Source organism: Bos indicus, chromosome X (genome assembly GCF_029378745.1).
Source record: "Bos indicus isolate NIAB-ARS_2022 breed Sahiwal x Tharparkar chromosome X, NIAB-ARS_B.indTharparkar_mat_pri_1.0, whole genome shotgun sequence".
Classification (NCBI taxonomy): domain Eukaryota; kingdom Metazoa; phylum Chordata; class Mammalia; order Artiodactyla; family Bovidae; genus Bos; species Bos indicus.
The window spans coordinates 143,819,705-144,335,112 of record NC_091789.1 but is presented as its reverse complement, the minus strand read 5'-3'; the positions used below and the strand labels follow the sequence as shown (position 1 = coordinate 144,335,112).

The window sequence follows — 515,408 nt, the reverse complement described above, 5'->3', positions numbered from 1 at the left end:
AGACAGGGACATTTCCTTATGCTTCATAACCTGTAAGATATTTAGGGATTAGCTGAGTGTGGATCCCCACAGCTGGTTAGAAATGAGTTCCAAGTCCCTCCCAGGTCTACTGAGTCAGATCAGCATTTGAACAAGATCCTCAGGGATTTGTGTGCAGAGTCAAGTTGGAGAAGTGCTTCCCACTCCAGTGTTCTTGCCTGGGAAATCCCATGGACAGAGGAGTGTGGTGGGCTACGGTCCATGGGGTCACAGAGTTAGACACAACTTAGCGACTAAACAACAACAGCCCTAGGTGATGGGTCTCATGAGTTCACTTCCAGCTCTGAGATCCACAGTTCTCCAAGATTCTCTTACTTCCAGAGGAAGAAACAGCGGTGGCTTCAGTGACTGAGGCACTGAAGGAGCCTGTCCAGAGAAACGTGGTGGAGAGAAACTTGGCATGAGGTCCCTGAATCCCATTTCTCAGTCCCCAGACTTTCCCAGTCACCACCGCAACGCCAGTAGCCTTGGAGGCTCCATCATTCTTGGGGCGGGCCCATGCACTGGAAATTGTCTGACTGCATCCCTGGCCTCTACCCACTAGGTGTCAGTAGCAGCCATCCCCCTGGTTGGGACAACCCCAAATGTCTCTGGAAACTGCCAAGGTGTATGTGTTGGGGGGAGGGGAGCAAATCCCCCACCACCACCTCCCTATAATTGACTTCTGCAGAGGTGAGCATTGACATTTATGAAGCCTAGACAAAGGGACCATGTTTGGTGGTGTTTAGGTGAGTTTTTCTTAAAGCTGGGATAGGGGGAGTAGGGGGAAGTGCCTTGTGTCAGGCAAGGACGGGGTGGGGAGTCCAAGGTCTGGGGACAGGTGTTGCTGTGCCTGGTGGCTTGGGAAGTGTGCCCCCCACCTTTAAGCAGAAAACACAGGTGAATGGGAGAGGGACTAATGCTTTTTTTAAGTTTTTAAGTTTTTTATTGGAGTATAGTTGAATTAACAATGTTGTGTTACTTTCAGATTACAGCAAAGTGATTTGGTTATACATATGCATATATCCATTCTTTTTCAGATTCTTTCCTCATGTGGTTATCACAGAATATTAAGCTTCCTGTGTTGCTTTCAAAGAACCTAACGTGGGCCACCGGCAAAGGCTATAGTCACCTTACCTAGGCACACAGCTCACACCAGGTGGCAATTGTGAAGCAAGTGACTTGACTTTCAGCCAGTTCTGTCCTTTTCCCTGTCCTCCTTTCCCAGATATCTATTACTTTCTCCACACACACACAGATGCACACGTGCGCATGGATAGAAAACAGCTTTTTGCTCATGACATTTTGTTAGATACCGAGCTGCTAACTTGAACATTTTTGTGACTTTATTGGAAGTTTAGAGAGACCGTTGGCAAACTGCAGCCCACAGGCCAGCTCCAGCCTGCCACCTGTCTTTGTAAATAAAGTTTTATTGGCTCACAGCCATGCCCATTCATTGCGAATTGTCTGTGGCTGCTCTCAAGCCACAAAGGCAGAGTTCAGTAGTTGCAGCAGAGACTGTATAGCCTGAAAAGCCTCAAAGATTTACTATTTGGCCCTTTACGGAAAAAGTTGGCCAACTCCTGGCCTAGAGTTAATTAGGGTCACCAAACCACTGGAGAACCACCAAGAGTAATTGAACTTTCTTCCTTGCACTGGGTGGAAAACAGAAAGACATGTTTTCAAAACAGAAGCAAGGAGAGGCCTGTGTGTTGGTGGAGCAAGATGAATGTGTTGAAAAGCTTTTCTCTCCTCCAAGTTTCTCCAAGAGATTAACTTTTGCCAGAGATATCTGTTCTGACTTAGATATTAATAGAGGTATTGGTAAGCTCAGTTAAAATTGAAATGTTTTCTGCAAAGGAAACTTAGCAGCTAGCATTTGACTGGTGCTTCGTCACTTATGAAGGTATACTTTTTTTTTTTAATTTTTAAGAGTTTTATTGAAGTATAGTTGATTTGGCGGTGGTTTCATCGCTAAGTCGTGTCTGACTCTTGTGACCCCATGGACAGTAGCCTGCCAGTCTCCTCTGTCCATGGATTCTCTAGGCAAGAATACTGGAGTAGGTTGCTATTTCCTTCTCCAAGGGATTTTCATGACCCAGGAATCTAACCCAGGTCTCCTGCATTGCAGGCAGATTCTTTACCGACTGAGCTACGAAGGAAGCCCATAGTTGTTTTACAATATTGCATTAATTTCTGCTGTACACCAGTGATTCAGTTATACATTCTTTTTCAGATTCTTTTCCATTATGATTTATCATAGGATATTGAATGTAGCTCCCCATTCTATACGGTAGGACCTTACTGTTTATCCACGCTATATATAGTAGTTTGCACGCACCAATTCCAAACTTCCAGTCCATCCCTCCTGTACCCCCCCCTTATCCTTTGCAATCACAAGTCTGTTCTGTGAGTCTGTTTCTGTTTTATAGATAAATTCATTTGTGTGTGTTTGTGTGTTTTTTTTTTTTTAATTTTAGAGTCCACATACAAATTATATCATATGATATTTGTCTTTCTCTTTCTGACTTAACTTTTAGTATGATCATCTCTAGGTTTATCCATGTTGCTGCAAATGGCTATATTTCATTTTTTATGACCAAATATTCTGTTGTGTACGTGTACCACATCTTCTTTATCCATTGTTCTGTTGATGGACATTTAGATTGTTTCCATGTCTTGGCTCTTGTAAATTATGCTTCTATGAACATAGGGGTACATGTATCTCTTTTGGGTTAGAGTTTTGTCTGGGTTTATGCTCAGGAATGGGATTGCTGGATCATATGGTAATTCTGTTTTTGGTTTTCTGAGGAACTTCTGCACTGTACTCCATAGTGATGGCACCAACTTACATTCCCACCAACAGTGCAGAAGGGTTCTCTTTTCTCCACATCCTCTCCAGCATTTATTGTTTGTAGATTTTTTGATGATGGCCATTCTGACCCATGTGAAGTGGTACCTCATGGTAGTTTTGATTTGCATTTCTCTAATAATTGGCGATGTTGAGCATCTTTTCATGTGCCTTTGGGCCATCTGTATATCTACAAAGGGGTTTTAGTATTTGTGTTTTTCCCCTCAGTGGTTCTATGGGGTAAAAATTACTATCCCTATTGTTTAGAAGACAGAGCTGAGGCCTGGAGAGGTTAAAGCACATGGAAATCACCCCGAGGTTCTGATTCAGTCCATCTTGGGTGGGCCTGGCATTAACTTGATAAATGGCTGCCAGGTATTCTGTAGTGTGGTCAAGATTGCAAAGTCCTGCCCAAGTTGGCGGAGCTTGTTGGTGGTCTGACTAGAGCTCAGACTTGGTTCTTCTTGTTGACTTTCAGCCCAGGAACTTTTCCCTCAATATGACGACTCACTAACTCAGTCTCTGAGTTGAACTGGTTGGTCTAACCCAGTGATTCTCAGAGTGTGGTCCCTGGACCAACAGCATCACGATCCTCCAGCAGTTTGTTAGAAATGCAAATTTTCTGCCCAAGACTGGACCTAGAGAATTGGAAAGTCTGGGGACAGAACCCAGCCATCTGAGTTTTAACAGCTGATTCAGATGCAGGTCAAATTTTAGATCCTCTGGTCAAAGTGATGGGCAAGTTGTGATGGAGGTAAGATGCTAAAACCAGAACACACACGCCCCCTCATCCCCCACTCCCACACACCCACTCCCCAATCCCCCAAACAGGTACTGCGTGTGTGCATGCTAAGTTGCTTCAGCTGTGTCTGACTCTTCACGACCCTATGGACTGTAGAATGCCCAGCTACTGTGTCCATGTGATTCTCCAGGCAAGAATACTGAAGTGGGTTGCCACATTCTCCTCCAGAGGATCTTCCTAATCCAGGGATCAAACCAATGTCTCTTATGTCTCCTGCATTGGCAGATGGGTTCTTTACCACTAGCGCCACCTGGAAACAGGCACTGCCTCTGGGAAATTAGCCGAGGGTGTGGCCAGGTGAAATGAGTATGAGAAGGGATGTAAAAAGTAAGAATCTATGGGCGTTTGGGGAACTAGGAAAGCGCCAGGACAGTGTAAAGCAAAAAAAGGTCTCACCATTGTCCTGGGTGGAGCCTCTGCTAAGTTAATGTTAACTGTGAGCGACCCTAAAGGTGTCCGCAAGAATCCTTGCATTCTTTTAACATGCTGGCAAGTCAGAGGGTGTTTTGCTTTGTTTCTTTTTTTTTTTTTTAAGTTTTGGGGTTTTTCTGAATCAAGCACTTTGTGGAGATGAACATTCTTACGTGATTACAACGAGCCCACTTCTCCTTGGATCCAAAGTCACATTCCTTGCTTCGATTTCAGCCCAGGTGCTCCTTTTTAATTGCATTTCGTATTCAAGTGTGCAGCTACCCGCTTCCCGGAGAGGGCTGGCCCCCTAATCACTCCAGTTCTTTGGCTCCTGCAGCTGGGACTTCAAAGGCCCCAGAAGTCATATTGTAATGCGAGCTCCAAAATGGAGAGGCATCGTCAGTCAAGGCTTATCAAGGGGGAAGGGACACCTTGGTGTGGCACGGGTTGGGGGTGAAGAGTCCAGCGTCACCCTGTCCCTCTCAGAGCCTCCCCCTCTCCAAAGCATCACCATACCCGATCTGAAAAACCTCACCAAGATGTACGGAATTCAGGGCTATGCGCTGATGCCCCAGATCAGGGAGACAGACATTCATGCCCCGGGAAAGAATGTTTGTTTCAACCAAACGTTCACAGAACCAGCTGCCAACGGGAGAAGAAAAGCAGAGAGAGGGGGACTCCCGCAGACTGACATGGGAAAGTATAAACAGTGATTACAGACTCCGAGAAAGGGCTGTTGTTGGGTGAAATCACATCATCTGATTTGGGTTTTTGCTTTTGCAATTACTGGACCTAGAGAATGAAAGTGCAGTGCATATGCTGTTTCCAGGATGGGTGGGACCGTGTGAGCTCATGATGGTTTCAAGTCTGCACTTTGACATTCAAGTTGGACCCTAAAAGTTAACAAGAGCAGGCCTCGCTTTATGGGATACCTTAGTTTTAAGTTCCAAAGTACAGTATCTAGAAGCAGATGCAGTCACTTGTGGTTTTGTTTGATTTTTCAGCCCAGAACTAATACACCTAATCTGTTGATTCTGAAAGTGGGAGTTCTGAAGGTGAAAAACTGAGATTAGCTTTCTTGGTCAAATCTGTGAGTTTCTCAAGGTCGAGGAGTGATGTCTCCAAGATCTTTCTTCAGTGTCACTTCTAGTATTTTGTATATCGATGATAACCATTACGTGTTTTTGAAGAACAGATAAGTGCTGAAAACCTGTTCCTTACTTGTGACCTTTTAGAATAAATCAAGAAAATAATCCTGGCAGAGTTTTATAAAGACACAGAGCATTTCCCCAGAAGAGACCCATCTGTCATTGTGTAAAATGTCACATAAAACACTCCATGTCAAAAGAAAATGGTAATTGGCTTGGTGTTTCATGGCCTGAGAAGGGCTGCTGGGTTGAGAGATCGTGAACTTGAAAAGAATGATTCTGAAAGTACAGTCTGAAGAATCTGTGTCCTGGTGTATCTTTGATCAAACTCAACCTACAAAGAAGCGTGGCAGGTTCTAAATTCCGCAGAGACCAACAGCTCAGGAAATCCATGCCCATGGCTTTACTGAACATGTCACATCAAAGGGAAAAATGCCCTAGTGACTGGAAAGTTCTTTTGGTGTTCAGTGTTGAGAGAGAATAAAAAAGAGATTAAATTTCAGTATTTCTGGATTTGGTTAATAGATCTTCTCTCTTTTAAATTTAAGAGCTTGAAGTAATTCTCTTTACTTAGTAAAAAAAAATTGGGTTTCCCTGGTAGCTCAGACAGTGAAGAATCTGCCTGCAATGCAGGGGACCTGCGTTTGATCGCTGGATTGGGAAGGTCCCCTGGAGAAGGGGATGGCTACCCACTCCAGTATTCTTGCCTTGAGAATTCCATGGATAGAGGAGCCTGGCAGGCTACAGTCCATGGGGTCATGAAGAGTTGGACATGACTGAACAACTAAACAGCAGTAGAAAAATTATCCAAAAGACATGTCTCATAACCGTTTCTGAAGGGTAATAAAAATAGACCTGTAAATAGAGCATTGTCATCTTTAGATAAATGGTTCCTGAAGTGGTTTTCAGCCGTGACATTCAGCATGGCTGAAATTCACCAGCACACATGTTCCCACAGGGAGATGTTGAGTTTGTGGGCAAATCCTGATACTGTTTGCACCCTGGCTGCTTCTTGGGGGATTCAAGGAGGCTGAGACAAAATGTTGGGGAATGATATTGAAGGAATAAGTGTACTAATTTATAGTTTTTAAGAAGAGATACTGTGCATAGATGAATACTTCATATTATTAACAAACTGCTCAGACCCCATGTCGTAGCTGTCGATGCATAGCTGTGTTGGCGGATATCTGCACGTCCCTCCTGGCATGACCACAAAGGTTGCTCATGGGGCCCCATCTTGTTCCTGGAAGAATCCATTCCTACTTAAGGCTTACCCAAAGACAAAAGTCAGTGTCTGAAAGTTTCAGTTCTCAACTGTAAAAGATGTTAGTCCATTTCTATCCATATAAACTTGTTGAGCATGGTGTCTGACACATGAATGCTAAAAATATGATTGTGGCAGAGACAGCTGATGCCCATTAAATCCATATTCTCTTCTGGGCACACAGCTTAGACTACATTTCCCAGCATCCTTTGCAGTTAGATGTGGCCATATACTAGTTCTAGCCAATGGAATATGGGCAAAAGTGAGGTCCAGAAAAATGTCCCATGTGTGATCCTCTGCAGGTTTCTACTCTGCTGGGGTGGAATGGAGATGACCTGGGATGACCTTGGAAGCTACTGAATAACCATGGAAGAGAACTCCCAGCTCCCTGTTTACTGGCCCAGCACTGGCACATGACTGAGAAACAAAGCTCTGTTATATTCAGTCATTTTCCACTTTGGGGTCACTCTGATAAGGCAAATAGCCCACCCGAACTATGCAGTTATTACAGTTATAAATTCCTAGAAGAGTGGGCAGTGATGTGATAAAGTCAGCTTGTACCACTCACAAGAACCATGGTTTAATTTGTAAGAGTTTTGCCAGCAGGTTGATGTCACATTCCTAGCTTGAAATCAGCCATGGTGGGAAAATTACACCCCGGAGATCGGCGGGTACCACAAGCTAGGCATTTTTTGGTGGGGCGGGGCTCCTTTGGAGAACATTTATCAGAACACAGCTGACTGGGGATATGTCTTTTCCCTCTTTATCTCATTCAGAACCTCATAATGTAGTGCGTTGTGTATGTATATGACTTAGAAAGTGTGTGTGGTTGTGAATCAAGGTCAGCTTTGAATAACTCAACAGAGGAGACATCCTAAAAGGATGGAAGCTGAGCCCAGTTGTTTAGTTGCTCAGTTGTGTCCAATTCTTTGTGACCCCATGGACTGTAGCCCACCAGGCTCCTCTGTCCATCGGATTCTCCAGGCAAGAATACTGGAGTGGGTTGCCATTTCCTTCTCCAGGGGATCTTGCTGACGCAGGAATTGAACCCAGGCCTCATGCATTGCAGGCAAATGATTCTTTACCTCCTGAGCCACCAGCAAAACCTTTTGAAATAGGGATATTTGAGATAAGGGCTACGTTTTTATGTCTTGGGTCTCTTTAGAACTTTCAGGTCTTTTGTTGCACCCTCCCTCCCCACTTTATCTGGTTGTCACTGGTCCACCTGGCCCGGGGCTGTCTTTTGAAGCACGATGATTCTGCTGTCACTCAAGCACTGGGTAATGATAGGCACCAGGGAAAGTGTCATTTGCCTTGCGCTCCTGTGAGAGAGGCTGATGCCAGGACAGAGGGGGCTGTCTGGATTCTCCCACCAGCAGATCCCAAGATAAGGATTCAAGGACAAGTCATTTATTTGGAAGGTGATGCTGGGAACCAGCATAAAAGAGCAGGAAGAGGTGAGGCAGAGAGGGAGAGGCAGCCAGCGAAGGGTGTGTTATCCAGCAAGTCGCCTCTGTGGGCAGCTGGAGACGTGGGTGACAGTGCAGACCACACACCCCAGAGCTCTCGCTGCAAAGGGACAAGGAGTGGGGTATCTGTCAGCTCTCTCTGGTCATCGACGTGTCTAGGATGCCCGTAACCTGTCCAGATAGCCAGCTTGTCTCTGTTCTTTCCCCAGCTGGCCTCTGAGAATCTCTTTCAGTTCAGTTCAGTTCAGTCGCTCAGTCGTGTCCGACTCTTTGCGACCCCATGAATCGCAGCATGCCAGGCCTCCCTTCCATCACCAACTCCCGGAGTTCACTCAGACTCACGTCCATCGAGTCAGTGATGCCGTCCAGCCATCTCATCCTCTGTCGTCCCCTTCTCCTCCTGCCCTCAATCCCTCCCAGCATCAGGGTCTTTTCCAATGAGTCAACTCTTCGCATGAGGTGGCCAAAGTACTGGAGTTTCAGCTTTAGCATCAGTCCTTCCAAAGAAATCCCAGGGCTGATCTCCTTCAGGATGGACTGGTTGGATCTCCTTACAGTCCAAGGGACTTTCAAGAGTCTTCTCCAACAGCACAGTTCAAAAGCATCAATTCTTTGGCGCTCAGCCTTCTTCACAGTCCAACTCTCACATCCATACGTGACCACAGGAAAAACCATAGCCTTGACTAGACGAACCTTTGTTGGCAAAGTAATGTCTCTGCTTTTGAATATGCTATCTAGGTTGGTCATAACTTTCCTTCCAAGGAGTAAGCGTCTTTTAATTTCATGGCTGCAATCACCATCTGCAGTGATTTTGGAGCCCAAAAATATAAAGTCTGCCACTGTTTCCACTGTTTCCCCATCTATTTCCCATGAAGTGATGGGACCGGATGCCATGATCTTTGTTTTCTGAATGTTGAGCTTTAAGCCAACTTTTTCACTCTCCACTTTCACTTTCATCAAGAGGCTTTTTAGTTCCTTTTCACTTTCTGCCATAAGGGTGGTGTCATCTGCATATCTGAGGTTATTGATATTTCTCCCGGCAATCTTGATTCCAGCTTGTGCTTCTTCCAGTCCAGTGTTTCTCATGATGTACTCTGCATATAAGTTAAATAAGCAGGGTGACAATATACAGCCTTGACATACTCCTTTTCCTATTTGGAACCACTCTGTTGTTCCATGTCCAGTTCTAACTGTTGCTTCCTGACCTGCATACAAATTTCTCAAGAGGCAGATCAGGTGGTCTGGTATTTGCTTTATCAGAGGTGAGCCAACTCCCTTATTTTGACCCCTCTGTCTAGACTTGGTGTGTTTTCTCTTGGCTGCCCTTGACCATGACTTTGATCATATATGCACACTGACCTCTGTATGCATTCAGTCCCTTCAGTGCCTTCGTGTATAACAAGAATGATCAAAAGAATGATTTGAATCACACTCTTAAAAATGACAGAACTGGAGAGTTCTCTTACAATCTACCATAATTATAGTCATCTCGGATTAGATGTGTATGTCATTAGAATTTCTGCAGTCTGGGAGATACAAAAATTGTCCCCCAAATATGTCCACATTGTACTCCCTAGAAACTATGAATATTTTGTACCCTCTATGGGAAAAAGGACTTTATAGGTGTGATTCGTTTTAGGACCTTGAGATGCAGAGATGATCCTGGATTTTCTGAGTGGGCTCGTAAAGGCTCTTATAGGAGGGAGACAGGAATGTCACAGTCAGAGAGGGTGATACATGATGGAAGCAGATTGGAATTATGCATGACCAGGAGCCAAGGAATGTGGGCAGCCCTTAGAAGGTAGAAAATAACTAGGAATACCATAAGACCCATGTGGACTTCTGCTGTATAGAACTATAAGATAATATGCCTATGTTGCTCTGTTTGTGATAATTTGTTACAACACCAAGAGGAAACTAATATACCCACATGTTCTCAGTTACTCAGTCATTTCTGACTCTTTGCAACCCCATGGGCTGTAGCCCATGAGGCTCCTCTGTCCATGGGATTTCCCTGGCAAGAATATTGTAGTGGGTTGCCATTTCCTTATTCTGGGGAACTTCTTGATCCAGAGATCGAACCTGCGCCTCCTGCATTGGCAGGCAGACTCTCTACCACTGAGCCATCTGCGAGGCCAATATACCCACATAGTCAAGTTTTAAAAATTATATATTCTTAAATCGCCTTTGGAAATCCAACATAATTGTGATGTTGGGCATCTATTTTCAGTTATTTTTCAGAATCTGCTTTGTGGGTTAACTGTGATGAAATCAAGGTCAGGGTTGGCATGTCTTAGCTCTGCTATCACTCATCGGCTGGGGCTTCTCCGAGCAGAGCCCCTGACCTTGCACGCAGGTAAGTTAGCTGTTGCCAGGAGGGAAATTGCCTCGTGATGGTGGCTGCTGATTGCTGTCCAGGTGTTTCTGGATTAACTGCTGCTTTTGATTACCTGAACTATTTGTGGATAATCCCTCATCCAGATAATTGAAAATTCTCTGCCCAAACACTCTGGCTGCTTGGAATCCAGTGGTTTTTTTTTTTTTTTTTTTCCCGCAGCTCTGAGCCTCTTGTATGGTCTTCCAAGCAACAGAAACTTTTATGTTCTGACCAAACTGGTTGGCTAATTCAGGGATGGGCTTCATTCTAATTAATAATCACAAGAATTTCCTTAACACTTGACCCGTCAAGCTTCAGGTTGAGCACTTTTTAAGATTATTACGTTTTTGACAAGTCAATCTGAGCTGAGTCCCCTATGGCTGCCCCTACTTGCACAGACTGTACAGACGAGCATGTGGGGCTCTGGGTAACTCATTTGACTAGTGCATGGCAGAACCCACCTCCAAAAGCAGGCGGCTTGATTCTCAAGCCCACACTTCTAACCAGCACTGATACTGTATGTCACCCTCTTTTGGAAACAGCTCGAGTTTGTTCTTGGCAATAGAGAAGTCAGCATCTCGCCTTAGCTAGTGGTAGAACAGGCCATGAGTCAGTCAAGGCAGCCCTTTGGGAACTGTTTCACTGGCTCCCGGAGATGTGTTTTTGTGAAGGGAGGGGGCTCCTGGGGTTTGATGGATGCTGAATTTCACCATCCACCTCACCAAGAATTGAAGTTTCCAGGTCTCTTAATGTTTTGTGATCAAAAATGGGTTAAAAAGTATTCTTGAGTCCAATGTCTGAGAGAATGTCTGAGCAGCAAAAGGAGCACTGTGCTGCTCATTCTGCATCTCCAGTCCCTCCATCCAGGTATCTGCATTTGCCTGGCATGTTGGTGATCTCTACCTGGGCACTGTTTGTACGATGCCTGAGTAGCATTTATGGACTCAGGAATCCCTTCCTTTTAGATGGCATGATCCCTTCCCTTTCAATTCTAGAATGTGTCATGCTAACACAGTAGGTCTCAACCAGGGGCAGTTTTGTTCCTCAGGAGACACCTGACTATGTTGGGAAGTATTTTTTTTTCCATTTCATTTTTTAAAGTCTTTATTGAATTTGGTAAAATAGTGCTTCTGTTTTTTACGTTTTGTTTTGTTTTTTGGTCATGAGATGTGTGGGGTCTTAGCTCCCTGACCAGGTTCTGGGAGGTAGTTTTTATGGTCACAACTGAAGGACGCTGTTCAGATCAGATCAGATCAGTCACTCAGTCGTGTCCGACTCTTTGCAACCCCATGAATCACAGCACGCCAGGCCTCCCTTCCATCACCAACTCCCAGAGTTCACTGAGACCCACGTCCATCGAGTCGGTGATGCCATCCAGCCACCTCATCCTCTGTCGTCCCCTTTTCTTCCTGTCCCCAATGCTGCAGTCACCATCTGCAGTGATTTTGGAGCCCCCAAAAATAAAGTCTGCCACTGTTTCCCCATCTATTTCCCATGAAGTGATGGGACCAGATGCCATGATCTTCGTTTTCTGAATGTTGAGCTTTAAGCCAACTTTTTCAGTCTCCACTTTCACTTTCATCAAGAGGCTTTTGAGTTCCTTTTCACTTTCTGCCATAAGGGTGGTGTCATCTGCATATCTGAGGTTATTGATATTTCTCCCGGCAATCTTGATTCCAGCTTGTGCTTCCTCCAGCCCAGCATTTCTCATGATGTACTCTGCATATAAGTTAAATAAGCAGGGTGACAATATACAGCCTTGACGTACTCCTTTTCCTATTTGGAACCAGTCTGTTGTTCCATGGACGCTGCTACTGGCCTCTAATAAGTTATATTCATTTCCTAATGCTGCTGTATCAAACTCCCACAAACCAGGTAGCTTAAAAGAATAGAAATGTCCTGTCTCACATTTCTGGAGGCCAGGAGTCCAAAAGATGTCTGCAGCGTTGGTCCCTTCTGGAGACTGAGGGAGACTTCCGTTCAGGCCTCTGTCCCAGGCTCAGGTAGCCATATCACTGCAGTCCCTGCCTCCAGCTTCCTGGGGCCTTCCCCTCTATATCTCTGTGCCTCAAATCCCCCTTTCCTTTCTCTCATAAGGACACTCGTCATTGGATTTAAGGCCCACCCTAAATCCAGGATGACCTTATCTCAAGAGCCTTAACTTAACATCTGCAAAGATACTATTGCCCAGCACAGTCCCAGTCCCAGGTGCTGGGGGTGTGGATTTGGACATGTGTTTTAAGGGGGCATGGTTCAATCCACAACAGGAGTAGAGGCCACGAAGCTGAGAACCAGACTACAATGCACAGGACAGCCCCCACCACAGAGAGGCTGAGAAGCCTCATTCTGTCATGAGCGAGAAGTTTGCCTGTGGCAGAGAATACCTTTCAGCGTGTACCCCATCCTTCGACAGCTGTCACGTGTGGTGTGACTCAGCCGGGCTATGTGATCAGATGCCAGCTGTCACTGCCCAGTTCATTTCCAATGGGTGGAGGCCACTCGTGCCCAGGAGATGGCTGTCAAATACCCACGAGAACCAAGTGTTATTTCTCAGTTGTGTCCGACTCTTTGTGGCCCCATGGACTGTAGCCTGCCAGGCTCCTCTGTCCATGGGATTTTGCAAGCAAGAATACTGGAGTGGCTTGCCATTTTGGTATGCAGATGACAGGAAAGGTAAGAAAGTAATGCATTGCTCAGAAGTGTGTGTATTCTGGTGTAGACATAATCTGGTTTGTGCCTCTCTGCTGAACACCTATGAAGAACCTCAGATTTCCCAGTGTAGGCACCCAAAGCTTCCCCCTCTCCAGCCCCCTCCTCACTGTCATGATTTATCTTTTGGAGAAAACATTTTATGGAAATCTGTGTCAGTGGTCTCAACCTTTTTCTGTAAAGAAATAATAAATCTTCCTGATTTGCAGGTCAGGGGGGCAAAGCGGAGCCTCTTCTGGAAATTCTCATGGAACAAGAGAGAGAGAGAGTTCTGCCATGCCCCCGTCCATCGGCCCAGGTAGCTGGTCTTGGGTGCCGGGCAAGTTCATGTCCAGTTGCCATCTGCTGGAGCCCTCCAGTGGCCGAGTGGTCTGCCATTGCCTTGGGGCCTGATGCTGTCTGGAGCAGGAGCTGGGTGTGGGGAGAGGGGCATGCCCCCTAATCAGTTTCATTCTCTGTCTCAGGGACCCCCAGGTCCCAGCACACTCCTCTCTCCTGGACATCTGAGTCATCTTAACCCAGACTCCTGGCTGGAGGCCTGGGCTGCTCATCACCCAGTAGTTGCCCATAGTGTGGCCCCAGTGTGTAAGTGGTGACCAGCATGGGCCCAGAGTCAGGTTCTGGGTGCAGAGGAGGGAATAGGGGTAGAGGGCGACACCCTGGATGGTCTCCAGGTTCTCAGCTGTCAGCCTACTCCAGTCACATCTGCGGCCCACACACCACAGGCAGAGTGAATGAGTGTGTGTGTGTGTGGAGGGGGGGCGGTGGGGGGTGGATTGGGTCCGAGGGCCATCCTTGGCCTGTCCCTGGTTTGACCTTATGGTAGATACTTTTCTGCTAGATGGCAGGACTCTTCTTTGGCTTGACCAACTGCTTACCTCATTTGCAAGTTCATGATGTTGAGAGCAGTGAGGACCATCTGACACCCCTGCACTAAGCCAGTCCTCGGGTTTTTAAAGATAACGCGAGGAGGCTCAGGAAGACAGGAGATGCAAAGCCTCCCTTTGCAAATGAGTGTGCAACCCGGGAGACCCCTAGTATCAGGGCAGTGAATGGAATGTTTTTGCCTTTTGACATTTAACCTCTCTTCTCCTTCTAATCCCCGAGTTATCTTATTGGAGTAAATATTCCTGGAAAAATGCAGGCACTAGGGGTCAGGTTCTATTTCATCTTGTGATAGGTATTGGGTTGGCCAGAAAGTTCATTAAGGTTTTTCCATAAGCTGTTATGGGAAAACCCAAATGAACTTTTGGGACAACCCAATAGTTTAGTTTGGGCAACTAATGTTTTAGGAATGGTGACTGATGAATTTATCTTGTCTTTTACTGGATAGTTCTCAAAGGCACATGTCAGAAGCAGTATGTTTGGAAAGAAAGAGCAGAGAATTCTGCCATCTGAGGTTGTAAATGTCATTATGAAGCGTGTGCTGCGTGCACCAGCCATCTGGTATTTGCAATATGGGCGCATTGGTTAAGACAAAATGCCTTCCTACTCAAGGCCCCAGAAAATTGTCTGCTATCATAGTAGCAACTACTGTCTGTCAGCAAGTATCCTTTCCTCCCTTAGAAACTTCATTAAGATGCCTTCTCAACAATCAGTTGTCACCTCCCATTTCACTCAGCTAACCTCATACTGTATCGTCATTCTGACACACACTTCCCAAGCCTCTCTAAGCCAAGTTCAGTCAGGTTTCTGGAATGTCAGCTCTCTCTCCAGCCCCTCTTCAATTCCCCTTTGATGCAGTTTGAGCATGATTGCAAAGCCCGGGGAACTTTTCTGGGTTCTCAATTGTGCACAAATTCAGAACTAAGTAAATTTCAGGCCTGCTGCTTGGCCATGATCAGCAACCACCAGAAATGGAGAGGTTTTTTAATGGAAAAATGAGAAAGATAACAAGTGAGAGATTTGAGCCTCGAAAAGAGGGCATAAATTGGTTCTTTGCCCTCCAAACTGCACTTCTGCCCCAGTCAATTGTCTTCTGTAATCTGATCAGTACTGACAAGGGAGCTATCTTAGAGAGAGCTTCGATACTCAGAGATGTGGCTGAAGATGGAGACTCGTTTTCACCTCCTCATTCTTGTGATGCCCTAGATGGAGTCCATCTGAGAGGAAGGGGGCCCTCAGTGAGGGCTCTGCTTCCTTCTGGGTCTTTCTTTATCTTCTGCAGCACCTGAAATTCTGCAGCTTAGCTTTCCTCTGGGCCTGTGTAACATACCTGTAATGCTGGGGAGACCAACAGTGAACACTGTTCTCCTCCAGTCTGTAAATATGGGCTTGTAGGCTCCAGCCTCAATCCTCCCCTCTGTCAAGATGTTTAAGCAACCTCATCCAGGCTCTTGGTTTTGATCATCCCTCACTAGTGGAAGCAGTGGCTGACTTTATTTTTCTGGGCTCCAAAATCACTGCAGATGGTGATTGCAGCCATGAAATTAAAAGACGCTTACTCCTTGGAAGGAAAGTTATGACCAACCTAGACAGCATATTCAAAAGCAGAGACATTACTTTGCCAACAAAGGTCCATCTAGTCAAGGCTATGGTTTTTCCAGTGGTCACGTATGGATGTGAGAGTTGGACTGTGAAGAAAGCTGAGCGCCGAAGAATTGATGGTTTTGAGCTATGGTGTTGGAGAAGACTCTTGAGAGTCCCTTGGACTGCAAGGAGATCCAACCAGTCCATTCTAAAGGAGATCAGTCCTGGGTGTTCATTGGAAGGACTGATGCTGAAGCTGAAACTCCAGTACTCTGGCTACCTGATGCAAAGAGCTGACTCACTGGAAAAGACCCTGATGCTGGGAAAGATTGAGGGCAGGAGGAGAAGGGGACAACAGAGGATAAGATGGTTGGATGGCATCACCGACTCAATGGATATGGATTTGGGTGGACTCTGGGAGTTGGTGATGGACAGGGAGGCCTGGCGTGCTGCAGTTCATGGGGTTGCAAAGAGTTGGACATGACTGAGCGACTGAACTGAACTGAACACTAGTGTCTGGCCTTGACCTTCTCAGGTACTCCAGATTGGCTTCTCTACCTTCCCAATCGGGTGCAGCTGAGGTCTCCCAGGTACTTCAGGCTCAAGGTGCTATCTATAAGAGACACATTTTAGATGCAGAACACTGAAAGCTTGCAAGGTTTGACATTTGCTCTTAAGTGGGAGGAGATGGATGAGAAGGAGTCAGTGATGACACTTTGTCTTCCTGGAGCTGACTGGGAATATGGAGAGTACTGGGAAGATGGACATGGTGGTGCTATAACGGGGGTGATAAGTGACTTAGAAGAAGAGAATAGGGTTGTGGGACTGAATTCTTTTTGATTGCAAATCACAAAGACTCAACTCAAACTAGCTTAAACACACACACACAACAAAGAAAGAAAAAGAAACTATAATTTTATTGACTCAAGGAATTGAGAAGTCCAAGGGAGTGGTTTCAGGAATAGCTGGATCCTGGTGCTCCCATACTGTTATCTGTCATAAGCTAGGTTCCTCCATAAAAGAACCTAAGACAAAGGCTTGTGTCCCAATGGTCTATTTGGGAGCAGCATTGGAAAGGGAAGGCAGCAAAAGATGCCTTGCAGGATGGGAAACTGGAGCTTGAGTTGTGGGATCTTCAGGAGAGCCTTCCAGCGCATCACAAGACTGTCCTTCCCGGAGACAGAAGAGGGAGGCATAGATTCATAGGCTCTCTCCTGAATTCATCAAGCATGGCCCATGGGTGTTGACTCCTCTCACATTGATGAGTGGTGCATGGGAGTGCTGAGCAGCTCCCACAGGTGTCCCACCAGAAAGAAGCCTCTGGGGAGAAAGTGAACTCAGTGCAGCCACAGGGAACTCTGAGGGTAGCACATATCACAGATTCTGTCTTCACGATGCTGATCTCGGTAGCGGTGGCTGGAGTAAGGGCAGAGGCCAAGAGGATCAGAAGTGGCTCAGACAGGTGTCTCCCTCACATCAGTGTGTCTCCACCTCCCTGTCCCTTGTGCCATCTCTTGATTGTGTTTGCTTCTGCCTGATCCTCTGATAGGCTTATCCGCGTGGTGACAAGATGCCCCCCAGAAGCAGTAAGCTGCCATGGTCCTTAGAGTTCATCCCTGCAGAGAAAAAGAGAGAGACCCTTGCTGCCTTCTGCCTAATGTTCAAAAAGTGATTCTGATCATCCTTCCATGGGGCATGTGCTCATCCCCGTGATTAAGAAAGCAAAGGGTCTCAACTCGTTGCCCTGCTAGAATGACATGGAGTTGGGTATGCAGCTGGGTCCCAGGGGAGGGGTGGCTGGCTCTGGCAGACATGGAGTTGTGCTGCCCAGATCTTTCTTCTGGCTTCAAGAAAAAGCTGGTGATGACTTGCAGAGTCTGTTTGGCCACCTGCCTCCACTTTGGAGCCAGGGTCATGCTCTTCCAAGGGCAGTCCCTGGCCAAGGCCTGAACAAGGCGGTGCTACAAAGATCCTAGCCATTTCTTCCCAATTCTGGCTCCTCTAAGGGTGGTTTTTGCTCTGGAGCTCACTGTCAGATTGATGGAGACATTGTCAGGTCAGCATCATAGTCTGGCCTCTTCTTCTGCCCCATCCCTCTTCCTCCCTTTTTTCCCTCAGACATTCCTCTCCAATACATCTTTTGCATTTCTAAATCCATCTTGGTGCCTGCTTCCTGGAGAACTCAGCTGGCACATGGGCAGATGAAGAAGCAATCAATGTTCTTTAAAGGGATGTAAGACAGAGGAGGGAGGAGGGAGGCGAGAACCTTAAACTTTGAGTGGGTACAACAAAAGACTTCCAGTCACCACCTCATTGGTGCTTCTTTTCAAAACCACTTCCAATGACTTCCCTGGTGGTCCAATGGTGAGGAGTCGGCCTACCAATGCAGGGGACACGGGTTCAATCCCTGGTCCGGAAACACCCCGCATACCGAGGGGCAGCTAAGCCCGTGCGCCATATCTACTGAGCCCATGCTGTGTAACAAGAGAAGCCACCATAGAAGCATGCACACTGCAGTTATAAAGTAGTTCCTGCTTGCCACAACTAGAGAAAGCATGCACGAAGCAGTGAAGACTCAGCACCGCCAAAAAAAAAAAAAAAAGATACCACCCTCCACCACCAAAGCAAATACAAATAATACCGTTAAAAACTATATGAGCAAAACCACTTCCAAGGTGACCTGTGTCCCTCTCTGACACTTGCCCTGGAAATACAAGGCAGACCTGAATTTGAAAGCTATGCCTATAGCTTTGGGTGGGCCACTAACTGTAGGGTGTAGACTTTACTTCGATGAGGCCATGGCCTCCATCAAAGTGGGGTGATGAACACAGAGAGCAAGGAGATGGCCTGCCCACCCACATTCTTTGGGGTAGCCCGTATAGCCATGGCCACTTCTCATGGAGGCACTGACCCTGGGTAGAACCTGAGGTGAGAACACATGAATTCCACTGATAATCTTCCATGTGAGTTGCCTTCTGGCAGCAGGCACAGTATGGAAAGGGTTGGGATTCTTTTGTTTGGGGTTGACTTTAGTCTTGCTAAACTGGAAATCCAAGGTCAAAGGAAGAGTCAGGAAACAGGGTATTACCCTGGACTTGAGTGTCATCAGTTCTCTGAGACCACTCTGTCTAATGTGTATTCAGATACCTAGTTTGCACATCACTGGCCTTGGGATTAAAAAGCAGGAGTGAATTTTATGGGAAAGTGGCATGTAACATTATGGGTCTATAAATGGCCATCAGAAGTCAGCCAACTAAAAGGCACGAATTCCAAGTCATATGGTCTGAAAAAATGCAGCTGCAGTCGCTGCTATTTTCACTGGCTGGTAAACAAAAGTGATCAACATCCTTTCTTTTCTGAGTGGCTGAGAATCATAATACATTCCCATAGTGACTTCTTGTGACCTGCACTCGAGGCAACAGAATAGAAGCTCTGCTTCACCCATCTGACTTCTAATTACTGAGATTTGATGTGAATACAAATAATAGTGGTTTTCTGTGGAAACTTCAGGGTGGAAACCCAGTGTGAGTCAGTGGCAGTGTCCTGAAACTTCCCATGGCCTCAAGGGGCAAATTGAAGGCAAATGCTATTACAGGCATGTCTGTGGCTGGGTAAATTCAACAAGCAAAGGGCTATATAATTGCTACTTTGTAGTTGAGAATCGAGCTCTTTTTGTGTCTATTCCTGTTAAATCATAAACTATAACGGAGGTGAGTGACTTCATTGTACCGAGTGTCTGTGTGTATATCCAGGAAGGTGTTGTGACTGGTGTTGCCAAAGCCAGGAGAGAGATGACATGAGCTGATGGACTGACAGCTTAGGCAATGTAGGGGCTCACCATGTTCTGGGTTTTCAAGGACAGAAACTCTATCTTATCCATGTCATCAGCGATATTGAGCTCTTGGGAATTGACTCAAGCTAGCCAATCACCTGAGAGACTAAGATAATATAGAACACAAATGCCAGCTCTAATGGGTGCTGGGCTGGGGCATCTGTGCCAGCCTTCCTGATGCCTTCTGCCCTGGTATCCAGACATGTGGGGAGTTGGCTTAGAAATCAGAAGACTGGGTGCTTGACAAGGAATTAGGATCAAGGCTAGTGGATTGTCAAGGCTACTCTATCCAGGTCGTGGTGATTCTGTTAAACCACTCAACTCTCTCCCTAGTATTTATCTCTAAGAATGAGAGTATTTGCATTTGTCAGATTCAGTGCCCTCTTCTCTTGTGGATAAACATTACTATATTTTGCTTCTGTTAGGTGGTGCTAGCGGTAAAGAACCCACCAGTGCAGGAGATGTAAGAGGTGTGGGTTTGATACCTGGGTTGGGTAGATCCCCTGGAGGAGGGCATAGCAACCCACTCCAGTATTTTTGCCTGGAGAATCCCATGGACAGAGGAGCCTGACAGGCTACAGTCCATAGGGTCCCAAAGAGTTGGACACGACTGCAGCAACTTAGCACACATGCAAACATGCACATTTTTCTAGTTTACAGGTAGACTAGTACCATCTAACCTTAAAAAAATAGCCTTTCTTCAAAAAGAATATCAGTATAATTCAGTTCAATTGCTTAGTTATGTCTGATTCTTTGTGACCCCATGGACTGCACCACGCCAGGCTTCCCTGTCCATCACCAACTTCTGGAACTTGCTCAAACTCATGCCTACTGAGTTGGTGATGCCGTCCAACCATCTTATCCTCTGTGGTCCCCTTCTTCTCCTGCAATCTTCTTTTCAATCTCTCCCAGCATCAGGGTCTTTTCCAGTGAGTCAGCTCTACACATCAGATGGCCAAAGTATTGGAATTTCAGCTTCAGCATCAGTCCTTCCAATGAATATTCAGGACTGATTTCCTTCAGGAAGGACTGGTTGGATCTCCTTGCAGTCCAAGGGACTCTCAAGAGTCTTCTCCAACACCACAGTTCAAAAGCATCAATTCTTTGGCCCTCAGCTTTCTTTATAGTCCATCTTTCACATCCATACATGACTCCTGGAAAAACCATAGCTTTGACTAGACGGACCTTTGTTGGCAAAGTAGTGTCTCTGCTTTTTAATATGCTGTCTAGTTTGATCATAGCTTTTCTTCCAAGGAGCAAGTGTCTTTTAATTTCATGGCTGGAAGTCACCATCTGCAGTGATTTTGGAGCCCAAGAAAATAAAGTCTCTCGCTGTTTCCATTGTTTCTCCATCTATTTGCCATGAAATGATGGGATCGGATGCCATGATTTTAGCTTTTTGAATGTTGAATTTTAAGCCAGCTTTTTCACTCTCCTCTTTCACTTTCATCAAGAGGCTCTTCAGTTCCTCTTCACTTTCTGCCATAAGGGTGGTGTCATCTGCGTATCTGAGATTATTGATATTTCTCCTGGCAATCTTGATTCCAGCTTGTGCTTCATCCAGCCTGGCATTTCACATGATGTACTCTGCATATAAGTTAAATAAGCTAGGTGACAATATACAGCCTTGACGTACTCCTTTCCCAATTTAGAACCAGTCTGTTGTTCCACATCCAGTTCTAACTGTTGCTTCTTGACTTGCATACAGATTTCTCAGGAAGCAGGTCAGGTGGTCTGGTATTCCCATCTCTTTCAGAATTTTCCACAGTTTGTTGTGATCTACACAGTCAAAGGCTTTGGTGTAGTCAATGAAGCAGAAGTAGATGTTTTTCTAGAATTCTCTTGCTTTTTCTATGATCCAACCGATGTAAAAAGAATGTAACACAGTGGAATAGTTTCCAATCACCTTCTAGACCTGCCTCTCTAAGTTGAGGCTGGTATAATTCTGATCTTACTGGGATCAGGGGCAAACTCTTACTAGTCCTAATTAGCTCAATGGTTTTTGAAAGTATTGGGATGGACATTTCAAAACAGAAAGAGATAAGCAAAGAAAAAGAAGTGTTTTTCTCTCATTTCTTTTTACCATGACAGTATCAAGTAATAATCATTTATTAACGACATGTGGTGTTTTAGCCACATTTCTTTATCTTTCAAATGTTGGAGCTGGGTGGGTGTGCTCATCCCAAGATTGTGGATGGGGCAAATGGAGCCATGCCCAGTGACTTTATTTCATCTTGGGGCAGAAATGATGAGAACTGATGTTTTCTGCTTACAATTTGCTCTTCTCGTTGGAAGGTTTTCTCTCATAGGATAATTAAGATAGCAAGTCCCAACTTTGGAAGAGGAAGTTCTAGCTCAGGAATTGATACTTGTATCTGCAATTCTCTTCTCTTTTTGCAGCATGTCTAAATTATATTTGGGGTTGAAACAAGAGTCTGGCAGCACTTTGCCTTATTGACAAAAGCATCAATTTTAGGTATCTGTTCTTTTCCCAGGTGAAGGAAAATTTGACATACTGCCAGTGACCAGGAGCACCAATGCCTTTAAATCTCCAGATTAGCCAGTGATTTTCCAGGGCCTCAGGGTCTTCATGGAGCTCTGGATATCTCCCAGACTCTTCAGTCACCCATTTATACACATGTTCCTGATTCATAATTGCATCCAAAATATGTTTAACTTTTCAGAACTGATTTTATTCCTCTTATATGGCAAAGATGGTTAATCTTCAAAGTTACAATGTGCTGCCCAATATTTCTCGGGCTTTTGTGAAAAGGGGCTATCTGACAACTTCTAGTGAGGGCACTGAGTATGAAAAAGCCATGCGTCACTTATGGACCAAGGAAATGAAGAGGTGGCCTGTAAGTGCCACATCCCTCTCTTTCCCAAGCACGGCAACCCTGGAATTCACAGATTATGATTGGCAGCATGGAGGAAACGGATACCTGTGTCACCACATGGAAGTGAGCTCTGGCCAACTTGCTCTGGACTTCACGTCAGTGAGAAGTAAACTTACACTGTGCTAAGCCTTTGAAATATTTATTAGTGCAGCACAGCCAATCCTATACTGACTGAACTTCATTTCTACCTTCTTATAAAAATATACATGGTATTGTCTGTGAATTGATCATAAGTATATTTGAAGTATGGTGATCTCAACCTCAGGTATCTGAAGAATCAAAATAGGTTAGGTGGAAAAACCTTCTAGTTAAACTCCTTTAGGACTCAAAGTAAACAAGTAAACAAAAATGCACTGGCAAATGCAAACTCAAGGTTTCTACTCAAATAATGTCTTCTTTCCAACTACCCAGGAGCCTATGTAGTTTGTCCGTGCAGAACACTGCTTCTTCGGGGATATTAGGTTATTTATAAGACGGACCAGAGTTGGCATGAAAGCAGTGTTGAGGAGTGTCGCTGGTGGGGCAGGGATGGAGGGGACTGTGGAAAATCATGCTTTTGCCTGAGCTTTCTGTATTCATGTCCTGTATCTTCTGTCTTTCGTTCTTTAGGTACTGGGCTAGAATTGACTGTCTGATAGGCAGACAGTGCATGGGTTACAATACTGGTAACACACACACACACCCACCATCAAGAGTGGCCAGAAATGAGATGTTTCAAAAATAGAGCAAACTAATAATCATAGAAAATCAGAAACTTGTTGTACTTCCTTACATTTATTCTTTTGACCTTTATTTCAGTTGAAATTGGGAAAGGAAATGGAGTTTCTCTCATATCTTCCAGAGCTTAGAGTGTTAAAGCTCTTTAGAAGAAGACTGCTTATGTATTTCTTCAGAATTATATCACGTTTAAGTCTTCTCAAATGGCTGATAATAGGCATTAAATGCAAATTCAGCATTTTTTTCAATAATGGGAGTTATGTACAATTTATAAAGGCAGGGATGGGTGAGTAAGAGTTTGTGGCAGAGTTCAACTAGTTGATCTCCAAACCGTTTTCCTTTCTTTCTAAGGCATAAGCTTGACAGCATTTCCCAGATTTCCTTGGAGTTAGACGAAATGTCGTAAGCCATCTCTGGGCCTGGCCCATCTGGTTTCCTTGTTATTTCCTATGCTTTCTCTTTCCCTGACGGATGATCTAACACACAGCTTCTAATGGGAAGCTTTAAGATCCCCAGGGATGTTAGCACCATTAGATGGAAGGAACTTGGGTCTTAGAATAACTGTGTGGAGCAAAGCCTGCCTGATGGGCTGCACTGAACTATGATATGCCTGAGAAATAAACCTTTAAATTAATGTGAGACCACCAAGATCTGGGAGTTGTTCACTATGGTAGTTAGCCTACCTAACTAATACAAACCTCTTGTATTAATACAATACAGACCAGTCACAGTTCACTCTTCCCTAAGAAGTGTTCACTGTATGCAGCCCTTTAGTTTCCCTAAACTCCTCTGCTAAAGTGCAAGGGTTGGAGGAGTACCATAGAGGGTTTCTACCTTTGTGAAGAATTTCCAGATGCATCCTTCCAAATCACCATTGATTATTTCCTCTGTCCTGACAACATAATAACAAAATTTACCTCTCTGATGTCACCTGTCACATAGTACTGAAATTTACTGTCAGTGGTGTAACTTGCCAGCCTTAGGCAAAAGGGTGGATTTATTTCCTCTGAATAAGTGGGGAAGAAACTCTCCAAAGATGGGCACCATCAATTCCCATCCTCCCTATACACACATGCTGTTCCACCTACCAAGGGTGGAGTCTGTTTCCACGCTGGTGGAACTTCCACCCTTCCCTGGTATCTGAACTGTGGCATTGTGACTTGCTTTGCCCAATGGAATGTCAAGGATATGACATTCTAGGAGTTCTGAGTCCCAGCCTTAAAAGGAATGGCAGCTTTAATGTCCACCCTTTGGGAAACCAGCTGCCATTTGAGAAATTTGACTATCCTGAGACCGCCCCCCCGCCCCCACCACCCCATGCTGTGAGCAAGCCCAAGGCAACCATGTGGAGAGCCAGCTAAGGCACCAAATGTGAGTAAGGGCTTTGTGACCCAGCTAACTCAGATCCTGCTAAATGCAGCTGAGTGAGAGACTCCAGCCAAGGCCATAAGAACCACCAGCTGAGCCCAGTCAACTCAGATTTGTGCAAAAATTGCTAGTTTAAGCCATGAAGTTTGGAGTGGCCTGTTACACAGTGGCAGATAACTGGAACAGGAGGGACTCTACATGTGAGGTTCTGACTGGTTAAGGAAAAACTTGTGAAGTCTCCTATTGGATTTTCATTGTTAAGCCATGAAGGTGGAAACCTGGCTTTCAAAGAGGTCTGAGAAAGGCTGTCATAGTCAAAGGCATACAGTGGCCACTTTCCCATAATCATACTTGAGCCTTGGCAAATATTTCTTCAACGGAAGAGTTTTAAATGAAAGTAATTCTCATGTACCTCTCTGTTCCCTATCTTAGGCCATGGGCTTTTTCAGGGGTGATCATTGGGCAAAGAACAGTGCTTCTGCAAGCTTTCAGGCTTCAAATGTTTATTGACTGAGTTAATGCTGGGCTTGGAGGGGGCCTCATCCTTTCAGAGGATAAGAATGTGATAAGGATGAGCACTTGCCTTACCCCTCATGTCTCACCCAAAGGTCAAAGGAAGCGTCTAAGTGAAGAAAGCTTCAGTGCATCTAGATGGTTGCAGTAAATCAATAAATGCTCCACTCTTTGTTGCACAAAAATAATTCAGTTGCCACTCAATAGGAGAAGAAAGAAGTTCCTTATCATTAGGCCAGAAAGCACTATGTGAGGATAAAGATCAATCAAGTTGCATTTGAAACACTCTTTATTGCTCTCAAGGTCCTTTTCTAGAGTCATGATTTAGCACTCACTGTAGACAGGGCAGTGACCTCTAGGGACAAATAACAGCAGAGATTGCCCTGAACTAGGAAAAGCAGATGTGAAATGGAGCACATCTGGGAAGAAATAAACCTGATGGAGATAAAATACGCAAGGGCTGTTGCTCACCTGTTTTCCCCCATGCTTGGGTATAGTTATCTTGACTTTAATAGCCAGGGAGAACTTGTTCAATTTATATATGGATTTACAACAAAGCAAGAGGGATTATTTAACCTGGACTTTATGAAGATAATAAAAGGTTTACCCAAGATGAGATGAGCCATGCTATGGAAAGACAGCTGTACCCATTTAAATACTGTTAAATAGGTATTTCCCACAGGCTCCAAAGAATATACTATACAGTTGTATGATAACTTCCAGCTACTCTTTTGTCTGTATGTGCTGTGTGCTCAGTCGTGTCTAACTCTTTGCAACCCCATGGACTGTAGCCTGCCAGCCTCCGTCTGTCCATGGACATTTTCAGGCAAAAATACTGGACTGGGTTGCCCCAGGGATCGAACTCGCATCTCTTATGTCTCCTGCATTGGTAGGTGGATTCTTTACCACTGTGCCGCCTGGGAAGCCCACTATTTTTTAGAGAGCTGATCAGAACTTCTACAAGGACCCAGGGTGCTGGACTCAGAATTTCCTTGCTTCCTTCCACCCATCCATCAATCCGTCTACCTACCATCTACCTACCCACCCATGTGTTGCACTTCCCCAGTGTATCAGGCACTGTTCAGGGGGCTGGTGGTACATTTTCAAGTAAAACAAAATATCTCTGTTATCTTGGTATTTATGACTTGGATGTGCTTTATAGAATTTAGTTAATTCAAACCTCAATCAGTTCAGGGGAATTTATAGTTGCATTTCTTGTTAGGAAATATACTTGCCACCTTTGAAATCCACCAGTGGACTGTTTTCGTACCTACAGGCTTCTGTTTCAGGAAAAAAGAAACTGTCTCCTGATGCAGCTGGAAGAAGCCACCCGCCTCACGTCCTACCTCCAGTCCTAGTTACAAAGGTGAGTAACTTCGTTATCATCTTGTAATGATGTGGTCATGAGCTTCACAATGCCCTTTAGCTTGGTTTTCTCTCTTAGAACTTAGATCCTGAAGTGGCTGTAATCAGAGGACAGAAAGTGGATATATGATATTTTTTAAGAGGAGCTGCTCATATATGATCCAAGGACTCTGAGGAGAACCAAGTGTGACTTCAGAATAACGAATCTGAAATCAGATTTGCACAAGGATTTTGTAACTCACAGCATCAGAAGTGTATATATTCATCTACATACATGCATAGGTACATTTTTGTCTCTTTTAAGGATATGAATATTTTAAAAATAAGATTTGCATGCTTAGGCCCATGAAGCCCTCTGGGAGCCCCCAGGCTTTTTTGCGCTTAATTACAGTGGCACCCCACTCCAGTACTCTTGCCTGGAAAATCCCATGGATGGAGGAGCCTGGTAGGCTGCAGTTCATGGGGTCGCTGAGGGTTGGACACGACTGAGCCACTTCACTTTCACTTTTCACTTTCATGCATTGGAGAAGGAAAGGGCAACCCACTCCAGTGTTCTTGCCTGGAGAATCCCAGGGACGGGGGAGCCTGGTGGGCTGCCGTCTATGGGGTCGCACAGAGTCAGACATGACTGAAGCGACTTAGCAGCAGCAGCAGCACAGACCATTCATCCCGCACATGCATGTCCATAGCCATGGTTATTTTGTGATATTTTTGAAATGTGCAGTAGCTTCCATTTCCTTGTGGAGTCCCTGTCCTCTGGCACAATAATGAGAAGCATAATAATCATTTGCAAACAAATAACTGTATCCTGCCCTTTGTGACTTTTCCTACCTTGTGATGACTTCTTTTATTTTAATCACAATTTTATCTCCTTCTGATCCTGACTCTTAAGCTCTGGTTTCTCTTGATCTGAGGAAGCTTTGAAGTTCATTTTAACCCAATTTAGCCTGAGGAAATATATTTCAGTACTAGAGGACTCAGTTATCTCCCGTGACTTGCCCCAGACCCAAACCCTCTGGAGATCATCCTAGTTCTTTGCAAACACACAGGGAATTTTAATGCCCAGTTAATTGGAAGGTTTTATCAACCTCTGCCTTTCTACATGCTCAGATAGCATAATGTTTACTATAGAAAAGTTTTAAAAATTGTAGAACTAAAAAAATTGGTTGTGACTTGTCACGTTTTTGTGAAGAATCTTCATTTCTGTATGAGATCAAAAATGAATGAATGAATGCCTTTGTTCCGTTTTGCATTCTACCTTCCAAAAAGTTTGAAGCTGCCCATGAAAAATGGGAGCCATCTCTGAAACATTACTGTGAGCCGTTTGAAAGAACAAGGACTTGGCAATGGAGTAGACAGCCACTCAGCACCACTGGCACTCAAGTTGTTCACTCTCATTGAGGGTTTAATATGTGCCTCCGTGTATCTGGAGAAGACTAATTTGAAAAGATGCATGTACCCCAGTGTTCATTGCAGCACTGTTTACAGTAGCAAAGACATGGGAGCAACCCGAATGTCCATCCACAGATGAATAGATAAAGAAGATGTATATACACATACATATGTATATATATAATATGTATGGTGTATATATATATGTGTGTGTGTGTGTGTGTGATATATATAATGGAATATTATTCAGCTATGAGAAGAATGAAATAATACCATTTGCAGCAACATGGATAAACCTAGAGATTATCATACTAAGTGAAGTAAGTCAGAGAAAGACAAATATCCAATGATATCATTTATATGTGAAATCTAAAAAAATGAGGCAAATGAACTTATTTACAAAACAGAAACAGACCTGCTGGCATAGAAAACAAACTTATAGTTACCAAAAAGGAAAGGGAGCAGGGAGGGATAAATGAGGAGTTTGGGATGAACAGAAATACACTACTATATATAAAATAGATAACTGGGACTTCCCTGGTGGTCCAGTGGTTAAGGCTCCATGCTTCCAATGCAGGGGGCATGGGTTCAATCCCCGGTTAGGGAATTAAGATCCTGCGTGCTGTGCAGCACAGCCAAAAAATAAAAAAATAGAATAGGTAACCCATAAAGACCTACTGTATAGCACAGGGAATTATACTCAATATTTTATAATAACTTACAAAGAAAAGGACTGAAAAAAGAGTATATATATTTGTATAACTGAATCACTTTGCGGTACACCTGAAACTAACACAATATTGTAAATCAACTGTACTTCAGTTAAGAAAAACATGCCTCTATATTCAGCAATGTAAGACAGCCACAGTTTTTCTGGACTCTACGTGTTGTGTAAAGTGAGACATGTCTGTAGGTGATAAAAAGGACAACAGCCTCCTTGGTTGATCTCACAATCAAAAATATGCTCAGTGGAAACCGCAAAGAAGGAAGAACTTGCTTTTTTCCTCGGTAGGAAAATAATGAGTCATCATATTCTTGTGATACACAGAATTATCATTTCATAAATTCCATGTAATAGGTTCTCACTTGCCAGGGATTAAATGCTCCATTCTTTTACTTATGGGAAATAGCACCATCGAGTTCCTGGTATGGACAGCTGCCAAGTGATACATGTTAGCATCTGTTGGTTTCTGACCACATCTAATGAGTGTGTTCTGCTCATCATGATGCCGCCTCTAAAATGGAAGAAATATTAACATCTTCTACCAGCAGCTGTGGAGGCTGATATATTCCTCAAGGCAGGCACGAGCTTGGAATACATTATCTGTTTGGCACAATTTATTCATGATAAGCTGCAGGTTGCCTGACTGAGACTGCCTGACCTTCTCAATATAGAAAAGGTCATTCCAGCCTGGCTCTCCCCAAGCTGAGGTGGGCACAGCCATTCACCACTGAAAAGGTCTTTCTCTCTCTGTAGGCTGTGTCCCAGGTCACTGTTTGGGTCTCAGTTTCAGAGACGAAAATATTTAATGATGTTGAGTCCACTGGTCTCTAATCCATGGAGTTTGTTTTGACCCTTAGAGTACATGAAAATCTATCCTGTAAACCAATTTCCTCTTTTTCTTTTGGCCTATAGTTGCCATAAGAAATGAATCATCAAAAACTGACAAATGTGACATTAAAAAACTCAGACACATTAAAAAAATGAAAGAAATCTGTGTACGTGATTTTTAGGTCATCCTTGTTAAAAGTGATTTTCTCTGGGCGAATGTAATCTATAAGCTCATTGTTTCAAAACTAGTCATTGTTCTTGGGCTGATGAATCTTATGAGCTCACAAACCATGCACATATCTTTTCACTTCCTGCTTCCTTAATATTATAGCCCCATACAAACACTGGACATGCTGGCTCCCTCACTCACCTGGTGGGGGAGTTGGTTTGCTAGCTGTGTCTCTCAGACAAATGGGAGATGTAGCAAATCTTCGTCTAGAAGGCTGAACAGGAGCTGAAAGGATGGGCTCTTGAGAGGAGATGGCCAGGGGTGAACTGGCAGGAGGCCCCAGTTTTAACACCAGTAATTGCTAACTTGGTGACTTTGGATAAGTCACTTAAAACAATTTTTGCTCCATAAAGCAAAAGGATTGACTGTGTCTTTTGAGAGCTCATCACTTCTATGGTTCTGGTTTCTAGACCTGCAGCTATGTGGGGTCACCCAGACTAGACAGTCAGCTTGTCTGGGCCTTTGCAGGCATTGCTCACAGTTTCTGCCCCCGGATAACACGATTCCTTCATTGGGAACACTTGACTGATGAGAATATGTTTCCCAAACACCAGTTATTTCCTACAAGGGACAGATTTGTGCCATGTCCCTGTCCTACCTGAATTTGTATTTATTAATTATTTTTCTTTGACTCACTTTTTAAAAATTGAAGTGTTCATAGTATTAATTTCTGCTATTCAGCAAAGTGACTCAGTTATATATATCTATACATTATTTTTTTAAAAAAAGATTTATTTGTATTTATTTGGCTGCACCGGGTCTTAGTTGTGGCACTCAGGATCTTTAGTTGTGACATGTGGTATCTAGTACCTCAACCAGGAATCGAACCCGGGGTCTCTGCATTGAGAGCACAGAGTCTTAGCCACTGGACCACCAGGGAAATCCCTACACATTATTTTTCATATTCTTTTCCATTATGATTTGTCACAGGATATTGAGCAGAGTTCCCCATGCTATATAGTAGCACCTTGTTTATCCATCCTATATATAATAGTTTGCTTCTGCTAGTCCCAAACTGTTCATGGGGTTCTCAAAGCAAGAATACTGAAGTGGTTTGCCATTCCCTTCCTCAATGGACCACATTTTGTCAGACCTCTCCACCATGACCTGTCCATCTTGGGTGGCCCTACACGGCATGGCTTAGTTTCCTTGAGTTAGACAAGGCTGTGGTCCATGTGATCAGATTGGCTAGTTGTCTGTGATTGTGGTTTCAGTCTGTCTGCCCTCTGATGCCCTCTTTCAGTGCCTACCATCTTAATGGGCTTTCTCTTACCTTGGACGTGGGGTATCTCTTCACAGCTGCTCCAGCAAAGCTAGTAAAGTAATGCTCAAAATCCTCCAAGCCAGTGAACCGTGAACTTCCAGATGTTCAAGCTGGTTTTAGAAAAGGCAGAGGAACCAGAGATCAAATTGCCAACATCCGCTGGATCATGGAAAAAGCAAGAGAGTTCCAGAAAAACATCTATTTCTGCTTTATTGACTATGCCAAAGCCTTTGACTGTGTGGATCACAATAAACTGTGGACAATTCTAAAAGAGATGGGAATACCAGACCTGCCTCCTGAGAAATCTGTGTGCAGGTCAGGAAGTAGCAGTTAGAACTGGACATGGAACAACAGACTGGTTCCAAATAGGGAAACAAATACGTCAAGGCTGTATATTGTCACCCTGCTTATTTAACTTACATGCAGAGTATATCATGAAAAATGCTGGGCTGGAGGAAGCACAAGCTGGAATCAAGATTGCTGGGAGAAATATCAATAACCTCAGATATGCAGATGACACCACCCTTATGGCAGAAAGTGAAGAAGAACTAAAGAGCTTCTTGATAAAAGTGAAAGTGGAGAGTGAAAAAGTTGGCTTAAACTCAACATTCAGAAAACTAAGATCTTTCTTTCCTTCCTTTCATTTTCCTTGTTTCCCTTTCTCCCTCTTTCCTCCCTACCTCCCTTTCTTTCATAAACATTCAATGTGCTGTGTTGTGCTTAGTTGCTCAGTCACGTCCAACTCTTTTTGACCCCATGGACTGTAGCCTGCCAGGCTCCTCTGTCCATGCGGATTCTCCAGGCAACAGTACCAGAGTGGGCTGCCATGCCCTCCTCCAGGGGATCTTCCCAATCCAGGGATTGAATCTAGGTCTCCCACATTGCAGGTAGATTTTTTACTGTCTGAGCCACCAGGGAAGCCCTTAAAATGGGTACCCTGAAAACTCTTTGGTCTCTGAGAATCTCACTACCCCAGTCTAGTACAAATGTTTTAGAATGTTTAGCTCTTGAAGCTGGATCAACGAAAAGGAAAGCAAAGTCAAGGTTGCCAACTTTACAGTTTTGCACCATGGCTGAGTGGAAGGAAGTGGGCTAAGAGCCTTACATCTGGGGTGCCTCCTCTCCCCACCTTCCCTCATAGCTCTTTGCCCTTGGAAAAGTCATTTAGACCTTGCCTAACCCCACTGGTTAGAAGAAGCAGTAACATTATTTCTCTTGCTGGTGTGTCTGCTTGGGACAATGTGACTTTATGAAAAGCAAAAATTAAAACTCACATAGCTTGAAGAATCATCACCTAGAGATGGCATTTATTCAGAAGGAATGGCTAGAGAAAAGTTGATCATTAAAGAGAAATAATAAAACATGACTAAAACACTGAAGCCTGTAATGTCAGTGGCCACCATGCTCAATATCAATGCCTTTTGGAGAGGCTATGCTGGTGGATTGTTTTTTTTCCCCCCAGTTTACGTTGTCTTTACAGTCTGCCCTACATCTGAAAATACCACTGGCAAGATAGCATGACATTAGCCTAGGATAACATTGAAAGCAGCTGTTTACAAAAACATTGTTTGGTGCAGTTCTCATATTTTTCTTGCATTTCTTGAGTTTGGGTTATGAAAAGTTGAAGTTTGGATATTGAAGAGCTGTGAGGAGCACCCAGGGATTGTGGGTGAGGAAATGGATCTTGATGCTGACCATAAGCCCTGCTGTATAGGTGACAACCAAGCGAGATGTATGGATGATTCCAGGCCACTGGCCAAAGAGCTGCCTGGGGTCTTGGTTAAAAATGTAGATTCCAGGGTGCTGTCCTTGAGGCTGACAACCCAGCTGGATCAGGGAAATTGTATTTTAAAAGCTCTCCTGTTGGTTGTACAGCTCAGCTAGATTGTATGCACTTTAGGCTGCATGGGACATGGGATCGTTTGGGACTAAGCTTGGGCTCTTCAATCAAATAGGATTGATAAGTAATTGAACTAGATCAAGGGGGCAGGGACTTTTTAGGAAAATGTGGTTCCAGATTGCATTGTGCAAAGTTGCTTCAGTCATGTCTGGCTCTTTGCAACCCCAGGGACTATAGCCTTGCAGGCTCCTCTGTCCATGGGGATTCTCCAGGCAAGAATACTAGAGTGGGTTGCGATGCCCTCCTCCAGGGGATCTTCCTGACCCAGGGATTGGACCCACGTCTCTTGCATCTCCTGCACTGGCAGGTGGGTTCTTTACCACTAGCGTCCACCTGGGAATCCCAGAGAAGGGAAAAGAGCTAGCAATTCTTGAATACTTTCTGTGGATCAACCACCATGCTAAAAGCTTTATAGAGATTAATCTTTGGCATTTATATATGTATTCATTTTTAGCAAATGAGGAAACTGACACTTAAAAAGCTTAGGCAATTTGGCCCAAGACATACAAGTGCTGGGGTGGTGGTTTGAACTCAAGCCTGTATGACTCTGCAGTTCAAAGCCCACAAAGGGGAGGAAAAGAGACAAAGTTGTATTCTCCCCCATCCCACCCCCAGAAAAGACAGTTTTTCTTTGGAAAGATTTGAGCGAATTTACATACAACTACTGCAAGGAACTGACAAAAGGACATCAGATAATTTTTAGTTGCCGTTAAAGTCTCATTATGTTTGAGAGGATGAATCTTGTTAAGTGTGGTCCAAACAAAGAAACTTAGGGAAGAATTATAATATCACATAGATATTAAACATCTGTGTGATTAATTTTGTTTGGTTAACACCAGAGGCCAGTGTTTTTCCTTGGAATAACCTTAAATGTAATAAATTGATGTTTTAAATATAATATTAGCTGTATAATTTTATTCTGCTTTGTTAGCTTATGTTAGCCCAATAAAATCTGACAATGGAACGAAAGACTCTCCTTGGGGTGATATTTTAATTGTCATAAAAATGTCATATAGATTAAGGGGCCAGCTGAGCCCTTACAGTTTCTCGGGGACTAGAGAAATAATTAAAAAAAAATAGGCATGCTATTTCAAAGATAAAATACTGACCATGATTCCAGCCATAATGTTCTTTTTATGTGAATTTTGCCAAATACAAAGCCATGAATTATACTAATTCCCAGAAAACATCTTCCAAAACACTTACATGAAATACCAGAGATTTCTTCTTCCTCCTCCTTTTTCTCTTTGCTCCTCCCTCACTTCACTTTTTTTTTTAACTTTATTTTGTGTTCAGTTCAGTCGCTCAGTTGTGTCCGACTCTTTGTGACCCCATGAATTGCAGCATGCCAGGCCTCCCTGTCCATCACCAACTCCCAGAGTTCACTCAAACTCACGTCCATCGAGTCGGTAATGCCATCCAGCCATCGCATCCTCTGTCGTCCCCTTCTCCTCCTGCCCCCAATCCCTCCCAGCATCAGAGTCTTTTCCAATGAGTCAACTCTTCACATGAGGTGGCCAAACTACTGGAGTTTCAGCTTTAGCATCAGTCCTTCCAATGAACACCCAGGACTGATTTCCTTCAGAATGGACTGGTTGGATCTCCTTGCAGTCCAAGGGACTCTCAAGAGTCTTCTCCAACACCACAGTTCAAAAGCAGCAATTCTTTGGTGCTCAGCTTTCTTCACAGTCCAACTCTCACATCCATACATGACCACTGGAAAAACCATAGCCTTGACTAGATGGACCTTTGTTGGCAAAGTAATGTCTCTGCTTTTGAATATGCTGTCTAGGTTGGTCATAACTTTCCTTCCAAGGAGTAAGCGTCGTTTAATTTCATGGCTGCAGTCACCATCTGCAGTGATTTTGGAGACCCCCAAAATTAAAGTCTGACACTGTTTCCACTGATTCCCCATCTATTTCCCATGAAGTGATGGGACCGGATGCCATGATCTTTGTTTTCTGAATGCTGAGCTTTAAGCCAACTTTTCACTCTGGGTTAGCAAACAACACTGTGATGGTTTCAGGTGAACAGGGAAGGGACTCAGCCATACATGTACATGTGTCCATTCTCCCTCAAACTCCCCTCCCATCCAGGCTGCCACGTAACATTGAGCAGAGTTCCCTGTGCTGTTTAGTATGACCTTGTTGGGTATCCATTTTAAATACAGCCATGTGTACATGTACCCCCAAACTCCCAAACTCCCTAACTATCCCCTCCCCCCTTCACTTTGTATTATGGAGAATTTTGAATTAACACAAAGGTGTACATGATTGTATAGCAAATTCCTTATACCCCAAGTACTTAATTCTGTAGCAATTTCTGCCCTTCCACTTGTGCTCAGCTTTGAGTCCAGTGGATTCTCTGGTCCTTTATTTCTGGCTTTTCCTGCAGCAGTTGAGAAACATAAGATTAAGTAGATTTTTCCTCTCAGTTATGATTACCTCCTTCCTTGGAGTGTCTAGCCACCCTTCCCCTATTGGGAAGAAATACATCTAGACTCTAAGACCGAGTTACTTAGATCAGTAGGTTAGATCTTTGGCAAACTACTACTGCAGGTCAAATCTGGCTGCTACTTCTTTTTGTAAATAGTTTGACCCAAAACTTGTTTTGACCCATTCATTTATGTTTTTACTGACTATGGTACTTCCTTGCTACGGCTTCCCTGGTGGCTCAGTGGTAAAGAATCCACCTGCCAATACAGGGGCGGGGAAGGCAATGGCACCCCACTCCAGTACTCTTGCCTGGAAAATCCCAGGGATGGGGAGCCTGGTCGGCTGCCGTCTATGGGGTCGCACAGAGTCGGACACGACTGAAGTGACTTAGCAGCAGCAGCAGCAGCCAATACAGGGGACTGGGGGTTTGATCCCTGAGCTGGGGAGATCTGAAGGAGGAAATGGCAACCCACTCCAGTATTCTTGCCTAGAGAATTCCACGTGCAGAGGAGCCTGATGGGCTATAGTCCATGGGGTCAAAAGAGTTAGACACTACTGAGTGACTAAACAACAGCCATACTTCCCTGCTACAGGGTGGTAGGCTTATAATGGACTACAAAGCTGAAAATAGGTACTTTCTGGGCATTTCCAGAGAAAATTGTCAAACCCCTGGGTTGCAGGAACTGCTGTTCAGATGAGGGTTTTAAATTAAGGTATACTCAGAAAAAATGAGTGTCCCCCAGATAAGTGTTTAATACCCAGGCTGAAAGAACACTGACCATGTGAAATTTGCTGGTTACTATGGCCGAGGAACAGAGCCATATATGGTTCTGAAATCTTCTGCCTGAAAGTGACATATCACATTTGCTCACATTTTATTGGCCTAGGCAAGTCAGCTGACTGTACCTTTCAAGGAGATACAGAGTGCAATTGTACTGTAAGCAGAACACTGATGAAATTCATTGCATGCTTCGGTTGGCTAGCCAAAACCTCAATGAATCACTTCCAGAGGCTGACACACACACACTTAGAAAATACCAAAATTCTTCTAATATTTCTAAAATGTCTAAAAATGTTTCTAGTAATTTAACTGAGTTGCAATCTTGCATTGTTCACTTAAGAATTTGCTGAGGAAGGGGATGACAGAGGATGAGATGTTTGGATGGCATCACCAACTTGATGGACATGAGTTTGAGGAAGCTCTGGGAGTTGGTGATGGACAGGGAAGCCTGGAGTGCTGCAGTCCATGGGGTCTCAAAGAGTCGGACATGATTGAGTGGATGAACTGAACTGAACTGAACTGAGGAGTTTCCATCTTAAGGGCTTCCCCAGTGGCTCAGACTGTAAAGAATCTGCCTGCAATGCAGGAGACCCAGGTTCAATGCCTGGATCAGGAAGATCCCCTGGAGGAGGAAATGGCAACCCATTCCAGTATTCTTGCCTGGAGAATCCCATGGTCAGAGGAGCCTGGTGGGCTGCAGTCCATGGAGTCATAAAAAGTCAGACACGACTGAGTGACTAACACTTGTATTTTTCCCCTTAAAACTTCAAATGCCTTGTTTTTCAATATTATATATACAAATCACTGTGTCTGGGGAAAAAAAGAAAACATACATGTCTACAATCAAATTAGAATAGTTGCAGTTTTACACAAACTATTGAAAGTGACTTAAAACAGAAGTAGTGGAAAGAAACAAAACAATGATATCTGCATATGGTTGGAACTTGGGGGAAAAATTCTAAGTGTTTTAATTTGTAGGCACAGCATATCACAAGTATACTGATAAGGCAGAACTTGTCTCTGCCAGAAGCAAACACCTCCCAGTTCCCAGGAACGTTGACTAGAGTCTTTGATGGTTACAGGGCTGACAGAATGCCCTGGAATGTTCTTGGCATCAGTCTATAGTTGCTGTGAAAAGTTGCGCTCTTCTGGCTGTGGTTTGTTCACTTCCCTCCTTTTTGGCACCTGGTTGTGAAGAGGAGGAAGGTCTTTAAAGATATTACTATGGATGAGGAGTCCTCAGATTATGATCCTCAGGGCAATTCTGGCCCACTGCCTGTTTTTTTTAAATAAAGTTTTATTGGAGCAGAGCTGTGCTCATTCATGTTCATGTCCTTCATGGCTGTTGTCCTGCTACTGTGGCAGAGTAGTTGTGACAGACAGGCCTGTAAATCTGAATATATTTACTATCATGTCTGTCGGTGAAAAAATTTACTGACCCTACTTTTAAAGTCTTTCTCATTTGCATAAAAAGGTCTTTATATAAGTTTTACACCCACCTAGAAAGTTATGTCAAACCTTTCAGCCGTGTACAGAGTAGAATGCTGTAACATATGAATTTTATAAGGATTTTAATGATTATTACTTTTGATAAATGGGGCACTTTTCTTCTTGATCTTCCTGTTTTCCATATGATACCTTCAGTCCACAGAAAATTCCAGAATGTTCTGGATTCAGCATTACTCATTTCATCTTCTTTACTGGACTTTGCTTGTGGCTCAGCTGGTAAAGAATCTGCCTGCAATGTGGGAGACCTGGGTTCGATCCCTGGGTTGGGAAGATCTGCTGGAGAAGGGAAAGTCTACCCACTCCATTATTCTGGCCTGGAGATTTCCAGGACTATATAGTCCATGGGGTCCCAAAGAATCAGACACGACAGTGACTTTCACTTCCTCTTGAAGTGTGTTTCTCTACTCTCTGGCATTTTGCTTTTTTTTTCTCTAACAAACCCTTCTTGGTCCCTTGTCTGCCCTATCTTCCTCAGCACCCTGGAAATATTGGCATTCCCCATGGTTTTAGGGGAATGCCAATGCCAGATCTTTCTCCTGAGGGCTGGGCTCTTCATTCTAGGATCCTCTTTCCTGGATCTCTCCACAGGGATTGCAAGCTGTGCACCTTCCTCACTGGGCTCACCCCCTTCTCCTCTAAACCTGCTCTTTCTTCTGTCTTTCCTGGTCATAGAAACTCCATGACCCTAGCTAGAGATTCAGGAGTCCACACTGATTTTTTTTTCCCTCTGCCAGTTGGCTGCCAAGACCCACAGATTCTATCATTTAAATCTCTCCCAAACATGTGGTCTTCTCTCTGTGTCTGCTGTTTCTTCAGACTCTCATCATGTCATGTCTGAACTGCCTCTCACGGCTCTCCTGGTGACAGCCAACTCCACATTAATCGATACCCACACTGACACCAGAGTTACCAGCCTCAAATGTGCATTTGATGACACTCACATATTGAAAACTTGCCTGTGGATCCTCATCACCCACACAACATTTAAGGAAAAGTTCAAGGAATTTGGATGCCTTCGTGGCATGGCTTTTAATTAGCTGTTCAGCCCCATCTCCCAGCATCCTTTTACCTCAAACTTTTTGCTGCTTGCTCAAGCCAGCACATTCTTCGGCTCATGATACTGCCTCTGACCTGAGTGCCTTTTTCTACCTTTTTTTAAAAAATATTTTTTTATTGAAGGATAATTGCTTTACAGAATTTTGTTGTTTTCTGTCAAACCTCAACATGAATCAGCCATAGGTATACATATATCCCTTCCCTTTGGAACCTCCCTCCCATCTCCCACCCAAGCCCACCCCTCTAGGTTGATACAGAGCCCCTGTTTGAGTTTCCTGAGCCATACAGCAAATTCCTGTTGGCTATCTATTTTACATACGGTATTGTAAGTTTCCATGTTACTCTTTCCTTACATCTCACCATCTCCTCCCTTCTCCCCATATCTATAAGTCTATTCTCTATGTCTGTTTCTCCATTGCTGCCATGTAAATAAATTCTTCAGTACCATTTTTCTAGATTCCGTATATGTGCATTAGAATACGATATTTATCTTTCTCTTTCAGACTCACTTCACTCTGTATAATAGATCCTAGGTTCATCGACCTCATCAGAACTGACTCAAATGCGTTCTTTTTATGGCTGAGTAATATTCCATTGTGTACATGTACCACAACTTCTTTATCCATTCATCTGTCGATGGTCATCTAGGTTGCTTCCATGTTCTAGCTATTGTAAATAGTGCTGCAATGAACAATGGGGTACATGTGTCTTTTTAAATTTTGGTTTCCTAAGGGTATATGCCTAGGAGTGGGATTGTTGGATCATATGGTGGTTTTATTCCTAGTTTTTTAAGGAATCTCCATACCGTCTTCCATAGTGGCTGTATCAATTTACATTCCCACCAACAGTGTAACAGTGTTCCCTTTTCTCCACACCCTCTCCAGCATTTATTGTTTGTAGACTTTTTGATGATGGCCATTCTGACTTTTGTGAGGTGATATCTCATTGTAGTTTTGATTTGCATTTCTCTAATAATGAGTGATGTTGAGCATCTTTTCATGTGTTCGTTAGCCATCTGTATGTCTTCTTTGGAGAAATGTCTGTTTAAGTCTTTTCCCCACTTTTTGATTGGGTTGTTTGTTTTTCTGACATTGGGGTGTATGAGCTGCTTGTATAGTTTGAAAATTAATCCTTTGTGAGTTGTTTCATTTGCTATTATTTTCCCCCATTCTGAGGGTTGTCTTTTCACCTTGCTTATAGTTTCCTTTGCTGTGCAAAAGCTTTTAAGTTTAATCAGGTCCCACTTGTTTAGTTTTGTTTTTATTTCCATTACTCTAGGAGGTGGGTCATAGAGGATCTTGCCTTGATTCATGTCATCAAGTGTCTGCCTATGTTTTCCTCTAAGAGTTTTATAGTTTCTGGTCTTACATTTAGGTCTTTAGTCCATTTTGAGTTGATCTTTGTGTGTGGTGTTAGGAAGTGTTCTAATTTCATTCTTTTACATGTAGCTGTCCAGTTTTCCCAGCACCACTTATTGAAGAGGCTATCTTTGCTCCATTGTGTATTCTTGCCTCTTTTGTCAAAAAGAAGGTACCCATAGGTACATGGGTTTATTTCTGGGCTTTCTATCTTGTTCTATTGGTCTCTATTTCTGTTTTTGTGCCAGCACCATACTGTCTTGATAACTGTAGCTTTGTAGTATAATCTGAAGTCAGGAAGATTGATGCTTCCAGCTCCATTCTTCTTTCTCAGGACTGCTTTGGCTATTCAGGGTCTTCTGTGTTTCCATATGAATTGTGATTATTTTTGTCAAGAAAATGCACTGGTCATAACAAACACCCTCTTCCAACAACACAAGAGAAGATTCTATACATGGACATCACCAGATGGTCAACACCGAAATCAGATTGATTATATTCTTTGCAGCCAAAGGTGGAGAAGCTCTATACAGTCAGCAAAAATAAGACCAGGAGCTGACTGTGGCTCAGACCATGAACTCCTTATTGCCAAATTCAGACTTAAATTGAAGAAAGTAGGGAAAACCACTAGACCATTCAGGTATGACCTAAATCAAATCCCTTATGATTATACAGTGGAAGTGAGAAATAGATTTAAGGGCCTAGATCTGATAGAGTGCCTGATGAATGAGGTTTGTGACATTGTACAGGAGACAGGAATCAAGACCATCCCCATGGAAAAGAAATGAAAAAAGGAAAATGGCTGTCTGGGGAGGCTTTACAAATAGCTGTGAAAAGAACGAGAAGCAAAAAGCAAAGGAGAAAAAGAAAGATGTAAACATCTGAATGCAGAGTTCCAAAGAATAGCAAGAAGAGATAAGAAAGCCTTCCTCAGCGATCAATGCAAAGAAATAGAGGAAAACAACAGAATGGGAAAGACTAGGGATCTCTTCAAGAAAATAAAAGATACCAAAGGACCATTTCATGCAAAGATGAGCTCGATAAAGGGCAGAAATGGTATGGACCTAACAGAAGCAGAAGATATTAAGAAGAGATGGCAAGAATACACAGAAGAACTGTACAAAAAAGATCTTCACAACCCAGATAATCACGATGGTGTGATCACTGACCTAGAGCCAGGCATCCTGGAATGTGAAGTCAAGTGGGCCTTAGAAAGCATCACTATGAACAAAGCTAGTGGAGGTGATGGAATCCCAGTTGAGCTATTCCAAATCCTGAAAGATGATGCTGTGAAAGTGCTGCACTCAATATGCCAGCAAATTTGGAAAACTCAGTGGCCACAGGACTGGAAAAGGTCAGTTTTCATTCCAATCCCAAAGAAAGGCAATGCCAAAGAATGCTCAAACTACCACACAATTGCACTCATCTCACATGCTAGCAAAGTAATGCTCAAAATTCTCCAAGCCAGGCTTCAGGAATATGTGAACTGTGAACTTCCAGATGGTTTTAGAAAAGGCAGAAGAACCAGAGATCAAATTGCCAACATCTGCTGGATCATGGAAAAAGCAAGAAAGTTCCAGAAAAGCATCTATTTCTGCTTTATTGACTATGCCAAAGCCTTTGACTGTGTGGATCACAATAAACTGTGGAAAATTCTTCAAGAGATGGGAATACCAGACCACCTGATCTGCCCCTTGAGAAATTTGTATGCAGGTCAGGAAGCAACAGTTAGAACTGGACATGGAACAACAGAGTGGTTCCAAATAGGAAAAGGAGTTCGTCAAGGCTGTATATTGTCACCCTGCTTATTTAACTTATATGCAGAGTACATCATGAGAAACGCTGGGCTGGAAGAAACACAAGCTGGAATCAAGACTGGCGGGAGAAATATCAATAACCTCAGATATGCAGATGACACCACCCTTATGGCAGAAAGTGAAGAGGAACTCAAAAGCCTCTTGATGAAAGTGAAAGTAGAGAGTGAAAAAGTTGGCTCAAAGCTCAACATTCAGAAAATGAAGATCATGGCATCCAGTCCCACCACTTCATGGGAAATAGATGGGGAAACAGTGAAAACAGTGTCAAACTATTTTTCTGGGCTCCAAAATCACTGCAGATGGTGACTGCAGCCATGAAATTAAAAGATACTTACTCCTTGGAAGGAAAGCTATGACCAACCTAGATAGCATATTGAAAAGCAGAGACATTACTTTGCCAACAAAGGTCCGTCTAGTCAAGGCTATGGTTTTTCCTGTGGTCATGTATGGATGTGAGAGTTGGACTGTGAAGAAAGTTGAATGCCGAAGAATTGATGCTTTTGAACTGTGGTGTTGGAGAAGACTCTTGAGAGTCCCTTGGACTGCAAGGAGATCCAGCCAGTCCATTCTGAAGGAGATCAGCCCTGGGATTTCTTTGGAGGGAATGATGCTGAAGCTGACACTCCAGTACTTTGGCCACCTCATGCGAAGAGTTGACTCATTGGAAAAGACTCTGATGCTGGGAGTGATTGGTGGCAGGAGGAGAAGGGGATGACAGAGGATGAGATGGCTGGATGGCATCACTGACTCAATGGACATGAGTCTGCGTGAACTCCGGGAGTTGGTGATGGACAGGGAGGCCTGGCGTGCTGCGATTCATGGGGTCGCAAAGAGTCGGACACGACTGAGCGACTGATCTGATCTGATCTGTGAAAAATGCCATTGGTAATTTGATAGGAATCACACTGAATCTGTAGTTCGCATTTGGTAGTATAGTCATTTTCACGATATTGATTCTTCCTACCCAGGAACATGGAATATCTCTCCATCTGTTTATGGCATCTTTTATTTCTTTCATCAGTGTTTTATAATTTTCTGTGTACAGTTCTTTTGTCTCCTTAGGTTAGTTTATTCCTAGATATTTAATTCTTTTTGTTGCAATGGTGAATGGGATTGATTCCTTAATTTCTCTTTCTGATTTTTCATTGTTAGTATATAGGATTGTTAATATATAGGAATGCAAGTGATTTCTGTATATTGATTTTGTATCCTGTGGGTTTGCTAAATTCACTGATTAGCTCTAGTAATTCTCTGATAGTATCTTTAGGGTTTTCTATGTACAGTATCATGTAATCTGTAAAAACTCCAAGAGCTTTACTTCTTCTTTTCTGATCTGGATTCCTTTTATTTCTTTTTCTTCTCTGATTGATGTATCTAGGACTTTCAGAACTTTAACAGAACATAAATTTAAGAATTTTTTCTTAAAAATTCACTTAACACATTTATACTCATAATTAGATATGAAATGATCATGAGTTTTTATACTATGTTTATTTTCTGGACATTTATTATTTCCTTTAATTTATGAATTAACTAGAAAGTTTCTATTGAGTGGGTATTAAAAATTACTCCTCTCTGTGTGGAACACACTGTTTACTGTTGGGAGACATTTTGTTGCCTAAAACTTTTTATAATTTAGCTCTAGTGTCTAGGCTTTTTGTTTAGCTTTGTTTAGGCTCAGGATTTTCTCATCTATTTCTAGTATCTTCAGAGTTTCTGTTCGGAATGTGTGTCTGTTGTTGTTTAGTTGCTCAGTTGTGTCCAACACTTTGCCACCCCATGAACTGTAAGCTGACAAGGCTCCTCTGTCCATGGGGATTCTCCAGGCAAAAGTACTGGAGTGGATTGCTATGCTGTCCTTCAGGGGATCTTCCTGATCCAGAGATAGAACTCATGTCTGCTATGGCTCCTGCATTGCAGGTGGATTCTTTACCACCATGCCAAAATATATGTTGTGTACAAGAAACCCACTTTAATTAAGATTCATAATCAGTGAAAAGTAAAAATGGAGAAGCCCAAACAAGCATTTATCTTTTGCTAATTAATAAGCAAAAATCTTCATTTTATTTTGCTTTCATTTATTTCTTTTTTTATGACACTCTTTCTCTCTTAACTCATAGCTTCTCTTAATATCATCTTACTCTGTGTAAATAACTACTTTTAACATTTCTTACAGACCAGATATCTGCTGAGAATGAATTCTCTAATTTTTTTTCATATGAGAATATCTACTTTTCCTTTATTTGTGAAGGATAATTTTCCTGGACATAGAAGTTAAGTTCAGTAGTTTTTAAAAAAATATTTGTTAGTTTTGATTGTGTTTCTCCTTGGTTTATCCCATATGGGGCTCTTTGCACCTCTTGGACTTGATTGACTATTTTCTTTTCTGTGTTGGGGAAATTTTCAACTATAATCTCTTCAATAATTTTCTCATACCCTTTCTTTTTCTCTCTTCTTCTGGGACCCCTATAATTTGAATATTGGTCTATTTAATATTGTCTCAGAGGTCTATCAGACTATCCTCAGTTGTTTTCATTCTTTTTACTTTATTCTGCCCTTCAGCAGTTGTTTCCACCATTTTATCTTCCAATTCACTGATCTGTTCTTCTGCTTCATATATTCTACTGTTGATTCCTTCTAGAGTATTTTTAATTTCAGTAATTGTGTTGTTTGTCTCTGTATTTTTATTCTTTAATTCTTCTAGGTCTTTGTTAATTGAGTCTTGCATTTTCTCCATTCTGTTTTCAAGGTTTTTGATCATCTTTACTATCATTATTGTGAATTCTTTTTCAGGCAGTTTGCCTCTTTCCTCTTCATTTATTTGGACTTCCATGTTTCTAGTTTGTTCCTTCATTTGTGCAGCATTTCTCTGCCTTTTCATTGTTTTTCTAAAAACTTATTGTGTTTGAGGTCTCCTTTTCCCAGGCTTCAAAGTTCAGTTCTTTCTTCCATTTGGTTTCTGCCCTCCTAAACTTTGTCCAGTGGTTTGTGTAAGCTTTGCATTGGGTGAGACTTGTGCTGGTTTTTTTTTTTTTTTTTTTTTAACTTCTGATGTGCAGGGCTGAGTGAGGTGGTAATCCTGTCTGCTGATGATTGGGTTTGTACTTTTGTCTTTTTTTGTTTGGATGAAATGCCTGCAGTGGGTGCTACTGGTGGTTGGGTGATGCCAAGTCTTGTATTCAAGTGGTTTCCTTTGTGTGAGTTCTCACTGTTTGATACTCCCTAGGGTTAGGAGTTCTCTGGTTATCTAGGGTCTTGGAGTCAGTGCTCCCACTCCAAAGGCTCAGGGCTGGATCTCTGGTCCGGAACAGAGCTTCCACAGGTGGTTTGTTATGGCAGTAAGTTAGATTAAGACAAATATCCAAAAGCAACCAAAGATGAACCCCAGACAAATGCCAGTTACAATGTTAGGCAAATAATAATTAAAATAATGGAATATACACATATACACCCATAAGCAAAATCAAAACAGTTCAACAAAAATAAAGTACAATAGATTGACCTGGTGAACAAAGGAAACCAAAAATGATATCTACCAGTTAAGAACAAAACTAACTGAAGCACAAACTGGAAAAGAAAACTAAAGGAAGGTGCCAAGTGGGGAATAAAGCAATGAAAACTAACAAATATGGTGAGAGGAAAGGAAAGAAAGAAAAGAAAAAAAGAATAGATATGCAAAGTTAAATAGAGGTAGATAAAGGAGATTTATGTATAGTAAAGATTAACTGCAAGTGGGAAAGAACAGTAGGAAAAGCAAACAAAGAAATAATGTAGAAAAATAATAAGTTTGAAAATTTTAAATTAAAGAGAAAAAGAAAAAACAAACTCCACAGAACTGCAAAAGTCCAACATAGAGGCAGAGGTTTATAAAAACAATTAGAGGTATGATTTTTAAAAAAGCCATAAAAGCTCAAGTAGATTTCATAAAAGTGAAGTGAAATTTGGTCAGCCATGTCCAACTTTTTGCGTCCCCATGGACTATACATTCCATGGAATTCTCCCGGCCTGAATAGTGGTGTGGGGAGCCTTTTACTTCCCCAGGGGATCTTCCCAACCCAGAGATCGAAGCCAGGTCTCCTGTATTGAAGATGGATAATTTACCAGCTGAGCCACCAGGGAAGAAGAATATTGGCAAGCAAGACTTGCATGGTCCTGACTGCTCTTTTTTGATGCCCAAGTTTAGGAGAAAGACTCGAGTTGTTTTTCTCATTTCATTGGTGAAGTTAGATTTCAGAGTGCTAATAAAATCGATAACTACAAGAGAGGGGAAAAAAGAAAAAGAAGAGAAAAAAAATCCAAAAGAAACTGCAGAACAAGTCAAAATATAAGAATAGTATATGTTTTTCTTGAGTCACTGCTGTCAGCGTCCTTTCCCTTGCTGGGAGTCATAGTCATAGTCATAGTCAGCGTCCTTTCCCTTGCTCGACTTCCTAGGATGCCCTCCAACACTGTGTTGGTCTCTGGACCTGCTGTGGGGGCAGCTCAGACTCTAATCTGGTCCTACACCTGCGTGTTCTTGCCTCCAATGTCCATAGCTATCAGAACTAGGGCATTTTCTTTTGTGGGAGCTCGCAATGTCCTTTTATATATTCCACAGACACAGAGTCTGCCCAGTTGTTCATCTGGATTTAATCTGCAGCTTGTATAGCTGGTGGGAAGGTTTTGGGTCTTCTTCCTTAGCCACACTGCCCCTGGGTTTCAATTGTGGTTTTATTTCCATCTCTGCACGTGGGTCATCCACTGGGGTTTGCTTCTGAGGTTGCCCTGGAGGACTTGATTTGCCCCTGTGAGGGCCAGGTGTTGAGGTGGTGCATCTGCTTGGATCACAGGGGTTCTGGCAGCACCAGGTACTCAGGGGAGCTGGCAGCTAGGGCAGCAAGAAATATAGTGCTCTAGAAGGCTATGGCAACCAGTATTGGCCAATATGCTCTAGTATTCTTGCCTGGAGAATCCCCTTCCCTGACAGAGAAGCCTGGCAGGCCACAGTCTAGAGGGTTGCAAACAGTCAGACACTACCAAGGTGACCCTGCGCGCATAGAGGCAAGGCTTTTTTTGCCTGTGGCAGTTCTGTCCCAGTGAGAGTTGAGCATGAAGGTGGTGCACTTTCTTGACTTGTGGGGACCCTGGCAGCACCAAGTGTGCACGGACACGGACTGCCTGTGCTGCAGGAGTTGTGGCCCTATCAGAATCTTTTTCCAGCCTCTTGTAGCTGGTGATCAGGAGGCCTCTTTGGCCAGTCTTTCTCCATAGCTCTTCCCTTTCAGTCACTTTGAGGACTCCCTTGCCTGGGGTCCTTCTCTGTTGTTTGGCACATCAGGCACATAGAGGGGGCCCCCCTGGATAGGCTCCTACTCTGTAGATTGGCTCATCAGTCACTTAAAGGAGCACAATGGGTGGGGTCCTGCTCTGTAGTTCAGTGAGTCAGGCACTTGATGGACCAGCCTCTCTATTGTTCGGCTGCTGATGCTGGCCTGTGGGGTGAGAGAGGCTATGGTGATGGCTCCACCCTCCTCCAGTGACTCAGCAGTATCGCCTTGCTTCCATGGCTGCCTGGCTTACCTCCACAGCCATATCCCACGACAATCTCTTCCCTCACGTTCCCTCGGTCCGCCTTTCTACAGTCAACAGCAGCCCTCGCCCTGGGATTGCTCCATAATCCCTATGTTCCCAGCTCACAGCTGCTGCGCCTTCTAGGGGACCTGCATCCCTCTCTGGGGTGTGTATGGCTGTGGCAAGGACTGATTCTCATTGCGTTTAGGCTGCCACAGATTAGCTGTTTCACTCTCAGCCTTAAATGTTTCTCCTCTGATCCAGACAGTTGCTCCCATGTGGGGATTGGACACCTACTTCAGTTCTCCCACCCACCGGGGGCAGGTCCAGTCCTACTAACACTCCTGTTTCCCCCCCTAGTTCCTTCATCCTACCAAGTTTTGAGTGGCTCCATATATTCTTTTCCTCTCGTCAGGTACTCCCGTCTGCTCTCAGCTGCTGTTCTGCAAGCATTTCTGTGTCTGAATGTGTATTCCTCACGTATCCGTGGAGAGAGATGTACTCCACGTCCACCTACTCCTCTGCCATGTTGTTCATCTCAGCTTTTTGACTATTAGAAATAAGACTGCTATGAACATTCATGTGCACGTCTTTGGGTAAACATTTATTTTGTTCATTCTTGTTGGTATAAACCTAGAAGTGGGATCACTGGGTCATATGGTAACCCAATATTTAATTTTTAAAGCAACTTCCAAAGTGTTTTCCACCAGGGTGTACCATTTAGTATTCTCATAAGCAGTGCATGAAAGTTCAAATTTTTTCACATCCTCATCACACATGTTCATGTCTGTTCTCTCATTACAGCCATCATTTTCTTGTGCTGTGGGTGCTTAGTTGCCATCTGTATATCCTTATTTAGTGAATTTCCTGTTCAAATATTTTGTCCAATTTTTTTTTGCATTGTACCTTTCATATATTTTGTCAGATTCTTAAGTTTTTAAAACTTCAATGTTATTGTTATTATTTTTTATTTTGTTTTTCAATTGTCTATGTTACCATAGAGAAAAGCATTTAATTGAATTTTATATATCAACTGTCTATCTTGCAACATTGCTTAAATTACTTCTTAGTTTTAGTTTTATTTTGTTTTTGCTGTAGATTTTATTAGCTATTCTACATAAATGTTGCCTACAAATAAAAACAGTTTAATTCTTCTTTTCTAAACTGGATAACTTCTCAATAATTTTCTAATATGACTTCATGAAGAGAATTCAGTATAGTGAGAGTGGACATCTTTTTGTAGATCCTGATCTTAGAAGTAAAGCACTTAGTCTTCTACAATAAAGTGTGATGTTAATTATACAGTTTATTACCTTCATAAGGTTGAGGAAGTTTTCTATTTCTAGTTTGCTAAGAGTTTTTTTATACAGAATGTTCTCAGTTGTTCAGTTGTCCAGCTGTTTGCGACCCCATGGACTGTAAGCCCACCAGGCTCCTCTGTCCACCGGGATTCTCCAGGCAAGAATAATGGAGTGGGTTGCCATGCCCACCTCCAGGGGATATTCCCAACCCAGAGATGGAACACAGGTCTCCCAAATGCAGGCAGATTCTTTACCAGCTGAGCCACCAGGGAAGCCCAAAAATACTTCAGTGGGTAGCCTATCCCTTCTAGAGGGGATCTTTCCAACCCAGGAAAATATATTAGGTTTTTTCCAAATTATTTTTCAGCATTTATCGAGATGACCCTAATGTGTTTCATTTTTAGTTCTTTAGTAAATTGAATTACAATGATTGATTTTCAGATGTTTAACCAATCCTGATTCTTAAGGGGACAAAACTCAATACATAATACTGTGTCATACTTTGTATATATTGGTGTAGTCTGTTCTTCATTCTGGACACTTTCTATTGCTACCTTTTCAAGTGCACAATTTTCTTCTGCTGCCCTGGCTAATCTGTCATGTCTTCTGTCCACTGAGTTTGTCATCTGACTCTGTAGTTTTCATATCTGTAAGATCAAGTTGGGTCTATTTTAGGATTTCCATGGCTCTACTTAATTTTAGAACACACAAACCACAGTTATTCCAAGTATTTTAATGTCTCTGCAATTTCTAAAATCTATGCCACTTCTGCCTCAGTTTCAGTTCTCAAGGGAATTTTAGTATGATTTTTCTTACCTTCAGTTCAGTTCAGTTCAGTCGCTCAGTCGTGTCCGACTCTTTGCGACCCCATGAGTTGCAGCACACCAGGCCTCCCTGTCCATCACCAACCTCCAGAGTTCACCCAAACTCATGTCCGTCGAGTTGGTGATACCATCGAACCATCTCATCCTCTGTCGTCCCCTTCTGCTCCTGCCCCCAATCCTTCCCAGCATCAGAGTCTTTCCCAATGAGTCAACTCTTCACATGAGGTGGCCAAAGTACTGGAGTTTCAGCTTCAGCATCAGTCCTTCCAAAGAACACCCAGGACTGATCTCCTTTAGAATGGACTGGTTGGATCTCCTTGCAGTCCAAGGGACTCTCAAGAGTCTTCTCCAACACCACAGTTCAAAAGCATCAATTCTTTGGCACTCAGCTTTCTTCACAGTCCAACTCTCACATCCATATATGACCACTGGAAAAACCATAGCCTTGACTAGATGGACCTTTGTTGGCAAAGTAATGTCTCTGCTTTTGAAAATGCTATCTAGGTTGGTCATAACTTTCCTTCCAAGGAGTAAGTATCTTTTAATTTCATGGCTGCAATCACCATCTGCAGTGATTTTGGAGCCCAGAAAAATAAAGTCTGCCACTGTTTCCACTGTTTCCCCATCTATTTGCCATGAAATGATGGGACCAGATGCCATGATCTTTGTTTTCTGAATGTTAAGCTTTAAGCCAACTTTTTCACTCTCTACTTTCACTTTCATCAAGAGGCTTTTGAGTTCCTCTTCACTTTCTGCCATAAGGGTGGTGTCATCTGCATATCTGAAGTTATTGATATTTCTCCCGGCAATCTTGATTCCAGCTTGTGTTCTTCCAGCCCAGCGTTTCTCATGATGTACTCTGCATATAAGTTAAATAAGCAGGGTGACAATATACAGCCTTGACGAACTCCTTTTCCTATTTGGAACCACTCTGTTGTTCCATGTCCAGTTCTAACTGTTCCTTCCTGACCTGCGTATAGGTTTCTCAAGAGGCAGGTTAGGTGGTCTGGTATTCCCATCTCTTGAAGAATTTTCCACAGTTTATTGTGATCCACACAGTCAAAGGCTTTGGCATAGTCAATAATGCAGAAATAGATGCTTTTCTGGAACTCTCTTGCTTTTTCCATGATCCAGCGGATGTTGGCAATTTGATCTTTGGTTCCTCTCCCTTTTCTAAAACCAGCTTGAACATCTGGAAGTTCACAGTTCACATATTCCTGAAGCCTGGCTTGGAGAATTTTGAGCATTACTTTGCTAGCATGTGAGATGAGTGCAATTGTGCGGTAGTTTGATCATTCTTTGGCATTGCTTTTCTTTGGAATAGGAATGAAAACTGACCTTTTCCAGTCCTGTGGCCACTGCTGAGTTTTCCAAATTTGCTGGCATACTGAGTGCAGCAGTCTCACAGCATCATCTTCCTTAGTGAGATTAAATATATTTTTTATATGGTTAGGGGCTAGTTACATACTTTTCTTGTGAATTGGCTGCTCATGTCTTTTAAACATGTCTTAATAAAGTTAAAGGCCAGTGATACATGTTTCATATAAACTGTTGGCTTGTGTCTTTTTCACATTTTTCTATCAGGTTTTAAGATCTTCTAAAAATTGTAAGAATCATCTTTTGGGTTTGTTTATGGTGTGCTTTGTTCTATCTCTTAAAATTTTAAGCAGTGTGATGGACCGTGGGTGAATAAGCAACAAGTGGACACCAGGATGTGAACACTTCACAGGAAACCCAGGAAGGCCCACTAAGTCAACAAACTGTCCCCAGGGTTGCACCTCAGGCTGGTTGACCCTACTAGTCAATTAGAAAAACAAGGACTGAGGTGGAGCACACAATTCATCCCCCTTTCCTCCAGAACCAACCACCTAATGAGAAACCTTGGGAACTAGATGCACAGGACATGATTATTCAGTGTTTCGTCCAAGAAGTTGGAAGCTTGTGGCAGCTATTCATGGAAATGAATTCCACCATGGTTTTGACTGTGAGGTAAGCTCCAAGGGAGGTGCCAGAAAGAAAACAAGATGAGAAAAGAGATTTGTGAGGGCACATGTTGAGAAGACCTTTGCACACGAGGCTCACACACATCTGGGCAAGCTCCACCCCTTCCTGGGAATACTAATCAGTCACTGGTGGTCATTTCCCGCATGGGATCACCCAGCACAACCTGAAACATGCATTTCGCTGCCTCATCCCTATCACCCTGTTAAAACCCAAGCCTGGGTAGTACTCCTAGTGAGGTGACCGTGAGTCCTAGACTTGAAACAAGACAGCTCCATGTGGAGCAAGGGCAAGTGTATTCAGTGCAGTCTCACAGCCTGAAGACAGGGGTTTCACAATGGAAACTAGAAAACTGAGGAGACCTACGTGAACACAGAAAAGGAGGTGGGATGGAAAAGGTTTCTGTTGGCTGCCCAAGAATTAAATAGTCTTCAAGATGCATTAATATCACATTGTAGGAGGAAAGTGGAATGATTCTAATTTACACAGACAATTCAATACAGCCTGTCAGGGAGGGATTTTAGGCAAGATAGAAAAATGAGATAATGGTGAAAGGGGAGAGAGAACAGAATGAACCCTGAATACTGTAGCTGTGAGACAAGGTTTGGAGAAGACACACTCTCCTTGCCATGTGACCCATCGGAGCTGACTTAGAGAGATGAGGATGGCAGGTGAGTTTGGAGGCCTCTTTAGGGGAATTACAAATGCCTCATTTCTCCAACTGAAACATCTGAATTGCTCCCCATCCCCCGCTAGAGGTGTCAGGATGGGGCTTTGTGATGTCAAGGCTCACCCAGGGCCACCATTGGCTGGGCAAGAGACTTGCTGACCTCATAAAGCATGAGGGTGTGTCTCCCTGGGGAGGGGTATATATAGCGGTGCTCAGGGGCTCTGGAGCAGACCACTGGGAGGCCTCAAAATGACTAAGCGGACTGGGAAGCCCCAAGGCTCCAGAGTAGTTAGGAAACACCTGCCTCCTGTTACCCGGGGCAAAAGGATGAAGACCTCCTCTCAATTGAGGGCCAAAACAAATGTCAAGGTGAGCTGAGGCCACCTAAACTCCTCTTGCCCATTGACCCCACCCCATCAGACCCCCTCTCCTGTCTTTGCCTGGCACATAACCCTTCTCTGCCCACACCCCTTCTGAAGCTGTCGTTCCCAGCCACCTTCACCCTCTTCCCCAAACCAATGCCATTCTCTACCCCTCTCTTGTTTTCTCCAGGTGGCCAAGGCAAGTGCGAGAGTGAATAATCACCTACAGGCAAAGCTGACCAAGAAAACTTCTCAGAAACCGCCCACCACGAGGAACCTTAGAAAAATCGGAGGCTCAAAACTCTGTAGCCAGGGTTCCAAGGTGAATGAAGAGCTGAATCAGAACGGACCAGAGGAGGTCCCAGAGAGTGTGGAGATGCCTGTCATTCCAGCGGGACCGGTGGGCAGCCAGTGACTTGAAGGTATGGCTAGAGACCTCAGAAATCTTTGGGGGTCTTGCCACTGAGTACTGGCAAACAGTACAGACATTGACTATTATACCAACTCCATACATTAAGAATGAAAATAAAATCAACCTGATGTGAAATTATGTTTGTCTCTGAGTTCTCTGAGAGTGGGGGCAGAGAGGGCAAGGCAGGGATAAATGTGTGAAGAGGGAGGGAGATGGGTCCTGTGGGGTTGGAGATGGGACCAGAAGGTCCAGTTTGCCAGAAAGTGGGGGGCAGGGGGGAAGAACTGGTTCCAGACTCAGCTTCAAAGATATACTTCCCATGGGAGAAGAGGAAGAGGACTTGGTGTTTCTCTGCGTGCGTGCAGAGATGGAAACTGAGCCGGGAAGCCGTGTCATGTGTGCGGTGGCAGTGCCATTTGCTTAAAAGGCATAGAAAGAAGTTGCCCCATAAAAAGAATGGAATATTGACATTTGCAGCAACATGGAAGGTATACTATGAAGTAAAATAACTCAGACAGAGATAGACAAATACTGTATGATATCACTTATAGAATCTGAGAACACCACAAAATAGAGAATGTAACAAAAATGGAGGCTCACAGATACAGAGATCAATCTGCTGGTTACCAGCGGGGAGGGGAAGAGGGAGGGGCAATACAGAGGTGGGGGAGTGGGAGGCTCACCGTGTTAGGTGTAAGAGGAGCTCAAGGATGTATTATACAACATGGCAAACAGAGCCAGTACTCTAATAACTATAAATGGAAAGCAAACTTTCACAGTTGTATAGTAAGAAAGAAAAGGAAAGAAAGAAGGGGGAGGAAGGAGGGAAGAAAGGAAGGAAAATAATGGTGTTTTTGGAAGTCACAAAGCCAACATTGATCAGGCCCTTTTTAGCAAAGGATTTTAGTTTATTTTTTAAAATTTATTTATTTTAATCGGAGGCTAATTACTTTACAGTGCTGCAATGGTTTTGGCCATACTTGACATGAATCCACCACGGGTGTACATGTGTTCCCCATCCTGAATCCCCCTCCCACCTCCCTCCCCGTCCCATCCCTCTGGGCCATCCCAGTGCACCAGCCCCGAGCACCCTGTCTCATGCATCGAACCTGGACTGGCGATCTGATTCACATATGATAATATACATGTTTCAACGCTATTCTCTCAGAGCATCCCACCCTCGCCTTCTCCCACAGAGTCCAAAAGACTGTTGTGTACATCTGTGTCTCTTTTGCGGTCTCGCATACAGGGTTGTCATTACCATCTTTCTAAATTCCATATATATGCCTTAGTATAGTATATTGGTGATTTTCGTTCTGACTTATTTCACTCTGTGTAATAGGATCCAGTTTCATCCACCTCATTAGAACCGATTCAAGTGTATTCTTTTTCATGGCTGAGTAATATTCCATTGTGTATATGTCCCACTGCTTTCTTATCCATTCGTCTGCTGATGGACATCTAGGTTGCTTCCATGTCCTGGCTATTGTAAACAGTGCTGTGATGAGCATTTGGGTCCACATGTCCCTTTCAATTCTGGTTTCCTCGGTGTGTATGCCCAGCAGTGGGATTGCTGGGTCCTATGGCAGTTCTAGTGCCAGTTTTTTAAGGAATCTCCACACTGTGCTCCATAGTGGCTGTACTAGTTTGCATTCACACCAGCAGTGTAAGAGGGTGCCCTTTTCTCCACACCCTCTTCTGCATTTATTGCTTGTAGATGTTTGGATAGCAGCCATCCTGACTGGAGTGAGATGGTACCTCATTGTGGTTTTGATTTGCATTTGTCTGATAATGAGTGATGTTGAGCATCTTTTCATGTGTTTGTTAGCCATCTGTATGTCTTCTTCGGAGCAAAGGAATTTAGAATGCAGCAGTGGGCTCCCACAGGTTGGGCAGGGGGAGTAGCACACATCCCGTGCAGGCAATACTGGGGAGCATTGCCCACGAAGACTTTTATTACAAGAAGAAAACCAAGTAAACGCTGGTTTTGTTTTGATTACCATCTCCATACTCCAGTATTCTAAAATAATGTCAGGAATTAAATACTTTTCTTCTGCCAAACCAAATTGTGTTGGTTTAAGTTTGAAAAGTTTGTTGTCATATATGTCAGGTTTTAATATTTTATATATTATTCACAAGGTACAAAGTTTCAGTGTACATATATACAAATGCGCACACACACATGTGTGTGTGTATATATATATCCAAACACATACACATATGTGTGTATGTGTATACATATATAAATATATATATAAATTCATACGGCCACAGTCTTAGTACTTATCTTTAACAATTCATTGTCTTCTATGAGGGAGTTCATTAAGAGAAGACCCTGTTCAACAATTGTCACCAACACAGGCTGCCATGGTTACCACTGCTCCCTTCCCCAGAGCATCCTTAATGGTTTGCAAGGCCTTGAGATCACTTCCTGCACAGCCTGCAGTCCCCGAGGGAATGTACTAATACAGACCCCACATTCAGACAGTTGATTCTAAATACACGGTGATACCACAAAAATTGTCAAGGTAAAGACACACGATGTGCTTTTATTTACATCTAAATCAGTGAAACAAAGTATTCACTGCAAGGTACAAACATTTTTTAGCTTGAAAAGAACAAAATCGTCTTATATTTGAACACAAAGGATCTTGCTGAATTTGAAAAACAGGTTTTATTTGAAATTCATTCTTAATTTTCAGTTATTTTGACACTATGGAACAAAGAAAATAAACTTATGTTACCTGGGGCTGCTTAAGCTGTATCTTTTTCAGATTTTTTTTTAATTCCCTTACACTTTTACAGTCATAAATAGATATAATAGACAAGGTTTGGAGGAGACACACACTCCGTGCCATGTGACCCATCGGAGTTGACTTAGAGAGATGAGGCTGGCAGGGAGTTTGGAGGCCTCTTTAGGGGAATTACAAATGCCTCATTTCTCCAACTGAAACATCTGAATTGCTCCCCATCCCCCGCTAGAGGTGTCAGGATGGAGCTTTGTGATGTCAAGGCTCACCCAGGGCCACCATTGGCTGGGCAGGAGACTTGCTGACCTCATAAAGCATGAGGGTGTGTCTCCCTGGGGAGGGGTATATATAGCGGTGCTCACGGGCTCTGGAGCAGACCACTGGGAGGCCTCAAAATGACTAAGCGGACTGGGAAGCCCCAAGGCTCCAGTGTAGTTAGGAAACACCTGCCTCCTGTTACCCGGGGCAAAAGGATGAAGACCTCCTCTCAACTGAGGCCCAAAAAAAATCTCAAGGTCAGCTGAGGCCACCCAAACTCCTCTTCCCATTGACCCCACCCCATAAGACCCCCTGCCCTGGCCTTGCCTGGCACATAACCCTTCTCTGCCCACACCCCTTCTGAAGCTGTCGTTCCCAGCCACCTTCACCCTCTTCCCCAAACCAATGCCATTCTCTACCCCTCTCTTGTTTTCTCCAGGTGGCCAAGGCAAGTGCGAGAGTGAATAATCACCTACAGGCAAAGCTGACCAAGAAAACTTCTCAGAAACCACCCACCACGAGGAACCTTAGAAAAATCGGAGGCTCAAAGCTCTGTAGCCAGGGTTCCAAGGTGAATGAAGAGCTGAGTCAGAATGGACCAGAGGAGGTCCCAGAGAGTGTGGAGACGCCTGTCATTCCAGCGGGACCGGTGGGCAGCCAGTGACTTGAAGGCATGGCTAGAGACCTCAGAAATCTTTGGGGGTCTTGCCACTGAGTACTGGCCAACAGTACAGACATTGACTATTATACCAACTCCATACATTAAGAATGAAAATAAAATCAACCTGATGTGAAATTATGTTTGTCTCTGAGTTCTCTGAGAGTGGGGGCAGAGAGGGCAAGGCAGGGATAAATGTGTGAAGAGGGAGGGAGATGGGTCCTGTGGGGTTGGAGATGGGACCAGAAGGTCCAGTTTGCCAGAAAGTGGGGGGCAGGGGGGAAGAACTGGTTCCAGACTCAGCTTCAAAGATATACTTCCCATGGGAGAAGAGGAAGAGGACTTGGTGTTTCTCTGCGTGCGTGCAGAGATGGAAACTGAGCCGGGGAGCCATGTTATGTGTGCGGTGGCAGTGCCATTTGCTAAAAAGGCATAGAAGTAAGTTGCCCCATAAAAGGAATGGAATATTGACATTTGCAGCAACATGGAAGGTATACTATGAAGTAAAATAACTCAGACAGAGATAGACAAATACTGTATGATATCACTTATAGAATCTGAGAACACCACAAAATAGAGAATGTAACAAAAATGGAGGCTCACAGATACAGAGATCAATCTGCTGGTTACCAGCGGGGAGGGGAAGAGGGAGGGGCAATACAGAGGTGGGGGAGTGGGAGGCTCACCGTGTTAGGTGTAAGAGGAGCTCAAGGATGTATTATACAACATGGCAAACAGAGCCAGTACTCTAATAACTATAAATGGAAAGCAAACTTTCACAGTTGTATAGTAAGAAAGAAAAGGAAAGAAAGAAGGGGGAGGAAGGAGGGAAGAAAGGAAGGAAAATAATGGTGTTTTTGGAAGTCACAAAGCCAACATTGATCAGGCCCTTTTTAGCAAAGGAATTTAATTTATTTTTTAAAATTTATTTATTTTAATCGGAGGCTAATTACTTTACAGTGCTGCAATGGTTTTGGCCATACTTGACATGAATCCACCACGGGTGTACATGTGTTCCCCATCCTGAATCCCCCTCCCACCTCCCTCCCCGTCCCATCCCTCTGGGCCATCCCAGTGCACCAGCCCCGAGCACCCTGTCTCATGCATCGAACCTGGACTGGCGATCTGATTCACATATGATAATATACATGTTTCAACGCTATTCTCTCAGAGCATCCCACCCTCGCCTTCTCCCACAGAGTCCAAAAGACTGTTGTGTACATCTGTGTCTCTTTTGCGGTCTCGCATACAGGGTTGTCATTACCATCTTTCTAAATTCCATATATATGCCTTAGTATAGTATATTGGTGATTTTCGTTCTGACTTATTTCACTCTGTGTAATAGGATCCAGTTTCATCCACCTCATTAGAACCGATTCAAGTGTATTCTTTTTCATGGCTGAGTAATATTCCATTGTGTATATGTCCCACTGCTTTCTTATCCATTCGTCTGCTGATGGACATCTAGGTTGCTTCCATGTCCTGGCTATTGTAAACAGTGCTGTGATGAGCATTTGGGTCCACATGTCCCTTTCAATTCTGGTTTCCTCGGTGTGTATGCCCAGCAGTGGGATTGCTGGGTCCTATGGCAGTTCTAGTGCCAGTTTTTTAAGGAATCTCCACACTGTGCTCCATAGTGGCTGTACTAGTTTGCATTCACACCAGCAGTGTAAGAGGGTGCCCTTTTCTCCACACCCTCTTCTGCATTTATTGCTTGTAGATGTTTGGATAGCAGCCATCCTGACTGGCGTGAGATGGTACCTCATTGTGGTTTTGATTTGCATTTGTCTGATAATGAGTGATGTTGAGCATCTTTTCATGTGTTTGTTAGCCATCTGTATGTCTTCTTCGGAGCAAAGGAATTTAGAATGCAGCAGTGGGCTCCCACAGGTTGGGCAGGGGGAGTAGCACACATCCCGTGCAGGCAATACTGGGGAGCATTGCCCACGAAGACTTTTATTACAAGAAGAAAACCAAGTAAACGCTGGTTCTGTTTTGATTACCATCTCCATACTCCAGTATTCTAAAATAATGTCAGGAATTAAATACTTTTCTTCTGCCAAACCAAATTGTGTTGGTTTAAGTTTGAAAAGTTTGTTGTCATATATGTCAGGTTTTAATATTTTATATATTATTCACAAGGTACAAAGTTTCAGTTACATTTATACAAACACATGCACATATGTGTGTGTATATATATAAATGCACATACAGATATGCCTATATCTATATATCTATATCTATATATAATTTCATATGGCCACATTTTTAGTACTTATCTTTAAAAATTCATTGTCTTCTATGAGGGAGTTCCTTAAGAGAAGAGACCCTGTTCATCAATTTTCACCAACACAGCTGCCATGCTTACCACTGCTCCCTTCCCCAGAGCATCCTTAATGGTTTGCAAGGCCTTGAGATTACTTCCTGCACAGCCTGCAGTCCCCGAGGGAATGTACTAATACACACCCCACATTCAAACAGTTGATTCTAAATACACAGTGATACCACAAAGATTGTCAAGGTAAAGACACACAGTGTACTTTTATTTATGTCCAAATCAGTCAAACAAAGTATTCATTGTAAGGTACAAAATTTTTTTAGCTTGAAAACAACAAATTTGTCTTATATTTGAACATAAAATATCTTGCTGAATTTGAAAAACAGGTTTTAAATGAAATTCATTCTTAATTGTCAGTTATTTTGAGACTATGGAACAAAGAAAATAAACTTATGTTACGTTTGGGTGCTTAATGTATATCTTTTGCTATTTTTTTAAATTCCCTTACACTTCTACAGTCGTAACTAGATATAACATGATTAATAGATTTTATACAGTTTTTATTTTCTGCACATTACTCTTTCCTTTAATTTATGAATGTAACTAGAAAGTTGTATTATTGAGTGGTTATTAAAAGTTACTCTTCTCTATTGTGTGGAACACACTGTTTATTCCAGGCAAGCTACTCCTCTGCCATCTTGTTCTCTCTTTTTCTACCTTAATACTGCTTCCTGCTCCATTTCATCTTTTAAGTTTGAGTCAGTAATTGCCTCTTCCTGGAAGCTTTCCCTGATTTCTCCAGGCTAGTTTAGGCATCTTACTTGTGATCTCCACATCACCTTAGGACTGTCACTCCTCTGGCACTCCCCATCCTAGGCTGCAACCAGGGAACTGTGTGTTTGTTCATTTTAAACAGTGGCGTGCATACTGACTCTTCTCTGACAGCTAGTGTTCAGATGATGCCTGATGCCTAAGAGATGCCTAGAAATGTTCAGTGGATGAAGAATGAATGACTCATACTATTTCCCATGTGATGGGCTTCCTGGCCAACTCATTGCTGCATTTTACTCTTATCTCTCACCTGGCCCCTGACAAGGGTGGACTGTTTGGCCATCCTAGGTAACAGCACCTGGCCTTTCTTTTGGGGTCACGTCCCTCTAGGTCACTTCACGTGGGCGGGCTGTCCGTCCTTCCTCTCTGTCTGCACGTATAAGCAACGCAAGTCAGGCTGGTCAGTTAGATTCCCCTAATCATCTGGTCACACTAGTTGCTCTGAGTGGAGGGCAGATCAGCAAATGTGGAGTCTCTCCCTTCTTTTTTTTTTGTCTTTGCATTTTGGGCTGCACTGGGTCTTCATTGCAACGCATGAGTTTCTAATTGTGGTGGCTTCTCTTGTTGTGGAGCCTGGGCTCTAGAGTGTGGGCTCAGTAGTCGTGGTGCATGGGCTGAGCTGCACCACGGCATGTTAGATCTTCCTGGCTCAGGGATCGAACCTGTGTCTCCTGCATTGGCATGTGAATTCTTCACCACTGAGCCAGCAGAGAAGCCCTGGCTGGTGGATTCTTAACCACTGGACCACCAGGGAAGTCCTGAGCCTTTCCCTTAATGGATACATGGGCAACTGGAGAGGGAATCTGTGTCCTTTTCCTTGGGTCACTGGCAATAATGTTGGAATCCAGTAATAGCTTGGAGGAGCCCGCCCACCCCACCCCCACCGTGGGACACAGTACCATAAATGGGCAGACGCAGACCTGGAGGTGGAGGAAAAGTCGAGTGAGGTGGCAATGGTATTTGAATTCCGGATCAGCGTGCTTTAAGTTAGATTATGTGAATCAATAAACCTCACATTTCTTTTCTGTACACAAGTTTCAACTGAGTTTGTGTCATGTAAGATCCAGCAATTCTAAGCTTGACAAATGTCTGTTTTAATTTTTTCTAGACACTGAAACTGAAATTAAATTTATGTAAGCTGCATCAACTCTGTTACAGGGATGAATGCATTGATTAACTTTTATTAAAATCCCTTGGACTGTCTTATGACAAATAAAGAGAACTTATAAAGAGTGAAAAGATGGCTAATAACAACTTGGAAAGGAATTCTAAGATTTGTGTGCCTGGCCAAAGACTAGGATTTGTGGATCCTGGAGAAGAGAAAACATACTTGCGATCTTGATTTATATGAATGGTTGGTGAATGAGGATGGTGAAGATGAGTTTTCCTCTCCAGGAAATATGCCGGTGGCTCAGGAATGGACGAGAGAAGTCTTGACAGTGATCAAATACTGAAGGCACTTGTGGAATCCTATTTGGAGGCTAAAATGACATTTTATTGTTTGGAAAATGACTTCTGTAGGCTTGGCCCTAAAGCCGGGTTAGGTAACATGTTGGAATCTGTGTCTTTGTATCCTGTAATGCAGAATGGCTCCAAATTCATAAGTTGCTTAATCTTTTAGCATTATTAACCAGCAATAATGCTCAACTGTTGAACGTGGCTCAGGAATGACCATTGAAGAAGACAGTTTGATGGTAGCTGACTTTCAGCTCCATTGTAGAACATGGGCTTCCTTGTCCTTTCTTGTGTATTTCTGGAAGAAGTGATTTCACTTTTCTTATTCTAATAAAACAAAGAATATTTTCTGGTAAAAAAAAAAACAAAAAAAACAAATCTAAGTATCTCTCCTGTCATTGCTAGTACTATCAGAGTTAGTACTATCAGTGTTCCTACCTTTCATACCTGTGCTCTTCCATCCATCCATCCATCTTTTCTCCAAATAGTCATTGACTGCCCATGATGTGTCAAAAGTTGGGCTTGTCCTCTCTTAGGCCCTTCTACTTGTAACATGATTCTCAGCTCTCCTGCAGCCCAAGCTCTGAAAACGGAATCCCCTTCTCACATCTCTTCACAAGTCACTATTTATCCTCACAATTAGTTTGTTCTAACCCCTGGCTCCTGGACCAGCAAGGCACTTTCTTTTTTTTTGCTACTTCATACCTACCCATTTTCTTTTCTTTATCTTTTCCGTAGCAATTGCGGTGGACTCAGCATAGAGAGTTGAAAGTACCAAGGCAGATTTAGAACTTTATTGGGGTTGGGAAAACACTGTTCTCAGTTCTGTCTTTTTTGGGGGGAAGCTGTGGCTAGACCTCTCTTGGCACGGCCTTGGTTTTCTGTCTCTCCACGCTCTCTGTTTGCTTTCAGTGAGCTGCTCTTTCACTTGGGTTCAGGGTTTCCATTTTGAAACTGGGTAAAACACTGTCTACCCTCTGTTGATGTTTCCACTGTGGATTCTCTCTTGGCCCCATTCTCATGACTTCTGCTGAAATTTCAGGCCTTAATCTATTGAAAGAGAAATCGCCCAAGTTGGGGTGGTGCATGGAATGTAGATATTAAATTTAAATCCTTAAAGCTTTTATGTTTCTCTAACATTTAGGACATGAAAAAAATTTGTAAAATACTGCTGAACATTTGCCATTGATGATCTGCTTAATTGCTCGTGTGAAAAAATTTAAGCTCTGCAGGCTCTCTGCCAGCTCTGCCTTCCTTCCAATAACCTACTTTTGGTTTCTAACATCTGCTCTCAGTGGCTGATTCTCCCATCATATAGCTGCTAGACTTTTCCTCACCACCTCATCCCAGCGCTCTGTCCCAACAGATGGCCTTGAATCAAATAGTTGCTTATGCCCTGGCACTCTCCGACACGCATGTGTGCACCTACATGCAGACCAGAGCCTTCTGTTTGGAAGCCATGTGCATGGCAGGCAGATCTCCTTTTCATCTGGATCAGGTTCAGCACAGTTGTTGCACCAAATTTGTGGGATGGTACCCCAATCCAAACCTGCTTTCCTGGTCTCTGGTATTAGCTCCTTCATTTTGCAACTTCAGTTTTTCTTTTTCTTTTTTTTTTTCAATACGGGGCGCCGGCCAGGGTCGGCCCTCGCGCCGACTGTCCGCGAGCGCGCGGCGGGGCGGGATGGGGAGGGCGCGGGCCGAGAGGGCCGCCTCGGCGCCGGCCCCGGCGTGACGTCACTGGAGCGTCTCCAGCAACTTCAGTTTAAATCACGTTCAGCTAAGTTGAAATTCTCTCTAGCCATCGGGCCCAAGGAGTGATTCAGTATAAATAAAACATTCAGAAAATTCTCTGATTCCTTATCTTAAGCAGTAGAGTAAATGCCTTTGCTCAGATCTTAGACTGTTGGTTGATTAGGTGGCCAAAGTAAAATCTATATTGTATTTGTTGCTTATCATGGTCATAGGGCTTCCCACATGGTGAAGAGGTAAAGAATCCGCCTGCCAATGCAGGAGCTTCAAGAAATGCTGGTTCAGTCCCTGGGTTGGCAAGATCTCCTGGAGGAGGACATGGCAAACTGCTCCAGTGGTCTTACCTGGAGAATTCCATGGACAGGGGAGCCTGATGGGCTACAATCCATAGGGTTGCGAAAGAGTTGGACACAACTGAATGAGTAAACAGCAGCAACAACAACAGTCATCGTAAAGACTGATAATGTCTATTCTGAACATACTGGGGTGGGCCCTTGATATGGATTATCTCAACAGTTCAGCCTTGGATGCAGCCTTACAGCAGCCATTTGAAGGAGACGAAAGGGAAAGTTGGCTGTATTTCTCTCTCTCTTTCTTTTGGCATCCAATTTTTAAAAAATATTTATCTCTTTATTTTGAAACAGTTTAAAACTTATTAGTTGGAAAAATAGTACAGAGAGTTCCTGGACTATTGTTTCCTCCAATAATAATGTCTTACATAAAAGTAGTACATTGTCAAGACTAGGGAGTTAGGATTGGTACAATACTATTAAAGCATTTGTGTGTGTGTACATGTGTTTGTGTACATCTGTGTGTTTCTGTGAAATCTGTGAAATGCATAGATTCAAAGAACCATCACAATCAGGATGCAGAATTGTTCCATCACCATGAAGAAACACCCTCATGTTATATTACTCCCTTCCCCCAACCCTAACTCCTGGTGACTTTGAGTCTCTTCTCTCTCACTGTGATTTTAATCCCTTCAGCCTGGTTATATAAATGGAGTCATGCCACATGTAACCCTTTGAGACTGGCTTTCTCACTCAGCCTACCCTAAAGCTCCATGCAGGTTGGCTATGTCAAGAGGTTGTCATTTTTTGCTTCCTTTATTAAAATGAGAGCTCCTTGAACAGTGCCCTAATCAGAGGCTTCAGATTTCAGCCAAGTGTTGCTCAGTTCCTCAGCCTGTCCTGGACTGGGGCCCCTCTTCAAGGTCAGCTGTGGGGCAGCCTGGGATCTAGGAGGTCTGTCTTTGTAAAGACATTTCTGGCTTCAATCAGCCTCTTGCCTTTCACCCGAAGTGTGGAATCTTCCTTGCACACCTCGTCTTGTCTTTCCCTCATTTCCAGCCGTCTCTTGGTCTTAGCCCCAGAGATGAGCATCTGTGATAAGGATTTAGACGCAGGTTTTTCTATTGGAGAGGTGATGGCAGGAAGCAGGAGTGAGGGAGTAGGGAGAAGGGAGGAAAGGAGGGTGGAAAAACCAACAAACAGTGTGTTGATGAGTGGGTCGCAGCTGCGGATGCCCGGGGCTCAGTCCTACCGGGGGATCCTACGGAACCCTGAAGAATGTGCCTTAGAATTGCCACTCTGCAGGTGGGATGGGGAGGCATTTACCCATTAATTCCATCTCTCCTTGCATGCATGCATGCTAAATCGCTTCAGTTCTGTCCAACTCTGTTACCTCATGGACTGTAGGCTGCCAGGCTCCTCTGTCCATGGGAATCCCCAGGCAAGAATACTGGAGTGGGTTGCCATGCCCTCCTCCAGGGGATCTCCCCATCCCGGGGATCAAACCCAAGTCTCGTATTATATATCTCCTGCATTGCATGTGGATCCTTTACCACTTGTGCCACTTGGGAAGCCCCCAATCTTTCCTTAGTGGAAGGTTATTCTGACCACATTAACACCCTGCATTTCAAAATGGTCCCTGCATGGGGGATTGAGTGGGCTCCTGGCTCTGCTGAGAAAACCTCACAAAACCCTGTGGACTGACCCAGCCTGGTGGTGAGGTGAGAGCCAGCAGCGTGCCTGGGAGCAGGTCGCCCCCACAGCACAGGGTCAGAGGGGCTGGGGACGAGGGGGTATGTCCAAGGCAGCCTGGCCTGGTGTGAACTCTTACATTTGATGGCCAGCGCCCCTGCAGCAGTGTCATACCCCGACCTCCACATTCTCTGGGGACCAACCCAGGACCCATGAGGAGGCTGGCTGCATTCTCGTGTGCACCGCTCACTGACTCTTCTGCTTCCTCAAGCTGTTAGCTCACTTTGAGAGGTTATCATTCTTTTCTTTTCAAAATTTAAAGAAAATATTTAGTTACTTGGCTGTGCTGAGTCTTAGTTGTGGCATGTGGACTCTTTAGCTGTGGCACGTGGGCTCTAGTTCACTGACCACGGATCAAATCCAGACCCTCTGTATTAGGAGCTTGGGGTCTTGGCCCCTGGACCACCAGGGAAGTCCTGCTTATAATTCCCTGGAGGGACTTTATGTATGTAATCACATGAATCTAAACCTAACTGTGTTTTTCAGCCTGACTAGCATCAAAAAATTTAATCATTTTTTCCCATGTATCAACCATTGATTGATGAAAACACAAATCTGTATGTGTGCAGGTGTTAAAAATAGTTAATGAAAATACTTAGGGGAATACCCTGCTGGTCCAGTGGTTAGGACTCTGCACTTTCAGTGCCAAGGGCCCAAGTTCAATCTGTGGTCAGGAAACTAAGATTCTCTCAGCCATGCCAATCAACAACCACCAAGTGTGTCTTTCTTCTTGATTCCTAACAACACGATTCCAGCGGTGGATCTGAATCCCAGCCCTGCCACCTACTGTGTTTGTGTCCTTGGGAAAGTTACTTCTACGCTTCCGTTTTCTCAACTGCAAATGAGAAGAAGAATCATGCCTATGTCCTGGGGTTGTTCTGGAGTGCTATACTGTTTACAATAGAAGGCATAATAGATTACTGAGCCCTTGGAATAGTGCCTGGCCTGTAATAAGCACTGTGTAAGTCATTGTTGGGGCTTCCCAGGTGACTTAGTGATAAAGAATCCACCTACCAAGCGGGAGACATGAGTTCAATCTCTGGGTCAGTAACATCTCCTGGAGGAGGGAATGGCAACCCACTCCAGTATTCTTGGCTAGAGATTCCCATGGACAGAGCAGCCTGGTGGGCTACGGTCCATGTGGTCACAAAAGAGTTGGACACGACTTAGTAACTAAACAACAACAAAGTCATCGTTAAATAAATTTTTTAAAAAGGCAATGTTTAGGGGTCTTAGGTTGAGAGAACCAGTGAAGATTCTGCTTTGAAAAGCAAGTAAGGTATCTTCTTGTCTCCTGCAATCAAGGTCAGTCAGTCCTTCCAGGCTGTTATTGGGTGCCGCTGAACTAAAAACATGTAGCCTGAAAAATCTGGAGCCACGCTGTCTGCGAAATAGCCGGAACTGTGACTGTCGTAAATCACCAAGCCCAGCCATCTTGATCTTATCAGGAATTTAGAGCTTCTCTGAGCTTGCTCTGCTCTTTTTCCCCAGCCTTTTTCTTCTTGCTCACTTCTCTCCTTCTCGAGATAACCTAATTTATAGAACTGCCTCAATGTATGCTGGTGGACATGACATCCTGAGTGGGGAAGAATGCCAGAGCGACCCAGTGGTAGCCTGTTGATTTATGTTCAGTTCACTCCACTGTCACTTGGTGATTTAACATCAAAAGAAAGGATTAAGCAGGCGATCACGCTGGGCAAACAAATACACCGTTGCAAATGACTTGGCAAAAAAAATTTTTTTTCTTCTGGCCATGTATAAAGCACTCTAAAAGTGGCCCTTGGTGCAATCATGCAAATGCCTTTGGGCCCTCATGTCATGTTTCTTGCATTTTCTTTTATCACATGTGATTGTATATTATAATACATGGCAATTCCAAAGGGGAACCAGATGGCTGCATGTTTCCCGGTTCAGGATGCTCCAGCAAAAAGGAAGGAGAAATCCGGAGCTGTATTTGGCTCTGATGAAGCTGACAGGCCACTGGAGGTGATAATCAGCAGTATTTAAGGAAGGCTTGCATTGATGATAAAGAATGTAAATGCTCAATCACGTCTGAATGTGTCCGTGATGGGCATATCCTTTAAAAACAGATTTAATGTATTCCTTTACATCTGCTCAATTTGAATATGTTAAGACAAGCAATATTTTAAACTAGTTTTTCTTTTTGAAATCTGCACGTTTCAGAAAAAGCAAATAATTTCTTACAAAGACAGTTCAAGATATGGCCAATTTTCAACTCTTGTTTGCTTATGGTTGAGGCTGCTTGAGAATCATTTGCTCAGTAAGAAAGACTGGGCTAAACTGGCAAGAAGGAAAAAGGGAGGGAGGTGACTTGATAGTTTCCTCAACATGATTCAAGGGTTCTTACTTGCCCCCAGCCCCACAAAGGTGAAAGCATTTTGCCCTTAAAAGTAGGCTGAACAGTCACAACATGTGAAGCTGGCCATACAAATTGCACAGTATATGTTGCTGTCTTTTTTTTTTTTTTTAAACTGAGTACTTTTTAAAAAAACCACTGAATTGTACACTTTCATATTCATTGATTTCATTTTCTTTGGCTGTGCCGGGTCTTTGTTGTGGCGTGCAGCATCTCTAGTTGGGGCATGTGAACTCTTGGCTGGGGCATGTAGGATCTAGTTCCCTGACTAGGGGATCGAACCCAGACCCCCTGCATTGGGAGCATAGAGTCTTAGACACTGGACCACCAGGGCAATCCTTGTGTTGTTGTCTTATTTGCTCTCTGACAGTGCACAAATGATGCACAACATGAAAAAAAATCTGTGACCACTTTGTTAGATTAGACTGATGACCAGACTGTCACCAGGATATTTCTGCATGTGACTCTAGGTCCTCCTGCTCATCACAACAGTCATTCATGGGGAAACGTGTGTAGTGGTGTCTCAGAAACTGGCCATGTTCTCAGGACTCTGGGGGTGAACTACCGATGTGGAAAGAAAACACTTTTTTCCCAAAATGGTGGGAAAGTCGAAGAACTAGGATTTGAATGCCAGGTTGTGGCAAAAAAGGACTCTCTCTCTTTTTGGTATTTCCACTATGGTTTATTACAGGATACTGAATATAGTTCCTTTTGCTGTACAGTAGGACCTTGTTTGTTATCTATCTTATTTATAGTAGTATATAACTGCTAATTTCAAACTCCTTATTTATCCCCCTCACCTTTCTCATTTTGTAACAATAAGCTTGTATTCTATGTCTATGAGTTTATTTCTGTTTTGTGAATAAGGTCATTTGTGTCATATTTCAGATTCCACATATAAGTGATATAATATGGTATTTATCTTTGACTTACTTCACTTAGTGTGATAATCTCTAGGTCCATCCATCTTCTCTAAATGGCATTATTTCATTCTTTTTTATGGCTGAGTAATATTCCATTGTATATATGTACCACATCTTTATCTATTCCTCAGTATCAGTGGACACTTTGGTTGCTTCCATGTCTTGGCTAAACATTGGCTCATCTTCACATGTGCTCTGGACTGAGCCCTGCCCACCTCTTGCCACGTGTAAATACCAGTACTTGCTATAACTCCCTCCACAGCTTCTTTCAGGTCTGGTTCTTTCCCCTCTCCCTTTGGGGAGATCAGCTATAATCAGGCTTCCTCTTGTACCTGGCACTGGCTTTGCATACATTAGGGCTTTCATGATGAGTAATCATGGGACCGTTCACACTTGGCCCTTCCTGGATGTCCAATAACTCATTTGAATAAATGAATAAAAAGAACATGATTTGAATTCTGATTTGGCCACTTATCGACTAAGTGACCTTGTATTCAACTGCAAAATTGGAGGTAGTAGCTGTCACAGTGGACTTCCCAGGTGGCTGGGTGGTAAAGATCTGGCTGCTAATGCTGAAGTCGTGGGTTCGATCACTGGGTTGGAAAGATCCTCTGGAGGAGGATATGGCAATCAACTCCAGTACTCTTGCCTGGAGAATCCCATGGACAGAGGAGCCTGGAGGGCTACAGTCCATGGGGTTGCAAAGAGTCAGACATGACTGAGCGAATGAACAGCAGGAGCCACAGCTGTCAGAGTGGTAATGAAGGAGGTCAGGCACAAGATCTAGCAGAGTCCCTGGCACGTGACAGGGACTCAGCAACTGTCAGTTCTCTTTCCCATAATGCCAGCTTAGTATTTCCCCTTTGATTACGATGTAACAAACAACTTAACCCCTGAACCAAGCTGTCAGGTCTGCATTTACCTTTAATTAACTGAAAATTTTCACTTTTGAGTTTTACAAAATTATTCATGTATTATTAGAGAAAGAAAATACAGCATTAAAAATATGATTTTGGAGCTGCTTATGTGGGTAAACACACAATGTGTTCATGAAATAGTATTTTGCTTCTTGCCAGAAACTTTGCTTATTTTCTGTTAAAGCAAACTTCTCTAAAATCAATAATATAAGACTGAAAGGCACCAAAACATCTAGCTGCTGCAGAAAGGCTTGAGTGTAAATTGATGATCTGGTGTTCTCAAGGTTTCTGCAGAACAAGAGGGTAAGGCCAAGTCTTCATAGAGAAGTCTCTACGAGAAGTTCCATTCATTTTATAAGGAATGAAATGTGAGTCAGGGGTCGAGGCAGGGTGAAGGGAAATGTCTTAAAAAGAACTCATCGGTTGTCACTCAGGGATTATTAATTTACTGAAAAGCCTACCTTTGGCCTGGGGATTGACTCCAGTTCGAATTTGCTAGCTGTTTCCTTTGAACTCTTCTTCCAGGCATTTGGGGGAGTACTGACTCACCCCTGTTCCACGATCTTGCAAACCTGGTCCACGTCATCACCCAGCTTGGGTCATGGCAGGGTTTTTTCTGCACATAATGCTCAGGACATGATTCTGCTCAGATTCTTCAGTAACATCAGGGTTTCAAAGATGAGGAGGAAAAAAAAAAGAAAAGCAAATTGGGTTTCAGTGTTTTGATATTCCACTGCTTTTATCCAATAAGAATTCTGAAGTCTAAGGAGATAAAGGGCACCAAGTCCATTTAGGATCTGGTGAGAAGTGAGATGGGCAGTGTGGGATGAAGGTGAGAGGGTGTTAGGGCAGGTTACTTAGAGAAAACATCTTTTACTTGGAAATTGGTACCAGCATGCATTACTAGCGTTGATACTAGTATGATATCCATACTGTCTTTATCTTTTCTCTTCCCCTGCAAGTGGTTTATCAGTATATAGCTTTATGCTATTTTAAAGTCTCAGTTGATGGTTATTTATCCACTTGTGCACTGGAGGAAATTTTAGCAAGTTCATAGAGACACAAAGTAGAATGGAGGTTTCTAGGGTGAAGGGAGGGAAAATGGATTGTTTAATGGTCCCAGAGTCTCATTCAGTCTTGCAAGATGAAGAGTGCGGGAAATGGATAGTGGTGATGCTTGCAGAACAATGTGAACATCCTTAGTGTCGCTGAACTGTGGGCTTCAGATGATGAAGATGATACATTTTATCTTATGTGTGTTTTATCACAATTTAAAATAATTTTAAAAAATTATACTGCCCATCCAAAAGCTGTTAAAGATAGTGAGTTTAAAGCACCAGTTTTGAAATGAAGTCCATTGTTTTCATGCTATTTATTACTGCTCCTGTCACCTTGTATCATGCATATATATTATGTATAAATAAAAAGTGTTTTTCTAAGATTTTGTTTTTTAGAGCAGTTTTAGGTTCACAGCAAACCTGAGAGGAATGGATAGAGATTTCCCATCTGCCTCCTCCCCATCAGCATGTACAACTTCCCCCATTATCAACAGTCCCACCAGAGTGTTACATTTGTTACAACTGATCGACCTGTTGAAACATCATTATTGCCCGAGTCCAGAATTTGCATTAAGGTTCACTTTTGGGGTTGTACATTCTACGTTGTTGTTGTTTTAGTCTCTAAGTCCTGTCTGACTCCCCATGGACTGTAGCCCACCCAGCTCCTCTTGTCCATGGGATTCTCCAGGCAAGAACACAGGAGTGGGTTGCCATTCCCTTCTCCTGGGGATCTTCCCAATCCAGGGATGGAACATGTATCTCCTGCATTAGCAGGGGATTTCTTTACCAGTGAACCACCAGGGGTTTAGACAAATGTACAATGGTATGTATCCATGATTATAATATCACCTGGAGTATTTTGGATGCCCTAAAAACATCTGTGCTCCACCTATTCATCCTTTCCCTCCCTCCAGCCCATGGCAGCCACGAATCTTTTCACTGTCTTCATAGTTTTGCCTTTTCCAGAATGTCATGTAGTTAGAATCATACAGTATATTGTCTTTTCTGATTGGTTTCTTTCACTTAGTAATATCCATTTAAGGTTCTCATGTGTCTTCTCCTGGATTGATGGATCATTTCTTTTTAGTGCTAAAAAAATATTCCACTGTCCAGATGTACCACAGTTTAATTATCCGTTCACCTACTGAAGGACATCTTGATTGCTTCCAAGTTTGGACAATTGTAAATAAAGCTACTGTAAACATTCTTATGTAGGTTTGTGTGGGGATGTAAGTTTTTGACTCATTTGGATAAATGCTGGATGGTATTGCTGAATGGTATGTCAAGAGTATGTATGTTAAATTTTGTAAGAAACCAGCAAACTATCTTACAAAGTGGCTGTACCATTTTGCATTTCCCTAGCAGTGACTGAAAGTTCCTGTTGCTTCTCCTCATCATCAGCATTTGGTGTTGTCAGTGTTCTGGACTTGGGCCATTCTAACGTCCATTTCCTTGATGACACATGATGAAGAGCTTCTTTTTATATGTTCATGTGCCATCTTTGTATACTTTCTGGTGAGGTGTCTTTGGCCTGTGTTAAAATTGGTTTACTCAAGTGGTTTATTATTGTGCAGTTTTAAGAGTTTTCTGTATATTTTGGACAGTAGTTTTTTTTTTTTTTTACCAGATGAATCTTTTGCAAATATTTTCTCCTAGTCTTTGTCTTGTCATAGCATTCTCTTGACATTGCCTTGTGAAGAGGAGAAATATTTAATGTTAATGAAGTCAACTATATCAATTATTTCTTTCATGAAATGTGCCTTTGGTGTTGAACCTGAAAGTCATACCCAAGGTCATCTAGGTTTTCTCCTGTGTTATCTTTCTAGGAGTTTTACAGCTTTGCGTTTTTCATTTAGGTGTATGATTCATTTTGAGTTAACTTTTATAAACCGTGTAAGTTTTGTGTCTAGATTCATTTTCGTTCACATGTGGGTATTTACTTATTCTAGTACCATTTGTTGAAAAGGCTGGCTTTGCTCCATTGTCTGGCCTCTGCTCCTTGGTCAGAGATCAGTTGACTATATTGGTGTCCGTCCATTTCTGGGCTGTCTATTCTGGTCCATTGCTCTATGTGTCTATTCTCTTGCCAATATCGCACTGTCTGATGACTGTCATTTTATACTAAGCCTTGAAGTCAGATTCTGTCAGTCCTGTAATGTTCTTCTCCTTCAATTTCATGTTTGCTATTCTGGGTCTTTGGCTTCCTCATATAAACTTTAGAATTAATTTGCTAGTATCCACAAAATAACTTGCTGGACTTTGTATCATTATAAAACACAAGTTACAGAATGATGTATATAATCTCTTTCTCAAAGATATAATTATACTTGCATGAAAGGTGAAAGTGGGATTTTTGTGCTGACACAAGGCTGATAAAATTTTCTTGAATATTCATACACGACATCTCTAGTTAACACAGCTAGCCATACATTTTTAATGGGTTCCAGGGACGGTTAATTCATCTAATCAGCTGAAAATACATGTAGCAGAATGTGCTTTGTCATAGTTGTTACTCCTGAAAGTACAACTAGTCAACTTCAAGCCCTTGATGTTTCAAGAAACCATTTAGAGAAGGTCTAAGGCAAGTGGTTCTCAAAGTGTGCTCCCCAGCCACAGCATTGGTACTGCCTGGAAACTTGTTATTAATAGAAGTTCATCCCAGACTTTCTGGAGTTGGAGCCCAGCAATCTGTGCTTTAACAAACCGTCCAAGGGTTTTTGATGCATAGTGAGGTGTGAGAACCCATTCTCTAAGGAAAGAGTATTAAACCTGTAGTAATCAGAGTTTTTTTCCTTCTTGTGCCTTATTGCAGTATCTGTACTCCACTTGCAGAATGAGAGCTTGGTAGAAAGAAAATACTCCAAGTAACAAAATAATATCAATTTTTAAAATGATGCATCAAAACAGAACATGATAAAATGACATCATAAAACCTCACAACTCTGAACCCAGAGTGACTCGGAAGAATCTGTGATTCACAATGTGAAGGTGGTGTGGCTGAAAACTTACATGTTTCTATTGAAGAAGAAAGTCATGTTTATGGATAATTAAATATGGTTGGTTAATTTTAAAAGGCATTTTAGGAACTGCTAAGGCATTTTGAGGGGTGGAGTTGTGTCACTTGCTCAGTCACATCTGACTCTTTGGGACCCATGGACTATAGTCTGCCAGGCTCCTCTGTCCATGGGATTTCCTAGACAAGCGTACTAGAGTGGGTTGCCATTCCCTTCTCCAGGGGATCTTCCCGACGCAGGGATTGAACCTGTGTCTCCTGCATTGCAGGCAGATTGTTTACTGTCTGAGCCACCAGGGAGCCCTTGAGGCGGGGTGGTGTCAGATACTATTGCTCGAGGGCAGGTGGGTACATGCTACACTTTTAGAGCGCTGTGAATGGTTTAACTCTTCAGTGGGCCCAACCCAAGATCATAGTCTGAAGCACTGAGTGCTTGATATCTTCATCACAGCAGAGAGGGATAAAGAGCACCAGGCATGCTCTCAGCGTTGAGCCACCAGAAGGTGAGAGGGCTGATAGAGGTTAGAGGGCATTTTTGAATAAGGTTAGAACATGGTATGTCAGTAAAATGAAACTCAAGACTCCAGACATTCCAAAACCTCTAATGTCTACCAGAGGTTTAGGCTTTCATGGTATCCTTTCAGATACCTTTGTGAGCACTGCTTTTTTCCAGTATCTGGTCTAATAGGCACTCAATACATATTTGTTGGAACATTGAATATAGGGATGACTCTCTGGGAACCTTGGTTATGGTGAGTGATCCGGCCCACTCTGGCTGAAATTGTTTGGATCAGGATTGTACACCTGACCCAGTAGGCCAATGAGATTTTCTCCTGGGAACTTAAATTGGTACTAAAAGACAGTTGAACTGAGTGTTCTTGGAGTAAGAAAAAGAAAGAAAAGTCACTCAGTCATGTCTCTTTGTGACCCCATGGACTGTAGCCCTCCAGGCTCTTCTGTCCATGGGATTCTCCAGGCAAGAATACTGGGGTGGGTTGCCATTCTCTTCTCCAGGGGATCTTCCTGACCCAGGATTGAACCCGGGTCTCCCACATTTCAGGCAGATTCTTTATTGTTTGAGCCACCAGGGAAGCCCATTCTTGGAATAGTCATGTTTAGTCTTGTCAGTTGTCAGGTTAGCCATATTCTGCCACACAGAATGGAGAATTGTCCACAGGATGAAGAAGCAGAAAAAGCCAAACAACACAGATATGCATGAATGTATATAGTCCGTACACATGCCCCTCAGCCTTTTTTTTTTTTTTTTGGCTTCCTTTCTGGTTCTTGTTTATAGTCCCTCCCTGAGGCCCAACTTTATTCCTTCTTTTGGTTCTATAAGACACCCATATCCTTAAACAAATCTTTCTTCTGCTTAAACCACCTTGGTTTTTGCCACATGCAACCAAGATCTATTAGGAGATATATATTGTCACCACAGTTCATTTTCCTTCTCTGATATTCAACATTTGGAAGTTAAAAATCACCCTAGTAAATATTTGTCTTAATTTGAATCAATTTCCATTTCCCTGAACTTGAGCTATTTTGTAATGCCTACTTGGCCCCCTTCCACTGTTTGAATAGCAAAAAGCAAAGGGAACCAGGAGCCACCAGCTGATGTGAACTCTTAAACATTCTGTATAAATTATGCCTTTGAAACTCTTGGAATCTTCCTGGGAAACCATTTCCCAGCAGGGGAAGAAAAACTAACAGGTTTCAGAAATAAACTTGAACTATTACTCATTGCTGTGGAAAAGTACAACTTTGAAGTACCCAAATAAATGAAAACAAGTGAGTTATCGCTAGTGGCAGGAGTCACGATAGTCAAGAGTGGAGACCCAGAGCCAGAAGGCTTACTGATATGTTGGAGACCCCAACTGGAGGGCACTCATTGGAAAACCAGCATCGGGGTCTTAGCTTTGTCCCCTCAGCTCCTAGCATGGGGCCTCGCCTTAGAATATGCTCCATATACGTTTGTTGAAAAAAGACTGAGTGATGAAATAAAGAGAAGTGATTAAGTCTGAAGATCAGTGTGTATCTGTGTGCTCAGTTGTGTCCAACTCTGCAACCCCATGGACTATGGCTTGCCAGACTCCTCTGTCCATGGGATTTCCCAGACAAGAATATGAAAGTACAAAACTACTCACAAAATAACGAGCAAACCTAATCCAGCAATACATAAAGAGGATTAAATACCACAATCAGGTTGAATATATTCCAGCTAATACTCATACTCAATGGTAAACACTGAATGCTTTCTCTCTAAGATCAGGATCAAGACAAGGATGTCCACTTTCATTACTTCTATTCCACATTATATTGAAGGTTCTAGTGAAGTCAATTAGGCAAGAAAGTGAAGTGAATGATATCCGTATTGGAAAGGAAGAAACAACATGCTATTGGCTGATGGCATGACCTTGTGTATAGAAAAGTCTAGGGAACTGTTTAATAATTATTACAATTAGTAAGTCCAAAAGGTTGAAAAGAGGCAGAAAAGACTCTCAACACACAAAAAGTTTATTGTGATTCCATACATTTACAATTTATAATCCAAGAAAAAAAATTAAGAAAACAATTCCACTTACAATAGTATCAAAAATAATAAAATATCTAGGACTAAATTTAACAAAAAGGTGTAAAACCTGTACCCTGAAAAGCACAAATCATTGTTGAAAGAAATTAAAGAATATCTAAATAAGTGGGGAAAAAATAAATATTAGTGTGAGTTGCCATTTCCTCCTCCAGGAGATCTTCCTGACTCAGGGATTGAACCCATATCTCCTGCATTGGCGGGTGGATTACTTTACCACTAAGCCACCTGGGAAGCCCCCTGAAGATCAGACTCAGAGGGAAATTGCCTGTGTGACTTTGGATGTGTTACTTACCCATGTCTTGGCTTCCATAACGGTAAAATAGGGATGACAACAGAGCTAACAGTTCCAGAAGTTGCTTCCTTGTCTCCACTTTCCTGATTAAGAAAGGACGCTTACTCCTTGGAAGGAAAGTTATGACCAACCTAGATAGCATATTCAAAAGCAGAGACATTACTTTGCCAACAAAGGTTCGTCTAGTCAAGGCTATGGTTTTTCCTGTGGTCATGTATGGATGTGAGAGTTGGACTGTGAAGAAGGCTGAGCACTGAAGAATTGATGCTTTTGAACTGTGGTGTTGGAGAAGACTCTTGAGAGTCCCTTGGACTGCAAGGAGATCCAACCAGTCCATTCTGAAGGAGATCAGCCCTGGGATTTCTTTGGAAGGAATGATGCTAAAGCTGAAACTCCAGTACTTTGGCCACCTCATGCGAAGAGTTGACTCATTGGAAAAGACTTTGATGCTGGGAGGGATTGGGGGCAGAAGGAGTATTTCATTAAGTCAATACATGTTTATGGAATTCCTAATGCAGAGAAGTTGCTAAGCAGGTTCTGAAATCTCTTTTATGAGGGATTTGCTATGTGGCTTCAGCCTCAGTTTCCTTCTTTGCAAAGTGATAACAATAATTTCATCCACCTCGAGGGACTGCATGAAGGACAAGTGCAATGATGCCTATTAAGCAGCAGTGAGGTGCCTGGCTTGGAGGAAGAGGTCAGTAATGTACCCATGGAAATGGAATTAATTCTGTGCTCAGTGCTAGGACACAGAAATAAAACACAACCAACTTGGGCTCTGACCTGAGGGAGCTTGTTATGGAAAGGCAGACATTTAAGCAAGGTTCAAGACAGCCCTGGTGGCCCAGGTGGTGCTAGTGGTAAAGAACTTGCCTGCCAATTCAGGTGACATAAGAAATGTGGGTTCAATCCCTGGGTTGGGAAGATCCCCTGGAGGGGGAAACGGCAACCCACTTCAGTATTCTTGCCTGGGAAATCCCATGAACAGAGGAGCCTGACAGGCTACAATCCATGGGGTCGCAAAAGAGTCTGACACAACTGAAGCAACTTAGCACACACAGAGACAGCACAAGAATTATCCTGAGAGAGGAAACAGGACACCAGGGGGCATGCAACTGGGACACCAAAACCAAATGTGAGGATGGGTGAAGGGGACAGAGAGGTGGCCTCAAGCACCAGTGCTAAAAACCAGTTGGCCAAGGACCATCTTCCTGAGAGCTGATTGCCCAATGGGCAAGCCACCTAATGTCTAGTGGCAGATTCATCGGAGTTTAAAAGCTCACAATATACTTTAAAAATATTCTTCTTGACACTTAGTCAATTAATGTATTTTCTCTAGACACAGTAACTTGTTGAAAGTTTTAGGTTTTAGGGTGCTTTTGACTTCATTAATGTATTTTCCATTAATGTTCCTATTTATGGAAAACTATGCTAGTGAAGTTATTATTAAATATATTAATGATTATGAATTATTTTAAAGGCTTCACTGGCGGCTCAGCTGGTAAAGAATCTGTCTGCAATGTGGGAGACCTGGGTTCGATCCCTGGGTTGGGAAGATCCCTTGGAGAAAGGAACAGCTATGCACTTCAGTAATTTGGCCTGGAGAATACCATGGACTGTATAGTCCATGGGGTCACAAAGAATTGAACATAACAGAGCAACTTCTGCTTTTTCATGAATTACATTATATTATAAATATGTTGAATTACTTTATATTATAAATATGTTTTCAGCTGAGAATAGCTGAGAAAAGAAGAGAAGCTAAAGGCAAAGGAGAAAAGGAAAGGTATACCCATTTGAACGCAGAGTTCCAAAGAATAGCAAGGAGAGATAAGAAAGCCTTCCTTGGTGATCAATGCAAAGAAATAGAGGAAAACAATAGAATGGGAAAGACTAGAGATCTCTTCAATAAAATCAGAGATATCAAGGGAACATTTCATGCAAAGATGGGCACAATAAAGGGCAGAAATGGTATGGACCTAACAGAAGCAGAAGATATTAAGAAGAGGTGGCAAGAATACACAGAAGAACTATACATAAAAGATGTTCATGACCCAGATAGCCACGATGGTGATATCACTCACCTAGAGCCAGACATCCTGGAATGCAGAGTCAAGTGGGCCTTAGGAAGCATCACTACGAACAAAGCTAAGGGAGGTGATGGAATTCCAGTTAAGCTATTTCAAATCCTAAAAGATGATGCTGTGAAAGTGCTGCACTGAATATGCCAACAAATTTGGAAAACTCAGCAGTGGCCACAGGACTGGAAAACATCAGTTTTCATTCCAATCCCAAAGAAATGCCAGAGAATGTTCAGACTACTGCACGATTGCACTCATCTCACAAGCTAGCAAAGCAATGCTCAAAATTCTCCAAGTGGGGTTTCAACAGTATGTGAACCATGAACTACCAGATGTTCAAGCTGGATTTAAAAAAGGCAAAGGAACCAGAGATCAAATTGCCAACATCCATTGGATCATCAAAAAAGCAAGTGAGTTCCAGAAAAACATCTACTTTGCTTTATTGACTACTCCAAAGCCTTGTGTGGATCACAACAAACTGTGGAAAATTCTTTAAAAAAATTAATTTGTTTATTTTAATTGGAGGCTAATTACTTTACAATATTGTAGTGGTTTTTGCCAAACATCGACATGAATCAGCCATGGGTATACATGTGTTCCCCATCCTGAATCCCCGTCCAACCTTCCTCCCCGTCCAGTCCCTCAGGGTCACCACAGTGCACCAGCCCTGAGCACCCTGTCTCATGCATTGAATCTGGACTGGTGATCTATTTCACATATGGTAATATACATGTTTCAAGGCTATTCTCTCAAATCTTCCCACTCTCACCTTCTCCCACAGAGTCTAAAAGTCTGTTTTGTACATCTGTATCTCTTTTGCTGTCTTGCATATAGGGTCATTGTTACCATCTTTCTAAACTGTATTGGTGTTTTTCTTTCTGACTTACCTCACTCTGTAAAACAGGCTCCAGTTTCACCCACTTCATTAGAACTGATTCAAATACATTCTTTTTAATAGCTGAGTAATATTCCATTGTGTATCTGTACCACAGCTTTCTTATCCATTCATCTGCTGATGGACATTTAGGTTGCTTCCATGTCCTAACTATTGGAAACAGTGCTGAGATGAACATTGGAGTACACGTGTCCCTTTCAGTTCCGGTTTCCTCGATGTGTATACCCAGCAGTGGGATTGCTAGTGGCTGTACTAGTGGCTGTACTAGTTTGCGTTCCCACCAAGAGTATAAGAGGGTTCCCTTTTCTCCGCATCCTCTCCAGCATTTATTGTTTGTAGACTTTTGGATCTGAAGGCCCAGCAGTGCCTTAGGTTAGAGCTTCTTGTAGGAAAGTTCTCTCTCTCTCTCTCTTTCTTTTTTTTCTCTCTGTCTATCCCACAGTTTGGGTTACTATCTCACGTTAGCTCCCTCAGATTGTCCTCGGGGCATTCAGACCTGGTCCTTACCCTAAGCAATGCAGCCCACACCTCCCTGTTCAGCCCCCACTTGCTGGTGGCAGAGGCAAGCGTCTGGGCTACTTCTCCGCTGGGAGTTGCAGTTAGGCACGTAATCTGTGGGTTTTATTTATTTATTTTTTCCTCCTGGTTATGTTGCCCTCTGAGATTCCAAAACTCCCACAAACCTGCCAGTTGTAGGGTTTCCTGGTGTTTGGAAACTTCTCCTCTTTCACGACTCCCTCCCCCAGTACTGGTCTCCATCCCTAACTCTTTTGTCTCTCTTTTTATCTTTTATATTTTGTCGTACCTCCTTTCAAAGAGAATGGGCTGCCTTTCTGGGTGCCTGGTGGCCTCAGCCACCATTCAGAAGTTGTTTTTTGGAATTTGCTCAGTGTTCAAATGATCTTTCAATGACTTTGTGGGGGAGAAAGTGGTCTCCCCGTCCTATTCCTCTGCCATCTTAGGACCGCCCCCCTTCATCACCCTTTTTATTTAACTTATATGCAAAGGACTTCATGTGAAATGCCAGGTTGGTTGAAGCACAAGCTGTATATTGTCACCCTGCTTATTTAACTTACATGCAGAGTACATCATGTGAAATGCTGGGCCAGATTAAACACAAGCTGGAATCAAGATTACCAGGAGAAATATCAATAACCTCAGATACACAGATAATACCACCCTTATGGCAGAAAGGGAAGATCTAAAGAGCCACTTGATGAGAGTGAAAGAGGAGAGTGAAAAAGCTGGCTTAAAATTCAACATTCGAAAAACTAAGATCATGGCATCTAGTCCCATCACTTCATGGCAAATAGATGGGGAAACAATGGAAACAGTGAGAGACTTTATTTTTGGGGAGTCCAAAATCACTGCAGATGGTGACTGCAGCTATGAAATTAAAAGATGCTTGCTCCTTGGAAGAAAAGCTATGATCAACCTAGACAGCATATTAAAAATCAGAGATATTACTTTGCCAACAAAGGTCCGTCTAGTCAAATCTATGGTTTTTCTAGTAGTCATGTGTCGATGTGAGAGTTGGACCATAAAGAAAGCTGAGCGCTGAAGGATGGATGCTTTTGAACTGTGGTGTTGGAGAAGACCCTTGAGAGTCCCTTGGACTGCAAGGAGATCCAACCAGTCCATCCTAAAGGAGATTAGCCTTGAATATTCATTGGAAGTACTCATGCTAAAGCTGAAACTCCAATACTTTGGCCACCTGATGGGAAGAACTGACTCATTGGAAAAGACACTGATACTGGTATAGATTGAAGGCAGGAGGAGAAGGGGACAATAGAGGATGAGATGGTTGGATGGCATCACTAACTCAAAGGATATGAGTTTGAGCAAGCCCTGGGAGTTGGTGATGGACAGGGAAACCTGGTGTGCTGCAGTCCATGGGGTTGCAAAGAGTAGGACATGACTGAATGACTGAACTGAACTGACTGATAAATACGTTGAATACATTATTGATTATATTCCAAAGCAGTTATTCATTATTTGTATTTACTATAGTTAAGGATAACATGATCCTAAAAAAAATTTCATTAAATATATTCAAGAAGACCATCTTTTAAAGAAAGGTTTTAGACAGTGAGTAATTTTGGAGAATTTAATCAGTTGGTCATTTGGCAAATCAGTCATTTTGCAAATTATTCCTTCAGTTAGTTGCATTTAGACAAATTGATCACTTGGTATATTGGGCATTTGGCTAGTGGCCGTCACTCCTTTCATCTCCTCTTGATCAGTGCACATATCCTTCACACACAGCAGTGCATGTAGCTGTGTTGCCTCTTTGTCCCCCAGTGATATACCCACATGGCAGCCTACAGAGTGGACATTTGAAAGAGGGCATAGGCCAACAAAAAAGAAAGTGAGGCAAAGAAATGAAGTGATAATGCTGGAAATAAAATGCAAATCAAGCATAAGTAGAATTTCAGAAGAAAAAGCTGACTGCAGAAATACTGACGCTACTACCATTTGAGAGACTTGAGATGTGCAGCCAGAGAAACCTAGTGAAAGGAACATAGCAGCGTAAAGGAGGAAAGTGGTTGAGATGAAAAGGATGGAGTTGGTTCAGAGAAAGTGATGCTGCCAGGAAGGTTCACACTGAAGGAACTCAGAAATCATTTCTGATACTGAAGGGACAAAGCATAGAATGCTAGAAGCAGATCCACATTTAAAAAGGGGTATGGCAGTGTTCCAAGGTGTAGGAAAGATACTTATCATGAGTTATGTGATGAATGGTTCACAAACAAAACACACTTTGATTCTTAATGTTTCTGATGTTTTATTAGAATTACCATGTACCAAATAAATAAGTGCTTTGCTATGTTTTATTTCCCTATATACTTATAATAGACAATTAGAGGTGTTAATAGTTTGGCACACACTTTGTAATTGACAGTACAATCATCATTGTCCTGATTGATGGTTAAATTCATTTGGCACAACTCCAGCTTTCACAGTCATTTCCAGTCCCACACCGCCATGCAGAGGAGCACTGTCCGGGTATCAGCTTAGGCAGAAGGGGGATAAAACCTAGGGCTGTTATTTGTCTTGCATCCCCTTTGATGTTCACACTTCAAGAAATAGACAAAATGCAAATATTTTGCATTATAAAGCTTGACTTCTGGGCAATTGCAGAGCAGTGAAATGAACACCATCCTTTCCTGTCTCTTGCAGCTAATTCAAATGAAACAGGTGAGGAACAGAGTACTGTACTTGTGGAAGATGAGAGAGAATTTTGATGGCCCTGGAAGAACGTTATCTGATGTTAATGCTGATTTTTCTCCCATGCTTCATGATTGCCCATCGGTGGAGCTGAGCCACGCTCTTTATGCTGTCAAGAACAATTTTCTCCTTCAGTGATCTTTTCCAAAAGGGTTCTCACTGATGAGTTATTTTTCATTATTATTAGAATTTAAGTACCACACTTAAGTCAGACCTCTACATTCTGAGATGTAACCTTTAGCTGTCATTGTAAGAGGATAAACAGAATTGAAATTATACACCTGGTTAAATGAAAGGAAACCAAGAATGAGAACTATTTATGCAAAGATAGTACTAGGAATGAATATTTGTGTGCCTGCTAGAGAAGCCACTGAGCTGGTTTTCCAATATACATTTTAGGACCACGTCTCTCTTAACCACCTGCAGTTACTTCTATTAACCACTTGAAATTATATTGATTAACTATAAAATTGAATTAGTAGTTCTCAGGGATTTTTCTATCTGAATTACCTACAGCCCAGGAATTCCTCTCCTGGGTATATATATAAAAAAAACAAAAAACAAAAAACATTAATTTGGAAAGATACATGCACCCCAATGTTCATAGCACCACTGTGTACAATTGCCAAGATACAGAAGCAACCTAAATGTCCATCAACAGATGAATAGATAAAGAAGAGGTGGTGCGTGTGTATTGAACGCACACATATACATATATATATATAATGAAATGTATATTAGTACATACATGATGGAATACCACGCTTAGTCACTCAGTCGTGTCTGACCCTTTATGACCCCCATGGACTATAGCCAGCCAGGCTACTCTCGGCCATAAAAAAAGAATGAAACTTTGCCATTTGTGACAACGTGGATGGACTTGAGGGTATTATGCTAAGTGAAATTAGAGAAGGACAAATACTGTGTGATATCACTTATGTATGGAACCTAAGAAATACAACAAATTAGTGACTATAACTAAAAAGAAGCAGATTCACAACTCTAGAGAACAAACTAGTGGTTACCAGTGGGTGAGGGAAGGGGCAGTGGTAAGATAGGGGTAGGGGATTAAGAGGTGCAAACTCTTAGGTATAAAATAAACTATAAGGATATATTGTACAGCACAGGGAATGCAGCCAGTATTTTATAGTAACTATAAATGGAGTATAACCTTTAAAAATTGTGAATCACTATACCATAACCTATAACTTATAAAATGTTATGCAGCAACTATACTTCAGTTAAAAAAAATTTAAAATATGAGACACTTCTCTAAAGTGTCTGCCAGCTCTAAAATGCAACGGTTTCAAATTCGACTCTATAACTAAAAGGGAAAAAAACATTATGCACATTTATTTTCAATATTATTTTTAAATGCCCTGAAGAAACGGAACAGATAAAAGGTCAGTTTAGGGTTGGAGAAGGAAATAGTAAGCCTAGAAGTTGGGGATATGTTGCAAAAGAATCTCCATGAGCTGACTTGATTACTTTATAGCCAAGTTTACTTTCCCCAGCATGGCCAAAGGGCTCAGATGAATTAAGAACTTTAAGGCTTGGCTCTTACAAATGTAATAAATGATACTATTTATTGGTTGTGTAGACAAACTAAAGAAAGAGAGTTGGCTTAATGACTCAGCCTCAGTGTCTCCTACTCCTGAGCCCAAGGGGCACAACCAGCATTATGTCCGTGTAACGTGGATGATACCAGTTTGGAGATAATTCTCCATAACTGTTCCCATGTTTCCACCAGGTCCAGGTTTTCTAAGCAAAGGCCTCAGAAGCTAGATATAGCATTTCCCTAATGTTGGAGAGATTTAGAGCCTGAGCTCAGAGCCATTTGCCTTATGTTGAGGTAAGGAAGCTAAAGGCCCCCCCTCCCTAATCCCCGGCTGGATACCATTTACTTCTTGAGTCTTCTTTCTCTTTTTTGGAGGTAGGGGAGATGGGCAGATGTGCTAGCAGACTGTATAAGCTCTGGGTCTCCGAATTTGGGGGTTCCTCTCAGAGGCTGCAATGTTGTTGCATGTGCAGGTAACATCTGGCTTTCATTCCATCACCCCCGTGGGGATGAGGGCTTGGGAAAGTGGTGCTAGGTTTCTGCTCTGGTTGTTTTTGCCTTGAGTAATAAATTGCTCTTCAGTCCAGAAAGTCTCGTGCCTCCCATCAAGTCAAATAGGATAAGGTCTCTGACTTTTCAGAGTTTCTTTTTTCATCATTGTTGGTTATCCATTTAAATATAGCAGTGTGTACATGACCTTCCCAAAGTTTCTGACTTCAGATTATGTACTGGGTAGGGTTATTATGGTTATTAAATTAGATCATATAAGCACGGAAGAGCTACAAAATGGTTTCTTTTAGCTTCCGTGCTATGATCTGAATGTTTGTGTCCTCCCCACAGCCACACCCCAGGCCATATGTTGAAATCCTAGTCCCCACTGTGATGGTATTATGAGGTGGGGCCTTTGGGGGTCACGAGGTCACAGGGGTGGAGCCCTCATGCATGGAGGTTAATGGTCCCATAAAGAGGCCCCAGAGAGCTCCCTTGCTCCTCCCATCACGTGAAGACACAGCTGAAGTGAGCAGTCTGCAACCCTGAAGAGGCCTTTCCCAACCTGATCATTCTGGCACTCTCACCTTGGACTTCTGGTCTCCAGAACCAGAGTCAGGTTCTATTGTTTGTAAGCCACCCTGTCTGTGGTATTTTGTTACAGCAGCCCAAACGAACTGAGACATTCTCTAAGGATAAATTTATAGCACCTAATGAATCTGTCTAGTCAAAGCTATGGTTTTTCCAGTAGTCATGTCTGGATGTGAGAGTTGGACTATAAAGAAAGTTGAGCACCAAAGAATTGATGCTGTGAAATTGTGATGTTGGAGAAGACTCTTGAGAGTCCCTTGAACTGCAAGGAGATCCAACCAGTCCATCCTAAAAGAAATTAGTCCTGAATATTCATTTGGAAGGACTGATGCTGAAGCTGAAACTCCAATACTTTGGCCACCTGATGCGAAGAGCTGACTCATTGGAAAAGACCCTGATGCTGGGAAAGACTGAAGGCAGAAGGAGAAGGGGACAACAGAGGATGAGATGGTTGGATGGCATCACTGACTCAATGGACATGAGTCTGAGTAAACTTCACGAGTTGGTGATGGACAGGGAGGCCTGGCATGCTGCAGTCCATGGGGTCGCAAAAAGTCACATGACTGAGAGACTGAACTGAATGAATCTTAGGTCACATTATGAGGCAGACAGTGTGTTCTGCATTTTCCATGCCCCTTCTCATCTCATTCTCAGAACAATACTATGAGGCAAGTAAACCACACCTGGATTTTTTATTGTAGACGAAGATACTAAGGCTCAGAGAATTGAATTAACATGCTGAAAGTCACAAGGCTTGTCAGTGGCAAAACAGAAATTCAGCTGCCCCGAGAATACACACCTAAGTCAGAAACGTCTCCAGTGTTCTGTTGTTCCAGACGAAGTGTCTTCTTTCCCCGTGTGTTTGTAGGACATGATCTTCTGCCATTCAGCCTAGCCATTTGATGTTGTCTTACTCAGTAATTCATTTCCTCTTGTGCACATAGTCATTTCCTTACCTAGAGTCTGCTCCGTGAAGTTAATAGGGGTGTAAATTCCTCAAAATCACCATCTGTGCATCTCCCTGTGAGCAGGTGATGCTAAGCTGCTGAGGGCTGATTCAAGTGAGAGAGTCTGTTAAAAAGTCTCCATGACCCTTGCAAAGCTACCAACACTCATGACTGACCTGATACCCTTAGAAAATTGACTTGCTCCCACAAAGTATCATGATAAGCCTTCTGCCTTGAAAGGCTAGGGAAACCTGGTTTGTATGGCCTGGGTCAGGCTTCCCTGGTGGCTCAGATGGTAAAGAATCTGCCTGCAATGCAGGAGACCCAGGTTTGATCTCTGGGTCGAGAAGATCCCCTGGAGAAAGAAATGGCAATCCACTCCAGTATTCTTGCCTGGGGAATTCCATGGACCGAGGAGCCTGGTGGCTATAGTCCATGGGGTCACAGAGAGTTGGACACAACTCAGTGATGAACACTTTCACTTTCATGGCCTTGGTCAAAGTAGAAGGGGAGAGAGAAAGTGAAAATGAAGAAGACAGAAAAAGAACACAAAAGAGAAAGAGAGGAGGAAAGATAAGACAGGAGGGAGCTGACAGGAGAGTGAATCCACAGACCAGGAAAAGTCTGCACTGATGGCAGATTTGAGGAAATGGACCAAGGAACAGCAAATTAGGAACTGCATAATGCATAGAGAATGTGCTTTCTGGAGCAGCCCTAGATCAAAGATCCCACAGAGGGGCCTGGAATCCATAAGTTTACTTTTAGTGCCAGAAAATGTTTCAGAAAAGCCTGCAAAAAAAAAAAAAAAAGGCCTGGGAAATTTTCTTTTAGGATCACATTTACCCCCAAAGACATCAGCCAAGTGTTTTCTATAGCACCAGGCAGGATTTCTTCTGGTCCCCTCATCTGTCAGAAGATTCTTCTGTCAAATAACACCCAGGATGAAGAGAAAACAGGAGAGAGAGAGACCCCAATGGGGAAAGGGGAGTGGGTGAGCATTCTTGAAGAATAGCCCAAGCAGAGGAAAACACCAAGTGGTTGGGAGTTACAGGGAATAGATATACTATTAAGAGAAAGAAAGAAGCTGTGTTTGTTAAATTTTTGCATTTCTGTATTGCCGTGGGGACTAGGAGTGGGAGGCTATGGCTGCCCTCAGTTATCTCTGTGTTTCTTATAGATTGCGACCCAATCTGCTCTATTAAACAACTCCTCTGAGTTGCAGATAAGAGACTTTGCAGATGATGATACGTATTGAAAAGCCCAGGTCATGTTTACATGGAATCTTTTGTTTCAAGAGACCCTTATCTGCATATAGGGTGGTAAAAATAGCGACCGAGCTGGATTTTGGTAGTGTTTACTAGACAGTTTGCCTGGGCATCAGCACAGTTTCCAAATCAACAAATACCTATCCTTGCCCCAAAAGACAAACCTGAGGCCTGGCGATTTACATTTCCGAGGCTCTCACTGAAGGGTGTGGGTCACATCAGATTTCTGCATTGTATTAGTTTCCACTGGCTGCTGTAACAAAATACCACAAATTTAGTGGCTTCATGCACTGCAGATTTAGTATCTTACAGTTCTGGAGATCACAAGCCTCACATAGGTTCACAGGCCTGCATACCTCCTGGAGGCTCTGTGGGACAATCTATTTCTTCATCTTTTCCAGCTTCTGGAGGCCGTCCACATTCCTTGACTCAGGATTCCTTCATCCATCTTCAAAAGCAACCATGAGGCATTTTCTGTGTCTTTGAACTCTGCTTCTACCCTTGGTGTCTTTCTCTGTCCCTCCCTCTTCTTTTCTGTCTCCTCTGGGTCCCTATGATTATATTCAACCTATTCGAATAATCCAGAATAATGTCTCCATGTCAAGATCCTTAACTTCATCACATCTGCAGTCCCTTTCGCCATGTTAGGTAAGATAGGTTCAGGGGGTTAGGATGTGGGCATCTTTGGGGTCATTATTCAGCCTATCACATGCTGTCCTTATGTAAGAGCAGCATGTTAAAATGTAAGCTATATGAATATGTTTATCAATTAAAACCATGTATATATTAATGCCCCATATATTTGATGCAAAAATGCATATCTTCTTTAGCATTTATTATAACTGGTTTAATGTCATTCGGGCCTTAGTTCTCCAGATGAAAGGCAAGTGATATGTAGTCCAGAAAATAGAGTTGCTCTATATTATGTTTTCCTAATTCCTTGACCTGCAATTTATTCAATAAGAAGATTCTTCACAGTTCACATGCCTGATAGAAGAATGGTGGCAGGGTCCTCAGTTGTAGGTGTGGGCAACAGATATCTAAGTATTGGCATATAGATACTCAAATATTGATATACAGAACTAGACTTGGTTGTAAATATTGATCTGCATCTAGAGATTGACATATAGTACTTTCAATAACAGCAGTAAAAATACAACAGTTCTGTAATTGATCACTCATTCTGTTTGGAACTGGACTGAATGTTTTCCACAAATATCTCATTCATTACTTACTGAAACTTCATTACAGCTGCTGATATAACTACATTGATTTTATATATGGGGCAACTGAGAGTCAGAAGAAGTAACTTGGTCAAGGCTGAAAACATTAGTTAGTTACAATCTCGAGAGAGCCATCTTCTGTTCTTTCTGAAGAGTGTATGTGAGGAACTCCCTATTGCCATCATGCAAACACAAACACAAGTTTCTGTGTTCTTTCACTTGGCCAACATATTGTTGATGTTTGGGAAATCTGAGTTCCCTCATTTTTTTAATTAAACATTTTTATTTTATTCAAGTATAGCTGATTTATAATGTATTAATTTCTGCTGTGTAGCAAAGTGGCTCAGTTATACATACTTATACATACATTCTCTTTCATATTTTTTTTCCATTATAGTTTATCATAGGATACTGAATACCCTCGTGCTGTACAGTTCAGTTCAGTTCAGTGCTCAGTCGTGTCCGACTCTTTGCGACCCCATGAATCACAGCATGCCAAGCCTCCCTGTCCATCACCAACTCCTGGAGTTCACTCAGACTCACGTCCATCGAGTCAGTGATGCCATCCAGCCATCTCATCCTAGGACCTTGTTTTTTATCCATCTTGTTTATAATGGTTTACATCTGCTAATCCCAAACTTCCAGTCCATCCCTCCCGCCATCATTTTTTGGGAGGCGTGTGCAAGAGCAGATCAGAAGGAGAGTTAATAAGTTGAATTTTGAAAATACAGGGCATCTGAACATGAGATACCTGAACTGCAGTTCATCTGCATTACTTCCCTCTTTATTTTCATTTCATTTCATTTTCAAATTGGCCCAGTTCTTGTAGCTGAAATGGCTTCTTGGTCATTACTGTTGTATAAATTTGCTATTAAGTTTATTCCCTGAGTTATTCCCACAGTTGGTGGGAACCTCCTCGCCTTTCCTTTTCTTTCCTTTTTCTACCTACTACGAAAAGCCCTCTCTCTGGACATCATGCCACTGGCCCATATTAAGCATGTCGATTTGAAAGAAATAGCTTGAAGGTCCCGCCAGCTGGGTGATGGTAAACAGTAGCGAGTGGGGCTCTGCTGGTTCATGTCATGGACTGAGTTTGTGGTCTTAGATCTTATTCAGCTCAAATCCCAGGGATCATCAATAACAATGATGAGGATGAAAAAGGAGTAGAGGCCTGTTTACTGAGTTACTTTCAAAGTTCCAGGAAAATTGATAATCCCTCAGGGAGTGCCCCCATGGAGAGCGATTCTGAAAGAAATGTCAGGCTTCTGTTTAGACAGGCTGCCTGGGGAGGCGGGAGAAAGGCTTGAGATGGGGGAGGGGAGGTGAAGTAGGGGTGCTCATTCAAAGGGAAATGCTCTTAAGTTCCAAATCAGCATTCCATGGTCATCATAAACAGGCTCGTGTATTTGTGCACCAGTGTTCTCCTGACTGAAGCTTCCTTCAATTGCACTTTTGTTTGATCTTCTGCACATTTGCACACTCTCTAATATCTTTCTTTTTTGAAATTTTTTCTTTTTTTTTAAATTGGAAGAGAATTGCTTTACAATGTAGTGATGGTTTATGCCATACAGCAATGCAAATCAGCCATTCTCTCTAATTTCATTTAAAATATAACCAAATGTGGGCTAAGAGAGTCCATGCCTCTCCTTCTCACTTCCAGAGACCAATTCTTACTCCAAATCATTGTGAGACTCTCCGGCCCTGTGATCTGAGTACTACTTGCTATTCTCTGGGGATCAGGACAAAGTCTTGTCATGAATATTCTAGTTTATATTCTTTCTTATCTTGTACAAAGTCACACAAAGTGTCCTTTCCTGATGTTGTAGAGTAGTGAAATGAACACTGGATAAGACAGAATTCCAAAGGATTGAGAAAGAGTGCGTTAAACTAGCCTCTTATTCTACCAATGCAGGAGATGCAAGAGATGCAGGTTTGATCCCTGGATTGGGAAGATCCCCTGGAGGATGAAATGAAAACCCACTCCAGTATTCTTGCCTGGAAAATCCCATGGACAGAGGAGCCTGGAGGGCTCCAGTCCGTGGGGTCGCAAAGAGTCAGATACAACTGAGCACACACACACAGTGTATCTACAGATATGTGAACTCCCAAATAATCATTCACTTTAAGGTAAGCCTAAGCTTTGGAAAAACTCAAGAGCTAAGGGTTTATAATGCAATGGCAACCCACTCCAGTACTCTTGCCTGGAAAATCCCATGGGCGGAGGAGCCTGGTGGGCTGCAGTCCATGGGGTCGCTAGGAGTCGGACACGACAGAGTGACTTCACTTTCACTTTTCACTTTCATGCATTGGAGAAGGAAATGGCAACCCACTCCAGTGTTCTTGCCTGGAGAATCCCAGGAACCGGGGAGTCTGGTGGGCTGCCGTCTCTGGGGTCGCACAGAGTTGGACACGATTGAAGTGACTTAGCAGCAGCAGCAGCAGCAGCAAGGGTTTATACATTCAGGATGTATTCCTAAGAAAAGAGAATTAATATATTAACACATTTTATTTGAACTCTTGCTTTAATTGCAGAACCATTTTGAAGCTTTCCAAGATATATGCTACATTACAGGAGACAAAGCTCACAATCTAAGGGGGCGGTGGGATTGTGAGTGATGAGGAGGAATGAGACATGTGCCATATTGATTAGAAAAACAGCATGTTGGGAATGGCATTTAATGAGGCCTTGGACAATGAGCAGGGCTTTCTCTAATAGAATTAAGAGCTAAGAGTGGTCCATTGCATGCATGTGGAAGAGTTGTCTGGCTGGGAAAAACAAGCGGAGCAGCTGGGGTTTTATTGTTTTGGGAACTAAGGAAAGTACATAAAGTAGTTCAAAGCATCATGTGTTGTGTATAGGTGAACCACATCTAAAATGCTTTCTCTTGTTACTGTTTCTATTTGTTATTCAAAGTCTTGTGGAAAATATATACTATAAATGTGATGTATTGTGGCAACCACAAATTTTGAGCACCTGGCATTTTTGTCCATCTTCCTTTTTCTGGTTCCTGTGTGACTCTTCTCCTCTGTACTGTATGGTTTCAAGGGGATTCTTTGTCACTTATAGGAGAGGAAGCATAAACCAAGTTTGACCCATCATGGTAATGTAGATGTGGTGATTGGTTAATAGATAGGCATGGGGACCATACCAGATAAATCAGAAACATTTTGAACCAGAGGTCTTAGGAAAGATCAGTGTTTGCTCTTGAGTTTTCTAGAACAGAAGGATATAAATCTTGACTGGCATGTAGAGGATGAAAAAGATTCTCTCCTGGACCAAACTCTAGTTAGGTTCCTCTGAGCCCTCTTCTCAAGTAGGCGTCCACCTTGGTCTTCTATGTCCATCCTTTCCTTACTGGGCCTGCACGCTGCTGCTGCTGCTGCTAAGTCGCTTCAGTCAAGTCCGACTCTGTGCGACCCCAGAGACGGCAGCCCACCAGGCTCCCCCGTCCCTGGGATTCTCCAGGCAAGAACACTGGAGTGGGTTGCCATTTCCTTCTCCAGTGCAGGAAAGTGAAAAGTGAAAGTGAATTCACTCAGTCGTGTCCGACTCTTCGAGACCCCATGGACTGCAGCCTACCAGGATCCTCGGTCCATGGGGTTTTCCAGGCAAGAGTACTGGAGTGGGATGCCTTCGCCTTCTCCAACTGGGCCTGCATAGCCCAGCCTTAACAAGAATCCAGCTAAGTTAGTTGGTTGAGAATCTCACCCCCTTCCACTTGATATCTGATCACCTTTGATATCTAATCAAGTTTCTGATCCTCCACTTTTGATGCCTAAGTCCTTGGCCTGCCCTTAGTAGGAATCTCTTCACCCTTTGTGTGTCTTCTGAGTAATTTTCTACCCACTGATCCCCTCACCCTGCTTTCTAGCTATAAATCCTCACTCGCCCATATTGTGTTAGGAGTAGAGCCCAATCTCTCTCTCCTATCGCCATGCTGCTGCTACTGCTACATCGCTTCAGTTGTGTCCGACTCTGTGCGACCCCATAGACGGCAGCCCACGAGGCTCCAGTCCCTGGGATTCTCCAGGCAAGAACACTGGAGTGGGTTGCCATTTCCTTCTCCAATGCAGGAAAGTGAAAAGTGAAAGTGAAGTCGCTCAGTCATGCCCGACTCTTAGGGACCCCATGGACTGCAGCCTACCAGGCTCCTCCGCCCATGGGATTTTCCAGGCAAGAGTACTGGAGTAGGTCTCCAGTGCCTTCTCCGCCTATCGCCATAGTGTTGAATAAATTCTTTATAATTTTAACAAGTGTCAGAATATTTTTTCTTTAAAATGAACTAACAGAATTCATTGGAGCTGAGAAATGGGGAAGCAAAGAAGTGACCACACTTGAGACTCTGTGCCTGAAGCCAGATTCATCCATGGGCTTGCCAGTTATATCAGCCAGTTATCGCCTTTTTACTTAACCTAGATGGTGTTGGGTTTCTCTTTCTTGCAGTGGAAAAGGCCCTAATAATGGCAACTACCTATTCCTCTTAGGAAGATAGCATAGACTAACTGGGTAAAATAGTGTTAAAGATAGAAATCCCAGAATGTCCAGACTTTCCCCAGGCTCTCCTCCTTATGGTAATGGGAATAGCAGTTGGTATTTCTTATGGGTATTTCGTTCTTTGGAAATATTACCATTTTAAAAACTTCTGTTGTAAGGCAGCTATGCTAGATGTTTTCATGTATGGAGTTTTATTTAATCCGAACTCTGAAAGAAGTCTTTTTTTATCCCTAATACATGGATAACGCAACGGAGGCCCAATGGGTTTTAACAAATCTTGGACTGTCTACTAGAAATTACACAGTGTTTCTTCCATAGTTTTCTAAATATCCTTTGACAAGGAATTCTTTACATAGTTTTTTTCTTTAAGAAAATTGTAGTGAAAATTTACCAAGCAACTTACTTTGTTTCTTGGTTTGTTTTTTCACACTCAAGCAAATATGCTACAAAAGAATCAAACAGTCTTAAATCTCTCAAACTTAGTTTCTGTCTATAAATACTTGTATTTCTTCAGATATAATTTAATATTTACCTAATAGCATGAAGGGAAGCCTCAGTGGAGCAAGACATGAAACACTCCCTGGAAAAACTCTGTGATGCCACTAGGCTTTTCCTGCTTGGTTGCTTTGATGTGAAAGTGGCCCCAAATGCAGATGTTTCTACAACACAGGGACTGCATTTCACAGCTTTCTCATGAAAGCATTCGTACTGACTTTCAAACCAGAGAAGCAGAGTTTCTATTTCATTATTTTTTTTCTAATAAAAAATTTTTTTGACTCCTCTGGAAAGGGGACAACTATTTTGAGACTCTCATGAAACTTCATGAATCCTAAAGGCATGATGAATTTCACAGTCGGATTGCAAATGATGTTCCCAGTCTTAAATGAGAAAGAAGTTACTTATTTTTAATCTAGCTGGGTTTCTAAAAAGATGGGTATCAAATTCATTCTCCTTTGAGGCAAAGTGTTTTTTAAAATTGTCTTTTCATAGTTTTCCTCTAGAAGAAAAATATTTTTACTTGTTCCCTTACAAGAAATTTTCTTCTTGTTTTCATAAGTGACATCTATAAGAAGAGCAGAATCTGGCATTGTTGTTAGCATTGCCAGATAGTTTATTTGGCTTGAGACTGTGAGTAAAATTGGGCTTCCCAGGTGGTGCTGCTGCTGCTAAGTCACTTTAGTCGTGTCCGACTCTGTGTGACCCCATAGATGGCAGCCCACCAGGCTCCCCCGTCCCTGGGATTCTCCAAGCAAGAACACTGGAGTGGGTTGCCATTTCCTTCTCCAATGCAGGAAAGTGAAAAGTGAAAGTGAAGTTACTCAGTCATGTCCGACTCTTAGTGACCCCATGGACTGCAGCCCACCAGGCTCCTCCATCCATGGGATTTTCCAGGCAAGAGTACTGGAGTGGGGTGCCATCGCCTTCTCCGCCAGGTGGTGCTAGTGGTAAAGAATCCACCTGCCAAGCAGAAGACCAGAGTTCGATCCCCGGCTTGGGAAGGTCCCCTGGAGGAGGGCATGGCAACCCACTCCAGTATTCTAGCCTGAAAAATCCCATGGGTGGAGGAGCCTGGTGGGCTACAGTCCATGGGATCGCAAAGAGTTGGACGCAACTGAAGCGACTTAGCATGCACACACGTGAGTAAAATATTGTTCAGATGGCAGTGCAAGTTTTTAAACTTCTGAGGAGGTCTTCTAGTTCATTCTTGAAGGACTGAACACAGCATTTAGCATGGTGCCTTACATATATTATGCACTCAATAAATGATCAACCAGAATCCAGTATATTTTGAGTTGGAATATCTCACTAAGATCAGGAAGCAGGATAGAGAAAAAGTGGGTTACAATGAGATCATAAGACTTACTTTATGATTATAATCACAAGAAATGCTTTCAAGTACACAGTGTCACAAAATCTGGCAACCTTAACTCATCTGTGGCATTGAGTAAGTTGTTGTTTATAGTCGTTTCTGTTTTCTTGAAAAACAAAGCAGTGCAAACGTAAGCCAAACAAGGCTTTTGCAAGCATGAATATTTTCCCATATTAATGCAGTACGAAAGCTTCAAACCGTGGAAATGTAACATTCAAAATCGTTTACATCTCCCTTTACCTCCCCTTCCATCCAAAGTAAAAAAAAAGTGTAAAAGCATGTTTCATATTTCAGTATTTGTCAATTCTAGAGATAAACCCAGGGCCCATGAATCACTTCAATATGCAGTTCCAACATGAAACAACCAAATCCACCCTCTCTTGAAAAAAAAAGAAAAGACTATTGTTACAAGAAGTTTTAAGTTCACAGCAAAATCGAGTGGAAATTACAGAAAGTTCTCAAATACCGCTGGCTTCCATACAGCCTCCTTGACTATCAACATTACCACCAGAGTGGTGTATTTGTTACAGTTGATGACCTGTACTGACACGTCATCATCATCCACAGCCCACAGTTTACGTTAGGGATTCACTCTTGGTGTGCCTCATTCAGTGGTTTTGACAAATATATAATGACACGTATCCACCTTTATAATATCATAGAGACTATTTTCCCTGCCCTGAAAGTCCTCTATGTCATGCCTGTTCATCCCTCCCCCTGCCCCCCGACTAGACCCTGGAAACTACTGATCTTTTTACTGTCTCCATAGCTAACTCCCTTTTAAAGTAGCTCTGGATCACAATAATAAATACAATTGTTTGATGGGTACATATAAAACCAAAAATCACTTATATTTCTCTGCTTGTAAAGATTACAAACATATTGAATAGGGTAACCACTTTGAGGGGTGGTTCAGTCTTCTTTTTTAAAATTTATTGAAGTATAGTTGATTTACGATGTTGTGTTAATTTCTGCTGTATAGCAAACTGATTCACTTATACACATACATTCTTTCTCATGTTTTTTTCCATTGTGGTTTATCACATGATACTGAATATAGTTTCCTATTCTCAGGTGGTGCAGCGGTAAAGAATCCTCCTGCCAATGCAGGAGAAGCAGGAGATTCGAGTTTGATCCCTGGGTCAGGAAGATCCCTTGGAGGTAGAAATGACAACCCATTCCTGTGTTCTTGCCTGGGAAATCCCATGAACAGAGGAGCCTGATGAGCTACAGTCCCTGAGGTTGCAAAGAGTTGAATACAACTGAGCAACTGAGAATGCATGTATGCTATTCAGTAGGACCTTGTTGTTTATTTTTCTCTATATAATAGTTTGCATCTGTTAATCCCAAACTCCCAATCCTTTCCTCTGGGGAGAGGATGCAGTTAATTCTTAAACCCTCATTTCTGCTTCCCAAATCAAGACACAGTTGGTTAAGAAATTAATGTCTAGTTCAGGAATGTAAATTTTTTTAATGAGAAAATCAATTAATATTATTAAGAGGATGAAGGAGAATCATACAATCACATCACTAGATACATAAAAGGCTTTTAACAAAGTTTAATATTCATGGTAAAAGTCTTAGTAAATAAGGAATAGAACAGAACTTAATATTTTGTAAAGAATATTTATAAAGAGATTATATTAATAGCAGATTTCACACATAATGATGACATGTTGAATGTAATCCTTTTAAAATCATGTATGAGAAAATTTCTTGCTGTCAGTTATCTTCATCATTGTATTAGAGATCCTGGTCAGTAAAATGTACTACAGGAATTGAAAAACGAACCCTTATCATTCACAGATAATATGATTATCTATGTAGAAAACTCCAGATCATTTGCAGATAAGTATTTGGAAATGCTGAATATAAAACACACAAAATGAATGCTGTTTAATCTCAGCAGTAACAGAACAGAAAAAAAAATTACAACAGCATCAAAATTTTAAAGTATTGAGGAATATTTTTCACAGAGCTTTATGGAAAGTGAGTTGTTGAATGTCATTAAAGAAGATTAAAAGATTAAAAAATGGAGAGTCGTACCATATTCATAGAAATGAACACATGTATTAGTTACCTCTTGGTGCAAAACAAATTACCCCAAACTCAGTATAAGTGATATAAAAATAAGGAGTATAAAACCAAATATTTATTATCTCACAGTTCCTGTAGTTCGGGCACTCAGGGGCAGATTAGCTCTGGGTTTCCAGCTCAGGTCTTTTGTGGAATCGCAATCAAAATGTCAGCTGGGAGAAGGTAGTGATCTGGGGGCTTGCCTTGGGTGGAGGAGCCACTTCCAAGCTCTTATATGTGGCAGTTGGCAGGAGGCACCAGTCCCTAACTGGCTGTTGGCTAGAGGCACCAGCTCCTTACCACACAGCTCTTTCCAGATGGCAACCCAACAGCTGGCTTCCCCGAGAGAGAGATCCAACAAAAAGACAGTCTAATGTCACTTCTGCTTTTTTCTATTTATTTGAAACAAGTCACTAAGTCAAGCCCACACTCTGGGGAAGGAGAAAGAGTTTCTATATTTTGAAGGGAATGTGAGTTTGTGGATATTTTAAACTTTCCAAAACCTCAATATTATAGAGATACCAGTTGCCTGCCAATTCCTCAGTAGATTCAGTGCCTCCTTTTTCCTTAACTGTAAGTTTTGTATAGAGTTTTAAGAATTTTTAAAAATGGAAACCTAAATAATATTTATACAAATATGTGTGTATGTGTGCTCAGTCATGTCCAACTCTTTGCGACACCATGGACTGTAGCCCATTAGGCTCCTCTGTCCATGGGATTTTCCAGGCAAGAATACTGGAGTGGATTGCCATCCCCTTCTCCAGAGGATCTTCCTGACCCAGGGATCGATCCTTTTTCTCCTGCATTGGCAGGTGGATTCTTTACCATCTGAGCCACCTGGGAAGCCCCCTTATACAAATATAGTGATAAAAACGTTCAGCAGCAAACAGTGAACACAAAACTCAGGATGACATTTAGCTCTAGGGCAGTGGTTCTTAAACAGAGTGATTTCAGGTTCCAGAGGACACGTGGCCATATCTGGAAACCTTTGTGGTTTTCTTGTCTGGGGAAGGGCTATTTGGCATTCTAACAGGTAAAAAGCCAGAGATGCTGATGAACATTCTATGATACACAGCACAGCCTCACAGCAAATGCTGAGGTTGAGATACCTTGGAAAAGGGAGTGGGTTTTAGCTGGGGCATGTAGGGGAAATAATAATAATGTTCACTTTTCTTAAATTAATGCCATGGTGCAAATATGGGGAAATATTTCATAATGATTTTAAAAATATGTAGCATAAATAGTCTCTTGTGTTCACTCAGTAAGAAACACAGTCAAAAAGAAAAATTTTGAATCAACAGAACTTGGAACTCAGCTGGGCTTGGAAGACTTGTGAACTTCCTGTTTTGAACAACTGGATAAACAAGGGTACCATTTAATGCTACATTTTTCCCCTAAGGTAAAAGCCTCCCCAGAACATAGCTCTAGACCACTTAGCATTTTATTGAGATGGAAAACAGCTCTACAATATCAACATTTTGAAGTGGACCTTAGATACAGACTGCATTGGCGAACTCTGACAAATCTCTGAACTTGGTGATTTGTAAGTCACTGTTGGTCTTTTCAAATCCAGCTGCCCCTAAGTCATTGTTCCGCCTCCTCTGAGGGAGGGTCAAGAGAATAAGTTCAACCATGAAGCAGAGACCTTGTAGCCCTGGAAACATCAAGTGAGTGGAGGCCTCCAAGATCTCACAGCTCAGACACCAGGTTAGCTGGCTTCAGCGCCCTGGCAGAACTTGCTGGCAGCCTGAGTCAGCGTCAACCATCGGACACAGGGCAGGTGAAAGCAATTCGCCATGAGTCTGAAGCCCAGACCAACCAGATTCTCCTGGGGGCCGGTCTAGGGCATCTCTAGCCTCGCTCTGAACTCCCACTTAAGTTCGTGGTTACCCTCAGCTTTAAATGAATGAAAATCAAGTCTTCCATGATTAAAAACAAATGCTGTGTTTGGTGCCACAGTTGCAGAGAGTTGAAGGCCTGCTATGTGTATCATATACCGGAATGAACTGGAGGAGACAGAATAAGAGATGGAATTTAAGGTAACATGTGATCTTTTTAACTTTTAGATTATGCTCTGACTTCCCCCTCACCATGTAGTTGAATTTTCACACGTGATAACAATATTTTTCCTTGCAGCAGATGGGCCCTGTTATGAAGACGGGTTTTGTACCTTATTTTGTCTTTCATATGTCTAAAAATTATACATAAAAACCCCAAATGTGAGCAATTCGCCTCAACTCTGCCAACCCTTTGTGTTTTTAAACAGCCAACCAGGAGGCAGTGGGGCTATTTGAGTCTTAAAAGTGCGTAATGACCCCCATTACAGAAATTTGAAATGCTGTCCAATCTTACAGAACCTCCATTTTGTGGGGGGAAAAAACCTGCCCAATACTAGCTATGTGCACAGAAGGATGACATATTGTGAGCCCAAAGGTCAAGGCAAAAACAGCCCAACAGAGATGCAACTCACCCACCACTAAGCCCATTTTAAACTTCTGTCATTTTAAGCATATTTTAAAATGGGACCCCAACCTGAGTAAATTTTCCTGGTAGAGGCAGCAGCCATGGCCTTCATCTCATGATTCTCCCCTAGGACTTCAGCAGAGCTCGGGAATGCTCAATGTATGAGATTATAGAAAGAGGGAAGGACTCCTTTTGTTACTGAACCAGGTTCCTTTTGCCTAACTTAGAGCAAGGCAAAATTCTCAGATGCTGAGGTTTGCAGGGGAGAGAGGGTTTATTCACAAGGCAGCCAAGAGAGGAGACAAGAAAACAAGTCTCAAATCCAGCTCTCTGAAGCTCAGGGGCTTGGAGCATTTATGTGTATGTTAGTCGCTCAGTCATGTCCATATCTCTTGTGTCTCTTGCATTGGCAGGTGGATTCTTTTACCACTGCACCAATGCATGTCTTTGAAGTGAAAGTGTTAGTCACTCGGTCGTGTCCAACTCTTTGTGACCCCATGGACTGTAGCCTGCCAGGCTCCTCTGCCCATGGGATTTCCCAGGCAAGAATACTGGAGTGGGTTGCCATTCCCTTCTCCAGGGGATCTTCCTGACCCAGGGGTCAAACCTGGGTCTTCTTCATTGCAGGCAGATTCTTTACCATCTGAGTCACCAGGGAAGCCCAGAGCATTTATGGGATAATAAATTAAAAAAAAAAAAAAAAAAAACAGGGTGGTTTGAGGTATGAGGGGGCGTGAGGAAAGGCAGTCAAAAAAAGGTCGGGTAATTCTAGTTGCACGCTGGCATAACTCAACTACAAACCTCTGCACTTTCAAAGATGGAGGTACTTAGCACCATCCGAGAGTGGAGCTTTTGGCCTTCAGATGTCTAAAGGTCATTTAGCAGACACTTGTGCATGCGCAGTTGGAGGGTCAGTGTGGTCCTGTCCAGTCTTAACTAGCTTGGCTCAAAAGCACAACTGGACCCCAAGCTGCTGGAAAACAACTTCAGCAAACATCTCTTGGTTTAGGCTACATGCTGTTTGGAAGACTCCTAAATCTTGTGTTGTTGTTGTTGTTGTTCAGTTGCATAGTTGTGTTTGACTCTTTGTGACCCCATGGACTGCAGCATGCCAGGCTTCCCTGTCCTTCACTATCTCCCAGTTTGCTCAAACTTGTGTCTACTAAGTCGGTGATGTCATGCAACCATCTCATCCTCGGTCACCCCCTTCTCCTCCTGCCCTCAGTTTTTCCCAGCAACAATTAAAACAACCTTATTAGTGAAGGCAGGTGAAATGTGATTAGACATGGTTTCACATTCAGATGTAGGCATAATACTTGGGAAAATTTTAGGGTCATATAATGATAGAGATTGAAGAGGTCTGTACCCTGAATTTGAAGGACAGCAATGTGACGGAATGATAGCCTGGTGGAGTGAAAAACTTGTTTCCCACCAATTTTCTATCTGTGACATCCCGAATCTTTCTTGATGCAGTTTTCTGTTTTGTGAGATGTGAATTTTAGACCATTTCGTTTCTAACACTATAATTCTAACAGGGTTCCCAGGTGGCTCAATGGTAAAGAATCCACCTGCAGTTCAGGAGACGTAGTTTTGATCCCTGGATCGGGAAGATCCCCTGGAGGAGGGCACAGCAACCCACTCCAGTATTCTTGCCTGGAGAATCCCATGGATAGAGGAGCCTGGCGGGCTACAGTCCACGGGGTCACAGAGAGTCAGACACAAATGAGTGACTGAGCACAAGCACAAGCATGTTTCTCACAGCTAATGAAGTTTCATCTGTCAGAATATTCTTTTCCCCACTTTTCTTATATTTTAAAGTCCATATGAAATTACAAAAATTGTATCCATAATACTTAGCCCCCTATAAATTGTGCTGTTAGCCCAGGGTGGGTGAAACATCTGAAATGAGTTTTGGCACATTCCAAATGTGGATTCCAAATGATCCATTCCAATGTGGATCATTGGTGCTTGGAGATGGCAAGTGGTGATGAAGATGGAAGAAACAAGGGGAGAGCTCATCCCTCTTTTGTATTTAAGGTCCAGTGTATACAGAAAATGATGAATGAATAAGGTTATCTTTCCCATTTTTTACTTCTCTGGGAAAGACAAGACTGCATATGTACTTTGTACTGGGTCAGCATAGTACGACCCCCACCTCCCCCATGAGTGTTTATTATTCATGTCAAGCAGGAGTAGCTGAACTGCATCACTGCTCATTAATATTAGTTATCTATTGCCACACAACAATATTACTGCAAACTTAGCAACCTAAAACCATGCACATTTATTATGTCATGGCACGGCTTAGCTGGGTCCTCTGCAAGGCTGCAATCAGGGTGTTGGACATGGTGGCGGCCTTATCTGACATTCAGGATTCCCTTCTCAGCTCCCTCAATCGTTGACAGCATTCAATTCCAGGCAGGGTGTCCGACTGAAGCCCCAGTTTCACCCTGGGTTGGACACCCAATCAATCAACCCTTTCCACCAGTAGCTCTCACCATGGCAGCTTGTGTCTTCAAAGCCGGAAAGAAGAGAGAGGTAGACATCAGTAAGACGGGCCTCCAATTATGTAATCATGTATATGTAATCTCCTACCTCCTGTCACTTTTCCTGCATTGAATCTCACCTCTCTGTTAGTCAGATGCAAGTCACAGGTCCTGCCCACACTCAACCAGCGGGAACTACACAAAGTGGGAACACCGGGAAGTGGGTATCGTGAGGGCTTCCGGATCAGCTATTGCCACATTGGTCCCTGACAAATTGATTGGTTCATGTGACACACATCTGCTGGGGATTTACCATAGCTTGACCCTGTGCTTGGAGCATAGGACAAAGAAGAGATGCTGTGTACTCTGCCCCTGGGAGCAGTTGATGGGGGCTGGTAGTGGTGGTGGCAATGGTACCAGCTCCCTCCGACAGTTCAGTTCTGCCGTCCTGGCTTTTCTTCCCATGACATGGCAGCTCGGGCTGAGCCTGTGCTGAGTGCTTTCCTCCACTTGAGGCTGCTGGGCTGGCTGGGAAGCCGTTGACCTTCAGAGTGTGGTCTCCCCACAACCTGCAAAACTTGCAGCTCCTTCTATTCGCCACCCAGGGCAGAACTGCTTTTTTATCACTGACTCACTTCCCTGTAACCAGAGAGCCCTCCCCAGAGTCCAGTCAGCTACTTTCTTTTATTTTTTTAAAAGAATTTTATTGGAGTGTAGTTGTTTTACAGTGTATTTCAGGTATGTACCAGAGTGATTCAGTTACACATATATTCATTCTTTTTCAGATTCTTTACTCGTATAGGTTATTATAGAGTATTTTATTTTATTTTATTTTTAAACTTTACAATATTGTATTAGTTTTGCCAAACATCGAAATGAATCCGCCACAGGTATACCCGTGCTCCCCATCCTGAACCCTCCTCCCTCCTCCCTCCCCATACCCTCCCTCTGGGTCGTCCCAGTATCCAGTATCCAGCCCCAAGCATCCAGTATCGTGCATCGAACCTGGACTGGCGACTCTTTTCATACATGATATTATACATGTTTCAATGCCATTCTCCCAAATCTCCCCACCCTCTCCCTCTCCCTCTCCCACAGAGTCCTTAAGACTGATCTATGTATCAGTGTCTCTTTTGCTGTCTCGTACACAGGATTATTATTACCATCTTTCTAAATTCCATATATATGTGTTAGTATACTGTATTGGTGTTTTTTCCTTCTGGCTTACTTCACTCTGTATAATAGGTTCCAGTTTCATCCACCTCATTAGAACTGATTCAAATGTATTCTTTTTAATGGCTGAGTAATACTCCATTGTGTATATGTACCACCGCTTTCTTATCCATTCATCTGCTGATGGGCATCTAGGTTGCTTCCATGTCCTGGCTATTATAAACAGTGCTGTGATGAACATTGGGGTACACGTGTCTCTTTCCCTTCTGGTTTCCTCAGTGTGTATGCCCAGCAGTGGGATTGCTGGATCATAAGGCAGTTCTATTTCCAGTTTTTAAGGAATCTCCACACTGTTCTCCATAGTGGCTGTACTAGTTTGCATTTCCACCAACAGTGTAAGAGGGTTCCCTTTTCTCCACACCCTCTCCAGCATTTATTGCTTGTAGGCTCAATATCACTCATTATCAGAGAAATGCAAATCAAAACCACTATGAGGTACCATTTCACGCCAGTCAGAATGGCTGCCATCCAAAAGTCTACAAGCAAGTATTATAGAGTATTGAGTGGAGTTCCCTGTGCTATACAGTAGGTCATTGTTGATTATCTATTTTATATAGTAGTGTGTATATGTTCATCTCAAGCTCCTAATTTATCCCTCCCTCCCAAGTTTCCACTTTGGTAACTGTAACTTTAGATTTGAAATCTGTGAGTCTATTTCTGTTTTATAAGTTCATTTGTATCATTTAAAAAAATTAGATTCCATGTATGAGTGATATCATATGATATTTTTGTCTGACTTACTTTGTATGATAATCTCTAGGCCCATCCATGTTGCTGAAATTGCATTATTCCATTCTTTTTTATGGCCAAGTAATATTCCATTGTGTATATGAACCACATTTATCTATCCATCCCTCTGTCTATGAACATTTGGGTTGTTTCCATGTCATGGCTATTGTGACTAATGCTGCTATGAACATTGGGGTATACATATCCTTTTGGAGTATGATTTTCTTTGGAGATATGCTCAAGAGTGGGATTGCAGGAACATGTGGCAACTCTATTTTTAATTTAAGGAACCTGCATACTGTCTGTGCTTCCCTGGTAGTTCAGTTGGTAAAGAATCTGCCTGCAATGCAGGAGACACCGGTTCAATTCCTGGGTTGGGAAGATCCCCTCGGGAAGGGATAGGTTACCCACTGCAGTATTCTTGGGCTTTCCGTGTGGCTTAGCTGGTAAAGAATCCACCTGCAATGTGGGAGACCTGGGTTCGATCCCTGGGTTGGGAATATGCCCTGGAGGAGGGCATGGCTACCCACTCCAGTATTCTTGCCTGGATAATTCCCATGGAGAGAGAAGCCTGGCAGGCTACAGTTCATAGGGTCACAAAGAGTTGGACATGACAGCAACTAAGCATGCCATACTGTTCTCCAGGGTGGCTATACCAATACATCCTGATAGTTCTCATCATCTTTTCCAAAATCTCTGCTGGGATGGTGATCAGAGTGCAGAGTGGGACATGGCACTGGCCTTTGAGTCTTCTCTAGACCCAGTCCATCATTATAAATCATCTCTGTCTTGGGTTAGGTTCCAAAGAGGTAGAGCCAGAGATGAGGACACATGTAATGGTGGTTTTGAGGAAAAACCCATCATAGGTCAGAAGCGGATGTGGGCCCAAGCTGAGGGGGTGGTGAGGGTGTGGTGCCCAGCCAAGCCCCATGGAAGGAAGCTCTGGAGCCTCTGTACCTCAGAGGAGTTAGATACAGGCCAGGTGGTCTTGGGGCCTTTTATTCCTGCATCCTTGAGTCATTGGTGAAGAGCAGATCCAAATCCAAAGTGATGGGAATTGCCTTCATGCTTTCTGCTCTCCTTTCTGTTGATTGAGTAGGTTCTCGTAGTCTCAGGGCAGTTATTTGATCAAGAGAAGTAGGTGCTACTTGTGGGTAAAAGACAGCTGGGGGAGCTTGGTACACAAAACGTGGTGCAGACGTTCCAGGGGATATGTGATATCACCACTCCAATGAAAATCTCCTCAAATTTCAGCATTTCAGTTGGCTGCCCGTTTTCTTCCTGAACCCTGACAAATACCTGCCTAGAAATTGATTTCCTGACTTTTCATATCACTCTAAAACCATATTTAAATTCTCCCCACGCACGAGCTTTAACTTGTTCTTTAGACCAGGATTTCACAACTTTAGCAATGTTGAGATTTGAGGACACATAGTTCTTTGTGGTGGGACCTGTTCTGTGTATTTGTGATATTGTGATTTATAAGAAATACGGAACTTCCTGGTGGCCAAGTGGTTATGACTCTGTGCTTTCACTGCCATGGGCTTGGATTTGATCCCTAGTTGGGGAAGTAAGACCCTGCAAATCCTGTGGTGTGACCAAAAGAAGAAAAGAAATGCATGTATATTTGGTCATTCAGATGACTAAATTATATTTTTCATAAATATTTCATCCACAATTCCTGATTCACAGCTCCCCAAATCCTTGGAATTTCCTGAGTGAAAAGAACAATGGGAGTATCTTTTGTTACAGTACTTGGTTACTTGTCCTCAGTTCCAGAAAACGCTTCAGAGCCCTAGAGGAGAATTGGTTGCCTTATTCATAATGAACCCCTTTCCACTACACCTGGGTTTATAATAATGAAGTGACTTTTGGAAAGCTCCTAAGGAGAGGGACTGGTAGCTAGGGGAACCAACCTTGATTAGACGGTTGGAAATTTCAGTCCCACCCCCTGATTTCCAGGGAGGGAGATGGGCAGGAGGATAATTCAATCACGAGTGGCCAGTGAGTTTAATCAGTCATGCTGTTGACCTGAAAGAAACAGACTTCAGAAGTTTCTCTAGCAAAGATGGGTTTATTCAGGATCAGCAGAAAATTGTAATTTGGGATCTGCAACCATAGCAAGGTGTGTGCAATGCAAGGGGACGAGAACACTTTATAGGAAGGAAAAGGAACTTGGGAGGGCTCTAGTAAACAAAGAATCCATGGCTTTTCATCGGCTGAGTCCTTGCCAGGAAAGAAGAGGAGTCCATCTGCTTTGTGCTGGGCTCTGCTATAGTCATAGGGCATAAGACCTCCTCCTTCTGGTCTCCCTTTCTTGAGGTTTCTGTTTATTAATTTTTTAGATTTCCCCCCTTTGATCACGATCTTTCTCTGAAAGCACTGCTGAGCAAGAGTCAGTTTTTCTAGATTCAGTGGCTTGTTTCCCCTCAGTTGTCAGGAAGGACCTTTCCTGGGTATAATGTCTCACACTGGAGGGAAAGTACACAGATTAGAAATACATAAAGTTCACATATGAGTTACATGGAAGGGTAGGAGGAAGAACTTCCATGTACTTTTTACCTAAAGTCCATATGTTATCAATATCGTGGACACTGGAGATCATCTGGAACAGTATGTCGCTGACAGAATTTTGGTGGCAGCATTCTACCAGGCCTGGTCCAGATATCTTGCGAAAGCTGCCTCAGCAGATGTCACTTGCTTCAGTTCTGGGAAATCCTTACTTCCTGTCACCAGATGATGTGCAGACCAGTCGGGACATGGCACTTTCTTTAGGAGTGTCATGTGAGTCCAAGAGTCCATTCCTTGGAGTTTGGGGGGCACAGGAGCTGGTTAGCAGTACTTGATAAGGGTCTTTGTGGTGAGATTGAAGAGAATTCTTCTGGTCATGTCTTTCCCAGTATACAAAATCTCCAGGTTGCAAAGTGTGATGCTTAAGGTCATCTCCCGAAAGCGCACTGTGAAAAGGTTGCTCTTCCAAAGCATTGTTACTGACCTGTGTTTTTGAAATGTGCTTGATTTACGACGGTGTGTCAGTTTTACTGGTTTCACACCTAGTTTCAGGTGTACAGCAAAGTGATTCAGTTTTATATCTGTATCTATAGACTTCCTGATTCTTTTCCCTTATATGTTATTGCAAAATACTGAGTACAGTTCCCTGTGTTATAGAGTAAGTCCTTGTTTATTTTATACGTATTAGTGTGTATATGTAAATCCCAAACTCCGAATTTATCCCTCCTCCCTTTCCCCTTTGATAACCATAAGTTTGTTTTCTATGTGTGTGAGTTGATTTCTGTTTTGTAAAGAAGTTAATTTGTGTCTTTTTTTTTAGATCCCACATGTAAGCGCTATCATATGATATTTGTCTGGCTCACTTAGTATGATCATCTCTAGGTCCATCCATGTTGCTGCAAATGGTGTTACTTCATTCTTTTCTATGGCTGATAATATTCCATTATATGCTTGTACTCAATTTTCTTTATCCATTCATCTGTCGACTAATGTTAAAGCATTGTTAGTTTTAATAGATGCATTTTTTAAAAATAGGCCTATTTTTAATAGGCCTTTTCAATACCAGAGTATCTCTCTCTTTTTCAATTGTGGGTCTAAAGAAGCAAGAGCCAAGTTCATTGGGCATTCTGCACCTGTCGCAAAGGGTGACAGTTTATGAGTTCCCAAAGGAGCGGATCTGAGATTTAGATGGACCAATGGCGTTGCTTTTGGCCAAAGTGTTTGGAGGGCCTTGGCAGATTTTGCCAGCTTGAATCTTAGGCATGCAATTACCGTGGTCAACTAAACCAGAGGAAGGACGATGGTAAACAGTGAAAGTGTTGTAAAACCAGCCACACAGCACAGACTTGTTGAGGTACTTGGCCAGTAAAAACCGGTTCCTTGATCACTATGAAATTTGAGAGGAGTTCCCCAGGTAAGCATAATCTTTTCCAAGAGGATTTTACCCACAGAAGAGGCACTAGCCTTTCTACATGGTAGACTTCAGTCTAGTGTAAAAACATACAGATCACGACTAAAACATATTTAAATTCATTAAGTGGAGGAAATTGTATGAAATCCATTTGCCAGTTCTCAAAAGGTCCATTAGGCAGTTTCAAATGTCTGGGAGTGGTATGAATAGGCTTCCCTGGGTTGTACTTTGAACAAACAAGACAAGTGAGGTAGATGCTTTTTGTGGCCTTATTAATGTTTCCCCACTACTGCTGAGTCATGAAGGCTGCCATCTTGTCAGTAGGCCAATGGTTTAATTCATGTATGGTGGTAACAAATGGCAGTTTTATACTCTCTGGTAGGACTGGGCTGTTGTTTGGTTCAATTCAGAACTTTCTCATTTTATCAAACCGATTGCTAAATTTCTAATGTTGTTTTTCCTTTTCTGAGGCCAGTTGTTGGGCCTCTCTTGGCAGTTTTTCTAAATTATCATTTGAGGATATATCCCTTTGGACCACGACAGAGGTTTGGCTGTCATTTGTCTCTTTTTAAAAATAATTTTCTATTTATTTATTTTTGGCTGTGCTGGGTCTCCATTGCTGCATGGGCTTTTCTCTAGTTGTGACAAGTGGGCTTCTCATTGCACTGGCTTCTCTTGTTGCTGATCACGGGCTCACTAGTTGTTACATGTGGGCTTAGTTGTTCTGTGGCATGTGGAATCTTTCTGGACCAGGGATCGAACCCATGTCTCCTGCATTGGCGGCGGATTCTTTACCACTGAGCCACCAGGGAAGCCCCATTGATCCCTTTAAGGGCAGCATTACTTGCAGACATATCAGCAAGGTGCTTTCCTTTGGCTTCCAGAGTCAAGTTTCGAATGCCCTGGAATCTTAATAATAGCTGAACAGCAGATAAAAATAATACAATAAAAATATTGTACACAGGAGTTCCTGAACATGGAGGACATTTAAAATTATATGTCTACTAGAAGGAAGGAAACCACATTGCTCCCACAACATTCCAAAAGCACACCTACTATTAGTGTAAATATTGGCAGTTTTGTGTGTGAGTGCTCAGTTGCTTCAGTAGTGTCTGCCTGTGGCTCCATGGCCTGTAGCCCACCAGGCTCCTCTGTTCATGGGGATTCTCCAGGCAAGAATACTGGAGTGGATTGCCACTTCCTCCTCCAGGGGATCTTCCCAACCCAGGGATCGAACCCGCATGTCCTGCATTGTAGGTAGATTCTTTACTGCTGAGCCATCTGGGAAGCCCCAAATCAATTATACTTCAATTAAAAAATAAAAAACAAAATTGCCTCTCTGCAAAATAAGATTTTAAGATTAACTGAGGCAAACAAATGGCTAGAGAAATATAAAATGGCTCCTGAAGCCTCATGCTCTTCTTGAGAGGTAAGAGCATGTGTGTGTGTATAATACCACATCTTTATCCATTTATCTGTCAATGGACATTTAGGTTGCTTCCATGTCCTGACTATTGTAATTAGTGCTGCTATGAACATTGGGGTACATGTATCTTTTTTTTTAATCCTGAAATCAAAATAGCTTTTATTTATTTAAAGTATTTTTATATTGGAGTGTAGCTGATTAACAATGTTGTGGTAGTTTCAGGTGGACAGGAAAGGGACTCAGCCATACATATACACATATCCATTCCCTCTGAAACTCCCTACCCATCCAGGCTGCCATGTAACACTGAGCAGAGTTCCCTGTGCTCTACACTAGGTCCTTGTTGATTAACCATTTTAAATATAGCAGTGTATACACGTCCATCCCAAACTCCCTAACTATTCCTTCTCCCCATCCTTCCCCCCGGTAACCATAAATTCATTCTCTAAGTCTGTGAGTCTGTTTCTATTTTGTAAATAAGTTCATTTATATTATTTATTTTTAGATGTTGCATTTAATGGATGCCATATGATATTTCTCTTTGACTTACTTACTTCAGTCGCTATGACAATCGCTAGGTCCATCCATATTGCTGCAGATGGCATTATTTCATTCTTTTTAATGGCTAAGTCATATTCCGTGTGGGCTTCCCAGTTGACTGAGTGGTGAAGAATCCACCTGCCAGTGCAGGAAACAAAAGAGATGATCCTACTTGATCCCTTGGAGTAGGAAATGGCAACCCACTCTAGTATTCTTGCTTGGAAAATTCCATGGACAGAGGAGCTTGGTGGGCTGCAATCCATGGGGTCACAAATAGACAGACACAACTGAGCAACTGAGCATACACACAATATACCATTGTATACATGTACCATACCCATTTGTTAGTGGACATTTAGGTTGCTTCCATGTCTTGGCTATTGTAAATAATGCTGCAATGAACATTGGGATACGTGTATCTTTTTTTTTTTAATTTTAATATTTTAATCAAGGTTAAACATTGATAAGAGTTTAAAAAGTCAAACAATACCACAGGCTTAAAAAGGAAAATAGCAGTTCTCTGCTAAACCTCTTTCCACCACAGATTCCAGCTCCCTAGCGATACCACTTTCAATCATTTTAGTCATAGCCTTTATTATTTACTTTAATATTTTAAAAATATACTGCTTACATTGTTGTTTCTTAATTTTCATTCTTATTCATTAACTATGACTTCCTATTATAGAAGATATGAATTTTGGTCTCTTACAATCCTAGCTTCTCTGTTTATACTTTCCTTTTCCAATCTTTCCAATAATAGTTTTTCTGTTAAATCGTTTGGTGCATGTTTCCTGGTTAAATTTCATACTTATAATGGTTATTCAAATATAATTCACCACTGAGCCATAGGGAATTATTATCATATTTCTTTCTTGTACAACTTTTCATTTTCCCTCCCAACCGACTTTTGTCAAATCTAGTTTCCTATGTGCACACATATCATTCACTTATTCCCAAGCTTTCCAACAGGACTGCAGGTCTCCTCTCGTTACTCAGTATGGTCAAACACACCAAGTGCGGTGGTTGCAGACATGCACTGCTCAGACCCTTGAGAGAGCCAGCTACAGGGTGCATGAGGCTCACTTGTAGTTACTGCTTCCATGAATGACTATTCAGGGTTGAATATTCAGGGTTGATTTCCTTTAGGATTGACTGGTTTCACTATTATTATTGCTATTATTTTACAAGGCATAGGTAATGAAAAGTGAAAGAAAGTGAAAGTCGCTCAGTCGTGTCCAACTCTTTGCAACCCCATGGACTATACAGTCCATGGAATTCTCCGGACCAGAATACTGAAGTGGGTAGCCTTTCCCTTCTCCAGGGGATCTTCCCAACCCAGGGATCTAACACAAGTCTCCCACATTGCAGGTGGATTCTTTAGCAGCTGAGCCACAAGAGAAGCCCAAGAATACTAGAGTGGGTAGCCTATCCCTTCTCCAGGGAATCTTCCTGACCCAGGAATCGAACTGGGGTCTCCTGCATTGCAGGCAGATTCTTTACCAACTGAGCTATCAGGGAAGGTAATGAAGCATTTACCAACTGAGCTATCAGGGAAGATAATGAAGCCTCTATTAAAAGCCCAAAAGAAGGGGGTTCAGAGAGCTTCTAGGTAAGGGGAAACAGAACACTTCCATGTTGCCATCATTCCAGGCCCTAAACTCTACAAGGATAGAAGCTCCTTTATTCAGGAACTCACCCTATGTGTCTCTTGTCTCTTCATTTGGTCATTGATTTGTATCCTTTAATATACTTCATAATAAGTCCATAATCTAGTGAGTAGACAGGATTCCTGAGTTCTGTGAGTCATTCTACCAAATTAATTGAACCCAAGGAGAGGGTTGTGGGAACCTCTGACTTACAGCCAGTTGGTAGAAGTACAGGTGACATCCTGGACTTGAGATTAGCATTCTGAATTGAGGAGGTCATTGGAACCTCCACTTGGAGCTGGTTGTTCAGAAGCACAGGTAACAACCTGAGCTTGTGGTGGGTGTTTAAAGTGGAAGGTGGTCTCGTAGAACTGAGCCCTTTACTTCTGGAGTCTGATATTCTCTCCACATAGATAGTGTCAGAGTGGAGTTGGTGTCTGAGAATTTCTTGTTGATAGGGAAAGCCTACACACACACACACACACACACACACACACACACTGGAATTGGGCCCAGGAACCCCAAGTTCAGTTCAGTTCACTCATTCAGTCATGTCCGACTCTGCGACCCCATGAATTTCAGCATGCCAGGCCTCCCTGTCCATCACCAACTCCCCGAGTTCACCCAAACTCATGTCCATCGAGTCGGTGATGCCATCCAGCCGTCTCATTCTCTGTCGTCCCCTTCTCCTCCTACCACCAATCCCTCCCAGCATCAGGGGCTTTTCCAATGAGTCACCTCTTCTCATCAGGTGGCCAAAGTATATTTAGCAGCATCCCTGTTCTCCTCCCACTAGATTTCAGAAGCTCCCTCCCAGTTGTGACAAAGATGTCCCCAGAAAGTGTCAAATGTCCCCTAGGGACAAAACTGCCCCTGGTTGAGGACCATTGCTTTCGACAGAAAACCTCGCTGAAGCTGTATTCATGGCTCTGTAAGGGGTCAGGTTGTTTAGTCACTCAGTCGTGTCTGACTCTTTGTGACCCCATGGATCACAGTACAACAGGCTTCACTGTCCTTCACTGTCTCCCAGAGTTTGCTCAAACTCATGTCTGTTGAGTTGGTGATGCTGTCCAACCATCTCATCCTCTGTCGCCCGCTTCTACTCCTGCCCTCAATTTTCCCCCAAATCAGGGTCTTTTCCAATGAGTTGGCTCTTTGCATCAGGTGGCCAAAGTATTGGAGCTTAAGCTTCAGCATCAGTCCTTCCAATGAATATTCAGGACTGATTTCCTTTAGGATGGACTGATTTCATCTCCTTGTTGTCCAAGGGACTCTCAGGAGTCTTTTCCAACACCACAGTTCAAAAGCATCAGTTATTCACTCTCAGCTTTCTTTATGGTCCAACTCTCATATCCATACATGACTACTGGAAAAACCATAGCTTTGACGAGACGGACCTTTGTTGGCAAAGTAGTATCCCTGCTTTTTAATATGCTGTCTAAGTTGGTCATAGCTTTTCTTCCAAGGAGGAAGTGTCTTTTAATTTCATGGCTGCAGTCACCAGAATTCTCTTTTGAACAATGGTGTTACAGAAGACTCTTGAGAGTCCCTTGGACTGCAAGGAGATCAAACCAGTCAATCCTAAAGGAAATCAGTCCTGTATATTCATTGGAAGGACTGATGCTGAAGCTGAAGCTCCAGTACTTTGGCCACCTGATGCGAAGAGCTGACTCATTGGAAAAGACCCTGATGCTGGGAAAGATTGAAGGCAGGAGGAAAAGGGAATGACAGAGGATGAGATGATTGTATGGCATCACTGACTCGATGGACATGAGTTTGAGCAAGCTCTGGGTGTTGGTAATGGACGGGGAAACCTGGTGTGCTGCAGTACACGAGGTCGCAAAGAGCTGGACACAACTGAGCGACTGAACTTAGCACCATAGGGAGCTTGAGGATAGGGACTAACAAGTAAGAGGTTAAGCAATGTCTGTTAGATATCATGAGAATGATCTTAAAAATCAAGCTTGAGTGGACCAAAAAAAAGCCAAATATAAAGACACTACTTTGGAGTGGCTGTCAGGGAAACAGAGGGCTCCAGTCCATGACAAAATCTGGGCCAGACCTTTTCTTATGAAAGGTCCACTGATCATGGGTTGAATTGTAGCTCTTCTCACATGCTTTCTTCAGATGTCTCTGTTTCCCTCCTGAACAGGGCTCATAGGTCGAGTCCATATCCAGGCTTGGGAGCCATTTATGTCATTTCTGTTGTATCTCCAGACACATTCATTGCTAGATTAAATTACTACAGTGTTTGTGGCCAGTGTGTGGAAAGTCACAGTTTTTGCAGTTCTTATTTCCAGAACCTTGTCATCCCCACAACTTTAATAAGGTCCAACATTTGTGGGTTTTTTTTTCCGCATTCTCTTGTATGCACTTAAAAAGCAGGCAGAACAGTGTACTTAATGACTCAAATCTCCAACTTTGCAAGCAAAGAGGAATCATTTTCTTACTAGACCTGTTCAAGAAAAGTGAATCCCTTCTCCATCCACCCCCTCCCTTGGAGGCAGTGCCTTTATCAATGGCTTAGCCAGATACCCTTTAAATGAAGAGCACACTGAGAAAAGCCTCTCCTGTGAAAGAAAATTTCATCACCGTCCAATGTGACCGAGAGCTCCCTTTTTTCTGAAGTCTGCAAAGCTGAATTTCCAAAGAGCCACCAGATTTGGAGGTGCAGGAGGGGGCGAGACAGGAGGTGTTTCTCCCTTGGCATGGACTGGGGTTGGCATCCTGCCAGGGCCTTCCTCATGCCCAGATGCTGGAGAATCAAAGCCGGATACCATGTCAGATTTGCATCCTCCCTGCTGGGGCCTCAGGTCAATTCTGGATGGGTGCTTTCTACTTCCTGTTTAAGCTCCTTTAGTCTCATTTCTGGGCATCCAGTTGTACTTGCTTCTTCCAGGCAACGTTTGAGGTAAACACCTGGTGTTTTATTTGAAGAGCTAGAACCCAGTCCTCTTCATCAGTCCCGCATTTGGCCTCTCCAGCTGGAAAACATGTTTGCTCACGTTGCATTTTTCCCATACAGGAAATCCTCCGGGGAATTCGGGGTCCATGTGGTACCTTTGAAGTACCACAAGCAATTTTCTCTTTCCTACGTTTCCTCTGTGTTTTGTTACATTATTTTAATTGATGTATTTTTTCTGATGTATTGTATTAGGAGAGCTTGAAAGATGATGTGCTTAGCATCCAATGTCTCTTATGATGAAATTTCTCTGCAGAAACCTAACACTTCAATTTTCACTCTGCTCATTATCCCTGGCGCTGGGTGACAACGATGGCAAACAATGCCATGTGCGCCGTGCAGGAAAATCACTCAGACACCCCATCTCTCACATCCCTGCCCCAGAGCTGGCAATCCATAACTCGGATTTGTTTCCAGTTTAGCAGCTCTAATATTTGCAGCACATATTTCCTCCCTTACGTGTCTTACTTGCCCAGTGAAGCCTTTGATTATATAAATCTCTATGTACTTTCATATACAAACGTTTGCGGGTAGAAACCAACTTCTTATTATTTAATGACGGAAGGGCACCCCAGCTCTGATAAGGTTGACCCAATTAGCATCTAATTTAAGTCCAAGGAAGGTAAAGAGAAATACCAATCCTGCTAACCTGCATTTTTATATTGGCTTAAATTTCGTTTCACGCAAAGTTTTTGGAACTTAAGACACTGATGTTTTTCTTTCTTCTTCCTGCATCCATTACTGAAACTGAAGGTGTTAGTTGCTCAGTCATGTCCGATTTTTTGTGACCCCATGGACTGTAGCCCACAAGGCTCCTCTGTCCATGGGATTTCCCAGGTGAGAATACTGGAGTGGGTTGCCATTCTCTTCTCCAGGGGATCTTTTCGACCTCAGGATTGATCCCAGGTTTCCCGCATTGCAGGCAGATTCTTTACCATCTGAGCCACCAGGAAAGCCATCATGGTTGGAAATAAGACATGTCCAGGAACAACTGTAAGAGTCTCTCTGCTTTGCGACTTGCTCCAGAGAAGGAAAGTCAGAAAGGCCCCCTTCCTTTCCCATGAATGTTTAAATCCAACCAATTCACAAGTCTTTGGAAGTCATTTTAAGAATAAAAGCACACATTTATTTAAAACTATCAGTTTAACCTGAAAGAGAACAGCAAAGCGATACAGAATCAAATTCTATTTTAGAAATAATAGGTAGAAATGCAGATAAAAGTAATTCTTTTTTGGCTATTTTGAGAATTTCTTTTGGAATTTCCAAAAGTTGCTTTTTTTTCTTTCTTTTTTTGCACAAGGAATACATAACCGCCTTTTTCTTTTCCCACTTCCTTTTCCCCCTTTAATATTTAAATTGGGCTTAAATGAAGCCAGAAGCATGCATTTCTCAATAAAAGCTCCAAATAATGAATTTATGATGATCCTCTCTCTGCTTAAGTGGTCAGGGAGTCTCTGACCTTTGCAAGGGTGAAATTGTTTTTTTGCTTTTTTTTTTTTTTTTTGCTGTGTTAAGTGAAGTGCAAGCCAGAGGCCCAATCAGCCAATTTATGTTTGATTTTATCTCAAGCATGTCAGGGTTGATTCATCTAACCCAGATGAGGGTGAGAGAGAGGCAGGGAATTGCTGAAATTGGAACAAATAAGAGTTGTTTTCAGACTGAACGATACACAAAATCCATGAAGAATTCTCAGATATATTTTCAGTAAAATGAATGAGTTTCAGAATTTGGTGCAATGGGTTGCCATGAAATATCATTTGCACCGCACAGCACAAAAGGTTCTGGAATTGATGAGACGGATGCACGTGGGTGGGTGCATGTGTGCCTGCACGCTCAGTCGTGTCTGACTCTTTGCAACCCCATGGACTGTAGCCTGCCAGGATCCTCTGTCATGGGATTCTCTAGGCAAGAATACTGGAATGGGTTGCCATGCCCTCCTCCAGGGGATCTTCCCAACCCAGGGATCAAACCTGATTCTCTTGCATTGGCAGGCAGATTCTTTACTACCAAGCCACCTGGAAGCCCGGTTTTATGTGTATCATGCCCCAAATGGCCACTTTCAAGTGTGTGTTTTAAGAATAGGCGTACCTGGCTCCATCTTATAGGGTGGAAATCTATACGTTTAAGGGGAGTACTAGTTGTATGTTGTTGTGTAGTCGATCAGTCGTGTCCAGCTCTTTGCGACCCCATGGACTGCAGCACGCCAGGCTTCCCTGTCCTTCACCATCTCCCAGAGCTTGCTCAAACTCATGTCCATTGAGTCAGTGATGCCATCCAAGCATCTCATCCTCTGTCATCCCCTATTTCTCCTTCTGCCTTCAATCTTGCCCATCATCAGGGTCTTTTCCAATGAGTTGGCTCTTCACATCAGGTGGCCAAAGTATTGGAGCTTCAGATTCAGCATCAGTCCTTCCAGTGAATATTCAGGGTTATGAGAAAAGGTAAAAGTTTTTTCATTTTCTGTAGAAATCCTCTGCTGCTGCATTTGCTGTAAAACCCATGTCCACTGAGGCTCTGGTCCATCATTTTGTGCCATTTTTAGGATAGGTCGAATCAAGTATTCCACTGCGGACCCTTCTCTGCAGCCCAGAATTTATCAGCTCTTGGTCCCACTGGTCCACACAGCTTCTCCCCACACCACAGCCCCAGCCTACCCTTCTGTTCAGTTGTCAAGAAGCAGAATGGTTCCAGGGACATCCATCAACATCACTGGTCAAAGCCAGATTGTAGGTTGAGTGTGTCTGGGAACTCTCACAAGAGTAAAATAGGGAAGTAAGCGCATCAGAGTCATGGGCGGGGGGAGGATGGACGACAGACACTGATGAGAGGGTGTGACTCATGGTGACCCAGGCTGCGTTTTTGCAGAGGAGTAGGATCTAAGTTCATGTGTTCCCAAGCAGGCTGATGAGTTTTAATCAATGCACTCGTCGCCATCCAAAGCTATTGTGCAGGTAAAATACTTTTATTTAACTAAAGAGATCCAAGTCCATTTTTTATTTCACCCAGGCTGGTTCAGTTTTTCAGTGACTTCAATGCATCCTTCATTTATGAAAATATGGCTATTAAATAACTGAGAGAGATCAGCTTTGAAACTTCCAGCCTGGCTCTCCAACCAACATTTTGGTAAAAATGAGGCTGGATTCTCCTGTTTCCTTCTTCCAGGGAATTTGGAGCCTAGAAAGCCCTGTTTCTGCAGGGATGTGATGGAGAACACGCAGGGAATAATTGGTTCCATTCATTTTAAAATTCCTTATGAAATCATGAGGAATTAATTCATATTCAAAGAGAGCTGAACAAAGCCTCAGAGGAAGCCATTGTGTTTTCATGGGTTTTTTGGAGGCGTTTGGTGAGAGATGTAACTAGCAGTGTCTTCTGAACGCTGCCCATACAAATGTTTATATATGTGATGTTTGAGTACATTTACAGTCATCATTGTGTATCATAATTTCACTTCCAAGAATGATTGAGTCCTAATAGGATTGAGTCTACTGCCCTAACAAGTGGTCCCCAAATCTCATGGCTTACTACAACCAAGACTTAGTTTTTGGTCATGATCTGTATTCTTTGTGTGTCACCCATGGCCCTGCTTCCTCTTGTGTTCCCTGTGGCACCAAGGTGACAGAATACCTCTAGATGGAATACTGCCAGTTGTCAGGGAGGAAAGAGAAGACAGCCTGGCAAAGTGCCATCTGGCTCTTGCCACCAATGCTCAAATTTCACTGGCCGGGGAAGTCACATGGCCCAGGATAACATGGGTTCTAAGAAGTACGATTCTCCCCAGGGAGCCACAGTGCATCTTTGTGAATAATAAGACCATCTCTCACAGGAATATTGAAGGGATGTAAATTCTTGATCGACCTCAGATCTGTTAACACATTATTGGCTGGGGGATTTTTGCAGAAACTAATGCCTGTGGCCGGTGATTTGTCATGTAATACTTCATGAAATGCTCCAGACAATAATGTTCGGGTAACAAAAGATGTATTAATACATCTCTGGTCAATAAGTTGTTATCTAAGAGTTTCAGGGTGGGACCTGAGGAACTGTATTTTTAAAAGTTCCTTGGCAAGTATGATGAGTAAGCAAGGCTGGAAAATACAGACTTACATGAGAAAAGACTGTGTTGGGCCATTGTGGGAATGGTCATCAGTTCTTGGATTTGTTATCTGAAAAAACAGATTTAGTGCATGTTTTATCCTTACATTACATCTACTTTTGCTTTATTGGCTATGTCAAAGCCTTTGACTGTGTAGATCACAACAAACTGGAAAATTCTTAAAGAGATGGGAATACCGGACCACCTGACCTGTCTCCTGAGAAATCTGTATGCAGGTCAAGAATCAACAGTTAGAACTGGACATGGAACAACAGACTGGTTCCAAATAGGGAAAGGAGTACGTCAAGGCTGTATATTGTCACCCTGCTTATTTAACTTGTATGCAGAGTACATGATGCAAAATGCCGGGCTGCACAAGCTGGAATCACGATTGCTGGGAGAAATATCAATAACCTCAGATATGCAGATGACACCAGCCTTATGGCAGAAAGTGAAGAGGAACTCAAAAGCCTCTTGATGAAAGTGAAAGTGGAGAGTGAAAAAGTTGGCTTAAAGCTCAACATTCAGAAAATGAAGATCATGGCATCCCGTCCCATCACTTCATGGCAAATAGATGGGGAAACAGTGGAAACAGTGTCAGACTTTATTTTTGGGGGCTCCAAAATCACTGCAGATGGTGATTGCAGCCATGATATTAAAAGACGCTTACTCTTTGGAAGGAAAGTTATGACCGACCTAGATAGCATATTCAAAAGCAGAGACATTACTTTGCCAACAAAGGTCCGTCTAGTCAAAGCTATTGTTTTTCCAGTAGTCATGTCTGGATGTGAGAGTTAGACTATAAAGAAAGATGAGCACCGAAGAATTAATGCTTTTGAGCTGTGGTGTTGGAGAAGACTTTTGAGAGTCCCTTGGACTGCAAGGAGATCAAACCAGTCAATCCTAAAGGAATCAGTCCTGAATATTCATTGGAAGGATTGATGCTGAAGCTGAAGCTCCAGTACTTTGGCTACCTGATGTGAAGAACCAACTCATTGGACAAGACCTTGATGCTAGGAAAGATTGAAGGGGGGCTGGGAGAAGGGGATGACAGAGGATGAAATGGTTGGATGGCATCACCGACTCAATGCACATGAGTTTGAGTAAGCTCTGGGAGTTGGTAATGGACAGGGAAGCCTGGCATGCTGCAGTTCATGGGGTCACAAAGAATCAGACATGACTGAGTGACTGATGAACTGAACTTATCCTTTACATCATCAAATAGTTAAATAATTAAGAGAACTGAAATTTTAGAAAATTGCCTTTAAAAAAAAGTTTTGAATATCCTTTCTTGATAGGACAGACAATATAGAAGTTGATTTTGGCTTCATGAACATTGTGATTTATTTGACAATAAGGGCACCCTCAGGTTATAAAGTAGGAGACATTCAGAGGTCATGGAAGAGATAACATATAAGCATAAAAACAAAGTTGTAATCCAGTGAGGTTCTGCCTGAGAGCTTTGGCCTCAAACACACTCAGAGGTGTTTCTCGGGTTTGGTGCTCATGCTACGGTGGTGTTTGTGCCGTCGGTGGAGGTGAGATGAAGCATGTGCTTGTAGAGATCAGAGCGGTGTGTGTGAGCATGCACGTGCACTCCCTGTGTCTGACTCTGCGCGGCCCCATGGACTGTAGCCTGCCAGGCTCCTCCATCCACGGGATCCTCCAGTGCAAAGAACCCTGGATTCAGATTTCAGCTGCACCTTTGCGGTCAACACTAAAAACTGACCTGTGCTGTCTCCTATGACAGTGTTTTCTTTTACTTTATGTATGAGACATTTCTGTACACTGGATAAGGCTCATTGTGGCAGGCTCCCCAGTATCTGTTCTCCCTCATTCCATCAGGTAGGAACTATCAGCATGCACTGATGAGTCCACTCCAAGCGTCAGTGTGGAATTCCGATTAGATGAAGCCCAGTCTCAATCCCCTGGCCTCAGTCACTGGTGTAGGCAAATCCCGCCAAAGCCAATCAGACTAGAGCAATTCCTAACCACAGAGATGGATTCAAACATTCTCCTATCAAAATGAAGCTGAAGAGTTTTGCTGAGAATCCAGGGAGAGAGTTGGTCTGCTGTCTGTGAGCTGTCAGTGTGCCGGGAGTATGTTTGCCCACCTGTTCTACCTCACCTGTTAGAGATGATCAGAAGCTTCTTTCCCAGCTTCATCAGCCTCAGAAACACTGGCTTCCTGCTTGTGGTTCAAAGCAGGCAGGAAGGTTCATTCTCTGTTGCTTTCTCCTGCTAATAGTGTGGGTTGACTTTGCTGATGTACGCTGAGGGTGGCTCACATGCACGCTTCTTCTCATCCTGCTATGAGACAGCAGATGTGAGAAACAGTCATAGTCCTTCAGTCACCTATACTGGCCTATTTTTTGAACCCATAGCATTTTAGGCAGAGAAGAGGGCAAGGAGGAGGATTGGAAGGGCCCTCAGGTGGTATTACATTAGCCTGTTAATCTGAGGAAGCCCCAGACCATGCCTTAGACTGTGGAAGTGTCTTTCTCCGGGAGCTGGTGATGGACAGGGAGGCCTGGCATGCTGCAGTTCATGGGATTGCAGAGAGTAGGACACAGCTGAGCGACTGAACTGAACTGAACTGAATTCTAGAGCTCATGCTCACCTGTGTGTTCTGATTCTATAGTTACTCCTGATAGGAGATGCGTGTACTGAGAGCACCCTGGCCCAGGGCACCATCGTCTCTTATCAGAACTACTCTGGTGGCCCTAACGGCTGTCTCCATGTCTACCAAAATGCCCCCAATCCATTTTTGGACAGAAGTCCATGCATGCACATGCTCAATCATGTCTGATTCTTTGTGACCCCATGGACTGTGGCCCCCCCAGGCTCCTCTGTCCATGGAATTCTCCAGGCAAAAATACTGGCATGGGTAGCCATGCCCTCCTCCAGTGGATCTTCCTGACCCAGGGATTGAACCTGGGTCTGAGCCACCATGGAAGCACTGAGGAAGCCTGGTAGATCAACATTAATCCCTTTGAGTGTCTTTACCTGGTACCAACATCCTGACACTATGGTCAACCTAGGTAGCCTATCCTAGCCCAGTTCACTGATTGATCTGCTCTCTTGTATCTGGGACTACATAGGTCCTAGGGCTTCCCTGTGGCTCAGACTCGAAAGAATCTTCCTGTAATGAGGGAGACCCAGGTTCAATCCCTGGGTTGGGAAAATCCCCTGGAGAGGGGAATGGAACTGACTCTTGCCTGGAGAATCCTATGGACAGAGGACCCTGGCAGGCTACAGTCCATGGGGTCGCAAAGAGTCAGACACGACTGAGTGACTGCCACACAGGTCCTATGAGTTCACACACCCAGCTGGGCATTGATCTCCACCTCTGTGTGTACTATTTTCCAGTTTGTCCTGTCATTGCATTTCATGGTGAGGTCAGTCATTCTCAAATAATCTCTTGATGCACCTCAAAGTCCTAAGTTAGTCATAAAGTTATAAATAGCCTTATAAGATAGCATATACTGATATCTGAGCTTGATGAGCCTTACTGATTTTTAGAGTCAAGATATTTGGCACTCAGATAGCTCATGGAGAGTAAACATAGTGTGGCTTTATCCCAGCTTATGTCACTTTGGGAACATTCATGTTCCTTGTAGGGTAGACCAGTAGTTCCCAACTTAGGACGGTTTTATTCTCCCAGGGGATATTTGGAGTCTGGAGACATTTTTTACTGTCATAACTTTTGGGAGGGTACTGACATATAGTAGAGGCCAAGGACGCTGCTAATAAACATTCAGGGTACAGGTCAATCTCCCCCAACAAAGAATTGTCCAGCTCAGAATGTCAGCAGTGTCAGGGCCAGTAAACCCCAGCATAGATCACATGATTTTGATGCTGGTAAGGTCGAGCATAATGTAGAAGCAGTTACTTTCTTTTCCTGATGTTATGTGGTGAATAAATGAACTCTCTGATTTCAGTCAACTTACTTGGTAGAAAATACAAGTCTATGTGCTGGTAGGAAGAGAGAAGAGAAATACGGCAAGGAGCAAAGTGGAGAGGCAGTTTATAATTTGTAGAAGACAAAAAAAAAAAAAAAAAAAAAAAAATTCATTGCACTAGGGAACTGACGATTCTTCCTCCATGGAAATGAAAGCAGTCAGTTGCTCCAAGAAGTGGCTTCTGGAGGGATGTGGAGAGAACCCAGCCAAAGCCTCAGGTTCATGATCTTTAACTTTTCTGGAGCTGAAAATGGCCATGAACAAGTGTGACCTCAAAATCAATGGTGAGAATCTCCAGGTCACATGCACCCCAGCTGAAAAATCAGGTCATTATGTAGGATGACATGTCTGGGATTTTTTTTGGAAGCCCCTTTAAGATTTACATACACAACAATTATAATCTCTATTGGAGGTCTTCCTGAAACACAGAGACTCGTTGCTTCTGTCTGGATTTTTCTATAGGTACTTCAGTGGGTTAGAAGAACAGTAAAATGTAGCTCAGCGTGGGCAAGTAGAAATAGCTTGAAGGATTGGTGGCAGAGAAGGGCAAAGGTGTGGGAATAAACAACCAGGGAGGTGGTAGCCAGACTGCAGTGGGCAGCAGTACACGATTGTTAGAAGTCTCTTGGCCGAGGCCCCCAGGGTGAATGAGCTGCAGGAGACCAGGGCACTGGGGAGGGGTGGCAAAAGCTGGCAGCAGGAAAGCAGACTTCCTTCATGTTGCAGGAAGCTGAAGGGCTCCTCCTGCCCAGGCAACTGCAGGCAGGCCATCTTGTCAGATACTGTGAAATGTACCCACTCAAACAGCTGAAGACAGTGTGGCTTTTTTAGTGTCAGAAACGCTCAGCCTTTGGACTTTTTTTTTTCCATTTGTATTTCTTCCTTTTCGATACAACAGTTTTTGAGTTACATGTTGGAAGTTCTCATTTTCAATGTAACAGTTCCCTTCATTGGAAAGATCTCTGGACTTTCCATCTTTGTTCCTTGTGGAGGTCTTTGGCCCAGAATAGGTGCCTATGAAGTCCCGAATGAAAGAAAGCACCTAGTTATCCATGAACATCTTATTGGGGATTATTTCAGCATCCTGGACCCTGTCTCACAGCCAGTGTGACCCAGGAATGCTGGCAGGGCTTCATTCAGTGAAGTCAGGACAGAAGGCATACCAGCTTGGAGGCTGGGCAGGTCCTTAAGAGGAAGAGACACATCAGGGGAGCCTGTGTCTAGAGGGCTTGCTATTTGTGACTCAGCCTTCTTGTTTTGTATATTAGCCTACAGAGAAGCAAGGCATGTTGAAATTTCTGTGTTGCAGTGATTTTTTTTTTTAATTTTAAAATTGAAATTTAGTTGATTTACAGTATCTTGTTTCAGGTGTACAACTCAGCAATTCAGTTACAGGTTATTACAAAATACTGAGTAGAGTTCCCTGCTCTATACAATAGGTCCTTGTTGGTTATCCATTTTACATATAGTTGTGTGTATATGTTAATCCCAACCTCCTAATTTATCCCACCCCTACCCCCCTTTCCCCTTTGGTAACCCTAAGTTTGTTTTCTATGTCTGTGAGTCTCTTTCTGTTTTGTAAAGAAGTTCATATGTATCTTTTTTTTTGGTAGATTCCATCTATAAGTGATATCATGTGATATTTGTCTTTGCCTGGTTTGCTTCACTTAGTAAGGTAGTCTCTAGGTGCATTCATGTTGTTGCAAATGACATTATTTCATTCTTTTTATGGTTGAGTAATATTCCATTGTATATATGTATCACATCTTCTTTATACATTCATCTGTTGATGGGCATGTAGGTTGCTTCCATGTCTTGGCTATTGTGAACAGGGCTGCTGAAGTACAGATTTAAACCAAACTTAAAATAAGGCTAGGATGTGTGATCAGACCTGGAGGTCTCCTTTCTGTCAGAGCATCTGCAGTAACTCTCGTCATGTAATAAAATGTTTTGTGTCTTCAAACACCCCGTCATGCAAATTGGAACAACCTTTTGGGAGGATCATTTCACAGGTATCAACAGCTTTAAAAGTGTAAAAGTGTTTTTATTGCTTCTTTTGAACAAGTGGTTGCTCGTCTAGGAATTCAGCCTAGGGAAAAAAAAGATGTACATTCATAAAAGTGTATCATCAAAGAATGACACTGAAGCACTGAACACTGGGAAAAGACAAATCCAAAGGCCTTTTAAAAATTGGCTGAATTGGTTAAAGAAGTCATGTGCCTTCTTTAGAAGTAATGGCTGCGAGACATGTAAACAGCAAACACATTTTCAAGACCATTCAATGGTGTGAGGCACTTTTCGTGGAAGTTTTAGAAATGAGGTACCTTATAAAATGGTATCCTTAATAAATCCCAATTTTTGTGGAAAAATTGGAGGCCATAAAATATGCATAGATAAGTGATTACTGGTGCTTCCCTTTAGGTGATAGGAGAACGCTTCTTTTTTATTTTTTGTATTTTTGTATAGTCACTTTGTGGTTTTTTTTTTTAAACCCAATGTGAGTTACAGGAGTTAGAAAAAAATTCTTTCAGAACTCAACTTTACCTCTTTGATATTGGTTATAAGATTCACAAACTATAGTAGTTTCCTGCCCATTCCAGAGTGATAAGGTAAGGAAATCTATGGGAACGTCATTTACTGTCCCAACAGCTCAATGACATAGGTACTATGATTATCCCTATTTTATGTATGAGGATGCTAAATTTAGAGAAGTTAAGTAATTTTCCTATTACACATACCAAAAAAAGTGGCCAAGTTGGGAATCTGAGCCAGGTCTACAAAGCCAGGTACACAATACTCAACTCACACTCACTTTAGAAAATGAACATTTAAGTATGAAGTTTCTAATAACTATCTATCAGTATGGCATCAGTTCAGTTCAGTTGCTCAGTGGTGTCCGACTCTTTGTGACCCCATGGACTGCAGCAAGCCAGGCTTCCCTGTCCATCACCAACTCCCAGAGTTTACTCAAACTCATGTCCATTTAGTTGGTGATGCCATCCAAGCGTCTCATCCTCTGTCATCCCCTCTCAACCCTCCTTCAATCTTTCCCAGCATCACAGTCTTTTCCAACAAGTCAGTTCTTTGCATCAGGTGGCCAAAATATGGCATGGGTCTTAATAAATGCAGTGAAAGAACATTAACCATAGAAACAAGCCCTTGAATTTGCAGACAGGTCTTCACAAGTCAGCTAATCCAGCACTGCAGGGAGACATGTAGTTCTGCCTGCAGCCCAAAGCTATTTTCATGAATATGAAAAATGGGACATGAGCGATTGGTTATCTCCTAATCAGCGTAGGGTGGTTTATGCCCCAGGGTTGTCTTAATCTGCAAGGACTACTATATAATGAAATACTATAGACAAGGTAACTTCAACAACAGACATTTATTTCTTACAGCTCTGGAGGCTGGAAGTTTGATAGCAAGGTGCCAGCCAGATAGGTTTCATCCTAAGATCTCTTCTCTTTGCTTCTAGGTAGCTGTCTTATTGCTGTTTGTTCATATGACTTATTCTTTGTGCATAAGGGGAGAGAGAGATCTCTTCATGTCTTTTTAAGGCCACCAATCCTATTAGGATTAGGGCCCCATCCTTATGACCTGATTTAACTTTAATTACCTTCTCACAGGCCCTGTGTTCAAGTAAAGTCACATCAGGAGTGGAGGCTTCAACATATGAGTTTTGAGTGTGTGTGGGGCATACAGTTCAGTTCGTGGTAGTGATGGATCAGAGGTCTTAAGTTTTGGTCCTGTCAACCTTCCCAGGCTGGCAAAATTTAGCTGTCATAACTTGGGCTGCTATAGTAAAAATACCATAGATTTGGTGGTTTGAACACCAGAAATGTATCTTTCAAAGTTCTGGAGACCGAAAAGTCCAAGATCAAGGTGCTAGCAGATTCAATGTCTGGTGATAGCCCATTTCCTAGTTCATAGATGCTTGTCTTTTTGCTGTGACCTCACATGGCCTGAGGAGTGAGAGAGTTCCCTGGGAGTCTCTTTTATAAAGGCATTAATTCCATTCATGAAGGCTCTACCCTCATGACTTAAACACCTTCCAAAGACTCCAAATACCATCACAGTGGGAATTAGGGTTTTGACGTGAATTTTGGGAGGACACTAACATTCAGTGTATAGCAATAGCAATAACCTTGGCCTTCATGTGACTGCATGATTTACCTCACTTCACAAGTTGTAGCTAAAAAAACCAAAAACCCAAGGCTGTGCACAGGGCCCAATGCAGCAAATACTCTTTTTAAAATTTGCTAAAGATAAAGGTTTAGAAAAAAATAATCAGTTTTGATATTTTCACAAATGAAGATCACAGTGCAGTGTTTGAAGACAGTATAAAACTGCTGCCTAATGTTCATGCATAGAGTTGCTGTTGTTTGTGCAATTTTGGAGAACAGAACAACAAAGAGGAAAGTGTCACAAAAAGCTACAAAAAACCTAGGCTCTAAAAAGACCTCTTCTTCAAACTCAGGCAAATAATGTGTTTTTTTTTTTTTATATGCAAATCCCTACCCTTTTGCCCTGAAAGCTATTTAGAATGGAAATGAAAGGTGTGGCTTTTCAAGGAAAGTCTCTTGTTGTAGCAACCATGAACACTTCATTTATGGAATTTTCTTTTTCCAAGAACTGAGGCAGTGGACATGAATGAGAGCAAACTCTGGGAGATAGTGGAGGCCTGGGAAGCCTGCTGTGCTGCAGTCCATGGGGTCGCAAAGGGTCAGATATGACTTAAAACTGAACTACTCCAAGAACTAAGCTGCAAAGCGTTCATTGTATCCTGTCTCTGAATAATAAGCAAACTCTTTCTTCTTTTTTTTTTTTTTTTTGTGGTGGACTTATGGGCAAACTCTACAACTGGTGACATTTCTTCCCAAGCCTATGAAGTATTATCAGCATTTAAGTCATTTGGATGAGAGCTAGTTGGAATACAGTTGTGTTCCCCTGGAAACAGACTCTGAGCCCACAGTTTGAGCATCAGTAGTTTATTTGGGAAGTGGTCTCAGGACACTCTGATGGGAAGGGAGAGAAGGGAAGTAATACTGTGAACTGCAGAATATAGAGTTTGATATCAAATAGATCATCACTGGGCTTCCGTGTTAGCTCAGTGGCAAATAATCCATCTGCCAATGCAGGAGACTTGGGTTCAATCCCTGGGTTGGGAAGATCCCCTGGAGAAGGGAATGGCAACCCACTGCAGTGTTCTTGCCTGGAGAATTCCATGGACAGAGGAGGAGCCTGGTGGGCTGCAGTCCATGGGGTTGCAAAAAAGTCAAACACAACTGAGTGGCTAAACAACAATAGCAAGATCATCACTGCGGGCAACTGTGGCTTGATCCAGCTGGGCACTCCAAAAACCTTGATAAAACACATGCATGGTCACAGTTATCCCGCTTGAGGTATTGATACACCAGCTCCTTTGGTTGAGGCGTCTCCCAAGGATGTAAATTTCCTAGTTTGTTCTAACTGTGATTGCCACCCCTCAACAACAATATTATGTCTGGCAGTGAGAGAATGTTCTCAGGTGAAAAATAAGGCAGGTCTTGGCAGTGGGGAGTTGGCTGGCGTTCACTGAAGTGCTGAGTGAGGGAACATGCGTGAGGTGCCCACAGCATCTGCTACAGATTCCTTTGCCAAAGTAATATCTGGATCCAAAACGTCTTTTCTCCTGTGGTTCCATGAAACTAGGAAGCATACCGAGAAAACTTGAGGGCTGTTTCAAAAAGAATGAAATCGTATGATCACACTTGAGAGCAGTTTGTCTAGAAATGAGATGCATATACTCTGTGTGTGTGCTCATTCGGTCATGTCTGACTCTTTGCAACCCCATAGACTGTAGCCCACCAGGCTCCCCTGTCCATGGGATTCTCCAGGCAAGAATACTGGAGCATGTCGCCATTTCATTCTGCAGGGGATCTTTCTGACCCAGGGATGGAACTTGGTCTCTTGCGTCTCCTGCACTGGCAGGTGGATTCTTTACCAGGGCGCCACCAGGGAAGCCCCAAGGTGGCTATTTCCCATCATATCCTATTTCCCATCATTTGTCTCCTAGTTGAGAGAAAGAGCCTCATGTGTGAAAAGATGGAAGGGGAGAAAATTTTTCTTGCAGCAATTCTGGTAAAGGGGAAAAAAGAAATAACACATATGTCCTTCAATAGGAAAGTTGAATGCAAAAAGGAAGCTGTCAAATGATGGATCTAGAATATCATGTCTATACTATTTTAAGCTTGAAAACCAGCTTTATAGATTTTTTATGAATACCCACCCATGCTGGAAAAGCATAAGGCATGCATGGGAATGATAAACACCCAGTTTATTGGCAGCTCCTTCTTAGAGAGAAAGAAGCAGATGGGATGATGGAAGAGGAACACAGGAGCCTTGAATCTCATCCAAAATTATTGAGCTTTTTAAGAAGAATTATCTGAAGTAAATATGGCAAACATCGAAGGTTTGACAAAATTTTCTAGTAGGTGTATGGATGTTCTTTAGAATGTCCCTCTATGTTTGTGTATATCTGAAGTATTTCCTACTAAGAAAACAAAGTCACAACAAACAGAAAAAGATGGTTTTTGTAGCATTCATATCTTTGCCATATTTTTCAGAAAAAAAATCGTACAATCAAGTGGTGGAATTTGGATCTTTTTTCCTGGAGTGAAATTTCAGTTGGCATTTTTGAACTTCCTATTTTCAGTTTTGAACTTTATACTTTCAATTTTGAACTTTCTAGTTCTAAGTGTGAATTCCAAAGCTGGGCCTGCTGTGTGATGCTGCTCACTTAAGACCTCTACTGACCTCCTTTCCCTTCCCAAATTTTGGGACCAAGAAAAGGAGCTCCTGCAGTGAGATGCCTGGAACACCAAACAGAAAACACAGGCCCTGAGCAAGAAAAAGAGAGGGGCTTGCTGTTTTTAAAGACAGATTCAGAAATTTTGTATATTTGAGTGTGCAGTAAATTCCTGTCAAAACACAACCATCTGTGACATTCCAAATTTCTGGGTGTAAAGCAATAAAACAAAGAGCCTGTGGATTTTTTGCTGGTTACCTGCTGAGGTCAGGAGGTAGGTTGCAAGGATGATGAATCAGCCCTGGCTGGCCCAGTCTTTCTCGGACAACCTGGCTTCCAGATTTTCCAACCTCCCTCTCTGTCTGGACTGAAAACAGCCTTAGGCAAAACCAAGAAAAAAAATCAGGTTTGTCTAGGGCACTCCCTCTGCCGCACTTCCCTGTAAGGCCAACCACAAGAAGACAAAGCCTTTTAAAAATAGATGATATATTCACATGGTTTAAAATACAAAAAGTACAAAAGGTTTTGCAATGCTAAAGTCTCCCTCTTAATACTTCTCCAGGAACCAGGTCTGTAACCTGGCGGCAGATGACACCAGCAGAATGTTTTATGTACCCTTCCAGCAATAGTTTAGGGCTCTATAAGCAAACGTGTGAATGCGTATTTTGTAAAAAAGCATAAAATGTACATGATTCTACCCCTTACATTTTGCACTTCTTGAACATATATCTTGGATATTGTCTCACATAGTATATAAAAATGTTCTCATTTGTAAAAATAACATGTAATGTCCTATTATATGGATGTACTATAATTTATTGAAATAGTTCCCTGTTAATAAGCATATGTTTTTTCAAACTTTTGCTTATTACAAGTCATGGTGCAGTGAGTATGCATCCCATCCTCTAGTATATGTAGAATAAATTCCTAAAAATAGAATTTCTGGATAAAGAGATATATGTATTTATAATTACAACAGAAATGGCTAGATTGCTCTCCCTAAAAGTACCAGTTTTCTAATCTCATCAGCAACGTACAGGAGTGCTCATTTCCCCAAATTCTCACCAACAGTTTATTAAACTTATATTTGCTGACTTAATATGTGAGAAATGGCACCTCAATGTGCATTTAACTTGCATTTCATTTATTACCTTTATACTTGCAGAAAAGTCATTTTTAACATGGGAAATTTGCCTTCTGTGGTGCTAGAAGCTCTAAAAAGCTCTGATGGTATAACACACCCAGATTCTGGAGAAATTGCAATGTATTTTTTTTCTGACTACCCAATAAAGGGAAGGAAAATTGTGAAGGAAAAATGGTGATACTAATAATAAAAACAAGCATGATCAAACAAGGCAGGAAACTAACAAGTTTAGAGATGCCTTTGGCGCGAATGCCACTATTATGGCAGATAGGGTTGAATGGGGGGGAAAATTGGGTACTAAATCTTGGGCTTTTAGAAAATGGAGGTGCTGGCCCTGAAACTCCTGCCCTGAGCCAGGACCCTAGGAGGGGGTTTTGGGTAAAGAATAATGTCCCAAAGATATTAAGAATGATGATGATGGCTGGGAGTCCTCCTTTGTTCATCTGCAACCACAGAACCGATGCCACTTACCTTCTGATGTTCAGGTTTATGTTAGTCCTGAATGTGGGTACATTAAAGTAGTTCCAGAGAAGTAGCTCCTGGAGTCCATCAGAAGCCAATACAAGTCTTTGCTAGAGGAAATAACAATAAATATGAGTTCACCATAAAAAGCTTACTAAATACACGAGGAGACAAGCCAATACAAGTGAGTCAACAAAAGCGACTAGAAGATGTTGACTATCAGGATCTAAGACAGAAGGATGATCAGATAAAGATCTATATATCAATGAAATATCTACAGGCAGAATAACAACAAGCAAGGAGCAGGAAGCAAGAACAAATGTCTAGGCAGATTTTCAAAAGAACCAAATTGAACTTTTAGAAGTGAAAAAAAATGTGATTAGAAACTGCGGTTACATGCATGCAGAGGTAGTAACACTATAGGTAAAAGTGGAGAGCAACTGCAGGATAGGGTGGGAAAGTATTTCCGGTAGTGAGGCAGGAGCAGCAGTGTGATCAAATAGTCATATGTGGAGACTTCTGGAGTACTCATAATGGCTTAATTCTTGACCTGGGTGGAAGTTGCACAGATGTTTGACTTATGGTTATATAATTTGATGAATTTTGCTTTACACACTGCTATAGACTGAATGTTAGTGTTTCCTCAAAATTTGTATATGGAAATCTAATGCACAATGTGAAGGTATCAAGACATATGACCTTTGGGAAGGTAATTCAGTCATGAGGTCAGAGCCCTCATGAATGGGATTAATGCTCTTATTTAAAAAAAAAAAGATGCCAGAGAACCCCCTTGCCCCTTCTGCCACATGAGGAAACAGCAAAAAGACAACCATCTATGAACTGGACTTCCAGCTTCCAGATCTGTGAGGAAATAAATTTCTGTTGTGTATAAGCCACCAGTCTATGGTATTTTTGCGGTAGCAACCCAAACGGACTGACACACACACTTTTCTGTATATGTGTGGTATTTCACAATAAAAGTGTTTAATTATGTTTAAACAGCAGACTAGACATAGATGAAGAAAGACATAGTGAAATTGAATAAAAATCTGAAAAAATTACCCAGAATGTGTGAGTAATAAAGGACTAGAAGAGACATGAAAAAGAGAAGGGCTAATATATATCTAATTGGGATTCCATAAAGAGAGAAAGGCTAATATATATCTAATTGGAATTCCATAAAGAGAAAGGCTGCAAAGAGTTTAAAATTTTTTTTGTATTTGTATTTTTTCTCAATTTTTAATCTAGCACCATGCCGATTTATTGATTATCTATCTGTTTTTTTTTTCCATTGGATTGAGAGGTAATTTTTATCAGATACTGAAATTCTTGGGTGTATTTGGGTCTCTTTCTGGACTTTCTATTCTGACTCAGTGATCTTTTTGTATTTCCATGCTAAACCCTATTTAAGGTGTTATGGTTTTATAATGTGTTTTAATATATCATGGGGCTAGTCCCACTTTATTATTCTGTTTTGCTTTTCAAGAGATTTTCAGGTTATTTTTCTTATTTAGTTTTTGACATCAACTGTAGCTCTATTAAAAATACTGGCCATTCTATTGAGGCAGTTTTATATTTTGGTTTTAATCAAGGGCATAGACATCTTCCGTGGTCTATTCAAAAGTTATTTACTGTGCACCCACTATGTGCCTGCAGTGTTCTGGGTGCAGGGATAAAATGGTGAACAAAATAGAAAAAAAAATGCCTTAGAGGACATTACATTTTAGGTGGGGAGAGAGGCAATAAATAAGAAAAATGAAGTACCCTAAAGAGTCCACCAGAAAATTACTAGAAATAATCAATGACTACAGTAAAGTTGCAGGATATAAAATCAACACACAGAAATCCCTTGCATTCCTATACACTAATAATGAGAAAACAGAGAGAGAAATTAAGGAAACAATTCCATTCACCATTGCAACGGAAAGAATAAAATACTTAGGAATATATCTACCTAAAGAAACTAAAGACCTATATATAGAAAACTATAAAACACTGGTGAAAGAAATCAAAGAGGACACTAATAGATGGAGAAATATACCATGTTCATGGATTGGAAGAATCAATATAGTGAAAATGAGTATACTACCCAAAGCAATTTATAGATTCAACGCAATCCCTATCAAGCTACCAACAGTATTCTTCACAGAGCTAGAACAAATAATTTCACAATTTGTATGGAAATACAAAAAACCTCGAATAGCCAAAGCGATCTTGAGAAAGAAGAATGGAACTGGAGGAATCAACTTACCTGACTTCAGGCTCTACTACAAAGCCACAGTTATCAAGACAGTATGGTACTGGCACAAAGACAGAAATATTGATCAATGGAATAAAATAGAAAGCCCAGAGATAAATCCACGCACATATGGACACCTTATCTTCGACAAAGGAGGCAAGAATATACAATGGATTAAAGACAATCTCTTTAACAAGTGGTGCTGGGAAATCTGGTCAACCACTTGTAAAAGAATGAAACTGGACCACTTTCTAACACCATACACAAAAATAAACTCAAAATGGATTAAAGATCTAAACGTAAGACCAGAAACTATAAAACTCCTAGAGGAGAACATAGGCAAAACACTCTCCGACATACATCACAGCAGGATCCTCTATGACCCACCTCCCAGAATATTGGAAATAAAAGCAAAAATAAACAAATGGGACCTAATTAACCTTAAAAGCTTCTGCACATCAAAGGAAACTATTAGCAAGGTGAAAAGACAGTCTTCAGAATGGGAGAAAATAATAGCAAATGAAGCAACCGACAAACAACTAATCTCAAAAATATACAAGCAACTCCTACAGCTCAACTCCAGAAAAATAAACGACCCAATCAAAAAATGGGCCAAAGAACTAAATAGACATTTCTCCAAAAAAGACATACAGATGGCTAACAAACACATGAAAAGATGCTCAACATCACTCATTATCAGAGAAATGCAAATCAAAACCACTATGAGGTACCATTTCACACCAGTCAGAATGGCTGCGATCCAAAAGTCTACAAATAATAAATGCTGGAGAGGGTGTGGAGAAAAGGGAACCCTCTTACACTGTTGGTGGGAATGCAAACTAGTACAGCCACTATGGAGAACAGTGTGGAGATTCCTTAAAAAACTGGAAATAGAACTGCCTTATGATCCAGCAATCCCACTGCTGGGCATACACACTGAGGAAACCAGAAGGGAAAGAGACACGTGTACCCCAATGTTCATCGCAGCACTGTTTATAATAGCCAAGACGTGGAAGCAACCTAGATGTCCATCAGCAGATGAATGGATAAGAAAGCTGTGGTACATATACACAATGGAGTATTACTCAGCCATTAAAAAGAATACATTTGAATCAGTTCTAATGAGGTGGATGAAACTGGAGCCTATTATACAGAGTGAAGTAAGCCAGAAGGAAAAACATAAATACAGTATACTAACGCATATATATGGAATTTAGAAAGATGGTAACAATAACCCGGTGTACGAGACAGCAAAAGAGACACTGATGTATAGAACAGTCTTATGGACTCTGTGGGAGAGGGAGAGGGTGGGAAGATGTGGGAGAATGCCAGTGAAACATGTAAAATATCATGTAGGAAACGAGTTGCCAGTCCAGGTTCGATGCATGATGCTGGATGCTTGGGGCTGGTGCACTGGGACGGCCCAGAGGGATGGTATGGGGAGGGAGGAGGGAGGAGGGTTCGGGATGGGGAACACATGTATACCTGTGGCGGATTCATTTTGATATTTGGCAAAACTAATACAATTATGTAAAGTTTAAAAATAAAATAAAATTGGAAGAATAAAAAAAAAAAAAAAAAAAAAAAAAAAGAAAAATGAAGTAAAATATATAGTATGATAAATATTAATAGATGCTAGGGAGGAGATGTAAAACTAAAATGAGTTACTGGGGTATGGAGAAGTGAGTTGTCATTTTAGGAAAAGCGGCCAGAGATGGCTTCAGTGTGAAGATGCATTGGAGAGAGACCTGAAGGATTGAGGGAGTAAGCCATGTGGGTATTTAGAAAGAGCATTCCAGGCAGAGGAAACAGCCAGTGCAAAGATCTGAAGCTTTAGAGTCTCTGGAGCATTCAAGGAAAAGCAAGGCAGCGGTGTGGCTGGAGCAGAACAAACAAGGGTGAGAGGGGTTGAGCAGATGCAGAGAGAGAACAGGGTGTGCAGTGTTCAAGGACTGGTAGTGGTTTGAAGGACCTCGAGTCTCATTCAAAACCGGAGCTGCAAAGGAGTCTGGAAAGGTTTTCAGCTTTCTAGCCTCAGTGTTATAGAAAGCCGTGATGGTGGTTTAGTCACTAAGTCATGTCCTATTCTTGCGACCCCATGGACTGTAGCCCACCAGGCTCCTCTGTCCATTGGATTCTCCAGGCAAGAATACTGGAGTGGGTTGCCATTTCCTTCTCCAGGGGATTTTCCTGACCCAGGAATTGAACCCAGGTCTCCTGCATTGCAGGCAGATTCTTTACTGCCTGAGCTACGAGGGAAGGCCAAACGATAGAAAGCCATGCTGGAAGTCAAATGGAGTGAGTGTTGGAGAGACACGTTTTGGCACCTGCCCTACTCCAGTGTGTGGGTGGGTGATGGTGGTAAGACGGTTGTTTAAAATGTAAGATCTACTTTAAATCCAATTTAGTAATTGTCAGGTACAAATAGCCTACATAAGAAGTTCAAAGTGACCAGGAAAACTGTTGGCACTTTATACCAATAACTATGTGTGAACAGGAACAAACTATGACTCATGAGTTGGGTAAGAGTGATAAGAAAGGAGGATGAGTCGGTTCATCACAGCTCTGGGTCAGTTGTCCTAGTGACCAGTTGGGGCTACAGATGCAAGGTAATTATTCAATTATATAGTTGATTGACAACATTGTGTTAATTTCTGCTATACAGCACAGTGATTCAGTTATACATGTATACATTCTTTTTTATATTCATCATTATAATTTATCACAGGATATTGACTGTATTTCCCTGTGTTATACAGTAGGACCTTATTATTTATCCATCCTATATGTAATAGTTTGATCTGCTAACCCCAAACTCCCAATCCACCTCTCCCCACCTCACCTCCCCCTCGGCAACTGCAAGTGTGTTTTATGCATCTGTGAGTCTGTATCTATTTCTTGACTAGTTCATTTGTGTCATGTTTTAGATTCCACACAGAAATGACATCATATTGTGTTTGTCTTTCTCTTTTTTATTTGCTCCACTTAATATGATCATCTCTAGGTCTATTCATGTTGCCGCAAACGGCATTATTTCATTCTTTTTTGTGGCCGAGTAATATTCCATTGTATAAACACATCTTTATCCATTCATCTGTTGATGGACACTTAAGTTGTTTTCATGTCTTGGTTATTGTGAATAGTGCTGCTGTGAACATAAGGGCACGTGTATCTTTTTGAATTAGAGTGTTGTCCAGGTACATGCCCAGGAGTGGGATTGCTGGATCACATGAATTACCACAATGTATATTTTCATCAATGTGTATTGATTATTATAGGGGATAATACACATCATGTTTGTGGCTCCACAACATATTTTTCAAAACCTTTCTATACTTGCAGAAAGGCACAGGTTACGAGTTTTTAGCCTAGTGACTAGTTGTGCTGGTTTGCCTGGGACTGAGGGTTTTCCTGGTGTGTAGGGCTTGAATTGCAAAACCAGAGAATTGCTGCCCAGGCTGGGATTAGTTGGTCACCCTTGGTCTTCTTTGCCTAGATGTAGAATCAGAGCTCAAATTCTCAGGCTCTTTGGGGCTCAGGTGTGGCATGTAACCAAGGCTCTGCCACTTAGAATTTAAAAAAACCACTGAAGACCTGGATTCAGAGCTGAGCTGGAAGGAAATGAACTTGCAGCAAGCTTGCATCTTGCTGGCAGGGCTGACACTCACGCTGGCTGACTTTCAGGACTGGGGGCAGTGGCTGCAAGATTGAGTTCGTGGTGCAGAAGAGCCAGAGGCTAGAAGCACCATCATTTGCAGTCAAGCTGAAGTCCTGGCACTGGGGCTTGGTGGTGGCAACGGTAAAGCAACAGTGACATCTCCCCCAAATCAGGCTAATTCACAGCACGGTTTTGGCATTTTTCCTGGAAGCTACGCCTTGCATTCATTTCTTCAGCCTTCCCGATGATTCTGGAGCTACTGAATATCTTTCAATAAGCCCTTTTCCTGCTTAACCTCACCTCACTGGAGAATGGATTCCATCGTTTGCTAGTCAGAATCCTGACCAATAAAATAAAATTTGAGTACTTCATATATGTGATGATGGATATAGCTCCTTCTTAAGAGCTTTTTTTCACTGCTTTTTTTCCACTTGACTTTTTTTTTTTTTTTTTTGAGGTAGATATTTGGAGGGAGAGGTGAGATAAACTGCTCAAGGGAGATTCTGCCCTAATTTCATACTCTTGACATATATTTGTCAACTCTTTGGCACTATAGGTAGAATCACTCATTCTTCTTTGTTCCTTTTTTGGCTTCGTTCCTTTTTCATACTCTTGTGCTTCTTTGGGTTTGCTAAGGAAATAGGTATATGCTGTTATGAGATAGAGTTAAAAAATATGGTGAATATGGAAGAAGGCTGTTTCTTTTCATTGCTTTAATTTTTTCCCCATGTTTAATGTATTTAGCACTTTAAATATTATAATTTGAAAAGTTTTTTTGGGGGGACTCATTTTCCTAAGCATGTGTTGGTCGCCCAGTCATGTCTGACTCTCTGCGACCCCAGGGACTGTAGCCCACCAGGCTCCCCTGTCCATGGGATTCTCCAGGCAAGAATACTGGAGTGGGTTGCCATTCCCTTCTCCAGGGGATCTTCCCGACCCAGGGATTGAACCTGGGTCTCCTGCATTGCAGGCAGATTCTTTACCATCTGAGCCACCAGGGATGGCAAGCCAAATGTTATATTTTTTAAAATGAGCTTTTAATTTTGGAATAATTTTCTATTTATAGAAAAGTTGCAAAGTCAGTACAGAGAGTTTCTATATACCTTCACCCAGCTTCCCCTCATGTTAGTATCTACATGATCAGGACATGGCTCTTTATACTCCATGGCACCTAAATCATAAAGAAATGTTGGACCTTGAAATACCACATGCTATCAGTACCCTGAGAGCATCTTCTCATAAATAAATACAGGGCATTAAAAAAAACCTTTTTATTTTATATTGGAGTATACCTTTTATTTTATATTGGAGTATAGCCGATTAACATTGTTGGGATAGTTTCAGGTGAACACCAAAGGAACTCAGCCATACATATACATGTATCCATTGTCCCCCAAACTCCCCTCCCATCCAGGCTGCCACATAACACTGAACAGAGTTCCCTGTGCTGTGCAGTAGGTCCTTGTTGGTTCTCCATGTTAAACACAGCAATGTGTGCATGTCCATCCCAGACTCCCTGATATCCTTTCCCCATCCTTCCCCCTGGGAACCATAAAGTTATTACAGAGTATTGAGCAGAGCTCCCTGTGCTGTGCAGCAGGTCCTTGCTGGTTATCCATGTTAAATACAGCAGTGTGTCCGTGTCCATCCCAAACTCCCTTCCCCCATCCTTCTCCCCTGGTAACCATAGGTTATTACAGAGTATTGAGCAGAGTTCCCTGTGCTGTCCAGCAGGTCCTTGTTGGTTATCCACTTTAAACGTAGCAGTGTGTCCATGTCCATCCCAAACTCCCTAACTATCCCTTCCCCCCACCCTTCCCCCCTGGTAACAAGAAAGTTATTAGAGTATTGAGCAGAGTTCCCTGTGCTGTACAGTAGGTCCTTCTTGGTTATCCACGTTAAATACAGCAGTGTGTCCATGTCCGTCCCAAACTCTGCAAGTACCCCTTCCCTCTACCCTTCCCCCCAATAACCATAAGTTCATTCAAGCACAGGGCATTTGGATTCTTACCACTGTCTTCCCTTATTCTTTGCATCCAGTCTTGCCATATATTTTGATGTGGAAGCCTCTTCTTCTAGTGGGCTTTCCTCCATGTAGACCTCGTTCTGGCCTTGCTGTTTCTCATTAGCACCACTGTCCTTGGATGGTGTGTGAAGATCACAGGTAGAACTCCATGAGCCACCCAAGGATACAGTTGGTTGGAGGTAGGCCCATTATCAGTGTAACCTCAGCATTTCAGCATCTAGTTTACAGAGCCTGGGCAAAAGGGGGAGCTGGCAGTAAAGGCTGGGGATCCAATCCCCCTGGAATTACAGGCCACCACGGCTTATCCAACATTATTGTACTCGAGAGGCTCTTGTTCGGATGTAGGTTCTGATTCAGCAGATCTTGGGGGTCTGAGGTTCTGCATTTCTTTCAAGCTCCCAGTGATGCTCATGTTGCTGGTCCACAGACCAAACTACGAGTAGGATGGCCATGTAGATGGTGTATTTCATGGGTCATGCCATGGTTGGTACTGACCCCAAGGTCAGAATCTTGTGGGAATCAAAGTGTCACCATCTTTCTGGTAAGGTGAATTTGCATCACAGGCTTGAATGTTTCTCTTTGTATAGGAAGTATAGTATAGCATATGTTATATAGTATACTATAGCATAGTATATCCCTGCTACTGTATAGCACAGTTTCTGAAAACAGGTAAATATTACAAAAATTGGGGGAAGGGATAGTTAGGGAGTTTGGGATGGACATGGACACACTGCTGTATTTAAAATGTATAACCAACAGGGACCTACTGTACAGCACATGGAACTCTGCTCAATATTATGTGGCAGCTTGGATATGAGGGGAGTTTGAGGGAGAATGGATCAGTTCAGTTCAGTTCAGTCGCTCAGTCGTGTGCGACTCTTTGTGACACCATGGACTGCAGCACGCCAGGCTTCCCTGTCCATCACCAACTCCCGGAGTTTACTCAAACTCATGTCCATTGAGTCGGTGATGCCATCCAACCATCTCATCCTCTGTCATCCCCTTCTTCTCCTGCCTTCAGTCTTTCTCAGCATCAGGGTCTTTTCAAATGAGTCAGATCTTTGCATCAGGTGGCCAAAGTATTGGACTTTCAGAGAATGGATACACGTATATATATGGTTGAGTCATTTCCCTCTTCACCTGAAATTATCACATTTTTTGTTAATCAGCTATACCTCAATACAAAATAAAAAGTTTTAAAAAGGGTAATAGATTAAGATGACCATTTAAGTTCAGACTGTAAGATCCTGGAGAGGAAGAAAACTAACATTTCTAGACTTCACTGTGGGAATTGGGAGATGTTGGAAACTTTTCTGGGTTTGTTGAATGTCAGAGTTGAAAATATCCTCCATAGTGTCACACACAACATTAAGGATAAAACATGCACTGGAATGAATTATTTTGTATTAGGATGTAAACTTGGCATTTCATAGAAGACTTTCTTGTGCTTTGATGAGACTCAGCAGTCATTTATTTAAGGAATCCATGACCCTGTGACAGTAGGGCAGAGAGGGAGAATGCGGTATTTGAGGATATTTATAAATCAGATCAGTTCGCAAATGTGGTCAAAAGAATTGACCTTGCTACTGTTTTAGAATTTCCAGAGCAGATTAAAAATTTGACTAAGATCTGCTCATGAGATTTACAATAGAATTTGCTACCCATGATGTAAAATGTGGCTTGAGATTAGGAGTAAAAGAATCATTTTATATCAGAGCTACTATAAATCTTTTGTGACTATGTGCACTTTATTCTAAGGACCAAATTATAAAACCATATGCAACATTTCTATTTTTTTTTTGTAAGCTATTAAATACCAAACCAAGGAAGCTGGAATCTATGTTGAAAAAGCAAGTCAAAAGCTACCAGACATGCTGAAGGCTACAGTTCTTTAAAAAATTCCTACCTGTTAAGTCTCTCTCCTACCTGGGAAAAGGAGAATATTTTCTAACTATAAACTCCTTGAATGCTATGAGAGTTGAGACGTGAATGTGTGCTTGAGGGTAACTTGAGTGCAGTTATAATCAAATTGGATAATCATAAAGGAGTCTGTGTGGATTTATGTTATCTAGAAAATCGGTGGGCTTCTTTCCATGGGCTGCAAGTGAGGAGACCCCCTGGAGGGATTATCCACTCTGCTGAGATGACCTCTGAGCCGTATGCATGTTATTTGTAGGAAAAGAACTATAGAGTGGAAAAGTCCAGCTTCTCACTGTTCAAAGCCCACAGCGGATTTCTCTTTCTGAATAGGGCATACCCCAGATTCTGCTCTATTAGAGAATTAAACTGATGACTAATTAGAGTAATAATGGAATGCAATATAGTATTATATGTATGTAGTATTTTATGTATGTTTCCTACTTCTGTGTAACAACTTCCCACACACTTAGAGGCTTCACAAAGCTGCCATCAAGATACCAACCAGACTGTATTCTCCTCAGAGGCTTGACCGGGGAAGGTTCTGATTCCATGCTCTCTCAGGTTGTTGTAGACTTTGTTTCCTTGTGGTTGTAGAACTGACGTCCCTGCGTCTTCCTGGCTGTTGGCTGGAGGCTCCTGCAAGGTCCTAGAGCTTGCCCGCAGTGTTCTTCTGTGTGACTCTTTTCGTGGGTAGTTCACATGAGTGTTGCTCCCTGAAGGCCGGTGGGAGAGTGTCTTCCCTAGTGTGCTAGGACAGAGTCTTCTATAATTTAACCATCAGCGTGACATCCTGTCACCTTTGACATATCCTATTGGTTGGAAACAAATCACAGCTTGCATTCACACTCAAAAGGAGGGAATAATACAACTATGACTCCTTGGGGATCACCTTAGGGTGTGTCCAGCGTAAATAGTGAGAAATGGGACAAAATATGGGACTCTGAATTACTGTTTTTGTTTGAGTGCTTCTGCTTAATATCCTATGGTGCCTCATTTACCATCGAGTGTCTGTTTCATAGTAGGCGTGGCAGGAACTGAGGGACACTGATCCTTCTGGAATAGGCCCCCTTTTGCTCTCTTCTCTGAGATGAATGCTGGAGGCAAACAAACACCAAAGGAATTAAAGGGAAGATGTTTTCTGTGCTGCCTCCCAAATGAAACTCTGAAAAGTGACAAGATCTATAAAGTTATAAGAAAACTTCAAAATCATAAGCTGCTAATGCCACAGCGTTCATCACCTCGGTGATTAAGTGAATCATTCTATTAGTGTCTGAAGAATTTTTAAAAATTATTATTAAATGTGACACATACAATTTTCTTCTACTGACTTCAGTCATGAACTCAGTGAATATGGGGATGACTCTTAGTTTATTTGTACCATCCTTGAAAATCTGTTCATCATTGTGGCCTTTAGGTGCCACTGAAACCAGGGCATGGGAAGTGAGGTAGCCCAGCATACAGTTGTAGAGGTTGTGCACTGTGCAACCCCAGGGTATCGTTTAGACAGATGACAATGTCTTTTGCTGTCAGTCCCTCTGAGGGAAGAGGGTCCATCATCCAGTTCTCCCCAGTATTATCTCTGGTATAAATGTTCTACATATCAATAGACCATTTCACATTCAAATGCAGCTGAGCCTCAGAGCCACCCAGGCATATTATCCTGATCCAACAGATGAGGAAACTGAGGCTGAGGAAGTCCATGTAACTTGCATAGTGTCTTACAGTGTGAAAAGCAGGGCTGCAACCCAAGACCAGGAATTTTAACACAGTGTCTTACTTTCCCCCTAAAGTCTTATTTTATTTTATTTATATATATATATATATATATATATTTTTTTTTTTTACTTTAAGGAGGGAATGGCAAGACATACTTAAAGTGATGAAAGAAAATAACCTACAGCCCAGATTACTGTACCCAGCAAGGATCTCATTCAAATATGAAGGAGAAATCAAAAGCTTTACAGACAAGCAAAAGCTGAAAGAATTCAGCACCACCAAACCAGCTCTCCAACAAATGCTAAAGGATATTTTATTTATTTTTAAGAGACAGTGATGTATAGAACAGTCTTATGGACTCTGTGGGAGAGGGAGAGGGTGGGAAGATTTGGGACAATGGCATTGAAACATGTAAAATATCATGTATGAAACGAGATGCCAGTCCAGGTTCGATGCACAATACTGGACGCTTGGGGCTAGTGCACTGGGACGACCCAGAGGGATGGTATGGGGAGGGAGGAGGGAGGAGGGTTTAGAATGGGGAACACATGTATACCTGTGGTGGATTCATTTTGATATTTGGCAAAACTAATACAATTATGTAAAGTTTAAAAATTAAATAAAATTTAAAAAAAAAACATAAAAAAAATAAAAAGAAAAAAAAATAAAAAATTGTTTCTTTATCTGGCTGTACCAGATCTTAGTTGCAGAGTCTTAGATCTTCTTTGTGACATGTGGGATCTAGTTTCCTGACCAGGGATGGAACCCTGGCCCCTTGCATTGGGAGCATGGAGTCTTAGCCACTGGGCTGCCAAGGAAGTTCATTTTTTATAGATTTTTAAAAAATCTGCACTCCCCAGAGCTCTTCTCCAGATCAATCAGAATCATGTACAGAGTTTGCCCTGGGAATTCCCTCTATAGGTGTTAAAATCTCTCACCCTGTCAGAAATTCTTCAACTAATTCTAATTCACACACAAAATGTTTAGGAATCTACACTGCCCCCTTGGCTAGAGTGCCCTTGCCTCCTTCTACACACCCATTGCCTGGTGATGCATTCACTTTGAGTGTCTGGCTCATGGAAGCTGGTTAGACAGAGATGTTTTTGGAACTGGCTTGCTTTTGCTCCCCTTTCAACAGGACACTGCCAGTTATTTGGCATCTTGAGCAGAATCCATGCATTTTCCCTTCAACAAATATTTATTGGCCCCAATGGCCCAGTGACTGAACTCAGGAAATGAAGGCTCTCTCAGTCTGGTCATCAAGGGATTTTCAGTTGCCTTCTCAACCTCCCAGGGTGTGATGGGGTTGCCCCCAATCCTTTAATGATTCCATGTCTGGCACATGATGAATTCTGTTAGTAGTGGCAGGCTTCACTGTATCTTCAGGGAAGATATTTTTCTTTTTGGCTTCTGCCAGTTGAATGTGGTTAGAGAATCACTGATGGGAATTTCAGAGAGTTTTCTTTTAAAAACACAGTAGGAGAGACAAATATTTGGTCAGCTTTTCAAAGTGGAAATAACCATGGGGGAAAATGCTATAGCAGGTATTTCCTTTAATTTTTTTTTTAAAGTTCATACTGCATATGTTCTTTAGAAGTAGAAGCAGAAAGGAAATCTGGATGGAAATTTGCTGTCCAGGGTTTATCACATGAATATGAAAGAATGACAAAAATTGTCTAAGGGCTGACTGCCACTCTCTTGAACTCTGCTGTTCTCATTGTAGTACCATTGTTAGCCTAGTAAAATTTAATTGAATTTAATAGCTAGCGAGACCTAACCTGGGCTTATTTACTCTCCCAATGTAGTCTATTAGATTTTCGTTGAGCAAATACTCGACTTGCCTATCCACCCATTCACCTGCATGGGAGTATATTTCTCTCCCCAGTGGGGCTTGGCTGTGTGACCAGCTTGGGCCAATGAAATGAGAGCAGAAGAGGTGATGTCTCAGTTCTGAGCTGCTGTGTTGTTCTCAATCTTGTCTGACTCTTTTCAACCCCATGGACTGTAGCCCGCCAGGTTCCTCTGTCCATGGGATTCTTCAGGCAAGTATACTGAAGTGGATTGCCATTGCTTCCTCCAGGGAATCTTTCCAACCCAGGAATCAAACCCGCATTGGCAGGCGGGTTCTTTACCAATGTACCACCTGGGAAGCCCTCTCGCTTCTGAGGTGAGGCCTTAAGAAGACTGGCCCTCCGGGAGTTTCTGACTTCCATCATGAGAATTGGTTTCCCAAATAGTGGCCATTCCTCCAGCCAGAGCCCCACAAGATACACAGTCCAAAAGCACATATGGATCTGACCCGCCCTCTGAAGCTGAGCCCTGCCGCCAGCCTGTGGGAGCAGGGAGCAAGCCCCCCGTGAGAAAGATCTGATTGGAGCTGAGTGCCCTGGAAATGTGGTAGGGACATATTTCGTAGCTAAATTAATGTACCTGGTGATAGCAGAGCACACAGCTACAAGATAACTGCAGTTCACCTATGCCAGCGCGTCTCAGACTTAAGCTCACACAGGAGTCACCTGGCAGGTTTGTGAAACACAGATTCCTGGGTCTAGCCCCGGAAAGCCTGAGTCACTAGTCTGGGTCAGGGTCCAAGAATTTGCATTTGTATTAGGTTTCCTTTGTTGCTGCTGGTAAATGGTGCTGCGCAATTGAAAATGGTTGAGTTCTTTAGACGGAGCCAGTTCTGGGTGGATGTGATAGAAGCTCGGAACAGGACCATGACCCAGAGAAAATAGACTTCAAGGAAGAGGATATGAGTAGTACCAGTGGTGTGGGGGGAACTTATCTTAAAAATGGATTTTGATCTCCAAAGGACTGGAATACAAGGCTCTGAAGACAATAATATATGGGGAGGAGCCCACATAGATCTAGGCAGTAAGAGGCCAGATTGGAAATGGTGATACATCAACTCACATTTTCCTCTTCTTAAGAAACATTTATGTGTTTTTTCTCCCAGTTTGGAGACATGGAAGCTAAGATGGGAACACTTGGGTTTGTTGAAACACTTTAGAAAGTATTCAATAAAGACCATGAACATAGGCATCTTTACATGAGGATGAAAAAATAACAACTTACAGAATCATCTGGAAGTTTTCAAACATCTGCAGACTTGGCCCCATGTTGATTTTGCCTGAGTACAATAAGTGTGTAATTTGGAAATGGGAAAAGACAAGTCTAAAACATTAGCTGTTGGATCGTCTTGTACATTCTGCTCTGGGTATAGATGAGGTCCCAGCGGCCCCATGCTGACGTATTTATTGATACAATGAGAGGCAGGAAGCTGATCCCAGCTTGGCCAGGCACAATTCCTGGGAAAAAGAGTAATGAAATCAGATCCCTTATTTGTAAAATGCATCCAGCTTTGAATTACATGGATTCCCAAATTATTTATACAACAGAGGACAGCTTATAGACATCACTTGATAGGTAGACAGTCAATTTGATTTTTGAATTGATATTATCCTTATCCATATTTACTAATAATCTCTTTTGAAAACAGTCATTGCCGATCCAACAGCAATCCTCACCTCTTGAACTCAAGAATACTATCTCTCAAATTTTACTGCATATTAGAACCTACTGAATATTCATTGGAAGACTGAGGCTGAAGCTGAAGCTCCAATAGTTTGGCCACCTGATGCTAAGAGCCGATTCACTGGAAAAGACCCTGATGCTGGGCAAGATTGAGGGCAGGAGGAGAAGGAGGCGACAGGATGAGATGGTTGGATGGCACCACCGACTCGATGGACATGAGTTTGAGCAATCTCTGGGACATGGTGAAGGACAGGGAAGCCTGGCGTGCTGCAGTCCATGGGGTTGCAGAGAGTTGGACATGACTTGGCGACTGAACAACAACAAAGAAGCCAATGGGGACCTTTGTATATCCAGATGCCCAGGTGATAGACCAGAGCAAGTTCACCAGAATATTGGAGGACAAGACTCAGTCAGGCATTAGGATTTTTTTTTAACAATTGCTCAGGGTATTGCATTGAGCAGCTTTATGTGGGAAGCAGTGCTTACCTTGCTATTCAAAGACTGGTGCTTGACCCAGCAGTATTGTCATCTCCTTGGTGTTCATTAGAAATGCAGAGTCTCAAGCTCCAGCCCAGACCTACTGAATCAGAATCTACTTAAAAACATAATTTATTTATTTATGATTGGGCTGGATCTTCACTGGGGTCACGGGCTTTTCTCTAGTTGTGGAGAGTGGGGGCTACTCGTCGCTGTGGTGCACGGGCTCATTGCGATAGCTTCTCTTATTGTGGAGCACAGGCTCTAGGCACATGGGCTTCTGTAGTTGCAGTGCATAGGCTCAGTAGTTGTGGTACATGGGCTTGGTTGCCCTGTGGCATGTGGAATCTTCCTGGACCATGGACTGAACCTGTGTCCCCTCCATTGGCAGGTGGATTCCTAACCACTGGACCACCAGGGAAGTTCTAGAATCTACTTTTTAACAAGATCCCAGGTGCTTTGCTTGAACATTAAAGTGTGGACAAAAGGCCGAGGATAGCACCAGGTTTCCATTCACACCTGGCCCCAACTGTGCAGACCCTTTCCTGACTTCTAAGGAAAGTGAATCTTGTTGCCACCTCTGCTCTTGGCCATGAGCAGAGCACTGATGCCCTCACCTGTCCTGACAGTGTTTTTTCTTCCTTTGTTTACTGAGCAAATTGTGTCACTTTTCAAAGAGAGGGAAAGAAAGAGGAAAGGAGGAGGGGGAGGCAGAGAGAATGAGAGGAACAGTCACCAATGCATATTTCTTATTTTACTTCAAAATATCTTGAGAGTCCCTTGACAGCAAGGAGATCAAGCCAGTCAATCCTAAAGGAAATCAGCCTTGAATAGTCACTGGAAGGACTGATGCTGAAGCTGAAGCTCCAATACTTTGGCCACCTGATGGGAAGAGCCATTTCATTGGAAAAAAACTCTGATGCTAGAAAAGATTGAGGGAAGAAGGAGAGGGGGGTGACACAGGATGAGATGATTGGGTGGCATCACCAACTCGATGGACATGAGTTTGAGCAAATTCAGGGAAATAGTGAAGGACAGGGAAGCCTGGCGTGCTGCAGTCCATGGGGTCACAGAGTCAGACACAACTTAGTGACTGAACAACAATGCCCATCAAGTCTTCGCTGCCATAAATTGAAGAAAATCTCTAGTTCCTTTCACCACCAACTAAGAAAACAGTAGCTTAAGGTATGTACTATATCAAGATCTTAAGAATGGGAGTAGTATTTCCTCTATCCCAGGGGCTGGCAAATTTTTTCTATCAAGGGCCAAATAGGAAATAGTTTTTGCTTTGTGGCCGTATTTTCTGTTGTAACCATTCACCCTATTTCTCTGTTGTAACTATTTCACATTGTAGTGGGAAAGAAGCCATAAAAATGTATAAATGAATGGGCATGGCTATACTTCAATAGAATTTATTTTACAAACAGGAAGCTTTTCCACTTGGGGGTATATCCCCAAAAGAATTGGAAATAGGTCCTCCAATGCTTGTATGCACACGCTCATGGTAGCACTATTCACAAAAGCCAAAAAGTGGGAGCAACCCAAAGGCCCATCAATGAATGAATTCATAAGCGGATTGTGGTCTATTCATACAGTGAAATAGTATTTAGCCATAAAAAGGAATAAAGTACTGATCCACGCTTTGGTGTGGATGAACCACCAAATCATCATGCTTAAGTGAAAGGAACAGACACAGAACATCACATGTTGTGATGATGTGTTTTAAATTAAAATTTTATTGTATTTTTTAAACTTCTTATTTTGTATTGGAGTATAGCTGATTAACAATGTTGTAATAGTTTCAGGTGGAGAGCACAGGGATTCAGCCATACATATACATGTATGTATGATTCTATCTGTATGAAATATTCAGAATAGGTAAATTTGTAGAAACAATAAGCAGATGGGTGGTTACCAGGAGCTGAGGAAAGGGGAGATGGGAAGTAACAGCTTAATGTGGACAGGATTTTATTTTGAAGTCATGAAAATGTTTCGGAATGCAGTGGAGATGGTTGTACACAGTGTGTGTCTACTAAATGCTATGGACTGTTCACTTTAAATTGGTTGATCTTTATCTCACGTGGATTTTGCATTATAACTCAGCCAAAAAAATGTTAAAGTTACCACCACCACCCGCCAAACCAGGCACCTACTGGATTTGACCCAAGGGCTGTATTTTGCTAGGCCCTGCTCTACCCCATTTAGACGCCATTTTGATAGATGATAGACTCTCTAACTCTGCCCGGAGCCTGCTTCCACATCTTCTCTGTGAGCAGGCATCATAGCCACATGGTCCAACTCTGGACAATCCTCTTTATTTTATGTCTAAAGCTGCACGTACTCTCTTGGGTCCTGGCCTGGTTCTGGGTCTCCAAGCATGGAAGGAGACACCACATGTACTCTAAGATGTCTTCCACTGTGCTTTGTAGGCTTTGGAATTGACCTTGAAGAAGCTTCCTTTCTCTCCATGGGCTCTTCATGCCTGGAGCACCTTCCCTAGCTGGGGTTAGACTTGGCCTTTCTCTTTGGTAACACCCCAGCCAGCTTTTTTTTTTTTTTTTAATATACTTTTTTCCTGCCACCACTTTCTTTTTAAAAACTTATTCTTTCTTCATTTTTGCCTGTGCTGGGTCTTCATTGCTGCACAGGCTCTCTCTAGTTGCAGCGAGCAGGGGCTACCCTCCATCTGGGGTGTGTGGCCTTCTCATTGAGGTGGCATCTCTCGGTGCAGAGTGCAGAGCAGGGGCTCCAGGGCATGCGGGCTTCAGTAGTTGTGGCTCCCAGACTCTAAAGCACAAGCTCAGTAGTTGTGGCCCACAGGCTTAGTTGTTCTACAGCACGTGGGATCCTCCCCAGTCAGGGATCAAACCTATGTCTCCCACATTGGCAGGAAGATTCTTTACCACTGAGCCACCAGGGAAGCCCCATCCCCAGCCAGCTTTTAAGTTTTGAATCTATCAGCCTTGAGGGCAGACAGACACTCATTATGTCCATTTCCTTTGGAGTCAGTGCTGTCACAGACTTCCTGTTTGTCTTTTCCCAGAGGGAACCTAGTTCAGTTACTGTTTCTTCTCCAAGGAATGTTAGTTCATAGGATAATATTCTCTGTAGATTCCTGACCTGCACCAAGCACATCAAATGACCCAAGCCTTTCCTACATAAAGGTGGTGTGTGTGTGTTCAGTTGCCCAGTTGTGTCTGAGTCTTTGCAACCCCATAGGCTGTGGCACGCCAGGCCTCCCTGTTCCTCACCATCTCCTGGAGTTTGCCCAAGTTCGTGTCCATTGCATCGGTGATACCATCCAGCCATCTCATCCTCTGACACCCTCTTCTCCTTCTGCCATGTAAGGGTGAGAAGTCTGCTGAAATAAAGGATAGAAAATCCAGACTTCAGTATCATCCCTGCAAATCCTACCCTTGTGGTCTTTATGCATCATTTAACAAAGCCTGGACTTATTTTGGCCTCTAAAGAATATCTGATCCTCTTTACTATTTCTTCAGTTGATGTTTGAGTTAGATGAGTTGATATACATGTAGCAACTGTATAAAAGGTAAAACTCTATGGTAAGTACCAACTGAGGGAGTACTACGGGTCCTTGGGAAGAAATTTATGGTTTTATATTAAGACTACATTCTTTTTATTTATTTATTTATTTATTTTCTGCTGTGCTGGGTCTTCATTGCTGTGTAGGTTTTTCTGTAGTTGCGGCGAGTGGGGGCTGCTCTCTACTTGTGGCGTTCAAGGTCATGTGGTGGCTTCTCTCTTTTCAGAGCACAGCTCTAGGGCACTCAGTGAGTCTTCAGTAGTTGCAGCACGTGGGCTCAGTATTTGCAGCTCGTGGGCTTTAGAGCACAGGCTCAATAGTTGTGGTGCACGTGCTTAGTTGCTCTGCGGCATGTGGAATCTTCCTGAACCCAGAATTGAACTCATGTCTCCTGAATTGGCAGGTGGATTCTTAACAACTGGACCACCAAGGAAGCCCTAAGATTATATTCCAAATGTATTAATAATGGACATATTTCCCCCACTTGAGAGAAATGTCATCCTCCTCATATTGATTAGAGACCACGTGAAGCAGAGATGAGTCACTCCACCTAAAGGCCTCTTTGACCAACCCACCAGCCATGTGAGGTCTACAGAGCAGTGGCCCAGCTTGAGCCCTTCTCAAAATACTGAACTATAGAATCATGAGCTAATAAAAGATTTGCTTTTAAGCCACTACATTTTGAGGTGTTTTATTATGTAACATAGATGGACTGGTACACGTCCAAGAAATTTTATATTCCTAGCAAGAAAGAGAAGGCTAAAAGGTTTTGTGAGATATTTTCAAGGACTAGGGAAGAAAATGGCCTCCATCACTTCCTACCACATTCTGTTGGCCAGAACTTAGTCATGTAACCCCATTTAACTGAAAAGGAGGATGGGAAATGTAGTCTTCCTCCACGCCCAGGAATAAGATATAGCATATTATCTACCATAGCTGTCCATTGTTTTCCCTCCCACTTTCCCTCTGGTGGATGGAACACCTTCTTGGTTCTCTTCCTGTAAGTGGCACGGTGCTGTAGCACTGGACTCACAAGCTCATTTCTTGACTGATGCATCTGACTTGAATTAATTTCAAATATGTATTTGGCTGTGCCAGGTCTTAGTTGTGGCATTAGGCACTGGACCACCAGGGAAGTCTCACTTATATTAATTTCAAAGCCACATCAGGTTAGTGTTGAAAACTCTCCCCCCAAATCAGACTTGACATTTTGACAGTTCAGACCTGGCACTTTCCAGTGGTTGGTATCAGGAAATACAAACAGAAGCAGAACTATATGGAATTCCTTCCCACACAAAACAAAGCTGCCATCTTACTAGTGATTATAACATTAAGTCACCCCTTAACTTTGTGCCCACTTTCCTCACAACCTTAAGATAGTATATCTTACGTTTTGTAGGAAGAGAAGATTTCATTTTATTTGCCAAAGTAGCTTACATACAGACACATTTCCAGTGAACTGTTTTCTATTTTTAATTCTGAAGAAAACAATGAATAGGAAACATACTGGAAAGCTCAAGTCAACATATGATGAGAAAGATTTTGAAGGAGGCCAGTTGAAGATTCAAATTGGAGGCTTGCTCCCTGTGCTGTGAAGTTCCAAGGTGGGTAAGTGAAAGCCCTCTTGCTGTCACATTTCATGATTTCTCCATAACTATGGCAACTTATTATTGCATTAAAACAGTGATAGAAAAAGTAAAGCCTTTTTCTTGATACTGGGCTCCTGCCCATCTTGTTCCCATAGCACGGTCACTGGTATAAAGTTGAGGAGATGAGGGGAGAGAATTAGCTCTGGAAAACAAAGTCTATGGATACACTGTTGTTGTTGTTGTTGTTGTGTAGTCACTAAATCGTGTCCGACTCTTTGTGACCCCATGGACTATAGCCTGCCAAGCTCCTCTGTCCATGGGATTCTCCAGGCAAGAATACTGGAGTGGATTGCCATTTCCTTCTCCAGGGGATCTTCTTGATGCAGGGATCAAACCCACATCGCCTGCATTGGCAGGTGGGTTCTTTACCACTGAGCCACCAGGGAAGCCCCTATGGATACATAGAAAGTGGCTAATATTAGCATCTTTTCCTAGCAACATCCATTGGGCAGGAAGGATGAAAGTGATTTCTGCTAGAAACCAGCTTGATTCTATTTCATTCACTTGTAATGAAGAGGCATCGTTTAAAAGAGAACTGAAAGGGAAAAAATGTGGTAAAGTGATAGAAAGACTAAGCCTAAAAGGAACTTTCTGAGGTTTAGCCAATTTCCCTAGCTCAAGTCAGTCAGTTTGGTTCAATTCCATTCAATAAAATCAACAAACATTCACCAAGTGTCTGGAATGTATCAACCGCGGAGATGCAGTAAGATTCAGTCTGCCATCAGATATCTCAGTCCTTGTGTGAAGAAACTTCACCTGGAGATCTGAGGTGACTTATCTGAGTCCTGCAACTAGTCAGTGGAGAAAGCAGGGCGAACACCCCTGCCTCATGACTCCTGGATCAGCAATCAGCCACATAGACATTTTTTGTCCTATGCTAGATCAGAAATAAGCAACAAAGAACTCAGCCAAGTGCTCACATACTTCATTTATGCAATCTTCAGAAGTCAGCAGAATGATCTTTGAGGTACTAAATGTGAGAAGTGAGATTTTATAAGAAGGGGTGGTGGGAGAAAGACAAAGGAAATAATGATGCCTTAGAAAATGTTGGTGTTTTAGACACTGGAGTCAATTGCAGCTGATAATCACTGAATTTCCTGGCTTGAGAGGAATTGTGGGTCTCAGTAATAGTTATAGTAATGATATCAGTGGGGCTTTCCGGGTGGCTCAGTGGCAAAGAATCTGCCTGCTAATGCAGGAGACACGAGGGCGATCCCTGGGTCGGGAAAATCCCTGGAGAAGGAAATGGCAGCTCACTCCAGTATTCTTGTCTGGGGAATCCCACGGAGAGAAGAGGCTAGTGGGCTACAGTCCATGAGGTCACAAAAGTCAGACACAACTGAGAGGCTGAGAATAATACTTTCTGAGTGCTTACTAGGTTCCAGTGACTCCCCTAAGGTGGCCTGCTTTTTTAAATTTTATTTTTGACTCTATTGGGTCTTGGTTGTAGCAGGTGGAGTCTTTGTTGTGGCATGAGGGTTTCTCTCTAGTTGTGACATGTGGGCTCAGTAGTTGTGGTGCGTGGGTTTAGTTGCCCCACAGCATGTGGGATCTTAGTTCCCTGACCAGGGATTGAACCCATGCTCCCTGCAGTGGAAGGCGGGTTCCTAACCACTGGACCACCAGGGAAGTCTTTAAGATAGGATACCTGAAATAACTCATTTAAGTCTAATACTTATGATGTAAGTATAATATTATAATTATCTCCATGTAATCATTAGCTCTTGTCACATGTAATACTGTGTAACAGTGTTCCCCCGAACTCAGTGGTTTATAACAACCATTAAGGCTCTTGAGGTTCTGGGGCAGCTGGTGGTTCTGCTGAGCCTGGCTGGGCTCGCTCCCTCATCCACAGTTGGCCATAGGTCCCCTGGCAGTAGATCTAGGATGGCCTCAGTTGGGTTGACCCCACTACGTGGCGAGCCTCCTCCATGTCTCTCATGTCCCTTGTGCATGCTAACTCAGGCTTATTTCCATGGTGGAGGCAGAGGTGCATGAGTGAGTAACAGGACAATAATAAACGCACAAGCACTTTTTAAACCTGCTTGTATTTTGCTATCTTGAAGTCAGGGGAAGAACTGGGACCATGATTGCAAACATCTACCACAGAGGTTAAGTAACTTTTCTTTTAGTAGGGACATGAGTTAGCCTGTGTGTAATAGAGATGTGAAACAATGGTGGATTGTTACTTGTCCAGAGATAGGCAGCCCGGACTTGTGTGTTTGGTGACTCCAACAAGGCCTCCAGGTTCCTGGGATGTTTTCATCTGGTTTCTCTGCCTTTCCCCCAAGTGGTGGCCTCATGAATATGGTCTGAGGCTGGTCATCACTTCAACTGAAGTAAAGATGGTTCTCAGGAGGGAATAAAAGGATGCTTCCCCTCCCCTTAATAATGTGAATAGAAATCTCAGGATTGCCACCCATGGTAATTTGAACTAGGTCATGTGGATCAATCTCACAACTAAACAAGCTGTATATGGTGATGGTTAGTCTCTCAGTTGTGCCCGAATCTTTGCAACCCCATGGACTGCAGCTTATCAGTCTCCTCTGTCCATGGAATTCTCCAAGTAAGAATACTGGAGTGGGTTGCCATTTTATTCCTCAGGGGATCTTCCTGACTCAGGGATCAAACCCATGTCTCCTGCATTGGCAGGCGGATTCTTTACCTCTGAGCCACCAGGGAAGCCCCAAACAAACTGTATGGATTATTCTCAAAATCTTGGAAGCATTCAGAAGCTAGTACGATACTAAGCAGTTATTGGTCTGACATCCCAGGGAGGCTGTGAACTCGGAGAAAAGGAGCAAAGCCTTTGCCCTCGGGGATGCTTACTTGTCCTTTAGATGACCCCAAGGGACTGGGACAAAAATCTGAATCCTCTTCAGCCTGGACCTCAGAAGATTGTCTCCTAGAAGTAAAAATAAACTGGAAGTAAACTCACCCTTCCCTCATCTGAAACACAGTTTTGCAAAAATATGATTTTCCCTCAGCAAAATCTCAGATCTAAAACACTAATCCCAGGTCCCTAGCAGAGATCCATAAAACTAAGAAAACGTCACCTAAATCTTCAGTTTGTTGGAGAACACTGAAAAAATTTTAATTGGCAGGGAACTGGAAAATATAAAAAGTGATATAACAATTTTGTAAAAGAGCCAAATAGAAATTCTAGATCTGAGAAAGATGACTTTTGAAAGTAACATTAACGGCAGATTGAGAATAAGCTACAAGAAATAGTCCTAAAATGAAGCACAGAAAGCCAAAAAGTGAAACTCAGAAAAGGAGAGACAGAAGGTAGTGGTAAAACGTAATATATTTTTTAATTGGCATCTCAGAAACAGAGGGGAGAGACAGAGATAGGGAGAGAAGCAATTTTGAAATGATGAAGGATCAGAAACCTTGAGAAATCATGAAAGACATCAATACACAGAAGCCCATTGAATTTCAAGCTGGATTAAAAACTCCATGTATAAACACATTAAACTGAAAACAGAATTAATAAATCATATCACTTTTGTTCTTGTTGTCCAGGTCTTGATTATGTAGCTACAACTCTCTGTGGGAAAAGCCAAAAAATGTGTTTTTTATTCCATTGTTTCTTCAGAGCTATATGCCGCCATGGACACTGAGAGTTTATTACCATAAGAGGGAAGAGAAGCATCAACATTGACCCTGACATAGTTCTTAGGTCACACAGCTCAGAAGTGGCAGGTTAGGTATTTGTTTCCGCATGGCCAGGCTCCACAGCCTCTGCTCTCAGAAAGTATGCAGAAGGCATAGGTTTGCAACCTTTGGCCACAGGTCAACATAATGTATTAATTAAGCAAATTAATTAAAAGCACACTGAAGACATGATAACCAGACCAGGATCATGCTAGTGAAGAGCTTATTCTTCTCAAACGTTTCAGTGTTGTTCATATTCATTAGGAATTTGCTGCCCGTAATACAAGGTCCACAAGTGCACAATAGGCTACAAATACACCAACTCCAAGAGAGTTAGATTGGCGTTGGTAACTTGAGGCATCTGATTAGTGTTGATGAGTGAAGGGAGAAGGTTTTGGTCTCTTCACAAGTTAATTCTTTGGGTCTTAAAATGAGTCTCAAGAATGAAAGTAGGAGAAGAGGTGAAAAGTTGGCTTTTGTCTTTCAGTGTCCAAAATCAATTTTTTCAAATGTGGAAACCCCATGTGATCTTAGGTATATACTAAATAGAGTTGTTTGTTTTGTTAAGAAGATGTAAGTTAGGGCCCTTAGCAGACTATAGGCGCTTGGGCCAAATTCTTCCTGCCATCTGTTTTTTGTTAATAAAGTTTTATTGGTACACAATCACATCCATTTATTTATCTATTTCCTGTGACTGTGATTGCACTTCTGTGAGAGAATTTGAGTAATTGTGAACAGAAAGCAATGTGATTTGCAAAGCCTAAAATACTAACCATCAGGCCCTTTTCAGAAACAATTGGCTGATCCCTGTTCTAAGCCAATGAGAGTTTCATGCAGCTGGGCAAAGATAAATTCACTTTCATCCTCATCCTTATTTTGAAGGAACATCTAGGCTCTTTATCTCCTCTCAGCCTTCCTTAGTTTCAGGTGAGAGATTTTGGACTGTGTGAAACCTCCTTATGTTAAGTGAACCCCAAGAGTTGAACTTGACAATTTTGCATATGGTTTTTAATAAGCATGCATTTAATAAATTATCAATCTGTGCTCTGGGGAATTTTAAAAGCTGAATTAAATCATTTTCAAAATTTATTTGGTCAAGCAGCTTGATAAGTGTAGGCAAAATAAACCTTCCCATGCAACAAGAAGTCAGTCCCCTAACCCCTAAAATGTCTCTTTAGTATACAAATTTCTCCAAAGAAGTTTTTCTCAACAATGTGTGATTGAAAACCAAAGACATGTTTTTCTAAGGTCAGACCATAAGGAATCATAAAATCAATATTTCTAACATTTATGGATTTGCTCTCATTAGTTTTTGGCAATACACAACTTCTTGATTTTTGAAAGTGGTACAAAACGGTGCAGAAAGCTTCTGGAACATGAATAAAAATGTATATATATATATTTTATAATTTTAGTGTAAACAAATTCCAAGCATATGGATTACATTTCCTTTTAAAAATAAAGATTTTAACATTTAATGGGAAAAACGATTTGCAAAATATGCTTTGGATTTTGCCAAAACCGAATCACTCAAAATGTACAATTAACTCTAAACGAAACCAAATTCAACTGTCTTTGCTTTAAATGACTAAAAAAGACAGCTCCCATTGTTGCTCGTGCCTCAGAGTTCCCAGGTCAAGAAAGGGAAGTCGGATATGCTGTCAGCTAGGCACTGTTCTTCGTAATGTCTGCCTCAGAGTGTAGTTGAGCAGGAGAGTGTTTCCCAGGGGAATATGTGTGACCTTTTCAAGTGTAAATCGATTTTGACTAGTTACAATGTTTAAGAGGAATTATAGAGAGGAACTGACGTGTTTCCTGGTAAGGAATCAAGTTGTTAATTTTCACCATCTATGAAGTTCTCATTGTTGTCCTGAGAACTGAATAATCTAACAAAAGTCTTCTACATTTTGATGACTTTTTGCATTTGTAATGAGAGCAGTGGAGTGGTCATAAATGTACCATTAAAAAATGCTTTAGGTTTTTCTCTTAGATCACAATTATTTGCAGAAACAAACATAGCTGTTTGCAATCCAAATGGGACTGACTGACTAATTGTTAGGCTAATACACCAAGGAGTACTTTGCTATTTGCTATTTCTGGTTAGATTCAGTTGCAGGAATCAAGCTGTCTAGGGAGAGGCAAAAACCAAAACTGGGAGCCAGCACTGCTGAGAACTCATCTGTCTATCAGTCTCTACTCTGAAATAATGGGCTTCCCTAGTGGCTCAGTGGTAAAGAACACGCCTGCCAATGCAGGAGATGTGGGTTTGATCCCTGCATCAAGATGATCCCCTGGAGAAGGAAATGGCAACCCACTCCAGTATTCTTGCCTGTAGAATCCCATGGACAGAGGAGCCTGGCAGGATTGCAAAGAGTCGGACACAACGTAGTGACTAAACAGTAACACTCTAAAATAATACAAGTACCTCCTTTGAGGAAACAGAAAATTATGAATGAGGAGTGGGTTTGGAATATGCAAGTAGTTCTTATGAGAATTTAAATTTTAAATGGAACTTACCATCTACAAGCTATTTGCAGAGTTGACAGTGGTAATAAAATTGAGGAATATGAGATAATGATACAAATACATTCTTAGTTCTGGACAGAATGGGAGAAAACATAGGGGCACTATTTAAATATTGAAATCTAGGAGCATAATTAGAACAGAGGCAAAACCACTCTATACGCTAAAGAATAAACACTATAAATAAATACAAATGTGAAAGAGAGGAGGAAAGTGATCAGAAAATAAAAAGAGGGAAAGAAATGAACCCTCTACTGGCTTCCCTTCCAGCCTCGTGTAACATATTAAAGCATTCATTTTCTTGTCCCATAGAATTTTGCATTTTTCAAAGAACTATCCAGTCAGAGGAATTTTACATTTTCATATCCATTTCTTCAACTCTTTGATGCAACAGAAAGGGCACCATAGCAAAAGGAAACATGGCAATCTGACATCTCAAAGGTCAACTTCTTTCATGTCTCAGAAACATATTCTTACTATATTGGGACTTCTAGAGCTCGGTGTGAGTAACAATTCTTCATGCTATACATCCATTTTTTAAATTGCACGTTTCCTCCAAACATCACTAAGTTCGTTAATATTTAGGTTTGCCAGTTTCAGTTTCCAGTGAAACTGATCTAAATGTGAAACCTACACTGTTGATAGAGCAGCAAGGCTGCAAGAGGCAATAATCACCAGCCTTCCCCGTGAATCAAACGCTCTTGCAGTTCAAGAGACTGGTCCCAGCGGTCACATCATTATTTCCTGAGTTGCCCATTATGTGGTTAGCATTTACATAAATATTAGGTCCGCACAGTCCCTTCCCTGTGGCTTTTCCAGAAGGACTGCATTCCTGTATATTTATTAGCCATTTTCAAAGCTTCTTGTTGTTCTAACTTGCAGAAAGGAGAAAGTCAGAAATATAAAGAAGTCTTAGATTTGTGTAAATCAGGACTGTGTTCTTATAATTTTGTGAAGATTTAGTAAGTACATGCATAACTGTACTCTGGAAGGCAAGAGTAGCCTTCTCTATTATTCTTTCTGGAATATATCCATGGGTCCTTCCCATCTCTCTGGTCATTATACACTTCTTCCTCTCTGCCTTTATTTTTAGGCATTACTTTCCCTCCTGATATTATACCACACAGAACTCTTTGTCACCTTCCATCGAAGTCCTTGGTCTCTTGAAATTTGCCTCTTTAAACTTCTATCTTGGTTCCCCCCCCACCCAAATTCATTGTATCATGTCTAGCTCATTTCCTTTGCCTGGCTTACTCTTCCATTTCTGGTGCTTTGTGGTGGCATCAATGCAAGGTTCACAAAATTGTTTCTATTTCCTCTTTGCATTGAGTGACCCATGAGATGATGTTGACATGATGGATTGGGAGCTGGGGTGACGTTTGTCCTGTCCAGGCCGGCCTTCTGAATGGCCTGCAATATCCTCCCCTTCATCTTCCCTTGATGGATTGGCCAGTTGGAATTCAGCAGTGTGATCTCTGAGGCTGTAGGGGTTGGTGGAACCCCCAGATAGAAGGAGCCTGGTTGAAAGAGAAAGGCATGGGACAACCATGTGGTGGAGGGCATCCACCTTGGGCTTTGTGTCTGCACAAACACTTCTCTTGTGTTAAGCCACTGAGATTTTGAGCTGATTGTCACAGCAGTTTGCTAGTGTGATTCTTATAGTGATCTTGTATAGGATCTTCAAGATTCAGCTCAGTCATCACCCCCTCTATGGAATCTTTCTTCTGTGGACTTCTAGGGCACCTTAATTTGCTATAAGGGTACAGAATTTCTTTAGTTGTATGAGTTGCAACTAATGTTTTACCTCTGGCTCTCTTTCTTAAAAACAGCAACTTTATACTCTAGTGCCCACTGTAGTGCATGGCCCAGAGCAGAAAGATGCTCAAAAAATCTCATAGACATTACCTCTCCTTGAAAAGAAGGCATCATGAATGGGAGAATTTCAAACATGGTAGTCTGGAGGATGGAGTGGGGTTGGTGGTAATGAATGGGTGGGGACGCAACCATGCGTCCTTCAATGTTATCACCTACTGTGTTTATTACACAAGAAGTGCTTTGTCATCATCCACTTTCTTGTGTAAAGTAAGGCAAGGTTACATGATATAATGATGGTGCTTACATAGTCATTCATTCAAGTATCTGTCCTTGTCTAAGCACTGTTCTGGGTACTAGGGGAAAGAGGTAAGTATGACAGATCTGGTCCCTGCCTTCACAAGTCTATTTTCTGAACCATTAGCATCATGATATCATTTCTGATATGTATCTTTCCTTTGTGTGAATCATAGGGATTTGATGAGTTTATGAATCAGAGACTATCCCCTTTGGGCAAAGCACAGAGACCAGGTAAACAGTAGAAGCCACTGGAATTCTAGATACTATAAACAAGGTATCCATATAATTGCTCATATCCTAGCTTCTACTGTTCATTTATAAGGGCTTCATTATCTGATTACTGAGGTCGCATATGACTTATAATTTAGTTTTTCCATTTGGATTTTTTTCTTCAATATTTGAGAGCTCCTTGAGGATGGAGACTAAGTCTTTAATTCAGTTCAACAAACATTTATTGAACACAATGATCTATTTACTTACTTTGGGAAAAAAAGATTGCAGATTCTTTGAAATTCATTTTATACTACTTACAAATAATCCCTTTCAAGTACTGAGCTTTCTTTGAAGCATTTACTGTTCAAGCCTTCTTTTTTTGCTGCAAAAGATTTTACTTTTCCTAGATTTCTTTTTTCCCATCTTCTGTGCTTATTTACCCAACATTCTGTGTCCATATTAAAAAAAAATTCTATCACTGAATTAGTAGATTAAATCAGATTTTGAATGTCCAAGGGAAATTCTCTGTATAAAGGAGGCAATCATTTAATTATTCATATTTTTCCAAAGCAGAACTTAGAAAAAGGATGAAAATAGTATGTTTACTTTCAGTTTCAGTTCATTTCATTTTTTTAATGTAGGACTTTTCAGAAGAAGGTTTCTTATGCTAACCTGACAGCCAATCCTTAACTTGATGCGCTTTTGGTGGAAAGAGCAATTAAAAATGTGTCACAGTTACTCAGGAGCATGGTCCGCAGTGCTTCAGGGAGAGAGTTGGCACCCATCTTAGGAGGAGGAGTTGGGAAGTCAAAGGAAGGGAAGGGAAAAGTAGGAAGAAGCTACCAGAAGGAAAAAGAGCTCAGAGACTCATATTGACACTGCCCTGAATATATAGGAAATGGAGTTGCCAGATTTAGCCAAGGAACAATCAGAAAACACCAAAAAAAAAAACCCAAACCCAAATTATAACAAAAAACAAGATACCCAGTTAAACTTGAATTTCAAAAACAACAAGTAATTTCTTAGTATATTTCAATTGCTCAGTCATGTCCGACTCTTTGCAACCCTATGGACTGCAGCACACCAGGCTTCCCTGTCCATCACCAACTCCCGGAGCTTGCTCAAACTCATGTCCATCAAGTCAGTGATGCCATCCCACCACCTCATCCTCTGCCGTCCCCTTCTCCTCCCCACTTCAAGCTTTCCAACATCAGGGTCTTTTCAAATGAGTCAGTTCGTCGCATCAGGTGGCCAAAGTATTGGAGCTTCAGCTTCAGCATCAGTCCTTCCAGTGAATATTCAGGACTGATTTCCTTTAGGATGGACTGGTTGGATCTCCTTGCAGTCCAGGGGACTCTCAAGAATCTTCTCCAACACCACAGTTCAAAAGCATCAATTCTTCGGCCCTCAGCTTTCTTTATAGTCCAGCTCTCACATCCATACATGACCACTGGAAAAACCACAGCTTTGACTAGACAGGCCTTTGTTGGCAAAGTAATGTCTCTGCTTTTTAATATGCTGTCTAGTTTGGTCATAGCTTTTCTTCCAAGGAGCAAGTGTCTTTTACTTTCATGGCTGCAGTCACCATCTGCAGTGGTTTTGGAGCCCAAGGAATTGAAGTCTGTCACTGTTTCCATTGTTTCCCCATCTATTTGCTATGAGGTGATGGGACCAGATGCCATGATCTTAGTTTTTTGAACGTTGAGTTTTATGCTAGTGTTTTCACTCTTTCACCTTCATCAAGAGGCTCTTTAGTTTCTCTTCACTTTCTGTCATAAGGGTGGTGTCATCTGTGTATCTGAAGTTATTGATATTTCTCCTGGCAATCTTGATTCCAGCTTGTACTTTATCCAGCCCGGCATTTTGCATGATGTACTCTGCATATAAGTTAAATAAGCAAGGTGATAATATACAGCCTTGATGTACTCCTTTCCCAATTTGGAGCCAGTCTGTTGCTCCATGTTGCTTCTTCCCCTGACAGCATTGCTGAGATCCTACCATTGCCTCTAGCCACACTGGCCTGCCTGCTGGTCCCACCCCAGGGCCTTTGTCCATGCCATTCTGCCGTGTTGAGGATACTGTCCACAAGGTCTCTGCTCAGATATGACCTCCTTGAATTTACCACCAGTTTTACCTGACCAATTAGCAATGCCTTGTACAACTTACACAAATGCCTCTTATTATGCTTAATTTTTAAAAGATTTTTATTTACTTTTTGGCTGTGCTGGATCTTCGTTGCTGTGTGGGTTTTTCTCTAGTTACGGCAAGTGGGGGGGCCACTCGGTAGTTGCAGTGTGCAGGCTTCTCCTTCTAGTGGCTTCTCTCGTTGCAGAGCATGGGCTCTAGGCTGCTCGGGCTTCAGTAGTTGCAGCACATGGGCTCAGTGGTTGAGGCTCCTGGGCTCTAGAGCACAGGCTCAATAGTTGTGGTGCATGGGTTTAGTTGCTTCAATGCTTGTGGGATCTTCCCAGACCAGGGATTGAACCCACGTCTCCTCCATTAGCAGGCAATTCTTTACCACTGAGTCACCAGGGAAGCCCACTGTGCTTAATGTTTTAAAATTTTTATTGAAATACAGTTGATTTACACAGTGGTATTAGTTTCATGTGTACTGCAAAGTGATTCACACATATTCATATATATATATATATATATATATATGTTTTTTTGTTTTACATTCTCTTCCATTATTACAAGACATTGAGTATAGTTCCCTGTATTATACAATAAGTCCTTGCTGTTTGTCTATTTTATATATAGTAGTGTGTATCTGTTAATCCCAAAGTTCTAATGTATCCCCCCTTTGAGTAACCATGTTTGTTTTCTATACCTGTGAGTCTATTTTTGTTTTGTACATAAGTTCATTTGTATAATTTTTTAGATTCCATATATAAGTGATATCATATGGTATTGTCTTTTTCTGACTTATTTTACTTAGTATGATAATCTCTAGGTCCATCCATGTTGCTTCACATGGCATTATTTCATTCTTTTTTATGGTTGAGTAATATTCCACTCACCTCTTGATTGATGTTGAGGTTGCTTCCATGTCTTGACTGTTTTGAATAGTGCTGCTATGAACACTGGGGTGCATGTATCTTTTTCAATTATCATTTTCTCTGGATATATGCTCAGGACTGGGATGGCTGTATAATATGCTAGCTCTATTATCAGTTCTTTTAAGAAATCTCCATACTGTTCTCCACAGTGACTGCACCAAGTTACATTCCCACCAACAGTGTAGGAGGATTCCCTTTTCTCTACATCCTTTCCATCCATCATTTGTTATTAGTAGACTTTTTGATGTTGGCTATTCTGACTAGTGTGAGGTGATATCTCACTGTAGTTTTGATTTGTATTTCTCTAATAAAGCTAGTGGAGGTGATGGAATAATCGTTGAGCTATTTCAAATCCTGAAAGATGATGCTGTGAAAGTGATGCACTCAATATGCCAGCAAATTTGGAAAACTCAGCAGTAGCCACAGGACTGGAAAAGGTCAGTTTTCATTCCAATCCCAAAGAAAGGCAATGCCAAAGAATGCTCAAACTACCACACAACTACACTCATCTGACATGCTAGTAAAGTAATGCTCAAAATTCTCCAAGCCAGGCTTCAGCAATACATGAACCGCGAACTTCCTGATGTTCAAGCTGGTTTTAGAAAAGGCAGAGGAACCAGAGATCAAATTGCCAACATCAGCTGGATCATCGAAAAAGCAAGAGAGTTCCAGAAAAAGATCTATTTTTGCTTTATGGACTATGCCAAAGCCTTTGACTGTGTGGATCACAATAAACTGTGGAAAATTCTGAAAGAGATGGGAATACCAGACCACCTGACCTGCCTCTTGAGAAACCTGTATGCAGATCATGAAGAACAGTTAGAACTGGACACAGAACAATAGACTGGTTCCAAATAGGAAAAGGAGTACATCAAGGCTGTATATTGTCACCCTGCTTATTTAACTTGTATGCAGGGTATATCATGAGAAACGCTGGGCTCGAGGAAGCACAAGCTGGAATCAAGATTGCTGGAGAAATATCAATAACCTCATATATGCAGATGACACCACCCTTATGGCAGGAAGTGAAGAAGAACTAAAGAGCCTCTTGATGAAAGTGAAAGAAGAGAGTGAAAAAGTTGGCTTAAAGTTCAACATTCAGAAAACTAAGATCATGGCATCCAGTCCCATCACTTCATGGCAAATAGATGGGGATGCAGTGGAAACAGTGGCTGACTTTATTTTTTTGGGCTCCAAAATCACTGCAGATGGTGACTGCAGCCATGAAATTAAAAGACACTTACTCCTTGGAAGGAAAGTTATGACCAACCTAGATAGCATAATCAAAAACAGAGACATTACTTTGCCAACAAAGGTCCATCTAGTCAAGGCAATTGTTTTTCCAGTGGTCATGTATGGATGTGAGAGTTGGACTATAAAGAAAGCTGAGGGCCAAAGAATTGATGCTTTTGAACTGTGGTGTTGGAGAAGACTCTTGAGAGTCCCTTGGATTGCAAGGAGATCCAATCAGTCCATCCTAAAGGAGATAGTCCTGGGTATTCATTGGAAGGACTGATGTTGAAGCTGAAACTCGAATACTTTGGCCATCTGATGTGAAGAGCTGACTCATTTAAAAAGACCCTGATACTGGGAAAGATTGAGCGCAGGAGGAGAAGGGGACAACAGAGGATGAGATGGTTGCATGGCATCATTGACTCAATGGACATGGGTTTGGGTGAAGTCCGGGAGTTGGTGATCGACAGGGAGGCCTGGCATGCTGCAGTTCATGGGGTTGCAAAGAGTTGGACATGACTGAGCGACTGAACTGAACTGAATAATTAGCAATGCTGAACATCTTTTCATGTGCCTTTTAGCCATCTGTTTGTTTTCTTTGGAGAAATGTCTTTTTAGATATTCTGCCCAGTTTTGGTTGTTTTTTTTTTTTATATTCACCTATATAAGCTGTTTGTATATTTTAGAGATTAATCTCTTGTCAGTCACTAGGTTTAATTTTTTATAGCATTCATTACTGTTTCTGTTTCATTTATTTTATCCATTTATTCATTAGATTCATTGATATTCAATATTTCTATACTTATTTTTTTTTTACTGAATATATATTTACAGGGTTATATATGTGGCTCTGTCTACATTTTTAGCGCCTAGAAGAGAGCTTGGTACATTATTGAGCCAGGCAGATCAGTAAATATTTATTGAAAGAGTGGCTGGCAATGGACAAAGCTAATTACAGGAATGCTGTAATTAATTTTATATATTTAAGCATTTGTCAGTGCAGTTAGCACTTCTCAGTTATTCTCCACGGTCTCTCTGTATTTTAAGTACACTTGGACAGCATCAGCTCAGTATCATTTGCCACTTAGGAGGAAGGACTATATGTCCCATAGTGTCCCAGTTTATGCCTGTTGTCCCAGTGGAATTATTAATAGCACTCTCATTTTCAAAAACATCCTCATTTGGACAGTAATTTAAATGTGTGCAGGGTACAGATGTGTCTTTTAACAGGTATGGGTGATGAGTCACAGCAGTTGAAACTAAAAAGAGATGGAGTGGGGCCTGGAATTGTCAAGCATGACTTCATGGAAGATTTCAAACTGGCATTGTGCCTGGAAGGATGGCAAGGAAGCAGGAAGGATTATTTGGATGGAGAAAGTCACATGTGCAAAGGGACAAAGACGGGACTGTGTTCCAGGCAAATTGTGATGGAAGGTTTAGGTGAAAGAACATTCAGAGGGAAAACACAGAGGCAGACTGGAAATAGACGATTCCAAGGCTATGACTCCGGGCTCCACCCCCTAGGTGAAATGGCTATTTAAGGCATTATTATACTCTTGTCGGTAAACAATCCGACTGCAATGCGGGAGACCACAGTTCGATCCCTGGGTCAGGAAGATCCCCTGGAGAAGGAAATGGCAACCCACTCCAGTATTCTTGCCTGGGAAATCCCATAGACAGAGGAGCCTGGTGGGTTACAGTCCATGGGGTCACAAGAGTCAGACACGACTTAGCGACTAAACCACCACCACATGCTCCCATCATGTAAACACAGATTTTGATGACTTGGTTGGAATGTCTGACACTCACACTGAAAAAACAATTTCTTAAAAACCAATGACTTTTTCAAATCAGCCCCAGATAAGATGGGAGAGAAGATGATACGGGCTTTATATAGGGAAACCTAGGTGTGGCAGAATCGGCTGGTTAATGGCAGCTGTTTCAACAATTAGAATTAAGTTCAGCACAGTGATTTAATTTACTTGAACAAAATCAGGTCTTACATTTCAGCTTCTTAATAGCTTCCACTCTTCCAGCGAGCCAAGAGGGCTTGGCTTTGGTATAAGCCGCTGCCACTTGTGTTTAGTCAACATTAAGACAACAAACCAGGAAGAGAGTGTCTGCTCTTGCACTCTTGAGAAAATAATCAAGTCACTAAGTACTTAATTCCAAGCAACTGGAAGAAGGTGGGCATGGCTGATTCATCTGTTGAAGTTAGAAATTTTTATTATTGGGCCAAGTCCTAGTTCCCAACACGGTCAACAACATTTTGAACTTCTTGGCCAACCCAATAAGATACAGAGCTGGCTAAGCACCACAGTTTTGAGCCAGGCTGCCTTGGTTGACTCATGGGTTCAAATTCTGACCCCATCACCTTGGATAATTACTTACCCACTCAATACCTCAGCTTCTTACTTGTAAAATGTGGATGTTGATAACAATAGTACCTTTGAATGGTGGTTGTGAAATGCACATAAATTCATGTAATGTACCTAGCACACAGCTTGTCAGAGGGTACATACTAAATAAATTTCATTTGTTTTTATTATTAACTAAAATGGCCTATTTGGCTTCCCTGGTGGCTAAGTGGTAAAGAATCCACCTGCAGTGCAGGAGGTGCAGGAGACCTGAGTTTGATCCCTGGGTGGGGAAGATCCCCTGGAGAAGGAAATGGCAAGCACTCGAGTATTCTTGCCAGGGAAACCCCATGGACGGAGGAACCAGGCAGCTGCAGCCCATGGGGTTGAAAAAGAGTCAGACATGACTGAGCATGCACGCACAAAATGACCCATGGAGACCCATAGGCTTTGGGGCAAAAGTAACCTGTTTACTGACTTAGAAAAATTGACTCTGTACTTGGATAATTAACCAACCCTTCAGAAAAGAATCCTCTCTAAGATGGTAAACTGTGAAAAGGAGCAGGCTCGTTCAAAGATGATTTTTGGGAAATAGTGTTCTCTGTCTCATAGGCGAAAGCTTAATGTTTCTTCTAAAAACCCACCAACAGAGAAACAAACACAGAAATGAGTCTTGAGGCTTCTGTGGCAAACTTAACTCCGCTGGGTCCTGGGTAATGTACACTGTACATTCCAGGAATGGAGCTGCCTTGGAAATTTATTATGTGTAACATTTAATAAAGGGAAGAGTTGAACAAAACACCCTGGAGACCTGCGTTCTAATTGAGGATCTGCTTTGATGTCTGACTTAGAGCAAGTCACTGGAGCTCTGTCTCTGATTTCCAGCCACTATAAAACAGGATTATGAGCACATTCAGAGCACCCTGAAACCTGGTAAAATAGAAGAGGGGGCTGAAGACCTGAAAATGAGGATGTTTAAGAGAATGGCCAGAAGGTGTGCAGGGTAATACCATTAGCATCAGGAGAGGGGAAGGAGCAGGATGAAGTCCTGGAGGCAGGGCCACCTTCCAGCCTGTTACTTATTGATGCTAGAATGTTCTGAGACTAGAAAGGACCACCTTCTTATCTGCACAGTCAGGTGGTACATATGGGATGTGTGTGTGTATGTGTGTGTGTGTGGGATATATATATATATGCATACATATACCATCTAGTCCATATCCCATATCCAGGTATATGGACATTGGGGTGTCTTTTGGAAAACTCCCATTGAAATCATACCCATTTGGTTTTGATCAAACTCAAGCCTCTAAAATCAGTGGAGAATGTGGGTGACACCTTCAAGAGGTCTTTGAAATTCACCTGTAAAAAGTTAAGCTACTGGGGGATTTTACAATGATTGGGAAGGACATGACTGTTGGATATAATGATGAGGGGATGTCAACTGCTCAGAGCACTGGTCACATTTCACTGAGAGGGACCTCTTCTATTTGGGGAGAATTGCCATTCCAAAGCAATTGCTGACAAATACTTGGCTTCTCTAGAATTTATATCGGAATTCCTATCTCCTAGCTCTTGGTTAGACCTCAATTACCTTGGTTAGCATCATAATTCACCCTAATTTGGCACATTCTGTTGCAGACTCTCAAAGTCATTGTTGTTGTTCAGTCCCTTATTCACATCTCACTCTTTGTGACCCCATGGACTGCAGCATGCTAGGATCCCCTGTCCTTCACATCTCCCGGAGTTTGCTCAAACTTCTGTCCATTGAGTCAGTGATGCCATCCAACCATCTCATCCTCTGTCATCCCCTTCTCCTCCTGCCCTCAGTCTTTTCCAGCATCAGGGTTTTTTCCCAATGAGTCAGCCTTTCTCATGAGGTGGCCAAAGTACTGGAGCTTCAGCTTCAGCATCAGTCCTTCCAATAAATATTCAGGGTTGATTTCCTTTAGGATTGACTGGTTTGATCTCCTTGCAGTCCAAGGGACCCTCAAAAGTCTTCTCCAGCACCACAATTCAAAAGCATCTATTCTTCAGTGCTCATCCTCAGAACATAGACCAACTCTCACATTTATATATAACTACTAGAAAAAACATAGCTTTGAAAAACTATGGATGGAGGTTCGTGACATTGTACAGGAGGCAGGGATCAAGATCATCCCCAAGGAAAAGAAATGCAAAAAGGCAAAATGGTTGTCTGAGGAGGCCTTACAAATAGCTGTGAATAGAAGAGAAGTGAAAGGCAAAGGAGAAAAGGAAAGATATACCCATTTGAATGCAGAGTTTCAAGAATAGCAAGGAGAGATAAGAAAGCCTTCCTCAGTGATCAGTGCAAAGAAATAGAGGAAAACAATAGAATGGGCAAGTCTAGAGATCTCTTCAAGAAAATTAGAGATACCAAGGGAACATTTCATGCAAAGATGGGCACAATAAAGGACAGAAATGGTATGGACTTAACAGAAGCCGAAGATATTAAGAAGAGGTGGCAAGAATACACAGAAGAACTATACAAAAAAGACCTTCACGACTGAGATAATCATGATGGTGTGATCACCAACCTAGAGCCAGATATCCTGGAATGGAAAGTCAAGTGGGCCTTAGGAAGCATCACTACGAACAAAGCTAATGGAAATGATGGAATTCTAATAGAGCTGTTTCAAATACTAAAAGATGATGCTGTGAAAGTGCTGCACTCAATATGTCAGCAAATTTGGAAAACTCAGCAGTGGCCACAGGACTGGAAAAGGTCAGTTTTCATTCCAATCCCAAAGAAAGGCAATGCCAAAGAATGCTCAAACTACTGCACAATTGCACTCATCTCACAAGCTAGTAAAGTAATACTCAAAATTCTCCAAGCCAGGCTTTACCAGTATGTGAACTGTTGACTTCCAGATGTTCAAGCTGGATTTAGAAAAGGCAGAGGAACCAGAGATCAAATTGCCAACATCTGCTGGATCATCACAAAAGTGACAAGTTCTAGAAAAACATCTACTTCTGCTTTATTGACTATGCCAAAGCCTTTGACTGTGTGGACCACAACAAACTCTGGAAAGTTCTGAAAGAGATGGGAATACCAGACCTCCTGACCTGCCTCTTGAGAAATCTGTATTCAGGTCGGGAAGCAACAGATAGAACTGAACATGGAACAACAAACTGGTTACAAATAGGGAAAGGAGTACATCAAGGCTGTATATTGTCACCCTGCTTATTTAACTTGTATGCAGAGTACATCATGAGAAACGCTGGGCTGGATGAAGCTCAAGCTGGAATCAAGATTGCCAGTAGAAATAACAATAACATCAGATATGCAGACGACACCACCCTTATGGCAGAAAGTGAAGAAGAACTAAAGAGCCTCTAGATGAAAGTGAAAGAGGAGATTGAAAAAACTAGCTTAAAACTCAACATTGAGAAAACGAAGATCATGGCATCTGGTCTCATCACTTCATGGCAAATAGATGGGGAAACAGTGACAAACTTTATTTTTGGGGGCTCTAAAGTCAATGCAGATGGTGACTGCAGCCATGAAATTAAAAGATTCTTGCTCCTTGGAAGAAAAGTTATGACCAAGCATGACAGCATATTAAATAGCAGAGACATTACTTTGCCAACAAAGGTCCATCTAGTCAAGGCAATGGTTTTTTCAGTAGTCATGTATGGATGTGAGAGTTGGACTGTGAAGAAAGCTGAGTGCCGAAGAATTGATGCTTTTGAACTGTGGTGTTGGAGAAGACTCTTGAGAGTCCCTTGGACTGCAAGGAGATACAATCAGTCCATCCTAAAGGAAATCAGTCCTGAATATTCATTGGAAGGACAGATGCTGAAGCTGAAGCTCCAATACTTTGGCCACCTGATGCGACGAACTGACTCATTGGAAAAGACCCTGATGCTGGGAAAGATTGAAGGTGGGAGGTGAAGGGGACAACAGAGGATGAGATGGTTGGATGGCATCCCTGACTCAATGGACATTAGTTTGAGTAAACTCCAGGAGTTGGTGATGGACAGGGAGGCCTGGTGTGCTGCAGTCCATGGGGGCACAAAGAGTCAGACACGAGTGAGTGACTGAAATGCAATGAACTGAACTGATACAGACCTTTGTCAGCCAAATGATGTCTCTGCTTTTTAATATGTTGCCTAGGTTTGTCATAGCTTTTCTTCCAAGGAGCAAGTGTCTTTCAATTTTGTTATATGTTTGAAAGTCATAGGTCTCCTCAAATCATATGTGAGTTTAGGGATCAACTGATGTAGAGTTGGAGTAAATAAAAGATGTTCCCATCCCAAGATCTTATGGAGGCAGTCGTTGAAAGTCCCAGGTGGCTCTGAAACCATTAAGTAGAGCTAGAGATGGCAGATCAATGAAGGCAGGGCTGGGCATTTGGTCCTGTTCACAGCAGAAATCCTAGTGCCTAGGACAGTGCACAGAATACAGCAGCACTCCAGAAATACTTGTTGAAAGGATGGTGACCTGAAGGCAGCGCTGGGTCAGAGATATGTTATAGCTGTTTAGTGGCGGATGGTGATGTGAAAAGTGTGTGACCTTCAGAAGATATTGTTTTGGAATCACTTAAGAGGGCCCAAGAAGTCAAGCCAGGAGCTTCTTTAGGGTCTCTGCTCTGATCTTTGAGGGGAGGAACGGAGACTGTAAGGCAGAGAAATCATGTGGAGAGGACACTGGGGGACTTCCAAGTTATGGTTCTGGTGTTTGTGAGTGGAGAGTTGCATCCTGAAATCAAGAAATAGAGGGTTTGTTTCCTGTAGAACACAAGAAAGTCTCAGAGTGACCATGGGTGTGGGAGCTGATGGCCATAGCTATCTGATGTATGTGACACTGAGTTCAGTGGAAAAAAACAGAACCCATCTGTATGGTCTGGCCACTCAAGATGGCTGTTTTCCTGCTCTTGGTACATCCCCTGCTCAACCAGCTCCTGCTTCCTCTACACCTACTCACAAGGTTATGGTGCCAAAGAATGGATGCTTTCGAATTGTGCTGGAGAAGACTCTGGAGAGTCCCTTGGACTACAAGGAGATGAAACCAGTCAATCCTAAAGGAAATCAACCCTGAATATTCACTGGAAGGACTGATGCTGAAGCTGAAGCTCCAATACTTTGGCCACCTGATGCAAAGAGCCAACTCATTGGAAAAGACCCTGATGCTGGGAAAGATGGAAGGCAGAAAGAGAAGAGGATGAGCATGTTTGGATAGCACCACCGACTCAATGGACATGAATTTGAGCAAGCTCCGGAAGATGGTGAAGGACAGAGGAGCCTGGCGTGCTTGAGGCGTTCATGAGGTCACAAAGAGTGGGACAGGACTGAGCGGCTGAACAACAACCTGCCCCTTAGGTCAGAACGGCTCCACCTGGTGGTTTATGAAAGGAAAGCACCTGCCCTCAGGATGCTTGAAACCAGCCGCGAGGGGCGTGCCTCAGCGGCTGGTTTCCCTGGTAACGGATCAGCCTTTCTGACATCATTTCCTCCTACAAATGGAGGAGGAGCCTCCTCCTCCCTGGGGTAGTGAATAGTGCTACCATGTCTGGCGTCTGTGGGGCATGGTGGGGTGCTGCTCCAGGACCTTTCTTCAGGTTTGTAAGATTCCGCCCCCCACCCCCCCACCATCTATTAAACCATTGATGTCCCGGTCGCTGACTCTGGGCTCTTTGGTTGGTCTTGAGGCTGGGCAAGTACAGCGCTTGCTGGCCTGTGGAGTGCAGCCCACCACCACCCAAATCTCCACACAGCAGCAAAGGAGCCTTTCCCCACAATGGCCCAGTTAGACTGGAAACTAGGGAAAGAGGGTGTTTATGAGAAAACAGGCAGAGGACTTCCCCGTTGGGTCACCATCTTGGTTGGGCTACTAAGAGATCAGTTTTTGTAGAGGAACTTTATCATTTATGGCACAAAAAAAAAAACAAAACAAAAAACCCCAAAAAACCCTTCTCTAGTAGAGGTGAAGGGGCTGTTTGAGCAGATGATTAATCTGTATTTAACCACTTTGTTGTTCTATTCCTTCTCTGGCCTTATCACCTTTCCTTTTATCAAATCCTTTTAAAAGCATGTTTGGGATGGAAGAATTTACCTGTATATGTATGGGGCTCTTTATGGATTTGAAGACACTTCCATGCCATTACCACTTCAGATGCTCCACAGAGTAACGTGATAATATAACTGAGTGTGTCAACCTTTTCTCTAAAGGGCGAGATGGTAAATATTTTTAGCTCTGTGGGCCATAATCTCCATTGTGACTGTTTAGTTCTGTATTGAAGTGTGAGTAGCTATTTACAATGCATGAGAGTAAGCAAGGCTGTGTTCTAATAAAGCTTTATTTACAAAAATAGGCAGTGGGCTGGAATTTGCAGATGGTTGGTCTAGACTGGTGCTATTTAAAGCGTGTTCTGTGGGCAGCATTACCAGGGTCACCTGGGAGGTTCTTAGCAGTGGAGAACCCGGGTCCCAGACCTCTTGAGTCAGAATCTGCTTTTTAACAAGACTCAGGTGAGCATCAATGAGTCAAATGTTGTAGGGTTATTAAAGGAATGATTCGATTTTCCTCCCTCATTCCTCCTAAAGTCAACTGGGATTCATCCATCTTCCCCACTCCTATCACATCATATAATATCTCAGATTAGGTTTTCTGATACCTTCTGGGCATTAGGACCATCTCATTTATAGCTTTTAAGAGGTCTGGGCCAAATCTAAATGGGTACTTTGATGGAAAAAGCAATTCAAAGGAGCTCAGCTTTCCCCTTGCACCTGGTCAGCTGCGAGACCTTCACAAAGAAATGGCACAAGGTCCCTGCCCCTCACGCCCATCTTGAGCATTGCCCTTCTCCCCCACCGCAACCAGCAGGAAGAGGGAGGGAGGTGAGAGAGCGAAGCCTTCTGCTGGTCTGATGCTCTCGCCATGTGGTGTTGGGGTCCTGTTTGCACAGCCACCCCCAAAGTGTGCTCTTTCTCGTGTGCAGTGCTGTTGTGGGGGTGTGGGGCTTCTGCTCCTGTGGGACCTCAGACACTTCATGGTTTCATGACTGCATTGTGGCAGGCATGTCCTGGGGCAGGTCCCTCTGGCCTAGCTCCCTTCAGCATCACCCTCTTGGCTTTAAGAAGACACAGCCCTTCTAATGAGCAGCGATGTTTAAAAGCAACTGACTGTATGAGGATCTTTTACTTTTATCTAGTTTGTTTCACTTTTTCTATTTCATATTCAGTGCTCCCATTTCATTTAGTTTCTGTTTTCCAATTTCTCCATCTCTTTTTTAGATGTTCTTTCTCAAGCCTTTGTTGAGCTTAGTAGACAAGCTTTTGTATACATATATATGAGTAATATGTGTAATATATATTTTAGAAAACTTATGAATTTTTGCCTAAATAAAAAAGTTATGGCATTTTGCTTCCAGTTGTTTGACTTAGGGTGAATAGAATGCTAGGTTTCTAATTTAAAAAAAATAGATATGAAACAAGCAACAAAGGTTTACTGGGGAACGATAGTCAATATCTTATGACAACATATAATGGAAAATAATTTCAAAAATAATATATGCGTGTATATATAGCTGAATCACACAAGAAAGAATTCTACTTTTTGAAGCTTAGTAATGTTTATCTTTTTGCCAATTTTTCTAAATGTCCCATGGAAATCTAATAACAGTGTATGAAATACAAAATTTTAAATATATTTGTGTAAGCTATAAGGTTAATATAAATTAATATAAATATAAATCTATTATATTAAAATAATGACATCATTCAAGATGCTCCTATTATTTTTTCTGCACTTGATAAAATATTCTTAGAAAATATTAATATGTCTCACTATGATTATATGTTTTTTTCTTTTCCCTTTTATTTCTTCTGATTTTTGCTTTATGTAGTTTTGTTTCTTTGTTGTTAGGTGTCTAATGGTTTCTGTGAATTGTACCTTTTATCATTAAAAATATTCATCTTTGTTTCATTTAAAAAAAAAAAGACACAGCACTGCCTAGCTCTGGACATGGGATCTGGGCCCGTCTTGCCCTGTGACTTCTCCCCTCCTCCTCAAATTTGCCCTGCAAGGGCAGAGTCAGGTGCCAATCTCCTGGGCCCAAATACTGGGACACAGGAAAGATCAGAGTCCTTGAGGCTGGCTTCTACCCTGGCAGGAGGTGATGAGCATTTGGGTGGGTCTCCCAAAGGGCAGGAGAACTGACTCCTGACCCTCTCCTTCTCTCCGTGCCGGGGCTCCCCTCATTGGTATGCAGATGGTGGGCAGTAAGGGTCACATCCTTACTGTTTGGAGCCATTTAACAAATCCGTCATGGACAACAGGCTTACAGAATCCCTCGTCTTCAACTTCAGGTTCCAGACAAGGATGTGCCCCCACAACAGCTGGTTGAAGCGAGTTATTTCCAGTGCCTTCACACAGAGCAGGACAGTGGTACTCAGTGAAGCTAATTGATCATCACAGAGTCCCTTCATTGGTCAGTGGTGTGCTAATGATCCACAGCTCTCATGCCAAGCCTGGGCTCTCCCCTTCCCAAAGCTGATCTCAGAAATAACTTCCTTCCAGTCGTTCATTTCACATAGAAGTGAGTGAACTCAAAGGTCAAAGCCAAGTTGCTTGATTTCCGGCTGAGAACCTTTGCCATCACACCATCTTTCCATCTGGTTGTGGGGGGTTAGAGGTGCGGGAGAGTAGGAGTAAAGAAAATCCTGCCTTTCAAATAACCTTTCTGAGAAACCAGAGATGAGTTGAAGGGGCAAAATGGTAACCATGTGAAAAACGTAGGTTTCTATATAGAATACATTAAATGATTGCAGTTCTGTTTAAGAAACATACATGAGTGTGGAAATACCCAGAATGGCATCACGTGTTATGATACTGGTGTGTGTCCAGGGTTCGATTGGGAGCTCTCCTATGTGTCCATCTGGATGATGCCCTTCTTAGTGTTGGAAGTTTACTTTCATAATAATCAGACACATTTTGACCAAATACAGAAAGTGGGGCTTTTTGTTTTTAGTTGGGGTTCTATTAACTTTGCATTCTGATTTCAGCATCAGCCTGGAGAACGAGAGCAGTAACCAGCCTTTGGAATTCCGGCAAAGTTTCTTCCCTGGGATCCATTGTCTCTGTCACGTGAAAATGACAACAGTAAGTTGGATACAATATAACTTTGGGGCAAAACAACTTATTAAACAAAATCATTTCGGGAGAAAAATCCCTGAGTATGTTTGGGGGAACACAGTGTTGATATTGCTTCTGCGACTGGCAGGGTGTCAGGGTCGGAATCTTCTGTGTGTATGTAACTCAGCTGCTGGGAGCCTGATCTGCCTGGAATTCACTTTTGATTGGCAGAGGCCAAGGTTTCCACTGGGAAGTTTATTGATTTATTTCTTGGTTTCCTGGTGTTGGTTTGACAATCATGAGCTCAGTCCAAAAACCACAAACTCGGTTCCAGTTGCCATACTGAAGGCATTTAGATGACAATCCAAATTGGTCGTGAGAACTTTGACATGGGTGGGTCCATGTAGTATCGAGGGGCAAACACATCCATCTCATTACCAGTTCCCAGAGTTCTTCTGCGTGTGTCCTCGCCACTCCCCACTTATTCTTCACTGTATCTTCATTGCAGCTGGTGAAAATCACCCTTCCCCTTCCAGCTCCTCCACAAAATCATCACGGATAGTTCTTTCAACCTTCCATCTTCAGGAGGAAGTAGTTCTTTATGGTTCTTTTTTCCTTTCGTGTGTGTGTTTTGGCATGTCTTTACTTCACTTATGTATCAGTGATGCAATAGTGATATATGAGAGCTCAAATTAATGCATACTTGCGATTATTAGCATTTCTTTTTTGGGGTGGTTTAATTTTCATTGGAATATAGTTGCTTTACAGTGTTTTAATTTCTGTGCACAGTGAGTGAATCAGCTTTATGTATTGACACTTGGACTTGGGGCTGTTTACTTGCAGCATGTTTACCCTCTGTGATGTCAACTCCTTGAGTTTGGAACTGTTTTTTTTAATTAAATTTATTATTTTTATTTATTTATTTTATTTTATTTTTTTAATCTTATTTTATTTTTAAACTTTACAATATTGTATTAGTTTTGCCAAACATCGAAATGAATCCGCCACAGGTATACCCGTGCTCCCCATCCTGAACCCTCCTCCCTCCTCCCTCCCCATACCCTCCCTCTGGGTCATCCCAGTGCACCAGCCCCAAGCATCCAGTATCGTGCATCGAACCTGGACTGGCGACTCTTTTCATACATGATATTATACATGTTTCAATGCCATTCTCCCAAATCTCCCCACCCTCTCCCTCTCCCACAGAGTCCATAAGACTGATCTATACATCAGTGTCTCTTTTGCTGTCTCGTACACAGGGTTATTGTTACCATCTTTCTAAATTCCATATATATGTGTTAGTATACTGTATTGGTGTTTTTCTTTCTGGCTTACTTCACTCTGTATAATAGGTTCCAGTTTCATCCACCTCATTAGAACTGATTCAAATGTATTCTTTTTAATGGCTGAGTAATACTCCATTGTGTATATGTACCACAGATTTCTTATCCATTCATCTGCTGATGGGCATCTAGGTTGCTTCCATGTCCTGGCTATTATAAACAGTGCTGTGATTTATTATTTTTAAATGAAACAAAGATGAATATTTTTAATGATAAAAGGTACAATTCATAAAGAAGCTAGACATCATAAATCATTAGACACCTAACAACAAAGATACATAAAGGAAATCAGAAGAAATATAAAGGAAAAGAAAAAAATTCATGATTATAGTGACACATATTAACATTTGAAGACTGTGTTGTTAACCATTGGATTCCCCAAACAGCTTGGAACAGGGGCTGGCACGAAATACACATTCAGGAGCCTTTCTTGTACAGTCTAGTCATTGTTACTCTGCAAGTGATGCAGGCACAGAGTTGCAGAAGTTCCATAGTTCACTCAGTTTGCCCCTCTAGTAACTTCTGACTCCCTGCTTCCCACTGGCACTAACCTCAGCTGACTGGAAGCTCATCTTGATGCCTGTAGGTCACATGCTTATATCTCTGCTTCTTAATTTTTTCTGCATTATCCATTGACTTCCCATTTTGGAGGTTGAAGATTGAGTGCTGTCTCTCTTTTTTGGCCCCCCACTCCCCCCTGCACATGCACACCTCCTCTCCTCCCATCCTAGAAATAGTCATTCTATAATTTTGAGTAGGTCAAGGTTCAGAGTTGGCATGAGGTAGTGCTATTGACAATGGAGCCCTCCCAACTGTTGTTAGAACACTTAGAAGTAGTCTTTTAGTAGAAATAGTAGAAACAGGTAGAAACAGTCTTTTAGTTTTTCTGGTTGGCTTAGTTTTCTGGGCATGTATCAAATGCCTTCTGAAGTCTTACCTTGGTTTTATGTCTCTCTGCATTCATACGCTCCTTTCTGTGGTGGTGTGTATCCCTTGATTGATTGCCAAGAATGGGTGCGTGGGACATAACATTTGAGACAGTGCATGGCTGGAAAAGTCTTGACGCTCCTCTGATAGCTTTATCTGGCTATGGAATTCCCATGCCAAATGTCATTTTCCTTCAACAATTGGAAAGCATTGCTTTAGTTTCTTTCAGCTTCGATCTGGTGTCACTCTTGAGAATTTCAGTGCCACTCTGATTCGTGTTCCTTTGCATCACAATGAATGCTTTTTCTTTCCTCTCAGTAGGCACTTTGACCATCTTCTCTTGGTGCTTAGTGGTCTTAAATTTCATGATGAGACGACCTGGTATGAGTCTGTCGTCAAGCATTTCCCTGGATGCATTGCAGGGAACCATTGCAAGTTGCAAAATGAAGCCTCTTGTTTCTGGAAAATTTTCTCAAATTACTTGATAATTTCCAACTTCCTGTTTTCACTGTTCTCTACTTTGTAACCCTGATTTTTTTTTTTTTTTTTCAATTTTGTGTTTCTGGACATTTTATGTCACCTCTCCCTCATTTTTTCTTCTTCTATTTTCCTTTGTCTTTTAAGGTGACTTTGTGGCACATTTTCTCCACTTCCCTTCCAGTACTTAAAGTATTTGATTTCTACTATAATACTCTAAATTTCTAACAGCCATTACTTTATTCTGAGGGTTCCTTTTTCATAACATCTGTCCTTGTTTCATGCATGTAATGTTTTCTGTCCTTTTCCAAGGATGACAACTTCCTTGACTTTTCCTTTCCCTTGCGTAGCTCCAAATTTCTCCCTTTTGTATTATATGCCACTTCTCCAGAATGTTTGGCAGTCCTTCACTGCTGATGTATAAGAGTGGGGCGCCAAGGCTGGCAAGGAAGCTCTTTACTATAGGCTCAGTTCTAAGGCAGCTAGCCTGTTAAAACCTTTTGATGTCAGTCTCTTCAGACTTTTTTTTTCTTAAATTGATAAGATTTCTCTGAGAGGACTCCTACAGTCCTATGTGGGAGAAGCACACTGAGTAGCACTGTGGGAGCTGAATGTGGGAAGCTGGCAGAAGTTACAGTGTTGGTGTCTCAGTATTGAACATATGTATGTTTATTCCGTTCTCTCCAATGTGGAATCCTTTCTCTAACCTCAAGTTTCTCAACCCTGGCACTATTGACATTTGGGGCCAGATGATTCTTTATGATGAGGCTGCTCTGTGTGGTGTAGGATGTTGGACAGCATCCTTGGTTCCTACTCATTAGATACCCATAGCACCCACTCCCCCAGTTAGGACAAAGATGTCTCTACACATTGCTGAATGTCCAACTTGACCAATGGCCAAATCGCCCCAAGTTGAGAAGCACTTTCCCAGGCTGGAGACTCCCTGTTTGTCTCTTTTCTAAGAATAAACACTCATTTTGATTCTGGGTTTAGTGGACATTAGATCCTTAGTTGTTGAGAGGATCTTAGAGTTTAACTGTTTCTTAAATAAACATTCTAGGAACCCTTCTATCATTAGTTCTACATTTGTACATTTTTGGTAGAGTGTGGGCTGGGCCAGTCAATTCCTAAGCCTTTGGACATTGGAGTAATACTGGTTTTCCCTTGGCTTTCCCTATTGCTGAGTTAGTTTCCCATTTTCTTGGGCCTAATAAATCAACTAACATCACCATCTGTTGACCAGCTGCTGGAATTTTGTTCCTCTTAACTCTTTTCCTTCATTGTTCAGGGTTTTTGCCTGTTTTGAATGTATTTAACTGTCATGAGACTCAAGGAAAGGATTGGAGGAAGGAGAAGAGGTGCAGGTGTGTGTTAATGGGGAGCTGAACCAACCATTGTCAAGTTGTAGAAATGTTATATATAATTTTGGGGAAGGGGGCACAGGTAGGGAGCTGTCTTCTGAGAATTGGAGAAAGGAGCAGTGGCTAATAGGTGCATTCAATCCACCGTGTTTAAATTTGAGTGCCCACTCAGTGGATATTTGTTGAATGAATAGATGAATGAATGTTGGATATTGTGCACCATATTTTTGTAGTAACCCGAGGAATGTAAATTCAACTTATTTCAGTACTCCAAAAACCAACCAAAATAGTATGTTTCTACCAAATTACACTGTGGTTACAAAAAGCACTTAAAAGGGAGGTGGGCATGGGGAAGAAGCCTACTATGTACTTGACTCCTACCCTGGCTCTGTGATAATATTCAAAGGACAATTTGCTGTTTCCTTGAGGGTGTGGCTCACACCATTGTGGTATTAATCCCCTCATGTTCCATGCTTGGGTCATGAGAGTTTGTCCTTATCTGTCCCGTGTGAGAAAAGGAGAGAAGAAGAATTGAGTCTCGGGAAATATGAACATGGTGGCTGGAACACCTTGATTCCAGTGATCCTAGCCTTTCCCCATGCCCTACCCCCAACTCTTGTTAATTACAGGAAAGGTCGGGTGGTTCTTCCTAGGCCCCTCCCTTCCAGAGCTCCAAATTCTTTCCTCTCATTGGTTTACTTTCTCTTCAGACCCAGTCAGAGGCATCCGGAATGGAAGGATGAGTCTATTTACTGTGGCTCAACTGCTTTATACAATTTAGAGAGACAATTTCAGCCAGTCATAGCAGTCTTATGACTAGGTATATGGCTGACTGAATTTGTCTCCCTAAATTAGGGTTATACCAAGTGGTACCACAGTTACTGCTGCTGCTGCTGCTAAGTCGCTTCAGTCGTGTCCGACTCTGTGCGACCCCATGGACTGCAGCCCACCAGGCTCCCCGGTCCCTGGGATTCTCCAGGCAAGAACACTGGAGTGGGTTGCCATTTCCTTCTCCAATGCATGAAAGTGAAAAGTGAAAGTGAAGTTGCTCAGTCGTGTCTGACTTAGCTACCCCATGGACTGCAGCCTACCAGGCTCCTCGGTCCATGGGGTTTTCCAGGCAAGAGTACTGGAGTGGGTTGCCATTTCCTTCTCCAGGGGATCTTCCCGACCCAGGGATCGAACCTGGGTCCTCCCCCATTGTAGGCAGATGCTTTTACTGTCTGAGCCACTAGGGAAGCCCCTCTTTATGCCAAAATACAGTCACTGAATGAATCATAAATAATAGTTTGACTTGTTAACCTTATTCCAATAATAATAATAATAATAATAATTTGTGGGAAAATTCCTGATACACACTTTCCTCCTCTAAGATAATTGCTATTGTTCAGTGGCTAAGTCGTGTCCGACTCTTGCAACCCCATGGACTGTAACCCATCAGGCTCCTCTGTCCGTGGAATTCTCTAGGCATGAATACTGGAGTGAGTTGCCATTTCCTTCTCCAGGGGATCTTCCCAACCCAGGGATTGAACCTTGTCTCCTGCATTGGCAGGTGGGTTCTTTATCACTGAGCCACCAGGAAAGCCCCTCTAAGATTAGATGATCTCAAACAGAACTTGACACTATTAATTGTTTTTTAAAACATGTCTCACTTGATTGTAGCTTAAGTAACATAGGCAATATAGAGATTTTTTAGTGCTGTCACACATACTCTAAGTTTCTTCTCTTTCCTGACATGCCATATATCACTCCTCTAATTGTTATGAAGGTAGGTGTGACCAAATGACTTGGACTGGTTTAAAAAAAATGGGAGGAGATGCTTGAAGAGTCAGTATGTAACTTATTTACCCTTTGCCTAGCTTGTTTATTATGGAAGAATATCCAGATGGAATTTCCATCCAACTGGCTACCTAAGTGACTGCAATGAGTGTAAATCAGTGCAAACTGTTGTTGGACATATAATACAAGAAAGAGTGAGATTTTTGTTGAGTAAAGCATTAAGATTTGGGAGCTGTTTGTTGCTGTAGTATAATCTAGTCTCTACTCACTGATACAAACTTGATGGAGTTTATATAGTTCAGAAGTGTTCATAATATCTTCTAGTGTCTGTGTGTGTCGTTGTTCAGTCACTAAGTTGTATCAGACTCTTTGCGACACCCCCATGGACTGCAGCACACCAGGCTTCCCTGTCTATCACCAAATCCTGGAGCTTGCTCAAACTCATGTCCATTGAGTTGGTGATGCCATGCAACCATCTCATCCTGTCATCCCCTTCTCCTGCCCTCAATCTTTCCTTGCATCAGGGTCTTTTCCAGTGAGTCAGCTCTTCCCATCAGGTGGCCAAAGTATTGGAGCTTCAGCTTCAGCATCATTCCTTCCAATGTGTATGTTAGATGAAAGCAAAACTACTTTGAACCTGGGCTGGTAGTCTGGAGACCTAGCTTGGCCTCTCCTTCCCTCCATGTGTCCTCCTAAAACACCTTCTCAAAATCTTATCAGAAGATAGTTGGGAAACCATTACTAAAGATTCCCAAACAAATATCAAGAACTTTTCATGATGAAAGTTTTAGGCTTCCTTTTTATCCAGCAGCAATGGCAAAAATCCCCTCCCTACCCACTAAATAATAAGCTAAAACTAATTATAATCAGGCAAATGAAATAAAAATGAAAACAACAGGGTCTTTTCCCAGTGAATATTACCGTAATCACATACACATGAATTGGATGTGAAGGCAGCACTGTGTGCTTGCATCGCCATATGCAGCAGAACTTTGAAAACAAAACTGCACAGTGAAACGGGAACCAGGAGACGCCATGGTAGCTCATCCTGCTCCGGTTCTGCATTTGTCTCCTCTGCCCTCACTTAATTGCCCATCTCCAGGGCAGCATGATCCTTTAGTCCAAGGGGGCAGGAGGAGAAGGGGACGACAGAGGATGAGATGGCTGGATGGCATCACCAACTCGATGGACATGAGTTTGGGTGAACTCCAGGAGTTGGTGATGGACAGGGAGGCCTGGCGTGCTGTGATTCATGGGGTCTCAAAGAGTCGGACACGACTGAGCAACTGAACTGAAAGGTCACAATGCTTTCATGCATCCTCAAGTGTTAGGGTGTCCTGGTCCTTTGAAAATCTGAATTAAACAATGGACTCAGGGAAAAAAAAATTGCATCTGCACACTTAATATATGTATCACATGGCAGGACTTTTAAGGCCTGCCTGAACCCCAGCTTAAGAAACCCTGATCAGATGGTTCTCAGTATTTGCCCAGTATGAATTTAACCTCTTGAAAATGTGTATATTTCTTTATTGGTTCAAGATGTGTGTGAAATAGGAACACTATATTTAATAGTTTCACATATTGGTTAATGTTTCAAAAGCATCTCAAATTGTAGAATTCTTTAATTTCATATTTTCTTTATATAGGTAGAAAATAGAAAACATGTGGAATCATGTGGGATCATACAGTATTTGTCCTCTGGCGAATGACTTATTTCACTTAGCATAATACCTTCAAGGTTCATCCATGTTGTAGCCTGTGTCAGAACTTAATTTTTAAGGTTGAGTAATATTCCATTGAGGGTATAGAGCACATTTTGTTTATCTGTACATTGGTTGATAGACACTTCAGTTGCTTCCACCTTCTACATGCTGTGAATAATGCTGTTGTGAACATGGCTGTACAAATATCCAAACCCCTGCTTTCAATTCTTTCTAATATATATCCAGAAGTGGACTTGATGGAACATGTGGTAATCCTATTTTAAATTTTCTTGAGGAACTGCCACACTGCTTTCCATAGCAGCTGCACCAGTTCACATTCCCTCCAAACCCAAAAGGGTTTTTCCATATACCTGCCAACACTTACTTCCTGGTTTTTGATAATAGCCATCCTAATGAGTGTGACTTTGCCAACAAAGGTCCGTCTAGTCAAGGCTATGGTTTTTCCTGTGGTCATGTATAGATGTGAGAGTTGGAATGTGAAGAAAGCTGAGCGCCAAAGAATTGATGCTTTTGAACTGTGGTGTTGGAGAAGACTCTTGAGAGTCCCTTGGACTGCAAGGAGATCCAACCAGTCCATTCTAAAGGAGATCAGTCCTGGGTGTTCTTTGGAAGGAATGATGCTGGAGCTGAAACTCCAGTACTTTGGCCACCTCATGCGAAGAGTTGACTCATTGGAAAAGACTCTGATGCTGGGAGGGATTGGGGGCAGGAGGAGAAGGGGATGACAGAGGATGAGATGGCTGGATGGCATCACCGACTCAATGGACGTGAGTTTGGGTGAACCCTGGGAGTTGGTGAGGGACAGGGAGGCCTGGCGTGCTGCGATTCATGGGGTAACAAAGAGTTGGACATGACTGAGTGACTGAACTGAACTGAACTGAATGAGTGTGAAGTGGTATCTCATGTTTTTTTCTTCTTACATTATTATCATTTTTGGTTTTGCTGGTTCTTCGTTGCCGCATGTAGGCTTTCTCTAGTTGGGGTGAGTGGGGGCTACTGTTTGTTGTGGTGCGAGCTTCTCATTGTGACTTTGCTTCTTGGAGAACACAGGTGCACAGGCTTCAGTAGTTACATGTGGGCTTCAGCAGATGCAGTTTGCAGGCTTAGTAGTTGTGGCGCACCAGGCTTTATTTGATCCAAGGCATGTAGAATCTTCCTGGACCAGGAATTGAGCCTGTGTCCCCTGCACTGACACTCTACCATCAGAGAAGTACTCATCATGGTTTTGATTTGCATTTTCTTAATGCTTAGTGAGATGAGTGCAATTGTGCAGTAGTTTGAGCATTCTTCGGCATTGCCTTTCTTTGGGATTGGAATGAAAACGGACCTTTTCTAGTCCTGTGGCCACTGCTGAGTTTTCCAAATTTGCTGACATATTGAGTGCAGCACTTTCACAGCATCATCTTTCAGGATTTGAAATAGCTCCACTGGAATTCCATCACCTCCACTAGCTTTGTTCATAGTGATGCTTTCTAAGGCCCACTTGACTTCACATTCCAGGATGTCTGGCTCTAGGTGAGTGATCACACCATCATGATTATCTTGGTCTGGAACTCGTCTGAAGAGTCGGACAAAGAGTCGGACATGACTGAGCGACTGGACTGAACTGAACTGAATGCTTAGTGATGTTTAGTATCATTTGCATGTGCTTATTGACCATTCATTTCTTTGAGGAAATGTCTATGTCCTTCCCCATTTTTAAAATTGTTTCTTTTGTTGTTGTTGAGTTGCAGGAGTCCTTCCTATATTCTGGATATTAACCCTTTATCAGATAGATGGTTTTCAAGTATTTTCTCCCATGCCATGAATTGACTTTTCACTTTGATAGTGTCCTCTGCACAAAAGTTATGAATTAAAATTTTTTTTCAATTTAATTTTATTGGAGTATAGTTGATTAACGATGTTGTGTTTCAGGTGTACAGCAAAGTGATTCGGTTATACATATATCCATTCTGTTTTAGATTCTTTTCACATATAGATGATCACAGAATCTGTGTGCTATACAGTAGGTCTCTGTGCTCTGCAGTTCCCTGTGCTATACAGTAGGTCCTTGTTGGTTATCTATCAAGAAGTTTTGTATTTTCATGTTAATCAATTTCTTTTTTGGGTGTCCTATCCAAAACATCATTTCCTAAAGTCATGAAGCTTTTCTTCCATGTTTTCTTCTCTGCCCTATAAAGTTTTTTCTCTTATGTTTAAGTCTTTGATCTATTCTGAGTTAAATTTTTGTATATGGTATGATATAAGTGTTCAGCTTCATTTTTTTGCATATGGATGTCCAATTTTTCCAAAACCATTTGTTGAAAAGTCTATCCTTTTTTCACCGAATGATCTTGGTGCTCCTTTTCAAAGTTCACTTGGCCATGTATGCAAGGATTTATTTCTGAGCTCTCTCTTCTATTCCATTAGTATATATGTTGGTCTTTATGCTGGTACCACACTATTTAGATGACTGTAACTCTAGTAAGTTTTGAAATCAGGAGGAATGGGACTTCCAAATTTGTTCTTTGTTTTGAAGATTGTTTTGGCTGTTGGAGTCCCCTGAAATTTCTTATTAATTTTAGAATGGATTTTGCTATGCTGCAAAAAATTTTTGGGATTTTGATAGGGACTGCACTGAATCTGCAGATCACTTTGGATAATAGGGACATCTTAACAATATTAAGTCTTCCCAACCCATGAATGCAGGATATATTTCCATTTATTTGTGTATTCTTTAAGTTCTTCATTGTTCTGTAGTATTCAGTTTAAAAGTCTTTAATCTCCTTCATTAAGTTTAGCCTGAAGTATTTCTTTTTGCTGTTATCAGTGGAATTGTTTTTTCAGTTTCCTTTTGGATTGTTTATAGAAGATGATCTGATATTTGCATGCTGATCTTGTATTGGACAATTTTGCTGAATTTGTTTATGGTCTTAATCTGTGGGGTGGGGGGAAATATTTAGGGCTTTACATATATAAGATCATGCCATCTGTTAACAGAGGTAATGTTCTTTTTTTTCAGCTTTTATGTCTTGTATTCCTTTTTCTTGTTTAATTGCTTGTGCTAGAAGTTCCATTACTATGAATAGAATTGCATGGAAGTGGTAAAAATGGGCATCCTTGCCTTTTCTTCTGATTTTAGAGGAAACATTTCCCACCTTTCATTGTATATAATGTTCCCACCTTTCATTGTATATAGTGTTGGCTGCGAGTTTTGAATATATGTCCTTTATTATGTTGAAATTATTCCTTCTATTCCTAGGTTATTTTTTTTAGCAGTTTGATCATAAGTGTGAATTGTCAAATGCTCTTTCTGCGTCAGTTGAGATGATCATATGATTTTTTTTTTCATTCTTCAATGTGGTGTATTACATTGACTCCATGTTTTTAATACATAGGGTTAAAAATATTTTCAAATAGAGTCCAGGCTAAAGGAAGCTTTGATACGTGGTCTCATTGCTATGTGTCCACATAGACAAGGCCTTTTCACTTTTCCTTCTGAGAAGTCCCCTTGATTTCTAGGCTTCTATCTTTTGCTCCTCACTTGCCTTGTGGCATCCTCATGAAAATATTCTAAAGTGTAGAAATACTTATATTACTTCTTAAGAAAGATCATAGAAGGTTAAAACTGAAAATGACTTCAGAGTTTGTCTACCTGCCACAAGGATACAGAGCTTGCTGTTAAAAAATGCCATTGAAGTATATTTCAACAGTCCAGGTTTCATATTTCATTGCATGTTTAAGGCTTGGTACATGCATAAGAACAGAGAAAAGTGATTATGTATATGGGACTAGCTATGAGTAGATTAAAAACTATTCTGCTTCAACTAGAAATGTCTTCTTCCCAGTTTTACTTTTGTGAAATCTATTTTATTGGTGTATGCTAATCAAAAAAAGACAATTTATCAAAAAGTTTCACTTATCTCAGTGAATCCTTCGAAACAATTCAGTGAGGTAGATATTATAATTCCCAATAGACATATACAGGCCAAAAGTGATTACCAAATAGTGGTCAAAAAGACATGTGGAGAATTCTAGAAAGGATAAGATTACAACTTGGGAAAGGAGTTAAAAGTGTAAGTTACATTGTACAGAATATGAGGATTAAACACTTAAATGCAAACAAAAATTTTAAAAGGGATTTATTAGTATTAGCATTGTAATAAAAAGAACCATGTGAAGACATGACCTTAAATAGAAAAATCATCCTGGCTCTATTACTAAATGAGCCTGGAAACTTAACTGCTGGGTCATTCACTGAAGTCCTTACTATGTACTCTGATTTCCCAGATTTGGGCTCCTAATTCCATTTTCCATTAGAAGTGGTTTGTGAGTATTGGATTTTATATTTTACTGGAGAGAAAAGCAAGGTGGGTATGAAATACTTACAAAAAAAGGTGAGTCTATGGAAGGCTCAATCCACGATGAATACTGGAAAAGGGAATAATTAATATTAAGTGCCCAAAGGAAATCATAAGAAAATGAAAGATGACAAGCATGGCAAATATTCCATTCTGTATTTTATTCCCTGAGGGCATATTGATTCAAAAAGGTGCTGGTAAATAAGCTACTGAAATGCTTGAGGCTCCCTCTATCCTCATCAAGAAAACGGAAATGAAAGGATTTATGGTGACTGAGCCAGGATGAGGTTGCCAGCACAGAAGGGATGGACACCATGGAGATTGTCTGTTTGAAAATGGAAGAATTTTGCTGGTATGTCAGTGCTGTTAGGGAGAGGTGAGTTTTTCTTTTCAGCATCCATCAGAGATCCTGCTGCAGGTAGGGTCATGAACTAGACCTTGTTGCAAGCTCATCATCAAGGTTTGCACACCTGAGTATTGGTTCTAAGCTGCAAGCTGGCCCTTGTCCCTAAACCTAGGGTTCCCACCTTTCTTTAGGGGAATATTCACATACCTTAAGGGCTTCCCTAGTGTCTCAGTGGTTTAAAAAAAATTCTGCCTCCAATGCAGGAGACAAAAGTTTGATCTCTGAGTTGGAAAGATCGCCTGGAGAAGGACATGGCAACCCACTCCAGTATTCTTTCCTGGGAAATCCCATGGACAGAGGAGCCTGGCAGGTTACAGTCCATGGGGTTGCAAAGAGTCTGCCATGACCAAGGGACTAAATAACAACAACACATACCTTAAAGCAACAGGAATTTACTCAGGCAAGAGACCCCATTGGAATAGAGGGATTAGAACTTTCTGGGGACATATGTACCAGGTAAAGCCCCACCCCGTGATTCCCTCCCCTCTTACTTGGTCAGAGCTGACTGTAACTACCCCTGTCAAGAAGCACACTTCTCACCAACTTAATTGCTAGGGTATCACTTTTTGCAACAGTGGAAATAATACTCCACTGAACCAGCATAAAGTATCTGGTTTCCAAAAGGAACTTTTCATACAAACTTTAAAAAATCGAAAATGAGACATTATGATTTAAGTGATGAAAGTGGAAAATTAAATCATCCTACAAGCTCCCCTCCCTAAGTCCCTAGTTTCCGGGTGTAGATACAACAATTCCACCAAATTCCGATGAGCTACTGAAAGAGATCAGTATCATCAATAAAAGGAGTTAACTTGAAGAGAGCTATTGATATCTTGTGTTGTATTAATCAGGGAATTAAAAGTGTATGAAAGGCCAGTGATTCAAAGCAAACTTATTTTTTTCTGTAATGTGCCTAAGCTAGCCATGAAGAATCACCTTTGTTTTGTGTCAAATGCAGTCTATTGCTGTAACTTCATTGGGAAGGTTGCTGAGAAGTTCCCTTGCCCAGGAAGGGAGAGCTATTAATTTGAGGCTGACTGTCCTAGACACGGACTCCAGTTCCCACACCATGCTAGGGGTTCTTTGCTGTGAAATGATGAGAAATTATATTCCCCTATGTTTGAATAGCTCACAATCTGGTTTGGGAATTGAGACACAAGAAGGTGAGGAAATAGAATGTTTCTCAGGCAATAGAGACGCTGCTCTTTCCTGTGCCCCCCTCGTGGGACTAATTGCTCCCTTTTTGTTACTTCCATTAGTGTTTTATGGGCGCTGTTACATGACTACTGCTTTTATGGTAGTTCTTACATGATTATTGCTCCCCTGTTAGTTTGTGATGCCCTCGAGGGTAGTGACTGCACTCCACTGCCTGCGGAGCCCTGGGAACCCTGGTCTGTGCTTCCTGAGCTGAGGAATGTTCACTGACAAAAGGATGAGCCTGTGACAGGGGTTATGAGAAACCAGACGAACAGGGTATAAAATACACTTCTCTCAGTTACCAGGCCACTCTTGTTCCCTAACCGCCCAGCCCCAGGTTTTCTGGGCCTATTTCTGCAGCTGTCCCATTCAGTGATCAGTTGCATTTTCAACTTCCAAATAAATGTGCCTTCACTTCAGGATGTGCTGAGTTGAGTTTCCCTTGCTTGAAACTATTATTGAACCACATGCATTTTGGCTTGCAGAGCAGCAAGCCAAAACACCGAGACGCTGAGGTTTGCAGCAAAGAGCCAGTTCACCCTGAATGCAAGGGGCTCAGGGTATTTATGGGATAATGACTAAAGCAGCAGGGCGGTCTGAAGGGGTGGGGAAGGTGGGGGAAGGTGATTTGGAAATAGGTGGAGAGTGTCATTCTGTGCAGGTGTGACTAAGCCACAGGCCTCTGCATGTTCAAACATGGAGGTGCTTAGTGTGACTTAACCATGGTGTTTTTGGTCTTCTGATGTCAAGTCATGGACACTCGCGCATGCCCAGTTGGAGGGTCAGTGGTCCTATCCAGTCTTAAGCAGCTCAGCTCCAACTGGACACAGTTGATTCCCAAGTTCCTGGACAGCAACTCAGGCAGACAGCTTATTGTTTAGGCCAGCACTCCCCAGCCTTTTTGGGACCAGGGGCCAGTTTCATGGATGACAATCTTACCATGGACCAGAGTTGGGTGGGAAGTGGTTTGAGAATGATTCTGGTGCTAGTGGTAAAGAACCCGCCTGCCATTGTAGGAGACGTAGAGATGAGGGTTGGATCCCGGGGTCAGGAAGATCCCCTGGAGAGGGGCATGGCAACCCACTCCAGTATTGTTGCCTGGAGAATCCCATGGACAGAGGAGCCTGACGGGCTATAGTCCATGGGGTCACAGAGAATCAGACACGACGGAAGCGACTTAGCACACACACATGAGGAATGAACAGCCTAGATCCCTCGCATGTGCAGTTCACAGTAGGATTCATGCTCCTATGAGAATCTAATGCCGCCAGCCATCTGACAGGAGGCGGAGCTGAGGCAGTAATGCAAACAATGGGGAACGGCTGTAAATACAGATGAATCTTTGCTTGCTCGCCCACCACTCACCTCCTGCTGTGCAGCCCCGTTCCTAACAGGTCAGGTATGCTGTTTGCAGTAGGTGCTCAGTGTATGCCTGTAGGCGGAGTGAGTGCTTAGGAGGCATACTTGCTTTACTTCCTTAGCGTTGTGTTTCCTGTGATCTGTGGTCTTGCTGCTAGATTGGATTTGCAGTCTCAGACGTGGAGGGCCTTCTTGCAGTAACACTGGACAGATTGGAACCGATTTCAGGGTTTCCCTTGAATATTCTTGCCAGCTGGCACTGGACAGTGCTCGCAACCTCCAGAAAAGACCCCTAGAAACACAGTTTGTTGTTCACTCACTAAGTCATGTCCAACTCTTTGTGACCCCCTATTGGGGGTCTGCAGCACAGCAGATTGCTCTGTCCTCCACTATTTCCCAGAGCTTGCTCAAATTCACGTCCACTGAGTCAGTGATGCTATCCAACCATCTCATCCTCTGTCACCCCATTCTCATCCTGCCCTCAATCTTTCTCAGCATCAGGATCTTTTCCAATGAGTCAGCTCTTTGTATCAGGTGGCCAAAGTATTGGAGCTTCAGCTTCAGCCCTTCCAATGAATATTCAGGGTTGATTTCCTTTAGGATTGACTGGTTTGATTTCCTTGCAGTCCAAGGGATTCTCAATAGTCTTCTCCAACACCACAATTGGAAAGCATCAATTCTTTGGCACTCAGCCTTCTTTATGGTCCAACTCTCACGTCCATACATGACTACTGGAAAGACCGTAGCTTTGAGTACATGCACCTTTGTCAGCAAAGTGATGTCTTTGGAGTCGAATGAATTGGGTTCCTTACTCACAGAGAGGGGCACTGCACACCTTGGGGCCAAGTGGGGCATCTGAGTCAGAGAAATGCCTTGTGCAGAAAGTTAACAAAGCAGGCACGAGCCTGCTATTCTTTCAGAAACCTGTTTGCCAGCCTGGTCTTTGGCCTTCATCTGGGAATGCAGTTTGGGAATGTTACTCCCGTTCCCACACTGACAAAAGTGGCAGACTGTGCTTCAGCTGTCTGTGCCGGCAGTAAGGTTGACGCTGAGCACTGGTCTGTGTTCAGGGAGTCAGGAATGTCAGTACATGCTAGGCAGGAAGTGCCTGTGTAAGCAGCCCCAATAAAACCATGGGCCACTGACTGTGCGATTCCCTGGTGACGGCATGTCACAGGTGTTGACATAGCGCAGCTGATCCTGAAGGAGTTAAGCACATGCTGTGTGAGCCAGTGGGAGAGGACTCTGAAAGTTGGAGCTTGGTTTCCCCTGGACTTCACTCATCCACTTTCCATTGGCTGATTTTGTATCTTTTCACTGTACCCAATCTCAGCCATGACTATGACTACATGCTGGGTCCTGTGAGTCTTAGTGTATCCCCAGACTTGGGAGTAGTCCTGAGAATCCCTAACATACTTTACTATGGGCTTTGACCTTAGTAAAGGTGGGCTTCCCAGGTGGCTCAGCAGTAAAGAATCTGTCTGCCAATGCAAGAGACACAGGTTTGATTGCTGGATTGGGAAGATCCCCTGGAGGAGGAAATGGAAACCTGCTACAGTATTTTTGCCTGGAGAATCCCATGGACAGAGGAGCCTGGCGGGCTACAGTCCATAGGGTCACAAAGAGTTGGACACGACTGAAGCATGCACCTGAGGACCTGAGTGCACACTCACAGAGCCTGGAGCACTGTCGTACAAGCACACCCACAGCACAAATTGAACTGGAGGTCGGTGACCTTGGAAAGAGTATAAAGCAGCGGGACTTGGCACTGGGTGGCATGATCCAGGAAGCAGCACTCATTGTGGGAGTGGGTGTCGAGATAAACCTTAGTTGGGGGAAGGACGATGAGAACAAGGCCAAAGCTGTAATTGATAAAGAAGCAGCAATTGCTTACATAAGCCGAGAGAAGGGGAGATTTTTTTTGTTTGTGACTTGGGTGATGTTGGTGTTTTGTCGATGTTCAGATATGACTGCAGAGGGCTCTTGTTTTTGTCGTGATCCATCGTGGTCACAGGGTGATCTTGACTGATGTGGCTGTTCTGTGAAACCATTCATGTTCAGCAGGAGAACACCAGGGCCTGGCTGGGAGGGACTGCCAGCTCCTTGATGACAAGGAGCTCTTTTTCTTTTTCTCAACAGTAATTCAATCTGAAATAGTCTCTTCTGTAAGGCCACAGCTTTCATTTATATGGAAAAATTTTTCCATCATGATTTAGGCCTTGATAATTATAACGTCTCCAATTTCCTGTATCCGTTGAGTGAAAATCCTACTTATGGAGACAGTGACGCTGGAGGAGTTTCAACCCATAGGCTGCAGATCAAATAACTTTGCTCTCTGTAATAAGTGCTCGTAAGTGTCCTGCTTCCCTCTGGTCAGTTGGCTTTCTTGCATGCAGCTAAATCGAATTTCATGACTTCTGTCACTGGCACTTACTTCAACAGTCTTATGTTGAGAATACAGTCCTGTGCATTTTAAGGCAGCACTGCTACCCAAGGCCATTCACAGCTCCCTTTTCCTAAAACCCAAAGTGAGGAGTGTGGCTCTAGCAATCTCTGCAGGTGGTAATTGCAAGACTAGCACTATTTTTTTTTTTTTTTTTTTTGGCCTACAGTTGCTTTACAATGTTGTGTTAATTTCTGCTATACAATAATGTGAGTCAGTTACACATTTACATATAACCACTCTTTTTTAGATTTCCTTCCTCTTTAGGTCACCACAGATCATTGAGTTGAATTCCCTGTGCTATACAATAGGTTCTCATTAGTTATTTTATATGTAGTAGTGTATATATGTCAATTGCAATCTCCCAATTCATCTTACCACCCGCCTTGGTAACCATAAGTTTGCTCTCTACATCTGTGACTCTATTACTGCTTTGCAAATAAATTTATCTGTGCCATTTTTTTCTAGATTCTGCATTAAAGTGGTATTATATGAGATTTGGTTTTCTTTTTCTGACTTATTTCACTGTATGACCATCTGTAGGTCCATCCACATCTCTACAAATGGCACTATTTTGTTCATTTTTAATGGCTGAGTAATATTCCATCATGTACCTGTGCCACATCTTCTTTATCCTCTCTTCTGTCAGTGGACGTCTAGGTCATTTCCGTGTCCTGGCTATTGTAAATGGTGCTGCAGTGAACACTGGGGTGCATACATCCTTTTGAATTCTGTTTTTCTCTGGATGTAAGCCCTGGAATGGGATTAAGACCCAGCACTTTTTGACTCCAACATGCCACTCTAAGGGCCTCCAGCCCACAGCTTTGACCTTTGTTCCAGGCATAGGTGGGATTCCTCTTGCAATTCATCTTGCAAAGGAAGGAACTGCGCCTTTCTTTCTGTTCATGTGAATATTCCAACTCTCCCCAGGGCTCCTCTTTCCACCCCTGAGCCCTGGGGCAGGGCTGCAGGTGCAGTAGCTAAGAAATGATTCTACCTCCAAAAGGGGTGCTCTCCTGCAGGTGGTTGTGAGAGGGTTTTCAGGGAGCTCTCTCCCCCGGTTTGGGAAGGAATCAGGTCCAGGAGCTCCACCGCTTCCTGGATGAGAGCACATCACATTTTTAAACCTGTATCCTTCATCATGGCCTCTTTGATGTCTTCTGACATGGGGGTTGTTGAACTGATGGGGCCCCTCTCAGTGCATCTTCTGGGGGGAGAATAAAACTGCCAGAAGTCAGTGGTCCTCTGAGCTTAAGCTATGGAGACCTGGTGCCTTTTCTCTGCAGTGAATTCCGGACTACTAGTTCTGGGGAAGGATCCCATGCAGTACTTAATACCAGTCATTCAGATTTCATCAGTCAGGAGTCATCGAGGACAAGATCTGAATATTAGGGAGCCTGGTTACAATTTTGACAAAGCTTCTTAATTTGTCCTGTCCAAAACAGGAGCCCCTAGTGCTTATAGCTCCTGAGCCCTGGGCATGTGACTAGTCTGTATCGAAATGTGCTGTGTTGATAAAACACACACTGGATTCCAAAGACAATAAAACCTAGAATGTAAACCATCTCATTAATAATTTCTATATAGACTACATTTGTGATAATATTTTTGATAATTTTTTATTGAAGTATAGTTGTACAATACTGTGTAAGTTATAGATGTATACTATAGTGATTGATGATTTTTACAGTTTATGCTCCATTTAAAGTTATTATAAATGGAGGATTGTATCCCCCTGGTTATGCAATATATCCTGTTATCTTATTTTTTTACATAATAGTTTGTACTTTTTAATACATTGCCCCTCCCCCATTCCCTGTCCCCACTGGTAACCAGTAGTCTGTTCTCTATATCTGTGAATCTGCTTCTTTTTTGTTATTCACTAGTTTGTTGTATTTTTTAGATTCCACATGTAAGTGATATCATACAATATTTGTCTTTCTCTGACTTATGTCACTTAGTGTAATACTCTTCAAGTCCATCCACATTGCTGCAAATGGCAAAATTTCAGTCTTTTTTATGTTTGAGTAGCATTCCATCATACATATATGTATATATATACTTCATCTATTCATCTGTTGATGGACGCTTAGGTTGCTTCCATATCTTGGTTATTGTAATTAATTCTGCTATAAACATTGGGGTGCATGTATCTTTCCGAATTGGCTTTTTTTCCTTTTCAGATATATACCCAGGAGTGGAATTGCTGGGTCATATGGTAGCTCTGTTTTTTTAGTTTTTTGAGAAACCTCCAGTTTACATCTCCACCAGCAGTGAACCGGTTTCCTTTTCTCCAAATCTTCACCAGTACTTGTTGTTTGGGCTCTTTTTGATGATAGCCATTGTGACAGGCGTTGTTATAATATTTTTCTATATTGGGTTAAATAAACTGTTATTGCCATTAACTTTACCTATTTATTTTTAATGTTTCTTTTTAAAATTGTTATTTTTGGCTGTGCTGGGCCTTCACTGCTGCACTCGGGCTTTCTCTAGTTGCAGCAAGCAGGGGCTGCTCTTCATTGTGATGCTTCAGCTTCTTATTGCAGTTGCTTCTCTTGTTGCAGAGCATGGGCTCTAGGGTGCTCAGACTCAGTAGTGTGTCCCACGGGCTTCTTCCTTGAGCAGGGATTGAACCCTGTCCCCAGTGTAGGCAGGCTGATTCTTATCTGCTGTCCCACCAGGCAAGTCCATCATAGAAAATTGATGCACTTAGGTTAATCCTATATTAAGCTGGGTAGTTAAATAAGCATAATACCTCACTACCCAAATTAGTGGGTAGCAAAGGATTCTCTCTGAGTTTCTCATGCAAGTATCCCTAGTCTGTGCTCCGTTCCTCACTGAAGATCCCTAGTACACAGCGAAGGTAACACGCGTGCATGCATTGAAGACAGTCTCGGGGAAAAATCCAGATAACTACGTTCATCTAACTCTGAGTGACAAGCAGGGCTCCCTATCAAGATAAGTGTCCACTGTGTGAGCGATAGCCTTGAGGATTAAATGGAAATGCCTGTCTCAGCCTTAAATCACGGCTCGAGGTACACACCAGATTTACAGTTCTGCAGAAACCAGTGTCTTGACAGGAGGGAGAGAAGACCCTTCCACGTTATCATGGAATCGCATCTAACAACATGTGGTCTCTCTTCCTGAACTTGAGCGGCACAGCCAGTTGTCGCCATGATTCCACTCCTCATTTCCCTCCTGACCTTTCATCTTTTGTATTCTTGTCAATTTTCCTCGGGAAGCATTACCATTATGGTGGGGGTGTGTATGTCACGAAAGCACGTTCCACATTGCGCTGAAAATTATGGCTGCAAAGCCTGCTTAAATTACACTCTAATAGTATTTTCTTGGAAGTCATTATGAATTTGGGTTCCTCCTAACCTTTGCCACTGGGGATCACATAGCATAGCTCAACGTTTCTGTTGCTGCATTTTATAGTGGTGGTAATGTAAGAATTTACTGGGGACTTTATATACAGAGACAAAAGCATGCCACTTTATGAAGCTATTAAACACCATGGATTTTCCCACATGAGAGATCAAGCTTATTGTATTTCCCAAGTCTCCCAGCAGTCCCTCCCCTTCGCCCCGCCCAGCACAGCTCCATTGTGTGAGACAGTGTGGTTGGCCCAGCCGTCCCTCAGCCCAGGGTTCTCAGCATCTGACTGCGACCCGGTGAGATCCCCAATGCGTAGCCATCAGAGATGGCTCACCCCTCTGTCACCAGGCTTGTTACTGCAGGACACCTGGCCTCTATGCAGGAGAGGTTATTATATTTCCTTCTGACAGTTGAAGCTTTTCAAGGGCCAACAATGCCATTTTTTTTATAGCAGAGATTAAAGTTAAAAACATGACAAGCTGAGAGCAATGTGCTTTTGTGTATGGACAGCCAGACACTTTCAGCCAGAGACGGCGGTTAGCTGCATGATCAAAATTCTAACTTGAAACTCCCAGGGTTCTCAAATTAGATGCTTATCTTCTCTTTTAGGGAGTGAGGCTTCATTTAAAACAAAAATTTCTAATGGGGAAAATATGGTTTCACTCCCCAAATGCGTTTGCTGTGGAAATGGCAGGCTGCTGAGATAGATGAGACATTATTTGCATAGAAAATCATCAAATAGTATACCTTTCTGTTCATCAGATCTGAAAATTCGGACCCATTTCCATTTGGGGTGGGGAGGCGGTGGTCCTCATTAAGGCTCTCTTTGGGGTAATTTAGTTCTTCAGATCAATTGTGTTTTATGGAAATGACCAAGAGGTTTCTTTGGATTTGAAGGTTTGTGTGTGTGTGTGTGTGTGTGTTTTTTTAAATTAAGAGTTCTCTGAATCTGGAGGTATTTACTGTGTGGTTTTAGTCGCTGATATAACTCTAAAAATATGTGAGGCTGCCTCTGAGATATAAATCATTCAACCGCCAAATGTCCTCATTTCTTCTTCGATTAGGAGAGGTAAGTTTCTGTCCAACAGTGGGCCGGTGAGCGGGCCAAGGCACTGTGGCGACATGAGCACCTCTAGATGGAAACAGCAGCTCACTATCTAGAAAAAGCGGGGTATTAGTCATGCATGGTTAAATCCCAGTCGGGCAGAGACTTCTGACCTCTTGGATGGACATTGCACCAACGACAGGAAGAGTTGGCTTCTAATTCATTGAGGGTGACAGCACAAGAGTCCACTCGGGATATGTATGTACTTATGACTCATTCACATTGTTGGATGGCAGGGACCAACACAAAATTGTAAAGCAATTTTTCAATTAAAAAATAAAAGAAAATTAAAAAAAAAATCCACTTGTTGACCTTGGCTTCTTTATGTGCTTTGCGTGGACCCAAAGCCCCTGGGACCTGGGCTGTGGCCCTGTGAGCACATGGGAAAGGCAGCCCCATGCTGGGTATATTCAACAGATTGGACTTTATAATCTTCATTCTCATCAGTGTTCCTGGGAATTTCATGTTCACAGTTGAGTCTGATGGGGGTGTCTGAGGCGGGGAGAGCTCAGAGCTGGACGGAGTTGTAGGACTGCAGGGTGGACTGGCTTCCACTGACTGATACTTGCTGACAGGATGCTCTCGGGGGAATCAAGGTGCTGTATGAAGGACAGACATAGTGAACAGGAAATGTGAGATATTTTAAGGTCCATCTCCTGAAAAAATTAACTAAAAGTGAAATGATGGAGGCCCTGACCTGAGCCTCCAAGCATGATTGAGGCAGGCAGGTCTTTGCAGCATCTGTCATAAAACCTCCCAGTGTTGGGAGGGACTTGGAATGTAATGATGTGTCAATTTTTAGAACTTTCTTGTTACTTCTTAGCTGCTGCACACAAATCTGGTAAACCAGAAGCACAAAGAGGAAAATACAAAGCACTAAATGCTCTAAGTTAAATGCACAGAGAACTTTGTGCTCAGAAAAGCATCCTCTTTGGCTTATGGAAATTTCTAGACCCCAGGTGTCCAGGTCCTGATACTACTGTTCTTTTGGCTGTTTCCACCTCTGTCTTTGCACCTACCTTTAGCTGTCCAGACTCACAAAGCCCTGGCTCCTTACACCCACCAAAGGCGCCCATGTATCTGATCACCCCTGGAAGGGGGAATTCAGTCCTCCCTTGCTCACTCAATTACTCACATGCTTGGGAATGTGGGCAGTTGGATTCAAGGAGAAACGAGAGGAAAATAATTTTTAATTTCAAAGAGAATCCGAGATATCTCTATGCTGCGAATATATGAATACAGTACAATTTATGAGGTGCTGGAAAATACACTACATTACACAGTCCAATTTCATGCAACCCATGGAGTTCCAAATGCCCTTCAGAGTGTTGGAAGCCAACATGTACAAATACAGTTTTAAATAGAGGATAACTAAATGGGTGTGGTTACTCTGTTCAGAGCCTGCTAACGAATTCTCAAGAACATAGGGTTGTCAAGGTAATGTCTGGGAAGGTGGCAGAAACTGTCATTAAGCCAAGTGGAAAAATTCAACCCTATCAGCGTCATATTCCAGGAATTCTCAAGCTAAAAGAAATTCCTGGACACCTCTCGGAGTGCTTTTGTGTTCTCTTCCCTTTCATCCTTCAGCCCTTTTTTTCCATTTCCCCATAGATGACCAAATGAAATAGAATGTTCCCCAAGAAAAGTCATTTAAAGAAGTTGAGTTCAGGGTCAGTCTTTTTTATTTTTTATTTTTCCATCCATGAGTCTTTCTTTTAGTTTATACCCTCTGGGCTGATTCAAATTAGAAGAGTATTTTGGACTCTGTGCAGAGGACACATGGTGGAATAACGTAAATTGGAAATGCATGTTTTATGATAACAGACATTTCCACTCTTGCTGGGCATTTCCAATTGCCAAAGAGCACCTCTATGACATGAACTAATCCACAGACCCTCTGGAGACTCGGCAGAGAAACTGAGGCCATGAAAGTGATTACAGGGCCATTAAGTATAAATGGTGGAAAAGAAATTACATTTGAATTTTTTTCATGTTCTGCTTTCATATAAATTACCTAAGACAATGGAAAGAAAAGACCATCTGGGTTTGGATTTCATAAAATGAGAGTCACATCTGCTCTGGTATGTCATGTAAATATTCCCTCATTAGATAATTCAGTCTATGAAACACTTTCGGTCAAAAAAGCATTAAGAAAAAAGGGGGAGAGATGGATTTTCATGGATGTTGATTATTTTTAAATCCTCTGTCCTAAATATTAACTGGCGAACACCTCAGAAGATTGTATGGGACTTTATTTTTAGAAAATAAGATACCCCATTCTGTGTCTACTTTGGCCAAGGAATGCCCAATTCTTTTTTATTTGTCGAACAGGAGATTTGGTGCTTTTTTCACCCAAGACCAGGGGCCTCTTGTGCTTAGCTCAGCTTTTAAAAAGGGCTGAGGATGGCAAGGTGTACATTCGTAGGTACATCCTTTGGCTTCAGCAATGTGAGATGAATGTTTCTAGCCATACTAAATTATTTCACTTTCCAATAGTCTCTTTGCCTCCTCTTTTTTCTAACTTTCTGTCTCTTTGCTCCATCTCCTTTATGTTGGTTCAACCATAAACTTCATGTGATAGCAAGATGGTGACAACAGATCTAGACTTTTGCATTGTTTTAGGTTCAAGCCCATGAGGAAGAGTGAGTGGTGCCTTTTCAGAATCTTGTTGATGCTGAATGGGAGATGTGCCTATCCTGAAATAAATCAGTAATCACAAAGCCTAGGACATGTAGTATTCTGATTGGCCAAGGTCTAATCACATGCCCTACACCTGAATCATGGAAGTCCTACCCAGAACTCGTGGGCCAAGGAAAAAGAGATGATCCCTGTAATAGGCAGTTTCTGAGATGGCTCCTTGCCATCCTTGCCTTCTGGTATTTATGCCTTTGTGTATTCCTGTCCCCTTGAGTCAAGGTTGGGCCTGGTCTCTCGCTTCTAACCAATAGAATAAAGGAAAGGTGATGGTATGTTATTTCTGTGACTTATTACATAAGACAGTGACTTATTTATTGTTCTCAAACTCTTTCTATTGGCTTCTGAACTTTTACACTTTTAAGCAAGCTGCCATTTTGGAAGAGCCCATATGGCAAAGAACTGAGGGCAACCTCCAGCCAATAGTGGTTGAAGGAAAGAGGCCATTAGTCTAAGCACTCTCTAGGAACTGAATCCTCCCCTCAGCCATGTGACCCTGGAAGCATATCCTTTCCCAGTCAAGCCTTCAGATGATGCCCAGCCTTGGCCAGCCACTCACTTGGAGACTTGGGGCAGGGCATGAAGCAGAAGACCCAGCTAAACTGTGTTCAAACTCTTGACTCAAAGAAACTATGATAATGTTTGTTTTCTGCTGCCAAGTTTGTTGGCAGTTCAGTTCAATGCAGCAATAGACAGCCAATACACTGTACCAGAGGGATGCAGGATGCAGATGCTGGAGAAAGGTAGTGTGTGAAAATGTGGTTGAGGTTTGTTTTAATCATATAGTACAATAAGATACACAGACACAGAGATGTCAGTCACAGATATTTAGAGACATGAGTCATGATATAACACAGAGGGCCACACTGTGAAAGACCAGAGCTGGTTAGGATGTGGAAGGCTAACGAAAAACCACGGACAAAAGCCTTGGTTGTGGTTTTCACAGCAAGAAGGGGCAAGGCAGGATAAACACACTTGGGATAGGCTAGTTTAAGTAATTTCAGGGACTTTCAGGATATAAGGACCGCCTCTAGTTGCTCAGTAGCTGGCCTTGGGGTGATGCTAGGGTGGGGGGATTGTCTTAGTTCCAACTAGGTGCTGTAACAGGATCCCTTAGACCAGATGGCTTATAAACAACAGAAATTTATTTCTCACTGTTCTGGAAGCTGTAAGTCTGAAATCATAGTTACCAGTACAGTCATATTCTGGTTAGGGCCCTCTTCTTGGTTGCATACCCACGTGGTGGGAGGGACTAGAGATCTCTTAGGGGTCTCTTTGTAAGGGCACTAATATAATCCATAAAGGCCCCATCCTCATGACCTTATTACCTCCCAAAGGTCACACCTCCTAATAACAGGTTGGGGATTAGGATTTCACGTTTGAATTTGGAGATAGTGCATAAACACTCAGATCGTGACAGGGATAGTGGCTCAATCTAGGAGGCAGTTGGCAGGTATGGGCCGTACACTGGTTGCTTTGCTGGAATTACCTTTAGTACAGAGTCTTTCAGGATTATGTGTGCATGCTCAGTTATCTCCAACTCTTTGTAACCCTGTGGACTGGAGCCCCGCAGTCACCTCTATTCATGGAATTTCCCAGGCAAGAATACTAGAGTGGGTTGCCATTTCTACTCCAGGGGATCTTCCCAATGTAGGGATTTAACCCCCATCTCCTGCATTGGCAGGAGGGTTCTTTACCACTGAGCCACCTGGGAAGCCCTCTTTCCAGGATCAACAACCCCCAAATGGCGAAGCACCATGGAATATAGAAAATCAACACACAATTCATACAAGTAGGTGAAGTTTGGGCAGCAGAACAACAGCTGCCCACCACAGCACCTGATAGGCATGAGTTCATTGTCTCAACAGTCTTGGGAAGTGGGTAGAAATTGCTTTCCCTGTATTTTTGTAAGGTGAAAACACAACAGCACAGAGAAACAGCCTGCTCAAAATCAGTAATTCAGAATAACAAGATGGAAATGAGACTGAATAGGATGGAATGTGCTATTGGCAGAGCATGGTTTAACCTTAAGTTGTGTGAGATGTGATTGCTTCCTAGTCTCTGCATAGTTGGTAATAGTCGGGGGATTTCAGATTTTAGGTTTTAGGTGCTCTGAAACAGGAACTTTCTCAATATGAACTGCTGATCTGTACCAAGCAGCCACACAAGGGAACTGAAGAATCAACCAAACTGCCTGACCCAGTACTGACATGTCATGGTCAGTCATTGTCAGTCCTGCCTGCCCTCCCTGGCCAGCCCCTGGGGCTGCCACTGTGTGTTCTTCCTGGAGCAGTTTCCGGGCCAGTCCCAACCGGGGCTGAGAGTGTCTGTGTCGAGTCCACCAGTGACGTGATCCAGAAGTGATTTTGCTTTCCTTGACCCAGCTTCTGCATTGTCGGGGCTGGGCCATTCACCCCTCATGACTCCTGTGTTCTAGCTCTTGGCAGCTCAACACGTATGCCTTGGCAAATGCCTGGTTTCCCTGCCAAGAATTGCATTTTCCTGCCTGAGTAGTGTCCCTGGCGCATGGTACTCCTGCAAATAACTAAGAACTCCTATTTTTAGGGATGCAGTCTACAAGGGCAGGGGCTGCACCAGATGGATTTTAAGGGCTCTTCATGCCTTGAAAAGCCATGACTCTACATTTGGTTGTTTTTCGCTCGATCTTATATCATGGTACTTCTCATTCTTATGTTCTCTCTTATTGATTGCAACCTTTTTGAGATCAGTGACTACATAGTTTTAGTTTTAAAACATATCTAAAGCCCTTAGAGTTTCAATAGTTCTTCTTTTGAAATGGAAATGGTTTTAGGAAAAGCAACAGTCCAAAGAAAAGTAATCTTAGAAGTAAAAAGAGTCTTTATTTTTAGAAAAATGTCCCCTTTTATATAGCTCTTTTATATTTCTCCTATATGACGAACTCAATGAGCACAGAATTCCAATGGCCTGGGCTGTGTCTAATGGTGATGGTAATTGTGTTTCAGTTAAAAGCAGACCATCTCACAAAAAAAGGCAAAGGTGTCCATTAACATTGCTGATTACTTCCAGCACATTCTGGAGGTTGTAGTCAAGATTAGAGTCATATTGCTTAGTTTTATTTTTAATATAATGATTGAGAGTGTTCATGCTGCTTAATAGAATGGAATGACCCCAGATATTATTTATTTATTTATATTTTAATTTTTATTTACAATTAAAAATAATTAATTTATTCCTTTTTGGCTGCTCTGGGTCTTCATTGCTCTGTGCAGGCTTTCTCTAGTTGTGGTGTTTGGGGTCTAGAGAGTGCAAGCTTCAGTAGTTGCGGCTTAAGGCCTCAGTAGTTGTGGTGCACAGGCTTAGTTTCCCCTCAGCATGTGGGATCTTCCTAGACCAGGGATTGAACCTGTGTCCCCTGCATTGGCAGGCAGATTCTTAGCCACTGGACTACCAGGAAAGTCCCCATATATTGTTAACATAGAGGAGGAGTTGGCAAAATCCTACAGCCTGCAGGCAAAATCCGGCCCTCTGCTTATATCTGTAAATAAAGTTTTATTGGAACACTGCCATGCTCATCTGTTTACATATTGTCTAGGGCTATTTGTGTACTACAGTGACAGCACTGAGTAGTTGTGACAGAGACTATATGGCTGGCAAAACCAAAAATATTTATCTTTGTTACTTTACAGAAAACATTTGCAAACGCCACACCTTAACATTAAGGGCAGTTAATAAAGTCTAAGCTTTTATTTTGTACTGTATTTCATTTCATTTCACTTTCTTTTATGATGCTCATTTCCTTTTGAGCAATGAGCAATTTGGTGGGTTTTCAGTCCATTTATATGATACCTTCTGCTCAAGAATTTTAAGTCTGTTTGCTTATAGGTTTGCACATCTGGCACAAGGCTTATAAGCTCTTTCTAGACTCAGAGAGGTTAATTTGCCTTCATAAAGTTGCACGTTCAGATGGTAATGGGAGCCCAGAAGAGAGCTCAGGTTTACAATTCAAATCCAGGCCCCATGTGATGACCATTTGTGTTTGAAGTTGTGATTCCTACATTGCACCAAAACCTGTATAAAAGGAAAATATTTAGTCAACTAATTGGTTTTCTGTCTACCGTTTAACCTGATTAATAACAATAGCAAAATCCACATCAGCTATTGTTGTTGTTGTTCAGTCACTCAGTCTTATCTGACTCTTTGTGACCCCATGGACTGTAGCCCACCAGGCTTCTCTGTCCTTGGAATTCTCCAGGCAAGAATACTGGAATGGGTTGCCATTTCTTTCTCCAGGGGATCTGCCTGACTCAGGGGTTGATCGCACATCTCCTTCCTTGGCAGATGGATTCGTTACCACTCAGCCACCAGGGAAGCCCACCAACAGCTATACTTGCAGACAAATGGCATCTTTGAAAAAGCTGTACAGATCTCCTCTTGTCCATGATGCCTTTTCTAAGTGGTTGAGTTAGAATAATGCTTCCACTTCATACCCCTCAATGTGTCTCCCTAGACACCAGTCCTGGACCTCATGTTATAAGAGTCCTCCTCTGTCTATACTACTCCTCAAGCCCAGGGTTCTGTTGGGCTAAGTGAATGTGGACCCCGGCCCTGCTCTGGACCACACGTCCTGTACACAAGACCTAGGAATTCTCTGCTGAAATGTCCAAGTCCACTTCTAAGCCTGCATGGATTCTTCCCAATGTTCCTCCTGTATCTGAGGGCAGATGGCATTGCTGGGCACAGCCTCAGGCCTGAAAGCTGGCCAAGGAGGCAGCTGTTTGAATGTCCAGATGGCTCCTGTCGTGCGCCTGAGGCCCTTCATGGTTTGAACCTCATTGAATTTGTGACTGTAGTGATTTCCAAGCCTGGTTATTGGGGGATTTTTACTCTTGGAACCCACACACCATGCTGTGAGGAAGCACAAGCAGCCACAGAGAGATCATATGTAGTATTCTGGTCCTATCCAGAATTGACCACCCAGTATGTGAATGAATGAGCCTGCAAATGATTCCAGCCCTTGTTGTTGGGTTGCCTCCATCTGAGGCCCTAGACATTGTAGAGCAGGGACAAGCCACCCTCTCTACCCCTTCCAAAGTCCTGACCCACAGAGCTGTGAACAGAATGAAATGATCATTTTATGGCACCAGGTTTGGGATGGTTTGTAATGCAGCAGTAGTAATTGGGACATTGGGTTTCCATGTGGTTGTCAATGTAGTGACATGATGTTGTTTCAGTCCTGAAATATCTATCAAGCTCCCCAAATGCCTTAACCACTGTGTGTGGATATCAGAGATGTGGAGTCAACAGAAGAGGTGGCTTTCGCATTCTAAAAGTTGATGAGCCAGGAGAGACTACTTACAAACCAATTAGTTTAATAATAGGTTTTAGGTAACATGGTGAATTTGCAGGACCTGGGCAAGAGTTTAAAAAAGATCTAAAAAAATAAAAATAAAAAAGATCTACTTTTCACCACCCTAATGTTTAGAGACATGGTGAGGAACCTATTGTAGTAAAAAGTGTGGACTGCCTCTACGAAGTGAGAGGTCTAAAATGTGCTCCATTTAAAATAATGATTAGTGGCTTGCAGTGGTTTCTTTCCCACTGAGTGGTTGATGATTTCATTGCATTTGCTATGTCCCAGTGGTATACAGTTTCTTTTATATGAAGTACTAAAATAGCTTTTCAAAAACAAGACAGGAAGTTTCATGCTCTAATGAACTAATATAGTAAAATGTCAATATCATTAACTGGAAAAAAAAGAGCAGATGAATGTTTGCGTTCAGTTCTGCTGTGAAAGTTCTTTTCTTTGGAAAAGTTCTTGTATTGAATAATGCTTAATTTGACATTGTCAGGAATTTATAATCATTACCATTAATGTAGCAAAAAAAATGTATGACAAATAAGCAAAGACTGTATATAAAGATTCCATAAATTTTTGTCCAAATGGTTTCTTCTAAAGTTGGGGCATATGCTCAAGATATGATGATTATATGAAGTCTTCATGGATTTTTTAACGTACATAAATTTAAATTTACAGTGAATTCAAAGAAAGGGAAAAATTCGGATTGATGGAGGCTTTGCTGACACAACATTATAGAAATCCAAACAGAGTAGCTTTCTATACTTTCTTGAATTTTTCAATTTGATGTGCTTTTTGTAGATTCTGAGAGTGGCTCTTGAGAAATAGAGACAAATACTTCTAAAGCTGGGTCAGAAGTGATTTTGAATGGTGTTTTCCAGAGCCTCCCTTAAAATTATTCTTCTTTACCTTATCCTTAGCTGAGTTCAGCCCTTTTTGAGGTTAAGGAAGTCCCTGCTCTCATTTTCTTTGGGGCTCAGAGTGGGCAACCTCTTAGTGCCAAAACATTCAGCCTCTTCCAAAGTTGTTGACTTGCTCAGTAGCGTCCGACTCTTTTGTGACCCTATGTAGCCTGCCAGGCTCCTATGTCCATGGAGTTTCCCAGGCAAGAATACTGGAGTGGGTTGCCATTCCCTTCTCCAGGGGTCTTCCCGACTCAGGGATTGAACCCAGGTCTCCTGCATTGGCAGATGGATTCTTTACCACTGAGCCACCAGGGAAGCTCTTCTGGCAAAATACACTTCTCCAAACACAATTTCTAGGTGTTACATGACAAGTGTCTGCCTGTCAGGGTTTTCTGGGTGAAGAAGCAGGCCAAGTTTACCTTGGAGAGTAAATACTCCTAAAGATGAAGACACAGTGGTGTCCAGTTGGGGAGCCCCATGGTTTTCAAATCTGCCCCATGGTACATCTTCAGTGTCCCGTGGAGGGAAGGAAAGGGGAGTGTGGCAGATCGAGTTCTCTGTGCCCCACCTAAATTGTAATCAGTTGTCTCTGGGTTCTCTGTTTTATAGATCAGACTTCCTTGCAAGTTTTCATCTGGGGAACTTTTGTAAGTCAGTGTAGCACTTCACTGTTCACATTTGTCTCATTTGATCCTTAAAAATACTGGTGTTGGAGAATGGCTTCTGTGCTTTGCTAAATAATTTACAGAAAACTCATTTCAGTTATTCATCTCCCACTCATGATTTAGCCTAGTTAGACCTTTTTAACACCAAAAATTGAAATCAGCAACCCAAAGAGGTCAGTTGTTGGAATCATGAAGAAAGCAATGATGCCAGATGCTCCAGGTCTCCTGCCTTTGGCTCCAAAGGAGATGATTCTTAGGATTTGAATGTTTGTTTTATTAAGTTGCTTTGTTGCTCATTTGCATCTGACTCTGTGACCCCATGGACTGCAGCACACCAGGCTTCCCTGTCCTTGTCTGTCTCCCGGAGTTTGCTCACACTCATGTCCATCTAGTCAGTGATGCCATCCAACCATCTCATCCTGTTGCTCCCTTCTCCTCCTGCTCCTCAATTAATTGTTTAATTGTGAAAAACACATAGACGTCCCAACTTAATGACACATGTTGACCTTGACATGGTTCCACCTGGAGCCTCACCATTTTGCTTGTTTCACGAGGTCATTTGGGCAAAGTAAAGGGGAGAAGCATTGAGAAGGTCACATCGAATCTCAAGTTTCAACAGCAGAAGAGCTTGTTGATGATCTGAACAAACAAATCTAAGTCCTGTGGTAGTGTCATCCTTCTGCTAGGACCTTGTCCTGTGGAAGTACTCCCCACCCCGCAATGTCTTGTTCACGGTCACTCTCTACTGATTCCTCTACCTTAAGGCAATCACTGTATCATAAAGGGAGAGAGAGGGACTTATATTTTATTGTTGCTTAGTGTGACAGGCTATCTCTAATGTGATCCTCACTATGTTATACTCATGTCCAGTGTAACCCCCTTCTCTTGAGTGTGGGCTTCCCTAGTGACTTGCTTCTAACCAATAACATGGCAAACATGGGAAGACCCTTCTCTGAGGTTGTCACCAGCAGTTTGCCAGCCAGCTAGGGGTGGCCAATAGATGTTTGTGTGACCCACAAGGTTACCCTAGAGTATGTTACCTCATACGGAGTTCAGGTTTGTGTTAAGATAGATTAACTGCTGTTAACAAAAGGTGACAAAAATGTATATTGGCTCTTACATAACAAAAGTCAATTTCTTTTAGTTTTTTAGATTACATTTTTATTTTATATTGGAGTATAGTTGGTTTATAATGGTGTGTTAGCTTCAGGTGTACAGCAGAGTGGTTCAATTATAGTAATACACATATCTCTTCAAATTCTGTTCCCATGTAGGTTATTACAGAATGTTGAATAGAGTTCCTTGTGTTGTCCAGTAGGTCCTTGCTGATTATCTGCTTTATATATAGAACTATGTATCTGTTAATCCCAAACTCTAAATTTATCCCACCCACCCCTTTTGCCCATTTGATAACCATAAGTTTGTCGTCTATGTCTGTGAGTCTTTCTCTATTTTGTAAATAATTTCCTTTGTATCATTTGTTTAGAGTCCACATGTAAGTGAAATCATATTTGTCTTTCTCTGTCTGACTTAGAAATCCATTTCTTGATCATGAAACAGTACTGGGTAAGAAAAAAGGTTGTCAGAATGTCTCTCCCTCCTCCACAGTCATTTAGGCCCCCAGGGTGATGGAAATTCTGCCACTTTTAAGCTAAAACTTCCAAGGGTGCTCTAGATATGGGGGTCATCATGATTCCAGCCAGCTAGAAGGGCAAGAGCCCATGGAGGAATCCATGGAGAAGATGTGTAAGCCGGGCCTGGGAGTGGGGCACGTTGCTTCTGCTCATATCCCTTGCCCAGATCTCAGACACCTGATGACTCCTCCCTTTGAGGGAGGCCGGGAGAGGCAGCCCTTAGCTGCATGGCCATTTCCTTCTGACAACTCTGTATTAAGGAGACCATGAAAGAATTTTTGGTAGACAGCTATATTTTCTGCCCTACTGCTTCTGGAAAATTGAACTCTTTCCAGTGGGGTAGACAGATTAGCAGTCAGATATGACTTGACAGGTTTAATAATCTAGCACTCTTCAGCAAGGCCTATTGCTTTCCACCTTTATTATGAGTCCTTCCATTGTTGCTTCTTCCACCCATCAACCAGCCAACCAGATCTTTAGCTACTGCTCTTGATTCAGTGAAGTGAAAGTGAAAGTGTTAATTGCTAGTCGTGTCTGACTCTTAGTGAACCCATGGACTGTGGTCCACCAGGCTCCTCTGTCCATGGGATTCTCCAGGCAAGAGTACTGGAGTGGGTTGCTATTCCCTTCTCCAGAAGATCTTCCCGACCCAGGGTTTGAACTTGGGTCTCCTGCACTGCAGGAAGAGTCTTCAATGTCTCAGCCACCAACCGGGCAGTCCCTTAATTCAATGTTGGAACTAATTCAGGACTTCTGTGTTCCCATCCCGGGAAAAGGAGGAAATGAGATGTTCTCCTTGACTGTACATTGAGGGGACTTCTTTTTTCCACTGTGCCTCTGGGCCACTTGCACTGGGGCCTGAAGGACTCTGAAGTCTGAATCAGGCTAGTGCTTGCCTTGTCCCTTATAGATCTGTCTCTGAGATTTGCCTCATCAGAATCCTTTCCTTGGTTTTAAACCATCACTTCCTTTGGTTTCCTTGGATATCACATTTCCCTCGTTCACTATGATAAGCAGGGATTTAAATTTCTCCTTATGGACTTATGACTTCCAGTTTTCTATCTCTTTGCTTTAAGGTCTCTGAGCTCCATACTGTCCACTTGACATTTCCAAGTCCATGTCCATGGGCAGTCCACATTGCACATGACTCATGGATGCCATTCCTGACTGCTAGTTGACATTAGCCAGCCTCTCCCACTCCTTGGCAAATGTCCACTTGTATTTTCTCTGTAATGCTTACCACTATCTGAAGTTACTCGTCCATTTACTTGCTTGGCTGTTGATCATCTATCCTAGTATGTACACTCTCCACAGCTGCCAGGACTTGGTTTTCCTTGGGCAGACTCTAGCACAGTGCCTGGGGAATAGCCAACACAGTGCTCCATGGCTATTTGACAAATGAATACCTGAAGAATTCATTGTGAGGAGGTCCCCCTGAGGTATAGATGCCAATGTAGGAAAATTCCTGTGGAAGTAGCAGACATATTGACTAGGTGAGTTGGGAATTGCTTTCCCACTAAGACCACTCCCAATGGGGGAGAGGTAATTGCCCGTCAGGTTACTGGAGTGCCCTCCTGTTGGGGCGTAGTGGCAAAGCAGGTGGACACAACAGATATTTAGTGAAGTTTGTAATTATTGCATAGAAAAAAATAGTGTTGAGTCCCTAGATCAGAGTGGGAAACATTCTTCTATAAAAGGCTAGATAATAGTTTAGGACTTGTGAACCATATGGTTTCTGCTGAAATTGCTCATCTCTGCCATGGTAATAGGAGAGTAGTCACAGACATTATGTCAGCAAATGGGCGTGTTGTTGCCATTCAGTTGCTAAGTGGTGCCTGACTCTTTGCAACCCCATGGACTGCAGCACCCCAGGCTTCCCTGTCCTTTACCATCTCCCAGAGTTTGCTCAAACTCAGGTCCGTTGAGTCAGTGATGCCATCCAACCATCTCATCCTCTGTCGCCCCCTTCTCCTCTTGCCTTCAATCTTACCCAGCATCGGGGTCTTTTCCAATGAGTCAGCTCTTTGCATCAGGTGGCCAAAGTATTGGGCATGGCTGTGTTGCAATTAAGCTTTCTTGTAAACGCTTTGCTTCAGTCGTGTCTGACTCTGTGTGACCCCATAGACGGCAGCCCACCAGGCTCCCCCGTCCCTGGGATTCTCCAGGTAAGAACACTGGAGTGGGTTGCCATTTCCTTCTCCAGATGTAATTTGGTGACCCCTAACCTAAATGGTCAGACATGCAGCCTTGTATATATTGGGATTTTTTCCAGCTCTCATGGCTACTTAATAAATAATGTTTCATAAAACATTCTCAGAAACTTCCCTGGTGGTCCAGTGGTTAGGACTCTGTGCTTCCAATGCAGGAGGTGCAGGTTTGGTCCCTGGATGGGGAACTAAGATATCACGTACTGTGCGGCAGTCAAAGAAAAAAGTTAAAACACCCATTTTCCTGCAGTCCTTGAACTTGAGTCTCTAGGGGCCCTCTGGAATGGGAGGCGGGCGGGGTGGGGAGAAGGAAGAGAGCCTCCCAGGCCTGAATGGTTAATGTTTATATTGCAACATAAATTACTCTTTGCTCCAGATTGCCTGGGCTATCCATGTAGAATGATTAATGTCAAGATGATAAAATGATGCAGTCTCTTGAATTTGATTCCAGCTGTTCCTGTCTTTGATATGATTTGTGAATGACATTTGTATTTTTCACTGGTGATTAGTTAATGCTGGGAAGGACGGCCAGATGATAGCTGTCTAGAAAGCTAAAGCCAAAAGATTTACTTGGCTGGAAAACTGTTCAATAGAGTATCATTACAACGTTTACCACAAATTCATTTAGCATTTGTCGTTAGAAGGTTCTTAGCGTCGGGGAAGCAATCTATAGCCTGAGGGATTTCTGAGACCATTTGATTATACCACGATTACAAAGCAATGGTAACCGAAAAGGGCTTCCATGTACGTGATGCATGGCTCTTGTTTAGAAGTCAAGTGAACTCTTAAATGATTCCATTTTTTGAGAGCCCTTATTGACTTGTTCATAGAGGACATCTCACTGTGAGTCTCAGTTTGGAAGCCAAGTATCAAAAGTTACTGGGTTTAGCCCACAGTGATAACGGTGACCATTTATAGAGGCACTTGAAGTTTAGTGTGCCAGGCATTCAACTATTTCACACTCATTTTGTCTTCACAATAGTGCTTAAAATATTTTTAAAAAATTTATATTTATTGGCATAGTATATTTACAATTTTGTATTAGTTTCAGGTGTACAGCAGTGATTTAGGTATACATGTAATTGATTCTTCTTCAGATTCTTTTCCCATATAGGTTATTACAAAATATTGAGTATAGTTCCTTGTGCTGTATACAGTAGGTCCTTGTTGATTATTTTATATATAGTAGTGTGTCTCTGTTAATCCCAAACTCCTAATTTATCCCTTTCCCCTACCTTTCCCCATTGGTAACCATAAATTTGTTTTTGTAGTCTATAAGTCTGTTTCTGCTTTGTATATAAATTCACTTGTATCATTTTTTAGATTCCACATATAAGTGCTATCACATGATGTTTGTCTTTATCTGGCTGACTTCACTTAGTATGATAATCTATAGGTCCATCCATGTTGCTGCAAATGGCATTATTCCATTTTTTTTTTTTTGGCTGAGTAATATTCCATCGTATTTATGTACCACATCTTCTTTATCTGTCAGTGGACATTTAGGTTGCTTCCATGTCTTGGCTATTGTAAATAGTGCTGCAGTGAACACTGGGGTGCATGTATCTTTTCAAAGTACAGTTTTCTCTGGATATGTGCCCAGGAGTGGGGTTGCTGGATTGTATAGTAGCTCTATTTTAGTTTTTTAAGGAATCTCCATACTGTTTTCCATAGTGGCTGTACCAGTTTACATTCCCATAAACAGTGTAGTAGGGTTCACTTTTTTCCACACCCTCTCTCGCATTTATTGTTTTTAGTATTCTTTTAAATTTTTGTATCATACAGGATAAGCATATATTCTTGTGAAAGTGTTAGTCACTCAGTCGAGTCTGACTCTTTGTGACCCCATGGACTGTAGCCCACCAGGTTCCTCTGTCCATGGAATTCTCCAGGCAAGAATACTGGAGTGGCTTGCCATTCCTTTCTCCAGGGGATCTTCCTGATCCAGGGATCAAACCTAGATCTCTTGGATTGCAGGCGAATTCTTTGCTGTCTGAGCCACCAGGGAAGCCAATACTGTATAATCTGTCTCTCTCTCTCTCTCTTTTTTTTCTTGACCATTAACATGGCATGCATGATCTTAGTCCCCTGAACAGGGATCAAACCTTGCCCCCTGCAGTGGAAGTGCAGCGTCTTAACTAGTAGATTGCCGGTACATAGATACATATTCTTGCACCTTGATTAATTTATTTTTTCTAGTAGTTTTTTTAAAATTTTATTTTATTTTTAAACTTTACAATATTGTATTAGTTTTGCCAAGTATCGAAATGAATCCGCCACATGTATACCTGTGTTCCCCATCCTGAGCCCTCCTCCCTCCTCCCTCCCCATACCCTCCCTCTGGCTCTGTAGAATTTTTTTTTTTCATTCTGCTGATATTTTTTAAAATTTATTTTTTTATTAAAATATAGTTCACTTCAGGATTTATTGTAAGTAGACTTTTTAATAATGGTCATTCTGACTGGTGTGAGGTGATACCTCATTGTGGTTTTGATTTGCTTTTCTCTGATAGCTAGCGATATTTCACACCAGTGCTCTTAAGCATTATGCTACACTGTCAGAATATCCATCCACCCACCAAGTCATTGGAAAGGCAGCCCATGTGGTGTCTTGTTCTCTCTACATCCCTGTGGCCTCTTAGATCATGACTCTGGGGATAAGGATGGGATGAGTTTAATTGGGAGTTCCTTAGCCTCAGGAGCATTGATACCCGGGGCTGGATCATTCTTTGTTGCCGTGGGGACTGTTCTGTGTGCTGGAGGATGTTGAGCAGCATTTCTGATCTCTACTCCGTAGATGCCAGTATCACCCCCTCTCCAAGTTGTGACAGACAAAAATGGCTCCAGACACTGCCAGTGTCCTCTGGAGAATAAAATCACTCCAAAATGGGAAATACTGGTTTAACTCAATCTCCCCAATGTATCATTGAGCATTTAAAATTGTCCTTGGGGTTCAGCCTGATTTTCACTTCCTGTGTGAGACCATCTTCCAATGAGTTTCTCTTTATTTGAGGAATTGAAGTGGAAGCTGTGTCTAATTTATTCTGAATTCTGTTTCATGGAAAATAGAGTTCATTATGATGTTGGCAACAGTGACTGAATTCTCTCCTCTGGATCTCGTGATCCAAATTAGTACGAAGAAAGTATCAATTTTTTTCAAGTGAAAAGAACAGAAAATAAAGGAGTGTCTCTCTCCCACACCCCTCCCCCCAGCTCTTCTGGATTGACGTCTTCATAACCTTGAACTTGGGGTAAATAAAACGAGTGATTTCTCTGCTTGTGAAGTCATGAGCAGGGTTTTTGTTGACCTTTGTGCTATTCTGTATTTTCATAACACTCTGTAAGAAACAGCATTTTTCAAAAAATCAGATAAAAATTCCTCTAAAAATGAAGTTACTAATCCAAGCTTAGATTTCTAGCTGAAGTTAACAATTTCTTTAATTGTTAGACTTAAAAGCAACGTTAAACTTAGCTTTCTGACCTGTACGCTCACACCATTGTAGCTGCAACAATGAAACTTCTTACCGAGAGCTTGATTGGCTGGACCTATGAAACAATCTATTACTTAATAATGCAAATATAATTAGAGCAACATCCTGAAAATTTGAAGTGCCAGGGACCTGGAAAAATAAACATCTCACTGCCAGTTTTGAGTTATTGACTATTTTCATTAAAGAACAGTGAAGGACAGGAACAGCAGTTGCTTTGAATTACATGCTGTTTGGAATCGGCAACAGTGGATTAACAAGGTTTTACTACATTTCAGATGTTTGTCAATGATTGATGGTCGGCATTCACATCTACATATGCTTACCAGGCTTTGGGGGCACAAGGTCTTTGAGACAGAGGTTATGTCTTTTACTGATTGCACAACAGGCCAGACCACACTGGAGAGCCCCAATAGGTTGGCAGAACATGTTGACCATGATAACAGCGTACGGACTATTTAGCTCAGAATCCCAAGGCCAAGGTGGAAACAGCCTGGGAACAATGCCTGCAAAGGCTTTTTACGACTAAAAAGCCCCAAGCAAGCATATAGCTTTCCCAATCACAAAGACTCTTGGCTCCAGCCTGTCATTAAAATGTGGGCACAGACCCAGCCCTGGGTCCCGGAAAGCCACCCCCTTCCAGGCCCAGGAGCATGCTGCCCTGAATGGAGGAGGAAGCCCTGGCCATGGGCCCCCTGGAAGCTGAGAAGCCTCTTGAGTGGCCCGGACGCCAGCTCCCACCTGGAGAAGTTGGAGAAGTGATGACTTTCAGGCTGGGGCTTGCAGAAACAGAATTCCCAATTCCCAGCCAAAGAACATAATGCTGAAGTTGAAAAACAAATGAAATTCATACAAACTAAACCCAACAATTCCCTTTCCTCATTGGAAAGGAAATAGTTGGGAGATGGGGTCGTGGACGAACCGTATAAAAGGCCACACTCCTTCCTTCCTTCCTCCTTCTGGCAGAAGCTCGAGGAAACTGAGCTCAGAGTTAACAAGGTCAGAAGGTTCCATCTGCTGGTCCCTCTGATTGGCAGCACCCTCCATGGGGTTCCTTCTACCATCATGACAGATTTCCTTTGGTGCTGAATTTTTGTTTAGCTTCTGGTTCTTTGTGCGATTGAAGCAATTGGATTTCTTAACCAGAATTAAGTTGTTAAGTCCCTTATTGCACAAGGGAGGAAACGTTCTCAAGTAATTTTCATTCAGACTAAATGGGGGTAAACGGGTCTTGAAATAGAAGGAAAGAATTAAAATATTCAAGAGTAACTATTCCCAGGTATGTTTTTCTCCCGTAGGAAACAGTGGTTTCAAGTTTATGGAGCAGGTTAATGAGTTGGAGAACCTTGCCTGTTGGCCTGGGTCCTAAAATAAGACTTTTAAACACACTTCAAAAATATACAACACTTCTCATTAATGGCCGATGAAGAATTAGGTCTTGAATCAGAATGTAAAGGCAGAATGATTCATATAATAATATGTAACAGAAATGAGGTTTTTCAGAAATGAAAATTTTCATTGATTACATGATTCCCGGAACAATATGGACATTTATTTTGCTTTGCCTTTTTTTTTTTTTTTGATGTTCTTTGATATTTTCAAACATTTCTTTAATATATATTGCTAGACTGGAGAAAATAGACTAAATTTGAGAGTTGACAACTTGATGTGCCCTAAAGACAAGTCAAGAAGTCAACTTTCCTTCAAACATCTGTAGAAGAAGAAAAAAAATTTGTTTTGGTTTTGCTTCAAGGTGGGGTGATGGTTGGGGAACTTTTATGCCTGTTGTTTTATTCTGTTTCTCCTTTATGTCTCCAGAGCAGAAACATTTGTTCCCTTTACTAATATTACCTTAATGGGAATTAACTGACCATCTCTTGGCTCATCATCATTGGTTGGTTTCTCTTGCTGTCAGTTTTTATTCTGCCATATCTCTTGTATCACCTCAACCAGCACATCTTTTCTTTTTGTTCTTCCTGAGATGCTGGATCCTGGAAGCACCACTCCTCTCTGTGTTATATGGTGACAAGTGAGAGTTAGGCCTACCTTCACTTGAACAAATTCTTTACTACTTGTAACAAATCTGAATTGTGTACTACATTAATCTAACATTGTCCTCCTTTTCTTTTTTCCTTCATGTATTTCCCTTTCTCCCTCTCTCTCCCTTACCCCCTCCTTCAGATTGAAGTCTTTTCTTTCCTCCTTCCTTCCTTCTTTTTTAAAATACTAAATATCCTAGTATTTTAAAATATCCTAGTATTGGACTGCAAGGAGATCAGACCTGAAGGAAATCAGTCCTGAATATTCATTGGAAGGACTGATGCTGAAGCTGAAACTCCAATACTTTGGCCACCTGATGTGAACAGCTGACTCATTGGAAAAGACCCAGATGCTGGGAAAGATTGAAGGCATGAAGAGAAGGGCATGACAGAGGATGAGATGGTTGGATGGCATCACCAACTTGATGGACTTGAATTAGAGCAAGCTCTGGGAGTTGGTGATGGACAGGGAAGCCTGGCATGCTGCAGTCCATGGGGGTCACAAAGAGTCAGACATCACTGAGCGACTGAACTGAACTGAAATATCATAAGCTGTGTTAGGTACCAGAGATATTAAAAAGTAATAATTAAGCTCAACACCTCCCTTCAGGGAGCTTATGCTCCAACAGAGGAAAGAATCTCTCAAGGCAGAGCAGAATTTTGTGTAGTCTTCTGAGCTGTGCAAAGAAGAGAAAAGATATGATAGTTATGCTTTTTTAAATTGAAATAAGTTGATTTACAAAGTTGTGTTAGATGGAGAGAAGACAATCTCTTTAACAAGTGGTGCTGGGAAAACTGGTCAACCACTTGTAAAAGAATGAAACTAGAACACTTTCTAACACCATACACAAAAATAAACTCAAAATGGATTAAAGATCTAAACATAAGACCAGAAACTATAAAACTCCCAGAGAAGAACATAGGCAAAACACTTTCCGACATAAATCACAGCAGGATCCTCTATGACCCACCTCCCAGAGTATTGGATATAAAAGCAAAAAATAAACAAATGGGACCTAATTAAACTTAAAAGCTTTTGCACAACAAAGGAAACTATAAGCAAGGTGAAAAGACAGCCTTCAAAATGGGAGAGAATAATAGCAAATGAAGCAACTGACAAAGAATTAATCTCAAAAATATACAAGCAACTCCTGCAGCTCAATTCCAGAAAAATAAATGACCCAATCAAAAAATGGGCCAAAGAACTAAACAGATATTTCTCCAAAGAAGACATACAAATGGCTAACAAACACATGAAAACATGCTCAACATCACTCATTATCAGAGAAATGCAAATCAAAACCACAATGAGGTACCATTTCACACCAGTCAGAATGGCTGCAATCCAAAAGTCTACAAGCAATAAATGCTGGAGAGGGTGTGGAGAAAAGGGAACCCTCTTCCACTGTTGGTGGGAATGCAAACTAGTACAGCCACTATGGAGAACAGTGTGGAGATTCCTTAAAAAACTGGAACTAGAACTGCCATATGGCCCAGCAATCCCACTGCTGGGCATACACACTGAGGAAACCAGAATTGAAAGAGACACGTGTACCCCAGTGTTCATCGTAGCACTGTTTATAATAGCCAGGACATGGAAGCAACCTAGATGTCCATCAGCAGATGAATGGATAAGAAAGCAGTGGTACATATACACAATGGAGTATTACTCAGCCATTAAAAAGAATACATTTGAATCAATTCTAATGAAGTGGATGAAACTGGAGCCTATTATACAGAGTGAAGTAAGCCAGAAAGAAAAACACCAATACAGTATACTAACGCATATATATGGAATTTAGAAAGATGGTAACGATAACCCTATATGCGAGACAGCAAAAGAGACACAGATGTATAGAACAGTCTTTTGGACTCTGTGGGAGAGGGCGAGGGTGGGATGATTTGGGAGAATGGCATTGAAACATGTATATTATCATATGTGAAACAGATTGCCAGTCCAGGTTCAGTGCATGAGGCAGGGCATTCAGGGCTGGTGCACTGGGATGACCCAGAGGGATGGGATAGGGAAGGAGGTGGGAGGGGGTTTCAGGATGGGGAACACGTGTACACCCGTGGCAGATTCATGTCAATGTATGGCAAAACCACTACAATATTGTAAAGTAATTCAATTCAGTTCAGTCACTCAGTCATATCTGATGCTTTGCGACCCCATGAATCGCAGCACGCCAGGCCTCCCTATCCATCACCAACTCCCGGAGTTCACTCAAATTCATGTCCATCGAGTTGGTGATGCCATCCAGCCATCTCATCCTCTGTCGTCCCCTTCTCCTCCTACCCCCAATCCCTCCCAGCATCAGAGTCTTTTCCAATGAGTCAACTCTTTGCATGAGGTGGCCAAAGTATTGGAGTTTCAACTTTAGCATCAGTCTTTCCAATGAACACCCAGGACTGATCTCCTTTAGAATGGACTGGTTGAATCTCCTTGCAGTCCAAGGGACTCTCAGGAGTCTTCTCCAATACCACAGTTCAAAAGCATCAATTCTTCAGTGCTCAGCTTTCTTCACAGTCCAACTCTCACATCCATACATGACCACTGGAAAAACCATAGCCTTGACTAGACGGACCTTTGCTGGCAAAGTAATGTCTCTGCTTTTTAATATGCTATCTAGGTTGGTTATAACTTAGCCTCCATTAAAATAAATAAATTTATATTAAAAAAAACAAAGTTGTGTTAGTTTCAGGTGTACAGCAAAGTGATCAGTTATACATATCTGTTCTTTCTCAAGAATTTTTCCCTTAGAGATTATTACAAAATATTGAGTATAGCTTCCTGTGCTATACAGTAGGTCTTTGTTGCTTATTTAATTTATACATCATAGTGTGTATATGTTAATACCAAACTCCTAATTTATCCCTGCCCCTCTTTTCCAAAGTATACAAAAGCTATGCTTTGAAGCAGCCATATCTTTCCCAAAAGAAGTCTCCCACATTACTCTGCACAGAATACGTCTCCGGGTGTTAGCAACAAAACAAAACAAGTAAAATACCCACCTATTCTCTCAAGTTAGCCTTGGGAAGAGAAACTTATTTCCTGACGGCAGAGCAGTAGTGTGGCAGACACGGCTGTGACCCAAAGCAGTGTCTTGCCTTGAACTCTAATTTGGAAGGTGAGGGTGACAGTATTTCCTGTGCTGAAAGAAAGTCTAGAAAGAATCCATTTTTGCAGTGTTGTAAAGAAATATTTTGGGAGCTTAAGTAAATTCCTTTGTAGTATTTTTAAAAACACAAATTGTAATCTATCTTTTTTTGGCAATAACAATATAAAAAATATTATCAGTAATTATACCAGGATTTCCTCTGCTTGAATTCTAACTTTAATTTGGAATTCAGATCTTTAGGTATTTGCTTTACTTCTTTATTGAAGAACAGTTGATGTATGATACAAGTAGTGATTCAGAATTTGTAAAGGTTATAATCCATTTATGCTTATTATAAAATGTTGGCTCTATTCCTTGTCTTGTACAGTATATCTTGTAGCTTATTTTATACACAGTAGTTTGAACCTCTTAAAGCCCTATGTCTGTATTGCCCCTCTGTCTTTCCCTCTCTCTACTGGTGAGCAGTACTTTGTTTTCTGTATCTGTGAGTCTGCTTCTTTTGTGTTTTATTCACGGCTGGTGCTGCTAAGTCGCTTCAGTTGTGTCCGACTCTGTGCGACGCCATAGACGGCAGGCAGCCCACCAGGCTCCCTCGTCCCTGGGATTCTCCAGGCAAGAACACTGGAGTGGGTTGCCATTTCCTTCTCATGCAGGAAAGTGAAAAGTGAAAGTGAAGTCTCTCAGTCGTGTCCGACTCTTAGCGACCCCATGGACTGCAGCCCACCAGGCTCCTCCATCCATGGGATTTTCCAGGCAAGAGTACTTGAGTGGGGTGCCATTGCCTTCTCCAGTTTTATTCACTAGTTTGTTGAATTTTTTAGATTCCACATATACATGACATTGTACAATATTTGTCTTATTTAATTTAGCATAATCCCTTCCAAGTACATCCGTGTTGCTTCAAATGGAAAAATTTCATTCCTCTTTATGGTTGAGTAGTATTCTACACACAATAGAATATATATATTCACATGTCTCTGTGTGTGTATATACGTATATACACAAACCACCTTTTCTTTATCCAAAACTCTCTTGATGGATAATTAGGTTGCTTTCATATCTTGGCAATTTAAAATAGTGCTGCTGTAAACATTGGTGTGTGTTTGAATTAGTGTTTTTGTTTTTATCAGATATTTACCCAGGAGTAGAAATACTCAGTCATATGGTAGTTATATTTTTAGTTTGTTAAGAAACCTCCACACTGGTTTCCATAATGGCTGTATCAGTTTACATTCCACCTGGCAGTTCGTTTTATTTCTCTCCCTCAGTTCTTGTCTCATCGTGACAAAGATTTGGAACGGTGGACAAAAGGGTATAAAACAATAGACAAATTACAGCCAGTTACAGCTCAAGCAGACACAACTTTTAATAAACAAGATACTCCCGAGATGTGGAACAGGCCAACCCTGAAGGAGTCATCATAATTCCTCTTGGCTTCCCCTTTTTATACTTCCAGTGTCCTCTTGGTTCTTCCCCGTGCAAAATAGGGTTGTACCTGCCACTAATCAGGAAAGGGAATGCAAATGGGCATTTGCTCAAGGCTGATTGTCAGTTGTAAGTTAGATAGCAACAGACTCTGTTGTGCATCTCTTTCCCATAATTCAGTCTGTTATAATCAGATGTATGTATGCATAGAATATTTATTAACCCTTAATGGCTCCTACCTGCCTAAGGTTACTTGAGAATACAGCTTTGCAGCAAGGGTGCATGTGACAGAGTTGGAAAAGCCTCAGTTCAGTTCAGTCACTCGGTCGTGTCTGATTCTTTGTGACCCCATGGACTGCAGCATGCCAGGCCTCCCTGTCCATCACTAACTCCCAGAGCTTGCTCAAACTCATGTCCATCAAGTCAGTGATGCCATCCAACCATCTCATCCTCTGTCGTCCCATTCTCCCACCTTCAATCTTTCCCAGCATCAGGGTCTTTTCCAATGAGTCAGTTCTTCACATCAGGTGGCCAAGTTCAGTTCAGTTCAGTAGCTCAGTCATATCCAACTCTCTACAACCCCATGGACTGCAGCACGCCAGGCCTCCCTGTCCATCACCAACTCCTTGAGCTTGCTCAAAGTCATGTCCATCAAGTTGGTGATGCCATTCAACCATCTCATCCTCTGTCGTCCCCTTCACCTCCCGCCATCAATCTTTCCCAGCATCAGGGTCTTTTCCAGTGAGTCAGTTCTTTGCATCAGGTGGCCAAAGTATTGGAACTTCAGCTTCAGCATCAGGCCTTCCAATGAATATTCAGGACTGATTTCCTTTAGCATGGACTGGTTCGATCTCCTTGCAGTCCAAGGAACTCTCAAGAGTCTTCTCCAACACCACAGTTCAAAAGCATCAATTCTTCGGTGCTCAGCTTTCTTTATAGTCCAACTCTCACATCCATACATGACCACTGGAAAAACCATAGCTTTCACTAGGTGGACCTTTGTTGGCAAAGAAGTGCCTCTGCTTTTTAGTATGCTGTCTAGGTTGGTCATAGCTTTTCTTCCAAGGAGCAAGTATCTTTTAATTTCATGGCTGCAGTCACCATCTGCAGTGATTTTGGAGCCCAAGAAAATAAAATCTGTCACTATTTCCATTGTTTGCCCATCTATTTGCCATGAAGTGATGGGACTGGATGCCATGGTCTTAGTTTTCTCAAAGTTGAGTTTTAAGCCAACTTTTTTACTCTCCTCTTTCACTTTCATTAAGAGACTCTTTAGTTCTTTGCTTTCTGCCATAAAAGTGGTGTCATCTGTGTATCTAAGGTTATTGATATTTCTCCCAGCAAGCTTGATTCCAGCTTGTGCTCCTTCCAGCCAGGCATTTTGCATGTTGTATTATTATCTTAAAGGCTTGGTTAGCCCCTAATTCAGTTAGTTTCCAGACCCTGCCGAATGTGGAGGCTGCTGAGAAGATCCCCTGGAGGAGGGCATGGCAACCCACTCGAGTAATCTTGCCTGGAGAATCTCATAGACAGGAGCCTGGTGGGCTATGGTCCATAGGGTCACACACAGTCGGGAATGACTGAAGTGATTTTGCATGCATGCATGCCGGGTGCTGAGGAGGCTGACGGTCCCAAGGGGACTCGAGGGCTAATGCTGTCTCACTGGTGGGTGAGGCCAGGTCCTGGAGTTAGTGCTCAGCTGCTTGCAGGAAGAGCTGGGTCCTGGAGTTTGGCTGCATGGCCCAGGGATCCCAGAGCTGGTGTCAGATCACCGTGGGGTGGGGCAGGGGGCGGTTTCTAAGACAGTTGTGTACAGGAAGGGTCCAAGGTGTCCTGAAGCTTATGTTGGTCTGCTCGTGGCCTGGGACAGGTCTTAGCTGGTCCCTGGGCGGGGTCTGGCCTGCTGTGGGCAGACTGGGTCTGTAGGCTGCCGCACTGTGGTTTTCCTGCATCTGGTATCTGCCTCCTGGTGGGTGAGGCTGTTCTAGAGGCTCCTGCAAGCTTCCTTGGAGAAGGCAATGGCAAGCCACTCCAATACTCTTGCCTAGAAAATCCCATGGATAGAGGAGCCTGGTGGGCTACAGTCCATGGGGTCGCCACGAGTCGGTCGCAAGTGAGCAACTTCACTTTCACTTTTCACTTTCACGCAGTGGAGAAGGAAATGGCAACCCACTCCAGTGTTCTTGCCTGGAGAATCCCAGGGACGGCAGAGCCTGGTGGGCTGCTGTCTACTGGGTCGCACAGAGTCGGACACGACTGAAGCAACTTAGCAGCAGCAGCAGCAAGCTTCCTAGAGGGCAGAGCCGGTGCCCGCCCACTGGTGGGTGGAGCCAGGTTCTGGCATTCTGGTGGGCAGGGCTGTGTTGAAGGTGGCTTGGGCTCAAGGAAGTCTCTAGGCAGCCTGTCTGCTGACGCCCGGGGCTGTGCACTACCTAGTTAGTTGCTTGCCCGGAGGTGTCCTAGTGCTGGTGCCTGCCAGGTGTTGGATGGGGAGATTGTGAGTAGCAGTGATTTGACAATAAAAAATCACCCCCCACCCCTACCGCTACCCCTCACCCCCCACCACCCCCTCCACCTCTCCAGGAGACTCTCTTAGACTAGCTGGTGCGTCTGGCCCAGGTTCCTATCAAAAGAATGCTTTTGCTCTCTGTCCTGGAGCTTTAGATTTTGCATGCACCCTTTAAGACTGAAGTCTCTATTTCCCACAGTCATTTGGGATTCCTGAAATGAAGCCCTGCTGGCCTTCAGAGCCAAGTGTTCTGGGGGCTTATCTTCCAGGTGCAGGACTGCAGGTTGGGGAGCCTGACATGGGACTTGGAGCTCTCACTCCTGTGGGACAACCTCTGCACTGTAATTGTTGTCCAGTCTGTGGGGCGGCCACCTGGGTGTATTCATACTTGATTATGTTGCGAGTCCGTCCCTCCTTGCCATCTCATTGTGCTTCTTTTTTAATTTTTTTGGTAGAAGATCTTTCCTGGGAGGTTCCAGTCTTTTCCATCAATGGTTTTTGTGCAGAGTTGTGATTTTGGTGTGCTTGTGAGAGGAGGTAAATTCTAGATCTTTCTACTCCATCATCTTGGTCAGTCTCTGTATTTGCATGTTTTGAGGCCTCCAGTTCCAGGGAGAAGAGGGAGTTGTTTTTTCTTCTGACATCTGTGCCTCCTTCTCTCCGAGCTTAACCATGGGCGGGCCTGGGACATTGAGCCAGTGAGCTGAACAATGCCTGCATTATCAGCAGACCCCCCACAAGTGACCCAGAGGCCTGGCAAGAGAGGAAGGGAGAGAATATGGGTAGGAAGGTGACATGAGAAGATTCTGTGCACAGAAGGGATGTTGTCATGATAGAAGATAGGTGTCACCATTGAAGTGTTCATTAGGTTGCTGGTTCTCAGAGGCGTGATTGTGCCTCCCCCACCCCAGAGGGACATTTGGCAATGTCTGGTGACATGGTCGATTGTCATAACTGGGAGGGAGTACTTTTGGTATCTAGTGGTCAGAGGCCAGGGATGTTCCTACACATCCTATAAGGCACAGGGGAGCTCCACAACCAGGAACTTTTCAACCCTAAAGGGCCATGGTACCTTGGCCGAGAACTCTTGCTTTAGAGAAGGGACAACTTGAGAAAGGACTGTGTGTGTGTTAGTCGCTCAGTCGTGTCTGACTCTTTGCGACCCCATGGACTGTAGCCCACCAGGCTCCTCTGTCCATGGGATTCTCCAGGCAAGAATACTGGAGTGGGTTGCCATTTCCTCTTCTAGGGGATCTTCCCGACCCAGGGATAGAATCCATGTCTTCTGTATCTCCTGCACTGCCGACAGATTCCTTACTACTGAGCCACCTGGGAAGGACTGAACAGAGTCAAAAACAGGCATCAGAAGACTGCCCACAAACAAGTGAGATGAGGAAGAAAAAGTATTTCTGGAAATACATTCAAAGATACTGATTTTCCCATCTTGTGTGTCCACGAGGGTAGAAGATTGTACTTGGCGATCTCATTCAACCCCCAATGTGTAAGCAAACAAAGTTCCTAATATCCTGCCTAAACTGAAAATGAAAACTTGACACTCAGACTGTAATTAGCAAGAATGAACAACTTCCTCATTTTTACCCAAAAGGAGGGTAAATATTCACCAGGATATTTTAACACTCCGTCATCTCATTTCCTCCCAGAGCTGTGAAGGTGTCATGATTTCAATCTCCCCACAGTGGAATTTTTCTGCAACATAGAGTCTAGCCATGGCACTTGGGGGATGTTTTTGATGGCTGTGTCCGACAGCATGAGGGGAAATTGTTCACATTTGTGTTTCAGATGCTGTCTTGAGCTTTGTTGATTTTCCTCCAGTCAGAGCTGTCCCTGAGGACTTCCTGGTTTTCAGGGCAAAAACCTCAGCAAGAGCGAGCTGCCTTTGAAGACTGGCTGCCCCAGCGTATGCAGTCACTCAGAAACCATGCAGACAGAAGCCCAGAGTGCTGCTTCTGTGCTGATACAGAAGCATCTCTTTGACCTGGGTCCCCACGAGGAGTGGGAGTCCTGTAACAGCATTTCTCTGGGCAGGATGTCTCCTCGTGGGCATCTTTGAGAACCACTGGACTCTTGTCTCTTGCTTAGTAAATATTAGCATTGCTCAAGCACTTGCACCAGGCAGACTGACTGACTTGGAAATTTTCAAATACATGTGTATAAGAGCCTAGAAATAAAGCCCAGTGGGGAGCAGGCAGCTTATGTTTTTGGCACCAGTTCCAGTGACATTGCTTAATGAGAACTGCCTGTCTAGTGGGATCAAGGGCTCAGGCTCTGCGGGCTGGTTGGCCCCATGAACTCTGGGGTTGAGGGTTCATGCCCTGGCACTTCTCCTTCTAGTCAATCATTTGAAAGTTGCAAACACTCCTACCAGCAACCTTCTCCATTTCAGGATGTCCTGAGTGCCAGGTCCGGAATGCAGAGAGAGAGCAAGAGGCAACCATTAACAGCTGCTGCAATATGGACGCCCTCCCCTCCTTTCTCTGTGTGATCAGGTCCCCAGGGGTTGAAGGGCAGAGGCCTTGATTGGGCTCACTGGTCCGTGATGATGACTGGATATTTATTCTTGCTTTAGTCTTTTGCTGCTTCTGAACCTGGCCTCATCAAGAGGGTCTTCCCCCAAGGCTGACATAGAGATTTAAACCCAGTATAGTCGTCTCTGTCATAAACTACAGAAAGTTATTGATTGGGAGCTGAAAACAGACTCTAAAATGCAGTGTGCCCAACCAAAATGCATGGTCAACTCCGTTGGGATAGTTTTGCCCGAGATATTCCAATTTCAGACCCTTCTTGTTGTTCAGTCATTAAGTCCTGCCTGACTCTTTGCAACCCCATGGACTGCAGCACACCAGCCTGCCCTGTCCTTCACTATCTCCCAGAGTTTGCCCAAACTCATGTCCATTGAATTGGTGATGCCAGCCAACCATCTCATCCTCTGTCACCGCCTTCTCCTCCTGCCCTCAACCTTTCCAAGCATCAGGGCCTTTTCCAATGAGTCAGCTCTTTGCATCAGGTGGCCAAAGTATTGTAGTTTCAGCTTCAGCATCATTCCTTCCAATGAATATTCAGGACTGATTTCCTTGACTGGTTTGATATATTCCTCAACTAATCTTGTTTCCACTCTCTCTCTCCTTCTTCTGGGGTAAGAGAAAAAGGGAAGAGGAGGGAATCATGGTTTCTTTGTTCAATGAATTGGTTCCTAGGAAACATTCCTTGTTTGGAAGTCTACTTGGTCTGCTGCTAGTACGGGTACCCCAACTTTCTTTTGACGAATGCTTGTGTTTGATATTGTTTACCATCTGTACTGGAGGAACAGCAACACAGCTCAACAGTAGCTGAGTTCTCTGTCCTTGAACTCCTTCTGATTTTATCTTCAGCATGGACTCTGAACTTCCCAGGCAGCAGACGTCCTCCACTTGGAATGCCACCCAATACCTGTGTTGCCTGCTTGCTCACTTTAATCTTAGGTCACTACCTGGGTGCTCCTGCTCAGAAATGAGAAAGAAGGCTGGGACTTCCTTTTTGGTCCGGTGGTGAGGACTCTGCTCTCCCACCACACAGGGCACAGGTTCTATCTCTGGTCGGGGAACTACGATTCTGCAAGTTGTGTGCCAGGCCAAAAAAAAAAAAAAACACAAAACTAGGAAGATAGCTGTGACTCTGTGATACTTTTCTAAATAATAGGGAGTCTGGTTTCTAAGAAAATGAGTAGACCTTTTGCAAAGGTGGTTCACCAAGGTCAGAGGGGACCTTCTCTCAAACTGAAGTTGATCATGATACCCTAGAGCTCATTTTATTTGCACTTAGATTGTCTTATGGGACTTCCCTGGTGGCTCAGACGGTAAAGCATCTGCCTACAATGTGGGAGTCCCGGGTTCAATCTCTGGGTTGGGAAGATCTCCTGGAGAAGGAAATGGCAACCCACTCCAGTATTCTTTCCTGGAAAATCCCATAGACGGAGGAACCTGGTAGGCTACAGTCCATGGGGTCGCAAAGAGTCAGACATGACTGAGTGACTTCACTTTTCACTTGTCTTACAGTGTGGGATGAGCTGAGCCAATAAGTAAGAATTGTGTAAGTACAACTTCAGACTGAATTTAGGGCCAGCGGCCAGGTGGGAGGTGATAAAAGACACTGATGGACCTAATTAAACTTAAAAGCTTTTGCAGAACGAAGGAAACTATAAGCAAGGTGAAAAGACAGCCTTCAGAATGGGAGAAAATAGTAGCAAATGAAGCAACTGACAAAGGGTTAATCTCCAAAATGTACAAGCAGCTCATGCAGCTCAATATCAGAAAAATAAATGACCCAATAAAAAAATGGGCCAAAGAACTAAACAGACATTTCTCCAAATAAGACATACAGATGGCTAACAAATACAGGAAAAGATGCTCAACATCACTCATTATCAGAGAAATGCAAATCAAAACCACTATGAGGTACCACTTCACGCTGGTCAGAATGGCTCTATCCAAAAATCTACAAACAATAAATGCTGGAGAGGATGTGGAGAAAAGGGAACCCTCTTCCACTGTTGGTGGGGATGCAAACTAGTACAGCCACTATGGAGAACAGTGTGGAGATACCTTAAAAAACTGGAAATAGAACTGCCATATGACCCAGCAATCCTACTGCTGGGCATATACCCCGAGGAAACCAGAATTGAAAGAGACACATGTACCCCAGTGTTCATCACAGCACTGTTTACAATAGCTAGGACATGGAAGCAACCTAGATGTCCATCAGCAGACGAATGGATAAGAAAGCTGTTGTAACTCCTCCAGCTCAACTCCAGAAAAATAAATGACCCAATGGGCCAAAGAACTAAATAGACATTTCTCCAAAGAAGACACACAGATGGCTAACAAACACATGAAAAGATGCTCAACATCACTCATTATCAGAGAAATGCAAATCAAGACCACTATGAGGTACCATTTCACACCAGTCAGAATGGCTGCAATCCAAAAGTCTACAAATAATAAATGTTGGAGAGGGTGTGGAGGAAAGGGAACCCTCTTACACTGTTGGTGGGAATGCAAACTAGTACAGCCACTATGGAGAACAGTGTGGAGATTCCTTAAAAAACTGGAAATAGAACTGCCTTATGATCCAGCAATCCCACTGCTGGGCATACACACTGAGGAAACCAGAAGGGAAAGAGACACGTGTACCCCAATGTTCATCGCAGCACTGTTTATAATAGCCAGGACATGGAAGCAACCTAGATGCCCATCAGCAGACGAATGGATAAGAAAGCTGTGGTACATATACACAATGGAGTATTACTCAGCCATTAAAAAGAATACATTTGAATCAGTTCTAATGAGGTGGATGAAACTGGAGCCTATTATACAGAGTGAAGCAAGCCAGAAGGAAAAACACCAATACAGTATACTAACGCATATATATGGAATTTAGAAAGATGATAACAATAACCCTGTGTACGAGACAGCAAAAGTGATGCTGATGTATGGAACAGTCTTATGGACTCTGTGGGAGAGGGAGAGGGTGGGAAGATTTGGGAGAATGGCATTGAAACATGTAAAATATCATGTATGAAATGAGATGCCAGTCCAGGTTCAATGCATGATACTGGATGCTTGGGGCTAGTGCACTGGGATGACCCAGAGGGATGGTATGGGGAGGGAGGAGGGAGGAGGGTTCAGGATGGGGAGCCCATGTATACCTGTGATGGATTCATTTTGATATTTGGCAAAACTAATACAATTATGTAAAGTTTAAAAATAAAATAAAATTAAAAAAAAAGAAAGCTGTTGTACATATACACAATGGAATATTACTTGGCTATAAAAAAAGAATGCATTTGAGTCAGTTCTAATGAGGTGGATGAAACTGGAGCCTATTATACAGAGTGAAGCAAGTCAGAAAGAAAAACACCAATACAGTATACTAATGCATATATATGGAATTTAGAAAGATGGTAACAACAACCCTATATGCAAGAGACACAGCAAAAGAGACACAGATGTAAAGAACAGACTTTTGGACTCTGTGGGAGAAGGTGAGGGTGGATGATTTGAGAGAATACCATTGAAACATGTATATTACCATATGTGAAATAGATGACCAGTCCAAGTTCGATGTATGAAACAGGGCACTCAAAGCCAGGGCACTGGGACAACCCAGAAGGATGGGATGGTGAGGGAGCTGGGAGAGGGGTTCAGGATGGGGAACACATGTATACCCGTGGCTGATTCATGTCAATGTATGGTAAAAACCACCGCAATATTGTAAAGTAATCAGCCTCCAATTAAAATAATTAATTAAAAAAAAGAAACTAATGGGCAGATTTATTTGCCCAGTTTTGAGGTTTTCTTTTTGCTTGATGACCTGAGGCTGCTATGAAGAGATAATGGAATTTGCTGAAAGTTAGATTTTCTAGGGGTTTCCCAGGTGGTTCAGCGCTAAAGAACCCGCCTGCCAACGCAGAAGACTTGGGCTTGATCCCTGGCTCAGGAAGATCCCCTGGAGAAGGAAGTGGTAATCGTCTCCAGTATTCTTGCTTGGGAAATCCCATGGATAGAGGAGCCTGGTGGGGTACAGTCCATGAGGTTCAAAGAGTCCGACGTGAACTGCCAATATGAAGCACTCATTTACTTATTTTTAACATGAGTCTTTTAAAGAGAATAGTGGATGTTATTGGAGAAGGCAATGGCAATCCACTCCAGTACTCTTGCCTGGAAAATCCCATGGACGGAGGAGCCTGGTGGGCTGCAATCCATGGGGCCTCGAAGAGTCGGACATGACTGAGCGACTTCATTTTCACTTTTCCCTTTCATGCACTGGAGAAGGAAATGGCAACCCACTCCAGTGTTCTTGCCTGGAGAATCCCAGGGACGGTGGGGCCTGGTGGGCTTCCGTCTATGGGGTCGCACAGAGTCGGACATGACTGAAGCGACTTAGCAGCAGCCGCAGGATGCTATGGGTGGGTTTAAGTAGAACATCTTCATGAGAAGTGGGAATTCTACTCGACAGATTTCTTGAGCACATACTCTGTGGTACACTTGAAGCCAAGCCACTGCTGGTTTCAGACTTCAGAAATACAACAGTCTGATGGTGGCCAAGAAACAGAAGTAGTAAGCAAAATTTACAGATAGAAAAGCTAGGTTGCAGTTACGAAGCAAGGCACAAAGGGCTTTGTGGGTCAGTACTAGGGGTGTTTGGCTCCAGCAGAGAGCTGAGGGGAAGCCTCTGTGGGAAGTGGTGGTTGAGAAGTCGTAAAAATATTGGCAGTAGATCGCCTCAAGAAAATTAGATACTAAGGGAACAATTCATCCAAAGATGGGCAAAATAAACAAAAGAAACAGTATGGACCTAACAGAAGCAGAAGATATTAATAAGAGATGGCAAGAATACACAGAAGAACTATACAAAAAAGATCTTAATGACCCAGATAATCACGATGCTGTGATCACTCACCTAGAGCCAGACATACTGGAGTGTGAAGTTGAGTGGGCCTTAGGAAGCATCACTACGAACAAAGCTAGTGGAGGTGATGGAATTCCAGCTAAGCTATTTCAAATCCTAAAAGATGATGCTGTGAAAGTACTGCACTCAGTATGCCAGCAAATTTGGAAAACTCAGCAGTGGCCACAGGACTGGAAAAGGTCAGTTTTCATTCCAGTGCCAAAGAAAGGCAATGCCAAAGAATGCTCAAACTACTGCACAATTGTACTCATCTCACACACTACCAAAGTAGTGCTCAAAATTCTCCAAGCTGCGCTTCAACAGCATATGAACTGAGAACTTCCAGATATTCAAGCTGGATTTAGAAAAGGCAGAGGAACCAGAGATCAAATTTCCATCATCTGTTGGATCATAGAAAAAATAGGAGAATTCCAGGAAAACATCTACTTCTGCTTCATTGACTACACTAAAGCCTTTGACTGTGTGGATCACAACAAACTGTGGAAGATTCTTAAAGAGATGGGAATACCAGACCACCCGACCTGCCTTCTGAGAAATATGTATGCAGGTCAAGAAGCAACAGTTAGAACTGGACACGGAACAACAAACTGGTTCCAAATTGGGAAAGGAGTACATCAAAGTATTGTCACCTTGCTTATTTAACTTATATGCAGGGTATATCATGCAAAAATGCCAGACTGGATGAATTACAAGCTGGAATCAAGATTGCTGGGAGAAATATCAATAACCTCAGATATGCAGATGATGGCACTCTTATGGCAGAAAGTGAAGAGAAACTAAAGAGCCTCTTGATGAAGGAGAAAGAGGAGAGTGAAAAAGCTGGCGTAAAACTCAACATTCAGAAAACTAAGATCATGGCCTCCGGTCCCATCACTTCATGGCAAATAGATGGGGAAACAATGGAAACAGTGATAGACTTTATTTTCTTGGGTTCCAAAATCACTGAAGATGGTGACTGCAGCCATGATATTAAAAGATGCTTGCTCCTTGGAAGAAAAGCTATGACCAACCTAGACTGCATATTAAAAAACAGAGACATTACTTTGCCAACAAAGGTCCGTCAAGTCAAAGCTATGGTTTTTCCAGTAGTCAGGTGTGGATGTGAGAGTTGGACCATGAAGAAAGCTGAACACTGAAGAACTGATGCTTTTGAACGTTTTCACTCTCCTCTTTCACTTTCATCAGGAGACTCTTTAGTTCTTCTTCACTTTCTGCTGAGGTTATTGATATTTCTCCCAGCAATCTTGATCCAGCTTGTGCTTCCTCCAGCCCGGTGTTTCTCCTGATGCACTTTACATACAACTTAAATAAGCAATAGCCTTGATGTACTCCTTTTCCTATTTGGAACTAGTCTGTTGTTCCATGTCCAGTTATGAAAAGGAAGGACTGATGCTGAAGCGGAAACTCCAATACTTTGGCTACTTGATGTGAAGAACTGACTCATTGGAAACCCTGATGCTGGGAAAGATTGAAGGCAGGAGAAGGGGACGACAGAGGATTAGATGGTTGGATGGTATCGATGACTTAATGGATATGAGTTTGACCAAGCTCCAAGAGTTGGTGATGGACAGGGAAGCCTGGCGTGCTGCGCTCCATGGGGACACAAAGAGTCAGACATGACTGAGTGACTATCACATTCACTTAAGCATCCAAAAGTGATGACCAAGCAAGCAGGTCAATATATAGTGCTGAGCTCAGCAGAGAAATTAGACCTAGAGATAGAGATCTGGGGGGCATCTGCCCAGCATGGAAAAGGAGGGAATGGCATTCTCTCTGGATGTGGATGGCATTGAGTCTAGAGGGATTAAGAAAGAGCTGAAGTGGGTTAACATTTCAAAAGTTGCTATGTGCCAAGATGAGGTCAGGCCATCATGGAAATATATATCAATGCAGATGGTATTTCTGACATCGCTGAGCACTATTTGGTAGAGTAAAGACACGATGGCTGATGTGAGTGAGGGGAGCTGTAATTACAGGCGAGGAAACAGAAACAGAACATATGACCAGTCCTTTGAGAAGTTTGAGGGAAAAGAGGAGGCCAGAGAGGGCAGAAGCTGAAGGGAGAATAAGATCGGGGAAGAGGTGAGATAGCTTTACTATCTGAAATATTTTACTGACCAGCATTTAATGACTATAATCAAAAATTGAGCTTTGAGGATAAATAGACCGTGCTAAAGAACTAATGTTCATTAAATCATTTTTCTGTGTCTCTCCTTAATTGGTAATTGGTTTTTGGCCATGACAGATTTGCTTGTTAATTGCTACACTTCCTATTTAATCATGCTTTTATAATTCTCTTAGAGAATATGAAGATTCAAAGGGAGACCTGAATTCCTTTCCATAAATCACCCATGTTAATACAGGACAACTAGAAGAAAGGTTTTTCCATATGCCCTCGACCCTGTTTTTACTTTATGTTCTTGAATGTACATCCCACGGTGAGAATGGTATTCCAGGGGAAGGAATCTTGAAAGTTCCATATGCCTCTCTTTATGTTTCTGTTATAATCAGAAGCAGTTCTCTTCTTCAACCTGTTTTGCTTCTCTATTTTACAAAATAATAGTTTGTAAAAGAGGGGGCTGGGGGCTACTCTCTAGAGTGGATGACATGCCCTTCAGATTGACTTTGAAAGATGATTAATTACAGCAGCATCTGTTCCATTTCAAAAGTTGAAATGAAACATACTTGAAAACTCTCACTAAAGGAAATCTATTTTACATACCTATCACTTGTGAGAAGGGCTGATTTAAGTCAGAATTATGAAGGGGGTAAAGCTAATCACTGGAACTGGCACACGCTACTCTGTTGAACGAAAGCATCTTTTAATAGCCTCTTTCATGGTTCTGTCTTAAGCACTCTGCACTGAATTCTTATGAGTTCTGTAATTTCAGAATTGATGGAATTCAGTGTTAGAAGGCTTAGTCGCTCAGTCATGTCCAACTCTGTGACCTCATGGACTGTAGCCCTCCCTCCAGGCTCCTCTGTCCATGGGATTTCCCAGGCAAGAATACTGAGGTGGGTAGCCATTTCCTTCTCCAGGGGATCTTCCTGACCCAGGGATTGAACCCGGGGTCTCCTGTATTGCAGGCAGATTCTTTGGGAAGGGACTTGGGAGCTCACAGAGGCCCCAAGCCATGGGGGGACATAGCTGAGACCCCATGAGTGAAGGCTAGACAGACAGTACCCTGGGAGTTTCAGTCCACTAGTCCAGTACTGTATCTGCTGTGGCCAGTCATAGCATGGGACGCATGTAGTCTCATGGTTGTTTTTGTAAATAAAGTTTTATTGCAACACAGCCACACCCACTTGTTGACACATCCTGTCTGGCTGCTTTCACTGTCTAGCTGCAGAGCTGAGTAGCTGCCAGAGACAGTATGGCCTGCAAACCCTAAAATAGTCCCTTTCTGACCTTGACAGAAAAGGGGCTGAGCCCTGTGGTGCTGGACAGCATGGGCTGCTGGTCCTGGCTGCACTTGAGAATCATTTCAGAGGAAAGTGCAGGGTGCTGGCCCACACCAAGGACCTTGTCAGCCCATCTTTCAGGATGGGATCCAGAAACTGGCATTTTTTTAAATGGAGATTTTTTTTTCTTTATTGATAAACTTAAGACTTGGGTACATCAAATAAATCTAAGTTCTAGGGGAAAAAGTCAAAACCCACAATAGAAAAAAAATGTTAACACGGTCTGAGTCGTATCTGAACCCAAATAATATATTCTTTTAATTGAAAAATTCTAGGTGTTTCGTGGGTTTCCCTGGTGGCTCAGATGGTAAAGAATCTTCTTGCAATGTGGGAGACCTGGGTTCGATCCCTGGGTCGGGAAGATCCCCTGGAGGAGGGAATGGCTACCCACTCCAGTATTCTTAGCTGGAGAATTCCATGGACAGAGGAGCCTGGTGGGCTACAGTTCATGAGGTCACAGAGTCAGACACAACTGAGTGACTTAGCACACAGCAGGTGTTCCATAATTGACCTTTTGATACAAAATGACCTATTAAATTAGCAATTTGTGGTTTTTGGCATTGAGGCCCATAGGATAAGCTAGGAAGTCTTCAGACCTGGAGCTAAAAAAGGGCTTCCTGGTGGCTGAGTCAGTAAAGAGTCTGCCCACAAAGTGGAAGACCTGTGTTTGATCCCTGGGTCGGGAAGATCCCATGAGGAAGAAACTGGCAACCCACTCCAGTATTCTTGCCTGGAGAATCCCATGGACAGAGGAGCCTGGTGAGTTACAGTCCCGACTGAGTGACCAACTTTCACTTTTATTTGGTTTTTGAATCAATCACTTACTCTTGGCTAGAGAATTCCATGGACAGAGGAGCTTGGTGGGCTACAGTCTATGGGGTTGCAAAGAGTCAGACACGAGTGAGTGACTATCACACACACACATCCCTGTCTAAAAGGTAGCAGTGTGCATGCGTGCTAAGTTGCTTCAGTCATGTCTGATTCTTTGAAACCCCATGGATGGTAGCCTGCCAGGTTTCTCTGTCCATGGGATTCTCTAGGCCAGAATACTGGAGTGGGTTACCATTCCTTCTTCCAGGGAATATTCCTGACCCAGGGATCAAACCCACATCTGTTATGTCTTCTAAATTGGCAGGCGAGTTCTTTACCACTAGTGCCACCTGCAAAGCAGCAGCAATAGGACAAGATTTTCATATTCAGCCAGATTAAAGTCAGTGTGTTACACCATGGTGCCTCTAAAGCATATGACCTCGAGAAGGTGTTTCAGGCTCTATGTGCATGTTTCTGTGGGATATGAGACTGAAGAAAGCCCCCTACAGCGGCACTTCACACATGTCTGCTTGTAGCAGAATCCCCTGGAGGGCTGGGTCCCAGCCCCGCAGGTTCTGTCTGGTGGGTGGTTCTGGGGTAGGTAGGGCTGGCTCATGTAACAAGTGTACAGGTGCCGCTTATGCCTTGGACCCATGACCAAGCCTTCAGAGTGCTGACTCAGGTCCAAAAGGCTTGTGTTTCTTATGAAAGTCAAGTCCTGTTAGCCAGGGGAGGGGTTTGGGGATAGATTTATGAACCAACTGCTGGGATAGTTCCAGACCATGCTGTCAAGACCCTCACCCATCCATACACATCCTCCGTGCCCTCCTCTCCTCCACCTGCTCTGGAAGTCTAGAAACCAAGCCATTCTTCTGATCTCTGCTCCTGTACAGGTTTTCTCTTACTGTGTTTCAAATTCCTGGGGGGAGGGGAGGGTGGGATACTATTTTGCATCTTGTCAATTACCTGTATTTTGATTAGGGAGAGGCTGGATGGTGGACACTGGAATGTTTCAGGCATAAAAGAAGATGGATTGTATGTTGCAAAGTGGTAGAAGGATTAGCAGAAGTTGAATAAATATGTGTAGAAACAGTGAAGGTGAAAACACGCCTTGGTGACAAGGCAACAGACACAGGCAGAGACAGAGGGCGTGGGAACCACAAAAATGATTTTATTTTAAACCAGAAAGCAACAGCAATGGAGAGCTTGGGCTGAGGGTGTGACAGCATGACTCAAGTACCAGGAACTGAACTTGTTCGGGTGAAAAGAGCAGCATACAGACTTTCATTTCCCGACCAAGCAAATCACATCCGCATCTTTGTGACACTTGTCAGTGGGTTCCCATTTACAAAGGCTTGCATTGCCTTTCAGATTTTCTGAACAGTTTTGTAAATATTTTTTTAAAGATGAAGGTTTTGGTGCCCGGTTTCTTTTTTGATATACCAGGCATTGAATCAATCACGAGTGAAAAGAAAAAATTGGTGAGAGTTTTGCTTAAAAAATCGTTTGTGGCACTATTGATATTTTGGGCCAGATAATCCTTCGTCATGGGGGCTGTGCTGTACACCATAGGATGTTGAGCAGCATTTCTGGTCTGTACCCACTAGATGCCAGGGGCACCTCCTTTCCCAAGTTGCAACAACCCAAAATGACTCCAGACACTGCCAGATTGCCCCCATGTTCAGAAGCACTATTTTAAAAACATTCTCCCATCCCCATTACCATCTTTGTATCCTTTTTTTTTAAAGACATCTTATAAGGGTAGAGCAGATCATCTGGTTCCCAACACCGAAAGCACATGTATGCGAGCAGACATGTGTGTGTTTCTGCAGGCACTGCCCATGTGCCTGGAGCTGAAATGGATTTCCACGTTCGCTGGGGGGCACTGGTTTGGTTCCTCAGAAAGTCTCGAGATCTCAGTACCATAATGAAATGCCTGTTGGTCCTCAGGCCTTCGCCTCTTCTCCAGCAGAAACTCTCATCAACATGTGCAGTTTTTGAAGTCACTTTCTTTTAAAGCCAGAAAGAAAATCTTCACCCAAGTCCACTCTCCATCTTAACCCATCTCGATTCCTACTTGAATTAGACAGTGGATTCGGGGTTCTTCATTTCTATCCATCAGGAGAGAGGCGCCATGTTTCAGAGTTCAGTTTTGAGGACTGGCTGCATAATTTGCGAGGCCCAGTTCTAAACGAAAATGAAGAACCCCTCGTCCAGGCATTACTGAGCATTTCAAGATGGTGCCAGCAGTGTTCACACACCCACGACGTTGGACCTGGAAGCCTTGGTTGGCGTTGCATCAATTTTGTGTATTAATTTAACTGGCACTGCCAGCTCTTTTTCCCCTGTATTGTGATGCCTTCTGTGAAGGAAGAATCTCAAAACAAAATGCCGTGCCCCCAATCCTTTTAAAGAATTCTACTGCAACAAATGTTGATAGCATATATTTTTCAGACTTTCAAAAAAAAATCCACATGGAAATTTTGTCTACATCATTACAGTAATGAAAGTAAACACTGTGGCCTTTCATCATATACATATTTTCCAGTAAATATGACAACATGGAAATAGTAATCGCTACAATCCACAATGTTTTTAAGTTAGCAAAGAGTGAGACTTCCACAACAAAATGTTAACATAATCCCTCGTCCTTATAAAAATAGCCAAAACATAACCTAAATGGCTTGCAGTGAAAACTGGAGTAGTAACTTTATACTGAAAAAGCATTATAGTTCGTGGCAATATTGTCCTCATAAATGCTTTAGATTAACATCATAAGGCAAACTGGAGCATTTATTGTACCTGGAGACCATGATTTAAAAAATCTCAGAAGCTGAGTTTTAGACCCTTTTATTTAAAACCTGTTAGTGTACAAAGTGCATGAAAATATCCATTATTCAGCTACCAAAAAAGTTTGTAAAAATTATTAAGCCAACCCTTTTGGTATATTCAGGGAAGCCTAATGCACATTGTTTTTCTATTGTAAAAAGAAAAAAATTCCATTAAGTTGTCAGAGACTGAGTAATTTTTTTTCCATTGAGGCATCCATCTTTTAGATGTGAAATTGTTCTAAGTCACTATCAAAATATTCATCTGGGTATAAATAATATAGTAAATATATAGAATCTATCTGTTAAGAAAAAGGAGTGCATCTGCCAGTGTAGAGGCAGAAGCCCTGGGGAAGCTGCCCCTGAAACCCAGACTCATGATCACATAATGCGATGCTGAAACAGTGGGTCGGTGAACGAATTTCAAAGAAACAATTCGTTGATTTGCTCAAAAACAAAACCAATAAAACAGTGTCTAAATCCCCCAGTCTGTCAAAACGGCCACCCCAGCAGCCCAGATAAATTTTAGCAAATGAAATGGTTGAGAGATGTCATGCCCTTCATCAAGGTAGAACCATTGCCAGATTCCTGGTTTGAGTCCTAGGATGGCTTAGTGTGAAAGTGTCAGTTGCTTAGTCATGTCTGACTCTTTGTGACCCCATGGACTGTAGCCCACCAGGCTCCTCTGTCCATGGGATTCTCTAGGTGAGAATACTGGAATGGGTTGCCATGCCCTTCTCCAGGGAATCTTCCTGACCCAGGGATCGAACCTGGGTCTCCTACACCGCAGGTGGAGTCTTTACCACTGAGCCACCAGGGAAGGCAAAAAAGCCTTATGTCATGGACCACTCCAATGTCTTAGGTCAGCACACTGAGCATTGTATCTGACATGACATTAGCAGGTTCTACTAGCAGGTTCCAAAGTGAGAATAGTGAGTTTGATTTTTTTGTTTGTTTTCTTACAACTCTATTTAACTATACTAGAATATAGAGGGACTTCTACATCTTTCAAGATGTGTTTAAAGGTCTGTTTATTATAACTTTTGAAGCACGTATACTAGAGAAGAGTACTTCATGCAATGTCCCTTGTCATTACCAACTCATAAATACAAATGTTTTTTGGTGACTTATGGTTGGATGTGGTATTGGTGGTTGGGGCCATATGTTGATGTCCTAGAGAGCAAAATCGATCCAAAGTGGTGCTGCCATTTGTGACAGAAAATGTTTATTTCCTCAGCCCCAGTGACAAAAATTATTCAGGGGGAGTGGGACACAGGACAGCTAGTAAACATACTGAAGAAACTTCACAGGCCTAAAGAAACTAGTAAAAGGAAGAAGGAAATAGATTTCTATCATGACACAGAATCCCACTTCCGAGAAAACACAAATCGGCCTGAATTTTTGAATCATCAGTAGGATTCAAGGTGAATTTTTTCAATTGCAATCTCATTGTTCGTGTTCTCCCAGCATCATCCTACCAACCATGGAAGGGTAATTACAGGTTTTGCAATAGCAGATCCCCGGCTCCCAAGTCAAGTCTTTCCCTCTTCTCTGTTGCTCTCTCCATCCTACTTGATCCATAAATCCTTCTGACATCGCTGAATGCTTCACAAGAAACCAAGTCAGAAAGCCCACTTACTTCCCTACTAGGTTCAAAACTATTTTTTTTAGTTTGAAAATAGTGGCATATTGTTAGTGTTGGGGTGACAGGACCTGCCATGAGATCTGTAGGAAAGAGGATGTGAGAAGGTGGAGAAACACAAAACTACAAAAGATCTTGTTTCTCAAGCTCAGAGACTTGTGCTGAGAATAAAGGTTGTCAAGAACTGATAAAACTTACAGGCCTCCTAATGTGCAAAACCAGAGAATTCCTAAGAGTTGTAATCCCCGGTTATGTTCCTATATAAATAATCTATAAATTTTCCTGTAAATACAAAAACAGGGTGAAGAAATTATTAAAGCCTGTACTTAATACAAAACACAGTGAAAGGGGGGAATCACCCATTGGGAGTTCTATCTTAGCTGATTTCTGGATGCTTTTTGTGAGATTTAACCACATTCTGGAAGCCTGTGCTTTCTCAGTCCCCAAAATGGTGGCCACCACCCTTTATATCCCCCAGAAACCAGCTCCACGTGCTCAGGGCAGCTGCTCTGTACAGTCTAGATGGTCAGGGATGGGAAGGCCTGTTATGATGGTCAGACATTTGTTCCACACAGTGAAGGTGGGGCACACAGGCTGCGAGAATGTGATGTCGAAAGTGTAGAGGTGGATGGAGTTCAAGGCATCATAGAAAGCGATGGAGCCATTATCGTAGTCTAGCAGAATGCCGACACGCCGGAGGTGGGGGGCTGGCTCGATGGGGATCTCCTTGCTGTTGTGTCTTACCACCCAGGTATTGTGGCAGCGGCACAGCGCCCAGGAAGCAGAGTTCTTGCCAATCCACTCGTGCTTTGGGGCTGACTTGTATGCAAGGCCAATGGCATACCTGCAGACACAAAAGAGCAATGACAAGAACCATGAGCCACATTGCACACATACATGAAATCCTTTCTGTGATCCTTGGTCATCCCTATTCCCTCTTTAGTGAAAGCTTGGGCAAGAACCCTGACCCCTCTTCCCCATCTTCTTCCCTTCTGGACATAAGAGTTGGCAGAAAGGGGCCATTATATTGACTCAAATTCCTGTTTATAGTGCGGATGTTATGAGAGAATCAGAACTTTGTATTTGGCTGTCTTTTTTTTTTTTTTTACATTCATGAAGACCCATGCAGTAGATTCATGAGACCAGTGGCATCCAGTAGAACTTTGTGCAATGACTGACATGTTCTGCTCTGTTCAATATGGTAGCCACAAGCTGCATGTAGCTATTGGGCACTTGAACTGTGGCTGGTGAGACTGAGGAATTGCACTTTTAAGTTAATTACAGTCAAGTTAGTTTCAAGAGCTGCATGTAGCCCATAGCTACCATCTTGGACAGCACAGCCCTAGACTTCTTCTGACCTTCTAAAGATCTTCTGATCTTCTTTGAATTTTTCAACTGACATCTTGCCTGTCATCTTCCATGACTTCACAAGGCAAGCATGGAAAATGAGTTTCATTTATGGGGATAGGTTCTTTGTCATCTCCTAGCCTCAGTTTTCTCATCTGTAACACAGGGACAATGATTGTCATTGTGTCTCAGAGTTATTTTGAGGAGTTAAGAAAAGAATATGTGTTTAAGATCCTGGGCCTAAGACCTGGCATAGAATAGTCAGTAATTGTTATTTTATGATCTTTGCCCAATGACACATGACTAATAACTACCAGAATAGGAATTTGACCCGAGGGTGATTTAAAAGGCCACATGACTTAAACAACACTCCCTAATGCCTTTTCTCACCAGAGGAGCCCTTTTGGTTTTATTTCCTACTGTATTTACAAACATCCTGAATGTCTCTGAGCTGATGGATATCCTAGTTAATCTAAGTGTTCTGTCACCGCTCAAAAAAAAGTTCTAAATTCTTTCTACAGTGTTCTAAGCTTCTTAATCTCTTTTCAGCCTGCTGAAACATGCCTCCATAATGTAGTATTTCTCAGCTATTATGATAAGCAAGGGCTTCCCAGTGATAAAGAATATGCCTGTTAATGCAGGAGATGTGGGTTCAATCCCTGGGTCGGGAAGATCCCCTGAAGGAGGAAATGGCAACCCACCCCAGTATTCTTGCCTGGAGAACTCCATGGACAGAGGAGCCTGGTGGGCTGTATCCGCAAAAGACTTGGACACTACTTAGCAACTAAACAACAAGATAAGCAAAACCCATCATTCTTAACAAATAGTGAATGATTCAGAGTTCAATTCTTAACGTGTTATAGTAGAAACCAGTCTAACTGGATGTTGACATATGGTACCTTACCTGCCGTAGAGAGAAAAACTGCACTGGTCTTGACATAATGACATTCTTTCAAACATCATGTGCTGGATTTAGAATATAATCACTTAAAGAGTGATGTGTTCAAAAAAGAAAACACACCATGACTGAATTAAGAGAGGATGGAACTGATCCTCTGGCAAGCATAGGGTACCAGCCTGTGTGCTGTCAAACCTCTGCACTTCACCCTCGTCAATTCTGTTCAGCATTTTAGGGACACTCCTGGGGCTGCATTTCCCAGAATCCTCTTTCCAATATGGAGTCCAGATCAGATTCTGCCACTGACATCCGTGCACAAGATCCAGAAGTTCTAAGAGAAGGCAAAACACTGTTTTCCAGACAGTAGACAGCACACGTGAGGTCTGTGGAAGTTTCTGGGCAGACTCCTGGGTGTACCTTGCCTCTGGGCTGTGAATAGCTTTCCGCCTTCCAGGAGAGGAGTAGCGGGCTCCCAGAAGCCTTGGCTCTCTTTCTCCTTGGTATACCTAGAAAAAGACTTTTCTTTTTCTCTGAACCCTAACAGACACTTTGGAAATGTTTTTGTTTTGCACTTTTCAGTATTTTCCTGCAAGACGTTCTATCTGTCCTGGCAGACACCATTTCCCTTTTCAGATAATTTGAAACTTGCATTTGCATCACAAAATAGCCACGTTTCTGTATTGTTTCCTTCTTGCTGCTTGTACACCATTTTTATTTTTTAGTAAAGAACTTTGACATTCCTTTCCCATTTGAACCTTGATTGAACCCCCTATGGAGTAGCTGTGGCAAGTATGACTGACTTCATTTAGCAAATGGGAAAACCAAGAGAAGGTTAAAATGAGCAAAATCTAGAATCTCGCCCCTTCCCCCTTAAGTTGGGTTCCTTTGCATGAACCCACATTTAGTTAACACCGTTTCCTAAAATACCAAGAGCACATTAACAGCATTAGAGTAAGAAAATAACTACGTGTCTAGTCCATTAAGCAATGGAAAATACCATTATATTATCATTAATCTGTAAAATTATGTGCATATTTCCAGTGAGCTTGAAAGGTGCAGGCGGAAGGCAATGTTCCATTAAGGTATGCAGTGAGACTCAGAGAATTCAAAAAGTATAAAATGATGTTTCTCAGAGTAATGTTAACATGCCCCATAGCATGGATTATAACATACAAGTAAATTTCAAGTCAGCACTATACTTCACAAGAAAATACATGCATTATTAGCTGTTGCAAATCAAAGTATTACAGGCATTTGATAGTAAAGGTCACCCTTTCCTCGCTAACACCTCCCAGGAAATGTTAAACTACTTTCTACGTGACAATTTTCTGAAACGGACACGAGTTTGTAAAGATCTGAAGCGTGGCAATTAATGTGAGAATATTTTCCCCCTGCCTCACGAGTTGGTTTTGACATCTGGTGTTTTCAAGGTAATGCTGATCTGTGTTTGTATAACTGAAGTGGTGTAGTGGAATTCCCCACACCATTCGTCAATGGGGATGAGATCATAATGATCAGGTATCATTTATCATAAGTAATTATTAAGGGGGTTGTAATTATTTAGACACTGGATTCTGTCCCAGATTAACAGAGCCCGTTAATTAACTAGAAATGTTTGCTCTTTTGCACCTGCAAAAATTCACTGTATTTTCCTTTGGGCTTTTATCTTGCCCCAGTGCAGCTACACATTGTAAATGCCAGCCTGGACCAGAGCCAAATATAGGGGGAGGATCTGTCCTTCGTCCTTCAGAGGGATGTTGAAGCAGGGATGTTCTGAGCAAAGAGAACCTTGAGGGTCACAAGAGGGGAAAAAACCTACTTGCTTGGCTAATATGCAAACCGTTTGGAAAAAGACAACACCCAAGCTTATGAATGTGTATCAACACTGTAAAGGACTTAGACATACTACATTGTTTGCATAGACTTGAAGTGAAAGGTTTCTTTTTTGTAAAATAAGTGTTTTAGCATCTTTATCTCAAAACTAAATACTGTTACCATACTCATCATCTGCAAGTTAGGCAGTTTTCAGTTTTAGGGTTTGTTTTTTTTTTTTAAAGCAAAGATTCAACTATCACTTATTAAGTACACCACAGTAAGCCTTAAAGTGTTTTTTCCTTTATGGTTTATTACAGGATATATTTAAAAAAAATCTCTTGGAGCAGCTGATTTGACAATGTTGTGTTAGTTTCAGGTGTACAACAAAGTGAACCAGTTATACGTAATACACATATCTTGGGAAGATCCTCTGGAGGAGGGCATGTCAACCCACTCCAGTATTCTTGCCTGGGGAATCCCATGGACCCAGGAGACTGGTGGGCTCTGGTCCATAGCGTTGCACAGAGTTGGACATGACTGAAGCAACTGAGCACCTACACGTATCCACTCTTTTTTAGACTCTTTTCCCATATAGGTCATTACAGAGTATTGAGTAGAGTTCCCTGTGCTATACCATAGGTCTTTATTAGTTGTCTGTTTTATATATAGTAAATAATGTGTATGTGTTAATCCCAATTGCCCAATTTAACCCTCCCCTCTTTTGTCCCTGATAACCATAAATTTGTTTTCTATATATGTGACTCTATTTCTGTTTTGTAAATAGTTCACTTGTATCATCTTTTTAGACTCCACGTATAAGTGATATCATATATTTGTCTTTCTCTGTCTGATTTCACTTAGTATGATAATCTCTAGGTCCATCCATGTTGCTGCAAATGGCATTATTTCATTCTTTTTATGACTAATTATTACAGGATATTGAATACAGTTCCCAATGCTATACAATAGGACCTTATTGTTTATTCTATATGTAACAGTTTGCATCTGCCAGTCCCAAACTCCCAGTCCATCCCATCCCCTCCTTCCCTGGCAACCATAAGCCTGTTTTCCACCTGAGTCTGTTTCTGCTTCTTAGGTAAGTTCACTTGTATCATACTTTAGATTCCACATATAAGTGCTATCACGTGGTATTTGTCTTTCTGACTTCTGTTACTATGATCATCTCTAGGTCCATTCATACTGCTGTGAATGGCATTGTTTCACTCTTTTTTTAATAGCTGAGTAATATTCCATTGTGTATATATACCATATCTTCTTTATTCTGTTGATGGACATTTAGGTGGCTTCCATGTCTTGGCTATTGTGAATAGCACTGCTGTGTACTTTGGGGTACATGTATTTTTTCAAAGCATGCTTTTCTCTGGATATATGCCCAGGGGTGGGATTGCTGGATCATGTGGTACTTCTATTTTTATTAGTTTTTTTTAAGGAAATTCCATACTGGTTTCCATAGAGGCTGTAGCATTTTACCAAATCTGGCCCTCTGCTTGGTTTTATAAAGTTTTATTTGCACCCACTCATGAATGTGTGGTCTATGGCTGCTTTTCCCCCACAACAGTAGAGGTGACCAGTTGGGAGAAAATCATCTGGCCTGCAAACCAGAAATACTGGCTCTCTGGCACTTTACAGACAACATTTGTGGACCTTTGGCTAACAGCTTGTACCCTGATTGCACCTATGAGCTGTGCACCTTGGGCCTCAGTCAGCTCATCTGTAAAATGAGGTATTAGTACTTACATTTCTGGGACTGTTAGGATCAATAAATGAACTACCATTTGTAAAATGCTCATGCCAGTGCCTGGCATAAAGTTGTGCCAGATAAAGGCTGGTTAGTAAAAATTATAATTGGTCATAAAGGGAGCTATTTAAGTGGGCATCTATGAGACAGAAGGGCAGGGTAGGAGGTACGGTTTGTGGCTGTGGAACGGGCAAGGTCAGTTTTGTAAGGTGAACTTGGCAGAGTTCACCAATTCCCATGTCCACTGCCCTGACCTCCACCCCTTGGGCTTAGAGAACTCAGTGGGCTCAAGTCACTGGGCTGGATCTAAGGGACACTTTGAAATGAGTCTCGGCCGAGGATCACTGCTCCGCCCCAGCACTGATGGGCCCAGTTTAGAGTCACAAAACATACAAGGCAACAGAAATTAACTTCAGTGATGAAGAGCAGGAATTAAAGTAGGAATTGGTGAATTTTCTCTGTAAAGGCCAGAGAGCTAATATTTTGGCCTTGTGGACCACAGAATTTTGTCTTACCTAATCAACTCTGCTGTGTGGCTCAAAGGTAGCCATAGACAATATGGAAAAGAATGGACCTGGCTGTGTTCCCATAAATAGTTTATTTATAAGAACACACAGTGGGCTAGGTTTGGCTGTAGTCGGCTGACCCATGCTTTAAGGCATGACAGGGCAGTATTAGCATATTAGCTTTCACAGGGACTGGGGCTCAAGTCTTGCTGCACATAAAAAATGGATGGAGTTAAATGAATTATTTTTCTTATTGGCCAAATGGTAGATTAAATGATTGCTTAGTACATATTCACTCTCTCCTCTCAACTCCATGGGAGGAATATACTTCCCTGTACCACTGGCCTTGAGCCTGGCTGTGTGACTGGCTTTGGCCAATGGGAAGTTAGTAAGACATGATACAAGCAGAGGTTTGAAATGTGCTTGTGTAGTTGGGTTTATACTCTCAGATTCCTCAAGAAGGACATGACCTGAGTAGCCCACGTGTCCAAACAGGATGAAGAAACCCATGGAACAGACCTAGATCCAACCTGCAGCTTAAAGCAAGGCCCAGTTGAGATTAGCCTTGATCGGCTATCCCAGAGATGTGAGTGTCAGTGAACAGTAGTAAGTGATTGTTGGTTGAAGCTACTGAGTTTTGGGGTGTTTATTATGCAGCATTACTATAATAACAGCTGCCTGATAAAGCTTTTTTGCATATTATTCTTCAAGATGGACCTTGGGCTGGGTTGATGGTCTGACAAAGTATAGAATGAGGTGTGCTTTTTTTTTTTAATAATTGTAGGACAATATCCATCAACAGCTGAATGGATAAAGAAGATGTGGTACATACACCCAATGGAATACTACTCAGCTATAAAAAAGAATGAAATAATGCCACTTGCAGCAAAATGGATGGACCCAGAGATGATCATACTCAGCGGAGTAAGTCAGACAAATACCATATGATATCACTTTTGTGTGGAATCTAAAATATGACACAAACGGACTTATTTACAAAACAGACAGACTCACAGACACAAAAAACAAACTTGTGATAACCAAAGCGGGCAGAGAGGAGGGCTAAATTAGGAGTTTGGGATTGGCAGATACAAACTACTGCGTATAAAAGGTGGGGAATAAGGTCATGCTGTGCAGCACAGGGGTTTATGTTCAATATCTTGTGATCATCTACGGTGGAGGAGAATGTGAAAGAGAATACATTTCAGTCAAAGTACCTACCATGTGCTTCCGCTTATGACCACTTCCCAGTAATGGCGGCCACTATCAATGAACACGTTTCCAGCTACGCCATAGCTGCCTTGGCTGGTGAAGCGCTCAGGCGTGTGGCTCTTTTTGGATGATGACTCATCACGTTCTACTGTCAAGTTATCATGGGACACCTTTAGCTTTCGATGTGCAGATTTGGGGTCCAGTTTAAATGGTTGGCCTAGAAGCAGGGTTACAAGACACAAACAAGGTAGATGAAAAGAACTGTGGATTTTAACTTAAGCAAGAACATATTTTCAGAATAAGCTTTAAAAAGGACGGTAAAATCGTGCAGACAAACATGTCCCTGCCTCCGAGAGCTCGCAGTCAGTCAGCTCTGAGCTGTGGGTGCAAGGTTGCTTCCCTCACTGTTCAACAACAGCATGGGTGAGGGTCAAGCAGAGCCTGTGGTGCAAGCTTTGCTGGGCATCCCAGCTACACACCAGCAGCACAGTTAATGTGCTGGCCTACATCATCCTGGAAGGGAGGAGAAAACGAAGACTTCATTTTCAACCATTCCCCTGTTCAGTCGGCTTCAGATGAATTCATGCTCAATAGACCTCAGAAACCAAACACATCAAGACTGCAGGTTTTAATGTTCACAACATTCTAATGGCTTATATTATTTTGAGATTGTTCAAAATTAGAGCAGTATTCTCATGAGCTTAAAATGACGATCAAATGGGCTATTTTTCAGCCCATAAGATCAGGAGGAAAATGTGGCAGGTTACTACCTACCTGGGTTTTTGAGTCCCAAGTTCATTTATAGACGTAAAAGTTCCTTTATAGACATAATAAGGTCCTCTCTATTTCATTTATTTGTCTTTGTGTTTTGAACATTGAACCATTGTAAAATTCTGGCCGAATCACACCTGAATATCCATCCTCTCATTAACTGTTACTGCTTTGAAAATTCAACACTGGTGTGGGGGCCATCCTGTCATTCAACCACATTGGGTACCAGACACTTAAAGGCAGGAAACGGATTACAATGTGATGCAAATACCATGATATTCAAACTCCACTGCTGTATTGGAAGGCCGCTTCTGCACAGTGCTCAGACAATCACCAGAAACAGTCTGCTAAGTCTGACTATGGCAATACAGGATGCTGGCTGAGAAACTGACGCAGAGACCTGGAGCAGTTGTGTGTGTTACATCATATGCAGGTAGGCCAAAGGGTATCACTCTTGGATAAAAACATGACAATGGCACTTCTAAAATTCCTTCTTGTAGATCAGGGACCAGCATACTTTTTCTGTAAGAGGCCAGATATTTTCCTATTTTCAGCTATGCTGGCCATGTGGTTTCTTCTGGGGCTATTTAACCCTGTGGTCGAAACATGGCAGCAGCCAGAGACACAGGTGAACAGATGGGCAGTGCTGTGTGCCAATAAAACTTTATTCACAAAAACAGGTAGCTGAATCTGGCCCATGGGCAGTAGTTTGCTGACCCATTTTTAGATTTCTGTTCATATCAAAGAAAACCTTAAAGGGGACCTGAGAAAATCCTCAAGTGCTGAGCAGGCAGGGGTATTCTCAAAGACTGTAAGACCTACTGAAGTCTATGTGTAGTTTAAATTTTGGCCTGGCTTGTAAAAAAAAAAAAAAAAAAAGGTCCTCAGGAATGATCACACCAGCTAAGACAAACAGAGTCTGAAGATAGATTGGCTTAAAGGGTGTGATAAACCATAATGGAAAATATGAAAAATGAATGTATCTACATGTACAACTGAATCACTTTACAGCAGAAATTAATGCAACACTGTAAATCTGTACTTCCATCAAATTTTAAAAAAAGAAAAAGGTGATGATAGAATGTGCCTTAAAAATAACTGGACCCTAATGGGTGGTTAGGAAGGAATTCCATAAAGGCACAGCCATCACTGAAGATGAAGGCTGTGTTATACTTACCCTTCTCCCAGTGAGGAAGATCAGGTCACAGCCATTGAAAAGACTGGCCTTATAATGGCGAGATCCATCGTGTTCCATGGATGGATCCATGTGTGGGTCGCTCCCACCCCGACCCACACATACGCAGAGCAGGGTCTTGCCATCTGGTGTTAGGTCCAACCCCCTGCCTCAACAGGGAACAAATTCTACTTGTGCCATGGATATGTTTCTCAAGGAAACTATGACCTACTCTGTCTAGGTTCAAAGCTTTTGCTTTAATGAGGATAGATTAGTTCACAGAAGAAATTAATCATTTACTTGGCTAAAGAATTCAATGCATTGTAAGATCTGTATACCTAAGAGTTCGGCAAACTACAGCCCGCAGGCCATATTGAGCCCACTGCCTGTGTCTTTCAATAAAGTTTTAATGAAGCGTGGCCAGGCCATGCTTTTCTACCAGAGTTGAACACCTGTGACCAAGATCATCTGACCTGCACAGCCCAGAACAGTTACTATTTGGCACATTACAGAAAAAGTTTACCAACCTCTTGTACATAATTTAACAACATCTGATCAATGATTGCATGTCTAGAAGTACAAGATTACCTGTCCATATGAAATGAATACATTATCTTTAGTAAAACCAATAAAGGTACAAATAAGAACCCTCAAAGATCCATTCTACAGAATAAACCTCAATGTATGTATTGGGTTGGCCAAAAAGTTCATTTGGGTTTCCTATACGCTGTTACAGGTTTTTTCCAGTATGTATTCATTTTTCCCCTTATTCTCCAAAGACATTTCCTTCTCTACCAGCAGAACCCTTGAGAAATTAGCTTATGTTTAAGAGTATGGGTCTTAAGGACAGATATGTGGAGTAAAATTAAGTTACTTGACTACTAAAATCACAGATTGGGTTAAATGAGGGTTCTTCTTAAAATGTATTTCCTATAGATTGGCTGGCAACCCTAAAGCATGATGTGATGTTGACATACTCCAATCGACTTTCTTCTGGGAGGTCTTATGCAAACAAATACCATATTATATAGCATAATATTTCTAGACCAAAAAGATGTGGAGAAAGAAGAGAAGATAAAATAAAACACATGTGGGCAGAGAGAGAGAGCGGGAGATGACAGTGTTATAAGATGCATGTACGCATAGCCCAGTTCACCCTTCGGTGTTGGGACCATCCTGGACACAGTGGGAGTTTCCCATCACCCCTGGCATCTAACCACTCGACACCAGTAACACCCAGCTGTAACAACCAGAGATGACTCCAGATGTGGCTTAGTGTTCTTCTGGGGACCACAATCACTTCTGACTAAGAATCACAGACCTAGAAGCTACCTGAAGAAAGACTTAGTAATTTGAGATTCTGCTGTTGGGGCGGGAAGATCCCCTGCAGGAAGAAATGGCAAGCCACTCCAGTATTCTTGCCTGGGAAATCCCATGGACAGAGGAGCCTGGCAGGCTATAGTTCATGGGGTCACGAAGAGTCGGACATAACTTGAGTGTGCACACACACATATATGGAAAAGAAGACCGTTGGCAATTTACAAAGAGTCCTAGCTCTGTGCCAGGCTTGGAATAGAGGATTGGATGGAAGAACCCTGACTCTATGCTGGCTCTTTGCTTGCTGTCTCAGGTTGTAAGCAATGCCTGGGACAGAGAAAAGAGAAATGAAGGGGGCCAGGGGCAGCTGGAAGGAGAGCAGGTTAGAGATGATAGTTCTGCTGAGTTCATGGCACGTACTGTTCGTCTTCAACTTCCCAGGCTCACTGCTGCGGCTGCCTGCCTGGTTGATGGCCTTGACAATGAAGATGTACTTGGTGCCGCTCTGCAGCCCATGGACCGTGTAGTGGTTCTGCTTGATGTTGGGCACGATCATCCAGCTATCGGCCGAGTTGCACAGACCTGCAAAGCCAAGCAGCTGTGGTGAGTTCTTTGGAGCAAGCGTGGGGCAAATCTGTATATTAACGTTGTGGAATTTTCAGTTATTGGGATAAGCAATGAAAAGCTTTGTGACTTCTTTAGGTGCCCACCAATCAACTTGAGTGCTCAGTATCTGCCTACAATAAGGACAGCAACCTATATTTATTACTATATATTCTCACCATGTGCTCTAAGTGGAAAGACCAACTAAGATGACTGTTTTGCAAATTCTGTTCCACGTGGATGGGAGCAGTAGTATCTTAAGTGCCGTGCCTGGTCATGTGTTACTAGGTGCTGTGGGATGGAAAGAAAGCAAGTGACCACACATCCCTCCCCCTGACTTGCATCATGATGACTGTTCAGTCTTGGATCTCATCAATTTTGAGACTCACAGAGGGTAAGAACAGACCCAGATCAGGTATGAGACATTGGCCTCACTAATGGAGATGTAGGAGGTTCTATTTTTTTGCTTCTTCTTCTCCACCCCACCCAGGATCTGTATCTAAGTGACTCTGTGGCTACTCCTTCTAAAGAGATGGGATATGTTGTCTTTTACCTCGTGGCTTTGGATTTGGCTATGTGACCTGCTCTGGCCAAGAGAACAAGGCTGCAGTGACAATACACCAGTGGCAAGAGGAGACATCACAAGCCCTTGAGAGTCTGTGGCCCTCTTGGGCCTCTACCATGGGGAGAACATTCTGGATAGTCTGCTCATCCCAGTGGGAGCAGAGACACAAGGACCAGCTCAATGGCCCAGCCAGTTCAGGACTGAGACCAGCAGAGACTGGCCAACACCAGCCCAACTTTGGACAGGAGAGCTAAGAAAACGATTATGGGGCTTGTCTGTGGCCCAGTACTAGTGTGGTTGTAATTGATTCAGGACATGTGTTCCTACAAGAACCCTGGAGCCATGTGGCACCCAAAGGCAACTCAGGGCCCAGTGGCGCTCTGACAAAAGCATCACCAGGGGCTGTGACCAGCTGCATCCCCCAGTATGGCTCGTTCCAGAGCAGAGCAGGGCCAGTGCTCTGGCTGCATGCTGCAGGATGTGGTTTGAGGAGCAGTTTGCGGATTTACGATGCTGGGAAGAACATGAGGAAAAAGGACGCTGTTTTGTTGTGCAGCTGTGGCTGATGCTGAAAACATCTCTTTGGTACTGGGCCCGACTCTCGTCTCTCCCCTCTCCACCCATCAATCTCCACTCTAATCAAACCTTTGCCCAGCCCCCTGGTGACTGGGCTGTCATGGCTGTTTCCTGACTCTGGTGAATTTCCTTCACTAATTCTCAGAAGGCCGAGCCCTTCCACTTCCTGAGGGGCTTCTCAACTTGCCACCCCTCCTTCCCTTTCAGGGGATTTGCAAGTCAAAGGGTTAGTTCTTTTGATCTTGAGGCAACTTACACCTTAACCATACTTCATCTTACCTCTTTGAGTTTCTAATGAAATGTACAAAGAAATCACAAATGCATATCCATACCAACCCACAAGTATCAGCATAGCAGTTCAAGATGTTCACACCCCAACAGCTGTCTCTGAATCCTACTAAATACCATCTCCAAGTTTTCAGTTCGGCATTGTTCATGAATCTCACCGAAGAACTTAAAAATTATGAAAAATTATGTTAATTATGAAAATTCACACCCTAAGATATGCATCTGGGGTACACAGTATTTTCAGCCACACTTCAATGAGTCTTTAAATAAATAAACATACATGTTCACATATATGAGAAACCTTGTGAATTATTTCTCACTCTTTTCATTTCCAGATCTCACAGAATTGCCATAAAGCAAGGAAGTAATGTGAGGCTCAGACAAGAGGATGAGGGTGGTGTGTCGGTGTTTGGAGATGTACTAGAATAACTAAGGCCCCATTCACCCCTCACCCCCAGCATCCCCCTCATTCTCATACCACTTCTCACCTGTATAAGGCCCAGGTACACATCCACACATAGCTTAATAACATGGGACTCTCCCACTTACATATCTCTCTTGATTCTTTTTCATTTTCCCTGAACATAGAGGTAACTATCTCAACACTTCAGGCAAGTGTCACAACCAAACAGCAGATGTTGATCCAACCAAAGAAGGGTCATTTTGAATTCTGAACTCTGGGCCCTAAGAAGCCTTTAACTCACCTTTGGATTCTGAGCTCTGGGTCCTAAAAAGCCAATACCTCACTTTAGATACTTAATAATACTACTACAATACTAATAAAACAACAGACAGAAAACAAACTTAAAGTTATCAAAGGGGAATGGTGAGGAACAAATCAGGAAGTTGGGATTAACTCAGACATACACACACACTACTACATATAAAATAGGTAATCAACAAGGACGTATTATAGAGCACAGGGAACTCTACTCAATAGTTTACAATAACGTGTAAGGGAAAAGAATCTGAAAAAAATGTGTAGAGCTGAATCACTGTGCTGTTCACCTGAAACTAACACAAACTGCAGATCAACTATACTTCAATAAAAATTAAAAAATGAAAGAATGAGCTTTTCTGTTCTAGGATAACCCACTCATATTCCTGGACCTTTGTCAACAGCAGTCTGGCATGCAAGCGAACAATTAACAGCATTCACTAGAATCAAATGAGAATCCTATCATTGTCAGTGCATTTACACTTTTCCTGTTTAATTGCATATGTCACAGCAAAATGACTATTGTGGTCAAAGAAAGCAAATGTAAAAATGTTTCAATAAACTTTACATCACTGTATAACCCCGATGCCGGGGTTTCATGTGGTGGGGGAATGCTTTCAGCAACATTGTAAAGCAGATGTCTGAAATTGCGGCAAACTGCAACTTGGCTTACAGTCCGAAGTCTTAACCTAAAACAAAAAGATTGAATGCTTCAGAAACCCTTTCCAAACTAAAAAGGGACCCTGACCATCCTGATTATTTTGAAGAGGTCACTAATTTTTTCTGTGAATATTAAAAGAACAAAATGTTTATAGAGTAGTAAAATGTGATTGGATAACTTTACCCTGGGACAGTCTGCTTTCATGAATGCTAACTCTTAAAATTTAGGCTTACCTCCATCGCCAAGGTCATAATTGAGAAGTTGATTATAAATGCCAAGAAAGCGATGTCGACCGTTCTCTGGTGGGGCCTGGAGTAAGTGGGCTGCCTCAAGTGCACCATTCTTGCATTGCTGGTGTTGGTCAAGTGCCAGCACCACTTAACTTCTTGCATACGGCGCCAAGCACCAGACTTCTCTGCCTCGATGCCCCGCTGTGTCGGGACTGATGACCAGGTTTTATTCATCACTTTATGAAACACCCGCATAACTATCCCAACTAAAACGTGTACTTCTCTCTAAAGGCATTTGCAATCATCTTTGATGGGATGCCAACACTCACCTTCTCCAATTCAGCCTGAAGTAGTAAAACAACAGTGGAACTTGGAAGATAATTAGTTCATATGGCAACAGTCTAGTTAGGTGATTTTGTACTTTTTTTTCTCTCATTCACAATGGGTCAGAAGCAGCTCCCTACATGATGGTGCTCATTACAAGATCCTAGTTATGTTTGGGATTTCAGAGCCTTGTAGAGCAACTGTCTGTCATCTTACAGTAAAACATTATGTATAAAACATTATGCAACAATGGACACCCTTTAGAGACTGCATACCAGCTTCTAACACCCTTTGTCTCTTCAACCAGATTGGAAAGAAGTGAATGCTCTCTTCCTTCTTCTGAATACAAATGGTATATGACTAAAAACCTCATGAATATTTTCAAAATGACTAAAATAAATTAAATACAGATAACTACTTTGCCATGAAAGCCTGAAGACATGGATCCTCTGACTTTTGCCAATAATAAAAATAGGCTGCTGGGAAAAGGTTCCAATTGAAGATTTTCAATGATGCATTAAAAATCGTTTTGGAAAAAACATGGAAACATTGTAAAATTAAATACATATCTATGTCTCAACAAGCAATTCGTTAACATCTACAGTCATAAGCCTGTTCATAAAAACGAAAAATAAAAAATTAACATTGTCATTAATTTTGCATTTGAGTGTATGAATTTAATTAGGGATAGTCTTTTTATAAGATTAAAAAGCTCCAGAGATAGTATCTAATTCTGCTTCACTAAAGTCAGTTGAGGGCAATTAACTAGAATTTATTGTGACAAGTGAAAGAAGCATGACTTAGGACAGTAAAAGTCTGCCTCGTGGTACATGGAGCTACAGCCAGCTTTGGAGCATTCTTTCTCCTAATTTTCCATAGAGTTTTATACTCTTAGATCTTATCATTCAGTAGAACATCTGCAAAGGATAGTCTTTTCAACTGGCAGGAGAGATGAACAAACAACATTCAGTGAAGGCCTTTCATGTGAAGACTGTGTTAAATGCTATTTTGTAGATCAGGGGTCCCCTGATGCTTGGGCCATGGACTGGTACTGGTCCATGGCCTGTTAGAAACTGGGCAACACAGCAGGAGGTGAGCAGGTTGGCTTCCACGAAAACGGTCCCTGGTGCCAAAAAGGTTGGGGACTGCTGATGTAGATGATCCTGGCAAATTGCATGAGTGGCCTTTACCATGTGACAAAAGATGTAATGACAGTGAGTCTAGTCTATATTTTTGTAGGAACAGTAACCTTGAATAACAGAATAGGAAAGACTAGAGATCTCTTCAAGAAAATTAGAGATACCAAGGGAACATTTCATGAAAAGATGGGCTCGATAAAGGACAGAAATGGTATGGACCTAACAGAAGCAGAAGATATTAAGAAGAGGTGGCAGGAATACACAGAAGAACTGTACAAAAAAGATCTTCACGACCAAGATATTCACGATGGTGTGATCACTCACCTAGAGCCAGACATCCTGGAATGTGAAGTCAAGGGGGCCTTAGAAAGCATCACTACGAACAAAGCTAGTGGAGGTGATGGAATTCCAGTGGAGCTATTTCAAATCCTTAAAAAATGATGCTGTGAAAGTGCTGCACTCAATATGCCAGCAAATTTGGAAAACTCAGCAGTGGCCACAGGACTGGAAAAGGTCTGTTTTCATTCCAATCCCAAAGAAAGGCAATGCCAAAGAATGCTCAAACTACCGCACAATTGCACTCATCTCACACGCTAGTAAAGTAATGCTCAAAATTCTCCAAGCCAGGCTTCAGCAATACGTGAACCGTGAACTTCCTGATGTTCCAGCTGGTTTTAGAAAAGGCAGAAGAACCAGAGATCAAATTGCCAACATCTGCTGGATCATGGAAAAAGCAAGAGAGTTCCAGAAAAACATCTATTTCTGCTTTATTGACTATGCCAAAGCCTTTGACTGTGTGGATCACAATAAACTGTGGAAAATTCTGAAAGAGATGGGAATACCAGACCACCTGACCTGCCTCTTGAGAAACCTATATGCAGGTCAGGAAGGAACAGTTAGAACTGGACATGGCACAACAGACTGATTCCAAATAGGAAAAGGAGTACGTCAAGGCTGTATATTGTCACCCTGCTTATTTAACTTCTATGCAGGGTACATCATGAGAAATGCTAGGCTGGAGGAAGCACAAGCTGGAATCAAGATTGCCGGGAGAAATATCAACAACCTCAGATATGCAGATGATACCACCCTTATGGCAGCAAGTGAAGAGGAACTAAAGAGCCTCTTGATGAAAGTGAAAGAGGAGAGTGAAAAAGTTGGCTTAAAGCTCAACATTCAGAAAACAAAGGTCATGGCATCTGGTCCCATCACTTCATGGGAAATAGATGGGGAAACGGTAGAAACAGTGTCAGACTTTATTTTTTTGGGCTCCAAAATCACTGCAGATGGTGACTGCAGCCATGAAATTAAAAGATGCTTACTCCTTGGAAGAAAAGTTATGACCAACCTAGATAGCATATTGAAAAGTAGAGACATTACTTTGCCAACAAAGGTCTGTCTAGTCAAGGCTATTGTTTTTCTAGTGGTCATGTATGGATGTGAGAGTTGGACTGTGAAGAAAGCTGAGCGCCAAAGAACTGATGCTTTTGAACTGTGGTGTTGGAGAAGACTCTTGAGAGTCCCTTGGACTGCAAGGAGATCCTACCAGTCCATTCTAAAGGAGATCAGTCCTGGGTGTTCTTTGGAAGGACTGCTGCTGAAGCTGAAACTCTAATACTTTGGCCAAATGATGCGAAGAGTTGACTCATTCGAAAAGACTCTGATGCTGGGAGGGATTGGGGGTGGGAGGAAAAGGGGACGACAGAAGATGAGATGGCTGGATGGCATCACTGACTCGATGGACATGAGTTTGAGTGAACTCTGGGAGATGGTGATGGACAGGGAGGCCTGGCGTGCTGCGATTCATGGAGTCGCAAAGAGTCGGACACAACTGAGTGACTGAACTGAACTGAACTGAACACTGGCAAACACAGGGCTAAGACCTTTACTTTTAGTATTTCAAAGATGTGAAGCTAAAACATTACCTCTTCTTACAGATGAAGAAATAGATTCAGAAGATGTTCAATACTTTGTCCCAAATGATAGTGCTAGTGAGGTGAGAACCAAAGCTGGGATTCAAGTCCAAGTCTCCTTCAATCATAACAACTGTGCATAACAGTTTAGAAAAGAATAATCTATGGCCTAAAAACACATGAAACTATGCTCAACATCACTCGTTATTAGAGTAATACAAATCAAAACTACAGTGAGGTATCACCTCACACTGGTCAGAATGCCCATCATCAAAAAGTCTACAAATAACAAATGCTGCAGAGGATGTGGAGAAAAGGGAACCCTCCTACAATGTTGGCGGGAATGAAAATTGGTACAACCACTATGAAGAACTTTATAAAGGTTCCTTAAGAAACTAAATATAGATCTATCATATGATCCAGCAATCCCCACTCCTGGGCACATATCTGGAGAAAACCATAATTTGAAAAGATACATGCATCTCAATGTTCATGGTGGCACTGTTTACAGTAGTGAAGACATGGAGGCAACCTGAATGTCCATTGACAGATAAATGCACAGTGAAGATGTGGTAAAGATATATGGTGGAATATTACTCAGCCATTAAAAATGAAATAATGCCATTTGCAGCAACATGGCTGGACCTGGAGATGATCGTACTAAGTGAAGTACGTCAGACAGAGATAAGTATCATATGGTATCACTTATTCATGGAATCTAAAAAAACCAGCATAAATGAACTTATTTATAAAACAGAAAAACACTTTGAAAACAAATTTGTGGCTACCCATGGGGAGAGGTCAGGGGAGGGATAAATTAGGAGTTTGGGATTAGCATATTTCCACTACTATATATATAATAGATAATCAACAAAGACCTACTGTGTAACACAGGGAACTAAACTCATTATTCTCTAATAATCTATATGGGACAAGAAACTGTTAAGGATAGATATGGGTACATATATAACTGAATCACTTTCCTGTACACCTGAAATTAACACAACATTGTAAATCAACTATAATACAAACATTAAAATAAAAAATAAAGTGATATAGACCCAAGGTTGATAACAACAAAAAAATGATGAAATAACACTCAAAAAGTAAATAATACTAAATGTTTGATATAATGACTAAACCATATAATTCCACCAGAACATGCTGTTAACCCCATAAACTCCCATATCTTTTTCCCCAATGGTGCTACTCCCCTCCCATCACAGAGGTAACCATCATCCTAACTTTTATGGTTTTTAGACCATGTGTACATCTCTAAACAAAATAGTTTAACTTATACATGTATAGATACTCATAGTGCATTGATACTTTTATCTCCTGATTCTTTAACAATATGTTTGTAAGATTCGTCCATATGGTTTGCTAGAGATCAATAATTTTCAACGCTATTTGGCCTATTATTTTTACTAGTATTGTACAAGTGAGTGCTACCATCTTCTTAGTCAGGAAAGACAAGCCAATAAATACTCTGTACTCTCTCCTTTTTCTTCCCTTGATATTTAAATTCAGGAATGCAGTCGATCCGAAAACAGTCACCCAATAGAGAAATCAATAGGGCGTGTGATACTCACTCACAACATTGGCTTGTCCAGTGAAGATGGTGTACTGGAGCTCATAGGAAACCACACTGAATTCGTCATCAGAGGTCCAGTGAACGGTTATGGTGTCATAGGAAGCCGTGCAGAGCTCTTCTCTAATTGTGGGAGGGTTGGGAGCTGTGGGAAACAAGAAGGTCATCAGCAGAGAAGCAGACACGTGTGGGATCCCTTTCAGAGGAGTTGCCCTGATAGTCATAGCAGGCCTTTTAAAATCTATCCATCAGAACTATTATCGTAGAGACAGTGATCCCAATCCAAAGAACATTTCGTTGGCTGGTTATCACTGTGATTTTTCCCAGGTGGTGTGACTGCAGCCAGCCAGTGTTTTTTCTCTGTGCGTCATGAAAGCATGTCTATAAGGGTAAGTAAACAAGACTCTCTTATTCATGGAAGAAAACATCTTAAACAAAAAGTAACCAAGATGAACTTTTGTCATTTCACCCCCATTTTGAGGATGCAAACTTTTTCAGTGAAGAGCTAGATGGTCAATATTTTAGGCTTTCTGGGTCATATGGTCTCTGCTGTTGCTGTTCAGTTGCTAAATTGTGTCTGACTCTTTGCGACCCCATGGACTCATGCCAGGCCTCCCTGTCCCTCACTGTCTCCCGGAGTTTGCCCAAATTCATGTCTGTTGAGCTGGTGATGCTATCCAAGCATTTCATCTTCTGCTGCCCTGGTCTCTGCTGCAACTACTCAATTCTGCCTTTGTAAAGAAAGCAGCCAGAGACCATTTGTCCACTGATAGTCATGGCCAGGTTCTAGTAGAACTTTATTAACAAAAATAGGTGAAGACCAGATTTGGCATGGGAGCCAAACTTAGCCAACTTCTGAGCTCCAACATGCCACAGACTTTTATATGCAGCCACTCATCTGGAAAAATGCTGATGTTTGTTAACCCTTAACAAATCAGCCAAATAATTCTTCAAAAATGTTCTTTTGATAGATGTGTTGATGCCTTATGAAAATTTGTTTAATGGGGTTCTATTTTCCTCTCATTTTTCAGTTTATAGGTGATATTTCAAATTAAGAAGATGATTACCAATCAGTCATATTTAAGAAGTACATTCTCTTTCCCCAAGAAAACCAGGATTCCTTGGCATTTGATTAAGTTTATCATTGGGCGAGGCTGCTGTTTTATGTCTTGAACACATTCTGCAGCAGAGAAGTCTAAATCCTACCCAAATGATGATTTTTTAGTTGACTTCTACTGGATTGATTTCAATAACTGGTTTTATGAGATGAGTTTGTGAGCAAGAAAAAGGCTAGGCACTGAGTGCTTTGCATGGGCAATAATATTTTAGAGCAGGGGCTGGCAAACTATGGCTATGGGCCAAATCTGGCCCACTGCCTGTTTTTGTAAATAAAGTTTTATTGGAACACGGCCAGGCTCATTCCTTTACGTATTGTCTCTGGCTGCCTTTGTGCAATAGCAGAGTTGAATAGTTGTGACCATATGTCCTGTAGAGCCTAAAATATTTACTGTCTGGCCCTTTACAGTCAAAGTTTGCCAAGCCCTGGTTTAAAGAATCGATTCAGGCCTGTGTTTCCATTCTTCTGTACACCACAACCTAACTGCAAAAGAAGAAATAATCTGCACCCAACAGATGAGCCATGTTTGCTTACACTGTTTAGAGAATTCTTTACTGCTTGAAACTTTGGTTAGGATGGATGACTCCTAAAGAAACCTGAGGAGGGGGGAAAGTTTATGAAAATGGCAAAATTTTAAATTTTGATTGTTTTAGAAGTCTTCACTTTGCCACCTGAAGATACATCCAGGACAACTATTATATGAAGTCAACTAACTTTTTTTTTTTTCTTGAAGTCAACTAACTTTTATGTCTGCAGCATAAAGTCAGTTAACCCAGCTTAGTCCATTGGTTATTGAATTCCACGAACACTGTGGAGCGCTTACATGCAGCAGGCACTGCATTAAGGTGTGCAGTAGGAAATACTACACAGCCATTAAAAAGAATGAAATAATGCCATGTGCCACAGATTTAAGAGATTATCATAGTAAGTGCCATACAAAAAGATACCATGATATCATTTATATGTGGAATCTAAAATATGACACAAATGAAACAATCTGTGAAACAAACAGGTTCACAGACATAGAGAACAGACTTGTGGTTGCCAAGGGGTGGGAGAGGGACAGAGTGGGAGTTTGGGATTAGCAGATGTAAACTATTACTTTTATTTTTTTTTAATAATTCTATTTTATTTATCTTTTTAAGCCTTTCCTACATTTTAAAAATTTATTAATTAATTTCTTTGGAGGCTAATTACTTTACAATATTGTAGTGGTTTTTGCCATACTTAACATGAATCCGCCACGGGTGTACACGTGTGCCCCATCCTGAACCCCTCTCCCACCTCCCTCCCCATCCCATCCCTCTGGGTCATCCCAGTTCACCAGCCCCGAGCACCCTGTCTCATGCATCAAACCTGGACTGGCGATCTGATTCACATATGATAATATACATGTCTCAATGCCATTCTCCTTTTAGAGTGTATAAACAACAAGGTCCTACTGTAGAGCACAGGGAAATATACTCAATATCCCGTGATAAACCATAATGGAAAAGGATTTTAAAAAGAGTGGATATACGTGTGCGTAGAACTGGGTCACTTTGCAGTACACCTGAAACTAATGCAACATTGTCAATCAATTATACTTCAACAAAATACAATTTTTAAAAAAGATAACTTGAAAAAAAAGTTGTTCACTAAGATCAAAGGACTCTACAGAGCCCTTTTAAAGCGTTCTTTCTGGAATATGACTTGATATATCTGTCTCCCAAAGTATCCACGTGCAAGATGCAGTGCCATGTGCTGTGACTTGGATGATGAGATGACCTTCCACGGGGGAGGCCCAGCTGCATCATAAAACATGCCTGTTACTGTCTGTGTGGTCCCTGTTAGTGTGGGATCACCCTGCATGCATCACTGGAGAAGTATTTATTCTCCCATCATCTAAATAGTTCCTGGAATTATTTCTCTGTCAACTACTGTAGAAAGATTTGGTTCTTTTCTGCGCTGCTATATATGATTAAATATAAAGAAAAGTGTTGGAAATAGGCAGGTAGCTGGGAGACACATGGCTGTAGCTGTAATCAGAGAGGAAATGTCACCTCTCTGGCTTATTCACTTGACATACCATTTAGAGGCATGTCAGGGGCAAAAAAAAAAAGTCTTGTTTTCAAAGTCAGGCAGGCTAACCCTGTTTTGATTATAAAGCCAATGGCTTTGTCCTAAAAAGTCAATATCCAATTTACTGTAAATGAGAACAGCAGCGGGTTGCCAATTTCAATATTCACGCAATTGGTCCCATAACTATTATTTTCTTGCTTCTATCATAAATAGGACACAAGCAATGGTGGGCTAAAACTTCACAAACACTTCGTTTCCTGCTTACAAATGTCTAATAAACTATTTGGACTTGGCAATATCAGCCAAGCATTGTATGTTATGGCCAGGATCGATGTTATGTCTAGAAATGGTCCAAATTTGTATTGGAGGTTGACAGCTAAGAAGGCAAAATAACAGGTACCCCATATGGTCTCTCGTTTGGCATAAACAGTCATTGGGATGATATATGGTGTACACATTACAAGTCAGTGCAAACTAAGGTCACAATTTCCCCTGCAGTCAGTACCTTGGCATTCACACACAGATAAGAATGGGCATACGTTTCCTGAAATGCTATTAAACAACTATTCGGAAAGGGGGAGGACACACTCTTATCAATAAGACACTGATTTTGTGCAGAACTGGCCCCATGCCCAGCCAAACATTTTGCAGTCGTCTTTGCCCTTGGGCATGACCTTGCAACATGGATCTGGCCCATAAAGACAGAAGTGGAAATTTCCTGGATGGGTCTTTTTTACTTTTTTAAAAAAGATTTACGTATTATTTTGGCTCTACTGGGTCTTCATTCCTGCACATGGGCTTTCTCTAGTTGCAGTGAGCAGGGGCTATTCTCTATTTGCAGAGCACAGGCTTCTCATAGCAGTAGCTTCTCTTGTTGCAGAACATGGGCGCTAGGGCTCATGGGCTTCCGTAGTTGAGGCACACGGACTTAATTGCCATGTGGCATGTGGGATTCTACAGAAGCAGGGATCGAACCCATGTCCTCTGCACTGGCAGGCAATCCTTAACCCCTGGACCACCAGGGAAGCCCTGGACTGCTCTGTCTGCTGAACAAGGTTTTGCTTTTCCTAAATAAAGACAAGACAGGCAGGTCATGGTGGAGAGGTCTGACAGAATGTGGTCCACTGGAGAAGGGAATGGCAAACCACTTCACTATTCTTGCCTTGAGAACCCCATGAACAGTATGAAAAGGCAAAATGATAGGATACTGAAAGGGGAGCTCCCCAGGTCAGTAGGTGTCCAATATGCTACAGGAGATCAGTGGAAAAATAACTCCAGAAAGAATGAAGGGATGGAGCCAAAGCAAAAACAATACCCAGTTGTGGATGTGACTGGTGATAGAAGCAAGGTCCAATGCTGTAAAGAGCAATATTGCATAGAAACCTGGAATGTTAGGTCCATGAATCAAGGCAAACTGGAAGTGGTCAAACAGGAGATGGCAAGAGTGAACGTCAACATTCTAGGAATCAGTGAACTAAAATGGACTGGAATGGGTGAATGTAACTCAGACCATTGTATCTACTACTGTGGGCAGGAATCCCTTAGAAGAAATGGAGTAGCCATCATGGTCAACAAGAGAGTCCGAAATGCAGTACTTGGATGCAGTCTCAAAAACGACAGAATGATCTCTGTTTGTTTCCAAGGCAAACCATTCAATATCACGCTAATCCAAGTCTATGCCCCAACCAGTAACGCTGAAGAAGCTGAAGTTGAACGGTTCTATGAAGACCTACAAGACCTTTTAGAACTAACACCCAAAAAAGATGTCTTTTTCATTATAGGGGACAGGAATGCAAAAGTAGGAACTCAAGAAAAACCTAGAGTAACAGGCAAATTTGGCCTTGGAATATGGAATGAAGCAGGGCAAAGAGTAATAGAATTTTACCAAGAGAATGCACTGGTCATAACAAACACCCTCTTCCAACAACACAAGAGAAGACTCTACACATGGACATCACCAGATGGTCAACACCGAAATCAGATTGATTATATTCTTTGCAGCCAAAGATGGAGAAGCTCTATACAGTTAACAAAAACAAGACCGGGAGCTGAGTGTGGCTCAGATCATGAGCTCCTTATTGCCAAATTTAGACTTAAATTGAAGAAAGTAGGGAAAACCACTAGACCATTCAGGTATGACCTAAATAAAATTCCTTATGATTATACAGTGGAAGTGAGAAATAGATTTAAGGCACTAGATCTGATAGAGTGCTTGATGAAATATGGACGGAGGTACGTGACATTGTACAGGAGACAGGGATCAAGACCGTCCCCATGGAAAAGAATTGCAAAACAGCAAAATGGCTGTCTGGGGAGGCCTTACAAATAGCTGAGAAAAGAAGAGAAGTGAAAAACAAAGGAGAAAAGGAAAGATACAACCATCTGAATGCAGAGTTCCAGAAAATAGCAAGAAGAGATAAGAAAGCCTTCCTCAGCGATCAATGCAAAGAAATAGAGGAAAACAACAGAATGGGAAAGATTAGAGACCTCTTCAAGAAAATTAGAGATACCAAGGGAACATTTCATGAAAAGATGGGCTTGATAAAGGACAGAAATGGTATGGACCTAACAGAAGCAGAAGATATTAAGAAGAGGTGGCAAGAATACACAGAACAACCATACAAAAAAGATCTTCACGACCCAGATAATCACGATGGTGTGATCACTCACCTAGAGCCAGACATCCTGGAATGTGAAGTCAAGGGGGCCTTAGAAAGCATCACTATGAACAAAGCTAGTGGAGGTGATGGAATTCCAGTGGAGCTATTTCAAATCCTGGAAGATGATGCTGTGAAAGTGCTGCACTCAACATGCCAGCAAATTTGGAAAACTCAGCAGTGGCCACAGGACTGGAAAAGGTCCGTTTTCCTTCCAATCCCAAAGAAAGGCAATGCTGAAGAATGCTCAAACTACCGCACAATTGCACTCATCTCACACGCTAGTAAAGTAATGCTCAAAATTCTCCAAGCCAGGCTTCAGCAATACGTGAACCGTGAACTTCCAGATGTTCAAGCTGCTTTTAGAAAAGGCAGAGGAAACAGAGATCAAATGGCCAACATCCGCTGAATCATGGAAAAAGCAAGAAAATTTCAGAAAAACATCTATTTCTGCTTTATTGACTATGCCAAAGCCTTTGTGTGGATCACAATAAACTGTGGAAAATTCTGAAAGAGATGGGAATACCAGACCACCTGATCTGCCTCTTGAGAAACCTGTATGCAGGTCAGGAAGCAACAGTTAGAACTGGACATGGCACAACAGACTGGTTCCAAATAGGGAAAGGAGTACATCAAGGTTGTATATTGTCACCCTGCTTATTTAACTTATATGCTGAGTACATCATGAGAAACGCTGGGCTGGATGAAGCACAAGCTGGAATCAAGATTGCTGGGAGAAATATCAATAACCTCAGATATGCAGATGACACCACCCTTATGGCAGAAAGTGAAGAGGAACTAAAAAGCCTCTTGATGAAAGTGAAAGAGGAGAGTGAAAAAGTTGTCTTAAAGCTCAACTTTCAGAAAATGAAGATCATGGCATCTGGTCCCATCACTTCATGGGAAATAGATGGGGAAACAGTGGAAACAGTGTCAGAGTTTATTTTGGGGGGCTCCAAAATCACTACAGATGGTGACTGCAGCCATGAAATTAAAAGATGCTTACTCCTTGGAAGAAAAGTTATGACCAACCTAGATAGCATATTGAAAAGCAGAGACATTACTTTGCCAACAAAGGGCCGTCTAGTCAAGGCTATGGTTTTTCCAGTGGTCACGTATGGATGCGAGAGTTGGACTGTGAAGAAAGCTGAGCGCCAAAGAATTGATGCTTTTGAACTGTGGTGTTGGAGAAGACTCTTGAGAGTCCCTTGGATTGCAAGGAGATCCAACCAGTCCATTCTGAAGGAGATCAGCCCTGGGATTTCTTTGGAAGGAATGATACTAAAGCTGAAAGTCCAGTACTTTGGCCACCTCATGTGAAGAGTTGACTCATTGGAAAAGACTCTGATACTGGGAAGGATTGGTGGTAGGAGGAAAAGGGGATGACAGAGGATGAGATGGCTGGATGGCATCACTGACTCGAGTTTGAGTGAACTCTGGGAGATGGTGATGGACAGGGAGGCCTGGCATGCTGCTATTCATGGGGTTGCAAAGAGTCAGACACGACTGAGCGACTGAACTGAACTGAACTGAACTGAAGTGAAATAAAGACAAACCTGGTAGACAAAGCTTTTGGTCATCATTTCCCCTCTTATCCTTTTCTTTTTGTCTGTAACTTGGGCATAATGCTTGGAGGTGGAATCATAATGGAATCATGTGGCAAGATGAGGATAGCAAAGCAGAAAAAGAGAGCCTGGTGTCTGAGGTCATTACAGAACTGCTGTCCAGCCATTAGTGGCACACCTCTGCTATCCTGTTTTCTGTGATAAGAATCCTCTCTGAGGGGTTCAGTCATTGCTCACTGGATTTTCTCTTGTTGCAAACACACCCGTTCCCACATGATACAAGAATAAAGGAGACTTTTATTTAATAGGATGCTATCATATAAAGCATTTCAGTGCCAGAAAGGCTGACCTGAATGGTCCGGTACAGTAGTCATGAGCTCCATGTGGTCTTGACATTGCAATTAAATTTTAATTAAAGCAAACTACAAGTAAAAACTCAGTTCAGTTCAGTCGCTCAGTCGTGTCTGACTCTTTGCGACCCCATGAACCCTAGCACGCCAGGCCTCCCTGTCCATCACCAACTCCTGAAGTTTACCCAAACTCATGTCCAGTAAAAACTCAGAACATGTCAAATTTTCAATAACCCTATGTGGCTAGTATGTACTTGACTGGACAGTGCGGATGGAGACTGTTCTTACCATCTTAGAAAGTTCTATGGAATAGTGTTAGTTTAGATAAATCTCAGAGCTATATCCATGAATAGCTGAAATCCAGTTTGATTCCTTACTGGACATGCTTTCTGAGTCAATTTCTTCCTTTCTTCCTAGAAATTATATGGTTTGAAAGAACTTCCTACAATAAGATGTTTCTGGAGTGACTTGCCTCCCTTGCAAATGCACAAGGCTAAAAATAACACCTTGGGTCCAGGTAAGGAAAAAACTGGTCTTCTGGGTATAGCACCCTTGAATATACAAGTGTGCTTTCTAACCACAGACTAGAAAAATACACATTACCCAATGCTCCCTCTCTCCTACTTCCCTTTTCCCAGCTGCGTGTGTGCGCACTCACGTTCTCTCGCTCACACACACACACACACACACACATACATGATGAGAGTGGAAATGCTGATGTTGTGCTCAGTTAAGGATGTGGTCTCTTGAAGGTGGTAGATTCTAAGTTCAGTGCCCACCTGGATTCGCTCTGTACACAGAGCTTCTCTGAAGTCACAGGTATCGCAGCCTTGGACAACACAGATAAAGCTGTCTACTCAGTCCACATTCTATCATGTCTGTTCCTGCCTTAGTTGTTGTTTAATTGCTCAGTCGTGTCCAACTCTTTTGTGACCCCATGGACTGTAGCCCACCAGGCTCCTCTGTCCATGGGATTCTCCAGGCAAAAATACTGGAGCGGGTTGCCATTTCCTTCTCCAGGGGACCATCCCAACACAGGGATCAAACCCGAATCTCCTGCATTGGCAGGTGGTATCTTTACACTGAGCTACCTGGGAAGCCCAGGGGTTGACAGCAAAGAAAAATTTGGGAGCATGGTTAGGAATAGGAGTAGCCTGAGGTTTTATTGTATTATGGCTCATTTTGTTTTTTAAGCTTGACCCCAAAGAAAAAGCCTGTCAGAAACCACAGAACTGAAACATGGCACCAGGAATCCTACTGTGATCTGGGGGACATTTGCTATGGTGACCTTCACCAAGATGAAATCCAGGCTTTTAGTAGAAAGAATGGAGGTCTTTGGAGTGTGTACAAACCTGAGGTAAATCCCAGTTCTGCCTCTCCCTAGCTGTCTGACCTCCAGCAAGATGCATGACCTCTACTGTTTGCAAAATGAGGATTATAATACCTGACCTCAATTCGATGTTGTGAAGGTTAAACACCAAGAGCTGGAGCAGGGTAGATACCCCATCAGAATTAGCTGCCACGTTTTTCTCTACCAAGGTACTGTGAGAGCCATCTGCCTTTTGGACACGAAATGGAAAACAGCCACGCTAACCCTGTACTGGCTGACAAGAGGTATCATGTGTGGTACCCACACTCGGAGAAAAATGGTGCTAAGTGTGCTTTTAGTGGCCTAGATTGTCTTTTTGCTTCTGTCCCCAATTGAATCCTGGGCTGTATTATTTTGCTTAGAAAAAAAAAAGGAATGGCAAACATTTTTTACAGGAATATTAGACTCATTCCTCACCAGAAGTCCACACCTCTGGTTTTAGGAAACTCATCTAGTGGCAAAGTTTTGTATCACTGAATATACCCGGTATTAAAGAAAACACCAAAGACAATACCTGTAAGGTAATCCAGACATTCTAGCAATTTCTTCTCTCGGGAAAAATCTAAGGCGAAGGTGTCAAATGTGTCATTGAGGTTGATTTCAGGAATGAGGACCTGGGATGATGCTGTTGCCATGGAGACTCTGTAATTGAAAGAAAACAACTTTTTAGAAATGTCAAGCCAGCTTTTACCATCATTGCACAGGAATGAAAAAAAAAAGGAAAAGAAATATCATTAAAAAATAGTGTTATTGATGTAAGCTATTGATATAGGATGGATAAATGACAGGGTCCTACTGTATAGCACAGGGAATTGTAGAACATTCAATACTGTGTGATAAACCATAATGGAAGAGAATATTAAAAAATATATATGTGTATAACTGAGTCACTTTGCTGTACAGCAGAAATAAATACAACATTGTAAATCTGCTATACTTCAATTAAAAATAATTTTTTTTTAATGTCAAAAACCCCCACAAAAACCAGTACCATTTTTGTATGTGAGCCTTAAAAAGAATCTCGGAATGGCACAAGCAGCAACACATGCAAATGAGCACAAGCTTCAAGAGAAGGCAGAGGACGTGGGAAAACAGCGGAATGGCTTCCTCCCTTCCTTTTTACTATCGGAAAAAAATTCCCCGTGGAGGCGAAAGAATATTCATATTTCACATTGCTGTGTATGTAACTGCCTGCCCCCCGCACATCTAACCCAAGCGAGAAGCACACGGCCCCAGGCATTTCTTCACACATCTGTCTGGGAAACTGTTTGTTCCTTTCAGACCCGACCCTTCTCCACTTCAAAGAGGGATCTCCCAAATTTCAAGCTGCATAAAAGGCAAAGTGAAGATTAAAAAAGAATGTTCCCAGATATTGGATTAGTTTAATCAATGACTAGCCTCTCTCTAAAATAAACATTAAAAAAGGAGTTTTGGTCTGGCTTGTTTTCATTCTCCCTGTCCTCATTTTCTTGTACCGTATTCCCAGCAGATGCCATAGAAAATATGTATGTGCTTTCTCACACATTTCCCTGATGGATCCACTGTTTCTCTTCTTCATTAGGGTTGCTAGTTAGACTTCTCATGTATACTCTATAAAGCAAGCTATTGGTATGTATCAATCTCCTGCAATGGACTGTCATGTTGATTGGAAAAGTTGTTATCAAGAGCAGACCATTTTGACTCGTTAAAGAATGCAAGTGGTCCTTCTAAGAACAAGAAAATTATGGGATGATGTAAACCACTTCTGAGCGCATCAAACTATGTTAGACTCGTAATCTTGTTGATTCTGGTATTTCAGGACATTAAACAAAACGAAACAACCTTTACCTAGTTACTTATTTTCTAATTAAGGGCACTTACGCTCATGTATACAAGGCCATAAAGCTAGCTGGCAGCAGCCAGTAAGAAAATTCTAGGTTTGTACTCTTCCATTTCATCTGGAAAAATTTCAGCCAGGTTACTCTATGAGGTAGATCTCTTCTTGCATCTCTTAATGGCTTTTAAAGTTTTGGATTTTATAAGGAAATATATCTTTATAAAAATTACATCTGTGGGCATGTCTGTACAATGGAATATTATTCAGTCATAAAAGGGAATGAAATACTGATAGATGCTATGACGTGGAAAAAACCTTAAAAGTATTATGCTAAGTGAAAGAAGCCAGAGACAAAAGGCCACATCTTGTATGATGCAGTTACATGAAATGTCCATAGTAGACAACTCTGTTGAGACAGAAAGTAAACAGGTGGTTGCCAGGGGTTGGGGGCAAGGGGACAGTGGGGAGTGATTACATAATGGGTGTGGGGTTTTCTTTTGGGGTGAGGAAAATCATTTGGAACTTCATAGAGGCAGGAATTGTACAATGTTGTGAATGTACTGAATGCTAATGAACTGTTCACTTTAAAATGGTTAATTTTATGTTATGCAAAATTTACCTTGATTAAAAAAAAGTCAGTCCTGTGAAATGCTCAGAATCCTTAGAAATAAAGTTTCTATAATTGTACTGGCACATATTCAGTGCTACAGGAGGAGGGAAGTAGAGAGGACAATCAACAGTGTCATAACTGGAATGACACTGAGGTCCACAGATGAATGTTTGAAGAGGCCTAAACCCTGGAAAGAAAAGTTTCAAGTGTTTGAACGAAGATGGAGAATCTAAATTCACCACTCTAGCTTTTCACCAAGAAACAGTGAATAGCAGAGTTGTGTGATTTTATTAGCTAATTATTGTACCCAAGAGAACTGGACTAATTATTATGACAAGTGCTAATTCAGACTCATGGAAAAGGAATGGTTGCTAGGCAATTTTCACACATGGTCAAACTGAACTTAAGAAATGCTTTCCTTACGACCTATTATCACAAAACTCCTTCAAACTCAGATCTTAGGATTAGTCAACAACTATTCAATGAATATTGAGTAAGCCCTCCATTTATGTCATTTACTAAAGAACCCAAAATATTTGCATCCATGCAGAAAAAGTCAAAGAAATGCTACAGCGCCATTTGAACTCCTCAAATAAAAATTTCAAAGTGAAACCCCAGTTATTTCTGTTTTATGATGTCCAACAGGGAGAAGTGTGCTGAGCTATTATGAAACAAGCACTGAACTTCCTATTGCGCTTCTCTGCTCTTCCCATGTGGCACAGACCTTGTGCGCACCAAGTTAGAGGATCTCAAACGCTCTGAACAGATAATCTCGAGCTGGTACTTCCCCTGTCCTATGGCACCAGCTTCTGTTCACGTTCATCCAAAATAGATTTCATTGCCAAGTTTCTCCTGGTTCTGTTGTCCAGAAACAATCAACTAAACCATGCTTTAGTCAGGGACGTTGTTGACAATGCCTGCCATCCTTTTTAAAAAATAATTCTGTTTATTTTTTGGCTGTGCTGGGTCTTTGTTGCTATGTGGGCTTTTCTCTAGCTGTGGCGAGCAGCAGCTACTCTCTGTTGCAGTGCACAGGCTTCTCACTGCAGTGGCTTCTCTTGTTGGGGATCATAGGCTGTAGGGCGGAGCATGCGCTGTAGGGCGGAGCATGGGCTATAGGGCCTGTGGGCTTCAGTAATTGCAGTTCCCAGGCTCTAGGCACAGACTGAGTAGTTGTGGACCACAGCTTTAGTTGCCCTGTGGCCTGTTCCCAGACCAGGGATCGAACTTGTGTCTCCTTCATTGGCAGGCAGATTCTTTACCACTGAGCCACCAGGGAATCCCAACACATGCCATCTTGATGGTGGGGACTTGGTAGAGTGGAAACGAAAAGAATGAAAGTTCCTAAGCTTCAGGGGCAAAGACTGACAAAAAGACTCTTGGGAGATGACTGCAGCATTTAACACCTACACATTATTATTATTATTTTTTGATGGAAGGAAAGATATTTATGTTTGGCTATAATTTCAAATTCTTATCTGGAGTGACAGGGGAGTGGAGATCTGCCAAAGTCAACATTATAGGCCATGTTTATTCCCCAAATCCTTGTTGCCCATCTTTTGGCCTTTCAGATAAATTGCCCAAATCCCCCAGGGCCCTCAGACTATCCTACTTTCTCAGTTCTGTGCTTTTAGTCATGTCTGTGTGTGTGTGGCGGGGGGGTGGTGCGGGGGGGAATATGTGTGCACATGCTTATAGGTATGTGTGTGTCAAGCTCTTACCATACGGGAGGAAATAAGGGTATTGCGTCCTACCTTGATGTCTCATGGGGTGGGTTGCACATTACTTCCTCTTCCTATTTTTTTAAATTAATTTATTTGGCTGCACTGAGTCTTAGTTGCAGCATGTGGGATCTTTAAGTTGTGACATGTGGGTTCTAGTTCCCTGACCAGGGATTGAACCTGGGCCCCCTGCATTGAGAACACAGAGTCTTAGCGACTGGGCCATCAAGGAAGTCCCTACCTCCTCTTTGTATTTTGACTCTGATGCCCCTAATCTCCATGACACTCAGTTGCTAGCAGCCACTTGGGGCCAGTGTTGTGGAAGGAATACATGTCTAGAGCTACAGTGCTTACAACATTTCCGCCAGTCAATGCCAGGGGAAGATTCTCTACCCTGCTCCCTTAATATTGCCCACATTCCTGACCTCTGACAATGGAATTGAAATGGGTCCCTCTCAGGTCGGTGGGCTATGATGCACATCACCATGGGAAAACCTGGTGAGGTCTCATAGTAACAAAATGTGGCTTGCTTTTGTCAACTCAGGATTTCCCAAATGCATTTGACTCTGAAGCCTTGTTTTCACACCAATTAACACCCAATAGAACACATTTCAAAAATCACTCATCAGATGCACTCTGATTCTTATGATGAAATGACATCTTTCTGGTAGATGACTGGCATTCTCTGCATTGTATTCTGGGGAAGTTGGTTAGATCCTTGAATTGCCTATGGCGGTGTGGGACAAAGACTTCATCTGAAAGAATCTAAGTCCCTCCTAGGGACCGAAGTCAGCCTGGCTCCTCTGTCCATGGGATTCTCCAGGCAAGAATAATGGAGTGGGTTGCCATTCCCTTCTCAAGGGGATCTTCCCGACCCAGGGATCGAACCCACAGTGCCTGCGTCTCCTGCATTGCAGGCATATTTTTTACCTCTGAGCCACCAGGGAAGCCCCTTGATACAGATAATTTGCTGCTAAATGCCTATTATTTCACACCTAATTTTGGCACCTATTTTGTGTATTTTCATTTTTTTCATGTTATGTCATTATGTTATTCAAGATAGCTTTTAAAGTCATTGTATGACCTTTTATTGCAATGTAAACTAACTCAACAGTTCTCTTTTTCCTTTTTCTGGGAGATACATACCCCTTGATGAAGAGATTCCATAGTGAAAAATACTGTCAGCTGTTGAGTAATCATGGCTATTGGCCTGTGAAGTGCTTTACTGGGCTTTTGCTCCTTGCTGGTTTACTGGGTGCTGGTGGAACAGGAGTATTTTGGTCTCTAATATACAATTTATGGAGAAGGCAATGCTCTAATATACAATATGGAGAAGGCAATGGCACCCCACTCCAGTACTCTTGCCTGGAAAATCCCATGGACAGAGGAGCCTGGTGGGCTGCAGTCCGTGGGGTCGCTAAGAGTTGGACATGACTGAGTGACTTCACTTTCACTTTCAAATGCAATTTTTTTTAAGTAGTAGACCAACTTTGTTAGGCTTAGATTGAGTAAAGAATTTTGCTTATTTAACATAATTTTAGAAAAGTGTACAAAAAACCGCTCCAAGAATGATATATTAGCGAGGCTTGAGTATATAGTCCATTATAACAATCCATTTGGATCCATTTAGTGAGTGGGAAGGAGAGAAATTAGCATTTGTTGCACATTTACCTTGAGATAGGATCTCAGTTGATATCTTTGTTAAATTATTTCATTTAATCCCTACAGGAACTGTATTCAGTTCAGTTCAGTCGCTCAGTCATGTCCAACTCTCTGCGACCCCATGAATCACAGCACGCCAGGCCTCCCTGTCCATCACCAACTCCCGGAGTTCACCCAGACTCACGTCCATCGAGTCGGTGATGCCATCCAGCCATCTCATCCTCTGTTGTCCCCTTTTCCTCCCACCCCCAATCCCTCCCAGCATCAGGGTCTTTTCCAATGAGTCAACTCTTCACATCATTTGGCCAAAGTACTGGAGTTTCAGCTTCAGCATCATTCCCTCCAAAGAAATCCCAGGGCTGATCTCCTTCAGAATGGACTGGTTGGATCTCCTTGCAGTCCAAGGGACTCTCAAGAGTCTTCTCCAACACCACAGTTCAAAAGCATCAATTCTTCGGCGCTCAGCCTTCTTCACAGTCCAACTCTCACATCCATACATGACCACAGGAACTGTATTAGGTAGGAATGAATAATCACCCTGTTTTATAGATGTCTTCATGCATTCATTCAGATCAGGCAGCTTGCTATGTCCCGGGGCCTTCATGGTGAAAACAAGATGACTGGGGGTCTTGCCCATTGGGAGCACATGAGGAAACTGTAAGCATCAGGGAGCAGCCCCAAATGCCAGCTGTCACTGCAGTTGTTGTTCAGTTGCTCAGTCATGTCCGACTCATTGCAACCCCATGGACTGCAGTACTCTGGGGTTCCCTGTCCTTCACTCAAACTCATGTCTGTTGAGTTGATGATACCATCTAACCATCTCATCCTCTACCGCCCCCTTCTGCTCCTGCCCTCAATCTTTGCCAGCATCAGGGTCTTTTTCAGTGAGTTGGCATTACTCCTGAGCAATTAGCATAGAGCCAAGGGCTTGATTCTAAAGCATATGCATCTCTTACAATGTAAAACTTGAGGCTTTCTCCCCTCTTGGGTTTTTTTTTTTTTTTTCCATGCTTCTGAATTGAAAAATCTTTATGCAGTCTGATTCAGCTTGTAGGCAAACATGTGCACTTTAAGTGATGTAAGGATGCAGAAAAGTTGCATCCAATTCTAACTTGAGGAAGGCCTGCAGTATTAAGTTTCCTGTGGCCATTCCACCCTTGACTAGAAGAGTAAAGATGGTTTACAAGTACACAGGTGCCAAAGCCCAAGGCAGACAGACAGGAACAGAGCTGTGAAGTCACGTTTTAGAGAAGAATGTTAAGTAATATGAAAACACAAATCCAAGGAACATTATGGAGTATCTACAACACCGAAGACATGTTTATAGGAGTGGCCAGCAATGTTATCACAACTGTGGATAGAGGTAGCTATTAGGAGCCCAGTTTTCTGAGTCAAAAATAGCTCTTGGACAAAGAATCACAGTTAAAAGGTGACAGTGCTAGGATTTGAACACCGGTTTCCAAATTACAGGGTCAAGGTCATTGCCTTTTTACCACATTCTGGTTGCTGGAAAAGGCAAAGGGCTCAAGAATTGACCAAGAGGATTGACAAATAGAGACAGACAGAGATGGGATGAAGAAACAGAGCGACAAGCTGCTACTGCTGCTAAGTCGCTTCAGTCGTGTCCGACTCTGTGCGACCCCATAGATGGCAGCCCACCAGGCTCCCCTGTCCCTGGGATTCTCCAGGCAAGAACACTGGAGTGGGTTGCCATTTCCTTCTCCACTGCAGGAAAGTGAAAAGTGAAAGTGAAATCGCTCAGTCGTGTTCGACTCTTAGCGACCCCATGGACTGCAGTCTACGAGGCTCCTCCGTCCATGGGATTTTCCAGGCAAGAGTACTGGAGTGGGGTGCCATTGCCTTCTCTGAGAGCGACAAGGGCTCCTGGCAAATTTTTACAGGTAGTACGCATTCAAACTTGATGGAAGTTTAAACTTTTCATAAGTAGTATGCCAAGTTTCTTATGGATTTAGTGAAGAGTTTTGCTTATTTAACATCATGTTAGCAAAGTGCACATACAATCACACCAAAAATTATGTAGTAGTGAGGCTTGAGAATAGTGTATTGGATTGGTCAATAAGGTCATTTGGGTGTTTCCATAAGCTGTTATGGAATAAGCCACAGGAACTTTCTGGCAAACCCTATATATGATAAAATTCATTTGTGGAAAGAGCAGTGGGTCACAATTCTATGCTTGATGAGATGGGCCTGTGAGAGGTAGAGTTGAATGGGTCCAGGTAGGACCTGCTGGGTCAAAGGGAGATGCCATGTAGGCATCCATGCTCCTGTTGTGTTAGACTTCAAATGCAGATCTTCTTCCAGAACATTCTATCTTAACTGTTATGGGGCCATGTTCTCTCTCCTGCTAGCTGAGAATTTATCCATGTTAGACTGGCCCAGATTTTTAGGAAGTGCTGAGAAATGCAACTCATACTAGCCATTTCATCTGGACATTGCACAGTTTATAGCTGGAGAAAAGAACTAGTGGATCCCAGTTGGAAACCATGATGTAAGTGTAAATGCTGTCTACTTGAGTGTCCCGGGTACACTGGAGTATTAGTGCTGTTTGCAGTTTTTTTAACTTTAGCTTGAATATTTCAGGCACCTGGAGGCAGTCCAGATGAGAGCAGTGGAGACAATTAAACACTTGGAACTGACGAGTCCTGAGGAAAGAAGCTGGCTGCCTTTGGAGGAGGGAGGAGATCATTTTAAGGATATAAAAGGGATGATAACCAGCTGTTATCCACGTTCATTGGCAGAGATAAGTATCTAACCAGTCGCAGAGGAAATCTCAAACAGAAGAAAGAACACAAAGAAACCGGCTGGATACTAGACTAGAGCCATAAAGAGACTATACCCTCCTCCCATTGAAGGGATACTGGAAGCGGAAATACCACTGCTGACCTCTGTGTGGTATTTTGAGCATCAGCACAGTGTGCAATATAAGCAAACCCTCAATAAACTGAAGTTTTCTTTCTCTTTCCCTGAAGAAATTCAGGTCAGAAGATGGTAAGTATTTTTTTGCCCTAGGCCAAGGGCTGGCAAAGTCCAGTGTGTGTGCTAAGTCACTTCAGCTGTGTCCAACTCTCTGCAACACGGACTGTAGCCCACCAGGCTCCTCTGTCCATGGGATTTTCCAGGCAAGAATACTGGAGTGGGTTGCCATGCCCTCCTCCAGGGGATCTTCCCAACCCAGCGATCAAACCCACATTTCCTGCATTGGTAGGCGGGTTCTTTACCACTAAGCGCCACCTGGGAAGCCCTGGCTGAGGGCCAGATCTGACCTGCTGCCTGTTTTTGCCAGTAGTCTTATTGGAACACGCCATTGCCCGTTCATTTGCATCTATACTAGGCTGCTGGAGACCTATCATGGCTGAGTTGAGTAGTTGTCATGGGGACGAGATAACCTTCATAGCTGAACATATTTACTCTGGTCCTTTATAAGCAGAGTTTGCAGAGCCCTGCTGCTGGATAAAGATCAGGAAGAAGGAGCTGTCTGGGGTCTTCCAGGGATAGGCTTCAATTATTGCTTTGGATAAAGGTGAGTTGACTCTGAAAATTCCACTGAATGAAAAGTCAATGTCAATGGCATTGGCTGGAGATGTCATGCATTTAGGTGGCATGAGGTGCTTTTCTTGGGCTCCCCAAGAATTGCTATAGGTGTTTGCATCAGTGAAGGCGAGCAATTTTATGCCTATCAAGTATGTGCACTGAAGGTGCAGTGACCCCTGTCAGTTTCACTGCTGAGCTGTCCTTTCAAATCACGTAATGTTTATGTCCCCCACCATAGAATAAAGATTTCCAAAGGAGGTGGTATGAAGTTGACAGTTGGGTCTTCTCTCTCCCACATGAGTTGGTCTCGACCTTTGAGGAGAGGCAAAGCTTCTCAACCAAATAAAAACAGCACTCACAGAGAACAACACCTGGGTGGTTTTAAAAACTAGATAAGCCTTGAGATGGAAGAAAAGATTCCCTTTTATGTTTTGGTGTTCATTTTGATTCTTTGTTATCAAGTATATGATAAGATCAGGTCTGAGAGTCACAGTAAATGCAGTTTTGTGCCATCCTAAGCTTTCTTCCCCAGTAAAAGAAGGCAGATTTTATTCTTTCTAACTTGCAGGCTCTTGTTTCTAAGGCCTTGAACTCCCGGCTGATACTGAAAAGGCTTTGACAGGTCAAAGGGAAGCATTTTGAGCTGGAACAAAGCAACTCAAAGCCTCTATTCTCTCTGGTACCCAGCCTTGAAAATGCAAACAAAAGCAAGGCAGGGCAAGGCCAACCAATCACAGTCCAGACACGGGAGCCCAGGCACTGAGAATTTCCCAGTAGCCCCTGCACTCACCTCTCAGTGATATTCTTAGCGGTCTGTAGGAAACGCGCGTGATCATTCTCCTTCAGAGAGTGTTCTGCTTGGGAGATGAGTGATGCCGACCGCTCGATGCACTGTTTGCAGTTTGCAATCTGCTGAGCCAGTTTGCGAAGCCTCATCACCTGGAACAAAAGAGGCACAGAGATGGTTGGTTACCCGGGTGGGCTTGCTTAGTGAAAATGCATTGTGCTGGACTCTCGCAGTGTGCGAGTTCGGTTGTGTGCGAGTCATCCTTCACTAAAAGTGCAAAAGGGAGGCAGAGAAAGCTGTGAACCCCAGTCATGGCACTCTTGTCTGAGCTATTCTTTATCTTCTTGGAGAAGTGTCACTAATTTGTTTCAGGAGGAAGCCCTGAATTGCGAATTGCTTCCCTGTTAATGGGGAAAAAAGGTGTTGCCCAGTGTGAGTTAGAGGGTCACTGGGCCTCTTCCCTCAGCTATTCTAACACAATGACTGTAAGATCACAGGGAACCCTGGAACTTTCTCTATCATATGTTTTCAGCCAATGAGAAAATAAAACATCGCTGTAGGTGCAAAACGTGTGGCTTAAGTCAAATCAAAAGTTCTTTGCCATCCATGTAATAAAATGGTGATGTAAACACATTAGATAGTACTATTTCCCACACTATTGCAAACTCATGTGTTAAATTAACAGAAAGGGAGCATTTTTTCCATTGATTAATATTTTTCCTGTTCCACAGATGAGAGAAAGCCAAAAAAAGCACAGCTGGGCCATTTCCCCTCACCGGGAACGTCATTTCCAGGCACTTTGTGCTTGCTTGATAACTAAAACTATTTTGATAAGCAGTTCCCAGTCCGGATAAAAATGCTCATTTGGTTCCAGTCTCCATTCCAACTTCTGATTCCGTCTTGCTTGAAAACGACCCTCAAACATAACTGACCATCACCTCGGGGCAGGCTGCGATAAGTCCATGGTAACCCACTTGACCGGTTGCGCTGGTGTTTGGAGTGTGCTGGGAGATGAAGCCCTCTGGCCAGAAGCCAGGGGAAAATGAGAGTGCTAATTGGAACAGCAGTGCACCCTGTGTGCGCGGGCCCCCGCCCCCCCCAGCTCAAGTCTACACAGCCTGGGACAGGTCTTGGCCGGCTTTCTGATCATTCTGGAATGGAAAACAGCCTGGGGTGAAAGGGTAGGGAGGAGGCCAGTTCATCTGTCTTGCAGACAAGGCTGGCTTGGGTTCCCTCCAGAATTCCTGCTAACTCCAAGAAATTCCTCCTTTCTCCAAGTCATCATTATCATCCCCGTGCAAGTCTAATCGAAGTAAAGGAAGGAAGGAGATGTCAGAACTCGAGGCCTCTGAGGACTGTCCAATTTCAGCTCTGTTGTACCAGAGCAGACAAAGGAAATGAATGCTGAACTGTGAGGCGGCAGCCACAAGATTGCAGGCAAGAGTGAGATTCTTGAAAGTCAAGGGTTAGAGAAATGAAGTGTCAAAACTCTGGGGCATAGAGTATGTTATCTTAAGCCCGGTAAAAGATTTACCACATTATATATAATTACAGTGACCATCACTGCCGATTAACTGTGTTTGTTAGTTGAATAAAATGACACTTATCGTACACCAAATAGAATTTAGCTTCTAACAGCATTATATCCAGAGGTAAAGCTCAGAAAGGCATCGAGTCCAATTCAAGATGTTGGAACACATCCAGAAGAAATTGTCAGAGGAAGGAATACTTAATCACAAGTTACATGGTAGAACTGAAGGTATTTAGTATAGTTCTAACAGCAACAAAACAAATAAGGTCCAAGTATTCCTTTTGAATAACTTCATGTCCTTTCAGTATACGTTGTAGTGATCACACAGATTACAAATGGAAAAATGCTTGACCTGCACTTTCTTCTTAAAAAAAAAAAACAAAAAAACACAAAATTCTGTCATGATGCTGGAAATTCAAAGTGACATAAGAAGAAAAGGAAAAAGGTCCTAAATCATGCATAAGTTGAATTCAAGCCAAAATGAGAGCCGCCTTAGAAAATATACAAATGTTTTACAGAAGACAACTTGGTTTAATTTTAATTTTACTCTGTGTAGAATTCCATCTGATAGACCAGACCGGAGCTTTATAAGCCTGGTGTGCACAAGAATCAGTTGGGGATCTCTTAAAGAAAACCTGTAAATGTCTGGGCCAACATTTCGAAATCCTAGGTGAGGAGTTATAATTGGCGGGCTGTGGGAATCTGCATTTTAACAAGCAATAATGTTTTTTGATCTGCAGGTGATGAATCACCAGAATGGATGGGATTAGCATTTAAAAAAACTAAATGAAAGAGGAGAGGAGAAAAGATAGTAGCAGAGTGCATTCCTTGTAGAAAGGGTAAGTTGGGTTTGGTAAAACTTACTTCTCTATGTGTCCGTGTGTGTCGGTGCTGGGTTTGATGTATTTTTTACTGTGGGTTTCAGTAAAAAAGAAAGAAAAAAGAAAAGAAAACCACTTTCCTAAGTTAGTTCACAAACTATGGTCTATGGACCATATCCAGCACAAAACCTGTTTGTGTAAATAAAGTTTTATTGGCACAGGGCCACATGTATGTGTTTATGAATCATTTATGGCTGCTTTCACACTACCATTTCTCACTATACCAGCAGTGAGCAGTAATGACAGAGCCTACAGGTCACAACTGAAAATATTTATTATACCTGGCCCTTTACAAAGTTTGCTGACCTAAATGATTCTAATCGGATGGCCATGATTTGGATCACATTATAATGAAGCACCGTCCTACATGGTACCACACTTCAGGATCAGACACTGAGTATTTAGCAAAATACGAATGCCTTCATTAGAAAACACCATTTAAAATATATTACTTAAATTTTTTTTTCCAAGTTGGCAGTGTTCTTTATTCCTTGGGGAAGTGTGACTGAATGTTGTAATTTGTGGAGTTCACTTCCACAGTCATCATGGAAATACTTTGTTGGAATCTCCTTTTACTGGGGATATAGGCCTATTTATATCAATTTACTTGCTGTTTATTTTACCTTACAAATGCTTTTTAAAGTGGCCCTTTATTTTTCTTTATATTTTAAGTGCTTTTATTATCTACATAGGGTTCTCACCCCAAAATTGTTTGGTTCAAACCATTGAGTCTCAATTAACAGAAGTATCTTAACTGACAATAAGGACTGTACTGAGCATTTTTATAAGGCTATACAAAAGCCCTGACATGGACTCCAAGGTAATTACCAGCAATTTGGGAGACTGAGAGCACATAAAAGTAGTGATGAGAAGGGACCCCCTTTTGTTTTTAGCTGCAGCTTTCTCAGATATGTGTCTGAACATAAATAGTTTGCTTAACCTGGAGTCTGCTGTCAGCTTTTCATGTGTTGATGTGTGGATGTGAAATTTATCCCCTTCTGCTGAAGAAATAAGCCAGCTCTTTCTTGGGGAGTCTCAGAGCTTGAGACTCTTCGTCAGTACAAGTATAAAGGCTGTTGAGCTGTTATTTCTAAGAAGGTGCAATGGTCTGAGGGAAGGAATTACCAGTCTGTGCTAATGGGTAACAGCATCATCTGATTGGCAGCCTTCCCCAGCCCCTCCCAGCGCCCCCCACCCCCACTGTGGTTGGAGGATATGCAGTGAGTTTGTTTTCTCTGGGTCTAGGGCATTATGACTGGCACTAAATTCGGAGGCAAAGTCAAGAGGTGGGTCAGATTAACCTTTGTGGGCTCCATGATTCTGCTTTAGCTCCTCACTTCTGAGTGCTGGTCCGAGTGCTTCTCTGGATTGCATTTCTTCAGACTTCCCACCCTGGACACCCTCACTGGGCCCCAAGCCCATACTTGGAGATGCTGGGCAGGGAGTTGGCATGCATGCTCATCTTTTCTTCAAAATGTCTCTCTGACACCCAATTCCCTGGCCAGGGACTTAGTCACTGTGAATTCCCAGGTTAGGGATGAACTAGTCCTTGGACATGTGCCAAGGTAGTAACTCAATGGAGAGCTGAACTGGGCCTTCATCTTTCTTCTGAGATCACATCCCTGGGCAAACATGCATTTTTAAGAAGGGATATACCTCAAAAGTACAGTTTTTCAAGTCATATGACCAATGTTGCCATACATAGCACCAGCGTTAGCAAATGTCAGTGTTTTCATCATATTAGCATAGGATTTTTCAGAAGGCAGTAAAATATTATTGACGACATTGAAGCCCTTGAACGTCCCTCCCTAATTCATGTCTCTCTCTAGAGGAAAACACACTTCTGATGACTCCCAAACATGCTAATATGTTTGCCTCAGTAGTGTATGCAATTTTTTGTAGTTCATCAAACTGTATATAATATTTCTTATTCTCTATGAATCATTATAAACCTTGCTTCTCTTTCTGTGACTCATCCATGTAAATATGTATCACCCCCAGTTCATTGCTTTTAATTTCTGAAGACTGTTTCATGGTATAAATACACAAGTTCAGTTCAGTCACTCAGTTGTGACCAACGCTTTGCAACCCCATGGACTGCAGCACACCAGGCCTCCCTGTCCATCACCAACTCCCAGAGCTTGCTCAAACTCATGTCCATCGAGTCATGAGTGATGCCATCCAACCATCTCATCCTCTGTCACCCCCTTCTCCTCCTGCCCTCAATCTTTCCCAGCATCAAGGTCTTTTCCAATGAGTCAGTTCTTTGTATCAGGGGGCCAAAGTACTGGAGCTTCAGCATCAGTCCTTCCAATGAATATTCAGGACTGATTTCCTTTAGGATTGACTGCTTTGATCTCCTTGCTGTCCATGGGACTCTCAAGAGTCTTCTCCAACACCACAGTTCAAAAGCATCTGTTCTTTGGTGCTCAGCCCTCTTTATGGTCCAGCTTTCACATGCATACATGATTACTGGAAAAACCTGGTATTCCCATCTCTGTAAGAATTTTTCAGTTTGTTGTGATCCACACAGTCAAAGGCTTTAGTATAGTCAATAAAGCAGAAGTAGATGTTTTTCTGGAATTCTCTTGCTTTTTCTATAATCCATTGGATGTTGGCAATTTGATCTCTGGTTCCTCTGCCTTTTCTAAATCCAGCTTGAACATCTGAAAGTTCTCAGTTCACATACTGTTGAAGACTGGCTTGGAGAATTTTGAGTATTACATTGCTAGCGTGTGAAGTGAATGCAGTTGTGTGGTAGTTTGAACATTCTTTGGCATTGCCTTTCTTTGGGATTAGAATGAAAACTGACCTTTTCCAGTCCTGTGACCACTGCTGAGTTTTCCAAATTTGCTGGCATATTGAGTGCAGCACTTTTACAGCATCATCTTTTAGGACTTGAAATAGCTCAGCTGGAGTTCCATCACCTCCCCTAGCTTTGTTCATAGTGATGCTTCCTAAGGCCCACTTGACTTCAGACTCCAGGATGTCTGGCTCTAGGTGAGTGATCACACCATCGTGTTTATCTGAGTCATGATGATCTTTTTTATATAGTTCTTCTATGTATTCTTGCCACCTCTTCTTAATATCTTCTGCTTCTGTTAGGTCCATATCTTTTCTGTCCTTTATCGAGCCCATATTTTCATGAAATATTCCCTTGGTATCTTTAATTTTCTTGAAGAGATCTCTAGTTTTTCCCATTCTGTTGTTTTCCTCTGTTTCTTTGCATTGATCACTTATAAGTTCGTTGTCATAAAACAGCTTTACTGAGATACAGGTAATATAGAAGAAACTGCACATAGTTCAAGTACAAATCAGATTAGTTTTCAAATATGTGTAAACCCATGAAAGAGTCCCCATTTTCAAGGTAATGAATATATATATATATATATATATGTATGTATGTATCATACCCCCAATTCTCTTCCTGCACCTTTGTCATTTATCCTGCCCACCCCTCTGTCACTCATACTTAAGCATTCACTGATTTGTTTTCTGCCACTGTAGCTAATTAGAAAGAGTTGTTTCTGGAATTCTGTATGAATATACTCATGCAGTATATACTATTTTCTGTCTGGCTTTTTTCACTCATGATTCATGTTGTCACATGGGCTTCCTTGCTGAATAGCGTTGTATGGAAATGCCACTAATCATTTCTGTATTCATCTATTGATAGCCTTTGGGTCATTTGCAGTCAAGGGCTATTGTTGTTGTTTAGTCATTAAGCTGCGTTTGACGCTTGCAACGCCATGGACTGTAGCCTACCAGGCTCCTCTGTCCATGGGATTTCCCAGGCAAGAATGCTGGGGTGGTTTGCCATTTCCTTCCCTAGGGAATCTTCCTAAACAAGGGATCTCCTCCATCTACATTGGCAGGTGGCTTCTTCACCACTAGTGCCACCTGGAAAGCTATTATCCTTAATATTACCATGAAAATTCATGTCCAAGTTTTATATAAACATCTGCTTTCATTTTTCTTGGTAAACACCTAAAATGGCTGGCTGGAAGGGTACGTGTATATTTAACTACTGAAGAAACTGTCAAACAGTTTTCTAAAATACAGTTTCCATTCTTAGAACCGTGTGTGAGTTACAGTTAATCCACATTCTTACCAGCACTTGGGATAGTCCATCTTTTTAATTCAACCGTCCTAAGAGGTAAGTAGTTGTATCTCACTGAAGTTTTACTTTGCATTTCCTTAATGACTTAATGATTTTGACCATCTTTTCATGTGCTTATTTGCCATCCTGATACCTTCTTTGGTAAAGTAGCTATTCAAATCTTTTATCTGTTTTGGTGAAGGGGTCATCTATTTCCTTAATCATGAGTTTTGAAAATCTGTTATATATTCCAGATACACGTACTTGGTTAAATAAATCATTTATAAGTATTTTTTCCTAATGTGTGGTTTGTCTTTACATTCACTTAAGAGTGCCTTGAGAAGTTACTTTTGATAATATAAAATGTATAATTATCTCTTTAGTGTGTAAATATTTTTTTTTTTGTTTTTGCCACTGTATATAATCTTGGGCCAACCCAACGTCACTAAGATTTCCTCCTGTGTTTTCTCTTCTAGAGTCTTCATAGTTTTTACATTTAAGTATATGACCCATGTATATTTAATTTTTGTATTTAGTGTGAAGTACAGATCAAGTTACCTATTCTTATGTGTAGAGTCTCCCCCTGTGGAGGCTGAAACTCAGCTTCCAAAATTGCCTGAGTTTTCTTTGCAACTTCAGTGTAGATATTTTCCCCTCCAAAACTTCTAATTTGTTGCTTTTATATCTATTTTTTCTTATTTCCTATCTTCCTTTTTGTGGTTTCACAACTTTCTGCTCTTCTAAGATAGAAGTTATTCCTCTATGGATCTCTTTGAACATCTAAATATTTTCCCATCAAATTCCTTTCATCTGAGGTGAGAAAATGTCTTCGTTGATTTTGTTGGGGGTGTTTTAGAAATTCAAGATGTCTTTATATGCTTTGGAATTGCGGTTTGGGTTTCAGTTTTCAAAGGGCAGCAGTCATTCGTAAGTTTTTCCTCCCTCACTCACCTGGCTTAGCCTACCCTGTCTGTCTTAGTCACCCTCACCTCATCCTTGGGGTCCTCATGCAGGAATCTTGCAGGAATCTTGTATTATCTCTGCATTGCTGAGGCTCTCGCATTTTGTGTAGGCATCAGAAACAGTAAGTGCAGAGCCAGGCTCCAACCCAACCGACTTGCTCCAGACTCCCAGGCCTGAAGTTTGCCAAAAGCTCTGACCCAAGGTGGAGGCTGGCAAGAAACTTTTCTCAGTCCCTTTCAGTGAGCTGAGAAGCCTATCTCGTTTGGGGCCCAGCTATGTGTTTCTTTGCTTTTCTCTTTGACTACGTTCTGGATCACAGACACATTCAGGGCAGAGTGGGTACACCAGAGCATGAAGCCCACGTATCATCATGGCTGGAACTGGGGACACCCTTTCGCTACTTTGATCTAGTTTATGAGAGTAACCCTCATGCTGGGGAGGTAAGTAAGGGAAAGGAGGACCTGCTGGCCAGGAGGTTGTGGTGGAGTCATTGCAGGCTGAATAAGGGCCCCCAAAGATGCCCACATCCTAATCCCAGGAGTTTAAAAAAATGTGACCTTACATGTTCCTTTACAGAGGCGTCTTGGCAGATGTGACTAGATTCAGAATCTGGAGCTGGGGGAAAATTATCCTGGATTATCTGGGTGATCCCAATGTAATTATAAGGGTCCTGATGAGAGAGAACCAGGAGAGTCTGTGCCAGAGAAAAGAGATCTGAGGCGGGAAGTAATGCTCAGAGTGATGTGATGAAGAAACCATCAGCCAAGGAATGCTGGCGGCTCCTATAAGCCAGAAAAGAAATGAATTCCGCAGAAATTCCGCAGAAAGAAACCATCAGCCAAGGAATGCTGGCGGCTCCTATAGGCCAGAAAAGAAATTAATTCCGCAGAATTCCGCAGAAAGAAACAGCACTGCTAAAATATTGACAGGAGCCTAGTTGTGACTGGTTTTAGACTTCTGACCTCCAGAAGGTCAGATAATAAATCTGTGTTGTGTTAAGCCACTAAGTGTGGTAATTTGTTTGAGCAGCAGTAAGGAAGTAATGTGTATTAAGAGCTGATCCCTGCACGTGACCATGTAAGGGCAAACAAACTGCCTTCCATATGCATATTAATAATTAATTACAATTGTTTTCAGGCTCTCATGTGTCTGAGAACCTGGAAGATGTCAGGTATTAAGAAATATACACATGGTGCCTCATGATGGAAGAGGACACAGATCCAATACAGATTCCAGACTGACAGTATAATTTCTATGTGGGGTAAGTAATTGTTTAACACATCTCAGTCCATCCTTGGCCAGGGAATAATTTTTTTAAAAAAGCTTCATTTTGTACAGGAGTATAGCCGATCAACAATGTTGTAATAATTTCAGATGAACAGCAAAGGGATGGACTCAGCCATACATATACATGTATCCATTCTCCCCCAAACTCCCCTCCCATCCAGGCTGCCACATGACATTGGGCAGAGTTCCCTGTGCTTTTCAGCAGGTCCTTGTTGGTTATCCATTTTAAATATAGCAGACTGTACATGTCCATGCCAAACTATCTCTTCAAGTCAGAGAATAATTTTATATTAATTTGATAATCCACTGGAACAGCTTCAAGACTTATTTGATTTGACTTTAACTTTTGTGATCATCATCACAATGTACATGTATAAATGTTTTTCATTCTACATAGACAAAGCAGTCTAGAACATTATACAATGAGAAATACCTTTCAAATTTTGTAGAAAACCAAAGAGCATAGACATTTTTTTTTGTAATCTCTATATACTACTTAATTCTTGCCAATTGGATTTAATTATACATATTTCCTTATAGTTATGAGCACTAATAAGAGAAATTAAAGAATTGATTTGATCATGAACAAACTTTTTTATTTTTAAATATTTACAAAATTGTCTTGAAGGTGGCAGAGAAATGGGATAAAGTGGATCAAAAATCTATCAATACAAATATGACTACTTTAAAAATAGAATAAAGTGATTCTAGAATTATCAACATTTTGAAATAAATTTTGAATAAGATGGCCATAAAGAATATAATTTAAACTGGTGAATTGCTTTTTGAATATAGGGCACTGTAAAACCATGGGAATTTCAGCCATATAAACATTAGAAAAGAAATACTATTAATAGATCCACAAAGGGGTTTATGATACAGTGCAATGATAGGAGTTTTGCCACCATGAAATGACACCTGTCTAAATTCCCTCAGGGGCATGAGAAAGCACTTCATAATTTCTGTAGATAAAGACTGATTTATTTAAACATTTATTTAGTGCTGTGTTAAGTGCTGGGATACAGCAGTAAATGTAAAATGAACTCTTCTCTATGAAACCCACCTTCTCCCAGAGAAGAGAGACAGAAAATTGGGGCTCTAATATACCAGAGCTCCAGGCTGTGCCTGGAGTTGGGTCATGGAGCAGCCTTTGCATTGCAGGTGTGTTCAGGAGACCATCACACAAAAGAAGGGTGGAGCAAAAACTGGCCCATGAAGGGGCTTTGACCTACATCCTAAAGACTTAAAGAGTACAACCACAGAAAATACAGAAAAAGGAGGCATTCAGTATTTCTTAAGCTATTGGCGTGCATGGGAGTATATTTTCTCCAGGTAGAGAATTTGAAACCTTCTGCCCTAGAAATCGTACCTTTCCTTCTTTGATCTTGGTTCCAATGATTTGTCGTCTTTGCTGAATGATCTCAATAAGAAGATCACATTCCTCCATCAATTTGGCTTCTTGACGTGATGCATTGACCTATGGGATAGATAAAATGGTGAGCATTAATTTAGTGTTTGTTTTCCATTAAATGCTCCTTTTTAAGATGTAGACTAGTAAATTTCTATTAATTGCTGGAAAGATATTTTATTTAAAAATTTATTGAGGAAAAGTTGCTGTACAATCGTATATAAGTTAGGCGTACAATATAGTGAGTCACAATTTTTAAAGGTTATACTCCATGTCTAGTTATTATTAAATACTGGCTATATTCCCTGTGTTATACAATATATCCTTGTAGCTTATCTATTTTATACATAGTAGTGTATACCTCCTGGGTTGGGAAGAGCCCCTGGAGAAGGAAATGGCTACCCACTCCAGTATTGGTGCCTGGAGAATCCCATGGACAGAGGAGCCTGGTGGGCTGCAGTCCACAGGGTCACAAAGAGTCTGACACAAGTGAGTGAGTAACACACTTTCACAGTTTATACCTCTTAATCCCCTACTACGTCTTCCCTCTCTCCACTGGTAACCACTAGTTTGTTCTCTAAATCTGTGATAAAAAGGTGTTTTCAATGTTAACTCTTCTTCCAATTATGCAGGGATGGCAAATATAAGACTTACATGTCTACTCCCTACCTTGCATCCTTGGAAAACATTTATTAGCCATCTCTTTTTGCTAAGCCATGCCCAATCTCAGGATCATTCTTAACACATCAAGTATGTAGCTATTACCAATTAATTGAAAATTGATATTTGCAATTCCTGTTTTTATCTTTTGAAGGGAAGTGCAGTTTGAAGCTACTAAACAAAAGTTAAAGTAACACTGTTCTTTTATGGAGGATAGATAATGATCAATATCTTTTGGACACATTTTCCAAAAGCAAGCTAGCAAGGTGGCATCACATTTATTTACCTTGTCTTTTATATACAGATGCAAACTTTGTGTTTAGTCACTATGAAAACATCAAAAAGGAAAAGGATGGTTGAATATTTTATAAATCTTATGACATAATTTTAAATGTTATCTCTGGAAATCTGGCGATCTACCATGAAAGCCTGCCATTCTGCTGGCAAGGTCGATCATTGTCAAATGGCTTGCATTTGAAGTTTGTAAGGCTCACTGTATGCAAGAAAGGGTTAACATTAGCTCATTCTTGGCAACTGGGCTTGGGAAATACTGTGCACATGCTGTGTCTTCCACCTCATGATGATTCTGAAATGTTACTCATAGAGACCCAAAAACCACAGCTGTGGGAGATGGAGATAGGACAGGCCCGAGTTTTATGATTTTAACACAGCACCGGAGAAGTGGCTATGCTGTTATAAAGAATGCCAACAGACAATTGATGATTCCAGTATAACTCAGGGTCAGGGAGGAGACAGGGCCCAGACATGTAGCCCTTTTGATTGGGCATACTTTATTTAACTAGAGTAGTTTCAATCTCTATGAGTGAGATAAACTGGAAGTGGGGTCAGGAGTTCTTGTCATTCCTTTTGACTTCATACTGAATTTAATAACCGACAACAACCGAGCTGTGAAAAGGATGGCAGTCTATTGAAAGCATGGACCCATTATGATGGAGAAAGTGAAATTTGTGGAAAATAGCACCTTACACTTGAAAAATATCTCCTGGCATGACCCCTAAGAGCTAAGCTGTATTTGAACATGGACATACAATCAAGGTAAATCTGACCAGAGGCAAGCTTCTTGTAGGGATCTTTGGGTGTTGTATGACATGAGGCATCTATTCCAGGCACCTGGAGCCATATTTAACATGGAATAGACATTCAAAAACTATTTGTTCAATGAATAGATAGTGAAAATGACCTTCCAACAAGAGGCAAGGTAACATGTAATCAGGTATCCTGGTATACTGCAAGTAGGTAATATGTGGGGATTGAACGTGTTGGTTTCCCAAGACTGTGTAGACACAGAAGTATGTCATCATGCTTCTTTTTAGGGGGAAGGTATTGATTTTCCTTATGGCCTTATTGAAATATTCTTTGTTATCATAAAATTCACCCATTTAAAGTGTACAGTTTGTGGGTTTGAGTGTACTCAGAGTTTCAGAATCATCATCACAATCTAATTTTAGAAAATTTTCCACACCCCCTAAAGAATTCCATACCCATTTGCAGTAACTCCATCTTCTGAATACCTACCCTATTTGAGGGCATAGGTGACCACAAGTCTATGATCTGTCTCTTTATGCATTTGCCTGTTCTCTGCATTTCATATAAATGGAATCAAACAATATATGATCCTTTTTGGTCTGGCTGATTTCACTTAGCATAATGTTTTCAAGATTGCTCCATGTCATACCATGTGTCAGTACTTCATTCCTTTTTATGCCAAATATTATTACAGAAGTAATACACCACATTTTGTTTATCTGTCCTCTAGTAGATGGACATTTGGGTTGCTTCTATTTTTTGGTTACTTAGAAACAGTATCACTGTGAACATTCATGTATAAATTTCTGTGTGCACATATGTATTCATTCTTCTTGAGTATAGAAGAATTGCTGGGTCACACGTCAACTCTGTGTTTAACTTTTTGAAGAACTGCCAAACTGGTTTCCAAAGGGGCCGCATCATTTTAGATTCCAAGAACAAGTATGTGAGGCTTCCAGTTTCTCAACATCCTTGTCAACACTTGACACTGTCTGTCTTTTCTGTTTTATTCATCATAGTGGGTGTGGAGTAGCATCTTATTGTGGTTTTGAGTTGCATTCCCTGATGGCTAAAGATGTTGAGCATCTTTTCATGTGCTTATGGAACATTTGTGTACCTAATTCAGAGATGACTGTTCAGATCTTTTGTGCCTTTTGTAATTGGGCCATTTACCTTATATAGTTAAATTCTATGATTTCTTTATATATTTTGGGTACTCAGTCCCTTATTAGCTATGTGCTTAGCAAATGTTTTCTCCCATTCTGCAGGCTGCTTTTCATTTTCTTGATGGTAACGGTAGAAGCACAAACGTTTTTAATTTTGATGACGTCTAAGTGATCCACTGTTCTATTGTCACTTGTGTTTTGGTATCACAGCTAAGAAACCTAATCCAAGGTTGTGAAGATGTATGCCTCTGTTTTCCTCTGCAAGCTTTATCTCTTACACATATAGCTGTGAGCCATTTTAAAATAAGTTTTATGTATGGTGAGAAAGAGGGGTCCAACTTTATCCTTTTATTTATGGATATCCAGTTGCTAAAGCACAAAAGAAAATTCTTTCCTCCATTGCAGTACCTTAGCACCTGGTCAAAAATCAATTGCTATATTGTGAGGTCCTTAGGTTTTGACATTACTGCTAACATATTCTCCGCTTAAAGATTTTTTTCCAGTTTTGACTAGACCTAGTGAGACCATCAGAGAAGGAAATGGCAACCCACTCCAGTGTTCTTGCCTGGAGAATCCCAAGGACGGGGGAGCCTGGTGGGCTGCAGTCCATGGGATCGCACAGAGTCGGACACGACTGAAGCGACTTAGCAGCAGCAGCAGCAGCAGTGAGACCATGCTAGTCACTCTCAAGCAGGTACCATGAAGTGTGGTATGGAGTACAAGCTCTTCTCATGGGATGATTTTGAGAAAGTCAAGGAGTATCTCTGTTTCTAAGTTTCTGTATGTTGTAAAATGAAGTGAATACTGCCTGAGTAGGATCATTGTGGTAAATACAATACCACAATACATGAGGAATCATATATGAGGAAATAACTTACATTATGAAGCCACAGACACATGTGAGGTAGTACTGTCTGCATCAAGAAGCAGTTTCGCTAAGAGACTATGATACAGTTTACGATCTATGTCACTCTCAAAATCATTGCAATTTGGGCTACTCTATGGTAGGAAAAGTGTGACGTTTCCAAATTTTTATAACACTACCAATCTTCCATTCCAACAGGTACAATAAAGTGAGTTGAATGCTATCCTATATTTCTAAACTCTTTCCACTACAAAGAAGTTTTCCACAGTAGTGCAGTTTGATGTGTTAAAATGTTCAAAAATGCTAAAGATCTGATTGGACTTCATTTGTATATAGGCTATTAAATCAAATATAGCAGGGTATATGGGTTGCCTGCAGTGTGTGCAGGTGTTTCTAGATCTTGGTTTTGGTTTGGAAGCTGGCCGCTCCCGGTTATGATTTTACCTTTTATGTCTGCTTCTGAAACCTGTGCAACATCACAGGAAAAGAAATGCAAATCAAAACCACAATGAGATACCACCTCAAAGGGTTAAGAATGGCCATCAACAAAAAATCTACACAAAATACTGTTGGCAGGCATGTCAATTGGGACAGACTCTTGAATAAATAAAGCACTGTTAAGAAAATAAAGTACTTATTAGTAAATTGGGGTTCAATTGAATTAAATTGGAGGAGAAAGAAAAAGTATTTGAAATCAGCTTGTGCTACTGCAGAGAGGCAACCAGAACACTTGATTATGGAAACTCTCCTTAGCTCTCTTTAGAACACTGTATGTGTCAGAGCTATTAAGTAACCAAGTAAGTCTTCTAAGCTTTCTTAGCACTGATTCATTACCTCTTTTTAGAACAATATATGTGTCACAGTAAGTAACTAAGTCTCCTTAGCTCTCCTTAGAATACTATGTGTCAGAGTAAGTAACTCTCCTTAGCTTGCTTTACAACACTGTATGTGTCAAAGTAAGTAAGTAGGTCAGAGTCCTTAGCTGCCTTAGCTCTCCTTAGAACACTGTATGTGTCAGAGTAATTAAATATGTAAATAGGTAATTCTCCTTAGCTCTCCTTAGAACACTATACCTGTCAGAATAAGTAAGTAACTAAGTAAGTCTTAGCTCTCCTTACCACACTGTATGTGTCAGAGTAACTAGGTAACTAAGTCTCCTTTATCCTCCTTAGCTCTCCTTGGAACACTATGTTTCAGAGTACATAAGTCTCTTTAGCTCTCCTTAGCACACAATATGTGAAGGAAAGTTACATGGCTCAAAATAGCCAGGATTTAAAACTCCCCTCTGGGTCCTCCCCACCATTCTATGCAAAACAAAGAACTCTGTCACCCGAAGTTAACGCCCAGCTCCCAGCCGGTCCAGCCTCTGGCCAATCTCCAGAATTCCTTGCCCCAGCCGTTTAAGAGATAACTACTCCAAAAGACCTTGGAGAAGAAGAACAGGGCCCCTTAAGACAGTATATATAGGCATATATGTGGAAATCTACTTACTCTTTTCTTGGGCTAGTGTAGCTGCTCACTAATCTGACTGCTGCCCCTTCTCGCCTCATTAAAGGTGATCTGTTGCTGTAAGTGCTGGTCTCATTATTTTTCTGAACCTCGCCTTCTCTAACTCCCTTACCCTACAATGTGTGTCAGAGAAACTAAGTGAGTCCTTAGCTCTTCTTAAAACACTGTATGTGTCAGAGAAAGTAAGTAACTAAGTCAGTCTCCTTACCACACTATACTGTGTCAGTGTAGGTAAGTAAGTCTCCTTAGCTGTATTAGAATACTCTATGTGTCAGAGTAAGTAAGTAAGTAGTTAAGAGAAGGAAAGGACAACCCACTCCAGTGTTCTTGCCTGGAGAATCCCAGGGACGGGGGAGCCTGGTGGGCTGCCGTCTATGGGGTCGCACAGAGTTGGACACAACTGAAGCAATTTAGCAGCAGCAGCAGCAGCACATTATGTGTCAGAGTATGTAGGACTCCTTAGAATACTATATGTGTCAGAGTACCTAAGTAAGTCTCCTTAGCCCACGTTAGCTCTACATAGAATGCTATATGTGTCAGAGTAATTCTCCTTAGCTCTCCTTACCTTTCCTTAGAACACTATGTGTCAGAGTAATTAAGTAAGTAGGCAAGTCTTCATAGCACATAATATGTCCAAGGAAGTAAATATATAAGGATGACTCTGTATCTCTGATTAGCTCTCCTGAGCCCTCCTTACAACAGTATCCATCAGAGAAAGTAAGTAACAGTATGACACATATTACTTACATTCTCTGACACATATAGTGTTTTAAGAAGAGCTAAGGACTCAGTTTCTCTGACACACATTGTAGGGTAAGGGAGTTAGAGAAGGCGAGGTTCAAACAGTATGAAAAAGCAAAATGAGAGGATACTAAAAGAGGAACTCCCCAGGTCGGTAGTTGCCCAATATGCTACTGGAGATCAGTGGAGAAATAACTCCAGAAGGAATGAAGGGATGGAGCCAAAGCAAAAACAACACCCAGCTGTGGATGTGACTGGTGATAGAAGCAAGGTCCGATGCTGAAAAGGCAATATTGCATAGGAACCTGGAATGTAGGTCCATGAATCAAGGCAAATTGGAAGCAGTCAAACAGGAGATGGCAAGAGTGAACGTCAACATTCTAGGAATCAGCGAACTGAAATGGACTGGAAGGGGTGACTTTAACTTAGATGACAATTATATCTACTACTGTGGGCAGGAATCCCTTAGAAGAAACGGAGCAGCCATCATGGTCAACAAAAGAGTCTGAAATGAAGTACTTGGATGCAATCTCAAAAACAACAGAATGATCTCTGTTCGTTTCCAAGGCAAACCATTCAATATCACAGAAATCCAAGTCTACGCCCCAACCAGTAATGCTGAAGAAACCGAAGTTGAACAGTTCTATGAAGACCTATAAGACCTTTTAGAACTAACACCCAAAAAAGATGTCCTTTTCATTATAGGGGACTGCAAAAGTAGGAAGTTAAGAAACACCTGGGGTGACAGGCAAATTTGGCCTTGGAATACAGAATGAAGCAGGGCAAAGGCTAATAGAGTTTTGCCAAGAGAACGCACTGGTCATAGCAGACACTGTCTTCCAACAACACAAGAGAAGACTCTACACATAGACATCACCAGGTGGTCAATACCAAAATCAGACTGATTAGAGCTTTTCCATCTTTGGCTGCAGAGAATATATACAGTCAGCAAAAACAAGACTGGGAGCTGACTGTGGCTCAGACCATGAACTCCTTATTGCCAAACTCAAACTGAAATTGAAGAAAGTGGGGAAAACCACTAGACCATTCAGGTATGACCTAAATCAAATTCCTTATGATTATACAGTGGAAGTGAGAAATAGAGTTAAGGGACTAGATCTGATAGATAGAGTGCCTGATGAACTATGGATGGAGGTTTTGTGACATTGTACAGGAGACAGGGATCAAGACCATCCCCGTGGAATAGAAATGCAAAATAGCAAAATGGCTGTCTGGGGAGGCCTTACAAATAGCTGAGAAAAGAAGAGAAGCAAAAAGAAAGGAGAAAAGGAAAGATACAAGCATCTGAATGCAGAGTTCCAAAGAATAGCAAGGAGAGATAAGAAAGCCTTCCTCAGTGATCAATGCAAAGAAATAGAGGAAAATAACAGAATGGGAAAGACTAGAGATCTCTTCAAGAAAATTAGAGATACCAAAAGAACATTTCATGCAAAGATGAGCTCGATAAAGGACAGCAATGATATGGACCTAACAGAAGCAGAAGATATTAAGAAGCGGTGGCAAGAATACACAGAAGAACTGTACAAAAAAGATCTTCACGACCAAGATATTCACGATGGTGTGATCACTCACCTAGAGCCAGACATCCTGGAATGTGAAGTCAAGTGGGCCTTAGAAAGCATCACTACGAACAAAGCTAGTGGAGGTGATGGAATTCCAGTGGAGCTATTTCAAATCCTGGAAGATGATGCCGTGAAAGTGCTGCACTCAATATGCCAGCAAATTTGGAAAACTCAGCAGTGGCCACAGGACTGGAAAGGTCCATTTTCATTCCAATCCCAAAGAAAGGCAATGCCAAAGAACGCTCAAACTACTGCACATTTGCACTCATCTCACACGCTAGTAAGGTAATGCTCAGAATTCTCCAAGCCAGGCTTCAGCAGTACGTGAACCTTGAACTTCCAGATGTTCCAGCTGCTTTTAGAAAAGGCAGAGGAACCAGAGATCAAATGGCCAACATCTGCTGGATCATCGAAAAAGCAAGAGAGTTCCAGAAAAACATCTATTTCTGCTTTGTTGACTATGCCAAAGCCTTTGACTGTGTGGATCACAATAAACTGTGGAAAATTCTGAAAGAGATGGGAATACCAGACCACCTGACCTGCCTCTTGAGAAACCTATATGCAGGTCAGGAAGCAACAGTTAGAACTGGACATGGCACAACAGACTGGTTCCAGATAGGAAAAGGAGTACGTCAAGGCTGTGTATTGTTACCCTATTTAACTTGTATGCAGAGTACATCATGAGAAACGCTGGGCTGGAAGAAGCACAAGCTGGAATCAAGATTGCCGGGAGAAATATCAATAACCTCAGATATGCAGATGACACCACCCTTACGGCAGAAAGTGAAGAGGAACTAAAAAGCCTCTTGATGAAAGTGAAAGAGGAGAGTGAAAAAGTTGGCTTAAAGCTCAACGTTCAGAAAACGAAGATCATGGCATCTGGTCCCATCACTTCATGGGAAATAGATGGGGAAACAGTGGAAACAGCGTCAGACTTTATTTTGGGGGGCTCCAAAATCACTGTAGATGGTGATTGCAGCCATGAAATTAAAAGATGCTTACTCCTTGGAAGGAAAGTAATGACCAACCTAGATAGCATATTCAAAAGCAGAGACATTACTTTGCTGACAGATGTCCGTCTAGTCAAGGCTATGGTTTTTCCAGTGGTCATGTATGGATGTGAGAGCTGGACTGGGAAGAAAGCTGAGCGCCGAAGAATTGATGCTTTTGAACTGTGGTGTCTCAAAGAGTTGTACTCTACTGAGCGACTGAACTGAACTACAGTGAAGTAAGTAAATCTCCTTATCTCTCCTTAGCTCTGCTTAGCACATTACTTGTCAGAGTAAGATAGTAAGTCTCCTTAGAACACTATACATGTCAGAGTTAAGGAAGTATGTTTCCTTAGCTCTCATTAGAACACTGTATGTGTTAGAGAAAATGAGTAAGTCTGCTTTGCTCTACTTAGCAGCTGTATGTGTCAGAATAAGTTTCCTCTCCTTAGTACACTGTGTGTCAGAGTAGTAACTAAAGAGGTAAGTCTCCTTAGAACACTATGTGTCAGAGTAACTCAGTCAGTCTCCTTACTTCTCCATAGAACACTATGTGTCAGAGTAAATAAGTCTCCTTAGCTCTCCTTAGAACATTGTATGTGTCAGAGTAACAAACTCAGTAACTCTCCTTAGCTTTCTTTCAATTCAGTTCAGTCGCTCAGTGGTGTCGGACTCTTTGCAACCCCATGAAGTGCAGCACGCCAGGCCTCCCTGTCCATCACTAGCTCCTGGAGTTCACTCAAACTCATGTCCATCGAGTTGGTGATGCCATCCAGCCATCTCATCCTCTGCCGTCCCCTTCTCCTCCTACCCCCAATCCTTCCCAGCATCAGGGTCTTTTCCAATGAGTCAACTCTTCGCACGAGGTGGCCAAAGTATTGGAGTTTCAGCTTTAGCGTCAGTCCTTCCAAAGAACACCCAGGACTGATCTCCTTTAGAATGGACTGGTTGGATCTCCTTGCAGTCCAAGGGACTCTCAAGAGTCTTCTCCAACACCACAGTTCAAAAGCATTAATTCTTCGGCACTCAGCTTTCTTCACAGTCCAACTTTCATATCTATACATGAGCATTGGAAAAACCATAGCTTTGACTAGATGGACATTTGTTGGCAAAGTAATGTCTCTGCTTTTGAATATGCTATCTAGGTTGGTCATTACTTTCCTTCCAAGGAGTAAGCGTCTTTTAATTTCATGGCTCCAATCACCATCTACAGTGATTTTGGAGCCCCTCAAAATAAAGTCTGATGCTGTTTCCCCATCTATTTCCCATGAAGTGATGGGACCAGATGCCATGATCTTCGTTTTCTGAACGTTGAGCTTTAAGCCAACTTTTTCACTCTCCTCTTTCACTTTCATCAAGAGGCTTTTTAGTTCCTCTTCACTTTCTGCCATAAGGGTGGTGTCATCTGCATATCTGAGGTTATTGATATTTCTCCCGGCAATCTTGCTTCCAGCTTGTGCTTCTTCCAGCCCAGCGTTTCTCATGATGTACTCTGCATATAAGTTAAATAAACAGGGTGACAATACACAGCCTTCACGTACTCCTTTTCCTATCTGGAACCAGTCTGTTGTGCCATGTCCAGTTCTAACTGTTGCTTCCTGACCTGCATATAGGTTTCTCAAGAGGCAGGTCAGGTGGTCTGGTATTCCCATCCCTTGAAGAATTTTCCACAGTTTATTGTGATCCACATAGTCAAAGGCTTTGGCATAGTCAACAAAGCAGAAATAGATGTTTTTCTGGAACTCTCTTGCTTTTTCGATGATCCAGCAGATGTTGGCAATTTGATCTCTGGTTCCTCTGCCTTTTCTAAAAGCAGCTGGAACATCTGGAAGTTCAAGGTTCACGTACTGCTGAAGCCTGGCTTGGAGAATTCTGAGCATTACCTTACTAGCGTGTGAGATGAGTGCAATTGTGCGGTAGTTTGAGCGTTCTTTGGCATTGCCTTTCTTTGGGATTGGAATGAAAATGGACCTTTCCAGTCCTGTGGCCACTGCTGAGTTTTCCAAATTTGCTGGCATATTGAGTGCAGCACTTTCACGGCATCATCTTCCAGGATTTGAAATAGCTCCACTGGAATTCCATCACCTCCACTAGCTTTGTTCGTAGTGATGCTTTCTAAGGCCCACTTGACTTCACATTCCAGGATGTCTGGCTCTAGGTGAGTGATCACACCATCGTGAATATCTTGGTCGTGAAGATCTTTTTTGTACAGTTCTTCTGTGTATTCTTGCCACCGCTTCTTAATATCTTCTGCTTCTGTTAGGTCCATACCAAATCTGTCCTTTATCCAGCCCATCCTTGCATGAAATGTTCCTTTGGTATCTCTTATTTTCTTGAAGAGATCTCTAGTCTTTCCCATTCTGTTGTTTTCCTCTATTTCTTTGCATTGATCACTGAGGAAGGCTTTCTTATCTCTCCTTGCTATTCTTTGGAACTCTGCATTCAGATGCTTATATCTTTCCTTTTCTCCTTTGTTTTTCACTTCTCTTCTTTTCTCAGCTATTTGTAAGGCCTCCCCAGACAGCTATTTTGCTGTTTTGCATTGCTTTTCCATGGGGATGGTCTTGATCCCTGTCTCCTGTATAATGTCACAAAACCTCCATCCATAGTTCATCAGGCACTCTATCTATCAGATCTAGTCCCTTAACTCTATTTCTCACTTCCACTGTATAATCATAAGGAATTTGATTTAGGTCATACCTGAATGGTCTAGTGGTTTTCCCTACTTTCTTCAATTTCAGTCTGAGTTTGGCAATAAGGAGTTCATGGTCTGAGCCACAGTCAGCTCCCAGTCTTGTTTTTGCTGACTGTATAGAGCTTTGCATCTTTGGCTGCAGAGAATATAATCAATCTGATTTTGGTGTTGACCACCTGGTGATGTCCATGTGTAGAGTCTCCTCTTATGTTGTTGGAAGATAGTGTGTGCTATGACCAGTGCATTCTCTTGACAAAACTCTGTTAGCCTTTGCCCTGCTTCATTCTGTATTCCAAGGCCAAAGTTGCCTGTTACCCCAGATGTTTCTTGAGTTCCTACTTTTGCATTCCAGTCCCCTATAATGAAAAGGATGGCTGGGAGGAGGTATCAGAAACCTGAAGTCAGGGGCGGTGGCTGGGAGGAGCTACCCCACACTGGAAGTCAAGGGCGGCAGCCAGAAGGAGCAACCCCATGTCCAAGGAGTGGTGGTTGCGCAGATGCAGGAGGGCTGAGAGGAGCTACTCCACATTCAAGATCAGGAGGGGCGGCCATGAGGAGATACCCCTTGTCCAAGGTAAGGAGCAGTGGCTGCGCTTTGCTGGAGCAGCCGTGAAGAGGTACCCCTTGTGCAAGGTAAGAGAAACCCAAGACGGTAGGTGTTGCAAGAGGCATCAGAGGGCAGACACACTGAAACCATACTCACAGAAAACTATTCAGTCTAATCACAGGGACCACAGTCTTGTCTAACTCAATGAAACTAATCCAAGCTGTGTGGGGCCACCCAAGACGGGCAGGTCATGGTGGAGAGGTCTGCCAGAATGTGGTCCACTGGAGAAGGGAATGGCAAACCACTTCAGTATTCTTGCCTTGAGAACCTCATGAACAGTATGAAAAGGCAAAATGATAGGATACTGAAAGGGGAACTCCTCAGGTCGGTATGTACCCAATATGCTACTGGAGATCAGTGGAGAATAACTCCAGAAAGAATGAAGGGATGGAGCCAAAGCAAAAACAACACCCAGCTGTGGATGTGACTGGTAATAGAAGCAAGGTCCGATGCTCTAAAGAGCAATATTGCATAGGAACCTGGAATGTCAGGTCCATGAATCAAGGCAAATTGGAAGTGGTCAAACAGGAGATGGCAAAAATGAACATCAACATTCTAGGAATCAGCGAACTAAAATGGACTGGAATGGGTGAATTTAACTCAGATGACCATTATATCTACTACTGTGGGCAGGAATCCCTCAGAAGAAACGGAGCAGCCATCATGGTCAACAAAAGAGTCCGAAATGCAGTACTTGGATGCAATCTCAAAAACGACAGAATGATCTCTGTTCGTTTCCAAGGCAAACCATTCAGTATCATGGTAATCCAAGTCTATGCCCCAACCAGTAACGCTGAAGAAGCTGAAGTTGAACAGTTCTATGAACACCTACAAGATCTTTTAGAACTAACACCCAAAAAAAGTGTCCTTAGCTCTCCTTAGCACACAATATGTGTCAGAGTAACCAAGTCCTTAGCTTTCTTTCAAACGCTATATGTGTCAGAGTAACTAAGTCAACTAAGTAAGTCTCCTTAGCTCTCCACCAGGAATAAAACCCATGACCCATGCATTGGAAAGCAAAGCCCTACACCCCCTGGAAGTCCGAAACATGTTCTGCTTCCCTCCTTACTCTCCCAAATTACCCTCACTTTACTAGAATAGGTTGGCTCCCTGATAAAGTAGAGACGTAACTCAGTTCCTATACATCATACAAGACTGAATCACAGAGAGCTGTAGAGGATGACTGATGAGAACAAAGTGTATTGAGTATGCAGATAAACTAGTGGATGTCACTTCTCCCATGACCTCACATACCACTTACCATACTCTTGTACAGTTGTCTCTTGGTGGATGGGTCTATTTTCCCCACTATCAGATATACATGAACCTCCTACCATAATGCCACATTCATAAACTGTAAAAATGGCTGCTGAATAAACGTTGAAAGGTAAAAATGATATGTGGGAGCCTAAGAAACTTGTGAGGTTACAGAATTTTAGGAGACTTGTTCCTAGAATTTTTAAAGGATTTTAGAACTCAAATATTAACCAACACGTTAAAAATATATGACCCAAATCTATTTATGACACCATGTCCTGTTACCCCTGTTACAACTCCTGTTATTATTGTTATCTTAGTTTCTATGGTTATATATACTTCCTTCCTTTCTTTTCTCCTTCCCTCCAAAGTACTATATTCAATATCCTGTGATAAACCATAATATAAAGTTAACACAACATTGTAAATAAGCTATAGCAATAAAATCAGTTATTAAAAAAACCCTCCTGTTTTCTGTTATGTTGATGTTATTGCTATATTACACAGCCATAAAGAGAAACACATCTGATTCAGTTCTAATGAGGTAGATGAACCTAGAGCCTATTATACACAGTGAAGCAAGTCAGAAAGAGAACCATAAATATGATATATCAACAGATATGTTTGCAATCTAGAAAGATAGTACTTATGAACCTAGTTGCAGGGCAGCAATGGAGATGCCGACTCAGAGAACACTTATGCACACAGAACAGAAAGGAGAGGGTAGGATAAATTGAGAGTATCACGGAAACATAAACATTACCATATGTAAGGAGAATATGTTCTGTGACTGAGAATATGTTATATGACACATGGAGCTCAAACTGATGCTGTTGACAACCTAGAAGGGTGGGAAGGAGGTTCAAGAGGGAGGGGACATATGTTTACCTGTGGCCAAAAGCAACACAGTATTGTAAAGCAATTATCCTCCATCTAAAAATAAGTAAATTGAAACATCTGGGCAGAAGACCTAAGCAGACATTTCTCCAAATATGACGTACAGATGGCTAGTAAAAGCACATCAAAACTACAATGAGATATCACCTTAGAGCAGTCATGATGGCCATCATGAAAACATCTACAAACAATAACGAGAGGATGTGGAGAAAAGGGAACCCTTTTGCACTGTTGGTGGGCATGTAAATCGATACAGACACTATGGAGAACAGTAGAGAGATTTCTTACAAACTTAGGAATACCATTACCATATGACCCAGCCATTGCACTATTGGGCATATGCCCTGAGGAAACCATAATTCAAAAAGACAGATATACCCCAATGTTCATTCCAGCACTATTTACGATAGCTAGGATATGGAAACAACCTACATGTCTGTTGACAGATGAATAGATAAAGCAGCTGTGGTACATGTTTACGATGGAATATTACTCAGCCATAATAAGAAACACATTTGAGTCCATTCTACTGAAGTGGACGAACCTAGAGCCTGATATACAGAGAAAACCCAATATCATACATTAACACATATATATGCAATCTAGGAACATGGTACAGGTGAACCTATTCACAGGGCAAGAATAGAGACTCAGACACAGAGAACAGACTTATGGACACAGCAGGGACAGGAGAGGGTGGGACGAACTGAGAGAGTAGCACTGAAATATAATTAACATATATAAAATAGGTATCTGATGGAAAGTCGACATATGCCACAAATCAATGCAACATTGCAAAGCAATTATTCTCTAATCAAATTTAAAAAAACACAAAATAATAAATATTTCCCTGATGGTCCAGTGGTTAAGGTTCCCAAGCGGTGCTATGGCAAAGAACCCACCTGCCAACACAGGAGACATAAAAGATGTGGGTTCAATCCCTGGGTCGGGAAGATCCCCTGGAGGAGGGCATGGCAACCCACCCCAGTATTCTTGCCTGGAGAATCCCATGGACAGAGGAGCCTGGTGGGCTACAGTCCATGAGGCCGTGCAGAGTCAGACATGACTGAAGCAACTTAAGCACACCAGTGGTTGAAAATCCTCCTTACAATGCAGGGGATGCATGTTTGATCCAAGGTCAGAGAACTATGATCCCACATGTTGTGGAGCAAATAAGCCCACACACCACAACTACCAAGCTCGGGCTCAACAACTGGAAAGCCTGTGTGCAGCAGTGAAAAGACCCAGCACAACCATAAATAAAAATTTTTGTAAAATAGGGACTTTTGAATCTGCATCCAAACTTCAAGGGATTAATGTTATTGCATTTTAATAACACTATTATTTCTCACTGTTAGATGTTAAAATGTCCATACCAATCCCATCTCACTCAAAAAGAAACGCCAGAGGTGTTGCTCCAGGGCAACTAAACTAACACTGAGCAACAGGTGAGCCGATGATGTGGACAGGAAAATGATGGTACAGGGGCGTTTGTGTGCAAACAGGCTCTACGCCCTGCTGCAGACGGCTGACCAGGTGCGAAGAAAAATGTGGAGATTTGAGAGTGCTTTGGGTTTTCTTTTCCAAGGCAGTTGTCATGAACATTCAGACCCTGGGGCAGAAGTTAGCCAGAGCTGGCAGAAGGAACAATGAAAGGGACTCTCATACTTGAGTTTGTATATAAAACCAAGCCAAGGCGAACTGAGAAAGAGCAGACGGTATTACTGTAATTCATCTAATATGTTTACATATAAACTTCATCCTGAAATTCTCTCACACCAAAGTCAAATATTTGTCGACTGAGCTCAGAGAGATGAGAGAGGAAAAGAAATGGCCATGTCTTGTCTTTGGAGAAGAAATCAGAGCACAGGGTAATCTATTTTAATATTTAGTATGATAATATAGAACACTTCTGACTGAGACTTTTAGAAGTCCAAGAAAGCCTTTGCAAAAATAAAAAATGGGATCACTTTTGTTGATAATGGCATAGATTGATGCTACATGGAATCTGACCTTCATTGTAGAGTGACATGGTGGAAAATGATTTGGCCCAGAGGAAGCCAATCCTACCTATTGATTAACTATCCAGGTGGGGTATTGCTCTGTTCTGCTATGGGATCAAAAAATAGCTCCCAGGAACTATAAATGCACAATAAATCCTCTTTCCTTGAGGTTTCTAAGATTATAAAGCTTGAATGTTGGAGAAGGAAACAAGATACCATAAAACGCAGCAACACACTGTGGTAAGCTAAGCAATAAAACTCTTCCTCGAAGTGAAGCATAACTAACAATAGCATAAAACTGTCCGGCAGGTACACCACTGCTAACGCCTAAAATTGGAAGCATTACTACAAAGATTTTTTCTTCCAAGAGCAGGACACACAACACCATGGCCATGAACTTGAGCAAACTCCAGGAGATAGTGAAGGTCAGGGAAGCCTGGCGTGCTGCGCGAAGAGTCGGACACAACCGAACAGCAGCAGCAGCACACACAACACGCTCAGTGAAGGTGCTGCTGACATCAGCCATTCTGCAGTAAAGCAACATCATCAAACAAGGTGAAATGATTCACAGTGCACAAGCAAGGGCCAGGAGAGGCAGAACTCAGAGCCCAGGGGAGGTCTTCCAGGGGTTTAATGCCAGGTCTTCCCTGATAGCTCAGTTGGTAAAGAATCCACCTACAATGCTGGAGTCCACAGTTTGATTCCTGGGTTAGGAAGATCCCTGGAGAAGGGAAAGGCTACCCACTTCAGTATTCTGGCCTGGAGAATGGGGTCACGAAGAGTCAGACACGACTGAGTGACTTTCACTTTCACTTCCTTCCTTCCTTACTAGTTACATGCTATTGGGCATTTGTGTAAACTGTCCATTTCTCAAGTTCCTCATCTGCATAATAAAGAAAATATCAACTCTTTACCTGGTTGACCAGATGTTCCCCCAGGGGACAATGGCAACATCTGGAGACATTTCCCATTGTCACAGTTGGGGGCAGGGAAGAGGGTATATGAGTAATACTGACATCTAGTGGGTAGAGGTCAGAGATGCTGCTAATTAACCATTCTACAACGCTCAGGACAGCCCCCAATAGAAAAGAGAATTATCCAGCCCTAGATGTCACTTGCCTGGAAAATCCCATGGACAGAGGAGCCTGGTAGGCTGCAGTCCATGGGGTCGCTAAGAGTCAGACATGACTGAGCGACTTCACTTTCATTTTTCACTTTCATGCATTGGAGAAGGAAATGGCAACCCACTCCAATGTTCTTGCCTGGAGAATCCCAGGGATGGGGGAGCCTGATGGGCTGCCGTCTATGGGGTCGCACAGAGTTGGACATGACTGAAGCGACTTAGCAGCAGCAGCAGATGTCACTAATGTTGAAGTAGAAACCCCAGGGCAGACAGTGGTCAGAACCTAATGAATTAGTAGAAAAATATCTACTTCTGCTTCATTGACTACGTAAAGCCTTTGACTGTGTGGATCACAACAAACTGTGGAAAATTCTTAAAAGACATGGTAATACCAGACCACCTGACCTGCCTCCTGAGAAACCTGTATGCAGGTCAAGAAGCAACAGTTAGAACCAGATATAGAACAACAAACTGGTTCCAAATTGGGAAAGGAGTATGTTAAGGCTGTACATTGTCACCCTGCTTATTTAACTTATATGCAGAGTACATCATGCGAAATGCCGGGGTGGATGAATCACAAGCTGGAATCAGGACTGCTGGGAGAAATGTAAACAACCTCAGATATGCTGATGATATCTGTCTAATGGCAGAAAGTGAAGAAGAACTAAAGAGCCTCTTGATGAAGGTGAAAGAGAACAGTGAACAAGCTGACCTAAAACTCAACATTCAAAAAATGAAGACCATGGCATCTAGTCCCGTCACTTCATGGCAAAAGATGGAAAAAAAAAATGGAAACAATGACAGACTTTATTCTTTTGGGCTCCAAAATCAATGCAGATTGTGACTACAGTCATGAAATCAAAAGACACTTGCTCCTTGGAAGGAAAGCTATGACCAACCTAAACAGCGTATTAAAAACCAGAGACATCACTTTGCTGACAAACTTTGGCAACAAAGGTCCGTACAGTCAAAGCTATGTTTTTTCTAGTAGTCATGTACGGATGCAAGAAAAGTGTTAGTCACACAGTAATGTCTGACTCTTTGCGACCCCATGGACTGTAGCCTGCCAGGCTCCTCTGTTCATGGAATTCTTCAGGCAAGAATACTGGAGTGGGTAGCCATTCCCTTCTCCAGGGGATCTTCCCAACCCAGGGATCGAAACCAGGTCTCCTGCATTGCAGGCAAATTCTTTACCATCTGAGCCATGTAAGAGGTGGGCCATAAAGAAGACTGAGCACTGAAGAACTGATAGTTTCGAACTGTGGTGTTGGAGAAGACTCTTGAGAGTCCCTTGGACAGCAAGGGGATCAAACCAGTCAATCCTAAAGGAAATCAACCATGGATATTCATTGGAGATACTTATGCTGAAGCTATAATACTTTGGCCACCTGATACGAAGAGCCACCTCATTGGAAAAGACCCTGATGCTGGGAAAGGTTGAGGGCAGGAGAAGGGGGTGAGAGAGGATGAGATGGTTGGATGGAATCATTGACTGAATGGACATAAATTTCAGCAAACTCTGGGAAATAGTGGAAGACAGAGGAGCCTGGTGTGCTACAGTCCATGGGATTGCAAAGAGTTGGACACGACTTAGCACGAACCCAGAGGAAAAGTCTTTGGAGTTTGAAGTCTTTGGGCTTTAGAGTCAAAGGGTTGTGGGTGTGAAAAATGTGTTAAATTTCTGTGAGAATGTTTTCTCATTTTAATACTTTCAATGAAAACGTTTGTAAACTATTTGGCACTTAACAGGCGCTTGAGAAAAAAATAGTTTTCTTCCTTCAGGGCATGAACAGACCCAAAGACGGAATTCAGAGGATGGCAATCTGAAAATGAAAACATCCTTGCAGAATGGTTTTTACTTTACCCACCACGTCCTGCCAACTGCTGTCCCAGTTATAACAAATGCTGCTCTTCCCCTGATGTTTTTCTAAGACTCCACTCAACTGACTTCAATCTTACATTCTTGGCATGAATACCACTGACTTTTCTTTTTGTGTTTACTGTTAACTCTGTTCAAAGCTGTTCCAAAATGAAGCAGAATGGAAGGTGTTGCTCATAATTCATTCAAAAACAATAAACTCCTCCCTTCCTTTCTCTTATTAATTACACACTTTATAACACAAATGCTCTACACCCTTCCGTTTGGGTTGGGCACACACACATAGAATGAAAAAAAAATGAGTACAGTCTGTCATGGGCACTCGTCTCTATCAAGTCTTTTTCCTACAGTTTCTGGAAAGTGCTATTTTCGATGAAGTGACTTTCAATCAAAGTAGGTGGCAAAAATCAGCTCTTAGACATTGTGGGCAGGGCTAAAACATAGCTTCTGGGAGAAGACAGTAGAATGCCAGGGAGGATGGAGGTGATGGGTTTCAGGGAAGGGAAGTCATTTCTAATGGAAAGAGGAAGCTTCTATCCCATGGCCTTCCATTGCTCATTTTCAGTCTTACATGTCATTTCTCATTAAGTGGCATTCTTTTCAGTTGTTGGGCCATGATTCCTGAGTAGGAGGGACTGGAAAACTACAAAGTTGGACTCCTATTCAGGCTTGACTTACTCAACTATGGATGCCATCGGCCCTCCTGCAATGTTCTGGAGAACGAGGGCTGGATCCCTTCTTTTGGTCTTCCTGACAGTGAGTGAAACAGACATGACCGTTTCACTATTAGACTTGCACTTATAAGTCCAGCTTGGAAACACTGGGCTTTTTCTGGCTTTTCTGATGTGTCCACAGGCACCATCTATGAATGATCTTACCTGTTTGTCACTTAGGAATACCAACAGAAGTTGGGAGGTTGATTTTTACGTGTCTTGGAAGCCCAGTGTTGACTATTCCCATTTTTTCAAATATAGTGAAAGAAGGGACACTCGAGAGAAAATGAACATCTGAGCTATGCTTATGATGGGGAAAACAGATTTGGTGCTGTCATTCCATTCAAGAGGAGGTCTGTGGTTCTATTCCCCTCAGAGAGGGGCATGAGACTAGGATGAAGTACTAGTTGTCGCCAGGAAATACAAGTAAGGGTGTGGGGAAGTGAGATAGGAAAGGTATGGAACCAGTCAAGTGTGCTTTTATGACCACCACTGCAGTCAGAAGGTGACGAATCCCAGGGGTAACTTTGGGAACCAGTGCAGAACACACTAGCTGATGGGGAGGAAGAGGAGAATTTATCTACTTACTCCCATCAGTGGCTGGCTGAAGGCTATTGGGGCTGGGTGGGTGTGAACATCCCTCTGGAATTAACTGGCGGGGGTGGAAGGAGCCCCCAGGCAGACGGTTAGCCTCTTGCAGCGGAAGCTCTGAGGCCAGGGCACATGGATGGGACTGGTGAGTGTGCAGTAGCCCGGCATGACACTGAGACACGAGGACTAGAGCCTTAGAAGAGACTGCCATCTGGGACTTTTTTTTTTTTTTGGCCTCACTGTAGAGCTTATAGGACCTTAGTCCCCCAAAACAAACCCATGCCCCTTGCAATGGAAGCACGGAGTCCTAAACACTGGACTGCCAGGGAATTTTCTGGCCATTTCTTAAAGAAGAGCTGTCATGGAGGTCAGAGGACAATGGTGTTGCAGTCGTCCAGTTTGTCTGATAGCTCCAATGACTTAACAGCTCATTTGCAGAACTAAACAGAGTGCATCCGACTATTTTCTATCCTATCCTTGATTGGTCCTGACCTTGGGGCCCACAATCTACCTCCAAACTTCCCTTTGCAACTGCCCATAAATGGGTCTAAATCTGAGCAATGGGTCTAAATTCCAGCAACAAAGTTGGTTGGAAAAGAAAACACAGGGAATCTAATGAGACACACTAAAATATATATAGACACCCTTCATTTTTCCATCCTGTCAACTCATTGTGAAATTATTTACTTTACAGCTTCAAGGCTCAGTATGTAATTTTCTACAGTAAAACTGAATTTTAAACACTTGAGTTAGGGATCTCACGAAGTAGGGCTTCTCTCTTTCCCTACTCCCTCCCTCCCACCCTCCCTCCACTGTCTGCAAGGTCAGGTCTATCTCTACACACAAATATGACACATGTTGTCTTTGCACCTTCCTACCTGGGAAACAGAATGCTCTGTTTATGTTTGTCAGGATCAGGGGGTGGCAGGATGGCGGCATCCTGCCAGGTAATGGAAACACTGCTTGCTTTAATTTTATTACCGAGAACAAAGCCCTCTTATTGTTTAATAGAACCCTTAAAGGCAGGCCTCATGGGCATAGTTCTCATTTTTTTGAGACCACAAATAAGAGGAATTCTTTAAGGCCATTTCATGAAAAACAGAAGGAAAAAATATATATGTGTGTGTGTATATATATATATATATATATTTTTTTTTTTTTTTTTGCAAAATTAAAGCAATCCTTTGTTGAAGTAACCAGAACCCGACTCCAGGTTAGCATGTGTATGTGCTAGCTTTCTACGGGCATTTGTTGGCATTGTTCACCCAGGCAATCATTCTTTTATTAAGGTTAAATCAAGCCTATGTCAGAGATACCAAAGAAACAACCTTCCTTTTGGAGATCATGTCTGCCATCATCATTTCCAGATAATATGCTAAAAGAAGGAACATTTTGCACCCAAAACAAACAAACCAACACTCTCCCCTTGCAAACTCTATTAATATTTATAAAACTGGGAACCACACAAATCTTAATTCAGTGCTTATTCTGATCCAGCAGCAAACTCAAATACTCATGCAATCCCTGCTTCTCAACTCCAAGTTTTACTTCTCTCTATTTAAGATTACAAAAGCTACTGGTCTCCAGAGATGTTTGCAATAGTCTCAGTAGCTGAGGAACAAAAAGTGAGAAGCAATATGCATGCTCTTATCCCTCCTTGAAAGGGCAGGATGTTATGTCTTTAAATGAAGCTATCCTATAGACTTGAGTGCCCACAAAGTGCAAAGTACCACACTTAGAAACAGAACTTTGCCTTCTAAAGAAAATGACTATACTAGAAAACAATTAGCGAATCTTCTGACTACATACACAATTAACTGTTAAACCATGGGCTGTAGAAATTCTAGCCCATGGGGTCCAATATGGCAGCCACTAGCCACTTGTGGTTTTTGAGCACTTGAAATGTTGCTAGTATGAATTGAGATGTGCTGTAGCATAAAACACAGGCATTAATCTCTCTTTTATTGATCATATATTGAAATGAATATGTTTTGAATATATTGGGTCCAATGAATTGTCTTGTTGTTGTTCAGTCACTCAGTCATATCCAACTTTTTTAGGACCCCATGGACTGCTGCACACCAGGCTTCCCTGTCCTTCACCATCTCCCAGAGCTTGCTCAAACTCATATCCATTGAGTCGATGATACCATCCAATTATCTCATCCTCTGTTATCCCCTTCTCCTCCTGCCTTCCATCTTTCCCAGCATGAGGGTCTTTTCTAATGAGTTGGCTCATTGTATCAGGTGGCCAAAGTATTGGAGCTTCAGCTTCAGCATCAGTCCTTCCAATGAATATTCAGGATTGATTTTCTTTAGGACGGACTGGTTTGATCTCCATGCAGTCCACAGGACTCTAAAGAGTCTAATAAAATTAATTGTCTAGTAAAATTAATTTTACCTATTTGTTTTTACTTTTTTTAAAAAATGTGGCTTCTTGGAAACTTAACATTACATATGAGGTACTCATTAAATTTTGACCAGATGGTGTGAATTGGGAGGCTTAACTTTGATGGGGGTGGGCATGTGGTCTTTCCTAGACCTCATGTTCTTCTAATTGACTTCCTTTGTATCTTTCATCTAGTGGGTCTGCACCATCTCACTTTGAAGCTAGCCATGCTTGCTTACTTTCCTAGGGCTTTCTTCCGAAATTGTGGTGGTGGTAAAAGTAATGAAGTGAGTAGGAGGGGAGTTGGGAGAGAAATTATAGAGCACGATTGCTGTGTAAGATGGCCTTTGCTATCAAAAGGACAGTGAAAAGTAAATCTTGTCTGGTTGGGAAGAGAAAAGACCATAAAATTCAGATGTCTGGGGTGGGAGGGAGACTCAAGAGGGAGGAGATATGTATGTATGTATGTGTGTATACACACACACACACACACACACACACACTTACTTATGGCTGACTCACGTTTTAAGGCAGAAACCAACACCACATTGCAATGCAATTATCCTTCAATTAAAACAAAAAAAAAATAGAATTCAGATGTCTGTCAGTTGCTGATTTTGAGGTTGCAAAGTATGTGGGTGTGTTTGGGAATCAACAGAATCTGATATCAAAAATGTCACCCTATAAGCCATCTTCAGACCTAGGTTGACCAGCTATCTTACATCTGAAACTGTTTAAAAGCACTTCGTTCCACTGAATTCCAAGTGGCTATCTGGTCATTTTCTAAAGAAAAGAAAGACACCCTTCTGCTTCTCAAGGAGTCCAAGCAAGAGGGAATAGATAGGCACTTAAAGACCTTGAGGATTTTTGCCCAAGGACTGTATCTAAATCAACAAATCACTATGCAGTTTTCCTTAAGCTTTCAAGTTGAAATTATGGATCTCATTATTCTATTCATAAATTTGAAAAATTTATAAAACCAAGAATAATCACTCTCAAGGCTCCCTGAATCAATGTTTGATTAACTGAAGTTGAACAAACTCAACTCCATTAAGCAGTCAATTCCATCAATTAATCAAATTAGTTGATTAAGTTCCTATATACATTTTAATAACTGAGGCAAAACTTACATATACAGGGCCTTCCCTTGTAAAGGCTACCCACTCCAGTATTCTGGCCCGGAGAATTACATGCACTATAGTCCATGGGATCGCAGAGAGTCAGCACGACTGAGCAACTTTAACTTTCCATACAGGAAAATGCATAAAACTAAAGAGCCTCTTGATGAAAGTGAAAGAGGAGAGTGAACAAATTGGCTTAAAGCTCAACATTCAGAAAACTAAGATCATGGCATTTGGTCCCATCACTTCATGGCAAATAGATGGGGAAACAGTGGTTGACTTTAATTTTGGGGCTCCAAAATCACCGCAGATGGTGATTGCAGCCATGAAATTACAAGACACTTACTCCTTGGAAGGAAAGTTATGACAGCATGTTAAAAAGCAGAGACATTACATTGTCAACAAAGGTCCATCTAGTCAAGGCTATGGTTTTTCCAGTAGTCAGTAGTCATGTATGGATGTGAGAGTTGGACTACAAAGAAAGCTGAGCACCAAAGAATTGATGCTTTTGAATTGTGTTGGAGAAGACTCTTGAGAGTCCTGTGGACTGCAAGGAGATCCAACCAGTCCATCCTAAAGGAGATCAGTCCTGGGTGTTCATTGGAAGGACTGATGTTGAGGCTGAAACTCCAATACTTTGGCCACCTGATGCGAAGAGCTGACTCCTTTGAAAAGACCCTGATGCTGGGAAAGATTGAGGGAAGGAGGAGAAGGGGACGACAAAGGATGAGATGGTTGGATGGCATCACCGACTCAATGGACATGGGTTTGGGTAGACTCCGGGAGTTGGTGATGGACAGGGAGGCCTGGTGTGCTGCGGTTCATGGGGTCACAAAGAGTCAGAAACGACTGAGCGACTGAACTGAACTAAGGGACAATTCAATAGATTTTGATAACCAACCTGACCAATAGCTTAATCAAGATATAAAATATCCCCATCACCCCAGAAAGTATCCTCAAGACCCTCTTCCAGTCAATTTTCACCCCCATGGTTAATCATTGTTCAGATTTTTATCACCAAATTCCTGTATCATTTTAAATTGTGTTTATAAATGTAACATATGCAATTTATTTTATAACCACTTTAAATGCCTAATGGGACAAAAATAAAACCCTAACTAGGGTAAATCTTCCCAAGTCTGTATGTAGGTCTTAGAAATCTAATAAACTTACAAATGTAAAGGAACTCAAGTTCGAGTGAACATTCTAACATTGGTTTGAAACAAAAGATTTTATGCTTTCAATTTAAAGTCAGATGTCTAAAATAAATTACATTTCAGATTAGAATCTCAAAGTTAACCTGTCAAATTTCTGTAATATGTCACTCTCTTAAATGCTACAAACCCTTAAAGTACAAACATATGTTTTAGTCCTACACTGTAACACAAAATATTGACTCTGGCTATTATTTAGGTTTTCATTTTTTTACATCATTCATTAACTTCTATGGGAGGAGGGAAAAAGAACTTTATTTACTTAAGGAAGTAAACTAGTCATCTCAAAGAAGTTGAAGGATTTCTTATCCTTCAGGTCAAGGATTTCTGATCAAAGATTTGAGAATAATTCACAAAACCCAAAGGCCTACTGGTTCTACTGATATCACTGATTAATACCCAGGGGGATTGGACAGGGTTTCCAATTCCCCCGCAGATGGCAATATTTCTAGTTCATGAAAATTCCCCCTTGGAACTAAAAAAAATATATTGATTTATTTGGTTGTGTGGAGTCTTAGTTGCAGCACGCAGGATCTTTGTTGGATCACGTGGGAATCTTTTGTCGTGGTGCACAGAGTCTCTAGTTGTGGTATGTGGGCTTGGTTGCTCCCTGGCATGTGGGATCTTAGTTCCCTGACCAGGGCTCAACCCCGAGTCCGCTGCATTGCAAGGTAGATTCTTAACCACTGATTTGCCAGGGAAATACCCCCCCCCCCCGGCCCCCTCAACACACTAGGAATTTTTAATCATGTCTTTCAATTCTGTCATCTGGATTGGGTAGCTGAGATTGAATAACCACTCCAGTTGCCTTTCTACTCGACTGGATTTAATCCATTTCTTTGCTGGCTGGTTCTTGTTCTGTCTGGCTTCAAGTCACATTTCTGTGGTCATCTGAATACATTTACCTCAAAGGACCACAGGGATAATTAAGTCAGGAATTGATAGTAGGAGTGTGTCAAGTGGCCATACTATTTTTCATATATATTTGCATAAGTACAGCCTAAACCACAGGCTATACCTTGCTGTGACACTGCACCCATTTGATACAGGAATCATCTCTAATACCTGCAAGAATGGACAAGGCATCATCTTCCCAACTTGTGCAAAATAGATGGAAGGTGTCCTTGAACTCATCATAGCCTAATGCGAACACAGAGATTTAGGCTATGATGATAATTTTTATCACCTAAGTCTGATGTTATATATAGCGAAAATGCTTTTAAAAGAATAGTAAAAGCTCTATCATAAATTCCTAGGGTGGGAAGTTACCTCACTTGATTGCTAAAATCTCTATTTGTGTTGCTTTTCACTGAAAGCCCTTGAACACTCAGGGGTAGCCTCTGGCTTTTTAAATAGCTGAATTTAAAATTTCATATTTCTGTTTGAAACAAAAATAACCAGTGCTACAATTGTACCCTTGTTAACAAACATTTGATATGCATGACTCAATGATTTCAAAATTAGAAGAACAAAGCTCTTCAGTTTTCCCTATAAAATTTAGCAATTAAAAATAGAAGTCAATTGAATGAAGATAAAAGATGATGTGTCCTGTTTTTTCTCATCATCTTATATACAGAGAGAATTTCAGCTTGATTATCACAAATAACAGTTTTATATTGAGAAAAATAATTTAAACTAGATGGTTAAAAATTTTATGAAGTATAGTTGATTTACAACGTTGTGTTAGCTTGTGGGGTCTGGCAAAGTAATTCAGTTATCTATATACATATATACTCTTTTTCTTTATGGTTTATTACAAGATATTAAATATAGTTCCCTGTGCTACACCATAGGACTTTGTTATGTAGGGCCTTGTTTTGTTTTTTTTCTTCTTTTAAAACAAAATTTCTTGGAACTAATTTATAAACTAGATATGAAGACCGAGAAACAAAAGAGGTTGGTTCTGTAACAAAATGATGGCTTGATGGGTTGGGTCATGCATCTCTGAATGGTAGGCACAGAAGCAATAGTGGGACCCAAACTTTCTACCTGACAGTCATCTCCTGTGGGATCATTCGTCTCAGCTCTGACTCTCTCACCTGGATCCATTCAACTACCACCATCTTAAGTGAAAGCTGAGTTAGAACTATGATGACCATTTAAAAAATTTGTCACAACCTGTTCTTACTATTCTTTATAACAGAAACACCCTGCTGCTCTAATAAACCATCTAAATATTTCAAGACAATATGTGTGGGATAGAGTAGGGGAGATGTGATAAAGAATTCCTGTATTATGGGGAGAAACTATGTTAAGATACATTAGTAAAACTATGTCTTCATTCCTCATTCCTACTGCTCATCCATTCAGCCTTCCCAATTAAGGCTGATTATTTCATATTTAAGTATAAGCCTTGGAAATCTGCATGACTAAATTCAAACATGTAAGAGGGACTGTCTTCAGAGGCATATATGTGATCATGCTCCAATCCAAGCCACCTGGTAGGGTTCTCAATCTGACACAACAGTTCATTCCATCCAAACTGGAAAGATTATAGATGATAAAAGGTTTTGATCATGTTTTTTAAAAAGTTTCAAAGCTTAAATTTTGGAACATTATTCTGAAAGTAATACCAAATTAACTCTAATATTCATTCATTCATTAGTAAGATTCATCTCTTATTTCTAAATACTGGAAACCATTCTACTGATGTCTTCTCATTATTCCTCATGAATATACCTAAGAAGGAAACAGGATCCAATGCCCTTTATGAATCAGTTTTAAAGACAAGAGCACTCAATCTAAGAGGAGATGTTCAAGTATGTGTTGTACACCACCTTAATAACAGTTAAATTTAATCTCCACCAAGAAAAGCTAAATTTGCTTCATGAGTTGTCAATTTTAGCAAGTTTGGTGGAGTAAACTGGAAACACAGCCATTAAACACATGCAGTAGTCAAAAACTGAATCTTCTCATGATGGAAAGATAACCCATGTTCTTGGATTTGAAGAAGTAATATTATTAAAATGGCCATACAACCTAAAACAATCTACAGATTTAATGCGATCCCTATCAAATTACCTATGACATTTTTCACAGGACTGGAAAAAATAATCCTAAAATTCATATGAAACCTAAAATTCATATAAAAGACCCAGAATTGCCAAAGCAATCCTGAAGAAAAAGAACAAAGCAGGAAGCAAAACTCTCCCAGACTTTAGACAATACTACAAAGCTATGTAATCAAAACAGCATGGCACTGGCACAAAAACAGAAATATGGATCAATGCAACAGAATAGAGGGCCCAGAAACAAACCACATACCTATAGTCAATCTTCTGCAAAGGAGGCAAGAATATACAATGGGAAAAAGACAGTCTTTAGCAAGTGGTGTTGGGAAAGTTGGAAAGTGACATGTAAATTAATGAAGTTAGAACACATCCTCTTACCATACACAAAAATAAACTCAAACTGCCTTAAAGACCTAAAGATAAGACACGACACCATAAAACTCCTAGAAGAGAACATAGGCAAAACATTCTCTGACATAAATTGTACCAATGTTCCCTAAGGTCAGTTTCTTAAGTCATTATAAATTTAAAAAAAATATAATCAAACTGACAAGCTTTTGCACAGCAAAGGAAATTATAAAAAAAAAAAAAAAAAAAAAGATATCCAACAGAACGAAGGAAAAAATTTGCAAATGATATAACGGTCAATGGCTTACTTTCCAAAATATACAAACAGTTCATATAACTGCAACAAAAACCAATCAACCCTATCCAAAAATGGGCAGAAGACCTAAATAAACATTTTTCCAAAGAAGACATACAGATGGTAAATAGGCACATGAAAAGATGCTCAACACTGCTAATTATTAGAGAAATGAAAATCAAAACAACAAGGAACCACCTCACACAGGTCAGAATAGCCATCATTAAAAAGTCTTCAATAACCAATTATGGCGAGGATGTGGAGAAAAGGGAACCCTCTTGCGCTCTTGATAGGAATGTAAATTGGTGTAAGTATGGAGGCTCCTCAGAAACCTAAAAGTAGAATTACCATATGATTCAGCAATCCAACTCCTGGGCATACACTTGGACAAAACTGTAATTCAAAAAGATACATGCACCCCTCCCTATGTTCATGGCAGCAGTATTGGCAATAGCCAAGACAACCTAAATGTCCTTTGACAGATGAGTGAATAAACAAGATGTGATCCATAGATAGATACAATGGAATACCTCTCAGCCAGAAAAAGAATGAAATGCTATTTGAAGCAGCATAAATGCAGCTAGAGCTATCGTACTAAGGGAAGTAAGCCAGACAGAGAATGACCAATACCATATGATATCACGTATCTAAAATATGACACAAATGAATCCATCTATGGAACAGAAACAGAATCAGGCACACAGAGAACAGACTGGTGGCAACGTTGCCAAGGGGGAGGGGGTTGGGCAGAAGGATCCAGTGGAAGGCTGGGGCTAGCAGATATGAGCTTTTATATATAGGATGGATAAACAAGGTCCTACTGTATAGCACAGAGAACTATATTCAGCATTCTATGATAAACCATAATGGAAAAGAATATGTAAAAAAAGAATGTGTGTATATGTGTGTGTGTATGTGTGTAACTGAATCACCCTGCTATACAGCAGTGATTAACACAATACTGTAAGTCAACAATACTTTAAAAAACAAAAGAGTCTTCTCCAGAGAAGATGAAGTTCTGTGCAGTCCAAGAGTTCCTTTTCTACTTTGTCCTGAGAATACTAAGACTTGAACTTAAGAGATCAATCTTTAGCTTAGTGGCTTGTCACAATCCAGTTTCTGAATGCCACCATAGCTGCACTATCATGTTATCCTTATTCCAGAGCTACTTACACAAACAGCCAAGAATGGCTATGGACTGCCTGATGTGGTTCCAGAGTCTGATTCTAAGTATACCTTGAGAACATTCTCACAAGGGCTCATGTGAGTGGGAATCAAACCCTTATCTGCAAGTGATAATGGATTACAACTTTGGACATTTAAGTTGGCCCCTAGCAGGATACACATCATCCAAAATCAGACACCTGTCCACAAGATACAAACACCGTATTTGGTGTCTGGATGCTGGTCTTCATTCAGGGGCTCCAGGCAAAGCAACCGCCAAGGCTTCCATAGAGAGCTAATGCTTTGACATAAGACTACACAATAAAATTAATTTAAACATAAAGGTTCATCTTTCTTTTTAACCTAGCCATTTTTTCCTTTTTTCCACTGTTTACATTTAAATGCTTTTAGGGCTTGGTGACTAGCTGGAAAGTTCTTTTACAGAATCCCATCTGTTTTCCCAAATCATTTTATTACCATTCCTCAAGCTATCCTCTTCCCTCTCAATTTCCAGAGCTCAACATCTAAGCAAAAATCACATAATACATGGCACTTAACTTATGCACAAGAAATCTGTCACTCCACATGTCACCTAGCATTGGAAAAATCTTTACTGGAAAGCCAGTAAGACAGCAAACTTTCCACTGAGAGCAAAAAAAAAAAAAAATAGTTTAAAGACTTAGAGTGAAAATCAATGGCAAAAGGACACAAAAAGTGATTATAAACAAGGCAAAGCCAAAGGAGCTAAAGCTAGGCCTTTGATGGGATGCTGGCTTAGAGAATGGCCTGCTAGGATGAACTTGGGCAAGGACGGTGGAGTCAGCTGAGCCTTTACCTTCTCCAAACTACTATAGCAACTAGTCAACATTTCGTAGCTTTTCTCTACTACCTTACTGTGGATTTAGTCATTCAGATCAGATCAGATCAGTCACTCAGTCGTGTCCGACTCTTTGCGACCCCATGAATCACAGCACGCCAGGCCTCCCTGTCCATCACCAACTCCCGGAGTTCACCCAGACTCACGTCCATTGAGTCGGTGCCATCCAGTCATCTCATCCTCTGTCGTCCCCTTCTCCTCCTGTCCCCAATCCCTCCCAGCATCAGAGTCTTTTCCAATGAGTCAACTCTTCGCATGGGGTGGCCAAAGTACTGGAGTTTATTGGTTACCTACAATTCCCCAAAGTGCATATCTACTGCATGTCCAGGTATTGTATTTCCTGTGAAAGAACTTGATTCTCAGAATGTGTGGAGAATATGATATCCATCAGTGATTCTAAGCATTTGCCTAGCTAATAAACTAAGCTCTCTGATTTTTAAAAGACAATGGGGAGGAGGATGAGCTAATGAAGAACAATAGTCCCTATTTGACCTATAACTATGAATTTCTGTAGCTGACCCAAATTTTGACCACGTTTCATGAACTTGTTATACATCCCATAACTAATTCCAAACTCATCACAAGGCAATTTTTGACTGCATTCTTCTCCTGCAGAAAACAAAACTGAGTAGCTAAAACCCACCAATTTTTGGAATTCCACCCAATTACACAAACATTTCTTGGGAGTCTACCTGATGGTTCAATGCCTCCTTCTCTTGAGTCCTAAACTGCCTTGGCCTCATACCTCTAGTTTTCAAAAGATTTGGTGTTTACTGTCAAAAAGCCATTTCATTTGCTTGCCCTCATTTAAAAAAAAAAAAAAAAAAGTTGTGAAAACAATGAGGATGGGGGTGGGAGACCTTCAAACTCTTTTCATGGTAAAGAACAGCAGAAGTGAATCCCAGGAAGGAGGTGTGGACTTATAAGGATGTGGCATTTCCTCAAGATTTGGTGTGAATTCATTGATTTAATTTATAACAATTGGGATTTGCCTCTGTGCTTTTGAGTGTTTTTAGCTCCAGCTGGCAGAGGGATTATTTTCCCCTGGAATGCTCAGACCCAAACACAAGGACACCTTCAGAAAGAGGAAAAGGAAGAAATACAGTCTAGGAACCTAGGTTGTAAACTAGGAAATTCTTTTCCACTAAACTGATTTTAAAAAAGACTGTCATGCTGGCTGGTGCCTAACCAATTCCACCACCTTTTTTGGAGTTTACTAGTACTGGGACATTTCCCCTTGGATGTGTGGGCATTTTGCATCAAGATATCCATCCTAGTTCCCCAATAACCCCAAAACATCGTTTTCTGAAAAGAGCTAGGGATGCTGATGTTAACTGTGAAATTGACACAGTGTTCCTCAAGCCCTCACTAAACCTTCAAAACCAAATCAAGTTCAAACTCAGATGCAATATTAAAGCTCACTAACCCCTCATCTCTCCAAAGTCAGTTCCTACTTACCCAGCCTCACACACTTTCCGTTCCTATAGAATGAACTACTGACTGTGTGTACATAATGCTCTTCATTTTTCCATCCCCATGCTTTAGTTTGCCCTGAAAGCACAGCCTCTCTCATCTCTCCATAGGTCTGAATGTTACATACCCTTGAAAGCACGGTCAGAAACTGTACTAACTGATCGAGATAGAAGACATTTCTTCTCTGCAATTCCAAAGTATATCATCCCTAACTCTCTTATGGGCTTTCCTGGTGGCTCAGGCAGTAAAGAATCTGCCTGTAATGCAGGAGACCCTGGTTCCATTCCTGGGTTGGGAAGATCCCCTGGAGAAGGGAATGACAACCCACTCCAGTATTCTTGCCTGGACAATCCCAGGGACAGAGGAGCCTGATGGGCTACAGTCCATGGGGTCGCAAACAGTTGGACTCAGCTGAGCGATTAAGCACACACACACATAATTCTCTTATGGCAACTCATTTTCCCATTGTGTATTATTGCTCTTTCATCTCAGTTGAGACAGTGAGCTCTGTGTAGGCAGGGTCGTTCCCACCCAGCACAGTGAAACACACACACAGAGGAGGATTCACAAGCACTCATGGAATGAAGCGATGTGACCATTTAACAAGCCCAAGTAACTGAGTGCAGGCAAAACTTGACAGACACACTTACCCGGAAATATATGTTTAGCGAATACCGCTAACAGATCAACAAACAGTATCCAGAACCCAAAGAGCAGAAAGTCAGGTTAAGCTGAATTATCTACATCTTAGAAATAAGGCAAAAAGAAGACTGACTCTTTGGATGTATACTAGACTCCACTCCATTGAGCCAGCTGAAGGAAGGGTTATCTGACTCTCTGGGCTGGGATGTAAAAGAGCTTGATTTTCTATTGACTATTGAGGAGGGCTTCATCTCTGCTAAGTTAAATGTTAACTTAAAGAAAACTGATGGGATGCAAGGTATTTAGCTCAAATATAATGATTTTATTGCCCCTTAGGTCACAAGAAGATCCCCTGGGGGAGGAAATGACAACCCACTGCAGTATTCTTGCGTGGAGAAGCCCCATGACCAAGGACCCTGGCGGGCTGCAGTCCATGGGGTCACAAAGAGTCCGGACATGACTGAGCGACTTCATTTTCACTTTAGGTCACTAACCAGTTCTGCATTGAATTTAGCTGTCTTATTCTAGCATTCTTTTCCCTGACTACCCCCAACCTCCAAATTTGTACAAATCAGTTTCTGATAAAGCCAGCTTTATCATTTCACTTGTTCCTTTATCAAAGATTAAATACATTTCAAGGCAGATTCATTTGATTAAAGAATGCTCAAACTACCGCACAACTGCACTCATCTCACACGCTAGTAAAGTAATGCTCAAAATTCTCCAAGCCAGGCTTCAGCAATACGTGAACCGTAAACTTCCAGTTGTTCAAGCTGGTTTTAGAAAAGGCAGAAGAACCAGAGATCAAATTGCCAACATCCGTTGGATCATTGAAAATGCAAGAGAGTTACAGAAAAACATCTATTTCTGCTTTATTGACTATGCCAAAGCCTTTGACTGTGTGGATCACAATAAACTGTGGACAATTCTGAAAGAGATGGGAATACCAGACACCTGATCTGCCTCTTGAGAAACCTGTATGCAGGTCAAGGAAGCAACAGTTAGAACTGGACATGGAACAACAGACTGGTTCCAAATAGGAAAAGGAGTACGTCAAGGTTGTATATTGTCACCCTGCTTATTTAACTTCTATGCGGAGTACATCATGAGAAATGCTGGGCTGGAGGAAGCACAAGCTGGAATCAAGATTGCCGGGAGAAATATCAATAACCTCAGATATGCAGATGACACCACTCTTATGGCAGTGAAGAAGAACTAAAGAGCCTCTTGATGAAAGTGAAAGAGGAGAGTGAAAAAGTTGGCTTACAGCTCAACATTCAGAAAACTAAGATCATGGCATCCGGTTCCATCACTTCATAGAAAATAGATGGGGAAACAGTGGGAACAGTGTCAGACTTTATTTTTGGGGGCTCCAGAATCACCACAGATAGTGATTGCAGCCATGAAATTAAAAGATGCTTACTCCTTGGAAGGAAAGTTATGACCAACCTAGACAGCATATTAAAAAGCAGAGACATTACATTGTCAACAAAGGTCCGTCTAGTCAAGGCTTTGGTTTTTCCAGTAGTCATGTATGTATGTGAGAGTTGTACTATAAAGAAAGCTGAGCGTAGGAGAATTGATGCTTTTGAACTGTGGTGTTGGAGAAGACTCTGGAGAGTCCCTTGGACTGCAAGGAGATCCAACCAGTCCATCCTAAAGGAGATCAGTCCTGGGTGTTCGTTGGAAGGACTGATGTTGAAGCTGAAACTCCAGTACTTTGGCCACCTGATGTGAAGAGCTGACTCATTTGAAAAGACCCTGATGCTGGGAAGGATTGAGGGCAGGAGCAGAAGGGGACGACAGAGGATGAAATGGTTGGATGGCATCACTGACTCGATAGACCTGGGTTTGGGTAGACTCCGGGAGTTGGTCATGGACAGGGAGGCCTGGTGTGCTGCAGTTCATGGGGTTGCAAAGAGTCGGACATGACTGAGCGACTGCACTGAACTGATGTGAGATTTTGATGCTCCATTTTTAAAACATTTGCCTTGAAAATGTGAATAATTATGAATAAAGAAATGCATAAAAACAGGTAATGCTGATATCATTATTTATCTACTTATAATTAATTTTTTCTGATTTTTATCTAGAAATTTCCTAAATACCAAATTTATTCACCCACACAGATTTCATTCCATTCCACACGACTGATACAGAAATAACAACAGCAAATGGAATATATTCTTTACTCTTTGTCTAGAATAATTTCTCATGGCATCTATCTGTGTATTTGAAAGTCTGCTACAATCAATTCAGTAATAGTTTCATTTTAAAAGCCTGTATGTCAACTAAATACCTAATCTTTTGAATTAAAAATAGACTCTGCTTGTAAATTTCTTGAATGACACATCTATCTATTGGTTCAAATTACCGAACATTACAGAATGTAATTTTACATGTTAGGATGAACAGTGTTTTGTAAGTTCAAGCCACACTAATGTTGCTTTAGGAGCAAGACAGTTGTTCTGAAATTGCTAAAGGCCATAATAGAAACCAGACACTAATGCTTTGAAAAGTATCTGAAATGGAATGAAATAATCACTCAATCCATAAAGCATTTGTAAGATTTCACCATAAAAGACAGGTAATTTTTTTCCTTTTTTTATTTTTAAACTGGAGAGAAATAATTCTTTCTTCTGGTCCTTCCTAAACATCAAATGCTATCACATCATAAAAAGAAAATACAGCACATGGATCATTTTTTGTTCATCCATCTAATTCTATAATACATATTCACTTCACCCTATAATAATGAGGTCATGGTTGTTCACTATTATTGACAATGCTATTTAATCAACAAGGCTCCACATGCTCCCTGGAAAGATCCCTGCCAGAAGCAGTCAAAGACCTGTGTTCTGCAACTTGCCCTTGCTTTTAGTGCTGCCTGCATGCTCTTGACTAAATCCCAACATGCTGCAGTTATGGTGAACTTCATGGAAACATATTTGTCAACTAAGATGTATTTATTACACCTGTAGTGAGTTGAACTGTATTGTATTCCACACCACCCCCCAAAAAAAGTATGTCCAAGACCTAATCCCTGGTACCTGTAAATATAACCTTATTTGGAAATGGGGTCTTTGCAGATGGAACCAAGTTAAAGTGAGTTCATACTGAAGCGGGCTTCCCAGGTGGTGCAGTGCCGAAGAATCTACCTGCCAGTGCAGGAGACTTGAGACACACTGGTTCGGTCCCTGGATAGGGAAGATCCCCTGGAGGAGAAAATGGCAACCCACTCCAGTATCCTTGCCTGGGAAATCCTATGGACAGAGGAGCCTGGTGGGCTACAGTCCATGGGGTTGCAAAGAATCTGATGCGACTGAGCACACACGCATATTCAAGTAGGGTGGAGCCTAATCCAGTGACAGGCATCCTTTTAAGAAGGAGAATTGGGTACAGACACAGAGACACACAGGGAGAAGGCCACGTAAGGACAGAGGCCAAGATTAGAGTGATGGATCTAGCAGCCAATGGACGCCAAGGACTGGGCTGCAAACACTAGGAGGTGGGAAGAGGCATAAAAGAGGCTCCCCAAGAGCCTTCAGAATGAGCAAGGCCTTGCCAACAGCTTGATGTTGGACTTCTGACCTCTAGGAATAGCAAAAAAATCAATGTCTGTTTCATGCCACCCAAGTGTGCAGTAATTTGTTACAGCTGACATCGGAAACTAATACAACACCTTTTCAATAGTGCTTTTGGGGGGGGGGTGTTCTTTGGAGGGGTGATTCAAATCTACAAGTTTAGGGATGCTAAAGTAAGCTGGATTAGGGAGAGCTGTGATAGGAGTCAGGGCAGAGCAAAGCAGTGGATGGGGAGAGATTCTCGAAGGTTCTAGTTCCTTCTAATTTCATCCATCTTAGATATCTGGCTTCTGCAAAAACTAATCTTAAGAAGATTCGCATCAGAAAAATATAAAGGGCGAGGAGGGTATAAAAACCATGATCAAGCAGTTTTCATATGAAAAACAGCACATAGAGAAACTCACCTCAACATGTTGACATGTTTGAATGAGTTTAGCCAAAAGCGTCTCCAGTTCCGTGTTCCTCTTAATAAGGTTGGTGAGGTTACTCTCCAAGTTTTGCTGTTCAAAAAAAGAGAGAGAGGAAAATATTATTCTGCATGCTTTTAATACTTTAGTATACATAAAATTACTTATACTCAGGAAAATGGATACATTTTAAGAGAAATCTCAATGAAATCTATGCCATTTCAACTTCTTGTAGATTTATACTAGATTTTGAAAAATCACATGTAAAAGATTGTTTTAAAATGTTCACCTCTTACTCTTTTTGTGCCTGCTTCATGCACGAACTCGGGCACATTTCACTGACTAATTAGTCACAGGTTATTTCCTGGTTGTGCACCAGGGAGAGAAGAGGTAATTGGATTTCTAATTCCTTATCTGAATCAGAAATGGCAGTAACAGAAGGAATACGCTCCCATATCAAATCAACCACTGTTGGATTTTTAGAATTTACCATCTTATGGGCAGGCTGATGTCAATTCCCTGGAGAAAGGTCTGAACTATCCAGCTATTGCTGACATTATGGTCATTTATAGGCATTTAGAAGAAGTGCTCATGATACATGTTTATTCACTTACGGTATGTTTCACTGTACATGCTTCTATTCTATGCTTGTCAGCCTATCAATGCCAAATCAAACTTCCATGAATGTTACATTTTTCATATCACTATCCGCCTTATGGACTTCCGAGGTGGCACTGGTGGTAAAGATCCTGCCTGACAATGCAGGAGACTTAAGAGATGTGGGTTTGATCTCTAGGTCAGGAAGATCCCCTGGAGGAGGGCATGGGAAGCTACTCCAATATTCAAGCCTGGAGAATTCCATGGACAGAGATGTCTGGAGAGCTACAGTCCATAGGGTTGCAAAGAGTCAGACACAACTGAAGTGACCTAGCACATATCCTCCTTAAGAATCTAGAATTATGCCCTATTCCTTTAGAACATCCATATTTTTTACAATTTATTTTATTGAAGTATAATTGATTTATAATGTGTTAATTTAGCAGATTCAGTTTGATACACACACACACATTCTTTTTCATATTCTTTTCCATTATGGTTTATCACAGGATATTACATATAGTTCCCTGTGCTATACAGTAGGACCATGTTGTTTATCCATCCTATATATAATAGTTTGCATTTGCTAATCCCAAACTTCATGGCAAATAGATGGGGAAACAATAGAAACAGTGACAGACTTTATTTTCTTGGGCTCCAAAGTATCTGCAGATGGTGACTGCAGTCATGAAATTAAAAGACACTTGCTCCTTGGAAGAAAAGCTATAATAAACCTAGACAGCATGTTAAAAAGCAGAGACATTACTTTGCCAACAAAGGTCCGTCTACTCAAAGCTATGGGTTTTCCAGTAGTTGTGTATGGAAGTGAGAGTAGGACTATAAAGAAAGCTGAGTGCCAAAGAACTGATGCTTTCAAACTGTGGTGTTGGAGAAGACTCTTGAGAGTCCCTTGGACAGCAAGGAGATCAAACCAGTCAATCTTAAAGGAAATCAGTCCTGAATATTCATTGGAAGGACTGATACTGAAAAGAAGCTCCAATACTTTGGCCACCTGAGGCAAAGAATTGATTCATTGAAAAAGACCCTGATGCTGGGAAATATTGAAGGCAGGAAGAGAAGGGGACGACAGAGGATGAGATGGTTGGATAGCATCACCAACTCGATGGACATGAGTTTGAGCAAGCTCTAGGAGTTGGTGATGGACAGGGAAGCCTGGCGTGCTGCAGTCCATGGGGATGCAAAGAGTCGGACACGACTGGGGGACTGAAATAAACTGAATTTGAAACCCCCAATCCACCCCCCACCCCGACCCCAACCTTGGCAACCACAAGTCTGTAGAACATCAAATTTAAAATTCCCCACAATGACTATTAACTTTATTTTCAACCACAGTAACCCTCTGTCCTGGGTAAGATTTCTTAAGAGTTCTCCGTGGCTTCTTATTCTTTATGCTCTTTATTTGTACCATTTTGCCCATCGACATGCGTATTAATGAAGCTTCTACCACATGCCAGATCATGAGAGAGAAAACTTAAAAGATCTACTCCCTATGTGCAAAGAAACAAGTATAGCACTGGGACAGAGATGCTGTAAACAAGAGAAGGGGGAGAGTCGGGCTGCCTCAGAAGGTTTCCAAGATGACGCTTCTTTCTTGGAGGCTAGGAGGGTGGTGAACATGAGTGGGAGTTTCTTGGGAAGAGAGAATGCAGGTGGAGGTGAGCACACAGAAGTTTCCATGGGTGGGGAACAGCACAATCTCATACAACAAGCTCAGGGAGGCATGAGAGGGCAAAGGATTAGGGCAAGTGTGTTTTTAACATATAACCAATTCCATAGACATGGTGAAGGTACAGAAAGGCAATCTGATGGTAGATCTAAGTTTTGTAATGCCGTCCGAGTAAAAGGATCTGGAAAGACTATGAGGGAGATTTTGAAAATCAATTTCATAAAGGTGATAACAGTTCATTATACTGGGAAATTTATTTCTGAGGATGTTTACTCTTTCTACTTTCCTACATTTGAGATTTAGAAAGGTATAGTCAGGAAAAGAATCACTTTTATTGAATGCTTAAAATGTATAATCTCAAAGCAGAAATCTCTTTGGTCATTCTTAAACAAGTTATGCTTGTGCATCCGGTGTTTATCCTATTGTCTAACTTTTTTTCTATTTCACTGGCCACATTTTTCATTTCCAGTAGGTTCTTTATAACATCTCCCTTTTCTTGTTGAATTACCTTCTGTTCCTGTTCCTGGATGCAACCGTCTCCTCTACAACTTCCAGAGAAGTGAATATACTTATACGTAAGCTCTTCTGAGAAAAGGCTATTTCCTATTTTCCTGTATTTGCATAACATTTCAAGAGAAATCGGTTTCATCTTAGGTCTTGTCATTTCTGTCTGACAGCTCATCTGACGTGAACTTCGTCCCCTGCCCAGGCAGCTGGGGTGCCTACTCAGTCATTAGGGCTTGAGGCTGCTTTCCCAGAGAAGGCATTCCCACAAGACATCCATGTGCCACAGAGGCGCAAGTCCTGGTTTGCCTCAGTGCCTCTGCTTCCTTCCATGAGAATCCTGTCTGGCTCCAATTCTAGAGAAGGTGGGAGTGCCGTTCGAGCCTGGTGTGTACACGGGGAGCCCTGCACTCCAGGTGCATGGGGCGTCTAAGCCTTCTGCCACGTGTGGGGCACACTCCACCAGGTTTACCCTCAGGTCCCCGCTGGCCCCTCACCCCCTCCTCTCATTTCTGCACGTCCTTTCATTTCTGGTCCTTGGAGTCTTCCCACTTATGTTTAAGCTTGGTTATTATTCTTTAAAATGCATTAAAAATATTTTGTCTGTAATTCTCATGTGTTCAGAGTTCAGGGAGAGGTTTTGGGCATTATTTCATCTGGATGGGAAGACCAACAGGAAATCTTCCATGTCGGCTTTGAGACACTCAAAGCGTCTCGAGTATACATATTTTAAGACAAGAAGAACTGTTTCTCCCCTGAAGGATGGGATACCACAAGAAGTCAGAGAATGCACCAGACAGAGTGATTTACGTGCAACTTAATGATCTTATGTTTGTATCAAAGAAAAACTTGCTTTCAAAGCTCTTTGCCGCCACCACCACAAAAGCCAACTGTTTTTCTACTGTTTGAATTAAAGCAAACTGCAACTACTTTATGGTCTGAGACTACAGAATCATTTCGAGGCCTTCAATCATTCGGTGTCTTTCACGTGGATATGATGACTTTATGGTACATCTGTCAACTTATTTTTGTATGTTCATCTTAGGGAATCCTTTTGCTTTTCTTTTTGGCTGACCCTTCAGAGCAGGAAATTTCTCAGGAAATGCATCATGAAACTGTTTAAAGTTCAATTGTCATAGGTAAGACTTTGAAAGCTAGTCAGCAAGAGCTCCAAGTAAATGCAATCTAACACATTTAGACTTTACAAACATCTGCTTGCTTTCCCCTCCCTTTATTAAGGATCCATGATGTATAAAATCTGTTTTTAATCAACTAATATGCAGACTAAAGCCTGTGGTTTAAACCCATTGACCTAGCTAGATCCTTTGGGGTTATTCAAATTTAAATAGTACAAGTGTTATTGAAGCCCGCAAAGAATTACTAAGTCACTTAGAAATATAATAAAGGGAAATGAAGCTGAGAGAGAGACTTGATTCCAAGAGGTACCACAGGGACTGACAACACTTTTCAAGAGAGTTCAGGGAATGGGAAGGGAACCGAATCCAGTCCTCAGTGAACCATGTATCCATAACTTCCATTACAGGGACTGATATGGAGTTTTCTCAAATTTAACTGTACCACTAACATCCTGTGTGGCAGTCAGCAGGACCTATAACCTCTTGATTTTGACTGTGCTTTGTGCAAAAGAGAGATAATGCTTTTTGGCATCAGAGTCTTGTGACTGAAGTGGATATAAGTATCTACTTCCCTATGGATATCTAAGGAATTCTACAGAATAGCCCTCTCAAAAGTTTTAGTTTCCTGTTCTCACCTCAAAAATGTCAATATATTTCCATTTCCTTAGGGAGCTGAACCATGGAGAAGTCCAAGTCAGGCATGAGTGACCACACAGGTAGAGCAAGGAACCTGGGGTTACGACCTCAGCTCAGTTCTCCTGGACACATGACGCTAGGGCTTAGTTTTCTCATCCATAATGTGTAGAAACAATAAATATACCCATTTGTTCTATTGGGGCTTCCCAGGTGGCTCAGAGGTAAGAATCCACCTGCCAATGCAGGAGACACAGATTTGATCCTTGGGTCAGAGAGATCCCCTGCAGGAGGAAATGACAACCTACTCCAGTATTCTTGCCTGGGAAATCCCACAGACAGAGGAGCCTGGTGTACTGCAGTCCATGGGGGTCACAAAGAGTCGGACATGACTTAGTGACTGAACAACAACATGCTATTGTTAAGTTCAGAGGAGACATTGAGCACACACACCAGGAACCATAATAAAAAGGTTTGTTGAAATCATGAATTACAGGATGAAACACTGTTTGGGGTCAGCACCAGATATTACAGGAGCCCAACCTCATGTCTCAGGCACTCACCCTTCTCATGCCTGCTGATGGCTTTTTGCTCAAAGTACCTGTTCCTTTTGGCTCGAGGCAGGCAGGGCAGGCTGGGGTGCTGGGGAGAAGGCAGACTGATGCCCCAAGGAGCAGTCCTCAACCAGCAAGTACTGGTAGCTGGTAAAGAGCCCAACTTCCTCACCTCCAGGTGGGACCACTCTGAGCTGGGTTTCAGAAAATCTCACAGTGCCCCACTGGGAGGAGCCCAGTGTTCACAGCAACCGCCTGCTCGTGACCATGCCCTCTTTCTGTCCTGCCATCCCTCTCCCTTCCAGATGCTTCCTGGATCACCTCCCAATTTGCATTCTGATTCAGGGTCTTCTGGAAGAACTCAACTAAAACTTTTTTCCATAGACATCCTAATCTTTTAGTTTTCAGTATTCCTTCTTATGAGGAATAGCCAAATAAACACAAGATTGGGGACCTCCCTGATGGTCCAGTGGCTAAAACTCTGAGCTCCCAATGCAATGAGATTTGATCATTGAGGTTTGATCCCTTAGCTAAGACTTTGCACGCCACAACTAAAAGATGCCGCGTGCATCAACTGAGACCCAGCATAACCAAGAAATAAACCAAACTAACAGAAGACTATTGTTTTGGAAAGACATTTACAACTACAAAAGTTTGTTTTCTGTTCCTCGCATCTTCCCTCTTTCCAACCTTTTCAAGAGACCACAATAGCCTTCAAATCCCAGGCTCTAAACCAGCACTGTCACTAGAAATATGATTTGAGTGACAAATGGGAGTCACATTGAAAATGTTCTAATAGTTGTTATTTTTTAAGAAAGTGTAAAAGAAACAGATAACACTTATTTTAATATATTTGGCTGAACTCAATTTTCAAAATATTATCATTTCAACACGTAATCAATATTTTAAAACTGATGAGATCTTTTATATTCTTTTCCTTTATTTTTACTAAGTCTTTGGCATGTTTTGCACATATGCTGCTGCTGCTGCTGCTAAGTTGCTTCAGTCGTGTCCGACTCTGTGCGACCCCATAGACGGCAGCCCACCAGGCTCCCCCGTCCCTGGGATTCTCCAGGCAAGAACACTGGAGTGGGTTGCACGTATAACATATCTCAATTCACAAAGCCACACTGCAAACACTCAGCTGCTACATCAGTCCGTGGCTCCATTACTGGACAGCACAGCATCAGAGTCTAGAACAAGGGTCAACCAAGTTTTCCTGCAAAGGGCCAGGGAGTAAATAGTTTAGGCTTTGTTAGCCATATGGTCTCTGTTGCAGCTACTCAATTCTGCTGGTGTTTTAGTAAGAAAGTGGCCACATGTAAACATGTGGGACTGTGTGCCAATAAAACTTTAGAAGCATTCTGAATGGATGCTTTACAACTCCATTAGATCACAGATTTCTGGGAAAGCAAATACTACATTGTTGAATAAGCACAGTTTTACATGAGTAGACAGTCTAGGAATTATCACTGATACATCATTTCACACTTTGTCTAAAACCAAAGTCAGGTTGTGCCTAGCCTTAACTCATCGCCTCTTTCCCAGGTATTTTTCATAGTCCTCCTCTTCCTCTGTGAAGGGAAAGGAAGAGTCTTTGCTGAGAAAGATGAGGCTTTTCTAAGTGTGTGACTCTTTGTTGTAATTCAACACACACCCTCCCACCATGTCATCACCCCACCAAAGAGGAATATAAATCATTCAAGATGGTCTGTCTCAAAGTAGACATGCAACAAGTCAGATTTCGTTTTCTTCACATGGAGCAGAAGACTGGGTGCAAATCAAGTGCTCCAAGAAGGATGCTCCCCTGCATACTTTGTATGGAAAGGAGGACTAACTTTTCCAGCAATTTTTGTTTTAACACATACATTTATAATATATTCAGATGGAGCCAGACTCAACCTCTTTCATATTACATAGTTTTCAGTAAGGTTTATTTGAGTTGATCACTGAACAATTCGTGGCAGGATAGCTGATTTTGCAACCATCTCAATACGAGCCTTTAGGCATGGATACGGACACTGGCTGAGGATAGTAAATCCACCTTAACAGATGAGCTTTGTGCTTCTACACATACTGAGACCCAATCATATAACAAAGTAAGCAGACAAAAATACCCCTCATTTTAGCCTTTGGAGACCTGTACCTAAGAGTCAGATTGCAAGGAATGAGGGACTTGTCATTGAGCAGTACTATGAAAATGTATGGCTGAAACAGGAGATTTCAGTAACTCCTTTTGGATTTGTCCAGGCCTTAAAGAATGTTTGCTCTTATTCCGAAGTCAATGCTTCAGAATGTCTTTAAAGTAGTGTTAAGTCTGGATACCTTTCAAGGCAAACACAAATCTGGCTTGTTCCATTCTATAATTTTCAGAGCGACACTCAGGAACTCTGTTCATAGCCTTGACACCCAACACCAGCCCTCCAGCACCATCAGGATATGAACACGTCGAGTGCCACCATCCGTATATTTTCTTCTAACAAACTTTAATCATAACCCTTAATATAAAAACACACCCGTATTAACACATGCCACCTGCACAAAAACGTAAATTCTTAACATGTAACTAAACTCTTAAGATGTTTTAATTACGTTGCAGGAATTTGAGGCTATCTTCAGGTTGAGCTCATGACAGACCGCAAATCCGGGTGATTTATGCTGGTTTGAGTTTTTAATGCCTTTTTTCATTGGTTATGATAGTTAACACTTCCAAATGCCCTGGCAAGACAGGTCGCCCAGGGAACTTCAAAAACATAATAAAACCCAATCTGCATACAAATTTAAGTTTAGTGTTCCATGGACGACAATTTAAGCCATTTTGATATGTGATACTATATTTACCTTGTCAGGTTTTATTTGATATTTCTATATTAACACCACAGAATCTATACCATATATTTATAAATTCCACAGTCAGTTCAGTGTTTATTATTGTAATCTAGTAGTCAATAATATACAGAGAATAATTTTTAAATACCGTTTACAGCCTAGAAGAGCTTTCAAATGTTAATGGATATAAATAAATCTCAGTATAATTACACTCATTTAGCTGTAATGTTAGCAGATCCAATGGCAACTATTTATTTGCAGGTATTAGAGATGTGAGTAGCCTTTCCTGTTCATTCTTCATCCACAGGCCCTATTTCTGTCTGTAAGAAAGATGAGCAATGGACCAGTAACACATTCATCAATTTTGAGAATCAATATTGAGCGAAAGAAGCTGAATGACTAGGAAACTTTGAAGGTCTCTAACTTAAAAATAATGATGTCCTACAAACTAGTGGTTACCGGAGGGAGAGGGGAAAGGGGAGGGGCAACATAGGGGTGAGGGGTGAAAGGGTTACTAAGGGGCTCTATGAAATTGTGTGTGTGAAAGTTTTGAAAACTGTAAAACACTATAGAATATCAAGACTCTTTCATTCAATAAGAAAGGAAAATCTCAATTATTAAAAGAAAAAGTGATTGCCTAAGAGAAATGTTTTAGAGAACATAACTAGGACTTCTGTCAATGGAGAATACAGGAAGAATCTTGTGAGATGACAGTGTAGGGGTCAGAGCCATGAAGGTCCAATATGGCGGTCATCCTGCTGCCTTCTCTGCTCATTGCTTCCAGTCAGGTTCTCAAATCCTCCTCAACTCAGCACTCTGGGCTACCATAGCAGATACATGTGGTTAACTCCAGAGAGGTGACCAGTTTGTTACTCAAGAATTAGATGGTGAAAAGATTATGAGAATACTTGAAAACAGACTAATTTTTGCTTGAGTGAAAGCTTTCAAGTTGGGGACATATTTAATCTCCTAAACCAGGGGTTGGGAAGCTACAGCCCAAGGGCAAATCCTGCCTGCTGTTTGTTTTTGTATGGCTTGCTAGGTAAGAATGGTTTTTACATGATTTTTTTAACCAGGAAAAGGATAAAATTTTGTGACACATGAGGAATATATGACATTCAAATTTCTATATCCATAAAATTATCTAGGAACACAGATCATCCCATTCATTGATGGTTTGTCTCTGCTTTTATGCTACAATGACAAAAGTTGAGTACTGGTCCTTTACAGAAAATTGCTGTCTCCTTGAAAAAAAGTTAAAAAATTAATTCACAGCTTTTTTTATTAATTAATACAGAGTATTTTCTCTATTGGCTCAAATCATTTAAAAATTTAAATGTAACTCAATCTGCTTAACATGAGAGTATAAGAGTATAGCTAAACCTTCAATCATTCAGGTACTCAAAATTCTAAAGGAGAGCTTTTTGTTGGCTACTAAAATAAATTTTAATTCACAAAAGGAAAAAAAATAGCTTTAAATCACCAGTAAAATATAATGTCTGGATAAATTCCTCTGCAACTTCTGTTCAGAAAAGTAGAAGATTCAGACCCAGAAAAAGTAAGAAAGGATCTTAAGTTCGATCAAGGCTGCTATAGGAAGAACATGGTAAAGAGTGAGTAAAGAAGGCACTGGCCATATATTGGGAGAAAACTCTAATTTGAAAAGATCCATGCACCTCAATGTTCATTGCAAGACTATTTGCAAGAGTCAACACATGAAAGCAACCTAAATGTCCGTCCATAGAGCCATGGGATAAAGAAGATGTGGTGTACACACACACACACACACACACGGAATACTACTCAGCCACAAAAAAGAATGAAATGCCATTTGCAGCAACATGGATGGACCTAGAGATTATAATACTAAGTCAGACAGAGAAAGACAAATATTATATGATATCACTTATAGGTAGAATCTAAAATACGATACAAATTAAGTTAGTTACAAAACAGGCTCACAGACATGGTAAACAAACTTATGGCTACCAAAGGGGAAAGTGTGGGGGAGGGGAGGGATAAATTAGGAGTTTGGGATTGGCAGATGCAAACTACTGTCTATAAAATAGATAAACAATGAAGACCTACTGTATAACACAGGGAACTATAATCAGTATCATGTAATAACTCAAGAGTCTGATCAAGCTCCGGGAGTGGGTGATGGACAGGGAAGTCTGGCATGCTGCAGTCCACGGGGTCACAAAGAGTCGGACACAACCGAGTGACTGAACTGAACTCAATAATCCATAATGGAAAAGAATATGAAAAAGAATATTTATATAGTAACAATGAAACTAACACAACATTATAAACTGACTATACTTCAATATTTTAAAAAAGGCACAGCACAAGGATTACGTAGTTCTTTCCACTCTGCAGTTCTTTCCACTGGGCTTCCCTGGTAGCTCAGCTGGTAAAGAATCCACCTGCAATGCAGGAGACCCCAGTTCAATTCCTGGGTTGGGAATATCCACTGGAGAAGGGATAGGCTACCCACTCCAGTATTCTTGGGCTTCCCTTGTGGCTCAGCTGGTAAAGAATCTGCCTGCATTGCGGGAGACCTGGGTTCAAACCCTGGGTTGGAAAGATCGCCTGGAGAAGAGAATGGCTAGCCACTTCAGTTTTCTGGCCTAGAGAATTTCATGGACTGTATAGTCCATGGGATCGCAAAGAGTTGGACGGGACTGAGTGACTTTCACTTTCCATTCTCCAAAGAAGTGTAAAGCATTGGGTTTTTGCAAACAAGAGTAAAGTACTGGGTTGTGAGTACACCTCCAGTGTGGAAGTACTCACTGACTGTTTGTTGTTTCCATCAGTTTTCTTTTTCTCAGTATCTTTTCTCTTAATCATAAAATACACCTCAAAGGAGAGCTTAGAGCACTGGATAATTAATGTCTATAAAACTGATATTGATGGATGTCAAACATTGTATATGTCCCTTCAAGGTTTACTTCCTTCATCACTCAGAGATTGAATAGTTTTGATCTTATCCCCTTTCTTCCATCTTAAGTAGATGATGACATTGCCAGATACTCATTAACATGTTCTGGCCTTTCTACTTAAATAGGGTTTTAACTGATACCATCAAACATTTTTTACCAGATCTGAATGTCCCATGGTGGATGCCTAGCCTTCGATGAACGGAAATACTTTTTTTTACATTTTTATTTTTAACATACTGTGGGAAGACCAAATCTTTTTCTAAGCCAGTGCCTTACACTCCAAAGATATTTCATGTTGCCTGAAGCAAATATATCGAATGTATTTCAAGTTAAAACAATTGAGTCTTTGATCTAATAATTTTGCACAAGTAACTATGATTTGCATTGTTTCCATAGCAACTTCTATCTCCTCAAATTTTTAGGTTTTAGAGGCATATACCTTTTCTGGATTATCTGCTAAAAACAAATTAACATTCAATACATGATTCAGGTTTGCTCTTGATTTTGTGGCATTCCCAAGAAGGGTTCATGTTGTTCACAAAATTCATATCCCATCTACATAGTGCAAAAAGTATTAAAAGTAAGGGAAGTGACACTCTTTGATTAAAAAAAATAAGACTAAAATTACATTCAACCCAAAGTTGGTCTGGTCTGTTAAGAATTTATAGAATCAATGTTACATAAGAGAATTCTCCATTTGAGACAGCCTAGAGAAGCAAGATGGAGAAGGCAATGGCACCCCACTCCAATACTCTTGCCTGGAAAATCCCATGGATGGAGGAGCCTGATAGGCTGCAGTCCATGGGGTCGCAAAGAGTTGGACACGACTGAAGCGACTTAGCAACAGCAGCAACAGCAGAGATGCAAGAAAGACTATGAAAGCATGCGATCGTTTCTTAGCCCCAAGTAACCTTCAAAGACAGAACCTCCCTTGGGTTTCAGACCTAAAGACCTAAATTCCTTAAACTCATTGCATCATTCATCCCTGACTTCACCTTTTACTCAGCCAGCCATTTCCTCTGCTTTTAGTAGCATAAGGCTGTCTTTGTCCAATCGAAGTGATTTGATTGAAGCCAAATTAAAGCAACATGAAAGTTATGGAAGGAAGCGAGATGACAACAATCTACTGGGTGAGTGGTTCCCACCATGGTCTGCACTATGCAAATCAACTACGGGGCTGTACAAACACAAGGCCTGGTCTCCTCCCCCTTCCCAAAGAAAGAGTAGGAATTACTCAGACTGGGGTGAGGTTCAGGGATTGCGATATTTCAAACTCCTCAGGAGATCCTAGTATGCAACCAACTGTGAAAACTGTTGTTCAGAATCAGGTTGCCAAGTTGCTGGACTGACACAGTGTACAAAAATTAATCATGTAGTCTGTTTACTAGTTTGACACTTCAAGATTTATTCAGAATGAAAGGAATATGTTTGTAATGCAGCATATGTATATAAGTATGGGAATAAAACTAGATATAACTATACCAAAACTGTCAATTTAGGTGAATGTATTGTAGGAAATCCAGGAACTACTGAAATAGTGCTCTGCAGGGGACACTGATTATCACTGGCCACAAAGTGAGAAGGCTGTTTTGACTTGAAAATACAGCAGAAGACTTTCTTGAATCATTCGAGTATTCCCAATGTCAAAGAATAATCCCTGATGGTCATCTCAGTTTTTCATTTGCAACAGTGTTAGTATCATAAAAATTTGCTTTGTTGATTTTAACAGTTGTTCTTTCCACAGAAATATAAGAAAAGTAGCTTAGATGTTTATGATTCAACAAGATTTTTGATATGGTACATTAAAGATTTAGGAAAAGGATTTAAGGACTCTGATGACAAAAGAATAGATTCATTTGCCTACCCAGATTTTTAAGATCAACTCATGTAACACAATTGTCTTAAAGACCAGAAATTCCTCTGTGGTTTGAAAGGTAAAATGCAACATTTGCAATGATGGAAACCACAGTTGTTGTTTAGTCGCTCAGCTGTGTCTCACTCTTTTGTGACTTTGTAGACTGTAGCCCGCCAGGCTCCTCTGTCCATGGGATTTCCTAGGCAAAAATACTGGGTGGGGTTGCCATTTCCTTCTCCAGGGGAGCTTCCTAACCCAGGGATCGAACTCAAGTCTCCTGTGTTGAAAGGTGGATTTTTACCACTGAGTCACCAGGGAATCCTGGAAACCACAATGATAACTTTTAATTCCTTCATCTTTGCTTTGCTTTAGTTGATGGCTTTTCTTCAATTGATGGCCACTGGTCTGCTAGTAAAAAAAAAAAAAAAAAACCTGGAGAGTGAATTATTTAATTTTTTTTATTAATAAATAAAAATGAATTTATTTAATTAATTAATTTTTCAGTGCTTTACAACAAATTATTAAGCCATTTTCCCAGAGTTGGTTTATATATACATGACTAAAGACAATTCAAGGCTCACTGTATTTCAAAAATGAACTAACTTTCATTTCCCTGGCATATACTTTAATTTATGTATGTGTGCGTGTGTATGTGTGTATTGTTCTTGCTACAAGGGGGGCTTCCCTGGTGGCTCTGACAGTAAAAATTCTGCCTTTAATGCAGAAGACCTGGGTTCAATCTCTGGGTCAGGAAGTTCTTCTGGAAAAGGAAATGGCAACCCACTCCAGTATCCTTGCCTGGAGAATTCCATGGACAGAGGAGCCTGGTGGGTTACAGTCCATTGGGTCACAAAGAGTCAGACACGATTGACCACTTACACTTTTTTTCCTTGCTAAAAGAGAAGGTAATAAATGTCACATAAAAATATTTCTGAAGTCAGTTGCTTTTAACCCAGGGAGAGAAAAAGGTCCAATATTCAGAAAATTGGAGGAGACTTGCCAGTTATAACAATCATGAATGACAAAGTCTCATCTTGTAGATGAGACTTCAAGATGACTCTAGTCTGTAGAGTCTAGAAAGGAGACCAGGAATTTATGGATCAACAGCCTCCCCAGGGAGCTGGTTAGAAAGACAAATTCTTGGATGTGCTGAATTAGAAACTCTAAAAGTGGGGCCCAGCAACCTGTGATTTAATAAGAACCACTTATACAAATGTTGTAACATCCTTGCGGGGGGCGGGGGTGGGGGGCGTGTTGCTTAAAATTTTTAAAGCCAAGAAAAGCTAAGGGTAAGTTATCCTCATGCTGCACTTTCCATCTTCCCTTTCTCATGGATACCTTTGGATCCTGTTGCTCAGTCTCTGTCATCAGGCCCTGTCCTTGGGCTTTCCCTGGCTCCTTCAGTCTCCACAGGGGAACAGGAAGCATAATGGAAGAGGGTGCTAGCCGAGGCAGAGGAACAAAGGAGGGCTGGAGAATTTGGGAAGTAGGGGAAGAGAACCCAAAGTCATGGAAGAGGGAAGGTTTGGGAATGGACGGGCATTTCACCCATCCATGCTTTTTACCCCTTTACCCTTGGCCATTCTGAATTGCTTTCTCTAAGAAAAACATACCCAGAACTCACATGTTCAGAATGTGCCAGAAAACAAAGTCTTGGAGAAGTTGCCCTAGTGTATTCTCAATTACTTATAAATGCTGTTAAATTTTTTTTAAGTGGTGTTGAAAGGGGGAAGAGGGCAGTCAGCCAGCAGAGAACCCAAACTCATCTGTTTATGATGAAAATATTGAATAAAATTCCCCCCACCCCCACTGGCTGGAGTAAGCACATCTCTTGAAGATGTGGCTTGACACAAAATGTATAAAGCTGAAAGCCAACATGTTAAACTTTGCTCTCAAGAGTTTTTTCTTTTATATTTTATTTCATGTTAATCTTGCTCCCAGGATTTTTTACTGTGACTTTTGCATTTGATTTTCAAGTGTCTGTGGCTTGGTCATAGGACATTAGAGACTGCTAAATAATTATGTGGTGGTAGTAAATCATATAGAGCTCATGCTCAGTCATGTCCAACTCTGCAACCCCATAGACTATAGCCCACTAGGTTCCTCCATCAATGGGACTTCCTAGGCAAGAACACTAGAGTGGGTTGCCATTTACTTCTCCAGGAGATCTTCCCCAACCAGGGATGGAACCCATGTCTCCTGCATTGTAGGCAGATTCTTTACCACTGAGCCACCAGGGAGCCCCAAATCATATAGTGGCCTTCCTCTAACCACTGTCTTTCTGTAAGGTGTTTCTTTTACTTGAATGAAGTATCACTTAATATGGCTAATGAATACTTTTCTGAATCAAAGGCATTTACTATATAAACTTTCACACTGTGTATTTTTCATGGCAAGCAAGTTTTTCACCAGAACATGTTCTATCTTCAAACAATTATGACAAAACAGTGACTTCTAATATTCAAAATATTCTAATGTTATTAGAATGCTTAGAATATTAATATTATTCATAATATTATAATATTTTGAATATTAGAAGTCACTGTTCTAATATTATTAATAATATTAATATTCTAATAATAATATTAGAATATTCTAATATTCAAAACAGTGTCCTGCTAATATTCAAATTTCAAATCTCAGATCTCAAATCTGACAGACTTTTAGCTTTGATCATCCCTTATTATTTTAAACTCAACATTCTTAACTGCATCATGTACCCCTTTGAAATTTCTTCCCATTTTTTAGTATTCACAGAGTATATAAATGAGATTACCATTCCCCAGGTGGACACCAGGACATCATCTGATATTCTGACCTCACATTCATGCGTTCTCTTAATCACTCTCTAAGGTTGTTTGGTTGTTCAATAAAAGACCCCTTAGCCTCAGCCTTCCTTTTTCTTCCCAAGGCTTTCACTCTAATCATCTTCTTCCATGAGTTGCTGGTTTTCATTCCTCTAATTTTTGCCAGCCAGTCAGGTCCACACATGGCCACCAAAGTCATCATCCTAGTAAACTTGTATTACTACACCATTAATTCTCAGAAGTCCAAAGAAAACTGTCCATTCTTCAAGAATTAAGCTCAAACTGCTGAGTTGGGATGCAAAGCCCTCAAAACTATGGTAGGTTTAATAATTCTGAAAGATAAATGCACCCCAATGTTCACCGCAGCACTATTCAAATAGCCAGGACATGGAAGCAACCTAAATGTCCATCAACAGAGGAATGGATAAAGAAGATGTGGTGTGTGTGTGTGTGCGTGTGTGTGTGTGTGTGTGTGCGCGCGTGTGTGTGTGTATGGGGGGAGAGGAACAGTACTCGGCCATAAAAAAGACTGAAATAATGTTATTTGCAGCAACATGGATAGACCTTGAGGTGATCCTACTACGTGAAGTCAGTGAGACAAAGATAAATATCATATGATTATCACTTACATGTGGAATCTAAAAGAAAAACAAAGATACAAATGAATTTATATACAAAACACAAACAGCCTCACAGACTTCAAAAACACCTTTATGATTACTAAAGGGGAAATGTGGCAGGGAGGGCTAAATTGGGAGCTTGCAATGGACAGATACACACTATTGTATATAAAACAGATAACCAAATTCCTGTATAGCATAGGGAACCGTACTCAATATTCTGTAATAACCTATATGGGAAAAGAATCTGAAGAAGAAGCAATATATTTACCCATGTGACTGAGTCACTGTGTTGTACACCTGAAACTAGCACAAACTTATATAGTGTTTATTTTTCTGCCAACTTGCTAACTTTGAGAACTGCTCGTTTTTGTCTTAGCCACATATGTTGGTAAAAGAAAATATGAACCCATTAGACTGACATATACACACTACTATATAAAAAAGATGACTAGTAAAAACCTACTGTATAGCACAAGGAACTCTATTCAGTGCTCTGTCATGACCTATATGGGAAAAGAATCTAAAAAAGAGTGGCTATATATGTATCTGTATAACTGAATCACTTTGCTGCACACCTGAAACTAACTCAATGCTGTAAATCAACTAGACTCCAAAATAAAGTACAAAATTAAATATATATATATATATATATATATATATATATATATGGTTTAGAATTTCCCCAATAGAAGCCAGCTATAACTATCAACACCCCACACAATGAACATTCAACTTCAGTTACAACGGATTCCTTACTCATCAAGAAATGCCATATCAGTTGATTCTTCTGAGCCCTTGTCTGCATCTTTGCACCAATCCAGAATTTTTTCATTCTCTCCATGGAATCGCAGAATCAAGCAGAGGGCCAGAGGCACTAATAAACGCTCACTCGATACAGGAGGATATGAATAACATTCATGCAACTAAAGATTTTCTATCTATAACAGAAATCACATCAAGCCAAATCTTAATTCTATTTCAAAATTGGATAGGATTAAATCATACCTTTCCAAAGACATCAATACATATTTGCGACATCAAGCCAGAGTTCACTAAATCATAAAAACACTTTGATTAAATTAGTTTCAGAAATTGCTCTCCAGCCAAAGAGCTATGTACTATGCAATGCATTGGGCAATAAATCTTAAAGTCTACGTGCTGACAGGTATAGGATGATTTATTGAATTGTAAGACAAGGACTTGTGAAGCATTACTAAGAAAATATACACTCGTCCAATGCAACAGGATTTTACTTAACAAGAGCAATTTAGGAGGAAACTGCACTATTAAAATAATAGCAAACGGTTCCCATACACCTCTAATTCTATGTATTAAAAATAATCCAGGAATGAAATCATTAGATTGAGCTGCTGGCTGGAGATCAGACAGATGACTCAATAATGCTTCATCTCCGTCAGATAAAGCTCATCTCTGTCTGGTAATAATCGGAGAATTTATACTACCTGTGACCGCCAAGATTTCTTTGACCACATGTTAGCACTGTGATTTTTTCTCTTTTAGTCAATTTTCCTTTGCAATATTATTCTACTTTACAAAATAACTAAAGAAACTTAGCCACGTGGTTAACTTTCTCTTCCTGATTAAACCTGGATTACAGTGGCTTCCTGAACTTTAACATTTAATCAGTTTTCTTGAAAATTAACACTGTTTACAACTAAACTTTCCATGACAACCAAATAATCAGACATTTTAAATGTTTAAAAAAATGAAGGGTGGGGGAGGGATAAATTAGGAGTTTGGGGTGAATAGATATACACTGCTGCTACTGCTGCTAAGTCACTTCAGTCATGTCCGACTCTGTGCGACCCCATAGATGGCAGCCCACCAGGCTCCCCCGTCCCTGGGATTCTCCAGGCAAGAACGCTGGAGTGGGTTGCCATTTCCTTCTCCAATGCATGAAAGTGAAAAGTGAAAGTGAAGTCGCTCAGTCCTGTCCAATCCTCAGCGACCCCATGGACTGCAGCCTTCCAGGCTCCTCCATCCATGGGATTTTCCAGGCAAGAGTACTTGAGTGGGGTGCCATTGCCTTCTCCAGATATACTCTATTATACATAAAATAGATAAACAACAAGGTCCTACTGTACAGCACAGAGAACTATATACTCAATATTTTGTAATGATCTAGAAGCGAACAGAATCTGAAATAACAAAAGATATGTATGTTGGAGAACTCAATCACTTTGCTGTACACCTAAAACTGTGATCACACCTCTGTTCACCACCATTGTACAACATTGCAGATTAACTATACTTCAATAAAAATAAATTTTAAAAAATAAAAGTAAGCTGGCACACAAGGTCTTGATAGCCCTGGACAGCCTGTTTCAAAAATCAGGCATTTTCTTATATTTGGTAACATTATTAGTACCCTACAGCACCTGTGACTCCAAGGCCTCAGCCCAGCCAACCCTGAGCCCAAGGAGTATGTTTAGTCTGTTTGACTGAAATTTAAATAAATAAATGTAAACTGTCTCTCTCAAAAAACTAAGCTGGTACAAAACTCGAAAAAAAAATTTTTTTTATTATCTAAGGGGAACTTAGATAAGAGTTCCTTATCTAAGAACTTAGATGAGAATCACTTGGACTGGAAGGAGATCAAACCAGCCAATCCTAAAGAAAATCAGTCCTGAATAGTCATTGGAAGGACTGATACTGAAACTGAAGCTCCAGTACTTTGGCCACCTGATGCGAAGAACTGACTTATTGGAAAAGACTCTGATGTTGGGAAAGATTGAGGGCAGGAGGAGAAGGGGATGACAGAGGATGAGATGGTTGGATGGCATCACCGACTGGATGGACATGAGTTTGAGCAAGCTCTGGGAGTTGGTGATGGACAGGGAAGCCTGGCATGCTTCAGTCCATGGGATTACAAAGAGTAGGACACAACTGAGCGACTGAACTGAACTGAAGGGGAACTTTACGTAGGTTATGGTTTTTCCAGTGGTCATGTATGGATGTGAGAGCTGGACTGTGAAGAAAGCTGAGCGCCGAAGAATTGATGCTTTTGAACTGTGGTGTTGGAGAAGACTCTTGAGAGTCCCTTGGACTGCAAGGAGATCCAACCAGTCCATTCTGAAGGAGATCAGCCCTGGGATTTCTTTGGAAGGAATGATGCTAAAGCTGAAACTCCAGTACTTTGGCCACCTCATGTGAAGAGTTGACTCATTGGAAAAGACTCTGATGCTGGGAGAGATTGGGGGCAGGAGGAGAAGGGGACAACAGAGGATGAGATGGCTGGATGGCATCACTGACTCGATGGACGTGAGTCTGAGTGAACTCCGGAAGTTGGTGATGGACAGGGAGGCCTGGCGTGCTGCGATTCATGGGGTTGCAAAGAGTCGGATACGACTGAGCGACTGAACTGAACTGACCTGAATGAAACACTGCATCTTTGGGGCTCAGGATACAAAGGTAAACCAGAGTGTCATGGGAGGGATTGGAACAATTGTGCCACAACATGTGCATAGAACAGCTTGGAGGTAGACCAATGAGAAAGGCTCATTTTGTGTTGTCAGGATGGAAAGATACTACTGGAGAATTTGATACTCCTGCTACTGTTACTAGTCTCTAGTCCCCAAGTGTATTCTAGAACCAAACAAAAATCCTAGGTCTAGAAAAATAGGGCCCCTTAGGAGCCCACTCTAAGATGGTGTACCAGAGAGACTGGATTCTGATTACAGCCAGCCCTTGGAGTCAGAAGGAGGCTGAAAGACAGCAGGTAGGTAGGCTGCTGGCTCCTAGTGGAATCTTGGTTTGTTTGCATGACAAGAGTCCTTGTCCAGAATTGTCAGCAGTGTTCTGCTATTTGAAACCCGGGTTTGGCCTTTGTTTTTTGACTCAATGTGTTTGATCCCTGGGTCGGGAAGATCCTCTGGAAAAGGGACTGGCAATCCACTCCAGTATTCTTGCCTGGAGAATCCCATGGATGGAGAAGCCTGGTGGGCTATAGTCCAGGGGGTTGCAAAGAGTCGGACATGACTGAGCAACTAACACATAACGACCATTTAGTTCCTGAGACTTTACAGAGGAAAACAGGGCCAGTAGTTATTGGACGCACAACACCAGAAGTGGGTATATTACACTTATGATATACAGACAACAGAGTGATCACGCCTCTGTTCACCACCACTATACAAGTGGTTGATGAGATGGGAACAGAAGTTCCGCTAGAGGCAGACCCATATGCTGCCTGCAGGACTTGAGGAACTAGACCCCTTTAGAGGGCCTGTGTAAGCCTCCAAAATCTGAGAAATTTCTAGATCCCTCATAGCACCAAGTACTTCTGAAATCCATCCAGAGTTTTGTCTGTGACCTTGGTCTGTTTCTTGGGCTGTCAGTGTTCCACAACAATGGTTGTAACTGTGGTCTGCAGAAGACTCTGTGGTTTCACAGAAAGAGGCCCAGAATGAAACGAGTTCAATTATAGAGTCTGATGCATTGCTTCAAAGGGTGTCAGTTTGTCCTTGATCATCTGAGACAGAGTCTGTCATCTTTGGAGTCACAGACCATGAAGTTGAATATATGGAGGGGGTCAGGAGGATTCCACCCAAAGAGTCGATCTGGTAACCATTAAGTCTATCCACGCCAATGCCCTCTAGTAACACATGCTGAGCTTCTCTCTGCCCCTTCTTCTAGTGAGAGGACTTCCAGTGGAAAAGACATACACTCTCTTGAAGGAAAGCATCATTAGGACAGGACTCCTTTCTTTTCCTCCCATTGGATTCAAAGCACCTAATGCCATGCTCATTGCATAGCAGATCCTCCACAGATATTTGCTTAAGAAATAAGCAGATGGGTGGGTGACTGGGCAGATGGATGGCAGGGTAGGTGGAGAAGGGTTCCTACAGAGTTGGGGAAAAGAATTACTCACGTTAGTCCCAAATCCTCAGAAAGTTTTCCTTCTACAGAGCTAAGCTGGTGAGGCCTTGGAGTTGGAAACTTTCCCGATTCTCTCAAATGGGCACTTCTGATTCTACTGGGAGCTTTCTGGAAGGATCCACTCTGACATTCTATGGAAGACAGCAAAAGCAGTAGGCCTTTGTCTCCTTCTCTGTCAAAGTGAAAGTGAGTGAAGTCGCTCAGTCATGTCTGATTCTTTGCGACCCCATGGACTGTAGCTTACCAGGCTCCTCCATCCATGGGATTTTCCAGGCAAGAATACTGGAGTGGGTTGCCATTTCCTTCTCACCCAGGGATTGAACCCAGGTCTCCTGCATTGTAGGCAGACGCTTTACCGTCTGAGCCACCAGGGAAGTCCTCTATTTAAATCTTTCCTGCACTTGTGCTGAAAAGAAAAGTCTCACTCTCAGGGCTCCATCTCCTCCTGTTTGCCTACAAAGTGACCGGTGTAAGTGAGCAAATGGAAACCAGCAGACACTAGTTTTCAGATTGCAGACAAACAGAAAATTTTTAGGTGCTAGTAACAGGTTTTTCCCGCCAGTCATTTGGAGCTGGTTATTCCAACTTCTCAGTATCTAAAATAACTAACTTTAAAACTTGAATCTGAAGAAAACAGTATTCAATGTACTCTAAAGCACACTATGTGCTTGCCATCCCTTTTGATAACCAATGACATGCATGAAATGCAAAAAACAGGAAGGAGTTGTCACAAAAGTCATTTTACATGATTTCCATTTTGTACTACAGCCAAGTGTCTCCTTAGCACATAGGCCTGAAATGGTAGGTTGATGTCCCTTTAGAGAAGCATTCAAGAAACTTAAGAGGAAATGGCAGAAAGGAGTTCAAATCACAAAATAAAAACCACAAGAGTGAATTTTCTGAGCACAGGCAGAGTAAATGAAGGGGTGGAGAGAGGAATGGGAGAGGTCCTTTAAGGGGAAAAAAAAATCTTACTTCAAAGACTTCTGGAAACTTCCAGAGCTAGGTATTTCCACTGGATTTTCCAGGCCTAATCAGACTCCCTAGGACTCTGGTTCATTTATTTCTAGGCAGCCACTTTACCATTAAGAGTCAAATCTACCAGGGGAGTTTTTTCACCACTAATGAAACCTAGCATGGGTAATGGTCTTACGGCATATGATGGAATTTGGCAAAATCAACGGCCGTTTGACATGGTTAACACACTTCTGGATCATATCAATTAAATCCTTCATAGAATTTTCACCTAAATTAAACACTACAAATGTACAGCTGGAAGGCAGGTTCAAAAGAAAATCTCAGCTATATACATTACAACCATTAATGTGTTTTGCAGTTTTTTTTTTAAGTTGGGAAGAATCCAAATTGACCATGTGTATGCTGTCTTTGGCAATCCTATGGTTTTTCAAAACAACTATAAAAATAAAAGAAACATTTGCTCCTTGCTACTAGTGTATACAATGTCTCCATAGGGTACTTTGTGCTCTTAGAATAAATGCTCAAGACCATACAAAATGTTGTAGCTCATTATTTACCAATGTCTGCCAGTTTTAAGAAATGAAAGGGCTATGATGAGGGCTTCTGGGGTGGGAACTTTAAGATTTAACATCGTGATTAACATCAGAAATAGTATCTGAACAAAACCCTGAAGAAAAAGGGTTGAACTGGTGGCTCAGATGGTAAAGAATCCGCCTGAAATGCAGGAAACCTGGGTTCAATCCCTGGTTTGGGAAGATCCCCTGGAGAAGGGAATGGCTACCCACTCCAGTATTCTTGCCTGGAGAATTCCATGGACAGAGGAGCCTGGCAGGCTACAGCCCACAGCAAAGAGTCAAATACGACTGAGCAACTAACATTTTAACACTTAACATCAGAAATAGTATTTAGAGAGAACACTGAAGAATAAAAGGGTTGAATTGAATCCTTGCTCCTTTAAATACATTCTTTCCTTCAACTATTATGAGTGTATAATGAAAAGAAAAAAAGTTTAAATAACCAGAGATTAAACATAGCAGCCAGGTTTACTAGATAGCAACATCCTTAATGACAAAGTACTTTTGTGCTAATCTTACTGTTTTCCCATCTGAACACTGAGTAGGATCAATAAATACCTGAATTGCAATGGAACATAAATGGACATTGGTGTTGGGAGTAACTGAAGTACTCCATTCTATTCTACTCCAAACTCAAAAGATTTCAAAGATTGTCTAATCATATCACATTGAGAGGCATCATCATAATTAGATTTGACTTTACTTTTTTTTAAAAAAAGGAGTTTTTAGGGCAACTCAATTCTAGTTCATTAAGTCAAAGTCTTAGTTCGACTACCATGTACCAAATCTTCCCCATATGACACACCTGGTCTACTAAGTGCTCACGATAATATCCACACAACAAAGGCTACAAACTTCCAACACAATCTGAAGTATGTTATATATTGATGAGCTTTGAAGGATCAGATAGGGACATGAGATAAATCTCAACACCTCTGACAGTTACATTTCCTGACTTTTGTTAGCTCTACTGTGTGTACGTAAGAGAAGGTCTTTATTCTTAGGGAATAAACACGCAAGTAATTGGAAAAAAAAAAAAGAACAATTTCACAAAGAGTCCAGAGAGAGAAAGAAAGAATGGTAAAGCAATTGGGGTAAAATATAAACCTTTGAGGTTTATGGGTATAGGGCACAAAAGAATTTCTGTGTCTTTTATTATCTTTTATGTTTGAAATTATGTGAAAGTTTAAATTTTACTTTAATACCCTAGAAAAGAATTTATTTGTAATGCATGTAATTATCAGAGTAGTATATATTATGTATAAAATTTCAGGTAAAGTAGTAAGAAAAATATAACAGAAAAGAACAAATGATAAAAATTATGAATAAGCAAACATAAAACGGATTAAATGAAGAATTATAATATTTTCAAATGCTTAATTACTACTAACCATGGAAATACAAATTAAAACTACTTCATATCCATTAGACTGGCAGAAAGCAAGTGATAATACTAAGTGTAAGGGAGACTATGGGGCAACAAAAACTCTCTGGTATTGCTGGTGGAAATGAAATTGAGTATGGTCAATGTAGAGAGCTGGAGAAGGCAATGGCACCCCACTCCAGTACTCTTGCCTGGAAAATCCCATGGACGGAGGAGCCTGGTGGGCTGCAGTCCATGGGGTCGCGAAGAGTCAGACACAACTGAGCGACTTCACTTTCACTTTTCACTTTCATGCATTGGAGAAGGAAATGGCAACCCACTCCAGTGTTCTTGCCTGGAGAATCCCAGGGACAGAGGAGCCTGGTGGACTGCCATCTATGGGATCACACAGAGTCAGACACGACTGAAGTGACTTAGCAAACAAACTTAGCAAATGTAGAGAGCAATTTAAGAATATCTAGTCAAGCTCAAGAAACATCTGTGAACCAATGACATTAAAGTAGTTAGTTTCTCTTTGTGGGAGGTAGTTGCAGTAGTGGGGAGGGGAATACAAACTCGGTGGGACAATATCTTATTTCTAAAATTGGTTGATAGATACATTGCTCATCATGGTATTACCTCTATTTTTTTATTTCATGATAAAACCAATAAAATACAATTTAATGATCTCTTAAAAAATCTCAACACCTCTGATAATATTCTATTTCAGAAAAAACAACTTTCACAGCCACACAAAGAGCATTAGAGATGTACTCAAGTTCTCATAGCTTCTATTGTTCTATCATTCTGCAGAAGTTACTCTTGAGTTTTTATTCCAAAGCACTTGGTCATTCTCCTATCCTGGTAGAAAAACGGGCTAGGAAGAGGTGATGATTCATCTGTTTAGAACCAAAGGAGGTAATTCCTCTTTCCACACAGCCCTCCTCATGCAACAGTAACAATAACAGTCATAGATTAGTAGTAGTAGCAGCCATAACAACAGCAATAAGAAAGTAGTAGTAACAGTAGTAGTCATGATAATAGCAGCTGCCATTTACTGAACATATACTATGTGCCAAGTATTTTGTGTGTTTGATTTCTAGTCCCCTTAATAATACTGTAACTCTGATCGTTATTGATGGAGATATGCTTACTTTCCCAAATTCAAACAGCCAGATCCATTTGATTCCAAAGCCTGTTCTCCTTCTCTACCATCCAACTTCTGAAGTAGGTTCATTCTTGATTCTTAAGACAACATTTTCTAACAAGTCAACTTATTTCATTCTTTTTTTTTCTTCCTTATAACATCTTGTAACATTTGTCTCCTGTAACAGCAAGGAGATCAAACTAGTCAATCCTAAAGGAAATCAATCCTGAATATTCACAGGAAGAGTTGATGCTGAAGCTGAAGCTCTAATATTTTGGCCACCTGATACAAAGAACTGACTGTTTGGAAAAGACCCTGATGCTGGGAAAGGTTGAGGGCAGAAGGAGAAGGGGGCAAGAGAGGATGAGCTGGTTGGATGGCATCACTGACTCAATGGACACGAGTCTGAACAAACTCCAAGAGGTAGAGAGGGACAGGGAAGCCTAGCGTTCTGCAGTCCACGAGGTTGGAAAGAGTTGGACACGACTCAGTGACTGAACAACAACAGGAAAATGCATGTCATGACTACAACACGTTGCACTGGTTTTACCAATTGAGACACCAAAGGAAGAGCCAGTGCCCCAGAGGGAAGGTGGGGTTTCCAAGGCTACACTTAGTGGGGAAGAGCGAATAGCAAGATTCTTCATCTAAGTGACATGGTTTGAACCAAGAGGATTTGAAATCTCAGCAACAATAACTACACCATGTAGAAGGCCCCCTCTTTTGGGAAAAGGCCTGTTTAGAATTGCTGACCAGGACTTCATGAAAAGACCTTAATTTGGGACATGTTTTTCTATCATCAACTGAAATCTTTATCAGAATACTTTTCAGAAGAAGGGAAATAGTTTATTTTTCATATCCAATTCATTCTAAACAAAACCACCTCTGGGTCACTGACCCACTTTAGAGTATCATAAACAGTAACAGGACTGAGTCCAGCTGAGGAGTAGAAATATATATAGGATTCCCTGCCATCATCCTTTTAACCTCATAGGTTTCTCCTAAACTTTTATTACGGGTTCATTCTTATTTAGATCTCTATCAATTATAGGGAGCTCTATTTAACCTGATGAAAAGTTTGGGTTCAATTTTGCAAGGAAAGCCTAATAGATGCATTCAGACAAGGTGAAAAATGGTGCTGTCTGATAGAGTACAAATGCAACATAATTGTAAACTCGAATTTGTGAAAATATAGACTGTCTCCTTTCAAAGCTAAATTTTAGATCATGACATATGTACACCATGACTTACTTCAGGATTTTAACCAAAAATAAAAATATATATATCTGGGTGAAAGTGTGAAATTCCCACTTTCACTTTCAAATGTGTTTGTGAAACCCAAGGGAGAGAACATTATGGAATGTTTCAGCTCTTCTTTCTTAAGAAATGTGGAATCTTGAGCCCAAGACACATAGTAGGCTATCATGATACCAGTTGACAAACTCTGAGGGTAATTTGGGGAGCTTCTATCTGTTGTCATATATGACTGAAATAACAAAATATTCTTCTTCACCCTTTCCTCAATCTATACTCATAGGAAGGCTTTGTCTCCCTTCAGCACATCTAGTATTCACTTTGCCTGCCAAAATGATGAAAGGAAAGTGTTAGTCACTCAGTCACGTCTAACTCTTTTGTGATCCCATAGACTGTAGTCGACCAGGTTTCCCTGTCCATGGAATTCTCCAGGTAACAATACTGGAGTGGGTTGCCATTATCTTCTCCAGGGGATCTTTCCAACTCAGGGTTTGGACCTGGGTCTCCTGTATTGCAGGCAGATTCTTTAAATCTGAGCCACCAGGGAAGCCAAAAGGATGAAAATCACACCAATATTCAGGTCACAATATTAAAATGGAGGAAAAGACCCCAGGTATACACTTTCAAAGTGGGATGTGTCCCTGCAGTGACAAGATGACTATTTCTGAATGACGGAGGAGGGGGGCTGGGAACTGGGAAAAAAGAAACCAATTTTAAATAATGCTACTTGAAAGCCCCTCAAACAAGGCTTGGCTCATTTTGTTCTGTTGCTCTTTTATCAGTTTAGAATAATCATGATTCTCATGTTTCTATTATCTTCATCTTTTTCTTCTTTAGTTCTGCTTGCCAGCGCTGGCTGTTGGAAGAAACAAATAATACATCTGAACAAACGTACAGTTCAGATATCCAGAACTTTAAAAAAATTTTGAATATTGCCAATGCCTTTTAAATGGAATGCCCAAACAACAGCATATCCTAGAGGGACTTCTATGGTAGTTCGAGACTTTACAAAATAAATGGCCAGATGCCATGAGGCCACTTCCTGGATCCATCCTGCTGGGGAGTTTCGGGCACGCTTGGAATGTTCTGGCATGATACTCTCTGCTTATTGCCTTTTATTGCATGGAATTTATGACTTAGGAAAAGTTTCTTAATACTTTAAGGTAATAATTATTCTTTAGGCAGTAACAGCAAAAAGAAAAAGGTGAAAGTCGCTCAGTTTTGTCTGACTCTTTGTGACCCCATGGACTGTAACTCACCAGGGTCCTCTGTCCATGGGATTTCCCAGATAAGAATACTGGAATGGATTGCCACTCCTTCTCCAGGGGATCTTCCTGACCCAGGGATTGAACCTGGGTCTCCTGAACTGGAAGGTGCCCCAATTTTATCTCAATTTGGGGGGAAAAAATTCTGAAATGTTTTCATTTTGTTTCATGAAAATTATTTGAATTTCAGAAATTTATAAATTATCAATTAAGGATTTAGTAGCAATTGATGACCTGCTATTTATCTCATTTAATGACCTTCTGCTATTATTTATTTTTTCATTTAATGACCTCCTGCTACTTATTTATTTAAAGATCTTCTAGTCTGCTTTATTGACTATGCCAAAAGCCTTTGACTGTGTGGATCACAACATCCTGTGGAAATTCTTAAAGAGATGGGAATACCAGCCCACCTTACCTGCCTCCTGAGAAATCTGTATGCAGGTCAAGAAGCAACAGTTAGAACCAGACATGGAACAACAGACTGGCTCCAAATCAGGAAAAGAGTACATCAAGGTTGTATATTGTCACCCTGCTTATTTAACTTATATGCAGAATACATCATATGAAATGCCGAGCTGGATGAAGCACAAGCTGGAATCAAGATTGCCAGGAGAAATATCAATAAGCTCAGATATGCAGACGACACCACCCTTATGGCAGAAAGCGAAGAAGAACTAAAGAGCCTCTTGATGAGAGTGAAAGAGGAAAGTGAAAAAGTTGGCTTAAAACTCAACATTCAGAAAACTAAGATCATGGCATCTGGTCCCATCACTTCATGGCAAATAGATGGGTAAACAATGGAAACAGTGACAAGACTTCATTTTCTTGGGCTCCAAAATCACCACAGGTGGTGACTGCAGTCATGAAATTAAAAGACGCTTGCTCCTTGGAAGAAAAGCGATAACCAACCTAGACAGCATACTAAAAAGCAGAGACATTACTTTGCCAACAAAGGTCCCTCTAGTGAAAGCTATGGTTTTTCCAGTAGTCATGTATGGATATGAGAGTTGGACTATAAAGCAAACTGAGCACCAAAGAATTGATGCTTTTGAACTTCGGTGATGAAGAAGACTCTTGAGAGTCCCTTGGACTGCAAGGAGATCCAACTAGTCCATCCTATAGGAAATCAGTCCTGAATATTCACTGGAAGGACTGATGCTGAAGCTGAAACTCCAATATTTTGGCCACCTGATGTGTAGAACTGACTCATTCGAAAAGACCCTGATGCTGGGAAAGATTGAAGGCGGGAGGAGAAGGGGACAACAGAGGATAAGATGGTTGGATAGCATCACCGACTCAATGGACATGAGTTTGAGTAAGCTCCAGGAGCTGGTGACAGATAGAAGCCTGGCATGCTGCAGGCCATGGGGTAGCAAAGAGTAGTCGCTCATGACTGACCGACTGAACTGAACTGAATGACCATCTTGAGAATTCTTTTCACAATTATAGTGTAAACAAACACAACTAATTTTTTTTGAAACATTTTCCATGCCTCTTGTCCATCTGACAAAGACAACCTCGAGCGCAGAGCTCATCCGGGTAAGGATCAGAGTAATCTTTGGCAACTGTCTTAGCACCTAACACTTCCTTGTCTGAAGACATGCTTGGTATTAATACCTATCACTCACCTTCTAGAACAGTCCTTTGGAATACTCTTTCATAAAATCACACGGGGCTATATAACTCTAAACTGCAGGGGGAAAAATGACTCTCCTTGAGCCTCCAGAATAAAAGATTAAGGCAGCAGTGAAGTTTCACTACGATGGAGTGAGCACAGTGAAGACAGCAAACCTAGACAGAGCCAGCCTCACACGTGCGGGGGTCAAAGGGGGCATCAAAAAGAGGGGGACCATAGAGATGGATGAGGGATTCTTCCTGTGGGAGACCAATTCGATTTTATTTCACCATCTCTGGTGTTTATCCATTCAGAAAAATCATTGTCAAAAAGTCATTTTATCTTTGTAAGTATCATGGTGATATTTTTTCAGGACAGGAGCACTTTTACTGAATATATTGTTTAGACACAAAATGGAAGAGTTTGAGTCACTTTCTCTGAAAAATATAGATATGGAGGTAACTATCAAATATGGATAAATCAATTTCTAAGGAAAATGAGCAGATTCAATGGCTTTTGAACCTTCCACGAAGCCTGTTTTATGACTGCATTTTGGATGAAGGGCTGCACAGTGAAAATTTGAATATTATTTGAATTATTTGAATAATTATTTGAAAATTTGAAAATTGTCATTAAGAGCCAAACACATAACTCTACAGATTAATTGTGATGGTTTCATCCCCATCCCCATGGCCTTACTCCATGGTCACTCACAAGGATTCCTGGGAGGTGTCTCTAGCTCTCAGAGGTAATATTCAAATTTGCTCATATTTATTCAAAAGAAATCAGAATAAAATATCCCTTCACAGATCATCAGAATAATGATAAAGAATTAGAAATTTACAACTGATTTCTTTACTGGTTGAAAGGAAAAATCACATCTCATTGTCCTTAGCAGAATGTATTTTATTTTTCTTCTTGCACTGATGATCATATTACACCTGATCATATTGTCTTATTTCTGACTTTCCGGTTGAAAAAAAAATCCCCTGGACAGAAATATTACTGTGGCTATTAAGAGAACAGAGACACTGCGATTATTCTTATCTTAAATATGATAGGTATCTTCAAAATGAAGACCTCTCATAAGAACACAGCTATTCATTGAAACATGGATATTACCATATGTAAAATATGTAAAATAGATGACCAGTGCAAGTTCGATGCATAAAGCAGAGCACTCAAAGCTGGTGCTCTGGGACAACCCAGAGGGATGGGGTGGGGACGGAGGTGGGAAGGGGGTTCAGGATGGAGGGACACGTGCCACCGTGGCTGATTCACGTTGATGTATGGCAAAACCCACCACAATATTGTAGTTATCCTGCAATTAAAGTATACAAAGTAATTTTTAAAAAAAGAAGACAGCTATTGAAAATTTCTATGCTCTGGACTAAAAGCATCTACACTAAGACACTTGTTTCAACTTAAATAAAGGTATTTGGGCTTCCCAAGTTGCTCAGTGGTAAAGAGTCTGCCTGCCAATGCAGGAGACACAGGGCACAAGGATTTGATTCCTGGGTTGGGAAGATCCCCTGGAGTAGAAGGCAATATGCTCCAGTATTCTTGCCTGGAAATCCCATGGACAGAGGAGCCTGGAGGGCTACAGTCCATGGGGTCGCAAAAGAGTTGAACTCGACTGAGCATATTAAAAAGCAGAGACATTACTTGGCCAATAAAGATCCATCTAGTCAAAGCCATGGTTTTTTCAGTAGTCATGTATGGATGTGAGAGTTGGACCATAAAGAAAGCTGAGTGCTGAAGAATTCATGCTTTTGAACTGTGGTGTTGGAGAAGACTCTTGAGAGTCCCTTGGACTGCAAGGAGGTCCAACCAGTCCATCCTAAAGGAGATCAGTCCTGAATATTCATTGGAAGGACTGATGCTGAAGCTAAAACTCCAATACTTTGGCCACCTGATGTGAAGAACTGACTCATTGGAAAAGACCCTGATGCTGGGAAGGATTGAAGGCGGGAGAAGGGGACAACAGAGGATGAGATGGTTGGATGGCATCACCAATGCGATGGACATGAGTTTGAGTAAGTTCCAGGAGTTGGTGATGGACGGGGAAGCCTGGCATGCTGCAGTCCATGGGGTTGCAAAGAGTCAGACATGACTGAGCAACTTTCACAAGCTACACCCCAGAGGATCTTGTTCCATCTGGCTGGGCTCCTGTTCAAGGTGACCTCTGTGCACCAGGGTGAGAACCACTGGACTAGACAATGACAAAGGCCTTTCCAGCTTGGGGTTTTCATGATGTGTACCTCTTGTGAAATAAACAGTCTCTGCCTGCAGGAACAAACAAAACAATGCCTACATAACCTCTGCCTTGGCACTGAATATTCACATTTGATTCATGCCATTCCAAGTCTCTGCTTGAGGAGCTGAGAATCCATAGTTTTGCGTGCACACACGCACACACACATGCAGAGGTATATACATATAAACAGTTTCTTTGGAAGACAGATTTAAAATTGACTAACGGATTTAATGAGTCACTTTTGATCTCTGGAAATTATTCACTTTGACTATAATACAATGAAAACTATTATCCATCATATAAAAGCCATTTGGGTGAAACTCTCAGCTGCTGGCCTATTCTCTGCCGACTTCCTACTTGGTAAAAAGCCCCAGGCTGTGTTTGATACAGACAGCTACCCCAGGAAGGTAGTGTAGTCCTGAACATGAACTGCCACAGCTAGTACACCTGGGGATAATAGATAATATCAGTTGCACCTAAATCATGTTTGGAGAAGGGATTAAAAAATATTCAATACACCTCTGGAGGTTGAAATATTGCTGAAACAGCCCCAAGGGTGGACTGGGCAGGCCCAGACACCTCAAGACAGGCCAGGGGCCTGGGGTGGAGGAAGCCTGCCATGCACAGCCTTGGGGTGGTAGCCAGCCTGCCACTCGGGGTGTCCACAGATGGAAGGAGGGGATTCTGCAAGGACTGGGCTTTCTTGTCTCAAAATAGATTTGGTTTTGGAGGTCACAGCTTCCCTGCTGGCTCAGGCAGTAAAGTAACTATCTGCAATGTGGGAGACTTGGGTTCGATTCCTGGGTCAGGAAGATCCCCTGGAGAAGGGAATGACAACCCACTCCAGTATTCTTGCCTGAAGAATCCCCACGGACAGAGGAGCCTGGTGGGCTATAGTCCATGGGGTCACAAAGAGTCGGACACAACTGAGTGACTAACACTTGGAGGTTACACAAAGAAGTCAACGCCTTGTGAAGAATGAAGCTGAGCTTTCCTCTCTGCATGCCAGCAAAGATGCTTTGGTTAACTACAGATGTCCCAGCCTCAGCACCACAGACATTTACCACTTGACGATTCTCCGCCATGGGCTGTCCAGTGTATTTAGGATGCTGAGCAGCATCCCTGGCCTTGACCCACTAGATGCCCCTAGCCCTTCAAGTTGTCATGATAAGGCAAATGTGTGCCACTAAGTTTACCCGCTAAGGTCTTCACGATTTCTTACCATCGTACCTCAAAGGGGAACTACAGAGAACTCTGTTCTGAGGCAGTAGAGAACAAAACATATACATAAAAAATATGCACACAAGAAAATACATATGTATATAATATTCTTTTATCCTGGCCTTGTGAATGACAAATATTTCATCACCTGTGTCTGAACTAAAGTCTTTAAAAATCACACAGTCTCTTCATAATACTTCCTCATAAGAAATCATTGGCAAGCAATTTGTTGATTCAGAAATGAATGCAGAGACCTACAAAGCAATATTTTGCTGGCTTATGTATTCAAATTTCAAAAGAATGGTGGGTGGGCTATGATTTTTCTTGTTTACCTGATGGGCAAATTGTACCATATCATCTCATTAAATTATTAATGGCTGTTCCATTTGTTTCAATAAGTATTTACTACTGATAAAATACCTTGTAGCTTATTTAAAAAAGCCACCCGATGTGAACAGCTGACTCACTGGAAAAGACCCTGATGCTGGGAAAGACTGAAGGCAGGAGAAGGGGATGACAGAGGATGAGCTGGTTGGATGGCATCACCGACTCAATAGACATGAGTTTGTGCAAATTCTGGGAGATAGTGAAGGACAGGGAAGCCTGGCTTGCTGCAGTCCATGGGGTCACAGAGTCAGACACAACTTAGTGACTGAACAACAGCTAGTCACTGGAAAAGGAATAATGAGATAGAAAATAACTATGAGACACAGTCACTGAGCTTGAGAAATGGACAACCAGTTGAGGCAGGAAGGCTTTTAGCCCAAAGGGAAAGTGAAAGTCACTCAATCGTGTCTAACTCTTTGCGACCCCATGGACTGTAGTCTGCCAGTCTCCTCTGTCCATAGGATTCTCCAGGTCAGAATACTGGAGTGGGTAGCTGTTCACTTCTCCAGGGGATCTTCCCAACCCAAGGATCGAACCCAGGTCTCCTGCATTGCAGGATTCTTTACTGTCTGAGCCACTGGGGAAGCCCTTTAGCCCAAAAGTGTTTATATAATAATATGGAAGGCAGTGTAATGATGAAGGGGTAGTAGAGACAACATGGAATGTCTGAGAGAATTTTATGAAAGGCTAACCTAAAGTAGTCCTTGGGGAGCCTACAGTTAGTCCTTTAAGAATCAACTGGAGTTAGTAGAGGAAGAAATAGAAGGCTTGAAGAGGAAGACTATTCACTTTGATTTACATCAACTTTACATTAACTTCTTAAAAGAACCTATATTGTCTTTATAGCTACAGGGAAGGCTTACAGCTTGGAGAAAGGGGAGAAAGATCAGCCTTCAGGGTATAACAGTAATGGAAAGAGGAACCTTGGGCTTCCCCAGGGTCAAGCATTACAGGGTTTACCCCTCAATTATACCTCTGTTGCACTGATGAACAAATAAGGCTTAGAGAACTTAGTTGTGGTTTGTTTTCCTTAACCTAAGTTCACACAAATTGAAAATGACAAGGCTAAGGCACAAGTTAAAATCAGACTTCAAACCCATTTCAAACCTGCTGAATGAGAACCTGCATTTCTGTTGTTGCTGTTTTAATTTACTTATTTATTTTAATTGGAGGAGAATTTTAATAAGATCCGCAAGTATTTCCTGTGTACATTTATATTTGAGCCGTTAGGTCTAGGAAACTAATGTAAACCTACAATTCTGATAAGCAATCCTGGAAAAGGGAATGGATAATAGACCCCAAACCTTTGTTATTGACTAACAAGTGGCGACCATTTTCACTTATATACAGGCTTTGCCAAAAATAACTAAATATGAGTAAGAACTCATTTAGGTCTCTTAAGAGATTTGAAATGTCAAACTCATAGACCAAGATGCTAAATTTACATTTTTAACCACAGCAAATGAATTATCACATTTCAAGTGATGGGATGAATTTAGAGACCATGAGAGACTCATTCATTCCTTCATTTAACGCTAATATATTGAGTAGCTGGTGAATACTGAATAATTCAACATGACTGTAAGTAAATAAAAATTATTCCATAAGGATTTCCATATTTAATTTTTGTGTTTTTATTCCTTTATTTATATCAGAATGGAAAAATAGATCAGCCTCAATTTAGTTACTACTTTAAAGGAAATTTCTTGTGTCCAGGCAATCCTTGTGTCAGAAGTTAAGGCAAAAGCACTTTGTCTCTCCATCACTTAAGCTCTTTTTCCTTCTCATTAATTTTCTGAAGTGGGGCACGTTTGGGCCATAGTTCTTTCTGCCTTAATCATAGGTGATGATTAGTTAGGGCCAAGATAGGGTCCCTGGGTCGGAACACCAAACTTCAATTTCTCTAACCACAGTTAATGCTATTTAATTTCTGTGTCCTCACATTCCAAGTGGTTAAGGAGGTTCCTATTTACGCAGCTTCTCCCACCCACTAGATGCTGAGCTAGATACCTGGACCTATATTATCTCATTTAATCCTGCCAAGATCCCTAATGAGCGGGTATTAACATTCTCATATTTTTGCAGGGGATACATGGTTATTTCAAGAATCAAATAATACTCGAAAGTGCTTTGCAACCTGTCAATCTGGAGATTTGCAAATGCTCATTATTCCTCTTGGTAATAGCTGGTTCTCAGTGTTGAATAAACAAATATGCTTGAACCACATTGTAAAACAACTTTAAGCGGCATCTTGAAAGAGAGTTACCCTTACCTTACCACGCTCCCTTACCACCCCCAGCACTGACCTACAGGACTTTAGTCTAGAGGCACAAAGGCAGCATGGTGGCCTTGCCAAGTGTGTTTCCAGATGAGATTCTAGAATAAAAGAGAAACTGGAACCACTTCATTTGATGAGCTGAACCGTTATAACTGGGTAAGATCCTCATTGGCTGGGACCCTCCAGAGCCTTATTCAGCAGGCCAGGGGCAAGAAAATCACCCCGCTCCTGGGTGAAGTTTGTATGGGGACCTTGGCATGGCATGCGTGCTTGGTTATGTCCGACTCTGCAACCCACAGACTGTAGCCCACCAGGCTCCTGTGTCCATGGGGATTCTCCAGGCAAGAATACTGGAGTGGGTTGCCATGCCCTTATCCAGGGGATCTTCCTGACCCAGGGATTGAACCCACGTCTCTTTGTCTCCTGCACTGGCAGGCGGGTTCTTTACCAGTGAGCCATCTGGGAAGCAGGAACCTTGGGTCTCCTTGATCTTCCAGAAGCGACAGGCCATACTGAGCATGAGTTGGAAAGCCTGCCCATTTCACTCCTCTCAGCCTTAAATCTGATGCCACCAACCAAGAGCAGCTGAGCTCTGGACAGCCACGTGAAAGGGTCAAAGGATTGAGAAATAAATCTCTCTACCAAGCCAGGATATTCATCCTAACACCAAAGTTTGCAAAAACTCCCTCACAGATAAAGCTAGCCACGCCCACAGCTGGCTGGGCCACACAATGGCATTTCCTCTGGTGACCTCTCACACCGTCTTCCTAGAGATGGGTCCTTTCACAGTGGAAGTGACATAAATGGCTCCTGACCCTGGATATGGACTCGACCTATGAGCCCTGTTCAGGAAGGAAATGGAGACCTCTGAGGAAAGCATGTGAGAAGAGCTACAATTCAAACTGTGATCAGCAGACCTTTAATAAGAAAGGGTCTGGCCCAGATTTTTTCATGGACTGGAGTCCTCCTATGTTGCCCTGACAGCCACTCCAAAGTGCACAGGCAAATGTCCTTGCTGTCTTCTCTGAACACTGCTTCTCCTTGAAATGTATTTTTCCTTCAGCTTTTGGAAGTAGGCAATTTCCAGAGTAGGCTTTCCTAGTGGCACAGTGGTAAAGAACCTGCCTGCCAATGCAGGGGACACAGGAGATGTGGGTTTGATCCCTGGGGTGGGTAGATCCCCTGGAGGAGGAAATGGCAACCCACTCCAGTATTCTTGCCTGGAAAATTCCATGGGCAGAGGAGCCTGGCAGGCTACAGTCCATGGGGTCGCAAAAGAGTCATGCATGACTGAGCAAGGGAGCACAAACACAGCACAATTTCCACAGAGCAACACCTAAGTCAGCAATCTGGGACTATGAGTCATTTTAAAAACTATCTCATGGACTGAGTTTCATGGACTTCTTTTCCTAGCCCTTTTCTATGCTCTTATCGCATGTTATAATTATGTCTAGACCATGGAAGCAACGACGTGTCTCTGTGACTCATTTCTGCATTGCCAGAGTTTACCCGGGGCTTATCTCCTTAGCCAAACACAAATATCCCTTGGGTGAATAAATAAGGGTTCTTTTCTTTTTCTTTTAAAGGCAGAATTTGATAAAGCAGATGGGGGAAAAAAATCATCTATAAAGACACGAAAAAGGTAGAAGCTTTTCAGAATTTTCATATTGTTTCAGGAATAAGAACCTGGTCTATCTCCACATGAATAAAATCCATTATTTTCCTGACTGTTTTCCCCAATAGGCAGCAAAGTAGATACAAGATGCTGACCTCGCTGCTCTATGCATTTTGTCCCAACGTCACAGAACACCCAGGGCCCCTACAGGAGGGGCTGGAGGCATTTATGTCCTTGTGCAAGCTCTTCCCTTCAGGGCTCTCCTCTGTGCCCAGCCCTAACCAAGACTGAAACCCCTCCTTCTTCCTATTCTAAGGGTGATGGCTGCTGACAGGGAGCCCAGGGCTACCCAGCTCCATCCTTCACTCACACACCCAAAGCAATCTACAACAAAACAGAAAGCTGGCCAACGGAGCTTGTGATTGGCCCAGGCTGCCCTGAACTTCAAAATGGTGCTTGTTTTAAAAGCCATTTCTTTTGAGTCCACCACTCACTGCTTCTTAAGAGTCCATTTTACTATTCGGCTTGGATAAAAAGGACAAATCAAAGTTCCCACCCAATTATAATTCCCCCGAGGGTTGTTCAAAATTTCCCATGTCAGCCAGAAACACAAATCGACCCTATAACCACTGAGTAATTTATGATACTGTCAGGAAACCCACGATTGGATTACACCAATGAAGCCTTTATTGTAACAGTAAATGCCCAGATATAATAATACCTCATGTTCATGGAACGCTTACTATGTGCCAATCACTAGACTAGGCACTTTACAAGCATTTTCCTTTTTGATGAGAAATGCAAAATGTATTCTCCTCTGTCAGCCTAAAAGCTATCCTCATGGGTAGGCGAAGTCCTTAAGTAGTGTGCCCAAAATCTAAAACATAAAGTGAATTAAGTTTTAAGTGGACTTTGTAAATAGCTTTATCAGATTTTTCCAGAATGCCTATGTCACATACAGAGAATATATCCAGTCTTTAGCTTCATTCACTTTCTCAGGCTACTCTGTGTCCTCTTTATTATTTACCTATCCATTGTCAAAAAATTTACCAGTCTTTCTAACAATGACCTAGTTTATGATTTGCCAGTGTCAGAGAATGAAAGGATTCTGAATATCACAGCCTTTAAAAAATACTCAGTAAAAGTAATTTCAGCAAATCCTACTAGCTTTAACTTCGTACCTCATCAAGATGAATTGTGTTCTTTCAAAACTTTTCAACTTAAATTGAAATGCTATGCACAAATAGATACTCCTCACTTATATGGACTCACTTTATACACTTAAATAAAATGAAGGAGGGACTTCCTTAGTGGTACAATGGATAAAAATTCACTGGCCAGTGCAGGGGACACAGGTTTGATCCCTAGTCTGGGAAGATTCCACATGCTGCAGAGCAACTAAGCCCATGCACCACAACTACTGACCCAGCACTCGAGGGCCCAAGCTCCACAAAGGAGCCACTGCAGTGAGAAGCCTGCACTGCAACAAAGAATAGCCCTGACTCGCCGCAACTAGAGAAAGCCTGCGAGCAGCAACAAAGACCCAGTGCAGCCAAGAATAAAATAGATTACAAATAAATTATTCTTTAAAATAAAATAAATGAGTTATCTATATATTGGGACATTCGGGGGAAAAAAATTACTCTAAGGGGTAAACCAGTGAGCCCACGGAAGCTGCTGTGACAATCCACTGGTTTCCACATGAGCATATCTTTTCTTCTGAGGTGTCCCTGAGGTCATCTCAGATACATCTGTGTGAATTCAGGTCTGGCCCTTCAAGACAACCCAGTCTAAGTACACTGGCTCAGCTGGAGAAAATATCGGCATGGAGATATCTTAAGGCAGCTTTCTGGATGGCCCTTGAGGCACCTGACTCATTGGAAAAGACCCCAATGCTGGGAAAGATTGAAGGCAAAAGAAGAGGGCAGCAGAGTATGAGACAGTTAGATGGCATCACCGACTTAATGAACTTGAACAAACTCTGGGAGATAGTGGAGGACTGGTGTGCTGCAGTCCATGGGGTCGCGGAGTTGGACATGACTTAGTGACTGAACAACAATGACATAAGGCATCAGCCACCGTCTATGATGGTGGCCTACAGCCTGGCCAGGTTTGTGTGTAAAACCACACACCACCTCGATTAGTCCTGAATATTCATACAGGACTGATGCTGAAGCTGAAGCCCCAATACTCTGGCCACCTGATGCAAAGAACCAACTCATTGGAAAAGACCCTCATCCTGGGAAAGATTGAGGCAGGAGGAGAAGGAGACGACAGAGGATGAGACGGTTGGATGGCATCAACAACATGATGGACATCAGTTTGAGCAAGCTCCTGGAGTTGGTGATGGACAGGGAAGCCTGGTGTGCTGCAGTCCATGGGGATGCAAAGAGTTGGACATGACTGAGCGACTGAACTGAATTGAACTGAGTCTCCAAACCCAAAAGGAAACCTCAGAAGTAATGGAGTCACTCGAAAAGCTGGAGCCAAAGAAACCCAAAATAAGAGGGCAGCAGGGGGAACTGTGCTCTAGTCTTAGGTCAAAGCCCTCTGCCCAGGTGATGTGGGGCCACCCCTTTTATCACCCTCCGCTCCAATTTCCTCATCTGCAGAATCGGGATGAAACAACATCAACTTCAAGGTCATATCTGACTATAAAACATTCCTGAGGTCTGTGGTCAGCATTTAGAGATTTGAACACATCTGCCTTAGAGTGGCTCAGAAAGCCAGAAGAAATAAGCACACAGCATCTCGAGTGTATCTCTGTGCTGTGTGTTTGTGTGCCTAGTCACTCGGTCGTGTCCAACTCTTTGTGACCCTATGGGCTGTAGCCCACCAGGCTCCAATGTCCATGGGGGCTCTCCAGGCAAGAACACTGGAGTGGGTTGCCATGCCTTCTTCCAGGGATCGAACCCAGGTCTCCTGCATTGCAGGCAGATCCTTTGCCAACTGAGCCACCAGGGAAGGAAAGGCAGAAAAGAATTGCATTTATGTCTGGAATCAAGAGCCAATCATCAATGATCACTCCTATTCTTGGTCTTCAAGGACAAGACATTGACTCTCACTGCTTTCCATGTTTCTGTTGAGTGTGTGTATGTCTGTGCGTGTGTGTGTGTCGGGGGTGTGGTTTGACCTATGATACTACTTCACTTTGCCTATTAAAAATGAGACCACAAAAATCTAAAGTCATGTGAACAACTTTTCCCCCTTGTATTTCTTCTGTGGACACAATGACCCTAAATGTTTCTGATACCCTGACTGGACCTTGCCTTCAGAAAATATACATGACATCAGCCTCTCTCTCTCAAAAACAAAATTCCTTCAGTGTTATTCTCTAGAGAAGAAAACTGCCCCGAACTTTAACCTGGCATTCAAAGACTCAAACTCTTCACCCTGCCCCCAATAGGACTCTTCCAACAGCCTCCCTCCCGGGCCCCTCCATTGGCACCCTGGGCTTTAGCCAGCATTGTCTAGAATCCCTAAGCTGTCTTGCCAATTCCCGCCAACAGGTTTCTGCTGGCCCCACTCCCGAGGAACGCCTCACTCTTCTTTGATGCATAATCCACTGATCTGTCAAGGCGGCTTAAAGCCCACCACCCTGGAGCAAGGTTTCTTGTCTACTCAAAAACCAGAGTCAGTTCTTCCTCCTCCACATCCCAAAGCACTTCTCTAACCCATCAATCATGCACCTGTCCATCAACAAGTGTTTACTCACTCTCATGCCTCTGCCCTTCGCCAGGAGCTTGAGACACAGAACTACAAAACCCATGACAGCAACAATGTGGACCCTTATCTCACATGCAAATAAAACAAGCCGTGGTTAAAAAACAACTGTCAGGCCGTGTGCCCCAAAGGTCCACATCGTAACCATCATGCCATTCTAACCTCCTGGATTATTACAGTGTTTTTATGTTCTAATACATTGCCAGGCACAATACTGATGGTTTGTGTGAAACATTTTATTTTGCTCTCCCATGTTTCTATGCAAGTAAGTACATTATTTCTAACTCATTGGGAAAGACCTTGATGCTGGGTAAGATTGAAGGCAGAAGGAGAAGAGAGTGGCAGAGCATGAGATGGTTGGATGGCAGCACTGACTCAAAGGACATGAGTTTGAGCAAACTCTGGGAGATGGTGAAGGACATGGAAGCCTGGTGTGCTGTAGTCCATGGGGTCTCAAACAGTTGGACATGACTTAGTGACTGAACAACAACAAATACATTATTAGCCCTGTTTTACAACTGTGGTGTTGGAGAAGATCCTGAGAGTCCCTTGGGCTGCAAGGAGATCAAACCAGTCAATCCTAAAGGAAATCAATCCTGAATATTCATTAGAAGGACTGATGCTGAAGCTGAAGCTCCAATACTTTGGTCACCTGATGCAAAGAGCCAACTCATAGGAAAAGACTGATGCTGGGAAAGATTGAAGGCAAGAGGAGAAGGGGACGACAGAGGACAAGATGGTGGGATGGTATCACTGACTCAATGGACACGAATTTGAGCCAAGTCTGGGAGATGGCAAAGGACAGGGAAGCCTGGTGTACTGCAGTCCATGGGGCTGCAAAGAATTGAACACAACTGAACAAAGCAGCAACAACAACAAATGAACTAAAGCTAAGAAACATGCTCAAGAATTAAATTTCTTTACACAATCAAATAACTAGAAGGTACCTTATGTACCTGTCTATTTCCCAGAATTCTCCGAACTCCTCAGAAATTATCCCAATAATAAATCATCAGGTGGTAAGACAGTCCTCTCTGCAGGTAAGGGAGGGAGAGGGGATTCATTACGGGGAAGAGATGAAAAGGAGAGAGGAGAAAGATGGAGCCTTAAGTTTACTGTTAAGAACATATCCCTCGAAATGTCTTCTTTTACTCTGTATATCATAAAAAGTTTTTGTACCCAACTAAGAAAATTAAAATACAACTTTAACATATTTCACAAGTATTTGGAAACTGTATTTTGTCACATGGGAAGATTCTAAAGAAACTAAAGAATTGTTCCCATGAAATAAGCATAAGCAGAATAGAAATTTGAAGGGGCTAGTTGGAACAGGTGAGAACTCATATAACCAAAACATTTTGGAAGACATATGTCTGACATTCACATATCCCCAATGGCATCAGGTGACAAAATGTCATGATCTACATGTTAGATTAAAATCTAGCCTAGACTTACTGTGAACCCGTTTGAAAAAAGATACAGGGCTCCACAAGGGATGCCACAGGTGGGAAATATAAAAAAGAATGATACCAAAGAACCTATGGATGTCTACTAAATTTGTCAGTCTTCTAATAAGAAGCTTGGCAACGGTAGATGTAATGGCCTTTATTTCAGGAAGCCTTTCCCTAAAGTCTCTCAGGTCTGGCATTGGTGTCCCTCCTTTGGGTACAGTGTACCCAGAGTTTCCTCCCACGAACAGAGAAAGTATTTACCTACTGGAACTCTCTGCTAAACTATAAGCTTCAGGGAGGAGGGGGACTGTTCCTGTTCATATTGCCTTTATGAAGCATACACTAAGTTACTTTTGCATGACCTCTCCAAAAAATCTACATCTCAGATACGGGAGGATAAAGGAAACAGTAGGTATAATGGGTCTGTCAACTGTCCATCATATAGGAGCATAAAACAAAGGTGAACAAGTACTTGAGATCTGCTGCTGCTGCTAAGTTGCTTCAGTCGTATCCGACTCTGTGTGACCCCATAGACGGCAGCCCACCAGGCTCTCTGTCCCTGGGATTCTCCAGGCAAGAACACTGGAGTGGGTTGCCATTTCCTTCTCCAATGCATGAAAGTGAAAAGTGCAAGTGAAGTCGCTCAGTCGTGTCCGACTCCTAGCGACCCCATGGACTGCAGCCTACCAGGCCCCTCCGTCCATGGGATTTTCCAGGCAAGAGTACTGGAGTGGGTTGCCATTGCCTTCTCCGATTTGAGATCTAGTTTATCAAAATTCATACCATTAAATTTAAACCAATGAAGTGCAATACAGACCAGAATAATGAGTCATGTCCAGGTGGATAAAATATAATGTATATCTGGCTCTGCTCTTATTTATAAATTATCTTCAAGTTGAAAGCGTTAATCGCTCAGTCCTGTCCGACTGTTTGTGATTATGTGTTGTAGCCCTCCAGGCTCCTCTGTCCATGGAATTCTCCAGCCAAAAATACTGAGTGGGCTGCCATTCCCTTCTCCAGGGGATCTTCCTGACTCAGGGATTGAACCCAGTCTCCTGTATTGCAGGTGGATTCTTTACCATCTGAGCCACCAAGGAAACCCAGAAATTATCTTACAGAATTCTTTATCATATATCAGAATGAATATCTGTAATATTATTACAAATGGAATTTAAGCTTTCAAGTAGGGTTAACAGTTGATCATCAGTGAAGCAGCTGACAAATATTTATTGGGAATTCATTATCTGCAAGATCCTGTAGTCAGTCTTAGGTGGGTGATGGAGCAGTGGGAGCCAAAGGTCTCTGCCTAACTTAGGGTGATTAAATCATCAAGGGAGACATATTGTGTGCTCAATTGACTAGATAACCAGGTATACACTGGAGTAAGTGATTGCTATGAGTTAGACTGTGGCCCCTAAAACTTCGTATGTTGAAGTCTTAACCCCAAATATTTCAGAATGCGACCTTAAAGGTCACTGAAGCTATAATTGGCTATGATGAACTCATACTGGAGTAGAGTGGGCCCTTAATCCAATATGACTGGTGTCCTGTTAAGAAGGGGCAATTTGGGGCTTCCTGGGCCATCCAGTGGTTAAGACTCAGGATTCCCAATGTCGGTGGCATGGGTTTGATCCCTGATGGGGGAACTAAGATCCTGCATGCCACGTGGGGCAGCCAAAAAAAATTATGCCAAGAAGGGGAAATTTGAACACGAAGATAAACACACAGGAAGAATGCCATATGAAGAGATATATGGAGAAAACAGCCACCAACAACCCAAGGAGAAAGGCCTGGAACACATCCTTCCCTCACAGCCCTCAAAAGGAATCAACTCTGCTGACACCTTGATTGAAGACTTCCAGCCTCAGTAGTAATGAATTTGCCTGCCGATACAGGAGACACAGGTTCGATCCCTGGGTAGGGAAGGTCCCCTGGAGGAGGGCATGGCAACCCACTCCAGTATTCTTGCTTGGAGAATCCCATGGACAGAGGAGCCTAGCAGGCTGCAGTCCACTGGGGCACAAAGAGTCAAACACAACTGAGCAACTAAACAACAACAGTCTCCAGAAATGTACAACAATACATCCCTTTCCTGTAGGTCACCTAGTTTGTGGGCCCTTGCTGCAGCAGCCCTGGCAAACCAATGCAGTGATAAATGCTAAATTCTTCCCACAGATGAAGGTTTCTCAAGCTGGGCACTGCTGAGATTTGGGACCAGACAACTCTACGTGGTGGGGGCCCATCCTGCACCTTGTAGGATGTAGCAGCATCCCCAGCCTCTACCCACATATGCATCACACATACACACATACACACACACCACTCTTTCCCTGGAACCTGCACTCTACCAGTGACTATTTTCAAAGAAGAAACAAGTCATAGAAATTCTAAGGAAAAAGTAAAAAGTCTAGCTCAGATTCCACTTACAACTTCCCCAATGGCAAATAAAGTAGAAGATTTTCAAAAATATAGACCCCCCACACGATCTATAAATGAAGCCCAAAAGTGAAATCCCATCTCTCTACCTCCAGAAGAGAAGGGCTACATAGGAAGGCTGAGATCTAACTGGAACCTTTATCAAACTATTATAAAACTGTAATGAGATGACCCATTGAAAGGGATTATTTCGCAAATTAACTCCCGCAGCCAAAAGAAGGCCAATCAGAGTCAGAAGAGCAAAACAGTGATTTGGAACTTCAGTTTCAGCTAACTTGAAGTCAGAGTATGCTAAAATTGAAGTTCAAGGAAAGATCAATTTTTCTGGGTTTGTATATTTTTATAGGTGGGACCAGAGGAAAGAAACAAGAGCTCCAACATTGTATGGTGTAACAGAGGAGAAGAAATTACTGAATTGTAATTTCTTGAAAACTCTGGAATGCATTCTATTCAATTCTCTTATATGTCACTTGGTTCACTAATCAAACTTTTGAATCAAGTTTGGAGCACTGAGAGGCTTCTTAAAATTCAATTAAAATGATGTGAAAAGGTCCACATCATGATAGGCTCCATTTAGAGATGCACTTGCCAGGAAGACTTTTCTCTTTTTATCTTAAAACAGAGTTCAGGAAATGCTAGTTTAATTTTCTCTTTGTTTCAATATTTTATGATTATCTCCCAATGCACAGTCTCTGAAAGCATCATTAGATTCTTGACTTGATGTGATTTCAAATGATGTGAAAGATTTTATTTGCATGAATTCTACATGCTGAAAGTTTTCCTTTTTATTCCTTTTGTGTCTAGAAAAATAGTTGTAATGTACAAAAGTATATTCCAATCCTCTATATCAACACATGTATACTGAGAACTAATGAAAAAATATCCCTCTAAGTTATTGAGTGTTATTAAAAGAATTATTCCTCATGATCACTGCAGAATTCCTTTTCTTCAAATAATGGACTTATACTAACAGAAGTAAAAAAAAAATTTTCAAACAGCACACACCTTAGTCTTTACATATTCAAGTAAGTAAAGCAAATCTATCACATTATGAATGAAAGCATTCTCAAATTTCTCCATGCTTTTGTTTCCATATCATCAGAAATCCATTTTTGTAAGTGATGCTCAAGTCTCAGGAAAATATACTAACAGAACACATTTACTTTCTCAGGTCAAAGTAATAAACAAAAATACCATTTTTTTTTTGTTTTGGCCCTTTCAGTATGCTATTCCTTTCTTCAAAAACCTGATGTTTAGACTGTACTTAGGTCTTGAAACACCATGGACACCCAAAGGTCATCTATTCTATGATTTTTTTGTTCTAACATAAGTGGCATGTTTTAGAACAAACAGGCTATGCTAGCATGTTCCTTGTTTAAATGCTGATAAGCATATTTTGTGAAATGGCTGTAAATAAATGCTTATAAGCATACTTTGTTGAGCAGCTATAAATGTGTTTCAGCCTACTGGGTGCTGTTTATATGCTTATATTTCTGTAATTAGAAGAAAAAATCTACCAGGATCATAAATTGTCAGGCCCTCCTGGTGACAGTATAAATGACCACTAGCCTACTGGCTTGATTAGACAAGTGTTCAGGGCTCATAATTGAAGAATTTCATTTTCATCACAAAATGGGCTAGAGCATGTAAGTGTCTCCTCTTAAATTTGGAGATGTAAATAACTAAGGACTCCTCTGTGATGGGACAAAATGAATGAGAAGAACTCAAATACCAAGTTTAAATATCAAGTCTTGGAGTTGCTGAATATCGAACCTCAGTGTGGTGTTTTCACACGTGGTCATTAAGAGCAGTGTTAATCCAATTACAGAAACATTTTTTTATAAAGAAAAAAATCCAATCTGGCAGCTTTACGTTTTCGAAAGCAAAAACACTTACCTTCTTGAAAACAAACTTATGCTTACCAAAGGTGAAAGGTTGGGGGGAGGAATAAATTAGGAATTTGGAAGTAACATATACACACTACTATATATAAAATAGACAACCAGCAAGGATCTACTATAGAGCACAGGGAATGCTACTCTACATTTTGTAATAACCTATAAGGGAAAACAATCTGAAAAAGACAACATATATATATATATATATATATATATATATATATATATTATATATACACACACACACACATATATATATAAATATATAAAACTGAATCACTTAGCTGTACATCTGAAACCACCACAACACTGTAAATAACTATACTTCAGTTTTTAAAAAAGGAAGGGGGAAAGGAACGCCAACGTTCAATCATCCTACACATTCTGTCCCCCAACAAAAAAGGGCAGAAAGATCACCATGGTTTCTAAAATCTGATAGCCACAGCAATTTCTGAAGAATTTTAGCAGCACGTTCACGCACACATTGCTTTGCTATTAAGAACTTGGGAGGTGTGCTTTTGGCCACCTTTGTGCATGACACTAGAAATCCAGTCAGCATCTGTCTTCCCTTGTCTGTATTGCCCCCATCCTCGGGCTTAACTTCCTAGATTGATCTGTACTAGTCATCAATGAATACTTTGAGTGAGGCATGCTGCTCAGGTGATAGGTTTGTTCCCCAAATGATGTTTGAAAGCAAAGATCACGACGTGGTCCCCATAAACACAAGCCCACGTCAGCGGCGAGAAAAAGTGACAGGAACTGAGAAAAAGTGACAGGAACTATTAGTGAGAGGTGATGATCTGCTTTGAGTAGTAATGCTTTTGATCATGTGATTCATTGTGTTTGCTCAACAACATGGTGTTGTGTGTCCTGAGAGGAAGGACTTCAATATATATTTACCCAAAGCTCTTAATTCATACTTCCTTTCCTTTTAATTGGCATCTTATGATCTAAAATTAGCTGGTGAACAGAATTGACAGAAGTGTCTCATGATCAGAGCAAACTCGCTCGGCTGAGTTTGCAATAATTAGACCCACCGCTGCCCGCAGATGAACAGACACCTGGAGACCTGGCTTATTTCTCCCCTGGGGACTTCTCTCTGTGTTTAGAGAGTGATTTTTAAAATGAGATGGATAGTCATATTAATTATCATTCCCCAAGCCAGAGTTCGGTTCGGAGTTCCAGGGCAAAAATGAAGTTACACATACTTGCCCCTACCCTTACTGGGTTAAAAAGCTTCCACGACAAGAAATTCTCTTGTAAATCTGAGACAACTGGAACACTCCAGTCCACCAGTAAGCTGGATATCATTTACTCCGGGAATAAAAGTTCACATGTCCTCTAAAATCCCACATTTGCTCTTGGTATTCCTCTTCCCTCTCTTCTTTGTTTGGGCAGTAACTAGATACTAATACGATGCCAGTGAAATGAGTGAGGAAAATAAATGCCCCCACAAATGCCTAAACCCAGATTTTATCTGCCATTCCTTCTTGCTCTCTCTCTCTCTCCTGCTCTCTCTCAACTACAAGGACTGAAAATAATCCAGATTTTTCCGAATTCACTCTCACCTTGACAACGCTAACATTACAAGCAGCAGTCAACTTTTACAAGATACTCTTATTGTGTAACATGGCCAGGCTGCCAAAAAAACATGCTACAACGAATCAGATAACAAAAGGCGAAGAGACAACCTTCACCTGCCACGTAGCTAGCAGTGAATACACTTTTTCTTTCCATGACATTTGCTGGCACAAAGGGGTTTGGCTTAAGGCGGATCGGACTAACCTTCAATTTGTCATAGCGCTCACTCAAAGCTGCCACCTGATGATCTCGGTGCCGCCCGACCAGTTTACACAAGGCACAGATTAACTGGTCATCGGTCACGCAGTACATATTCACCTTCTCATCCTCGTGTTCCAGGCACATCAGCCCCCGGATGTGCGAGTCCGGGATGGGCTCAATGAGACGGTGGCCTGTGAAGGGCTTCTTGTTCGGGTGAGTGGCTTTTAGGCACTCGTCACAGTAGGACACTTCGCAAGTGACACAGGTCTTCACGGCGTCCTGGGCAGGATCCTGGTCACAGAACTGGCAGAGGACTTTCTCGGCCGAGGTCATGCTGTTGGCGTCGAATGCCCGCTCCCGGCGGGTCTCGCTGGGGGAATTGGGCCCACTCACTGAAGCTTTCTGGAACCTGTCGATGATGTTCTGGAGGGTGACGTTGCGCTTGAGCCCGTCTAGACCTCGCTGGCTGAGCGTGATGACATGTCGGCAGGTGGGGCACTGGAAGGCGGTGATGGACTCCACGGACTCGTTGGTGGCGCAGTGTGACACCAGGATGCGGTGGGCACAGTTGAAGCAGAGGCTGTGTGCGCAGGGGAGCAGGAGAGGGTCCTCGAAGAGCTCCAGACAAATAGGGCAGGTCAGCTCCGACTCCAGTGTTTCCATCTTCAGGCAAAGCTCTCCTGGGTCATCAGTGAAATCCAAGGAAGCTGATCAGCTATCTGGAAACAGAACGTAAGATGTGATTAGGCGTGAGGGGGTCAGCCATGGGGGGCTGTCAGCTTTGAGTGCATCTCAGAATAATTCCACACACAGGTCACGGGAGGGTAAATGTGTGTACATTCCAAATAATTCTCTATTCACTGGGGAAATAAGGCGGGGGCGGGAGGAGGAAGGACACCCAAAGCCAGCATATCAGCTAACATCTCCTCAAGGTTCCTGTCGCCAAAAGCAGCATTTTTTTTAATTTAATGTTTTTTTTTTTTTTTTGCAATTTTGTTCTTTAAAGGGTCTCCCTCCAAACCGGCAACTTCTTGAAACTGTAATTTCCATATCTAATCACAATAATCTTATTGTGTTATGGCCAAGTTTTCCTTGTGTTTTAAAACAAAAATGTAGAAACAGTAATTAATGAACTACAGAGTCTTTCATGACCTTGCATGTATGAGTTGACATGTTAAGTATATGTGCTTTAAGGGCTGCTACTCTGATACCAAACCAGGCTTCAGAGGAGAAAGGCAGTTATTGTAGAAGCGGGAGTGAAATGTGTATGAAATCAATTGTGTGGTTTCAGTGGCAATCATAACGCTGCAACCAGGGATGTCAGTTTCCCAAATACACCCCCAAGAAAAAAAACAAGTGACTTTCACAAAGATGATTGTGATAGAGGCAACGTTTCTGGCATGTTTTTGTTACTCTTCTGAATAATTCTATTGTTTAATCCAGCAGTGGGACGTGGGTGGGCAGAGAGAAGTGGAGAAAAATATCTGGGGGCCTTTTTAGCGGCTGCGGTGAGCTGAGTACTAACAACGTGGTTCATGAGAACAAGGATCGTAGTGGCTACAATATTCACTTGCTAAGTTATAACAATGGTGACGACTGCAGTTTAGAAAGCACTTGAAGGTAGTCGCGCTCCACAGAGGAAATTTAAAGGGCTGCCGATGGACCAGAAGCAACCCTCCCAGCCTAAAATCTCCCATCAAGGGCTTGTCACTGTAGCCAGCGACAGGCATGGCTAGCAGGAGTCTAGCCTCACACTCAGAGCCACGTTGGCCTGGGCACGACCTCTGGCAGCTTTGTTGCTCCCCTCCAGGCTGTCTTCGGGTGGCCCAGCTGCACGCTCCTCTTGACGGCAAGACTTGCTGCTTTGTGAACTCTCGCCTGCCTTCCCTTCAAAAAGGGGAGGGCAAAGAATCCCACATAAACCCTGGCTCATTAAGAGGGAAGAGGCCTCATGCTCATTAGCAGGCCTGGGAACCAAGCCTCTTTGAACCTTCTCCCTTTCAAGGCCATTAGCAGAGGTCTGCGCAACGGTGAGGGGCGCATTAGCTGCAGCCCGCTGCGGACTGTGGGAGAATCGTGCCGTTCACCCAATAGTGCAGTTCACCCAGGAGAGGCGATGTTCAAATCACCCTCCAGGGGGTTTTCTCAGCCGGATTCATGGGAAGGCTTCACATCCGAAGCTGTTTAGTGATTCTGACAATCAGCCTTTTTGTATTCACACCTCCATTTATTTACAAAAGTCACTGTTTCTAGAATGCCCTCACCCTCTCTGAAACAGCATCCCTCAGAAATACCATGGTGTGCTTTGGTTAAACCAGTGCTCATCTCGTTATCAACCAAACGGTAGCTGATCATTAAAAGCATAAAGGATGTGCCGGCCTCGTGAAAAATTAAAGAGCTGCCGGCTTCATAGAAGCCTGGCATCTTAAAGACCTCTCCAGCCATCTTCTGATATTAACTATAGAAGAAAGGATAAACGGGCAGCTGAGATTTGAAATATTAAAGATTGCTTATTGTTGCATGACCTGCAATGGAAAGCCCAGGACTGCTGTTTTGAGAAACTTATGATCCGCACTCAGTCCTGGCCAACTCCTTCCTACAGATGGCTTAGAATAAATTGAAAGGTTTTACCCATTAATCGTCATTTTGGTTAATCATGGGAAAACAGAATAATCTCTCAGTCAAATATCTTCTCACTTACCATCAGCAGAAGCATGTCAAGTAAAGGAAAAAGGTAGATCCTTTGGTCTACTATGTTGGCAGGTGAAACAAGAACACCTACTGATAGATCTCGCCAGAGGACTGAGCTTGTCCGGAGAGCTTTCATGATTGCATTTTTAGGCAGGTGTCAGAATTTCATCCCAGAGTAGCACAGTCAGAATTTCTACAGGGGATTCCACTGCAGACCCCAAGGGAAACACTGACATTTTATTCAAGAGACATTTACTGAATGCTAGGTAGTGAGCTAGCTCGAGAAGCTGGAATCAGGCCTCCTCCTCATCTCCTTCCCTCTATGATCATGGGCCAAGCCAACATCCTCCCCTACCTGGATGATCACAGTATTTTTCTAAATGGTCTCCTGGCTTCTTCTCACTGTTGCCCCCCACCCCTCCATAGTCTATCCTCCACTCAGAAGAGCCTGTTAACACACGACAGAGTCTGCCTCGCCTCTGCTCAAGCCTCCAGGGGTTTCCCATCTCACTCAGGGAGAAGTTCATAGAATAAAACCAGCCCCAGAAAACACAGACTCAGACAATGACCTCATTTCCTCCCACGCCAGCCCTTCTTCTGCTCTGGGCACATAGCCTCCTTGTGATCTCTCAAACGCACCACGCACGTCCTGTCTCCCCTTGGCAAGGTCATTGGAATGACTGCTCGTCACCTTCTTCATGAACCCACATGAAATGAATTCCCCTACTCCCACTGCGACCACCCATTTACCCATCATGGCAACCTGTCTTCCCCATATCCATTTGTTTCCTTCCATAACATTCACCGACATAGTCTATTAGTTTGTTCACTGCTCCATCTCTCCCCATGGCCCCACCACTAGAGTATCAGGCTCTAGGAGGGCACAGACTTTGCTTTGCTCTTTGAGGGACGTACCACCAGCACCTAAAACAGTGTCTCACATGTATTAAGACTCGAACATTCATTGATTGAGTTAAATAAGTACCAACGTTGGGGCTGAACCCAGAAACAATAAAACATAATCCTTGCTTTCAATAATCTCTCAATATGTCAGAACAGAGGTCAGCAAACTTTCTCTATCAAGGCCAAGGCAGTACATGTTTCTGGTACTGCAGGCCAGACAGTCTCTTCTGCAATGACTCAATTTTGCCACTGTAGCAGGCAAAAGCAGTCATATGCAATACAGAAATGAATGATCATGGCTGTCCAATGGGATTATATTTATAAAAGCAGGTAGCAAGCTGGATTTGGCATACATATCTTATTCTGCTGACCCGTATTTTAGAAGACAGAGACATGTAGAGTCAACAAAATAGAAATGAAGAGCACTTTCAGAGAGGTATGAATAAAATGCCGCACTGGCAACAATAGCCACGCCGGCAGGATAAGACTTCAACAAGCGCACACAAGTTTCGAGTGCTAATGGGAAATGCCAGATGACAGGATTCCACCCTGCCATCCACGGACACGATGTGAGTCAAGTCCTCAGGGGCAATTAACCTAAGAATGATTTAATAGCAGCCGCTCAGAAATGGATCATTTTTTCTTTTATTGCCCTGGCGCTTGGCGTGGCGCTTTATACAAGTATCTACGCTATAAATGCTGTTGGTTAATTGTATTGATGACAAAATATCGAGATGCAAAGTGAGATTTGGCCATTTTTCTGAACCTCTGGCCTGTAGGCTGCCAGAGACGAAGGGATTTTGATTTGCTGTCTACAGCAGATCTCATTTTTATTACTTTTATCCAGATTTTCCCATGGTAGCGATATTCTTGTGAAACCACTCAACAATATATTACCACTAAGCACAGATGCCATTCCCTTCTCTTAAAAAAAAATGGCATGGCTTATTTTCTAGCTTTCTTTAAAATAATCTTTTTTTTTTTTTTTTTGAGACATGAAAATACCATTCATTCTTTCACCAAATAGTGAACTCCCTCTAGGTAAGGGGTCTTGGGACAACTAATGATAACACCTGCCCACTCCCCTCCACCTTCAGTGATCTTATGGTCTATTATGGGAGAGAAAAAACAAATTGTCATCCAACATAACAAAAGACTGGGGGAGAAGAGGATGTAGAAGCTTCCTGAAGGAGGCAACATACAAGGTGGGTTTTAGAGATGCAGAGGGGGTCATCAAGCACACAGAGATGTGGGAGTGGGAGTAGATTTTGTGAAAATGTTATCTTTTTCTTTTTTGAACTCCTGCAATTTAATTTCCAGGCCTCCAATTAAGAGAGAGAGAGAGACATTGACTCTTAGCCTTCACTACAATGGAAGGAAATCAGACGTGCATATCACCGTCAGGAAATGCTATAGCTCAAGATTTTTCTGAATGGGCTGATTGGTTCTCATTCAGAGGAGGATGTCGGTCATCGTGGGAACCTTTGCAACAAACCAGGGATGCAAAACAATTCACAGTTCACACCTCTGCTCGTCCACCATTTATGGTCCATAACAGGGCACAGAAGAGTGAGGGGAGAGAGTTGGGCAGGTGGCCAGACAATGGAGTCTGATCCACAGCTCTGCTTTCCTAGCTGTGTGTCCCTGAGGTAGCCCACAGATGTTCTCTCCAATTCTCTGCAATCACAGCCCTCAGCGGTAGAGGCTTTGGTCACAGGATGCAGCTAAGCACTGGATCCTGGGAAGCACTGGCCGCCAGACATCTTTTCGCAAAACTTTCTTACAGACTCAAGACTTCGGAGGAAAGCACTTCTTTAAAATGAAAAATGAATAAACAGATATTTATTTTCCACACCTCTCCCTGCCTCCTTTACCGCCCCTTCCCCATTTTGTGTAGCACTGAGATGGGGCTTTTCTGGTTTTCTTCTCTAAACACATCTGACTTCTCCAGCTAAGCCAAGCCTGTGTGTGCATGCATGTACAGTCAGTCACTTCTGACTCTTTGCAACCCCATGGGCTGTAGCCCACCAGGCTCCTCTGTCCATGGAATTTTCCAGGGAAGAATATTGGAGCAGGTTGCCATTTCCTACTTCAGGGGATCTTCCTGACCCAGGGATCGAACCAGCGTCTCTTGAGTCTTCTGTATTGGCAGGCAGATCCTTTACCAGCTGAGCCACAAAGCCTAGGTGTTTTTAAAAGGGCCAGGCTACCTTCCATCAAAAAGATGTCCAGGTTGTTTGTTCATCCATGTACTGCCTCTCTGACTCCTAGGCTCGCGAGACTCTCACAGCACCATCTCGTAGCATGGACAGTACCTTGCTTCATTTACTATAAGCACCTCAACTCACAGTGTGCATCCCATGGGACTTAGTAGCTTCTGTCCCAAACCCATCTGCTCTCCAAGCTTCCTGGTATCTCCTCATGGTGCTTCCATTCTCCTGATTAGCACAACTCAGAGGCTTGCCTCATTTTCTACTCCTCCCTCTCAGGGGAGGCAGAATCATGTCCCTGCCCCACCAAAGCTATCTTACAAAGCAAATGGGAGTTCAGGTTGCAGATGGAAATTAAGGTTGCTAAGCAGCTGACCTTGAAACAAGGAGATGAGCCTATATCATCCAGTGGGACTCAATATAATCATGAGAGTCCTTAAAAGTGGAAATAGGAAGTAAGAAAGAAGTGTCAGATGATGCTACTTGAAAAAGACCTGATAAGACTGCTTTGAAAATGGGAGGGGGCCATAAGCCAAGGAATATGGGCAGCCTCCAGAAGATAGAGAAAATAAAGAAACAGATTATCCTCTAGATCAGGGGTCCCCAACCTCTGGGATATAATGCTTGACGATCTGAGATGGAGCTGATGTCATACTAAGAGAAAGTGCACCACAAATGCAATGCCCTTGAATCATCCTGAAACCATCCCCCAACCCTGGTCCACAGAAGAGTAATCTTCCATAAAACTGGTTCCTGGTGCCAAAAAAGATGAGGATCACAGCTAGAACTTCCAGAAGGAATACAGCCTTGTAGATATACCTTAATTATAGCCCAGTGAGACCAGTGTCAGACTTAACAACTCCCAGTGTTCTTCTTTAATGCCATGAAGCTTGTGGTACTTGGTCACAGCATAATAGGAAACCATACACTTACCTTTCCCCAAAGCCAAATCATTAGCCAAGACATGCAAATACCAAATCTTAGTAGTTCTTTGACTTCTCTGTTCTTACTGCCTCTGTGTTGATCCAGATCTCTACTGTATTCCCACACTATTGCCCAAAACAAATGAACAAAAACAAACCCTACACAAGAACAAAAATACCTCCTAATTTGACTTATTGCCTCCCACTTTTTGTCTTTCAGTTTCACCTGTGCAACATGCTTTGGCATCATCATTTCTTCTGGTGACTTTTTAAAGGCACAAAACATTGAGCAGCTCCCTGCTGCCCAAAGTCTCAGTCCTGACATCTTATCTTTTAAAAACCTTGCCCAATTTTCTCCCAAGCTGCTTCTTTAATCTTAGTCCCAATCACTCACCTCCTGTACCAGAGACCCAGGAAATAGGACCATTTTCTGCTCTTAGCAGTTGTCTTTGCTTTTCTTCCTAGCACAAATCACTTTTTTCTCTTGTCACTTTTTTTTTTGTTTCATGCTCCATTTTCTTTTGTTTTCTGCTTTTTTAAAAAAATGAGAGACAAGCTTCCAAGAGGTCCGAAGAGCCCTGGCCACTATGGTGTGGAGGGATTTCACATTCCACAAGAAGAACATTTTAAAAGATGGCTCTAAATAGCGTGACATGACTCACATGTTTACCATTAGCCAAGTAAAACTTTAGCTGAAAGACACAAAATAACTATCCTCTTCACAAAATAACTAAAATATTTATTTAAAAGGAGTCTTTCCTAGTACCCAACAGAATGATCAGTAATGAGTCGCAGATTTAAATGAGTCATCAGATTAGCCCTGGGACTGATATAGGCAGGCATGTGTGAGCACAGACATGAATTTCATATGGAGGTAACATTCATAATCGAAATTTGAGGCCAATTGTGAATGGACTGGAGAAGGCAATGGCACCCCACTCCAGGACGCTTGCCTGGAAAATCCCAAGGATGGAGGAGCCTGGAGGGCTGCAGTCCATGGGGTCGCTGAGGGTCGGACACGACTGAGCGACTTCACTTTCACTTTTCACTTTCATGCATTGGAGAAGTAAATGGCAACCCACTCCAGTGTTCTTGCCTGGAGAATCCCAGGGACAGGGGAGCGTGGTGAGCTGCCGTCTATGGGGTCGCACAGAGTCGGACACGACTGAAGCGACTTAGTAGTAGTAGTAGTGAATGGATAGCCTGAGCCAGAAGATTACCTCCCCCTTCAAAACTCTGCATGATAGAAATTGGATATAAGACACTCATGCCTTTGTGAGTTAAGGAAAAATCATCTATAGATCAACAGAAAATTCATCACTAGTCAGCCTGGTGGCTCAGCTGGTAAAGAATCTGCATACAATGCAGGAGACCTGGGTTTGATTCCTGGGTCAGGAAGATCCCCTGGAGAAGGGAATGGCAATCTACTCCAGTATTCTTGCTTGGAGACTTCCAGGGACAGAGAAGCCTGGTGGGCTACAGTCCATGGGGTCGCAAAGAGTCGGACATGATTAAGTGAGTTTCACTTTCACTTTCATCAATAGAAAGCCAGCAGGAGAGCTAGCAGTGAGCACCACAGAGAGACTGGACCTGGACACCCAGGCGATGCTTATGGTGAGCTGGCTGACCCAGGTGCCTCGGAAGAAGCCACTGCTCCCTCTGGGCTCTAGGTATCATCATCTTTAACCAGCACTCATTCCAGGAGGAGGACTTTCCTGGAGGGAGAAAGGCCTTCTTTTGTCCAGGGTACAGGATACGGAAGCAAAGAGACGGGAGGAGAAAGTTCCCAATAGAAGACAAGGCCCTTGGGACTGAAAGAATTCAGAGATGGTATTAGGCTCGAGAAGGGAGATGGCTGAACTCAGCAGGACTGCCCTTAGGGATGAATGTGCTAAAGCAGGGAGACAGAAGTTAAGAGGGTTCGTATATGTTGGTTTCATCTTTTTTGGCTTCTGCTTTGAAGTAAGATGCAAAACTATTCATCTGACAAGTCAACGCAGAGAAAACATTTAACTCCTTGCCTCTGCTGTCACAAGCCTTCCCACCATCCTGCTCGGTAGCTCATTTTAGAATTTCACAGCTTTAGTCCTTGTAGTCTCTCCTGACTTCTGCTATGACAACCATAACCTGCACCTTGAAGAAACACCTAGGACCCCTGTGAAGATGGCATGCACTGCAAAGTTTAATCCCTAGTCAAAGTCGATGAACAGCCTTTCCAGTTCAAAGTTCCATGGGAATTTCACCCATATATAATCAAGAAGTGACCAAGGAATCTCCAGACAAAGGGCATTCTATGAATTCAATCACCCGCTAGAATAAGGAGACATTAAATTGTGAACTTCTCAAGTGACTCCAGTGGTAAAGAACCTGCCTTAAGAGGCTCGGGTTCTATCCCTGGGTCAGGAAGATCCCCTGGAGAAGGGTATGGCAACCCACTCCAACACTCTTACCTGGAGAATCCCACGGACAAAGGATCCTGGTGGGCCACAGTCCATGGGGTCACAAAGAGTCTGACATGACTGAGGTGACTTTGCATGCACACAATTATCAGCACATCATCCCTGACTTTTTTATTCCCAATTTCTCTTAATAGAGACATTGGTGTCTTAATCATAAGGCAAATCCACTCTCAATGCTTCCCTACAGGTGCTCTATGTCATGTCTGCATACTCCATCAAAAGTAATCACTTTTCTCATTTGGAGACTGTGAAAAAGAACATGCATTTTAGCCACCTATAATTTTACTTTTAGGACCTCACTTTGTACAGTTCTGAAAGCCATCACCATGAGGGAAATTAATGAGTCACCAGACCAAGGAAGAAACTTGGATACCAACACTGGGTGGCCTGTGGTCAGTTGTTAATATCAGGTCACTCTCAGCCACTGCCCAGATGATTTGCAAGGCACTTCCTCCATCTCTCCCCATAAATAGCTCTGGCGTATGGAAACCAAGCTTGATGTTTTACCAAAATGCAACTGAGAGGACAAACACCGTCAAAACTGCACAACGTTACACCAAGTCACCTAAAACTGGTTTGGAAAAGGAAATTCCTAAAAGTATCAGAAAAAAGAGACAGCTTTGGAAATGCTATGCATACATTTACGTCTTCAAGAGTCATAAATTTCAGAAACAGGATCAAGTCAATTTCCTGTTCTCTCTCTTCACATAAGTAATTAAGACTGAGCAGACTTACTGCCATCTGAATTTTTGCTACGGGATTCTCTCTTTTCCAGAGCCATAGGTGGAGTATTTTTTAAAGGACTGTGGAATAATGTTTTCATCTTGGATCAGCAGAAATACAGACTTTCAGAGGACTAAAAACTTGGGAATTGGAAAATACTGAAACTGAACCTCAGTTGGTGAGGCAGGATTTGCAAAAGAGACTAAACTCAGAAAGGACTTGGTCTCACGTCAGATAAATTGCATCTCCAAACCCCAAACATGATCTAACAGAAACTCAGTAAAAACTGAGAGCTCCACCCCAGATGAATTCACCACAAACCAAGTATTTTTAAAACGTAATACAAGCACTCAATATCTGCATATTCTATCCTGGTTTAGTTTTTCATTTTTGAGTTATAAATACCACACAGTAAAAACACTACCCAAATACTATTTTACTCATTAGAATCCTGGCTGATTTGAGAAGCAGGTGAGTCAGTAAATGCACAATAAAAGAGAACCATAGGATAGAAAGAGGGATCAAGGGAGCTTCAATTGAATGTAAAGGCAACCTGAAAGCCTAGAAACTGATACCACAATTTATCCCACCCCAAATTACGGCACAGAACAGTCAAAATGCAAAAAGGCTCTTAAAGCAACAGTAGAAATAATACATCGAGGAGGAACAGGTGAAAAAAGTGATCCCATAACCTTCTAAAGGTAATGCCTCTGAAGTATCACTGTGGTTAACCTCCAATCATCAGCACACAAATTCGTTCACTTCATCACAGCAGACAAGTGAGAATTTCTGCCAACCACATTGTAGGGGACCAGAGGAACTGATGGAAAAACAAAAAGTGGCATGCAGATAAGCACTGAGGCACTAGCCCCAAGCTTTAAAATAACTAATGAGGACAAGAGATGTTTTAATCAGTTCTCATTTCACCTGTATTCTAAGGAGTACTGGAGTTAAAAAATGTTTTACCTGATACCTGAACTGAGAGTCAGGAAAGATTTTTAATTTCGGTCAACACCCACCTGGTGGAATTCATGCAAATTGAATTAATCTGTTCGCAAACCCTTTTCTGTCCATCCACGTCTGTCTAGAACTCGCTCATTTTTTAGTAATTGGATCTCCAGGACATTCTTTAAAATAATCACATACTCTCTTGCCCACACAACCTGATTAATAATGAATGAACATTCCTGAAAAGAATCACTTGGAAGCCTGGCAGATGTCTTCAGGGATATCCAGGCTTTAACGATAAAAATTAAGGAGAAATGGGAGCTAGGTCACACTGTCTGGTTATTTTAATTGAAACCCAGTCTTCCAAATTTACTTAACAGAATGCTTAAATACACCTTCTGGAGTTCATTTATACAAGCAGATAAGCAAAAAGACACAAATGACAATGCAAAAAAAAAAAAAAATCCTGATTTCTCCAGGAACAACTGCTTGATTCTGCCCTGTCTTAAGAGTGAAGAAACCCCCTCAACAGTCTCAGAAATGCCATTCATCCTACTGAAAGACGGATAAACAGGTTAAAAACAGGAAACAGCACAGTTGTCCAAAAGAGTTCTTTTAGCATCTCCACAGATTCTTACGAAAAGATTGCCTTGAATACCCACCAATGGACTGCACCCTAGTTCTTTTTGAAGAAACATCGCCGTAGGCAGAGGAGGGGGACCCACGAAATGACACACAGGCCACCGAGACCAGATGGTGGGTGGCAGGCAGTGCCGGAGCGGTCCTGTATGTCTGTGAGAGCGTCAACAGTGAAACACAACAGGAAAATCGACGCGACAATTCCAGGAAGGCCAGCTCCACCTCATCCACCCCGCCAGGCTTGCTGAGTTGAAGAATCAAAACTCTCTCTGGCTTTTCAAACTGCCCTTTCCTCGGACCCCGTCGTGGCTCCCCTGGGCCCTAGCCCACTCAGTGCTCATCTGAACCAAATGAAAAGGCAGCTCAGGTCAGGTCAATACCCGCTGCCTAGTCCCCCCGCCCCCAAAGCATGATTTGCGACTAGGATCTGTACCCTCACTGCTCACAGGGATCAAGAGCGGGTCAGTGTCCGACGGCTAAGCGCCGGATGCCAGCTTTGTACGCTGCCAATGGGAGTCGTGCCTGCCCACTGCCCGGGGTCACCAACGCACACAGGACTCCCTTACATTTTGATCCTCTCAGCCTCCTTCTGAGTACGTGATCACATTATGCTCGGGACACCGCTTTGTTATTTTTTTAACAAAAAAAGGTAATGTATTACCTTGCATCTATCTTTTGAATTAAAATACACTATCGAGAAGAAGTCTTTTTTTTTAAATGCTATATCAGGAGTCATGATCTCTTGTATAGACACAATAAAGCAGTCATTGTTTCTTTGAGAAAAGAGATCTAAATCACAATCTGTCATCCTGAGAAACAACTGAAACTATACCTATAAATATACACATATGTGCATACACTCACAAGCAAGCTTTACATATATATACACATATGTATAGATACTATATATACGTATATTGTCTACATGCATATCATATAGGCACATCATACGTGTATATGTACATACAGGAGTTAAAGCTGCTTAGTTGTGTCCGACTCTTTGTGACCCCATGGACTGTGGCCCGCCAGGCTCCTTTGTCCAAGGGATTTTCTAGGCAGGAATACTGGAGTGGGTTGCCATCCCCTTTTCCAGGGGATCTTCCCGGGCCAGAGATTGAACCTGGGTCTGCTGTACTGCAGGCATATGTACATATAATACAAACATAAACACACACACACAGCAAATCTGCGATGAGTGTCCCAGATTTCACTCTCCAGAATGGCAAAGAAAGAGTGAATCAAGAATGGAAAGTAATCTTTTAAAAGCTGATTGTCTGAAGGAAGAAAGGGAAGTCGTCTTCCCAAAAGCAAAAAAAGAAAAACCTGCCCTGCACTGCAGTTCTTTGAAGGATGTTGCTTATCACACTGCACAAGGCAAGAAATTGCAACGAAAGTAAATCATCAGGAAAGTGTAAAAAAAAAATTTAAATTAAAAACCAACATTGGTTGCAAACCTGCACAATTCAATTTATCAACCAGATATTTGGACTCAACCCAAGAAAGTTAAAGAACATTTTTTTAATGTCAAAGTCCATCAAACATTTTTTAAATTATTTTTTTGATGTCAACCATTTTTAAAACCTTAATTGAATTCATTACAATATTGCTTCTGTTTTATGTTTTTGGGTTTTTTGGCCATGAGGCATGTGGGGTATTAGCACCCTGACCAGGGATCAAACCCACAACCCCTGCATTGGAAGGTGAAGTCCTCACTACCTGACCACCAGGGAGGTCCCTAGAGAACAATGTTGATAAGGGGCAAGCAGTAGGCAAGAACGGCTTCCCTGTATCACCTGGGCTGCACATTGCGACACCTACTTTCATGCCACTGCACCCCTCATGGTAAACCAAAGCACGCCTCGCATGTTTGGACATAAAAACGCAAACATACGTTTTCTAGACTTATGTCTCTACAAACCATAATTTTGTTTGTCTTTTAACAATAAACAAAAGGGTTACTCAATTTCACCTACAAATGACTTCCCAAAGGAGTCCTCACTGTCCATGGAAGGGACACATGTACATCATCCAATAGAACTGGAAAGACCTGTTCATTAAGAGATTTGAAAGGACTGCTTTTGTTAAAACAACATGAAAATTGTCAAGATTTCTCTGAGACATTTTGGCGCTGTTGTGGAAAAATTAGCCTGAGACATCAGGAAACATTTACTCTGTCCCACAAAAGCCAAGGAAAATGATAAACAACAATAAATTCTATCATCTTCTAGAGTGCACAATCCGACCACCTCAACAGGAAATTTCCCACTGTTGGGGGGACGCCGACATTTCAGTTTTTCCAGTTTATGTTAAGAAAGAAAGCATCCGGTTTTAAAGACAAATGGAACCTATTTTACACTAAATTGAAAATGACTGATGTTTTCCAGGTCTATGCTGTACTGGGTGTCAGGCAAGAATTTGGTTCTGAAGGCCGTGAGAGCAGACTTGAAAGAGGAAGAAGGGAGTGAGAATGTGTCACATTTAGTCTCCTGACAGAAATCTAAATCGAACCTTCTGGATGCGCAGGCCCAACGGTGTGGTGGTGGCAGGAATGGAGGCCACTGAGTCCTGTGAAATCAATCAGATAAAAAGGGCTCCAATACGGCCTTTCCTAAATGCTTTTCCAAGTGTATTCAGAATACAGTAGGCACTTCCACATACATTCAGAGAACTACTTCTATGTCTATATAAAATCCTATGTATACCTACAATGCAGTTAGCTTTGGATATATATGTACACACCCACACACATATGGGTATAAAAGCACCTTTGCAAAATTCCTTGGGACTTGCCAGTACTCTTCACATACCTCTTGGTCACAGCATCTGTCCTGCATGAGAAAAAACTTTCCTTCCTACATGTAAAAACAGAAACCTGTCAATAATTTCTACATGAAAAATCAAAACACACCAACTTTTAAAAGTGACCCCCAAAATTTGTCACTCATATCTCAAAGAGGTGACCCCAAAATGAGCAAAACCATTTAAGAGGTCTAGTCTCTGAAGGACAAGACCAGTGGAGCTGGATTTTTGCAAGAAAATTCTACATAGAAAAACCCTTGCCCCTTGTACACTCTCCCCTTCCCGCAACTTATCACCAGGAGGAAAATGTATGAGTAGATAGGTGTGGATGATGGCCAGTATGGCAATGCCCAACTTTTCTCTTAGGTTCGAGGACATGACAGGCACAACTGTGTCCTCAGGTAATGACAATGTTACACAGTAACTAATTCTTATTCTAAGAATAGATACGGGAATTATCTCCAATATCATAGTTTCTCTTCTCAACGGAAATTGCTTTTACTCTCCACTTCAAAGTCAGCCATACACAAAATCCTTGTGTTCACGTGACCCTGAAGCCACTTTGCGATCTTAAAAAATAAAGAAAAGTAACCCTCCTTTACAACTCCTGGTTAACTCTTATAAAGAACATGTTTTCAATACTTCCCGTGATCACTCAAGCCCTACAGTCAGGGAATGAAGTCTTTTTTTTTTTTTTTTAAGGCAACAGAAAGAGGAGGGACTCTTTTGTTCTGAATTGTTATTGTAAAGCACCACATGAGACAGACAGGGAACATGGGAACAGGGCATTGAAAAGGACAAGAGGGCTGACAAACGAAAACAGGATATTAAGAACAGTGTCGGAACTGGGTGTCCCTACAGAACAAAGGCGGGAGGCTTCTTGGGAGAAATTTGAGCACAAATACCTTGAATCAATTTCAGTACTAATAGATGAACTAGTTTTCCAGGCAGCAAGAAATCTTTAAGTCTGGGGCAGTAAAATTAGGTTATCATTAATACACACACACAAACACACACACACACACAGTTTTAAAGTATAAAATTAAAACTGCTTTAAATCACACTAATCACTCCCCTTTCAAACCATGATCCACTTAAAATTTTTAGATCTATATTTTGCCCCATCTGAAACAAAATACTCTTTTTTGTGTTAGATAGCTGAGCTAACAGCAAATATTCCTAAGAAAATCAAATTTTTCTTACCAAAAAAAAATAGAAAAAAGTCTCCGTTCAGAGCATGCTCTTACACTTTAAACATAACCTTTACATAGAGCTTTCCAGAACTCCCAGAGAAGCTAAGGTTCTACTTTGAGTAACAATCACTGCAGCTAACTCGCTAGCATTAACAGAACAGCCAGGTTTTGTCAAGTCATGCTTTTATCATCTTATACTTTTCTTCAAATGCAAATTCTGCTAAAGATATTAGTAGAATGATACACTTAATAAGATCATCGGTGTTTAGTTTAATGGACTTACATAATAAGAATGATTATTGTTATTATTGCAGTTTCCAAGCTGAAGGGGTTCAGAACAGTAAATAATATACCCTATCTGACATTGTAGCTAAAATTGCAGGCTTTTTTTTCCTCTTCTCTATATTTGCCTTGTATTCTTCTTTTTCTTTTTCCCCATTCTTTCCTTCTATTGTGAGATGAGTTGTTCAGTTGCTAAGTTGTGTTCACCTCTTTGCAAACCCATGAGAGAGGAACCTAATAGGCTTTCCTCTTTTAGACCATGCATTTCATCCACCTTTCTCTTTGATGAGCTGTCAGAAAGCCCCAGTTTGGGATGAGGCCATCAGTGTGATGTTGTGCAGAGAAATGGGTCCCTCAAAATCCAATAAACCTGAGTTCAAACTCTGCATGCACCATTGCCTAGCAGAGGTGGATAGGAGCCAGCTACCCAATGGACCTTACATTCACAGAGCCATTTCATATTTTTCTAGAGCTTTCTTATTGAAGGGTCCTTTGAAAATTAAGTGAAACAAAGTCTTAAAAGTGCCTGGCAAAACTGTACCTTTCATACCTTCCTCCCCTTCTTGTCCTGAATCACCTCTTCCCATTCTTCTTTCAATACACAAATGATCTTTTTTTTTTTTTTCCATTGGAAATCTCTTCAAACCATGTTTGGAAGCAGGAAGGCTACTGATTCATTTATTCATTGAATAACATTCATGGAGTATCTTACATGAAGGAAGAGTCTATGACTAATAAATTAGCATTCCTATTATTACAGTAGTCACTCTGTAATCATCTTCATACAGACAATGTCGATTTCCTAGACTTGGACATACCTCTATTTATCACCACTGGATTGCCTACCACGGTCTTGAGGCTGCAGTTCTCTGCTCCTCAGGGAAGGGTTCTATGTCCCACATGGATCCCTTGCCAGAATTTTTGATTTTGCAGGAAATAAAGGACCTTGGCACAGGGTGGGGCATAGGGGACCATCAAGAACAGTGAAGGGTTTCAAGCTACCTGCAAGCTAGTCAGTTAGCCTCCTGAAAAGCACTGGCAGAAGACACGAGAGTCCCGAATTAGACAAACAACATTTCTGAGTCAGGGCCCAGGGAGCAGCGTGTGTTTCCTGTTCACAAGTCCCCAAGTCCCATGGAGCGGCAGCCTAGGCATAAGTGACACACACAAGGGTTTACATTTCAGCTGAGCAAGCCCAAGCTTTGGAAACCTGCATCTTTGATAATGGACTGCAAGCAAACAAGCCCAGCATCTGCCCTGGAGGGCGTCATGTTCTTTATTACAATGGGCGACAATCCTGCTTTCTACCCTGGGGGGAGATGTTTTCTTTCAACCTTTGAAGGCTATTCATTGTACAAAAATCCTTAGAAAGATAGCCTGGAACAAAGGCAGTCAGCACCTCAGCTAATGAGGGGTACAGAACCATAAGAAAGCCATGAAGAATTATTCCCCAAGAAACGCTTCCATCTCCTCCTGGAGATGTGGTCAGTAGTGGTCCCAAGAATTGAGATCACCACTGGGCCTTCTAGCAGTGATGGCAGAGGCAGCGATTGCTGCTCTTCAGTCACCAAGTCATGTCCGACCCTGCGATTTCATGGACTGCAGCACGCCAGGCTTCCCTGTTCCGCACCAACTCCTGGAGTTTGCCCAAGTTCATGTCCATTGAATCAGAGATGTCATCCAACCATCTTGTCCTCTCTAGCCAGCTAACTTGACACAAATGACTCCTGTACCATGGAAGACCAGAAGTAAGAGGAGCTCACAAGACAGTGTTCCATGTCTTTTATCCCCACCATCCTCTAAGGTCAGCTGACACCAGGAAAACTGGCAGAGAGCAGGTAAGCCCCACCTATAGGTTTTGCCCAGTGTGTGTGAGCATACTCAGTTGTGACTGACTCTTTGAGACCCATGGACTGTAGCCTGTCAGGCTCCTCTGTCCATGGAGTTTTCTGGGCAAGAATACTGGAGCAGGTTGCCATTTCCTACTCCAGGGGATCTTCCCAACCCAAGGACTGAAGCCAGTGTCTCTTGTGTCTCTTCTGCATTGGCAGGTGGATTCTTTACCACTGCAGGACCTGGGAAGCCCAAACAGACTTTTTCATTAATCCTTAATAACTTCCTCATTCATCCCAAATCAGCCTTTATCTGGTCTAGAACTTCAACTCTTCCCTACTCTTAACCTAAACTCATTTTAAGAGATTGAAAGAGTAAGCTAGTTTTATACTTTTATGACATTAGGAATCCTTTATGTATATTCACTTGGCTTTCTTTAAGCATTAAAAAAATTCTTTTAAAATGATTTTGTAGCACACCCAGAGAGAAAGTCATTTCTCTGATTATTTTTTTCATCAATGGGTATTTCTGAGGTTTTGCTGTGTACTAGGCACTGATGGGGCCCTGGGAATGCACTAGTGAATGTGGCACCAAAGGTATACCCTGGGAGAAGCTGAATTTTAATGAGGTAGACTTAAAATAAACTGGGAAACTGGTGAGAAAACCTGGTAATTTCAAGGAACCATACATAAAACAAAGGAAACGGAAAGGATGACTTGCTAGAAGGCAGAGGGGTGAGTGCAGGTCAGCTTTAGCTAAGGAGTTATTTCTGCTCAGATCTGTGGAGGCTTTTGGCTGATATTTTGTCTTTTTCCTCTGCCAGTAAACAAGCAAAGAACATCTTGATTTCAGGATAAAACTTTCCAGCGTTTGACCAGAGACTTGTGATTCAGTCTCTCAGGCTGTTAAATATTTAGTTTCAGATTTCCTTAAGGAATGATGTCTTTTTCAAGGACATTAAAGTCCAACTCTGACTATTTCTAACATAAAAAGACAAAATGATAAATTATGGGAATCAATGACCTCTTTGTTTACTTGGGCAAGGCCATTTGAGAGAGGAAAGTCGCCATCACACAGTGGACCAAAAAAAAAAAAAACCAATAACAGGAACTACGGTACTTAGAATTCCCTGAATGTCTGAGTGTTTAGTGGCAGGATATTAACTCAAAGTTGAAAGAAACCATGGACACGCAGTTAGGGTTACACAGAAGGGTGTGAAGGAAATTGAGACATTTCAGGACTCATTGGTTTTCTCTGGTCTTACCTGTTTTTGTCTCTCTAGAAGAAATTTCAGAAAGGAAAGGAAAGAAGTAGGCAAACAGCACAGGGGAAATGAACAGCCAGGGCTTCATGACTGAAGGATCAAAGAATTAATACTAAATGGTCCCAGTGCCTGAGAGCTCTGTTGGGGTCTTGCTGAGAATAACGGCATTAACAAAAGGTATCTCAACAGAAAGAAACTCACTGGCTAGGGAGAATTGGAATGGCCGTCAGATCATGATCATCAGAGCTCATCTCTTCAAGAAGAGGCCAGAAGGGAGATGACTACAGACGGAACTCTCATGAGAGAAAAAAAGAGCTGCTACTGTGGCTGCAGCAGAAACCAAGGCAAGGGTCTGGGGAGTCTGGGTGGTGGGTGCAGACCACTCTACCTGGAAGCACACAAGGTTTAGGAGAGGACAGAGTGGCGGGCAGAGAGGGGGTTATGTAGCCAGCAATTCTCAGACAGTGTGTTATCCCCACCCCAAAGACTTTTTGGCCTAAAAGCCAAGATTTAAACTCTTTACAGCTTGATAGTTGTGCACAAAATTATGTAAAGTATATACATATTTGTGATCCATATGAAAACAAATCCTATAAATGCTATCAGGCTTCTAACAACTCTTCCAAAATTCTCTCAAGGCCGGTGAAACTCTGAGATTTTTCTTGCATTATCAAAATAGGTTTCCTTGTCCTATTTCAGAGAGAGATGATAAATGTGATTTATAAAATGGGAAGTCACTATATTACCCTGGAAATAATGTCAAATGCTGTGATCTTAGGGTCTTGTTTGTTTGTGCTTTAGGATTATGTGACTCTTAAAGGGGGAAAAAAAAAGGTCCATTTTAAGCTAGTAAGTGTGCATTTCATCTTGCACATTTTATCTTTTCATTGGATCAAATTTTCTAAGAAGCTGGCTTTTTGAATATAAGATAAGGTGACATTTCAAGGGGTCAGTACTTGAGGTGCAACCTAGGGCTTAAAAATTCACTTATGAAAAAATGTCTAGCTTTGAGAACAGTGACCTTTCCAGGTGGCTAAGCTATCTTCAAGTGGTGATATATTTCTTTTGAAAATAAATACAAAATAATTTTTGCTGTCTGATTTATCAGCTTTATGGTAAGGACTGCTGGCTTGTTACGTAGTTTCCTTATTTAAATCAACAGACACCGGATTCAGGGCACGGCTCCAAACAGTTCTGCCTGTTGTCTACATCTATTCATTCCATTACAAATTCCACCAAGTGACTCTCCCTGGTAAATGGATGCAAGTATTCCATTTCGCAACTCTATTCATTTTCTTCCTTAGACTACAGATTGGGAAATCGCTCACTCCTGGGGTGCTGAGCAATAGGTGTAAGGCGAGGGCAGGGTGACTTTCCAGAAAGGTGCTTTGTTGTGTCCGAGTCACTGCCAGGCAAGCTCCCCTCAATATCAGCGGCTAAAACATCACAGTCCAAAGAGAGGTGCCCAGCATCCCGTGTCCGCCCCAGCCTAGCAGCATCCAGAGGCAATTCTTTGCATGGGTGCGTCTTCATCATGATCCTGACTGGCAGCTCTGAGGATTAAACTCAGGTCCTTTATGCACATTAGCCCCCTGGAGTGTTGAACTCCAAAACCTCTATTTTTCTCCCCTGAGTCTACCCTGTATCTCACAAAACCCTACTTAGCCACTGTGGTATGCAGCTTTTCTCATTCTGAGTTATCAAAAGAAAACACAACAAAACACCAGACCCTACAACAATTTGCTAGAGATGGTAATGATGGCGTGTTTGGGGTAGAGTGTGTCAATCCCAAGTTCTTTCAGAGCTGAGACTTGGGAACCCATTTCCCTCTTTATCATTAAGACCTCGCATTCTCATCAGAAGAGTCCTGCTAACAATGACACCAACAATCAACTGGCTGAATAAAATCTGTGGGTTTTGTGTGTGTACACATATACCCATTAAAAAAAAGGGACCTCAAAATCAGTGAATGAAAATCAAGACCAGCGTCTTCTTAATCAAGCAGAATTTCCTGCTTAGTGACTGCATTAAAAAAAAAGACCATCTGGCCTCTATGCTACTTGAGGGCTTTCACTCCTTACTTCCTGGTTATCTTTAGCAAAACATTCCAATTTCACTTATAAATTCTTTTTACCATGATGCCATTTCCTTCTGTGTACTACTTCAAGAAACAGAGATGAAAACATTGTTCTGTCTCGAAAAAAATACTCCTCGGTTCTAAATGGCAGGTTTGAAAGGGAAAAAGTATACTTGGGAGAGAAAGATCGAAGTCAAGTCATAGTGAAAGCATTATCTACTCATATTTCTCTAAACATAAACAGTGCTGCCAGGGAGCTCTGCTTCTATCTCTCTATATACAGATTATAGATATCAATGTAGATGGATAGATATTAATAGTAGTAATTAAAATCCCAAACCAAAAAGCCACCACTATCCTGCTCATTCGTGTACTCATTGTCCTTAAGCACTCTGCAAGAAATAAATCAGAAAATGGAAGGTGCAAGCCACCATATATAGAAGAGATAAACAACCAGGTCCTACTGCATAGCATAGGCAACTATATCCAATATTCCGTGATAAATTATAATGAAAAAGGATATGAAAAAGAAAGTATAAATAAACAAACAACAATCACTGTGTTTTACAGCAGAAATTAACACAACATTGGAAATCAACTATATTTCAATACAACACATTTTAAAAAAAGAACATGGAATTCACATCTGCATGGGAAGCAAGACTACAATAAAAGTACAGTCAAACTCCAAGTAATTGAAATTCTCTGGAAATAGAAGAGTTCCGGTTAATTTAATTTTCTGGTTAACTGAACTCCAAACAGAAACCTTTTTTAGAAAAAAGTCCTGTCGAAACATTCCTAAAATGCTTGAGTCCACTTTACTTGCATAACTTACAAACTGTATCCTGAATCTAATTGGAAGATTCTTAGGTAATCCCAAATTTCATGGTTCCTTATGATTATTATTATAAAAAGATCTTTTTTCCCCTTTAATAGTAAATAGAGAAGATTTAAGAGATTGAAGTTGAATGTATATTTGTATCCAAGACAATCAATTGTCACATTAATCCAAAATGTTGCTTTTTTTTCTTTGGATCTCTTGGAAAAGTATAATATAGAAAATTGTGGTTAATAGGTTGAAGTCTTTTGGCAAAATTCGGTTAAGTTAAGGTTTTTGCATGTTTTCATGCCAAAGGAAACTGGCAAAAATTCTTCCTTCTCTCCCTGATGTTCAATAAGTATAAAAAATAATTTTAATATAGTGCTTTCAATTTTATTAACATATATTAAAAGACCACGTAAATTCCTTTGATGGATAGATTTAAACTCACTGAGAAAGCACTAGAATTTAGGTTCCACAATGGAACAAAATGGCAGCTCAAAACTGGTCCCAAACGGCCCTCCACAATGTGGTCACCACCAGTCCAGGCCTCACCCCAATTTCCCACACAACTCTACACCACGCCACCTCAACCTACAAATAATACCACCATACTGAACCAAATCACCACCCTACAGAAAGAGACCTCTCGTCTTACATCAGGCTTCCTGCCCTTTGTTAAAATTATCTTAGAAGGAATTTTCCTGCATTGGGTAGGAGATTGGAAAATGTCAGCTAAGATCATTTCCAATCCCAGATGCTCTACACTGAGTGGGAAGATAAGACTGGGCTCATGCTCCTCCCTCCCTCTCCCCTTTCCTCTCCTTTTCTCTCTCTGACCTCACACCTTTGGGGAGAAGGAAGAGGCGTTATCATGCACTTACTGTCAAAGCAGCACTAGGCAAAACCTAAAGCATACTGACATCCTATTATTTGTCAGAAACTCTGTTGATTACTGGGCTCATAGGGTGTTTTTTCCATTAATTTTTATTGGAGTAGAGTTGCTTTACAATGTTGTATCAGTTTTTGCTGTACAGCAAAGTGAATCAGCTATACATACACATATATCTCCTCTTTTTTGGACTTCCTTCCCATTTAGGTCACCAAAGATCACTGAGTAGAGTTCCCTGTGCTCTACAGAAGGCTATTATTATTCATCTATTTTATACATAGTACCATATACATGTCAATCACACAATGATTTTTGTAAAGGTTTCTATAAAGGACTGAATGAAGCTGAAGAGATCAGCCACACCTCACTCATGGAGCTACAGAACATATCCTTATAGGTAGATCAATGATGCCAAAATAGTGACAGTGTTTTGAAAATGGTATAGTCATTAAACCCTAAAAGAGTTTACTGTAAGGCATAAATATACTCATTACGTGTTACTTTTACCAACTAATATGTCTTTGGCACAAATATATTGAGTATATACTGAGGACATGTACACTGAGTAAATGTATTTTAGATCCCAACCTGCAACTCAGTGGAGACTTTGCCCATGATCAGTGGGATTTTCTTCTTGCTCATTTTGCCTTTCTATCTATACTGTCTTCTCTCAGTATCTTTTTACCAAGGCTTGCATTGACGAAGGGTCCTAATACCCAAAACATAAGAACATTCCCGTCCCCCAAGGGCCCCTCAAGGAATACTACAGACCTAAAACCTTGGAGAGCTCTGCAGAAACTTTCTAAACTGGGATGTTTGTACAGCAATTATACTCCAAAAAGAAAAAGTAAACTGGGATACTCAAAAGCAGTGTTAAGGAACCCGAGGGCAATTCGGCTCATTGCATTTAAAACCGACAAACACTCTTCCAGCTCATTTGTGGAAGCGGCATCAGGAAGTCCTGTAGACTGTTACCATGTGTCTACACGCAAAGTTATTCTTTCATTAAATACTTAAATGGCTTCCTTAGAACAGGGCAGAAAGGTCTCATGATGCCTTACTTAGCTATTTTATTATACCCTGATATTTTGGGAACCTGATGAAGGAGCCGACTCACTGGAGAAGACCCTGATGCTGGGAAAGATTGAGGGCAAGAGGAGAAGCGGGCAGCAAAGGATGAGATGGCGGGGTGGCATCACCAACTCAGTGGACATGAGTCTGAGCAAACTTGATAAAATGGACATGAGTTTGAGCAAACTCATGGTGAAGGACAGAGAAGCCTGGCGTGCTGCAGTCCATGGGGTTGTAAAGAGTAGGAAGTGACTGAGCAACTGAACAACAACAAACCCTGATGGACAGGGTCCTTGTACTGATTCCTCTGTACAAAGAACATCTGTAAAAGGAAATAACTTAATGAAATAACATTTATGTGGGGGGGCTGGAGACTTCAAGACAATAATAAAGAATGCATTAATACACCTAACACCCAAATGTCTGACAGGTAATGCAATTTACAGAGGGTTTCCGTTGAGCTTCCTTTTTTCTTCCATTCCCTCACATACACATTACTGGCATGTTTTATAGTTCAGACAGTAAAGAATCTGCCTGCAATGGAGGAGACTCAGGTTCAGTCCCAGGGATGGAAAGATCTCTTGGAGAAGGGAATGGCAACCCACTCCAGTATTTTTGCCTGGAGCATCCCATGGACAGAGGAGCCTGGCAGGCTACAGTCCATGGGGTCACAAAGAATCGGACATAACTGAATGACTAATACTTTATATAAAGTGTCTCTAATCCCTAAATAGTCTGTATCATTTCCCCCATTTTGCAGATGGGGAAACTGAGGCTCAGAATTATGGCATCCTGCCCCAGGCCACCCTGGGAGGAGGACAATGCACTCCAGTATTCTTGCCTGGAGAATCCCCACGGACAGAGGTGCCTGGCGGGCTACAGAGTACAGGGTCGCAAAGAGCTGGACATGCCTGAGTGACTAAGCACACAGCACACAGCCCAGGGCCACACAGCTGGCAGAGGGCAGAGTCCAGTTTAGAATCTGGATTTTTCTGACTCAAAAGACTGCCTTCCTCAGGAACATACTACTGCTACATCCACCAGAAGTTGGAAGTTTCTGATGTATAAATGTAAAGAAAATTTGGATGCTGTAAATTCGGGTAGTGCTTCAACTACTTCTGAACTTAAATAAAAGAAGACTAATACTTATGCAGTGGTCATGTGTCTTCACCAATTTCACAAGCTAAGCACTCCCTAGTCTCCCTGAGAAGGACTGACATCTGGATCATATTGGCAAGTGGATGCTTTAAACATGAGAGAAAATTAGGACAAAAACCTAACACTGAATTACTTCCACCAGCTCGCTCACCAGTATCTCCCCAACTACTCATTCCTAATGTATAACCAGCTTGTCATCCATCCTTTCTAAGCAGTGAACAATGGCTTTGACCTCCCAGTTAGCAAGTTCACAGGAGAAATATATCAGTTATAATTAATGTTTACTAGAATAAATGTAAATATTTAAAAACACGCAAATGTTCTAAGCACATGTGATTTCCATTTTATTTTATGAAACACGAAAAATCCACTTGTCCATCCCATTAATTATAACCTACTCTCAGCCCTGACCTGCACATAATTCCCTCTGACGTAAATTGGAACAAGGTGCTCAGAATGGAAGCAGCCTATAACTCCAAGTGGGCTACAAAATGTCAAGTTCCCAAACCTGTCAAAAGTTTAACCTGACGTTTTGCTAAGATTAGGAGCAGTTGATGAGTTTAAAAAGAGGGCTTAAAAACTCACCACAGTTAAATCCTACAGTAAGTCCTGAAATACCCAAAATAAACAGGACTAAGGGGACTCTGGGGATACCAAAACCTGGTGAGGAGAGAAGAAATACTCCCTTGTAGGTGGTATTTCTCTGCAGAAAATAATGTACATGCATTCAAGCAGAAATAAGAAGAATACAACAATCAACTTGGAGGCACAAGGCCCTCTTGAGAGCTAAAGGAGTCATGTGGACCATGCAAAAAATTTCTCTTTCTGCTAACATGTGGATGATCCTGCCCACTCACTTTAAATGTTGAAGGCAAAAAAAAAAAAAAAAAGAAGGGTGAACCCTTCTCTAATAATACTTTTCTTGACACAACTGTGAGATGAATTCATTTATAAAATTCCCCCAAAGCAAAATGCCTGGAGGAGAATGTAACCACTAAGAAGTGGCATTTGGTAGATCAATCTCCCCAGCCAGTTTTCTATACATCTTATCCACAAAAATGGAATCATACTTCACATTTGATTTTGCAAGTTGTTACATTAAATATAAAATATTGGGTGACTTTTCATGTTTAGAGACTCTTATGATTCCTCAGGATTAATCTTAAGTATGTTTTAGTATTATTGCCAAATGCCAACTCAAATAGACCATGAATACTGAAGATTTAATAAATATTAAAAACTGAGCAATTTCCTTTTTCCCATTACAACATGCACTGTCAGCGAGAGAGGTACTGCCCCAGGGAAAGAAAATTAGTTCTTAGCAGCAAAAAATCTTCTACTTTTTATGGACAAATCACAGATATGTAAATAGACATACAGTATAGTTGTAGTGTTAAAATTTCATGGAGGGGGAAATTAGGAAAACATGCTTGAAAAGGCTCCATGGTGGATTAGTAATGAAAAGAGGTTGTGAAACACTGTACCACACCATCAGGCTTGTAAATGGGGACCTTTACATTGCTGGAATTCAAAAGATGAATTTTTCCATTTTAAAGGTCTCACCCTTGAATGAAATCTAGCCCATTTCTAAGTTGGAGAAAACGAGGTTCCAAGAAGCAGATTTTTTGAGAGCTGATTTGTGGGGTACACTTATGGTCAGCTCATGTTATATGTGCCATGTTGGGGGACATGATGCTTTGAAGACAGACAGAGAAGGAAATGGCAACCCACTCCAGAATTCTTGCCTGGAGAATCCCAAGGACAGGGGAGCCTGGTGGGCTGCTGTCTATGGGGTCGCACAGAGTCGGACACGACTGAAGCGACTTAGCAGCAGCAGCAGCAGGACATATCACACCTGAAAGGCCTAGGATCAGAGGAGTCTGCATTTCAACGTTTATGAGCTCTTGCTCTGTGCTGCCCTCTTGTGCTATCTGGGCCTCCAATATGTCTCTTCCCAACAACCCTGAGATGCACCAAACTGATGGACCCTCTGGGTGTTTCATGGCACCCACATCCAGGAGGCAGTCATACAAAGAACGCTCAAAGACATAGATTTCCATACAGGAAGAAGCAAGTGTCGGGGCGGAAGGAAAAGTTACAGTGCTTCTCACCTGCCCTTTAACCCTGGGAGAGAGTGGACTGACTTATCAGAGGCAACACAGCTTCAGTTCAGTTCAGTTCAGTTCATTTCAGTTGCTCAGTCGTGTCCGACCCTTTGCAACCCCATGAATCGAAGCACGCCAGGCCTCCCTGTCCATCACCAACTCCAGGAGTTTACCCAAACTCATATCCATCGAGTTAGTGATGCCATCCAGCCATCTCATCCTCTGCCGTCCCCTTCTCCTCCTGCCCCCAATCCCTCCCAGCATCAGGGTCTTTTCCAATGAGTCAACTCTTCACATGAGGTGGCCAAAGTACTGGAGTTTCAGCTTCAGCATCAGTCCTTCCAATCAAACACCCAGGATTGATCTCCTTTAGGATGGACTGGTCGGATCTCCTTGCAGTCCAAGGGACTCTCAAGAGTCTTCTCCAACACCACAGTTCAAAAGCATCAATTCTTCGGCACAGCTTACAAAGGAGTAAAGTAGGAGATGAAAACCTTCGTCATTTTCTGTGGGAGGCAGAATGCTGGAAATGGTGGCCAAAGATGTCTGCCTTAATCCCCAGAACCTAGGGCCATGAGATATCTCTCCCCTGGTTGTGTTGTGTTATAAGCACAGTTGACATCAGGGGAAGGAGATGATCCAGATGGGCCTGACCTGACCACACGGGCCCTTAAAAGCTGAGAGATTTTTCAACTCAAGAGTGGAAGAGGAATTTAGAGAGATCCTAAGTATGTGAAAGATTAACAGTGCCATTGCTGCTTTGAGAATGAATGGCCATGTGAGAAGGAACATAGGTGCCCCCTAGGAAGAAAGAGTGGACCCCACCTGACAGCTGTCAAGGAAATGGAGAGTTCAGTTCTTCAGCTGCAAGAAAATGAATTCTACCAACAACCGGAGTGACCCTGGCAGGAGATTCTTCCCCAGGGCCTCCAGATGAGAGCCTAGCATGGCCAACACCTTGATTTCAGCTTCATGAGACCCTGAGCAGAGAACACAGCAGGCCATCCAGACCTGTGACCTACAAAACCAAGAGCTAACAAATAGGTGTGATTTTAACCCTTAAATTTGTGGTAATTTGTTACACAGCCATAGTAAGCTAATACACTTTTCTCTACAATCATACCAACAAATGGCATCCTTGCAACAATTGTCTCCTAGGTCACAGACCCTGGTCAATAACAACCATTTCAAATACAGCTTCCAATCTTGGGTCTCATGCCGACCATCTCAACCCTCTGAGAATCAATCCTGCGACTCAAGTCTTAGCTCTTGATCCCTGCTCTGATCAACTGTCCTTTAGGAAGATTTTCATTACCTTCCAGATAATGATCAAGTATCAAGTTCTCAGTGCTCACCTGTCTTCCTACCCTCTACTACCTGGTTAACTAAATGCTCAGCATCTTCGCCATCTCATGCATCCATCTGATGTATTTCACTCCAATTGTCTTTTAGCTGCTTAGGACTTTTTTTCCTACATCTAGAATGTTTCATCTATCTCACTAAGTCCCCAGTGACTTCATTCTCCTATAATGGGTTGCTCAAAGGATTATGTAAGAAGTTAAGTGGAAGTCAGAATACTCGTTGATGCCTTCATTTGCCTAAATTTTCTGTAGGAAAAACAGAAGCAGTGACTGTTAAGTCATATGGTAAGGTACAAAGAGAAGGAAAGAGATTAGGCAACATTAGTGTCTGAACTTGAAGCTCTCCCAGTACAGACAGCCCTCAGTATCTGAGGGGGACTGGTTCTAGGGCTCTGGCAGACACTAGAATCCACAGATGCTCAAGCCTCTGAACACCAATTTTTTGCACATAACCTACTGTATGACCTATGATATATTTTAAACCATCTCTAGATTACTTATACGGAGAAGGCACTGGCACCCCACTCCAGTACTCTTGCCTGGAAAATCCCATGGATGGAGGAGCCTGGTAGGCTGCAGTCCATGGGGTGGCTAAAAGTCGGATACGACTGAGCAACTTCACTTTCACTTTTCACTTTCCTGCATTGGAGAAGGAAATGGCAACCCACTCCAGTGTTCTTGCCTGGAGAATCCCAGGGACAGGGGAGCCTGGTGGGCTACAGTCCATAGGGTCACAAAGAGTCAGACATGACTGAGTGACTAACAGCCTTGACAACAGAGCATGCAACAGAGCATGGTAGGATGTGGCAGTCATTGCATTTGACCTTAGGATGCCACATTCATTACTCCAACCAATAACAACAAAAGAGTTCTAGGATTAGGAAGAAAGTTCTGCAGTTGGTATATTTGTTAGGATATTTCTGTTGGTTCAGTGAACCACAAGCCCCCTGAGGACAGGACCCATGTTCACTTCATCTAAGATATCTATAAGGTCTGCTTAGAACTCTGGTCTCAGTGGGGACTTATTTACGCACCAAAAAATTCAGTTAAAGAGTGAAATTTCTGCAGAAAACTGTGGTGAGCTCAAAAACTGATTATTTTCCTGAATTTTCTATTTACAATCCTAGTGAATATGGGTTTCAATTTTCTTCAAATTAGTAGATCTAAAAACTTCTATGACAGAACCAAGGAGGGTTGTATGGGGTTGCAGGAAATGGGCCAGACCTCCCCCAAATCTCCATGCTCTGCAACTTGTGACTTGTGCTCAAATCAGAAAATAAACTCAAAAATTATGATATAAAATGTCCAACATATTTCAAGCTGTTTTCTTCCTTTTGCATTTCTGGTTCATTACTCAGGAAGTATTTCCAGTGGCCACATCCTGCAGGAGCCATCTAACACCAACTGCTCCTTCTTGGACTGGAAAACTGGGGACTTTTACTTCCAGATTTAAGGATACTTGCTGAAGAGCTATTCTTTCTGTAAATTACTTGTCATTAAAATAACAATGGATGCACTCGTTAGTCAAATTAAGGAATCTTTCTGGAAGTGTATCAAATGCAGATAAACTATAAAGAAGCATTGTTGACATTTTTTAAAATGTGAACTTAATGAATAACTTTGCTGTTACAATTCAGCAGCCAAGGACAATGAAAAATTCCTAGGACTTTAAATTCATGGCCTTGGCAGACTTCTTAACGGCCTGCATTCAAGATATCCATACCTTCTCTGACTTTAAAATAAAAATCTCAAAACCACACAACACAGCATTAGTATAGTCTTAAAACACTTCAGTAAAGATCCTATTTGCTGATTTTTCTTCATTTGCTAACAAGCTGACTGTGACAATTAAGTCTCTTAATATTTCAACCTTCAATCACATGGCATTATTTGTTGCTCTAAGATGTACACTGGCTTAAGGAATTTAACATGCTTCACAACAAACTGCTTTCTAACCCATTACCCTAGACTCTGCAATACCATGACCAGAGGATGACCAGAGGCCCACCAGAGGCCAAGTTCTCTGTATCCTAGAAGCTACAGATGGTCTTTACATTTTGAGATGGTTAAAAAAAATCAAAAACACTAATATTTTGTGATCCAGGAAAATGATATGAAAGTCAAATGTCAGAGTCAACAACATTAAGCTTTTCTGGAGCACAATCACCTCCGATTGCTTACCGACTGTTTATGGCTGAGTTGAGTAGTTTTGACACAAAGACTGCATGGCCCACAAAGCCCAGAATATTTACTGCTGCTGCTGCTGCTGCTAAATCGCTTCAGTCGTGTCCGACTCTGTGCAACCCCATAGATGGCAGCCCAACAGGCTCCCCCGTCCCTGGGATTCTCCAGGCAAGAACACTGGAGTGGGTTGCCATTTGCTTCTCCAATGTATGAAAGTGAAAAGTGAAAGTGAAGTCGCTCAGTCGTGTCCGACTCTGTGCGACCCCATGGACTGCAGCCTACCAGGCTCCTCCGTCCATGGGATTTGCCAGGCAAGAGGACTGGAGTGGGGTGCCATTGCCTTCTCCGAGAATATTTACTATCCGGCCTTTATGAACAAGTTTGCTGATCCCTGGCCTAGATTTAGGTGGTATGAAGATGATGCAAACACTTCAGAACTCTGCTCCCCTAGGATTCCAGGGTTGTCCATAGATCTTGGAAGTCTCATGACCTAGCTCTGAGCACTACTGCCCTTGTTAACTTTTACACATTCACACATTCCCTAATCTGGGGAGAATGAGGAAGGAAGAAAGTACCCAATAGTAGAGTCGACCTCCATTCTCTACAGTTGTGGGAATATTCCCTTTATACCCTTTAGATGCATCAATGGACATGAGTTTGAGCAAACTCCGGGACATAGTGAAGGACAGGGAAGCCTGGTGTGCTGCAGTCCATGGGGTCGCAAAGAGTTGGACAAGACTGAGCGACTGAACAACAATAATATATACACAGGGGCTTCCCAGGTGGCGCTAGTTGTAAACAACCAGCCTGTCAATGCAGGAGACTTAAGAGACTCTGCTTCAATCCCTGGGTCAGGAAGATCCCCTGGAGGAGGGCATGGCAACCCACTCCAGTATTCTTGCCTGGAGAATCCCATGGACAGAGGAGTCTGGTGGGCTACAGTCCATAGGAGTACAGAGTTGGACCCAGCTTAGTGACTGAAGGACAACCCTCTAGAGAGACAGTATAAAAGGAATAGGAGTATTTTTAAAAATCTGGGAGAAATTCTACCAAACAATTAGCAAGTGGTTCCGCTACCTTCCCCTCCTCTTTTTTTTTTTTTAATACTGAGTACTATGCTTATCAGTATTATATACTTATCAGTATTATACTGTTAAAAACAGCTTTGCTGAAATGTAATTCACAGATCACAAACTCAACCACTTAACCTGTACAATTCAGGGGGTTTTGGTGTCTTCACAGAGATGTACAGCTATCACCATTAACTCCAGAACACTAGCATCACCCCTAAAAGAAACACCCCAACCAACGTCAGTCACACCACCCAATATCAGTCCCAATTCTCCCCTCCTCCCATCTCCTGACCTCGACTAATCTATCTTCTAAAACAAAAAATGTTGGCCATGCCCCACAGTATGTGAGACCTTAGTTCAGTGGAAGCATGGAGTCTCAACCACTGGATCACCAGGGAAATCCTACCTAGTTTAAATTTCTATAAAATTTGCTTATTCTTGACATTTCATATAAACACATGAGTCAGTATGTGGCTCTTTATGGCTGGCTTTTCTCATTTAGCCAAATATTTTTAAAAATCTCTTCACTTTTAACTTCGCAAATTCCCCTAGTCTAGAAGTATCTGATGAAAATAATCACTTCAAAGTAATAACTGTCCAATTGCTTTTTGAAATGATGACCACAGACTTTTCTTACAGGCCAAAGGGACACCTATGAGTCTGAGCAATGCCATTCAAGGCATCAGCCAGCCTCCATGTGCTCATCCTACCATTTACCCAATAAAGATTTGTAGAGCAGCTGGTGTATGCCAAGCACCGTGCTGGATGAGGAAGAACACACTGGATTTTCAGATCCAGACCTTCACAACTCTACTTTTCATTAGATACTGGCTTGATCTGTCAAACCCCTACACATTTTATTGGCAACACACTGTATTTCTCAGAGTTTTAGTCTTTTATTTAAAAAAGTATGTAATTTCTTAAGATGCTCAAAATAAAATTTGGCCTTCAACTTGCCAAATATCTGAAAAAAGCTGCTATTAGCTCACACTCTTCCTACTTATCTTCTCCTTATTTTCTTCCCTTCCATCTCAGCACTCCTTTATTTGATTAACATATTTGAGTTCTGTAACACACATCCACACGATATTGTGAATATCCATGGAGTACCAGACAAGCTAAGGGAAAAAATTCAAACCTTGTCCATTAATGATTTTTTTCTTGTACCTAAATGTCTGCCATCATGTTATTGCTCGCTCACTAGTAAAGACTCAGAATTTCCATTCCAGAAGTAAGCCAAGCAAAGTCTTTATAATCTGGACAGTGAGAATTTAAAATAGCAGCCTTCAGGTCATTGGGTATTGGAAGCCAAATGCTATCTCTTTCCTCCAATCAAGTGAGTCTTTCCCATGGACAGTCTTTCCCTGTTGGACATCTGTACTTATGAACATGGCTTGATCCTGAAGGAGACAGTCTAAATCAAACACGTATGGTCTTGTTAGCTTTATCGCTGAAGTGTTGGCAGAGAACAGAGTAACTGCAGGTGTTCCGTGCTGTGTAGAGGGACCAAATGTGGGTACAAACCATCAGGAGACAGATACAGATTTCACCTGAAGACAAACTGTATACCTGCAAATACTGTCCCAACCCAAACTGGAAGAGGTCTCCTTGGCAGAACACCCCTGCAATGGAAGCATCCCTGGGGCCCTTAGGTGCTGGTGGCATTACAGGAATTCCAATAGCATAAGGTTTGAAGAGATAGACCAGACCTTTAATTCTTAAGGATGTAGACTCTCTGGCAAGGATGGTGAATGGGAACCCATTCGGACAGACATAGTTTAAAACAGCTATGATGGTTCAACCCCAAGGAGTGGTATGTTTTCGAAAGTGATAATGAAGAGGTCTCAATGTCAACAGTAACATAATCTTCCCACGATTTATGTCACAAGTTAGAAAATGAAAAGGAAAGTGTTAGTCAACATTTATAGGTAGGTGTCAGAGATTTTTACCAGCTAGTTAGTATTACACTCTTTTTTAAACAAATATCATATTTAGAATCTAAAAAAAGATGCAAATGAACTTATTCACAAAACAGAAACAGACTCACAGACTTAGAAAGCAAGCTTATGGTTATCGAAGGGGAAAGGTGAGATAGTTGGATGGCATCGCTGACAATGGACATGAGTTTGAGCAAGCTCTGGGAGTTAGTGATGGACAGGGAAGCCTGGAGGGCTGTAGTCCATGGGGTCGCAAAGAGTCGGACATGGCTGAATGACTGAACTGAACTGAAATGAAGAGTATCTGAAAACTCCCACAACTTCAAAGATGATGTTGCATTACATGGAAGTGAGATTTTATTTGAAATAACCAATACTTTACATTTAAACAATTTACTTTCCATTAATTAATTCAGTAATCCATCTATTCAACAGGCAAATAAGCTTCGGGCTAACATTGGGGAAAATTCTACTGTACAGATTTCAAGGACTCAATGCAAAGAGCTGTTTAAAAGAATTGCCAAAAATTGAAGGTTTCTTTTCTTTACTGACATTTTAAGGATCTGAGTAAATGTTCAGCTGCTGTGATCACCTCTGCAAATTAATCACAATCTATAAGAAGATAATGGTTCAAGACCATCCCCATGGAAAAGAAATGCAAAACAGCAAAATGGCTGTCTGGGGAGGCCTTACAAATAGCTGTGAAAAGAAGAGAATCGAAAAGCAAAGGAGAAAAGGAAAGATATAAGCATCTGAATGCAGAGTTCCAAAGAATAGCAAGGAGCAATAAGAAAGCCTTCCTCAGTGTTCAGTGCAAAGAAATAGAGGAAAACAACAGAATGAGAAAGACTAGAAATCTCTTAAAGAAAATTCAAGATATCAAGGGAACATTTCATGCAAAGATGGGCTTGATAAAGGACAGAAATGGTATGGACTTAACAGAAGCAGAAGATATTAAGAAGAGGTGGCAAGAATACAGACAAGAACTGTACAAAAAAGATCTTCATGACCAAGACAATCACGATGGTGTGATCATTCACCTAGAGCCAGACATCCTGGAATGTGAAGTCAAGTGGGCCTTAGAAAGCATCAATATGAACAAACCTAGTGGAGGTGATGGAATTCCAGTAGAGCTATTTCAAATCCTGAAAGATGATGCTGTGAAAGTGCTGCACTCAATATGCCAGCAAATTTGGAAAACTCAGCAGTGGCCACAGGACTGGAAAAGGTCCGTTTTCATTCCAATCCCAAAGAAAGGCAATGCCAAAGAATGCTCAAACTACCGCACAATTTCACTCATCTCACACGCTAGTAAAGTAATGCTCAAAATTCTCCAAGCCAGGCTTCAGCAATATGTGAACTGTGAACTTCCAGATGTTCAAGCTGCTTTTAGAAAAGGCAGAGGAACCAAAAATCAAATTGCCAACATCTGCTGGATCATGGAAAAAGCAAGAGAATTCCAGAAAAACATCTATTTCTGCTTTATTGACTATGCCAAAGCCTTTGACTGTGTGGATCACAATGAACTGTGGAAAATTCTGAAAGAGATGGGAATACCAGACCACCTGACCTGCCTCTTGAGAAATCTGTATGCAGGTCAGGAAGCAGCAGTTAAAACTGGACATGGAACAACAGACTGGTTCCAAATAGGAAAAGGAGTACGTCAAGGCTGTATACTGTCACCCTGTTTATTTAACTTATATGCAGAGTACATCGTGAGAAACACTAGGCTGGAGGAAGCACAAGCTGGAATCAAGATTGCCGGGAGAAATATCAATAACCTCAGATATGCAGATGACACCACCCTTATGGCAGAAAGTGAAAAGGAACTCAAAAGCCTCTTGATGAAAGTGAAAGAGCAGAGTGAAAAAGTTGGCTTAAAGCTCCACATTCAGAAAACGAAGATCATGGCATCCGGTCCCATCACTTCATGGGAAATAGATGGGGAAACAGTGGAAACAGTGTCAGACTTTATTTTTTGGGGCTCCAAAATCACTGCAGATGGTGACTGCAGCCATGAAATTAAAAGACGCTTACTCCTTAGAAGGAAAGTTATAACCAACCTAGATAGCATAATAAAAAGAAGAGACATTACTTTGCCAACAAAGGTCTGTCTAATCAAGACTACAGTTTTTCCAGTGGTCATGTATGGATGTGAGAGTTGGACTGTGAAGAAAGCTGAGCGCCGAAGAATTGATGCTTTTGAACTGTGGTATTGGAGAAGACTCTTGAGAGTCCCTTGGACTGCAAGTAGATCCAACCGGTCCATTTTAAAGGAGATCAGTCCTGGGTGTTCTTTGGAAGGAATGATGCTAAAGCTGAAACTCCAATACTTTGGCCACCTCATGCGAAGAGTTGACTCATTGAAAAAGACCCTGATGCTGGGAGGGATTGGGGGCAGGAGGAGAAGGGGACGACAGACGATGAGACGGCTGGATGGCATCACCGACTCGATGGACATGACTTTGGGTGAACTCCGGGAGTTGGTGATGGACAGGGAGACCTGGTGTGCTGCAATTCATGGGGTCGCAAAGAGTCAGACATGACTGACCGACTGAACTGACTGACTGAAGAAGATAATGTAACCCTAAAAGGTCACCTTACACACTTCATGTATATAAAAGAAGTTAAAGTGAAATCACTCAGTCATGTGTGACTCTTTGCGACTCCATGGACTGTAGCCCGCCAGGTTCCTCTGTCCATGGGATTCTCCAGGCAAGAATACTGGAGTGGGTTGCCACTTCCTTCTCCAGGGGATCTTTCCGACCCAGGAATTGAACCCTAGTCTCCTGCATTGCAGGCAGACTCTTTACCATCTGAGCCACCAGGGAAGTCACATAAAAGAAGGGAAGGCAAACATGAGAATGCTGGGGACCAAGGTCACATGATTAGGTTTATCCCATGGCATCATATGTTTAAAATAGAGCTTGCCAGGAAATATTGGAAATTATAGGGATGTTATTTTGGATTCAGCAACTCTTTGCTATGTAACTCCCAAAATAAATGAATCTCTTGCTCTATTCATAAGGACTGTATAGGAAAGGAAGTGTGCATGAAGTTATCATAATATAGATCTTAAACAAAGTTAAACAAAGGACACCAGAAGTTATAATGTTGTAACTTTAAAGACACTCACTGAAAGAATAACACATAAAGAACACTGGCACGACTTTCTACAAGGTGGGCGATTTTGGCCTACATAGAATTTGTATTCTCTCTTTAGGTGTAAAAATTCCTCTCTATAATCCTATAAACCAAGGAGGTTCACTTTCTTGGCTCATGCAGATATATTGCTTCTTCCAAAGCCTTCTTTCAACATAATCTACAAAGCCCTTTGAGCAGTTTTTAAATAGAGTAAAGCATCTTCAAGTATTTTTGCATATAATTTGTCATACTATGAAACAAATACATTTGCAAATGTATTCTATTATTTGGGGAGTCAATGGTCAATGTGCTTTTACTTGTATATTTTCTCGGTAAATTTTCTTGTTAAAACTCATACACTGAAGGAGGGGACATAAATATACCTAGGGCTGATTCATGTTGATACATGGCAAAAAACCAACACAATATTGTAAAGCAATTATCTTTCAATTAAAAATAAATAATTAAAAACTACTCATACACTCCCCCAAGAGCCTCTGCAGTATTTAAGTGTCACTTGAGTTTAGTCTGCGGGGAACACAAGAGCACAGAAAAGAACAAGAACACTTCAGGCCAAGCCTTCACTACAAATAGCGTATCCCTAGGCAGTTTATAAATCTCTAGAAATCTTCTAGAAAGGAAGGCTGCACCATTTCTGAGGGATTTGTATTACCATATAGCTCAGTGGCATCATTTACAAGCACAGCCACAGTAGCTATGAATTAATGTTAACTGTGGCAATGGCACCCCACTCCAGTACTCTTGCCTGGAAAATCCCATGGATAGAGGAGCCTGGTAGGCTGCAGTCCATGGGGTCGCTAAGAGCTGGACACGACTGAGCGACTTCCCTTTCACTTTTCACTATCATGCATTAGAGAAGGAAATGGCAGCCCACTCCGGTGTTTTTGCCTGGAGAATCCCAGGGACGGGGGATCCTGGTGGGCTTCCATCTATGGGGTCGCACAGAGTCGGACACGACTGAAGCGAGTTAGCAGCAGCAGCAGCAGTGGTCCACTTCATGGCAAATAGATGGGGAAACAGTGGAAACAGTGTCAGACTTTATTTTTCTGGGCTCCAAAATCACTGCAAATGGTGATTGCAGCCATGAAATTAAAAGACACTTACTCCTTGAAAGGAAAGTTATGACCAACCTAGACAGCCATATTAAAAAGCAGACATTACTTTGCCAACAAAGGTCCATCTAGTCAAGGCTATGGTTTTTCCAGTGGTCATGTATGGATGTGAGAGTTAGACTATGAAGAAAGCTGAACACAGAAGAATTGATGCTTTTGAACTGTGGTGTTGGAGAAGACTCTTGAAAGTCCCTTGGACTGCAAGGAGATCCAACCAGTCCATCCTGAAGGAGATCTGTCCTGGGCTGGAAGGACTGATGTTGAAGCTGAAACTCCAATACTTTGGCCACCTGATGCGAAGAGCTGACTCATTGGAAAAGACCCTGATTCTGGGAAAGATTGAGGGCAGGAGGAGAAGGGGACGACAGAGAATGAGATGGTTGGATGGCATCACTGACTCAATGGACAGGAGTTTGGGTGGACTCTGGGAGTTGGTGATGGACAGGGAGGTCTGGTGTGCTGTGGTTCATGGGGTCACAAAGAGTCAGACACAACTGAGTGACTGAACTGAACTGAACTGTGGTCCAAATTCTTAAGCACACTGTAACAACTTATATTCTATTACTAATAAAATGAAAGTGAAAGTCACTCAGTCATGTCCGACTCTTTGTGACCCCATGGGCTGAAACCCACCAGACTCCTCTGTCCATGGAATTCTCCAGGCAAGAATACTGGAGTGGGTTGCCATTTCCTTCTCCAGGGGATCTTTCTGATCCAGGAATCAAACCCAGGTCTCCTACAGGCACATTCTTTACCATCTGAGCCACTAGAGAAGCCCAATAAAATTAAGGAAGGGTGAAGAATGAAGTTGAATTGAAATGGTATAACTGACAGAGGAACATTTAATTTTCACAGGTGGTTATAGTTTATCCTAGTCTCAGGTACCCTATAATTTATATGTATATATAAAATATATATTTTAATTCTAATACTAAGAATCTACCATTCATAGTATTTCATACAATAATCATTTTTATTATCCTTTAATTCTAAAATAGAAAAATATATTTATGTAATATATTAAGATATAATAAGCATAAAGCATACTTGTACCTTATAAATGTAATTTAAAGGGGAAAAAATGGAGTATGGGCTTCCCTGGAGGTTAACAATCCACCTTGCAACGCGGGGCACATGGGTTCAACCTCTGGTCTGGGAAGATTCCACATGATGCCAAGCGACTAAGCCCAGTGTGCCACAACTACCGGAGCCCGTGAGCCCTAGAGCCTGTGCTCCACAGAAAGCGAAGTCACCAGAGTAAGAAGCCCGGGGACCGCAACTGGAGAGTGCACCCAGTCTCCACAACTAGGGAAAGCCATGCACAGCAGCAAAGACCCAGCACAGCCAAAAGTTAGTAAAATAGAAACAAGTACACAGTTGTAATGGAGTATGGTAAATAATAAATTGTTTTTTACCATGTAAGTATGATTCAGATTTTAAAAACCAACTTCATTTTCTCTTGCCTGCTTTAAAGTTCTTTAAATGCCTTAAAACCTCTACTATTAGAGAATTAAGAGAAACAAGTCAAAGCAGAAACTCAAATTAATTGCTCAGTAAAATTTTCTATGCACGTACAGATATAACTCATTTTATAAGATATTTTATTATCTGTTCGATTGTATATCTGTTAAATAATCATGATAATCAGCATAAGTGATAAAACATCAATACAAAGTAAAACAAAAACCACACGATGAAGTCTGACTTCATTTTGTGTGTTCAATTCATATTTTAAAGCACTGAGTATAAGCTACTTAAGAAACAAGGGCTGTTATATTTCTCCACGAAGCACTAATCTTCCACCATAATGTGGAAAAAATACATTTGAAGAGATTAGTAGTTAGCAGCAGTGCCCAGATGGACAGCCAAACCTGGGAAATAGGCCCATTTGGGTGTGAGAATTTTACCTGGGAGACACGAACACACCTACACTAGATTATGACATATTTCTTCACCTTTAAAAAAACAAACACAAGTGAGATACTACTATATATCTACTAGAATGGCTAAAATAAAAATAGCCAGTTTGATTCCTGATCAGGGAACTAGATCCAGATCTTGCACCACAACTAAAACCTGGCACAGCCATATAAATAAATGAGTAAACAGGGCTTCTCTGGTGGCTCAAAGGGTAAAGAATCTGCCTGCAATGCAGGAGACCTGGGTTCGATCCCAGGGCCGGGAAGATCCCCTGCAGAAGGAAATGGCAACCCACTCCAGTATTCTTGCCTGGAGAAGCCCAGGGACAGAGGAGACTGGCAGACTACAGTCCATGGGGTTGCAAAGAGCTGGACATGATTCAGCGACTAAACCACAACCACTGACAGACACAACAACTTGGATGAACCTCTGGAGAATTATGCTGAGTGAAAAAAAGCCAATCTTATATACGATTATATCTATATAATATTCTTGAAAGGTCAAAATTAGAGAGATGGAGAACAGATTATTGGTTGCCAGAAGTTAAAGATGGGGGATGAGGTGGGGGAAGAGTGCACAGAACTTCCTTGTATATTGTTTTGCAATTTCCTATGGCTCTAGAATTATTTTAAAACAGAAAAAAACCTTAAAACTATCTTCCTTATCAACAGAGCCCTGGGAAGCAAGAGCATTCAAAAACCACATTCACAATTGTAGGGTTGATCAGTGTCTGAGTCTCAGCTCTAATTTGTGGTAATTCTAGGCACCCTGCCCTGTAAAATATATTCTTTTCCATTTCTACCTTTTGTATTTACTATTCCACTCAGTATTTCACTTTTGTTTTCAGGACATAACTACATAAACAGGAGTGTTAGTATTTCATTTCTGAGATAGTTTTAAATATAAGATGTATAATACACAAAAGAATCTAACCACTGTTAAGAATAGAAAAGATGAGGAAGAAAAGCTTTCTTAGATGATACTTTGTGACAAAGGTTTTCCTCAACCAAACTTTAGTCAGCCTCCACTGAGCCCTCCTCTTGACTAAGCCTCAACCTTGACCTCTGTCCTGGCTGGGCCTGTACATCACAAGTGTTAGCAAGGATCCTGTGCTAAGTCCATGTAGAGGTAACCCCCTACCCTTGAGACCAGATCACCATGGCCTGCCTTCAATAAGAACCCTGTTAAGTTGGTTTAGCAGGAATCCCCCTACCCTTGATGTCCCCTCTTAGTCACCTTTCCATCCACTGATCCCTCTGCTCTGCTCATTGGCTATGAATTCCCAGTTGTCTCTGCTGTATTCAGAGTTGAATTCCGATTTGCCTCCCCTACAGCTATTGCAATAGTCCTGAATAAAGTCTTCCTTACTGTTTTAACAAATGTTAGAGTAATTTTCTTTAACCTATGAAAACTAATGATGATTGATCACGTTCATCAATGAGATTTGGTATTATTTTAGCATATTAGGACAGTTGGTCCTACAATGGAATATTTTTCAGCAAGAAATGAGTTTCCTCACACTTTAAAGGGATATTTTTATATATGTATGCACACACAGAGGTAGATACTTGCCTGAAGAGATGCCTTGAGAGCATTATTACATCCATATAACACACTACCTTACTGCCTGTACATGTGTCTACATATGCATGTCTCTGTGTGGCTAGGTATGTATTCATTCCATGGCTAAGCCAGTGGAAATGTCCATAAAACTAAGACTCCTCTGAAACCCTCTTTGTTTCCACCAAAAGAAAAAGTAACCGAATGTTTCTTAAATGCCTGATATATAACAAATAGAGACTGTAAGTGCTTTATACTTCATTTTTATATATCATTTTTCACTTAGTTATTACATAAACCCCAGGAGATGGTAATAGCATCTCCATTTTATATGTAAGGAAACTTGGGAGGCTTAAGCCATCAGCCCAAGGTCACAGAGCTAGGAAATGGTACATCAGGGGCAACCCGAAGGATCTCTGATACTGTGCTTCCCAATCTGCTGCCTGGAGTGATTCTCTCAATGACTTTATTGCTGTCAAAATGTCAAACACCACTGTACTGGACCTGGCATTTTCTTTTTCTTTTGTTTCCCCCGCTAAAGAAAGATCCCTTTGTTCCAAGGAAGTCTTAACCGGAAGCCCAACATTGTGGGAGAGGAGAAAAGCAGAAGAACATATCCAAGCTCTTCTTACTGGAAAAGCAGGGAACTAGAGGATGGCTCTTGCTCTTGTACCTCTTCCCTCTTCCAGCTCTGGGTAGTTCTGCAGAACTCTCAGGGCTCTGAGAAGCAAAGATCCAGATACTTCACTGGACTGCTTTTGGGAAAAAAATTTCCAGGGCTCCCTTGCGTTTTGCACATCTTAGGAGCAAAGGCGCTGCTGCTGGCTTTTGTTCCAGATGATCTTTTCAACATCTTTTATCTAATGACCCAGGGACGCAGAGGTCATGTCTGCTCCCAGAGCAATGGGCAGGCGTGTGCTTCCTATCAATCACAAGAAATCCAGAGTTCCTCCGCTCAGGAGCCCCATCTGGGAGGCAATTCTTCCGTGCACAGGACATCCATCTGGGGTCCTCTGTCCTGTTCTGGGAAACTTGGGGGGCAAGGACATGAACATGACACTCATACCACTTGCTGTGCTGTGAGTAGTAAGTCCACTGTCTCTGACCCAGGAGTTTTCTGCCAAAAACCAAGAAACAGTGGCAGGCTAAGGTGCTGGTGGGCAAGTTCGATAACGTCTCAGACTCTTCACGATTCTTGACAACCACCATTCTTTAACTTTAGTTAACAAACACGTGGGACTTCCCTGGTAGTCCAGTGACTAAGACTCCACACTCCCGATGCAGGGGGCCCAGGTTTGATCCCTCGTCATAGAACTAGACCCCACAAGCCACAACTAAGTGTTCGCGTCTGCAACTAAAGATCCCGCATGCCACAACAAAGACCCAGCGTAGCCATATAAATAATAAATATTTTTTTCAAAACTACACACATACATATAGTACTGACTGTGTATCAGGTGCTATTCTAAGTGGTAAATGAATAGCAACTCAATCTTTACAACAAACTTATAGGTATTGTAATTATTGCTTGTATTTTATTTCCATTTTACAGGGGCAGGTAACGGCAATCACACATGATTGAATAGTAGGATCATTTCCATAAAGTGATAAAGACTTTTTGTCCATATTTCTAAGCACTAAATAATCTTCTGTACTAAATGAAAAAACATACACTGAAATCTCAGACCAGCGCAAAAGTTCTCTCGTTGGTCTAAATCATAAAGCCCCAGTCTTCAAAATGGGGGTACAGAACAACGCCGCACAGAAATAGTAAAACCATTCTTATCAGTGATGCATCTTGACATTTAGCAATCTGACAGGAAAAGTGGAGACTATTTCCTTAAAGACTTTCCAAGGTCTTAAGTATTGCAAGTGGAAGCCCTCATTTCCTTGGAAAATGGTCACAATTCCAACAAACTGAGTACTAACGACAGACGCATCCTCCCCAAAGTAGACCCTCAGTAGCAAGCTTTCCACATGTTGGAGGTTATCTCTGCTTTACAAAGTTCAGCCTCTTGACAGTGGCTGGCTACAGAGTGGAAGAGGAAGTGACCAACAGGCCTAGAAATCCAGACTCTCGGATGAATGTTTGCTGTGAACCAGCCCCACTTCCATTCAGAGAAAATCATTAGAATTAGCTACATGACTACAGGATCCCCTTTTGGCTTATTTCAAACATACTCGGAGAAAGTCAACAAGCTAGATCTCCTTGGTGAATGACAACAAAGGTATGTAGCCTGAAAAATGAACATCAAAACCAATCTGAAGTGGAAGGCGTGAACAGACATCGCACAAGAAATGCAAATAGTGCTGAAGTATATGCAAAGATGCTCAACATCACTCAGAAGAGAAATGTACACAGCATGACCTCTTTTCCAGTAGCAAACAGACAAAGATGCCCAAGGCGGACAACGCACTGTCCTGAGCAGGCCCTGAGGAAGCACGCGCGTACCCTGAGTAGGCAACTTCACTGACTGATCAAAATTAGAAACTGCAATGTAGCCTTTGACCCAGAAATTCCATTTCTAGGGATTTATAATACAGATACATCTGTCCCACACAAACTGACCACTGCATGAGGCTTTTCTGTATATACTGTTTTCATGGCAAAAGACTGGACACACTGGAATCTACAAAAATGGTACTGATGAACCCATCCGCAGGACAGGAATAGAGATGCAGATGTAGAGAATGGATCTGTGGACACAGCGCGGAAGGAGAAGGTGCTACCAAGAGAGCAGCACCGACATATATACAGTACCATGTGTGAAATAGCTAGCTAGTGGGAAGCTGCTGCATAACACAGGAAACTCAGCTTGCTGCTCTGTGACAACCTAGAGGGGTGGGATGGCGGGAGGGTGGGGTGGGTAGGAAGGAGGCTCAAGAGGGAGGGGTTATATGCCTTCTTATGGCTGGTTCACACTGTTGTACAGCAGAAACCAACACAACACTGTAAAACAAGTATGTGTGTGCATGTGTGTGAGCCCAGTCGTGCCCGACTCTTTGTCACCCTGTGGACTGTAACCCACCAGGTTCCTCGGTCCATGTAATTTCCCAGGCAAGAATACTGGAGCAGGTTGCCATTTCCTCCTCCAGGGATCTTCCCACCTCAGGGATCGAACCCATGTCTCTTGCATTTTGAAGTCCACTGTTATGAAAACATCTCCAGGATAAATTACAAAGCAGAAAAAAATAGGGTGCACAAAGGCTATACAAGAGGCCACTGTTTCTGTAAGATGAGCGAAATATTTGCATCTGCCTGTGATAATAACAACAAAATGCTGGGAGTATACCATCCACACCTAGAAATGAGTATCACCATAGGAGCTGCAGAGTCTATTTCACATTTTAGGTAGCTTAGAAGTGACAGTGTTTGTATACCAATTAGGGGTTCCAGAAATCTTCTGAAGAAGTTTTTCTTCAAGATGCTTGTATTCAAATTAGCTTAAGGACTAGCTGAGGAAAAGAATCCTCTGCGTTTACTGTTTCAATCAACTTCTGAAGCGCCCTGGGATCACAGTTAGAGCTTGTGCCTGTCCCAATTACTTTCATACTGTTTCTTTAAATGACCCATAGCTAATCAGCAATTTACCTGGTTAAAATTCGGTGGGTTTGGGAATGCTTTGAAGGGGACACTCCCTTCTTAGGTTTTCTGCCTTCAGACACCGGATTTGCAAAGGAGCTAACAACAAAGGGATTTCATTAGAAAACAAGAGCAAATGGTCGATTTTTCAAGAGGAACCACAAATACATATTCTGGCAGGCTTTTGCCTGATTACACTTGTTAATAAGGAATGCCAAAATGTGCGCACCAAAAACCGTTCAAGGTCTTTTGGTAGCAAATTATACTTGTAAATTCGACGTCAATGGATCAGTGGAAGAACTCACACTCTTTGAAGACTGGAATTCATAAATGTATGAAAGAATTAAACGGTTCTTTCCCCTCGTGATACAAAGTATTAAATGGCAAGGGGGAAATGTGTTTGAAATCAACTGAAGAAATAATTCATTTCGAAAATTATTCAATAAAAATGTTAAATAGGAAAAATATGTGAGGCCAGTTTTGACTGGATGAAGAAAGCAGAAACATGCAATGGACACACTTAAAGATGATGGGCTGAGAAGTACCCCATCAACCTCCCTGTCTTATTTAATTTTTTTGTTATTCAACTCTGGCACAGTAATCTGAACCATCCCCATAAGACAAAGAAAGGAAAACTACTTGGCCTCTTAGAGCCTTCAAGAGGGCAGTTGTGGCTCCCATCAAGGAGAAATTCATGTCTTTGAAGACTGCATCCTAGATTGTTTTGTTAATACATAAAATCCTCTCTCTTTAGCATGCAGGAGACTCATTTCAAAAGGAAAAGGCAAGTCAGTGAGGATTAGTTTGGCTTCTTGGAGGTCAGAACTAAATACACAGGCGAATAAAATGATGCTGAAATAAACAAGAACGTGCAATTGCTCATCCACAGGGATGATGTAACGAATTCTGACATAATTTCCAAGCAGAAAAGCAAAACTAGGTCAAAGCACGTTGGCCTAACATAATAAGCATTTTTGCTCCCAGAATCTTACCATGTAGGCTGTGTCTGCAGGCATTAATGTCTTCTGTTATCAATGTTCAGGCTGTCACAAACTATTCACGTCTTATCACTCTTTGTTAGTTAAACCAAAACAATGTAGTTTACATGTGGACTATTCAATTCTGACAGCTTAAATGTTAGAAAGGGGAACTGTTCAAAATATTCAGAAAGTGTCTCCTCCAGGCTAAGAAGCATTAAGCAATAAATATTCATTACTGAATAGTCTACTATCATGTTTTTCTCTACTCAGAAAGCCACACTTCTTTCTATCAGTTATTACAACTTGGTTTCCTTCTTTAGCTCACAGCCATACGCAAAGGGCTGCCTCATCACTATTTCTTTAGAAATCTGCATGAAACACTGACCAATGAAAAAAACCCAGTCACTTACTGAATAGACAATTTTTCTACTCCACTTTCCCCATAGGTTGACTGAAACAACACACACTTTCTTCTCCCTTCTAATTGTTCCCATTTCACTTTCCTAAACTATTTCCACAAAGCTCAGCTGACTCATTTGTTAAAACACACACACACACACACACACACACACACACACACACACAAGGACTCATCTCACTCCTTAAACTTTCTTCTTTTGGAAACATAATTCTCCCAGTTGTTCCTCTCTGACATTTTCAAATGTATCAAAAATCAGAGCCAAGACCATATAGACAAAATAGCACAAAATTAAATATAAGACTACTTGGGGGACTCTGGTGGTCCAGTGGTTAAGACTCTGCACTTCCAGTGTAGGGGGTACAGGTTTGATCCCTGGTCTAGGAACAAAGACCCCGCATGCCCTGTGGCATGGTCAAAAAAAAAAGAAAAAAAACAAACCACAGAGCAAGACTATCTGGATTTTTTGGATAGTATTTTCTCCTAAAAGTGATACAATCTTTGCTGATTCTTGACTTATTATAAACCATCAACCTATTAGCCAATTTGTTGGAACTTATTAGCACATTAAATTAGCACGTGATCTCCAAACATCCAAATTAGAAGGCATGTGGTACAGTCAACAGAGAATAAGATGGGGAATCTAGGAGACACCCATTCTAAATGTAAACTTTGCTCCCTCATAGAACGTAATGCATTCCTCTGTGCTAACACTTTATCCCACAAATGCTAAACTTTTAATCAGCACTTTTTGTCTTAATTCCTAATATATCTCCTACAGGAGACTTGATCCTGTGTAGACTTCTAATATTGGGTGACGTCTTTCATTTACATTTCGCCTTATCTGGCCACTCATCTAGCTACTGGGAACTCAGCAGGGCACTCAACGAATTCCATTTGTCAAACAGCTCCTTTTCTCCTAATTGTTTAGGGAAGATCACTTTAAAATACATACAACTGAAGGCACACTTCACAACTGGATAGATACAGATAACACAGTCTACCATATGGACCCTTGGAAAATGTATTAGTCCTGTTGTCTCCATAAACCACTCAATCTCTCAGAAATTTCTATTTCATCATTTTAACCATAACTCTCAGATAGTCTGTCACACCAGAAACAGTGAAAATGATGTGTCCAGCATATGACTCAAGCTTCACTGCAGAAAATGTGGCTGCCATATGCATGAGATAAAGTGGAAGACTTCAGAGTCCTTCCGGAAGTAGGCTCTCAGTTGCTGAGTCACCTTGGACATGCCACTCACCTGGCAAAATAAACCCACTGCACGTGGACCAAAGGCTAAAACATCAGGTTTGGCTCAATAAGTGCAAGCAGCAGATTCCATCTTTGTTTTTAGGCTTTGAGCTGTTGGAGGACATGTCCCCTTTCTTAATCACTTCTGTAGCCCCATCATGGAGTACATAAGACAAGCTACCTGCCACACTCTGAGTTGTGGCCTCACGCAGAACACAACCGAGAGGACTAGATGGTTAAGCAATGGCAAACCACTTTCCTTTTTCTCTGGCGGCAGCCTATTCAGTTCATGCTGTTCCCCCAACCTGTCTAATGCCCTTTCTTTCTCATACTCTGTTGATCTTAAAGAGCATTTTCCATTTTCTTTCCTGTCAAAATTCACCCAGGATGCACCTGAAAAATATTTATTGATTACTTTTAAAATTTTATTTTTTATTGAAGTATAGTTGATTTACAATGTTGTGTTAGTATCAGCCACACAGTCAAATGAATCATACACACACACACACACACATCACTATTTTTTTTGAGGTAATGCTCAAAATCCTTCAAGCTAGGCTTCAGCAGTGCATGAACCAAGAACTTCCAGATGTACAAGCTGGATTTAGAAAAGGCAGAGGAACCAGATATCAAATTGCTAACATCCGTTGGATCATAGAAAAAGCAAGGGAATTCCAGAAAAACATCTACATCTGCTGCACTGACTAAAGCCTTTGACTGTGTGGATCACAGCAAACTGCGGAAAATTCTTTAAGAGATGGGAATACCAGACCACCTGACTTGCCTCCTGAGAAACCTGTATACAGGTCAAGAAGCAACAGTTAGAACAGGACGTGGAACAGCGGACTGGTTCAAAACTGGGAAAGGAGTATGTCAAGGCTGTATACTGTCACCCTGCTTATTTAACTTATATGCAGAGTACATCATGTGAAATGCCGGGCTGGATAAAGCACAAGCTAAAATCAAGATTGCCTGAAGAAATATCAATAACCTCAGATATACAGACGACACTACTCTAATAGGAGAAAGCAAAGAGGAACTAAAGAGCATCTTGATGCAAGTGAGAGAGGAGAGTGAAAAAGCCGGCTTAACACTCAACATTTAAAAAACTAAGATCATGGCATCTGGTCCCATCATTTCATGGCAAATAGATGGGGAAACAGTGGAAACAGTGACAAATTTTATTTTCTTGGGCTCCAAAATCACTGCAGATGGTGACCGCAGCTATGAAATTAAAAGACACTTGCTTCCAGGAAGAAAAGCTATAATGAACCTAGAAATCATATTAAAAAGCAGAGACATCACTTTGCCAACAAAGGTCCATACAGTTCAAGCTATGGTTTTTCCAGTAGTCATGTATGGATATAAGAGTTGGACCATAGAAGGTTGAGTTCCAGAAAATTGATGCTTTCGAATTGTGGTGCTGGAGAAGATTCTTGAATGTCCCTTGGACTGCAAGGAGATCCAACTAGTCAATCCTAAAGGAAATCAATCCTGAATGTTCATTGAAGGGACTCAGCTGAAACTGAAGTTCCACTACTTTGCGCACCTGATGCGAAGAGCTGACTCACTGGAAAAGATTCTGATGTGGGGAAAGTTGAAGGCAGGAGGAGAAGGGACGACAGAGGATGAGATGGTTGGATGGCATCACCGACTCGATGAACATGAGTTTGAGCAAACTCCAGGAAATGGTGAAGGACAGGGAAGCCTGGTATGCTGCAGTCTATAGGGTCACAAAGAGTCAGACATGCCTCAGTGACTAAACAACTATTTTTTTTTCAGATTCTTTTCCCTTATAGGTTATTACAAAATATTGAGTATAGTTCCCTGTGCTATACAGTAGGGCCTTGCTGATTATCTATTTTATATATAGTAGTGTGTATACAGTCATTCCAAACTCCTAATTCATCCCCTCCTTTTCTCTTTTGTAACTAACTGTAAGTTTGTTTCCTATGTCTGTGGGCCTATTTTGGCTTTGTATATAATTTCTTTCTTTCTTTTTTTTTTTTTTTAAGCTTCCACAATGTAAGCAATATCATGATGTTTCTTTCTCTGTCCGGCTGACTTCACTTAATAGGACAATCCCTAGGTTCATCCATGTTGCTGCAAATGGAAAAAAATATTTATGGATTCTTATTGTGAGTCAGGCACTGTGCTTGGACTTGAGCTTTCAAGGTAATGAACAACTTACTGACCAGAGATGTATGAATACATCTATTGTTACCCAAACATTATTGACTTGAGATGTTTCAACATTCACTTACAAAACAAATCACCGGCCACAGGCATTAGCTTCTGCAAAAAATCTCCTGGTCAGTAATGTGTTAAGAGGTATTTTAACTCATGCTCTTGACTAACTCAGTCCCAAGATAGGCAGACAAAGGAATAATTGGAAATAAATACACCCTTTCCAATACTTGTGTGGATAAGAGGAAGTTGCAGCTATATCCTTTCCATTTACTCTGATCCAAGTAGACAGTGCTCAGTGTACAAAGCCTGTACTTACAAACAACAAACCCACAAATGACATCACTCCCCTCACTTGGCCCCCAGGTGTCACTCACAAAGACCCCAGGGAGTCCAGAAATTCAGGCAGGATGCTAAGAAAAGAACTAGCGAAGAGGTCTGACCCATGGGCACACACACCAGCAAGTCCTGTCTGCCCAAGGCATGACCCTGCCCACAAACATTGTCCTGGAAAGGGCATTTGTGGTTTCTGCAGCTCCAGGCTCTAGAGCCTGCTATGTCCCCAATTAAAGATTTGTCCAGAAAAAAAAAAAAAAAAAGATTCATCCTGGGGGTTAGAGGGCAAAGAGTCATGAGCTTTAGCACATTCACATCGCTTTTCTCCCAACATCTGGTCAAGAGCATTGTCTAGAGGAAACAAGAGTGTGGTTTGGAGGTTGGGGAGGGGAGCGAGGGAAGACGAAGCAATGACGGCAGCTCGGTTGATTGGGTATTAGGATATGTCTGGGACAGATATCCCAGTGCGACCCAGAGGATACTAGAAACGTGGAAAAAGGTGAAAACTAGTGCAAACTTTTCCTACCTCAGGTATTTTAAGACTGGCCTATTACTGAAAGTATACAACACCTTCTCTATGTTCCATCCTGTACAACGTGGAGGCGTGCCCTCAAAATGCAGAACTTCATCTGTCATTAATCAGACTGGTTATTTTTTAAAATAGTATTTTAGTCCCAATTAGGCACCATTTCTCATTGGAAAGTGTTCTGGGTTTCAAACAACAAACTCTGAGAACATCACGCATTCCTAGATTTGGGGGACCACCACCTATGAGTTATTTTTCTCTACTGAGAAAAATGAATTAAATGACTTTACTAATTAGCATACATTTATTTAAACTAGGATTTCATACAGTCCCACAAATGGATATGTGGGTAAAAATTAAATCTCACAATTACAAATCCTTTCTCAAGCTTTCTCAGTTCAGTAATGTTTTGGCTACCACCAATTTATTAAGTGGATTCTTAATCATATAAATATAGTTATTAATGAGCAGGCATTTTACCCATGCATAACTTACACTGTGCTATTGGTATAATAAAGTAGACATAAAATTAAAAGTTCTTTGAGTGCAGGGCCTGTATCAAAATCATGTTTGCAACCCAAAAGTGGCCTGACATATAATAATCATTTATTATTGTTGTCATTTAGTCACTAAGTTGTATCTGACTGTTTCTTGACCCCATGGACTATAGCCCACCGGGCTCCTGTGTCCATAGGATTTTCTGGGCAAGAATACAGGAGTGGTTTGCCATGCCCTCCTCCAGGGGATCTTTCCGACCCAGAGATGGAACCCAAGTCTCCTGCACTGGCAAGTGGATTCTTTACCTCTGAGTCTCCAGGGAATCATTTAGGATAGTTTTACTGAATGAACTAATGAATACATTAATTCTGTAAGTATTCAGTAAATGTCTTTGAATAATATAAGAAATGAAGGAGAATCTGTATATTATTTCTCCTTTTTGTACTATTTCGTCATAGATAGTGGAGAAGGAAATGGCAACCCACTCCAGGATTCTTGTGTGGGAAATCCCATGGACAGAGGAGCCTGGTGGGCTACAGTCCATGGGGTTGCAAAAGAGTCAAACACAACTTAGCGATTAAACAACATCATAAATATTTGACTATATATAAAAATCTACTGCTAATGAACAGCACCTCTTCCTTTTTGTTGTTGTTGTTGCTCTTTTTACTGAGAACTTCTCTTTTATAGCACAAAGCACGCAAGTTATTAAGGTTTTGTGGTTTTTCTTTGTTTTACAGCCAAGTCCTCCCTTAGCATTATTTTTTTTTCCGTGCCTCAAATTTTCTGACCTCTTTAACATCACATGACCTTCTGTAGGCATTAACTTCCCTGCTCATGTCAATGAAATATCTTTCCCTGGAGGGAAAAAAGTTCATGTGGATCTGGAAGAGTCCCTAATATTTTGTCCTTCCATTTAAAGGAATTTCTATGCCACTTCATAAAACGAGGCAAACAATCTTCTACAACAAAACCTTGGAGATGGGTTTCATGTGAAATAAAAGGAGTTGATAAGGAGCCAAAAAGCATCGTGTTGATAAACTGTCCCGTATCTTAATGGAGATTAGATTCCCATTTGACCTGGCTTTTGGAGCCCTTTCTTTAATCACGGTGTATTTGATATTCTCCTCCTTGAATGAACTCAGTTTCATCTGTGGCTTTGGTCACAAGAGTAAAGAATCGCTAACTAACTGTTCAAAAAAAGCCCAACAATTCTCTCTGACTGATCCCAGTTCCCAGCGGCAGCGTCCACCGCCTGGCCTTCCATCATAGACACTTCAAGCCTGACCTCTGCAGGTGGATAACTGAAATGCACACTGCCCAATCAGCTTTGGGTATTTCTTTTTAAAATTCCACCAAGCTCTGAAAATTCATACTATGTACAACAGGAAAACTGATATAATACTTTGGACTTCCCTTTCATTCTATTAGTAGCTTTTTGAAAGTAGCAACCACTTGATAAAAAAGTATTTAAATTACGTCGGCAACATACGCTCGTCGCAGTTAGCCAGTCATTCTTTTTGCCTATTGAGAAAAATCTAAATGGTTTGGATGAACTGTGATCCCTAAATCACGCAGGTTTAAAAAAAAAATGCCCTGATCGGTCCCACCTTTTTCTAATCAAACAAATTACTCTTTGTCCAGTGACCAAATCCCCTTCTTTCACCAAGGCACAGCCCAGGTTGCCATGGCTACCTTGAATGTCTATTTACCACACAAGGGATCAAAGCCAGGAGATATCCACATACACACTTAGCCTTAAAACTTGCTGGAATGTCTGAGGATAATATGCAAGTATCAATTAAAGGATTTGCTCACAGCCTATGAAGTCCCTAGTCAAGCAAACTACAAGCACAGGTCCTAACGAATGGCAAGGAAAAGCCAACTCGAAAAAACTATTTCAACACGACCAATAAAGATCTTTAATCTGACAACAAGCCACGATTATAAAATTCCCTGCCAAGGAGAGACAGTAGAGAATAAATGAAAATTCTAAGGTGTGTTGAAGATACTGGACCTCCAAACCATGTGCAAAAACTTAAAAACCCTATGGTATCTGGTGAAAGGACCATGTCTCAGATACAGACTTTAAATTCTGGTTAGTTTCAGTATCTGTCTAGGTGATGTCATGAAAATGACAATGGTGATGTCAATGTTGGGACAAATGAGAACAGAAATGCCTTTTACACTTTTATAGACTTGACTTTCAAATGAAGAAAACCATAAAACATACTTGGGACAATATATGCTGATTATAGAATAAGAAAAGGGAAGCTGTAAGAGAGTTGCCTTTAATCCCTCCACTCACTGGCCATTCTGAGCCTGTGCAAGCTGTCTGTCTTTCCGGCTGGGTAGCATTCATCTCAGGCTTGTACCTACTTTGCCTTGTATCTCTCTACTTCACCTTTCTCTGCCTTCACCTCACCATTTTTTTCTATGAGGATCAAATTGCCATTTCATTCTCTCCTGGGGATATGGCAGAGAATAAATAGATCGTGTTTGTAAAGGACTCTCTAATCCTCAAAGGAAAGACTAATACAAAGACACTCATTATTAAACCAGATGTCCTTGGGCATTTTAATTGGAATCTGAAGAATGCAAAACTGATCAAACTGAGTCACAACTTCCTTGTAATAGCACTATCCCAGCCATGCAAGAATTTAGCAGCTGCTTAAAGCGCTGGTTAATACCTCATTCTTTCCCTTCATGCTACGGGCAACTGCAATGATTTCAGTCCATCAGAAATAGAGTGAGCACCCTCTTTTCTTGGAGTGTTTCCTAAAATCATCACGTATTAAAAACCCAAAATACATCTGGTAGGCAACGTTGTCTGAAGAACCTGATTTTTCCCCCTAGCTCGAGAGACAATTATTTGGTCTTCTCATTTGCAGGGACAATGGGTGGTGTGCCATTTGAGGAGGGCATCTGCAGTTGTGGGAATGCCACAGGCAAACCTGTTGTTTTTGGCTGGGCTGCTTGAACAGGTGGCCGTGCCTTTCTTTTTGCCTGGGAACACAGCAAATTCCTGCTCAAGGAAGTTTCAGAAGTTTCCCATTTATGATCAGTGGGCAGAGAAAGGTTGGCACATGCTTTAAAATGACTTCCTGATAGAGGCAAATCAGGTTCACCCTCTTCTTTTGGCTCAACTCAGTGTGACCTTAGGAATCCTCAAAGAACACTATCTCTCTGCACCAGTTCTTCTTCCTCCTACCTGGCAGAAGGCAAAACCCCTCTGAATCTCATGGCCAGTCAGGCAGCTTTCTAATTCTGCTGGCTACTTATGGCTACCCACTGTGGCTAGTCACGGGCGGGGGTCTCTTGGCTGCCACGCCATTGTTCAGAGTCTGTGCAGCCCTGGGGATGGATCACTCCTCGGGGAAGAGATTGGATTTCGTTGCTGAGCTGGTGACACATGGATCTCTTTGATAGTTAACCCTGCAAGCCCAACTGGAGCTGCCGGGCTGAGATGACAAATTTGCGGGTGGGTGCGAGTCACCCCACCTGGACGAGTTTCTCCTGAAAAGAAACTCAAATCGAGTTGGGCTTAATCCAAGCCGGTAACTCCACCATCTCATTCCCCTCCACATTCCTGTTGCAGAACAATGTGTCAGATTCCCGACTCGCTGGAACTGCCTAGATTCTTCCGAAGAGCCCTGACTCCACCCCCCACCCCACTTCTCTCCCTGTCATCCCACCCCAATCCACCCTCTTTTCAAGTACCAAACAGGCCAAAAAAATTACTGGACATACAGTTATGGGATGAAAAGCTGCCCATTCATTAAATGACTGAGTTACTCCATGTGTACCCTTAAAACTTCATGACTGGGCTGAAGTCCAATTTATGTGAATGCCACAAGGAGCAAGGCATGGGAAAACCCGTGCCAAGCTTCGGACAGCATGCCTCTGGCATCAAGGAATTGTGTGGGAACAGGGATTCTGAAAAGTGAGTTCAGATACCAAGAGGACAGGTGGCTCTGCAACGGATCAAATGACTTCTTTGTTCCAGCCCAGGACCTTTGTCAAAAATGTTTTGCGTTCCTTTTTCCTTTGGCTAAATCCTTTCCATTTAGGCTTCTTGCTTCTTTCCCTCATCCCATCGGGCAGGACTGCTCAACAGAAAAAGAAGGGGGGTCAAACCGTGAGTTTGCAGAACTTGAAACTGATCAACGCCCCAGTCTCCAGCAAGAGGAAGAGCAATTCACTGGAAACACACAAGTGCTTGCCAGTGTAAGCCTACTTTTCTGCACTCACTGCCACTTGCTTAGTGAGCAGGCAAGGAGGCAAGAAGGCAGAGAGTCTTATCGAAACCTGATTGTACACAGGGGGCTCTGCTTCACTGCCCTAGACTACAGGAAAGGGAAAGTTCTAACCCCCTCACTCCAGCCCCGAAACAGAAAGTTTGCTCCTAATGCAACTCATTTACCCCAAAGCGCACGGGGTGGTGAGTGCACAACCCACTTAGAAGAAAAAAGTGCAGAGTTTTCCTAGTGGTAACATGGACGCTAACTTTTCCCACCCACATTTACTTAGAGCTGGCAAAGTCAATCACTCCTCTTGGAGTTTTCTGCCCTTGCCAGCCTACTAGCATGTTTTTCCAGTTTCTCTGCCCCTTATATGAGTACAGATCTTGATACTGAAATATTGACATAAGATTCTTCTATAACTTTGGTTGTTATAAATCACACCCTTTTCTTGGCTTTGTACACACTCACTTTTTGCTTTTCTTACAGGCAGAGCTATAAACCTCGACTTAGGCTGATAAGAAATTTTATCATCATGCCCCGCAGCCACGGAAGAAGCTGCTGGTTTAGAATTCTTTTCAAAGACTCATGGAAGTAATCCCCGAGCCCTTTCTCGGCTCACTACTCTCAGGGCTGTCCTCTCCTGTCCAGAAGCAATAACAGTTTCAAAACTGCTAGAACAGAAAAACACAATTTTCCTGGAAGGACTGTCTGCTCATTTCGGGCTGGTGCCACCTTCGCAGCCATAAACACAGTAAGTGCTCAGGATGGGGAGCCCAAACGAGATAAGAGGCCCCCTTCAATTCTTTTTCAGGATATTCCGTTGTCTTTATTCTCACCCAAAGCTCAGGAAAGAGGCTCAGAGCTTCAGATAGATCCCGAACAATACCTTCCAGCCACCGCAAACTGGAAGTGATTTACATGTTCTACGAACCGCGTTTAAGTCTTTTACAATGACTGCCTGACATCGCCAATCCCCATTAGAGGCAGAAGTGGGGGGAACCTCAGGAGATCTGCTTCACGGGTTACTTTAGGAAAAGGCAGCCCCGTTCTTCCGCCAAATGGAACCATTCGGCCAGGCATCTGCTCATCCGGCCAGCCCTCCGGAGTCACGTCCCAGGGGTCCCACGCTGCGCCCTCCCTCTCCACCCGCCCCTGCAGCCCCCAGAGCTCACCTGCCTCATGTTTAGAGTTCCATCACCCATCCAGCAGGGAGCGAGCCGCCTGGAAGCCCACGCCGCGGTCTTCCGAGGGGAAACACCAAAGCCAGCAGAAGCCCGCAAGACAAAAGCAACTCAGCGAGTTCGCCAGGCAGCTGAGAACACGTTTTCTTCCCCTTTTTCCTTTGATCTGTTGCTACACGCACTCTGCCCAAGACAACGTCAAGTTTCTCAAGCTTCGCTTCCCAGCCTATGAAAAGTCGGGCGCAGGGAAGCGGGGACCGCCTGGCTCTTATTTCAAATTGGGTCTCAGAGACGTCGTAGGTGGCTGGCGGGGGCCCCGGAGGAGCCTCGCCAATCAGGAGAAGGGGGTGGGCCCTGGGAGCCGGAGGGGCTGCCTCCGCGAGGATTAGAGAGCTTTCAGGATTTCAATGACTGGAAGCAGCTGGAAACAGCCTCCCCAGCTCCCGGAGTAAAAGATGCGTTCTATTCTTATCTCACAGCTCCGGCTCGCCTCAAAGCTTAACTAGTTTAAGGCCTGGCCTTTTAAGAGCTCCCTAAAAGCACGCAAGCATTTGAGAGGGACAAAACGACTGCAAGCAGAAAAGTGTCACACGCAGGACCCAGGCGGATTTCGAAAAGGGTATCTCGCACCGAACACTGGGGAGGGAAGCTAATTGTTACTCAGAACACCTGAACCGAAACCAGCACTCGGGGTGGGGCGGAGGATGTCATCCACCTCGCTTCCATATAGATGAACTGTGCATCTGTCTAAGAGACAGATCTTAATGGTAAAGGGCACACAAGTCTGCTGAAACATGGCAAATGAATGAGAATCTTTACCCAATAAGGGCCCAAAGCAGAATTTTAAATAAAACTGTTATTAGAAAAATAGGCACTGAGGTTTGGTTAAGAAGAAAAAAAAAATTAAAGACGTGTGTCTACCTTTCACTCAAGTTCACCTTACCTACAAGGTTGATCTGATGAACTTATTCAGAGACAAGCTGGACAGGATCTCAGTAAGAGATCTTCTTACACACTTAAACCCTGGAGTTTTAAGTTTGTGATTTAAACGTAAATTCTTTGAAAAAGAATTTCCAAAGTTTGCTTTCTGTATTTTCTATACACAGGAACGCTTTTCAATTCTTAATCAATATGGTCTCAAGGTCACTCTGTCTTTTGGATGGAAAGGAAAAATAACCAGCACAAGCTGAGCAAAGCTTTTTCCCAAAGAAGTGGCAAAAATTTTGTGAGAATAATTCAATAAAGAAAAAAAAATTGGTATCAGAGGGGAGAAAAAACAAACAAACAAAACCCTTAGCAAATCAATGAATGAGCAGCTTCCAGCCTATCATCTGAATGGATTCAGTAGATGTCAGCTCTGCCCGGTTCCAAGAAAACTTGGCAGCCCCATATCTGGACATGGAGGTCCATAACCCCATTCCAGCCCCCCACCTTAGCAAGGTAAGGAACCACCCAGTGACACAACCAGACTTCAGTCCTCTTCATGTATTTACTACAGAGCCTAAACCAGGGTTTCTGAGCCTCAACCCTATTGACATTTGGGGTCAGATCATTCTCCGTTGGGGGGTGCTGTGCTGTGCACTGGGGGATGTCGAGCAGTGTCTCTGGCCTCAGGCCACCAGATACAGGAACCCTTCCACAGTCATGACAATCAGTAATGTCTCCAGACAACACCAAGGGAGAAATCATGCCCAGTGGAGAATCACTGATGGACTGGCTTTGAAATACTCGTTTCCAAAAACAAAACAAAACAAAAATACTGGTTCTCCAACTTAACTGTCCAGGAAACTTCTGGGGACATTGTGAAAAATGTCAGTCCCTGGGCCTGTGACTCCAAGGGAATTTGATCAATACGTTTGAGGAGGAGCCTGGGAATCTGCATTTTATCCTGGTGCAGAGGGCTCTGATTCACTTCAAAAAAATACTGTACCTGTTCCTGCCCTAGGTATACCCTGAGCCCCAGGACACAGGAAATTACCCAGGGCTGCTGCCTCTAAATATCACCAGAGTGAAGTCCCAAGGCATATCTATTTATCACCTTCAACAGAAGCTTCTCACGACTGCATTTGCCTTCTGCTGTCATCACCTCCGAGGAAAATATGAGTTGGGATTTCCTCTCACAGGCTCTGTGCCCTGTCAAAGTTTCATCCATCTTTCCTCTCCTTTGGCCCATTCCTACTGCATCCTACAAGGTCAGAATGTCAACACTATTTTGTGGCTTCCCCAGTTGTCCCAAAACAAAGTAATCCCTTCTCTTCACTCTGTAGTTTATAGACACTCAGTGGTATGCTGGTAAATGTTTAACAACCAGCTCTTTAAAAAACAAAAAGAAGCCAAGATTTGTCATCATTGCTGTTGTTTATCCACTCAGTTGTGTCTGGCTCTTTGCGACCCCATGGACTGTAGCCGACCAGGCTCCTCTGTCCATGGGATACTCCAGGCAAGAATAGTGGAGTGGGTTGCCATTTCCTTCTCTAGGGATCTTCCCGACCCAGGGATCGAACCCACGTCTCCTGCCTTGCAGGCATATTCTTTACCATCTGAGCCACCAAGGAACAGGCTTACACCCAGATATTTTTTTTCTTTAAAATCCTAAAGTAAGTCATGGTGCACATATGTCATGATCTAAACTTTAGCTTTGAAAGGGGAAAATCCCATGGATGGAGGAGCCTGGAAGGCTGCAGTCCATGGGGTCGCTGAGGGTCGGACACGACTGAGCGACTTCACTTTCACTTTTCACTTTCATGCATTGGAGAAGGAAATGGCAGCCCACTCCGGTGTTCTTGCCTGGAGAATCCCAGGAGCGGGGGAGCCTGGTGGGCTGCCGTCTATGGGGTCGCACAGAGTCGGACATGACTGAAGTGACTTAGCAGCAGCAGCAGCAGCCTATATTTTCACAAATTAGAGTTTATAATTATGCTGCATTTTTACTCTATGGGACAGCACCACTTTTCACCTTGTCTGAATCCTTTGCCAAATTTTGTAGTGTAAATATTCCCCTCCTTTTCTGCAGTAAGGACCCTAAACACAGAGGTTAGAGGAGGTACACTGAGCCAGGAGACGGTAAGCACCAGCTTGAGCAAACCATGCTACATCTCTGCTGTTTTACTTCCATGTGGCACTGTAATCACATCTTCTTCAGTCTGTCTCTTCTAGGAGACTAGAAAACTCTCAGGAGCAAGAGTGATGTCCTATTCATCTTTGTAACCCCAGATACTTTCACTGTACCCATGCACCAACAGCACAGGAGGAAGTCAACAAACAAAACGTGTGTGGAAAGGGAATGAAACGCTTTCCTGAGCTATGGACATCAACGGGACTGCAGCCACTGCCACATTACTAAAGGGAAAAGAATCTCTTGACAAATTAAACTATTACAGTTACCTTTTATTTTTACCATAATTCAAAATCTGTCCTGCACTTATGAAAACAATAAGCATAATACCATTTTAATTTATTTTTTGGTCATACCATGTGGCTTGCGGTACCTTGCTCCCTCTCCAGGGATTGAACTTGCGGCCATGGCAGTGAAAGCACTGAGTCCTAACCACTGGACCACCAGGGAAGTCCCCATAATACCATCTTTATTCTAATACTCCCATGTCCAACCAAAGTCAGAGTGCAAGAGAAGAGATGAGCCTCCTAAAACAGAATCTTAGCTTCATGGACATATTTGTGAGACAGTCTATTTTCTACATTTTTATATGAAGCCATCACACAGTTCTGCATCTACATAAAAAACATCAGCTCTAGATAACAAGGTCTCTGGGAGAAATGTGTTCGATAATCTCTGGGAGGTATATGAAAGGGCAGTTTCAACAGAGACTCAGACACAGAGAACCGACTTAGGGACACAGCGGCGGGGGGTGGGGTGAGGAATTGCAAGAGTAGCACTGAAGTATATACATGAACATATGTGAAACAGACAGCTGATGGGAAGTTGCTGTATAACACAGGGAACTCAACCCAGTGCTCTGTGACAACCTAGTGGGGTCGGATGGGATGGGAGCGGGGAAGGAGGTTCAAGAGGGATGGGACATATGTATACCTATGGCTGATTCTGAAGGACATCAGCCCTGGGATTTCTTTGGAAGGAATGATGTTAAAGCTGAAACTCCAGTACTTTGGCCACCTCATGTGAAGAGTTGACTCATTGGAAAAGACTCTGATGCTGGGAGGAATTTGGGGGCAGGAGGAGAAGGGGACGACGGAGGATGAGATGGCTGGATGGCATCACTGACTCAATGGACGTGAGTCTCAGTGAACTCCGGGAGTTGGTGATGGACCGGGAGGCCTGGCTGATGCGATTCATGGGGTCGCAAAGAGTCAGACACGACTGAGTGACTGATCTGATCTGATCTGATGGCTGATTCATGGTGATGCATGGCAGAAACCAAGATAACACTGTAAAGCAATTAAAAACCAAAAAAAAGGGCACTTCCACCAGTAAGAGATACCATGATGGGTTGCTAGTTCTCTCTTCCATCTTCTCATTATGCAGAAGGACAGGAATGCCTACAGGGGTGTTTTTAACAAATACTCCTTGTAAGTATCTACTATGAGCCAAGCATGTTGCCAGGCACTTTACAAATATGCACCATTTCATCTGCACCAAAATATAAGAACAGACAGGATCGTTGAAGCAAAGTTAAAAAACCAAAGGTCTGATCAGGACCAATTGCTACAGGAATTAAACTTAAGTGTTTGAAGTGAGAATTACTTTGCTTTTTTAAAAAAGTTTTTTTTTTTAAATTTCTTTTTTATGTTTTGCCCACGTGGCACAGCATGAGAGATCTTAGTTCCCCGACCAGGGATCAAGCCTGTACCCCAGGCATTAGAAGCGCAGAGCTTAACCACTGGACCACCAGGGAAGTCCCTACCCTGCTTTGTGTTATAAAATATGTTATCTCCAGAAATCATCCCTAAAACTCTTAAGAAAAGGGAACAATGTAAATAAATGAAGTCTACTTTTTCATTTACCAATAAACAGACTTCTTCAACATTTCAAATCCAATAAACGGCACTTTAGGGGTCATCCATTAAGTGAGCATAAGATCCACTTATTGGAAACAGCATAAGCAAGTAAATTGAAGCAAAGAAAGAAACACGCTTCACTAAAGGTTCGGATGTTCTGTTCTTGGTCTGTGATTAACAGCATTTGCAAACATCAGCTGAAGGGATGAGGTAGTCTTAGCAGATCTTTCTTAAGACAGCAGCTGAGGTGGTAATCCTGTGTAGTTTAGTGCAGGTTTGGTCATATAAACAGACCTCTACAGCAAACACAACATGAATTCCTGGGCCAGTGATCCTGGACAGGCCCTACTAGACATGGATGGACATTGGGGTGACACCCGAGAGGACAATTAGCGGTAATGGTGCCACCTCTTTCAGTGTTCTGTTAGGTCAAAGGATATGGGACTATGTGTATGTAAAAAATGGTCGACTATTAGTAACTTCCTCTAGTTTATTGAAATATGTATCAGGACACATCAGAAGTCAATGAAAACCTAGCTGAAGGTGTCTAATTCAGTCACCTGGGAAATGCCTGATGCAAGGGCACAGTCCTGAGGGCCTATGGAAAGACTTTATTCTCCCTCAGAAGTTCCAGAAATCCAGTTGTATACTTATGGCAGCCATGAAAGGTTGAGGTGATTAGCGAAGGTGATTTACATGGACAGTGACACGAGTCCCTACTTAGAAAAAGAAATTAAAAATAAGAAACGAAAACCCCACCTATAGGTCTTCTAGGATGTCATAAAAAAGAAACAAGTTGCTACTCACTGGGTACAAGCATTCATTAAGTTAGTTTCTGTCACTTGATTAACCAGAGCACCGTGACATACCACATGCATGGGTTCAGTTCAGTTCAGTCCCTCAGTCGTGTCCAACTCTGTGACCCCATGAATCGCAGAACGCCAGGCCTCCCTGTCCATCACCAACTCCTGGAGTTCCCTCAGACTCACGTTCATCGAGTCAGTGATGCCATCCAGCCATTTCATCCTCTGTCATCCCCTTCTCCTTCTGCCCCCAATCCCTCCCAGCATCAGAGTCTTTTCCAATGAGTCAACTCTTCGCATCAGGTGGCCAAAGTACTGGAGTTTCAGCTTCAGCATCATTCCTTCCAAAGAACATCCAGGACTGATCTCCTTCAGAATGGACTGGTTGGATCTCCTTGAAGTTCAAGGGACTCTTGAGTCTTCTCCAACACCACAGTTCAAAAGCATCAATTCTTCGGCACTCAGCTTTCTTCACAGTCCAACTCTCACATCCATACATGACCACTGGAAAAACCATAGCCTTGACTACATGGACCTTTGTTGGCAAAGTAATGTCTCTGCTTTTGAATATCCAAACCCATCTAGGCTGGTCATAACTTTCTTTCCAAGGAGTAAGCATCTTTTAATTTCATGGCTGCAATCACCATCTGCAGTGATTTTGGAGCCCAAAAATATAAAGTCTGACACTGTTTCCACTGTTTCCCCATCTATTTCCCATGAAGTGATGGGACCAGATGCCATGATCTTAGTTTTCTGAATGTTGAGCTTTAAGCCAACTTTTTCACTCTCCACTTTCACTTTCATCAAGAGGCTCTTTAGTTCCTCTTCACTTTCTGCCATAATGGTGGTATCATCTGCATATCTGAGGTTATTAATATTTCTCCTGGCAATCTTGATTCCAGCTTGTGCTTCTTCCAGTCCAGCGTTTCTCATGACGTACTCTGCATATAAGTTAAATAAGCAGGGTGACAATATACAGCCTTGACGTACTCCTTTTCCTATTTGGAACCAGTCTGTTGTTCTATGTCCAGTTCTAACTGTTGCTTCCTGACCTGCATACAGATTTCTCAAGAGGAAGGTCAGGTGGTCTGGTATTCCCATCTCTTGAAGAATTTTCCACAGTTTATTGTGATCCACACAGTCAAAGGCTTTGGCATAGTCAATAAAGCAGAAATAGATGTTTTTCTGGAACTCTTTTGCTTTTTCCATGATCCAGTGGATGTTGGCAATTTGATCTCTGGTTCCTCTGCCTTTTCTAAAACCAGCTGGAACATCTGGAAGTTCACGGTTCACATATTGCTGAAGCCTGGCTTGGAGAATTTTGAGCATTACTTTACTAGCGTGTGAGATGAGTGCAATTGTGCGGTAGTTTGAGCATTCTTTGGCATTGCCTTTCTTTGGGATTGGAATGAAAACGGACCTTTTCCAGTCCTGTGGCCACTGCTGAGTTTTCCAAATTTGCTGGCATATTGAGTGCAGCACTTTCACAACATCATCTTTCAGGATTTGAAATAGCTCCACTGGAATTCCATCACCTCCACTAGCTTTGTTCATAGTGATGCTTTCTAAGGCCCCCTTGAGTTCACATTCCAGGATGTCTGGCTCTAGGTGAGTGATCACACCATCATGATTATCTTGGTCATGAAGATCTTTTTTGTACAGTTCTTCTGTGTATTCTTGCCACCTCTTCTTAATATCTTCTGCTTCTGTTAGTTCCATACCATTTCTGTGCTTTATTGAGCCCATCTTTGCATGAAATGTTCCCTTGGTATCTCTAATTTTCTTGAAGAGATCTCTAGTCTTTCCCATTCTGTTGTTTTCCTCTATTTCTTTGCACTGATTGCTGAAGAAGGCTTTCTTACAGGAAAGCATGGGTTACAAATACAATTTGGAATCCATTCTTGGAGTTGACCTCCCTGGTGGCTCAAACGGTAAATAATCTGTTTGCAATGCAGGAGACTCCGGTTTGATTCCTGGATTGGGAAGATCCCCTGGAGAAGGAAATGGCAACCCACTCCAGTATTCGTGCCTGGAGAATCCCATGGGCAGAGGAGCCTGGTGGGCTACAGTTATGGGGTTGCAAAGAGTTGGACATGACTGAGCGACAAAGCATGTGGCCACAGAACTGGCTGATAGCTGTCAGGTAAACCAAATGACATCTTTGAGCTCAGGGGTTTTCAGGACAGTTGGGCAAATTATGGACTGAATATTCATGTCCCTCTACAAAGTCATATGTTGAAATCCTAACCTTAGAGGAACCCTCAAGCATGGGATTTGTGCCCTTATTAAAAAGATCCCAGAGAGGTCTCTTGCCCCTTCCACCATGTGAGGACACAGAAGACAGCGGCCATCTGGAGCAGGAAGTAGGCTTCTTTGACACCAGAATCTGTCAGAACATTGAACTTGGAACCCCTCGCCTCTAGAACTGTGAGAAATATATTTCTGTTGTTTAGAAACCACAAACTCTATGGTACTTTCTTACAGCAGTTCAAATGGACTAAGACAAATGAAAACATATATGGGAAAGTTTTTTGCAACTATTGCTTACAGCATGAATTTGGATGACAGGCTGAAAAGAAAGGGAGAAATCTGTGGATACAGAACAGAATAAGACACCATGAGGAAATTTTTAGGAGAATGTATCCTAAAGGGCAGACTTTCAGATAGTCACCAGTCAAGCTTTTGAATAAATTGAGCTTTTGATATTTCATCACTTGAAAATTAACGAGTTAAAGCAATCCATGTTATCTTAAAATTTTAAGTATAACTTACCATTTAATAATTCTATGCTGTTAGAGGTGAACTATTTTGACATTGTTTAGTTTTTGGTGATTAAATAAGACTGATCTGTCATTATCTTCCTCTTAGTGATCTGATAAAGATTTATGTATGAATGTAGCAATGGTTTTTGTGTAATCCTCCCACTGTCAAAAATTCTCTACACTCCCAACTCAACCTTTTGCCTCATGTCAACATCATAATATCTTCTCAAGAGTAATTCTTCAATTTCTCAATCATCTACTTTTTTTAAAAAAAACTATAATCTTACATTTAAATTTGTAAGAGAAAAATTATTGTAATAGAGTATTTTTGACTTGTCTTATTTACCCCTTTTCTAGTTACTGAGGTCATTGAGGTCCTAATCAGTCTGAGTTCTCCAGTGAATCAGAACCAATGGGATATTTAACATATATATTAAAATGTATTACAAGTACTAGACTTACATTATTGAGTACTGGTAAGTCTGACATTCATAGGGCACGTGGACAGGAGCTGAATTTACAGTTTTCAGGCAAAATTTCTTCTTCCTCGGAGAAACCTCAGTTTTGCTCTTACAGCCTTCAACTGATTGGACGAAGCCCAGCAACACTATCAAAGATAATCTCCTTTACTTAAAGTCAACCAATTATACATGTTACCTAAGTCTACAAAATACCTTCATAGCAACACCTAGATTCGTTTCACTGAATAACTGTACTATAGCCTAGCCAAGGGACTGTTGTATATCCCTTCTAACAACCAGTACAGAGGATAGGATCAATTAGTCAATAAAAAATGTTCTTGGAATTGTTGCTAATAATAGTAATAATAATTTTAAAGTCCAGGTTTGATGCATGAGACAGGGTGCTCAGGGCTGGAGAAGTGGGATGACCCTGAGGGATGGGATGGGGAGGGAGGTGGGAGGGGGGTCCAAGATGGGGAACACATGTACACCCATGGCTGATTCATGTCAATGTTTGGCAAAAACCACTACAATATCCTAAAATAATTAGCCTCCAATTAAAATAAATTAATTAATTTTAAAAATAAATAAAACCACTAATATAGAAGGCCCTTTTCTTTCTAAATAATTAAATTTTCTAATACATTTATTATACATGTATCAACTGCAACAGTAGAAAGTAAGAGCTATACAATTCTGTAATAAAATGATTTGCAACTGATGATTGTATACCAAGTTATACTATTCATCAAATGTCAGGATAGAATGCAATTATTTTCATAGAAAGACTCAACATTTTTGCATCCCATGTATTCTTTCATTGGAATCTACTCCAAGATACATTTTCACACAAGGAGGGAAATAACCAAGAAAAATAAGACAATGGGACTCAGAAGACAGAAACCAACACAAAGACAATAAAGTCTAGGAGGATAGATGCACCGGCCTCGAAAAGCCCAGTGCTAAACTGTACCAGGAGGGGACTTCCCTGGTGGCTGGTGGCCCCGTGGCTAAGACTCAGCACTCCCAATGCAGGGGCCCAGGTTCTATTTCTAGTAAAGGAACTAGATCTTACATGTTGCAACCAAGAGTTCACTTGCCACAAGTAAAGATCCTGCATGCTGCAACAAAGATGAAGATCCTGTTGTATATCCCTTCTAACAACTAGTACAGAGGATAGGATCAATTAGTCAATGAAAATGTTCTCGGAATTGTGCTGCAACTAAGACTGGAGTGTGTGTGTGTATGGGGGGGGGGGTGGTCAGTTTAAAAGTTGTGTCCGAATCTTTATGACCCCATGGACCGTAGCCCTCCAAGCTTCCGTTTATGGGATTCTCCAGGCAAGAATACTGGAGTGGGTAGCCATTTCCCCCTCCAGGGAATGTTCCCAACCCAGGGATCAAACCTGGAAGGCAGATTCTTTACCACTGAACCACCTGGGAAGACCTGGTAGAGCCAAAGAAAACATTTAAAAATAGATAAGTAAATAAACTGTACTAGGAGGATGGAAGACTCTTGGAGGTAGGTTACCAGGGAAGAAAATGACACTGATAGATCACATTGAAGATCAACAGGTATCTATAAATCTAAGCTAAAGGTGAGGCCATTATTAACTCTAGGATAAATGAAAGAATGCTCAAAAAAGGAAGCACAGCATTACATGTGGCAGGGACTACTGGTAATCAATCCAATATTCATCTTCTTGTTTCTTTCCAACAGAAGTTCAGTGTATTTGGGGCCAGAAATGTGTTCAGCTGAAGAACATTTCCCAGCCTCCCTTGCAGGTGTGAGTGGTCATGTGAAACTTTTAGGGCCTATGGAATTTTAATAGAAGCGGCTGTGTAAGACGTCTAGGAAAATTCCTTAAAGGAAACACACACTGTATGCCCTTTGCCCTTCCAAGACTTCCTCACCAGGAGTAGGACTGCAATGCTTGACATAGGGGGACCATTCTGTAAACATGAGGATGCAATAGATGGGAAACGTGGAAAACAGGAAAGATAGAAGGATCTTGGATTGCTGATTGCATCTTGGGAGTCTCCTAATGAGCCCTGAACTTCATATTCTGTGAGAAAAATAAACTGCGAATTTGTTTGAGCCAATGTTTTGGAATTTGTGTTACTAGATGAACACAAATCCCTACCTGAAATGATTATATTAGGAGGGACTGGGGTGGGGATGTATAAGAGAGGTAATTCACTTTTGATGTATGTAGGATGTTAATGTCTAAAATTCATAAACCAAGAAATAGTAAAAGCACATAATGGAAAATGTGAAAGTACATACCAAGGAAATTTACAAATTGAAAGTGATTACTCCTAGAAAAGAGTGGGATGGGGTATGAATTGCTGTTTTTCACTTAAAGTCTTTAATATATTTATACTTTGAATATGTCTTACTTTAATAAAAATTAAAACTAATTAAAAATAAACAAAAAGATACTCTGGTTATTAACTCAATTTCTTGTCCTCAAATTCACTTCCTGTAAACTAACAATATTTTATGATTAGCCCATAGTTGGGGAGAAGGCAATGGAAATCCACTCCAGTACTCTTGCCTGGAAAATCCCATGGATGGAGGAGCCTGGTAGGCTGAAGTCCATGGGGTCACTAAGAGTCAGGCATGACTGAGCGTCTTCACTTTCACTTTTCACTTTCATGCATTGGAGAAGGAAATGGCAACCCACTCCAGTGTTCTTGCCTGGAGAATCCCAGGGATGGTGGAGCCTGGTGGGCTGCCGTCTATGGGGTCGCACAGAGTCAGACACAACTGAAGTGACTTAGCAGCAGCAGCAGCCCGTAGTTGACCAGAGTCAGAGTAAAGCTTTAGAGAAGTTACGCACCCTCTGGCCAATTCTGAACCCCAGGTGCAATGTCATCATATGATGTGCATAAGATCTGATTGCCATTTCCTCTTTCTCCCACCACAGATTTAATGTGCTCAGAGTTTATGACTGATTTGCCACATGTAGCAAGAATCATATATATTAGCCCTAATCTAAACTGTTTTCAACTAACATTCTTCTTGAGCTCCAGGAATGAAGATTCTATAACTCAGATGCCTAAATAATTCATTAGGCTAATTAAAACCCACATTTTCTTCTTACTCCTAATTGGCATCACTCAATTTAAATCCTTTTTGGTTTTTTTTTGTGGGCTTAAGTATGGCTAGGAATATCTGCCTACTGTTCTTCCTATTATTACCATTTTATTCCTTATTCTTTTATCTGCTATTTTTCTTATACATGAAAATGATTTCTTACTTGTCTCATATATGAAAAGGATTAATCTCTCAAACCTTTAACATCTTAATGCCAGAGGCTGATTCTTAAATTAACCTTAGAGATTAAAAAAAAATTAAGTTTGTGAATCAGATCTCAGTTTGCATATGTTAGAAGCAGGCAAATCAGGCTGGTTCATCGATAATCACATGGAGAGAAGGCGAATAGAAATTTTAATCAAAAGAAGCTTTGAGCAGGATTTGCGCTCCTTGCTTGTACAAAGACAATGCATTATCCTTTAGATTGGCACTTCTCAGATGTACAGAAAGATGGCTAAAATTGCTGTATTGTTTTCTGACTGATGAAAGCCCTCTCCCACTTCACATATAATATCAACACTGGCTTCAAGATGATGGTAAAGATGAAAACTACTTAAGAATCATGGTTTACATATCTCTTTCCTTTGCTAGACACAGATCAGGGTATCTTTTTACTCTATTTTAATAGCCAAGGAAATAATATTTACCCTTATTTCTTTATAACTAGACAGCTTATCACGAGATTTTCCTCTGCTGGAAACCACTTATGAAAAGTCACACGTACTGAGATAGCCTTTCCTATACTCATCCTCTGATGCAGGATAAAAATATTGAGCTGTAGCAAGAAAAAAAAAATTGAGTATCAGTGCCTTAGCTTTCTCCATATTTATTAAAGAGCTCTAAATGTTCAAGAAACTGCATTCAAATGGGGCTTCATTATATTTCTCCTTTAACTTATTAATTTACAAAAAGAAGGACTTATATTGCCTATTTTGTAAACAGTGTTGTTATTTGAAATCATTTTAATGGGAGTGACTTAAATAACATAATATAATGAACAAGATAGCTATACTCCTGTTTGGAGTATTATCTATGTTGTATCAAAAAGACTTACTGATATTTTTCCTGAACTGTCTCTATGAGGGGAAAAGATCATTTTCTTATGGGCATCTTTTAGAAACCAACCTACTGGTGACACTTCTCTTCAACCTGGCAAATTAATCTAACCTAATTAAAGGAATTTAAAATTCACAACTCAGATAATCACGATGGTGTGATCACTCACCTAGAGCCAGACATCCTGGAATGTGAAGTCAAGTGGGCCTTAGAAAGCATCACTAAGAACAAAGCTAGTGGAGGTGATGGAATTGCAGTTGAGTTATTTCAAATTCTGAAAGATGATGCTGTGAAAGTGCTGCACTCAATATGCCAGAAAATCTGGAAATCTCAGCAGTGGTCACAGGATTGGAAAAGGTCAGTTTTCATTCCAATCCCAAAGAAAGGCAATGCCAAAGAATGCTCAAACTACCGCACAATTGCACTCATCTCACACGCTAGTAAAGTAATGCTCAAAATTCTCCAAGCCAGGCTTCAGCAATACGTGAACCATGAACTTCCTGATGTTCCAGCTGGTTTTAGAAAAGGCAGAGGAACCATAGATCAAATTGCCAACATCCACTGGATCATGGAAAAAGCAAAAGAGTTCCAGAAAAACATCTATTTCTGCTTCATTGACTATGCCAAAGCCTTTGACTGTGTGGATCACAATAAACTGTGGAAAATTCTTCAAGAGATGGGAATACCAGACCACCTGACCTGCCTCTTGAGAAATCTGTATGCAGGTCAGGAAGCAACAGTTAGAACTGGAACAACAGACTGGTTCCAAATAGGAAAAGGAGTAAGTCAAGGCTGTATATTTTCACCCTGCTTATTTAACTTATATGCAGAGTACATCATGAGAAACGCTGGACTGGAAGAAGCACAAGCTGGAATCAAGATTGCTGGGAGAAATATCAATAACCTCAGATATGCAGATGACACCACCCTTATGGCAGAAAGTGAAGAGGAACTAAAAAGCCTCTTGATGAAAATGAAAGTGGAGAGTGAAAAAGTTGGCTTAAAGCTCAACATTCAATAATCGAAGATCATGGCATCTGGTCCCATCACTTCATGGGAAATAGATGGGGAAACAGTGGAAACAGTGTCAGACTTTATATTTTTGGGCTCCAAAATCACTGCAGATGGTGACTGCAGCCATGAAATTAAAAGACACTTACTCTTTGGAAGGAAAGTTATGACCAACCTAGATAGCATATTCAAAAGCAGAGACATTACTTTGCCAACAAAGGTCCGTCTAGTCAAGGCTATAGTTTTTCCTGTGGGCATGTATAGATGTGAGTGTTGGACTGTGAAGGAGGCTGAGTGCTGAAGAATTGATGCTTTTGAACTGTGGTGTTGGAGAAGACTCTTGAGAGTCCCTTGGACTGCAAGGAGATCCAACCAGTCCATTCTGAAGGAGATCAGCCCTGGGATTTCTTTGGAAGGAATGATGCTAAGGCTGAAACTCCAGTACTTTGGCCACCTCATGCGAAGAGTTGACTCATTGGAAAAGACTCTGATGCTGGGAGGGATTGGGAGCAAGAGGAGATGGGGACAACAGAGGATGAGATGGCTAGATGGCATCACTGACTCGATGGACGTGAGTCTGGGTGAACTCCGGGAGTTGGTGATGGACAGGGAGGCCTGGCCTGCTGTGATTCATGGGGTCGCAAAGAGTTGGACACAACTGAGTGACTGAACTGAACTGAACTGAAAACCTGCTGATAGACCACACACTAAGAGGTCTTACAGCCTTCCCAGGTGGCCCTAGTGGCCAATTCAGAAGACATAAGAGACACAGGTTTGATCCCTGGGTCAGGAAGATCCCCTAAAGGAGGGCATGGCAATCCACTCCAGCATTCTTGCCTGGAGAATCCCATGGACAGAGGAACCTCGCAGGCTACCGTCCATGGGGTTGAAAAGAGTTGGACATGACTGAAGTGATTTAACACTCAAGAGGTCTTTAAATCTTAAATTAAAAAGTGGATACAAGCTATGTCATGAGTATTTATGCTGAGGGAAAGGGGAGGAAATGAAAGGATCCCTCATCTGTCATGGACCAGTGATGCATCAGACCCTCTTGATGATGAAGCCAGTTTACTGTTGTATATGGGAATTTGGAACACACCTCTCTGATGCCAAAACCTGTGCTCTTCCTGGCACAATGCTGCCACCCTGGTCCAGATCCACCTGTCATACTGCCTTCAAGATAAGCTAGGAGTTTACCATCACATTTGAAATCAAACGGAGGAAGCACTTCCATGATTTGTATTTACCGTCAATGGTTCTCTAAATTTAGACAGTATTCATCTGAACATTTGAAGTTACGGGAAAAGCCATATATATGTCTACTGGTGGGAGATCTCTCATGGAAAAAGATGTTGCTGTTGTGCTATGAAGGGCAGGATGTAGGTAGATTTAATGGCTATTTCTTTAGAACTGTGAATGAGGTTTCCCTTCTCTATTCAGAATTCCCCAATGGCTTTCTCAATGGAATGCATTCCTGTGATTCATTTCCATAGTTAGGAATGCAGTCCACGAAGCATTTTTTTTCTTATTCAAAGTCAACCTGTACTTTAACCATGTTAAAGTTAACAATCAATGCTTTAACCATTGATTTCATTAGCAACATATAGTATCTGTAGCACTCTATGAATTGATTTTTATTACTCTCAGGGCATCCAGAATTCTCAAGTGTAAAGACAAGGACCTCCTATAAGAAAAAGAGGCTGAGGTTGGCACACATCAACCTTATGCTAACAAACATGCACTGGTACACCTTTCTTATGCTCAAACGGCCAAACAACCACTCAACAAGTATTTATTGAGTGCCTACTGTGTGTCGGACATTGTTCCAAGTGGTGGACGGGCAGGCAGAAAGGTGCAGACAGGCTGAAAGCTGCCCTCATGAGCATATCTTCTAGTGGAGGGAGACAGAGATCAATCAACAAATAAATGTAAAGTGGCTCTGATGGTGATGGGGAAAGGCGGATAGGGAGTGCTGGTTGGGTGGTGTAGGAAAGTTCATATGTTACAGGGTGATATTTGAGAAGAGTTCTAAGGAAGTGAAAGGAAGAAATACTTTCAGCTATGACTATGGATGGGGCAGAGTTGTCCAGGCAGAGGGAACATTGAGTGCAGAAGCTCTGAGGCCAGGGCAAAGCCAAGCCAAGGAGCCTGTGGTGGCTGGAGTGGGTAAGGGGGAAAGCAGTAGTGTTCCGGGAAACATGGACTGAAATTGTCCAGCCTGCTCAGGCTCCATAGTAACCATTTGTGTGAGTTATTTTACAGCAGGAGGTCCTGGTAAGGAACATAGTACTAATAAGCCACCACCAACTGGAAGAGTTCAGGAAAAGTCAAAAGGAGACGCCATGTGTCCTACCACCTCCTAGAAGCCTCTTTGCTCGCATCCATCTTGGCTGAGCAACGTGCGCACCACCAGGAAGGAACCTGAGTCAGAATGATTGTCCAGAGACAGTCAGAAACTGACCCTATCACCATAAAATCCAAGACTTTGGGCCATGTGGCAGAGCAGTCCTCATGGTTTCCCTTATCCTGCTGCTCTCCACCTGGGTGCCCCTTCCCAGTAATGTCTCTTTCTTTGTCAGCACATGTGTCTCCTCAGATAATCTGTTTCTGAGTGTTAGACAAGAGCCCACTCTTGGGGTCTGAAAGGGGTCCCCCTTCCCACTACAGTAGGAACTAGGGCTTTAGGAATGTGTCTGAGTGAGTATGTGTAAGTGTGTTGGGAGAGTAGTGTTTGTGGGTCATTTTGGGTCTAGTAGATCAGAGTCAGACACAACTGAGTGACTTCACTTTCAGTTTTCACTTTCATGCATTGGCAGAGGAAATGGCAACCCACTCCAGTGTTCTTGCCTGGAGAATCCCAGGGACGGGGGAGCCTGGTGGCCTGCCGTCTATGGGGTTGCACAGAGTCAGACATGACTGAAGCGACACAGCAGCAGATCATAGGAAGAGCTGTGGGTCTCCTTTGGAGAAAGATGGGGAGGCTTGGATGGTTTGGAGCCAAGAAGTGATGACAGCCTGCTGACTTTGTAGCATTCAATGTGACTGATGAGAGGATGGTAGCCTGTTGGCAGAAGCAAAGTCCTTGAGGATGCTCTTGTGGTCAACGAGGTAAGAGATGGTGGTGAACTTGATGGGTATGGCAGTGGAGGGGGGAAGACCTGGCTAGACTCTTGATGGTGATTGTGAAGGTCGAGCCAATGTGATTTGCAGAGTGAATGTGTCAGATAGAGGAGACTAGGATGACTTCCAACTTCTTTGCTGATACAACTAGAAAAATGAAGTCACCATTGACTGAGATGACAGAAGGCTGTCACGGGGAGCTGTGGGGAGAAGGGGCCACCCCTCTGCCTCAGTCTCCTATGGGAGGAGGAAGTCTGGAGGCAGTGTAATATCCATTGTCCACAAAGAAAGAAGGTCCAGGGATATGTGAACAAAGCCAAAAAGCTTATGCTACACATGGAAAAAACCACTGCCTATAAATACTTGGCTTATTAATCCCATTCAACACAGTATAGCACACTGGCTAGGAGCACTGATGCTGGAAACAGCCTCAGTCCAAATATCAACTCTGACACTTAGTAACTGAATATGGCCCATCTGCTTATTCTCCCTCAAAGTTGTTGTGTTTGAATGAAGTGATTTGTTTACAGTTAATGTTATTTAACTTTTACTAAGTACTCACAAGGGCTTCCCTGGTGGCTCAGCTGGTAAAGAATCCACCCGCAATGCAGGAGCCCTGGGTTCGACCCCTGAGATGGGAAGATCCCTTGGAGAAGGGAAAGGCTACCCACTCCAGTATTCTTGCCTGGAGAATTCCATGGACTGTATAGTCCATGGGGTCGCAAAGAGTTGGACACGACTGAGTAACTTTCACTTTCACCTTCACTCAGTGTGACAATCTGAGTGTTATTTTCAGGTGTACAGGAAAGAGAATCAGTTACATACACACACACAAGGGCTTCCCTGGTGGCTCAGACGGTAAAGAGTCTGCCTACAATGCGGGAGACCCAGGTTCAATCCCTGGGTCGGGAAGATCCCCTGGAGAAGGAAATGGCAACCCACTCCAGTGTTCTTGCCTCGAAAATCCCATGGACAGAGGAGCCTGGTAGGCTACAGTCCATGGGGTCGCAAAGAGTTGGACACGACTGAGTGACTTCACTTCAAGTACTCACTGGACTTCCCTGGTGGCTCAGATGGTAATGCCAAGTACTTGTAAGCCTGCTGAATTATCCTTTGCCCCTAGGAGTATAGGCACTTATGTTACTATCCCCACTTTCTGAGAGAAAACTGAGGCACAGAGAAGAGAAGTGTCTTGCCAAGGTCACAAAGCTAAGAAGGCAGAGATCCTTGTTGATGCACTTAGGCTGACTAGCCCCTGAGAACATGCTCTTAATCAGAGAACTATGAGAATGCAGCATGTAATAAACACCAACAAATCATGTCTTGTATTATGATGACATGACTATTGAAACAATGAAAACACTGAATGGTCACTTGTGTAACTCTGCTTGTAAACATCATATGACTTGGTTTCTACCGTGCCTCACTTTCTCCATCCCTAATTTGGGTACATAGCCTGTGTTCTTCCTTCTGTGGAATGTGCAGGTATGCTGAAGCCTTTGCTGAGAAAATCAGAACAAAGGATGCATCAATTGAAAATTCCCTTTAGATTACTCTGACATTATTGGTAGGAATATAAATTAGTGTGGCCACTATGGAAAACAGGTTTCTTTAAAAAAAAAAAAAAAAAAGTAAAAATAGAGCTACAGTATGATCCAGCAATCCCATCCCTGGGCATATATCCAGAAAAGATGAAAACTCTAATTTGAAAATATACATGTACCCCAGTGTTCATGCATGCATGCATGCATGCTAACTCGCTTCAGTCGTGTCTGACTCTGTGCGAGCATATAGACGGCAGCCCACCAGGCTCCCCCGTCCCTGGGATTCTCCAGGCAAGAACACTGGAGTGGGTTGCCATTTCCTTCTCCAATGCATGAAAGTGAAAAGTGAAAGTGAAGTTGCTCAGTCATGCCTGACTCTTAGCGACCCCATGGACTGCAGCCTTCCAGGCTCCTCCATCCATGGGATTTTCCAGGCAAGAGTACTTGAGTGGGGTGCCACACTATTTACCACAGCTAAGACATGGAAGCAATCTAATTCCCCCCAACATAGATAAAGAAGATGTGGTACCTGTATACAATAGAATATTACTCAGCCATAAAAAATAATGAAACAATGCCATATGGAGCAACATGGATAGACCAAGAAATTATTATTTTTTTTAATAGATAAACTGGTGGTGGTTTAGTTGCTAAGTCATGTCGAACTCTTGAGACCCCATGGACTGTAGCCTTCCAGGCTTCTCTGTCCATGGGATTTCCCAGGCAAGAATACTGGAATGGGTTGCCATTTCTTTCTCCAGAGATTAAGCCAGACAGAGACAAATAGTATACCATATGACTTACATGTGGAATCTAAAAAATAAGACAAATGAACCTTTAGACAAAACAGGAGAGTCACAGACATAGAAAACAAACTTATGGTTACCTAAGGGGAAAGAGAAGGGAGGGATAAGTTAGGACTATGGAATTAACAGATACACACTACTACATATAAAATAGATAAGCAACAAGGATTTACTATATAACACAGGGAACAATATTCAGTATCTTGTAATAACCTATAATGGAAAATACTCTGAAAAAAATAAATCTGAATTACTTTGTTGTCTACCTAAACTTAACACAGCATTGTAAATCAACCATACTTCAGTTTAATAAAAAGTTGCCTTTCAAAACATCCAAGGCAGAGGAGTCCTTAAAAGTAAAACAAAACAAAACAAACTCATCACAAGTGTGCAAATGTTGGTTTCTCACTATCATTGATGACATTCCAGACTGTAACTTACTTGTGCATTCCAGATATGGACTAGGAAACAGTGGCTCAGAAACAGTGACAGGTAGCTCCAAATGACCTTCAGAAGTGCTCAGAGCTTGCCCTCTCTCTGAATCTCGGAGGTCTGGCCTCTGCCCCAAAATACTTGCACATGGGCCTGCCCTATGCCTCTGCACCTTATTTCTTCCAATTATAGTTTCTAAAACCAGTTTTAATTTTATTGATGGCATGTTTTCAGATGTGTTTTTAAATTAATCAGTGCAACTAATAAAAGACAATAGGATCCCTGAAGCTGCGGGCAAATACATCCCATTACCAAATATTCTATTTTAATGCTCACACATCTAAAAAAGTGTAAGTGGACTACACCATGCCTGTTTCTTGTGTATCTCAGGCAAGTCAAACTCTCTGAACTTCAGTGTCTTTAATTCAACAATGAAAGCATGAATCACCTTGTCTGCCAATGGAAATCACATTGTGATTCTGTTTTGTGAATAAATTCATTTGTGCCTTATTTTAGATTTCACATATAAGTTATATTGTATTTGTCTTTCTCTTTCTGACTTACTTCACAAGTAAGATAATCTCTATTTGCATCCATGTTGCTGCAAATGGCATTATTTCATTCCTTTTTATGGCTGAGTAATATTCCACTGTATATATGTACCACTTCTTTTTTATCCATTCATCTGTTGATGAACATTTAGGTTGTTTCCATGTCTTGGCTATTGTGAATAGTGCTGCTATGGACATACAAATACCGTATGATATCTCTTATATGTAGAATTTAAAAGATGACACAAAGGAACTTATCTACTGAACAGAAACAGAATTACAGGTATAGAAAACAGACCAGTGTTTTGCCAAGTTGGAGGGGGTCGGGAGAGGGATGGACTGGGAGGTTGGGTTTAGCAGATGTTTTATATATTGGATGGATAAACACCAAGGACCTACTCTATAGCCCAAGGAACTATATTCAGTATCCTAGGATAAACCATAACAAAGGCTGAGTGCCAAAGAATTAATGATTTCTAATTGTGGACAGGGAGGCCTGGCGTGCTGCAATTCATGGGGTTGCAAAGAGTCAGACACGACTGAGTGACTGAACTGAATTGTGGTGCTGGAGAAGACCCTTGAGAGTCCCTTGGACAGCAAGGAGATCAAACCAGTCAATCCTAAAGGAAATCAACCCTGAATATTTATTGGGAGAACTGATGCTGAAGCTGAAGCTCCAATACTTTGGCCACCTCCAAAGAGCCAACCCATTGGAAAAGACCCTGATGCTAGGAAAGACTGAGGGCAGGAGGAGAAGGGGACAGTAGAGGATGAGATGGTTGGATGACATTACTGACTCAACAAACGTGAGTTTGAGCAAACTCCAGGAGATGGTGAAGGAAGAGGAAGCCTGGTGTGCTATAGTCCATGGCATCACAAAGAGTCAAACACAACTCAGTGGCTGAACAACAACAACAATGATAAACCGTAATGGAAAATATAAACAAAGAATGCATATATATATATATATATATATATATATATATATATATATATATAATTGAATCACTTTGCCATACTGCAGCAATTAACACAAAATTGTAAATCAACTATACTTCACTAAAAAAATAAAAGATATTGGGACTGGGTCTCACTTGCAGAGACTCTGATTTAATTGATCTGGGCTGGGCTTGGGCAGGGAGATGGTTCAAAAGCTCCCTGAGGGAATTAGACTGAGCAGTCGGGAACCAGAGGTCTAGATCAGAGGTTCTCAAATTCAAATAGGCATCAGAATCCCTTTGAGGGATTGTTATTAATAAAGCACAATTACCCAGCCCCACCTCAGAGTTTCAGCAAGTCTGAGGTGGGGCCTGGAAATTTGCATTTCTGACTAGTTGCCATGTGCTGCTGATGCTGCTGGTTTGGGAACCACTTCTCTAGGTCAAGGGCTTCCCTCATAGCTCAGTTGGTAAAGAATCCGCCTGCAATGCAGGAGACCCGATTTGATTCCTGGGGTAGGAAGATCCACTGGAGAAGGGATAGGCTAACCATTCCAGTATTCTTGGGCTTCCCTTGTGGCTCAGCTGATAAGGAATCTACCTGCAATACAGGAGACCTGGGTTCGATCCCCGGGTTGGGAAGATGCTCTGATGAAGGGAAAGGCTTCCCACTCCATTATTCTGGCCTGGAGAATTCCATGGACTAGTCCGTGGAAAGAGTGGGACACAACTGAGTGACTTTCACTTTCTCTAGGTCAGCATCCTCTCCAAACTCCTGCCCTCAGGCCACAGTCTACCTATTCTTGTATGGTCCAATGGTTGAGGATGGCTTTCTACATTTTCAAATGGTTGAAAAGAAAATAAAAAGAATTCTATTTCCTGTCAGGTGAAAAGTATAGGAAACCCATATTCAGTGTCCATAAATAAAGTTTTCCTGGAAGGCAGCCACAGATCATTAAACCAAGCTCAGGCCTTTCATGATTGTCTTGCTGCTTACGAAACCAGCCCTGAATGACACTGGCTATTGCAGGCTCCAGGCTTGATGTGTTTACCTTCTGAAGCAGATCAAAATAGGCCACCACCAAATATACCACTTTACTATCAGAATTATTTTGAGTTAAAGACAATTGAGAACCAACAGATGTAGGCAGAGTTCTCTGCCCCCATCTTATCTGTCTAACATCAGGGCATAAAGTTCCCTTTGAGTAAGGTCTCTACCCTCTCCTCCAATCCTGATGCAGAGAAGAGCGACTCTTATCATGGAAAACAGGGTGTCAACACCAAGATGAGTTTGCATAAACAGACTGCAGTAAAACAGCCCTTATCTTCTATGAGTTCCTCTATATATATCTCTCAGCCACTTCCTTATATTTTATTGTTCCTTGAAGCCCATATCCTCTTTTCCTTGTGATAAGAGTACATAAGCCCTCAAGTCTTTGAGTTTTACTCCTTTGCTCTGAACTCCAGTGCACATAAATACTGTTAACACTGGGTGTGGTTTATCCTGTTAATCTGGCTTTTGCTAGTTTAATTCACAGGCCCCTAAGAGAATACAGGAAGTTTTTCCTTCCTGACCCTCCTTCCCCAAGGAGACAGGAGAAGGTGAAGTTAGCAGGCTCTCATTTCTACAGCACCCCTTTTCCTTATGTCACTTTGTCACCAGAGATGATCAAAAGGCCCATTGGCTTCTCCTCGCAACTGATGTCATACAACGTGACCCAGTAAAAGGCTACTTCATGAGAGAGAGCCTTTTGGAAACAGGATGGCTTAAGTCAGGTCACGTCACAACAGAAAGATTGTAGACTTTTACATGATCTTGTGTCCTCTCTACAAACACCCATGAAATGACCACCAAAGATCCAGATGCAGCCAAAACCTCAGGCAAATATTCACTGTGGATGCTCAATGAAAGGTCTTTCTAAAAATGGTAGGCATGCTATGGCCAGAAAGAAGAGGAGCACTGCCATTTCTTCTTAAATATCTGAAACCTAAAATTATTTCATGGCATTTTAATTAAATAATCCCATAAGTAAGAATGCTTTGGTGATAAAGAAGACATGAAAACACATTCTACTAGAAATAAGCACCTACTTTGTATAACTTTCTTAAAAGCCCCTTCTCCTGAATCATGCCCCTAATTAAATTTAGATCCAAATAATATCATCCACAGTTAACAGATATGGTTTTATTTCTCCCTGTTTCTCTGAAAAGATGTGTATCCTTTCAGGTAAGTATTCCCTTGACAAAGAGGTTGCTATGGATACATTTTTTTTTTCTAATTGAGTGCTGGTATTTTAAAGCCTGTGCAATTTAGTGAAGTCTACCTGGCCTTAGGGTTATACTAATTTAAGTGCCTGTCTTTAATGCTCACAATTTTATCTTAATACAGCTGCTCTGTGCCTTTGACATGTGGTGTTCAAGACGGATTGAAAGATGGCGTGGGAGTTCGTACAGGAAAAGCCAAGAAGACAAATATCACACGACCCACCTAACTGCCGCTGAATCAGTGGATGTTTCACTTGCCTGGAATTTGTCTGTTCTCGGCTTGTTTAATAATGAGTCATGCAATGCATTTGCAAGGCGCCCAAGGCCCAGGGCCACGTGATGGTTTTCTGTGGCTAAGTCCCTCGTCTTTGTTCAGACAGGCCGCTAATGCAACCCACAAAGCTGACCTAATGCTACTTCACTGGGTCTCTTTTTCTTCCGCGGCTCAGCCTGAATGTAACATTTAGGAAGTCGACTGTCAGGCATGCAAATTGAGAGAAAAACATGCCACATTAAATCATAACAGTTTAATAAGGCTCTACTCGTGGGCAAAAAACTTTTGGTTCTCTCCCGAGTTGAGACAAGATGCAAAACATTTAGTAAAATTGGCCCCAGTTTACATATGGTGGCTGTCATTATTCTACCTGAAAATATAAGTAACGATGTATCCTTTGTTAGTCATGAATTTATTAAGTAAGGATCTCTACCATTATGATTACATAGAAGGGAAATAGCAAACATTTCTATGAATATTCAATGGCACCAAACATTCAGGAATGTCACCTGGTATTGCAAGAATTTCTTTTCAGAGCAAAAGAAATCTTGAAACTTTCATCTGTTACTAAAAATAGAAATTAATAAAATAAGTATTCATTTTCCTTCAGTGTAGTAAGTTCTTCTCTGTAATCTATAGAAAGTGAAGCACATACTTAAATGTGAGAAGACACATACTTAAATGACACCCTTTTCAATCAGACATAGAATTTTGTGCCCCCGCCCCCAAGAGAGTCTAGTATTAAAGAACTGTGGTGTTGAAATTGTCCAGATCATCTATGTACTGATGACTTTGCCTGCCACAGAACTATTAATTTGGTATTTGTGCTGGCTGTAAAACCTTACATCTTTGTGTAGTAACTTATTCTCATGGGAGTATACTAATTAGGGTGACAGGTAAAGATGACATAAAACCGTTGCTCTCCACGGGCTGATGGTTGTCTACCACAATTGGGCCTTTCCTCAAGAAGACTGAAAGCAATTTTACATGAAGAAACTAGTGTCATTCTTCAATTAACAACTGAAATCAGTGCTCAGTTGTCTGAGATTACAGACAACATACATTACAGGCACCAAAACCATTTTTAATCATCTTACTAAATGACAGATACACCAATGTTTAATTTTTGGTTTGTTCTGTTAGATAAAGAAAATGACTTACAGGAGAAAGACAAAGATTTAAAAAATAAAACAGATGGAACAGCATGAAAGCCACTATAAAATGCTGGTAAAAATGCAGAATAGAAACCACATGGAAGTAAGTATTGTGGAATAAGGTTTTTTTAAAAATCTTCAGAAACCTACTTTGAAAAGATGGTAACAGGGGGAAATGATGAAAAATTAGCAAAAGTCAGTAGGAAAGCCTTGCCCAGTTCTCTTTTACTTGAAAAAGAACAAGATTTTCTGAATATATAAAAAAGAGTTTAAAAATAGAAAGATGAAACAGTAACGCAGAGTTTTTGTCTTCCTTAGTGTCTCTTCTTTACTGTCAGTAATCACCTACACCAACAGCTGGCCACCAGGAAATTGTGCTGAGTGAGAACAATTCAGAACAATGGAAGCCAAACCTGTCTTTACAAGTCTCCCCATTGGGATTGGACCAAGACAGCAAGGAGGATAATGATCTCAGAGCAGCCTCTGGTGGCTAAATGTCGAAAGCTCCAGAAGTTAGAGGCTACCTTACTGGTATTCTTAAGATACTGTGCAAACAGAAGCTACTATCGAAACAACTTCAAGGATGACGTTGACCAGTTGTGTGCGAGCTCAACTGTGTCTGACTCTTTGTGACCCCATGGACTGTAGCCCACCAGGCTCCTCTGTCCATGGAATTTTCTAGGCAAGAATACTGGAGTGGGTTGCCATGCCCTCTTCCACAGAATCTTCCCGACCTGAGGATGGAACCCATGTCTCCTGCATGGGCAGGTGAATTCTTTACCATTGAGTCATCTGGGAAACCCACTGACTTGGTTGCAATTGAAATTAATTCATTAGTCTCAAAGACTTTCACAGATGATGGGGGATTTGATGCTGACAAGAAGTAGAGTTTTCCTTATGCCTGCTCATCAACTAAATTAGGAGCTTGGGATTAACATACACACACACCTATATATATAATACGTAATCAACAAGGATCTATGGTAAGTATAGCACAGGGAACTCTATTCAGTATTCTGCACTAACCTATATGGGTAAAGACTGAAAAAGAAGAATATATATAACTGAATCACTCTGCTGTACACCTGAAATTAACAACATTGTAAAACAGTTATACTCCAATAAAAATTTAAAAATAAATAAATAGCATTAAATAAAAAATAAATAAATAAATAAATAAATAAAAATAAATAGCATTAAATACAAAATTATCTCCAACTTTCTTAGTATTTCAAATAAAAGATGAACCAGTGGTGACTGATGATGGAAGTTTTAATTTTAAGCAATGGGTGTTTTTAAGCCATCCAAATATTTTCAATTCTTCAAAAGCTCTGTGTCTGTAGGAGTGAGTGAGTGAGTGTATGTGTGCAGATATCTGTCCATTAGGAGCATTTGGGTGCATTTCCTTGTCACAGCTATCCCAGCTGGAAAACATCTGTGTAGGACAGAGGCTCATAAATTCCATATGGTAGGTTCCCAGTGAGCTATGTAATCTGGGAGATTTCCAAAGGCCCCCTTTCAAAATTTTGACTCTTACAATGTCACCTGTGTCAACCATCATGTTCCAAAGACTGCTGCCATCTGGAGCATCCTATTTCTGAGCACATCACATTGACACAACAGATTAGAAGGTTTTATTCAAAAAGAGATATTGTATGTTCTTAAAAAAGGTCTGAAGCTTTCAAACACAGCTAAGGTAAATATTCAAACACATATTTAAGATTGGTTCCAATAGGGGTCAGCTGGGCTTTCCTGGTGGCTCACGTGGTAAAAAATCTGCCTGCAATGCAGGAGACGCAGGTTCAATCTCTGTGTTGGGAAGGTCCCCTGGAGAAGGGAATAGCTACCCACTCTAGTATTCTTGCCTAGAGAATCCCACAGACAGAGGAGCCTGGTGGGATACAGTCCACGGAGTGGCAAAAGAGTTTGATGCAAGTGAACAACTGAGTGAGTTACTTACTTTTAGCAATAAACCAGCAGTTTCCCAGGAGCTGCAACAGGCTTCCCAGGTAGCGCTAGTGGTAAATAATCGACCTGCCAATGCAGTTGATGCAAGAGATGCAGGTGCACTTTCCATCACTGGGTTGAGAAGATCCTCTAGAGAAGGAAAATGGCAAACCATTCCAATATCTTTGCCTGAAAAATTCCATGGACAAGAGGAACCTGGTAGGCTATAGTCCATGGACTCTCAAAGAGTCGGACGTGACTGAGCACACACACACAATAGTTTCCCAGGGGTGTTAGAAGCCATGGAATTCTCATATGACTATTGCAACATGATCAAAGGCTCATGGTAATTTCTGTGCATACTAGGGTTGAAATTCTAAAGCCCACTCATTGCTCAGTCCCAAAGAAATATCCTATTTCAATCAAAAATCACTAGTAGAATGATCTGGGCTTTCCAAAACCAGGTAAGATGGTTCTTTGGACACAAGTCCATGATCTTTTTAGTGTGCTGGCATTCCAAAGAAAGGCTCTATTCCTTGCCTCCCACCCCTTGAAAAAGAATGATCTGGGCTCCTAATTAGTGGCCCCAGATTAGATAGCATCTGTTTAAAAGTACCACTGGAGAAGGGAATGGCAAACTACCTCAGTAGTAGCCAAAGCGAAAACAACGCCCAGTTGTGGATATGACTGGTGATGGAAGTAAAGTCTGATGCTGTAAAGAGCAATATTGCATAGGAACCTGGAATGTTAGGGCCATGAATCAAGGTAAATTGGAAGTGGTCAAACAGGAGATGGCAAGAGCGAACATCAACATTTTAGGAATCAGTGAACTAAAATGGAATGGAATGGAATGGGTGAATTTAATTCAGATGACCATTATATCTACTATTGTGGGCAAGAACCCCTTAGAAGAAATGGAGTAGCCCTCATAGTCAACAAAAGAGTCTGAAATGCAGTACTTGGGTGCAATCTCAAAAATGACAGGATGATTTCTGCTCGTTTCCAAGGCAAACCATTCAATATCACAGTAATCCAAGTCTATGCCCCAACCACTAATGCTGAAGAAGTGGAAGTTCAACAGTTCTACAACGACCTATAAGAACTTCTAGAACTAACTCCAAAGAAAAGATGTCCTTTTCATCATAGGGGACTGGAATGCAAAAGAAGGAAGTCAAGAGATACCTGGAGTAACAGGAAAATTTGGCCTTGGAGTACAAAATGAAGCAGGGCAAAGGCTAATAGAGTTTTGCCAAGAAAATGCACTGGTCATAGCAAACACCCTCTTCCAACAACACAAGAGAAGACTCTACACATGGACATCACCAGATGGTCAATACTGACCAGACTGATTATATTCTTTGCAGCCAAAGATGGAGAAGCTCTATACAGTAAGCAAAAAGAAGACCGGGAGCTGACAGTGGCTCAGATCATGAACTCCTTATTGCCAAATTCAGACTTAAATTGAAGAAAGTAGGGAAAACCACTAGACCATTCAGGTGTGACCTAAATCAAATCCCTTATGATTATACAGTGGAAGTGACAAATAGATTCAAGGGATTATATCTGATAGACAGAATGCCTGAAGAACTATGGACGGAGGTTCGTGACATTGTACAGGAGGCAGTGATCAAGACCGTCACCAAGAAAAAGAAATGCAAAAAGGAAAAATGTTTGTCTGAGGATGCCTTACAAATAGCTGAGAAAAAAAGAAGAAAAAAAAGGCAAAGGAGAAAATGAAAGATGTACCCATCTGAACGCAGAGTCCAAAGCAGAGCAAGGAGAGATAAGAAAGTCTTCCTCAGTGATCAATGCAAAGAAACAAAGGAAAACAATAGAATGGGGAAGACCAGAGATCTCTTCAAGAAAATTAGAGATATCAAGGGAACATTTCATGCAAAGATGGGCACAATAAAGAGGGACATAGTATGTACCTAACAGAAGCAGAAGATATTAAGAAGAGGTGGCAAGAATACACAGAAGAACTAAACAAAAAAATTTTTAATAACCCAGATAACCACAATGGTGTGATCACTCACCCAGAGCCAGACATCCTGGAATTCGAAGTCAAGTGGGCCTTAGAAAGTATTACTACGAACAAAGCTAGTGGAGGTGATAGAATTCCAGTTGAGCTATTTCAAATCCTGAAAGATGATGCTGTGAAAGTGCTGCACTCAATATGCCAGCAAATCTGGAAATCTCAGCAGTGGCCACAGGACTGGAAAAGGTCAGTTTTCATTCCAATCCCAAAGAAAGGCAATGCCAAAGAATGCTCAAACTACCGCACAATTGCACTCATCTCACACGCTAGCAAAGTAATGCTCAAAATTCTCCAAGCCGATTTCAACAGTACATGAACTGAAAATTCCAGATGTTCAAGCTGGATTTAGAAAAGGCAGAGGAACCAGAGATCAAATTGTCAACATCTGTTGGATCACAGAAAAAGCAAGAGAATTCCAGAAAAATGTCTACTTCTGCTTCATTGACTACACTAAAGCCTTTGACTGTGTGGATCACAACAAATTGTGGAAAATTCTTAAAGAGATGGGAATACCAGACAACCTTACCTGCCTCCTGAGAAATCTGTATGCAGGTCAAGAAGCAACAGTTAGAACCAGACATGGAACAATGGACTGGTTCCAAATTGGGAAAGGAGTACGTTAAGGCTGTATATTGTCACCCTGATTATTTAACTTATATGCAGAGTACATCATGCGAAATGCCAGGCTAGATGAAGCACTAGCAGGAATCAAATTGCCAGGAGAAATATCAATAACCACAGATATGCAGATGACACCACCCTTATGGCAGAAAGTGAAGAGGAACTAAAAAGCTTCTTGATGAAAATGAAAGAGGAGAGTGAAAAAGTTGGCTTAAAGTTCAACATTCAGAAAATGAAGATCATGGCATCTGGTCCCATCACTTCGTGGGAAATAGATGGGAAACAGTGGAAACAGTATCAGACTTTATATTTTTGGGCTCCAAAATCACTGCAGATGGTGACTGCAGCCGTGAAATTAAAAGACGCTTACTCCTTGGAAGGAAAGTTATGACCAACCTAAACAGCATATTGAAAAGCAGAGACACTACTTTGCCAACAAAGGTCCGTCTAGTCAAGGCTATAGTTTTCCCTGTGGTCATGTATGGATCTGAGAGTTGGACTGTGAAGCAGGCTGAGTGCCGAAGACTTGATGCTTTTGAACTGTGGTGTTGGAGAAGACTCTTGAGAGTCCCTTGGACTGCAAGGAGATCCAACCAGTCCATTCTGAAGGAGATCAGCCCTGGGATTACTTTGGAAGGAATGATGCTAAGGCTGAAACTCCAGTACTTTGGCCACCTCATGCGAAGAGTTGACTCATTGGAAAAGACTCTGATGCTGTGAGGGACTGGGGGCAAGAGGAGAAGGGGACGACAGAGGATGAGATGGCTGGATGGCATCACTGACTCGATGGACGCGAGTTTGAGTGAACTCCGGGAGCTGGTGATGGACAGGGAGGCCTGGCGTGCTGAGATTCATGGGGTCGCAAAGAGTTGGACACGACTGAGTGACTGTACTGAACTGAACCTTTAAAAATATAGTGTTAATTAGCATGGTGTAAAAGAGAGAGAGAGAGAGAAAAGCAAATTTACAAAAGTGAGTAGCCCTGATGCCCAAACAGCAATACTGACACACTGACAACGATGGAAGGTAATGCCACTGTCAGCAGCAAAGAGAAAAGAGAAAGGCCATCTCAGCTATTAGAGGAGGGCTTCCCAGGTGGCTCAGTGGGAAAGAATCTACCTGCCATTGCAGGAGACGCAGGTTCTATCCCTGGGTCGGGAAGATTCCCTGGAGAAGGAAATGGCTACCCACTCCAGCATTCTTGCCTGGGAAATCCCATGCCTGAAAAATCCCTGGTGGGTTACAGACCATGGGGTCACAAAGAGTTGAACATGACTGAGCATACACACAGCTATAAGAGCACATGGAAAGACTATAATATGGCTTATCCAGAAATGAGAGCATAAGTCTATCAAAGAATATCCTACACATATCTTGGGGGACTTTTCTTCTAGATTTTCAGACTAACACTAACCTTTTCAGGCCACAGAAGAAGAAAGCTAACACTGAGTTATGGTAGATGATTTTTCTCTCTCTGCTTATTGTAGAAGAACAACTGGATCCATTGCTTATTAATTTTCCCAAGCCACTTTTATGGGTAAAGAAACTGAGGCACAAGACACAGATAAATGGCCACCCTGGGGCTTAACTCTTCCTCCAAAGTCAGTCTTCACAGCATGAAAATGTGTCTATTCGGTTTCTCATTTCTTTCCCTCCAACATTTGTCTTATTTATTTCAGATATCTGAGCATCTGATTTAAAATGACTCATTTGGGACTACAGAGCGTGTGAAGGCATAAAAACCAAAAGAAACTCCTAGAAACGGTTATAGACATTAGTTGAAAAGAAGAGTTTAGTGTTGATGCAAGGTGTAAGTAAGCCTAGCTCACATGCAGGCCAATAGCAGGTGTTGACAGTGGTTGTTGGGAGCAGGGAACCCATATTTCATGAAGCACCGATATAATGAAGACACAGAATTCCAACAGTGACTAATAATGCACGTACTGGAACCTATATGTCTAAGTAAGTATCAGTCCTTGGAAAGAGCCATCTTGGAAGCAAAAATGTAAATTCTAATTTAGCTAAAGTTGTTCAGGAATTTCTGACTTACTCTTATAAAAGTTCTTTTAGAGCTAGTATACAGGTAACAAAAATAGCCTTATAGATTTTCTGTGAGAAAATAAACCAAACAATATTGTGAAAGAATAGACAAAATACATGCTGCTGCTGCTAAGTTGCTTCAGTTGTGTCCGACTCCGTGCGACCCCAGAGATGGCAGCCCACCAGGCTCCCCCGTCCCTGGGATTCTCCAGGCAAGAACACTGGAGTGGGTTGCCCTTTCCTTCTCCAATGCATGAAAGTGAAAAGTCAAAGTGAAGTTGCTCAGTCATGTCCGACTCTTCGCAACCCCATGGACTGCAGCCCACCAGGCTCCTCCGTCCATGGGATTTTCCAGGCAAGAGTACTGGAGTGGGGTGCCATCACCATCTCCACAAAATACATGAGGAATACTTATAAAAGGGACTTTAACTTTAATTCTGGCACTCCAGGAAAAGCAGCTTTGACTAGGAGAGAAATATGGAGGCAGTCAAAGGTTTTCAGCAAATTCTAAAGGGGGCATCCAAGCACTTTCATGGGCTTTAGAGATCAGTATCTTTGACACTTTATGACTTCTAAGTCCATTTCAAATCTCGACAGCTTTTACGTTCTTTGCTAAAGCGCTATAGTTCTGACTACTCCTCTGCTGTGATGATCCTGAAACTGTCTTCCAGCTTTAGAATGTTCTGAATCTTAGCAAGCAGCAAACTGCAGTGGGATTGTTGTAGAGGTCTTGAATGACAGTGAGCAGTGGGGCAGGAGATGGGGATGGAGCGAGGAAAAAAATGACAGAGACAGGAAGGTGGGGAGGGAGAGAGAAAGAGAAGAAAAGATGACCACGCAGGAGCTGGGAATGAGGAAGGACAGCCAATGGGGATTGCAGAGCATGCGTATTAGAACAGATGATCTAGAAGTAACTGAGCTGCAGGAAGGGCCAGTTGGGAAGGGAAGAGCCAGGCACATTGGAAAGAAAGGAGGAAGAGGGAGAACTTGGGTCAAAAATATCACACATAAGATAGTCCCCTACATTGGACACCAAAGAACACTCAACTCAGATGTGCTTGAGCCACTGTCTAGCATGGGAGAGGGAAGGGGAAGGGAGGTGAGGAGTCAGGGAGTCAGGTCTAGGACTCATTGAGTCATGCATGAATGATCAGTTTTCAGATATCACACTGACAACCTCATGATGGAAGCACAGCATTAAGCAGTATAAAACAGAATAACTCCAGCATTACAGAGGGATTCCTTGGTGGCTCAGACGATAAAGCATCTGCCCGCAATGCAGGAGACCCAGGTTTGATCCCTGGGTCGGAAAGATCCCTTGGAGAAAGAAATGGCAACCCACTCCAGTATCCTTGCCTGGAGAATCCATGGACAGAGGAGCCTGGTGGGCTATAGTCCATGGGGGTTGCAAGAGTCAGACACGACTAAGCACGTGCACCGTAGCACTAAGGAAGCCCCTGCCTCAGACAGAGACAGGATAAATGTCCTTCTACCAGTCAAGAATGCTCAAACTACCGCACAATTGCACTCATCTCACACGCTAGTGAAGTAATGCTCAAAATTCTCCAAGCCAGGCTTCAGCAATACATGAACCATGAACTTCCAGGTGTTCAAACTGGATTTAGAAAAAGCAGAGGAACCAGAGATCAAATTGCCAACATCCATTAGATCACTGTAAAAGCAAAAAAGTTCCAGATAAACATCTATTTCTCCTTTATTGAATATGCCAAAGCCTTTGACTGTGTGGATCACAACAAACTGTGGAAAGTTCTTCAAGAGATGGGAATACCAGACCACCTGACCTGCCGCTTGAAAGTCAGGAAGCAACAGTTAGATCTGGACATGGAACAACAGACTGGTTCCAAATAGGAAAAGCAGTATGTCAAGGCTGTATATTGTCACCCTGCTTATTTAACTTCTATGCAGAGTACATCATGAGAAATGCTGGGCTGGAAGAAGCACAAGCTGGAATCAAGATTGCCGGGAGAAATATCAATAACCTCAGATATGCAGATGACACCACCCTTATGGCAGAAAGTGAAGAGGAACTAAAGAGCCTCTTGATGAAAGTGAAAGAGGAGAGTGAAAAGTTGGCTTAAAGCTCAACATTCATAAAATGAAGACCATGGCATCCGGTCCCATCACTTCATGGGAAATAGATAGGGAAACAGTGGAAGACTTTATTTTTATGGGCTCCAAAATCAATGCAGATAGTGACTGTAGCCATGAAATTAAAAGATGCTTACTCCTTGGAAGGAAAGTTATGACCAACCTAGATAGCATATTCAAAAACAGAGACATTACTTTGCCAAGAAAAGTCCGTCTAGTCAAGGCTATAGTTTTTCCAGTAGTCATGTATGGATGTGAGAGTTGGACTGTGAAGAAGGCTGAGCACTGAAGAATTGATGCTTTTGAACTGTGGTGTTGGAGAAGACTCTTGAGAGTCCCTTGGACTGCAAGGAGATCCAACCAGTCCATTCTGAAGGAGATCAGCCCTGGGATTTCTTGGAAGGAATGATGCTGAAGCTGAAACTCCAGTACTTTGGCCACTTCATGCAAAAAGTTCACTCATTGGAAAGGAGGGATTGGGGGCAGGAGGAAAAGGGGACGACAGAGGATGAGATGGTTGGATGGCATCACCAACTCGATGGATGTAAGTTTAAGTGAACTCTGGGAGTTGGTGATGGACAGGGAGGCCTGGCGTGCTGCAATTCATGGGGTCGCAAAGAGTCAGACATGACTGAGCCACTGAACTGAACTGAACTGAACTGAACCAGTCAAGGGAGTGTATCACAGGGGATCCTGCAAGGTGGCCTTGGCCTTCCTGAAGATGGCAATTCTCTGGATTCCTTATCGTGGGGGATGGCAGCCAATCATGCAGACCTGTATATTCAGGTTGGCTCAAAAACAAGTGACCCCCAGGAAGAGAGGTATTTATTCTAATACAATCAGCAACAGCTTCAAGGGTTCTTAAACCCCCAGTTCCTATACAAACACCTCGTGACAGGCAGACGATGGAGGAAGCCTGCTATCTTTGGAAGAGTTGTGAGTTCGAAGGGCCACATAGAAGGAAGATATTCAATTCCCACGGTAACTGTCCAGGTTATATAGAGGCATAAAGGCTTGTCCTCTATTCCTTCTCCATCAGCATGAAGATGGAGGATTTCCAAGAGCGTGAACTATCAAGACAAAGCAAAATACCATTTTTTCCCCCAAAGCAGAATCCCAACAATAAATTGCACTCAAATAGCAGTCTGTGCCTTTTTTCAAGATGCCCTGCTAGTATCCTGTTTGATCTTGGCAATACTGTGAGGAACAGGCCGGCAAGTTTTTAACATGAGGACAGAGATGTTTCAAAAGGTGAAGTGATGAAACTCAGGCCATGCCACACAAGTTCATTACAGAATCCCGACAGAGCACAGATGGCGTGATGTCTAGTACAATATTCATGACAGCCAGGATATTCAATTTCAGGCTTCTTGCCAGAATTAAACTCTGGTTTAACTTTATCTGAATTAAGTTCTTGCAAAAGGGATGAAAAAAGAGCATCCCATTCAACCCCACACAATTACTGAGCACCTAGAATGCTCTACATGGTTAAGTTAGGTTACAATAAACTAGATGTAGTCCCCATATTATTTAGCCTGGGAGACAATTAAACAGGGACACCAACAGTTAAATGAGTTCTATTTTTCCAGGTAGAGAAGGTGGCAATGGGTATACCTGTCCATTCACTTATTTTTAATTATGTACTCAATACATTTACATTAAGCAGTCACTACATGCCATGTATTCAACCCTGAATACTCATTGGAAGGACTGATACTGAAGCTGAAGCTCCAATACTTTGGACATGTAATGTGAAGAGTCAACTCATTGGAAAAGACCCTGGTGCTGGGAAAGATTGAAGCCAGGAGAAGAGGGCGACAGAGGATGGCTAGTTGGATGGCATCACCAATTCAATGGACACGAACTTGGGCAAATACTGGGAGATGGTGGGGGGCAGAGAGTTCTGGCATGTTGCAGTCCGTGGGGTCACAAAGAGTTGGACACAATTTAGTGACTAAACAACAACAACGTGCCATGTACTGTGTGGCCATGCACTAGGGTCACAGAGATGAAAGGTATGTAATTCCTTCTCCCCAGAATCTAGGAAAGAAATACATATGTAATGGCCAACTGTCATGCAATGAGGTTATGTCTAGAGTGAAGAGAGGCACATATAAGAAGCAATGGAATCACAGAGAAAGAAGCCGAAAATCTAACTGGGGGTTGCAAGAAGCTTCCACTGACCATGCATATGAGAGGAGATTATCTAAACTTAACAGAGCTGCAAGGAGGGCAAGTTGGGGGTGGGGTGGGGAAAAACAAAGGAGATTGGAAAGGATGGGGAAAGAGGGAGAATTTGGACTCTCACCCTGAAAAGTAGAGTCATAACACCTTGTATCCCCCTTATGAAACATCACATAGCCAGAACAAGCCATATAAACAGAGAACTACCCTAAACGATGGTAGGTGCCACCGTATTTACAAAGCGCTGGGCTAACACATCTTCTAACAATTCCTGTTGAGTGCATAAGCAAGCATCACGGTGCTGAAGACTGAGCAGGCCCTTGGAGCGTGACCAAGTCTAGGAGGGGCAGAAAGGAGAAAGCCATCACTGCCAGATGGGAACATAGAAAAAAATCTCTGAAGCATGAAAGAGCATGGTACCAGGGATTGGGAAGACTGGAAACAGGAGCTGATATTTGATTGAATAGAGGAACAGGACAGGAGGCGGGAAAGCAATTTTGAATGGTGTTTCATGAATCCAGGGTAAAAAAGTAGAGAGAGGGCATGAAGAGAGGCAGTGATGATTAAGATGGATGGATTGTATATTTATGAGGAGGTTCAGCTGCAAAATATGTGGGACCTGGGAAACTTTGCATATAAGGATGCAAGACAGGAGTGGAAGATGGCTCAAAAGTTTCTAACATCACTAGCTGAGCAGCTGGAGAAGCAGTCACTGAGGTACAAGACCCAGAGAGGAATGGGGTTGGGGGTGTGGTTAGCAGAATCAGATCAGATCAGATCAGTTGCTCAGTCGTGTCCAACTCTTTGCGACCCCATGAATCGCAGCACGCCAGGCCTCCCTGTCCATCACCAACTCCCGGAGTTCACCCAGACTCACGTCCATCGAGTCAGTGATGCCATCCAGCCATCTCATCCTCTGTTGTCCCCTTCTCCTCTTGCCCCCAGTCCCTCCCAGCATCAGAGTCTTTTCCAATGAGTCAACTCTTCGCATGAGGTGGCCAAAGTACTGGAGTTTCAGCCTTAGCATCATTCCTTCCAAAGAAATCCCAGGGCTGATCTCCTTCAGAATGGACTGGTTGGATCTCCTTGCAGTCCAAGGGACTCTCAAGAGTCTTCTCCAACACCACAGTTCAAAAGCATCAATTCTTCAGCACTCAGGCTTCTTCACAGTCCAACTCTCACATCCATACATGACCACAGGAAAAACCATAGCCTTGACTAGACGGACCTTTGTTGGCAAAGTAATGTCTCTGCTTTTGAATATGCTATCTAGGTTGGTCATAACTTTCCTTCCAAGGAGTAAGCGTCTTTTAATTTCATGGCTGAAGTCACCATCTGTAGTGATTTTGGAGCCCAGAAAAATAAAGTCTGACACTGTTTTCACTGTTCACCCGTCTATTTCCCATGAAGTGATGGGACCAGATGCCATGATCTTCGTTTTCTGAATGTTGAGCTTTAAGCCTACTTTTTCACTCTCGACTTTCACTTTCATCAAGAGGCTTTTTAGTTCCTCTTCACTTTAATGGTCCCCAAAGGTGTCCATGTCCTCTTCCCTAGAAACTATGAGTATGTTACTTTGTATGCAGTGAGGGTGGAGGAGAGGAGAAGGAGGAGAGGCAGAGAAAGAGATACAATGATAGAAGTATAAGGGAGGGACATTGATCAAGTTGAAGATGCTTTGCTGCTGGCATTCAAGATGCAGGAAGGGATCTTGAGTGAAGAAATACAGGTGACCAGTAGAAGCTACAAAAGACAATGAAAGAAATTCTCCCCCAGCACCTTCAGGAGGAAGGCAGGAAAGCTGAACCATTTTGGACTTTTTTCATTGCTTTAAGCCACTAAGCTGTGGTAATCTGGTACAGCATCAATAGAAAACTAATACAGGAAACAAACAGGAAAGTGAAGAATTCGATTTTATTGAATTATTTACTTGTGGCATGACTTCTTGGAATTCATAGCAAAGCTGGAATGAAAGGTCACGGTGATGTCAAGGGGGTGAAAGGGGTTATCACTAGGAGCAAGAACCAGAAAAAAAATGTGGTTTTAAAAAATATCAAACCTCCTTTAGTTTGTACACCTAAGAGTGTTCAGTGATGTAAAGTATAAACAATGCATTTTTCACTTTCTGAGAAATGTAAGGAGTAAGAGTGATATATAAATATGAAATATCCTTCCTGTCATCGTGGAAATGTGCCCAAACACCTAGGACAGTGATATCGTAACTGGATCCCTGTGATGTGCAAATCCATTGAATATTGACTGGAGAATCTCCTTGGACAGAGGAGCCTGGCAGGCTACAGTCCATCAGGCCGCAAAGAGTCGACAAGACTGAGCAATGAAGTACAGCACATGATATACCCTGATGCTGGGAAAGATTGAAGGCAAGAGAAGGAGACAACAAAGGATGAGATGGCTAGATGGCATCACAGACTCAACGGATGTGAGTTTGAACAAACTTCAGGAGATAGTGAAGGACATGGAAGCTTGGCGTGCTGCAGTCCATGGGGTCACAAAATGGCAGACAGACATGATTTAGTGACTGAACAACATGATATATTACATCCATCCTATTCCATTTCTTCTTTACATTGTCTTTTCTACAGACATACTTCAGACTCTTTAAAGTCATTTAAATGGTCTGTCCCAAGTAGTAGAGTGGAATTAGATTTCTAGCACTGTCTATCTAGGGATATATACTCTCAAGATGGCCACGCTGCTATTTGTAGGTCTAAATCTGATGGATTTGTCATGGATATTGAACAAGAAAGGAAACCATCAAATTCCTTTTAGTGATCTGAGGGGATTTCCCAGAGCCTTTCTCATGTATTATATGACATTCATTTGTTGTTGTTAAAATCTCCCAATATTTCATAATTCTTGTGAAATTCAAAGAGAATGTCACCATTTGCTTTTGTGGGTTTAAAATAGTTTCTATCTAGAACTCCATGTGTACATGGCATTGAGGATGAACTTTTGGATACTTAGTAACATTCCAGTAAGCTTGCTCAGTGTTATCCAGTGTTCCTGGAAATTTGATTTTTTTATGTATTAAACAACAATCCATTCTTCTGAATATCAAGACATGGGAGTTGCTGTATGAAGCAACAGTTAGAACCAGACATTGAAACCCAGGCTGGTTCCAAATCGGGAAAGGAGTACATCAAGGCTGCATATTGTCACCCTACTTATCTAACGTGAATGCAGAGTACATCATGCGAAATACCATGCTGGATGAAGCACAAGCTGGAATCAACACTGCGGGGAGAAGCATCAATAACCTCTGATATGCAGATGACACCACCCTTATGGCAGAAAGTGAAGAACTAAAGAGCCTCTTGATGAAAGTGAAAGAGGAGAGTGAAAAAGTTGGCTTAAAACTCAAAATTCAGAAAAGGAAGATCATGGCATCCAGTCCCATCACTTCATGGCAAATAGATGGGGAAACGATGGAAACAGTGACTGACTTTACTTTCTCGGGCTCTAAAATGACTGAGGACAGTAACTTCAGCCATGAAATTAAAAGACGCTTGCTCCTTGGAAGAAAAGCTATCACCAACCAAGACAGCATATTAAAAAGCAGAGACATTACTTGGCTGAAAAAGGTCTGTCCAGTCAAAGCTATGGTTTTTCCAGCACTCATGTATGGATGTGAGAGTGGCACTATAAAGAAAGCTGAAGGCCAAAGAATTGAGGTTGATGGACTGCGGTCTTGGAGAAAGCACTGGAGAGTCCCCAGTGCAAGGAGATTCAACTCGTCCATTCTAAAGGAAATCAGCAGTCCCGAATATTCATTGGAAAAACTAATGCTGCCACTGAAACTCCCATACTTTGACGACCAGATGAAAAAAACTTACTAGAAAAGACCACGATGCGAGAAAAAAACTGAAAATTGGAGAAAAAAGAAAACGACAGAAAAACCAGGTGGTTAAATAGCACCATGGATTCAAGAAGCATGAGTATGAGTAAGCTGCGAGAATAGGTGAGGAAAAAACCGAAAAACCACAGTCCACGGAGTTACAAAACAATGGCACACGGCTGAGAGAGTCAATTGAACAGCCCAAACCCTAAAACAATAAACAAACACAGAAAAACAAACAAGTATAACAACCGCGGGGAGAAAAAAAAAAATTGTCTCAACATTTTCATTTCATAAGGTCTGTTTTTGGACACAACCATATTGGCTTTGTCTAGTTGACAAAGCCTCCAAAAATTGTGAGGGGCGCACTCCGTGTGCACTACCACCTGGCTGCCAACTAAGCCCAACGCAAAAGACCCACCTTGGGAATGAACACTCTTAACACAGTTAGGGTGAGCAGCATCAACGGTAACTCTGGGTCAAGAATTTGCGGCAGATCTTTTCACTTAAGTGCGTGAAGGTTCATTCATTGAAATATTACGTTTAAAAGAAATCTACGATGAATTAAAAGAGTAAATTCAATCTATATTGTGCGCAGTGCATGCTGGTTATGCAAATGAACGCTGAGTCTCTGCCCCCGAGATTCACGTCTTTCCCCGCCTCAACTCCCGGGAAGCCAACTTCCTGTCCCTTGTTCCCAGGCCCCTGACTCCATGTTTTCTCCTCCTCGACCCTGAGTCTGATTTCTTCTCAATAAGGATTTTGTTGACCGCTTAAGATAATGCTATATGGGTGCTGGATTTGACACAGAGAAGGTTCACTATAATGTCGAATGAAATAGAGTGCCGAACCTCCTCAGTCGTGCCCAGACTATTTGCGACCCCGCGGACTGTAGCTCACCAGGCTCCTCTGTCCATGGGCTTACCCAGGCAAGAATACTGGAGTGGGTTGCCATCTCCTTCTCCAGGGGATCTACCTAGCACACTGATTATCTGTGCCATTTCACACACAGATAATCATCCTATGAGTCGCTCACCCAACAGGATGCTGTTCTGATGCGTGTGATAAAGACCTGTAAAGTACATCTCTGAAACAAGAGCCCAGTAATACCCTAAAGAAAAACCACAGAGGTGAATAAAGCTTCAATTTGAACTGAGGGATAACAAAAAGGGTTTGTACCGGGCTTCTTGGTGGAAAGTGATGGTGGCGCCTTTTGTGTTTCCTGTTTTGGTGAGTGCCACTGTTGCCGGTCCAGTTGCTCAGGATCAAAACCACAAAGTCATCATTGCATCTCTCCTCCTCCTCACACCCCACAGCCAATTAGCTGGCCAATCCTGTTGATTCTATGACCTCAACGTGTTAGGCATCTGACCCTTCCTGTTCACCGCCCATAGTTCCTTCTGCCCAAATTCTGCCAAGGCCTTGGCATTGTCTGCATCCTTTCCCCACCACACCTCTCCACTGTCACAGTTCTCTGACTGTGATTTGGATGATATAATTTCCTTGCTTACAAGTCAGGAGGAATCGCTATTACAAACAGCATGAAGGATAGGATCCTCAAGCTGATATTCCAGCTATAACAGTTTGGTCCACAAGGACCAGTATGGTTCACCCTGAGGAGACACAGACAAATACAGAATAATCACTGAGAAATCTCTCTAGATGTTCTTTCCTTTTTTCCTATATTTGTTCTGATTATATTCATGGAAATGTAATTATGTATCTGTTGAATCTGCTAATCGAGTTCTCAAGTTTGTAAATTTAAAAAGTATTTTAATATTCTTTTTTGAGTAGCTCAGTTTTACTCTTGAAAATCACATGTACCAATAGACCAGACAGTGACAATTTAAAACTGATTGAGGAACACTGTTTTACAGTAGTGTTACACCAAGTGAGGTCCCTGAACTGGCAGTGTCCCCATCACTTGGGAGCTGGTTAGAAAAGCAGAATTTCGGGTCCCACCCCAGACTTACCAACTCGACTCTCTGGTGGTGGATCCTGGAAGCCTGTGTTTTAACAAGCCCTCCAGGTGCTGGCAAATGTCTGAGAGACACTGATTAACAATCATTCCACTGTGCCTTCAACCCCCTGTAGCTCTTGGTGGCCACAAAGCACTTCAACTGTGGCTAGTACAATTGAGAAACTGAATCTTTAACTTTATTTTGTTTCATTGAAACCTACACAGCCACTTGTAGCCAGTGGTTGTCATATTGGACTGCACTGGTCTAGTCCCTATATTCTGTCCTTAAAAGGACAGCCACAGTGCCACCTCTGTGCTATATTTTTAAGCTTTCCAGTCCACAAAGGAAGATTTGCTTTCCAAACCCAGCACTCTCATAGTAATCTATTACATTTCAGCTATCTCTCAATATTTTCACCTCTTCCAAGAAGACCTCCAGGATCTTCCATATTTAAATTAACTTCCTTCCTTGTTTTCTTTCTACATTGTTCTTCTTTCTCTGACTCTCTTATAAAACTTATTACTCTCTTGCTTTGTGCCCAAGTTATTTAGGGATGGGTTTGTCCTCCCCCAGATGGAAGACTGTTGGTCTCATCATCTTTTATCCCATGACGGCACTGACCAGATAGTTTGCAAATGGGAGACATTCATCAACCATGTAATTGAATTAAACCTCCATGAAACCAGAGAGAAAAGTCTTCAACACCAAAAATGCATCCTAGTGGTCTTAGAAGTCAGGACAGATCAAAATGTTAACATATACAATTTAGATTAGAATAGGAAAAACGTTAAAGTCATGGTGAAACATTTGTCACAGGATCAAAATACATTGTTATAAAAATAAACACAGTGCCTGCTTCACCATTTCTTTAGCAGCAGGAAAGCATTTTCCCTTGGCAATCCTCTACCTCCATCAGAACTGTTCCTTAACTAAATTTGAGATTAAAAACAGACTTCTAGCTTTTTTTTAAAAAAAAGCCACTCCTATTAGAGAAGCATATTCTTTGTGATATAAAAGCAGTTTTCCTATCAGTTTCCTGAAAGATATTAGACTTCTGAATGGATCAATATTTTGCCAATAAAAAAAGGTAATCTTTATTTTTATAGAAAAGGTGAGGAGAAAACAGAGTTCACTCTGCTTTATTTCAGAGTTCTATACTTGATCCTGTTTTTACAAAGCTATAAAATTAAAATACATGAAATTAACCACACCAAACCAAACAATAAGGTGGTTAATAATTAAATGTATTCTGTCATCAATGTTATAAACCTCATTAGATTTTTATAGGGATTGCATACCCACACTGACTCACAAATACAGCACTGCAAAGAACTTTTACTTCACAATGCCCTCACACAAAAGTGAATGGGAAACATATGTTACTTTCCAACAATGGGCAATGGCAGCATTCATATTAGATTTGAAAACCTGAAAGTCAAATACAATTGACAGTTTTCGTGTGCCTTTAATTATGGAAACTCACCAACTAACATCAATGCCAAGCCCCCTTATAAGTTGTATTTTCAAAATTTTTACATTGTCTGACTGTGCCATGGTGGAAAAGCACACAATTCAACAAGCTCCAAGCATCCACATATGACACATTTGATGTTCTTAATCTTTTCTGAGAAGCTTGGAAGAATACAGGTTTCTAGGCAATACTTTCTATTTATTGTGGGTACAAATTTAGATGAAGAATAGGCTGGTAGTCCAAGATAACATATTTAATGTCAATAATCCACTATTTATTAGAACATAATGGCAAAAATATTTCAAGACATGTGCATAACTGGAAAAAAGATACCACAGTATAAAAAATATATTTCTACTTATATAAAAAATAAATAAAATATGTGTGAAAATACAGAAGAAGAACTTTAACTCCAAACTGTTAAAACTGGATTCCCTTGAGTGAGTAACTAATGGTGGTGGGGCAATGAAGAATACATTTTCATCAATTTACTTTATTTATTTTTGCTAGTTTGACTCTTTTACAACGTTTCCACATACTACTCATGTAGCTGAAAGTAAGAATTATTTTAAGAAAATAAGAAATTCTATTTATAGAAAAGTGAAAGAAATATTTTTTGCCCTGACAGAATATTTTCCCTTAAAATGTAATACAACCCAAAGCCAAGTTTTAAAAAAATGTTTTGTTAGGAAAACACAATAAAAAATTAAACAGGGCTCCCTAATGAACTGTGATTAACTCTCATTAATGATAATGAATGTTTTTATAGTACTTTATAGTTTAGAAATTGCATTTTACATTCATTATCACATTTATTAATTGAATGATGAGACCGATTTCACCATCATCATCTTACAAACGAGGAACTGAACCTCAGGGATGTTAAACTGTTTGGCTGTTACCACCCAAGTCATGGCATCTGGTCCCATCACTTCATAGTGATGGGAAATAGATGGGGAAACAGTGGAAACAGTGTCAGACTTTATTTTTCTGGGCTCCAAAATCACTGCAGATGGTGATTGTAGCCATGAAATTAAAAGACGCTTACTCCTTGGAAGGAAAGTTATGACCAACCTAGACAGCATATTGAAAAGCAGAGACATTACTTTGCCAACAAAGGTCCGTCTAGTCAAGGCTATGGTTTTTCCAGTAGTCATGTATGGATGTGAGAGTTGGACTGTGAAGAAAGCTGAGCACCGAAGAATTGATGCTTTTGAACTGTGGTGTTGGAGAAGACTCTTGAGAGTCCCTTGGACTGCAAGGAGATTCAGACAGTCCATTCTAAAAGAGATCAGTCCTGGTGTTCTTTGGAAGGAGTGATGCTAAAGCTGAAACTCCAGCACTTTGGCCACCTCATGCGAAGAGTTGACTCATTGGAAAAGACTCTGATTCTGGGAGGGATTGGGGGTAGGATAAGGGGGTGACAGAGGATGAGATGGCTGGATGGCATCACCGACTCGATGGAGGTGAGTTTGAGTGAACTCCGGGAGTTGGTGATGGACAGGGAGGCCTAGCGTGCTGCCATTCATGGGGTCTCAAAGAGTTGGACACGACTGAGCAACTGAACTGAACTAACTGAACTGAACATGACCATAAATTCTCTGTTCCTCAAATTGAGGGAGGAAGGGAAGGAAGTTGCATCCAAGCCAAAAGGTCACTCTGGGCTAATGTCTCAGCCCAGATAAAAGGGTCCAGTTTGCATTGGCAGGCAAAGATGCAATGACATGAAAATTGCCTGTGTTTTACAAGACTCCAAACATGTGGGTTCTGATCATAATGGGAGCCCAAATGGTGCAGTCATAGAAGCCTTCAGCTAGAGTTCCTGCATTTTCCGAGTTGAGGAAGGCTTAAGTAATTTACCCGCTGTCAAGTTTGATACACATATGTGTACCACTGGGTGGTATATATGGGTGTGCATGATCACAATATGACAGTTATAATCCCCAAGGTAACAGTTACATTCACCAACATTCTTTCTGCCTTGAAATATTTAGAAATAATCTAACATCTTTTTTCATTGAAGGAATATGTTTTTACCCTCCTGTTGAGAGGAAAACAGTGACATCGACAAATGGTTTTTTCATCTTCATGATTTTTGTCAATGAGTTGCCCTGTCTGGGCTTTCCTGGTGGCTCAGTGCTAAAGAATCCAGCTGCCAATGCAATAGACCAGGGTTTGATCCCTGGGTCGGGAAGATCCTCTAGAGAAGGATATGGCAACTCACTCTAGTGTTCTTGCCTGGAGAACTCCATGAACAGAGGAGCCTGGTGGGCTATAGACTATGGTGTGGCAATCAATTGGACATGACTGAGCGAAAAACACTTTGCCCCTGTCCAGAGAGGCCACCATGAGTCACAAATCATTCTGATTAGAAGCAAATAAACACTTAGCTTCTGTCATCCATCAGATGTTTATAACTGGGGTTGGCAAACTTTTGTGATAAAGGTCAGTTAGTAAATATTTTAGGTTTTGTGAGCCATATGGTCCCTTTCAACAATTCAACATGGTCACTATAACAGGAAGACAGCCACTGACAAGGTGCACATGAGCGGGCATGGTTCTGTTTCAATCAGTAGCAAAAAGAGATGGCAAGCTAGATTTGGCCTCTGGGGAATAGTTTATCAGCCCTGCACTGGAGTATACAGAAGGAAAGAAAAAAAATGAACTGGGAACAAGGGAGACAGCTCCAAACTAAGTGGAAAGATGAAATCACTGATGGAAACACTGCACGGGTACAAAGGAGATAATGTTCTAGTTGTAAGATGCACTAAGGGAATGATAATACATCAATAAACTCTGGCTGGCCATGTGAGAAAATAAAATTGATCGGTAGAATTTCCTACCAACTATAACCACTGTGCAAAAAACTTCTATTTTAAAAAATATAAATAAATATACAGCTCAGACATAGGAGCTAACTGCAACATGGATGAGCCTTGAAAACATGATGCTCAGTGAAAGAAGCCAGACACAAAAGGCCATGTATTGCATGATTCCACTTAGATGACATGTCCAGAAGAGGCAAATCCAAAGAGACAGAAAGCAAATTAGTGGTTGCCAGGGGCTGGGGAGGAGGAAATGGGGAGTGACTGCTAGTGGGCATAGGGTTTCTTTTGGGGGTGATGGAAATGTTCTGAATTAGAGAGTTGTGAGGGTGGCACAACTCTGTAAATGTACCCCAAAACTCACTGAATTTGACACTTTAAAAGGATGAATTGGGGCTTCCCTGGTGGCTCAATGGTGAACAATCTGCCTGCCAATGCCGGAGACACAGATTTGATCCCTGGTCCAGGAAGATTCCACTTGCCATGAAGCAACTACGCCCATGAGCCACAACTACTGAGGCTGTGCTCTAGAGCCCGGCCAAGTTTTCCTGGTGGCTCAGATGGTAAAGAATCTGTCTGCAATGCAGGAGACCCAGGTTCTATCCCTAGGTTGGGAAGATCCCCTGGAGAAGGGAATGTTTACCCACTCTAGTATTCTTGCCTGGAGAATCCCATGGACAGAGGAGCCTGGCAGGATACAGTCCATGGGGCCACAGAGTCAGACCCGACTGAAGCGACTTAGCACGCATGCATGCAAAACCATAAGAGAAAGGGAAAGAGGAGTGAAGAGTATGTGGACATGGAAAAACAGCAAATAAATCAATTAATCATGTCAGTTACTGGGATGGTTCTCTATACATCAGATCGAACACAAACGGGCCTCTACCACAACCTGGTAACAATTTAAAGGTAATACTTTACCCTCTCCCCTCCCTGGAAAGTGGTCATGGCTGTGTGATCTGTTTACATTAGCAAACAACAGATTTACCAGGATATAAGTTGATTACGGGCACTGGCTGTGAGCTTGTCAGCCTTCATTGACCCTTTCCACAGTTCTGCAGGATGTGCCTCCTAAATCCCATTTCATAGATGGGCAAACCAATTGTCAAAGGCCGTGTCTTTTCACCCATCCCTCCTGATCTCGCAGATCATCTCAGTGGACGGTGCCCCTAGCAGGAGGCAGGTGTCGGCCTGCACCTCACTTCCTGAATGGCCCTAAGCTGTGCTCTTTCCCTCAAGGGTGGTGCAGACGAGGCCCTGAAGACCCGTTCACAATACTGCCATCTGGATTTTAGCAGTTGGCTCTCAAATGGTCATCCTGTTTCCTCTCCTGCCCATAACTGCCAGAGGGATCTATTTTAACCTGTAGTCATCTCATACCCACTTCTGCCTTCCGCCCCCTGCCCCCCCAGCACATTCCAACTTTAGCTGAAGAACTCAAGCTCTTCACCCGGACTTAGAAGGGTCTAGATATACCCTGGCTCCTTTGGGTAGCATCTGTGTGGCATCCCACTCTCGCCCTTCATGCATCAACCTATGGGCCCTCCACATCAAGCCAGAGGCTGGCCTTGGCTGGTCCCTCCACCAGGAATGCCCTTCCCACTGCGGACTCTTTCTTCAGATCACCTCTCACAGACACTGTCCTCACCTACAGTTCCCAAGGAGAGACAGTTCTTCAATTCCTTCCTCCTTTCCTTCCCCTTCCATAGAATGTAAGCTCCATGAGAACATGAACTTGGTGCTGTTCACTGAAGGATCATCTGCCCCTACCCATTTGAGACACTCAACTACTTGTTGAAAGAATTAATGGATGCAGATGAAACCTGGCAAAGGTCCTATGTTTAGCTAAACGATTAAAGATTGAAATCTCACAGCACACAGTCTTGGCTCTGTGGAGCGCTCACCAATAAATGGGTGTTCTAATGACCACAGACTTCAGAAGGTCCTAATCAACACCAGCCGTTTACGCCTGCCCTCACCCCCAAAGTTCCATGTCTGAGACAAGTTTCTGCCTGGAGAGAGTTTTTATTACATACTCATAAAGCCCTGAATCATGCGGTTTGCAGGGCAAGTGCTAATACAGTCATAATTATATTGGTGTGAACACATTGTCATAGAAATGTAGCAAACAGAGACATGGGCATTTAAGGGAAACCAGCTGCTCCCAACGCAAGATCACCCGTTGCATAGGAATCAGTCAGCATGCACACAGCTAAGGAACTTGAACTGAGTGACTGAAGGTGACACACCCTATAAATCATGGAGTAAAATGACAGTTTGCAGCAACACCTTGTAGTAACCAACTCACTACCCAGAGAGTTACGCATCTGGGGGAAAGCCTGAAGTCATGGATACCACCTTCCCCCACATGGGGACTGCCATTCATTCTTTTGTTTAATTAACTCTAACACAAAAGAAGGGTAAACTTCAGTCTGTGGGTGATTTCTTTCTTTTCTCTTGGGAAGCAGATCAAGAAACAAGAAGGGACATGACTTCATTATACATTCAGCACTTACTTTTTTCCCTTTTTAATCTTTGAAATAACAGTTGATCCATTAAGAGACTTGAAGGTGAAAAATGTCAAGCCTTTGACCTTTTCTTAATTCAAACATGTACTGAGCCAATGAAAACATAACCCCCCACTCCATCTGCCCACAATTAGTACTTTCCATGGACTCAGTCATGATTCTAGAGTGAGGTTTCTCAGCCTAGGCACTATGGACATTTTGGATCAGATAATTCTCAGGGGCAGAGGCCAGGGGGAGAGAGAGCTGTTCTGTGCCTTTGGCCTCCACTCACTAAATGCCAGTAGCACTCACCCCTCAGCTGTGACAAACAAAGATGCCTCTGGACATTGCCAAAACTTTCCTGGACAGCAAAACCACTGTTCAAGAGGTGCTACATAAGAAACTAGAAGAAAAAGAACAGCAAATATTCTCTAATTATTTCCCCCTTTCAACATACGCTGACACATTTTCTATCTAGGATGGGCTAAACTTATCAATTTGGAATATGTACACACATGGCCCCTGTATCATTTGTTGCTGTGTTTGAGTCATGGACATTGCCTGGCATTTCACTGAAATACCAGAAGGCCATGACTGCTCTTGGAGGAAGACTCCCTGAAATTCAATGCACAATTTTCTGCCTTCATCAAGGATTGTGAATGCCTCTAAGATTTGGCAATATTTGCAAGTGGTGGAAGGATCTCCAGACTGGTTTCAAATCAGACATTTAAAGATCATAATATTTGTACGAAGAGCTCTTTAAAGAGAAAGAAGAGAGCTGGCTTCAGTTTGAAACCAATGAAGAAACAAGTCGTTTGTCTCTGCCTTTTCCTAAAGTAACAAACCTCTCTTAATGACGATATATTTAGATTAACAACAGAAAGAACAGAACTAGCCCTGGTATCAGACTTATGAGATTTTACATTTTGAAAAGGCCATTAATCAGCAAACAATCTATAAAGACAACCTAAAGAAAATGTGTTCCAACTGCTTCATTCCCTTGTCTTGGTTATAATCCAGGAGTAAATCCTCCAAGTCTAAATCTTGCTACCCATAAAACTTCTTATCTGCCTTTACTCAGGAAAGGCCATCAACCAAACCTCTGCACACTGCTTTTCCCATGGAAGAAAGAGGCTGTAAGTTTGCTCACTAAAAGGCACTAGATGGGAAGGAAGACTAAGCACGGAATCTCCCATAAATCTTCCTGGGCCTTCTCGTGTAAAGCTGACATGGATTTAGACAAAGCTTTTCTTCGGGATTTTCATAAACTGTATTATTTGCCCAGGAATAATTTATCCTAATTGGAAAAGTGCATTTTAAAAGCTGATGACAGTCATGCGTGGCTTATTTCACATTACACAGGAAGCTGACCAATGTAACACTTCGATGGCATTGCCACACTCCTGAGGGATTTTGCTTTCATGATTTTCTTCTATGACATTTTATGAGTTTTGATTTAGCACCAGATGCACATTTGGTATGAATGCTATAATTTCTTTAGGAGGGTGTTTACAGAGAGATGAAAAGTAGATTTGTATCATTTTAAAATCTTTTTCTTAGCTTTTCTATGGGTTAATGACTTTCATGGTACAAGTCCTACATTTTTATTTGACCGAAGAGAAATATACTTGACATAGTCCATTTCAGTCTAACTGTGGTTTCACTTTAAGCCCTCTGTGAATAGCTTGCATCTTGTGATCTATTTAATACCTTGCCTTTCTTATTAACAAAACCAAAACTAGGCCATGTCCAGGCTGATCAGCTGGAAAAAATGTGGCTCATCAGAGAGGGTGGGTGTGTACCCAGTTTTCTTCTCGAGAACAGAGAACAGTGTTGCTCTCCACAAATATGGAGGGTGGGGAGTATGGAAGGTCTGTGCCCTCAGATTCAGTTCAGTTCAGTCCAGTAGCTCAGTCATGTCCGACTCTTTGCAACCCCATGAATCACAGCACGCCAGGCCTCCCTATCCATCACCAACTCCCAGAGTTTACTCAAACTCATGTCCATCAAGTCGGTGATGTCATCCAGCCATCTCATCCTCTGTCGTCCCCTTCTCCTCCTGCCCCCAATCCCTCCCAGCATCAGGGTCTTTTCCAATGAGTCAACTCTTCATGTGAAGTGGCCAAAGTATTGGAGTTTCAGCTTTAGTATCCATCCTTCCAATGAACACCCGGCACTGATCTCCTTTAGAATGGACTGGTTGGATCTCCTTGCAGTCCAAGGGACTCTCCAGAGTCTTCTCCAACACCACAGTTCAAAAGCATCAATTTTTCGGCGCTCAGCTTTCTTCATGGTCCCACTCTCACATCCATACATGATCACTGGAAAAACCATAGCCTTGACTAGACAGACCTTTGTTGGCAAAGTAATGTCTCTGCTTTTGAATATGCTATCCAGGTTGGTCATAACTTTCCTTCCAAGGAGTAAGCGTCTTTTAATTTCATGGCTGCAGTCACCATTTGCAGTGATTTTGGAGCCCAAAAACATGAAGTCTGACACTGTTTCTACTGTTTCCCCATCTATTTCCCATGAAGTGATGGGACCAGATGCCATGATCTTAGTTTTTTGAATGTTGAGCTTAAGCCAACTTTTTCACTCTCCTCTTTCACTTTCATCAAGAGGCTCTTTAGTTTTTCTTCACTTTCTGCCATAAGGGTGGTGTCATCTGCATATCTGAGGTTATTGATATTTCTCCCAGCAATCTTGATTCCAACTTGTGCTTCTTCCAGCCCAGCATCTCTCATGATGTACTCTGCATATAAGTTAAATAAGCAGGGTAACAATATACAGTCTTGACATACTCCTTTTCCTATTTGGACCAGTCTGTTGTTCCATGTCCAGTTCTAACTGTTGCTTCCTGACCTGCATATAGGTTTCTCAAGAGGCAGGTCAGGTGGTCTGGTATCCCCATCTCTTTCAGAATTTTCCACAGTCTGTTGTGATCCACACAGTCAAAGGCTTTGGCATAGTCAATAAAGCAGAAATAGATGTTTTTCTGGAACTCTCTTGCTTTTTCGATGATCCAGCAGATGTTGGATCTGCCTGTTGCAGATGTTGGCAATCTGATCTCTGGTTCCCTTGCCTTTTCTAAAACCAGCTTGAACATCTGGAAGTTCATGGTTCACGTATTGCTGGGCTCTCAGATTAACTCCTGATTAGGGGCCTTTTGAGCTTTTATTAATTACAATTAAACACCCTTCCTTTCTTTGGATCTCCCATCAACTAATTCAGCAGCTTCTTGGGGATCATACTGGCATCATAGATTCAGCTTAAGAGGAGTCTAAATGCTTACAAGTTACCTTCATGTAATTTCTAAAATAAGTGATCATGCATAATGACCATCTTATAGCTGTAAATCAAGGAAATTAATGATATGAATACTACATAAATAAAGTTGATTGTGTATGTAGATCACAACATGAAGGCAGCAGAGAAAATCGTATGACATTTTAAGGTCACAATTAATTCCCTTGAGTTATTTTATAAAAATATCATGCTTGGAAACTATAACTACCCAAAAGCATTCATTTACTGAGTTAATCAGGTGAGATATAACAAAAATCATGAAAATTCAATAGACTTCCAGGAAGTTTAGGGTGGGGTTGCGATACCAAACAGACTGATTAAAGTTTCATTTAGAGCCATGACGGGGATGAAGAGATAGTAACATGCCATGAACACACCCAACATATGAGAGACCAGCAAGCATTTTTCCTACACTTTCACAACAGTTAGGCAAATCCTGTATTTTTATCTCTGCATCTCCCAAAGGAGAAATTGAGATCTAAAGAAGTTAAGAAACTCTATCCAAGTCCAGACTTAGTAGAAATAGCTGAGCTGAAATCTATACTCTTCTCTGGAGCTAGAGGTCTTTTTGCTCAGGCACAATAGACACCTACTTATACTGTCCTTCAAACCAGCAAAGTACTATGGTAAGCATGTCTAAAATGGTCTCCAATGGTCTGGACCTGCTGGTATTCATGACTTGGTATTTACCTTCCCTTAATTCTTTGCTATCTAATAGTATAGGGCAACATTGAGGGAAGCCACTTCCATGATTGTTCAGAAAAAGATTGTGATCTCCATCTTGTTGGCAGACTCCCCAGCTGGCTTTGATGAAGCAAGCTGGCATGTTGGAGAGGCCCACATGACAAGGAATGGAGGTGGCCTCTGGGCAACAGCCAAAAATGAAATAAGGCCCTCAGTCTAATAACCCTCAAGGAGCTGAATCCTGCCAACAACCACATGAGTCAGCTTGGAAGCATATTCTTCCCCAGTTGAGCCTCCAGATGAGACTTCAGCTTCAGTGGAAACTTTGATCACATCCTTGTGAAATCCTGAGCAGAGGACTCAACTAAGGTGTGCCTGGATTCATGACTAGCAAAACCTGTGAGACAAAGAATGTGTATTATTTTAAACCTCTAAGTTCTGAGGTAATTGCTCTAGGAGCAATAGATTCCTAATATAAGGGCCTCACAGAAAGGCTAAATAAAACCAAATGGCTTGGCACATGTAGCTACCAGTCTGAGATGCATGGAAGATAATGATGCTACTTTTCAAAGTGACAGATAGAGGAACTCCTCCATGAGATCATACCCCCAAAATAGGCTTAAAAACAATACAGTGAACACATTGCCTCCTGGACCCAATACCTTTGCTTAACTCCTGTGTCAAAAGTATAAAACAGAAAGGGTGCAACCATTAGGCAGAGAAAAAAAATCAACAAACACATACATGTAACAAATTAATATAAATGAACAAAGAACAAGTACATACTGAAGGACAGGAATTTTGGAAATCACCAGAGAATTCCAATCTACACTGAGATTTAAACTAGTGGATGACTTGAATCATCACCTAAGGAATCATTTTGGTATCCTGGCTGATTGAGCTAGCTCTGCTTGGCTGAGCTTCATCAACAGGGAGCAGTCCTTTGGATTGAAAGCTTTCATCTTTTTCGGAGCTTTTGTCTTTTAACAAATGAATAGTTGAGACTCAACTTCAAAAATTTGTGGAAATTTATAACTTTTCATTTTGAGGTCAACATGTATTCATCATACTAATTTATGCTCCACCAGCACTATTTCTTAGTATTTAGAACACAGCCTGAGTTTGAATTCTTGTCAATTCACTTTCTAACCAAGTAGTCTTAACCTCCTAATTCTGTTTTATCATCTGTAGATGGGGATGAATATAAAGTCTTTGAGATGGAGATTCCCTTATAAATTAAATGACATAAGTAAAATGTATATATTATGCTTGGCACATAAGCAGCTGTTACTGTATTTTAAAGATTTTCTCCTTGTCTTTGGTTGTCTGAGGTTTGAATACGATATGGCTAGGTATAAACTCTTTGGTATTTATCCTAGCTGTGTTTCATGAACTGCTTGGATTCATGGTTTAGTTTCTGGCATTAGTTGTGGAAAATTCTCAGTCATTGTTATGTCAATTATTTTTTTTCTGCCCCTTTCTCTCCTTCTCTTCTGATATTCCCATCATGTGTATGTTATATCTTTTACAATTGTCTCACAGTCTTTGGATACTACGTTCCTTTTTTTCTCTTTGCATTTCAGTTTTGGGAGATTTCTATTGGCATATCTTTCAGTTCACTTGTTCCTTGCTTGTCCATGGACAGTTTACTTATGAGCTCATCAAAGGCATTCTTCATTTCTGTTATAGTACTTTTGATTTCCATCATTTCCTTTTGATTCTTTCTTAGAGTTTCCATTTCTCTGTTTATGATACTCATATGATCTTGCATGTTGTCCATTTTTTTTCCAATAGAGCCTTTAGCATATCAATCACAGTTATTCTAAATTCCTGATCTGATCATTCTGAAGTCTCTACCATACTTGAGTTTGATTTTGATGCTTACTTTTGTCTCTTCACATTGTGGTTTTTCTTGCCTTTTAGGTTGTAATTTTTTGTTGAAAGTTGGACATGATGTGTTGAATAATAGGAACTGAGATAGGCTTTACGTTGATCTGCCTAGGAATTAGGCTCTACTCTTTTGTACCTGTAGGTGTCAGAGGCTTTAATTTCCTCAAGTATTCTGGTTTTGTTTCATGTTGTTTCCCTTCCTATGGTCTTTGTGTTTCCCTAAAAACTCCTTTTTACAGTCTGAACATCAGTTATTTCACTTGTAATCTACTGTCATTAGCCAGGAGCTTTATTAATACAGTGTGTGCATGTGGGGGAAACAGTCTTTAATCCTATGATCAGTTCTTAATTTTCCAGTGTACCTGTATCCATGGGATGTGACCCTAACAAGTGCTTATTAGCTTTTGTTTTACCCTCAAGCAAGATACGCAGGCTAAAGAGAGCTGAAATTGGGTAATTTCCCATCTTTCAAGTCAGTTAAAGCTCTGGTAAATTTTTTTTCCCTTGCTGGTGAGGCTTTTGTTGTAAAGAATGTTCTGACTTTGTTTTAAAATACTTACCTTTCTCCTGGGTTCATTTCAAAATTGTTGTATTGCAAAATGGTTTCTTTCCCCCTCTTCTGTTCAAGCACTATAGGATTTTTCTCTGATTTTCACCGTGAGATATAGTGGAAATCCTAGAGTTGAAACACACGAAAGTGTGGGGCTCCCAGTTACATTGAGTCTCCAGTAGTTTTTAACTCTCAAGATAGTCAATACTCTCAACTATTCACTGAAGTTCTAGTTCAATGAAGTTATAGTTTATGTGTTACTACCAGCTACTGGGTCCAGTGGCTTACATTTTAGGGAAACTGATCTTTATTTTCTATATCTGTCTCTCTCTCCAGTTTTGAGGATGGGACTTAGTCCTGTGATTTCATTTTCTGATGGAGCTAAGTCATTGATTTTTCAGTTTGTTCAGCCTTTTACTTGTTAAGAGGGCAGAAGTGATGGCAGCTCTTTACATGCATGAGTGGAAACCAGATGTTTCTTCTGCCAAAATATTTTAAATTTATGAACAAGTTACACTCTTCTCAACTAGAGAGATCTATAAATCTAAAGATCTAGAAATCCAATTGTCCAAATGTGTTTCTATCACAGCACTCAAGTTTCTCACATTATCAACCATATCTTCTTATATGAAACAAATAAGAAATAGGCAAATGGCTGCTCCTTTTTTGTAAGTACAAATGTTACTGCAGTTCATTCAGACAATATTCTTTTAAGTAATTTAACTGGCAATTAATGATCTGAAAAAGGAAAGAAAAAGTTCTCTTAACTCACAGGGGGAGGGATGGAGAGGGAATTCTTTTCATACTTAGAACTGAAGGAAAAATATTTAGTTAGAATTCTCATTTTCAAAAAATCAGAAAGAAAATAACACCAATACCGTATATTAATGCATATAGATGGAATTTAGAAAGATGGTTATGATGACCCTATATCAGATCAGATCAGATCAGTCACTCAGTCTTGTCCGACTCTTTGCGACCCCATGAATCACAGCATGCCAGGCCTCCCTGTCCATCACCAACTCCCGGAGTTCGCTCAGACTCACGTCCATCGAGTCAGTGATGCCATCCAGCCATCTCGTCCTCTGTCGTCCCCTTCTCTTCCTGCCCCCAATCCCTCCCAGCATCAGAGTCTTTTCCAATGAGTCAACTCTTCGCATGAGGTGGCCAAAGTACTGGAGTTTCAGCTTTAGCATCGTTCCTTCCAAAGAAATCCCAGGGCTGATCTCCTTCAGAATGGACTGGTTGGATCTCCTTGCAGTCCAAGGAACTCTCCAGAGTCTTCTCCAACACCACAGTTCAAAAGCATCAATTCTTCGGTGCTCAGCCTTCTTCACAGTCCAACTCTCACATCCATACATGACCACAGGAAAAACCATAGCCTTGACTAGACGAACCTTTGTTGGCAAAGTAATGTTTCTGCTTTTGAATATGCCATCTAGGTTGGTCATAACTTTCCTTCCAAGGAGTAAGCGTCTTTTAATTTCATGGCTGCAGTCACCATCTGTAGTGATTTTGGAGCCCAGAAAAATAAAGTCTGACACTGTTTCCACTGTTTCCCCATCTATTTCCCATGAAGTGGTGGGACTATATGTGAGATAGCAAAAGAGACACAGATGTAAAGAACAGACTTTTGGACTCTGTGAGAGAGGGCAAGGGTGGGATGATTTGAGAGAATAGCATTGAAACATCTATATTATCATATGTGAAACAGATCGCCAGTCCAGGTTCAATGCATGAGACAGGGTGCTCAGGGCTGGTGCACTGGGATGACCCTGAGGGATGGGATGGGGAGGGAGGTGGGAGGGGGGTTCAGGATGGGGAACACATGTACACACATGGCTGATTCATGTCAATGTATGGCAAAAACCACTACAATATTGTAAAGTAATTAGCCTCCAATTAAAATAAATAAATTTAAAAAAATAAAATAATCAATTCTAGGAACTTTTAAAGAAAGACAGTGACAAATGACATATTAGCTTTCTACTGCTACATAACAAGTTACAATCAATTTAGTGAATTAAAACAACACTTTTTATTACCTCACTATTCTGGAGGCTTGAAATCTGGACAGGTCCTTTTGGGTTCCATGCTCAGGGTCTTACAAGGCTGAAATTAAACTGTTGTATAGGTAGGACTCTTATCTGAAGGCTCTGGGAAAGAATTCACTTCCAAGATCATTCAGATTGTTGACCAAATTTAGTTCCTTGTGGTTGTAGGACTGAGGGACCATTTCCTTGTTGGCTGGTAGTGAAGGGTTGCCCAGCTCCTATTGGTTAGTCTTCCATCTTTACACATGACTCCTTCCATCTTCAAACACAGAAATGGTGCATCAAACCTTTCTCATGCTTTGAATCTCTGTCTTCCTCTTTGCCACCAGTCAGAAAATGTTCTCTGCTTTTAAGAGCTCATGGGACCAGATCATGCCCAACAGATAAGTTCCCTATTCTAATAGGGAATAACATAATGTAGACATGGAAGTGTTATCTCATAACACCACAGATTCCAGGGACTAGGGCAGGACATCTTTGAGGGGGGTATCCTAAAAATTCTGCCCATCACAAATAGGTATACAGAGGGCTCTTACAATGAGAAAAGTCATAAATATCCAGTACATTGGAAATTTTTCTAAGAACTAGGCCAATTCAGTCTGCAGAAGAATTGGGGAACAGGTTCTACATTTTTGGAAGGCTATGTGTGGCAGAGATGGTATACATATATGCACCCCACAAACAAGATTAGGTACCTATTATAAGCCAAAGTATGTGTCAGATGTTAAAAAAAAGGAAAAATGAATAATACCATCTCTGGTCTCATGTCCAGAGAAGAGAAGCTGACATGAAAGCTTCTAAGGTATTCCTGTCTGGTAGATTTCTCTAGGATGATCCTATGTTGTTCCTCTCTGTGATGAAATTATATATGATGATCATCAAAACGCCCTCCTATGAGGTCCATCTCTGTAATGACCTTCCATGATGTCCCTTTTTATGGTATCCTTATCTGTGATGGACCTCTCTATGATGCAGCCAATCTACAATGCCCTTGTCTACGGTGCCCCTCCCGTGGTATTCCTCTTCGTTATGCCTATCTATATGAAGCCAGCATATAAGATGCCTATTTTTAAGAAACCCCTTTTTGAGAAGCCATATTTTAAAAAATTATTGTGGGAGAATATTCGTAACATAAAATTTGCCATTTAAACCATTTTAAGTGTAAAAATGGCATTAAGTATGTTCACAACATTGTATTACCATCACTACTATTGATTTCCCTAAGTTTTTCATCCTCCCTGACCAAAACTCTGTGCACATTAAGTAACTACTCCTCACTCTCCACTCCTCCAGCCCTTATTCTCCTTTTTTTTCATTTTATTTTTTAAAATTTATTATGCTTCTCTTTGATTTCCCTCCCCCAGCTTTACTGAGGTACACTAGACAAATACAATTGTATATACTTAAAGTGTACAGTGTGATTTGCCATATGTATACATTGTGAAAGGATTACTGCCATTAATGAACACATCCATCACCTCACACGACCTTCTTTGCAGGTCTATGTGTGCATGGTGATAATTCTTAAGATCTCTTACTCTCTTAGGAAATTTCAAGTATACCGTATTGTACATTAGATCCTCAGAACTTAATCATCTTGAAACTGAAAGTTTGTACCCTTGACCAACATCTCCCCACTCCCCAACCTATCCCCTCTGTTAATATTTTAACAATATTAATTCTTCCAGGCCAAGGACATGGGAGATATCTTTCCATTCGTGTATTCTCCAATTCCTTTAATCCATGTCTAACAGTTCTTGGCACATAGGTCTTTTACCTACTTGGTTAAATTTACTCCTAAGTATTCTATTGTTTTTGATGCTATCGTAAACGGGATTTCATTAATTTCTCTTTCAGATAGTGTGCTGTTAGTGTATAGAATCACAACTTGATTTTGTGTGTGAATTTGATATTCTGCAACTTTAGTGAATTAGTTCAAACAGTTTTCTGATGGAATCTTTAGGATTTTCTGTATTTACTTTTCCTCTCTCTCTAGCATCCTTCTCTATGGCACCTTATCAGTGGGATAAACTGTCCTATAGGGGTTGATATCCTTTTCCTAAAGGCAGCTGAGTGGAGACAAGATGGCCAGCAGCCATGGTTACCATAAAGGAGAATTCTGAGGTCACTTTTGACCAGGTTGTTTGACTAACAAAAGAAGTCCTTTGTGGCAGCATGGCTTCAAGTTGTTATTTTAGCATCTGAGATACATTTTCACTGATTCATCCAGATACCTTCCACATTGGTCCTTTTCTAGGGCCAGTGGCACAGTCCATAAAAAAACGACAGGGCCCAGTTTGGTGTGCTGTCTTTGATGAGGTAAAGAAAAAAATTTAACCTATTTTTGCTTCTATTTAACCATCATTTTTATAGTGGTTACTCTGAGCCAAGGACTGTTGTAAGCACTTTATAAATATGAACACATTAAATCCACTTAATTCTAATTTTACAGATGAGGAATTGAGAACAGGAGAAGTTGAGAAACATGTCCAAGTTAATATAGCTGGTAAGTGGAGATGCTGGGATTCAAACTGAGGCTGTCTGGCTAAGAATCTATGTTCTCCAGCATTGAGCTGAAAGGTTAATCATTTTTTTTGTTTGTTTGTTTTTAAAGACTGACAAGCTACAAAACAAAGGTACAATTCTTGTGCTAATTAAGGAGTCAAATCAAGTCCAAAAAGGGAGACAGACTTTCATTGACAGTGATTTTGACACACAGAGTACATGAATGTGAGTGGGGAGAATTATGGGTGGGAGGGTAGGCAAAGTTAGACTGTAAAGAAGACACTTGTCAGGGCTATTGACATTTGAAACCATGAAGGATCAGGCTAGGACTGATCCATGATGAAGTTTCATATGAAGAGTAGTGAAATGAAGAAAATGTAGATAATTTAAAAATTTGTTCATAAAGCTAAACTTATTACAGAAATAACTGCTGTTTAAAATTACAGCCTCCTTATATTTTTCAATAGTCAAATGTCCATTTTTTTTTTACTATTTTATGTGTAAGAAGGTTTTTTTGTTATTGTAATGTGGCAAAATTTAAAGTAAAAAACTCATATTAGTCTCCTGCCATTCAGAAAAAAACACAAATAAGGTACTCAGGAATAAACCTATTTAAGGATGCAAAAGACCTATTTAGAAAACTATAAGATACTGATGAAAGATATCAAAGATGACACAAACAGTTGGAAAGATATACCATGTTCTCAGATTAGAAGAATCAATATTGTTAAAATGACTACGTCACTCAAGGCAATCTACACATTCAATGCAATCTGTATCAAATTACCCATGGCATTTTTTTCACAGAATTAGAACAAAAAGTTTTTAAATTTGTATGGAGAAACAAGAGATTCCAAATAGCCAAAGAAATCTCATGAAAGAAAAATGGAGCTACAGGGATCATGCTCCCTGACTTCAAACCGTATTACAAGTCTACAGTAATCAAAACAGTATGTTACTGGCACAAAAACAGAAATACAGATGAATAGAACAGGCTAGAAAGCCCAGAAATAAGCCCACACACCTATGGTCAATTAATCTTTGACAAAGGAGGCAAGAATATACAATGGAGAAAAGACAGTCTCTTCAATAATGGTGCTGGGAAAACTGAACAGCTACATGTGAAAGAATGAAATTAGGCACTTTCATCGTGGTCCAGTGGTTAAGACTCCATGTTCCCAATGCAAGGGGCCCAGGTTCAATCCCTGGTCAGGGAATGCATCCCACATGCTGCAACTAAGAGTCCACATACTGCAATAAAGAGTCCACATGTTGCAACTAATAATTGGCATAGTCAAATTAAAAAAAAAAAAAAAACTAAACAAATGGAAGTAGAACATTCTCTAACACCACACACAAAAATAAACTTGAAATGGAGTACAGTTCTAAATGTAAAATTGGATACTATAAATGTCTTAGAGGAAAACATAGGCAGAACACTGACATAAATAGCAGGCAATGTCTTTTTGGATCCATCTCCTAAGGTAATGAAAATAAAAACAAAAATAAACAAATGGGGCCTAGGTAAACGTAAAAGCTTTTGCACAGAAAAGGAAACCACAAACAAAACAAAAAGACAATACACAGAATGGGAGAAAATATTTGCAAATGATGTGACCTACAGGGGATTAATCTCCAAAGTATACAAACAGCTCATACAGCTTAATAAAAACAAATAAACAACTCAATCAAAAGAGGGCAGAAAAACTAAATAGACATTTCTCCAAAGAAGACATAAAGGTGGCCAAAGGCACAAGAAAAGATCCTCAACATCACTAATTATGAAAGCAAAAATGTTAGTCACTTAGTCATGTTCAGCTCTTTGCAACTCCAGGGACTGTGGCCTAGCAGGCTTCTCTGTCCATGGGATTCTCTGGGCAAGGATAATGGAGTGGGTTGCCATTTCCTCTCCAGGGCATCTTCCTGACACAGGGATTGGTTCTGGGTCTCCTGCATTGTGGGTGGATTCTTTACCAACTGAGCCACCAGGGAATGAGAGAAATGCAAATCAAAACTACAATGAGGTATCACCTCATACTGATCAGAATGGCCATCATTCAAAAGTTGACAAATAATCAATGCTGGAAAGGGTGTGGAGAAAAAGGAATCCTCCTATACTATTGCTGGGAATGTAAATTGGTGTAGCTACTTTAGAGAACAGTATAGAAATTCCTCAAAAAACTAAAAATAGAGCTATCATTTGATCCTGCAATTCCGCTCCTGGGAACATATACAGAGAGAATCATAATTCGAAAAGATACATGCACCCCAATGTTCACAGCAGCACTATTTACAATAGCCAAGACACCTAAATGTCCATCAGTGGAGGAATGTATAAAGAAGACATGGTACATATATATATATATATATATATATATATATATATAATGGAATATTGCTGAGCCATTAGAAGAATGAAATAATGCCACTTGCACCAACATGGATAGACCTAGAGATTGTCATACTAAGTGAAGTAAGTCAGACAAAGGCAGAGACAGGTTTGACAGAGAAAAGGGGGGTGAGAGGCAGGTTAAAGTGGGGATAGATAATTCTCATTTATCGTTAGGAAATTAAACTTGAGTGACCACATGGAAAACATGTACTTTAGCTCATTACATGCATGTAGTTGCATTTTGCTTGTTGTTAGGTTGCCATACCTTTAAGACACGTGGGGAAGAGGAATGAAATAAAGAAATTAATTTTAACTATAGCTCTGAAGCAAGAATATTGGCAACTCCAAAATTACTTGTCTCAATAAAAAAAAAAATCAATCATTCCTCAGCTTTTTTATCACCTCCTCTTTTCCAGTCATGGCAATCTGCCCCTAGATTGGAAACTAGATAAACATCAGCATCCTAAAATCCCCCTGGGCTTCCCTGGTGACTCAGTAGTGAAGAATCTACCTGCCAGTGCAGGAGAACATGAGTTCCTCCCTGGTCTGGGAGGATCCCACATGCTGCGGAGCAACTAAGCCCACAAGCCGCAACTCCTGAGCCCAGGTGCTGCAATTCCTGAAGTCCTCAGTAGCTGAACGTGCTCTGCAACAGGAGAGGCCACTGTAATGAGAAGCCCGAGCACCACAACTAGAGGGTAGCCCCCACTCAGTGCAACTAGAGAGAAGCCCGTGCAGCAATGAAAACCCAGCACAGCCAAAAAATATTAAAATAAATACATTAAAAAAAGAAAAACTATCCTCCCTGAGTGTCTCTATGAGAGGTGAAAGGAATGATCAGGGATTCATGTCTCCATTAGCAAGTCAAGCCATTACAGTCCCCCTCTGACTGGACTGGACCAGAGTTGGGAGGACACCTGAGGCTGGATTTTATGTCCTTTCCAGTATGTGTGGCAAAAAATACCGGCCTCTCAGTCACCAGCCTAATTTGCCCTAGGAGAAGTCATGTGGGAAGTATGCCTGAGTCCCCTTGAACCAATGCAGAGTTAATCACAAGCAAGGGCACTGTAAATTGAATGCTCACCTGTGATCAACTGGAGATGCCAGTCTCCCTGTATGCTTCCCTTCAGACTGTGCGATTGCAGTGAGAAGGTTGTCTCAATAACCTGAAGGCCTGGAAACATTTAAAAAAATCTGAATTGGCCTATTCCTGGAGACTAGTGCTGAGCCTACTGGGATATCATGAATCTGCAGGTTTCCCCTAGCACTGAAGACATATTCCATCCTATAATTGAAAAATAGATTTGATTGAGATTCCATTGTGTTAGAGCTTACACTGGGTCTCTTTGTGGAGGGGTCTGGGCAATAGGGAGACGGTCTAGTTCTGAAAAAAGACACTCCATAGACACTTGTGGAGAATGCTGCAAAAATGGGCCAGAGTGATGTTTGAATAAGGATTCTCAGACCTCTTTGGAGACTGTGGGGTTAGACTGAAGGAGGGGATGGATGGAGAACCCAGACAGAAAACAGCAAGTGGTGGCCTCCCATCCTGGAAGCGGCATTTGTGGAGTCCTATTGTAGGCTGGGGGCTTCCTAGGTGGCTCTGTGGTAAAGAATCTGCCTGCCAGTGCAAGAGGCGCAGGTTTGATCCCTGGGTCAGGAAGAAGGAAATGGCAACCCACTTCAGTATTCTTGCCTGGAGAATCCCATGGGCAGAGGAACCTGGTGGGCTACAGTCCACAGGGTTGCAAAGAGTTGGACATGACTGAAGCAACTGAGCAGGCACACAGGCCAAAGCCATTCTTAGCTCGTGGGGCATACAAAAACAAGTGGAGACCTGGATTTAGCCTGCAGGCCATAATTTACCAATACCTGCTGGAGGATCATACTTGATTTTTTCATGTACTTTCCATAGTTTACTTCTAGAAAGTTTACAAAAGTATTGGTTGGCCAAAAAGTTCATTGAGTTTTTCCATTGTATCTTAATGGAAAACCTGAATGACTTTTTGACCAACCCAATAGAATACATCTGTTGACAACCAGATAGTTAAAACTACTAAGTGTAACTAGGCATTTTACATCATAATAACACCAATTTTGGGTTTCTAGAGTGGATCACAAAAAAATGTCATTATGTATGGCTTTTTAAAAAACTATTTCTTTAGGCTTTTTTAAAATCCAAAGTTGGGATTTATAATTTTATTTATTTATTTTATTGGAGTATAGCTGGTTTACATGTGTTAGTTTCAGGTATGTAGCAAAGTGAATCAGTTATACATATACATATCCACTCTTTTCTAGATTCTTTCTCCTTATAGGTTATTACAGAATACTGAGTACAGTGTATTTTTTTTAAAAAAAACCTTTTTTTTTACTTGATATTTTCACTGATGTAAATATAAATTCACATGCAATTGTAAGAAATAACACAAAGAAACTGCATGTACCATTTGCCTTATGGTAGTAGTTTGTAAAATAATAGTATAATATTACAAAGAGGATATTGACATTGATATAATCTACTGATCTTACTCAGATTTCCCCAGTTTTACTTGTATTAATGTGTGTGTGTGTGTGTGTGTGTGTATTTAGTTCTATACAATTTTGTCACATGTGAAGATATATATATATATTTGCTGCCAGGATCAAGATACAGAATAGTACCATTGCCACAAGGATTACCTGTGCTACCCTTTTGTAACTACATCTGCCTCCCTCCCTGCCTTCCACCCCTAACTGCTGGGCAATCACTAATCTGCTCTTTATTTCTAAAATTTTGTCCTTTAAAGAGCATATATAAATAGAATCACACAGCATATAACCTTTAGGGATTGGCTTTTATTTGACTCATAATAATTCCCTGGGATTCATCCAGGTTGTTGAATATGTCAGTAATCCATTCCTCTTTATGGCTGTATAGTGTTCCTTGGTATAGAAGTACCATAGTTTCTTTAACTCTCTTCCTGTTGAAGGACACTTGGGTTCTCTCCAGGTTTAGGCTAACATGAATAAAGTTTCTATGAATGTTTGTGTATAGGTTTTTATTTGAACATTCCATTTCTCTGGGATAAATGTCCAAGAGTGCAATTTCTGAGCTATATGGTAATTTCATGCTATTACTTATTTAAAATTCTCTTTGAGCATGTTTAAGAAACAGCTGGTGGCTCAAACAGTAAAGAACCTGTCTGTAATACAGGAGATCTGGGTTTGATCCCTGGGTTGGGAAGATCCTCTGGAGGCTCCCAGAGATTATGGGCTTCCCCAATGGCTCAGCAGGTAAAGAATCCTCCTGCAATGCAGGAGACACAGGAGATTCAGGTTCGATCCCTGGCTCAGGAAGATTCCTTGGAGAAGGAAATGGCAACCCACTCCAGTATTCTTGCCTTGAGAATTCCATGGACAGAGGAGCCTGGCCTGCTGCAGTCCCTAGGGTCACAAAGAGTCAGACACAACTGAACAACTAACCCTTGAGCATGTTTCAAAATAAGCTTTTCAACATTATTTAAAAAATACTCAGTAACAAGTGATGACATGGTAAAGGTCCTTTAAAAATTCCCTGCCATCTCGCATTCTCATTTTACAGACCTAGGAACTCAAGACTAGAGAACTGAACTGGCCCCAAAAGGTCACAAGTTATAGAAGGTCAGGGCAGCCTAAGCCAGGACAAGACATGACTTCCATCTTACCATTTAATGCTCTCTTCCTATCACACTGCACCAGTACAATCACAAATGGAAATGGCCAAAGATGGGTATCTCTCACTACAAAGGAAAAGACATGATTTTCTTGGGGATGTTGTGAGCTCCCATTCAACCATCTGTCCTTGCCAGAGCCTCACTCAATGGGGTCTTGTATGGCCTCTCCACTCAAAATGTAACATTGACTCAAAGCATTGGGGAAGTAATCAGGGACAGCAAAGGGCCAACATGCTAAGAAAGATTAATAATTCTCCTGAGTGTGTGTGTGTGAAAACCGGAAACTTGAATGCTCTGTAGCCACAGCAAACAAACCCTTTTCATCAGGCTCCTGGAGGTTATGGGCTTCCCTGATGGCTTAGCAGGTAAAGAACCCTTCTGCAATGCAGGAGACGCAGGTTTGATCCCTGGGTTGGGAAGATTCAATCCCTGGAAAATGAAATGGCAACCCATTCCAGTATTCTTGCCTGAAAAACCTCATGGACATAGGAGCCTGGTGGGCTACAGTTCAAAGGGTACCAAAGAGTCAGACACAACAGATGACTCACATTTTCAAAGTCTTACCAGACAGGTTCTGAGGTCCTGAATGGTCCAGAGAAGGATTCATTTCATTTCTACATAAGTTGGGACAATTTTCATTGCACTGGCCAAGACCAGAAGTGCAGGTTCCCTACATTTTTCACTCTCTTCTCAGGATCTAGGAGGCATTGCAAGTGTGTGTCCATATCTTAAACTGGTTCTATTCAAAATAGGGTCTTTGGACCAGCAGCAGCAGCATCACCTGCACACTTGTTAGGAATGCAGACCCCCAGGTCCCACCCAAGACCAGTAGAACCAAAACTGCTGCAGCAAGAGCCCAACCATGTGCTTCTTCATCAGCTCTAGCCTGGAGATGCTGAAGCTCACTAAAGCTTGAGCACAGGTACGACTACTTCCAAACTACATTTCAAGGAGATGACGGAAACGGAATCCATAGCTTGCAAATAGGTTAAAAAAAAACACTAACACAACAGTTTCGGTCCTTTTCTGTCAATTACACAGTCTTTATGAGGTCAATATTGACATCAGCGTAAGCCTGAGTTGTTATTTCGGACATTCGACAGATCATAGCTTTCTTCACACACGCTATATGTACGTTATGTTTCTAATGAAAATGTTCTCTTTGTGCTTCTACTTAATACCTATTTAAAATTTTTTATCAAACTGTAATTTCCTTGAGGGCAGGAAACGTGTGTCTCCAAAGCCTAATAAATATGTACCTAATAAGTGTTTGTTCGACAAATGACTGGTTTGTATTTTATATTATAGTGGCATCATCCTCCACTAAAGGGTGCACTTTAAGGCCGTAGAAGATGCTGGATTCTTAAAAACATTCTGACTATCCGTAAGTATCCAGCACATTTTCCTGAACATGAAGGATTGGAAGAAATTGTAGAATAAACATCAACAACCAACGAAATCACATCTTTGGTGTTACTCCATTGACTCCAGGTAATTTTACAATGGACATTATTTCCACATGCATGTGGGAAAAATGAATTTCATAGGTGCCATCTTGAAAACTGTTTAAAAAAAATCATTACCTACAAAATGGAGCTGAAAGCATGTCTGGGTGATTTGCGTTTAAACAAAGGTGCCCTGAGATAAAAGTGCCTTCTTTCAGAAAGGTCACTCGTGGAACAATAAAGCAGGCAGGCCCCAGCTTTTGCTTTTCCAATTTTTCTCGTTAAGAAGTCAAACAGTGCAGTCTTACCAGGCGATCCAAATTCCGGCATTAAGGTAGGGATGTCTTAAGCTCTTTGAAGTGGAGCTTTCGGGTTGTTCTGCTTTGTCGGTTTTTCTGTAAGATTGAGAGCAACTGACATGTCCACAGAAAGGTATTATGACACATAAGCACTCTTGAAAGATAAGATATGTGTAAAGGAAAATACAATATCTATACTTGAGGATCTAAGATCACTTACCAAGGAAGATTTGAGCTCTTTAGTTTTCATACAGATCATTTGAAGGACAGGAAATTCTACATGTTTTCCTCAGTGTTCTTTGTTATAAAACACTAGAGAGGGATATAAGTTTTGTAATCTACCTTTCAGTAAAACAAGCAAATAAATCATTCATCTATGCCTTGTCATTTAAGAGGAGGAAAAACTGAAATTAAGTGTTTATGATACGTAGACTCCAGCAGTGAAGTGCTTTGGAAATATACAATTATAAAAAAATCTTAGGAACACTTCAACACAGTTTTCTTTCCCATCAAAAGAACATTTCCTTGAGAATGATAGGAAAAGGAAATAGCCCCACATATTCATTTCTTTCATTCAATATTGCTGCCATCTTTGCATATTTACAGGAATAGGATTTTGTTGTTGGATAAGCTTTTTGCCCTCTTGAAGTATGTCTTCAGGACACATATTAACAGATTTCTAAAGGGCTAATCTGTTTCTGATCCAGGAGGGAATACAAAACTAGGCTGGGTAAAATAACACCTTCCAAACAAATTTTCATTTTGATTTTAATATGTTCAAATATTTCACAGAAAAATAGGTCACCAGGCAAAACTCTTAAAAACTTGTTTTGAGTCAACCTACGTTACAACAGTTGTTGGCAATAACTGAATATATTAGTAGCATTAATTCAAATTTATTAAGTAATGTTTTGCATGCAAAGATTAAGGCTGATCTAGTTTCAGAAAGATGCTTTAAAGGAATAAAGTTGTTCATTGTGAACTGAATATACAGGGTGATAGAAAACAAATGTTCACCTTCAACTCTGACAGGTCACTGTCTCAACATACTATTAATCCTTTTCATTAGTTATATTAACTGAGAGATTCTAGATCCTGCCTAAGTCCATGAACCTCTGCGTTGTTGTTGTTCATTCACCAAGTTCTGTCTGACTCTCTGCGACCCCATGCACCTCTGAAGGAAGTCTAAACAATTCTGAGTGCTTTGAAGTAAAAGCAATACTAACCAACAAAGTCAAAAGCTTGTTAGTGGGCATCCTCTTCCCTAGAGGCAGTGTGTTTTGCAAGATCGGTCTTTCAGAGTGACGGTTCCATAGTTCACATGTTTATCAAATATCAGGCCATCACTCTCAAGGAATATAGTGGGTATGATACTAGCCAGTGTTGATTGAACACTTACTCTGTGAAGAACACTGCACATGCATCTAATTTACTCTTGGCAAATGACCCTGGCAAACAGGTGGTAAAAGAAACCAAGGTCAAGGAATGAAGAGTTGGGAGTAGGCAGTTCAGCTAGGAAGTGGCATGACAGAGACTCTACTGCAGATCTGCATGGCTCATAGGCTTGTTTTCCTAACCTCAATGCCATAGTGCACTTCCTAACAGGGCATTAACAGCTAGTGATGTTCTTCAAAGCAGGTTCTTCTTTGCTGTATCTTCCTTAGCTGAGATGGGAAATAACACATATGTATTAGTTTCATTTTGGCTTATTTATTGTGGATAATTTGCATCATGTGCACATCTGTGTGTGGGGGGTGTGAAAGAGAGGGAGAGAGGAAAGGAATACTCAGAAATATTGAAAAGGTTTGAAGACCACTCATCTGGTCTTTTCAACTAATTAAATGAAATTAATTCAAATTGTAATTAATCTCCCCTCTCACGTCCTTCCATTTGTGACTTATAGAACACTATATTATTTTTCTTCAACACTACATTGTAGTTATTCCATTTACTCCGTGCAACGGCCTCAAATTCCTTCATTCTTCCTGTCTCCCCAGTTATGAGGCAGGGGTTGTTTTTCCCCACCCCTAGTTGCTTCCCTTTAGCGCACACTCATTTCTTCTCTTCCACTTTCATAAATTCAGTATTTGGAACCCAGAGAGAATAAGAAACAAATAGATGTGAAGTGGAGAGAAATCATTACAACCTAATATTTCATTTGCTCTGTCTGGTCCCTAGGAGTTCCCAAATAGGCCTGTCTTAATTCTTTTGGCAAATTTCAGGAACTTTCATAATCCTTAAATTATCATCTTCTAATATTCTCTCTTGGGAATTCCATGGAAGGTTCCTGTCTGCATGCAATCCTAGGATATGATTAAGAGCCATATTTTATTTAATGCTTTGACAGTTCTCATCTAGCTGGCCTAGTCTGTAACATTCTACAAGTTATAGGATCCAGTATGTTCACACATGTCCTCCCAAGCCTTTCCAATCAGTGGGTTAAGGAGAGCCATTTTACTATTCATTGTACCTTTTGCCAATCTTTTTTCAAATCTGAAATCATAAGTGATGGATTCTACTTATCCCATTGGTAGAGCCTTTGTTTCATGACTCTCATTTTCTTGAGCAGTCCTATTGGCTTCAAACCTTCACTTGCCATTAAATGTAAAGATAAGATTATTCCTCTTCCAAAAGGCCCTGCATACAGTAGTTCGTTGGAATTTGGGTGACGGTCCTTGTCAACCTGAAGCTTATCTGCACTGGACATGAGCACAGTATGGAGGGCAAGTAGATTGCCTGGCACACGGCCAGGTAAAATAAGTATGCAGGGGAGGAAATAGCAAACACTCGCAGAACAAACTTAACTAGGCAAATCCACAAAGCCATGGTCGGTGAGCACAAACCGGCAGCTTAGCTGCCCCACACTCAGTACATAGAAGCGTGAGGTTCCTTTTGACATGACATGCTAATGAAAATCTACGGTGCACACAACCCCAGAAGACAACACATTCCACAGCACCCCAGGGTCCTTGAGTCACAATGTCATCCTTGAAAATAGTCAGGAGAGTAGAAGATGTGATCTCTACAATTTTTGTGTACCTGAAGGGCTCATGATCTATTAAACAAATGTAAGGAGTGATCGTTTCAGAGAAACACTAAAACAGTCTTTAAAAATAGTTGATTCCAATGACTGACATCATCAAGAAATAGACCATCTTAAGGAACACATGGGCCATAAAAGCAACCAGATGTTTGCATTTTAACCAGGGCACTAATGGAGGTGTTGTGGCATTGTATCAAAGTAAGGTTTGCCATCCTCACAACTGCCCACTGGAGTTTGCACTACGGCTACATAACTTTGACTCGACAACTGGGAAGCCTTCCCGGACTGCTCTGAACACTGCAGGTAAGAATGAATAATTCATTGTTAACATGCTGTGTCAAACTCATTTCCTGCAATGGACCTTGAAACGTGTGAGTGACTGCAAGATCCAAACGTGCCATAAAAACAATTCCTCAGGTTGCTGAATTACAAACATAAGTTATTATGAGTGAAGCACAGTAAAAATAAACGAGCGAGTCCAAACCCACAAGAGACTGGATTTGGAATTTCATGGGTAGGCTCTAAGCCTGGCAGTTAGAGAGTCAAGCATCGGGTACTTGGGTAAAGCTTGATGGTGGAAATAGATTCGAATATGACACTCTTCTCCCTCCCATTCCCCTTCAGAAACAAAGTGTTCAATAAATATTAAGCCAGGTACTTCTGGCTCAGTAAATGACTCCTGGGAGTGTGAAAAATATTTGGAGGATTAACTCTTTAGGCCATCATCGTTCACTGCCCTAGAATAATCATTTCCTAAATCAGAATTAGCCAGCCTCCACTGAAGCACCTCACAGCTAAGAAGCCAGAATTCCTGCTGAAAGTGAAAGGGTTAGTCACTCAGTTGTGTCTGACACCCCATGGACTATAATCCATCAGGCTCAGTCCATCAGGAGATGTGGGTTTGATCCCTGGGTTGGGAAGATCCCCTGGAGGAGGGCATGGCAACCCACTCCAGTATTCTTGCCTGGAGAATCCCATGGACAGAGGAGCCTGGCGGGCCACAGTCCATGGGGTCACAAAGAGTCAGACACGATTGAGTGACTAAACAACAACAGACAAGCCCTGCCATCTCCAGGGCTCAGTTGCAGTGGAGACGAACCCCTCCAGGACATTATTCTGCAGCCAGTGTCTGGGACGTACCCCTTGGCTGACTGTCTTGTCATGCGGCCCTTTCACCTGATGCTTGCTTTCTTCCACTCCTGCCTGCTTTCGTTTCTGGGCCATCTTATCCTCTTTCCCAGCAAGACACCTAGAGAACAATGTCTTCTCAGCCCCACCAGCTCAAGCACCATGACCATTTTTGTCTCGTTTCATATTTTTTGACTTTTAATGTTACCTCCCTGTTTCTTACTTTCTTTAGTTGGCTTTTTCTGCCCATTTACTTTAGCTTTACAAGCATTCACCCTGAAGTTTCATTCTCACCCTTTCTTGTTTTCTCTCTCTCTTTGGTCCCCAGCATTTTCTAGCAATTTTTAGCTTGCCTCTTTTCTTTAACTAGATTAAAAAAAAAAAAAAAAAAAAAACACTTTCTCCACTGTGCTGCACGGCATGTGGGATCTTAGTTCCCTGACCAGGGATCAAACCCATGCCCCTTGTATTGGAAGCATAGAGTCTTAATCACTGGACCACCAGGGAAGTCCTTTTTCTCCTGACCCCTTTGTCCTTCACCTGCTTGTTTGCTAGGCTTTTGTTTATAGATGGAGAGCAGGCTTGATTGGTGAGGGGAGAGTAGATTTTTGCTGCTTTGAGACTTCCCTTCCTCTTTCATTTCCTGCTTTTCTTTGCTTTCTTTACTATTTTTTGTTTTCTTTTTACCCCTGACCTCTTTGGTAACTTCTAAATCATTATACTTGGTCTTAAAAAATGTGACATTTTCTTTTCTTATATATTTCATCTGACTTAAAAAAATCAGTCAACAATGCCTATTTATTGTTCTCAATAGGGAGAAACTTTCAAAGGGACACGTACATTTGGATATATGTAGCTTGTATATGTGTAATAAACATACAGGGCTTCCCTGGTACACAGATACATACATAGATACCCACAGTGTTGCTTTATCACTCATAGTGACTATAATACATAAAACAAGAGCTGGCTGTACCAATGGTAATATGTGGAAATATTCTACAGGAACTATATAAGGACTGAATAGGTCTTGAAAGCAGCAATAAAAATTAACTTTATGATAAAATAAATATATGTTGGCATATAACAATATTCACGTTTCACTGGAATAACTAGTGTTACATATTGTGAAATTGTGTTATATATTTCATATATATATATATATGTATATACATATAAAAGCTAAAGTTAACTGTGAAACTCCCAATCAATAGCAATAAATTATACACACACACACACACACATTACTGTTATTTTCCCCACAGAAGGCAGGTCATTTAAAAATAAACTTTTGGATAATCTAAAACTCACATACTGACTTATGCTACCAAAATACAGCCTGGAGTAAGCAGGGAAACAACTAAATCAAATGGACAAGGATATATAAAATAGACTGTTTCAGAGATAACATAGGACAGGTTTTATTAACTAATTTATGACCTACAATCTGTTGGCGGAGACCTTCCTCCTCCCCAACTTCAGCCTTTCTCAGCAGGATAAACAGACCAGAAGGCCTGATGGTGTGCAAAGCTCACATCTTTATCTTTGCAGGAATTTTATTTAGGGGCCTGGAAACAGAAGTTCTCACCGTTTTTCATTCACTGTAATGTTTGATGTGCTTTCTCTATACTGCGACCTTCTCTTTGGATCATTCTGTCAGGTTCCATCTTAATCTTTGAACTACTGGCAAATGATTTACTGGCAGGTAACTACATTCACAGGCAAAGTGAACTCGCTGACACTGCCTAGCTCTGGCTTCCTGCTACTGCACTGTGACTCCTCAAACATCCAGACTCGGAGCCACTACTACTGCACATGCTAATTAGAAGTTGCCATGGAACGTCCCTGCCTTGAACTCAGCAAAACTAAAGCCAACTGGGTCTTTATGAAGTGAAATGGCAGCCCCTCTGGGAGACACAGTGTGGATTTAGAAGTGCCTTTTTACATTGCTCTTATATCTTAAAGTGCATTTGCATCCAAATAGACCACATAGAGACAAAAATTATAAAGGCAGGGAAGGTAGTGGAAAGAGGAAGCTCTTAAAAGCCTGCCTAAGACTTCTAATTCAGATAAGAGCTTCCACTCCACTTCCTTCTCCATTCCTCCCACACATCCCAATCCCTGCCTGGGTGTATACAGTCAACTCTCAAATATCCAGATGGAGAATCAAGAACAACTTAGTTATCTGTGCGAAGACCTTGCGTGCTCAGTCCTGTCCAACTCTTTGCAACCCTGTGGACTGGAGCCCATTGGGCGCCTCTGTCCATGGGATTCCCAGGCAAGAATGCTGGAGTGGGTTGCCAGTTCCTTTTCCAGGAGATTTACCTGACCCAGGGATCGAATCTGAGTTTCTTGTGTCTCCTAAATTATCAGGTGAATTCTTTACCACTACTGCCACCTGGAAAGCTATGTGTAAATTAATTTTGTTATCCAGAAATTCATACAAATGTGTCATCTTCTTCCAGCCCAAACAAGTGAAACAATGAAATAAAATGCCTCCCACCCTCTCCCACCCATTTTTCTATATGGAAATAAGTGTTTCCTGCAAGGAAAAATAACTGAATGGGGTCTGGATGGGAAATAACCTCTCTGATAATTCAGTGAGAGATAAACATGGTTATAAAAAGACAACAGTGTGGCAAGAACAGAGGGAAAGAAGTGGAGCCAGGCAACAGGGGGAGATGTTTGGTAGTAGTTAGGATCCTGCAAGGTCAAAACACCAGCAGAGAGGAAAGTTAACACCTGGATTCCAGAGGGCTTAACCCCCTCTGCCCCTTCACCTGCCCACTCCAGTGTGTTCCTCAAACACTGGCTGCAGCTTTCACTGCCTAATGGCTCCCTTTAATGAGGGGCTATTTGGAAGCCAGAAAGGAATGTGCTGAGGTCACTCAAGGGCATAGGAATTACATATGTCGTATAAAATGCCCTCGCTAAATTGACGCTAGAAAAACAGAATGGGAAAGTCTTCCCCCGAAGCCTACAGGGAGGGTGAAGCTAATCGACTGTGCTCATCTGTTAGTGCAAACTCTTGGGTTACATTTTCCTAAATCCTCTAGTCCTCTTACAAGCGATAAGGGATCTCAGCTGAGAAAAGCAATGTACCTTCTTCCTCTATGGGTTCCCTTGATCCAGGCTGAAAGAGAGGAGGAGAGGGGGTGGGAACAAAATAGAAGGAATTCACCAGACAAATGAAGCTAATAGCTGCCCTGTACATTATCAACAAGGAGAAACTCCACTAAGGTAAACTTACAGAGTCCTGAGATCTCAGCTGTCAAAACTCCTACACACCACCCCACCTCCTAGAAAGTTCTGGAAAATAGCCACTCTGCCTCTAGGCTTCACTGCTGCTCAGTTCTGGAGTGATCATAGTAACTTATGTAGGAAGGAACTTCAACCACGTATGAAGTTATGTTGATTGTCCCAGCAACCCTGTGAGGTGAATGTTTATGGCTTCATTTTTAAAGATGGAAGAACTGAGGTTCAGAGAAACTTAGCATCACAACGCTAGTAAATGGATGAGCTAGACTTATTTTCTACTTCTTCAGACTACAAACGATTCCTCTCTACCCTCAAATCAGGTCAACTTTCACTGCTCTCTACATCATTAATGACAACACTTATTCCTCTAGTTTTGTGGACCAGATTCCTGAGAGTTTGTCATGACACTTCCCAATCCCTCATCATTGCTCTTGTCCCATTCATTACCAATACATATCTATTTCACCTCTGAAATACAACTAAAAGCCATCCACCTTGCTTTCTCTCCACCTCTGTGATACTAGTACCTTGAGCCATCATCTTTCCCTAGACCCCTTTCTTAGGCTCACTCACATTCACTCTGAAGCTCCCCAACTGAGTCTCCAGGATACTGTTAATGTAGTCTTCCTGACTGCTGAAAACTCTCAGATACAGTCTGGCCATTTCCTACCCCTCCAAATACTGACTCACATCCTGTCCTACTACCTCTCGGTTGAAGCATCCTTTTCTCAGGGAAGCTTTCTCTGACTTTCCTTGATTATCTGAATCCTTCCAGTACAATCTCATGGGAACACATAACTATACTTTATAGCTTTTATTCTAGTAAGACTTTTACACTTGTTGGCCTGATATGTCGCCGATGCCTGTCTCCTACACTAGAAGGGTAGGTAGGTCCTTAAGTGCAGGCACTTTAGTGTCAGGATGTAGGGTGATGCCTGGTTCAGACCAAGGATTTGATAAAGTTCATTGAATGAAAGTTGAGCTGCTTCTTTGCTCTTTTCCTGCTCTCTTTCCATTCCTGTATCCTCATGCCCATCCCATTCCTTGTCCCATCTTCACAGGCTCTTGCTCTTTCTTCATCTTAATGGGAATGAAATGCATGCCAAAGCAGTAAATACAGCAACTACACATTGCTCTCTCTAGAGTCATTAATTTCTACTAAAACACTCTTGATGCCTTAAAAGACAATTAAATCATTCTCTAACGCTGAGATTTTAGGCATCCCTGTGGGGTGGGAGAGATGCACTCTATTTCCTGAGTTCTCAGGGTAAGTGCTTTCCTGTTTAACCAGGCTGACACTGGGAGGTATCTTACTCTTGCTGCCTGGGAGGCGGTCCTGATATAACTGTCATTGCCCACCCATGAACCTTCTTGGTCACAGAAGTTCATATTTTTTTCACTTCTTTTGAGTTCTAGGCATTATGTAAAATCAGCCCCCCACATCCGGAGAAGAGAAGTCACATGCTTCTCAAAGGAATGAAAAGGAGGAAGAGCTCCCCCAGGCCAGGGGGAGATCCTCTTTGGGTTCAGGTGGGACTATAGGAAAGTTGTCTGGGCAGATATCCAGGAGATCAGTGGAAGCCACCAAGAGTGTTGCTTCTGAACACACTCGTGGACGTGTGTCAGAAGGGCTAAAGAATTAGCTCACTCACAAGTGTAGTCACTTGGTGGGTATACCTGCATTCCAGGTAGAATCATTAGAGGAAGAAATATAGTTCTGGTTGTGATCTTTTGGTAGAGACTCAGAGACAGTAGAGATGCCCCCTAAAAAGAAATGCTGTCTCCTGGCACAGAGCATGACAGCATGGTGTGGAAAAGTGCACGCACGACAATTCTGATTGAAACGTGATTTAGGAAAGCTGGAATCTTAAACAGTTTTCTTGCCACATTTTTCATTTTATGTATGCACAGGAGGAAGACATGATTTTCTTTTAAAAAATTGGTCGAAATAAGCCAGTTTTGTTGTTGTTCAGTCCCTAAGTCATGTCTGACTCTTTGTGACCCATAGATTGCAGCAAGTCAGGCTCCCCTATCCTTCACTATCTCCTGGAGTTTGCTCAGATTCATGTCCATTGAGTCAGTGATACTATCTAACCATCTCATCCTCTGCTACCCCTGCCTCCTGTTTGCCTTCAATCTTTCCCAGCATCAGAGTCTAAAAGAATTCTTTCCATAAATGTAGTATAAAATGTTTCAATGCTAAGAAAACACTCTTATGATCTAAAAAGATATTTTTCTTTCTTAATGATGTATCTTACAAGAGATGATATCTCAAGATCAATGAAAATAAGTCAGAAATACAGAGTCACTTGATCTATGTCTTGATAAAGCCATTTCTGTGGACTGAATTGTGCCCCCACCACCAAGTTCATATGTTGAAACCCTAACTCTCAATGTGATGATATCAGAGATGGGGCCTTGGGGAGGTAACTAGGGTAAGATGAGGTCATGAGGGTGGGGCTGCCATAATGGGATTAGTGCCTTTATAAAAAGAGGGAGAGATTGCTGTCTCTCGGTCAAGTGAGGACATAGTGAGAAGAGACCTATCTACAAGCTGGATAGAGAGCTCTCACCAGGTACTGAATTTGCCGACACTTTGATCTTGGACTCCCCAACCTCCAGAATTCTGAGAAATAAACACTTGATACTTAACCACCTGTGTGTGCATACTAAGTCACTTCACTTATGTCCAACTCCTTGTGATCCCAAGGGCTATAGCCCACCAGGCTCCTCTGTCCATGGGCTTCTCCGGGCAAGAATACTGGAGTGGGTTGCCATGCCCTCCTCCAGGAGATCTTCCTGACCCAGGGATCCAACGTGGTCTCTTATGTCTCTTGCATTGGCAGGCAGGTTCTTTACCACTAGCACCACCTGGTAAGCCCATTCAACCACCCAGTCTGTGCTATTTTGTCATAGCAGCCTGAGCTGACTAATACAGCTGCCCTGCTTTGCCATCAAACAGCACTACTTGGTCCCGACTAGCCTTAGCCAGGAGCAAACTCTTGTCAGGGCACATTAGTCCACAGGACACATCCTGTCCACATCATAGGAGCAATATAAGATTAAATGTGATATTCCACTGGGGCAGGATGTAATGAGTGAGAGTGGGACAAAGAGGGTGGGATCTGAGGATAACCTTGGGGACAAAATACCTTAGAGACCCTAACACATCAAGACACCTGGAAGACCACTGTTATGAACTAAAGCCAGGGAGATGTTCTACTTACTGTCCACAAAACGAGTGAATTTTATCCATGAATTTACTAGTCCAGTCCCTCCCATCAGTGCTGTTGGAAAGCTTACAAGCTATCAAATTACTGAGTGCAAAATGAGTATTTTTTGTTTTGCTTCTAAAATGTGTTACTTTGGGGAAAGCACCTTAAAATGGGGTGGGGGGGACTTACATTTGAGATAACGTAGATTGCTATAGAAGAAGCTGTTATAACAAGAGTCTCAAATGCAAAACCTATAAGGGACAAACAGGTGACACTAAGAAAAGAGGACCTGGTATGAGACGTTAGAAAGTATACCACGCTTCACTGAAAAGCAGGTTTTAAATCACGGAGTGGGCAAAAGTACACAGGGGACACCAATGGTTGCTTTCTACTTCTTCAACCTCTTAATTGTTTACTTGAGAATGCCTCATCCACTCCCATGCATTTCACATCCTACGAATACTTATTGACTGGCCTCCTGCCCAGCACTGTGCTAGGTGCTGTCAATACTCATAACTGTCCAGTGAACTGTGTATTCATGTCTCCAGTGATGGATGAGGAAATTGAATCCCAGAGAAGTTTAAGATGACTTGGCCAAGCCCACCATCCACCACCTTGGAATAAACCTGGGAAACACTGCTATTCTTTTGTTTTTTAGCTTTAAGCCAAGTATATCAGTTCGAGTAAACTCGTTATCCGTTCTCTAGTAGTTTATATACAGTTTCGGTCCCCAAGGCAATACATGATGAGTGTGTCAGTACAGATCTAAATAACTGCACAATTAGATACTTGGGGTGGGGGGTGGATAAATTGGGTTTAAATAACCAAGGCCTCTGCTGCAGAACAATACCTATAAATAATGCAGTTATTTCCTGGCTCCGGCCTTTTGACCAAAATTCCTTTTCTGTCATGTGTTAAAACAAAAACTGTCAAATTGAGGAGGTTCTGCTTAATTTCATCTCCGTCTCAAGTTTAGACAAGTGAAGAGCAACTTGCAAGAGAGTGGGAGCAGTCAGAGCCAATCTTTATGCAGACCCAGCTATTAGGTAAGTACCACACACACTGGAGAGTGCTCCATTCCACAAAGCGCTGCTATCCATTTTTATTTTCCTTTTAAATAAAAAATAAAATCAACTGAACCCTTAGCATTAATATATAAAGCAACTCAGTTTCTCTGAAAGATTCACTCACAGAAGATTTCCTTATACGTGACTGCAAGCAATTAATTAAAAAATGGAAATGTATTTTTACACTTAACTAGAAGTCCTAGTCTAGTCATGTCTATTACCTCACCAGCCAAGCTTTCCTCAAATATAAATATATTTTAAATTGGTTTTGCTAATGCCTGAGATATTTGCAAAATCCTACTGACGCAAAAAGTGTGGGTTAGTTGCTCAGTCGTGTCGACTCTTTGTGACACCATGAACTGTAGCCCAACAGGCTCCTCTGTCAATGGGGTTTTCCAGGCAAGAATACTGGAGTGGGTAGCCATTTCCTTCTCCAGGGGATATTCCCGACCCAAGGATTGAACCTGTGTCTCATGCATTGCAGACGGATTCTTTACCGTCTGAGCCACCAAAGAAACCCCCTACTGGTGCAAACCAGTTAGTAATTCATGATCCCTGATTCTAAGCCTTACATCTACAACTTAGCAGTAACAGCAGATGCTGTTGCCTGCTTCTTAAGAATCATCACTAGTCAATTAGTAATTTCCAGTGGGTAAAAGCCAGTATAAAACTCTGAAGTTACCTAGTACTCTGAAAATCTCTCTTCTTAACATGGTGCCCTAGGAATCCCTTACAATCCAAGAAAATGTGGTCTTGAAAAATACATTAGCAAAACAGAAAAAGGTATCAGCCAGCTCCCTGTTATCTAGAGATGCTCTGTGGGGAGCAAGGGGGCATCTTTCTTCTGTAAGTAACCAAGTTCGTTGGCATCTACTGGACATGTTCTGACGTGGAAATTATCTGGTGAACATCTTGACAGCATGAACATCGTGACCTGTGTGTTAACCTGTTTTCTGCTCACCAGTTGGAAAGCTTTGACTTCAAGAATGTCCCTCAGGATGATCAGCCAAAAAGTAAGTGGTCGAGTAAGTTTGCAGCAAATCGTACTTCACATGCTGCACACCATTCAGGCAATGAGATTACTCTTTGCAGAAATGCTACCAATTGCATGAACACTGAGTTTAAATTCATCTGTGTCCTATATACCCGCTTTTCCTTTTGAGTACTTAGCAAAGGACTTCAAAAGGCACTCAATAAATATTTGCTGAATGAATGTAACAGGAATTAATAATGCAAAATGTTTTTGAAAAGGTAATTGATGACAAATGGTAGGCAGAGAAAGCCAAAGAAAGTTCACCAGGGTTAAGAATGATGTGTACAAATTTGGTACAGTATCTAAGGAAAGAATTTACATTTAATAAATAACTTTGGAAACCGGGTTCTTTTGTGTCATTGCCTCTGGACCAGGCCACACTGGTGGCGGGAGAATTTGAGCCAAGCAAACTGTGACAGCAGTTTGAGAAAAAGAATAAATGATGATTAAACATTAGAAAGGAAGCCAAGAGAAACCTTTTGCCATCAGCTTTCTAGGGGATCTTTAAGACTAGAAAAACAATGACAATGACAACAACACACACCCCAATACTTCTTTAACTTTGTTACAGAACAAAGGGGGCAAACTGAGTGACATACAGAGGACCTTGGCCTCCCCATGATAACATGAAAGATGATAAAAAAGAATAAGGTTATGTTTCATCCATGTTGAGCCTTGAGGCTCAGGTTTTAACACAGTAGTTGAACTTTCCCTGGCTCTCTCTGTATTCTGGGCCTGGATTGTCAAAGACAGTTTCCTAGCTTTTACACAGAAATTGATCCTATCTGTACAACGCATTGGGGCAAGCTGAGGAAACTAAGTGGTCCACAGATAACCCTCAGGGGGATATGCCCATCCCAGGCACAGCTTGATGGCCCAGATGCCAAGGGGGATCAACTTCTGGGCATGTCTGCAACTCGCTCATCATCTACCAGTACTCCATGGCCCATCTTTCACAAAGCTTTGCCTTAGAGAATGTTTCTCAGGATGATCAGGCCAAAAAGGATCCATCAGGTACATTTGCAACAAATCATCTTCATATGCTGCACTTTTTTAGGGTGTCACAACATATATGAGCAAAGGACGATATTAAGGTTCCATTACTTGCTTTTTTCCTCCCATGATTTTTCAGTCTCCTTATCCAGGACACTTACTAACACCTCACAGACCTAAACACACAGCACCAGTGACTGGAAAACGACTAATGCGGCACCACTGCACCTTACCTGCCTTTCACTGGAGGATTAGTTCGGACCCTGAAATAACTTTAATCTTCAACAAGAAATCCTGTTGGGACGCTATGAATACCAAAGCGTTAAATACAATAATCACTCTTGTTACCCCCAAATGAGCTGCCCAGGAACCAGAGGTAAGTAAATTCAGGAGTCAGGGATCCCAGTCACTGACAGTAATTCATCAGCCACTGGCAAGAAGAATGCTAAACATGAGATTCCCCAAACCCAAGCTTACCCCCAGCCCTCCCCACCCCAGGAGACAGATTTATCTTTCTAGTTATATATTCCCTTGGCCGTTGATGTAATTAGTGTATAATAACTGTGTACATATCAACTCACAGAAAAAACAGCGGACGTGCTAGTCGACTTAGCTGGGGGCCATCTCTTCAGCAGGGTGAGAAAACCAGGTATAAACATCTGTTATTAACTGTATATTTTAAAAGTGTTTTGTGTCTCCTGGGTTACTGATTCCCATCGAAAGCAGTACAATATCAAGACTCCTATTTTTCTGAGCAGCAGTGAGGAGATAACAAGCTTTAAAACATCTGCATTAGGCTCCTCAGTTCTGCTGCTTGTGTTATGAAATTTATTTACTAAGACATCTGCTGTCTTATACACACACTGCTTTTCTTGGTTTCATTCTCACTGAGATGAGCAGGTTTCATTTAAACTGTGTTACTGCAAATAGTAAGGCTTTTGCAAGTTGAGAGCTCTAAATAAAACTGGCCATAGCTTTTGTTTTTATGAATAAGCAGTTGCCAATCCCTGTATTAAATCTCACTATTAAATGGACTATGACTTGCAATTTTTAAAAAAGTGGCCATTCGCTCAAACCTGCTTGTTTGTGCTGGTTACTTTTCTTGAAATTAATTTAAGAAATTAATTTCTTAATATGACAAATTGGAAATTGGGTCTGTGCGCCACTTGCCTGCTCCCCAAACCCTTAGGATTAAGTCACTGTACATGACAGAAAATGACAATATTTCTCTGCAAGATGAAAAGTCAAATCATTCAAAACAATTATCCAAGCTCACTGAATTAAGAAAATCACCTTGCCAGAAAAAAAAAATTGTACCCCATTCCAAAATCATTTTGGATGGTTATACTAGATTTTTTTAAAATAAACTTTCTTTTCAAAGTTTTACCTAAGCCCCAGAACTCAGCTGGAATGGCTTTTTCTTCTTTCTCACTCAGTTGCCTCTTATAATTGAGCATTCTGCAGTATTACTAAAATTCCCCTGCAAGTCTGTTAAACACTTTCACATTTCCCTGTTTAATTACATTCAGACTTCAATTTTTGTCCACATATAGAATAGAGCCAAATTTTAACTCAATCGACCACAACGCCTTTGACATAAAGCCTTTCTACACAGTCCCTGCCTTATATATAAGTAGACATATGCTAACTTGTCAAAATGCAAGAGTGGGCTTCTTTACATTGTCTAGAACAAAGAGCTCAGCTCAGCTTCTTTCTTTTCTCAGTGTCTCAGAAGGTGTCCTTTATTACATGTGCAGGATGGAAGGATTTTTGCTGCCGCATGAATGAAAAATGATACCTTCAGACTGCCTTTTTTTGTGACAAATTGCACTTCTACAGACTATCACTCCGCCTGTAGTTTTTGGAACCCCACTTAAAGTTACTATTGACATCCTCGGGGGCTCGGCGTTCTCGCGAAGCACCCCAGGGTTCCTTTCCACTCTGCGCGGTAGGAGAGAAACTCCTGAGTAGTTAAAAAAAAAAAAGCCAACGCCCCCCACCCCCTCCTCAAACCACCAAAACACTCTAAGGTGCGAAAATCACTGCCTCTGTGGATTCTCGGGGTACAAAACAGGCAGGAAAAGTTGTCTGGAGGTATTCGCGAAGCCTGGTGTTTGTTCAGGAAGGAGCTGTGGGGTGAGAGGCTGAGCAACGCCTCTGCCTCCACTTCCTGGGTGAGACCAGCGAGGCGTGCCCCTGAGCAGCAGCATAGAGAGAGAGATCGGTAAGACTCACCGGCTTCCCCATTTTTCCCAGGACGGGGTTTTTGTTCCTCAACTGTGATCTGGAAGAGGCAAACCTGTAGGTCCTCCAGGCAGCCTGCCTCGGATCAGCTGAATGGCTGGTGCGATCAGGAAGCTTGCTCTGTCCAGCTCGGAATCACTCCCCGTCTCTGGGCTGTGTGCTCACACGCCTCCCAGTCAGCGCAAAAATCCGCCAAACTCAGGTCAGCCTAACAGGTTTCCTTATATAGGTAAACACGAATTGCATTCCTGGTGAAAGAAGTTAACTAGGAAGCCCGGTAACCTGGTTAACTCTACACACGCCAGAGTGGCTCAGCGTCAGCCAGCCTGAGGAGGCTTTGGTTGCAGTACAAAGGGATTTGTGCAATTTAATTAAAATCATCTTTATTCCAGCAGTCTGTAAAATTGGCCCTTCTAGTGTAACTGTGAGTCAACAGCTAGTGTTTTATATCATGAGCTATGACCGACCTTCTATTATATAAAGGCACTGTAGGGAGAAAAACCAAAGTATAGGATATTATCAGTTGTCTTTTATGTTTTTAAAACCAGGGTAACTTTTCTTGAAATTATTTTCAAAGAAGTGAATAGAACGGATGATGGGACGAGAATACGAATAAACCTCTATCAAGTAAGACCCCCTAATGCCTTATAGGAACATAGTAACTAATAGTTATTCAACTTTTCCAGGCCTTTAGTAGATAATACAATAAGATCATTTAGAGTTTACTCCTTTTACAATGCAGTAATTGCCACTTTTTTTTTTAAGGGTGAAATGACACGTAATATCTATTTATTCCCTGAAATAACCCTCCTGAGCCCACATATTAAAGTGTTTGATGGTTTCAGGAAAGAAATCTAAGACTTGTGAATTTGCATAATTACATGGAAAAAAATTTAAACAAACAACCTCTTAGACTTAAGAAGATAAGAAAATGTATCTTTAAAAGTACTCTGTGGAAGGTTTAACTCTAGGCTCAAAACAGTTTTTAAATGTAAGTATGTAACACATCCATTGTCTAATAATTGGCTCTTCTCCTCTACATTTGGCTACAATTGGCTCTTCTTCTCTACACAGGCCTGTAGAGAAAAGTAATAATTCTTTTTAAGTCTAACCAATTCCACTGAAGTCTCACTATGAAGAACAGACTCAAGACTTAGTATCTGAGTGCTGGAGGTGAAGACTGCCTGCTAAATAAAGCTTATCTTAAAATGAATCATTTGTTTCTATTTCATCCACTGGTTGACTGCTCCTTGAGTAGTGTGGATCTTAGCAAAAATAGCTCAGTGTTGTGTCTTTGGTCTTTGCTCAGGGAAGAGGAGAGAATGAATGTTTACAGGCTACTGAAGCCAGCACCGACACAAACCTATCATGAAGGGTTTCTGTTAAGAGCAGGAGACTGCAAAACAAACAAACAAACAAACAAACAAACAAACACCACAGGGGCATTTTCCACCAGGCAAAGACTTTTCCATACCATTTTTATTTATATCTCTACCGGAAGCGTGTGTTATTATTTCCTATTCAAGATAACAAAATTGACATGCAGTGATAAGTGACTGGTCTAAAGTCTCATTTTGTGGCAGATCCAAAATCTCAGATCTTCTAGAATTTACCTCCAATAGAATTTTCAAAAATAAAATCCACTTGAAGAGACAGAAAAACATTCCAAATGGCAGATTTCCATGTTCAAATATCATTTTTAAGAATCATATGTCCGGAGAATTTAAAGGTAACATACCAACTGATTAAAATACTTTTATGAAGTCATAACTTACTGCTAAAATGATTGCCTTTACCTGACTCCAGAA

General features: G+C 41.9%; 1 protein-coding gene and 1 long non-coding RNA gene across 5 annotated transcripts; one reads left to right on the top strand and one right to left on the bottom strand.

Annotated features, from left to right (window-relative positions):
* Positions 1–236,152: 236,152 nt before the first annotated feature.
* On the bottom strand, positions 236,153–513,921 carry MID1 (midline 1). Of its 4 annotated transcripts, none has more exons than XM_019955845.2 (10): positions 513,592–513,921; positions 373,484–374,199; positions 325,164–325,259; positions 288,279–288,386; positions 278,152–278,300; positions 268,515–268,642; positions 258,883–259,026; positions 250,694–250,855; positions 247,021–247,228; positions 236,153–240,318 (listed from the first exon to the last, which is right to left on the bottom strand). In XM_019955845.2, exons 2-10 carry the CDS (start codon positions 374,141–374,143, stop codon positions 239,970–239,972), a joined length of 2,004 nt encoding a protein of 667 aa, XP_019811404.1. In that variant the 5' UTR covers positions 374,144–374,199; positions 513,592–513,921; the 3' UTR covers positions 236,153–239,969. The 4 variants fall into 4 exon arrangements, with proteins under 4 accessions (XP_019811404.1, XP_070640430.1, XP_019811405.1 ...); XM_070784329.1 differs by lacking the exon at positions 513,592–513,921 and adding an exon at positions 429,982–430,593 and having other exon boundaries at positions 373,598–374,199; XM_019955846.2 differs by lacking the exon at positions 513,592–513,921 and adding an exon at positions 429,982–430,585.
* On the top strand, positions 374,079–378,926 carry LOC139181311 (uncharacterized). Its single transcript, XR_011565304.1, has 2 exons — positions 374,079–374,212; positions 378,395–378,926. It is a non-coding gene; the product is annotated as an uncharacterized lncRNA (long non-coding RNA).
* Positions 513,922–515,408: the final 1,487 nt, after the last annotated feature.

Coding starts and splice junctions, on each gene's coding strand:
- MID1 (XM_019955845.2), bottom strand. CDS start 374,143: ATGGAAACACTGGAGTCGGAGCTGACCTGCCCTATTTGTCTGGAGCTC. Junction 325,260..373,483: donor AGCGCTATGACAAATTGAAG/GTTAGTCCGATC, acceptor TTTTTTGAACAG/CAAAACTTGGAGAGTAACCT. Junction 240,319..247,020: donor GTCATAAGCGGAAGCACATG/GTAGGTACTTTG, acceptor TTGTGTCTGCAG/GTATGCCATTGGCCTTGCAT.